Source organism: Papio anubis, chromosome 7 (assembly GCF_008728515.1).
Source record: "Papio anubis isolate 15944 chromosome 7, Panubis1.0, whole genome shotgun sequence".
Classification (NCBI taxonomy): Eukaryota; Metazoa; Chordata; class Mammalia; order Primates; family Cercopithecidae; genus Papio; species Papio anubis.
In genome coordinates this window covers 131,251,023-131,663,147 of record NC_044982.1, presented here as the reverse complement: position 1 = coordinate 131,663,147, position 412,125 = coordinate 131,251,023, and the positions used below count along the sequence as shown (strand labels likewise).

The 412,125-nt window shown below is 38.3% G+C and overlaps 1 protein-coding gene, 1 non-coding gene and 1 pseudogene across 9 annotated transcripts; 2 read left to right on the top strand and 1 right to left on the bottom strand.

Annotated features, from left to right (window-relative positions):
- The first annotated feature begins 10,583 nt into the window (after positions 1–10,583).
- On the top strand, positions 10,584–11,603 carry LOC110743624 (annotated as a pseudogene).
- Positions 11,604–48,711: 37,108 nt separating this feature from the next.
- LOC116268515 (transcription factor 12) lies at positions 48,712–303,001 on the bottom strand. Of its 8 annotated transcripts, none has more exons than XM_031668626.1 (19): positions 302,666–303,001; positions 275,604–275,677; positions 248,058–248,160; positions 173,874–173,938; positions 148,691–148,826; positions 142,917–142,969; positions 108,136–108,241; positions 106,963–107,102; positions 106,539–106,683; positions 105,428–105,492; positions 95,655–95,733; positions 87,157–87,230; positions 86,085–86,156; positions 85,110–85,316; positions 75,682–75,796; positions 74,621–74,783; positions 64,620–64,849; positions 55,314–55,467; positions 48,712–51,067 (listed from the first exon to the last, which is right to left on the bottom strand). In XM_031668626.1, exons 2-18 carry the CDS (start codon positions 275,673–275,675, stop codon positions 55,325–55,327), a joined length of 1,968 nt encoding a protein of 655 aa, XP_031524486.1. In that variant the 5' UTR covers positions 275,676–275,677; positions 302,666–303,001; the 3' UTR covers positions 48,712–51,067; positions 55,314–55,324. The 8 variants fall into 8 exon arrangements, with proteins under 8 accessions (XP_031524486.1, XP_031524485.1, XP_031524487.1 ...); XM_031668625.1 differs by having other exon boundaries at positions 64,620–64,852; positions 302,666–303,000; XM_031668627.1 differs by lacking the exon at positions 302,666–303,001 and adding an exon at positions 266,989–267,050 and having other exon boundaries at positions 64,620–64,852; positions 275,604–275,679.
- LOC116276255 lies at positions 59,264–59,367 on the top strand. Its single transcript, XR_004185679.1, has one exon. It is a non-coding gene; the product is annotated as a small nucleolar RNA U13 (small nucleolar RNA).
- Positions 303,002–412,125: the final 109,124 nt, after the last annotated feature.

The following is a 412,125-nucleotide window of genomic DNA, read 5'->3' as shown; positions in this document are numbered from 1 at the left end:
GCGGCCGGGCGCGGTGGCTCAAGCCTGTAATCCCAGCACTTTGGGAGGCCGAGACGGGCGGATCACGAGGTCAGGAGATCGAGACCATCCTGGCTAACACGGTGAAACCCCGTCTCTATTAAGAAATACAAAAAACTAGCCGGGCGAGGTGGCGGGCGCCTGTACTCCCAGCTACTCGGGAGGCTGAGGCCGGAGAATGGCGTGAACCCGGGAGGCGGAGCTTGCAGTGAGCTGAGATCCGGCCACTGCACTCCAGCCTGGGCAGCAGAGCGAGACTCCGTCTCAAAAAAAAAAAAAAAAAAAAAAAAAAGCATATTTGGAATCAGTCCCCTCCCGCGGGGGCCTCTCTCAGGAGGTCAGCCCACAGCACAGTGGCAGGCACGTGGTAGCCCCTCCATAAACGGCTGCGTGAGTGCAGTTCAAGTAGGAGGCCGGCATTCTTTCAATACACTCTGCCGCATTGGAAGAAGCCTGTGCAGGACTAGACAGTTGTCCTTCTGGGGCAGGCTCTTGCCTCCAGGCCAGTTGCATGAGTGCAGCTGTCTTGAGAGACTGGCAGGCAAGCCACACCCCATGGGATTGTGAGGTGCTCTCACAGTGAAGACCAAGTGCAGGTAGCACTGGCTTTGTGGTTCAGAGAAAAGTAGACACTCATTTCCTTGGGGAAAAAAGTATTTATCAAAGCACGTCTTTCCCTCTTGGCAAAGAACAGAAACATGTCATTTTCTCCAGCAGTCTGAGCTGAGATGTGGGGGCAAATAACCATTAAACAGAGACACCTGAGGGGCACGGATGGTCCGTGTAGCAAAGGTTGGCTGAAGAATTACAGGTAATAGCGAGCCATTGTGGGTTCTTGAGTGGAGGAGGGGCATGACAAAGCGGGGCTGCAGAGCAGAGGGAGGAGGACGGTAGAGCGGAATGTCACAAGGTTCTGGGGCCCTGACTCCCTAAGTGCAGGAAACTGCTGAGTCTTGAGGTCACTTGGGCCTCCTGCCTTTCTGATAGCTCCCACCTGCCACCCCCAGAGGCCACCCAGTCCAAGTGTCTCATCAACTGCTAGCATATGCTGAGCAAAAGAAAGTGTGTGGCTGTCCCATTTTTTATGCACCAAGCCCTGAGGCCAGAGGCACCACCCCTCCACTTGGAAGATTCTGAGGGTGGTGGCAGTTGTCATCCTTCTAGGGAAGGTGTGGCCTTCTAGAGCCTAATAATAGTGACAGCCGTAACTGCCGCTTATGGAGGATACACGTGAGACTCATCTGCCTGGGCCTCACCCTGACACGGAGGCTCCCTGACCTCACCTTTGGCTACTCGCTCCTCCCGTCTGTCCCACTGGTGGACCTGATGCTGTCCTTCGCATGCTCTTACCTCACACCTGCTGTTCCAGCTCCCTGGGATGCTCTTCCTCTTGGTGTGCTCATGGCTCCATCCCTGAATTCATTCAGGTCCCTCCTGAAATGTCACCTTCTCTCTAACACAGCGCCCACCCATCCATCCTCCCTCTTGATTTTTCTTTTCACCGACCACACCTGACACATGTAGTTGTTCCTTTGCCTATTGTCTGTCTCCAGCCACCCCACGCTTGCTATGAGCTGCCCTGGAGCAGGCACTTTGATTGGTCACCACCACCTCTGCAGTGCTGACAGCAGGCTTGGACCATCCCAGGCACTGGATTAATGCACCTGTGGAGTGAGCACCTGTGAGGGCAGGGCCAGAGGACCGTTTGCCAACCCTAGATCAGGACCATGGCAGACACTGACCCTCTGAAACTGAGAGGCTGGATGGAGGTGGTGACCTCCAGAGGGCCCCCGCAGTGCCGGGACCCCTTGCTCAGTCGGGGAAGGAAAAAAGGCACGCGCCTGTACAGCTCCCTGGATCTCCTTCCTTCCTCCAGGACCCAGGTCCCAGCCCCTCGCAGGGTAAGAAATGACTCATCCTGCGCTCACTCCAGGCTCCTCCCTCTCCTGGCTCCTCCTCCACCCCTGAGGCCACCCATCCTGACTGCTGGCATCCACCCACCCTGCACTGCCTCCTCCCTGGCCTGTTCCCCTACTTGCAGGCACCCTTGTTCCGCATGCGTGCGCTAGCTTAAGGTTTGTCTTTCCATCTCCAGCCACACTGTCCCTCAGCAATATCATGTGAGCTCACATGTGAGCCACATATGTGGCTTTACATGTTTTAGTAGCCACGTTTTTAAAATATGCTCCTGCAAGCTCAAACAGGTAAGTAGCCACCACAGTTTTTTTTTTTTTTTTTTTTTTTTTTTTTTTTTTTGAGATGGAGTCTTGCTCTATCTCCCAGGCTGGAATGCAGTGGCACGATCTCTGCTCACTGCAAGCTCCGCCTCCCGGGTTCACGCCATTCTCCTACTTCGGCCTCCCCAGTAGCTGGGACTACAGCGCCCACCACCTCGCCCAGCTAATTTTTTGTATTTTTAGTAGAGACAGGGTGTCACGTGTTAGCCAGGATGGTCTTGGTCTCCTGACCTCGTGATCCGCCCTCCTCAGCCTTCCAAAGTGCTGGGATTACAGGCGTGAGCCATCGTGTCCAGCCGCCACCACATTTTTTTAAAAGAAGCATGGAAAATGATCTTTTATATACTTTTTCTTTAACCCCATATATCCAAAAGATATATAGTTTCAACGTGTGTTGCATATCCCTAATTTAAAAATCTGAGTTTTGGGCCGGGCGTGGTGGCTCAAGCCTGTAATCCCAGCACTTTGGGAGGCCGAGACGGGTGGATCACGAGGTCAGGAGATCAAGACCATCCTGGCTAACACGGTGAAACCCCGTCTCTACTAAAAAAATACAAAAGAACTAGCCAGGAGCGGTGGCGGGCGCCTGTAGTCCCAGCTACTCGGGAGGCTGAGGCAGGTGAATAGCGTGAACCCGGGAGGCGGAGCTTGCAGTGAGCTGAGATCTGGCCACTGCACTCCAGCCTGGGCCACAGAGCAAGACTCCGTCTCAAAAAAAAAGAAAAAAAAAAATCTGAGCTTTGAAATTCTCCCAACTCCAAAAGTGTTTGAGTGCTGACATGACTCCACGAGAGGAGGGTTCCGCCCCGACCTCCTGTGCCGGGTCGCAGTCAACACCCAGCCAAAACTTCTGTTTCATGCACAAAATTATTTAAAATCTTATATGAAGTTAGCTTCAGGCTATGTATATATGGTGTATACAAAACATATATGAATTTCACATTTAGACTTGGGTCCCATCCCCAAGATATCTCACTTATGTATATGCAAAAAGTATTCCAAAAAACAGAAAAAAATGCGAAATCCAAAACACTTCTGGTCTGAAGCATTTCAGATAAGGGGTACTCAACCTGGTTAAAGTATGGAATTTTCTGCATTCTTTTCTTCTTACTAAGTTTTAGAAACTCAGTATGTATTTCACACTCACAGCACATCTCAATGTAGATTTAATCACATTTCACACGCTCAGCAGCCACAGCCAGTGGCTTCCTTACTAGACAGCACATGCCTGAAGGGCAGGGACTCAGTCTCCCCTGTTGCTCTGGGTTCCTGGGCCCAGACAGGAGCATACAGGAGCCAAAGTGGGTGCTCAGAACATGGTTATGATGGAAAAAAGTAGAATGTTGGCCAGGCATGGTGGCTCACGCCTGTAATCCCAACACTTTGGGAGGCCAAGGCAGGCGGATCACCTGAGGTCAGGAGTTTGAGACCAGCCTGACCAACATGAGGAAACCCTATCTCTATTTTTAAAAATACAAAAATTAGCCAGGCAAGGTGGTGCATGCCTGTAATCCCAGCTGCTCAGGAGGCTGAGACAGGAGAATCTTTTGACCCCAGGAGGCAGAGGTTGCAGTGAGCCAAGATCGTGCCACTGCACTCCAGACTGGGTGACAGAGCAAGACTCTTTCTAAAAGAAAAAGGAAAAAGAAAGAAAAGTAGAATGTTAGCGCATGACTCAGTCACTGGGTACCCCTGGAGCAGGGATGCACAGTCCAGGTGTGTGAGGGGGTGAGTATGTGTCCCTGTGCATTTGTGAGCTTGTGAGTGCCGTTGTAGTGTGCATGGATGAGAGAGTTCAGAGCTCTGAAATTAGACAAGCTGTATCAATCCATCTCTGCCCTTTCTTTTGGAACTTGGCTGTTTTTTCTGTGAAAATGGGGATGGGGACACCTTCTAATCACGGAGTGCGGTTGGGAAGATTCAATGAGATGGTACACACAAAAGCAGAGGGTGCCAACTGCATAGACGCTTCCTTTCCTCCCTTCCTCCTGCCTTCCAGCTCATGCACTTGGTCATTGTGCTGTGAGTAGAGTGCCCCATACATACCAGGCCCCATGGGCACTTGCTCACTGCTGTATTTCCAGCTCTTAGCACGGTGCCTGACACATAACAGGCGCTCGGCATAAATATTTAGTGAGGGAATGAATGAATGAAGGAATGAATGAATGAATGGGTATCAAGGAGATTGTAGCTGCTGCAGTCGTCAGTACACCCAGAAACCAGAGGAAGGCTCCCTGCTGCGGGAGAGCCTGGCAGGGTGAGAGGGATGGATGTGGCTGTGCTGTCCTGGGACCCAGGCTGTGAGCTCCATCCACCTGTGTCCCCACATCTGAGCAGGAGCGGTTTGCGTTGGGTACAGCTGTGGGGACTGCTCAGCCTCCCTGCTAGAGGCAGAGGTGGGTTCTTCTGAGAAGATCCTGATTCCTTCCTTATCGTAACGTTTACACCACAGAACAAGGCCTCGGGGTTCAGCATGTTTGGCATTGGAAATGGGAAAAAGGCATCACCCTGATTTATTTCTAAAATGCGCCTGGAAAAAATGTTCAGGGAAGAATTTATTTTTGCAAGTGGGCTTCTGCCAGACACAGATTGTATCTTTTGGGAAAATGTTGTCCAGGCTAATGAGGGAGGAGAGGCACGAAGTAGGATCGTGTGTTTTACTTCGAGGCCATTGCTAAGCAGGAATCTGGGGCTCTGAGGGTACCTGGGGGTCCAGGAGGGACTCAGGACCCAGCCCATGGAGGCTGACTGGGGCTGCAAAGGGCATGACCTGAGTACTTTTCTCCTGTGGAGGAGCCCCCTCTCTTACTTCGAGTAACATCTCTTCTGTAAAGTCAGGTGGAAAGTGGATTACAGGATGTTGAGTCCCATCTCCAATGTGCCAGGAAACCCTCTATTTAGGGAGCGCATGGCTCTCCATCATCTGAGACGGAACCACTTGAGGAGCCTGAATCTGGCTCTAGTGCCTCATCCTTGCCATATGAACAGTGGCCCAGGTTCTGCTAAGCAAGGATGAGCTCCTTGGGCAGAGGTCTCTCCTTCGAGGTGAGGAGCAAGCTGACCGCAGAATCCTCAGGGGCCTTAATCCCCCAAGGGCTCTACTGGCACTGAAGGTGGCCATGGCAACGCATCCACCTCACAGTAGCTCGTGATTGAAAAATGCATCAGAGAGGTCTGGGGAAAGCATCCCAGCGAAGGAGCCCGCCTCACTCCCCTTTGCCCTGTCCTCCCTGGGCCTCTTCTGGGTGCTGGGGGAAGGGTGGGTACAATGCAGCCAGGGTACACAGGGAAGGCGCTGTGTCCAGGTTTTTGCCCACATTAAGGGTACACCATGAATGTGCCTTTGGCTAGTAGCTTCTTGCTTGTTCACCAGGATCTGGACCCCCCAACCCTGGGACCCCCAGTCTTCACAGTGGCTCTAGCCACTTAGTGTCTACTCTCCAGTGTCCTGGTGTAGCCCCAGTCACCGTCCCCATCCCCCATCCCTCCCGCCCTCCTAACAGCTGTGCGTCCTCTGCATTTCCGTCCGTGGTCCTGCTTTCCACCCATCCTGCACTCCATGAAGGCAGCAAGGGGGGTCTGCAAGCTATTTTCGAGATATCAAAAAGCCCAGAGGAAACCATACGTTTACCTCAATGACATTCCCAGACTAAATAAAACATTAAGTTTATTTGCTTTGGGCTGGAGTCATATCAACCCAGTGTGGCAACTGTGGTTATCTTGACTGATCAGAAGCACTAATTGGCAGTTGGATGTCTTTGATAAATAAAACTCAAAGAAATAAATTATTATTCAATAAATGTAGTTTGTTAGGTAGTTAAAAGCCTTTAAAACATGGAATCCCTTGAGGAAAGAACTAAAAAGGGTCTTTTTGTGGTGAGGGGGTGGGAACGTCTGATCTGCACCAATGTGATATTTTTATTAAAAAAAAAAAAAAAAAGCACACACATTTTCCACAGCCCTCTGATGCCAGATTTCTCACTGGTGAGTTTGACTTCATAGCATTCCTACAAATAATACGTTGTTCATGCCTGCTTTTCCCAGAATGTGATTCACCAAATCCTGCTAATAAGTGTTTGTTGGGAATTCATACAAAAGGATCCATGATCAAAAATGTTTGGGCAAAACTATGAAGCAAAAGCAAACCATTTATTATGGGATTCTTCAGGGTTAATCGAGAATCTGAATCATACATCCACAAGAAGGAGATAGAGGATGCGGCATTCCCAGCTGCTAGCCTCAGGATCCATTTTACAAAGCACTGTTTCAAGTAACAAGTGTTCCACCAAGCACACTTTGGAACACACAATGTTCCTGATATGATGACATAGGTGACTCAAGACCCCACTGACAGCCATAGGGACAGACAAAAATAAAGAGGAGGAAGTGGGATGGAGAGGCAGTGGAGGGGCAGAGGCGAAGGCAGGCCCCAGGACAGGGTGGACATTCCTAGCATCCCTGCAACCAGAGCTCCCAGGACTGGACACTTGCTCCCCTGCAGAATGGAGCTGCCAACAGGGGTGAAACGGGTGTGGCTGACAGGCCATGCTATCCCAGAGACCTGTACTCAAAAGAAATAGCTCAAGTGACCCCAGAAGATTTTGCTTCATTTCATCTCCAGTCCTTATCATGTAATTGCTTGGGAAAACCGCAGGAAGTGGGAGTGCACCTTGCAAGCGACCAATTCCTCCCTTCTTCAGGCCCACTGAATGACTCTTTCCTCCGGGGTCACACAGTACCTGCATTGGGCCAGGCTGGCAGAAGAGCAGAGCACACAAAGCCACCTCTTGGCTTGCCCACAGCACACACGACATGATTCTCCATGTACAGTTACGGTTGTGGCTATGTGACACGTCCAGATGTAACATGAAAAATTAAGGGACACCTCCAGATGTTCCCTCCACATACACACAATTCCAAAGAGGCAAGAACCTGAAATGGTGCAGAGAAGGCCAATATGGAAGGGGAGGGTGTCGGTGTGCTCCTCAGGAGGCCTTCTCCGAGCAGATGCACAGACATGGGACCGGGTCTGCTTTCTGGACCTCCTTTGCAGGGAAACAATGCAGCGCCTTCCCAGGAGAAAGGAGACAGTGCCTGGTGGGCAGCTGTACAGGAAAGGAACAAGGGAAAAAGGAAAAGGACAAACATTCAACTTCCGTGACACAACCGGCCCTTTCACCCATACTCTTCTTTGTTTTTTTTTGAGATGGAGTCTTGCTGTGTCAACGAGGCTGAAGTGCAGTGGTGTGATCTCAGCTCACTGCAACCTCCACCTCCTGTATTCAAGTGATTCTTCTGACCCAGCCTCCCGGGTAGCTGGGTTTACAGGCACCCTCTAACACACTTGGCTAATTTTTGTATTTTTAGTAGAGACAGGGTTTCACTACGTTAGCCAGGCTGGTCTCGAACTCCTGACCTCAGGTGATCCATCTGCCTCAGTCTCCCAAAGTGCTGGGATTACAGGCGTGAGCCACTGCACCCGGCCCCCATATTCTTTTATTTCAAACTCATAGATGCCCAGGAAAGTAGCTTCATTACCCACATTTTACAGATGAGAAACCAAGGCTCAGCAAGATCCATGGATAATTAGTAAGGGTCTGTCTGGCTCCAAGCCCCACAGCTGCCCCCTATGCTATTCTGGCTCTAGGAAATCGGGAGACCTGATTTGCTTTAAGGAAGGTAGATTCCTGGCCAAGAATTCTGTGAGAAGACCCAGGAGACACAGCTGAGAAGCTGAGGAGGGCTGTTTCAGGAGGAAGCTGAGAAGTGCCTCTGTGGTCCTGGCTTCCCCGGTGTCTAAGTCAGAGCGAATGAGGCAATGGCAGAACAAACAGGCAGGTGCAGGCTGACGGCCCCCAAGGCTCTGGCTAGAGAAGAGGCAATGCCACTGACTCTTCGGGTTTTGCCATTTGAACTTGCACAGGCTCAGCAATGATGTGTTTTGGAAATAGTTGAAAAGCTTCAGCAGGAAGAATCTAGAAATTATTTCCGCTAGTGTTTCTCTTTCTTTTTTTTTTTTTTAACTTTCTTTTTTTTTTTTTTTTTTTTGAGACGGAGTCTCGCTCTGTCGCCCAGGCTGGAGGCAGTGGCCGATCTCAGCTCACTGCAAGCTCCGCCTCCGGTTCACGCATTCTCCTGCCTCAGCCTCCGAGTAGCTGGGACTACAGGCGCTCGCCACCTCGGGCCTCGGCTAGTTTTTGTATTTTTAGTAGAGATGGGGTTTTACCATGTTAGCTGGTAGGATGTCTCTGATCTCCTGGATCTCCTGATCTGGGCTCCTGCCTCCCAAAGTGCTGGGATTACAGGCTTGAGCCACCACGCCCGGCCATCCGCTAGTGTTTTCTATTTGTGTGGAACTTTTCCCTTTGTAAGGCAAATTCATATCCATACTCTCTTCTTATTCATGTGAACAGCCCTGGAGGTGAGGAGTAGCTAAGTAATTAGTGTTTCCATCTGACAGATAAGCAAACTGTGGTGCAGGAAGCAAGGGAAAGACATCATTTATGCCTGACAACTGGCTGATGGACAGAACTCTTACTTTCCCACCTTTGTAATGCAGGGAAATAAATATCTAGTCTAGAAACAACTCTAAGATGAACCAGTCAGTGACCTGAATAGCTGAGCCCAGTTAACATCTGTGGTGGAACTAGGACTCCAGGATCCCAGCACCAGAGTCTCAGTTTCTTGTCCTCCTGCCATCCCGTTTCTAGACTTAACATAAGAAGTCACCTTCCATAGCTTCCAAAGGCTTTCCACCCCACAGTGGCGTCCTGTCTTTGGAAACGCTTTTTGCCGTACTGAGAGATGATCACCAAGAGTCACACTGACCAGGATTCAGTGACTTCATGCGCAAGCTATCTTCCTCCCAGGCAGTTTCTGGAATTTACCCAGAGGTCTTGTGGAACCACATGCAGATGACTGTTTAGTAAATTGACCCTGGCGTTAACGGTAAATTTAATGCCAGCACTTCTTTCCAGTGACCTTATTTGTTGAGTCAGACTTAATTCGATCACAATCTTTCTGAGATCAAGGATCCAAGTCCCTGGGTGGTGTGTCTCTGAGGCATTCTCAGACTAGGTACTGCAACTCAATCGCCTTAAGTGACGGGAAAAAATTCTGCCAATCATCAGTTTGGCTGCCTTTATTATTATTATTATTTTTACACAGTGAACTCAACCAGGTACTTTGAAAAGCAGACATTAATTTATCATTAGTTTTCTATGAGTATTGTCATCAAACATTGGTAGGATCGAGTAAAACTGAAATTCATCTTAAGGGGAAAACATTCTAAAATCTCTGATAGGGACAAGCAGCCAGTTTAGGGCAGTTGAATTCTGGAGCTCAGTGATTTCCATTTGTTATTGACACAACTTCTATTCTGTGAGAATAGAAAAGGGCTGATTATGAAGTTCCTTATTAGGTCATGTCAGTGACAGAGACAACCAACGTTTTAAGACACTAGAAGAGAGAGTTACAGAGTTATCAAGTCATGAAGATAAGGAAAAAAGAAACAAGATAAGTTAAAATAAATAAGCATGTTGGAGCCCACATCAAGTAAACAACTCTTTTTAATTAAGAAAGAAATTTAAAGCATGAAAGAAAAGGGGCTTAAAGGCAATTTCTGTTAGTATGAGGTATTTTCAGGAAAGAATTAGGGCAACCAAGGATTATTATTTTCTTAAGCTTTTGATTGAAATCTCAGACTTTCATCCCTTCTGCAGTTAGAAAATCAAGAGACCAGGGGCCCAACCTCCGATGAGAGGAAACTAAAAGCTGAAAATAAGCTAAGACTATAGAGATTCCTAGGGGGCGGTCAGTGGGAGGGAGGTGGCTGCTCAACCAATCTTCTGAGTAACTGGGATTTTCCTGCCTGGCTTCCTGTCTTGGCCACACAGAACATCAGATCACGTCTGACTCCACACCTGCCCTTCCAGGCTTCCTGCCAGAGCTGTACCCTCCCAGCGGGCCAGTCTCAAGCCCTCCCTCCTGCAGGCTCCGTGGAGCTCTCCTCCGTGCAGCTGCCAGAGGCTGTTGTCTCATGACCACGTGTGGCTCTGCCTCCTGGTAAGAGCGCAGACTCCTTGGGGCACAGTCCCTTTCTTATTCCTTTTTTTTTGGGGGGGGGGGGGGTAGGGAGTCTTCCTCTGTCGCCAGGCTGGAGTGCAGTGGCTCAATCTTGGCTCACTGTAGCCTCCACCTCCCGGGTTCAAGCGATTCTCCTGCCTCAGCCTCCCAAGTAGCTGGGATTACAGGCACCCACGGATAGTTTTTGTATGTTTAGTAGAGACGGGGTTTCGCCATGTTGGCCAGGCTGGTCTCGAACTCCTGACCTCGTGATTCGCCCACCTCGGCCTCCCAAAGTGCTGGGATTACAGGCGTGAGCCACCGCGCCCGCCCCATTTCTTATTCTTTACAGACATCCCACATACAAGACTGCTGAACTTGGCTTCTGAACAATACAGGTAGTTCAGCTCCTTGCCGTATGAAAAGAATTCACTAAAATCTCAAACATTAAAAAAAAAAAATCTGTTTTCTCATTGGGGGAAAAAAAATCTCTTGGCTGCGTAGGGGTCCTTTATTAAGTTCACACCATGTAATATTACACAACCATTAAAAAGAATGAGTAGGGACCCGGACCGAGGCGGAGGCCAGGGCAGCGCGTCCCGGAGCGGAGTCCGCGCTCACTGCAGCCATGCGGAGACAAGGATGTGGACCCCGCGCCCCCGCGCCACACGCCAGCACTGTCGTCTACCTGACAAAGGCCTTCAACCTCCTCGTGGACCGACCCGTGACCCTCGTGAGAGGTCCCAGAGTGGCAGCACGCAAAGAACAGGTATTACTACTACCACCGGCAGTACCGCCGCGTGCCGGACATCACCGAGCGCAAGGAGGACATCTTGTGCATATATGAAGCCGAATGCAGCGGAGGAGGGACTACAAAGTCGATCAAGAAATCGTCAGTATTATCCAGGAGCGGCTCAAGGCCTGTCAGTAGAGCGAAGGAGAGAACAACAGGCAGAACCGGGCCAAGGAAGTGCAGCAGTTCACCCAGGTGGCCCCGGCCTACCAGCACCGCTAACAGGCCCTGGGGGCCCACTGTTCTACCGGGAAGTGCCAGGCCAAACAGAAGCAGAGGATGCTGGGAGAGAGAGCAGCTGCAAAAGCGGCCGCTGCTGCCGCCTCCTGAGGCAGCTGTAGCTGCCCCTGCTGTGTGGCTCTGCTTGACTGTCGCTGTGTTGCTGAAATAAAACCCTGCAACCTGAAAAACAAAAAAGAAAAAAGAAAGAAAGAAAGAAAAAATTTGTAAGAGGCGGGGCACGGTGGCCCAGGCCTGTAATCCCAGCACTTTCGGAGGCCGAGGCAGGTGGATCTCTTGAGCTTCGGAGTTTAAGACCAGCCTAGGCAACACGTCGAAACCCCATCTCCACAAAAAATACGAAAATTAGCCAGGTTCAGTGGTGCATGCCTGTAGTCCCATCTACTCGAGAGGCTGAGGTGAAAGGATCGATTGAGTCTTGGAGGCCAGGCTGCAGTGAGCTGTGACTGTACCACTGCACTCCAACCTGGGCAAGGGGGTGAGACCCTGTCTCAAAAAAAAAAAAAAAAAAAAAAAAATGAATGAATAAGATTCATATCTACTCATCTGAAGGGATTTTCACAGTGTATTTATTGTTAGATGAGCAAAACAAATAGCAGATAATTGTATATGGTATGATCCAATTTTTGTAAAATAGTGACAAAAAGGAATGACAACCTTTATGTGTGAATATGTTAGAATGAATAAGGAGAAACGTAGTTTTCAACAGCTGGTACCCAGGCTCCAGGCATAGGGAAAGGGACTGAAAGGATGTAAGAAAAAAGCAGTTTTAAAGAAAGCACTTACAAATAAGCACAAAAATGCATGCATTTGTGTAGTTATTGCAGGTTATCATGTAAAAGTAAAATTAAAACATACACAAACCCTTAAAGGTCAACTTCAGAGTTTTAAAGTAATTGTGGTACAAACACACTTTGAAATTTCTCCTGCCCATAAATGAGGACAGAGGGATGTGAGGGGAGGAGGGACCTGAGGAGGGGAAGGACAAGAGCAGGGGAGGGACCTGAAGGGGGAGCGACCTGAGAAGGGGAGGGACACGAGGGCAGGAGGGACCTGAGAGGGGAAGGGACCTGAGGGGGAAGAGACATGAGGGGGCGAGAGACACAGTGGTGGGGGAACACAAGGTGGGGAGGGATAGGAGGTTGGGAGGGACCTGAGGGGGAGGAAGACATGAGGCGGGGAGGGACCTGAGATGCGGAGAGACATGAGGACTGGAGGGACCTGAGAGGGGGAGGGACACAAGGGGGGGAGGGACACAAGGGGGGGGGGATATGAGTGGGGGAGGGACAGGAAGTGGGGAGGGACCTGAGGTGGGTGGTGGGGGGGACCTGAGGGGGGGAGTTCTGACTGAGGAGGAGCACAGAGCCCCCAGGACAGTTAAAGACAGAAAACAGGTTTTCTCCTCTTCCTTCCTCCTCCTCCCTTTTCTCTTCACCTCCTCCTCCCCTCCTTCCTTTCTCCCCCTCTGCACCCTGCCCTCCTCTTCCTGCCTTCTTCCTCTCCCTCCTCCTCCTCCAGGAAACTGCCTGGCTGAGTGGGATTTGTTCTTCGCCCAGGACGTGTCTGTCTCCAGAGAGCTGGTGAGCCTCTAGGGAGAGGGCAGGCCGGGTCTCACTCCTCCTCCTGCCCATCCCAGGATCTGTGAGATAAGTGGCTCCTCCAAGGTCACAAAATTTATTACCCCAAAAAACAGGCCTAAGATCCCACTCCCCCAACCCAAAGGCCCCAAGCCACCGAATCAGGTGGCTGGAAGACATCAACGTGGGCAGATGTTCTGACTGCTCAGAAACCCCTGCGGCAGGAATTGCTCTGCAGGCCTCTCATAAAGGGAAGGCACCTCCAGCCCCGCCTCCCTGGGAGCCCATTGCGAAGTTTTCATTTTCCTGCTGGGAGGGCTCAGGGAGCAGAGTCCTGACACTTTGTGCCTCAGAGACGCTTCCAAACAAGCTGTCTGGTCCTTTGACCACATGGTGGGCTGTCCAAGAACACTGGTTGGCTTCCTCTGCCTCTCTGTACCCTTCCTCTGGACCACAGTGTGTCTCCCCAAGGGCTACTAGGATGGAGGGTGCCTGGTGGCGGGCGGGTACCCTGCCAAGGCCTGCTCCCCCCGCCACCGCAGCCTCTGCCTGTGAGAACTCAAAGGGGTTACAGGAGTCTGCAGGGGTCCCCAGAAGAGTCTCCAACACCCCTTCCCCATGCTTTCAAGCTCAGTGGATGCCCCCTTTCTATTTATTTGCATGAGCTAGAAACTTGGGGCTCAATCCTGACAATTCCTTCTCTTTCATCTCATGGGAATTCATGGCCAAGCCTTGCCCTTTTCATCTCCCAAATGCCCCCGGGCCCAATCCCTCTGCCACCATCCCTGTCCAAGTTGCCCCCATCTCCCGGCTGGACCCCTGCAGGGACCCCAGGTGCACCCCTGATTCTCTTCTGCCTCCCTCCCAGCCAGGTGACTGGGGATGTCTGGAGTCTGGAGGGGAGGCCAGGGGATATGGCTCCTTCCACACAGTTTCTCCCAGGCAGCTGGGGCGGAGACCCAGTGCTCCAGGCCATTCTCCACGAACAGCCAGCATGATTGTTCCGAAATAAAAATTGGATCTGTTACTCCCCTTTTTAAAACCATCAAAGGATTCCCAGATAGCTCCTCTGATCAAGACACACCATCTACCTCTCCCAGCCTCAAGAGACCAACCCAGCCCATTCACCTCTCTTGGCTCCCTTCCATGCCCCCCAGCTCCGTGTTCATCCTTCCAGACCCCAGGCAAGCTCTCAGGAAGCCATTTTCTCTTCCTTCTTTACCCTTCTGTGTTTCTAATCATGCATGGATGAACATGATCATTTGATTCATGTCTTCCTGTATCGGAATTTGTCATCGTCACAGCACATGCTAATAATCATTCCGGAATATTTGTTGAATTGAAGGGCTAGAGACTTGCAATCGCATTCAGGTGAAGGCAGTGACTATGGATACGGGATTGGGAAGATCAGGACCCCCAAACTCAGGATTCCAGGAAGGATTCTTGAAAAGGGGGGCCATCTTCATTGACAGCTGAAAGACTAACAGGACATCTTCAGGCCAGGGCACTGGGGCAGGAGGGGTGTGCTTTGCTGGTAGCAGGTGCGAACAAGGCCATGGAGGCTGGGAGGATAGAACAATAAGTAATCCACAGGAAATGGTGAGTGGGAGATTAAGACAGGACCGATGGGCTGGGATCAGGTTACCCAGAGCCTTCAGCTCAAAGCTGAGAAGGCTGGGCTTGGTGCTGTGGGCCATGCGGGATCCTGGAACACTGATTTTAGCATGGAGACCCGCTTACTAGTATTCCTAGCACAGGTGCAGTACACAAGCATCATTGTGGGAAGGGAACCAAGCTCATTCAAGCCCAGCCCTTTCACCTGGCAGATGAGAACGTTGAGAGGGAGAGTGACTTCCTCAAGGTCACACAGCTGACAGCCAGTGTGGTACTCTTTTCTGAAGAAAAGAAGGATCATCTCAATCAGGGGTCCACCTGATTTGAGCTCCTCATCATTCTTTCTCCTTATCACTCCCAACAGCCAACTTTCTTTTTTCCTGATGTTGGAAAATAAGTTTGTTCATAAAATCATTCCTCCTGGCTCCTGCTCTGTTGGCCCTAGCTGTTTAGAAGGCCTGGCTTCCTAGCCTAGGTAATTGTATGTACTCACATATAAGGGGACTGGTTCAGTCCCTCCCCTTTGTGTACCTTAGTTTCCAGTCTATGCTGCTAACCCCAGGCTTCCAGGAAAATCCGTGTAGGAAAAGCAGTATTTTGTATGTACTCACATGCAGTGGGACCTGGTTCAGTCCCTCCCCTCTGTGTACCTTACTTTCCAGTCTGTGCTGTGAACCCCAGGCTTCCAGGAGAATCAGTGCAGGGAAAGCCCTCTGCCTGGCCAGACATAATGCAGATGACTGTGCAAAAGCCCTGTGGCACCCTTGGGCTAATAACTTCACCCAGCCAGCGAGGCTCAGAGGTGACCATGAAGACCCTTGTGGAAACTGACAGTAACTCTCCCCGTTAGCCTAGCTACGAATTCCTTTTCCTTCCTTCCTTCCTTCCTTCCTTCCTTCCTTCCTTCCTTCCTTCCTTTCTTTTTCCTTCCTTCTTTTCTTTTCATGGTGGCACAACCATGGCTTACTGCAGCCTCCACCGCCTGGGCTCAAGTCATCCTACAGCCTCAACCTCCTGAGTAGCTGGGACTACAGGCATACACCACCACACCTGACTAGTTTTTTTGTTTTAATTATTTGTGGAAACAAGGTCTCATTATGTTACTCAGGCTGGTCTCGAACTCCTGGGTTCAAGTAATTCTCCCACTGCAGCCTCTCAAAGTGAGCCAGTGTGCCGGGTCCTAGTTGGCCATTTCCAAATTATTTTTAACACCTGTCCTCAGATGTCACAAAGAAGCAAATGGTGGTGCCAGAGTACCTGAGCCACTGGTGGGCTTCGTCCACCCATGAGGATCAAAGAGGAAAAGAAGAAAAGCCCGCCAACTGCAGCCCACCACGGTTCCTCTTTTAAACCCTATTAGATCATATCGTCCCCAAGGATTGACTCTGTTCCTCCTTAAAGGACTTGTGAGTCACTATTTTTTTCTGAAAACTTACTCTACAAATGAAGGAATCCCCATAGCAACCATTCTATGTCTTTGAAGCCAAGAGAAGGAAGTACAGTGAGAGGCTCCCTGTCTCCCGAGGAGCCAAGGCCTCCTGTTTACAGACGTCTGAGAGACCACGAAATTGGCCTGATCTTCAGATTTCTGCTGAGGCAGAGGCTAAAAGGAACATTTACATGGAGAGCATAGCCAGGGATGTCCGCACCAGAGCAACGCGTAGGGACTACAGAGGAGGACTGGGCTGCCTTGAGGCCTGCAGGCCTGGGAGACCGCCACCTGGTCTCCTCAGGAAGTGGCTGGGCCTAGGCCAGGCCCCAGACCCCTCCCCAGGCTGCTCTGCGGAGGACTTCCCTCCCTTCGCTTTCTTCCCTTTTCTCCTTCCTTTTTTCCCCTTTGTATCACAAAGCATCTCCTCTGTCCTTGACAGAATGGGAAGAGAATTGGAAAAACCACCACAGGTCACTGTTGGTCTCTGGCGCTCAATTCACAGGGAGGAAATCTGGCTGGGCGCCGTCCTTCCACGCGAGCAGGAACGGAGGGGCTGTGTTGGTCCTGGTAGAGGAGTGGGGTATGTGTGTGTGCATGTGTGTGTGCATGTGTGTGCACATGTGTGTCATGCATTTGTATGTGAGTGTATGTGTGCGTGCATGTGTGTGCACGTGTGCGTGTGTGTGCGTGTGCATGTGTGTGTACATGTGTGTGCACATGTGTGTCATGCATTTGTGTGTGCGTGCATGTGTGTGGATGTGTGTGCGCTGTCACCGCGGTGGTGACGGCCTGGTGCCATCAGCTCTCTAGAGAGCAGTCTCTCTCTTCCCACACCACCTGCCACTGCTCCTCCCGCCTTCCCCTGGAATCAACTTAGAGGAGCACCTGTTTATAGCTTCAGGGATTTATTTCTACAGGGCCCTGGCAGGCAAGTGGCCAAGATGGTCTTCAACTCCTGACACAGGAACTCTCACATCTCCTCCCACCCACCAGCCCACCCTGAACCTCCAAGGCACAGAGAAGCAAGGGGCTGGGAAGTGGAGGGTCTGGGCCCAGCCCAGCTGGAGGCAGAGGGCGATTTCCCACTGTCTGGGGGTGCACCTGTCCCTCTCCGGTTAGGCTAGGTGTCTTCCGCGGCCACCCTCCTCCGTTCCGGGTCCGGGTCCCGTTCCGGCCTGCCCTGCTCACCCTGACTAGCCACACCCACTTTGCTCTGGGGCTTCTCATGAGGAGCCCGGTGGAAGGGAACGACAGGGTCTCAGGCTGGGTGAATCATGGGTCTCCTCAGCACCGCCCACCCGCCGCCTCTTGGCTTCCGTCTCTCACGGCAGGAGCAGGGCCACCGCCTGCCGCCTGAGCTCCTGCCAGCTGTTTCCCTCTCCCCCAGGACAGACCCTCACCTGGGGGTTGGGTTTGTCCACCCCTGGGGACCCCGGGGAGGGAGGGAGGGGAGCAGGAGGAAGGGAAGGCACAGCCACCCAGGGGGAGGGGTAGGAAACCCGGATACTCCCTACCCGTTTCCTCCATGGACACCCAGAGCTCAGGGCAGCAGACTCCAGACTCCAGGCGCTTCCTCTGCGGGGCGGCGGGGCGTCCACACCCAGGTACGCGGGGCCAGGCCACCGTCAGCCGCTTCTCCTGCACTGTCTCCGCGTGTGCTTGGGCTGCGGAGTATGCTCCTCCTGGCGTGCCCTGCTCACTGCTCACCATCCCAGAGAAAAAGAGAAATGAGAGCCCCTTGTTCCCCATCCATATTTTAAGGGAAAATACCATGCAAAGGGCTTCACATGCATCTCCGTTTCCAACCTCCACGATGGCTGCTGTCAGTACCACCTTCTTCTTCAGTGTCTCTTCCTGTTCAGCATCCATTCACCGCACATTTCCTCAGCACCACTCTGTGCCTGGGCCTGTGTTCGTTACTGGGAAAAAGACAAGTTCTTGTGCTCAACTCTGAGCAACTGTTGCTGAGGAAGGAATCATCTATGAGATGTGGGGGTGTGCAGCCACCGCCCTCCTCCCTCCTCCCCTCTTCCCTCCTCCTTCCATCCTCTTCTCTCCTTCACTGGGGCCTGCTTTACTTTTAAGGGCCTAAAATGGCCTTTCTTTTGTTATTATTATTATTTTTATGTTAGAGACAGCGTCTTTCTTTGTTGCCCAGGCTGGAGTGCAGTGGTGCAGTCATAGTTCACTGCAACCTCAAACTCCTAGGCTCAAGCGACCCTCCCAGCCTCCTGAGCGGCTGGGCCTACAGGCATACACCACCACGCCAGGCTAATTTTTTTTTTAAAGATGGAGTTTCACGCTGTTGCCCAGGCTGAAGTGCAGTGGCACGATTTCAGCTCCCAGCAACTTCCACTTTCCAGATTCAAGCAATTCTCCTGTCTCAACCTCCCAAGTAGCTGGGACTACAGATGCACACCACCACACCCAGCTAGTTTTTGTATTTTTAGTGGAGTTGGGTTTTTACCATGCTGGCCAGGCTGGTCTTGAACTCCTGACCTCAAGTGATCCGCCTGCCTCAGCCTCCGAAAATGCTAGGATCACAGGCGTGAGCCACTGTACCCGGCCTAATTTTTGTATTTTTTGTAGAGACAAGGTTTCCCTATGTCGTCCAGGATGGTCTTGAACTCCTGGCCTCAAGCGATCCTCCCACCTCAGCCTCCCAAGTACTGGGATGACAGGCAAGAGCCATCATGCCTAGCCAGCCACTTCTCACCGTAACCTCACATGGCAAAAGAAATGAAGGTTCTCTCTGGGACCTCTTTCATAAGGGCATTAATCCCATTCATGGAGCTTCACTCCTTATGGCCCAACTTTCTCCCCAAAACCCTATCTCCTAATATCATCGACTTGTGGTTAAGATTTCAACATATGAATTTTGGGGACACAGACATTAGACTACAGCAAACAGTAATGCTTTCTTCATCTTACTAATGAATATCCCTGGGCTGGCTTGACCCTGAGTTATGAAATTAGTCGCTAGTTGGCCAGGCCGGGTGTCGCCTGTAATCCCGCACTTTGGGAGGCGTCGACAGGCGATCACGAGGTCAGGAGATCGAGACCATCCTGGTTAAATACAGTGAAACCCCGGCTTCAAAAATACAAAAACTAGCCGGGCTTAGGTATGGCTTCGTGTATCCCAGCTACTCGGGAGGCTGAGGCAGGAGAATGGCATGAACCCGAGGCGGAGCTTGCAGTGAGCTGAGATCCGCCACAGCACTCCAGCCTGGCGACAGAGCCAGACTCCGCCTCAAAGATATTAGTCATGGTTGTTCATATATCACCCACAATGCCACAGAAGGGCTGTTCCCTCAGGCTAAGCGCAGCTCTTCTAGCCTGTTGGTGAACTGCCTTTGGTGATTGGCCTGCCTTCCCCACTAGGCTGAAAGTGACGAAAGCTCTCCTCTCCCAACCTCCAGCCCCACTCATGTACCTTAGAAATCTGGAGTGATTGACCCCTTGCCTGGCACAGAGTAGATTCAAAACAGTATGGAAGTGACCAGATCTTACGACCTTACCTGATGGGCAGAGGGAGCTTAGAGATGGGAATAGAGCTGGTCCTAGGGCACCCAAGGGGCATATCCTGGCCTTGCCACTTCCCACCTGGATAGGCTCTGTCCTGAACATCCTTGACTGTAACACAGGAATAACAATGTCCATGTCATGGGATTGCCAGGAGGATCTAGATTATGTACAGAAAACTGGAGCGACAGGTGGCAGGCACTCTCCCACAGAGGGTTCTCTAAAGCAGCCCTCACATTTGGATTGGAATTTCCAAGGAAGAGGTTCCCAGTCAGCAAGCGTTTTTTGACTGAAGCAAAAACTACTGTGAACCCAACACTGCTCTAAAAAATTTGAGTAAATTTAAAAAGAAAAGGGAGCTTAGGATCAACGTGGAGGTTCCTGATCCTCTGTGCTAAGTGCTGGGGCTCTGAGGCCTGAGAACAAGAGCGCGATGACTGAAAAGCAGTGAAGGAGAGAGCAGAGATGGCCAGGACCAGATGGGGGCAGAGAACCTAGAGAGGCCAGGTGGGGCCTCACAGTGTGGACCGAGTGGGGAGCAGAGGGCCCTGCGGAGATTCACCCACAGACCAAGCAGGAGAACATAGCTTCTGCTGGTGGATCCTACGGCTGCCAGAATGGTGGCTTTGAGTTAAAGCCAAGGAGGGTGGCTTTAAGGCTTGGAAGGAATAGGCTTCCTCTTCAGCGACCCTGGGAGAAGAAAGAGGGAGATAAGCCAAGGGCTGGGGTCCACAAGAAGTACCACACCCAGGCAGGGCCCACGAGAGGGTTCCCTTGAGCAGAGGGAAGTGACAGCAGGGGCACGCCCAGAAATGGCACCAAGTCATTTCTGGGGGTGGCTCCGCTGACTTGGGTCTGAGAAAGGTAAGGCAGGGGTGAGGCCACCCTGGCGTGCATGTGGCGACAGGCAAGTGGAGGGCAAGCATAAAGTGCCACTTCAGGCCCAGGAAGGCCAGCGGGCAGGGGCTTTCGGTCAGTGTGGCCCACGCACACGGTGAGTACGGAAGGCTTTTCCTGCTTCCAAATGAGGTGAGGTTCTGACTTCAATGATCAGGAACTTCCATGCTGATTCATCGTAAATTCCTTTTTTCTGTTTTAATACACTTTAGTTTTTAGAGCAGTTTTAAAATCACAGCAAAATTGAGCAGTAAATATAGAGATTCCCCACATACTCCCTGAGCCCGTGCATGCATCGCCACCCTCATTATCAACACCCCCGCCAGAGTGGTACATTTGTTGCAACTGGTGAACCTACACTGACAAGTTATAACCACTCAGAGTCCACTGTCACTCAGTTTACATTAGGGTTCACTCTTGGTGCTGCATAGTCTATGGGTTTGCACACATCTCTAGTATGTGTCTACCAGTATAGTAATATACGCAGTAGTTCCAAAATATACAGAGAACTCTTACAAGTCAAGAATCTAGCCTGGGCAACAGAAGGAGACCTCATCTCTACAAAAAAATAAAAAATGAGCAAGGCATGATGGTGCATGCCTGGAGCCCCTGTTACTTGAGAGGCTGAGGTGGGAGGATAGCTTGAGCTCAGGAGGTCAAGTCTGCAGTAAGCTGTGATTGTGCCGCTGCACTCCAGCCTGGGTGACAGAGCAAGACCCCATCTCAAAACAAAAACAAAAACTCGACAATGAGAAAACAGACAATCTGGTTTTACATCGGACCAGAGACCTTTATAGACACCTCATCAAAGAAGATATACAGATGCAAACTAAACATGAAAAGATGCTCCATGTCATATGTTATCAGGGAAATGCACATTAAAACAACAATACCACCGCACACCTATGAGAACAGCCAAAATCCAGAACACCAACAACACCCAGTGCTGGCGAGGACGTGAGGCAACAGGAGCTCTCATTCATCGCTGGTGAGAATGCAGCCCCTTTGGAAGACAGTTGGGCAGTATCTCACACAACTAGGCATGCTCCTACCATCACATCCAGCAATCACACTCATTGGTATTTACTCAAAGGGGTTAAAAACTTATATCCATGCAAAAATCCACCCATGAATGTTTAGAGCAACTTTATTCATGATCGCTGAAACTTGGAAGCAACTGAGATATCCTTGTGCAACCAAGATGTAGGTGACTGGATACATAACTGTGGTACATCCACACAATGAAATATTGTTCAGCACTAAAGAGGAGCTACCAAGTGTGACAAGACATGGAGGAAACTTACTGTCAGGTGAAATAAGCCCATCTGAAAACACTACGGACTGTATGATTCCAACTAGATGACATTCTGGAAAAGGCAAAACTATGGAGAAAGTAAAAAGATCAGCGGTCGCCAGGGCTTAGCAGGAGGGAGGGATGAGTAGGTCTGCAACACAGAAGATTTTTAGAATATCGAGTTCCTTTTTTATTTTATTTTATTTATTTTTGAGACAGAGTTTCTCTCTTGTTGCCTAGGCTGGAGCGCAATGACATGATCTTGGCTCATTGCAACCTCTGCCTCCCGGGTTCAAGCAATTCTTCTGCCTCAGCCTCTCGAGTAGCTGGGATTACAGGCGCCTGCCACCACGCCTGGCTAATTTTTCTATTTTTAGTAGAGACAGGGGTTTCGCCATGTGGGCGAGGCTAGTCTCGAGCTCTTGACCTCAGGCGATCTGCCTGCCTCAGCCTCCCAAAGTGCTGGGATTACAGGCGTGAGCCACCGCGCCTGACCATGAGCTCCTTTTTCAAAAGATGAAATGCTACAGCCCAAATGCCCATCAGTGGATTCATGGATAAACCAAAAGGGACATCTCCATACTATTATTCAGTCACAAAAAAGAATGAAGTACTGACATATGCTACAGCACGAATAAGCCTCAAAAACACTGGGCTCAATGAGGACCGCTCCTCAGTCACTGTGCCCTTGTTCTCAGGCCTCAGAGCCCCAGCACTTAGCACAGAGGATCAGGAACTTCCACGTTGATCCTAAGCAACTTTTTCTTTTTAAATTTACTTAAATTTTTTAGAGCAGTGTTGGGTTCACAGTAGTTTTTGCTTCAGTTTTTGCAATCAGCCTGACCGGAAAAGGTCACATATTGTATGATTCCATGTATATGAAATATCCAGAAGAGGCAAATCTATACAAACAAAAAGCAGATTTGTGTTGGCCAGGACCCCAGGGAAGGAGGGGATGGGAAAGTAACTGCTTAATGGGTGCGGCGTTTTCATTTGAGGTGATGAAAATATTTTGAAATGCGATACAAGTGGAATGTCCTACATTCATGATGTTGACATTCAACATCATGAATGTCATTAAATCCCACTGAATTGTACACTTTAAAATGGTTAATTTTGGCCAGGTGCAGTGGCTCACACATCTAATCCTAACACTTTGAGAAGCCGAAGTGGGAGGACTGCTTGAGCCTAGGAGTTCAAAACCAGCCTGGGCAATGTGGGACCCCATCTCTAGAACAACTTAAAAAATTAGCCGGGGGTGGTGGTGCACACCTACAGTCCCAGCTACTCAGGAGGCTGAGGCAGAAGGATCACTTGAACCTGGGAGGGGGAGGCTACGGTGAGCCATGATCATGCCACTGTGCTCCACCCTGGGTGACAGAGTGAGACCCTGTCTCAAATAAAATAAAATGGTTAATGTTAGGCCAAGGAAAGAGGATCAGTTGAGGACAAGAGCTCAAGACAAACCTGGGCAACAAAGCGAGATCACATCTCTATGAAAAGTTTAAAAAATTAGCTGGGCACATCTGTAGTCCTAGCCACTTGTAGTCAAGGGCAGTAGGATCGCTTGAGTCCGGGAGGTTGAGGTTACAGTGAGCTATGATCGCTCCACTGCACTCCAGTCTGGGCAACAGAGAAAGACCTTGTCTTTAAAAAAATAAGAGAAATAGGCTGGGCATGGTGGCTCATCCCTGTAATCCCAGGACTTTGGGAGGCTAAGGTGGGAGGATCACTTGAGGTCAGGAGTTCGAGACCAGCCTGACCAATCTGATGAAACTCTGTCTCTACTAAAAATACAAACATCAGCCAGGTGTGGTGGCAGGCCCCCTAATCCCAGCTACTCGGGAGGCTGAGGCAGGAGAATCACTTGAACCCGAGAGGCGGAGGTTGCAGTGAGCCGAGATCAAGCCACTGCACTCCAGCCTGGGCAACAAGAGTGAAACTCTGTCTCAAATAAATAAATAAATAAATAAATGAAATAAAATAAAAAATGTTAATTGTATGACTTTATATTATGTACATTTCGCCTCAATTTTTTTCAAAGTTTGCACGTTTAAAAACCAAGATGAAATGCTCTGAGGAGTTCTTCAACTATGGTCCAGCTCCTCAGGAAGGCAGGACTTACTCTCCCAGCTGTCCGGACACTGCCCACAGACAGGCCTCAGCTGTCAGCTCCTTCCCTTCCCTCCCTTCCCCTCCCCTCGCCTTCCCTCCTCTTCCCAGTTGTGGACCCCAAGAATTAGCTTTGATCTTCCCAGGTGTGGACCCCAAGAATTCACCCTAAGTCAACCTCTTTCGTGCCAACCTCCCTCTCTGAGATGGCTTCCTGGGGACCCTGGCACTGCTATCCCGTATGTGAAAGCTTTATGTACACATGCAAACCGTGGGATCCTAATCTTACTGCCTGGGGACCGGAGGCCAGAATGTACTCTTTGTCCTCACGTAGGACAGACTGCAAGGGCCCCAGTGCCTCTGGTGTTTCTGTTTTTATCATCTGAGGAGCAGGTTTGCAGAGTGGGCCCTGTTGTAGCATTTTGGTTTCGCAGTTGCTTTGGAATGCTGCCAGGACAGGGCCTCCGACTCGGGGGAGCTCTGCAAAGACATTCACCCAACCACTCTGATCCCCCAGGTTACTCGTTCCAAGACTTTTAAAAATAGAAGCGTGAAAATCATTTAATTGCCAAGACGCTGTAAGGTTCTGGCTTCTATGGCCATGGCCAAGTTGGAAATGCAGCCTTGGAGATGCATGTGGAAAACAAGTGCTTGTTTTTCCTCCTCGCCTCTGACTTGGATGCAGCAGTCACGCTCGGTGAATATTATCTTGTTCCCAGGCCAAGAGTCATGTGCTGAGCAGCGGTCACTGGACCATTGGTGTAGCAAAGAGGTCGGCTGTTGGTACCGTAATTACACCCGGTGGCGCAGGTTTCCGAAGCAGCCTCTCCTTCCACCTTTGAGCCCAATGAACCGGGCTAAAGATGGGAGTGGCAGAGCCCAGGCAAGCCATGCAATCAGGGCCTCAACATTTCTGCCGTCTTATCTTCAAAAAGCAAACATCAGAACCGCCTATTTCCACAGGTCCAAGCAAGTGTTTTGAAAAAGCATTTTAAGAGCCCAGGATAAAGAAGGATAACATATCAAGAACGTTCTTAAATGCAGCAAATTGAAATGTGTGATATTTTGCAGAATCAGGCTTGACGTTTACTTTGGTGGAAATTATGAGAGCAGAGTCGGCTGAGCACGTGATGATGTAAACAAGATGTCGACGTAGAGGAGAAGGAACAGGCTTTTCCAAAGCTACAAAAAGCTTTCATTTCCGTCTAGTAATTGATAAGCTAATGATCAACCATTTTCATGTCTTCATTAAAGATCCCGAAGGAGTTTTCCACCTGAAACTTATCTTGCCTAAATTTCCACATGCGCTGGAAATAAAACAACTGTTTCATTTAAAAGATATAATTCAGATTGCATTTTACTAATTTGGTGAGGCTTCCCCCACATAAGAGAGATTGTAGTTGATGAAACGCCACATCGATTATGTAAAATATTAAGACATGGATGATGTGGAAACAATATAAATGATATTATATTGAAGGAGGGTTGACTCAGTTTTGTTGATGGAGTGCAATGCCAACGCCAGCTGGTGTCAGCTTCTCAACAGGTGCCACAGTGACCGCACTGAACGGCTAGGCCACCAGAGGTGGGGAAGTGTCCCCAGGAAGAACTGCCGGGATAGGAAGCAGATCCTACTAAGCCTAACCTGGATTTTGAGTATAGCTGTGTCTGATAAATTTCTGCGCCATCAGCTTCCAACAAAACATTTGCTGTTTTGTGTGGGAAAGAAAGGAAGCAATAAGAAGTGTGTTTTGGGGCTGGGTGCAGTGGCTCACACCGTAATCCCCCACTTTGGGAGGCCGAGGCAGGTGGATCACTCGAGGTCAGGAGTTCGAGACCAGCCTAGCCAACATGGTGAAACCCTGTCTCTACTAAAAATTAGTCAGGCATGGTGGCAAGCACCTGTAATCCCAGCTACTCAGGAGGGTGAGGCAAGAGAATCACTTGAACCTGGGAGGTGGAGAGTGCAGTGAGCTGAGATCACGCCACTGTGCTCCAGCCTGGGCGACAGAGTGAGACTATCTCAAAAAAATAAAAATAAAAAAGTGTGTTTGGGGTGAAGGTGCCTGGGAGCAGAGGCGAGAGAGGTGAGGAGCAGAAAGAACCCTGTGGAGCCTGTTCCCCAGCCTGGCCCCAGGAGCTAACAGAGGAGCTCTCTGTCCCCAGTAGAGAACAGCCTGGTGGCCATTTTCACAAGGGTCTTGGTGGAGCACACAGCACAAGCCGAGGTTCTAGGCCTCAGTGAGAGGGCGGGACACAGACTGGAGAGTGGCTCTCATAGATGCACGCAGAGCACAGTGTGGCCACAGGAGCACTGAAGCAGTTACAGCACCGTTTAGCTACTTGGGAGGTTTGCTCTGAAGGGACACAGACCTGGACGCAGTGCCTCAAAGATGCCATGGCAGTGAGGGGACAGCACTCGTGTGTGCTTCACCATCAACACACACACGTGCGCGCGCGGACACACACACACATACACACACACACACACACATACACACACACACACGTCACCCTGAGGCTCCAGTGGGAGGCGATGAAAGGACCGGGAGTGGGCCCCGCGAGACTGCATCTGCAAGTTCCCAGAAGGGCCTGGATGAGTTTATGGGGAGCCTCCGTGGTTCTGGGTCATGCGAGTAAAGGGGGTGGATGAGGGAATGAATGCCCACGGAACTCTAGCTATGAACTTGACTAGCACTGTCCTGGCTTTGGTGGGAGAGTGAGACTGGGAAAAACAACGCGATGCGAAGTCCGAAAAGCAGGCTTGAGATTCTCTCACTAAAATCCCCAGAAAGACTTCCTGCTTGTTCCAGGAACTTTCCGGGAAGAGGGCCGGGCAAGAGAAGAGTTTGTGGTTCACATTGCTGGCAAAGGCAAGGCAGCCATGAGCACGTCCCACTCCAAGTTTAAACTCTTCGCTCAGGGTCGTTTTGGGGATATTGTTATTCTGCGCAAGAAACTCTGGACTAAATGGCAATCAGGGTGGGACTTAGTGTTCCTCTAAAGCCTGCGCTGCATCTGGAGGCCTAAGCAGAGAGGTTTGCTTTGAAGGAGATGACACAGCTGCACTGTCTCCCTTGTCTCCCTCGTCTTCTACCCCCAGGAAAAATGTGGGCCAGGACTCGTGGTCTTCGGGTGTTAAGACAGAGCCAAAAGGATCACCGCCAAAATGAATAAGATTAAAAAGTGATCCTCTAGCTCCTTCCTATTTTACTAGCAGGAGAATCGATGGGCTCGGCACAAAGACCTGGCACTGGAGTGAGGGAGGGTGGCACCAGCTTGAATGATGCCAAGCAGCATTTTATTGTAAAAAAAAAAATGTTTTTTTAAATTTGCAGTTGACTTTGAAATACAGGAAGTAATTCTTTTTTGAAAAGATTCATCTTCCCCACTTTGTCCTCTTAGGCTTTTTGAAATGAACCTGACTCCTTTGAGCAGGTACCAGCCAGATGAGCAGGGCAAGAAAGTTGGGGGCAGAGGTAGGGGACGCGGTAGCAGGGCCCGTGGGACGTTAGTCTCTTTCCAAGAACGTTCAACCCAAGGACTGGATAAGCCTAGCAGGGTTTGTACAAGATTTCCCTATTGGACGGCATCCTCCACGAGGTTCCCCATAAACTCTATTTATGAAGCTAGAGCTGTAGCCATTGAGTAATTATTGGAACAAAGATCAGAATTTTTGGTTTAAAAAAGACATGTTAGGGGCAGGTGTGGTGGCTCACGCCTGTAATCCCAGCACTTTGGGAGGCCAAGGCGGGCAGATCACGAGGTCAGGAGATCGAGATCATCCTGGCTAACACGGTGAAACCCCGTCTCTACTAAAAATACAAAAAATTAGCCAGGCGTGGTGGCGGGCGCCTGTAGTCCCAGCTACTCGGGAGGCTGAGGCAGGAGAATGGCGTGAACCTGGGAGGCGGACCTTGCAGTGAGCTGAGATCGCGCCATTGCACTCCAGCCTGGGCGACAGATCGAGTCTCCATCTCAAAAAAATAAATACATAAATAAATTTTAAAAAAAGGTAGGTAAGGTCAGGGTACAGACACAGTGGGTTAGAGAGCCCTCGGGGATGGGGTGCTGCTGGTTTCTAGTGTAAACCTTGAGTTCAAAAAAGTATCCGTGAATGTAGATCAAGGGGCTCTAAGTCCTTCCTGTTGAAAATAACTATTTGCAAGGGCAGACCAAGCCGATCCACTCAGGGGACCCCTCTCCTCCAGCAGCACCTGCACGCTGTGCGGGTCTCAGTGGCGCTTTGTTAGCATCCTGGGCCCCACCGCCCTGGTCTGCAGCCCTCTCAGCTCTGTCTCACCGTTGCTGGTCGGATTGTCACCCCACACAAGCTCACGATCTGTAGTTCTGGCAATTATTTCTGTGCACGGAAGTGGAGGTGGTGGTGGGTGTATGGACTGATTTGAGTCCCCCTCAAATTCACATGTTGAAATCCTAACCGTAGCAATGCACAGTGTGACAGTATTTGGAGAAGGCCGGGAGTAGTAGCTCACACCTGTAATCCCAGCACTTTCGGAGGCCGAGGCGGGTGGATCACTTGAGGTCAAGAGTTCAAGACCAGCCTGGCCAACACGATGAAACCCCATCTCTACTAAAAATACAAAAAAATTAGCCAGGCATGGTGGTGCATGCCTGTAATCCCAGCTACTCAGGAGGCTGAGGCAGGACAATTCCTTGAGCCCCAGAGGCTGAGGCTTGCAGTGAGCCGAGATGGTGCCATTGCACTCCAGCCTGAGCGACAGAGTGAGACTCTGTCTCAAAAAAAAAAAAAGAGTCTTTAAAGAGGTGATCAAGGTAAAACGAGGTCATATGGTGATCCCTAACCCAATATGACTGAGAGGAGATCAGGACACTGACAGGCATAGAGGGAAGACCCTGTGAAGACATAGGGAGAAGAGGCTGTTGACAAACCAAGGAGAGGGGCCTCAGAAGAAATCAGCCCTGTGGACACCTTGATCTCAGACTTCTGGTCTCCAGAATTATGAGAATACAGATTTCTGTGGTTGAAGCCCCCAAGCTGTGGTGCTTTGTTTGGCAGTCCTAGCCGGCTAAAGCAGTGGAGACGGTTGCTAGAACTGCTGAGTAGGCCAGCGCTGAGGAGACATGGGAAGGGGTGGTCTGTAGAAAGACTACGGGGGAAGGCGGGAGTGGGGCGGTGCCAAACAAAGCCCTGGGGGCAGATCTGGGACGAGAAGAAGACCGCCCCAGAAGGTGAAGAAGGGATTGCAGGGAGATAAATCAACCTATCAGGGAGGGCAGGGCAAACAGGGCCATGTCCCCTGCCCCAAACCCCCTGATATATGGCCCCTCCATTCCAGAGGGGTCAAATCTATAACTGCTAAGAACATGAAGGAACAGCCAAAAGTACACAAGACCCATTTCGTAAGACATGAAACACAAGCCACAGTTCTGTTTGTTCTCTGACAAATGTAAACATCATACATTTTTATTAAGAGAGAAAATAAAAAGCAAAGAATCCACATGAAGCTCTCTGGGGAGCATCCCGTCACTGCCATGTGCAAGAAATCTGGCCTTCACCCACATTTTAGCTCTGTTGGCCAGGGGACCATGATGTCCCGTCCAGGGCCACACTGGGATGTTCGTGGGCCCAGGCACTTCTGCCTTCATGAACTCCTTTATCCATCAATAGAATATTTAAAGTTATATTTTATGGCTGTTGGATAAAGATAAATATGTTAATATTGTCTACTAAAACATTTTCTTCAGCCTAAAGGTTAATGTCTTCCTTCTTATTTTAAAGACACAAAACGACTTCCACGGGCGCCCAGGGCACTGTGGGCCTGGCACGGTGCCGACTGGCCAGCCCCATAGGGAACCCGCCCTGGTCACGGTGTGGGGGGCCCTGGAGCCAGCCCAGAAGGCACACAGGTCAGGAGGGAAGGGGTGGCCTGGGCCCCCAGCTAGCTGAGAATGGGTTGCAGCTCTTGGAAGACGGTGAACCAGACTTGGTTCTTAGTAGGTGAGGCAGGGAGCAGGGCACACGGAGACAAGGCCGAGATCCAGGCACCGGTGCTACCTGGTCCCTAGAGAAGGCAAGGACTGGAGGGAGAGCGCGGTGGGGCCTGCAGCCAAAGGACCTCCACACCGCCGCTGCTGACCTTCCCCTTGTGGTCCTTGGCTCTCCCTTGATGAGGGGCACGGCTGTCCCAGAGCCTGGGGCCGGGCGCAAAGATGCGGTCAAGCGGCCGTAGGGGGCGCGGCGCTGGGCGCTCCCAGAAAAAGGCAGGGGCAGGGGCGCGGGGCAGGGCAGTGCCGGCTCTTTTCTGATGGATCATCTGCCCCTCGGTTCGCTGTCCCGGGGCTGAGAACCCAGAGTCCCAGATGGCACCTCTGCCCGGTCACAGCCGCTTCCCACGGCAGGGGGCGCCCCCGCGCTGGAGGTGAGAGGCCAAGGGCCGGGGCGCGGGATCACAAAGGCAGCTAGGCCCAGAAAGAGCCCCGGGAAGAAGTCCAGTTGGAAAAATAAATCAAATGTTAAAGTAATGCATCGTTCCTACGCCGGCACCCCACCTCTAAAAAGCCCTTTCCCGTGCGGGGCTCTCCCTCCTCGGGCTGTGCGCGTCCTCCCACAAGGGCCAAGATACCAGCTCCCCGCACCCCGGCCAGGAACACACACGTGACTGGCAGGAAGCGCTGGGGCGAAAGCCCAAGCTGCCCTGCCCTCTGAAGGCTGGGAGTCCGGAGGGTCTCCCCGGGCCACTTGTCTTGGTCTAAAAATAAACACGGGGAAAGGGAAGCAGAGACACACCCTCCAGAGAGAGCCTGGGGGGCTGCCTCTGAAGACTGCGCGCGGCTGCTCCCGCCCTCACGCCAGGAGCCCACTCGGTGGTCTTATTTGTAATGAAAACAAACGTGGCCCTTTCAGCAGCTGAGGACAAACATGAGAGGAGTATAGTCAGGGACAGATGTTGAGGAGAAACAAAGAGAGGGTGTGTAGGAAGCGCAGGGCAAAGGCAGGCAGAGCGAGTATTGCAGCAGCCTTTGCTGCAGGCTGGGAAGTTTCTAACAATGCCCGGCTCTTGGATGAGCACTGAGATTGCAGCATTTGTTTTGAAAGCGAGGCAAGGAGTCACAAAGCCAGGCAGGGAGGGTCATGGAAAGCGGGGTGACAGAGGGAGAAGTCCGGGACAGTGGCTCTCCTCTAAGGCCTGGACCTAGTCCTCCTCTCTCTCTAACCTCTTTATAATTTTCATCCATGGAACGTGAAGCCCAGAGAAGTTAAGTAACTTGCTTAGGGTCACACAGCAAGTTGACAAAAACAAACATACAGAAAAAAATAAATCACAGCCAGGCACGGTGGCTCACGCCTGTAATCCCTACACTTTGGGAGGCCGAGGCAGGAAGATCACCTGAGGTCAGGAGGTCGAGACCAGGATGGCCAACATGGCGAAACCCCATCTCTACTAAAAATACAAAAATTAGCTGGCGTGGTGGTGCATGTCTGTAATCCCAGCTACTCGGGAGGCTGAGGCAGGAGAATCGCTTGAACCTGGGAAGCGGAGGTTGCAGTGAGCTAAGATCATACCACTGTACTCCAGCCTGGGCGACAGAGTGAGACTGTCTCAAAAAATAAAACACACACATATATATATAATAAAAATAAATCAGGGATGCAAGACCCAAGTAACTGGACTCCCAGTCCAGCGTTCTTGGTCGAGTTGCTCTTTGAGCCATTCAATCAACCAATAATTACGAGAGCCAACTATGTGTTAGGCCTTACTCTGACCCTGATCTTCAAAGTGGTTTCTCAGGTGTTTGGTTCTTACCATCTTCTACCAAAGTCCAATCCATACACCATACCTTGGCTGAGCTCCTTTGGTTCTTCTCCAGACCTGCTCCCTCTCTGAACTGCAAGGCGGTGCCTTTAATGGGCTTTTGGCATTCTGTCTCCAGACCTCCCCTCTCATCTGAAGGGCTCTCAGGAGAACAGAGAGAAAACCAGCCTGTCTCCAGACTGGCCTGTCTCAGGGACCGGGAACTTCACCCCCAGTGAAAGATGCAGACATCACAGCGCTGCAGAACAGTAGAGTTAAGTGGCTCCTGCACATGGCTGGTTGGGTCTCTGGATTGTTCCTGATCATAACATTTCACCTTTGTTAAATGCTTTCCACCTATCACGTAACCTTCTAACTACCCCCTTGGTTGGATACAGGTATTAGCCCTATTTCACAATTAAGAAACTGAGACTTAAAAGGATTAAAGAGTTTTTTAGAGGAGAGAGAGCTCTTCCTTACAGAAGGATCCCAGGTAATAAATGTGAATGCTCCCCCTCCAGGAGGTGGCACTTCATTCCTTTGTCCTGGAGTTTGACCTCGCTTAGTGACTGGCTTCTGATGAATACAATGTGGAAAGGGAAAAGTGGTAACTCCACAGTGGAGAAAGCTGGCAGGCACCACCTGAAAAAAGAGATCAAGGTGAACATCAGCAGTGATAAGTCCCATAGGCACCATGTACCTCTCAAATAATGTGATGAGGAGGACATTTCACCTCTGTGTGGCACTCTTCCCCCAAAAGCATAACCCCAGTCTCATGGCAAAACACCAAACACACCCAAATTGAGGGACATTCTACAAAATCCCCCCCCGCCCCACGTACTCTTCTAAATGTCAGAACTCAGGCTGGGCGAGGTGGCTCGCGCCTGTAATCCCAGCACTTTGGGACGCTGAGGCGGGCGGGTCACCTGAGGTCAGGAGTTCGAGATCAGCCTGGCCAAATGGTGAAATCCTATCTCTACTAAAAATACAACTTAGCCAGGCGTGGTGGTGCGCGCGTAATCCCAGCTACTTGGGAGGCTGAGGCAGGAGAATCCCAGCTACTTGGGAGGCTGAGGCAGAGCAAAGCTCCTGAGGCAGGAGAATTGTTTGAACCCAGGAGGTGGAGGTTGTAGTGAGCCAAGATGAGGCCACTGCACTCCAGCCTAGGCAACAGAGTAAGACTCAGTCTCAAAAAATAAACAAATGTCAGAAGTCATGAGAAAACGAGGAAAGATTGAGAAATGGTCACAGACTGGACACATCCTAACATGCAACCTGGTATTCTGCACTAGATCCTGGAACTGGGAAAGGACAAGATTGGAAAGCATGGTGAAATCTGAAAAAAAGTCTGTAGGTTAGTTAACAGTAGCATACCAAAGTAAATTTCTTAGTTTTAATCGGTGAATCATGCTCACCTTCAGAGGGGAACTTGCCTCCTCTATACCCCAGTGTCGGCAGGAAGGGCACAGAGCTCTCTGCGACAGCGCCCCTTTTTCCAGGGAATCAACCAGCCATGGTTTTTTCTGAGCACCCCTACAGTCTCTCTGGGCAAGGCGTAGTGATACATACTAGGGAGGAGACGGGAAGAGTCTGGAGTTGAAAGATTCTCCCATCTCATCTACAGCCTTTTTAGTCTCTATTGAAAACGATTTTAAACTTCGAAAAATGAATCTAATTTATTTAGTTAGTATAAATAATCTAATGTATTTAGTAGTCCAAATAATGAAATCCTTATTCAATGATTGAAGAATCTTTATGGCCCCAATCCATATCCACCTCTACCAACTAAGAAGTGTGGTTTCTGCTTCTCAATAACAATGAGGTCTAAGCCAGCATTTCATCCGAGCTTAGGTTCCTAACTTGCGTTTGGCGTGGGAAGAATTCAGTGGCAGATGAGAATGCCAGGAGACAGGGGAGCCATAGGCGGGGGTGGAGAGGGGACAGTCAGGATTGGGACAACACAGCAAGCTCCCTGAGAAGGGAATGAGCCTTCCTCCTCATTGCTGCAGAAAGGAACATGGAGGAGCCTGGAAAGGTGGGACTTCTAGCTCCAGGATAACTGGGATCAGATGTTAGACAGTCTTACTCTGATTGGATCATTTGCCCATTCCTAAACCAATCGCTGTAGCCGTAGGGATGAGGCACTGGGTAGGTTAGATGTGTAGCGTGTATTCTGGGGCCAAGGAGCAGGACCAGGACACACAAACCACGAAGACAGAGGTGGGTCCTGGAGGGATTGCTGCCAGTAGTCGGGTGGATACATATGGGGCAGGCACAAAACAAACACAGGAGACAAACCACCGAGATGAACCTTTGTCGTTGGGTCCAAATACCTCCTCTTCCTGAATCCATGCAGCCACCAACAACAAGACAATCAGAGAGACACTTCGCTGTGCAATGTAAAGAGACAAAGTCTTTTCGCATAGTGACACCCAGAGGATGTGTTTACAGGAGGCTGAGCTTGGTTGTGTACAGCGTCTCATTGTCTTTCAGATGCTCCATCTGCAGGATCTGAGGGCCCCTTCCCTCTGCCCATCCAGAATAATTGGCAAATCCCTGGTCTGGCAAGAAAAGGTAGGACTCAGAAGAGGAAAGGAGGTGGAGATAAGAGGGTGCCATGAAGAAAGAGTGGGGGATAAGGCAGCCATCCTTGGAGGCAGCCCTGCAAGCTGTGTGCAAAGGATACCACGCATTGTGAAACAGGGTATAGCGCCGACTCAACACGCACACCCCTGCCCTGCCCCAGGCAACCCGTATGGGCTGAAAGAGATGACTTAAATTAGGAGTAAAGTACCAAATTGTACATTCTTTATATAGCCAGCCCTCTGTATTCATGGATCAAAAATATTCAGATAAAAAAATGAATTATAGCATTTGTACTGAAGTTGTACAGTCTTTTTTTTCTTGTCATTATTCCCTAAGCAATACAGTGTAGCAACTACTTACATAGCATTTACATTGCATTAGGTATTATAAGTAATCTAGTGATGATTTAAAGTATATGGGAGGATGTGTGTAGGTTATGTGCAAATACCATACCATTTTATATCAAGGACTTGAGCATCCATGGGTTTTGGTATTCACAGGGCTGGAGGTGGCAGTGTCTGGGATCAATCTGCCACAGATAGCAAGGGACAACTGTACTCCGTGAGTGCTTGGCTGGCTAACACAGGAATACAATTTAGTAAAGAACTCTCTACCAGGGAAGACTCACACCCATGAAGACTGAAGATTGAAGATTTGAAGATTTTTCTTTTTCTTTTTTTTTTTTTTTGAGACGGAGTCTTGCTCTGCCCAGGCTGGAGTGCAGTGGCCGGATCTGAGCTCACTGCAAGCTCCGCCTCCTGGGTTCAGGCCATTCTCCTGCCTCAGCCTCCCGAGTAGCTGGGACTACAGGCGCCAGCCACCTCGCCCGGCTACTTTTATTTTTTATTTTTTTTAGTAGAGACGGGGTTTCACCGTGTTAGCCAGGATGGTCTTGATCTCCCGACCTCGTGATCCGCCCGTCTCGGCCTCCCAAAGTGCTGGGATTACAGGCTTGAGCCACCGCGCCCGGCCAGATTTTTCTTGTAGTATAGTAACTTTGTGTTAACCTATTTCCCATCTCCCATTACACTGTGATTTCTTCGGGGTAGCCTATTCCTAGCCAATGCCATGTGGGGCACAAGAACTGCCCAGCTGAGCCCTGCCTGAATTCCTGAACCATAAAATCATATTAAAAATGATTTGTAATTGAATAATTGATTGAATGAGGGAATGGACGTGAAACTGAGGACTGCCTGGAAAATCTGATTTATTTCTACCAAGGGGACCCAGGGTCAATGGCTGGAGGAAGCTTTTAACATCCTGCCAATTCAAAGGGACTCCTTTCTTGGTGAGAGCCTCCAAATGGGTTGAGAGAGAATTCAGTGTAACTTAGCAAGTATGAGAATCCACGTGCAGTGGAGGGGTCCCTGCTCTAAAACTCCCACCACATTGGGCCCGCAGTCCCCCAGACCAATGTTTGTGGTTGCAAAACCATTGCTCCTATTAACTGGCTTTGTCACCATGGTCAGGTCCTTCCTGACTTGGGCCCTCTTGAGTTAACTGCTCCCTCCTTAGGTCCCAGAGTCCTGTGTCCTCACCCTGGGGAGCATGTGCTACAATACCTTGTAATTTCTTACCACCTTCTTGGCCTCTCCTGCTGGTCTGAGTGGTGGCCGTCTTCAGATCTCCCTTGGCACCCAGCACCCCACATTTTTAGGGATGAGGGAGAAGAAGCAGCGGGTGCCATAGCTCAGCTTCAGCTCCTCTCAGCAGGGAACTGGAGCTCAAGACTGAAATGTATTTTGTTCCTTTATTTATTTAGAGATGGAGTCTCACTCTGTCACCCAGGCTGGAGTGCAATGGAGCAATCTCGGGTCACTGCAACCTCCGCCTCGGAGGCTCAAGCGATTTTCCTGCCTCAGCCTCCTGAGTAGCTGGGATTACAGGCGCTTGCCACCACGCCTGGCGACAATTTTTTTTTTCTTTGTATTTTCTAGTGGAGATGGGGTTTCACCATGTTGGCTAGGCTGGTCTCAAACTCCTGACCTCAAGTAATCCGCCTGCCTCAGCCACCCAAAGTGCTGGGATTACAGGCATGAGCAACTGATCTTGGCCTATTTTGTTCCTTTAACTTATTATGAAAGTTTCCTAATGCACATGAAAGTAGGTGAGAATCAAAATTAAACTTTCGTGTATCTTCGTCTAGTTTCACTAATTATCAGCATCCTGACATTCTTATTTTGTCTACCATGTACTTTGGGCTAGAATATTTTAAAAATAAATACCAGTATCACATGATTTACCTGTAAACACTTCAAAATATGATGTAGAATCACTGATTTTGGGGTTAAATGAACTTCAGAAGTCCTCCTGTGTTCAAATGGGCCTGGTCTTAGAAGCTCTGCGGTGGGTGCCCGGCTCTGGGAGATGCCAGCTACAGCGGGAGGGGGATGCAACATGGATGCTGGAATCAGCTGTCTGCCTGGGTCCTGGGAAAATGCCTGACCAACATGGTGAAAGCCCGTCCCTACTAAAAATACAAAAAGTAGTTGGGCGTAGTGGCGGGCGCCTGTAATCCCAGCTACTCAGGAGGCTGACGCAGGAGAATTGCTTGAACCCAGGAGGCAGAGATTGCAGTGAACCGAGATCGCGCCACTGCACTCCAGCCTGGGTGACAGAGCGAGACTCTGTCTCAAAAAAAAAAAAAAAAAAAAAAAAAAATTCCTCCACCCCTTATTATTTGCATATTACAAGCAAAGCAGTTTATGCTTGGGGAGGCTAAGCGACTTGCCCAGGGTTACTCAGGTAGTGGATGGAGAAGCAGAATTCCCACCCAGCTCTGCTGAACTCCGATGCCCTAGCTTGCCTGGTGGCACCCACAACCTGCCCTCAGTGTCCACTTCTGAGTTTATCTTGGGCGAGAGAATGGTCCATAAATGACCTCCTGACCAATGGTAAACAGTGGAAGGCAGGCTCCTGTGTTTCTCGTGGTTGGTGGTAAAGGTTGCTTTTGAAAAGTAGCTTTTGGGGAGGTTTAACCTTCGTCTGAGAGAGAGGTTTTAGGAAGTGTGTTAAATGAGTGGGGAAGTGTTACTTGGGGTTTCCCAGCACTCAACATGCACACTGCAGGGGCTGCCCTCCCCCACAGCACACTGCGAGATCCTGTCCTCCAGCGCTGCCCACGCCCGGCCGTGGGCCTCATTCCCCACTGAATCTCCTGTCTTTGATGTCGGGTATACCCAGTTCATCTCTTTCATATCACTACAAAGGAGCCTCCTAATTACTTTGTTTAGACAGCCTCTTCTCCAAATATTAAACATTTGGTCTTCCCAGGCCCCCCAAGCATTTAATATCATCAAGGTTGTTGCAAAATCCACTTTCCCCCAACTGGTTGGCAGATTCCTCTCTCTCTCCATTCCCAGCCTCCCTGGGCAGATCTGGACAAGTCACCCCACATATTCTTTTCCCAAGCAGGCTGCTCTTGGGACACAGCCCTTCTCTTCTGGTGAGAGGGTCGGAGCAGTGGGGTGAACCTTGAGCGTTTTCTTCAACCTCAGCCCTGTTGGGAAGGCCTGGAGAAGGCCTGGGGAGACCCAAGGACTCAGGGGTGACCTGTCATGCCTGACGCAGGCACGTGGGGCATCTCTGCCTCTGGTGGCGGCAGGCCCAGCACCAAGGCCAGAACATCTGCTTGCCTGTGGGGAAACAGACACTTCCTGGTTCCAGATCAGAAACTGCCTAGAGTAGCTGCGTCTCTCCAGACACCAGATGCTCGGTACCTGCGGCTACAGTAGCCTCTCCCCCTTCAAGAAAAAAAAAACACTCTAATCCTGGAACCTGTCCCTCTCCCGAACCTCCACGGCCCTGCCACCACTTCTTTAGGTAGAGAAGTTGGTTCACATTTCTTCCTATTCAACAGCTGCTAGTGTTCGCCCTTCTAATGCCTCCCTCCTGGTCCCGTGGTCCTTTGCCAGCTGATGTCATGGGCACAGCGCTATGTCATGGGTCTGTGCTATGCTCCCTGTGCTGCTCTCTCTCCATGGTGTGGATGGTCCCCAGAAGGACTCTGTGGCTTGGGACTGCTCTCCAGACATCCCTCCTGTCTCCTCATGGGCCTTGTTGCTCTGGCTGAGCAGAAAACAGCCTCCCCGTTCCCCCCGTCCCGTACCAACGCGGGGGTCAAGGAAGGTTTCCAAAGGGACATTTGAGCAGAATCTTTTCCTTCTCTCCTTCCCTTTCTCCTTTCCCTGCCTTCCCATCTCCCTTCCTTCTGTCTGTCTTTCAACTTTTTATTATGAAAAACTTCACTTTCAAAAGTAAAGTGTATAATGAACCCCCACTTCCCTATCTCACCCAGCATCGATGCTGATAGACTGGGCCAATCTTGTTTCCTTGAAACCGCCTAACCCCACTCCCCACCCTCGAACACTGGGTGGCATTGAAGTGGATTCCAGACAGCGATTGTATCATTCTCTCTGTAAATACTTCAGTGTGTATCTCTAACAGACAAGGACTTTTAGAAAAACATAACCACAGTATCACATCTAAATGTATCAACAGTAGTCCGGCCAGTGTTCGAATGTCCCCTATTGTTTCATAATTGCACTTTATTTAAAGTGGCTTGTTTGGATCAGGATGGCGAGCAGACAGACTTCAAGGGATTGAAGGGTGACACATTTTGGTGTGAGTGTGGGGTGGTGGTGGTGATGGGGAAGGATACTCTCATGATTCTTGGACACATGATTGGCCTACTGCAGACAGCAGGGATTCCCAAATTTTTTTTTTTTTTTTTTTTTTTTTAGACAGAGTCTTGCTCTGTTGCCCAGGCTGACCTGCAGTGGCATGATTTTGGTTCACTGCAACCTCCACCTCCTGGGTTCAAGCGATTCTCCTGCCTCAGCCTCCTGAGTAGCTGGGATTACAGGCAGGTGCCACCATGCCTGGCTAATTTTTGTAGTTTTAGTAGGGACGGGGTCTCACCATGTTGGTCAGACTGGTCTCGAACTCCTGACCTCGTGATCCGCCTGCCTCAGCCTCCCAAGGTGCTGGGATTACAGGCATGAGCCACCGTGCCTGGCCAGGACTGCCAATTTTTATTAACCTCTAGTGAACTCATTTTCACCAAATCATTGTTTCCTGGCCAAAAATGTCATTTCAGACTCAGGGGTGTATCACTCCCTCCAGGCAGCCTTCCCTGCATCCTGGTCCCCAGTCAGCCCAGGCAGGTGTTCTTGTTCTATACCTGAGTCCACTGTCTTTCCCAGGTCACATTGTTTGTAGCTCCTTATAATAAGCCTTCCTCAGGGGCAGCATGTGCGGGACACAGTCGGGTCTATTAGACATGTGCTACTGAATAAGGAGGAGGTCAGTCCTTATCCGCTTCTGATTTGCTGCCCTGTGGGTTTGCTTTCTTTAGGTGGGTTAGGAAGTGCCTCCTATGTGCAATGCATCTCTGAATTCCTCAGTTAATTCTCACAACCGTCACGTAAGCTGATGCGATCGTTAATTATCCCCATTTCACAGAAGAGAAATGGAAGCTCAGCATGGGTAAGTTGACTGGCCACACCTCACGGTTGCCACATTGAAGGTCCTTCCTACCTCCTGTTGCCCCACCCACCACCAGGGAAGAGCCATTTGGATCACCGGTCCTGGCTGGAACACTCTAGAAAATGCCCACAACAGAACAAGATGGCTGCTGCCTCTCAGCTGCAGGAAGTGGTTCCTTTCACTATTTCTGTTCAAGTCTCAGGGCCACTACCCCCTCCCCATCCAACCTTTCTTCCCCAGCCCAATGGAGCTGAATTCTCCCCTGCTTGCATCCTCAGCTTCTGGTGGCCAAGCAAGCCTAGAGCAGGTACTTCAAAGCTTCCTGCTTAATTGTGCCTTCCCTGCGCATCATTAGGCAGAGAGTAAAGCAAACAAATAAAATGCACATTTTCTTCTGAGACCTGTGCAGGATGGCACCGGCACCATCCTCGGTGTTGTTTGTGCTCATGGGCTGGCTGCCCAGCTTTGGACTGGGCAAGAAGCACTCTGGTGCTGGGACATGCTTACCTGTTTCTTCCTCCTCCACCCCTGGACAGAAGGTCGGTGGTTCCTGGAGAAGAATAGTTCCTTTGTGTTCTCTTTCCTTTCTTCCCGTGCCTAATTAGGAATTATGCTTGGGAATCAAGCTAATTAATCTCTGCCAGTGCAGGGTGAGATCAAGCTGCTTGCATTATCAGTGTTGATCAATAACTCACTGCTGAAAGAATCTGAAAAACAACCCCGCTCCTTTGAGCACAGGCTTTAATGAGGAAGAGGCGGGACGGCCCCAGGGGGAGGCCTGGACCGAGGAGGCAGAGGATCCTCTGGTGAAGCTACTAGCCATTGCCTCCTGCATGTGAGGGCCCCACCCCCCGCCCCCCGCAGGCAGGGCTTTCTAATGCCCAGGCCCAAGCCAGGGGTGGGAGCTTCATTATTGTGCTGCCTTGTTGTGTAACCCGACTTGTCTTGAACTGCTGAGGGGGGTCACTGGCAATACTCAGAAGATGGCGGAAAACATGGCCAATGGCTGGGTTGTCTTTCAAGACAAGGTGACCCCTCTGGCTTACTGACCAGAGGCCAGCCAGAGGCCTGCTCCCAACCCTGGGCTGCCACCTCAGTCCAGCGAGGACCAAATATCCAGGAGAAAAGATGCAATCTTGCAGGAAATAGAGCTGCAGAAGGCCTGGAGAATGAGAGAAAGCAAAAAATCCCATAGGGCTGTAAGGGACAGGGGAAGGAAGGACCTTACCGTGGGAGTAGGAGAAAGGTGGTCTGGTTAGAGCTTCTAGAAAATTTGTGCTGTGTCTTGGGGTCCTCATGGCCTAGGCAAGTATCTTAGTGTATTTTCTGATGCTATGACAGAATACCTGAGACTGAGTAATTAAAAAAGAACAACAGAAATGTATTTCTTACAATTCTGGAGGCTGGAAGGTGCAAGACGGAGGGGCTGGCATCTGTTGAGGGCCTTTGTGCTGCGTCATCCAAGGTGGAAGGCGGCAGGGCAAAACAGCCCGGGAGGAGAGCCCTAATGACCTCTTATTAGGCACCCCCTCAACACTGTTGCATGGGGGATTACGTTTCCAACATATTCGAACTGTGGCAGAAGGTTAGATCTTCAGAGATACAGAGATGGCCCTTGCCTTTGGAGGGAAAGATGCAGTTGTTTTTCTTCCAAGGAGACTATCAAGAAGCCGGAGAACCAAAAACAGTGATAACTGAGAAAGAACTCTAGGACTGAAGGAACTTAGGACGGTTTTTAAGACTTTTGGAAGTCTCAACTTACAGGCTCACTTTGTTGCCCAGGATGGTTTCAAACTCCTGGGTTCAAGCGATCCTTCTGCTTAGGCCTCCCAAAGTGTTGGGATTACAGGCAGGAGCCACTGTGCCCTGCTATCTTTGATAATAGCCATTTTAAATAGATTTAAAAGTTTTTGTTGTTGTTGGTTGTTTTATTTTTTTTTGAGACCGAGTCTCACCCTGGGGCTAGGCTGGAGTGCAGGCTTGCTCTATGGACCAGGCTCACTGCAACCTCTGCCTCCGGAGTTCAAGTGATTCTCATGTCTCAGCCTCCCAATTAGCTGGGATTACAGGTGCATGATACTATACCCAGCTAATTTTTATATTTTTTATTAGAGACAGGATTTCACCATGTTGGCCATGCTGGTCTTGAACTCCTGACCTCAAGTGATTCTTCTGCCTCAGCCTCCCAAAGTGCTGGGATTACAGGCATGAGCCACCGTGCTAGGCCTAAAAGTTTTTTGACAAAAAATATTGTATGTATTTATTGTGTACAACGTAGTGTTTTGAAATATGTATACATTGTGAATGGCTCAAATGAGCTAATTAACATATGCGTTATCTCACATAATTACTTTTGTGGTGAGAACACACAAAAAATTATATTTTCAAAAATATAATACACTAACTATAGTCCCCATGTTGTACAACAGATCTCTTGAATTTATTTATCCTGTCTCACTGAAATTTTGTGCTCTTTGACCAACATTTCCCCAGCTCCCTCACTGCCCCACCTCTCGCCACCCCCAGCCCCACCATTCTACTCTTTGCGTCTATGCATTCAATTTTTCTTTTTTTCCCCAAGACGGAGTTTCGCTCTGTCTCCCAGACTGTGATCGTGGCTCACTGCAACCTCTACCTCCTGGGTTCAAGCAATTCTCCTGCCTCAGCCTCCTGAGTAGCTGGGATTACAGGTGCGTGCCAGCATGCCCAGATAATTTTTGTATTTTTAGTAGAGATGGGGTTTCACCATGTTGGCCAGGCTGGTCTCGAACTCCTGACCTCGTGATCTGTCTGCCTCGACCTCCTAAAGTGCTGAGATTACAGGCGTGAGCCACCGTGCCCGGCCTCAATTTTTTTTTTTTTTTTTTTTTTTTTTTTTTTTTTACATTCCAGATATAAATGAGATCATGTAGTATTTGATTTGCCTGGACTATTTCACTTAACATAATGTCGTCTGGGCTCATCCATGTTGTCATATATGACAGCATTTCCTTCTGTTTTAAGGCTGAACAGTATTTAATTGTGGAAATATACCATGCTTCCTTTATCCATTCATTCACTGATGGGCACTTAGGTTGATTCTGTATCTTGGCTATCGTGAATAATGCTGTAATGAACAAACATGGGAGTGCAGATATTTCTTTAACATATTTATTTTATTTCCTTTGGATATATACTCAGTAGTGGGGTTGCTGGAGCATATGGTAGTTCTATTTCTATTTTTCTGAGCACCTCCATACTGTTTTCTATAATGGCTGTAGTAATTTACATTCCCACCGACAGTGTACAAGGGTACCCCCTTCTCCACTTCCTTGCCAACACCTTATCTTTTGTGCATTTTTTTTGGAGACACGGTTTCACTCTGTCGCCCAGGCTGGAGTGCAGTGGTGCAATCACAGCTCACTGCAGCCTTGAACTCCTGGGCTCAAGTGATCTTCCCGCCTCAGCCTTCCAAGTTACTGGGTCTACAGGTGCACGCCACCATACCTGGTTAATTTTTATTTTTTGTAGAGACGGGCTCACTTTGTTGCCCATGATGGTTTCAAACTCCTGGGTTCAAGCGATCCTTCTGCTTAGGCCTCCCAAAGTGTTGGGATTACAGGCAGGAGCCACTGTGCCCTGCCATCTTTGATAATAGCCATTCTACTATGTGTGAGGTAATATCTCACTTAGGTTTTAACTTGCCTTTCCCTGATGGTTAATTATGTTGAGCACTTTTTCATATACATGTTGACCATCTGTATGCCTTTTTTTGAGAAAAGTCTATTCAGGTCCTTGGCCAGTTTTTAATTGGTTTCTTGGTTTTCTTGTTATTGACTTGTATATTTTGGATATTAACCCCTTATCCGAATGTGTGGCTTGCAAATATTTTTTTCCAGGTTGTCTCTTCACTGTTGATTATTGTTTCCTTTGCTGTGAAGCTTTCTAGTTTGATATTTGTCTATTTTTGCTTTTGTTGTCTGTGCTTTTGGGGATCATATTAAAAAAACCATTGCCCAGACCAATGTCATGGAGCTTTTGTCTTGTTTTCTTTTTTTTAATCTTTTCTTCTAGCAATTTTATAGTTTCAGGTCTTATGTCTAAGTCTTTAATCCACTGTGAATTTATTTTTGTGTATGGTATGAGATAAAGGTCTAATTTCATTCTTTTGCATGTAGACAGATGATTTTCCCAACACTATTTATTGAAGAGACTGTCCTTTCCTCATGTGTGTTCTTGATATCATTGTCAAAAATCAATTTTCTGTAAATACACAGACTGACTTCTGTGTTTTATTCTGTTCCATTGGTCTATGTGTCTTCTTTGTTGTCAGTACTGTACTGTTTTGATTACTGTAACTTCTTAGTATATTTTGAAGTCAGGTAGTGTGATGCCTCCAGTTTTGTTCTTTTTGCTCAAGGTTGCTTTGGCTATTTGGGGTCTTTTGTGGTTCTATTCAAATTTCAGGCTTTTTCTATTTCTGTGAAAAAAAGTCATTGAAATTTTGATACGGGTTGCATTAAGTTTGTAGATCACGTTGGGTAGTATGGACATTTGAACAACATTAACTCTTCCAATTCATGAACGTGGTGTATCTTTCCATTTATTGGCATCTTCTTCAATTTATGTTTTATAGTTTTTAGTGTATCAGTTTTTCACCTCTTTGGTTTAATTTATTCCTAAGTATTTAATTTTTTTAAGCTTTTCTGAATGGGATTGTTTTCTTGATTTTTTTTTCAGGTAGTTCACTGTTAGTGTATAGAAATGCTACTAATTTTTGTATGTTGATTTTTGTATTCTGCAACTTTACTGAATTCATTTGTTAGTTCTAAGTTTTTTGGTAGAATCATTAAGGTTTTCTGTATTACAAGATTATGTTGTTTGCAAATAGGGACAGTTAAACTTCTTCCAGTTTGGCTGTCTTTTCTTTCTTTTGCATAATTGCTCCAGCTAGGATTACTATGTTGAATAGAAGTGGCTAGAGTGGGCATCCTTGTCTTGTTCCTGATCTTAGAGGAAAAGCTTCTAACTTTTCACCAGTGAGTTAGGATGTTAGCTATGGGTTTATCATAGATGCTTCTTTATTGTGTTAAGGTACATTGCTTCTATACCAAATTTAATAAGATCAAATACATTAAAATGAGCTCAAGTTCCACATTAAATAGCAATTTAGTTTTGCTATAACAGTTTTGTATGACTTTTGTAATTGTTTTTGAAATTAATTTCATTTTGCATTTTTTTTTTTGGCACCGTAATATTTTTTCAGATTGCAAACATTTTCACGAGCTTTGAAAGACTTGGAAATCTTGCACATGGTGCTCACCAAGCCCAAAGACAAAATGGCTCAGAGACCCTGGGGACCCAGCGTAGTGGAACACTGACCCTCAAGAGAGAGAAAGCAGACCCTGGCAGAAGGCAGCAGTGGCACCACATGACAGTTTGGGGAGGGGATTGAAGGTCTATGTCAAGGAGAACAGAAAGCCCCTCCAGACTGTCTTCTGGCAGTAACTAAAGAAAGATAACAAACATAGGAAAGCTATTTCTACTCCCATATACATGCTCCAGCACAGGCACATGTAAGAAAGCCTAGGGCTGAGGGCACTCACAGGGAATTGTGAGCTTCCTAAGCCAGGTGGCCACAAAGACGCGTGGACAATCCACTGACCCAGCAAGCAGGGACTGTCACTTGTCCTGTGAAGAACACCAGAATACAGCTGGCCTTTCTTATCTGCATGCAGGTCCCATATCCAGATTCAAGAAACCATAGATCAAAAATATTGGGGGGGAAAAAACTAATTATAAATTAACAAGGGGCCACGCACAGCCATCTATAATCCCAGCACTTTAGGAGGCCAAGGCGGGAGGATAGGTTGAGTCCATAATTTTAAGCTCAGCCTGGTCAACATGGGGAGATTCCATCTCTACAAAAAATAAAAAAATTATCTAGGCACGGAGGTGCACTTCCACGTCCCAGCTACTCTAGAGGCTGAGGCAGGAGGATTGCTCGAGCCAAGGAGGTTGAGCCATGTGGCGCCACTGTACTCCAGCTTTGGCAATAATGCACGCACTTCGTCTCCAAACACCACCACCACCACCACCACCACCACCACCACCACCACCACCACCACCACCATCATTACAGGCTGGGCATGGTGGCTCACGCCTGTAATCCCAGAACTCTGGGAGGCCACCGCAGGAGGAATCACTCTGAGCCCAGGAGTTTGAGGTTACATTGAGCTAGGGATCATGTACCACTGCACTTCTCAGCCTGGGTGACAGAGCAAGACCCTGTTTTCAGAACAAAACAGTGCAATACTGAAAATAATGCAGACGAAAAACCCATGCAGCATAATAATGATTTACATAGGATTTACATTGCATTAGGTACTATGAGTAATCCAGAGATGATTTAAAGTATGTGGGGGGATGTGTGTAGATTGTATGCAAATATCGTGCCCTTTTATATAAAGGCCATGAGCATCCAGAGATTTTGTTATCCTTAGGGGATTGTGAAACCAGCCCCCAACAGACATGGAGAAATGAAGTTGCTAAACACAGCAACTTTAGGGGCTAGTATCCAGATTACACACCAGAGCCAAAGAAGATGGAGGAGGAATGGGATTCATTCTTCCGGATAATACGTCTAGGTTTACTTGACTGTGAAATGCCAAAGGAGAAGGAACTGCAAGTTTTAGAAGACTCATTGGCCCAATGAGATCAGCTATTGTCTCAGTGACTTCAGAAGACCCTTTGGTTTTATTTTGCTCTTTTGTAGGAAGATGATGAAGTGCTGTGGAAGCCATGAGGTGCACCTGAGGTCTCCTTTCAAAGATAACCTGTCAGGAAAGAGTGGTTAGCTGTCCGCTGCTGGCTGTTCAAACTGAGGCCTCAGTCTCCTCAGGTAAATCCCAGTCAATGACCGACCAAAACAGGGACACTGATACTACTTTGCCATTCCTGCCCAACACAAGCCTCCTTCGTCGGCAATCTTTGTGCCAGAACACCCCCACTGGGCTGCTCAGGCCTTCTTCAGAACTGCAGGCAGCCTGAGGCTCTCCCTGCCTAATCCTCCTTCCTTACACGCCCTTCTTTTAATGTCAAACCTGCAGCATGGTCTGAAGGCCATCCCTGTCTACTTTTGATTCCTCACCCCTTTGTTTTTCACAGGTACATCTCCTAATAAATCCTTTGCCCTTCTAACTTCCTTTTGGCATCTGCTTCTTAAGAACCCAAACTGATACAGCTGTCCACCCACACAGTGTGACTGGGTAAAGCCTACTGGCTTACTCTTTTTTTTTCTGAGACAGAGTTTTGCTCTTGTTCTCCTGGCTGTCGTGCAATGGCGTGACCTCAGCTCACTGAAACCTCCACCTCCTGGGTTCAAGTGATTCTCCTGCCTCAGCCTCCCGAGAAGCTTGCATTACAGGCACCTGCCACCATGGCTGGCTAAGTTTTGTTCTTTTAGTAGAGACAGGGTTTTACCATGTTGGCCAGGCTGGTCATGAACTCCTGACCTCAAGTGATTGGCCTGCCTTGGCCTCCCAAATTGTTAGGATTACAGGCGTGAGCCACCATGCCCGCCAGACTCACTCTTGAAATGTGAAGGTCTAAAAAAAAAAAAAAACCTCTTAAAATGTAGCCACGGGAGGGCACTGAAAAGAAATGCAATTATTGGATGGCTGCAAAAGAATGTAGACTCCTACAAAGATGGGTTGACATCTTCTGGGGGTTTATTTTACCATTTACCTCTGACAGGATGGCTGAAGAGGAATCATCCTGGGAGTTGGTTATAATATTATTTATTTAAAAATATTTATCATTTATTAAGTACTTATGTGACAAGAACCATAAGAGCTTTCCATACATTGTTTCATTCAATCCTTACACAATTCTAATGTTATCTCCATTTTTCAGATAAGAAAATGAAGTTAATCAGATGTTGAGCTTAGATCTGAATCGAGGACTATTTAATGCCAAATTCTTTAAAGTCACACACACACACGCACACACGTTTAAATTTTGAGTTTCCAAGGAGAAAGAAAACATGAACTGTAGGAGAGAAACATGAAATAAAACAAATATGGAAGAAAATGAAGACACTGAGTAGAATTGGCCTAGAAATCTAGAAAGAGAAAGTAAAGGCAGGGAGGTTTTGTAGGGAAAGTTGTAAGTGTCTTGATCTGTTACTAATTATGTGTTCTTAGAGACATACAATCTGAGTCTCAGTTTTCACAGATCTATTAATGAGGTCATTTACTAGATGGTCTCTATATTTCATTTCAGCTCTTAAGATTATACGTTTTCTTCTTAGAGATTTTTATCATTTTGTATAAAATCAACTTAACAACTTTAACAGTTTTCACTAAATCCCACAAGAAACAAAATGTTCTGTTAGGCACCCAATGTGAACAGTGGATTTCATAATTCACCAAGAGAAGCAATCTGCCAGCATACCAAAAGGATGTGACAATCACCATGGGTTTTGCATGCACAGGTCCTACAAAAAGTCATTCACTGTCAAAAAAAGTTTGTCCAGTTTGTTTGAGGTTCTTGCTTGGCATGAAGTCCTCATGGATAATCACTATGCTTTTTTTGTGGTTAAAAACTGGGATAAAAGCAAACTTTTACCTTTTAACTTTTAAACAATAAACAATACCATTACCTAATTATGACACACTTTTTTTGTGAGAAAGGGTATGGGAAATGTGAAAAGTGCTTTGAAGAATAACTTAAAAAGCCTCATTTGAGTCTTTTTCCATCTTCTTCATTTTTCTCTAGATCTACAAATGAGTAGATTTTCTATAACTAGTAATTGCTGTTTGGTCAATCTTGAGGAAAAGGGTAAAAGGCCACTATCAGTAGTGAGGGCAAGAGGAGAAAAGCACAAGCTGGAGAAGCTCTAGACCAGATTGCCAACTTAGCTACACAACCCTGATTCTGTCCTGAAGGGTTTCCCAGATAATGCAGATAATGCAGTTAGGAAAAGCAGTGTGAGTGTTTCTGGGATGAATGAGATGGAGAAAAGAAAACAAAATACATTATTATTTGAGAAAGAGTAATGTAAAAAACTCACTAGTTTACTGTGTTAAAAAAAAGATGGCACATTTATTGCTACATAAATGTTATATACATATTGTGTTTTCTGTTACAGTGACAGAAAAAAATTTGAACTTCTTGCTGCTGGTTGAAAAGGTTTATCAATAATACCTTGAATTTGACACAGGATACAAATCTGCAATAAACCAACAATGGAAACTGGAGAACAAGATGAGAAGCAATTCATCTCCAACAATTAGCTCTTACAATACTCCATAGGTACTACACGGTATGCTAGAATCCTACTATGGTCTTAAAATGCTATTGTAAATTTCTGATATTAATGAACAGGTTATGGTAAATAACCCTACATTTTTACTACCTAATATAATAAAATAAAGTAAGAAACTTTTTACTGAAAACTTTTTGATTTCAAAAATCTAGAAAGAGTAATATTTAGAATTCAAGAAATTTTCTTACAAGATTATTGTATAAAAGACTAGCTACAGTGAAAAATAAGCCAAATGTTTTTTTCTTTCTATTTTATGAAGGAAAGCTTCTGGGCATACTGCAAAGTCTAATATAGCGAAAAAGACAACAAGCTCTGAAGAAAAAAAGGCCAGGCAGTGGCATATGTTCACTCACACATCATAAGCAACAACTTCTGTTTAGCTGATTAACACTGAAATGAAGAACAAGGCCACAGATAGAGTCTGATGTAACTGGAGAATATATGCAAATTAAAGTAACGAAAAAGTCCACTAAGTTCACAAATGACTGACTTGTTAGGAATCATCCTGATTAGAGTACCAGAAGTTCTGTCCTGTTTTTGTTCTTTCAAATTAACAGAAATCTTTAAGCTACATAGTGATTTGGGTCCTTTCCTCTGTGTGCTGATTGCCACTGTTGATGTTGGCTATAAGGAATTATTAAGCCAAGATACCTCGTTTAGCATGTTTTTCTCTCCCAGGGTTGTTGTGGTGGAAGACAGGTTTCATGGAAGTTCAAAGTGATTATGTCTTTGAAAACAACTCCTAAGGATTAGAGACAGAGAGTGCCTTAATGAACAGTATTAAGATGGACTGACAAATACTGGTTTAATGCTAATCTGGCTCATCATTTTGGGACAGGGGCAGATGGTTTGCAGTTGATTAAATCACCCACTGAATTCTTCCCCATTGACCAGCCATCCAAATGACAGAGAAATAAAGGCTAGGATAAGGAAACACGGGTGACCATTGCTCTTGTATTCCATTAGGTAATTAGCCTCAGAGTGGTGTGTTCATTTATCACACTACCTGCCTTGGTGACTACTGGGTTTTGTTATGTTCACCATAATCACAGCCTGAAAAAATCGTCTTTGTATTTTAAATGTATTTTGTGCTTACTTACAGCTAACACTTTACAAGTACTGTATGTAGTACTTACTGCTTGGAAAACAAAGCAATTTCTAAAAAGTAGATTCTTCCCTTGTAATTTACAATTTTGCTGTTACAAGCTTTCCTATGAGATCTAGAAGCTTGAAAAGTCTTGGTTATTATTAGAAATAAAGCAATGTTTATTTGGGGGAAAACCTAGAGAACAAAATTTCCCCTTTTAAAATCCTAGCTAGGCTATGGTCACAGATGGTCTCTGCTTACCACTGTAAGGTAAATGTGCAAAGCACACAGGGCTGCATGGAGGAGGCTGGACTGTGACCATAAACTATTCAGATTTAGAAATCAAATATAACACCCACAAAGAGAAAATAAAAATAAATCAAAAAATGAGAGCAAGAGAAATGCTATTCCAAGTGATATCTTCCTATTTCATGGAAAACACTATTCATATGGCAAAAGGATAGGAGAGGGCAACAAAAGACTTTTCCCTTCCTTTTTAAGACACTAATAGGTATGCCGGGAATGCTAAGGGCCAATGGTTGTCACTGCTTTGTTCTCTGCACGTGAACCGCTTTAATGTATGCTGGCATCAGCTGAGTGTAGATCAGCTTTCCACATTAACTTTTTCCCTTTATATGTAGACCTTACAGTTTCATAACAATAAATAAAATTTGTAGTTACAATGCATTTGTCAATTCAGTTTAGGCACAAGGCAACTTCCACGGTGAGTGGAGAGATCGAGACAGTCTCTGATTGTGCAGAAGCGACACACTGCTTGCAACAAAATGATTTGTTGCAAACATCTCATAGGCTGATGTTCTATCTGATGAGCTTCCTATCTTCACTTCTGATGGAAGTGTTGACCAGTTGCTTTGATCGTAGGATTACATTTGAGTTTCTTGCTTCAAGTGTTTTGTTTTTTCTTCTCCCTCCTGTCAGGTCTGTGTCTTCAGATAATCTGAGTTGTCCAAGTCCTTATGAGGAGAGGTCACCTTCTATCTAGCCTACTGATAACTCTGGAACTGTGGCAGGGACAGCCAAGGGAGAGGACAATACCAGTTAGTACATAATTATTAAAAATAAAACACCTTCCCCCTCCCACCAACAAAACAAGCTGGTATTCCTCATCTATATCCATGTCTGCACTAAATTTGTAGTCTGCTAAGTGACTTAATGAACTTCTTTTTTTTTTTTTTTTTTTTTTTTGAGACGGAGTCTCGCTCTGTCACCCAGGCTGGAGTACAGTGGCCGGATCTCAGCTCACTGCAAGCTCCGCCTCCCGGGTTTACGCCATTCTCCTGCCTCAGCCTCCCGAGTAGCTGGGACTACAGGCGCCCGCCACCACGCCCGGCTAATTTTTTGTATTTTTAGTAGAGACGGGGTTTCACCGTGTTAGCCCGAATGGTCTTGATATCCTGACCTCGTGATCCGCCCGTCTCGGCCTCCCAAAGTGCTGGGATTACAGGCTTGAGCCACCGCGCCCGGCCGAACTTCTTCCTTTTAAGGTATAATGAAATGGTTTTACTTGATGTGTATGGTAAAGTTTTTTGTTTGTTTGTTTTCAGACAGTGTCTTGCTCTATCACCCAGGCTGGAGTACAGTGCCATGATCATGGTTCAATACAGCCTTAAACTCCTGGGCTCAAGTGATCCTCCCACCTCAGTCTCTGAGTAGCTGGGACTACAGGTGTGCACCACCACACCCGGCTATATGGTAAGATTTTTAAAGGAGATCATGTGATTACAGAATCACAAACTATAGGAGTATAAAACAGCTGCAGCAATGATGCAAACTTTCATTTTAACAACACTCAAGTTGGCAATAACTGAGCTCTGAGGTGCTACTCATTCATTCCTCAGTAGTGAGACAACAGTAAAGCCCTCAATTTGCTGCTGCCTCCACTCAACCACACTGTGTTAACACTTTACATTTATTTCATCTGAACTGAGAACACTTGAGGTCAGAGGCCATTTTGCATTCATTTTCATATTGGTCCCAGTTCCTGGCACACAGTAGGTCCTCAATAAATGTTTATACTCAATATTTGTTAACAACATTTTACTCTATTAGTACAAATTCTATACATACTTATGTTCCCAATATAATATATATAGAGGTAACTCTGTAAATATATTATATATAAAAAAATATATATATAATTATACAGATGTATATAATATACATCTGCCCTGTCTCTTGTTGCTTTTAATCTGCTATCCAATTCATGAAACCAGGTAACTATCTTTATGAAATTAGCAACCTTAACTCTTCCTTTCTTTTACCCTAAATGAAATCTTCTGTGTGGTCTGGTTTGACCCTATATATGTAGTGGTGGTAGGAACTAAATCCCTCAGGAAAAGGTGAGTTACTAATATTTGTAGTTTTTCTATCAAATTCCAGACTTTCAGTTCAAAATGAGATAGCCACAAAACTGACCAAATGAAACATATATATGTAAATATATATGTAAATATATAATATATATCTATTTAGTTAAAAATTAACTAAATTAATAAAATAGTTTTAGATATGATAGAATCATAACTTTTACTTCCTTATTAAACAATAACCACAGTATTGTTTAGGTACACAGCGATGCTCTTAGGGATGGAAAACTAAGATATTCAAAGCTACTTGGCCTACATTACATGATAGCTAATTTTTGTATGTTTATAACCAGTCATTCTGTGGTCATATCTTAGCCATTTTGATTCTAGTAGCATTTTTCCTGCTGCCCTGTCTCTTGCTGCTTTTAATCTGCTATCCAATTCATGAAACCAGATAACTATCTTTATGAAATTAGCAACCTTAGCACATATTCTAAGCTGACAAACACTAGCCTATACAACCTATGGAACAAAGTGCATTCACTACATGTCTCATATCTTGATGCCTTTTTAAACTTAAAAGAATTCTTGATCCTTTTTTGATAGGTGGGAATGCCCAAAGTTTAATTTTAACCTAAGTGAGAAAATTTCCGCATTATAAAGAGATAAGGGTAGAGCTATGAAAGCAGTATGAAATACAGAAGTAGTAAAAGCACAGGAAGTAAACAGAAGGAAATGAGACATGAGAATGAGAAGACAAAGTTGAAGGAGTAAGAGAGAGACTGGGAAGAAAACAAGAGGAAATGGGTAGAACTAACTAGAGCGAGACAAGAAAACTAAGACATAGGCTCCAAGAGAAGTGTTAGGGCAGAATGACTAGTGCTCTTTTTCACAGCTTGGTGGTTATCTGGGACCTGGGCTTAAGAAGTTACCTCTCCCATCACTCTTCTTTGAAATAATCTATCAATTTAGAAAGTCTCTTTTGCACTGATAAATAGTGGCATGGTTTTATTTTAAAACTTCAAAGTTAATTTTTTAGCTGGGCTCAGCGGCTCACACCTGTAATCCCAGCACTTTGGGAAGCCGAGGCGGGCAGATTGCTTGAGGTCAGGAGTTTGAGACCAGGCTGGGCAACCTGGTGAAACCCCGTCTCTACTAAAAATACAAAAAAATTAGCTGGGTGTGGTGGTGTACGTCTGTAATCCCAGCTACTCAGGAGGCTGAGGTGGAAGAATTGCTCAAACCCAGGAGGCGAGAGTTGCAGTGAGCCGAGATGATCGCGCCATTGCACTCCAGCTCAGGTGACAGAGTGAAACTCCATCTCAAAACAAACGAACAACAAAACCAACAACAACAAAAAATCTCGAACAAACAAAAAAACTTCAAGGTTTATTTTTGAAACAAAAATACTTATTGTTTCATAGTAGTCTATATTTTCTGTAGAGTATGAAACAATGATTTAGGTTTTAGAGGATCTGTAAACTAGCTCTTGCCTAAAGTCTCTGACATGTACAATCTCTTAGACTGCTGGATACTTTCTGTGGGGGAGGTAGTTTGAGGTTTTCTCCAGTGTGCTAATGTTACAGTTATAATTGACTGATGAAATAACTGCCTTAACTCTTTCTTTCTTTTACCCTAAATGAAATCTTCTGTGTGTTCTGGTTTGACCCTATATGTGGTCTCATTTGACCCTCTATATATAGTGGTTGTAGGAACTAAATCCCTCAGGAAAAGGTGAGTTAGTAATATTTGTAGTTTATCTATCAAATATTCTATCAAATTCCAGACTTTCAGTTCAAAATGAGATAGCCACAAAACTGACCAAATGAAACTGCACTTGGTATTTTTTCTGTTCCACACCCCACACTCATCTGCCTTTACTTACTACTTTTAATCTGTTGATAAAATTGGGAAAAAAACTACATACTGCTGAAGGCAGGTTATAAAAGTGAAGTTACCAGCCGGGTGAGGTGGCTCACGCCTGTAATCCTAGCTCTTTGGGAGGCTGAGACGGGTGGATCACCTGAGGTCAGGAGTTCGAGACCAGCCTGGCCAACATGGTGAAACCTCATCTCTACTAAAAATACAAAAATTAGCCAGGCATGGTGGTGCGCACCTGTAATCCCAGCTAGTCTACTCGGGACGCTGAGGCAGGAGAATCGCTGGAATCTGGGAGGCAGAGGCTGCAGTGAGCCGAGATTGTGCCACTGCACTCCAGCCTGGGCGACTCCGTCTTGAGGAAAAAAAAGCGAGACTCCGTCTTGAGAAAAAAAAAAAAAAAATCACAAGGAACTGAATTGTGTTTAGTCCATGAAGAGACAGATATAAAGAATAGTCCTTGAACAAGTAAAATTCCACCAGAGAGAAGGGCATTCTGGCTCTACCATATATAATAACTTCACATACATTAATAGATTCTAGAAGGTGTTAACTGATGTGCTTGCAAGTGGGGAGGAAGCATCATATCATAAACTTGCATTATTGATCCAAATAGAAGTAATAACTTTTTCACATATAAAGGCTTCATGACAAAGAGCTAGATAATTAGCAGAAAACTGGTTGATGATATAGTCAAGCATTTCTGAATAAAGAAATGAAGAACATGAGTGGTAGCAAGAGCGTTTTCTGATGGTTGAGTCACTTTATTATTTCTTCTTGGATCAGGAAGACACTCATGTAAATGGGTAAACATGACGATTCAGAACAGAAGAACCAAAGTCACAAGGTACTGTCACACTTTGAAGAAAATGGTAATTTTGTATAAAATGACACTGGCTCTCTAAGTCTGATAATGTAACAGAAAGACAAACTGTTGTATTTCAAATTACCTGTGACCTTTACAATGGCCACTGCTCACTAGAGAATTCTGTTCAAAGATTCTAACCCAGTTTAAGATAAGTCTTAAGGTTATTTCCTTGTTTCTTTTCAAACCCGTACTTACCTGGCTGATGTTTACATATGACCCATAGGGTTGGTAGTTTCACTAAGCCCAGGATGGGTTCCTGGCAGTGTGGTTGGCGGCTCTGCCGATACGGCAGAAACTTTTTCTTCTTCCCTTCTCTTAAGGCAGGCTGCTTTGGGGTTAAGGTTCCTCTCTAAAACAGGAGGAAAGAATTTTTATCACTATGGTTTTAAGTTATAAATCAGGTCTCAAGCTGAACAAATTGCGTTATTTTCTTTCTGTGGGGATTACCAATCTCTGTGTAACTTCGTTCCCATACTAAGTACCATCACATAGAAGAAACAATGTACTCACACAAAACCTCAGCATTGAACTGAGCCTCCAGATTTATACTTCTAAGTGACCATTTTGTGTTTTCTTCATTTTTTTTGCTCATGATTTAGTCTTCTAGGGTTTGATTTGATTTAAATCAAAATGCTACTCTTCACTCAAACATTTTGGCAAATGCTCTTGTTATTAGGCTACCAAGTCTCTTCAATGTCCTGCTAAGACACGGTACACTGAATTGACATGAATGCTGACATCTTGTACTTAGAGAGAGACATCTGTGCTTTATCTAAAAGTTACCAGTTCAGAAAAGGATAAAGTAAGAGATATCCTCAGCTATTCCTCTAAAGCAGTGATCCCCAACCTTTCTGGTATCAGGAACTGGTTTCGTGAAAGACAATTTTTTCATGAACTGGGTGCGGGGGGAAGGGAGCAGGATGGTTTCACGATGACTTAAGCACATTACATTTATTGTGCACTGTATTTCTATTATTATTACATTGTAATATAAAATGAAATAATTATACAAGTCACCATAATATAGAGTCAGTGGCAGCCCTGAGCCTGTTTTCCTGAAACGAGATGGCCCCACCTGGGGGTAATGGGACAGAAGGACAGGTCATCAGGCATTAGACTCTCATAAGGAGCAGGCAACCTAGATCCCAGATACCTTGCATATGCGGTTCACAATAGGGTTCACACTATGAGAATCTAATGCTGCTGCTGATCTGACAGGAGGTAGAGATGCAAATGATGGGGAGTGTCTGTAAATACAGATGAAGCTTCGCTGGATTGCTCTCTGCTCACCTCCTGCTGTGCAGCCAGTCCGGTTCCTAACAGGCCACTGGTACTGGTCCAGGGCCCAGGGGTTGGGGACCCCTCTTCTATAGGAAATGCGCCAGTTCAAGGGAGAGGGATAGATAGTTGGTGCACATGTTACTTTTCTACTTTGATATATATGTGAAACGAGATGACTGAGTTGGTCTTTCTATTGCTGGAGGTGTTATTAAAAGGGTGGTAAAAACCTCTGCTGCTTCTTATTTTTATGATAACAAAGAAGACCGCATGGGATCTGTGACATGGGCATTTTCAAAAGAGGTTAAAGAATAAGCTGAGAGGTACAAGGATCACTTGAGCCCAACAGTTGTCAAAGGTGCAGTGATTGCACCACTGCACTCCAGCCTGGATAACAGAGGGAGACACTGTCTCAAAAAAAACAAAAACAAAAACAAACAAAAAAAAGAAATAGGGTGCTATTGTGAGAAATAAAGGGAAAGAAAATCCATCAAATCAAAGACCCACTGGATCAAAATCTACTTACACACTACTATTCCTGTTGGATTTTTAAAAAAATGAGTTTTAAGCCCAAGATATCCATAGCTTCTGATATAGTTTTTTATTTGATTATTTGATTATAACATACAGGTTAAAAGTTGCTCCACATATTTTTATAAATGGATTAAAATGCCCTAATGAATATAATATAAAGGGATCATTTGTAATTAGTATGGAATGAAAATAGTATTTTTTAGAAGTTGTAATATTTTATGTCAGATTTTCTTGAAATAAGGGCATAGCCCATCATGTATCATTATTACAGCTCTCCTTTTTCCATGTCTCCACCCCACCCCCGACCATTTTTTCAGAGATGGGGTCTCACTACGTTGCCCAGGCTTGCCTTCAACTCCTGGGCTGAAAGGATCCTCCCATCTCAGCCTGTCAAAAAGCTGGGACTACCAGCAAGTGCCACTGTGCTGGCTTTCCCTTTAAAGTAAGGTAAAAGTGGATTTGAATGTATATATTTCAATCAACATTTATAGCTTGCATTGAAGTTTTAAAAAAGTAAACAAAACTTCATTACGGTAAACTTAGCTGACTCCTGACTACCAGTGATGCATATTAATAAAATTTCATTTTAGAGTTCTAATTTTCTAAGCCCTTGTATTTACGGAAAGACACAGAGCCTAAACAACTATAAGAAGAATGAATGAATGAAGAAAGAAAGATATACTCTTAGTTAATGTAGCAGGATAACTAGTAGGAGAAAATACCATGTTCATCATTATGTAAAAAATATTAAGAGCTACTTTCTTAATAAGTAGTTGTACACCTCTAACAAATAAGAGTTTGTCCTTCATCAGTTTGTTTTTTATAAAAGACTATGGGCCGGGTGCGGTGGCTCATGCCTGTAATCCCACCACTTTGGGAGGCCAAAACAGGTGGATCACCTGAGGTCAGGAGTTTGAGACCAGCCTGCATGGTCTCTACTAAAAACACAAAAAATTAGCCGGGCATGGTGGCAAGTGCCTATAATCTCAGCTACTCGGAAGGCTGAAGCAGGAGAATCACTTGAACTAGGAAGACGGAGGCTGCAGTGAGCTGAGATCGCGCCATTGCACTCCAGCCTGGGTGACAAGAAGAGCAAAACTCTGTCTCCAAAAAAAAATAAAAGAGAGACTGTGGAGGTTAAGTCTCATATAACGACCCGAGAGACTGAGAAGAGGGCATAAATTAGTATGTAAAACTTAAGAGGAGAATGTGAGATGTGAAAATTTTCCAACTGAAAAAAGGCTCACATTTCTCTTTATAATGGAAAATTGCTCTTAGCTAACAGTGACTCTATCACACCAGGATCTAAGAGACATGATGAGAAATGCTGGGAAGGACCAGCACCAAAAACTCAGTAAATTAGGCAAGATTTTCCAGATTCCTAGAGTCAGACAAAGAACACTTCTGGCAGGAGGAACAATACTATGGCAGACTCTAGGAAATGTGAAGTAAATACACAACTTTGATTCAAAAAAAGCTAAGGCTACTCTTTCATACCTCTTGGTGTGAGACAGAAGACCAGGGCAAACGTGTGTTAAGTAGCCAGAAATGTCTGGTACTTCTCATTACCTGCAGGGCATGAGAAATATGTCTTCCAAAATTTCAATTAGGGGAATTCAATCTATTGACTTCTTATGTAGCTGAGGACTTCACTCTCTTATAACATCAACTTTGCAACATGTTTATAGCAAAACTGTTGGCTAACTCAGTAGTCACTTCTGACATTATTATGACTAGGAAAATATTTATGTTATTACGACTATATGGAGATAGCTGCCGAAGTAAGAATTTTACAGTAGCCTGGGCAAGATAGTGAGACCCTGTCTCTACAAAAATTTAAAAATTAGCCAGGCGTGCTGGTACCCGCCTGTAGTCCCAGCTACTTAGGGGTTTGAGGTAGGAGCATCACTTGAGCCTGGGAGGTTGAGACTGCAGTGAGTCATGATTGTGCCACTGCACTCCCGCCTGGGCAAGAGAGCAAAACCCTGAGGAAGAAAGAAAAGGAAAGGAAAGAAAAGAAAATACAAGACAAGAAAAGAAAAAAAGGAAAGGAAAGGAGAAAGAAAAAACAAAAGGAAGGAAGGAAGACACAAGGAAAGAATGAAAAAGAAAGGCAGAAAGAAAGCATAAGACAAAAAGAAAGGAGAGAAAGAAAAAAAAAAGGAGGAAAGAAAGAAGAAAAAGAAAGAAAAGAAAAGAAAAGAAAGAAAGAAAAAGAGAGAGAGAGAGATGGAGGGAGGGAGGGGGAGGGACAGAAAGAGAGAGGGGGAGGGACAGAGGGAGAGAGAGGGAGGGAGGGAGAGAGAGGGAAGGAGGGAGGGAGGAAAGATTTGATCCTTTTGTAGTTCATGAGCATGATGACTGGGTGTTCACGAGTGTGTGTGAGATGTGCCACCCTCCAAATTTGTTATGACCTCAGCACATTGCCCATCTGACCTTAACTTGGAAAAAAAAAGAGAAAGAAAAACTTTTTTTTCCAGTAATTGCTCCCTTGCTCATATAACTGTTTATTTTTCCTATAGTTAGTTACTTGTTTTTTCATGTTAGTAATGCAAATTCCATCTCCCCAACCCCACCACTGAATGCTCCAAGAGATCTAACAAATGTCTATCAATATATTTTCCTAATCTTGAACACATCGTATTATCAATTAATTCCATTTTCTTTCCTTGGAAACCTTTCTTCTGCTGCTAATAATATTCAATTTTCAATGGATTAGTTGCTCTCTAGGCCCAGTAGCTCTTGTCATGGGATTTCTTTTTGCTGTTTTTCTATGTTAAATCCTTTGTTTCCTGGATTCTATAGCATTTGTCTTTGTTGATTATGCACTTATTTGGCTAAAGCATATGTTCCAGATGCTTTCTGAAAAAATATACATGAGCCAGGTGTGGTGGCTAATGCCTGCAGTTCCAGTTACCTGGAAGGCTGAGGTGGGAGGACCGTTTGTGCCAGGAGTTTGAGACCACCCTGGGCAACACAGTGAGACCCTGTCTCTATTTTTTAAAAGAATGTACAAGGAAGGTAAATTTTTAAAGGATTTGCATATCTGAAATATCTTTTTTTTTTTTTTCTTCCTTGGGATAGGTTCTCACTCTGCTGCCCAGACTGGAGTGTGGTCCTACAATCATAGCTCACTGCAGCCTCAATCTTCTAGGGCTCAAGCGATCCTCCCACCTCAGCCTCCCAAGCAGCTGGTACTACAGATGTGAGCCACCATGCCCAGCTAATTTTTAAAAATTTTTAAGAGATGGGGACTAATTATGTTGCTCAGGCTGGTCTCAAGCCATCTCCTAGGCTCAAGCGATCCTCCTGCCTTGGCCTCCCATGTGCTGGGATTATAGACATAAGCCACTGTGCCTAGCCAACTCAATTTTTTTTTTTTTTGAGACGAAGTCTCACTCTGTCGCCAGGCTGGAGTGCAGTGGTGCAATCTTGGTTCATTGCAACCTCTGCCTCCTGGGTTCAAGCGATTCTCCTGCCTCAGCCTCCCTAGTAGCTGGGACTTCTTGTGTGCACCAGCACACCCAGCTAATTTTTGTATTTTTAGTAGAGACGGGGTTTCACCATGTTGCCAAGGACGGTCTCAAACTCTTGACCTCGTGATCTGCCCGCCTCAGCCTCCCAAAGTGCTGGGATTACAGGTGTGGGCCACTGCGCCCGGCTGCCAACTTAATTTTTATTTAGAGACAGGGTGGACTTGGCACTGTCACCCAGGCTGGAGTGTAGCAGCATGATCATAGGTCGCTTCAGCCTCAAATTCCTGGGCTCAAGTGGTTCTCTTGACTCAACATCCCAAGTAGCTGGGACTACAGGCACACACCCAGCTTATGTGGAATAGTTTCATTCTACTTTCACCTTTGATTGTCTGGCAACGTATAGAATTCTAGGTTGAAACTGGCCAGGTGTGGTGGCTCACGTATGTGATCTCAGCACTTTGAGAGGGTGAGGTAGGTGGATCACCTGAGGTCAGGAGTTTCAGACCAGTCTGGTCAACATGTGAAACCCTGTCTCTACTAAAAATATAAAAATTAACTGGGCATGGTGGTGTGTGCCTGTAATCCCAGCTATGGAGGAGGCTGAGGCAGGAGAATCACTTGAACTCAGAGGGCAGAGGATGCAGTGAGCCAAGGTCACACCACTGCACTCTAGCCTGGGTGACAGGGCGAGACTCTGTCTCAAAAAAAAGAATTCTAGGTTGAAATTATTTTCCTCAGAAATTTGAAGGTACTGCTCCATTATCTCCTGGAATCCAGTACTACTGTCCAGAATGCTGATGATATTTTGATTCTTGTTTCTTTATCTGTAAGCTATTTATATTTTATCTCCAGAAGCTTTAGAATATTGTTTTTACCCTAATGCCCTGAAATTTCATGATTATGTATTTTAACTTCAGAGCATTTAAGAAATCAATGTGTTTAGCATAAGATTAGATCTTACCATTCTTGAGACATGTATTCTTTGGTACTTAGAAACAAATAAGTACCACTATTCCATCGACTTTCTATCCTACATGCAGCTTTTGCTATTTCATCTGCTATGGTCTCCCCTCTCATTTGTCATTGCGGGTTAAAATAAATGCCATTTTTATTTATGTTAGTGGGGATGTAGGAAAGACTGTAGTATCATCACTGCATATGCTAAGTCTACCACATTTAACCATCTCATTGCACCAGAATCCCCTGGGGGCAAGGTTTGGAACTGTTTGAGAAAAGAAAAGCTTAAGGTGCTTCTGGGACCAGCCAGATTTCAAAACCACTGTCCTAGACCATTTATCTTCAAACTCACTTGGAGAACAGGAAACTGAAAATCTAATAGTTCTCTTATCACTAAATTATCAAAAGAACAGTGAGCTGACTGAGCTGACCTGTGAAAGAGCTTGAGAGGAGGAAATGTTTAACCACTGAGTCCTGAGTAATGCCGACAGTACAAACTTGAAGGTCATTTGTTTAATAAAAATGGCAAAGGTACAAATAACGTAGTCAGGAAAATGGAAAAGCTTAAATTGGCAGTGGGGACTTAGGGTTTGACAGGTGGGGCAACAAGGCACAAAAAATGCTCTGGCACAATCTGAGGCTTAGAAGAGAAGCCACTCTTCTCACTCTTCTCTGGGATGAACTGCTAGACCTGGGTCAGCTTGCCTCCTGGTAAAACCACTTATCCAGGGATTGTGACAGGTTGGGTCACAATCAGATACAGTCTTGAAGCATCATCCCAAACCAGAAGGGAAGCCCGAGTGCAGAGGATGCCCAAATAGGTCATGTAAACAAAAGCTGATTTTATAGAAAGTGCTGGATCAGGGACTGCGAAGGAGGGTCCCTGTAGGGATGAAGAGGCTCTCAAAAGTGATCAAGTCACCAAAATAACTCAAAACTATAGGTAAATCAAGGAAAAGACAGTGGCTATACAAAACTCTGAAGGTGTTGCCAAAGACAAGGCACAGGTACTGTGGCCTGTATGAAGGGTTCTAAACCCTATATGACAGCCACCATAGTGTCCTTCAAGGAGCCTGAGCCCAGGCATGGTGGCTCAAGCCTATAGATGCTTAAGGCCAGGATTTCAAGACCAGCCTGGACAACAATGAGACCATCTATACATACATACATACATACCTACCTACATACATACATACATGTCTTACAAAGATCCCTGGGCTTTTATGTAAAGTCCTAAGACAAGGCTTCAAGCCCAGCCTGAAGGCAGGGGAGAAGTAGGCTTTTCTGAATATCAAAGCAATCCCTAACGAAGTTACAGTTCAGTGTATTTGAAATCTGTTCAAACTCTCATCAAAGACTCCTTAGACAGAGCTTTGCAGAACTGTATGAAATAGTCAGTACCCATAACAGACCAGAAAGTCAGTAGTAAGAAAGCCTAGATGATAGATCTTTCCTCAGACTCAGCTTTTCTGTTCTAGGTGCCTGCATGGAACCACCGCAAATTCCAATGTTACAAATGAATAAGGTCCATCTAGGCATGGTAGAATTTATGTTTTATTTATTTATGTTTGTGTTTTTCAAACACAGAAGTATTTCTCGTTTTAATGGCTTAGATCTGAAGTAGGTATCTCTGTGTTTAAAAAAAAAAGTTTTTTAAAACACAAATGACTGCATTCTGATTCTAATGCACTACAGGAGGAAAAGATGCTGTGTATTAGAATAAATTCTGGTACTCCTGTTGACCAGACAGTAAGATTTTCACAGCTGAGATGGAGGCAGTGGCTTTAACAATAAATGGCTGGGTGAGGTCAGGGTAGAAGATATCCTGGGCTGAAGAGGAGGAGGATGAGTGTACTTCAACTACTGAACATAGGTGCCTTGCTGCCTTCAGAGACAAAGAGTGTCAGACACAATTCAAGAAAAAAAAAGAAAAACATTGGTAAAGTGACAGGAGGTATCAGTAGTTCAAGGAACCACTGCTTCTGCCACAGGTGAGTGGGTAACAATCTGCCTCCTTATGGATATCCCAAGGGAGTCTATAACTCTTTGAAGATTAGGTTTCATTAACATTTATACTCCACAGATATTTCAAGGACCTTGGGAGAAGAGGAGCAAGTACCCATTTTTAACGTTAGGTTGATTATACACAAAATGATCTATCCCTCATTCTTATTCATTAAATATATTGGAGGGAAGTGGATGAATTAACTACTACTGTATATATTTCTGCAAGTTTGTTTAAGTTCTCTAACTCTGGTTTTCCTAAGAAAGAGTACCCGTTCTGCAATCTATGCTGAGGCTCCATGGCTGTAGTTTTCAAGCATCTGCCCACCCTATTCTTTTTTGAACCTTCTTCACACAAAATCAAAAGAATTCCTCTCAGAGAGACTAGTGGTCAGATCTGGAACCTAGGGCCACATCTATGAATTCCTTGCAAAAAGGCTTAGGATATTTTAAGACAATATGTAAGTATATGGAGAAACTCAAGCTTGATGGTAAAACCTCTTAAAGACAAGAAGTTTCTATTATTTGATAACCCAGGGTCTAGGACATAGCTGGTTGGAACACAGGAGGTATGCAATAAATACACATTGAACAAATGAAGTTTCAAAGGTTCTTCAAGGCTGCAACAAACTTCCTGAAAAATGAAAGTGAGTCAGCAGTGGGTGAGCTGTTTTGCCCTTAAGGACACACAGGCATGCCAATGTATGTTAGCCCAAAAAGTTTTTGGTGTTCCTGGTCTGGGGTCAACAAAGAAGCCCTGAGACCTTATTTATATGGGTGTAAAGGTATCTGGCAAAGGCAGAAGGGACCATGACAAGGCATCCTATTAACCAGTAGGGCATGGTAGATACTCTACAGTAGACCAGGCAAGAAAATGAATACAGAGAAGTAGGAAACACATAAAGAGCAGGGAGGAGGGCAGGTCCAGGCAGGTAAATTTGATGGTTGAGAGATCAGAAGCAACCAGAGCAAAGGGACACAAAGCACTACTGCTGAGCAGCAGGTAGAGGCTGTTTGTTCTCTGCTTTGTTGCACAGAATTACTCTCTAATGGTCGAGAACACTGAGCCCACAGATACTGGGTAATACAGTGAGACAGAGGTGAGAATACAAGAAAAACGACCCTGATGATACAGCAGCAGAAGTACTGGGAGAAATAACAAACAACTTCCCCAAGCAGAAGAGCAACTATAAACAGAAATGTCTGCCCATCTGAAGCGGAACAGTTATACATCTCGGCTGAACCTACTTACCTCTGACTTGCTGTTCTAGACTAAGGATGACTGCCACAGCTTGATGAAGAATAAGGAGTTTTGTTTGGGGTTTTTCACTCTTCAAGTGAAGCTGACACATTCGGCCAAGCTCTTTGAATGCTTCATTAATATCCCGCACGCGTAAGCGTTCTCTGGCATTGTTAGCCATCCGCCTCTCCTTCTCCCTTTCTATCTTCTGTTCAGGATTCAAATCCTCATCTTCATTAGTACTGCTAGAAAATAAAGTAACGACAAAGTCTATTAGGTTCCCTATAAAGTAAGATATGCTGATGGTGCACAACTATAAAGTGTAAAGATGGATATGAAAACTACCTATAAATTTTGTAAACAGTTGTAATAGGTGCAGTTAACATGACTGTATATTCCTTTCCAATTTTTCTTCAATGCACATATGCAGTCATATAGTTGAAATATAACACATACACACACTCTGAAGTGCATTTTTCATTGCACATTATAGCATAAAGATTTCTCCAGAAACTCTTCATAAATATAAGATCAACAACTACATAATATACCAGCAGCTTGCTACACAAAATGTGATCCACAAATCAGCAGCATCAGTATTACTGGGAGCTTATTAAAAATACTGGAGTAGAATCTCTCAGGTTCTACTCCCATCTTACTGAATTAGAAGCTGCATTTTAACATGTTCCCCAGATGACTGATACACACATTACAGTTTGAAAGCCCTCCTAGTACATGAATGTATAATTTACTTAGCTTATGCTCTTAAATATACTCTGGCGGTTACCTGGTAAGAAGAAAGAAGGAAAGCTTAAGATACAGATTGAGAGAAGTATCTCAGAAAATGGCTATTTTTTTGTTCTAGAGAGAGATTATCATAAGTGGTGATGATTATAAAACACGGGAGAAAAGACACAATTTTTTGAAGGGCAAATTGGCAAAATGAATCCAGAGCCTTAATGTTTATTACCTCTTGATCAGCAATTCCAACTTTGGAAATTCATCCTAAGGATATAATTAGAGATGCACATAGAAATTTATGTAAAAGGAGATGATCACAGAATTATTTACATTAGCAACATACTGGGATCTAATAATAGGAAATAGGTTAAATAAATCATAGTACATTCAGACAATGCACCGTTATGTAGTTTCTAAAATCAAGCTGCAGATTATGCTAAGTAAAAAAAGCCAGTCATGAAAGATCACATACATACTCTACAATTCCATTTACGTAAACTTCTAGAAAAGACAAAACTATGGTAACAGAAAGCAGATCAATGGCTGCCAAGGACCATGGGATTGAGGAAAGGGACTCACTACCAAGGGGAATAAGGACATTTTTTGAGGTGGTGAAAATATTCAACATTATGAATATGGTGGCTGTTATATAACTTTTACACTTGTCAAAATGACAAAATATACACATTTTAACATACATACAGACTATATATTTAAAATTAGTGAATTTTATTATTACATGTGTATTAAGCCTCAATAAAGTTGATCCAAAACAAAAACACAACACTTTAAAAAAATACATTGTTGAGGTGGGTCACTTCCAAGATGGCCGAATAAGAAGAGCTCTGGTCTACAGCTCCCAGCAAGATTGATGCAGAAGATGGGTGATTTCTGCATTTCCAACTGAGGTACCTGGTTCATCTCATTGGGAATGGCTGGACAGTGGGTGCAGCCCATGGAGGGTGAGCTGAAGCAGGGCGGGGCATCACCTCACCCAGGAAGCGCAAGGAGTTGGGGGATTACCCTTTCCTAGCCAAGGGAAGCCATGAGTGACTGTACCTGGAGCAGCAGTACACTTCTGCCCAAACACTGTGCTTTTCCCATGGTCTTTGCAACGAGCAGACCAGGAGATTCCCTCCCGTGCCTGGCACAGTGGGTCCCAGGCCCACGGATCCTTGCTTGTTGCTAGCACAGCAGTCTGAGATTGACCTGGGATGCTTAAGTTTGGCCGGAGAAAGGGCATCTGCCATGCTGAGGCTTGAGTAGGCAGTTCTATGCTCACAGTGTAAACAAAGTGGCAGGGAAGCTCGAACTGGGTGGAGCTCACTGCAGCCCAGCAAGGCCTACTGCCTCTCTAGATTCCACCTGTGGGGCAGGGCGTATCTGAACAAAAAGCAGCAGACAGCTTCTCCAGACTTAAACAGCCCTGCCTGACAGCTCTGAAGAGAACAGTGGTTCTCCCAGCATGGCATTCGAGCTCCGATAATGGACAGATTGCCTCCTCAAGTGAGTCCCTGACCCCCATGTAGCCTGACTGGGAGACACCTCCCAGGAGGGACCGAAAGACACCTCACATAGGCGGGTGCCCCTGTGGGACGAAACTTTCAGAGAAAGGATCAGGCAGTAATATTTGCTGTTCTGCAGCCTCTGCTGGTGATACCCAGGCAAACAAGGTCTGCAGTGGACCTCCAGCAAACTCCCAACAGACCTGCAGCTAAGGGGCTGGTCTGTCAGAAGGAAAACTAACAAACAGAAAGGAATAGCATCAACATCAACGAAAAGGACATCCACACCAAAACCCCATTTGTAGGTCACCAACATCAAAAACCAAAGGCAGATAAAACCTTATCTTTGTGGGGTTTTATCTACCCAGCCAGAGCAGAAAGGTTGAAAATTCCAAAAGCCAGAACGCTATTTCTCCTCCAAAGGGACACAACTCTTCATCAACAAGGGAGCAAAACTGGATGGAGAATGAGTCTGACAAGCTGAAAGAAGCAGGCTTCAGAAGGTCAGTGACAACAAACTTCTCCAGGCTAAAGCAGCATGTTCTAACCCACTGTAAGGAAGCAAAAAACTTCGAAAAAAGGCTAGACGAATGGCTAAACAGAATAACCAGTGTAGAGAGGACCTTAAATGACCTGATGGAGCTGAAAACCACAGTACGAGAACTTCGTGAAGCATACACAAGCTTCAATAGCTGATTCGATCAAGCAGATGAAAGGATATCAGTGATTGAAGATCAAATTAATGAAATAAAGCGAGAAGACAAGATTAGAGAAAAAAGAGTGAAAACAAATGAACAAAGCCTCCAAGAAATATGGGACTACGTTAAAAGACCAAATCTATGTTTGATTGATGTACCTGAAAGTGATGGGGAGAATGGAACCAAGTTAGACAACACTCTTCAGGATATTATCCAGGAGAACTTCCCCAACCTAGCAAGGCAGGCCAACATTCAAATTCAGGAAATACAGAGACCACCACAAAGATACTCCTCAAGAAGAGCAACTCCAAGACACATAATTGTCAGAGTCACCAAGGTTGAAATGAAGGAAAAAATGTTAAGGGCAGCCAGACAGCAAGGTCAGATTACCCACAAAGGGAAGCCCATCAGACTAACAGCGGATCTCTCAGCAGAAACCCTACAGGCCAGAAGAGAGTGGGGACCAATATTCAACATTCTTAAAGAAAAGAATTTTCAACCCAGAATTTCATATCCAGCCAAACTAAGCTTCATAAGTGAAGGAGAAATAAAATCCTTTACAGACAAGCAAATGCTGAGAGATTTTGTCACCACCAGGCCTGCCTTACAAGAGCTCCTGAAGGAAGCACTAAACATGGAAAGAAACGACCGGTACCAGCCACTGCAAAAACGTGCCAAATTGTAAAGACCATTAACGCTATGAAGAAACTGCATCAATTAATGGGCAAAATAACCAGTAGTATCATAATGACAGGATCAAATTAACACATAGCAATATTAACCTTAAATGTAAATGGGCTAAATGCCCCAATTAAAAGACAGAGACTGACAAATTGGACAGAGTCAAGACCCATCAATGTGCTGTACTCAGGAGACCCACGTCACGTGCAAAGACACACACAGGCTCAAAATAAAGGGATGGAGGAAGATCTACCAAGCAAACAGAACGAAAAAAAAAAAAAAAAAGCAAGCAGGGGTTGTAATCCTGGTCTCTGATAAAACAGACTTTCAACCAACAAAGATAAAAAGAGACAAAGAAAGCCATTACATAATGGTAAAGGGATCAATGCAACAAGAAGAGCTAACTATCCTAAATATATACACACCCAATACAGGAGCACCCAGATTCATAAAGTTCTTACAGACCTACAAAGAGACTTACACTCCCACACAATAATAACGTGAGACTTTAACACCCCACTGTCAATATTAGATCAATGACACAGAAAATTAACAAGGATATCCAGGACTTGAACTCAGCTCTGGACCAAGTGGACTTAACAGTCATCTACAGAACTCTCCACCACAAATCAACAGAATATACATTCTTCTCAGCACTACATCGCACTTATTCTAAAATTGACCACATAATTGGAAGTAAAACACTCCTCAGCAAATGTAAAAGAATAGAAATCACAACAAACTGTCTCTCAGACCACAGTGAAATCAAATTAGAACTTATCAGGGGAAAAAAAAAAGTAAACAGTGGTTAATTCTGAATAGTGGGGTTTCTTGTGATTTCTGTGTATACTTTTCTGTATTTTCTAAATTTCTGTAATGAAAATAGACTACATAATCAGAAAAAAATATGAGGGAGATGCTCTGTAACAGCTTATAGAAAGTTCTATTTATGATTCAGATATAAATTACTGACCATGGCTTCTCAGAACCTTGAAATAATGTGCAAAAATATCAGACATTTTTACCTCTTCTTTAATACCCTGAGTATTCTAATAAAAGAATAAGTACACAGGCCAGGCATGGTGGCTCGTGCTTGTAAACTAAGTGGTTTGGGAAGCTGAGGCGGGCATGGGGGAACTGCCTGAGTCCAGCAGTTTGAGGTTATTGTCCACTGCACTCTAGCCTGGGTGACAGACAGAGACCCTGTCTCTAAAAAGTATGTAATATCTTACCTGCTAATCACTAAGAATTATATAAATGCATTCTTTTGACAAAAGAAAATCACTGGTTCTTTGACTTCAAAAGGGCTTTTAAAGATCAATGAGCCCAATGGTGTCCACAGATAGCCACTCACTAGAATCTCCAGGAGCACTTAAAAAACACAGCTTTCCAGATCTCACTACCAGGGATGCTAGACTCACTAATTTAGTGAGTTTGGGTTGGGGCCTAGGCACCTGTATTTCTAAAATGTTCCAGGGTCTGTGCAGCAGGGCTGAGAACCACTTCAAGACCTAGGATCACATAGCTAATTGGTGGCAGTATAATGATGAGATGTCAGGTCAGTGCTCCATGGAAGCAAGCCTACACTATACACTTAAAATTACCACCATAACATTACCACTGTAACAGTAGATATAGTATCGTTATTGAGTGCTTACTGTGTGCTATACAGTGTGCAAAGGGTTTTACATGCATCATTTTCAGGTTATTCCTACAAGAATCCTGTAACAGAAAGTCTGTTTTTAGAGAAGAAGAAACTGAGCTCAAAGACTTGCCCACAGTCACTTGGCAAGTATGCAATGGAACCAGAATTCAAACCCTTATTTTGTCCAAGGGTCATGTTATTAACCTATTCATTATTATGGACTATTACTAACCTATTATGCTGCCTCCTAATTTCTGATGACCTATAATATGGGTCAGCAAACTGATCTATGAGCTGGTCATCCGTATTTGTAAGTAAAATTTTATTGGAACAGCGATACCCATTTGACTTTGGCTACTTTTGTGCTATGATGGCAGAGGTGAGTAGCTGTGACAGAGACTGTATGTCCAATAAAGCCCAAAATAGTCACTATTTGGGCCTTTATAAAGAAAGTTTGCTGATTCCTGATCTATAAGATGATGAATACGGAGGAAAGATGTAAATTGTTTCCCTTAAAATTCTATTTGAATAAAAACTACGTAAGAGTTAAGATGCCTCCATAGAGTGGTCTCTGAATTCCTTGACACAGTTTTTCCTTCCTTATGCCCCTGAGAGTTGAGTACAATGCATATTAAAGTAACAACATTAACATCATAAGATTTCCTTTTTCCCAAGATAAATGTTTAGGTGTTGAAAACAGTGAGAATGTCAAAAGAGCAAAAGGACCCGTTTTAAGTACGTGAATGACAGAAAGGACCATTCTGCTTCTTTTAGTTTTATCTACTATCCTCATTGCACCATAATTCACCACAAAGAACGATGTTTTTAATCTGTATAACATATATACATATCATTGATAAATGAGTATGTATGCCAAGAAATAGGGTGTACCACAAATATACTAAATGATCTAACTTTTAAATTTTCATCAAAAAAAGTATTTTTTTTTAGAGACAGCATTTCTGTGTGAGCCAGGCTAGAGCGCAGTGGCATGATCACGGCTCACTACAGCCTCAAACTTCTGAACTCAAGCAATCTTCCTGCCTTACCCTCCCAAGTAGCTGGGACTACGGGCGTTTGCCACCATGCCCCGCTGGTTTTTATAACTTTTTGTAGAGACAGAATCTAGCTATGTAGCCCAGGCTGGTCTTGAACTTCTGGTCTCAAGTGATCCTCCTGCCTTAGCCACCCAAAGTGCTGGGATTATAGGCATGAGCCACTGTGCCTGGCCTAACTCATCTAATTTTAATGTAGAACTGGAAGAAAAATTTGAAGGAAAAATCTGGAAATCACTTGAAACTAATGTACTATGTGTCTGTATTCACACTTCAAAGCAAGGTCAAGTCCATTTTCTAGAAAACTCCATGACATCATTCTGTCTAGAATACTTCCTTTTTCATACTTTTCTCAAATTACTATTTAAATGTTTGTTAAAAACATTTTTTGAGAAGGACCGATGGTAAATATTCTCAGCTTTGGTGGGCCATATAGTCTCTGTGGCAACTATTCTAGTCTGGCAATGCAGTATGAAAACAGTCACAGACAATGGGTAAATGAATGGGGCATGGTGGTGTTCTAATAAAACTTTATAAAAACAGGCAGCACCCGGGCGCAGTGGCTCACACCTGTAATCCCAGCACTTTGGGAGGACGAGGTGAGCAGATCACTTGAGGCCAGGAGTTTGAAAACAGCCTGGAAAATATGGTGAAACCCTGTCTCTACTAAAAATACAAAAATTAGCCAGGCATGGCGCCTGCCTGTTATCCCAGCCACTTGGGAGGCTGAGGCTGCAGTGAGCCAAGATCACACCATGGCATTCCAGCCTGGGTGACAGCGAGACCCTGTCTTAAAATACACATGCGCGTGCGCGCACACACACACACACACAGACACACACACACACACACAAATAAAATAAAATAATAAAAACAAAAACAAAAATAGGCAGTGAGCTGGGTAGGCCCATGGGCCATAATTTGCAGACCCCTTGTTTAATTAAATCAGTCTTACCATATATTTAGCCCTTATATTAATATACAGTTATGAGCCCATAATAACATTCTGGTCAATGAAGGACTACATATATGACAGTGGTCTTATTATATTGGAGCTAAAAAATGTCTACTATCTAGTAATGTAGCTGTGGTAAGGCTGCAGCACATTAGTCATGTAATACATTGTTTGTATAGGTGCTGATATAAACAAACATACTGTGCTGCCAGTTGTATAAAAGCATGCAATGAAGTACAGTATACACTACAGCAAGTCCTCAATGTCACTGATCAGTTCTTGGAAACTGCAACTTCATGCAAAATGACATACAATAAAACCAGTTTTATCATAGGTTAATTGATATAAATAAGAGGTAAGTTCCTAGAGTACATTTCTGGTGACAAAATACCACCAAACTTCTAAATAAAGACCAAAGTACACTTCTAATATTAAACAATGAAATAAATGTGAACTATTCATACATTTAAGAAAGACTCATAAAAATAAGTAAGATTATTATTTACCCAATTATTCCAGTTCAGGGTCAGTGGGAGGCTGGAGCCTATCCCAGCAGCTCAGGGAGCAAGGCAGAAACTACCCTGGACAGGATGCCATTTCATTGCAGGGCACACTCTCACACACACCCACACTCTCTCATACTGGGACAATTTAGACACATTAATCAACCTAATGCACATTTTCGGGGTGAAGGAAGAAACTGGAGTACTCAGAGAAAACCCACATGAGGAGACGTGGGAAGAATGTGCAAACTCTACAATGAAAGAGGCTCCAGCTAGGAATCAATTTTTTTTCTCATCATTTCACAGAATGATGTTTTTTGAGGACCTGCTGTACTTGATAATAATAACTAGTTATGTTATTGGTTTATGTATTTATACTATACTATACTATACTATACTTTTTATCATTAGGGTATACTTCTAACTTAAAAAAAAAGTTGGCTGGGTGCGGTGGCCCACGTCTGTAATCCCAGCACTTAGGGAGGCCAAGGCAAGCAGATCACTGGAGGTCAGGAGTTCGAGACCAGTCTGGCCAACGTGGCGAAATTCCATCTCTACTAAAAATACAAAAATTCACCGGGCGTGGTGGCAGGCACCTGTAGTCCCAGCTACTCTGGAGGCTGAGGCAAGAGAACTGCTTGAACCCGCGAGGCGGAGGCTGCAGTGAGCTGAGATTGTGCCACTGCACTCCAGCCTGGGTGACAACAGCGAGACTCCATCTCAAAAAAACAACAAAAAAAGAAAAGGTTAACTGTAAGACCTGAAGGCAGGTCCTTTAGGAGGTATTCCAGAAGAGGGCTTTGTTACCATAGGAGATGACAGCTTCCTGCATGTTACTGCCTGTGAAGATGTTCAGTGGGACAAGATGTGGAGGTGGAAGACAGTGATATTAATGATCTTGACCTTGTGGAGGCCTAGGCTAACATGTGTGTTTGTGTCTTACTTTTTAACAAAAAAGTTTGAAAAGTAAAAAAAAAAAATTTAAATAGAAAAAAGCTTACAAAGGCCGGGTACGGTCGCTCATGCCTGTAATCCCAGCATTTTGGGAGGCTGAGGTAGGCAGATCACTTGCGGTCAGGAGTTCCAGACTTGCCTGGCCAACATGGTGAAACCCCGTCTCTACTAAAACTACAAAAATTAGCCTGCAGTGGTGAGGGGTACCTGTAATCCCAGCTACTTGGTAGGCTGAGGCAGGAGAATCATTTGAACCCAGGAGGCGGGGGTTGCAGTGATCTGAGATGATGCCACTGCATTCCAGCCTGGGTGACAGAGCAAGACTCCATCTCAAAACAAAACAAAAAAAACCAAAAAAACAAAAAAAGCTTACAAAAGAACTTAAAGAAAATATTTTTGTATCGCTATATAATGTGTTTGTGTTTTAAGCTATCACTACAAGAGTTAAAAAGTTAAAAATAATGTAAAAGTTTTTAAAGTAAAAGACATACAGTAAGCTAAGGTTAATTTACTATCGAAGAGAAATATGTTTTAATAAATGAAATATAGCCTAAATGTACAGTGTCTGTAAAGTCTACAATAGTGTACAGAAATGTCCTAGGCCTTCACATTCACTCACCACCTGCTCATTGAATCACCCAGAGCAATTTCGAGTCCTGCAAGCTCTATTCAAGATAAGTGCCCTATACAGGTGTACCATTTTTTATCTTTTATTTTTATTGTGCCTTTTAGGTGTTTAGATACATAAATTCTTACCATTGTGTTACAATTGCCTATAGCACTCAGTTCAGTAACATGGTATACAGGTACACAGCCTAGGAACAGGTTAGGTTTGTGAAAGTATACTGTATGTTTGCACAATGATGAAATTGCCTAGCAATGCATTTCTTAGAATATATCCCGTTAAGTGACACCTGACCATATTCAAATACTAATTGATAAAATCTAAATGTCCGTAACACACAATTTAACTTCTTTTAGCTATTTTACCTTCTACTTGTCTAACAGACTAAGCAACTTGAGCGAAGAGATATAATTATATTTTATACATAGTCCCTCAAATGGTGTAGTATGAAGGAAAACATAATTTTGAAATCAAACCTTCATATACTTCTCTTTTATAGGGATGATGTGGTGATTGAGACAAGATACACAAAAATCCTAACACGATATCTAGAACATAGCTGGCAGTTAATAAATGCATGACACCCAACTTCTCAAGTATTTTTACCTATGGAAAATGAGTAAAATTTAAAACCTGGATGCTAACAAATACCTTGTTCTGCCTCTAGATGAAACCTTGATGTCTTTTTGGGAGGATTCATCATCTGACTTCATGTCATCTGATGAAGGAGGTTCATGAAGGTTTTCATCCTTTTCTTTGTTTTCAGTCTTGATTTCTGTTGTAACAACAGTTCCAGACTGACTCTGCAAGCCACCTAACAAAGAGGCAAAGGAAAGATAAAAGACGAGATGCATTTATGAATTAGAGCTAAGACAATAAAAAGCTTTCTAGCTGGTGAATATCCTTAGAAGTTACAGGGTTAGGATGGAGGTTTGAAGATGTAGGAAGTATACTATTTAGAGCTGAAAAGAATATGTCCACATCCTTGTGCTTTTTAACAGCATTTATATTTAAAAGAACAAGTCTGACCCCTATGACCAGTCTAATGCTCACTTTCAGGCACTATTTAACAAAAGAACAAGGATGAGAAACAATGGATTTTAGAAACTAACTTCTAAGATGCTGCAGAGGTAAAGGACATAAGCTTAACATCTTCCTGGATACACAGTAAAATAGGCATCATGGTTAAATGTAACTGGGAGAACTTTATTTTGGTGATCTTATTTGCACTTTTAAGTGCTCTATCTTCACATTTATTTGTAAGCTCTATTGGAGCAGTGATCAAGTTTGTTTTTTATCGAAACTGTATGTCTCTTCAATCAAACGATAATCTCTAAAACAACAGCTTCCATCATTCAGAGCTCTCAGTATAGTCAGAAATATCTGTCACTGCCTCTAGGGACCATGAAGACACATTCATGAGGGAAAATGTCTGAGGAAGAGGGACATGACAGAACAGGAAGAGGTAAAAGATAACTGGTAAATACTGAACAATAGTCTATAGGTGGATCTATTCACCAATAAGTATCTGTAATTGTCAACCTAGGTGGGCCAGTTGGAACCCTAAATGTCTGCTCTCCACAGTACTATCTGGAATTCCCTCACCTAAATGACTTTTGATTCACAGATGTCAATCCAGCTGTGAGAAAGGTGAGAGTGTTTCAAATGATATCTCTGTCTGCATTAAATCTGAAAACCAACAATATAGTTACCTCTATAATTTTCTTGTGTTTTATGGTTCAGGTCTGTGCTTGAAGTAGTGACTGTACTAGACAGGACTGAATGATTGCCATTGAGACTGACAGAGTCTTCCCGATGAGTTCCAACCTAAAGTTAAAGAAAATCCACAAAAACCCAAAAATAAAAAAATGATCAAGATAGTTCAGGGGCAATAACTGTCCAAATTATTCTACTTGGTTTAATAGAGAAAACAGTATCACTCATCTGATTTCAGCAACTTTTTCTGGATGTCATTATTCTGGTTTTTGGGGAGAATTTCAAAATATTAATACTTCACAGTAGTACTGCTTTTAAATCAAAAGAACACATACTGTTTTTTAAAGATGAAACTTCTAATTTGTAAATTTTAAATCCCACAGAGGGTGTTTGTGAGAAACAAATGAGCTGATAAAGCATTCTATAAGTCACAATGCACTACACATCATAGGGTCTATTAATAATCCTATATAATCAGTCGGAAAATCTATTTCATATAATACCTAAATACATTAAAGTATGCATGAACTGGCATTGAACAAAATACTTCTACATTCCAAGCAATAGTAGTATTTATCTAAGTGTGCCCCTCTATCATATATAGTATCTTATTTTTTCTCTGTCTCCCTTCAAAATTTTTGAAAGAGCAACAAAAGCAATACAAAATTAAAAGAATTTAGGCCGGGCGCGGTGGCTCACACCTGTAATCCCAGCACTCTGGGAGGCAGAGGCAGGCGGATCACAAGGTTAGGAAATCAAGACCATCCTAGCTAACATGGTGAAACCTTATCTCTACTAAAAATACAAAAAATTAGCTGCGCATGGTAGCAGGTGCCTGTAGTCCCAGCTACTTGGGAGGCTGAGGCAGGAGGATGGTGTGAACCTGGGAGGCGGAGCTTGCAGTGAGCAAGATTGCGCCACTGAACTCCAGCCTGGGCAACAGAGCAAGACTCTGTCTCAAAAACAAAACAAAACGAACAAACAAAAAAACAAACAACAACAACAAAAGAACTAAACAAAAGTTGTGCATTGCTAGGCACCAAAATTGGCATGTATTTTTATTTTCAGCTTTAATCAAACTTATATGAGTCACAGTTAACCTGAAACAGAAAAGCTAAAGCATGCAAACACCATCAAACAGTCAGCTATTGCAATATTAATATACATAGAAAAACTTGTTACAGATGAAGTTTTTATTAGAATAGTAGCAGACGTGTCAACTAGAAGATTAAGTTTTTAATTAAATAGGTTTATTGCCTGGAGTTATACATGAGAACCACTGTTTTTCAATAAATCCTTCAATCCTAGTAAACTGCCAAGCTTTGAATCCCTCTTGAGTAATTAATATAGCTTTTATCTTCCATGACTTTGTATGATTTTACCCTAAGAGGAACAAATACCCCTATGCGAGTCTATCCTTTGGTTTTTCTGTGAGCTAAACAAAAGGAACCAAAGCAAAATTTTAGGTAATACAGGTCATTTGGTAGTAGATCTAATTAGAATAGATTCGTTCTTCCACCATACTTTCTAAGAAATGTTTGTGTTTTACACTTATTCTCATCTTTATTTTTAAGAAGCCCATTTAGTGGATTTTAAAATTTAATTCAATAGTTACTTTTAAAACGATTTTAGGATTGGTCATTGCTGAGCACTATTTGTGTCACTACTCCCTTAGGTAATAATCATGCATCCACTACACCCTTTTCCTAAACCACACAATTTCACCATGTACTGGAATCACAAAATCTTAAAGCTGGGAAGGGACCACAGAAACTATGGCAGACTTCCATCCCACTTCCCACTTTCAGAAAGTTTCAGTATTTAGTTGTTCCCCTAAAAAACTTGAGAAGAATCTGAAGTACTCAACCTAACAATCAGCAAAGAAATGGACTGTGAAAATTGTATTTAAGAGAGCAAATTATTTTTAAAATGTTTCAAGAAATTCTGTTTCAAGGGTATCATGGTCTTGTTTATTCTTAACGAACGAGGGTGCTTTCTTACTATGAAGTACTCAGTGATCTAAGAGGAAAGGAAGTTCAAAATCCCATTTTATAAAAATAGATATGGGCAAACACAATATATGGCTGCAAATTCTTTGGAACCTTGGAAGATAAGGCCTACTCTAAAGATTAAATACATCTAGGAGAATTTTGATGGGCTGGGGAAATAATTGTAAGTTAAAGTAAAAGCTGAGGTGTATTTGTATTTATAATAATGTGGACTTGAAACTTCGATGATCCCTGGCAATATGTGCTAATTCTGTTTTTACATAACATTTTGAACTATCACATCAAGTAATTTAAAAGGAAATAGCCTTCTAAAATTTAAATTTTAAACATATGTATACTTAGTGTATGTTACACATGTGAGACATTTTATAGCTATGTAAGGCAATACTACTGACAGTAACAAATTGAATTTTCACTTATCTAAGTGATGATGCATCTGCTGAATTCTGATTTCCTTTTACTTCATCAGTATAAATAATTCTTTGATTTTTTAAAAACTCAACTGTTAAAAAAATGTCTGATCATTATCTAAATAATAAATCTTAGAAATTTTACTTTTCCCTTAAGGAAAATCAGAAAGGGTGCTAGATTTGTTTTGCAACAGAAACACCAGCAAATATTTTTACACTATAGAATAATACAAACTAAGTATTTTCTCACATGAACTTAAACATAGTTTACAAAAGAAAAAATTTAATTGGCACACACAGCAAAAATATAAGCCTTTAAAAAAAAGGCCTCAGACTAGAAGAAGGCTTGAAGTCTGGAGTTTTTCATGTTAATGAAGTTAGCAGGAACTTTTTCTTTGTAACTTGATTCCCCTTGCAAATGGCCCTCATATATTTTCTGGAGAATTTGACTTTCACAGTTCTTATAGTTCTCTTTAACCCTTGCTCTCCTGGGCTCCCAAGTCTTCCCTTTAATCTGCAGCTCCACATTCAAATGGCTCTGTCTACACATACAACAGGTGTATAAACAGTTCTTTGTCTGAGCCTAGAGCCTGTGGGGCCAGCCAGATAGGACTCAGTTTAATTGTTCACCTCGTTAGCATACAGCTGACAGGCTGCGGCTGTTGGGGGAGTAGCAGGGCAAGGCAAACCCCAAGGCCTGCTACCCTCTATGTTTCAATGATTATGAAGAGCTCCAGTTCAGAATAAAAGGCCCATGCCATTAAATGACACCATCCTGCATACTCAATCTTCGCAATCTATGTATGGCCTTACTTTTCTGGGAGCACCCAACAATGGACTTGTTTCCATTTAATTTGGCCAATGGCTTTAGCACTCACAATGGAAAAATGTTAAATCTAATTAGTTGATTAATAAGAGGTCTTGTGAATTAAGGGACAAACTGAAAAACAGTATGAATTCCTCTTGATTTTGAATTCTATTCTAATAATTTGTTCAATTTGTACTATTCACTGAATACTAATGATTTAAATTAATCACTATTAATTTACAGATTGGTTAAAGGATCTTTATATACTGCCTACTCCAAGATTTTGATTTATCTGAAGAGAGGTTTTACTAGAAACTTGGTAGTATTACATTTGTTATGGTTCCTTTTAAATATTTCCATAAATGTATCACCTCTACGTTTTTCAAATTTAAAAAAAGTTGCCATTTTGAACAATTGTGAATTTTAAAATGTTACCAAAAGCCTTAAAAAGCACTATAATGTAGTCTTAATAAAAATAAAAATTTTAAAAATTGCCCATTTAGGAAAAATTACTTGGAAAGAGTAAAAGAGTGGTTAAAAGTAAAATCCTTCTACTCAGTTGAAACATAGACACACAACTTCTACTGTATTACAAACCCCTTTACTAAAATTAAATACTGTCCAAATGGAAGATTAAAATGATTTCAAATTTATTTTGATAAATGACAAAAATGCCAAGATAATTTTGAATAAAATATTACCCTATTTGCCTATCAGTCTTTACTTAGTCTTAAGTCTCCTGTAACTAAGAAACATATAGTTTCTCTAACTGCTTTAAAATTCAGAAAACAGATATGATTTATATTTTTAAATGATTGTATATGGCAGACTTACATTTTATAATTTAACATTATTTACTATGCTCTCATACAAGAATATGTCACTTCTTTAACCACCACTTAACAACAAAAAACCCAAGCAATACCAAAAACTAAGAGAAATGCCTGGATTAAATTTTATCAGGACTTGTAACAATGAAATCAAAAGATCTCACAGATAAAATTTTATCCTATGTCATGAATAATAAACTGTTTTAGATCTGCATCAAGTTTCCATTAGTACAAAATGCTTCGAATTTCATTTAGTTTTGGTTTGAAGTTGAAGTTACTGTCTGATTGAGAAATAACAGTACTTTTCATTAAAGAGAAAGGTACTTCGATGGAGTTATCTTGTTGGGCCTAGGTACTTAGGTATTACAGCCATAAATCGATGGGATGTACACAAACTTTATACTGCAGAGAGCTCTTTGAAATGCTCAAATGAAATTCATGATTCTCTCTTTTTTTAAAATTGATACAGAATCTCACTCTGTCACTCAGGATGAAGTGTGGTAGTGTGATCACGGATCACTGCAGCCTTGAACTCCTGGAACAAGTGATCCTCTCACCTCTTCCTCGCAAGTACCTGGGATTATAGGCATGAGCCACCACATATGGCTAAGATGAGGTCTCCCCATGTTGCCCAGGCTGGTCTTGAACTCCTAGGCTGAAGCAATAGTTCCACCTTAGCCTCCCAAAGTGCTGGGATTACAGGTGTAAGCCACCATACATTGCTAAAATTCGTGATTCCTTTTATTTTCAGTTTTCTACTAAAAAATTTTTCTTCTCAGTAGTTTATTCTAAAAGTTTAGCCTTAGCTAAATAAATGGGAACAAAACTAAAGCCAAATGCTGACATTTCAATAGTTTTAAAAACTCTTGATTTCGTGTTTTAAAATTTAAATGACATATCAATATCAAATACTAATGAGGACAAGGAAATGCTTGGCCAAATGGTTACTGTGTCCGAGTAAACTTTACACTGCTAGCAACCTTGATCACTGACTTGTCTGTACTGCAGACTGGGAGCTGACCTGTCTGTACCTCTATCTATCTAATCTATCTATCTATCTATCTATCTATCTATCTATCTATCTATCTATCTATCTATCTATCTATCTAATCTAAATATATATTATACATATAAATAAATTTATATATATATATATATTTTTTAAGAGACAGGGTCTCACTCTGTTGTCCAGGCTCAAGTGCAGTGGTATGATCATAGCTCACTACAGCCTCAAACTTCTGAGCTCAAGCAATCCTCTTGGCTCAGCCTCCTTCTGAGTAGCTGGGACCACTGGTGTATGGCACCATGCTCACTTAATTAAAATTTTTTTTTGTAGACACAGGTTCTCACTTTGTTGTCTAGGTTGGTTTCAAACTCCTGCTTCTAGCAATCCACCCAGCTTGGCCTCCCAAAGTGCTGAGATCACAGGTGTGAACTACATGCCTGGCCTGTACCACTTTTATCCTGCCATCAACTCTTACTCTTCCACTATCAGTGTGTCTTGGCTCGCCTCAAGTATTACAATTACTTCAACAAAACTCTCAAACTACTCATGAACATAAGCCAAATGTTATAGGCTCCAAGAAAAAGAAAAACATGCTAGCCCCATTATATCTGCTGGGGTGCCAATTTATGTTATAAATCAGGAATTCCCAAGGTCTGGCCTGTAGCCAAATCTTGACCTGTGTTTTTGTAAATAAAGGAGCTTGTTTTTGTAAATAAAATTTTATTGGAATACATCCATGCCCATCTGTTTTCATATTGTCTATAGCTGCTTTCATATTATATTGTCAGAGTTAAGTAGTTGTGACAGAGACTATATAGCCTACAAAGCTGAAAATATTTACTCTCTGGCCCTTTATAGAAAAAGCATATTGAACCCTTTTCTAAATACTTGGAGGAAAAGTGATATATTTAAACCCTACAATTAGGATTCTGCCCATTAGGATAAAGTTCCATTATAACAAAAATGTCATCTGAATGTTCTGTGGAGGTCGTGAAAAGACCTACATTTATCAGAATAATTCTATTCTCTGCAATAAACAAATGGAATAATGAAAAGCAAATGTTTTTGAAAGCAGCTGACCTCATGAATTCTACACGGTGGTACAAAATTGCTGATCAACAAGTGTGTCTGTGATCACTTTGTAAGTTTGGCCATGTAGCCTCCATTATCAGGAGCCTAAAACACACTGAACAACAGCTTGGGCTAGTTGCTGTGGCACTAATGTTGCAGCTCAGACTAAGCCAGACTCACCTCATGTCTCAGGAGACCATTTTTTCTAGACTACTTTGAGATTTTTTTCTTTTTAACTTATGCGAATGAAAAAAAAGATAGACAAACTTCTGGAAAGTTGAAAGAGACAAAAAACAAGGCGGGGAGGGAGGGGGGGGAATTGATTCCAGAATGTAAAACCACATTATTTCTTATTCATGATCAGTTAGGAGGATGTATGGTTGTGACCAGGGGAAAATAAAAGCTGGAGATTAACTCTTGGAGACAGCTGGCAAGAGTTACAAAAACGTGCTCCCAAAATCACACACTCTGCAAGAATATGAAGAGTTGATGCCATACAGGTGGGTGCTGAGCATGTAAACAAAGGGATCCCAGTAGTACTAATGGAAGTCCTCAGACATGGAAAAGAACCACCACGATAAGACAGTCTTCCTCAGTAAGATGCCTACGACTCTGAGGGAATAGTCAGTGGCAGACTAATCTTCCTTTCATTCCATCCTTTGGTCTTTTTGCTGAAGCTGAGAACTGAGGACTCAGCAGCTAAAAGGCTTACTTCAGAAGGACAGGAGATGAATACTGACTCACCTAACAGTGTCAGATTTTGTCAGCTAATAACTTTATATTTTGAGGCTAAGCCTGGCAGGTACATCTTATCTCCACTGCTAAAAGTATTACTGATTGTGTCTGGATGAGATGAAAATAGCAGATGATTTCTGGCAGATTTTCCACAGCTCTGTACCCACTGAGGTGGTAAGGACTGAAGAGAAGGCCGTGATAGACACACTGAACAACAGCTTGGGCTAGCTGCTGTGGCACTAATGTTGCAGCTCAGACTAAGCCAGACTCACCTCACGTCTCAGGAGACCATTTTTTCTAGACTACTTTGAGATTTTTTTCTTTTTAAGAATATCTCTGGCTGGGTGCAGTGGCTCACGCCTGTAATCCCAGCACTTTGGGAGGCCAAGCTGGGTGGATCACAAGGTCAGGAGTTCGAGACCAGCCTGGTCAATATGGTGAAACCCCATCTCTACTCAAAATAGAAAAATTAGCTGGATGTGGTGGCGGGTGTCTATAATCCCAGCTATTCAGGAGGCTGAGGCAGGAGAATCACTTGAATCTGGGAGGCAGAGGTTGTAGTGAGCCGAGGTCACGCCATTGCACTCCAGCCTGGGTGACAGAGCGAGACTCCATCTCAAAAAACAAACAAAAAAACTATCCCTGCCAGACCTTCTGTTGTTGTTCTGAAGTGGGCAGTACATTCCTTCAGCATATAGTGGGAGCTACTTTCTTAGTTATAAGTTTTAGGGTGCCATCCAATGAAAGAATTTTTCCCTCTAACAGTCCTACTAAAATGCATTAGGTTTTTAGGTGGCTTTGGAGGACTAGATTTTGATAAGTCTCCCTTCCTATTATGGAATATTTGAAATTGGTAAAAAAACAACTTTCTCAAGACAGAAGTCCCATTTTATGCAAACTCCAACTGGGAGGAGCCAGATACATATTAAATACTGTAGCTGATAAGTTGGAATTGGAGCAGTAAGCTAGTAAAAGTGAATAATTAAAAAATCATTAAGAGGTAAGGAATAAGAACTGCAAATATTGCTGCTGAGACTAACTTAAAATTCAAGCATATTGATTTTGAAGTCATGCTTCTAAATAAGGATAAACAGTATTTCAACAAATTATTAATATTCTGCATTCATATTTGTAACAAATTCCTTTAATTATACCATAAAATCATATTTTTTTTTCTTTCTTTTTTTTTTGGTGAGACAGGGTCTCGCTCTATTGCCAAGGCTGGAGTGCAGTAGCACGAACATGGCTCACTGCAGCCTTGACCTCCTGGGATCCAGAGATTCTCCCACCTAAGCCTTCCATGTAGCTGGGACCACAGGCACACGCCTCTGTGCCAGGCTAACTTTTTTTTATTTTTTGTAGACATGGGGGTCTTACTTTGTTGCCCAGGCTAGTCTTAGAACTCCAAGCAATCCTCCCGCCTTGGCCTCCCAAAGTGCTGGGATTACAGGTGCGAGCCATGTGACATTTCCCCATTCTACTAGTTTAATAACTTACATATGTTTTAACACATATTAGCTTATCAATAGCAATAAAAAGTACTTTAAAAGGAGACTGATTTTCAAGATTTCCTGACATTAAAAAAAACAAAGGAACATAAAACAGGCATCTAATGTTACCCATGCTGCTGAAAATAGGCAGCCTTGTGTGATGTTTAACTTCAGAGGCTCAAAAATGAGTATATATGTATGTGTATGATATGTGAGTGTGAAAATCTGGAACCAATCCTATCTTACAGAATACAAGCCTTCAGCATTTGGGGCGTATAATTATTTTGATGATAGGTAAGTTTTAGCCTTCATCACATGGTTTACACCTAAAAATCTGCTTCGTAGAAGAACATTTCACAGCATGCAATGAACCTTAAAAATCATGCCATAAACATGCAAACACATGGTATAAGTTTAAAATATCAGGTTCAAAAAGAATTTCATTTCTTTAAAAGATAATTTGAATAAAAAATAATGTAAGATGGTAAACACAGAATTTTTGATGTGTATGGCTGTAGAATGAACATCCCCTCTAAAAAATTACCATTTTTTTTTAAAAGATGGACTGAGTTCTTAAAAATTCTCTTTGTGGGTTAATCTAAAATTGTTTCCTTTATTTATTACTGAAATTACAGCCATTCTTAAAACTACCTCCCCACCAAGTTTGGGAATAAAGTTTAAATTTGGACCTGTATAAATTACAGTTTCACATTCTTTCTACCATTGAAGGCTGGTTCTAAATTACAATAAACAACCTTTCTAGACCAGACCTCTTGCTATTCAGATTTCCTATGCACTATTTCAAGGCAAAAACTGTGGTGCCAATTATTACATATCTGGAAAAAAATCCAAGTTTAAGCTAAAAATGATCTTTGTAGAAAGCTTCTGCTTTTTGCACAAGGTCACAAGAAGATTTTATGGACTAATACTTAGACAGCAAAGAAAATTCTGAAAAGTCAGTCTTTACCTTCCTTTCGGAAAGATCCTCTTCCCAAAGATTTCATTAAAGACATTTAGGACAACAATCTTTAGGGTTTACTACAAAAAAGATGAGCACGATTTTACCATTGAAGTTGATCGACTGCTTGCAACAAGGCTTGATCCTCCATAGTTTGAATTGAGGCTTCCAATTGGTGCATTATGGGATGGTCCCAATAAACTGTGTATATCACTGTGACCAGTAGGCAAACTGGTGGAAGGTCCCACAGCATGGTTCCGCAGCACATGGATTGCATCATCCAGTCTGTCTAAACGATCCTCCATTCGAGACTGCTGTATGGATTAAAAAAAACATGGAGGTTATTGCTGGCATCTGTTAGATTAATTAACTGCTATGTTTCCTACTATGTGATATGTGGAAGATAGCAAGTGAAATGCAGTATCAAGTAGCTTCAAAAGCAACCACCTGAACTATAAATCAACAGCAAAAAAAGCCTATCTGTCTGTAGATTATGCTAAATTTTCAAAGCTTCAGAAACAACTCACTGCTTTATAAAATGAATTTACCAAACTACCATGAGGTTATTTCTTTTAGCCTCTACAAAAGATGAAGGATACTATGTCATTTCTCAATAAGAGTTGCTAAAAAAAAAAAAAAAAAAAAAAGTACAACCTATATTTTAATACTGATCTTTGAATGATGGCAATTTGGGGAAGGGACCTCAAATCCAGTAAGTTTAAGTTTTAATTTTGTCTTAAGTATATAAAGCACATGTATCTTATATGGTGAACACATCCAGATATGTTCTTTGACAAAACTAAATAAATGGTATTGTCTGTGTGTGGATACACACATGCCCCATACACAAACATATTAGAATTAAAAAAATCAAAAGCACATGCCAGTAGAGCTGTTTTAAAAAGGATCACTTTCAACAACATAAGAGACAAAAGTATTCCTATATACTATGATAAAAACTGAAATAGTCAATTGTTTGATTTTTAAAGACTGGAGTCTGTACAACTTAAAGATTTTAAATGAATAATGGGAAGTATAATTAATTGAAACACAAAAAAGGCACCATCTAAAAGAAATAGTACCTCACAGACATCCTTTAAGAAGGACATTGCATCTTGCAAATGCTCGTGAAGTTGCTGCTCAACTCGATTTTTCTGGCAAAGTCAAGACAGAACAGGAGGCAAAGCACAGGTTAAGATTAACTCCAAAAGAGATGAGGAAATAGCTGATATGCATGTCAGCATAACATGTTAGTAAAGTTAACGCCAAGACGTGCGAGATCTATTTTATTAAGATATGAAAAGGCTGGGGTTCAACAGGGAAGTTACGAGGTTAGCATCTAAACAGCACACATTGCTTATAATTGCTTGCAAAATACATGAGAAGCAAATGTTCCTTCAATTTAAAATGTTCTGTTAGTCACAGAAAAAGAATGTTTCTCTTTGCAACCTGGAATTACGAATGAGAGCATGACTTAGCATTCCATCAAATCATCCTTATTTTGTTTTTATTATACCGTGTAATTCTGGGTTACAAATACAAGTATACAAAAGCAACAGTAGTCAACATTCTCCCACAAATTCTTCACGCTCAAGTATCTAGAAGGTTCCTTTACTGCCTTGTTAAATAATGTTTTGCTTGTATGATTTGCACAATACACTTTTTTTTTCCCACAAGAAAACATGGCAAATAACACTTTCATGACAAAAAACACTGGTATTCACTTAAAATTTTTAATGGAAATGTAATAAACCACACACAGTATTATGAGAAAGGGTAAAATACAAAAGGGTAAAAATTTTGCATTGCTGGATTAAATTCTCTTGCTTTTACTTGTCTTTTTAAAAAAAGTTTCCCTTTATATGTAGACATAGAAGTATAGAATGATTAAGCCCTAGATTTGTCAAAGAAACAAAAATCCTCCTAACAAAATTTTAACATCAGCTGTCCTGACACCAGAAGCCTGAGGTCCCAAAGAACAGATGGCAAAAGGCATACCCAATGTGTCTTATATTGTTCAACTGAATCAGCCATTTGTTAGCAAAGAATTCGTGTGCAATGCTAGCCTACTGTTTCTTTACTGTTATGCCAGATTTACTAAAAACAAACAAACTCTAAGCTATCAGATAAAATTGGTGTATAAGAGGCTCTTACCAGGGAGTGGAGTGAGTTTTCATAGCTTGGGGATGAAGGTGCTTGCCCTCCAGGTCTGGGCCACTGACTGGTACCTGTTAAAACCCAAAAGTACCCACACACCTGGGTTAACTCAGTGATCTTGATAATGTTGTGAAGGAAAGGGTAAAGATACTGAATAACTAAATAAATTTACATGAATATTTTTGTTCAGCCTTCAGCACAGTATTGGCTACTTATAAGCCCAATACATTTTCAAAAATCTTTCATTATTAATAAAAAAAAATGTAGGGAGCTGAGAAAACAGAATAAAAAAAAAAACCCTGTAATTTAAAATACAGCTACCTTTATGTTTGCACATTCTTTAGACTTATTCCACACGCCTATGTATCTTGAGAAAATGCACTTACAATGTACACACTTTTAAAATTCTGTCCCCCTTCCTCTAGCATTGTACAGAAATTTTGGTAATACTATTAACGACTACATTAATACTCCCCTTATTCTCTACACTTAGTTCTTTTTGTTTGTTTTTGTTTTTTGTTTTTTTGAGATGGAGTCTCACTGTCGCTCAGGCTGGCGTGCAGCGGCACGATCTTGGCTCACTGCAACCTCTACCTCCTGAGTTCAAGTGATTCTCCTGCCTCTGCCTCCTGAGTAGCTGGGATTACAAGCGTGTGCCACCATGCTGGCTAATTTTTTTTTTTTGAGACGGAGTCTCGCTCTGTCGTCCAGGCCAGAGTGCAGTGGGCCAGATCTCGGCTCACTGCAAGCTCCACCTCCCGGGTTTACGCCATTCTCCTCCCTCAGCCTCCCAAGTAGCTGGGACTACAGGCGCCCACCACCTCACCCAGCTAGCTTTTTTTTTGTATTTTTTAGTAGAGATGGGGTTTCACCGTGTTAGCCAGGATGGTCTCGATCTCCTGACCTTGTTATCCGCCCGTCTCGGCCTCCCAAAGTGCTGGGATTATAGGCTTGAGCCACCGCGCCTGGCCTTTTTCTTTTTTTTTTTGAGATGGCATCTCGCTCTGTTGCCTGGGCTGTAGTGCACTAGTGCCATCTTGACTCACTGCAACCTCTACCATCCAGGTTCAAGCGATTCTCCTGCCTCAGCCTCCCAAGTAGCTGGGATTACAGGCACACACCACCACACCAAGTTAATTTTTGTATTTTCAGTAGAGACGAGGTTTCACCATGTTGGCCAGGCTGGTCTCGAACTCCTGACCTTAAGTGATCCGCCAGCCTCAGCCTCACAAAGTGGTGGAATTACTGGCGCGAGCCATTGTGCCTGGCTTCTACACCTAATTTGCTTAGCCACTACTGTTTCACTGCTAGACATTTTGGTTGTTATCACTCGGCTATTATGAACAGTGATATAAGTAAACATTACTCTGAGTTTTTTTCCCCCAGGGGAAAGGATGTTTTGAGGATAGTTATCATTTCTGAATCAAAGGGTATACATAAATTAACATAAGGACAAACTGCCTTACCAAGGGGTAATATTAACTGATTGTGCCTTTAGCAATACACAGATGAATAAATTTCCCATGATTCTAAATGATCTTGGGGTCATCTGTTTAAAAATTTCCCAAAATAGTTTATACCAAATACATTAACTAGGAAAATATTATAAAAACTTCTGTAAGATGTTGTTTATCCTGTGATGTTAGAAAAGTAGAAATCTAATTAAAAAAATAAAGATAGAAAAAGAAAAGATACAAGTTCAGAGTATAAAAAGAAAAGCATAAAAAAAAATTCATCCATGTTAGACAGAAGGCAATGTTTTAATGGTCTTGTGAAAACACCTTTAAAAGCAAAAAGACAAAAACAACTGATCAAAATCTTCATTATTTCATGATTGTGCATCTGAAAATAAGTCATTTACAGAATAAAGACTATTTAATTAAATATATATTTTTGTTCTTAATAAAAGCTTCAGTGACAATTTGAATTATATTAGAAATCAAAGTTGGAAGTTGAAGGTTTAATTTGTCTCACTCTAGAACCTTTTATTGCAGGTCAATTTGCCATATTTAGGAAGTTAATGTGACACTACAATTTATTTGTCTTAGAAAAACTTGAGGTAAATTAGAACTATTATAGTTCATTTTAGCTGAACAAGACTATTTATGAAACAATGTAGTAACTGTATTCATCAATTATATACATTTTGCAAGATGAAAAGTTGGATACAGATTCTTCATAACCTGATTATATTTCACAATTATATGCATACTGTTATGATTACATAAATACACTTTAAATACTAAAATTGTGAGAAAAAATATGCACTTCAGTTAATTTTTTTTTTTACTTACAAGCAAATTATGAACAAATTATTTTGAGGACCATTAAAGGCTTCTTGCTAGACATACAAATGTAATCATAAATCAACTACAAACAAATTATGGACAATCTAAAATTGCTCATTGCTTCAAAAACTTGTGGGCTAATTTTATAATTAAAAGGCTGAACTGATCAACCAGAAAATCTCAGTAACTGACTATATGCAAAATATATAAAAACAACCAGCCAACACCTTACTGCTAATTTCAGTGCATTACTTCTTTCTAAGCACTGATGTAGAATTATGAATTTTAGGTGACCAGTTTAATCATAATCGATTTTGAAAAATACCTTTAATTATTAAAAAAGAATTTATCTTAATGTTGGTAATACTTTACTTTTCAATCATTTTGTTCTACTCCTTCCGTAAGTCCCTTGTAATAGGAGCCTGATCATCAAATTACTTACTTTGTGTGCAACATTAACACAAGTTTTATGTTCAAATGCCTCAGAATTGTCAGCATGCATCTGCTTTTGCAAAACATGCAGTTTTTGTGATTCTTCACTAGCTTAATATTGAGGAATCAGATGTGCACACTAAATTACTCGGGTAATAAATCATCTAGATAATTTTTGGTGCTCTTAAAAAACTGTACAAAGGTCTATCTTCAATGTGTAACTCATTAAACTGGGAAAAAATTTAGATACACTTAAACTTACTTTGTTTTTATTACAGGCTGGCCTGTTCTAGTGTAACGCACTTTGTTAAAGCATGCTGAAGTCAGGTAACTGACTTAACATCAGGCAGTCTGACAGGTAATAAAAATAAGTAGCTCATCAATTAGTAGAATTGATTAGAATTTCTCTTTCTCTCATTTTTATTTTTTTCTGTGAATGCTCTGAAGATTACTATTGAGTACTACAATTATTGAACTTTTATTCACTTATATTCCAGAAGGAGGTAATGAAAGGCAAAGGAAGACTTTGCTCGTTTGCCTTCCAAGCTCCCTTAGTAAACTTATTCTCTTACTGCAAATGCTCATCTTTTCCTAAATAACTGTAGTAAACAAAGCCATTCCTCTCTTCTATCTTGTGGCGAGAGCACTGATTTTGTTCACAAGGGGTGTGGGAGATGGGTCTGTCCTTTCCTAATAGGAACCAGGAGAGAGCAATTCTGTTCTTAGCCCTAGGGATAAATCTGGATGCTAAGATAAACATGGTGGCACCATTTCTGTTGCAAGTACCTGCATTAGGCCCAGTGCTGGCCAATAAGACATAAGGGGAAATCTGTTTAAGAGGCTTCTGGAAAAGGATCCTTAAAATAATTTTTAAAAGACTCTTAAAAGAAATAGATGGGATACTGAACTTGAGTTGGAAGAGGTGAGTCCGGTCATCTGGTCTCAAAATGAAGGTAAAACTGCTGCCTGGTGGCCCCCAGCCCTCCGGCCGTTGCCACCACTGTGGGGGTGGGTGGTGGGGGAAGACGGCCATGATTCAAAGGAACCAGAGCTTTTGAGAAAACTTTTTATGGTGGTCTGAGCTTTGAAACTACAGATGATAGTTTAAGAGACATTTTGAGAAATGGGGCACACTCACAGATTGTGTGGTAATGAGACCCCAAACAAAACGTTCCAGGGGCTTTGGTTTTGTGACTTATTCTTGTGTTAAAGAGGTGGAGGCAGCAAGGTGTGCTAGACCACACAAGGCTGATAGGTGTGTAGTGGAACCAAAGAGAGCTGCTTCTACAGAGGATTCTGTAAAGTCTGGTGCCCATCTAACAGTGAAGAAAACTTTTGTTGGTCGTATTAAAGAAGAAACAGAAGAATATAATTTGAGAGACTACTTTGAGAAGTATGGCAAGATTGAAACCGCAGACGTTAGGGAAGACAGGCAGAGTGGAAAAAAGAGAGGATTTGCTTCATTAACTTTTGATGATCATGATACAGTTGATAAAACTGTTGTTCAGAAATACCACCACACGGGCCGGGCGCGGTGGCTCAAGCCTGTAATCCCAGCACTTTGGGAGGCCCAGGCGGGCGGATCACGAGGTCAGGAGATCGAGACCATCCTGGCTAACATGGTGAAACCCCGTCTCTACTAAAAAATACAAAAAAACTAGCCGGGCGAGGTGGCGGGCACCTGTAGTCCCAGCTACTCGGGAGGCTGAGGCAGGAGAATGGCGTAAACCCAGGAGGCAGAGCTTGCAGTGAGCCGAGATCCGGCCACTGTACTCCAGCCTGGACGACAGAGTGAGACTCCGTCTCAAAAAAAACAAAAAACAAAACAAAAAAAGGAAATACCACCATAGTATTAATGGGCATAACTGTGAAGTAAAAAAGGTCCTTTCTAAACAAGAGATGAAGTCTGCTGGATAACAAAGAGGTCATAGAGGTAGATCTGGCAATTTTATTATGGAGGAAACTTTGGAGGTGGTGGAGGTAATTTTGGCTGTGGTGGAAACTTTGGTGGAAGAGAAGGCTATGGTGGTGAAGGTGGTGGCAGCAGAGGTAGTTATGGAGGAGGTGATGGTGGATATAATGCATTTGGAGGTGATGGTGGCAACTATATTGGTATTCCTGGTTATAGTAGTAGAGGGGGCTATGACGGTGATGGACCAAGGATATGGTGGTGGTGGTGGAGTGATGGAGGAAACTTTGACGGTGGTAACTATGGTGGTGGTGGAAACTATAATGATTTTGGGAATTACAGTGAACAACAGCAATCAAACTATGAACCCATGAAAGGGGGCAGTTTTGGTGGAAGAAGCTCAGGCATTCCCTATGGTGGTCAAAGTGGTGGATATGGTAGCAGAAGGTTCTAAAAACAGCAGAAAAGGGCTACAGTTCTTAGCAGGAGAGAGAACAAGGAGTTGTCAGGAAAGCTGTAGGTTACGTTGAGACAGTTGTCCCAAATGCATTAGAGGAACTGTAAAAATCTGCCACAGAAGGAACAATGATCCATAGTCAGAAAAGTTACTGCAGCTTAAACAGGAAACCCTTCTTGTTCGGGACTGTCATAGCCAGTTTGCAAAAAGTGTAGCTACTGACTAATGCAATGTAGTGACAATAAGATGTATATTCCTGAGGTCTTTTATCTGTTGTAGTTTTGCCTTTTTCTTTTCACTACATCAGTCATATTGCCCTGTAAATTGTGGTAGTGGCACCGGGAATAAAAAATTAGGGAATTTTTAACTGAAAAAAAAAAAAAAAAGAGAGATGGTCCTTTTTTCATCTATTGGAGATTGTTACGTCTGCATGTAGTACCTTGAACCACACTGTCTTTCTACCAGCCTGAGGAAGAACTGCAAAGTAGAGCATGAGCCCTGACATAGGCGGCCAGGACCTCACCACACAAGATTATAAATCCTCTTACTGTTCAGTCCAGCTGAGACAAGAGTTTCTTTTCGTTTTAGCCTAAAGCATCCTAACTGATACAATATCTCAGAACTTTCCTCCTAAGCATTCTCTGTGTAGAAATGTATGCTCTTGACCTGAAAAGTTTCCAAGGAAAACATTGGGGATTTAAAGAATGATAGCCTTAGAAGCTGCTTATGTGGCTCTGCACATGTGTATCTATCTTTAAAAGACTTGTGCTAAGTCTAACTGATGCTCAAAAGCATAAGGAATAGGGCAAGTGTGGAGAATTCCACCCACACAGTGGGCAGAATTTTTTATTCTAGATAACAGGCCATTGCCACACAAGATGCAAAATAATGTCCACATATTTATATAGGAGCTCTGGTTTGCTCTTATTCTTTTCCTTCTCCCTTTGACAGTGAATATTTTATCACACAGTGCTTTCCTTTCTTCTTTCCATCTCATCTCTGCCCTGCTATGGGTGGGCAGGGGTGTATGTGCGTTTAGGTAAGAACCATAGATACAGGAGACAGGAGAGATGGACCTGCTTAAAATCAGTCTTTGATTTGCTGTTTCAACACAAGTATGTGAAAGTACTTTTCTTTGATTATGACTGCTGAATTGAAAAAGAAGCCTTCATTACATAATTCAACAGTCCAGATTTTCATTAACAACCTGAATTAAAGAGAAAAAGAGAGCATCACCCATTAAATATCAAATAAAGATGAAGGAGGAAATGTGAGATTTTACTTGTGACCACTAGGTTTTTGGAAAATGTCTAAATCTTGGATTCTGCACTTGACTGATGACCCTTCATAGATGCTGAGCTCTGCCATGGCCTGCCTTCCTACTCAGTGTTCATTAAAACCAAAGGATACTTTGGCAGCTATCTTACTAGACAGACAAGGAGAGGTAGTGGGAATGCTGATACGGATACCTCAGATGAGAAAGTGAAACAAGCTGTGACAAAAATGACATTGATAATTTTAGTAAAACTGTGCAAAGAGGGTGAGTAGGGTTAGAGTTACATCCTTCGTCCTGTAATTTCAGCTCTGCTAAACAACAACTTTAAGTCAATGGGTCTTTCATAGTCTTGTCTATGTGGGGAACAGCTGTTTAACTTTTACTAGACAGCTGAAGCCCTGGTGTCTGGGAGAGTGGCAGAACCTGCTCATAGCTGAAAGCAGCTGCCAGCAGTTCATCATCCCCAAACCGGAATGCTTCTTAGTAGAGCCACAAGGCTAATACACAAAGCATAGGTGATGGCCCATGCAAAAAGGCTTAACAACAACAACAAAACTGCATGGACTTAACTAATGGCTTGATTAGGAAAACAGAATTGTTCCCTCAACTGTTGTTGGAGGAATACGATAACTTTATCCAGTTGCCTAATGCCTTTTCCTCAAAACAATCTATTTTTTCTTCAGCAAAGCTTTTCTCCAAACACTGCTCAGAAAAATATAGTTCAAGTTTTAAAATCATAGCTTAAAAGATATTAAACATTTTTATATATTTATTCCTAATAAATAAAAAAAAAATCCTGTTTACAATAACATCAATCATGTCTCAACAAATTTATACTATAGGATAGTATTTAGAACTTGTCTAAACTAATGTGAAAAATATTAAGGAAAAAAAAAATGTGGGCCGGGCGCAGTAGGTCACGCCTGTAATCCTAGCACTTTGGGAGAAGGATGAAGCAGGTGGATCACTTGAGGTCAGGAGTTCGAGACATGCCTGGCCAACATGGCCAACTCCATTCACATGGAGTTCATCTCTACAAAAAAATACAAAAATTAGCCGGGTATGGTGGTGGGTGCCTACAATCCCAGCTACTTGGGAAGCTGAGGCAGGAAATCCCGTGACCCCAGGAGGTAGAGGTGGCAGTAAGCCGAGATTACGCCACTGCACTTCAGCCTGGGCAACAGAGTGAGATTCGGTCTCAAACAGAACAAAACAAAATAAAAACAAATGTAAACCACTTATCTTCACTAACAATATTCATCCACCTTCACAGAGAGTTCTTTCCTTAGCAGAAAAACCACATCATTCCCAAGAATTTTTTCAATGTGAAATAACTTAGTTGACCTAAAAATAAAAACAGACTATCTAGCAGAAGTAGTTATTCATCTTTGAATCTTACCTGCTGTACATGGTAAGTGTGGAGAACAAGGAAGAAGTTACATGTATTTTAAAATAAACTAATCTTATTTATTTTACATGCTATCTTATAAAAACAATTTTGGGGAGGGGGTGGGTATGGTGGCTGACACCTGTAATCCCAGCATTTTGGGGGGCCAAGGTGGGAGGATGCTTGAGCTCAGGGGTTCAAGACTAGGCTGGCCAACATAATGAGACCCAGTCTCTACATAAAGTAAAAAGATTAGCTTGGCATGGTGGCATACACCTGTAGTTCCAGTTACTCAGGAGGCTGAGGTGGAAGCATCATTTGAGCCCAGGAGTTGGAGGCTGCATTGGGCCAAGACCATACCACTACACTCCAGCCAGGGCAACAGAGTAAGACCCTGTCTCTAAAAAAATTACTTTAGAAAAATTTTTGATTTCATTCTTTCTCCATATTTTATCTTAATTCCAATTGCCTTGTCTTATTTTTATCCTGTTGTAACTACTGTTCTTAGAAATGATCACAAATTACATTAAGAATCAGGGAAGATATTAATAAATAATTCAAAATTAGCAAATATTTTAATATTCTCCAAAATGAATTCAAGAGGAAGGCTCTCTTTACATGCTTTCTTATAGTCAAATCTAAATGATTTTTCACAAATTTTTATTAAAGTTTGTTGAGAAATAAACTAGAAATATTTCTAAGTAGCCCCACACGTTGTGAAGTTGTTAGATAAAACACAAGCCTACCTGTGAGAGGTGAAGGTGATCCAACTGGTGTTGATGGATTTGATGGAAAACTACTGCTGGTATGGTCAGGAGAATAAATCTAACCAGAAAACAAGAAATATACATGTATCAATAAGTGACAACAGCACATACAGAAATCCATTCACATGGAGTTATTTTTATAATCTAGTTGTCACCCTTAAGACTTCAGAGTGAAAAAATTTCTCATCAAGTTTTAGACTGTTTCATCATACAGAAGCCGCAGTTTAAAAAACAGATTAAAAAGTATATATATTCTAATATGAGAGGAATAAAATAGATCATAAGTATTTATTTTTCTAGGTGAAAATAACGAAGTATTTGTTAGAACAGAAAAATAAGAAGTACCTACAAAGTTAACAAATCTGACAATCTTTCTAGAATGTGGTATCTTTAAAAATAGTCACCTCAGAAAACTATTAATACTATCTTTTAGAATGGTCTTTAAGGACAGTTTAAAAGTTGAACAAAGAAAATAATCTTTTTAATGGTTACCCCTTATCTCTCATTTAAAAAGTTACTCAGTTTGATCAACCACATTTTTGCCAATTTTAGCTCCAAATGATTGAGTGTTGTAAAACATTAAACTTATTCTCAGAAGATACTTTTGTCACCCTTGAAGAAAGTGAAAAAATCTTGATATGCTTCAAAAATTGTTTCCAAGATGATTTGTGGACTTCAAATCCCAATAGGTCAACTTTGAAGAGGATAAATTATCGGGATGCATAAATTTAGGTATTCTAGCTTAAAGTTTTGTTGCAATACTTTATATTTCATATTGTCAAAAATAAATGGTGACAGACATTAATTCAAGTTTATCTAATTCAACAGTGAACACTTTTTTTGAGATGAAGTCTCACTCCGTCACCCAGGCTGGAGTGCAGTGGCGCAATCTCGGCTTAATGCAACCTCCGCCGTACCCCAGGTTTAAGCCATTCTCTTGTCTCAGCTTTCCTAGTAGCTCAGACTACGAGTGCGCAGCACAACGCCTAGCTAACTTTTTTTTAGTAGAGATGGGTTTTTGTCGTGTTGCTCAGGTTGGTCTTCAACTCCTGACCTCAGGTGATCCACCCACTTTGGCCTCCCAAAGTGCTAGGATTATAGGCGTGAGTCATGGCGCCTGGCAACAATAGTAAACACTTTAAAAGTCCCCTTAATCCAGGCACCAAAGGCCCATCCCTAAGATCTCTTCTTGGACAATCCTATTCTTTTAATAGGCATAATGATCATTTTCATTATCTCCGCACTTAGGGCAGAGAAAACAACTTATATGGATAAATTGTGGTTAAATATTTCAAAAAGGAAAACTACTTGCAAGTGCAAAAAGTCATCTGAGTGCAAAAAGTCATCCAGTAGAAATGACCTTGCTTTGAATAAACTTAGACCTCTAATGAATTTAAAGAGACCCAATTTACAGCATACAAGGAATTTCAACATTGTTTTTAAAGAAAGTATAATAATGTTCTTTCAATATTTGATAAAGTCAGATATTGGGACAGGTTCATATACAACAAAACTCTACAAGTCACAATTGACAAATTTCATTTTTTTTTTTTTTTTTCTGAGATGGAGTCTCACTCTGTTACCCAGGTTGGAGTGCAGTGTTGCAACCTCCACCTACCAGGTTCAAGTGATTTTCCTCACTCAGCCTCCCAGTAGCTGGGACTACAGGTGTGTGCCACCACGCCCGACTACATTTTGTATTTTTAGTAGAGATGAGATTTTGCCATGCTGGACAGGCTGGTCTTGAACTCCTGACCTCAGGGGATCCACCCACCTCAGTCTTCCAAAGTGCTGGGATTACAGGTGTGAATCACCACAGCTGGCCAAATTTCATTTTTTAAAAAGGTAACAGGCTTTCAAATTGTAAGCAGCCCAAAGTCTACCTTCCTTTGACTACAAATGAATATATCCACTTCAAATAAAATATGCCAGTTTGTATGATGTTAGTAACTTATAATTGTAAATGCCTTTATACATCAACTATCTCAAATAGTCAGGATCTAGACACTGTAATACTCTCTTTAAAAAGCTATTTTGGAAAAGTAAAGCTATGGAAAAGAGTTCAAAACACTTTGGGAGGATCTAGTAACAGAGAGATAGTATAAGATCAATATTAGGCTGGGCACGGTGGCTCACGCCTATAATCCCAGCACTTTGGGAGGCTGAGGTGGGCGGATCACCTGAGATCAGGAGTTTGAGACCAGCCTGGCCAATATGGTGAAACTCTATCTCTACTAAACATATAAAAATTAGTCGGGGTGTGGTGGGCAACTATAATCCCAGCTACTCGTGGGGTCTGAGGCAGGACAATCGCTTGAATCCGGGAGGCGGAGGTTGCAGTGAGCTGAGATGGAGCCACTGCACTCCAGCTTGGGTGACAGAGTAAGACATCGTATGAAAAAAGAAAAAACAAATCAGTATTATTGGTTTTTAAGTTGTTACCTTTTAAAACATTCATAGGACATGTGGTAAATTAGCTTGGAAAGGTACATTTTTGTTCTTAGTGGCTTTGCACACATACATTGATTTATTTCAACCACATAAGTAAATTAGGGAAGGTCATCAAACTTCAACAAAAACAAAATATGTTTCAACGTACCTTTTCCTTTTCTTTCTTTTTTTTTGAGACAAGGTCTTACTCTGTCACCCAGGTTGGAGTGCAGTGGTGTAATCATGGCTCACTGCAGCCTCAACTTCCTGGGCTCAAGCAATCCTTCCACCTTGACTTCCCAAGGAGCTGGGACTACAAGCCCCCACCACCACACCCAACATTTTTGTATATTTTGTAGAGATGGGGTTCCGCTATGTTGCCCAGGCTGGTCTTAAACTCCTTGAACAAAGAAGCGATCTGCCTGCTTTGGCCTCCCAAAGTGCTAGGATTACAGGTGTGAGCCATCGCACCTGGCCCTCAACATACCTCTTTACCACTGTAAACCACCATTTCTTATGTTCAAAATTCAAATAATTATACCATTTATGAGCAACTGATGCTCATCTTTATGAAATATGTCTTGACTACAATTTTGGCAAGGGAAGGAAAGGTTGATAACACTGATGGTGGATGGATGAGCGAGAAATTTTCAGTTCTATGCAAAACTGTGATTATTACAAAGTAGCCCAACTCATGAAGCAGCATTTTCTGTCACATGCTCCTGCTTACACTGTATTTCTAATCATCTACATTTGTTTGTTACCTGTTTTTTTCCTTTCCCATGGTAAAATATAAGCCCCAGAAGAACAAGGAATTTGTCTTATTAATGTAGCCTCAGATTCCACAAGAGTGCAGATAAATGGTGAGGGTTCAATGTATAGATATACAGCTGTCATTAAGAATGAAAAGCATAATCCTTGCTAGGAATTTCCATTTAAGTGCTTCTTTTCAGTCCTTGTATTTGATAAGGTCCCTAGGGTCCACCTATTTCACTCTTCCATTTCCTTTAATGTATGATTCCCCAGAGTTCTAGTCTCAGTTTTCTTTCATTTTTTTTTTTTTTTTTTTTTTTTTTGAGACGGAGTCTCGCTGTGTCTCCCAGGCTGGAGTGCAGTGGCGTGATCTCGGATCACTGCAAACTCCGCCTCCCGGGTTCACGCCATTCTCCCGCCTCAGCCTCTCAAGTAGCTGGGACTACAGGCGCCCGCCACCACGCCCGGCTAGTTTTTTGTATTTTTAGTAGAGACGGGGTTTCACCATGTTAGCCAGGATAGTCTCGATCTCCTGACCTCGTGATCCACCCGCCTCGGCCTCCCAAAGCGCTGGGATTACAGGCTTGAGCCACCGTGCCCGGCCTTCAGTTTTCTTTCATTTACCTGTGCTTTATCTCTTGGTAATAGTAATCTTTGTCAAATATCAACTAACACATCCAGGTGAATGACTCCTAAATTGATACCTCTCTTGTCACACTGGTTGCTAGACTTTTCTATCTGGACATGCTCTTTTTTCATCTCAAGCTCAGTTATGTCCAAATCTAAATTTTATATTACTACCCTAAGCTTCCCATCCTTCCCATCTCTTTTCTTCTACTTAGGTTAGCAGCACCATGCTTATGGTTACCATAAGTACTCTCTCCTCTTTTCCTCTACTACTCTACTCTTCCCTCTGGAGACACCAATATCCACAATTCTCTAATGTTTCTGGGACAGGCACATGTCATAATCACTGCCATAACACCACTTTAAATTTTTACTCAAATTTGTGGCTGGACTACTTAAGTGTTTATATTTCTAGTTACTTCCCTCTCTTTCCATCCTATACATAATTGCCCTGAACTACTCAAATGTACTCAAAAACTTTTTTTTTTTTTTTTTGTTGAGACAGAGTCTTGCTCTGTTGCCCAGGCTGGAGTGCAGTAGCATGATCTCGGCTCACTGCAACCTCCGTCTCCCAGGTTCAAGTGATTCTACTGCCTCAGTCTTCCAAGTAGCTGGAATTACACAGGCGTGTGCCACCACCCCCGGCTAATTTTTGTGTGTTTTTTTTTTCCTCTTGTTTTGTTTTTTTTTTTTTTTTGAGACAGAGTTTCACTCTTGTTGCCCAGGCTAGAATGCAATGGTGTGATCTCAGCTCACCGCAACCTCTGCCTCCTGGGTTCAAGCTATTCTCCTGCCTCAGCCTCCCGAGTAGCTGGGATTACAGGCATGCACCACCATGCCAGGATAATTTTGTATTTTTAGTAGAGACGGGGTTTCTCCATGTTGGTCAGGCTGGTCTCGAACTCCCAACCTCAGGTGATTCCACTGCCTCAGCCTCCCAGCCCTTATAATCTACTTTTAACCTACATACCCTAATATGCAAACAAAATATTTTTTCATTTGCTAAACACAGCCCGTCATCCTTTCAGAACGCTTGTTTCTTAACCTGTCCCAGATGGAATTCTACTTATCAAAGTTCAGTTCCAATGTCACTTCTCCATTTAAACATTTTCACCTTCCTTATACTCTTAGAAAATAGTATGAACTTCTCTTTGCTCTTTTACTTCACACTGTGTTATACATTATCATTATTTGTGTATCTGTCTTCTCTCCTTGACTACAAGCTCTTTGAAGACAGGAAACTTATACTGGTCAACACTGAATCCATTATTGTATGCCAGTATCTTGTACAAGCAGGTGCCCAATGTATGTATTTTTAACTTGAGCGATTAAACTACAACTGAAATTTCCTATAATACTAACTGATAAAAAGCAGGACTCAATAAATGGTAGTATTTATCTTGGTATTTATACAATGTGGGTCAGCAACAGAAATACTAAGGGCAAAAGAGCTTGTTATAAATATGACTTAATTTCAAATCAGTTTTATGGCATAAGCTTTGAGAATAATCATATGGTGAGGTTTCACTATTTCTGGGAATTAGTGTTGATGTACTAAGCTGTCCATATCACACTGTTAGGTAGGCATGGGCTTTTGAGGGTAGAAATGGACTACCAATCCCGATTTTCCTTGAAAACTCTGTCCTTACACTTAAAACAATCCCTAACCATGTCAACAACTGGTGAAAGCTCCTTTATATCAAGGAAAGAAAGTAATAGTTTAGAGTCATATAAAAGCACTATCTTTAAATGACTTAGTGAAATGCCCCAATGCTGTATGTAAAATTGGTGTAAACTTAAAAAAAAAAAATCACTGTCTAAACAGGAGAAGCAGCACCAAAAACATATCAAGTATAAAAATAAGTCATTTCTGATATTTTTTCCAAAAGCAGCTTCTCTATTTGTACAATAAAAGCCAACTTTTTCACTCATCCATCACAGTCACTGGTTCTACTTTACCAGTTAAAGTGATGACAGACAGAATTGTTATCAATACTTTTCCTAAATTTACAGATAGCCCTGTAAGTTACAGGCCTTTTTAAAAAATCACTTTTACTTTCATAAAAAGAATGTCTATGGTGGGAGAGGAGGAGCAATACATTTGAAAAGTATGATAACACAGCCTATTGGATCACAGGTCATTTCACTAAGCTTTATATCTGAGTGTTTATTTTATTACCAAATCACAAACAAATCATACTTATTCTATAGAAATTGTGCTACTTTAAGTTCTAAACACAGGCTTTATTTGGCAGAGTATTCTAAATCAGGAATACGTTTCTTTTCATACTTCCTGGCCTTAAAAGAAATCCTACACTGATGTTTGAAGGTAAGAATAAAAAGAAGAAAAAAAATCAGTTACTTAAAAAAATAGGGGTAAAGAGTGATTTAGAGTCTAGAGTCTAAACAAAGTAAGCACTCATTCTGCATGCAGTCCATGGTCCTCATACTGTTAAATGACCAATAATGAGTAACTCCCAATACCTTCTGCCAGGCTTAAACGGTAATATGCCTCATTTTACTCCAACAAATGAGACTCCTCCTCCTATCAGTCATGGTCTATTCCAATCAGCAGGGTGCCAATAAGCCAGAGGCTAATGAAAAGGGCTTTAGACAAAAAAGAAACAATGGACTGCTACCAAGCCGAACCCCGGAACTGTGAGCCCAATTTTTTAAACACTACAGTGCACATTTCAGTTAATCTTTATTATGCTAATGTTATTGAGTCTAAGGAACAAAGAAAGTTATTTCATGAATTACTTTTAAACATCAACTTCCCTGAATTTTCTTTTCTTTTGTTAGAGACTACTGACCATTTATCCAGATTAATACACACACACATACACACATACACACACACACTCTCTCTCTCTCTCTCACTTTTTCCCTTGCTCTGAGGTAGAAATCAAAACATAAATTATCACAAAGAAGTCTGATATAATCAACAAAGTTAAACAGTCTTCTTGTTTGATCTCCTCTAAATTAAAGACCAAGTGTTTTGATATGGTATTAGGCACTGAAATAAACCAGATGTTTCTTCCTCTATATAACTCTCCACGGGCACAATCTTAAAGGGTTATTGTCTGGCAAACGTTCAGGGAAACACATTAGAAATGGCACGAATATCCAGATTTTCCTTTCCTTCTATCTACCCTAGTTTTTCTTTCTTTCTTTCTTTTTTTTTTTTTTATCTAAACTAATGCATAATCCACAGGGCTTTGGGAACTTTGTGTAAATACTTTCATGTACAATTCTCTTTCTTGCTATCCTGAGATTAAGACCACAATTATCCAGGCTTAAACCTAAAATAAAGGAACCTTTGCAAATGCATTATCTGGCCTTACATGTTTAATCACACAGTATTCTGTGTGCTCTTTAATACCTAAACTGAAGAACAAAGGTTGTACCCTCTGATGTTTCACAATATGAAAGATCTTTTAAGACATATATCAGACAATTGGGGAAATAGAATTACTTTTTAATGACAATAGCATAGTGTTCTCCATCTAAAACCAGATGCTATATTAAAAGCGTCACATTCTAAAGAACTTAAAATTTCAAAATAGTCAGAGTCACCATTTCAAAAGATCTATAATACCTGACATAAAATTATGATATGCATGTCAGACTCTCAAATGTAATCCTCATTAAGTTCCTTCTCCTCATCTCTTCTAATCCTTCCTATCCCCAGATAATATAATGTTTTTCTTTTTCAGTACATTTTGAGTGCACTAAACATATATTAAAGTGAATGTGCGTCTGTAAGGAAAGTTGGAAAAAGAATGTATTTGGGGAGGTGTCCGGCTAGGAAGTGGGGAAGCAGATGGATTGAAGGAAGGGATTTGAAATGTGCAGACTATGGCATGCAGTGATGGAGCAGATGGAATGCATCACCGTCAGCTATGACAGAAATGATTTATGGAATGACCTGGCTGCTCCTGCCTAGTAACAACACAGGATGACAGAGCTGAGTTTCCATGACAACCAAAGCCCACCCACTAACTAGATTAAACATTTCTTCACTGGATTCCATTCACAGTGAATTTGGGTTTTCTTTTCCAAATGCCATTTTGGTTTGGCTAGTATGCTGTTTATAATACGGGAAGATACTCAAGGATGTGAAGGGTAACAAAATGAACTTGAAGGGCCACTGAGAACATCACAAATTCTTGCCTGCCTATATGCCAAGGTTCCCTGATAGAAGCTTTTCTTTAATAAAATAAACAAACGACCTTTGAGAAAAAAAGCCCCCAAAATCAGCTTATATTTTAAAAAGTTATTTAGCACTGAAAGTTCAAATGTTATTTGTCCTGCTACATGTGAAATATCAGTTACTAGATTCTTCCAGAATCAGAAGGAATATGGCAAGCCAATCAAATACCTGGGAACCTCTCAGATTTAGTATAGAATAAAATTTTCTTCCTAAATAGGTCATTTTCATCAGGTGACAGTAAGTTGAGAAAAGGGTGAGATAATTTTCTTTCATTCTCATCAATATCCTGTAAGAAAATTACCATAGCACTGCACTTTCTGGATGTATGGAGCAGTGGTTAGGAGCAGAGTCTGAAGCAGGTCTGATCAGGGTTCTAATATATATGGGCTTTATCCATGCTAGCTTATGAGTCCCCTAGGGCAAGCTGCTTAATCTTTCTGAGCTCAAGTTACTTAACCTTTTAAACCGTAGTTCCTCATCTGTAACGTGGGGATAACAATGCCAACCTTACAGGGCTTTCTTGAGGATTAAATGAAACAGGGCATGTAAATACTTAGTATAGGGCCTAGCACCTAGTAAGCATTCAAATTATAGCTGATAAATTTTGTGGGTTTTGTTATTATTATTACTATTATTATTATATGATCCAAGACAGAACTCAACAAACATTCACTGAGCTCCATTTTGCGTGTGCTTCATCTCTACTGTGTAGTAGATGAGTCTGACTTGGCTTCATTTTCCAAGAAGCTAGTATTCAGCTGTAGAGAAAAATTTATTTACAGAAACAATATACAAAGAGGTTTATCTCCTTAAATATTCAACAGTTGCTTCCTACTACTCAGGTATTAAAAGTGCTCTGCCTTCTCCATGAATGGCAATGAATGTATCTGCAAGTTAATTGTACTTCATAGAAAATAAAAGACAATTCTGTGGGAATTATAAGAAGCATACTGCTCAGAAAACAAGAAGAAAAAAAATCATCTAAAGTGAAATTTTAGCAAGTGCAAACCACAAGTGCCCCTTTTTAATAATTAGATTTGAATCTGTTGTAGATTTACTGAAAAATGCTCTCCCTTCTAGTTTTGGCATTCTGAAAGAAGAGATTTTAATGTTTTAAGAATCAGATATTAAAATATAATCACTGCTTTGTCATTAATGTTCTGATGTGATGTATGTGAACTAGTTGCTCAAGAAAATACTATCGGAGTCCTTCAAATCAGTTTTACTCATTTTAGCATGATTCTTCAATGAATCTGGCTTTTTTGCAGAGAAGGCTCTCATTTCCTATCCCTTGAGTAAATTAGGTGCAGTTGACCTTTTGAAAAAAAAAAAAAAAAAATACCGTACATAAAATGCTTTTGATCTTGGAAAAGCTCCTTATAAAGGCACTTCATTCTCTGGATCAGAATACTGAGTTATCTTTCGTGGCTCCACTTGACTTATATTAATGGGCCACTTACTAACTATGTATTTAGAAGAAATAGATTTAATGATTATTCTTGGCAGTTTGTGCTTTAGATGACTTCTTTTTCCTTTTCCCAGCATTTGCTGTACCATAGGCATAGCATTTAAGGGCACATATCAATACAAACCGAGAAAAACTCTAAATGTGTAATGAAATTGATTTTGTTACATCTACACTCTTTAGATACTTATCACCTACAAAATCTAATCACTGTATTCAGCAGTGTAAAATTCATTCAGTAGAATGTGTAACATCAATACTTACAGATGCCAAAGCCTTTCCAAGTGCATCACCTGTCTGTGAGCTTCCAGCAGCATTCCCTCTGGTTCCTGGATATTTCATAGAGAAACAAATCAAGAATTTTACCAGCAAATATATTTTAGTACTCTGCCATTATTTCAAGGGTGTTCTCTATTGCCATCTCACATCCATTACAATAAACTAGGAAATACTCTGCATGTGTTGTACTTATTAATAAAGATGAGTTCTTTACCAGTCTCTATATTGATGAAAATAAAAAAGCTTCTTGTCTTCCTGTCTTTCACTTTTAAATTCAACACCAAAAAATATACTGAAAGAGGGGCCAAGGCCAGGTGCGGTGGCTCATGCCTGTAATCCTAGCACTTTGGGAGGCTGAGGCAGGCGAATCTCTTGAGCCCGGGAGTTCAAGGCCAGCCTGAGAAATGTGGAGAAACCCCACCTCTGCTAAAAATGGAAAATTAGCTGGGCGTGGTGGTGTGTGCCTGTAGTCCCAGCTACTTGGGAAGCTGAAGCTGGGGGATCACCTGAGTCTGGGGGCGGAGGTTGTAGTCACAGAGTGAGAGAGCTGAGAGAGTGAGACCCTGTCTCAACAACAACAACAACAACAACAACAACAAGGCCACGTGTGGTGAGTCATGTCTATATAATGCTAGCATTTTGGGAGGCCGAGGCAGAAGGATCACTAGAGGCCAAGAGTCTGAGACCAGCCCTGGCCACATAATGAGACTCTGTCTCAACAAAAAGTACAAAAAAAATTAGCTGAGTATGGTGGTACATGCCTGTAGTCCCAGCTACTGGGGAGGCTGAGGCAGGAGGATCACCTCCTCAACCTTGGAGATTGAGGCTGCAGTGAGTCATGAGTGTGCCAGTGCACTCCAGCCTGGGTGACAAAGAGAGACTCTGTCTCAAACAAACAAACATACATACATATATACACACACACACAAATATATATACACATATATAAATATACACCCATAGATATACAAAATTATATACATATATAAATATATATACACACATATATAAATAAAAAAATATATAAAAAGATATGGGGGTCACTGAAAATCCCCAAACTAGGTTTTAGGAAGTTTTGCCAACTCATAAAGCTCACCTAGAATGCTATCTGATCCATTGATGGGAGGAGTGTGTGAGGCAGCAACATAAGGTGAACTGCTGGTACTGCCGCGATGAAAGCTGGACATTGGTGGAAGACTCGTGTTTATGTCTGTTGGTGAAACTGAATGTGGAGGATAACTCTAGATGGAAAGAGATACGATCTATTAAATATATTTTCTGAATAATCTTTACATTTAATGGACAACTATAACAGGTCAAAAAGAGCATTTATAAGTTAGCAGCTAAAGAGTGCTACTTATAGTCATTTATTTTTTAAAATGGCATGGTAAATGCGGTAAGCCTTGAAGTACTTCAAACCTCAGAAGTTTTGGCAGAATCAGATTTTACACTTCTAATCCAAAATGAAACACAAGTGAGGACAAAGTGTTGCTGTACCCTAGTCATGTGTTATAGCCTACCAAGCGGTCATGTGAATGAAGGTTGCCATAACTACTGGATTGAGACATGTGGGAAGTGGAGGTCCCCAGAATTCCACCAAAACCAGGCTGGCTCATCCCATTTGATGAACTCCAAAGGTCAGAAGAATTGTGGGTCCCATCTAAGACAAAAAGAGAAATACAAAATTTTCCTTAGCTAAAATTTTTCTTGTATTTTGATGTTGCTTATAAAAATTCAAGGGGTACCCTCCAGATATTTTTCCTCCCTTTTCCAACCTAGTCTTCTACCCACTTTTCTTCCCTCTAAACTGTAAAATTACCATTTAAAAAGGAGAAATTAACATTTTAGTTAGGGAAAAAAGTAATCTAATCTGTAATAGGCAGGCCATTATAAAAATCTTCAGAAGATCTAAATTCGTATCAAGGAAGATAATAAAAATTCCAAATTTGGAAATAGGCTAGATTTATTTTTAGTTAAGTGGTATACTCATAAATACACAGAAAGTTATTAATCCATAACATGCAATGTGCATAATATCAAACATTTTGAAACTGTGGAATAAAGAAGTTTCTCTAAGAGTAAAACTAAGTAATTGATAATTACCACATTATAGTTAGCTTTCAAATGAAATGTGTTAGCAATGACTTCACTCAACAATATAAAGTCAAGGAACCATTTATATAGTAATTTATTGCTCCCATATATTTGCTTCCCATAGTACAAAACCACAGGAGACCAAATAAAAATGATTTGCTAGACATGAAGTAAAGGAAATGCAACACTTTTTCTCTCTTAACAGGTCTTACTCTGTTCTATGATATTCACTCTTTCTTTATATTGGTAATGCTAGGCATGATATGAATCCATAAATGAAGCAAGAAACTAGAGTTAACAACTTTCATACACTTAAATTCTAAAATGAGCAAGAACAGCTCTATTTTTTTCAATTTAAGACCTTTATAAATTCAATCAATACTGGAACAGCACGCCAACGGTTTGCTAGATAATTCAATTAAATTGCAGTCAGTAATAAACAGCACTGGAAAATTATAAAGCTAAATTTTAATTTCCTTTAGCCAAAAAAATACCTAGATAAGGCCTGAATATAGGTATTCTCTTTCCTAATACTTTAAAATACTGGCTGATATACAGATGACTGCAGTAGTATTTGGCAGTTGTTTGGTAGTACTTACCTTGCATAAAGAAAGTGCTAGCGAACATACTGGTTGGTGGTTTAGGAGATGGATAACTAGGAGATTCACGGTTGAAATCATCTGAATTTGGGGATGGTGCATATACCTTAAAATTAAATGGTACATTTAATTAAAATGTAAATGACTACCATATTACTTACATAAAATGAGTTCTATATTCTCTAAGGGGCTTAAAAAGGCCTATCTAATTTTTACAAAGGGCTACCACAAACGAAAAGAATATTGCCTTAAATCCACATAAATAATGTCAAACTTAATTACCATCCACATGTTTTTTTTTAAAACTGGTTATTAGAGAAAAATACAACTCTAAATATCTCTGTAATGCATCTTAGTATGACAGTTACACCAAGTGACTGAATAAGCACTGAACTGGCTTACCAAACACAAACCTCACGTAGGCTCATGATTCAAAATCTGATGGAGCAAACAAATGTCCTTTGAATACAGCATAGCATAAAACCTGGGTTCATAAAATTCATTCTTTTCAGTGTTACAAGATTCACCAAATAAAATCAAAATGAGTTTGATTAAACGTTGCTATCTTTGTTATAATTAGAAGGTAACTGTCAAAGGCACAACACTTCTTAACTTGGTAGAGTTAGGAACTTCCTTAACTTGGTAGAGTTAGCAAATAAATTAAAAACACATTGCTAATACACTTTCAAGTCTGGCAAAGCTTTAAGAAAAATCTCATTTAATTTATTAGAGCAGTATTAATTTCCTTTGATAAACCCTTGCTTTTAGATAAGCAAACTGCAAACATTTTGAATTAGCAAATGGCCAACATTTGCATTCCTCTGGAAAACTAAATGGGCAGCCAAATAACCTTAATGATCAAAATGTGATCACACTATTCTCTTAACTACTGAAACACAGGTGGAAAACAAATAATATCTAAAGTGATACACAGTCTACAAAAGTCAACCAGAAGTCAGGAGGAAGAGAAAGCTAAGCTATTGTGAGCAGTGAATGAAATAAACTAATTTTGTTTTAGTTTGAAGTGATACATCCATTAAATTCAACAAAATAAAAATTTTAAATGTTGATTGAAATAGAATAACATTAAAATTATGGAAGCATCTATTATAAAAATCATATATCAATTTGTTTGCATAAGCATAGAAAATTTCTAGAATTACACACAAGAAACCTGACAGTGGTTAGTTACATCGTTAGACTGTGAATTGGGAAGGAGGACTTTTACTTTATGTTCTTCTACATAATTTGATATTTTACCCCAAGTTTAAGGAAGCGCACCAAGATTAAAATGGGATCCCAACTTTTTATTTACATAAACTGTCAATTATATTAATTTATTCTTTCTTGGAGGTATTAACTGTAAAGACCTCTTGCAAATTACCCTAATCTTCCCAAGACTCAATTCCCTCTTTTGTAAAATGGTGTTAACACTGCTTGCATGAGGAGATTGATGGACAGATCAGATGAGATTATATATAAAATGTTTAGCACAGTGCTTTGTACAAAGTATGCAGGCAATAAGTATTAGCTAACAGTATCATCTTTCATTCTAATAGGAGCAGTTATGTTGCTAAATATTACCTGTTCAATATTCAAATGCTGTTCCTTACAGTGTTTGTCTAACGTGAGCCTAGTTATATACACAGTTTATTCTAAATAAAAGGTAATTTTTACTCTGTGTGCTGGTCCTGATAATGCTAGCACAGGTGATTTTTTTTAATGGACTGGCATTCAGGTTTGTTTCCTACCTTTCACATCCCAGAGATAAAAACATGCATCTGTGGTACCTGAGAAGTCTTGGAAAAGATACAGTATATTCCTAAGAATTATCTAGAAGGATCCCCTAGTTTGAGGAATATGGCAGATAAAATGGTTTGTTCATCACACATATTAAACATACTTTTCTGGTTTAAACGTATTTCACAAATGATTGTGTTGAAATAAAATAACTGACTATATACAAATGTGTCTGCAACGTATTGTACAGCCTGATAGGCAGATAAGGTTTTCAGGAAAGGAACTTTGGACTATTTTCTTTTAATCAAGTTTCATCTTTTAAACTTAGCCCTAGCTAGAAATCCTCGTGTCCCCTTTCTATATAGATTTCCTCAAGCCAAGCTAAAACCACGAACAACAACAAAATAGAATAAATCCATAGAACTATCCAGAAAATACAATGAGAATCAAATTTAGAAGACAGCACCCGAACATATGCTTTCTATCACAAATGTGTACTTACTATACACACCATCCTTGATATGTACGGATGAAATATAAAATTCTCTAATTCCATCTAGGTTATAGACTGAAACAGTATGTAAGACTCTCATACTTGATATTTACAAAAACACTCCAGTTTTGATGTGTCATTTTACACAAAAATGGACATAATTTGTCAGTTTAAATTTTTACATAATTTATCAATTTATATTTCTTTATCCTTATTCCCATTCAATTCACTGTATTCCACACATTAATATACTTACATTTTTAAAATTTGAAGATGGTTACAATTACAAAAGGAAGTAAAAGGATAAACTTTACTGATTTACAAATCACTGCTAAATAAAAGAGAATATGCTGATCAGATAATGGTTTATTGACGGTTGTCATGGAAAGCAAGAAAACTAAGAAAAACCACACAAAGCACAGAGACTTGCCTTCCCTTACTCAAAAAGTTTGAAGTTGTATGGAGAAACTGGCACATTTTAGAGGTAAAGTTTCTTTTTAATGCTATATCTTTCAAACAGGTTTTGAAAACAATGGACTTTTCAAGGACAGACCTTATAAATGAAAATGGCAAAAAAAAAAAAAAAAAAAAAAAAAAAAGAAAAACAAACACAAAAACAAAAAACTCCTACTATATCATTTTCGTACTAACACGAGTTCAAAATTTTTATACTAAGAATGTTTTGAAATACATGGCTTTCAAAGAGGTACATTTACCAGCATTTCTAACACAGGCTAAATAAGCTAAATAACTTTACTTTTGGTATCTTAACTATAGCTTGCAAAAACATAGATGCAATGTTATGAAGCAGCAGTCGTGCCAGTCTTGATTTTTCAGATCAAAGACTTCTTGCGGCAAAGCACAACTGATGTGGTCTCAAAGGCTTTATTAACTCCAGATGTAGGGAAATAGTCAGCCAATTCCACAAAAAGAGCAAGTCTCTCTTAGTTACAATCAGTACTGGCCACAAATTAAAACCAGACTGCTTATGTCATCTGATCACCTGAACACAGATGCCAGTTTTTTCCCCCTAGTTAATGATCTAATCATTGGTTGAAATCTGAAGGATGATTTTGTATCATGACAATCAATCTTAAAATTAAGAGAAAGGAATATATATGCTTTAAGATGATTAAAATCTACCAGGAGTCTAGGAGTCAAACTATTTTAAAGAGAATAGAAAAAGGGTAAAATTAAGTAATTTAAGATGTTCTATTAAAATGTGGTAGACATTTTCTTTAGAATTCTATTCTCCTTTTCAGAATGCCAAGCTCACAGTAGCTACCATGGGACCAACTCTTTTCCCAAGCACTTATACTCTCCCCTGTAAGAATGGTGTTAACAGAAATTTTGGATGTGTAGTGAACAGACAGTTCTAACTTGAAAGAAGAAAATAGAAAATCTAATGGATACCTCCCCTTCATTATCAAGTCTGTTGAAAAGAACACATTCACATTAATAATATCTTGCATATCCTCATCAGACTCACCATAAAGCAACTTATAGCATACTTTGGGGATGAATATTTACGGTTACTCTTTACAGTGATAACCCAATTATCCTGGAAATGTTTTAGTTCATACAACAAATTTGAGTAAAACTGGCAAAGACAGATCTCTTTTTTCCTGCTCAGATGATTCAGTTTAGTCATATGGATAACCCCAAATTCAGGGCATATACTCTGTTCAACTCTAGAGGCTGGAGCTGTGTACCGTGCTCCCGATTTCTATACATCTTTCCTATAATTAATACTGGAAACATTCCTGTGAGGCAGGGAGGCATAATGACTTTCTGTTACTGAGAAAAAATGCAAAGACGCAGAGGTTTTGCTAAAGAAGATAGTTCTTTTTATCTAGTCACATTCAGTGATAAGACAGAGTTAAAGCAAGATGTGATTATCCATACTTCAAAAAATAGATCCACAGCCTATGTGGTGGCATTTTCCAAGTGATGAAGAGACAGGAATTTTCTTTAGTATGTGAGAATAGTTATATATCCTAATTGAGATACCCTTCCAGAGAAAATGAGAAGAATGCTTTACATGAGTATTGTCCAACAGATTTCTGTGATGATGGAAATGTTCTGTATCTATGCTGTACAATACAGTAGCTATTAGTCACATGACTATTGAACACTTGAAATGTGGACAGTGCAGTTGAGAAACTTAATTTTAAATTTTATTTTATTTAATTTAAATACCATTTGTGGCTACTGGTTACTATACTGAGCAAGACAGATTTAGATCCTTCTTATCCAGCAGTTTAAGATTGTATAAATTATTTTGAAATATATTCTAGAATTCTTAAAAACTCCAAGGCCTATGAAAACCAAAGTCAGCCTACATTCTGAAACATTTTGAGAACACCTTCACCTAATTTGGAATAAAGAAGTATGGAGAAGGCTATCTACTTTTCTGAACACGGTCTGACACAGAACTAATTACCAAGATTTCATTATGTTTGGGCTTCTATTAGATCTTCTGTCAAGATGGTTTGAATAGCTGTTCTCTTTAAGTTCCAATATGTTCAGTATCATTAAACACTTTAACACATGCTAATGTGGGCCTCAAATATGTGAAAGGTCTGTGCTAATAACAGAAATTATACTCAGCATAATTTACATCAATTTACCAAAATAACAAAACATAACAAAACTATTTGGCTAACTTGCCCTGCCATAATAATTTTAAAATGAAAATATGATATTATATTCAGGATCATCCACTTTATCCGGTATCTTATATAATTACATTTAGTATTAAACAATAAAAACTTTACTAGATCTAGCTAAGTATCTAAAACCTGAAAAAAAAAAAGGTCTAGGTCAATGAAATATTAATAAAAGAATATCCCAACCCAGGCCAAACCCTATATTAAAAAACTGTAATTAAGACTCTAGGCCTATAATTTTAAGAATATGTACATTTAAGAGTCAGCACTAAAAAAACTAGGTAATTTTAAGATTTTTAGTGTTTAAATTATTAATTTAATTTAAATTGATTAATCTACGCAAGTTCCACACGTAGCAATATATACAACCAATTTCTCTTTCTCAATTTTGTGGGATTGAAATTTAGTAAAAAGAGGCTGTTTTAAGAAGAATAAATAAAATTTTGCTTTAATAACTATACCCATTTGTATAAGAGTGCTAGGAAGATATCAGAGAAAATTAAAGACATTTCCTAAAAACCATTTCCTATATATTTTTCTGATCATTTTCAGATCATTCTGATCTGTTATTTTGTATGAATACCAATCTTATATATATTCTCAGATAAAAAGCATATATCCTTGGCTGGGCGTGGTGGCTCACACCTGTAATCCCAGCACTTTGGGAGGCCGAGGAGGGTGGATCATGAGGTCAGGAGATCGAGACCATTCTGGATAACACGGTGAAACCCCATCTCTACTAAAGATAATAATAATAAAAAATTAGCCAGTCGTGGTGGCGGACGCCTGTAGTTCCAGTTACTCGGGAGGCTGAGGCAGGAGAATGGCGTGAACCCGAGAGGCAGAGCTTGCAGTGAGCCGAGATCGCGCCACTGCCACTGCACTCCAGTCTGGGAGACAAAGCGAGACTCCCTCTTATTAAAAAAAAAAAAAGAGAGATAAAAAAAAGAAAAAGAAAAGCATATATCAGTAACCTAAATGGTAACATTTAAAAATTTCTGAAACTTACGCCTTCTCACTTTCCTTGTTCCTTCTGTAATCAAAATTTAAACAATGCAATCCCAAAGAAAATAACCTAAAAATCTAGATAAATATTAAGATGAGTCTAATTTAATAATTCCCTAATATCTAAGAATATTTCAACAAATGACAGATTTGATAAATATCTCAATGCTTTCAGTATTTTCATATTACATAAAATGGCGAATTCTGCCATAAAATCCAATCTGCTACTACAGTTTTTAATGGTAATTTCAAGCCTGAGGGGGAAAATATTTAGATAGTTCCAGTAAAAATACCACAAGAACTGAAACCACAGGTATTATAAAGCAAAACGTCTGAAGTACAAAGACCGACTCAGGCACATACAAGCCATCTCTACAGAAAATTCTTTTTATCTAATTAGCCTGTTAAAAATGCAACTTGAAATTCTGCAAAAGGGAAAAATATGTGTTTATATTTTCAACAGTTTCCTAAGTAAAAGGACCAATATCTCTTTCCAAAAATTTCCAGAGACATGTTTATTTTCCAGGGAAAATAAAATGAAATTTCTTTTCTAACAACAGTAAGAAAAATGAATTCTAGTTTTCAGTACAAAGCATTTTAAAATCAACTGCTGCTCTTACTGTGTAACAAACAGAGTTGAATATTACTGGTTTTCAACTGTGAGAAAAATTCCTTCTAAGCACATTTACATTAATCTTAAATTAATATTACTGGGCATATCACTGGTTTTCTAGGTAAATCAAGCACATTTTAATTAATCTTAAATTAACATTACCAGGCATATTACTGATTTTCTACGATAAGTGCTATCATTTTTCTAATAATCTCAATGTTTTTCTTGAATTATGGTTCTAAGGGACAGGGTTTGAAACTTGTTTGCTAGGATAATATACTGAACAAATCAATGACTGACACACATTACCTACCTACTTAAAAAAATTGAGATTCAACAATATTACACCTGATCCCCTTTGATAGACAAGTAGAAAGAAACATAAATTTCTCTCAAAAACATTCATAAAGTAGACCAGTGACAACATACCCTCTAGTATGTAAAACTGTAGCAGGAGCTAGTTTTAACTCACTAGTATTTGTATTCACTTGAATCAAGAAAAGAAAACTTTCTTGAGCTCACACACTATAGTCTCAGATATTTTTGGTAAAGGGGAAAAATGCGAAGTAGGTTTATGCTGAAGTCCTTGTCATTCAATGTCTTTAGCATTCTATATTAAGAGAGTTAAAAAATGACTTCATGTTTTCCCTATTATAAAAAATGTTAGATTTAACTCTTTTGGGCCCATGGACAGTCTGGAAATTTAAATTAATTTAATTGTATATTCTTCTCTCATGTTAACGAGTAATAAATATCCCAACGGAACACGAATACAGCTGTATACAGTCACATTAGTTTTTGTTCTTTTATTAACTGAAAGTGTTTATTTTAAAAATAAGTCTTATAAGTATTTACAATGTAATCTTACTTACTTGCTACTCTAATTCTTACAAAAAAAAAAAAAAATTAAATTCATTGGTAGGCAGGTGCCAAAACCATGGCTAAACCAATTTTCAGTATGATTAATTCTACTAGAAGAGGAGACTTGCTAAAACATATATGAAAGTTTTAATTTTAAATTCTTAAACAAAAGTTGATAAAAATCTGCTTGACTAACCACATCAATTAGTATTCATGAAATTGTTACTCTGACCACACATGCAAAAGATTTGTAAGAGTGGCTTAGTGTTTTTCCCGGTTACATTTTCTTTGCAATGTAGTATACATATGTATTTTTACATATCCAAATACACATTGGATCCAATGTAGTGTATTTTAATGTAAATGGTAGTTAGGATAAATTCAGTTTGACCCTTTGCTATAGAGAATAATTTACATGTCCTTGGATAAAGGAGAAAATGTGCTTCTGGGGGATTGACCTGGGTTCAAATTCTGACCTTAGTACTTACAAACTAGGTGAGGCTGAACCTCATTTTCCTTATTTATAAAATGAACTAGTTACAGCTAAATGACAGTGGTTGTGAAAATTAAATCAGATAAACAAAGTTCCGAGCACAGTTCCTGGCAGAGAAGAGCCCTTACAATCACGTTAGTTTCTTTCTGTTTTTTCCCAGATTCCATTCAAAGAAGCTTAATATTCAAAATGTGTGTCTAGCATGAATTTTAAAACTTGGATTTCTGTGTTGTTTCTCAGAAGATTAAAATAATTTCCTCATACAATGAAAAGGCCATCATGTCTGTTCGTGTGGCAATTTTTATACCTGGAATACTCTATAGAATCTTTAGTCTAAAACCAAGAAAAATGGAGGCTGGTCAGAAAAATGGAGGAAGGCACTCCAAAATCTTAAAGGTAAAAAAAAAATGAGAGTCCTTTTTTTCCCCCAAAACTTTTCCTTCCTTTGCTCTTAAGACTTTTCTAACTTTCTGTGTAAAGGACAAAATTTATTCAAATCAGCGAGAAAACTGAATTGCAGGCAGAGTTCTTTATAAAGAAGGAATCTCAGAAACCCACTATTCTCTCCTATTTTTTATATTTCAAAACAGTATAAGGTGCAAAATAGTTTTAATTTTCATACTTACTATAAACCCATATTAATACCTTATAACATGATACAGAATATAGCTACACAAAAATTACATATAATACAAAACATTAACCCCTTCTCTTTTTAAGCAGTAGGAAAAATTGCATTAACATTTTTGGCTTTTCTTTTCTACATCTATATACCCAAGTCTGTTACATATCAAACAATACAATACTGGCCATACAATTTTAGGTAGCAAGATATCAAAAAGCTCTTTGGTCTTCAACTCAAAAACAAAAAAAGAAAAAAAACTGGAAAAAAGTGAAAGAAAGCTTTCTGTTTAAGAGCAGGCCACTTAGGGTTTGTCACTCTCTCATAAAACCTGAAATGGGATGTTAAAAATGAAACAATGTGAACTTATTATTAGCATTTCAAAATATTATTTTGTTCTATCATTTAAAAAATCTATAAAATGAGATTAAAGAGTTTAAATTTAACCTGTTCACCACAAGAAGTATATTAAAATTCTATAACTTAAGTGAAGACGTATATTTCACTTAGAGTCTAGAAATGTTAATGAATGTGCTAGTTTTTACTTTAAGGCATTGACAAGTAGGTATTTCCCAATAGACACTAAAATAATACATTTATATAATCTTGAGACAATGTAATTACATACCACGATTTTCTTATTGAAGAAAACTGAAGTCATCACAAAATAATAATGTTGCTAATGATTTCTAATAATTACTAAAGAATAATTTTAAAAACTAGAGGTGAGTAAAAATAAAATACATACAAGTCTAGGGTCTTATGATTTGGAGAACTAAGTCAATATATCATCTCTTTATTTATGTATTTTTCCAGAACATGAAAGTCACCTTTGACCTGTATTAGGCACAGACTATCAATTTTTCCAGGCTACACTTCTCTACCATACCAGCTATGCCACCTACCATAAGCCTGGAAATACCACTATCAAAGCTCTCCCCACCCTACTCCCAATGTAGAACAAAGAGAAATGTAATACCATAACCTATGCTTTCGAAAGAATAAAATCTAAACTCACTTTGAGTTAGTCTTGAAGTTTCAGGGTCCTATATAATTAATTTTGCTGAACTTATACACGTGCATGCGCACATCTCCCCCCACACACATACCCACATACCATCTTCAGACTGTTTTACTTAAAATCAGACACAAAAGAAAATTATTTTCACATTTGAAAGACAGCTGGCAAGAAAATTACATAGAGATTAAATAATTCACTCATCCATCTAAATCTACTTCTTACATTATCCAAAGCTCTGCTTATATGGGCAGCTTGAACATATACTTTTTACTGAGTTTAAAGATGTTTTGACTTGCTTCTCATCTTTTTTGAAAGCTTACCCAAAAGTTCACAACCAAACACTGGCCCAGTCCAGAGAGCCCTTACTAAAGCAGTCAGTAAATGAAAAAGTGCTTTTATTAGTTCTTCGTACCCTAGTTGTAGCCATAGGCTACTTTAAAACATTTCCAAGTGATAAAAAGGGAAGAGACAACCATATCTAATTTTAAGCCTATTTTAGTAAAATGTAATTGAATAATCTCTATAACTTAAAACATCAACATTAAAAATGCTCCCCCCTCCCCTTTCACTAAGCCCATATATGCATTTTTTCATAAGACATCTGAGGGTAAAATTATTTTTGAAAGATTTAGAAGGAAAACACTGAGTTTCTGACATAAACTAACACTGTTATTCATTAGTGTACCTTTTAGTAATATTTATCAAGTATCTTACAAAGATAGCTCCTATTGAAACTTTCAGAGTTTACTCTTTTTTTTAGAATATATAAAATCCTCTGGCTTATAGATTTTTTTGTAGAAACACAGTAAATTATTAACACTAGGTAATTAATTTAAAGAATAGAACTCTTGTTTAGCAAAACAAAAAAGTATTATTTTAAAACACCTAGTCACGTGCTTGCTATAAATCAACCAGAAGTACAGTGCATTCTTTGGAAAATGTATAAATGCATTCTTTTAAAAAATAGTGATTTATTTCATGAATCCACACAAGGTCAAAATTCTAGTTTGATTGGAAACAGATGGTATCCCAGAAAAGTCAGGCTCTGGACTTGAAACTCTAAACAGGAAATATGGCCCTTACTAGCTGACTGCTTCCCTAATCATTACCAGAGCTTCATACTTGTTATTTTTATGAATCTCCTAGATGACTTTCATCTTTTCCTTCCATCTACAAAGCATCAAATAATTCTCAATACATATGTGTGTATATACACATTTTACATAAGGATTTGTTTACAAGATACGAAAACATAAAAACAAATGTACTTTCAAGCTCATTGCTAGTAAAAATATCAGGCTAATAATAACTCAGAAGTTCAAGTTTATTTTCTACACTATCTTAAAAATAAAATGAAAGCCAACAATTATCGGGTAGCTATGTAGCAGACAGGACTTTACTGACACTACTTCTAAAGAAATCTACGATCTAGGCTGGGCGCGGTGGCTCACGCCTGTAATTCCAGCACTTTGGGAGGCCGAGGCGGGTGGATCACCTAAGGTCAGGAGTTCGAGACCAGCCTGGACAACATGGTAAAACCGTGTCTCTACTAAAAATACAAAAATTAGCCAGGCATGGTGGTTGGTGCCTGTAATTCCAGCTACTCGGGAGGCTGAGGCAGGAGAACCGCTTGAACCCGGGAGGGGAAGGTTGCAGTGAGCTGAGATCATGCCAATGCACTCCATCCTGGGTGACAGTGCAAGACTCCATCTCAAAAAAAAAAAAAAAAAAAAAAAAGGAAATATACAATCTAATATATTGCAGAAAAAGATAAAACAAAATCTCACAGATTTTAATAAAAAGCGATTAATATATACTGCTTTCCATTAAACAAGTGAATTAGAAGCTATATGAACAAAGAAAAAGGCTTACCGTTTTCCCATTGTAGTAATACATCAAAGAATTGCTGCCCATTCCAGGGACAGGATAAGCACAATACATGTTGATTTTGAAAACGTTACTATTTGTAGCTAATGCACACAGCTTCTCTCCAAGACATATATCCAAACAGGCAAAGGGAGTAAGTCTTCAGTACTATGCATCCACACATGGATCTACTCAAAAGGAACTTATGCAAAATAGGACTGAACCAACTCACAGAGCACAGAGGGAGGGTTTATGCTGTAAGTAACCTCTTTCAATTTCTATCAAGTCCTTGCATTGGTGGAGGATACCAAGAAGACAAAATTTGAGGTATTAAAAAAATACAAGTCACTTGTAAGTGCTAAATAGACAGATATGTCCTGAATAAAAATAACCCAAGAAATTATTAGATTTGTCTCATATATACATATATACACACACAAAGGCAGGCAAACTGACAGATTTTCTGCTAATCTGTTTTTAGTTTTAATTAAATTAGAGCACTTGTGGCAGAGAAACCTAGCTTGCTACACCTCCAGCCTTACCATCTGGCATGGTCTAAAGTTGCTTCAACTTTGATAAACACATGATCAAGTAATCAGGAATTGGAAACACTGAATCATGTGTAACAAGAAGGATCTAGACAGTTAATCTTGTATAAAATCACTTCCTGGAGAAAGCGGACCATCATGCAAATACCTCTTAACTAGCTATAACAAACCATACTTTAAGTTACAAAAATTATGTTGAAGAAAATTGAAAAGAACACATTTTATTAAAAAGCGTAGTCCAAAAATCAGATAGATTATCTTGAAAATAAATTACCTGTTTCTAAAACCGAAACATTTAATAATACAGATTTTGTTATAAACCTCCTTGAATTCTTCATAAACACCAATTAAAAGTTCATAAGATCTTGCAATAGGATTGCTCTTAAAAAAAATCCACACATCTTTCATATAAAGTATGAAAGAATAAACTGAACAGTTTCCTATAAGTCTTTCCTCTGTTTGTTATTGTTCTTAATACTTTGTATATTCATATTTTTATGTTAATACTCACATTTCTCAGACAGGAAAAATAATAAGTGTGGGAATAAATGTCTTACAGACATTTCTAACTCATACTTCGAAGTCAAAAGGTTTTGAAAGTTGTCTACAAAAACATATGTCTCTCACACAGACACGTCTTGCTATTTAAATGTTTTCCAATCAATCTTTTGCTGTAATTATAACCTGGAAAAACAGAATAGCAACTTTCCCTTTTTGTCTCATTTCCCTTCATCAAAACCTCTTTGTATTATCCTTCTCTCTGTGCCTTGTAGGTTCTAACGGGATTGTATTAATCAGAGGAGAGCTCACAAGCTGCAAAAGGGGCACATCACTTTTTTAAAAGGTACCTTTCATGAAGCAGAAATCCTCTATGAAATATTCTAGGAATATACACTACAAGGGACCCACTATCTCCCCAACCTCATTTTTATTAACACATTGATCAAATTATAGTAACAAAACTAAATCAGACAATAAGGCCAACTAACTTCACAATATTTTAAAAGCTGATAGTATTGGAACAACAATAAAACCTCCCCACACTCTCCAGATATAGAAAAGGCTAAGCAGCAGCTGCAAAAGAACATCGCTGTACAGCAGACTATTAAAATGCCAGTCTACGGAGTGGTTTGTAACTTCCTCCCTCCTGAGAGACCACAAAGACCCATTTCAATCCTTGCAGAACTGTGTAAAAAGCTTTGATTTACAATTAACAATAGCATGCCTTAAAACCATTCAAGTAAATTTTAGTCTTCCATACACAGTCTTTCTATACTGACAGATTGGCTACTCTAAAAACAAAAAACAAAAAATAAAAAACAAACAAAAAAAGGAAAATAAAAATCTAATCAATAAAATTTTCCTTATTAGTTATTAAAAACACTTACTTTTCAATAGAAATTGAGGAGGAACAGGGAGAAGAGAGCCACAAAAAACTGACAATACTTCAACATTTTTATAATCATCGCTTCAATCTGAGAAAACTTTTTTATATTGGTTAAAAAACATCCACTTATTATGACAGTTAAGCCCATTTCTCTGACGCCTGGCAGAAAACAGAGAGGGTACTTACTATGTTGTCTGATAAAACAAACATCATAATGTAAACCCAACTAAGCAACCTTGGTTATTAAAGCACAATGAAAATTTTAATATTTTAACACCAGTTCTTTATTTTAGAGGCAATTATATGATAATCTGAAGAGAATAAACATATATTCAGATAAAAAAGAAATTCATGGTAAAAGCCAAACAGTATAATCAAATTTCTTTAATGAAAAAAAATGCACTTATTTATTAAACACCTAGGTAAGATTTAGTGTTAAACATGAAACCTGAATGTGAAACATAGTTTCTAAAGAGAGTTGAGTAACTAATTAAAAGCTTTTGCTTCTACTTTTCATTATTCCCCTAAAAAACATAAATATAAAACTCGTACATGTGTAGGTAAGACCTCCCCTGCCAATACACACCACAGTCACTTGGTATACGCTACTGCCTAAATTGATGATAGATATAAAAACTAAAAACCAAAACAAAACACTATGCCTGTATCTATAATTATATGATACTAAAAGCTCATTCTTCAAAAACAGTAAATCATCAACAAAACTGGTGGAATCTACATAAAATGCCCCTATATTCTACTTGTATGCTATGGAAAAGTCTTTTAAGTTTGTTGCTCCAAAACAGCATTTTTCTTGAAGCCTGTCTTACCCCCCAAAAAACTAAAACTGTTTGATGTAGATGGTCATTGCTTGATTGCCATTATAAATTATCTTGTACAATAAAATCTTTTTTTCTCTGCTCCCAATTTTTTAAAAAATTAATTTAATCTATGCAACAGCTGTAGCACAATTTCTTGTCCTAAGGAGAATCATATTACAGGAAAAAAAATGCATATAGATGGATCAAGTGCTGTTTTAGTCAATGCAGTTGTTTAATCTTTGCTTTTTTTTTTTTTTAAAGGAACATGTCAAGGGTTAATCCTGTGACTCAGTCTGACAAAACGAGTCAGCTGGAGACAGGGCCAATTTTTAAACCTGATTTCAGACAGGCGTGCAGTCTGCACAGGAGCTCTGAATTGTCATGCACTTTTTATCCAGAATTGTTTCCACCCACAACTCTACATAATCACTTATGTGTTACTCTAAGATTATGTGATCTGACTCAATATTCATGTCACCTAGTTCAAAGATATAAAAAATCAAGTTTTACACAAGATAGGAATCATTGTACACACTAGCAAAATGAATAATAAAAATGCCAGAGGACCCTGAAAAAATACATAACTTGGAACCATACATCTTTTATTAACAAACTGATGATTCCTGGTTTAAAGATTATTGCATTTCACCAATTTTCAAATATGCCTTTTCCTCCCAAATGTTATCAGGATGTTATGTTTGTTGCTATTCCAGCAGTCATTAAGCACAGAACTAAACTAGGCAAGAAAAAGCCATAATGTGCTTTGCCTAAAGAAGTTAATTCTTTACTGATGATTTAGGAAAAGATGTTTTCAAAAAGTCCACCAAGTAAGAGCTCTCTGGAAACTTCAGTTTAAATTCCAGGCTCCCATGCAAAATTTCCCTCTTCCATCTTACATTTCTGTTGATTGGGAAGCAGATCTTCCTTGGAGAACTATATAAAATTTCTTAGAGTTATCCCTGTAGTATTTTTATCTACTTTATTAGCTCATTTTTATCCTTATATTTGGATCACTATAACAGTTATAGCTATTTTTAAATGATCCTTAAGCAAGAATGTTTCCAAAGGTAACATAAAATTCTAAATAGTTTTTGAAAGAAAATTTTTAATGGAAGTGAATTATGTATCTTGAATTAGTTAACATAGGCCAGTTAGTGGTTAATCTTACTGTATATTCTTCTAAAACAAACAGGCAACATTCCACTGTCCCAAAAGCCAGAAGATCTGACTGGAAAAGTAAACCTAAAACCCACTCATAAGATTCCTCATGAAAAGTTTCAACATTATTTCTAAGTGAATCAAATCTTGGAAAATAGACTTTCAGAGTAATAAATGAAGTCAATCTTAAAACCTGACACATGAATAACTCCACGAATGAACTCTATATTTTCCTAAAGGATGAACTCAGCAAATAATAAATTATTGGCTGCAAGGGAGGTAGGGGTGAGGATAGATTTAAGAGGATAGTGAGAGAATCTGTAAGTGAACAAATTCAGAGCAAAAGAACTTTCCACAATGCCTCTTCTTCCTTCTCTATCTTGTAAAGAGATGACATGTGAGTGAATGCTGTCTTTCAACTGTGCAGTGTTTTAGTTAGCCTTGCTAATTAAGTCAGATATCAAAATTCCAGGTTTTATATCTGAACATTATATTGCAGACTTTTCTGGTAGTATATGCTACTTTGTAAATACAGTCATTCCTAAATGTTCAGAAAGTTGTTCTTCTGATTTTCTAATATCCTCACATTTTAGAAAATTTACTTCTGCAAGAAACAAATTAAGAATATAAAACTCCAGTGAAATAATACACCATTTTCAAACCAATTCACTAGAATTCAATGCATATTATTTAAAGTTAATAGTGTTATAGATCTAAAATCAGTAGTGCATCTTCTAATTCAACAATCACTCTCATCTTGCTGATACCCAGTCTATCAGTGAAAAGCCTTCTAATTACTATCTTTCCACTGTATGAAAATCTTAAAAATCGAAGACTTTATTTTGTGATCTTTACTCAACTGACATTCCATGAAAAAAACTGTTCCAATTAAGCCTTAATTGTGATTACCAAAATCTTAACCAAACCAATAACAGGTGGATATTAAAGATTAGTCTGAGTACTGGTAAACGACTTATTTGGATATCAACACATATAAATATACATTTCTCAACACAGTGTAAAGACACATGGTAAAATTCATAAAATAGCATCTGACTCGGATACAGGATATCAGATGACTGTTTCTTTACAAATATCTCAAGTCTAAAATGAGTTTTAGAAATGCTTAATGATTAACAAAATAGAAAACCCCTACCTATAGAGTCAATGGAAACAATCACCTCTGTAAACTGCATTTTTAAGGTAAAAGAACAATTAATTTCCTTTTGACAACCATATGACTGTAATGAGGATATGTAAAAACAGCCATATCTCTTGGAGAAGAAAGCAAATAAATCTCTTTCTGAGGTGAATAAATAGTATCCCTCCGATATCAACATGAATAGAACTGACAGATCATACAAAGCTTCTAGAAGGCAATCATTAGATAACCCTTCAAATGAGACAGAACTATATAATTACCGAGAATATGTAAAATCTGAAGCAAATTGCATGTTTCTTTTGATCACAAACTCAAAATGACAAAGCAGTTTTCTTTGAAAAATTAAAGAGGGGGGGATCCTGCTGCCCCTGCATCTCTTGGCTGTCCTTTTCCCTTTCCTTCCCTTCATGAATTGCAGTTTGTCACTTCTCATTTACCACTTGAAATAACACAGTAAGAGAATCATTAACTATGTTGCAACTTGACAATTTTCCTGCAGATGGCTCTATAATCACAGGACTGCCTAATGGTGTGTGTATGCACACATTAAAAAAAAAACGATCAGGATGAGCCCCAGGTTTTTAAATTCCTCAAGAAACCAGCACTTCTGAAGATGTTTCAAGACTGACATAAGGCTTTGCACTATTGACTCGTTAGGCAAACTAACAACAAAACAAAACTGTAGGCAAACAAAGCTATCGCTTAAAATCATCTGTAAAGCTAAATAATTTTTGTGAACATGATGTCTTGGGTCAAATTAGCTGTCTCTTAAAGAAAGTGTCACCCTTTTTTTTGTTTCTTCTTTTGGCCTGTGTGATTTTCTATTCTTCTGAACTGGAAAACACCAGATTCTTTCAATTTATGAGAAATGGAACAGCACCAAGATATTCTATTCTACTCTATTTAAAATTTATTTTTAAAAAGACTAGAAGTAACATCTGCATCTTAGCCCAGAACCATTTCAAGAATCTGCAATCCAAAGCTGTAAGTAACTTATACATTAAGTTATTTTTGGTCCCCAATCTATATTTTTGTTTCAGTAAAAATTCTTGCTAGTGGTAGTAATTTTTTAATACTTCTTACCTCTAAATAAATACTGAGTCTACCAAAACATCCTGCCTCACATCTGTGATAATAAAGCAAAAAAGCAAAGCTAATTTTTGCTATATTCACTGGAAGATCTTGAACTTATGAAAAGATATATCTTTTAAGAATGGTTTCTTATTACTAAATTCTGGTGACCATTCTCAACAAAAGCCAAAAAATACTTCAGTTTGAACACACATCTAAGAAGAGTGAAATCAACAGGGAAAAAGACGGAAAATGGTGTCAGTCATAACATTTTCAACAAAGAACAATGCAAAACAAGCATTGTCTGACAAGTATTTGCTATGCTTCACCATTCCTAACAATGACAAGTGTCCCTAAACAGACGCTGGGAAACAGATACAAAACTTGGAAGAAATTTGTTAAGCTACTTGCTCTATGTAGCTGTAGCACATGTGTATGCAGTAGGGCAGAAGTATTCTCCCTATCATTCTATGTAATATAAGATGGGCTACTCAGGTCGCAGAACACTGTGGAGTTATATCATGTAATGCGAAAGAGCACTAAACTGGGAGTCAGGAGATAGGGATCAAGGTTTCAGCTCTGCCTCTCAGGAGGCATGAGAGCTTGGAGTAGGTCGTCGACTCTCCCTGAGCCTAATTTTCCATTTCTGTAAAATGCAGGCATTAAACTAGGCCAAAGACTTCCTAGCCATTTCACCACTAATAAAACATTTTATTATGCACTCCACCCCAAAACTCTGAATTCCTATTATGAAAGATTTTTGTCTCTCAGAATTTTTTTTTAAATTCCATTATGATAAACATTTTTCTCTCTTAAAAAGAAAAATCAAGGCGGGGTATGGTGGCTCATGCCTGTAATCCTACCACTTTGGGAGGCCAAAGTGGGAAGATCCCTTGAGCCCAGGAGTTTGAGACTAGCTCGGGCAACATGACAAGAACCTTGTCTCTACAAAAGTCAAAAAATTCGCTGGGTGGTGTGCACCTGTAATCCCAGCTACCTGGGAGACTGAGGTGGGAGGATTGCTTCAGCCCAGGAGTTCATGCCTGCAGTGAGCTATGATTGTGCCACTGTACTCTAGCGAGGGTGACAGAGAGACACCCTGTCTCTAGAAAAACAACAACAACAACAACAAATGAACAAAAACAAAAAAGAAAACGCAAAGCCATGTAACTGCAGTTCAGAACTTCAGATTAAAAGGTAAATGAAGCATTGCCATGCTGAGCTGAAATAATTCCAGTGAAAGAAACCTAATGTTTAGTTACCACTTTATTTCAGTAAACTACAGAATCCACAGAATTCGTTAGGTTTTTCTGATGTGTATTGAATCTTCTTGTATTCAAGATTCAAGCTGTGATCCACTGGCATAGATGATACCAGGTGTCCACACCGATCTTAAATTGTGTGTGTGTGTGTGTGTGTGCGCGTCTGTGTGTGTGTCTCAAAGTCTTGCTTTGTTGCCCAGTCTGGAGTGCACTGGTGCAATCTTGGCTCACTGCAACCTCCACCTCCCGGGCTCCAGCCATTCTCATGCCTAAGCCTCTAGACTAGCTATGATTACAGGTGTGCGCTACCACACCCTGCTAAGTTTTGTATTTTTAACAGAGACAGAGTTTCGCCACGTTGGCCAGGCTGGTCTTGAACTCCTGGCTTCAAGCGATCTGCCAGCCTCACCCTCCCAAAGTGCTGAGATTACAGGCATGGGCCACAATGCCCAGCCTTAAATTGCATTTTTATAATCATATCTGCAAGAGGCGTAATTAAAAGTCTAAAGCCTCACATGAAATGAAAGGATGAACCAAAAAAGGAATCTGAAAACATAATTACAACTTCTCAGTTCTAAGACAAGAGTCCAAAAGCTTTGTATTCTAATAATATTTATGCCAGCAAATGAAGTATCTAAAAGACTAGTTATATATAACTCCATTGCCTAGTAATATGTTCATTTAAAACCATCGTCTTTCTTTTTTATTTTTATTTTTAAAGTATAATTGACACAAGGTCTCACTTTGTTGCCCAGCCTGTTCTTGAACTCTTGGGCTCAAGCAATCCTCCCACCTCAGCCTCCCAAAGTGCTGGCATTAGAAGCGTGAGCCACTGCTCCCTGCCCTATCAACTTTATCTTGAACAAAATAGTAGAACAAAATAAAGAAAAGCAGTGGCATCCTATGGTTGATAACAACTCTTACCTAACCTTGTCATTGTTTAATTTACTCAGTAATTGGCCGGGCGCGGTGGCTCAAGCCTGTAATCCCAGCACTTTGGGAGGCCGAAGCGGGTGGATCACGAGGTCAGGAGATCGAGACCATCCTGGCTAACATGGTGAAACCCCGTCTACTAAAACACAAAAACTAGCCGGGCAAGTGCCTGTAGTCCCAGCTACTTGGAGGCTGGAGGTATGGAGAATGGTAGTGGAACCCGGGAGGTGGAGCTTGCAGAGCCGCAGATCGCCACTGCACTCCAGCCTGGGCAATGAGCCGAGACTCCGTCTCAAAAAAAAAAAAAAAAAAAAAATTTACTCAGTAACTATTTTGATTTCTCAGTAATGTGCAATTTATCTACAAGTCAGATATTTTATGTTTAATATAGCATCACCTGGAGAACAAAACATTTGTGGCTATGCCCTTCAAATAATATATAATCCTCTCCAGAGATGGCCTTGTTATAATTTTAGCAAGCAACACAGAGTTAAGGAGTCAATATGGGAGCTCATCTTAAGTAAGTGGGCTGCAGCTCCTGTACTATTCTATAATAAAGATGCAGTGCCCATCTATGACTTGTTTCTTTGCTCCTTTTGCCTGGAGAATTTAGTAGAGCAGTAAACAGGACTATGACACACAAATATGGCTGTAATGAATATGCAGGATGGAAAGTTTACAGGATAAAGTAAGGGAGCAAAAGGTGAAAAACGGGTGGCAACACTACAGTAACTTTATAGGTGCGCGATCTTGAGGACACTTCCTTGCTGTAACACTGGCGATTTCAGACTGAAATGATTGTTATATAAAAAAGGTTCAAACTGTGTTACTGTTGTTAAAATGGGAATAAAGATTATATGAATATAAGAACACGATCTTCTAATGCTAAGACCTCACATCGGAAAACAAATGCATGACTTCCTAACGCTAATCTAATTCCTAGCTAATAATCTAATTCTTATCTAATAATTCCAATCTAACCAAGGGGCACACTGTCCATGTAAATAGAAATAACTACAGTGTTCTTTGCTGCTGAAAAGACATTTATTTTTCTGATGAAAAACTGGAGCTCTCTCTTTTCCTCCCCGAAAAGTGTTTACAAAGTTTAAGCATGTTATATGTTTTATAATATAGTGAGTTAAAATATACCGTTACGTAGTTATCTTTCTCCTGAAGATAATTCAGATTATCTAGCATGTAGCTTATACCTTCTCTGAGTCAGCTGAGCATGGTCCAGAAAGAAGAGCTATGGCTGTATTGCTAATCACTTGCCTTTGTTCATTTATTCAACAAATAGTTATTAAATATCTGTTATGCACCTCTGTGCTGCAGGTGCAATAAACAACATAGATAAAATAAAATAAAACATTATGTTGGTCCTGGGTAATACAGATAAAGAATAAACAAATTAGGGCAAATCAGATGGCATAAAATACTGTAGAGAAAAATACATCAGGAAAAGAATGAGGAGGTACTAGGGGTATGTTGCGCTTTTATATAGGATGGTCACAAAAGATCTTCATTGACAGAGTGATATGAGATCAAAGAGAAAACTAGTCATTTGGACACTAGGGAAAGTGTGTTCCATGAGAGAGAACTGCAAATGCAAAGGCCCTGAGGTAGGAGTGTGCTTGACATCTTTAAGAAGCAGTAAAAAGGAGAGAATGGCTAGAGTGAAGTGAGGGAAGGGCAGAGTTGTAGAAGACGAAGTCTGAGAGGTGGCAGGTGTCTTGTAAGCCATTTTAAAGATGTTGGTTTTACAATAAGGGAAGCGTCTGGAGGATTTTAAGCAGAGGAGTATATGACCTGACCTAGATTTTAAAAGGATGCTCCTGTGTTAAAAAAATAAAAACAAAAACAAAATAAAACTGGAAGACCAGTTGTAAAGCTGTTGCCATAATTTAAGAAAGAGGTAAAGGTGGTTTAGACAAAGATGATAGCAACATAGGTGACCACAAACGGTTAAATTCTTGAAGAGAATTGTAGTAAGATAAATATTATATAAGACTGTCTCTGTTTTAAATTTATGTCAATGACACCATAACTTACTTCCTTTAGAAAAAGAATTCCTGTATTGTTGTTTTCCATACTTTTCTTTCACGTGAGGACCATGGCCCTATATTTTTAATTAGGTCCTCCTAAAACAATGTAGAATTAATGCTGATGGCTGAATTACCTGTAATTTTCCTGCTTTTTGTTTTGGTTTTGGTAAAATACTCCTATTTTGACAACTAGGAATTAACTGCATAATTGAGGGGAGAAATGGGACAAATAATTCAGTTTCTTTTACAAAGAAAGCCAGTTAACTTATTGAAGGTTTGAACAATCAGAGGAGAAGTTAAAAAGTACAGCTTAGAGCAGGAAGTCATTAACAGGTGATGTTTTCCTATTATAGATACATAAAATAATGGCCTTGTAGTCCTTATTTTTATCCCTTTAATTCAAAAAGTATTTCCTAAATACTACATCATGTGTCTGGAGAACAACAATTATGCAACAAAAAACATTTTGGGCTGGACACAGTGACTCACGCCTGTAATCCCAGCACTTTGGGAGGCCAAGATGGAGGATCACTTGAGGCCAGGAGTTTGAGACCAACCCTGGCAACACAGCAAAACCTCTTCTCTACAAAAAATAGAAAATGTAGCCGGGTGTAGTGGCATGTGCCTGTAGTTTCAGTTACTCAGGAGGCTGAGGTGGGAGGATTGCCTCTCTGCTTGAGCCCAGTAGTTTGAGGCCACAGTGAGCTATGATGGCACCACTGTACTCCAGCCTGGGCCACAGACTGAATCCCTGTTTCAAAACAAAAAAAAAATTTTTTTAAGTTGTTTCTTTCCAGGCTGGGCACAGTGGCTCACACATGTAATCCCAGCACTTTGGGAGGCCAAGGTGAGTGGATCGCTTGAGTCCAGGAGTTTGAGACCTCCCTGGGCAACAAGGTGAAACGCTGTTTCTACAAAAAATACAAAAATTAGTCAGTTGTGGTGGCACTCGCCTGTAGTTCCAGCTACTTGGGAGGCTGAGGTGGGAGGATCACTTGAGCCCAGGAGGTGGAGGTTGCAGTGAGCCAAGATTATGCCATCACACTCCAGCCTGGGTGACAGAGTGAGACTCTGTCTCAAAACAAAACAAAACAAAAAACAAAAAAAAACCAGGATGTTTTTCCAAAGATCAAGGTTATCTTTTGACTATAAGAATTCTGGCCATGTGCGGTGGCTCACGACTGTAATCCTACCGTTTTGGGAGGCTGAGGTGGGTGGATCACGAGGTCAGGAGTTCAAGACCAGCCTGGCCAAGATGGTAAAACCCCGTCTCTACTAAAAATACAAAAAAATTAGCCAGGTGTGGTGGCGGACGCCTGCAATCCCAGCTACTTGGGAGGCTGAGGCAGAGATCTGCTTGAACCTGGGAGGTGGAGGTTGCAGTGAGCCAAGATGGCACCACTGTACTTCAGCCTGGGCAACTGAGCAAGACTCTGTCTTAAAAAAAAAAAAAAAAAAGAATCTTGAAGACAGGGTCCATATTTTATTCATATTTAAATCCCTAAAGTCTAAAGTAGTTCTTCATTCACAATAAAGACTTAGTATATATTTGCTGATTTTGACAGAAGGGATTCATACATATTCTCCTCACTGGGAGTCTACCAGATGGAGCCCATACTAGTAGCAAAGAAGTTTTCTAATTCTCATTTAAGTTACTGATTTCTGAAATTTTAAAATATCTTTTGTGTTACTGGAAAAGATACTGAAAACCATGATTTCAAATAATGATGAGTTTGACAGTTTAAAAAACTAACAAGCTCAAGTCAGAAAACTTGAAGTAGACATTCTTACTTATTATTTTTGTTGTTTTTTGAGACGGAGTTTCACTCTTGTTGCCTAGGCTAGAGTGCAATGGTGTGATCTTTATCTCGGCTCACTGCAACCTCCACCTCCTGGGTTCAAGTGATTCTCCCGCCTCAGCCTCCCAAGTAGCTGGGATTACAGGCATGCCCCACCATGCCCGGCTAATTTTTGTGTTTTTAGTAGAGACAGGGTTTCACCATGTTGGTCAGGCTGGTCTCGAACTCCCGACCTTAAGTGATCCACCTGCCTTGGCCTCCCAAAGTACTGGGATTACTGGCGTGAGCCACTACACCTGGCCTATTTATTGTTTATTATTAGTACTAGCCTCATAAAAGCAAAAACGGGAACTATTTAAGAACCATATAAAATTTACTTAGATTTCATAGGGATTAACATTGAAAAAATGAATTTTCTAGGAATGGAAGATATTCTTAATTTTTCTATTAAGCTTTTATGTTTAGATCAGAAACACGTCGCATGATTCAAAAGAACTGGTTTCACAGTCATACTTGGGTTGGGACCGATTCCCAAGGTGCCAGCAACTATCTTTAACTTTAGGTTCTTCTGATTTTAGTTTTTTGGGTCACCCAGGTTGGAGTGTAGTGGCATGATCACAGCTCACTATAGCCTGAACTGGCTGAAGCCATGCTTCCAACCTTAGCCTCCTGAGTACCTAGTACTATAGGCACACACCACCACGATCAATTTTTTTTTTTCTTTTTTTTCTGTAGAGACAGGGTCTTGCTATGTTGCCTAGGCTGGTCTTGAACTTCTATGCTCATGCACTCCTCCCATCTTGGCCTCTCAAAATGCTGGGCACATGGCCCAGCTTTAGGTTCTATCAGAAAGTTGGAACAGGAAAAAAGATAGAGATTGGCACAAGTATATCTAAGTTTAAGTTAAAAATTTTAGTAGGACTGTTTATATTAGTCAAATTATTTAAATACAAACCATTTGAATTTAAATCTAATTGTTTCAAATAAGCATTTATTAATACTTCTATACATGGGCTGCTTTTGATGTCCTGCATATTATTACCTAACATGACACTTAAATCCGAGAAAAGTTATGACACTGTAGCACCCACTGTATAAATTGAGGCTCTACCATTATTCTACCTAGGAATATTTTAGAGTAAGGCAAATAATAGTGCTGGAAAGTATTTGTCAATACAATAAACTCTGTCCCAGGGTCTTAAGGGACTAAAGAATGCAAGATAATGAGGCTGGTTGTGATGGCTTATGCTTGTAATCCCAATACTTTGGGAGGCCGAGGCAGGCAGATCACTAGGGTCAGGAGTTCGAGACCAGCCTGGCCAACATAGTGAAACCCCTTCTCTACTATAAATACAAAAATTAGCCAGGCATGGTGGTGCACACCTGTAGTCCTGGCTACTTGGGAGGCTGAGGCCGGAAAATTACTTGAACCCAGGAGGTGGAGGATGCAGTGAGCCAAGATCGTGCCACTGCACTCCAGCCTGGGTAACAGAGCGAGACTCTGTCTCAGAAAAAAAGAAAAAAGAAAAAAGAAAAAAGAAAAAAAAGAATATAAGGTAGTGAATCTTAATAAAACCAAGGAACAGGCCTAAGAAGTATTTAATTTTATTTTTAACTTGTTAGGTCTGTTTTTCACTGGAACTACATTTACCTTTTCTTTAAATCTAGTGCAGGTTGGCAAACTTTGGTTTGTGGGCCAAAAGTGGCCACCATCTATTTTCATAAATAAAGTTTTACTGTAATACAGCTACGCCCATGTATTATGTATCATTTGTGGCTGCTCTTGTGCTACAACAGCAAAGCTTAGTAGCACATCAGAGACAACTGGCCCACAAAACCAAATATATCTATAACATACCCCCTTTATAGAAAGTTTGCTGACCCCTGGTCTAGTGCATTGAGGAAAAGTAGAAATTCTGGCTAAGATATAAGTTGGTTCTAACAAATTTGGCATAAAACATAATTCCTAGAACTAATTATTTTTGAAAACTGATAAAATATTGGCACATTACAGATACTGGATTAGGTATTAAAAAATTATAGATAATAAAAAGAGAAAAACCTTTGAATGGTCAGTACTTTAAAATGTCTTTGAAGTCGATTCAATGAATATAAACATAACAATTAGAAACCATCCTGAGACTAGCAATGTTTTAAAAATGCTTAGAAGTTTAACAACAATGTAGCTATACAGCATACATTACAGTCCTTGAAATAAGATATAAGTAAAACAAATAACTTTTCAAAGCAAAATCATTACAAAGGGAGTATTAGTGAAAGTAAATTTCATGTAAGCAAATTACTTAGAATGTAAATGCCTTTCCTAACTTAGAAATCTAGAGCCCCAAGCATCCCTGGTGATAAAAATGTTAATTTCTTAATCTAATCCTTCTTTTAAAAAAAAATTTTTTTTTTGAAAAAAAATCCTTAATCATATTAGGTAAAAATTAAAAAAAAAGTCACGGTTCTACTAATGCTGAACACCCTGTGAGTGGCCTTAAACTCTAAAAGCATTTACATAATTCAACCATATATCCTTTAAAAACCATATGAGTTATACGCACACACACACACACACACACACGCACACACACACACAGGGCTTTATCCTAGATCTGGTTTGTGAACTCTCAAAGATCTTATCAGCAGCCAAAGAGTTCAATAAACCTTAAAAGCTACCTGTAAATGAAATGTAGCCATGTTCTTCTTTTAAAAGGAATAGAGAAGTCAGAAAATAACAAATAACAAGTATCAATGTATACAGCCATATCAGTACAAACAATTGGATCCATAGGACTCACTCACTGGTTACTTTTCCTTCTGCTTTTTGGTTTGAAATTACATCAAAGACATTACTGACTTCTCACAAAAATCAGCATCTGAGAACTACACATTAAAGGCTATTCTGACACTGTTCTAAACAGTGGTTATTGTCAGCATAAACAGTGGCTACTTCTTATTAATGTATGAAAAAAATCACTTATGACTAAACTGAATATAAGTTTGGAATGGATTATTGGATAATCCATTTACATACTTAACATACAAAGGTTTTTCTGCAAGTCTGACCCATAAGATCAGAGAATGAATAAGCCACTTTGGAAATTTTGTATCACAGTAGCCTTCAAATAGAGATACCTTATCTAGCAGTCCGAAATAAGAAACTCTTAAGTACGTACAGTTGTTGTGTGTTCTCTACGCTGTTTGCCCAAAGAACTAAGCAAATATCTATTCTAATTCATGTTCAAGATCTGGAGGGTTTACTCATAAAGTTCAGCAAAAGCTGGTACTTCATGTAAATACTATTTATTCCAGAATCAGTAGATTTCCTCCTAGTCTTAAGGGCCTTAGATCATTGTTTATTTTTATTTTTTTTAAGACAGGGTCTCACTCTGTCAACCAGGCTGGAGTGCAGTAGTGTGATCCCAGCTCACTGCAATCTCAACCTCTAGGGTTCAAGCAATTCTCTCTCAGAGTAGCTGGGACTATAGGCACACACCACTATGCCAGCTAATCTTTGTATTTCTTTATAGAGGTGGGGTTCCATTATGTTGGCTAGGCAGATCTCGAACTCCTGGGCTCAAGTGATCTGCCCGCCTCCGCCTCCTAAAGTTTTGGGATTATAGGTGTGAGCCACTGCACCTGACCGGGCCAGATAATTGCCTATAAACACACTCTGTTATCTTGACTTCCTAGTGACTTCCATAGGACTCTACTCACAGAGTATTTTTCTTGCTGCTCATCTTACTATTTTCATGGATAAATTGGAGCTATCAGTTTCTCTATAGTTCTGACTCTTGACCTTTTTCTTACTGGTTCAGATGGCTAGCAAGCTCTTAAACCACAGTTTTGTAAGTATTCATTTCCACCCATCCGTTCTGTTTGTCATCTCTTTCCAATTAAAAAAAAAATCTTCAATTTAGACACCCTCAGGATTTAGTATTTTTTTTCTTTTGAATATTCTTATTCTACTTAGTATGTACAGGAGCATGCTAGATTATTAGACATGGTCTAGTAGTCTTTATGGTTTGGGAATACCTCAGGATATTTCCAATTGTCTCAAAAGGTATCCCTACATTTTCTTTTTTTTCTTTTTTTTTTTTTTTTTGAGACGGAGTCTCCCGCTGTGTCACCCAGGCTGGAGTGCAGTGGCACGATCTCGGCTCACTGCAAGCTCCGCCTCCCAGGTTCAGGCCATTCTCCTGCCTCAGCCTCCGAGTAGCTGGGACTACAGGCGCCCGCCACCACGCCCGGCTAGTTTTTTGTATTTTTAGTAGAGACGGGGTTTCACCATGTTAGCCAGGATGGTCTCGATCTCCTGACCTCGTGATCCGCCCGCCTCGGCCTCCCAAAGTGCTGGGATTACAGGCTTGAGCCACCGCGCCCGGCCTACATTTTCAAGTTTACTACAACAAATGACTAAAAATTCACATTTTTTTTAAAAGAGCCATTCCCAACAAAATGAAATTCCATAAAAACTTTAGGAGAAAGAAAGGCATCACTTTCTTACTTTTTTTTTTTTTTTGAGACAGAGTCTCCGCTCCGTCACCCAGGCTGGAGTACAGTGGTGAAATCACAGCTCACTGCAGCCTTGAACTCTTTCAGGGTCAAGAGACGCTCCTGCCTTAGCCTCCCAAGTAGCTGAGACTACAGGCACATGCCACCATACCTGGACAATTTTTAAAATATATTTTGTGTGTGTGTGTGTGTGTAGACAAGGTCTCACTATGTGGCCTAGGCTGGTCTCAAACTCCTAGATTCAAGGGATTCTCCCACCTTGGCCTCCCAAAGTGCTGTGATTATGTGAGCCACTATGCCTGGCCCCATCACTTTCTAAATTACAGTCAATGACTAATTCAAGGGCCACTGAGCTTTGTACCTGTCTGCATCAAACCAAGAAAAAGTAGTCTAAGCTGCTTTGATTCATGTCAGAAACGATAAAGTTCCTGATACTGATGGAGAAGAGTTAGCAAATTTTTATTTGCAGGCAGAGCCTTCCTCTGTCACCCAGGCTGGAGTGCAGTGGAGTGAACATGGTGGGCTCAAGTGATCCTCCCACTTTAGCCTCCGAAGTAGATAGAACCACAGGGGGTGCCAATCACATCTGGCTAATTTTTTTGCAGTAACAGGGTCTCACTAGGTTGAACTTTTGGGCTCAAGTGATCCTCCTGTCTTGGGATTACAGCCACTGTGCCCTGACAAAATATTTTTCTTGATGGAGTAAATTACACTTTGAGAGTTTAACCAAGAAATGATGGTAACAGCTTTTGTGGGAATATATACATACACACTTTAAAACAATGTACAAAAGATAGCATGACACTTGATTAAGAAACAAATAATCATTCATCAGGCTATTTATGGGACTGCAAACAAGTTATATTCAAAACTTGTAAGACATGTCGTTTTTATGCAGAGTTAATATTTGATACGAAAAGGGTATTTTCAAATGCTATAGAACAAGAACATAACTTTAGGTATTTGGGTCTAGGAAGGCATTTCAAATCTCTCTAGGTATTTACTTACATTTTGGAAAGACTTGTTCTGATATATCTTGCTTCTTCAGAATTCTATTATCTACTGTAGCATATAAAAAAAAATGAGCTATGTTTGGAAATACTAACACCAACTTAAGAAATAAAGAATAAAGAGCAAAGAAACTTTTCTCCACCTAAGAAATGCTTCAGAGGGCCATAAAGATGTTCAATCAGTGATTTAAAAAAGGGGGAAAAAAAAAAAAGCGCTGACTCCTGAGAGTTCAGAAAACAAAAATAATTAGAATGAATTCTAGGGGCAGCCGGATTTGATTCAACAAGTTTTCCTTCCTTTCGTAGATTGTTTTTCTGCAAGTGAATGCTTTCTAAACAACAATAGGAGCTGCTACAATTTACCATGCGGTCATTAAGTGCCAGGCACATACATTATATACACAGGTGGAGGTAATGTGAAAACTTTTTATTTCACTATAAGACTTATCCTTTTTTATATCTTCAAATTTTTTTGTTTGCTTTTCATCCAAATTTGGTAAAAATGAAATGCTAAACTTCTTTAAATTTCAGGCTGTAGTGGTATGAACTAGCTATAATAATGAAGAAACATGTACCGAATATCTAGGATACACCACACATATAGTAGGTACATAATACTCTCACAATAACATCTACGATAGGAATTATCATCCCCTTTTACAAATAGAAATCGGAGGTTCACAAAAGCAACTTCTCCAAGGTTATAAAATAAAAAGCTAAGGGCAGGCTGCGCGCAGTGGCTCACGCCTGTAATCCCAGCACTTCGGGAGGCTGAGGCGGGTGGATCACGAGGTCAGGAGATGGAGATCATCCTGGCTATCTCACATCTCCACTAAAAATACAAAAAATTAGCCGGGTGTGGTGGCGGGCACCCGTAGTCCCAGCTACTCGGGAGGCTGAGGCAGGAGAATGGCGTGAACCTGGGAGGCGCAGCTTGCAGTGAGCTGAGATCATGCCACTGCACTACAGCCTGGGTGACAGAGCAAGACTCCATCTCAAAAAAAAAAAAAAAAAAAAAAAAAAGCTGAGGGCAGATAAATAAAATCCATTATATGCTTCATTGGGAAGTCTGTGGTTTTCTACTACTGTAGGCCCTTAAACAACAAAGCCAAATGAAAATAAATTTGATCAGTAAAAACATACTTGACAGAATAAATTTGTTTTAATTTAATATACTAAGCAAGATATTTTCTGAATAAACCAAGGTATTAAATAATCAGATTTTAACACTCAAAAATAAAATGGTGTTTGATATTAAGTTAGGTTGTAATCTTGGCCCTATGTGTGATTTTTGGCAAGTTAATTTATGTTTTTGAGTCTTAATTTTCTTACTTGTAAGTAGGGAATATTAGTTATAGTTGTTTGGCAAAAGGTTGAAGATTAGGATATGGGTAATGGTTAACAAAGTTCCTCACACATGAAGTGTTGCACCACTAACACAGTGACACTGAGGCTGTAAAGGATGCTAACAAATACATTACAAATGTTTCCTTTTTTTTTTCCCTCACAAATTACCAGGAAAAAATCCTGCTCCAAATCCCCACCCAGAGATTCAAAATTCCCTTGAACTTTGTATCTTAGTAAAGATCTGATACAGATGAAAAACAGCTGATGTACATGCAAAGAACAAAGACAAGAGTTGGCAGTTAGAGAATGGGAGGGGAGGTTTAAGAACCCTAAAAGGGAAGGAAAACACCCTGCAAAGCCAAAGTACCACCCATGCCTTTGGAAACTCCCAGATAAAACTTTAACAATTATAAATGCCTTCCATTATCTCTTGGCCAGAATAGTTGAGGTGTTTATCCAGGGTAGACTGCTATGACAACTTATCTCTTCTCATATCTGTACTGATTTCATGTGTTCCCCAACTCAGTCTATCTCTGGAGTAGAAGAGTGGGTTTGCTACAGGAAAATTACAAAGGTTGCAACTTGTATAGAATCTAGTAACATTGTACTTTTAGATGTGACCTCAACATGTGTTTATTTTTTCACACCTCTATGCATTTTACCTGTCTGGTTCATTCTCTCCTTCTCTAACAGATGAGCTGCTACGCATCTTTCCAGACACAACTTAAAGGTCAACTCTTCCTGAAGCCACTATAGTAGGGTTAGTTCTACCTACCCCATGTCACCAGAGCACTTGGTACACACCCTTACTTGCTTCACTGCAATATAATTAATTTCCTGAATGCCTGTTTCTCGTATAAGATAGTGAAGTCCCTGAAGACAATTATGGTGTTTGTATATGTTTGAATTCTCAATGTCCAAGCATTATTCTACTGTTGCTGCTACAAAATTCCACTTTTCCCAATCTTTAAATCTGTCTAGAGAAGCAAGTGGAGAATCTCATGTGCTTAAAAAACATCACTTCTTCATCAGGAGGAAGAAAACCATGCTCACTATTTTTTTTTGGTTATTTATTGAGCGTATCAGTTTTAAAACTGTAAGTATGTAGCATTTTAGACCTGAAAGGAACTTCAAATTTCCCACTCCAGACATCCTAAGGGCTGACTAGTCTAAGGCTATACAGCCAATCAGTGACTGAGCTGGGCAGATTTGGGTGAACCATTCACTTAATGTTACTGCCTATACTGCTCTAATGATATTTAATACGCCCTAGTTAGACCTTCATCCACAAGCAAAAGTTACTATTCAGTTGTTCTGGAGAGAGGAAAAGAGAAGCTGAGGTATGTACTTACGATACCTAAATATAAATCAGTTTACAAAAAAAAAAAAAAAAGTCTCTCATCAATGCTCCATGATCAAATTATACAGATTATCAATGCTCTGCATGCTAAGTAACTCTGCCTATTATTTTTTGTATCAGTATCAGCAATACCAACCTAGTCCTTTCACTGTTTTAGAAAAAGTAACACATATTTTACAGATTAAAGATAGAATGAACAAGCAGCAAACTGATGAAATCCTGAATGTTACTGCCAAATTTCCAATATGGTTTGGAAAGTATAATAGTCAAATCATCATAAAATAAAATATACATAGTCAATTTTCATTTTTATACTCAATTTTTCTTACAGTTTACATGTCAAAAGTTTATAGTTTGCGTATTTTTCAATAAATGCTCTGAAACAGGAAATCACAACTTAAAATTCCATTTTAGATCTGGAGAAGGTAAACAGTATAATCTTAAGTGTTCTTAGGACTTATTTTGTCATTATTTATTAAAATACTTTCTTTTAAAATCTTTCACAGTTAATCCTAGAAGTGGGAAAAGTATCTGTCTTTAAGGTTTTGTTGTTTTCTTTTGTAAATACTTGAGATTTATTTCAGCCAGGTGTGGTGGCTCACACCTACAATCCCAGCACTTTAGAGGCTGTGGCAAGACGAGCACAGAGCCCAGGAGTTCGAGACCACCTTGGACTGGAGAGAGAGCTCCTCATCAATACCAAAAAAAAAAAAAAAAAAAAAAAAGCCAGCCATGGTGGCCAGTCCCTGCAGTCCCAGCTACGTGGGAGAATGAGGTGGGAGGGTCGCTTGAGCCACGGAGGTCAAGGCTGCAGTTTGCAGTGATTGTGTCACTGCTCTCCAGCCTGTGTGACAGAGTGAGATCCTGCCTCAAAAAAACAAAATAAAACAAAAAGGCCCTGAGGTTTCAACATAGCATTTTATCTAAAACATATTTTCAATTAATTAAAATGAATTATTTATACGTCCTTAATAACATTTAATGTACACTAATATAGCTAGTAAAATACAATATATAAGTAGGCTTGGCTTGCAAAATTTCCTAATGGTTCTCAAAGAAATCAAGGTTTCATCAGAATTCAGTGACTTGTTACAGATACCTGAGACAATACAGAGAACTATCTACAAAGAATGCATAGTTACAGAGGTAACTATTCACTACCTCCAAGTAATGAATGTTATTATGATTACAAATGTAAGAAATGCTGGTGACCTCCAGTGTCTACTCTCTTTCCAGGCTGTTCTGTCCATTTTGCTTTAAAAATCAAAGGACTATGGAACACTGAAAATACACTGTTTCTTAATGTCAGGTTAAGAAATGAGATGAATTTTTCATTCACTAATCTGTTTTTTTAACCTGTATAGTTCTACTAAATATTAATGTGCAATTTAACTTTTATTACTTTCATCGAATTATAGTAATAAATTACAAGAAAATTGCACTGTTACATGTTTTAGCAGTACTGTCAGTTTTAATATGATTTTCTGTTAATTTAACAGAAATCATCTGTTATACTGTTGAATCACCTACCCCTGCATAGCACACAACTGTTAAAATGTAAATTGCCCAACTATTTTTAGCCGCTGCTGAAAAAAATTCCTGTCTTCGGGAATAATGATTTGAGGCATTGTGTTCATTTTGTTTATCAAGCAGCTATTCAGCCTCTAGTGGGCCCAAGTGCTTATGCAAGCAAAAGCTTTTTAAGAATGCCTGCAGCTGCAAGCCAACCTTCCAGGTAGGCTGCAGGTTCAGAGCACAGCTGCCCTAGGCTGCATAAAACTCAGATCCATCTGGAACTGAGTTACAAAGAGGATTTCAAATTCGACTTTTCATGTATCACACGGTAGAGAAGGCGGGGGAAGAACACAGAAAAGAAGGAAGGCAAACAACCGAAAAGATGGTATCTCTACTTTAGCCTTAATAAAAAATAAAAAGCTCAGACCCATGCTGCTCCTTCTAGATTACTACTTGCCAAGCCGGATATTCCATTCAGTCTATACTTCGATGAGCTGACTCATCCGGCAGCACCTGCGCCCATGTGTTAAGTACTGCCAAATAAAAGCCCAACATCCATTTACACAACAAAAAGATGTACCCTACAAGGCACTGGGGCCTCAATCCAACAGCCTCATGCCCCATTTGTTCTAAGCAAAGGGAGAAGAAAAAAACACTTCCTTTCTTGCACCAGAGATTTAAAAATTGTAGGTAGATTTATGGTGCAGGTTCATTTACAAGTACTTTTACTTCTTTAAAGAATAAAGTATATTTAATAGCACAATTGCCCCTACAGTATTAGATTATCATGGCCATTAATGATTGTTCCACCAAACCTTTCCAACCTTCTTCATCAAAGCCCTTTATTCTCAAAGGATACATTTTTGAGCAAAGAGGGATCAACAAACTAGTTGCTTGAAAGCTTTCTTGATGCTAGGCTGAAGTTAGGAAAGGCTTAATGAAGGCTTTAAAACCCACAAGGGCTTCACAATGAACATCTGACTTTGTGATTTATGCATATTAATAACCTCAGTCCTACCGAGGCAAGCTGAGCCAAACATGTAGTCCGAATCTTAATGTCTTTAGCTCCATTGGGATTATTACAAATGTAAATTTCTAAGATTTTCAGCTATTAATCTCTGTCTGTCCTCCTGTTCAGCAACATAATGACTAATTAAACATCAAAAGACCTGTATAGGAGATCATCTTTGACAGCTACTGGCCTAGTCCTCTTCCCAAGAGGGGAATTCAAATGACAGGGACAAGGAGTAAGAGCATATGAGTAAGCTACAAATCATTCCAGAGAAATCTAAAAACCAAACATTAAATGTGGATTTACCTCAATCAATGATTTTGTTAAGCACTGAACAATTACTATGTAAAGTATGCCCACTGGCATCAACCGAATGTACCCATGTAGCAAGGAAATACTGAACACTTGAAATCAGTTTGTTTACCAACAAGTTAAAAAAAGATAGGTACTTACAGAAGAAGGCAAACCAGGAGGCACCTTTCTGACTTTTTTTGCTTGCAAGGGATCTGCAAATGGAAAACGATACATTTCATCAGCATATTATACTGGAAAGAAATTAAGACTTCAAATGAACAGAATAACTTTTCCCCTAGTGTCTTTCTTGTTTTCCAATATTTGGGAGTAAGCAGCAAAATACAGTAATGAGGGCCTCATTCCTTTTAACTAGTCCCAGCAAAAAATATGTTCTCCTAAAAAAGTGATACATTCTGAAAATACATACCCCATAAATTTGGGAAGATGACAGCAAATGAACTAATACAAGAAAGAAAACAACGAACTAGTACGAGGGAAAGGAATGAAAATTATTTTTTTTTTTTTGAGATGGAGTCTTGCTTAGTCGCCCAGGCTGGAGTGCAGTGGCGCGATCTCAGCTCACTGCAAGTTTCGCCTCCAGGGTTCATGCCATTCTCCTGTCTCAGCCTCCCAAGTAGCTGGGACTACAGGCACCTGCCACCACGCCTGGCTAATTTTTTGCATTTTTAGTAAAGACGGGGTTTCACCATGTTAGCCAGGATGGTCTCGATCTCCTGACCTCGTGATCTGCTCGCCTCGGCCTCCCAAAGTGCTAGGATTACAGGCGTGAGCCACCGCACCAGGCCTAGGAATGAAAATTTCTTAAGAAACTGTTCTGCCGGACGTGGTGGCTCAGGCCTGTAATCCCAGCACTTTGGGAAGCCAAGGTAGGCGGATCACCTGAGGTCAGGAGTTTGAGAGGAGCCTGGCCAACATGGCGAAACCTCTTCTCTACTAAAAATACAAAAAAATTAACTGGGCCTGGTGGCAGGTGCCTGTAATCCCAGCTACTCGGGAGGCTGAGGCAGGAGAATCACTTGAACCCAGGAGATGGAGGTTGCAGTGAGCCAAGATGGCACTATTGCACTCCAGCCTGGGCAACAAGAGAGAAACCCCGTCTCAAAATAAAAAAAAAAAGAAGCTGTTCTGTGCCAGGTACTATACTAGGTACTTCAGAGTTTCATTTGTAGAGGGGCACTTAGTGTAACAGGTCATGTTGATAATATGACTCCTTAGCAGAGTCACATTTAGTGTCTGCATCACATTGAGAATTAGGCTTAAAAGCATATTTTAAAAACTGAGAGCTAATGCCATGCTTGCTATCCTATAGATTTTTAAAATATTAAATATGGGCACTGACAAATGCAATGTCATTCAGTATTAGACACATTTACTTTTAACATGTTGCTATAACCACAACTACAGCATTAATTATTGTAAAATTTGTCCTTGAATGTTTATATTTCCAGGAAATAACCTGACAGAGAAAGTATATTTCTTTCTTAGAATTTATCAATATAAACGAAAACATGAGTATTTCATATGTAACCAGTCTCACTTGATGTGTTAATTTTACTTATATGTAAAATATAAAACTTGTTCATCTTATTTACTGTAAAACAAAGTGATAAACGCAGCATTCCAGGCTTACACAAAAAATGCATCAGATTCAGGATTTTCTGAGGAGCTCATTATTAGGAACACATGAAGAAGCTGATGTATACTTTTGAAAGCTGTAAAAATGGGAATTAAACAATCACAGCACAATCATTCCTCAGTATCAGTGGGATTGGTTCCAGAATCCCTGAGGATACCAAAATCCACAGATGCTCAAGTCCTTTAAATAAAATGGTGTAGTATTTGCATATAACCTACATACATCCTCTTATTTACTTTAAATCATCTCTACATTATTATGCATAATACCTAATACTATGAAAATGCTATGTAAATAGTTATACTGTATTGTTCAGGGAATAATAACAAAAAAAACTTAAGTCTATACATGTTCAGTACAGACTGAATCACCCATTATAAAGTTTTTTTTCTATCTGTGGTTGGCTGAATCCGCAGATGAGAAACCTATGGATGCAGAGGTGGCCTCAAGTGATTCTCTGGCCTTGGCCTCCCAAAGTGCTGGGATTATACTTTCCTGGTCCATAAATGACACCATACAATAAAACATGCAGTTTAACCCATTTGTTTTTCAGAGACAGGGTCTTGCTCTGTTGGCTAGGCTGGAGTACAGTGGTATGAGCACAGCTCACCGCAGCCTTGATTTCCTGGGCTCAAGCAATTCCCCTGCCCTGGTCTCCTGAGTAGCTAGACTACAGGTGTGTGCACTGCACCCAGCTAATTAATTTTTTTTTTTTTTTTTTTTTTTTTTGTAGAGAAGTGTTTCACTATGTTTCCCAGGCTGGTTTTGAACTCCTGGCCTCAAGTGATCCTCGGGCCTTGGCCTCCAAAAATGCTGGGATTATAGGCATGAGCCACCATGCCTGGCCCCAGCTTAACCCATTTAACTTTGGGCTGGGAATTCTCTACAGTGAATATCCCAGGAGGCTGCAAAGCTTTTTAAAAAGGCAACTTTATACATAGCATATGAAGAAAACTGTACACAATAGCGAAGGGGGAAGCATTCATTTCCTACCCCAAGAGGCAAGCCTATATTTCCCTTAAAACAGAAGTGCCAAAGATGAACAACATCTGGCACACTCTATATTTGTAAAACCCCAAATACTCACAACTAATATAGCATTCCCTTGAACAAAAGTCACATTCTTTGTACGAAAACAGTCAACTGAACTGCCCCTACCAGTTTAGAGCCTATCATTCTACTTAGAGGTCACTATTAGCAAAAGATTTGTTTAGGCCAGTTTTTCCGCTGCCATGTGAAAAGAAATTTTTCTTTTGTATTTGGTTACCTACCACTACACAATCAAATACAAAATGTCTGATTTAAAATCATGAGAGCCTGGGATTCACCAATCACTTCTGGGAGGTTGCAAAATATAACAGCTAAGAGATGGCTGGGCGCGGTGGCTCATGCCTGTAATCCTAGCACTTTGGGAGGCCAAAGCAGGCAGATCACTTGAGGTCAGGAGTTTGAGACCAGCCTGGCCAACATGGTGAAACCCCTTCTCTACTAAAAATACAAAAATTAGCCAGGCACTGTGTCGTGTGCCTGTAATCTCAGCTACTCAGGAGGCTGAGGCAGAAGAATCGCTTGAGCCCGGGAGGCAGAGGTTGCAGTGAGCTGAGATCATGTCATTGTACTCCAGCCTGGGGAACAAGAGCGAAACTCTGTCTCAAAAAAGAAAAATACATAAATAGAATAAAATAGAATAAAATAAAATAAAAGAGAGTAAGCTGGCTGGATTCTAATTTCAGCTCCATCATATAGCAACTAGTTACTTAACCGTCTTTGAGCTTCAGTTACCTCCATGTAAAAAGGGGGTAACACATCCTTTTGTGTATTTCATGTATTGTGATAATACATGAAAGACGCTTAGGGGAGTGCCTAACAAGAGCGAGAGACTTAACACATTTTAGCCATTATTATTAGGTTTCCATTAAAATGTGGGGGAAAATGATTATAAATTGGGTAATTAGAAACTGTTGTGCAGCATGTTGATTTCCTAAAGCATCTAAATACTTTGTGAAGATGCTGAGGTTGATGCAGATCATCTCAAGAGTCCTTTTAAACTCTGAGATTTTTATCAATAACTGCAATGCTAAGAAAGAGCGGCTAACACTGAGAAATAGCCATAAAGAATGTAATAAGAACACACTAAATGACATTTACACAGGAAATGGGTGGGCCTCTCTGGGCATCAAGAACTACCATATCCCAACTCAGCCTTGGCCAAGTTATTTAGCTTCTCTGGGTCTTGGTTCCTCATTTGTAACATGAAGTTAACATTACAACCTCATAGAGGTTTTGTAAAAATGTAATGTGTACAGCAACACTCCTGGCATGGAGGAGACAATCAATAGTGTCTATCATCATAATCAAAATTAAAATGAAGAAGATACAAGTTTTAATTTATAGAAAACCTGAATTTTAAGTCTGGATTTTTCTGAAATTTACTCCCCTCTTTCCTAGTTATTTCAATAATTAATTTTCCCCCTGAACTTAATAGTGTGTTAGCTTGTATTAAGTGCTTCTTGTCACAGTATATACTCATACAGCACACTAACAAGTTATTTTTCTAGAGTAACACTGACACATCTAGACTCCAATGAATGTTCCTATTCTGAATAACTCATTAGGTAGGAAACAAGATTGGAGATGGAAAAATGCATTTACAATTTATCCTTTCTTTAATAACAAAAAGCGTACTGGTCTAAATTACCTGGGCTGACTTAATAGTGCACATACTAAATCATCCATAATACTGAGAAGTGGATACATCTAATCAGAGTTCTCTATGCTGAATATGATGATCTATCATAGTGCCAGTTTATACTCACAAGCAGACCCTAGACCCAGAGACCAGGAATATTTCACCAAAACACAGATTAATAGAAAGTAGATACATAAATATGAAGCAGTCAACAAATGCCTGTGCAATAAAAAACTATGACATAATCTTTTGGTGGACTATATATTAGAAGCTGGCCCACTTTTAATTTAAGAATGCTTTGCAGCTTTAATTTTCTTGTTTAAAAGATTTTTGGTAGAAATCACCAAAAATTCTGACATTTAAACACAGTTTGGATAAAGCATCAAGGAACACCTAAGGCTTGCTGTAAGCAGCAACACAAAATAGACTGGCCTGGTTAGGCTACGTATAAGACATAAAAGAAGGAAGCTAATGAAAAAATAATTGGGTTTGAATGCTTCATATACAGTTTCCTTTTGCAATAACGTTTCAGAACTAGATAGGGGGGATAGCAACACAATGTAGTGAATGTAGTATATGCTACCTAACTGTACAATTTAATATGGTAAATTTTACCTCAATTAAAAAGGAAGTGGAGTGTAGAAGCAAGTAATATGCAAAAGACAATGAACCTGGAGTTAGAAAATCTTAAAATTTTATCCTAAGTACTAATTATATGAATGTGCCTGCCCTCCCTTTTGACCCTCAGTTTTTATGTTAAATCTATTTATAGCAACTGACTAGCAGGATTGGTGAATTGATAAGATGAGAATGTACATAAAACCACCTTGGAAATTTCGTTATATGATTTTTGGTAAAGAATAAGTTATTAACATTAGAACATGAATTTCTAATAACAAGGAGGAAAACTAGTTAAGTCTCATTTTTCACTACTTAGTTGCTCATATGAGAACCAAGCAAGAGCATTAAACTGGCCGTTTGAAACTTGTTAAAATTATGGCTTACAAATGAATAGCCATCCAAAATTATTCATGGTCAAACCTTTCATTAAAAACTTATAATGTATTTGTAAAAGTAAGAATTTTGATAATTTCTTTTATTAAATATCTAATGGATGTATTATTTTTGTGCAATTAAGCCCTGACATCAACATGACACCCAAGAATCCAACTCTCTTCTAATTAAAAGCACAGACAGGGCTGGGCATGGTGGTTCACACCTGTAATCCCAGCACTACGGGAGGCTGAGGTGGGCAGATCACTTGAGCTCAGGAGTTCGAGAGCAGCCTGGGCAACATGGCAAAACCCTGTCTCTACAAAAAAGAAAAAACTAGCCAAGCAGAGTGGCACGTGCCTATAGTCTCAGCTACTTGGGAGGCTGAGGCGGGAGGATGGCTTGAGCACAGGTGGTTGAGAATGCAGTAAGCCAAGATTGTGCTGTTGCATTCCTGCATGGGTAACAGAGTGGGATGCTGTCCGAAATAAACAAACAGGAGAAAAAAAAAAAGCACAGCCAGAAGTACACACTATGGGGGGAAAAAACAACAACATTATTTGTGGGATGGGATTTGTTGTGTGATACACTCACCAAGTGCTGCAGAGTCATGGAGTGGTCTCCTCCTGGAACTTGTAGCAGAGAATGAATAGTATGCTGTCCCAGGTTTTCCTGAAGAAGATAGCTGTGCTGGGCTCCCAAGCCCCAGATCTTGTCTCAGGAGACTAGACTATAAAATAAGGCCAAGGAAACAAGTTATTTTCCTGCTGATACCGATCCAAACCTAAAAATTTCATCACTTCTGAATTTAAAGTAACTTCAGCAATGTCTTAACTTAGAACGCACCGAATAAGTACGTTTTGAATTCAATTAGACCACTGCTTTCAGCCCATACCTACTTTCTCTTTTTTTCTCCACCCTCACGTTGTCTGCCTTTTTTCTTTTTTTATCTGAGATGGAGTCTCACTTATTTGCCCAGGCTGGAGTGCAGCGGTGAGATCTCGGCTCACTGCAACCTCTGCCTCGCGCATTCAAGCGATTCTCATGCCTCAGCCTCCTGAGTAGCTGGGATTACAGGCGCGCACCACCACGCCTGACTAATTTTTGTATGTTTAGTAGAGACGGGGTTTCACCATGTGGGCCAGGCTGGTCTCGAACTCCTGACCTCAGGTGATCCACCCGCCTCGACCTCTCAAAGTGCTGGAATTACAGGTGTGAGCCACTGTGCCCAGCCACATTATCTGCTTTTTAATAATTATGTAGATCCATACAATCTAAGAGTTAAAAGACACTTTAGTGGCTGTGTAGTATCACATTTTTAATCATCAATACTTTTGAAAAATGGTCACTAATCTTTAATACTTTCATGAGCACATATGGCAGCAGAAATTCTGTTCTTCTTCCTTTCCTTTTTTCTTTTTAGAGATGGATCATGATCTGTCACCCAGGCTGGAATGCAGTGGCACAATCACAGCTTACTATAGTCTGGAACCTGGGCTCAAGTAATCCTCCTGCCTTAGCCTGCTGAAACACCTAGGACTACAGGCATGTGCCACCACACCCAGCTAATTTTTAAAACTTTTGTAGAGACGGGGTCTCCCTATATTGCTCAGGCTGGTCTTGAACTCCTGGGCTCAGGCGATCTTCCCACCTTGGCCTCACAAAGAGCTGGGATTACTGGTGTTAGCCACTGCAGCTGGCCCATTCCTGCTTTCTTTATTTGTGTCTCATGACATGAGTTTGAGAGTCCTCCTCACCATCTCTTTTTAACACTATATTTAAGCAATCTATGTTAGCTCATATTAAGAGGTTAAGAACGATCACATGCTTATGTGGTTCTTCATTTTGTTGCATCTGCTGCTATTAAGTCATGTCCCTCCAATGTTGTACCTCTTCGGTTTGTGCTTTTTGGTCCCAAATATAAGATTTAACATTTATCTCTGACAAAATTCATCTTGTTATACTTGGTCCATCATCATCATCCATTCCTATCTTTTGCAGATTCTTAGTCTGTCAACCAATGTATTTGCTAGCCTTTTTAATGTCTTAGGCATCGAAAATGTGATTAAGAGAAAACCCATCAGGATGACAAGGGTGAGGAGAGAGCCCTGAGGTATGCTACAGTGACATTATGAGACTTTGTCAAGTGCTTCATTTATAATTCAGAGATTCAGCAGCCCTAACCTACTAACACAGTAACCCTATCACAAAACAAATGAGGTTAGTTTGGCAGAATTTTACTCCAAGATTTCTGGTAGCTGGAATGAAATAGGATCACAAAGATTTGAAAGATAGGAGAGGGAAAGAAGACCTCAAAAGGAAAGGGGGTTGAAATACACTTGAGAAGATACTCTCAAGGGAAAAGAACTGTGATTCTTCTGGTACATTTACGAATCCCCCATCATATATTTAATACCCCTTACTGCCATCACCATACTCTTAAAAATAGTTGTTTCAGCCACCGAGTATCACAAAGGAACTGAGAAATAAACCTCAGTTCTGGTCAAAAAGCGGCAGCAGAACTTTGGAACAGTAGCCCTAATAGCCCAATCTCTGCCTCCAGTCTAACAGTAAAGAAAAACTCTCATTTAAATGACTTTTCTTTGGTGTTTAAGCTTTTTAAAAAGTTGAGGTGGAATTTACATAACATAAAGTTAAACACTGAATGTTTTCAATCAGTGGCATTTAGTACATTCATAATGTTGTTCAATCGTCACCTCTCTATGTTCCAGAACAGTCTCATCACCCCAAAAGGAAACTCCATATCCATTAAGCACTTACTCTCCATTCCAGCCTCCCCCAGCCCATGGCAACCACTAATCTATTTCTGTCTCTATGGATTTGCCTATTCAGGATATTTCACACAATTGGACTCATACAATATGTGGCCTTTTGTGTCTGACTTCTCATATTTAGAATGTTTTTGAAGTTCATCTATATTATAGCATGTATCAAAGTACTTCATTCCTTTTTAGGATACTATTCCATTGAATATGGCTATACCACAAATTGTTTATCCATTCATCCACTGATGGACATTTTAGTTGTTTCCAGCTTTTAACTACTGTGAATAGTACTGCTATGTGTATTCATGTACAAGTATTTGAGTACTTGTTTTCAATTCTTTTGGGTATATAACTAGCAGTGGAATTGCTGGGTCGTATGTGTAATTCTATGTTTAACTTTTTGAGGAACTGCCAAACTGTTTTCCACAGTGGCTGCACTATTTTACATTCCTACTAGCAATGTACAAGGGTTCCAATTTCTCCATATCCTCGCCTAGTTTCTGTTTGCTTTTTAAATTACAGCTATCCTTGAGCGACAAAGTGGTATCTCATTTGTAGTGGTTTTGATTTGCATAACCGTAATGACTAATGATATTGGACATGTCTTCATGGGCTTGAGGTACATCAGAATATCTCCTTTGGAAAAATGTCTAGTCAAGTCCTTTGCCCATTTTCCAACTGGGTTATCTTTTTGTTGTTGAATTGTAAGAGTTCTTTATAAACTCTGGATACTAGGCTTATCAGATATATGAATTGCAAAATTTTCTCTCATTCTGTAGACTGCCTTTTCACTGTCGTGATAATGTCCTTTGATGTACAGAAGTTTCCAATTTTAATGAAGTTTTTTTTTATATTGTTGCTGATTCTTTTGATGTCATATCTAAGAATCTACTGCCAAATTGAAGGTCATGAAGATATACTCCTAGACTTTCTCCTAAGAATTTTACAGTTTTTTGCTCTTATATTCAGGTCCTTGATCCATTTTGAGTTCATTACTGTGGGCTAGGCGTGGTAGCTCATGCCTGTGATTCTACCATTTTGGGAGCCTGGGCCACACAGGGAGGTCCCATCTCTACAAGAAATTAAAAGAATTAGCCAGGTGTGATGGTGTGCACCTGTAGTCCCAGCTACTCAGGAGGCTTGAGGTGGGAAGATCACTGGCGCCTGGCAGGTTAAGGCTGCTTGAGCTATGATAGCGCCACTGCATTCTAGCCTAGGTGACAGAGTGAGACCCTGTCTCAAAATAATGATAATTATTATAATTTCTGTATATGTTGTGATGAAGAAGTACTACTTCATTCTTTTGCATGTGAATATCCAGTTATCCCAGAACCATATATTGAAGATAATACTATTTCCCTATTCAGTAGTTTTGGTATCTTGTTGAAAATCAATTGGCCATAGATGTTTAGGTTTACTTCTGGACTCTCAATTCTATCCCATTGGTCTATGTTTTAATAACTGTAGCTTTGTAGTAAGTTTTGAAATTGGAAAGGGTAAGTACTCCAACACTGTTCTTTTTCAATATTGTCGTGGCTACTTGGGATCTTGAAATTCCATATAAATTTAAGGATCAACTTTTTCATTTCTGCAAAAAAAGGCCATTGGAAGTTTGATGGGAATTGCATTGAATCCACAGATTGCTTTGGGGAATACTGACATCTTAATATTAAGTGTCCCAATGGACTGAATACCAAATGTGTTTACATTTATTTAAGTCTTGTTTAATTTTTTCTGGCAGTGTTTTGTAGTTTCCAGGGTACAAAATTTATATTTCATGTTTAAATTAAATCTTAGTGACTTTCAAGAGAAATGAAAAAAAATTAAAGAAATTAATTCTTATGTATTTGATTCCTTTAAATACTATTGTAAATTGAGTTGTTTAATTTTTCGTTTATTACTAAATAAACTATATATCCTGCAACTTTACTAAATATATTTATTAGCTCTAATAGTTTTACTGTGAATTCCTTAAAATTTTGTATATATAAGATCACATCATCTGCAAATAAGGATAGTTTTACTTCTTTTACAGTTTGGATACCTTTTATTTCTTTTTCTTGGTTAACTAATCTGCTTATTTTTTTGAGATGGAGTCTCATTCTATCGTCCAGGCTCCCAGGCTGGAGTGCAATGGCACGATCTTGGCTCACTGCAACCTCCACCTCGCAGGTTCAAGCGATTCTCCCACCTCAGCCTCCTGAGTACCTAAGATTATAGGTGTGCACCACATCTGGCTAATTTTTGTATTTTTCGTAGAGACCGGGTTTCACCATGTTGACCAAGGTGGTCTTGAACTCCTGACCTCGTGATCTGCCCACCTCAGCCTCCCAAAGTGCTAGGATTACAGGCGTGAGCCACCGTGCCCAGCCTCTAATCTGTTTAGAACAAGCTTGTCCAACCCACAGCCTGTGGGTTACACGGTCCAGGATGGCTTTGAATGTGGCTCAACACAAATTCGCAAACTTTCTTAAAACATTAAGAGATTTTTTTTGCAATTATTATTATTCTTTTTTGCTCATCAGCTATCATAGTGTTAGTGTATTTGATGTGCGGTCCAAGACAATAATTCTTCTAATGTGGCTCAGGGAAGCCAAAAGAATGGATACCCCTGGTTTAGAATTTCCAGTACAGTGATGAATGTAAGCAGTAAAAGCAGAAAATACTGTTTTGTTCCCAATCTTAGGGAGACGGTTTTCACACTGTTACCATCAAGTATATTAGCGCTGGGTTTTTTGTAAATGACCTTTACCAAATGGAGTAAGCTCCCTCCCTCCTATTTCCAGCTTGTTAAATGCTATCATGAAAGAGTGTTGGATTTTGTCAGATTCTTTTTTTTTTTTTGAGACAGAGTCTTACTGTCACTCAGGCTGGAGTGCAGTGGTATGATCTCAGGTCACTGCACCTCCACCTCCAGGTTCAAGCAATTCTTGTGCCTTGGCCTCCTAAGGAGTGGGATTACAGATGTGTACCACCATGCCTGGCTAATTTTTGTATTTTTAGTACAGACAGAGTTTCACCATCTTGGCCATGCTGGTCTTGAATTCCTGGCCTCAAGTGATCTGCCCGCCTTGGTCTCCCAAAGTGTTGGAATTACTGGTGTGAGCCACCATGTCCAGCCGAGATTCCTTTTTGGCATCAATTGAGACAATCACATGGGGTTTTTTCCCTTCTTTCTATTAGTGTGGTGAATTACACAGATTAATTTTCATAGGCTGAACTATCCTTGCATTCCTGGAATAAAACTCCCTTAGTTGTGATGTATAATCTTTTCGATATGTTGCTGGAGTCACTCTGCTAGTAATTTTGTAGAGGATTTTTACATCTATATTCAAAAAGGATATTGAGCTCTAATTTCCTTTGTCTTGTAATATTTCTGTCTTACTTTGATATCAGAATTATGCTGGCTTTACAGAATTAGGCAGTGTTTGAGAAGAACTGGCATTATTTTTTCTTTAAATGACTGGTAGAATTCACTAGTGAAGCCGTTTGGTCCTGGACTTTTCTTTTTTTCTTTGAGATGGTCTCGCTCTGTTGCCCAGGCTGAAGTGCCGTGGCTCAATCATGGCTCACTGTAGCCTTGATCTCCTGGGCTCACGTGATCCTCTCATCTCAGTCTCCTGAGTAGCTAGGACTACAAGTGGATGCCATCACACTCAGTTAAGTTTAAAATGTTTTGTAGAGATCAGATCTCACCATGTTGCCCAGGGTGGTCTTGAACTCCAGGGCTCAAGTGATCCTCTGATCTCAGCCTGCCAAAGTGCTAGGATTACAGGCATGAGCCACTGGGTCCTGCCTTGGACTTTTCTTTAATGGGAGGAGTCTTATTACTAATTCTATCTCTTTACTGGTTTTAGCTCTCTTCAGATTTTCTATTTCTTCTTAAGACAGTTTTGGTAGTGTGTTTGCATCTAGGAATTTGTCTATTTCATCCAGATTATTTAATTTTTTTTAGCACACTATTATTCATAGTAATCTCTTACAATCCTTTTTATTTCTGTAAAGTCAGTAGTAATGTCCTCTATTTCCATTAGTGATTTTAGTAATTTGACACTGCTCTTTTGTTTCTTAGTCAATCTAGCTAAACGTTTGCCAATTTTGTTGGTCTTTTTACTTACTTTTATTTTTGTTTAATTTTTGAGACAGGAGTTTGCTCTGTTGCTCAGGCTGGAGTGCAGTGACACAAACATGGCTCATGGGAGCCTCAACCTTTCAGGCTCAAGTGATCTTCCTACCTCAGTCTCCTGAGTAGCTGGGACTAGATGTGCACCACCACACCTGGCTAATTTTTAAATTGTTTTGTAGACATGGGGTCTCACTGTGTTGCTCTGGTTGGTCTTGAACTGGCCTCAAGCGATCCTCCTGCCTTGGTCTCTCAAAGTGCTGGAATTACAGGTGTGAGTCACAATGTAGATATTTTTAAAGAACCAATTTTGATTTTGTTGATTCTATTGTCTTTCTTGTCTCTATTTTGTTTATTTCTGTTATAATCTTTTGTTATTTCCTTTCTTCTGCTGGTTTTCAATTTAGTTTGTTCTTCTTTTACTTGTTTCTTAAGGTATGAAGTTAGGTTATTGATTTGGGTGTTTGCTTCTTCTTAAATGTAAGTATTTACAATAATAAATTTCCCTCTGACTATGGCTTCTGTTGCATCTCCTAAGTTCTGCTATGGTGTCTTTTCATTTCCATTTAATGCTTCAGTTTCTTTAAAGCTTATTCTACAATGTTGGAGCATGAAGCAAACAATGTACTAAACCAGCCAAAGGTCATTCATCACATCTTTCAGAAATACTCATAATTAAGAATGTAATTTTGCAGACTCCTCAAAATGTACAATTTTCTTTAGATAAAGCTGATACATTCCCGTATTAGAGGAAAGTAGAGAGAAGACAATTTCAATTACCAGGCAATATAATGTGTATATGAAGACTACATAATAATAATTATTTAGCATTAATTGTACAAATTCCAATAGATACAACATTTGATACACTGGGAGAGAAAGATGTGATTATCAGACCTCAAGGAGAAATAGTCTCCATTAAAATAATAACCTCCAGAAGAATTGATCAAAAGAAGAAAATTATCAATATAAATATAAACAATAGGCATATATGTATTCTATTTATATGATGGACCATCAGCTATGAATTTTCTGATGGTGTTATCTGCCTGAGAGTAGTATGACCTAGAAATCATTAAATCTCCCATAGATACTATACTGAAATTTCCATTGTCACGTCTGTTTTGAATTTCTTCCTTTCATTTTGCCCAGGCAGGGCACATTCAACGCTGCTTCAATGGCAAGATCAGAATACGGCTCGTAGTACACTAGGTGGAACATTATTATTACCACATGCTTAAGGGCAAGGTCAAGTACCTTGAAGTTTTCCTTTAAAAATCATTGGTATTTCAACAGGATTTTTCCTGCTCAGTGCCAAACTGACTTCCACTGATATGTTTTGAGGTACCTGCTGCATTTATTACTTTATTTGCATTTTCTCACGTGAAAGACACATATGAAGCTGGTCATAACATACACATAAATATATCGGAAGGAGGGACATGTGTATATCTCTCAACAGTGTCCCCTACACTAACATTCCCTGGCATACAAATTCTTATGGGAATATAAGATAATGATTTATATTAGGGGTAAAAAAAAAAACCAGAGCTTAGAGGAGAAAGTGGGTCTGTTTTTGAAAATACTTTTCTTGAAATATAGTCTCAAATGAAACACAATTCATTTATGTATTGGCTATGGCTGTTTTCATGCAATGGTGTAAGAGTTCAGTGTTGCAACAGAAAAAGTATGGTCTGTTAAAACCTAAAATATTTGTTATCTGGTCCTTTTTGGAACTTTTTTTTTTTGGCTGCTAATCTAATACGTCGGAGGAGGGACAAAGGACTAAGTCTGCAGGGTGGTGAAGATAAGTCTGTTTGCTTAATAAGGTAAAGACAAACTTTCAGATGAGTAAAAGTTAGCCAGTGAGCTATTTCTTCAAAGAAATCAAACAGTAGTCACAATAAGGGCTAAGAGAGGAACAAAATAATCTAAATGATGAAAAGGAAGTGTATTTCCTATATTTCTAAAAGTAGACTGCAAGTCTACACAAATACTGATGTTCTGGAAACAGCACTGGTTTTGGAGTTAGGTATCCTGAGTCCAAATCCTGACTGGTAATCTTGGGCAAATTATCTAACATTAATGAGTCTATTTCCCTCTTCTACAAATAGCTCACGAGGTTGTTGGGGGAAGTAAACAAGGCCTAAAAGTAAAAGTATACAGCACACTTATTGGCCCTGGTTAATACAAAAAACTCAGTTTCATTTTTTTCTTTCCCCATTAACTCACTACATTCTAAATACTACAAAAGAAATAAGATGAATATTTTTATTCTGTTTCCTGGGCATAAACATTTTGTCTTAAGTAAGAGATCTGAGATTTCAGGAGATCTTGTCTGCCCTGAATCCAAGCTGACTGGGTTACAACTCCCAATGGCTATGGTAAGAAAGGATGTTGGAAACAGGCAAGAGAATAGGGGCAGAAATGACAGATCCCTAGAGAGGATTGACAGATGCTAAATCCAAAGAGGATGTGACAGATTCAAGCAATATCAATTAAGATCAAGAATAAATAGGAAAATATCAACTCATTCTCAAATGATTTAGCAGAAGTGTATTTGTGTATATAAAATCACAGCACACAAACATATATTCATACACGCAGAGTGAGTAGAAAGAAAAGGAGTGTGTATACACAAATGTGGTGAAATGTTAACTGATGTCTCTTGATGAAGAGCACATGGATGTTCACTGTATTATTCTTCAACCTTTTCTGTGGGTTGGTAACTTTTCAAAATAAAAAGTTGGACTAAAGAAGAAAGTACACTTTCAAATGTACCATCTCATTTAGGATTTACAGCAATCTTAAGCATTATATAGATTTCATATATCACAGTGATAACAAGTAGTGAAACCCTAATTTGAATCTAGGTCTGCTCAGAAAGTCCTTTCCTCAATATGACAAGACTTCTACAGTAACTCGGGAACATGTATCATTTTTAAGATTGTTAACTTGAAAACAAGTAAGTGATTTATAAATGAACTTGTGGATTAAAATCCTAAGGCTGGGATACCTACAGAACACATATTGGCAGATTTTTTATCTATGCAATAGTAAAGAAAGAAAAAAACGAGAACAAATATTTTTTAAGGAAAAAACAAGCTTACTTGCTACCAGTTCTAGTGTTGATAAACCTTCTTCCTCACTACAGATAAATCTGGATATGTGGTTAGGAAATGCCCTGTCTTCTTGTTCCATAGTGAATACTAATGCCAAAAAAGATGCAAAGGTTACACTTCACTCTGAAAGCTGTCCTAATCAACAGAAATAACCATTTTCTTCTGTTTAATCTGTATCGTGATCCATATGATTAGGCAAAATAAATACAGAAAAAATTGTTTCTTTTTAAGAATACAAAACCATATTTTATCTTGTTAATTAATCGTTCAGTACTCTAAGAAATACAAAAAGTTTAAGAAAAAAATTTCTCCACAAGGACTTGACAATCTACAAAATAATATTTAACAAACCAAGGAAAAAATACAATTAAAAAATCAAGTCCTAAACTATAAAAGCCTAAGATTTTGATATTCTAACACTAAGAAAATAATATATTTTTCTTTATTTGATTCTTCAAACATTTAGGCAACACTGAAATGCGCATAAACTATTTTTTCTTTTCCTAAAATAAAATTAGGTATCAGCTCATATTATTGATTTTTCTGTCTTCCTGAAATAAATGAGAAGCATTATTGATTACTTCTGATCTTGTCCTGGAGGTATCTCTGGCAAAAAGAATACAGAAATATCCCAGAGGATACAGAACTAGGCAAAGCAGTTTTATTGTGCCAAGCTATCTTATTCAAGAGAGAATTAGTATTCTGAAATTGCATAGTACGAATTTCTTAACATATTTTTGGAAAATAATCTTTTTTACAGTCATCTAGACTATCTTTTATAGAAAGATATATATATTCTCTGTGAAAAATATATCAATACTAGAGAATAATTAATAAAAGGTTATCTCCCAAAACACTAACGCAGCCTAGATGACTGGCCTAGATTATGTGATAAAATCTACAATAAGTAAGTTATATTTTGAATTACATATGACACACCTCTAGCCTGTGAACAAAATTTCCAATTTTTAAAACTAAGGAACTGTAACAGCCTATGTGATACATATATTTTAAGTTTTTTCTCCCTCTTCATCTGTAAGAAATAGCCTAATTTCCAGATGTGAACTTGATGAGTATAAGACTTGGTGGTGATAATGAACGAAAAGTAAACAAAAGGAATAAAGTAGTAGGTAGACTTGGCCAACATCCTTTATTAATGAGAACTCTTGTTAATTATATTAGAAGGTACTCTAAATATGATTTTGTAGGAAGATGGAAGAATATCCTGTGTAAAATGGTGCTGTTCAGTAAGCTAGGAGGATTCAGAATTATACTGCAATAATTTGGATAGTCTTTATTCTCAAAAGGGAAAATAAACTAGGCACAGTGGTATGCACCTGTAGTTACAGCTACTTGGGAGGGTGAAGCAGGAGGATTGCTTAAGCCTCAAAGTGTGAGGCCAGTCGGGGCAACACAGTGAGACCAAAAAATAAAAAACAAACAAACAAACAAAAACAGAAAGGGAAAATTAAGTGTTGAAAAACAGGCTTGCTTTCTCAGAACTGAGTTTTGTTAAATGGCTTGGCTTAAACGCCAAGCCACTCATAACTTCACATCAAATAAGGGCCTAATTAACCCTAGGTCAAAAATTATTAGCATCATTTTATGATTAAGATTTAGAAGTACTAACCTATTAATTTATTTAAGAAAATTAGATGGAGAGTACCTAATATGTTATACTCACATACCTCAAAAAATTTAAAATATTGGTATGAATTCATGGAACCTCTGCTGTGTTATAAAAGAATTCTATAGACTTCCTTAATTTCAAGCCTATCTTATACCCCTGAAATTGTATGCAGTTTTAAATATGTAAAGGCAAGCAGCTGTTCAAAAGATTTATCTTTTTGGGGAGGGAGTATGTGGAAATTAAAGGAATAGAAAGGTATAAAGCACAATTATAACAGAATACATAAACTGTTAAGATTTCACAGATTCTTTATGCTACAGTACCATGTGTTTCTTTTGTCACTGAGGGATCAAGAAACAAAATTGTTCTAAGAGCAGAATTATTACAGTATTACCATATTTGCAGTTGTTCTAATTTTGAAAAATCACTGTGTTTTAGCTGTAAATCCATTTGAAGTTTCAGAGATTATGACAGAGTAACCCAAGAATGATAAAGAAGCCTCTTACCCCAAGTCATAATCAGATCAAAATCAAAGGGTGAGGGCAACTCAGGGCAAAATATAAATGTTGGGCTTTAATAATATTTCAGTCTTTGTTAATTTTCTACAAACGATTAAAAAAACTAACACATTTCAAATTTGGAAAATATGGCCATTTGTGAAATAATTGTATTATGATGCAAATTCATTTACATTGAAATTTCAGGGATATGTTTGCAATTATCAGCATGTTGTTAAAGAATTCTATCCTGAGAATCTCATTAGATAGTGATGCAAACTACAGTTATCATTCTGAGAACAAAGGGATCTTGAATGAGTAATCAATAGCAACTGGCAGAAAATGAGACATTAATTATGATCCTCTCTAGTGTTTTGTCTAAGACAAGATTTCATTAAATGCTTTGTGCAACCTGAATAGTTCTAAGTCATTACTAACACTTTGGACAATATATTAATTTGCAGGAGGAAGGAGGGGGGGAAACAGAAAAACAAAAGTGAAAGAAAACCTGAGATGCTTCTAATCCTTTCCTAAGGTCAATAAAAAACCACCAGCCACCACTAGCCAACTGTTACATTGGTTCTTTTACAAATCCCAAGTCTTATAATCTCAACATAGCCTCTTGAAAACTTAATATTGTCTATACTTAAAGTATCATGCAAGTTTGAGAAGATAATGACAGTCATCCATCAAATGTATCCTGCCAACGAAATCAGCCCAATCTTTAAAAAAAATTGTTTCTTTTTTCGAGACAGAGTCTTGCTCTGTTGCCCAGGATGGAGTGCAATGGCACGATCTCGGCTCACTGCAGCCTCTGCCTCCTGGGTTCAAGCAATTCTCCTGCTCACTGCAGCCTCTGCCTCCTGGGTTCAAGCAATTCTCCTGTCTCAGCCTCCTGAGTAGCTGGGACTACAGGTGTGCACCATCACGCTTGGCTAATTTTTTTTTTGTATTTCTAGTAGAGATGGGGTTTCACCATGCTGGCCAGGCTGGTCTTGAACTCCTGACCTAGTGATCTGCCTGTCTCAGCTTCCCAAAGCGCTGGGATTATAGGCATGAGTCCCGTGCCCAGTCAATCAGCCCAATCTTTCTAGCTTAAAAAAAGAAAATAAACTACGCATGTAATATTACAGTGCTAAAACGTGATAATCTAGCAGTTTCAGTTTCCTAATCTTCAATTACGAGTCGCAATAGGAAATTTTACCATCTTAATTTTTCTTTTTCACTAATTTTTTTTTTCTCAACTTCCCTCCCAAATCTTTTATCAGCCAATGAGAAGATATCACAGTAGAGAGATCTGGGATGTAGATCACTAAAGATAGACTTCTTAGAAATAAAAGAAATATGAAGAGAACAAGCTAAATGTCATTTTAATATATCCAATATTCAAATAATTACATATATGCAATAAGAATGACTTTCCTTTAGGAATGTATAGGCTTCCATAAAAAGTTCAACTTCCAAAAATGCTATAGGGGATTTTTTGAAAGCAGTCTTATGAGGTTAGTAGTGAGCATATTCTAAGCATGTCTACTTCAAAGTGAGTTTTTCTGAATGTCTGAATTTATTACTCTCTTATTAAAAAGGCCTAACTGAATGTTTTCCTATGTGTTACCAGTATGCCTTTGCGACTTTTCTTTAATGAATACAAAGAAGCCAGCTGTGTGAGGTACTAACATTAGAAGAACAGGAGATGAAATCTTACTTCTCTTTGGTATTTGTGGAAATGGTGTTATGTAGTCCTACTATTTTCAGAAGAGTTCTAATACTTTGAAGTCACTCTTTTTCTCTTTAATACCAGCTTTAACATGGAACAACTAAGTATCCTCTCTTCTCAATTCCTTGCATTTTCGTAAGTATAATTAAGAGTAAATAAACCCCAATATAGCATTAGGCATATAGTTAGGCATGTAATACTTCAAAAACTGAAAATTACACACTAGACATCTTCAAAACATTAAACTTTTTAGTTTAGAAAATTTCATATACACGGAAGTAGGAAAAAAAAAAGTACAATTAACCTTCATGTTAATTGTATCACCCAGCTTTGACAGCTGTCAACCAGCTTTGACAGCTAGCTGTCAACATTCTGTTGTTCCTGCTTCATTTGTTCTGCCATCTCCTACCCCTTGTTACATGCTCCAAAACTGACAATAATCCCTTATCATGTAATAGCCAGTATGTGGTCACCTCTTTTTTCTGTTTTGAGATGGCATCAAATCTCTACCCATTATTTAATAGGCTTTTTTCTCCTGAAATAAGTTTACAAAAGAATAAATGGACTTTCTGAAACTGCTTCCAAAGAGCACTAAGTATCATCAAAAGTATAACCATCAATTTTCATGGAGAGAACAGAAACAAAGAAACAATGAATGCAGCCTGGGCAACATGGCAAAATCCTGTCTCTACCTAAAAAATATAAAAATTAGCCGATTGTGGTGGCACATGCCTGTAGTCCCAGGAGGCTGAAGTGAATTACCCAAACCTGGCAGGTCAAGGCTGCAGTGAGCTGTGATCACACCACTGCACTCCACCCTGGGTGACAGAGTGAGACCCTGTTTCACAAAATAAATAAATAACTAAATAAAATAAAAATAAAAGAATGAATGAAGCTTTTTCCCTGCCAAGTAAGCCCTGCATAATCCAACACTCTCTCTCTCTCTCGCATTTTAACAAAAATAGGACACTACAAGTGTCTATTGACTGGGCACGGTGGCTCACACCTGTTACCCCAACACTTTGGGAGGCTGAGGCAGGTGGATCACCTGAGGTCAGGAGTTTGAGAGCAGCCTGGCCAACATGGTGAAACCCCGTCTCTACTGAAAACACAAAAAGTTATCCGGGTGTGGTGGGGGGAGCCTGTAATCCCAGCTACTCAGGAGGCTGTGGCAGAAGTGCTTAAACCTGGGAGGCAGAGGTTGCAGGGAGCTGAGATCATGTCATTGCACTTCAGCCTGGCAGACAAGGGCAAGACTCCATCTCAAAACAAAACAAAACAAAAAAAAGTGTCTATTGCCTGATACTCCAAGATTAGACTTTCTTTCCACAAAACAACTATGTTCCAAACAACCCACGAAACGCAGATCACTCTGCAGGCAGCTGATGGCTTGTTAGTCTTACTTATACGCTCTTTTCTAGATTACATGGTTCAGATTCAAACAACATTTTCTCAGTGCCTACTGTGTGCCAACTAGTGTGCATGTATGTCCCTTTCACATGCTACCTTATGAGTCAATCATCTCTGGATAGCTTCCACATCAATCCAAGAGCTAGTCTTATGTTTTCTTAATCTTCGTGACTCCAACAATTTCCTAAATCACCAACCTACTCCCCAAAGGAGGACTAGATTGTTAGCCCTGGAAACCACTTGACTTGTGAAATCTGCAAGTCCAATATTTAACTCTTTGACATAACCTCTTGTTCTTATAGAGCCATTATTCTCTTATTACTTACTGCAAGTGTTCTTTCACTGCATAACAACCAATATCTTGACCTTTTTTTCCAGTCACAAAGTTTAATCATGGCTTCATTTCCTTCCTTTGAAACCTGGTCTATTACTTTAACCATTCTCTTATCACTACATCAATTCTCCTATCCTTCTAATATTGACCAGTTATGAAATCTTGGGAAAATTATATAACTTCTTGAGGCTTCAGGTTCCTCAGCAATCAAATGGGAAGAATAATAGTAACAGATGCAACAGCAGCAACAATACCACCATCTGAGTATGTGGGGACTAAATGAAATTATGCTTATAGGGTCAAGTGACTGATACATGCTAGTTATTATGTAGCATCATCATTGTTAACCTATCTAACTGGCCTGCAAACCTGATCACTATATTGATTCAACCATTTGCTGTCTGTGCTTACACATGTAGTTTGCTGGGTAGTATTAGCATAAAAGTTGAAGCACATACACATCCATATAGGTTAGTATCAACAGTAATTTCTGGTCACCAACCTCAGATGGATCAACACCATTTGGAAAGCCTTTTACTTGTCACTAGAGAGTTCATGGAATTGAGAAACATTTTAAGGTCTTCTACTTCTTTTTCTTTAGAGACAGGATTTCATTCTGTCACCTAGGCTGGAGTGCAATGGTGTCATTATAGCTCTTAAACTCCTGGGCTCAAACAATCCTCCTGCATCCACCTCCAGAGGAGTGGGAATACAGGCATGCAACACCATGCCCCTTTTAAGGTCTTTTATTTCAATCAAACAACAGGTACTGTAATCTCTCTATTATAAAATGCCAGTAAAGTGGATGTGTACCCTCTGCTTGGAAACATCCAGTGAGAGGAAAGTCATTTATCTACCAAGGTTTAATATTCTACCCCATTAACAGCTCAACACATGACAATATTTCTTTTTAAAATTAAGCTGAAATCTGGAATGCTTAATTTCTACCCATTGTCCAACTTTTTAACCTTCAAAGTTACAGAAAAGTTGAATTATGCTTCAAAAACTTAAAAGATGCTCTTCATGTTACTTGAGTAACTAACTTATTAGTTCTCTGAATGAGTTGGTTTACTTATGCCTGTTCTGAAACACGTTTGCTCAGAATAGAATACAGTGCCAACTTTCGTGTTCTAAATATTATGTTTCTAATAATTCTGCCCAAGACTGAGGCTACTATTAGGTTTGTTGTTACATAAAGATCAAAATTGCTGTTTAAAACAACTAGTTTTAATTAATCCTCTTGGGGAAACAGCAGGCCAGTGTAATCATGTTACAAGCAGAAATGATCTTGTTCTTGACATTACCATAGAACAAAGGTCTAGAAGGGACTGGAAACTTGTTAATTCACTGTACCTAAACCTCCTGCCATGAAGAGAAAAACTGTAGAAGCCTTAGGTAACCTTACAGAGTTGTAGAAATTCTTTTTTTTTAAGAGACAAGATCTCGCTCTGCCACCCAGGCTGGAGTGAAGCAGCATGATCATAGCTCACTGTAACCTCAAACTCCTGGGCTCAAGTGATCCCCCTCAATCACTTGAGCGATCAGCTTCCTGAGTAACTAGGACTACAGGTGCACACCACCACCTGCAGTTAATTTTTAATTTTTTTTTTTTGTAGAGATAGGAATCTTGCTAAGTTACCCAGGCAATTTGAACTCCTGGCCTCAAACAATCCTCCTGCCTCAGCCTGGAATGCTTTATATATCCTAGGTATCAGTCCTTTGTTAAACATACGCTTTGCAAATACTGGACTTCTAGACTGTGGCTTGCCGATTTATTTTTTTTTAACCTATGTCTTTTGATAAGCAGAAGTCTTTAGTTTTTGTTTTGTTTTCTTCCCCTAAAGAGACAGGGTCTTGCTATGTTGCCCAGGCTGGCCTTGAAATCTGTAACCCAATTTAGGAAGAACTAACATCTAAGTGACAGTAAGCCTTCCAACAGATGTTTGAGTTTTCACTGTTGACGCTTTGCCATCTTCTGTTACATTTTTCCCTCAGTATTTCATGCTTTTGGATACTACTATAAGCAGTACTATTCTGTTAATTTTATTTTCTAATTTTCACTGCTAGTGTACAGAAATACAATTAACTTTTTAGATTCACTTTGTATCCTATGATACAGCTAAAAGTACTATTTATTTTTAGAAGTTTTCTTGATGATTCCTTAGGATTTCCTATGTACACAAACATGTCATCAGCAATTCAACTTATTCCTTTCCAGTTTCTATGACCTTCTTTCTTGTCTTCATACACTGGCCAAAACATAAAATGGTAAGAACAAAAATTCTTACCTTGATGCTGACATTAGGTGGAAAGCATTTAGTCTTTCATCATTAAGTATGCTGTTAGCCATATATTTTTCCATGTTTGTCTTTTATCAAATTGAGGAAGCTACCTTCTATTAGCTTGCTGAGAGATTTTATCATGAGTATTCAATTTTGTCAAACACCTTTTCTGTATCTATAGAAATGATCATATTGTTTTTCTTCTTGATGCTGTTATAATGTGGTGAACTAAATACATGGATTTTCAAATCTTAATCCAAACTTTCACTTCTGATACAAACTACACGTGTTATTTGAGTATTGCCAGGATATTGCTCACCTGATAAAAAGAGCTGAGAAATGTTCACTCCTCCTGTTTTCTAAACTAACTTGTATAAGATTGGTATTTTTTTTTTCCCTAAGCATTTGAAAGAATTAATCATTTGAAAGAAGCCATATGACCCTTATGCTTTCTTTGTGGGAAGGTTTTTGACATGAATTTACTTTCATTAACAGATATTCAGGCCTGGTGCAGTGGCTCATGCCTGTAATCCCAGAACTTAGGGAGGCCGAGGCGGGGGGATCACAAGATCAGGAGTTTGAGATCCGCCTGGCCAATATGGTGAAAATACAAAAATTAGCTGGGTGTGGTGGCAGGCACCCGTAGTTGCAGCTACTCGGGAGGCTGAGGCAGGAGAATTGCCTGAACCCGGGAGGCAGAGGATGTAGTGAGCCGAGATAGCGCCACTTCACTCCAGCCTGGGCAACAGAACGAGACTCCATCTCAAAAAAAAAAAAAAAAAAAAAAAAAAAAGATAAACATCTATTCAGATTTTGTTTCAATTTGTCTCCTTTTGGTAAGTATTTTTCAAGAAATTCATTTATTTAATCCAAGTTGTCAAATTTACTGAATTAAGTTATAATGTTTATTCTATTCTTAATGTATATATGATTCACAGCAGTAACCTCTCTTTCATTCCTGGTACTGGTAATTTGTGTTCTTGTTCCCTTCTCCTTGTTAACTGATCTAGTTAGGGGTTAACCTTATGATTTATTTTGAATAGCCAAATTTTGATTTTGTTAGTTTTTTCTATTACATTGATTTCTGCTCTTATTTGTAGTATTTCCTTCTTTCTATTTATTTTGGGTTTACTTTGTGCTTCTTTTTCTAGCTAAGTTCTTAGGGTAGAACCTAGGTCATTCACTGTACATCTTTTCTAATATAAGCATTCAAAGGTACATTTTCCTTCCAGGCACTTGTTTAACTGCACCAACACGTTTTGTTATCATATTTTCATTATTATTCAGTTAGAAATACCTTCTGAATTTCCTGTGGTTTCTTTTTAAAATGATGCGTCATTTAAACATGTTGCTTAACTTCTGAACATTTGGTGTTTTTCTAGATATCTTACTGACATTGCTTTTTGAGACAGAGTCTTGCTCTGTTGCCCAGGCTGGAGTGCAGGAGTGCAATAACTGCTCACTGCAGCCTTGAACTCCTGGGCTCAAGCAATCCTCCTGCCTCAGCCTCTTGACACCACACTTGACTAGTTTTCTTTTTTTTTTTTCTTTTTAATTTTAGTAGAGACACAGTCTAACTATGTTGCTCAGTCTGGTCTTGAACTCCTGAGATCAAGTGATCCTCCCGAATCGGCCTTCCAAAGGGCTGGGGTTACAGGCATGAGTCACCACACCCAGTCTTATTGACTTCTAATATAACTTTGCTTTTTATTAAACTTTTATTTTATATTCAGGGGTACATGTTCAGGCTTATTATATAGATAAACTCGTGTTGGGGTGGGGGGGTTGTTGTACAGGTTATTTCATCACCCAAGAAGTAAGCCTAGCACCCAATAGTTATTTTTTCTGATCCTCTCCCTCCTCCTATCCTCCACCTTTAAGGAGGCCCCAGTGTCTATAGTTCCCCTCTTTGTGTCCCTGAGTTCTGATCAGACTTCTTCCTTAAGTCTTTTGTGTCCAAAGAACATACTTTGTATGGTTTCAAACCTTTCCAATTTACTGACACTAGTTTTATGGACCAGCATATGATTCCAGCCTGTTAGTGTAATGTGTGCCCCTGAAAGGAATTTATGTTCTTCAGTTGCTGTATGCAGAGTTCTATACATATCATTTAGGTCAAGGCTGTCGATAACTAGTTTATTTTGTTCTACATCTTATACTAAATTTTTTGTCTAGTTATTCTGCAAACTGCTAAGACAGAAGTATTCAATTTTTCAAGTATGATTGTCAATTTGTTTATCCCTCTCTTTAATTTTATCAATTTTTGTTTTGCTTCATTTGTTCTGAAGCTTTCTTATTAGGCGTATACACATTTATCATTGTTATGTCTTTCTGATGTATCAACTCTTTTATTATTTTACTATTATAAATGTCTGTATATGATACTGGGTATAACAGGAAAAAAGAACAAGGAAAAACCAAATGGTATAAGCTTATTTCCAAACAACTAAGAGTTAAGTAAGGTACAGTTTTTAAAGTTGTCATTTTCTCAAGGGAGTAATATCTGAACTCAGATGAAACTTCACACTTTCTGAAAAAAACCAAGACCCTGCCATCTTCTACATTTAAATACTTAGAGAAAAACTTAAACTACTTGAATAAATATTTGCTTAAGAGGTATAAAGGAAAAATTTGTTATACTGATAAAGGATTTTTCACTTAACTGGTAGTTTTTAAAGTAATATATCTATTGTTAATAAAGATGCTGGCTTCTATGCTCTGTGTTTGATCAATAAAAAAAATTAATTGCAGAATGATCTATCAGTGTTTCCAGTAATACTGTGACATGAGTTTCTTTTCAATGGCTCATCAGTTAATGTGATTGCTGTGAATGTAGTATGAGGACACTCATTTAGCAACATATTATTACATCATCTTAACATGAAGTAAGGCCCATCAGGCATTATTAAATTAGTCTGAATTTTGCAGTATGTCAGCAGCATTTTATGTACATTAATAGCAGAGTTAATGCCCCTTGGGGGATTCTGTTGAACAAAAATGGTTTCAACGTGGTGTTTGGGTATCATTTTAGAGTCACTATTTATATTTCCTTGGATTTGCTTTTGTCGCTTGTGAATAGGTAAGACAAAATGGCAGCGTTAAAGTGTATTTTTTGTCCCTCCTCTGACTCATTATAATAAATACTGTTTGGAATACGTGTTTTTCTTTGAATAGTTTGTCCTTGCTGCAGAATAATCTTTCCACTCTGCTGAATTTTAGGCTTCCTCTCTGGGGCTCACAAATTGCTTCTACGAATTCTTAAAAAAAAAAAGGTATCTTTCTGTCATTTGAGTATCTTTAAATCTTGTATATAGCAATATTGTTATTTTGTATCAAACATTCTAGTAGCCTTGTTCTTCTCTTTTCCATAGGCCTTCCTGATCTCTCCAGAATATTTATAAACTGTTTGTCAAACAGCAATCATATAGTTTCCGCTAAGGATAACTCCTATTGGCTTATACAGAGGAGTTGGCATGTACAGAGGAGTTGGGTTTCTCAAAGCACGAACTCTAGTCCATGTGAATCAAAATCACCTGGACATTCGTTAAAAATTTAAATTCCCTCTGGGAGTGGTGGCTCTTGTCCGTAATCGCAGCTCTTTGTCAGGATGAGGTAGGAAAATTACTTGAGCCTAGGAATTTGACACCAGCGTGGGCAACATAGTGAGACCCCATCTCTAAGAAAGAAAATACAGCAAAATTAGCAGGGCATGGCGGGTGCATGCCTGTAGTCCCAGCTACTCAGGGAGGTATATGAAGACCCAAATTACCTTTTATTATGTGGGCCACATGAATTTAGAAATGTAATATTATGTATTTATTTTTTGAAATGTTTTCACAAGCCCATACACTTTAACTTTCAGAGACCTACTATGTAGGTGGAAGCAGAAACTGCTTATCTTATCTTTCAGATGAAGAAATCAATGCAGAGATGAGACTTGAACCTAGGTCTCTTGACTAAACCTTATATCCCTTGAGCCCAGGAGGTCTTGTGAGCGCCACTGTACTCTAGCCTGGGTGACAGAGTGAAATCCTGTCTCAAAAAAAAAAAAAAAAAAAAAAAAAAAAATTCCCTATCTCCTTCTCAAATTAAAATGAAGGAAGGTAATAAGGGCACAGAGTTGAAATCTGAGGGATTCCTATGCTGAAGTATAGTCATATAGCCAAAACACTCAAGCATGAGTTTAGGTTTCCCACTTGCTAGATATGTAACCTTAAGTATAATACCTTACAAGAACCTCTGTTTACTACTCTGCAAAATGAGTTGTTGTTAAAAGAATTAAATGTGATTATGTTTAGTTCAATGGCTAGTTCAGTTAGTGCTCAGCAAATGGCAGCAAATGTTATTACAGTGCCACACCTTTAGATTTAAAATAAATGTCTTTTGATATAAGAATTAAATCTGGTACAAATGCACATTAATCCTTGGTAAAAACTGTTAAGATTCCCCTTTGCAAAAATGGACAATTACATTAATAGAACTTATTGCTGACTCTAACTAAACAGCAATACCTTTGCCAAGAGGGTATAAAAATGTTAAGTGAAAACATTTGAACATAATAAAAACATTAATATAAGCATGGACTATGATTTTAGATGTAGCTGTGGTCTCAAAAAGCTTACAATAGTGTTTTCTTCCCCCCTCAAGTTTAGCAGTAACATTAACATTAGACCAGTGGCTCTCAAACAGTTAGGTATCTTAAAAATAATATTAAAGATCCAAAATATCTTTTGTTATATGGGTTACATGAATTGAGAACTTTAGAATTATGTGTTTATTTTTTGAAATGTTTTCATAAGCCTATACAGTTTAGCCTTCAGAGATCTACTAAGTAGGTGGAAGCAGAAACAGCTAATCCTATCTTTCAGATAGAAATCAGTGCAGAGATGGGACTTGAACTTAGGTCTCTTGACTCTAAACGTTTTGTCTTACCCCCCTCAACTGACATTTACTGACCTTCTATTGTATGATCAGGAACTGAGAAGAGCACTTTCATATATCTGATAAGTAAACAAATTTGTTATGGTTATAAGGTATTCTTATACTATGATAATACATATAAGATTCAACACTGCCTAACTAAGCTGCTGTCTTATACTTAAGATGAAGATGAAAAGACTTTTAAGGCCCTGAAGCAGGGTGGCAGACAAGTTAACTTAATGATATGTCACAGACGCAGTCTGCAGAGCTTACAAGCTTAAACCTACATGATTCTTTGTAGTTACTTTTATCAATCATTCATTGTCCAAATGATATAACTTAGTTTGGTTATATATTTATTTATTTATTTTTGAGACGGAATCTTCCTCTGTTGCCCAGGCTGGAGTGCAATGGTGCAATCTCAGCTCACTGCAAACTCCACCTCCTGGGTTCCAGCAATTCTCCTGCCTCAGCTTCCCAAGTAGCTGGGATTACAGGAGCCTGCCACCATGTCCCACTAATTTTCGTATGCTTAGTACAGACGGGGTTTCGCCATGCTGGCCAAGCTGGTCTCGAACTCCCAATCTTAGGTGATCCGCCCGCCTTGGCCTCCCAAAGTGCTGGGATTACAGGTGTGAGCCACTGCGCCCGGCCGCAACTTAATTTTTAAAATTTGGTGTACTCTGAAGAGATTCAGAGGAGTGATGGTTAGGTGGCCTACAAAACTCGCACAATGAGTACTATAGCCAAGATCAGAAATTAGATCCACAGCCTCCAGTTTAGGTCATTTATGAACTAAAATTCAGACTATGAAATTCAAACAGTAACTTCTTAAAAAAGAATGAGCTCTGATATCAACTATGAATTGCAGAAATATTACAATCACCAATCCACATCTGATATAGACCAAAAAAGAGGGTATTTTGGTTTTCATCAATGGATATTGCTAAAACTATACAGAATAAATCGTATATCTTGGTTGGCCTTAAAGTACTGTTACCTTTGAAAGAGGTCAGAAAGGTACCTTAATGGAGGCTAGATGTTCAACTGCTGCTTTTCTATTTTTTACTGTGATCTGAATAAGCACTTACATTCTTTGGTTCTCTGCAATTTTTAACTAGGCATGATCGGTATGCTGGTAAATGTTTAACAACTGTTTAAGAAAACGGAAGCCCTGAATTGTAACATTTTTGGATTTCCACAGTGTAAACACTTCCTTGATGGCCATTTTTTTGTTTTTATTTTTATTTTTAGAGATGCAGTCTTGCTACATTGCCCAGGCTGGAACTGTACTACTGGGCTTAAGTGATCCTTCTGCTTTGGCTTTCCAAGTAGCTGGGACTACAGGTATGCACCACAGTGCCCAGCTCATAATAGTCAATTTTAAGATACCAGTGTGATGTCAACCACGCTTGCTAAATTCCTAAAAGTTTAACAGATTTGGCTCTTGTGAGCTAGTAAAAGCTGGTAAAGCAAAACACTGGCTATGACACAATGCTAATCTATATATATTTTAAATGACTAGGATAAAATAAAGCTAACCATAAATGGAAAATAAAGCAATCATTAGTAACACTAAAACTTCAAAAAATCACTTGGATGAAAATAGAATAAGACTGCTTGGTCTGAAGCCAAGAAATCTGAGTGTTGGTCCAGTTACTACCCCCAACTCTACGATACTTAACAAATCACTTACTCAGACCATGCCTATTTGCCATTAAGGACATGGGAATAGATGATCCTTAATTTTTACAATATATTGATTTTCTCTCTCTCTTCCTTCCTTTCCTTCTCCCTTCTTTCTCTTCCTTCCTTCCCTCCCTCCCTCCCTCCCTTTTTCTCTCTCTCTCTCTTTCAGACAGAGTCTCACTGTCACTCTGGATGGAGTACAGTGGCACAATCATGGGTCACTGCAGCCTTCAACTCCTGGGCTCAAGTGATCCTCCTGCCTCAGCTTCCCAAGCAGCTGTGACTACAGGCATGCACCACTACACCTGGCTGATTTTTACATTTTAAGTAGAGACAAGGTCTCACTATGTTGCCCAGGTTGGTCTCCAACTCTTGAGCTCTAGGGATTCTCCCACCCTAGTCTCCCAAAAGTACTGGGATTACAGACGTGAGCCACCGTGGCCAATCTACTACAATACATTATTTTATAATGGGAAGGCATATCACAAAACAGGATGTTATGTAAAACTCTCTTAGAGGCACAATTACGAAATATGTATTAAATGGAGTATTATTAGCACAGCAGTTAAAACAGGCTCACATGCCCATGCCTGAAATTAGGGTAGGCCCTCATGTAAAGCATGCAGATGGCAGAAAACAAATTTAATATGTTCTGCCTTTCCTTTCTATTCTTTTTGGCTTGATTCTGATGGGAATCTGCAGGTGAATTGTGTGTTCAGGATTCTCAGTCAAAGGTATGAGGAAAAAGGCAGAGAAGATGCCCATTACCAGAAGCACAAAATGCTAGAGAAGGTGGACAGTTGAAACAAAAATTCCAAGTCGGGGAGGGTGTGAAGCCTAAAAATTGGTAGATGCAGCATTGAAAACAAAATGCTTCCAATATTAATGATCAGTTTGACATTACAGGATATTCAAGCTATGCAGATCAATCATGTAATTTTTATGTACCAGCAATTATGTTTTCTGTGAGAAAATATGCAAGAAAAATTCTCAGAAATGACAGGCATTTTGGAAAGGGGTAGAAAGATAACTGCTACTTTGTTTCTAGTTAAAATGGAGGAGGGTTATGAAAATCTTTGATGATAAAGACAGCCTGGTAAACTGGGGAACTGAAACAATTTTAAGCAGAGAGAGCAAAAAAACAACATTTAGTTACAAATTAAACAAACAGTAGTGAAATAAATTTGATAATTTCTATCTCATCTATTAATAGAGTCTTTATGTGTTTAAAAACCATCTCATTGCTTTTTTTAATTATTAAACTTACTTGACAGCCTGGTAATCCAGTATCTCTGCTGTACAGGGAAAATGAGCCTCTCTCTGATGTTTTTCCTATAAAACAAAGAAATTAACTTTATATAAAACTCCTCATTTATTGACAATCAAAATTCTAGACTACTCATGGTAATTATATTGCAGTTTAAAAATAGAACAAATTAGAAATAAGAGGATACAATCCAATAATTTGTAAAAACTTGCTATCATTTCAGTCAGTCTGAGTCAAATTCTGGGCAGGATATAGTGACTCACGTCTGTAATCTCAGCACTTTGGGAGGCTGAGGTGGGAGGACTGCTTTAGTCCACTAGCTCAAGACTAGCGTGGGCAATAGTGAAGCCTGTCTCTACAAAAATTAAAAAATTAGCATGGTGATACATGCCTGTATTCCCAGCTACTCAGGAGGATGAGGTGGGAGGATCACTTGAGCTATATAAAGTAACATGTAAATACTTTATTTTCAAGGTATAGTATTTTAAAACACAGTTAAAAGAATGAAAAAGACATTTATACACCCAACAATATGGTCCATGTACCCACTAGTTAGAATGTTTTCCCATGTTTGCGTCAGATTGAACCTTCTTCTCTTCTTTCTCTCTCAAAAATTAATACAGTATTGGGCCGGGCACGGTGGCTCACACCTGTAATCTCAGCAGTTTGGGAGGCGAAGGCGGGCGGATCATGAGGTCAGAAGATAAAACCATCCTGGCTAATACGGTGAAACCCCGTCTCTACTAAAAATACAAAAAATTAGCCAGGCATGGTGGCACGCGCCTGTAGTCCCAGCAACTCAGGAGGCTGAGGCAGAAGAATTGCTTGAACCCAGGAGGCGGAGGTTGCAGTGAGCCGAGATCACACCACTGCACTCTAGCCTGGGCGATAGAACAAGACTTTGCCTCAAAAAAAAAAAAAAAAAAAAAAAAAAATTAATACAGTATAGACATAGCTCAAACCACACCTCTGGATAACCATTATCATAATATTGATGTGCATATTTACCATGTATGTTTTGTACTCTTAAATATATATTCATATTCTCGAACAATATACATTACTGTTTGCATTTAATACATTTAACAGATGGAATTACATGCTATTTATCTTGAAACCTGCATTTCCATATATTATGTTTTGACCTATGTGTTCATAACAGATCCCTAGTTTGAGTATCTTTACTGCTATACAATGTTCCATTATACAAATAAAACCAGTTCATATATTCCCCTACCGAAAGATAGTTTTTATATTTGTTTGTCATGAGCAGTATTGAAACAAATATCCTTGCACGTCTTGTAAACACACACACACACACACACACACACGTCCCTTCAGGATAGACACAAATAAGGGAAACTGGTAGATTAAAGGATGCTAACTTTCAGCTTTACAGGCATTGATTACCTTACTATGCTCAGAAGTCACCATGCCCATTTATATTCTTCCCAGAGACATGTAAGAATTCTTGCTGTGGTGGGGGACAGTGGCTCACGCCTGCAATCCCAGCACTTTGGGAGATAACATGCCAGAGGCGGGCAGATAACCTGAGGTCAGGAGTTCAAGACCAGCCTGGCCAAAATGGTGAAACCCCATCTCTACCAAAACTACAAAAACTAGCCAGGTGTGGTGGCACACACCTGTAATCCCAGCTACTCGAGAGGCTGAGGCAAGAGAATCATTTGAACCCAGGTGATGGAGGTTGTGGGCAGTCAAGATTGTGCCATTGCACTCCAGCCTGGGCGACAAAGTGAGACTTATCTCAAAAAAAAAAAAGAATTCTTATTGTGACTATACCCACTGATAACGGTTTGGCTGTGTCCTCACCCAAATCTCACCTTGAATTGTAGGTCCCATAATCCCAACATGTAGTGGGAGGGACCTGGTGGGAGGTAACTGAATCATGGAGGTGGTTACCCCCATGCTGCTGTTCTTGTGATAGTGAGTTCTCACAAGATCTGATGGTTTTATAAGGGGCCTTTCCCCTTTTACTTGGCACTTCTTGCTGCTGCCATGTGAAGAAGGATGTTTGTGCTTCCCCTTCTGTCATGATTTTAAGTTTCCTGAGGTCTCCTCAGTCATGCTGAACTGTGAGTCAATTAAACCTCTTTCCTTTATAAATTACACAGTCTTGGGTTATATTTTTATTAGCAGCGTGAGAACGAGCTAATATACCCACAGTTCAAAACTTTCATGGCCAAGTATCAGGAATAGAATGGGCCAGTTCTTGAGGGAGAATGGATGTTAAGTCTCACAGCATTAACAGTAGGGTACTCATTCATAGGTATTCAATATACTAAGCGAATTTGCAATGTAGCATTTTTGAGGTTCAGTAACTAATGCCCCCAAACATGGTGCTTTGACATGCTGGATTGAAGCAGCAGCCTCAAGGTCTGTCTAAGTCATGCCCTCTCCACCAGACCCCTCCCCACAATCTTCTGTTTTTTGCAAAGCACAGAATGAAGTTGTTCTCTGAAATTCCCTATCTATTTAGAAAGCGGACCTGCCAAAGAAGAACACAACTGTCTTCCCTGAGTTTCAATAATTCCTTCTATGTCAGTCATTCTGAGTTGGCATTTCCCTTCAGTCTCTGCCATCTTCTTGTTCCAAGAGGATTTCTGATCCATTTTGATTAGATGCAGGGAAGGCTGTGTATGTCAGAATTCCAAGTGTACAATCCTGTAATGGTTTTATTTTGTAATAACTAGTTTTACTTAATTCATTTATTTATTTTGAGACAAGGTCTTGCTCTGTTGCACAGGCTAGAACATAATTACATAATTACAGTTCACTGCAGCCTCCAACTCCTGGGCTCAAGCAATCCTCCCACCTCAGCCTCCCAAATAGCTGGGACTATAGGCGTTTGCCACCACGCCTAATTTTTTAAAATTTCATTTTTAGTAGAGACAGGATCTCACAGTATGGCCTAGGCTGGTCTCAAATTCCTGGGCTCAAAAAATCCTCCTACCTCAGCCTTCCAAAGTGCTGACGTTACAGGTATGTGTTACCACGGAGGCCTGGCATTATTATTACAAGGATTATTTTCCCTATCTAAAGGGTTAATAGATTTCAGATTTAGAATTGTAAAACTTCTACATCAATTAGTCAGCATGACATGTATACTTTAATGAAAATGATACTAGTCCATTTCTGAGGCTTTTAAAAAATAATTACGTATCATATCAATAAACAATTTTCAACATCCTATTCACGTGTAGAGTTTTTTTAATTAGTGAACTACATTTTTTATTGATTGATTTTTTTTGAGATGGAGTCTCACTGTCACCCAGGCTGGAGTGCAGTGGCATGGTCTCGGCTCACTGCATCCTCCGCCTCCTGGGTTCCAGCGATTCTCTTGCCTCGGCCTCCCAAGTAGCTGGGACTACAGGCGTGTGCCACCACACTCGACTAATTTTTGTATTTTTAGTCGAGATGGGGTCTCACTATGTTGGCCATGCTGGTCTCGAACTCCTGACCTTGTGATCTGCCCACCTCAGCCTCCCAAAGTGCTGGGATTTCAGGCATGAGCCACCACACTCAATCATGAGTTAATAATGTATTGTATTTTGACTCAAATGTCCCAGTAAGAACTCTTAAAAAAAAATGTTGAGGTGGAAAAAGGAACAAGGTTAGAGGTGAGTATTAGCTCTGTTTTTAATAATGTACAGCTTTTAAATACAATCTTAATTATCTGTGTGGAGGCTACCCACATAATAGATCAGTTTAAAAAACCTAAAGTTTTAAACTTACTTTCTTGTGCTTATTAACATTCCTAAAATTTCTTATCCTTTCATAAAGGACACTGAATTCAGAGAGAACGAAAACTAATTTAACATAAGCTGAAGATGTTGCAAAGTAAAAGTTTCTTCTGAAATGAAAGTTGATAGCTTGTTTTCAAAATGATACTTAATCTATTCAAATAAGAATTTGAAATGCAAATACATTTTTATTTCACCTTTCATTTATTAGAAACTAGTTATTTTCTTAAGGACTTATACCTTTGAGTATCCTTGAAATATAATAATGCATACTCAGTCTAAGACTTAGGAGGCATTCATTTTTAATTCTTTCAAAATTATTTTTCACAAGAACTATTTTCATGAATTAAAATTAATCATATACATTGTCTTTGTTTTATCTCAGGCATCTGACGTCAAAAATCTTTGGCAATTTTTAAACATAAAAATACATGAATGAAGTATACAGACAATTTTAACTGGTCAACTTCAGCTGAAAACAGTTTAAGAACTACTAGTAATGTAACACATATCTAATTTTCCTTGAAGCACCTGTGAAAAAATTATTACAAAGAACTTTCTGGGATAGTCTAATACAGGGTTTTTACTAGACCCTTGTGGGGATGTGGGTGTGTATAGGTATGGATGTGTGCACATGTGCATGAGCCTCTTGAGCGGACTTCTCAGAATCATGATTATAAATGTACAAAACAAAATATAAGTATTTTAATGTACAATGCCATGTAATTGTCAAAATGTTCTTTTAAAAACCTCGTATTTCCTATAATTTATTAACACATTAATAAGATTTAGCAGCAGGACTAATAATAATTTGAAAGCATAAATAACAGTTTAAGATACCTGCAACAATTATGATATGAAAATATCTATTGTTCTACTGGTGACAAAGACTGTAGGTACTGTCTGGACTATTTTGCTATCCTTATTCAAAATGGAAGGCCATGCAAACTTTCACTTAGAGATTGGTAAAAATAAAGATGGCAATTTTTTCCCATTCAAGTTCATTGATTCTCCTTCTGTCCTGGGATTCTCTGGACCCCAGTTTAAGAAACCCAACTCTAGTAGAATAGCAACATATTACTGGAAAATATACAAGAATAATACATATATATGTATACTAAACCATTAGATACATAACATGTGTGCAAAGGTATTTTAAGTAGCTAAACTTACACGGTTTACATTAACCAGATCCAGCATTTTCTGACCTAAACTAAAAATTGCTCAAGAAATGACAGATAGTTTTGACTAACTTATACAGTATTTAAAACATTTATTCAATTTATACAGTATTTAAAACATTTACTCAAGAAACAGCAAATGACTGAAGTTCATAACATTATTTTCTCCAGACATATAAACTCTTAGAGGCATTACTTACCCTAACAAATATTCTCAGACTTAAAAAAAAAAGTTATCTTGCTCTACTTAGTTGCAACCTTTCAATGTTTACAGAAATACAAACTATTGCTATTCTTTTGACATAAGATACAATGAGCAGTCAAATTGAAGGCGGAAGTGGACAGGCACAGTTCTACATTCCCATTTCTCTCCATCTCAATTACAAATATCCAAGCATTGACTAGACAGAAGAATCTAAGATCCATACATTCCATCAAACATTTATGGGCTAGTCACTGACAGATGAAGAGGTTAGGAGATGAGGAAGACACAAGCTTCTGGCCGGGTGCTGTGGCTCATGCCTGTAATTCCAGCACTTGGGGAGGCTGAGGTGGGAGGACTGCTAGAGCTTAGGAGTTCAAGACCAGCCTAGGCAACACAGTGAGACCTGACCTTTATTAAAAACAAACAAACAAAAAACTTAGCTGGGCATGGTGGTGCATACCTGTAGTCACAGGAGACAGAGGTGGGAGGATTGCTTGAACCTGGGAGTTTGAGGCTGCAGTGAGCTATGATAATGCTACTGCATTCCAGCCTAGGAGACAGAGTGAGACCCTGCCTCAAAAAACAAAAAAAAAAACACAAACAAAACAACCCCTGCAAGCTCTACCCTCAATAGGTGCCAAACAATGAAAAAGCTTACAGCCTACTGGATGACCAAGTTTTAGAAGTACTGCTACATTTGTTAGATATTTAGCTCTTTTTAGTGACAGAAATCTAGTATTTGATAATATATATTTATTAAAAATACCACAAAGGTTTGAAGGTGCCTGATATGGTTTGTGTGCCCACCCAAATCTCATTTAGAATTGTAGTTTCCAAAACCCTCACATGTTGTGGGAGGGACCCGGTGGGAGGTAATCGAACTATGGAGGTGGTTACCTCCATGCTGTCCTTATGATGGTGAGTTCTTATGAGATCTGATGGTTTTATAAGGGACTTTGCCCCACTTTGCTCTGCACTTTTCCATGCTGCCACCATGTGAAGAAGGATGTGTTTGCTTCCCCTTCCACCATGATTGTAAGTTTCCTGAGGCCTCTCCAGCCATGCTGAACTGTGAGTCAATTAAACCTCTTTCCTTTAAAAATTACCCGGTCCCAGGTATGTCTTTATGAGCAACCTGAGAGCAGATAAGCCACAATCCACACTTGGAGAATGGTGTTCAGTTTCACTCTTCCTTCAACATGCAAATTTAGACCAAAGCAATTCTACAATACTCTCATGGTATGTGCTCTGTTCTTATCAACAGAAAATAATGTATTGATGAGGAAACAGCCAGAAATAATGATATTATGGAATATAAAGCCTGCTCAGAATTTCTTTCTGCAGCAGTACAGTAAATACCTAAAAATTTCCAGACAAGTTTATTAATTTCAATGAATAGATACTATTCAAGAAATAACTGTTGCCTTCACAAGTAGCAGTACAAAATAGAATAGCTTCCCTATCTGTATGAAAGCCAATATTATTTCTGCTCATTTTTGTCAGATATTCTGATCTGCATTCATAAATTTGAATTCAGCATATTTTACACAGAAAAACTCCGTGTGTTATAATTTAAGTATTTAGCATGAGACTGATTTTTCTTAAAAGCTAAAAGCTTAACCTAGAAACAATTCCTGGATGTTTCAAAAAAGTTAATGAGATCAACATTACTATGTTCAAAATGAAGTATTTCAATGTGTAACTCATATGAGCTTTTCCATATTTACTTTTCATAGAAACAATGTGAAACCCTTATATAGACAAATCTAAATATTTGTGCACAAATCTAAATTTGAGGACAGTTTTATGAGCAGACTATCCTCCTCCCCCTTGAGTGTCTTTGAAAACTCATTATTTACCTTACCTTTTTGTTCGTGGAGAACCTACTCCTCTTTTGTAGGCAAACTCTATCAAAAATACCATACAATTTGAATCATACTAACCATATGGAGAAACACAAAATGCTAACTTACAAAGTGGGCAAATCTGCAATGCCGTAGAGTATGAGAGCAAAGACCTGGGAATTCTGAGTACTGGATTCATCTCTTGGCTCTTGCTTTGCTCTCATTGAGTGAACTGGGAAAGTTACATGTCACTTAACATCAATGACCCCACTCACTCTTTTAGGAAAATCAACTGAATAACATGTATCTCCCACAGACCCTGCACAGTTTAATTAATACTTATAACGTATTCAGAAATCCTTGTCTAGAAGATACTGTTAGAATTACAGACTTTATTTTGGTAGTAATCTGCTCAAACGTACAGAAAAAGAATCTAAAAAGGATCTTAATTGACCAGATTTTTTGTTTTTAAAGAAAAGAGAAAGGGGATTTTAAAATAAATGCTTGCCTATTTTCTTCACAACAATTTGTTTAAGCATTATTGGCTAACATTTGTGCCAACCACACTGCTGGCTACATTGAAGATACTTAAATATCTAGTGCCAACAAGCACAGCTGCTGGACTTCTATGCCCTCCTCTTGTTCACTCCATGCCAAATTACTCACACAGCTATGAATGATGAGGCAGCAGCATAGGAAAATGCCAAGTGTGAGTGAGATTAGTGATAAACCATAGGATCCCTATAGAGGTCAGTGATTAGCAAGTTCCCAGTTGTAATCACTTTTCTAACCCGGCCTTTATCTCATCACATATGCCATCTTAATTTTGCACCAGCTTCCTGTGATGTGCATCAGAACTGTAAGCAGCTTCGCAATCAATAATTCTGGCAGAATTGCTAAGGTGCCAATGGAGTATCCTATTATCCTGATAAAAGCACACAGTCAGACCTGGGCAATTTGAATAGGCTTTATAAATGACTTCCTAGGCTGAGTGCACTGGCTCATGTCTGTAATCCCAGCAGTTTGAGAGGCCGAGGCTGTGGATCATTTGAGCCCATGAGTTAGAGACAAGCCTGGGCAACATGGCAAAAACCCAACTCTACAAAAAATACAAAAAATCAGCTGGGCATGGTGGTACACACTTGTAGTCCCAGCTACCAGGGGGGCTGAAATGGGAGAATCACCTGAGCCCAGGAAGTCTAGGTTGCAGTGAGTCGTGATTGCACCACTGCACTCCAGCCTAGGCAACAGAATGATATACTGTTAAAAAAAAAAAGAAAAGAAAAGAAAAGAAAAAAAAAAGAAACAACTTTCTGAGACTTTAAAATCTGTGATGAAGTACTCTAGGATGGAAGCATTCACCAACTCAACTATCCTTCCTCATACTCTCCACCTCTCTCCCCTTAACATCAGATTTGCAAATTAAATATAAATAGGTGAGGATGAGAAGGACTACAGAAAACAGTTTACATTTCCATCATTAGAATGGCCAGAAGAGCACAATTCGATTTGAGAGGGTGAGGTGGGTGGGTAGTAAAAAATTCTAAATGAATGAATGGGGCAGAATTACATAAATACATTTTGATTAATTTCAGTCACTGATCAGAACTTTCTGGGCCTGGCATGGTGGCTAACGCCTGTAATTCCAGCCTTTTGGGAGTCTGAGGCGGGCGGATCACCTGAGGTCAGGAATTCAAGACCAGCCTAGCCAACGTGGTGAAACCCTGTCTCTACTAAAAATACAAAAATCAGCTGGGCATGGTGGCACACACCTGTGGTCCCAGCTACTTGGGAGGCTGAGGCAGAATCTCTTGAACCTGGGAGGTGGAGGCTGCAGCAAGCCAAGATCGTGCCATTGTACTCCAGCCTGGGTAACAAAGCAAGACTCCGTTTTAAAAAAAAAAAAAAAAAAAAAAAAAAAAAAGAAGTAGTAAACTATAATTATAGGTAGCTCAAAATCAATTTCCATTTTTGAGTCACTTTTCTTAACAGCTGGATTTTCTAAATTGTCCTTGATAACATAATTTACATCTGTATTGTACCGTTGCTTTGCCTAAAGTTCAGAATTTGAGTATTTTTCTTAATGTCGCCACATTTCCCCAACCACATGTTGTTTAGATTTAGAAATAAAGACATTTTCATTTTTTATAGCAATTCAAAAGATTATAGAACTACGGGGCTGTTTTTCATGAAAAAAAAAAAACACACAAAAAACAAAAACCCATCATGAATGTGTATTCTTTAAAAATAATCAAGTCACCTTGGTGTCTTAATGTTTATCTCATTCTTAAAAAAGGATTTAAAATAATTTAATGGTTTACAGCTTTCTAAGGACTACATAAACTGAGCTAATCATTCAATGCCTTAACCTTATTTACTCCACTTACTTCAAAACATTCTTTTTTTTTTTTTTGAAACGGAGTCTTGCTCTGTGCCCCAGGCTGGAGTGCAGTGGTGCAATCTCGGCTCACTGCAAGCTCCGCCTCCCGGGTTCATGCCATTCTCCTGCCTCAGCCTCCCAAGTAGCTGGGACTACAGGCGCCCACCACCAGGCCCGGCTAGTTTTTTGTATTTTTTTAGTAGAGACGGGGTTTCACGGTGTTAGCCAGGATGGTCTCGATCTCCTGACCTTGTGATCCGCTGCCTCGGCCTCCCAAAGTGCTGGGATTACAGGCTTGAGCCACCGCGCCCGGCCCACTTACTCCAAAACAAAGAAAAAGTCAAGTAACAATCACATCACGAGATAATTTGGGGGAAGACAGAGGGAGCAAATTATCATATACATCTACTTTTGGCATCTCATTTCCTTCCTGACATTAATGTATCTTGGTATTCACACACTTAAATAATTTACTCCTTCTGACACACTGACTCTGTTTCCACCAAATCCTTGTGTCAATGGTCGTCTAAGAAATTTCTTGCATTATACAATGATAAGCAGCACATTAGGATCATTGTTGCTAAATCCCATTATTTTCTCACATCTTTTTTGTATTTTGACTGTTTAATTTAGACCATGACCTTACCAGGCAAGGTCAGGGTCTAACTCTGTTTTTTATGGCACCCAGGGACCAGAAGGCAGATGCCACTTGTTCAGAGAACACTGGTCTGGAATTCTAGCCTTGTTTTGTTTGCGTGCCAGGGACAGATTCTACTCCAAGGCTCCATCTATGGCATAAAGCCATGTGAAGGCAGAGGGACAGCTTAAGAGAACTGTGCTCTAAAATAGTAGATAATAAATGATTGTTAATTAGCCAGTTCCCCTGACAGCAAGAATTGGAAGAGAAGGAAAGAAACTAGTCAATGGAACTGCTACCATTCATCAACTATCTGGTCATAAACAGGCCAACGGAATGAAACAAATATGGAAATAAGAGTCAAGAGGATCTATTTCTGTCTCTGATGTGAACTAGCTATGTGAGATACATAAGTCATTAAACCTCTCTAGACCTGTTTTTTTACCTGAAAAATAGAGTGGGGTGGGGCAAGTGTGGACTAGATGATTTCTTTTAATGCCCCGTGAAATTGATATACTCATCAACTCTTTGCTATTAATAAGACATACCCCTCTGAAGGAATGTCGATTTGGGCACTGCACATAGTAAAAAAGATAAGCCGCTAAAAATGGAGGGATTTTTATAATAATGATGATGTGCAGTTATAAAACCAAAGTGTAAACACTTGTTTAATACATTGTGAGAATTCAGCTGTGAATATATTTGCTGAATATAGCAAACTGAAGTCAGTATATTTAAAATTACCAAGACTTAATTCTATTCAGATTAAGAAAAACAAAATGTCAATAAAATTTTTTACTGAGACTCAACAGCCTCTACCTATGTAATACAGAAACGAAGCACATTTTGTACACTTTGTGTGTAAAGAAAATACATAGATAGCCACCAAATGGTAACTATTTCATTTTGTTGAAACACATGGAGAAAGCCCAGAAGAGAGCCTTAAATCCTGCTTAGGTTCTACTAAGACTGTATGTATGTGTTTTATGTTCTCATTTATTTATGAATGACAGGGTCTTTTTTTTTTTTTTTTGAGACGGAGTCTCGCGCTGTGTCACCCAGGCTGGAGTGCAGTGGCGCGATCTCGGCTCACTGCAAGCTCCGCCTCCCAGGTTCAGGCCATTCTCCTGCCTCAGCCTCCGAGTAGCTGGGACTACAGGCGCCCGCCACCACGCCCGGCTAGTTTTTTGTATTTTTAGTAGAGACGGGGTTTCACCATGTTAGCCAGGATGGTCTCGATCTCCTGACCTCGTGATCCGCCCACCTCCGCCTCCCAAAGTGCTGGGATTACAGGCTTGAGCCACCGCGCCCGGCCGAATGACAGGGTCTTGATCTGTTGTCCAGGCTGGAATGCAGTGGCGCATCACAGCCTTGAACTCGGGTTCAATCCTCCTGCTTCAGCCTTCCAAGTAGCTAGGACTACAGGCACACACACAGTGTGTTGCCCAGGCTGGTCTTGAACTCCTGGCCTCAAGTCAGCCTCCCACCTCAGTCTCTCAAAGTGATGGTATTACAGGGGTGAGGCACCATGCCTGGCCTGCTAAGATTTAAATACAGTTCTTGCTACATGAGGACAGAATATGACACGTTCAATTTTCACTGAGCTGTCTCCAGTACTGCAATTTACTGCCATCCTATGTTTGAGTTTGAAAATAGGTAAAGGCCAGTCTCAATTTCTTGATGGGTCATAATCCAAAGTTCATTTGTGAGTAAGGCATAACTCAAAATAAAAATCTTATACATTAACTCATTATAACTGGATACACAAGTAAATTCAGATCACAGTGTGTCTGAGTAAATATTTGGTGAGTGGAGGAATGAGGAATGAAGAATGGAAGGAAAAAATGAAGGAAGGAAGAAAAGAAAAAAATCCTAACACAGCGTAACAATAAATTAGAGAGGAGGCATGGGGTAATGGTAATGAACGAAGACTCTAGATGTACACTAACCAGGTTTAAATTCCCACTTTGTTGCTTATTATCAGTATTACCTAACAGCTCTATCCCTTAGTTGCCTAATCTGTGAAACAGGGATAAAAATAGTTCTACCTCACTGGGTTTTTGCGAGGATAAAATGCATTAACATCTTAAGTGTGTGGAACAGTGACAAACAACTGGTAATAAAATTGTAGTTATTATTTTTGAACTGAAATGTACTGACTAGAAAATACATTTGACTATATTATACAATACGATATTGTCTATATATATCTTAAATGTTTGTGCTTAAGGAAAAAGTCTTAATTAGAACAGAAAAAAAGTAGATTCTAGGCAAAGAATTTAAAGGAAACTTCTGGATACTTTCAGAGGTTTTAAAATTCTTTATGCCTTTCATTTCATGAAAATTTAACAGTGTCGGTCTTCTTAGCATTAATGAATGGGTATCTGGATCTCTGTATACATAGTCATAATCTGTTCACAACTGAAACATACAAAGATTCACCAAAGAAAGTACGCAAGATCCAGAGAAGGTGGTAGAAACACCTGAGAAGTCAAAACATAAAAGAACAGTCTAAAATGAATTTCAACAGTGTTTTAGATTTTGTAACATAGAGGAAAAAGGGTAGACATATCTGAATATAATCTTTAGCCTGCCTATTCCTTTTTCCCTAAGGTCTGGGCAAAGTGGTTTTAGGGGAGCACCTTCGGTCTGATGGTTCCAAGTTACTAGTTCAAGATAGCTTGGTTGTTGTTTGAAGCTCACGGGGGAAAGAGGGGCAAACCATTTTTATTCGGTAAAAAGGAGGGCCAGTGTTAGCAGTGTGTAAACAGATGTTAAGTAGTTCACTGTTTAAATGTTTTCATCTAGGGAAGGCCCTATTCTTAAAATTATGTGCAAAAACCACTGGAAAACAGAGAATCAAAAAAGCCAAATGCTTATTTGCTCTATCTCTTGGTATCTCTCTGTCTCATTTTGAAAATTTGCATTATATTACTGATATGGCTGAATTTAAGTCTGCCATTTTCTTAGATGTCTACTGTTTATCTCATTTGTTCTTTTATCTTTCTCAAACTTTTTTTTCCTTTTTTTTTTTTTTTTTAAGACACAGGGTCTGGTTCTGTCACCCAGGCTGGAATGCAATGGCGTGATCACAGTTCACTGTAACCTTGAACTCTTAGGCTGAGATCCTCCCACGTTAGCTGCCCAAACAGCTAAGACTACAATTAGCTTTTTTTTGTTTTTTGGTAGAGACAGAGTCTTGCTCTGTTGCCCCAGCTGGTCTGGAACTCCCAGCCTCAAGCAATCCTCCTACCTCCCAGTGTTGGGATTACAGGTGTGAGCCACTATGCCCAGCTCTCAGCCTGCTTTTAGAATGAGCATTCCATTTAATGGCCACTATTGGTAGATGAGTTACATTTCTTTTTAATTTTTTAGCGATTGCCCTCAGTTTACAATATACATCTTTAACAGCGTCTACTTTCCAAAATCCTTCCTCCCATCTTTTAGGTTACTGTTGTTATATATTTTATAAAACCCACAATATAATGTGCTAATTTTGCTTTAGACAGTTATTTTATAGTGTGATTTAAAAGGATGAAACGTATGTCTTTTATATTTACTTTCATTATTACCATTTCTGGAGCTCTCATTTCTTTGTATAGATTATGGGTTGGCACACTATGACTCATGGCCTGCTTCCTGTTTTTGTAAATAAAGTTTTACTGGAAAACAGCCATGCTCACTTGTTTAAGTATTGTTTATAGTTGCTTTTGTGCTACAATGGCAGAGTTGAGTAGCTGTGACAGAAACAGTCTGACCCACAAAGCCTAAAATATGTAATATCTGGCTCTCTACGAAAAAAGTTTGCTGAGTCCTGGTGCAGATCCAAGTTTCTGTCTGGAGTGACATTCCCCCTGCTTGACGAACTTACTCTAACAGTTATTGTGGTCTGCTGGGAATGGATTTTCTCAGCTTTTCATATATCTAAAAGTCTTTATCCTCTTTTTGAGGAAAATATTTTCAACAGATAAGTAATTCTGGGTTGACACAGTTTAAAATTTTTTAATACATTAGAGATGTCACTATCATCTTGCTTGCAAAGTTTCTTAAGAAAAGTCTGCTGCAGTTTATCTTTGTTGCTCTATACATGATGTGGCTTTTTTTCTGCCTCTGGTAGTCTTCAAGATTTTCTCTTTATCTTTGGTTTTCAGCACTTTAAATATGTCTAAGGGAGTGTGTGTGTGTGTGTGTGTGTGTGTGTGTGTGTTGGGGAGTTCTTGTTGTTTCTTAAATCTTGAATCTATGGTTTGATGTCTTTCATTGCTTTTGGGAAATTCTTGGCCATTATTTCTTCAAATATTTCTTCTGCATTATTATCTATCCCTCTCCTTCTGAAACTTTAATCATACACCTATTAGACTGATACTGTCCTGCAGCTCTGATCTTTTTTCACTTTTTTTCTTTCTTTTTTTAGTTTGGATAATTTATACTGGCCTATATTCAAGTTCACTGATTTCTTCAGCAACTGGGTTGTCTATTGATGACCACAAAGGAATTATTTACCTCCGTTTTATTTTATTACTACCATTTCAACTTGACTCATTATTTCCATCTATCAGTTAAATTCCCCATTAATTCATGCATGCTGTCTACTTTTTCCACTAGATCCTTTCATATCTTTGTCTGATAGTTCCAACAACAGGGCCACTTTTGAGTCTTGTTTTGTTAACTCTTTTGCCTCTTGACAATATTTGTTTTGTTTTTCTTTTGCTTAGGTGCGTGACTTTTACTTTTGATGGATGCAGGAGATTGTGGGTAGAACAGCAGTACATTTAGGCCTGGAAATGGGTATGCCTCTTTCCATATAAGGACTTTAGAGTGAGAAATTCAGACAATTACTTAGGAGTTTAGCTTGGTATGACTGTTGTTGTGATGTCTCTGAGTTTACGAGAGGCTTCAATTCCCTCTAGAGATCACCTGTTTTGCCTAGTGTTTAGCATGTGGCTGGGGTGCTGTAAAACTTTTCTGTTAGCCTTTCATCCTCAGCTTTTAACAGATGGTATAAACCTGTGCTTGAGAGTGGGTCTCTCTTCAAGTGTTTGCCCCTGCCCCAGTGGCAGACTGCTATTGCTTAGTACGCCTTAGGCTTGTGATGGAGGTAGTTCTCTGTTGTTTTGGTTCAGCCCCAGTACTTACAGAAACCATGTGCTTGGGCCTCTTTGAAGGGTTCAAAAAAGTTAAAAGTTTGTAGTTTATCAGGCTTTCCTCCCTTACCACTAGAATGAAAGCAGCATTCTTTTTTTTTTTTTTTTTTTGAAACAGAGTCTCACTGTCGCCAGGGTGGAGTGCAGTGGTGCAGTGGTGAGATCTCAGCTCACTGCAACCTCCACCTCCTGGGTTCAAATGATTCTCCTGCCTCAGCCTCCCAAGGAGCTGGGACTACAGGTGTGTGCCACCACACCCAGCTAATTTTTGTATTTTTAGTAGAGATACGGTTTCACATTGTTGGTCAGAATGGTCTCGATCTCTTGACCTCATCTGTCCTCCTTGGCCTCTCAACGTGCTGGGATTACAGGGGTGAGCCACCATGCCTGGCCAAAAGCAGCATTCTTTATAGTTTTCCACATCCTAGATAGAAGTTGGAGGTCCTCTGATCTTCATTTTGAATAGTTTGTTTCTATGCCTACAAATTCACTGATTTTTTTCTTCTGAAGTGAATTAGCTGCAGTTAATATCAACCAGTATATTTTCCATTTCAGATATTGTATTTTTCATCTCTCTAGAAATGACATTTAGGGGGCTGGGTGTGGTGGCTCACACATATAATCTCAGCAACTCAGAAGACGAAGGCAGGAGGATGGTTTGAGACTGGGAGTTTAAGACCAGCCTGGGCAACACAGTAAGACCCTGTCTCTTAAAAAAAAAAAAAAAAAAATTGGCCAGGAATGGTGCATCCTTGTAGTCCTAGCTACTTGGGAGGCTGAAGCAGGAGGATCACTTGATCCAACAGTTCAAGGTTACAGTGAGCTATGATAGCTCCACTGCACCTCAGCCTGTGTAACAGAGAGAGACCTTGCCTCCAAAAAGGAAGAAAAAAGGGGAAAGGGGAAAAGGGAAAGGAAAAGGAAAAGAGGAGGGGAAAGGATGGGAGGGAAGAAGGAAGGAAGGGACGGAGTGGGGAAGGGAGGGGGAGAGGGAAGGTGGGGGGAAGGGAGGGGGAGATGGAGGGAGGGAGGGAAAAGAGGTAAATAAATAAATTCTGTTTTTTTCATAGCATTCATTATCCCTACATCATATTCATTATTTTACTCTACATTCTTGAGCTATCAAGCATATTTATAAAAGCCATTTTAACACCCTTGCTTGGTTACATCATCTCTCTAATTTCCTGGACTCTTGTTTCTACTGATTACTTTTTCTCTGGGTTACAGGGTATATTTTTTTCTTGTTCTTTTCATGTCTAGTAAGCTTTAAGTCAATGCCAGACCTTAAAAGGTTTGTATTTCTGGGTGCTAGATTTTGCTGTATTCCTTCAAAAAATGTCAGACTTTGTTCTGGCAAGCAGTTAAGTGACTTGGAATCAGTTTGCTCCTTTTCCAGGTTTGTCTTTAATATTTCTAACAGTGGGTCAAGAACACCCTTCAGTCCAGGTCTAATTTAGCACCACCAACACAATATCCTTTCGAAGACTACACACACCCTGTTAATTATAAGATCTTTCCACTTTGGTTCGTTGGAGGAAGAATTATTCCCAGCTTTGTGTGAGCTTTCCCTGGTCTCAAGTTGTTTCCTCTCATGCATATACATGCATGTACATATCAGTACTTGGCCAAAGACTTGGAAGCAAACTCTGAAGATCCTGAGCTCCCTTGCTCTCTCTCTGCTGCTTCCTTTTTACCCTATAAATCCCAGTCCCTTGGCTTCTCTGAATTCTGATTTTTGTCTTCTCAACTCACAAAGACTGTCAGGCTGTGTTTGATTACCTTGTTCTCTTTTTGTTGTGGCCCAGAATCTTCCTCCAGGCAGTGAGAGAGTCGGGTAACTGCAGGACTCACCTTGTTTTCCTGCTCTCAGGAGTGCCTATTGTCAAATGTCTGAAAAGTAATGATTTAGGACCACTATGAAACTTCCTAAGATTTTTATACCTCTTAGAAACCATTCCACACACCCCTTTAAAGGAAAAAAACAAAAAAGCTTTTTCCTAGTCTTTCTCTCTCAAACCCATTTTTACAGATCAGAAAAAGCTAGAACATAACAAAACTTGACTTCTGTAAATAATCAGACTTTCAACAAACAAAAACTGCTTAGAGTAGTGCATAAAGTAGAAGATAACCTGAAAAGATGGATCTACATTTGCTACTATCTTTACTTTTTGAAGTAGCCTAAATTAAAAACATCCTATTCAGGGAGACTTTACCGTAACAGATAATGGGTTTGATAAACTCTTGAACAATCTAAAAACTTTGTTAAACTACTTCTGTTTTTATGATATTGTGCTCATTTCCAACATTAGATGTTTTATTTCTAAAATACTTTGAATTCCACTAAGTCTGCTGACATATTTGAATTTAGAACAAACTGCTCTAAGAATATGATCTCCTGCACTAACTACACACATAGCTATTTCTAAAAGGTTGAAAAGCTGGCAATTTTCCAGTTCTTTCTCATCATTTCAGTTATGAAATACAATGTCCAGTTCCTCGTTCTCTTCTATTTTCTTTGGCATGTTGTTGACCAGTTCTCTAAATTCACTATCATGTATTTTGTTGTGTAGGTCTTTAATTCCTGGCCCCAACCCCTGCCCACATGCATATATTCTAAATTTATGCTACAGATAACCACAGGGCATGAAAAATACTGGCGAAAATTGCTATTATTAAATTATACTGCTTCTTAAATTAGAGGTCTGTCTCTCACTATGCAAGTTAAGTCATATTTACATTTATTTTGACACTTTTATATTCAATAATTTAAAAACTCACCGATTTCATTAAAATATTTTCACAAAACTATATGCTAAATAACAGTAAAATTTATACTTAAAAATTTTAAAGCACTCCTGTGCTTTCTTTGAGGGATGTGTATATCCTGGCACTGTAAACATAGATTTAAGACCACACCTAGACCTGTCTCACGTGAGAAAACTGGTCATGTTGTTAGTTATAATGCTTGTAAGTACATTTGAGCTTTTTGTTGTTGTTAAGATGAGGTCTCATTCTGTTAACCAGGCTGCAGTGCAGTGGCACAGTCCTGGCTCACTGCAACCTCCACCTCCGGGCTCAAGCTATCCTCTCACTTCAACCTCCTGAGTAGCTGGGACCACAGGTGCACGCCACCATGCCCAGCTAATTTTTGTATTTTTTTTTTTTTTTGCCACATCACCCAGGCTGGTCTCGAACTCCTAGACTCAAACGATCCACCCACCTCGGCCTCCCAAAGTGCTGGGATTACAGGCATGAGCCACTGTGCCTGGCCATTTGAGCATTTTTTGAAAAAACAATTTTTCTAAACTTGTATTTTATCATTTTCCTGGAACATTCGAACTTTCCAAGTTCTCTCCCACTGAAGGCTGCTGGTTTGGCTTGTTAGCCCCTCTGCGTGAACTGTTCTTTTGTCACAGCATTTAAGTCTGCGAGGGAAACTAGACATTTTTCCTTTTTTTTTTTTTTTAAACAGTCTTGCCCTACTGCCCGCCCAGGCTGGAGTGCAGTGGTGTGATCATAGCTCATTCCAGCCTCCAAACCCTGGGCTCAACAGTCCTCTCACCTCAGTCTTCAAATAGCTGGGACTACAGGTGCATTTGCATTTATTCAAATATTATTTCCTCAGAGAAGGGTTCTCTGACTGTACTATCTAAAATAATCCCACTCTAGCCTTTTTTTATTAAAATGTTAAAAAAAAATTGACCTGGTACAGTGGCTCACACCTGTAATCCCAGCACTTTGGAAGGCCAAGGTGGGAGGACTGTTTGGGCCCAGGAGTTTGAGACCAGCCTGCACAACACAGCGAGATCTTGTCTCTACAGATAATAATAAAAAAAAATTAGCTGGGCATGGTGACGTGCACCTGTAGTCCCAGCTATTTGAAGGCTGAGGTGAGAGGATTGCTGAGCCCAGGATTTGGAGGCTGGAATGAGCTATGATCACACCACTGCAATCCAGCCTGGGCAGCAGAGCAAGACTTTGTTCAAAAAAAAAAAAAAAATTGTCTAGTTTCCCTTGCAGAGATAATGAATCTTGGTCAGTAACCTTTGGTAAAATCATTATAACTCGCAATTTCCCCTTTTCCTATTATAAAGTTTAGGAACTCTGTTTTAATTTGTATTGCCACTTTATCTACATTTTACTACCATTTTCCATATTTGTATTTTGCTATTATCACATGTATGATAACTGAACCCAAAACTCCTTTGCATTTTCTGTTCCCATGACTGTCTCTTTCCATTCACAACTTTATAAAATATGCACAAAGATTTAATTGCATCTTTATAGGTTTTTTATTTTATACTTTCTGTTTTTTGCCCCAGAACATGCAATGATCTCAGTTAGTGCTTTTATGGTTAAAAGTTTATTTTGGGTAAAGCTTTAAAAAAAGTATAAAATGCTTTAAAATATTTCAATGAAAGATTATAGCAGATAAGCAGGATTAATTTAAAAAACAAACTATTTGGGGATCAGAAGTAGTTGTTTAATAGGATATAGATTTAGAGTTCCCAAAAGATATCTTATGATTAAGGAAATAAATATAAAGATAGCTCTAAAGGGTTAGATAACTATTAATACTGAAGTCAAACAAATACCATGCTTACTGGAATTCAACTTTCTAGAAGCAATAAGTTTAATAACTGAATATACAGTTACACTGTTAGTACTGAGAATAAAAGAGGGGATCCAGAAATGATTGCATTTATTTCACTTTCACTTCCTCAACTTTTTGGATTATATTCAGCCAATATCTATTTAAGGAACTGCTTTGGAAGGCCCTTATGTTTTATGCAAGGCACTGCTATTTTCCCAGATGAATAGAATATCCATTCTCCAGCTCCAAGTTTCCATGACAATAAAAACAAAACATTCATCAGCACCAACTTGGTATTTTATGGCAAATGCAGCTGCAGCTTATAACAGTTCAATCTTTATCCCAACTCATTTCTGCCTAACAGAGGCACTATATTTCTCCAAATCAACTGAATTATTTTTACAGTGATTTTCCCCACCGCAGACCTAAACACTAACAGTGTGTTACACCATCTCTAATTATCATCCACTCTTTCCAATTTCATGCCAAATACAATTAAAGGTTCCTGAATGTTGCTAAGAGCACATTTGATTTGTGAAATCTGAAAGCTTAGTTGATTTAAGTATTACAGCTTTAGAGAAAGGTATAATATTTAAGCTTTCATGATTAACTACAGAGAAGACAGAATTTTGGAAACGAAAGACACAGTAAACAAAAAGCTAAATTAAATTCAGTCATATTATGGTAAGACAGTGCCCCCTTGTGTCTTGGTATTTCTGCCTTGACTAAATCCAGTATTCATTTCCTTAGAGTTCTATAATATAAATTTGAATATTTTTTTGTATCACAGAAATAAATAGAACTTGATAACTCTCCTAAGACAAAATCCTAATTTAAAACAATATGAATACACTGGCTATTACATATCAGTGATTTTTACATGGATACTCTGTAACATGGCGAAAATGTAACGAATTTGTATATTTAGTAATTTTATTTTAAATTTCACATTTAATTTACCATTAGTGAGAGATGTTGACAAAGTTTTAAGAATGAAAGAAAAACTTGGTATTGGTTCTCCTGTGTAACCACTTTATGCTAGTATTGGTTACCCTCATTATTACCCTGGGGCAACTAATGAGTTTGAGGCTTTACTTACACAGAGAACAAGACTGTATTAAATAGAAGAAATTAACATGAAATGTTAAAGAGTATATGTAATAACTATATGAGTAATACTGTTACAAATAGCTTCAAAAATAAAAAAGTCACATAAAACCATCATTCATGTTTTAACTCCACTCAAAGTGTAATATTCAGACCAGAGGCAAGGCCATGAAGTTTGTAAAAATTATGAATCTCAGGTACCACACCAGATGATCTGAACTAGAACTTGCATTTTACAGCAAGATCCTTGGATGATTCTTATAAGCATTAAAGCTTCAGAAACGCTGCTCTAAACCCAAATGCCTTCCTACCCTCAACTATCATGCAGTAGGAGCAGAGTAGCATAAGGAGAGGCTGATTGACCATTTGGGCATAGTTAGCTTTTAGAGATTAGGTGGATTCAAAGAAAGAATCAGGAACAGCCCTAGGAAGGCATCCCTGAGTATATAAGCTGAAGCTATGTCAGCCTGCTTACCAAAGTGATTTCTACACCAACTCTTTTTCCCTTTTCCATTCTCTGAAATATATATATTTTTTAATGAACATCTAAGATTCTATCAATCTGTGGTCAATATGAGTGACCAAAAAACTTCAAAATGCAAATAATGTAAGAATTAGAAGTCCATCACTCATTGTCAATGATTCCTAGTATGTATTTTTTTACATATTTCAAACTACATTTACTATGCATTTTCTATCTTATTTCACATTCACCAATCCCTTGATAATCAAGTTTTATTATTCCCATTTTATAAATGAGAAATCATTTATAAATGAGAATCACTGAGGTCAACCTCAGTGACTATACCCAAGCTCATAAATGTAGTGAAGGCTGAGCACATTGCTAAGATTCAGGTTCTGATTCCAAATCCTATGTTCTCTGTACTATAACACATTACCAATACTCATTAATGTAAATAAGCTTAATTAGATTGCCTTTCTCCCAACATTAGCTATGGATAGAGTATCCTGCAGAATAACTTGAGAGCAGAAGACTAAAGCAGCACAGTAGCCCTGGACATACAGAAATGTTCTTATTAAGATGTTTAAATGTTCTTTTTTTTTTTTTTTTTTTTTTTTTTGAGACGGAGTCTCGCTCTGTAGCCCAGGCTGGAGTGCAGTGGCCGGATCTCAGCTCACTGCAAGCTCCGCCTCCCGGGTTCACGCCATTCTCCGGCCTCAGCCTCCCGAGTAGCTGGGACTACAGGCGCCCGCCACCTCGCCCGGCTATTTTTTGTATTTCTTAGTAGAGACGGGGTTTCACCATGTTAGCCAGGATGGTCTCGATCTCCTGACCTCGTGATCCGCCCATCTCGGCCTCCCAAAGTGCTGGGATTACAGGCTTGAGCCACCGCGCCCGGCCTAAATGTTCTTAAATAAAGGATGTTCTTATTTTCTGGCTCATCCATATTTTGATTTTCTACAATAAACATTGTATTTAATATAGAAAAAATATTTTTAAAAGGATGTAGTATATAGTATATTCCTTACAGATAAGCGAAAATCTTTAAAAGAATTCATGCATGTGAAGTATCCCATATAACATGTGCACAAAGAAGTCAGGTCTGCCAGGCATAGTGGCTCATGTTTGTAATCCCACCACTTTGGGAGGTTGAGGCAGGTGGATCTCTAGTGCTCAGGACTTCAAGACCACCCTAGGCAACATGATGTGTGACTGTAGTCCCAGCTACTTGGGAGGCTGAGGTGGGAGGATCGCTTAGGCTCAGGAGGCGGAGGTTGCAGTGAGCTGAGAGTGTGCTACCACACTCCAGCCTGGGCTACAGAGTGAGAACCCGTCTCAAAAAGAGAGGGGAAAAAAAAATGAAGTTAGGTCATTTGATGATTTGACTTATCCAATCATCAGTACAAAACAGTCAGAAGTATAGGAACACAAGTATAAGAAAACAAAGCCTATAAAGTGTAAGAACTCTAAGTAATTTATATAATTAAATGCTACTTATTTACATTAAAAGCATTTACATTAAACAGTAAGATGTCATCAAATTATTTTCAAGTAAGTTCAGGAATATGCCCTTTTCTGGTCCAGAATGTAAACTTATTTGTACTACGCATCATCTATTTCTCTTTCTGTCACTTTCATTTTAAGAGTTAACAAATTCCAAAAGATAATCCTTAGTATGTGCCTCGTATCTATCCCTTTCTTTCTGCCCATAACAATCACAATCTTGGTTTAGATACCTGTGGATGAACACATAAGCATTTGCCTCCCAACTGATACCCCTGCCTCTAGTTTCTCTTTGCTCCCATCTATCCATACCAGAACACCTTCATCATTACATTCCATTGTTCAAAAACTAATAAAAGTTTCCCAGTGCATGTGAAGGTGGATCAGGATATGCTATCCTAAAATATTCCACTTTGGCATAAGAATTATTTTGTGCTGAAGGCATTTCAATTTCTGAAATCCTCATCTGCCTAAAAGCAGAGCCTCCTAAAAGAACTCAATTGTCATAAAAACCCTCCCCAGGAGGAACTCTAATCTCTCTTCCTGAAGACAGAAGTCAGCACCACACCCAGAGAGACACTGACACAAAGTAGCCTATCTTCAATCTATTATCCTGAAGACCCAATTATTTTTATAAAAAGTCATTTGCTTACCATAAGTGCCCTTACTTTCCCCTCTCTTTCCTCCACCAAGTTAGGTATACAAACTCCAAATTTTAAACAGCCTTTTGAGTAACTCATCTCTGGGTACACTCGTGTATATGCAATGCACATACGAATAAATCTCTGCTTGTCTTTCTCTTGTTAACCTATTGCCACACAAATTTTCAGGGCCCCAGTGAGAAAACCTAAAACTCAGCTTAAAACCTAAAATTTTTTTTCCTTCTCTATACATGGAATACAAAATCCATTTTTTAAATATCCTGACACTGAGATTTCCACATTCAGGTACAAAACAACCCTTTTTGTTGCTGTTTTGGTTTAATTTTTAAAATGTCCCAAGCTTACAAAAAAGTTGTTAGTAAATGAAACTTTCTCCCCTTAGTTATTTTTGAGAATAAACAGCAGACATGATGCTCTACCACCCACAAACACTTTGGTGTGTATGTGCTGATGTATATTGTACAAATAAGCATGATAGAACCATCAGAATCATCTAATTAACATTTATACATTACTATTTTCAGACCCTATTTGAATTTTTCCAAATGTCTCAATAATGTCCTTTAACAAAAGGACCAAGTTCAGAATCGTGCATTAGCTTTACTTCTTTTTTTTTGGCGGGGGATGGGGGGTACATAATAGGTGTATATATTTATGAGGTACATAAGATATTTTGGTACAGGTAGACAATGCATAATAATAATGTCGGGGTAAATTGGGTATCCATCACCTCAAGCATTTATACTTTGTGTTACATACTATCAGTCCAAATATACTTTTAGTTATTTTAAAACTTACAATTACTTTATTAAGTGCAGTCACATTGTGTTATCAAATGCTAGTCTTATTCTTTCTCTTTAACTTTCTTGACTTTTGCATCCTTGATACTGTAGCTTAGAATGTCCCTCAATTTATTTTGCATGGTATTTCCTTAAGATTAGATTGGAAAGAGTAACACAGAAATTATGCTGTGTTCTCAATGCACCCTGTTAGGTGGCACATGAATCTGAATTATTCCATTATTGATGTTAAATCGACCACTTCATAAAGGTGGTGTCTGCCAAGGCTCCTCAACTGAAAAGTTACCTTTTCCCACTATAGTTGATAAGCATTTTGTGAGAAGGTATTTTGAGACTAGGTAAAAATTCTATTTCTCATAAAACTTTATTCATTTATCAGCACAGTTTACATAACGGCACAGACTCATAGTTTCCTACTTTATTCAAAGAATTATAAACCTATTACTATCACTATTTATTTTGTTGTTTGAAATGTACAGATTTGGCCAGTGGGAGCCCCTTTAGCCTGGCTTTTGTAACCTTCTAACAATTCATCATCATTCTTTGAGCACATCCTTCCTTTCCAGAATAACAAGATGCTGCTCCAGGCTCATCTTGCACTCTCCCTGCCTCAGCTCTACAATCAGTCATTTCTCCAAGAAGCCCTGGTTCCTTCTGGTGGAGAATGGTATGCTGAAACCAAGATCTGGACACTAGAAGAGGACACTGATATACTGATACTGGGGTTTTGCAACTCTCAGGTTCTTTGAGTGAACACAGCTGAGGAAATCTGTATATACATATCCATATACATACACATACATATATATACACAACATGGTTATATCTGTCTATGTCTATCTATCTATCTATCTATAACAGTATGAGTAAATCCTGATATAATCAATTCACATCCATGCTCTTCTGCACAGAAGCTTTTATCTCACTTCCTCTTGTTTTTGCTGTGATTACTGGCTTCTAAGAGAGTGCTGCACAAAACCAAGGAATGTAGCTATACTCTTTCTCCCTTGAACTATTAAACACCCAAACTATTCCTCCAGTTTGTGTTTCTTCCCTTTGTGTCATTCAAGGTTGAAATACTCTTCAACCAAGACTTCCTAAATTTTTGCCTAACCTTTCCACAATCTATCTAATCTTCCTGTTCCTACCTACCTATAGCAACTGCCCCTCTGTGATCTGTCACTGCAAATTAAGGGAGATGTGCCTAGGCTGACTGATTTCTGATACTTGAATGCAGAATTATAAGGTCCACATAATTTAAAAGGAAAAGATAGTTCTTTTCTGAGTTGCAAATTTTTTAGCTATTTCCAGTGAAATAATTGCTACTTTAATTAAAAACAACAGTGAGTGGGCTGGGCGCAGTGGCTCATGCCTGTAAACCCAGCACTTCGGGAGGACAAGGTGGGCGGATCACCTGAGGTCGGGAGTTTGAGACCAGCCTGACCAACATGGAGAAATCCCATCTCTACTAAAAATTCAAAATTAACCGGGCGTGGTGGCGCATGCCTGTAATCCCAGCTACTTGCGAGGCTGAGGCAGGAGAATTACTTGAACCTGGGAGGCGGAGGTTGCGGTGAATAGAAATCGCGACACTGCACTCCAGTCTGGGCAACAAGAGCGAAACCCCATCTTAATCAATCCATCCATCCATCCATCAAACAGTGAGTGGGGAATGGTTAGTTAATGTCTGCTTTTACCACTTTCACTGAAGAGTGTTTGCTGTCATTTCTCCACATCTGGAGAAAATGCATCACTATCTGGGGCCACAGTAAGAACAATACAAGCAATCTAAAACTTGTTCACGGACAGTGACTAAGAAAACAAATACATTTGAAATCACAGGATTTCATACTAGTGGAGAAGTATTTCTGGAGAAAAAAGGTGATAGCCTGATTTAAATGTCTGAAGGGCTGGTTGTCATTGTTTGGTGTGATCCTCAAAACATAGCTGGGACCAAAGTGGGAAAATTCTAGAGAGACTGATTTTTTAAAAACACATCATAAAGACCTACCAGAGATATCCAAAGATAAGATAAGTACCTTGAGAGAGAGAGAGTATTACATTATTAGAGATGTTCAAAGCACAGATGGGACAATACCTTAACAGAGTTGTAAAGGCATGCAAAAAGGCAAAAAAAGGGAAGTACTGAACTTGAGGTCAGAGGTCATAATATACTGGTTAAAATCAAACTGCAGAGTCAGATAGACCTGGGTTTGCAGCAAATGTAAATTGTTCAATCCTGTGCAAACCAATTACCTCAGCATCAGTTTCCTCAAATATAAAATAGTTTGTATCTCATAGAATTTGAATTTAATGCAAAAATATACACAAAAGCTTAGCCCACTATGTGTCCCAAACAAATACTTAAATAAATGCTATCTGTAATAATTAAATGGCACTTTGTAATCAGCAGGCCCTAAGTGATGGAAGGCTTTACTATTAGGCCTTAGATCTATGAATGCAGGAACCTTATCAAACTTGTTTCCTTTGTTTCCCTAGTCCTTAGTATAATGTCTGGCACTTAGCACATGATCTATAAATATTTGTTGAATAAAAGGAGATTAAAATACTCAAGAGTTGTTGGATGATGAACCTTTTAAGGTTCTTTCTGATCCCGATAACCTGTCTTTATGAATCTGACTACTCTAGGTACTTCACAGAAATGGAATCATAAAGTATTTGTCTTTTTATGACTGATTTATTTCACTTAGCATATTCATTCAATTAGGATATTATCAAGACTCATCCATGTTATGGTATGTGTCAGAATTTCCTTTCTTTTTAAGGCTCAATAATATTCTGTTGTATGCATATACCACATTTTGTTTATCCATTCATCCACCAACAGACATTTGGTTACTTTCATCTTTTGGTTAACTGGGAATAATGCTGATATGAACATAGGTGTACAAATGTCTCTTAAAGATCCGGCTTTCAATTCTTTTGGGTATGTACCTGGAAGTAATATTGCTGGATCATATGGTAATTATGTTTGATTTTTTTGAGGAATAAACTATTGTTAATTAAATGGCAAATTGCCTGTCCGATTCCTGTGGGAAAGAGGGCATCTACTATACTCCAAGTGTTAATACTGATAATAACTGAATCATAGGACTGTGAGTGAATGAAGTTTACTGTCTCCTTTTTTGGCTTACTGTAATTTCCCGATCTTCTATAGGGAGATTATGGAAATTAAAGAATGAAAACATAAAGCTTTTTTGGTACTATTACTTTTTTCTTGAGTGTCATAGCAAATGCTTAAATATTCCTAGCCCCTAAACATTAGTGCAAGCATACTTTTTCTACGAGTGCAGGCCACAGCTATAATGCTCTAAATTTTTTTTCTTGGTTTAAAGTAGTAAACATTAGAGATTTTTTAGTGTTTGCAAATAAAGGTGATGGCTAGGAACCTGGAAGATCTCCCTGGAGGTTTAGTTATGCAGGAGCAAAGCCCTATGTAATGAGTGATACTATTAATTTTTCCAGGGAAAAGGGCTAAGATTCACTAAAGTTTGCATAGTCTAGAGAATCTATCTTGTGCTTCCAATTATCAGAATCACTGCTAACACCCTTAAACTGTTTAGGGATGGATAGCAACAGGCAGCTGAAATCTAGTTATATGTATGACAATTTCTGAAACATCTATACAATAGAACATTAGGTCTTTGCTTTGAAAATTTAGTGTATGTAATTAATAGCCATAAAATGGATTATAAAAGACCATCATTCTTGTGGTACACACGAGTAAGAAATTTTAAAGCAGAGAAAAGTAAGGGGACAGAGCTTACGAGATTACGAGAGCAAGAGGAAAGGATATTGGAAAAGGAAGAGTAACCAGAAAAAGAGAAGTCAAGGAGAGGTGAGAAGGGAGAGAGAAAAACAGACTGAGACTGACTGAGATTAATTTTGTCTAAATTATAGACTAATGTGTTTGGGAGAGTCTAAATATGATCTTATCTAGAGGACCTCTCAAGGTCCTTTCTGGAACTGGAATTATGTACAAAGCTTAATTTTAGCTCAAGGTTCCAACTGAAATAAGTAAATGATCTCAGCTACTGGTTAATATAATCATATATTCACTTACTTAAATTTTTCTGTTTCAGAAATATTAGTTACAATATTCTAAACCTGAAATTTTGATCATTTAGTAACAGCAAAACTCTTCATTTAACTGAAAACATCAATTGGTAGCATGTGCTTAAAAAAGAAATGACTATATAATGGTTTATAATGAAAATACCTGGTCATTTGATTTTTATCCATTAACCCCAATAAACATAGTTAGGCCTCTTCTAGCTCTACCTCTTTCTGCCTGTTGCCTTATTTTAACTGTCCCCAAATGAATTCTTTTGAGAGTAAGTCATTTTGAAAACAAACAGCTACTATCTTCCTACAACTGGCTGCTAGAATGGCTTATAAAGTGGAATATATGAATTACCCATCTAAGCTTTACACTTTTCCTATGGTTAGATAGGAAACAGATCTGATTATCTGTAAAGTACTTGTCTGGAATAGACATAGCAGTTGCCTAAATTTCCACTGGAGGCAGCAGACTGCCCAAGCAAACGCACATCCCATGACTTCTGAAGGTTTTAAGCCAGGAATGGTTAACAGGGTAACAGAAGAAGGCTTTAAGATAAGGCACATTCCAATCTTAGAGAAAGCTTCTTCCAAGATCTGATTTAAACACTGAAACCCAGGCTCAGCTGTAGAGAAGCTGTGTTAACTGAAAAAACATGAAAAACAGAAATATTTAGTTAATGCTGAAGTGTCATTTTAGACATGAGCATCAAAGTTTAATTTCATGAAATATTTAGCCATCAGTGATATTAACAAGTAAAAGTAAAATGGAAAAACTGGAAATTCTTCTCTTTTGCCTGTCTTTGTTCTCTACCAAGGAGAGAACTGGCTTAAGGACGGGCCACTGAAAAGAGAAGAATAAGTAGAACTTGTGGTAATATTCTATTTTTTTTTTCTTTTGAGATGGAGTCTCACTCTCAGCCAGGGTAGAGTGCACAATGGTGCAATCTTGGCTCACTGCAACCTCCACCTCCTAGGTTCAAATGATTCTTCTGCCTCAGCCTCTCGAGTAGCTGGGATTACAGGTAGCTGCTACCACGCCAGCTAATTTTTGTCTTTTTAGTAGAGACAGGGTTTCACCTGGTTGGCCAGGCTGGTCTCGAACTCATGATCTCGTGATCTGCCAGCCTCGGCCTCTCAAAGTGCTGGGATTACAGGCATGAGCCACCATGCCCGACCTAATATTCTTTAAATTAAGTCTTTCTTATAAGCATAGTACCTCAGAATTATAATCTCTGCCAATATAAAAATAAACAAAACATTTGCAAATTATTACACTCCACAAGTGAAACAAATCTAGATAGCAGTTGCAGAGTCACTGTATTATGGAAGCAATGCCATCACAACCAAATACCAATAGTTAAAATGTATTAAACCCTACCACTCTTCCTACATTCTCAGTTAATCCACAGATATTTTTAGAAATAATATTTTAGGCAATTTAGATGAGTAACTTCTAAAATATTTTGTTTGAATATCATAGATATTTTTCAATATAATATAAGCCCTTTATACCTGTGTCAAACTTTTACCAAAGTGGAAAAAAATTTCATTATTCATTAACACATTCTTTGTAAATTACAGTATTTAAAATACATGGGGGAAAATGTGCTTAATTTATAAGCAATGCTGGGTATCACATTAAGAAACACTGCCAGGGCCGGGTGCGGTGGCTCACGCCTGTAATCCCAGCACTTTGGGAGGCCGAGGCGGGTGGATCACGAAGGTAGGAGATCAAGACCGTCCTGGCTAACACGGTGAAATCCCATCTCTACTAAAAAATACAAAAAATTAGCCAGCGTGGGCGCCTGTAGTCCCAGCTACTCGGGAGGCTGAGACAGGAAAATGGCGTGAACCCTGGAGGCAGAGCTTGCAGTAAGCCGAGATCACGCCACTGCACTCCAGCCTGGGAGACAGAGCGAAACTCCGTCTCAAAAAAAAAAAAAAAAAAAAAAAGCACTGCCAGGAGCAGGGGCTATTGTCTATTGTCTGTGATTCCAGCATACTGGGAGGACAACAAAGGCAGATGACTTGAGTCTAGGAGTTCAAGACCAGCCTGGGCAACATGGGAAATTCTATTTCTATAAAAATTAGCTCAGTGTGGTAGTCCCAGCTACTCAGGAGACTCAGGTGCGAGGATCACTTGAGCTTGGGATGTAGAGGCTGCCATGAGGCATGATAGCAACACTGCACTCCAGCCTGGGTGAGAGTGAGACTTTGTCTCAAAAAAAGAAAACATCTATTACAAAATGGAGGAAAAGGGATCTTCAAATCTAAAATACTTATTTTGATGTCTCTGAAAATTTTATTGTTTCTTTGAGGGAAAGTTCACATATTTCCTTTATACGTATTAGTGTGAGATAACACACTAGAAACTGACAGCTATTTTTCATACCTTGGAATGTAGAAATAAGAAATATACGTTGATCTGTTAAAAGCTGTGACTTAAGTCATGGGAATTATTGTTTTTATGTTCAAACATTTAATTCATAGTTATGATAGGCCACTGTGACTTCATAAGAGGAATAAAGAGCAAATGTCTCCCAAGAGCAAAGAAAAAAAAAGAAAGCATGGTGTTCCACATGGCTTCCCAGCCTAGTTTCCTTCCCACTTCCAGTGTTTTTTGACATAGCAAAGATGGTTAAAAAGCTTGGCCTTTGACTTCTGTGTATGTCCCAGGTACTCAAAATAAACTTGCAAAGATGTCAGCAATTTTTAGTGTTTAGAAGCTGCAAGGAATAGCTGTCTTTATCTACTGTGCTCAGAGACAGCACATTACCTAATGTGTCAAGGACACTGTAGATCAATATTATAGATCAATGATTTTATTTAGATACATTATAGATTTCCACATTATTTAACTGATGACATCAGCTCTATATTCCACCTAAATACAGAGTAGAAGATAAATGAAGATCTAAATTATTTAAAAAGAAAGTGAAAATAACCAAGTCAGCTAGTTATTTTTTATTTTTTATTTTTTGGCATTACAAGCTCATTTCATGAAAAAAAATTCCAGATTTTTTTCCCCTCTAACAGAGCTAGAATAGATCTCAGTTCTTAACAACAATGTATTTAAGCATTCTAGGTAACTAGCCTTTCGTTACACTGATCATTTTGCCAAAGTGGCTTTTAGTTTTCTTATTTCCACCAGATAAATTAAGAGTAACTTTCACAGGGATACATATAAAACAAAGAAGCCAACAGTCAGCAACTTTATTACCACTTGGCAAAATAACAAACCTTTTCTTCTATTACATGTGATATACTGCAGTTAAAGAAAAACTGGATGCTTTTTAAAAAAGGTTTTCTATCTCAAATCTTACAAATCAAATTCATCTCAGAGAGGGCTACTATTTAATAAGCATTACTAAAATAATTTCATAATTGACACTGCTTGATCATTTATGTTTACAAACCGGAAACATCTGTAAGGTTGATACAGACAATTTTCTAATCTTGAGAGGAAAATTCATTTTGGATACTACTGTAAAGACAAAAGCAGTATCACCTTATATACACCATGCTTTTAATGTGCTAAATATACAGAAATAGTCTCTTTCGTAGCATTTTACCAAAAAAAGTGCTCAGAATCCATGTTTTCATTTTAACAATTTTCCCTTCGTTTACTTTTTAATATTTTGATTTTTTAAAAACAGTTATTTTACCAATTACAGGAAGGAAATAAAAATAAATGCAACTCTTTTATGTAAAGTAAATCCATCTGGATGTTTGCTGCATCCCATACTATAAACCTGTGATCCCCAACCAGAATGAGTTATAGTAAAGCTGCAGGCAAAATTGTCTCCATATACCACAATCCATTATCCCTGTCAAGTTAATGTTCCATGTGGAGCCATATGGCACGGGTACACATTCAACAAAGGAAATTCCTTAAACTTGTTATAATCAGCACTTGCAGTCATCCAAAAAACTGACATAAACAGCTTTATTGTGTTTAGTGCATTTCAGTTAATATCCATGACAAAAACAGGAAACAGTACAGGAAAAGGAGGAGGAATGTGGCAGTGCACAGCTATTAAAAAAAAACACACAAAAACCCTCAAACTGTACATTTCATAATTAGATTTTTTCCCCTAAGCAAGTGATTTTCAATTACAGTAAGCTCCAACCTCTTGACAGTGATCCACTGGGCCAGATTTAAGACAGAGAGAGAAAAAAATTAATGGCATCAATTTTCCATGGTATGAGCAAATCTAAATCTTGAAGTCTTAATTGTATCTGATTCATATAAGCCATTTCTGGCAAAATAATGAATGATTTGAATTTTCATGTTTGTTTTCTTTCTACAGTTTTCTCATAATTGCTAAAATCTAACGGTGCTTCATTAAAAAATAAGGTAATTTAAATAAAGTATCTTTATATGCATTAAGTGTAGGTCACAGATGAATCAAGGGCTCCCAGAAGCCTTTGGTACCTGGCACAGCCCTGCACATCAAATTCCAGTCAAGGTACAAGTAGAGCAGAACTTCATTTCAGCCCCCGCAGTGACAACAATAAAACGCTGAGAAAACACACTATCAAATACTGAACTCAGCATCAATTTCTGTTAATTACAGCCTTGTCAGCAACGTGATTATTCAAACAACTCATGCAAATGTTAATGAGGCCTTATTTGCATATTTATTTTTTCCTTTGTTGAAATGTCATTGATTATTACATTCTACTATGATGAATGTGGCTGATGATGTGCTCTGATATGTAATTAGTCATTAGGTGGAATGAATAGATCAATTATGAAAAAGGACTAAGATTAAGAAATATCAAACAAGACCGCCCAATATAACTATAGAATCTTTTAAAAAAAGAACCTAATAAATAATTTCTTGACATTTAAACTGCAACATCAGTAGTTTTCAATAAATAAACCACCACTCTTGCGAGGTTAAATGAAAGCTTAAAAATACATCGGTACTCTGATAATCCAATTATAATCACAGAAACTATCTTTTAAAAAATTGCAAATCACTCCAAGTGGCATATCAAAACAGCAAACAGCAAAAAAGAACAGATTTTGCTTTAAACTTGCACAAATTAGAAATACAGAAAGTGTAATCTAGTATGAAGAGGAGGTAAAAATAGGTAAAAAGAGAAAAGCACATAACATCCTAGACAGAAGGAGTAGGAACCTGATGGAGAACGACTACCTAAAGGCAAGGTACGCAAAAACAAACTCCTTCATATCCCAATTTGTTCTTAGAGGAAAAGGATTATTTGGCTTCTGAAACTGTTTGCTGTAACTATTCAGCCAGCACTTGCTATTCACAGATGGAAAAAAAAAAAAAAAAACAAAACAACAACAACAACAACAAAAAAAACACATTACTGCAGACCAGATGGGAACATTCCACATGACCAAACCAATCAATCACCTCGGTGGGGCGCAGGTGCAACACAGCCGTGTAGCAACACACCATTTCACAGTCTATCGGGCACAAACACATGGCCACCAATCAATGGCACCCTGAGGACCTCGGAGGGGGCAGGCTCTCTGGAGTCTTACTGGTCCATGCCTGATGACTTCATAATCACACATCATTTCATTCACTAGAGGATACAAACTAGCATTCTAATAACCTTCCACTGAAAATGGTCATGTTGTGCATATTAATACAGGGTTGTTTGGAGTGAGGCAACTGACTTTACACGGCAGGCGAGGCGAGGCACGCAGTGCTAAAACAACCTGAAGCTAGAAACTTCTTCCTATTTGAAGATGGCTATTCTGTTCAGGCTGAGATCAATGGTAACATGATTCATTCTGCCACATCAAAGTTGGCATGCAAGGCTCGTATCCTACACAAACAACTGTTAAACAATAGTATGCTTGAAAAGATAAAGGACAAAGGAGGATGAAAGTAAAAATGGTAGTTGGTAATCTCGTATGAAGGATAAGAAGGTTTTGCATTCTTCTGAAATAACCTAACTAAAACTGAATTGCAAATAAAAATTAGGTGACCATGAAAAAAATTTAAATGTATAGTCATTGGCTTTTTCCTTACATTCTCCCGGTGTGTGAGGGGTGACTCTGTATAGTGTATAATTACAAGAGAAGATAAATAGAACAATTTTCAGCAAACATTGCTATAATTATACAAAGGCAGAGCTCCGTGATCTGTTAGGTAGCATCCACAGAGCTCCTGTCAGTTCCTTTAACTTAGAGAGCATGTAGGCAGGGATATTTTGGATAACTTAGTATTATGAATAACTGATTCACTATATGCCATGTACAGATGACCCAATTTAAAAAGAAAAACCAGGAAAAATAGGTTTCATCCTTAAAAAAAGCAAACCAGCAAACTCAAATCCTTGACGGGGCAAGAATGGGCATACACGTGTTTAACCAGTAGATTTCTTTGATAATTCAGAGGACAATTTGGCACCTTAAAGGTCCTTAGATTCCATTAGGAACATCAATCATCAGAGCCAGAAATCATGTGGAAACCAGTGTAACACATGTAGCCGAATCTGAATTGACCCTTTGACAACCCTGAAAGTTGACTTGGGTGATTAATTTTTGCTGCCAATATGTCGATTTGATCTCTCTCAAAAACAACATGTAGAAAATCTAATTATTTCACATTTCAGATTTGGATGCTGCATTTTTACTCGTAGATATAAATACTACACTTAGCATAAAAGGCTAATAGTGATTATATATTCTATAGTCTAAAAGAAAAAAATGTACACATTTGATGAAAATATGCCCACTACAACAGAGATTCCCTTTGGGAAAGAAATCTAGGGATTAGTCAAAATAAGATATTATTATTATTATTATTGGTCGTTTTGTTTGTTTTAGTGAGGGGGCTTGCTCTGTCACCCAAACCAGAGTGCAGTGGCACAATTTTAGCTCACTACTACCTGGAATTCCTGGGTTCAGGTGATTATCCCACCTCAGCCTCCCAAGTAGCTGGGACTACAGATACATGCCACCATGCCAGGCTGGATGATGTTATTATTCCACAAAGAGAAAGTTGACAAGATAAACTCACTGGTGGTTTATTATAAACCATTCACTTTAAAATGCATACCTAACTTCTTTTCCAAATCTTAGACTAGAAGAAGATACAAGACTCAAATCAGAAGACTCAGATTCTACTTCAGGTTCTTACTATTTCTTGTTTAGCCTTTATCAGATGAAATTATAACAATGACTTCAATTTATTAATCTGTAGAACGTTTAGAGAGGACCTTGAAGTTTCTCTTCATTTTATAATCCCCCTTTGTGGCCTGACGTAACTTTAAAGGCTCTGTCTAGTCATCTTCAGAGTATCATGTAGGGATGAACAGAGATCAAATGTGCCAGTTCCAAAAGTACAACAGGAAAAGCATTATGAGATATACTTATTGTTATAAGTGGTCATTTAAAATTTATCATGAGTGACTGCTTTTATGAGGATACAAAGATCACCACTCCTTTGGTTTATAGAAGCATTAGTAAGTAAAAACAATAATACTGGACTTAAAGTTTGCTTGCTTTCTAAACAGAATAACAACACCATTTAAAAAATGGTATCATGTTACCCACCCATTCCCCAAACATAATAAAAAGACCATAAAATCTCTCCAAACAATTTTCTGAAGTACCTAACAGATAGGTTGAGCTTTCCATGCAATAACTCGGTTAAATCTCAAAATAATGCAGATTATCCCCATTCACGAGAAATGGAAAAACATAGAGTAGTGACTGGTCTCATCAAAGCAGCAGGAATAATTAAACAGCATTCAAAGCTCTTAACCACCAGGTTTATCTTGTGTGACCACCAAAAGACATTTTCTCTCTTTTTTTGATTCCAAATTCAATCCTAAGTGAAAGCACCTACGTCTGAACCTTCTGCCTCCAAAGACATAGGAAATATCTTATAAAAAATATGTCTGACAATAATGCTCTGAAAAGCAAAACAGAAATGAACCCTCACTTTTTAACTACTATGAATACAGAATTAAATCAAAAATAATATAGAAAGGAGAGGAGGGGAGCTCTGGAGTCATATAAAATTTAGTTTAAATCCCGATTCCATGACTCACTAATTTTGACTTTTGGACCAATTATCTAAATTTTCTAAACTTCAATTTCCTGATATGAAAAATACATAGTAATTCAGGCAATACATACAACTCATAAGTTGTGAAGATTTTATGAGCTAATATATGTAGTACTTAGTAACGTGCATCACACAACAAGCACATTTTTCACTATCATTTAATATTAATAATTAAAAATAGACTAATTTGAAAATATCAAAACCAGAAAAAAAAAAGAATCTCTTTAATGCTCTACTTTCAGTTCAGAAACAGTTCTGATCCCAACTCTGTTGTTTAAAACAATAGTACTTCACAAGAAAATGGATGGCTCTCTTCTGGTAATCAACAATAACTGCAGACACTGGTCAATGTATTCCTCAGCTGGTCCCGATAATACACTCTAGAGAACCTGAGTTTGCAAATCCTGCCAAAAGAGTAGGGGTTTCTCTTTTGTCTAAAAAGACTTCTATTTTTTTCTTTCTCTGGAGTTGTGTGAAGTTAAAAAAACAAAAACAAAAACAAAAGTCAATATGCACATAATTTACAGATGCTGCCTCTCCAGAATCCACAAAAAAATCAAAATGGTCAATAATATATGTCAGTGGTCCTGCTCACTATAAACTACATTTAAAAACAGGTTAGCTTTAAGGTAGTAACATCATCTGGAAACCATAGTTCTTCAACCATTCTAGCTGAAACAGTCTTTGGTGGTCATGCATCAAGACATTCATCCAAAATTGAGCCTTTCATCTGTTACAGGCATTTTATCCTAGAGAGGTCAAAGTGTAAGGAAAACACAGTTCCTTAGGGACATTACATTTCAAACGAATCTAAAGAGAGAGTCTATTAAATTAAATTCCTTGAAAAGTTTTTTTTAATAAATCAGCTAGTTTTGCTTTTACAGCAAAGATATAAAAGTAGCATATACAGCAGCTAAGTTTACCTACTCCAGGGAGCCATTTCACAGTAGAGGAGCATAGGCAAAAAGGAGGGGTTGTTGGGGGAGTACAGTGTTGAATCTAGTAGGAATGTAAAAAATCTGCATTTGAATCTAGCGTTCACAAGCTAACTGTCAGATGAACCCTGGTGAATTACTTATGTGTCTTCTCTCTAAGCCTCAGTTTCTTCATCTGTGAAACTGGAGAAGGAATGGGAAAGAAGAAATTAACGTTTAATAAATGTCTTCTAAGTGTTAGGCTCTGTGCTGGGGGATTAGATATGTCTTTTTATTACATCATTCTCAAAAATAGTGCAAGACCAGAACCACTATCTCCATTTCAGAAATTAAATCACTAAATCTCAGATAGAGTTTCCTCCAAAGAAGACATACGAGTAGTCAATAAACCCATGAAATTATGCTCAATATATATTTGAGACAGGGTTTTACTCTGTTGCCTAGGATTGGAGTGCAGTGGCGTGATCACAGATCATTGCAGCCTTGACCTCCCCAGGCTCAGGTGGTCCTTCCACCTCAGTGTTCCAAGCAGGTGGGACTACAGGTGCGTGCCACTACACCTGGATAATTTTTGTAGAGATGGAGTTTTGCAATGTTGCCCAGGCTGGTCTCGATCTCCTGGGCTGAAGCGATCTGCCTGCCTCCGCCTCCCAAGGTGCTGGGATTACAGGCCTAAGCCAAAGCATCCAGCATATGTTCATTATTAGTCATTGGAGAAATGCAAAACCTCAATGAAGTTTTCATACCATTAGGATGGCTAAAATAAAAGGAACAGACACATGTTGGCAAAGATGTGAAGAAACTGGAACCTTCATAAGTTGCTGATGGGACTATAAAATGGTGCCAAGCCACTTTGGGAAAAAGCCTGGCAGTTCCTCAAATGGTTAAACACCGGAGTTATATTACCTGGTAATTCCACTCTTAGGTATACACTGAGAGAACTGAAAATACGTCCACACAAAAACTTGTACAGCAAATTCACAGCAATATTATTCATAATAGACAAAGAGTAGAAGCACTTCGAATCTCAGTCAACTGATGAACAGAAAAACAAAAAGTGGTATATCCATACAATGGAGTATTATTCAGCTATAAAAAGAAATGAAATATTGATTATGTAACATAACACAGATGAATCCTGAAAATATGCTAAGTAAAAAGAGTCAGTCACAAAAGACCACAAATTATGTGTTTCTATTTATATGCAATATCCAGAATAGGCAAGTCTATACATAGAGAAAGACAAACTGTTGCCAGGAGATGGGTGGAGGGGGAAATAGGAATTGACTTCTAATAGGTATGGGGTTTCCTCAGGGGGTAACAAAAATGTTCGGAAATTAGTGGTGATGGTTGCACAACTCTAAATATACTAAAAACCCTTGAATTGTATACTTTAAAAGGGTAACTTTATAATATGTGATATATTTCAATGAAAGTATTATTAAAAACACTGAAGTAGAGAGCAGAATTGTGGTTACTGAGAAGGAACCCAAAAACCCCACTGAATTTCAAATATTTTAAAAAATGGCAAAACTTCTCACATAGGGTTATGAAGATTAAATGAACAGAGCAAAAGCACTTTGCGTGGTGCCTAGGATAACTGAAGGTTCTTAATGAAATGGGACCTCCTTTTTCCTTTGTCAAATGCAGAAACAATAGAAGTTAAATATGATCTTGATTCTAACTTGATAGCTTAATAAAGCTACCTGTTTGTCATCTGATTAGCAAAAAAGGAGTGCAATTACATGTTTATAGATGTACAGTAGGAAAATCAGTATATACCTATCATTAGTATAAAAGAAAATGGACTTACTAACAGCCCACACTTGAAGCGGACATATGTATAATGAAAATATACTGAAGACAGCCAAATGAGTTATGCACAACTGCACAAAACTCCAAGGGATCCCCTCCAAATGAGTCAGTCATGGATCATCTCAGGAACAATGGAGTTGTATCCATGAACATTATATCCCCCTTTTTAAAAAGGAACATTATTGTTAAATGAATTTGGTAAGCTCATAAAATTGTTCTAATTTCAGACTTAGATATTCTGATGTCCAGGAACAGTATTTAAATGTCAAAACAAACAAGCAAAAAATCTGTGTTTCATCCCATTAGATGGCTCCCCTGAGAATTGTAACAGTGATCAAAACAGGACCCTATATGCCAATTAATTCATCAACCGAGGTAATAGTGAAGAATAAGTAGGGACAGCTCTTCCTATGGGGCACTATAACCTCTAGAAAGAGTTCTCTGTATCTATTCTTACACTTTCACTGTCAGTGACTATTTGAATTATTAGGTAAATAATTTTTACTATTTACTATATACTCACACTCATTCACTCAACATTTCACAAATACTTCTCAAACTCAGAGGACTCACTTTGTTTAAATCGGTGCAGGAAGCACTGGGAAGATACTCAGAATCCTGAAATGTAAGGAGATGAAAAATTTTTCTATATAAACAGTGATGGTATTTATATGATAAACGCTACTCTATTACGTTGTTGCTTTTACTTGTGTGAACTATGAATGACCAAAAACTATTAATGATGAAAATATTAACCATTTTTGCCTCCTCCAAGTTTAGCAGAACTTCTTATATATTGTAGTTGTTTTATAAATATTTACTGGATGTATAAATAAAAAAAGAAGGAAAAGTACAAGTGGGCCAGGCAAGGTGGCTCACGCCTGTAATCCCAGCACTTTGAGAGGCCGAGGCGGGTGGATCACCTGAGGTCAGGAGTTCGAGACCAGCCTGGCCAACATGGTGAAGCCCTGTCTCTACTAAAAATACAAAAATTAGCCGGGTGTGGTGGTGGGTGCTGGTAATCCCAGCTACTCGGGAGGCTAAGAGAGGAGAATCGCTTGAATCCAGGAGGTGGAGGTTGCAGTGAGCAGAGATCGCGCCACTGCACTTCAGCCTCGGCAACAGAGCAAGACTCAAAAACAAAAAAAACAAACAAAAAAAGTGCAAGTGAAGAGTAAGAAAGAATATATATTTATTGTTTTGATTTGTTTCCATGAAGAAAGGACCCTACCTATGTTCCCAAGACACAAAATAGCCACATTGGACAGACAAAATTATGGCCAATTACAAAGAATCTTGATAATCTATCGTTTCCGTGTACTGCCTTGTCACAGAAAATTTCCATTAAACATTAACAAACACGTAGCATAGAGATCCTCACTGTGACCTTTTGGGAATCACTGGGGAGACCAGATATTAAGGGACATCAGATAATAAAGCAAGATTGGTAGATGCAGGCTGGTTTAGGGCACATCAATGATAAAAAGATGGAATCTAACTAAGGAGCCCAAGACTGACATTACCAGAGAAACATATTTAACTTCCAGCAACTGAGGTTTTTCCAACATGTAGATTAAAGGAAGGGTTTTGGTTTTTTGTTGCTTAAAGCAATATGCATGAGAAATGATTCTCCAATACGACTGAGACAGAGCATGTTATACTGGAAAGGATGGAGAGTAGAGATTATGAAATCTGAAATACTCAGTTACCTTTTTGGTTTTATAATATAAGTAGAAGGCTCAACCAAATTTTTGCTAATAACGTTATAAGGATGATTCAACAAGGAAGCACCTTTGAAAAAAAAAAACACCGCACTTATGACAAATTACTATGGATTGTCGAAGTCTCAATTTAAAAAATCAGATGTTTTGTGTTTTTTTGAGATGGGGTCTCACTCTGTCACCCAAGCTGGAACGCAGTGGTGCAATCTTGGCTCAGTGCAACTTTCTCCTCTTGAGCTCAACTGATCCTCTCACCTCAGCCTCCCAAGTAGCTGGGACTACAGGTGCGTGCCACCATGCCCAGCACTTTTTTTTTTTTTTTGTATTTTTCTTAGGGATGGGGTTTCATCATGTTGCCCAGGTGGGCCCATGCAATCTGCCTGTCTCAGCCTCCCAAAGTGCTGGGATTACAGGTGTGAGCCACTGTGCCTAGCCCTAAAATTAGATTCCTTATACACAAAATCTAAGTATGATAAACCTAAAGATTATAAAATACCATATTCACTGGAGTTACTAGTTGATTTAATATCTTTCTACAATTTTAGTTTTCTATATGTGAAGAAAACAAGCTGAGAATTGCTTCTATTTACAAAAATGTATGCCTTTTACTTAAAGGGCTATGAAATAATTTTAAAACTACAATAAGCAGGAAAAAATTTTAAGTACAGCACATTCTGTATTTACCAAAAATACAAGTATTAATGTTAAATTCACCACTGTAAAGAGAAAACTTCTTGCTTTCTAGAAATTAGCTATGTGTCACAAAGTAATAAAGTAAAACTTAACTAGCCCATTACCATGGCTATTCAGAAATTCATTGTTAGGTTGTCTGGTATTTTGAATTTTAAAGGCTAATACGTAATAACTTTCTATTTATTTATTTCACGAGTCTCATCACTCATTCTACTTGTAGGTTTGCCTGATGTAACAGTAAAATAATAATTGCTTCATTTGTTGTTTGCCTTAAGTTAACAAGGTACATCCTATTACCAATTATAGCAGTAGTCATATGATTTTATTCAGGCTTAGCTGGATCCACTACAATAGAACTTATAGAAATATTATAAAGTCTTTAGTCAACATTTTATTTTCAGACCTTACCACTGGATAAAGGAGAACAAGACCAGTTAGTTACATTTCAGGCCTCAAATCACGCTTGGTTTTCTTAGGTTTCCCTGCATATAAAAGTTCCAAGTAATTTTTCATAACGATCTGGTCAGGCTGCTGAACCTCGGCATGAAAGCTTGGTTATCTGTCCCCCTTGGTTATCTGTCCCCAGTGGGATCTGTATCATCACCCCATTCAAATTTCCCATCCAGTTGATATTTTCTTCCTTCTAAGGCAATGCTTAGACATAATGCCAGGGGATGTGGGGGTGGGGGAAGAAATATAATCAGGTTGATGCAACCAATCTAAGAAAAAATAAATATTTCTGAGAGCCAAGACATTGTGTCTGGTGAAAATGTCAGTGCACTGACAGGATATTAGCAGTTGGAAGCCAGCACAAGGGCTCTGGAACATGGCTGTCTGCATTTCTTCATTTTGTAGAAGAATGTAGCTGTTACCTGCAATACCTGGGAAGTCTGGAACACCCATTGTAACCAATTCAGTCGGCTCCATGAAGAAGGCTCCCATCACGCTGGCCAAGGTGAAGTCAACCAGAGTGCCCAGAATTCTACAGGGGATGACGGAGCCAAAGACACCCAAACATGCTGGCTCCCAAATTCCCTAGCCAGTCCCAGCACTGTTTGTCATAGCTGTACTATTTAATATTTTCCTCACATCAATGTTTTGCTGAAATCAAGTAACAGAAAATTAAAATGATAAACCTTTATGCAACAAAGTAGAATCAAAAACATGGAAACCGAAGTATATGAAAAACTCTACAAGAACAGAATGGAAAATCAGCAACATTTGCTATGAACAGAAACTTTCTGCTCTAGATTCTGAGCCAGAGGCCTTTAGAGAGGAGACTCAAGAATTAAACCAGACACAGTGGCTCACATCTATAATCCCAGCACTTTGGAAGGTTGAGGTAGGAGGATCACTTGAGCTCAGGAGTTTGAGACTAGCCTGGGCAAGAAAGTGAGACTGTGTCCCTACGAAAAAAAAAAATTTTTTTTTTTTTTTTTTTTTTGAGACAGTCTCGTTCTGTCGCCCAGGCTGGAGTGCAGTGGTGCATCTGGGCTAACTGCAAGCTCCGCCTCCCGGGTTCATGCCATTCTCCTGCCTCAGCCTCCTGTGTAGCTGGGACTATAGACACATGCCACCACGCCCAGCTAATTTTTTTTGTATTTTTCTAGTAGAGATGGGGTTTCACCGTGTTAGCCAAGATGGTCTTGATCTCCTGACCTCATGATCTGCCCGCCTCAGCCTCCCAAAGTGCTGGGATTACAGGCGTGAGCCACTGTGCCCAGCCTTAAAAAAAATTTTTTTTTTAATTAGCTGAGTGTAGTGGTGCTCGCCTGTAGTCCCATCTACTCAGGAGGGTGATGTTGCAGTGAGCTGAGACTGTGCCTCTACATTGCAGCCTGGACAACAAAGCAAGATCCTATCTTAAAAAAAAAGAAAAAAAAAATAGAGAAGTGGTAGAGTTGCCTTAGCAGCAAATGGAGACTGTCTACCTAATTAGAAGAAAGGAAAGACTTTCAAATAAAAGACTTTCAAAGTACTATGGAATTCAAAGTTATTTAGCTCTGTGTCAGTATCCCAAATAAATCATTTAAAGAAACAAGAAAATTAAAAAATTTTAAACATTGTTAGCAGTGGTTTCAGCTTCAAAATAAAACTCATTACCAAAAATAATGCTAATTATATACTTTCTATTGCAAAAGCCTCAGACTTTCATTCACTTAAGAATTATTTTCTTTCATGCTCATTCACTTCATTTAAATCATCAAAGCCATATAAAAGCAAAAATTTTCTCACATAGCAAAGAGCTAAAGTTTAAATTTAACAAGAAAGAAACACACATAAAGGCAGGAAGTTTACTATTGTATCATTCACTGTTGTGAATGAAATCTGCCTTTTTTGCTTCAACGTTGGTAATTACTTTGCATTTAGTTTAAATGTTTGATTTTCTCATCCACTCAACCTTTTCTCCACAATAATTTGAGATCCTTTCCATTAAATTGTTTTAAAAAGCTGTTTTTTAGTCTGCTCTGCTTATCTATTTTACGTAGAAAGAATAAATCCCTTTCAAATCTCTATTCTTTTTTCTACAACTAATGAACACATCCTAGTTTATGAGACTCACTTTTACAAGGCTTAGTTTATGACCAGTTTGTAAGAGATTTAGTGAATACACATTTTTCTAAATACTGCATTCCAAATTTAATTTTATTTAACAGATACATTCCAAAGGTCCTAACAAAAACAAAACCAAGAAATAAAATGATGAGATGAATTGGCTCTTCTGGTGGTTCTCTTTGAAGCTGAGAAACTATAATAGTAGCACAGCACTGCATTTTAAGAACATGTACTTTGGAGTTAGAGAAATCTGAGTTCGTCCTACTTCCTCAATCACAACTTAATAGCTGCTAAGGCAAGTTTGTTAGTTGATCTCTCAAGTTTTGTTTCTATACTCATAAAATAATGCTGTTAAAATAATTGAATGAAATAATGAATATAAACACTTCTTACAATATCTGGCTCAAAGGTATGTGCTGAACAAACGGTAGTTACTAGTGTATGATCATTATTATGAGAGTTACATTCTCTTTCTGTTGTTTTTTGGCCACAAACATGAAGTGCAGTGATAATGTTTCAGGAGATCTAACATACACCTCTTCTAAGAATGCTGAAGCTCTGATGAAGGGGACTTAAAGCTGTAACACAAGGCAAATTCTGTATTTCCTCAAAGGTGCCACGGCGAAAAAAAATGTGGAAAAAAAAAAATCAAGCAAGACTTTAAAAATGAGGTGATGTTTGAACAGGACTATGAAGCATGGGCAGGTTTGGGGGTGGTTTTTTTTTTTAAATTTTATTTTTGTACAAGGAAACAAGGAGACAAGCTGCAGGAAAAGTGAAAACATTTTAGATAGAATAGCATATAGTAGACAATAAATGTTGGCTAAATATGTAATAGACAAATAAAAATCTCTATTTTATTCTAATCTCACCCATGGGTATACTGTGTTCAACCGCCATCATAAAAATACGGCAAAGACAACCTAATAAGTTATATATACCTCCACAAAACTCCGAAGAATCTTACCCAAGAATTCCAGAAGCAATAGAGCTGTATCCATGAACATTATTCCTTTTTAAAGAACATTGTCAGACCATTTGTGCTGTTGTAACAAAAATTCCATAGAATAGGTAATTTATAAACAATACAAATTTATTTCTCATGGTTCTAGAGACTGGGAAGTCTAAGATTAAGGCGCTAGCAGGACTGGCATCTGATATGGGTTGCTCTCTGCTTCCAAGATGGCACTTTATTGCTGCATCCTCTGGGGGGAGGAATACTATATCTTCACATGGCAGAAGGGCAAGAGATAAATGCTGTGTCCTCACAGGGTGGAAGAGTGCAAGTGCTAGAAGGTGTGTCTTTTGATCTTGAGCCACTTTATAAGGCGCTAATCCCATTTATGATAGTGAAGCTCTCTCGTAATTTAATAACCTCCCACAGGCCAACTACACCTTTTAACACTGTTGCATTGAGGGTTAAGTTTCGACATGAATTTTGGAGCAGACACCATCATTCAAACCATGGCAAACACTATTGTTCAAATACATTCAGTGAACCCATAGAACTGCTCTAATTTCAGAGTGAACCGAATTCATATTTAGCTAATAACCATAAATGTATTATTTTAACAGTGACAAAGTCTGGTTCTATTCATCAGTGAAGTTAAGCTTCATCTTTGTCCTAGACTAGCAAATGAACCTCAGTTTCTATGTCAGTCATGTAGCCTCACAGGTAGATGTCATCATCTACACAGCCTATGGAATGTATATCAGCTCCAGATCATGCCAAAATGTTACTTCAGTTTCAAAAACTGATATCCATAAAACTCTTCTTCCAGATTACCTTTCAGTATCAGCTCATTTGCAGAGGAGAGACAACAGGCATTTTCCTTTCCTTTCTTTTCTTTTTTTGAGACAGAGTCTCACTTTTTCACCCAGGCTGGAGTACAGTGGTGCAATGATGGCTCACCACAGCCTCGATCTCCTGGGTCCAAGAGATCCTTCAACCTCAGCGTCCTGAGTAGATGGCGCCACAGGCTTGCCACAACAGACATTTTCTGAGCCCACTTAACCAAACTCTTCCAGTCTCTCATTAAAGAAATTGTCTGACTTTCCTACACATTGAGATTACTCACTCAGGTGGCTCTCACAGGAGATCAGCATTTACCAAAAACATTTTAGGAGAAGGATCAAAATCTTACAGGTCCCATATGTAAAATTAGATATGGTGGGGCATAGCAAAAAAATATAGAAATCTAATTGTCCATATAATATAAATAAAATATGATAACATTGTATTCTTCAAGAAGCTGGCAACCTAACAGGAAAGACAGATATGCATCCAAATAACTATAATGAAAGCCAAAACATATTCAGAACTGTAAGTCCTGAGATCTCATCAATGGCAGGCATCATATAATCTATATACAGTTTAAAAGCAGTTCAACAAACAATTATTGAGCACTTGATATATATCAGGTATTGGATAGGGCCAAGGGGAGAAATGAATCAAGACATCCTATCTTCAAGAAAACTCCAACCTAAAAGCAAGTGTACACAAACAGCAAATTTCAGCATTACATATACAGGGAACTACAGACAAAAGAGGAAGAGAGCACTGAAACCAAGCTGGGAGGTTAGGCAAGGCTTTCTAGAACAGATAAGCATGAGTTGAAAACTCTAGGACGGCAAAGTCATAAATGCTTCCATTACCTATGTATATCCAAGGAGTTAATACAGTGTGTAGCATATGGCAGAAATGCAGTAAGTATTGATAAATGAACTGACAGATTTAATCACGCAAAAAAAGGTATGAAGGGCATTTCAGTTAGGGGAAATAACATGAAAGAAAAGCATGCAAACATAAAACACTTCAAACTAAATGGGTAATTATAAGCAGGTAAATAGTAGGACCTAAGACTCATGACAAGAAATGACAGGAAATAAGGATGGGATATTTGAATATCTTATATTTAGCTAAGGTTCTGAGACAGAAACAAGGTTGGTGGTCCAAAAAACTTGTAATGTAGTAATGTAAACCACTGACTTTTTTTTAAGAGATATAAAGTACTATGGGAAAGCGTAAGAGAAAGAGATGAATTCCTATTTAGGATTGCCACAGGATCACATGATGAATATTTACCAAGGATCTGCTAAATCAGTGATATTGTGATTCCACTGCCCCTTCCTTTAAGAGTTAAAGTATTCTAAAATCCAAAGTATACAGTATCCATATGGAGTGAGGGCTGTTGGATAAAGCAGGAGGAAGAAAAGAGACTCTATTTCTTAATTTTGTTTCCAAATAACGCAAGGATGAAAAAAGAAACTTCAATTTTACTAGCTGGTTTACAATTATACTTGACTACAGAGTCTCAAAAATAGCATACAGTATCGTATCTAGTATGAAGAAGATACTTAAAAAAAAAAAAAAGTTCTCGGCCAGGTACTGTGGCTCATGCCTACAATCCCAGTGGTTTGGAAGGCTGAGCGGGGAGGATTGCTTCACATCAGGAGTTTGAGACTAGCCTGGGCAACAATGTGACACCCTGTCTCTATAAACACTGCCCACCCACTGACCTGCTGCCAAAAAGCAAACAAACAAACAAACACCACTAGCCAGTCATGGTGGCCCATACTTGTAGCCCCAGCTACTCAGGAGGTTGAGGCAGGAGAAGAATCACTTGAACTGGGGAGGTGGAGATTGCAGTGAGCTGAGATCGCATCACTGCACTCCAGTCTGGTGACAGAGTGAGACTTCGTCTCAAAAAAGAAAAAAAGAAAGAAAACCTGTGAGGGTAGGCATGAGATAAATAGCCCTTCATTAACTGCGAATTCATGACTAATCTATCACAGTACATGATAAAACAAGTGAGTTATTCTGAGAGAGTGGTTGATAGATAATACATTACCTCCTTTGGGGGAAAAAAAGGAAAAAAATGCTAACTTTGAAAATCTGAACACTTTCTTTTTAACTCTATCTTAGGAAAAAATAAAATATCTTCATGCAACTATGTAGATACACAAATATCAAATTCAAGTATGGCTAGTGAAAGAATTACAAATCAGTTTCTGGAATTCTAGCTAACTCTAAAGACACTTAGATTGCCTTTACACTGGTTAAACAAGACAAGAAAAACTGGAAAAGAAAATCACATTAGACATAAAAATCTGAAAATATACTGGCTGCTTGGCTGTCTATCTGGCTGTCGAGGCAGAATGACTAGTGATTTGATCCAGATAGGTAGGTCTGAAGAAGTAACACGTATATGCACAATGCAACCACTAACTGAAAAATCTAAAATTGAAAATGCAACCACTAACTGAAAAATGGTAAAAATTTCTCCACAGGTTAAGTTCAGAAGGTTTCTGATAACTGGGAGGCAAGTTAAGGGTAACAGCACTGTCTGAAGCTTAATCAAACTGGTAAGATGTCAAAGTATAATTCAAAAACAGAAAAAAAAAGATACTTCAAATGAAGAGCACATACTACTGATCCAAAGCACCCATTAAAGGGAAAACAGGACCTTCATCTGTATAGTTTCCAGTTCAACTGCATCCAAAGTCTCAAGAGACAGTCAGTGATTCTTTAAAATGGGTTAACAGAAATAAGAGTTAACTTGCTCAGACAAAATTCTTTCCTAATGAATCACTGCCCTTCAATTTGCTCTTTTATTTAACGTTTACAAAGGTTGTTATTGACGTCTGCTGTATATCACTGCCAGGGGACCAAGCTGTGTCTGTGCTTAGAAAGAATACAATGGTGACAAGGCAGAGTTATAATCAACATAGAGGCTTGCCTTCCTCATACTGCCAAATATATCCTGGCGAAGCAACCTCATCCTAGACACTGCAGAGCCAATTAAATTGATCATTGTACTGAATACAAGATAAGCTTTCTGCAATGCAAGAATTGATAGAACAAAGATAATAGACAAAAATGACTCAATGAAATTATCAACAACAAAACTTTATTTAATATTCCTTCCCCCCCTTATATTTCTATGGACTATTGAAATATAATCTCTTCACAAAATAAAAACAATTTTTATAAAATATCTGCAAGTTTTCCATATTTACAGTCTATAAAACCACTGTGGAAATAATACAAGTATTTTAATAATAGTTTTCATATTAATAATGGCATGATTCTAAATGAAATAAAATGACCTTCATCCTAAGTGGGGGGAAATGTTATTACAAATTTTAATTTACCAATAACAGAAAATGCTTGAGTACTATCAGTGTGCCAGGTACTACTTTCTGCATCAAGTATGTCCTTTAATTCTCAAACCAATATTACATTGTAAGTGTAATTACTACCCACATGTATATATTAAGAAACTGATGCTTACAAACAAGAGCCAGAATTTGAACCCAGATCATACCTGAAGGACAGTAGCGCTAATCCACAATAACAAAGAAGTTTTGCTCATTCATGGCAGAGCTTAACATTATAGCAATATAAGAGGCTATTTTCTTTTTTCTTTAGAGGCTATTTTCTGTCAAAGTTAGTAATATCTAATTATAGACTTAATTTTTACTAGTAAAGAAGATGTTAAGACCCTTTTTTACTACCTCTTTTATTAGGTTTTAAAGATGCTAAGAAGACCAGGTGCAGTGGCTCATGCCCGTAATCAGAGGCACTTTGGGAGGCAGAGGCAGGGGGATTGTTTGAGCTCAACCTGGGCAACCTAGTGAGACTCTGTCTCGACCGAAAAAAAAAAAAGGCCGGGTATAGTGGTGCACACCTGTAGTCACAGCTCCTTGGGAGGCTGAGGTGGGCAGATCACTTGAGCCCAGGAGGTCAAGGCTGCAGTAAGCCATGATTGCACCACTGCACTCCAGCCTGGATGACAGAGCAAAACCCTGTCTCAAAAAAGAAAAAGAAAAAAAAAAAAAGAAGGTGTTCACAGCTGAATTTTAACATAAGGCTTTTTCTTCTACTTTAGCTCTGTTCTTCCCCATAAACAAAACTGTCATTAAAAGAACAAACCTACATGACATGGTTAGCAGTTTGACACTGACGCCAAACGATGATGAAATTTGGAAACTTTTAGTATTCAAATCAACTCACACCCAAAAAAGGGAGTCTTTAAAAGTTGTTAATAAATTACTTCATTATACTGTCCCCAAGCTTCTTCTCAGCTACCCTATTGCAATTAACCAAAATACTTCCTTCTCAGGTATTAAATTACACAGAGAAAAATAAAATAACAGAGCATTAAAAAGGACATGAGAATGGCAATTATTACATAAACTGTAACCTCCCAGATGGTAAGATCTTATAGCTCTCATATATCATTTAAATAATTATTAAAAGAAAATCTGTACTTAGAAATATTACATAATAATATCTACCGCTGGGTTCAGTGGCTCACTCCTGTAATCCCAGCACTTTGGGAGGCCGAGGCGGGTGGATCACTTGAGCCCAGGATTTTGAGAGCATCCTGGGCAACATTGCAAAACCCTGTCTCTACAAAAAATTACAAAAATTAGCCAGGCATGGTGGCATTTGCCTGTAGTCCCAGCTACTCAGGAGACTGAGGTGGAAGGATCTCTTGAGCCTAGGAGGCAGAGGTTGCAGTGAGCTGGGACCATGCCACTGCTTTTCAGCAGAGCCAGAACCTGTCTCAAAAATAAAATAAAATAAAAAATATACCACAGTAAAAAATAACAGATTATTCTTCAACCTCTGAGATCCATAATCTTATCTGAAACTCAGCTACATAAGGAATCTAAAGTTTATTGGTTACCTGTGAAAATGTGTATATGCAGAACCCAGGGTCAGTACACAGGATAGTTAAAATAGGCTTTGGAGTCAAGGATACCAGTACTTCCCTGTCAGTACTGATAGTGTCAAGTAAAAAGATACTTAATCTTGTCATGCTTCAGTTTCCTCATCTGTAAAATCTGAGGATAAAATGAGACAATGTTATGGAAACAATCAGGACAGAATCCAAAAAAGTAAGGAACTATGTAAATGGTAGTCTGGGAACTAGACAGAAGAGAGAGAGAAGGAAAAAGGCATTTTTTTCCTATTTTTCTGAGTTCAGGCCTGGAAGGAATACATCTTTGTCTTCCTCTTCTCTCTCATCTTACAATCTTCTCCTATTGCCTAGCATCTCTCTGCTTACCTGGTGCCCAGGGTGCTAAACTCTTTACCCTAGATCCCATCCCTTCAGTAAATTGTCATCCATAGGACACCACACTCCAAAATGACTGACCTTTCTCACACAAAACTTCTCTGCTAGGAATTAAGCAACCAAACTTGACTAATTTATAATAATATATTAACATTCTGACAGATTATACTTATGAACCCAAATCAATTACTAGTGGAATATAAAGCATTAGTGAAACAAAATTAAAATCTAGGCAAAAATAGACAGTATGGCCTTCCCTAAAAATCTGCCTACAGGCTTGTGCTTTTTCCTACTTACTACAGATTCTTCCAATATAATTCACATCTTCACCAGGTCCTAAGTATTTTCAAAATAGCCTCCATGACAGTATGCAGGTAGTAATAGTTGTTTGTAAGATGCTAATGCCACTAATGTCACTGCTAATTTCACCAAAAATTATTAGAACGTATATTCTGATGTTGAAACTTTAAAAATTACATATATTCTTTACAACCAGAAGCTAACATCAAGACTAAAATACACTTATGTTTCACTTATTAGTTTATGTAGCTCACTTCACAAATAAACGAAATGAAGTACATTAAAGTTATTGCAACAAGAGGAACTAAACTATAATGTTTGAATAGAACCCTGAACCTTTGATCTTTAATTCTTCCAGTTAAAGGGTGGATAACCATTATCTATCCCATGAGGTAAACAGAACCCAAAAGAATATTTATTTTCCAAAACTACAGAAAGAGAACAAATCTAAACATTCAAAGTATTGTCAGTGCAAACCAAAGCTCAATCAGACATTTAACTGTTTGAGAATTAACATTGCAGCCACGCAACATAAACAGAGAGCAAAATAAAGATGCTTCCTGTTTTCTATTTTCCTTCCTTGTTGCATTACAAACCCCGCCCCCCCCCGCCCCCCCAATTTTAGTACTGAGTTTGGTAAGAAATGGCTTTCATTCATTCACTTACTCAATATATATTTCCTAGTGCCTCCTGCAGGCAAGGCATAATGCTAGATGCCAAAGATATAAAACAACCTAAAACTCAACCAACTATATCATGAAACCAAGAATGCTATTTGGAAATACAAACATTGAGATTTTTGTGAAACTAGAAACAACTGAGAGGAATTCATGTATCCTAAGAAATGCTTACAAAGGCTAACCCTTTCCACCCTACCTGTCCCACTACTACCTCCCTTAAAATCGTAACTGTTTATAAAAACATTATATGTGGGGCATGGTGGCTCACACCTGTAATTCTGGCACTTTCAGAGGCCCAAGTGGAAGGAATGCTTAATTCCAGTAGCTCAAGACCAACATGGGCAACAAATTGAGATCCCATCTCCACAAAAAAATAAAAATAAAAAAATTAGCTAGGTGTGGTGGTGTGCACCTGTACTCCCGACTACTCGGGGAGCTGAGGTGGTAGGATCATTTGAGCCCAGGAGGTCAAGGCTGCAGTAAGCCATGATCATGCCACTGCACTCCAGCCTGGACAACAGAACAAGACCCTGTCTCAACAAACAATTACAGTAGGTTAAATGCCAATATTTTCTTCTACTGGCTGTAAGTACCTTGGGATGATTGCCAACTACAACCACTTCCCCAAGTAACAAGCTCCTGATAGAGTAATAAACAGAACATGTAATATGCTCCTATGTCAAAGAGTAATAAATAATCACATATTACTGAGATAAACAAGTTTTCAAAAAGGGATCACAAAAAATTAGTTGTCAGGCTTAAAATACGGTTCTCAAAATGGAAGTCACTCACTAAAGTCCTCCATCCCTATTGAGAAGATCTAAGACTCTAGTACAAGAATGGGGCCAAAGCCAGGTTTCATCTCTAAATTTACTATTCTATTTTCTTCTCTTTCAGATAGGGTCTCACTCTGTCACTCAGGTTGAAGTGCAGAGGCATCATCACGGCTTACTGCAGCCTCAACCTCCTGCGCTCAATCTATCCTCTTGTCTCAGATTCCTAAGTAGCTGGGACTACAGATGCATTCTACCACACCTGGTCCAGCTGATTTTTTTTTTTTTTTTAAAGTAGAGATGAGCTCTTGTTATCTTGTCCAAGCTAGTCTTGAACTCCTGGTCTCAAGCAATACTCCTGCCTTGTCCTCCCAAAGTGCTGGAATTATAGGTATAAGCCACTGACCCCAGCCTAAATTTACTTTTCAACAGGAGTTCTGTATCTTCCAGCAGACAGTGACAGTACTCCTTTCTTGAAAGGTAAGGGGATTGGCCGGGCGCGGTGGCTCAAGCCTGTAATCCCAGCACTTTGGGAGGCCGAGACGGGTGGATCACGAGGTCAGGAGATCGAGACCATCCTGGCTAACACGGTGAAACCCCGTCTCTACTAAAAAATACAAAAAACTAGCCGGGCGAAGTGGCGGGCGCCTGTGGTCCCAGCTACTCGGGAGGCTGAGGCAGGAGAATGGCGTGAACCCGGGAGGCGGAGCTTGCAGTGAGCTGAGATCCGGCCATCGCACTCCAGCCTGGGCGATAGAGCCAGACTCAGTCTCAAAAAAAAAAAAAAAAAAAAAAGAAAGGTAAGGGGGATGTTAGGAAATGAGCATTAAAAGAAAAAGAAAAAGAAAAAAAAGAAGCCAAAGAAAGGTTAGGGATTGCCAGTCAAGAAATGCTAATTTCCTGAATACTGCTGTATTTCAGGCATATTGTAGAAGATATAGTTAGAAATATAAATAATAAAGAGACTTGCCCTCAAGGAATTTATAATTCAGCAGAAAAAGACAGAGGTGTACACATATGTCTATGATAAATGGTACTAAGGTATGCTACTCAGCAAGCTGCACAGATCATTAAGGAAATACAAAAGAAGCAGTGATTGTCTATTTCTGAAGCTACAGATGTCAAGCATAAGCTAATCCTTGATGGACAAGAAGAAATTCAGTGTCATCTAGCAAAGGCAAAAACTTGTGAAAGTGAGTATTAGCTCTAGAAATACAGAGTCACTGGGATATGGCTAGAGTGTGGGATACTTGGTAGAGACGAAGATGAGAAAAAAACAAAGCTTGAGCCAGAAAATGAAGATCTTTAAGTGCCATACTAAGGAGCCTAGAGGCTTTATCCTAGAGGTAGGACACACAGAACAATGATGTGCAGGAGATCCACGAGAACTTCTTGCCATGAAAAAGCAGAATTCTTAATTGAAACTTAAAGTATTCAAACTGAAAATCATGTTTTAGTTAAATGAGTTTGGATTTTATTTTTTTTTCTTACTCAAATAAAATGCTCTATATCACTACAGCTTAATATGGAATGTAATGTCTAGACAGTATTCTATTTTTATACTCATCATAAACTTATTAAGTACCAAGTCAGAGTCTTTAGTAATTCTTTTGAAGGTAATGTCTTTTTCATCTTGATATTTCCCATACTCTTAAGCATAGTGTTTAGCACATAAATGGTACTCAATAAAATATGAGATAGTATAGTAAAACTCTTACAGGAAAAATTATTAGAATTTGTGCTATACCAAATCAATTTCACAAAAATGATTGTCTGTCCACTGGTTTTCCACAAAAAATCCAGGCCACCTACACCTTGCTGGAAGCATGGAACCTCAACTGCTATACTCCTTAGATTGCTATACAGCAATCTAAGTGGCCCTATCACAGTTCCTCTCCTTGAACATTTGTTGAGATCCAGTTGCAGCTGGGCCAGGCACAATCTGTCACAGTTAGACAGCTGAGGGCATTCCAAAGAGTAGTGTTCCTTCCTCCACATTATCTGCCAAAGTAGTCATCTACCTTCAGGCAAAGCTAACCCAAGGCCTGTCCCTGAAAAAACTACCTGAGACTTGGCTTCTTTGCACTATAGTCTTAGATCACTGGAAAGTCAGATCACCTGAAAATTCAAGTGAGATCAGGCCACAGGGCTAGTCCTGCCTGGAGGATATTCCCACCCCCAGGTCTTTCTACCCAAATCTAGAGAGCTATAGCCCTCAGCTGTCAGCAGGCTCATGTTTCTGGACTAAAAAATTTTGAGTACAATTTTCATTCCCACCTTAAGACTGGATGAGGGGCAGAGGATTTCCTTCCCTTCTAAATCACATGGAAAATATAAACTATACTCCAGAAATATTCCTGTGATTACTATGAAGTTAGATTTCTTTGGTAATCTAAAAGAAGTGGAGGAGAGAGGGATTAGCATCTTGTTCATATGGCATTTTTGGGTAACTCTGCACTTTCTCCTCTTCCACTTACAAACTGCTTATAAACAAGCCAGCCAGGTGCGGTGGCTAATGCCTGTAATCCTAGCACTCTGAAAGGCTGAGGCTAATGGATTGCTTTAGCTCGGGAGTTCGAGACCAGCTTGAACAACATGGTAAAACCCCGTCTCCACAAAAAATACAAAAATTATTTGGGCATGGTGGCTTGCGCCTGTAGTCCCAGCTATTTGGTGGGGCGGAGCCCAGAGGATCACTTGAGCCCAGGAGGCAGAGGTTGCAGTGAGCCAAGATTGTGCCACTACACTGTAGCCTGGCAGATGGAGTGAGACCTTATCTTTAAAAAAAAAAGATAAACAAACCAAACCTACCTATTCCTCTGTACCACACAGGCAAACCAAGATAGGAGATGGGAGTTGGGCCTCCTGTGGCTGATGGTTGTCATGGGTGAAGTCCAAATTGGGTTGCAAGGCTTACTGATTAGTTCTATTCCCCTTTGTGTCATCTTCCCTCAACAAGAATATACCAAGGACCTCAGTCTAAATGATCTCTCTTGCTTAGGTCTTAGAGAGAGAAGGAATTGTCCCTACCCACAGTGATCCCTGAATTTGTCTTTTATGAACACAATGAATACCTAGCAAAAGTTGCAGACACTGTTTTCATAGAGTTTGGCTTGAAACTCACTGGGATCTGGACACTCCACGCCTCTGTCCAGGGTGAAATAACACATTCCTTCTACCAAGAAGCCAACCAGAATTCGGCACTAGCTAGTTGTCACAAACTCCATCTTTAAAACAAGAAAAAAGCTACAGTACAGTAGGATCACAGCAGGCCAAAAAAGAGAGGGCATTAAAAAGATGATTCCATTTCAAGTCCAATGTATGGGACTAACATCAGGCACAATGCATCTGAGACAGAATATAAATGTGTTCCTCATTAACTAGAATTCTACATTTCTGTCTGCTGACCCATTTTAGCCCAGGAAACCACACTCTGCCATTTTAATCTCCTATTACCATATCAAACTTTCCCCCCTTTTCACATAATAATTAATGTTGGCAATAATCTGAAGGTAAAAATTCTAGAGTGTTTCAACCTTTTAAATCAGTTGGCATTCTAACCAAACACAGGGGCTTACTTTCAGTTTCCTCATTTATATAGTGAGATGAACCAAGTCCCTTTTTCGTTTTCAACACCCAATGTATCCATTCTATCTAGGGCCAGCCCAAGCAACCTGTAAAGACAGACTGAGCTTCCTAAATTAAAGGGTTTTGTGGAACTAGACAGAAAGCAGCAACCTTCATTACTACTCTTGCATTATTTTCTTCCTGTACCCAAAAAATCTCAGCTTCTCCAATTAAAAGCAAACTTTCAACCAAATTCATATGAGCAAGTCAGAGAAAATAAGTAATGAGCACCATGGAAAGAGGACTCCAGTTTCTCAACTGGCAAAGCATTTGTTTAGATTCTGTATTAAAAATGAAAATGTGATACACATTAGGTCAGAACCTATTAACACAAGCCAAAAAGATTCAGTGTGATAGTTTCACACTATCTGTGTCACTAATCTATTCTGCCAGTGCTTTCAAGGCAAAAGCATGGTTCTTTTCCCCTACCATAGTATATTTAAAAAAGAATTCCTTAAAATTAAAAAATCTTAATACTCAGATAAACAAATATTCATTTTTTAGCCTACCTTGATCACGTTAATTAAATCTTTCTTATTGTGTGCTTTATTGACCCTTAGAACCATTATCTTTCAAGGTAGTCAATTATGACACTAATCAGATATATTATACATTGTTATGCTATCATGAGAATGCATGCTGAGAAAAGTGTATCTTTACAACTTGCTGGGTAATTTAGGAGTCATTTTTACTTTTTCCAAATTTCTACTTTGCTCTCCTACGACATTAAATGATCTACACACTCTCTCATTAGAAATATTAAAACTATTTGTGTCTTCAATTAAAATATTTCATCTATCATATACAGCTCAATAGCAATTCTAACCACTTTAATTTGTTCCCTCACAAATTAACGCTTTCTAGATCCCTTACATGTTCATTTGCATTAAGTAGGAAACCTTTATGGCTGACTTAATACAACTGTGATTTATGGTAATACATAAATGATTTAGATAAGAATATTTAATGACATTTTAAAAATCCCTTAACATTTTAATGAAGATAGAAAGTCAACTTAAGCTACCTTTGACAAGTTCCATGCATTTTAAAATATACAATAGTATCAATCTCAACAAAAACCTAAAATACTATATGCAACAATAGGTTAAGATAAATAATCTCAACTAGTCAGTTAATGGCTAACCTAGGCCATAGGTTCAAGTTAACTAACTATAAGAACAAATTAAAATCTCTGATATTAAGACAAGAAACAGAAATTCGAATACTCATAGAAAAAGGATAAACAAAATACAAGGAATTTCAAAATTCTTTAAATGCCACATAAATTGATATCCTATTTACAATATTAACAATTATCATTATTGTGCAGACTTCTAACTGCCTTATGGGAAATAAGAAATATGTATATTTTTAAAGACTGGATGTCTCATTCCTTTCCTAAAACAGGATCTCAGTACCTTTATAACAGCTGACATCTTAGCCCTTTTAGCTTTCCCCAGCGGACTCCACACACTGAGGCACAGCTACAAATGCCCAGAGAAAGAAGACCTACTGGGGAAAATTGTACTCTGCTTAGCTTTGCATGCATCAGTGGGCTTCACGTGGATAAATATATCCTACAGCCAGATTAACTGACACACTGAAGCAAAAAGGGAAATTTGAGATTTAGCCACTTCATCCTAAACCTCTTTTTAAGCAAGGGGTGGTTTACTTTTACTTCAGATTTCACATATACAAGAAAACAAACAAAAAAACACCTGTCCCAAGGACCCATCCACACAAATACTAATCATTTGAAAAACATTTCTGAAAACTTTAAATTTATAATGTGCCATAGTTTATTATGATTTTAAAAGAGCCACTATTATAGTTTTTGTGTTGTGGACAACAAAATTTTTGACAACACAGAGGAAAGTATATTTTCATCTGTTATTGGCTCTTTGTACACATTTTTTAAAAAATAGAACTTTTAAACAAATTGAGGACAATTTTAACAAATTAAGTAGAATCTTTAAAAACCCAAAGGGAAGTTATGAATTAGCTCACTGACATTTTTCTCAACTCCATTTCCAAGAACCCACTCCTACACCCAACAATGTCCCTCACCCCCACACCAAGAGCCTCCAATCCAAGCCAGATCTCTAAGGAATTGTTTGCCTACAACACCCAACCCTGGGGACCACCAGAACAACCTCACCCACATTCTCAAACTCTCCTTGTAGAGCCAGTTTCTTCTGGCTAGTAGAAAACTGAAATTGTGTAAGAGTTTCCTAAGTAGTATTATCATTTTAGGGGAGAAAAAGGGACTCTTCAGATTTGATTGAGATTAGAAAAGACAGTCAAAACCTAATCCTCAAACCCCACTTCTTACCCAGTAAACTTGAGGACAAACCCAGATATAATTTGTTTCTGTGTCTTTCTGTCTATCTTGCTCTGGGGTTGGGGGTAGCGGAAGAAGAAAGGTGACAGGAATCAGCCCTAGGTAAAATTTTATCACTAAAGAATTAACTCTGAGATGTTCCAATATTTTCCTCCTATACTGCCTTTCCCTTACCCCAGACATCAATATGTCTTCTTACTAAGATGTTTTATATAAGTACTTAATTATGAAATACAGATTATCTTGATTTTTGAATATTCTCAAGTTGTTGATGGTCTTTGATGCTTCCCATTTCCTACTGCCCAAAGGTACAAGAGTACTATGCACTCAAGGGAAAGGACTAAATGTTGACCAAAAAGTTCTTCTCACTTGCTAATATCACTCATTAGAATTGTAGTTTCCTAAAAATAAAAATCCAAAAATATTCTTGACTTAGAAATTCATGGATCTTCAGTATGTATGTATTTTATTTATTTAGAGACAGACTCTGTCACCAGGCAGGAGTGCAATGGCATAATCATGGCTCACTGCAGTCTTTACTTCCTGGGCTTAAGCGATTCTCCAACCTCAGCCACTGGAGTAGCTAGGACAACAGGCATGCGCCACCAACCCAGCTAATTTCTTAAAATTTTATTATTATTATTATTATTACTATTTTGTAGAGACAAGGTCTCCTTAGGTTACCCAGACTGGTCTTGAACTCTGAGCTCAAGTGATCCTCCTGCCTCTGAAAGTGCTGGGATTACAGGTGTGAGCCACCATGCCTGGCCAGTGAACCTATACTGACACATCATTATCACCCAAAGTTTATAGTTTACATTAGGGTTCACTCTTGGTATTGTATATTCTATTGGTTTGAAAAAGCACAGATTTCTTGTATATTCTTTCAGAGATACTCTAGCCAAACATGAAAGTGCCTACTACTTTTTAATTAAATTTTTTATTTTGGAATAATTTTACATTTATAAAAAAGTGTCAGTTAGTACAGAAAATTCCCATATACTTTTCATCCAGTTTCCCCTACATCTTACATAACCATGCTACATTTGTCAAAACTAAGAAATTAACATTAGAGCATTACTATTAACTAAACTCAAGACTTTATTAGAATTTCACTGTTTTTTCCATCTATGTAATTTTTCTGTTCCAAGATCCAATCCAAGATACCACATTGCATTTAGATATGTATCATTTCTAACACAAATCAGAACAAGCTTCTCTGCACTTAGCCTTTTTTACTTAATGTATCTCAGAGATCTTTCTATCAGCACCTAAGGATATCACTCTGATGGCTGTGTAATATGCCATGTATGGATACAGAGTAATTATTTACTTAAACTTTTCTCTAATTTCTGGTTGCTTTGGTCCTAGACAGGAATTGTTGCTGTCTCCCATGTGATTTGCTTTTTATCCCTATGCTGACAGTAATCAACCACTTTTTAAATACCCCTTATAATGAACCTAACAACTCATATTTATGGAACACTTTATAGTTTATGAAGTGGCCACAATGTTCAATCCAACAGTCCTGTAAACTTACACTGATGTCCCCATTTTGCAAGTGAAAAAAATAAGACCAAGTGACTTGTTCAAGAGCATAAATAAAGACCAAACCAGGGTTTCTCATTAAAAACTTTTCGAGATCAGCCTGGCCAACTTGGTGAACCCCTGTTTCTACTAAAAATACAAAAATTAGCTGGGTGTGGGATGCACGCCTATAATCCTAACTATAACGCACGCCTATAATTTGGGAGTCTGAGGCAGGAGAATCGCTTGAACCTGGGAGGTGAGGTTGTAGTGAGCAAAGATCACACACGCCACTGCACTCCAGCCTAGGTGACACAGTGAAACTCTGTGTAAAAAAACACCACCACCACCACGAAAACAACTTTACATAATTATGCAGGTACAATGAGGCACACACAAAGGTTTAAAGACATGTTCCCTCACCAGGGAGCTGCAATTTAACTGGAAAATCAAGTTTATAGGAACATTAAGAGATAGAGATACAAGGCAGTATCTATTAAGGATATTCATACAAAAAGAAGAACTTGTGTTAGAATTTGAAAGCTAAACAACATATATGGGTTAGGAAGATAAAAGACCAGCAAGATTGGTCGGGCACAGTGGCTCCCGCCTGTAATCCCAGCACTTTGGGAGGCCAAGGCAGGTGGATCATTTGAGGTCAGGAGTTCAAAGTTAGCCTGGCCAATATGGTGAAACTCCATCTCTACTAAAAGTACAAAAATTAGCTGGGTATAGTGGTGGGCACCTGTAATCCCAGCTACTCGGGAGGCTGAGGCAGGAGAACTGCTTGAACCTGGGAGGCGGAGGTTGCAGTGAGCAGAAATCATGCCACTGCACTCCAGCCTACATGACAAAGTGAGACTCCATCTCACAGAAACACCAAACCAAACCAAACCAAACACCAAAGACCAGCAAGATAGGTGAGAAAGGAGGAGGGATAGGGAAGAATGCCTAAATCCTGCTCAAAGGAGAACAAGGAGATCACTCAGACCAAGTAAAACCTAAACAAAATAAAGATTTATGGCCGGGCGCAGTGGTTCATGCCTGTAATCCCAGCACTTTGGCAAGCCAAGGCCATCAGATCACCTGAGATCAGGAGTTTGAGACCAGCCTAGCCAACGTGACAAAACCCCATCTCTTCTAAAAGTAGAAAAATTAGCTGGGTGTGGTGGTGTGCACCTGTAGTCCCAGCTACTCGGGAGGCTGAGGCAGCAGAATCACTTGAACCTGGGAGATGGAGGTTGTGGTGAGCCCCCATCATGCCACTGCACTCCAGCCTGGGCAACAGAAAAAGACTCCATCTCAAAAAAAAAAAAAAAAAGATTTGTTCTTGTGGCTCCACACAGGGAATCCTGCTGAAGAACCAATGTGCTTAGTGTATCGTGACAACTGTCTTATTAAGCCTCCCAAGAAAAGTCTGCCAATAATATTTTTGGATTTTGTGGCTAAACATTTTTTCCCTTCCTCTTATCTTCCAATTATGTTACGAGATAGTCTTAAGTATTTTTTTCTGTATAAACATAATACATGCTCACTGTGAAAGTATAGTATATTTTCAGATATACGGTGTATCTCCTGACACTAACTTCCAATCAGACCAATGTTAATTTTTTGATATTATTATTTAGATTTTATTATCTACACATATTGCAGTAATACATTACTCTGCCTTTCCACTATGAAATACTGTATAAAAATCCTATCACAAAATACTATTTTGAAAAGTAAGTGGGGTTTTTTTTTTTTTGGAGACAGAGTCTTGCTCTGTCACCCAGGCTGAAAGGCAGTGGTGCAATTTTGGTTCACTGCAACCTCCGCCTCCCGGGTTCAAGCAATTCTCCCTCCTCAGGCTCCTGAGTAGCTGGGATTACAGGCTCCAACCACCACACCCAGCTAATTTATTTGTATTTTTAATAGAGACCAGGTTTTACCATGTTAGCCAGGCTCGTCTCAAACTCCTGACCTCAAGTTATCCACCTCTCCCAGCCTGAAAGGTAAGTTTTAATGAGTGCAATGTTATTCATATGACCATATTATAACTTAATTAGTCCCATATTGGGTGATGTTAATTTTTCTTTACAAAATACTGTGTGTGGCAAACAGTGTTGCATACGCATCTTTATGTGTATTTTCAATTACTTCCTTGGGTTAAATTTCATTGTGGTAGAGCTAAGACACAATGTCTTCTTTTATTGGGTATAAAAATTCATTTTCATAACTGTGTTTGGGACTGTTTTCTTTATACAATTTGCATTTAACTTTTCCAAATGTACATCTGAAAAGTAGCTGGGACCACAGCAGGTGCCACTGCACCTGGCTAATGTTTCAAAAAATGTTTTGTAGAGACAGGGTCCCAGTTAAACCCTTAAGACAGAAGACAGCCTTAAGTTGAAAGTGGATAGCATATAATAACCAAAAAATTCCTCAAACTCTAACCATTAATCACTGTACATGAAATTTTTAAATTCTGTATTTTATAAACTGCATCAAAATCCATAATTTACATTTATCTTACAAAAATTACTTATACACAGCCTAGAAAATGCTGTATTTTTATTGCACATATACTTTGGGGAGATTCTCATATGTTGGGCAGTACAGTACTGCCCAACAGTACGCTTTTTTCATTACTGTGCTATTCTCACACTATCCTCTCATCATAGATTCCCTCGATAGATTCTTTGCAGCTGTTCTCTGAAGGCTTCTCTCTACATTAGGCTGCTCAAAAGAGATGCAACTGCCCAACTGCCACACCTCTATTAAGCAGCCTAATTTTCACCTTTTCCTCTTCCAATGTAGTAGTACACTAAAGCTACAATCTTATATTGCTATCTTGAGAAGTAGGGTTTTTCTAAAAGATTTCTGATTATAGAAAACTAAGGGAAACAAAGGATTTCAGAGGGAGAAAAATCTGACATTTGCCTAGAAATCTGCCCATATCATATTTGAAAGCAAAACAGAAAAACAACTCACCTAATTGGTAACTTACCATTCTGTATAGAGGCAGTATAGCTCCTCAAACTTTAGTGTAATTCACCACTACAACCACCAACCATCGTGTCTGAATTTGTGTTTTAAATAAAAATTTCACATAGATAACTTTTTTTTTTTTTTTTTTTTTTTTACAAGAGTCTTGCTCTGTTACCCAAGCTGGAGTGCAGTGATGTGATCTTGGCTCACTGCAACCTCCGCCTCCTGGGTTCAAGTGATTCTTCTGTCTCAGCCTCTCTAGTAGCTGGAATTACAGGTGCGCGTCACGACGCCAGCTAATTTTGGTATTGTTAGTAGAGACAGGGCTTTGCCATGTTGACCAAACTGGTCTTGAACTCCTGACCTCAGGTAATCCACTTGCCACAGCCTCCCAAAGTGCTGGGATTACAGGCGTGAGCCACCACGCCCGGCCATATATAACTTATTAACTCTTCAACAAATTGGCAGAGTTACTACTATTTAAATTATTTTTGTTAAATTATCTAGAGCAAGACTGGCAAATGTAGTGTATGGAACAAATCCAGGCCACCAACTGTTATTTTTATAGCCCCAAATCAATGATATCTAAGTACTTATATAGCTATTTAAACATGTAGGTAGTTACATGTTTATGGCTTAGTTCATAAGCCATGAATTATATGTTTATGGCCTAGTTCATTGATTATCATTGATTTTGGTATCCTGGACCACAGACCTTAGACTATTTTCTATCTGGCTCTTTGTGTACAGTTTGCTAATCTCTAATCTCAGGGACAAGCGTGGAAAAGTATGTAAGAGAAATTAATAAAATTTAAAATTAACTATACATTTACTAATTGATTTAATTTGCTGTGAAGTGGCCTAGTAATGTACTCCCATTTAATTGTGACTCCCTAAAAATTTCATGGAACTTAGAAATGTGATAATCCTCCAGAGGTATACTCAAACTAAAAAACAAATATGTAATGCAAGAATGACTGTGGAACCACCAAACCATACCACATATATGGAAATACCCAAACAAACATTTTTCAAGATAAAGAAGTATTTAAAAACTCATCCTCATATATGTATGTGTGTGTGGGTGCATATGCATGTGTGTGTGTATCAGAAAGTCCTGAAATACAGGTAGAATGGCAAGTTCTAGTGTTCACAGAAACCTAAAATCAGGGGCCAGGCATGGTGGCTTATGCTTGTAATCGTAGCTCTGTGAGAGGCCAAGTCTGGAGGATCGCTTGAACCTAAGAGTTCAAGACCAGCCTGAGCAGCGCAGCAAGACCGTGTCTCTACAAAGAATAATTTTTTAAAAATTAGCTGGGTGTGGTGGCACACACCTGTAGTCCCAGTTACTTAGGAGGCTGAGTGGGGGGATCACTTGAACCTGGGAAGTTGGGGCTGCAGTAAGCCATAGATGTGTCACTGCACTCCAGTCTGGGCAACAGAGCAAGATTCTGTCTCAAAAAACAAAAATCAAAAAAACCAAAAACCACCACCACCAGAAAAAGCCCCTCTAAAAATCTAAAATCACAAATAAAAACAACAAATACCAAACTGGAAGTCACAAAAACCATGAATTATGAAAGGCAAAGGCTGAATTTTCCAGGAAAAAAAAGAAGCTGAGATGTGTATATATGGAGGTTACAAAAATGGTGAACTGACACTCAAAATAGGCAATTGTTTTATGGGGCTTCACATAAAACGTGAGGCTTATTCAACTACAGCAATGCAGTAAAAAACCTATACAACTAAAGGATCAGAATGTAATGGAAACCTTCAAACAATAGTAATATTTGTACAATTTAAACCAAAGCAATTCAGTATATGCTTTCAAATTTTTTTAAAAAATTAATTTGATGGCTAATTAAAACTTATATAAATACCATGGCCACTAATCAAGCTACTGTTAATTCTTCACTTTGAAAGAGGCCCTAGAGTTTTCAGGGTACGGGTAGTACCAGTAATACCTTCCCCTACTTCTATTCTTTATGACATATTATTTATCCAGTTCAAACATCTATGAGAATTTTAATATGAAAGCATTTATTTTACATAAAACATTCTGAAAGCCTTTATTAAATGATGAAGGCAGCATCTTTACTATAAGAAGTGAGTCTGGGCCAGGTATAGTGGCTCATGTCTATAATCCCGGCACTTTGGAAGGCCAAGACAGGAGGATCACTTAAACCTAGGAGTTCAAGACTAACCTGGCCAAGACAGCAAGACCTCATCTCTATTTAAAAAAAAAAAAAAAAAAAAGAAGAAGAAGTGAATCTGAAATGTTACCACATAGGAGGCATGATCTGTTAATGTTGCTCTAGGACTTTTCTTAAATCAAAACAGTGTCCCAAATTCTCAACTGCGTGCTATGGTGTGCTTCTGAAATTATATGCATACAGCAGAACTGTCAAGCTACAAAAGCTCCTTAAAAGCAATCTTTCTCTTATTCTCTAGTGACCAAGTAGCCACAGCCCCTGTTATCCACCTCACTACAGGCAAAAAACTCAGAACATCTCTGGTTAAGAGTTCACGTTCACTTGGCTAGAACTAGACACAAACAATGGGATGATTCAAAGAAGAATCATTTATCAGATCTATGCAACTGGCCCACTATAAAACAATAAGGATCCATAAAGATGACTACTGATCATAGACAATGCACACCCAAGTGACCACGAGGAAATGCATTGGATAAACAAATAACAGTAAAGGTGGTCCGCTTCATTTAAGTCTTTGGAGTTTGCAAGGACACACAATTAAGCCAATGTTGTGAGCTCATGAAAAAATCCATTAGAACAGATAACTTAAAAAAAAACGAAAACAAAACTCTGTGAAATATCCTCTACAGATAGTACGGCAGTCTCAAGCCAGAGTCAATCGCTTTGATCAATCTTCTGTTGAATATCTCATAATATATAAACAGAACAAATCCACTGTAAGTTGAATACTATGCAAAAGACTGAAGACTTGGTGAGGTCCATGAAAAAGGTGTTAAGGAGCCATTTAATCAAATATAAAGTCATTAATGGATTAGGATCTGAGTTAGAAACAGTGGGTTAATAACTAAGGAGAAAAAGCAACAAGATTCAAATGTGAAATATAAGACATATATTATTACCATATAAATTTTCTGAGAAAAACATGCCAAAAAAATCAACAACTAATTCTTTGTTTACTCTAAGACCTAGTGAATAATATATAGTTCACTTTTTAATATTATATTAATTTTAATTTTTGAAATAGTTTTTAAAAATTCAAATAAAACATTTTTTTCCCTGTATTTTCTGAAATCCTGGTTACTCTTTCAAGTAATTCATTCTAGGATGAATTACCCATAGATAAGAGGGATCTGAGTCCATACAGGATTACTCTGGAAAGTGTGGAACCTCTTTCAAACTAAGGCGTTGGTATTACTTTGGTCTCTTTCAGACTGGGTAGAAAAGAAGCCTTCAGGTCATCTCTGGCTCACAGAAACAGCTTCAGCTTCAAAGAATGGCTATCAAAATTCATTCTAACCATAGAAACAGAACTGCTTTTTAGGCTGTAGAGGCAGGGCAGGGGCATGGAAAAGGTGATATTGTCAGGAACAGGATGTTATAAATTAAATGCACATTTCCACTGAAAGAAAACATTCCATACCACTAAGGAATAAGGTATCTTACAATATAATATAGCAACCAGGGAGCAATCTGGAAATATTAGAGTGAGGGATCTAGAGAAGGAGAGACCAGAACACTGTATTCTCACCTTTTCCCATTTCTCACATCCCCTATTCTTGGCCCAATTTGCCTCTCCAGTTCTTATTCTTTCAACAAAACATTTGTAAGGTGAAAGAGGGAGGCCTGATGACCTTGTTTAAACCCCTAGGTCCCCCATGCTCCAAATCAATCTACTCCTAGCCTTCTTAGATAAATGGGTTAATAAACACCACTTTTTGTTTCACCCGGTTTAAGTTAGGTTCTGTCACTTATAACAGAAAGAGTGCTGACTGGAATAAATGCGACCCACAATAAAACTTTTCCTTATCACCTCTGGTTGTGCCTGAATGTAATCTCTTCTGAATGTCTGTAAGAATTTATTCGTATCACTGACATTCTGCCATGTATATTAATTATTGAAATTCTTATCCCTCTATCACACTAAAATAATAAAGTCTGAAAAGATAGACTGAATATTATTCACTTTAATATTCTACCATTCTCCCACACAGTACTTTCCTCTGTAAAAGGCAGAAAATGCAGAAAAAGGGCACGGTAAAGGGCAGAAAAAAAAATGGATGAATGAATACATGAAAAAGATGGAGGAAGGTATTCAACAAGTCAGACTGGTTAATGAGAGTTAAGCAGTAGTCAAAGAAAGAAAAAGCAGAGCTATAATGCAAAAAAAGGTAGCAAATGAAACAAATGGTTGAACACGAGAAGTTAAAAAAAGGGAAAAAAAGCAATGTAGAAGAAAGGGACTGTGTACTAACTAGAATCAAGAGGGTCAAGGCCATGTTTCTTTTTCTGTTTTGTTTGTTTGTTTTTTAGAGATGGAGTCTTGCTCTGTCATCCAGGGTGGAGTGCAGTGGCGCGATCTCGGCTCATTGCAACCTCTGTCTCCCACATTCCAGCAATTCTCCTGCCTCAGCCTCACAAACGGCTGGGATTACAAGCATGCGCCACCATGCCTGGCTGGTTGTTGTTGTTTTTTTTTTTTTTGTATTTTTAGTAGAGATGGGGTTTCATCACGTTGGTCAGGCTGGTCTCGAACTCCTGACCTCAGGTGATCCTACAGCGAGCCATTGTGCCTGGTCAGGGCCATGTTTCAAACTAACGAGTCATTTCATTTTTCTTGGCTTTAGTGCCTTCAATTGTATCTAGGCTCCTTTCATTCAAGTTTCTCTTGGTGCCAACATTTTGTGTTTGTCAGTACAGCCAAAGGTCAGAGAATGTAGATCAATGAATATACAATCATATTCTTTCATGGAAACTTAGGGTTAATAAAACCGTAGAAAAAGTAAAAGGCCTCATCCTTATGAAATACTATCAAATCAGATACTATTTCCCTTAAACACTTCATAATCATTTTCAATATCTCATCTAGTGAAGAAATTTCAAGTGCATCAAACTTACACATTTTTTTTTTTTTTTTTTTTTAAAGACAGGGTTGGATCTATTGCCCAGGCTGGAGTACAGTGAAGTGATCTGGCTCACTGTAACCTCCACCTCCTTGGCTCAAGCAACCTTCCCTCCTCAGCCTCCCAGGTAGCTGGGACCAAAGGCATGTGCCACCACGCCTGGCTAATTTTTTGTAGAGACAGGGTTTTACCATATTGCTCAGGGTGGTCTTAAACTCCTGGGCTCAAGCAATACTCCTGGCTTGGCCTCCCAAAGTGCTGGGAATGTGAGTCACCCCGTTCAGCCAAAATCGTTACTTTTGAGGGCAGGGTTGTATTACCCTTTGATAGTCTGAAAATGGTGATTCTACATATTTTGTAACTCTAGGAGATTTCAGAATTTTTCATAGGTTATAGAGCAAGCAGTATCAAGTTTACAAAATAATTTTCTTTGAAATTTGGTTGAGGTACCAGATATATGGAAAAATAGTGTACTTGGGCTTAAATTCCCAGACAAATCCACTGAAACCTATGTAATCTACAATGAAATGGAAATAAAACATAGAAGTTTTACCAGAGGGGCCCTTTAAGTTCTGAGATACAGAAGGTGGAGTTAAGCAAAGACATTCCAGCAGCAATGCGAAGACACTTGGTTTGCTTATAAGTCAAATGCTTATAAGCACAGGTTTGACAATAATATACTTGAGCAATTAGACCCAACCTGTTAAATGAGTTAACATGCCTAAAATAAGTTTCAACAGTATATACAGTCTGCCCTCTATCTGTGGGTTCCACATCTGTGAAATAAATCAACCACAATTTGAAAATATTCAGGGGAAAAACATGGATGGTTGCATCTGTGCTGATGTACACAGACATTTTTTTCCTTGTCATTATGCCCTAAACAATACAACGTAAGAACTATTTACACAGCAATTACATTGTGTTAGGTATTATATGTAAGTTATAGATGATTTAAAGTATATAGGAGGATGTGCGTGGGTTATATGCAAAAACTATACCATTTTATATATACAAGGGAGTTGAGCATCAGGGGACCCAATCCCTCACAGATACTAAGGGATGACTGTATAGCAATTCTATTAACATCATGCTATTTTACTCTTCAGAGATCTTTCATGATCTTTTTTTTTTCCCTTAAAAAACCAGAAACATTTCTCAGTGTCCCATGGAAAACTAGTTTCTCAGAAGCTAATGATGCTTTTTACAGAAAGCCTTCTGTGCCTAATGTGATTTTGGGGTGTAGGAAGCTAAACAAAGTTAAATCAGCTTCTTTTTTCAGAGTCTTTAACATTCCAAAGAACAATCTGAATTTCTAAGAGGGAACAACTGACACAAAATGGTGTCCAAAGTTATTTCACTGTGGAACCGTGACTTTTTTCCACGGTCATCCCTCAAGATCAGTGTCTCCGTAATTATGGTTTAAGAAAATGCTGCGCTAGTAAAAAACCTGAGATATGAAGAAAGAACAGGTATCTTAAACACCTAAACAGTGTGGCCTAATGGAAACAGCATTTAACTAAGAGTCAGGAGATACAAGTTCTACATTTAGTTTTGACATTTACTGGCTTTGTGACCTCAGAAAGAAACACTTAATTGTCCTCTGCCTTAGTTTTAATCATTTGCAAAATAGCAATTATAATTCTAGTTGCAGCCTTTTTCAGGGTTGAATAAAAGTTATTAAATTTATGAGATTATGGAATTGTAAAATTCTAGAGCTGTATAAGACCTCTGAAAATTCTCAGCATTACCTTATCAGAAAGGCAATGATTATTTTCAGAATCTAGATTAAAATCCACACCTCCTAACTCTCAGCCCTGCAATTTCCCCCGTACCACCACATATTACATTCACTCTTGAAAAGAAAAATTGTTAACAAACCATCTCTAGAGGCAAAATAGGGTCTCAGAAAGGAACACAATTAAGGGTCTCAGAAAACAAGCAAAAGCGAAGATAATCTTACACCTTAAGTCTCCCTTTTATCACATATAGACATACATACATCCTAAAATAAGTAAAGCTTATAAACAAGTAGGGATAAAAAGATAATAGTAGTTTATTACACAATCACTTGGGGATGGAAGGCAGGTAATTCTGTGAGAATAATTTGTTTCTAAGTTCAACTAGTAAACTGATTCTGCCATCATCAAAAATATGACTAATTATGAATAGGTAAAGGAAAACAAATATTACTGAAATTAACGAGAGAATCAAGGGTGGAGAAATGGACCAGAGCCGGAAGAAGCTTGAGACAGACAAGGCTACTTGGTGATAGTAGACTTGAACTGACCATGGGATTCACTGCTATGGTCAAACCTTTTCATCTAGTTGTAATATTACAGAGTACAGAATTGCTTGATGCTAATTACCTAGTGATGTGTCAAAAAGATGTACTTATTTCACTTGAAACATAAGAAAAGCCCTCTTTCCCATATTGACATATCCACAGGAGAATTCTGCAATTCATAAAAGAAACATTAACTGATTCAGCATAAAACACTTCAAAATATCTACATGAATATATAAACACACTTTCTGTCGCAAATAGTTCATTACTGAATTGTTATCAACCCTTGTTAGACAAAATTTTACATTTTTGCAATGTACAAAATCATTAAAGTGCCTGGAAGCTCTATCACAGAAGACAGTGGTGCTTTATAATCCACAATTTCTTCAGGCAAATGTGCTTATGGCTGAACATAATACTCAAAATAACAACATTCCCTAGATGTACAATCCCTCCCCTACTTAATGGTGTTTTTATATGTTGACAGCAACATGAAATGTTACTGCTTTCCTATTAGTTTTAACTGTTTCTGAACATTCATCATTCACAGCACCACTCTCAACTGTTACCTGTAGAGATGATTGGGTATCAACAGTTCCAAATGCTTCCAATACTACCATACACATCTCAGCAGAACTTTAACCATTTAGGTTTTTCAGCCAGAAACTCCCTTAAATTATCAAACAGCCAGAAAAGTCAGTCTATACATTGTAATTCTACATATTGCTATAAACCCACATGTTTGGGTGTCAGTTCAGTTACTTCAGCTCATATCGAGTTGGACTGCCTGTTGCTATATGGAACTGCATTGTGATTTAAGAGGCATTCATTTCCAAAAGCAAGCTATTGTTGTGCAGATTATTTACACTGTTGTTAGACTAAGGTATCTCATTTGATCATTTTTACTGAAAATAAAGATAAGTGAAGTATATCAGATATTGCCAATGACCAGTGAATTTCTTTTGAACCTATCTGCTTAATCATTTCAGGGTTCTCTCTCCTTCTTTTATATATAAGTAAGTATTTTTACATTAGGTAGTTAAAACTCACAAATAAAACATATGGTCTGGGCCAGACATGGTGGCTCATGCCTATAATTGCAACATTTTGGGAGGCTGGGGCAGGAGGATCACTTGAGGCCAGGAGTTCAAAACCAGTCTGGTCAACACAGTGAGGCCTCATCTCTACAAAATAAAAAACAAAAAAAGTAGCTGGTGTTGTGCTAAGGAAGGAGGACAGCTTGAGCTCAGGAGTTCAAGGCTGTAGTGAGCCATCATCATGTGACTGCACTCTAGCTTGGGTGACAGAGTGAGACCCTGTCTCGAAAATAACAAAAGAAAATGTATGGTTTGTATATCTGCATCTGATACAAAGTAGTACCTAAACAATGTAGTTCAGATGAATGCAGAATTTTTCATTTGAATTGTTAAGAGATCAATCTACTTACAAATAATTATTTACTTCAAGACTTTTTTTAGATGTTGATTTTATACACAGGGTATGGATGACTATTAAAAGTATTCTAAAAATCATCCGAAAACTAAAGAAACCAACAAGCACATGCTTGTAATTGCTCCAACTGAGAAAATGTTACCTCAAAGTGAATTACAGAAATATTGTTAGTCAACATCTGCTCAGAGCAAGTGACTGACATATATACCTCTTAGTATTCATTTAATTTCCACACTTGTCCTGTACAAAATTTTAATCGTCACCTTGGCACAAAGCTGTGCTAATGATGAAATTCCATTGGGCCTAAAAGTCATCTCTATGAGTGAAGAATAAAGGTAAGAACATAAATACAAAAAGAGCAATTTCTGATTTTTTACAGTTCAGAGTTATATTCTCAATTAAGAAAGCTTAGTTTAATCCAAAATTACAAAAACACTGACCTTTACTTGCCCTACTACACTTAATATAAATTAAATCCTACTTGGGGAAAAGTTATACTCCAAAAGGAAATTATTTGGAGTGTTACATGGATTTTACTTTGATGGCAAGCTGAATTAAAACTTTAAAAAATAAATTAGAAAGTTTTCCCTACCCAAATAAATTTACTATAAACCTAACTCTGATTTTTTATCTGGAATGATAACACATTTAATACCGTGATTTTCAACACAAGTTTCATTGCTGATTAGATTTTTTTCACTCTTCTGTCATACTCTAATGGTTCTTCTGGCTTCAAACTGTCAACCACCTTAGGCAAAATCCACACTAGACGATCAGACTCTGTCTCCTCAACACTACAGAGAATAAAGGAAACAAAGACTGTGCAAAGCAAATCATTTTACAGAAATTGCAGACCACCAGGATTTGGGATTTGGGTAATCTACTTAGATTAGTATGGCTGTGTCTTAAAAGGATGATTCTAAGATCACAATATAGGTCATGTCCTTAAGAAATAAAATAAGTAATGAAATCAATGTCTATTACACAAACTTTCAATATTTATATGATGCCAATAACTGGTAAAACAGTTATAACTGGTAAAACAGATGAAAGTTTTTGTAATATGCTCAGCCCCAGCATACGCAAGAAAAAAATGTCATAAAACATACAGATTATTTTCAATCAGGTTTTGCAAAAAGGTAAAACATTTACACATTTAAAAAACGGTATTAAAACTGAAAGAAAACACGCTTGGGTTTATAATTTTAGACTGAACAACTTTAAACTTTCATTTGAGACAGAGAAGGAGAAAGGAAAGGAGGGGTGTTTTGCAGAGCATGATTAACCACAAAGGTTTTGCCAAAACATAAAAATCAGGTTTAGATGGTAATTCATACCCTTCTTGAAAGTGCAACTTCACTTCTTCAAACCAAAACTTTAAAAAAGTCCTAGTATGAAGCCAAGTGCTTAAAACAATGCTGCAATATCTAAATGTACTATGTTTTAATCAAATTGTGCCAGGAGAAATACTGTCCAATGCAAGTAAAATCTGCCTAAAATCACTGCTATGTTACATTTTTAATTACAACATAATACTACTGTTAAGAGAAATAGTAACATCACAAATGCCCCTAAAACAATACTTCTCTGCCCCAGAACACATGCAATGCTTGAGGTCACAAAGACATTGTCAAAACTGACAATCAAAACACTGCCACTTCCTTTTTTGACACCAAAACAATAATGCTTTAAGAGAAGACTCCAAATTTTCTGGACATTTGATCCTCAAGCTGTGCTGAACAAGAAAAGCCCTAAATGCCGCTAGAAACTCAAGAACTTTCTTCTAGATACTTACCTGTCCCTCCTGGACAAAGGGATAAAAAATGTCTCTGACCAAAGAAGCTTTGAGAAGACTACTTGCAGAGAATTACCAACTTACCCATCAGATTTGAGTTCATGAAAGGTGTTGGGGACAAGCCTTCATGGGCTCCTAATCGACTGTCGTTCAAGTGATCACTGTAATGAGGGCTGTCTGTAAAACCCTAGGGGGAAAAAAGATCAGAGTATTAAAGAGATTATTTGGCAGTCCCGCTAATTGAGCATAATGACACTCACCTAATTAATATACAGACTTACTTACACATGGTCATCTCTAACCAAGTTTCTTGTTCATTATTTGAAAAGCTAACAGCAGAAGTGCTTCTTTTATTCCTTTTAAGATTTTAATGTCAAAAAACATTTTCTCAATGATTGTAAAGCAAAGTGGGTTTCTATAAATAAACACTAACCATGAGCACCAATGTTTTCAAAGTATCAGCTTTTCTGATGGGATGGGGAGCTATAAGAATTCTGTAAATTATTACTAAAATTACCTCTAAGATTACTTTACACCCAAAGGGAAGTACAATGGATAATTTTTTTAAAAAAATGAATTAAGAAAATATATTTCTTAATTGTAATAAATTAGGGAAATGCTTATCTTTATCCTCCTATTCAATCCCTTCCTCCAGACCCTAAAAATAAAGGGTTAGGCAATTACAAGTTTGACTTAAAATACTAAAACTAATCCACAATCAATATGCTAGAAATGAATCCTTTCCCAAATGGCAAATATTCAACAAAAAAGGTCTATTTACACTCATTTTAATACTACTGTAGTATAACAATATATATTCCTACAGAAACCGAGCCATGTAAAAAGGAAAACAATTATTAAAAATAGCTGATTTAAATTATTAAGAAAGAAATTACAAACACTATAAAAACAATAAAGCTAATGTTCCTTTCACAGTAGCTGTTATTACATTTCTCCTTATAGTTGAAAACATACTTTTTTTAAAGCAAAGGGGAAAAAAGGTAAAATTTACAAACAAAAACAAGTGTTACAAAATTACTATGTAATGAAACCTGTACTGGTTCTCAGACTTTTACACACTCTTAAGTACAGCATCACTTCCAAAATCATATTGTTTCTAAAGAAGGCTTTGAACTCTATTAATTAAAACTGCAGGTCATATATATCTCTGCCAATTTAAAACCGACATGGTAAAGACCAAACAAATGTATAAGAAGCCCAAGTAAGAGATAAAACTACGCTGGCTCACAGAAACCAGAAACCATCCAGAATCCCCTGGGACTAAAAAAATCATGAATCACTGAACATTTATCATTACCCAGACTGCAGGCTACCATTTAAGAGGACATTAGTGCGACTGGAACAGGCCTCACTATCTTTGCAGGCATGCTGTCAGTTCAATGAAAGGGCTAGGAATAGAGGGCTAAATAACTGTCAAATCATTACAAAGTTGCTTATAGATGCATGTCACAACTCCTTCTGCTGTTCTGTTTTAAAACTAATCTTCTGGGAGTGCTAACTCCCAAATAAATCTTTGTTTCATTTTTACATACTTTAGAATTACTGATAGCCATGTGATAGACATTCAAGAAGAATCTGGGTGACATTCACAACTTATGACCACAAGTGTTCTCTGGTAACCACAACTGTAAGTCCTGTCTGATACAGCCACATTTAGTAGACCCCATATATGAAATAGGATGGCTCTTAGCTAACATCACCCCATAGAGTTTACCTTTTTTTTTCTTTTTTGGAGACAGGGCCTTGCTCTGTTGCCCAGACTGGAGTGCGGTGGCGTGATCACTGCTGACTAGCCTCAACCTCCCGGGCTTAAGTGATCCTCCCACCTCAGCCTCCCGGGAGTAGCTGGAACTATAGTAGTGCACCACCACACCCAACTAATTTTTAAAAAAAATTTAAGAGATGAGGTCTCACTATGTTGCCCAGGCTGGTCTCAAACTCTTGGGCTCAAGAGATCCTCCAGCCTTGGCCTCCCAAAGCGCTGGAATTACAGGCCTGAGCCACCACGCCTGGCCCATAGAATTTGCTTTTACTACTTAAAATGAATACTAAGTGACAAATCACTATCTCACATACATCTGGATGTTCTCTCTGCCACCCTTCCCACTGTCATTCTTAGGCACACAAAGAAAGGCATCAAAACCTATAAACATACTCACTTAAATATTGTTTGTCATCCTAAAACAATACTACTCTAGAAAAATGCCAATTAAAATGTGCTTGCGGAACGGCTACATTGTTCACACTACATTTGAATGCTAAAGGAGAATGAAAGAGTAATTTTGCATTCTCCCAGTTCTCATCATTCTTGAACAACAAAAAGTAAAAACACTGCAGTTTTTTTAAAAAAAATTATTTCCTAACGCACCACTATACAAATATATCTAAGTTTGAAATATATTTATGGTGTCGCTAAATGACTACACATGATTTATTAACTTTGTAAATTACACGTAGTGTCTTTTACCCTGCTAACCTAACCTTTTTGCTGTTCCCACTGCTAATGACCGGGATTGTCATAGTGCACCAGAAAATAGGAGTCTATAAATTTTTTTCCTCAAATACAAGCAAGAGTTGGACATGAATCCTCAATATGTACTTATTGGGATTATATGCATATACTATTAATCCACATATCAAGTATCAGTAAGGCATAATTTCTCTCATTTAAGGATAAAAATTAGATATTTTCCCCAACACCTTAGAGGTTCAATTTAGCAAAAGCAACTTTGTTTAAAAGTCACTGTCCAAGAGACAAGAAGGGAATAATAGTTCTTCATCTACAGGTGCAAACTGATGCTGGGAGAAGGAACAATAGACTTGCAAAATGTTTGTCACAGTTTTACATTACATACAACTGCACACCAAAACTTCACTTCAAGGACTGGGGGTAGTTTACTGTTTGGGATTATTCCTGTCATTCCTTTCACACAGTAGTAGTAATACCCACCCAGAGTATAACTTTTGGTGAAACAAGGTGAATAGTTATGAAATAATTCACAAATATTTAAATAAGATTATCACAAGTCATATGTTTAAAATGGGTTCTAGAAATGTACAACTATTAGCATGTCAATGTATCATCTAGTTGACTGATACCTACAGCAGTGCTTTGCAGACTTCAATGTTCTTATCAAACAAGTAGAGATCTTGCTAAAATGCAGATTAACATGCATAAGGTCTTGGGGGTGGGACTTGAGATTCTGAATTTCTAACAAATAGGTGATGCTGATGCTGCTGGCCTACAGACTACACTTCTAGTAGCAATAACTTAGACAACTTGGAATAAAGATCTCTTTGATAAACACAGAATAAAAAGGTCTAGAAAGGTGACAGCCAGGCACTCCCCACTGAAACCATATTAAAACACCAGAAGTTTCCAGATAAGTATAAATTAGGCAGAAACCCCACAGTTTAAAGAGAAAAAAAAAAAAAACTACAGCAATTAGAATAGCAAAATGTTTTTTATGTATGTATTCATCCATGTAGTTTTAAAAGTAGAAGGTAGCTTAGCTATCAAATAGAGTCCCAATGAAAGAAATAGGTTAGTTGACTAGGAGTTTAAACTTCTTCTCGAATACCAATAAGCATGGTTGCTCACAGAGCAAAAGGGAAAAATATCATAAACCAGAGCACTCACAGGGCTGACAGAATAGAAGACAACAAAGCAAAATAATGTAGTAACTTCCAACAGGCTGGAGAACACAGGTTGAAGGTAAATGGCCTAAGGGAGTGGTTGCAGTGACAAGAAAAGAACAAAAACCAAGCAAGCAATGGTTAAGTTGGAGCTGGAGTGGATCAACCAATGGGACTGGTAAATGAATGCTATTTCAATTTTAAAACATAAAGGAAGTAAATCAGTGAGATCATTAAATATACAACTATTATGCTGCATATTCTAAATTGATAGAAAGTTACTATGCTAACAAAACGGGTCAAACATGGCTCCCAGGACTCTTAATTAAGATCTTCAATTCTGTTAATAGCCACTAAGGTAAATGAGATTTTTTAAATACATGAGATGATATACATCATGAAGGACAGAGCAATACTATCAGAATTATCTATTACACCAGCCTTTTAGCCACAATATGCTATTGAACACAAAAATATTTCCAAATACAGCCTAAACAATCACTGTTCCCATCTTATAAAAATGGAAAGCACTCGTTATTAATAATTGATAAAATCAGTTGATGCATGGAAAGATTACAAAAACCATTAATTTCTATACTTAAAAATATGTCTAAAATTTAGTTGGTAAATCTTAAATAATTCCATCTATGAATGCATAATACTTCACAAAAGCTTTGATACTACAAAATGTGGTCTATAAAGATTTCATACTTTTCTCTATGTTCATTTCCTGATACAAGAACTTAGAAATGTTAATCTCTGCTACAGTATGACAACAGACCTGAAGTGATCAAAGCAGCTTCCATATTTAAACTAAACAGCACATAATCAAAAAAAAATTTTTTTTTGAGACACGGTCTTGCTGTTGCTTAGGCTGGAACGTAGTGGCATGATCACAGCTCAACGTAGCCTCAATCTCCTGGACTCAAGCAATCCTCCCACTTCAGCCTCCTGAGTAACTGGGACTACAGGCACACACCATTACAGGCACACACCACCATGTCCAGCCAATATTTTTATTTCTTGTCTCCTCTGTCGCCAAGGCTAGTCTTGAATTCCTGGGCTCAACAGAACCTCCCATTTTGGCCTCCCAAAATGTGGGCAATCAAATCTTTCGTTGTATCCAAGGGGGGGGGGGGGAGGGAGGGGGGAGAGAGAGCGAACACATCTAGTATTATTTATATAATAGTACTCTTATCTGGTTTCTCACTTCAAAAATACAAGAATTTTTTTCTTTTGGTTAATTTTTAAAATGGCTCATTTAAATAATTTATCTCATCTAATTTATAGAGTATCATCACCAGAGGATCTTTCCCAGTTCAGAATACACTTACAGTTTTACAAACATACGTTGTTATTTCTTTGTATGAAAATCAGTTTAAAAAAAGAAATCACTGTTTTTAAAATTCTACTAAAAAAAAAAATCTTCAATTCTTTTCAATGGCTTTTTTTATGCAAGGGAGGAAAAGATGCTCTTTGAATAAAGATTACTTTCTCAGGAAAGCTTTCCCTGACCCTAACAAGACCAAATTAGGTGAGCTTATTCTGTGCTCCCACAGCAGTGAGCATTCCATCATTGCATGGCTCCTACTTATTAAAACTATCTATTTAATTATCCATTTAAATTAAATCATAATTATCTGTTATAATTGCACAGCATAGTGTAGTGGATAAATGTGAAATTTTTGGAGCCAGACTGGAAGGTAATTCCATCTTTGGTACATACAAGCTGTGTGGCATGGGGCATATTAAAACTTTCTTAGCTCAGTTTCCTTATCTGTAAAAATGTAGATGATGGTAATAATAATACCTTTGCTTCACAGGTTGTTACAAAAGGACTAAATGAGTTAATATATGTAGCACTTGGAAAAGTTCCTGGCACATAGTAAGCACATAATAAATGCTAGCCATTATTATTATTATTATCATCATCATCATCATCATCATCATCATTATCCGAGTTACAGACTATGTCTTACAAATTCTGAGAGTACAGGGACCCTATGTTTTTTTCTTTTTCCCCCAACAATGACATCCTCAAAATGATGCCTGCCACATACATAGCAGATGCTGAATAAATGACAATGACAAAGGGATAGGAGGAGGTTTTAGCTGCTAAATCTTTAAAATGCTGCTGAGTTTTCGATATTATATATGTCCAATCAGTTTCTCCATAGACCTCATGGTAACTATCAGAAAGAAAGGTGGTAAGAAACTAGCTTATCTAACCGGATTGAACAAGTACCCACAGGTTTCTGGTATTCAAAGAGTTATAAGATTTCCCACGAATTACTGAAATCTTATAGCCTCTAAGTGGACAAAAGCCAGCAGAATCAGCCAAAACCCATAAGCCATCAGAAAGCTCTGGACAAGGCCTGGATATAAATGAGTGTTTATGCTTCGAAGTGAAATACTAATAAAATGGAAAGTTAAAAAAGTAAGAATAAATGCAGTTTCAAAGAGAGAAAAGTGCTCCTACTGTACTTCTGTACTTATCCGATGATGAATTGCCAACATTAATGTCTAGATAAATAATGTCATACTTTGTAAAACAAATCCTTGAATGTGACTGTCTCTCTCAGTTAAACACAACTGTGAAAAACTCAAGTGGGTTGACTTGATCACAACAGTCTGTTACCTGAGACTGGGGATTATGTCTCTAGTTATCACTCGACTCTCACAACGGACAAGCACACTAATGGGCATGCAGTAGGTGACTAATAAAATCTGTTAATGTAATGAATGAATGAAAAATAAACACTACCCCAGTTAATGAATCAGGTCTACATCTGAAAAAGCTACTTAATAGTATTTTAAGATTCTGATATCCTTTAACAGGTCAATACTAATATATAATAAAATTTCTTAACAGGGAGATGGATTCTGTCATCCAGGTCCATAAATTTCTACAGGGCAAGAACTTTTTATTCCTCTTCATAATCCCAAAAGAGACTAGCACAGAATTTTGTGTGTAATGAAGTGCTTAAATTTTTGTTGAGAGGATGAATAATCTCTTCAGGTAACATTTTATGCATGAATGCTAAGTAGTTTTATAGAATTACTCTAATCCAAGGAAGAGCGAGCCTTGAATTGGCCTAGGTAGGAGGAAGAGGAGAATCAAAAACTTTTAGAAATAGAAAGAATATTCAGAAAATATGATGGATACATGAGATGCTGCTTAGCACAAGGGCCAGTATTTTTATAAAATTACCTGTCCTTAAAAACTGTACTATATAGTGTGATATATCTAAACATTTTTTGGAAACAGTTTATTCTAATGTACTGACTCTATACCTGTAAAAGGTTTACTGAAAGATTACATTCACATTAATATACAATTTTATAATATACATTTATAATATACAATATACAATTTTCTCCCTTTGCCTTCTATACATTCTTTATTTCCAAGAAGTATTCTTCTGTGAAATACCAGATAATATTTTTTAAAAGCTAGTCTTCCGCAGATAGTTTGAGAAGCACTAACGTACATCCTCAGTACTAAAAATGTGGTCCTTAAAACTGACTTTTTGGCAAATTCTGGGAGTTTGTTGAAATGCAGAAGCTCTGGCAGAATCCTAGGCCTAGTGAATCCAGAATCTGCATCTTAACAAGATTTACAGGAGATTTATAAACAAAATGAAGTTTGGCAAGAACTGGTTTGTATTATCCTGTAAGCCACAGGGTCTGGTACACTGTAAAACAGTATTAGCCCTATTATTTCTTTTTCTAGTACCACTAGCACTACATCAAATCCTAAAGAGCTCACATTGTAAAACCACAATTCCACTGTCATGTTCATAAATCTGCCTATCACATACTATATACAACTAGTAAAATTAAGAGTTAAAATATTACTGTCCCCCTCCCAAGAAAATCTCACCTTTTACATAATTTAAAGCTTTTATCTTCTACTACTATAAATCAATGGTATTATCACTGAGCATGTAACCGCTCAGTAAATATTTTTATTATTTCCTGATATTTGTAAAATCAGTTAAAATAAATCAAACATAAGGTACAATATAATTTTATTAAAACCCATGCTTAAGAAGTAACAACTAATTGCAAAAAGAGAGAACATCAGCCAATGAGCAAAACCATGTTCTTACATTCAGAGGATAATATATTTTAAAGTAACTTTAAAATACCAATCCCATATGTTGAATGTTTATTTTATAACAACAGGCTGGAAAAATAGGAGCAAAAAAATACATAATAATGCTTAACTTCTATAAAAATTTATAGAGCTGGTGCGGTCGCTCACACCTGTAATCTCAATACTTTGGGAAGCCAAGGTGGGAGGATCACTTCAGCCCAGGTGTTCGAGACCAGCCTGGGCAACACAGCGAGACTCTGGTGCTACAAAATACAAGAAAATTAGCCAGATATGGTAGAATACGCCTATAGTCCCAGCTACTTGGAAGGTTGTGGTAGAAGAATCCCTTGAGCCCAGGAGTTGGGGGCTGCAGTGAGCCAATATCACGTAACTGCATTCCAGCCTGGGCAACAGAGCCAGAGCTCTTCTCAAAAATTTTTTAAAAATTAAAAACAAATAAAGTTTACAGAAAGAAGACTAGAAAATTAATTATAAAAAGTATTAATATTTTTTCATTTAATTTGCCTATATTTTCCAAAAATTCCTAAAACAATCATTTATTTTTCTAAAAGATATATTATTTCTCAGTTTTTCCTTTAACATGATTAAAATAACATATACTCATTGTAGAAAATAGAGAATGTACAGAAATAGCATCAACTAAGCAGGAAAAAAATCTCTCATTCTACCTCCACTGAAATGCAAACGTCAACAAAATATGACATATTTTCTTTCAATTTTTAAATGTTTCTAAACTAGTCCAGACATATTAAAATGTACATAATAAAAAGCCATGTGCCCACGACTCAACAAATAGAACATTACCAGTATAGTTTAAACCCCTATGTAATTATAATTCCCATTAGAAGCAAACACTATCCTAAATTTTTTATCATTTTCACACATTACTTAATACTTTCATTACATATATTATCTAAATGATACATAGCATCATTTTGTATGTTTCTACATAGTATCTTTTTTTCTTTATTCAGTTAACATTCAATATATAAGACTGATGTATGTTGGCAATGTGTAGTACTGGTATATACATGTCACTCCTATATAATATTCTACTTACAAACATACCACAATTTATCCAGTTCCCTATTGACATTCAGCTTGCCTCCAATTTGCCCCTATTACAAATAAGGTTGTTATAAACATTTCAGGAATATGTCTCCTTGAACGAATTTATATGAAAGTTTCTCTTGGGATCAATTATCTAAATGTGAAATTACTGGTTTGCAGGGTATGCTCGTGTTCAAATTTACCAGATACTGCCAAACTGTTCTCTAGAATAGAAATATATTATCGTTTGGGGGAAAGTCTCATATCTCTTGCTGCATCATGAAAGCCCCAAACTTATGAAAGGTGGCTTTCAAAATCCCCTTGTAAGTTTTATGTAATTTGTGACACATTTCCCAAACGATAAAAAGCAAAGCAATCATGATTACATTTCCTTATCAGTTCACTTAACCCTTAGTGTAGCTACATTCTTATCTGAAATAGTTTGGCTTAGGTCCAAAGGCAGTCCTTTTCCATAAAAAATGTTCAAGGCACATTTGTTAAATGAGTTAATCTTTGCTAGCCTCCTCAGTTCATCTTAAGTTTCTATAAATAAAGTTGCATACATTACTCCAGGCACCAATAGATTAAAATCTGCAAGAAATATCATATATTTTTAGTTTGTCACTGGTATCCTATCTTGATAGCCAGTGTTGTGTGGACTGTTAAGAGTCATGGCAACAAGGTTGGCTGCTCCTGATTTTTAGATTCTGACCCATGGCCGTAATAATACATAGTTCATGATTAAAATAGTACTGCATTATCTTGGTAGGAACCATTAAGACAGTACTTTTGAATTCTGTTACTAGTCAGGGAAGTTGACCATGAGCCATTTATTTATACTGCCTCTTCCTACCCCATGACTAAAGCCAATCATCTTTAAGGGTAAGTTCCAATTCAAAGTAAAATAGGGAAACAATGTTTCTTTAAAAACTGGCTCACGTATGTGCTAAATCCCTGGCCTAGATTCATTTCCTTGAAGGTGAAAGTAGATAAGCCACAGCTGATATATCAGTGGTTCCTTCCAGGAATATATTACCAAACCTTCACTCATCCTCCCTAATTTGAGGTTTTGTGTAACAGTATTAACCATAATAGCATGGGCCAGGTGCAGCGGCTTTTGCCTACAATCTCAGCACTTTGGGAGCTGAGGCTGGTGGATCACTTGAGGTCAGGAATTCGAGACTAGCCTGGCCAACATGGTGAAACCTTGTCTCTACTAAAAATACAGAAAACAAACAAAACATTAGCCGGGTGTAGCGGCATGTGTTTATAGTCCTAGGTACTTGGGAGGCTGAGGTAGGAGAATCACTTGAACCCAGGAGGTGGAGACTGCAGTGAGCTGAGATCGCGCCACTGCACTCCAGCGTGGGCGACAGAGTGAGGCTACATCTAAAAAATAATAACTATTATAATAAAAATAATAATAGTATGAGCATACGTTTGGTGATACCATTTGCCAGAACTTAGGTTAAAGGCTTTATTCATTTAATCTTTACAACACTATGAACTAGTCACTATTATTCCCATTCCACCGATGAGGCAAGACGCACAGAAAATTTACACAGCTCACCCAAAGTCTAACAGTAAATAGTAGGATGGGGACTTGAATCCAGGCTGTCTGTCCAGAGCCCACCATGCAATGTTGCCTTTCTAGTAATAACTGCTCCTCCCTACAACTATTGTGAATTGAACGGCTCAATGATAGGCTGAAGCCATACAAAATGAATAAATCTGTTCAAACAGTAATTCATAAGTGGTAAAGGAATGAAAGTAGGAAAATGCAACAACAAAACAAACAAAAACAAAAACAAAAAAATTTTAACTACCCAGTTTGGCAAATGGTGCTCACAATAGTGGAGACAGTCATAAGAGCTTTAGTGAACTGTTTGGACTGGGGGACTCTGATGAAGCCACAAACAAAATGGGAAATGGAAAAACCTCCACTGCTAAGTGGACATCTACTGCAGACATTTTTATCTACCGCAGAACTTTTCTCTTGCCCAAGGTGGGAATAGGTACAGTAGTCTTCTGGGATGCTAAGATAATTACCATGGAAAATGTAAACAGAGGCATCAAAAAACTTAGAGGCAAATTTCTACAGCATCAGAGCCAGTAGTCGAGTACCCTTATGTTAGATAAAGTTTATGATAATGATTTGGCAATTATAGTTAAGAATTAATATTCATTAATAATTAAATAGGAAAGGCTATGTAACTCCGTTCTAATAAAAGGCATCCGAATGGCCTAGCTGTAATGCACTGACAACTGCAGAAAAGGAAATTATTCACATAGATATCAAAATCTTTAGGGTCAGGGCCCTAAATCCAACATCAATTGAATGCTCAACAAGAGAAACAGCATGATAGGGGGCACTAGTCTTCCTTAGGGACTCTGATTTGTTGCAGCACTGAAGCTTCCCAGAAATAGCAACTGAATGCAAAAAGGCTTGTTAAGAGACAGACCTATCATCCCCTTCCCCAATTCCTAGACCTCTGAAATCAACAGTGATTATCTGGCTAAAGGACACAGGTGTCATGTGAATATTCCAACAAAGAACGGGCAATGAAGGAAGTCTTCATGTCTATTTAACACCAAAAGCAGACAGTACCCCTGCTTTCAGATGTACAGTATACAGTTTCTCTTGCAAAGTGTTCAGCAGTTGAAATGCTGGAACTCCCTTTGAAAAACAGAAAGGTTTCACTATCAAGTTATGAGAGGTAGGTGTAACTGTGCGTATATAACATATACAAAACCTAACTTTTAGAGATAATCTTTAAATGATAAATTAGCTTCTTAAAACTAAAATATAATCCTGTCAGTAGAGACTTGTATTTTCAATGAGCAGCTTAGTGAAATAACTCAACAGGTTTTTCTTGGATGTGGAATAATTCCTCATTTTTAACTTTTGTAATTTTTCAATTTGAAAGAGCATCTAAATTATTTTTTAAGAAAGTTACTGTTTTAATTTGAGAAAGCATTTTTAAAACGATATTTAAGTCTCCTTAAATATCCCAAAATCACAGCTTCAGAATCTGTGAGTCTTCCTATTAGTATGTTAATACTTTATAGATTTATTTAAAGAAACTATCTCTTCAGGTTAGCCCTTATAAATACAAAGAATAAAGGAAATAAATTCTAAATACACTGCCCTCCCATTTCCATAGCACTTTTGTAACTAAAGAACATTTTACTTATTTCTGCATGGTTGTCAGTCTCCTTTCACTGAAAAAAATCAGTAAATAAAGGCATTTCCTTCTCTAATGACGTTGGAGAACAAGGCTGAGGAACAACCGCCAGGGGCTACTCATTTCCCAGTTTGAGAAACATCTACTAGAATTGAATAAAATCACACAGCGGAGGGATTTTGTGGTTATTTGTGTGTCCAGATATACTGACTCGTATCTTACCTCAATTGATCTACTCAAACTATGTGAATTTATAAAAAATGAAAGCAGAAAAAGAACTACTGTTCCACTCCATCCCTACTCTACCAAAAAGTATTGATTTGTATCTTGGAGCAAGCATGAGATGTGGAAGTGCTAGCAATTCACATGGATTTTTTAATGCTTCTCAGTGGAAGCATCTCCATCCATGGCCATGATTCTAGTGTGAAAAGTAATATTCTTCATATAACATGGTATGAAAACACAAGTCAGCAACTTCATCTAGTACACAATCGAAGAAATAACTATCTGACCCATTACCAGAGAAAAACTCTATTCTGATGTGTGTATGTAAACTGTGAAGCAAGTTTAAGTGGCATTACTTTATTCGAATAGTTTCAGCTAATACATGTAATTAAAAGTAAAAAGCAGTTATTTCCTAAAAAGTAAAATTACACTTGAATTCAGACATTTAGTCCAAATTGATACTGCTTTACTATATTTGCACCCAATGCAAACTTTTCACATACTTACAAAAATATGAGTTAATTACATTTGCACAAAATATAAAATTTTCAGATACTTACATAGAAGACCAGCATTCCTTTCATAACAGGTCACAGTATTATCTTTCTTTTCTTATACCCTTCCTAGGACTATTAAAGCTAATTGTGACACAAACTGAATTATCTATGTGATCAAATATGAAGGTTTTCATCAGCAGCAATAACTGAAATGAATTTCCTGTCTGCTTTGAGTTCTAATATTTTTAATGCATACTGTCAATCTCTATCCTAAATGCCAGGTGTGTTTTTTGATACTTCATCTTCTCGTCTTACCTTCTCTCGATTTTTAGCCCCCATTTTCTCCTTCACTTCTCATCTTATTTTTTTACCTATCTCTTCATATATGTCAATCTACTTATTAATGAAATTAAAGAAATTAAAATATGTATATGGAAGAGTGACAATGCTTATGTATATATGTGTAGTATTGCCTATATTAGGCATTGTGCCAGATGATAGGATGCAAGAATAACTAAAAGTCTTTGCCTTCAAGGAGCTTACAGTCACAAGAAAAGAGAGACATTATCTGAAAATATTTTAATAAACTGAATAACCTTTTCATGAGGTCTGGGCCTGACATGCATGTACCACATTACAGCTTCCAAGGTTTGATTACTACAATTGGACTCCCTAGTAGTCTAGGGGGCAGGATGATAATAAACAGTAAAAATTTAAATGAAGTATAAACCAGTCTGCCAAATTACAAGTTAAACTTGCTGGGTTTTGTATGAAGAGTTTAGAAGATGCTGATACACCAGCACAGCTTCAAATGGGAGCACCAAAAGCAGAATAAATACTGTTAGGCAGGCAGAAGTCACATTAAGATTTGCTAAAGAATACCCTAAAGCAAAATGAAACATATTGATAACTGGAAAATAAAGTGTCAATCACAACTAAGTTTTATTGAGTAACGTGCCAGCACTGTTAACAATATCCATGCCATTCTGTCAGTTAATTTAACCCATATAACTTATATATTGAATAATACTATATTTCCCCCATCTCACAGATGAGACAATAAATGTGTTATTTAAGTTTGTGGTATCTAGTTAACAACAGGTAACTAACACAAAAATTAAAAAGAAGAAAATATTATTAACAATCTTGTCAATAAATTTGAAGAAGTAATACTTCTCAACTAATTCTTTCAGGCCAGGATTAGCATGATAACAAATTCTTACAAAGTACACACACAAGTTTTTTTTAAAAAGCTACAGATCCGCCAGGCATGGTAGCTCACGTCTGCGATCCCAGCACTTTGGGAAGCCGAGGTGGGCAGATCACTTCAGGTCAGGAGTTGGAGACCAGCCTGGCCAACATGGTGAAACCCTGTCTCTACTAAAAAAATACACAAATTAGGCAGACGTAGTGGCGGGTGCCTGTAATCCCAGCTCCTCGGGAGGCTGAGGCAGGAGAATCACTTGAACCTGGGAGGCGGAGGTTGCAGTGAGCTGAGATCGCGCCCCTGCATTCCAGCCTGGGTGACAGAGCAGGACTCCATCTCAAAAAAAAAAAAAAGAAAAAACAAACAAAACTACAGATCGATATTACCTGAATGTAAAAATTCTTAATATTTTAGCAAATTAAATCAAACAATTTAAAAATGGCAATACATACTAACCCAGTACTAGATAGCCCAGGAATGCAGCGTTGCTTTAATATTTTTAAAATATTAATCAATATAACTTCTATAGTGACACATTAAAAAGGAAAAATCATCTGACCATTTCAACAGATGCAGAAAAAATCCTTTATAAAATTCAACATCAATTTTTCTTAAATACTCTCAACAAATTACATTGACAAAGGAACTTCCTCGATCTAACAAATCACATCAATAAAATCTATAGCAATTATCATGCTTAATGGCGAAACACTGTCTATCCCTAACATTAGGAACAAAGTCCACTCTTAACCACATCTATTCAACATCATACTTGAAGTTATAGCCAATTCCATAAGGAAAAAAAAAATCTGGATTAGAAAGGAAAAAGTTAAATTCTCATAACTGACAGACAACACATTCTTCAAACAAAATCCTCCAGAACGTCCAAAAAAGCTACCATAACTAGTGAGTTTAGCAAGGTTTCAGGACGCATCGTCAATATACAAAAATCATTGTCTTATATATTAGATATGAGCCAAAAAATGCAATTAAAATACTTATAACAGATCAAAAATTATGAAACATTTAGTTAATAGATTAAACAGAAGATGTGCAAGACTTGTTCACTAAAAACTATCTAAAAATACTAACAGAGATCATGTCACCGCACTCCAGCCTGGGCGCCAGAGCAAAGCCTTGCGAAAAAGTTAAAAAAAAAAAAAAAAAAAAATATATATATATATATATATGGAAAGTAAAGATTTAAATATGGAGATACATCATATGCATGAATTGAAAGCCTCCACACTGTTAAGATCCCCTCCAACTGATCTACAGAATCAATGTAATCCTAATCAAAATCCTACACAGCTTAGTAGAAACTGACATACTGGTTTTAAAATCTCCAATGTATACGCAAACAACATAGAATAGTTCAAACAATTTTGAAACAGAATAACAAGGTGGAAGACTTATACTACCTGATACCAAGATTTATTTTAAAGGTATAGAAATCAAGACAGTTACGGTATTGGTGTGAAGATAAATCAGTAAAACAGAATACAGAGCCCAGATATCGATCCTCACATATATGGTCAACAGACTTTTAACAGAGATAACAAGTTAACTCAATGGGAGGGAAGAAAAATCTTTTCAACAAATGGTGGTGGCAAACTGGACAGCCTTACAAAAAAAAAAATTAACGTTGACCCTGACTTGACATCTTATACAGAAACAAACTCACAAAGGATCATAGATCTAAGTTAAGAGCTAAATGTTTACACTGCCTAACTTGCTATTTCTTGAGACTGCTACTAGCAGTCAAACTACATTTCTTAAGTAATATCGAGGGCATTCTATGATGGAAAAAAATGTAGGAAGAAGTTTATTCTTCTCCTTTCGTAAAGATTATCATTTACTACCACCTATTAAAAACGAAGAAACCTAATACCACAAAAAGCCCATTTAACTAATACATAAATGTTTTAGACTACGAAGCTCTGTATTTGTACACTGCTTGTTAATATGCCATTAAGGACAGTTTGAGAAATTATGATCTTATTCAAAATTTTTGTTTTACACATTAGAAATCTGATGCCCATCCGAACACAGTGGCTCATGCCTATAATCTCAGCACTTCAGGAGGCCAAGGCAGGAGGATCACTTGAGCTCAGGAGTTTGATAACAGCATGGGCAACATAAGTGAGACCCTGTCTCTACAAAAAATTAGCCAGACATGGTGGCACAGGCCTGCAGTCCCAGCTACTTGGGAGACTGAGGCAGAGGATCACTTGAGCCCAGGGGGTCAAGGCTGCAACAGGCCATGATCGTGTCACTGTACTCTCTAGCCTGGGCAACAGAGCAAGACCCTGTCTCAAATTTAAAAAAGAAAAAAAGAAAAAAGAAAGAAAGGCAGAAACCTCATGTCATATCCAGAAAAAGTGACCCATTTGACCAAGTTCATTTGTCTAATGAGAGAACTCAGGCTTAAATTCTCTGTTCCTTGTGTTACAAAACAGATTATCATTTTCACTTTGTATACAATATGCCCTGGAGGTTTCATAAGCAAATATTCCTTCTATTTCTGGACTTTTACGCTCCCCTAGGCCATCCTTATCACAGCTTTTATCATTCTACTGTACAATAATCTCTGTTTTTCCCATAAGAATGAGGACTCCCTTTATGAAATATAAACTGATGATTTTTGTTTTGCACAACTAATTTCAGTGACAAGAAAACAGTGAAATCTCAGTAAAAGCTTCATGAATGAAAGGAGTTGGAAAAAAAGGATTTCCATGTTAACAACATAAAGATGTGCGTACAGAATTCCAAGAGACTACAAAACTCGAAGTAGGAAAGAAAGATACTGAGGAAAAATAATATAAGGAAGTAAGGCAAAATTAGTGGAAAATCAAGAGTAATATGCAGACAGCAAAAACTCAGAAAAGTCAACTCAATAAGATGCAACAGTATTACCAACATGGAGAAGATATTTGGTTCAGAACAGCTGGCACTTAATTGCTTAATCACAAAATAATTTCCAGACCTAAACACCAGAATATACTCTGCTCCACGCACAAAGCAACAAACTGATTACGATGTAAAATGACATTTAAGTAATTATTTCATTTTATAAGAAGAAGGTTAAAATATCAGTTCAATATGTTGAAGGGAAACATTTCAAGCTTGTTCTCAGAATAAAAGTGTTTAAGTATATGACAACAAAAATACATGACACAAAAATCTAACAATTATTGATGACACCAATCCTTTGGCCTACATAAGCTAATTTAGGTCTCTTAAATGCCTTAGAGATGCATATCCCTTTAAACAGATTTGAGGAACTGAAACCTCTTCCTTTCCTAGACTGTATTAATCTGCAATCTGTTATAAGAATATAGATTTGCATAAATTTACATTCATAAGAATGTGGGTTGCCCTATTTCTTTTCCCCAATAATCTCCAAATCCCAAGATGTGCAATACAGAACTTTCCAAAAGTTCAAGTGTGGTGCTACACCTCTCTAATCCCAACTATTCAGGAGGCTAAGGTGGGAGAGACACTTGAGCCTGGGAGGTCAAAGCTGCAGTAAGCCATGACTGTGCCACTGCATTTCCAGCCTGGGCGACAGAGCAAGACCCTGTCTCAAACAAACAAACTTCTTGCTGGGTATTTAAAAACTCCAATAGTTCATCATCTTTTCAGGACATACTCCAGTAATTCAAAACAGCTGCCTCTCCAATGACCATCCAAGATTTGAAAAATTCCTAACATCTTTTTTATTTTTTAAATCAAAATGGGCATGAAATTTCTCATGGGAGTGTAAAAAGAAGTACAATGTATAGATTTCCATATGAGCTAAATACTGTATAAAACTTCCTCTATTAATTCTTGCACACTTCCTATGAGAAAAATCTCTTTGGAGATGAGAAATCTGAGGCTCAGAAATTAACTCTCTCGTCCAAGGTAAAATAGAGTGGTAAAAACTAGAAGCAAACATGTCTGATTCATCCTATAGCTCATTTTTTTAAATGTATAAAATGTAAATACTGTTTTTATAAGAAGTAAGACGGCAGTACTGTTATCTTAAAACTTCTAGAGACTCTGTCCTTAAAGTCCTGCACAAGTAGAAATAACCGTTCTGGGGTCTCTTATAATTTGGCAAATGCAACATAGTAAAAAGGGACAGTAATTTAGAGACAGCCTGGATAAAGTCCTAAGTATTTAATATCTGGTAAGTTATCTACCTTTTCTAAGCTTCAATTCTGTCACCTCTAAAATGGAGAGGATTTTAAAAATGGCTTCTTGGTGAGCTGGTGTGAAGATCAAAGCAGGTAACGTGAAAGTGTGTAAGCTAAATTGTGACAAGTGCTGGTTACGATTTCATTGTTATTAATTTAAAAACCCAAGTGGGTTCAAAAAAACACGTTCAGCCAGAATTTATCCTACTTTTTATTCCCACGAATAAGCAATCTCTAAACTTAGGGAAAAAATATTAAACAGGCTGTCAAGAAAGACCTCAACAATTACAAAAAGGGACATAAAGATTCAAAGATTAATATGCTTTGATTTTTACTTATTAACTTTAAAATCTGAACAATTAGTTAGAAGATTAAAAAAGAAAACTACAGAGATTAGATCAGTCCTGATCAAGAGGTTATTTCATGGGCCTACAAAGTTAATTACAGTAAGGTGAGAAATTGACATGAAGGTTATTTCCAAAAAGATCTACAGCAAAGCCCCCCAGTAAGTATTGTCCCCAGGAAGAAAGGCTAGTCTGAAAAAAACATGAAGCTTTAATTGTCTTAAAATGGAAACATGGACAATCTGATCAGTAGGTGCTTTCTTTCACTTTAAATATCTGCTGGCAAGAGATTTAAAGGTGCTTACATCATCACAACCCAATTTTTTCTTATCCAAAAACATTAACGTTATAATTTATAGGCAGGTGCTGTTTCAAACAGAACTAAGAGTAAAAACATTTTACTCTTATGGTTTTATTTAAATCTAACTTTAAAACACACCCATTTTCTTACTCAAAGTTTTCTTCATATTCAGAGCATTCAGAAGGAGCAGTTATATAACAAAACAGAGATTAATGGGAACATAGATGCAATATATAGAAAACACTTACTTTAATTCTCTGACCCTTCTGTCTTGCTTTGCTATTTAACTGCTTCATCTCGTGTATTGTACCTGAGATCAAGAGGCATAAAATACTATTTCAAAATTTGTGTGTCCTTTCTAATTACTGTATTTGATCTCCTAGTAGCTATAAAACGTATACTTTTTTCCCTTCAAAAATAAAAATAGCAAACACACAATTTTGAGAAAATATCTATACTAGAGAAGAAAAAGTAACACTAATCTTTTACCCATCAATGCTGACAAAAGGGACAACTGAGTAAAAGCTATTTTATATTTCTTTATTCATACAACTCGATTTTCCCAGGTATTAATATAAGGAAAACTATTTATCAAAATCAAGCAATCTGGTTTAATACAATCATAGCTAACTTGACAAAGCCTAAATAAAAAACACATCAAGTTTAATTCAGGAGTTATCATTTTGTGGGTGAAGTGAGTCTACATGATTTTATATCTTTCCCAGTCACCTAGTTGTACCAGTTTTGTGTTTTCCCCTTTGTGAAATTTCTTATATAACTTTGCAATCTGGCTCCTATCCTCCGAATCCAAGTCTTATTTCATTATGAGTGGGTCTATGTACCATCTTTTCAGATCATCCTATTTTTTGCCACTCTTTCACCTTGGATCCATTCTTCATACCACAGTAAGTTAATATTTATAAAACATTTTGTGTATAAAATCTATTTTTAATTGGCTCCCAAAGAATAGATAACATTTTTTTTACAGAAATGTTATCCAGCCTCATCTCATACTATTTTCCCACAAAAGCTGATTTATTATCTACCGAATTTTGTAATGAGACCACTGTACTGTCTCCATCATTCCACATTTCCAGACTTTCTTCCAGCCCTATTCAAATGCTATCTATCCTTTAAGAGTCTACTCAAACACTTCCTCCTCTATTAAGTCTTTCTTGACCATCCAAAGTAATCTCTCCCTCCTCTGGAATCTCATAGTAGCCAATAAAATTATTTTGGTAATTAACTATTTGCTGTCTAATTATAGCGTCTCCACTTCTGTCTTAAAAGAGTTAAAAAGTTTTCTGGTTTTTTTTTTTTTTTTTTTTTGAGATCAGGTTTCACTCTGCCACCAGGGCTACAGTGTAGTGGTGCAATCTTGGCTCACTGCAACCTCTGCCTCCCCAGCTCTAGAGATTCTCCTGCCTCAACCTCACGAGTAATTGGGACTACAGCCAACACCACAACTGGCTAAATTTTTTCTTTTTTTTTCTTTTTTTTAAGAGACGGTGTTTCGCCATGTTGCAGAGGCTGGTGTTGAACTCCTGGACTCAAGCGATCCACCTGCCTCAGCTTCCCAAATTGCTGGGATTACAGCTGTGAGCCAGCAACTTTTTTTTTTTCTTCACTACAGCCTCGATCCCTGGGTTCAAGCAATCCTCTCACTTCAGCCTCCTGAGTAGCTGGGACCACAGCTGCACACCACCAGGCCTGGCTATTTTTTTTTTCTCTATTTTTTGTAGAGAGGGTGCTCTCATTTTGTTGTCCAGGCCAGTCTCAAACTCTTGGGCTCAAGCAATCCTCCCATTTTAGCCTCCCAATGTGCTGGGTTTACAGGCGTTGAGCTACCATGCCCAGCCTAAAAAGTAACTCTTTAGGCAAATATGACTTATATGTCTAAGCATATTTCCTGAACTATAAGATACACATTTATTCACCTTTAACATTTAAGAAACTGAATGCATTTACAAATCTCAGCATCTTAAAATTGGGGGATCATGGTTAAGTCCAACCTCCCGAAAAGCAGGCCACCTATACTGTTCTTATGCCACTGGGCTCTGCTGGAGGAAGGAAACTACAAGTTGCCTCTGCCCACAGACACACTCTTAAGGCATCTGCTGTCAAATGTAAATGAACTACCCACCAGTTCCTTCTACACCTCCAGGCAGTATGACCCTGCTGAGGTCAGAATGACTTCTGTTTTTTGTATAGATAGCACATTAGAAAAACCAAGGTTCTATTATCCTATTTCTAACTCACTACCTACAAACTATAGAGAGGTTCTTAGCCAAGCTCGTCCACATTAACGAAAAAATACTGAACTCCTGTTAAGAATGGAGAGAGTACTAAACAAAATTAAAGTTCCCTTTAGCCATATCTGGCAGGAATGGTCCAGGATTTGCAAGAGAAATGACATTAATCTCATCCAGATAATCTTATAGGCTGATTTTAGTTTCCATAAAATCTGAAAGCTTATGTTTACTTTCATTGAGTTTTTATTTAATTTTGTTTCCCTTATCCCAAGTCCCCAATCTATGGCTTTGCCTATGAACTTTAGAAGACTGGAGAAATACTTAAATCCTTGTATCCATGTATTTTCATTTTCAACCTAGTTGGGTCTATGAGGTTGCTGTCTGTTTGTGTTTTTGACATCTGTTAAATGACCACTGCTGATGCTTTTTAAATGAACGGAATCCTCTTATCCCTTCATTGCTATAGGTATCGGAAGTCATAGCATCTATTAAAACAAAAAGCCTCAGAACATACCTACTATTATCTCTTAATAATAAAAAAAAAAATCTCTGATATCATCTTGTGCTGAATCATATACAGCAGCTAAATCAAGTATTTTAAAGCTAAATCATTATCACACACTGGTTTTCCATTTTCTACTAACAGGTATAAGCCCCAAACTTTAGTGAGGTAGTTATTATTAGTACCCATCCCCTTTAAATCAATGAAAAAAGAAAAAAAGATAAAGGTAAAAACAAATAACTTGCCCAGAGTCACAGAGTGAGGAGGTAGAAGTGCCAGAAATAGAACCCAAAACAGCTTGATTTTAATGCTCAAGCTCTTAAATTCTATGCCATTCTACCCCACAATACACTATACTTGCTAGGTAAACTGTTCTATCATATTATGTCCCATGTTCTCTTTTATCAGCTGCAGACCCTCTTCTCTTTTCACCTTTCTCTTCTCTCTTGTCCCATTCCTTCAGGATATGGCAGAAAATGTATAGTTCTTTGAGTTGGGAAGTACTAAAGTAAAGGGGTTAAAAAGCACTAGCATAAGATTCAGAATATCTGAGTTCTGTCATGCCAGAGGCTGTCATTAACTAGTCACACGGCCTAGCCAAATCTCTACATACAGCACAAATCTACACTTGGTCAAATCTCAAACTTGTCGTTTCAGTTTCCTCATGTATGAAATAAAGAGACAGAATATATATAACCAATGCATCTTTCAGTTTTGAAAATTCTATGATACTGTAAAACACAGACGGAAGAAAGAGCAAAAAGATAAATGACTTTCATTCTGCAAGCCATAATACAGATAGAAGAGAAAACCATGGTGGATATTTAGCAATTTATTTTTTTAAAAAGCACCCAAGCTCTACTCAATTTAATGTAGCTTCTTTTTTAAAAAAATAACTACTATAAGATTATATATAGGCTGAAAAATGTTCATGATTAAAATGCCAACTCTTGATCACTGATGATTCCTATAAATCTAATTCCTATCAGCAGTTTCCTATCAATGAAGTCAATTCTACCTTTTAAATTAAGGACTGACCAACTCTATATCTTAGAAAAGAGCATCAATATACTTCTCTCTCTCCCACTCCTACCCCAGGATGCAAAACTCAATGGTACTTTAATACTCCAGAGCTTGGCATAGGTTGGCTAACACAGTTAAAAAGGCAGAGAAACCAAGATGACCTGGCCTCTTGACATTACCACAAACTCAAATAACTAGACATTCTAGAAACAGAATTTGTACATCAAGAAATATAACTATGAAAATGTACTTCAAATTATTATAAATAATAGTAATAGCAGTTTTCACTTATTATATCAATAAATGAAATACTTCACACCTATTATTACATTTCATCTTCACCAAAACCCTACAAAATACGTGTAAAATTATCATAATTTTAGAGACCAGAAAACTAAGACACATAGAAGTAACTTTCCCATGGTCACACAGTACGTTTCCAAATCACTTATTACCATTAATACCACCACCACCTACTTCAAGCTTCATCTTAAATCAACGTTGATTCTTTCCTTCCTCAACCTCCCAGCTTAATTAATCTAGTAAATCTAATGATTGTTGCCCGATTTGATTATATTCAGCAAACATGTATAGAGCACCCATTACGTATAAGGTGTTATACTAGAAAGACTGGTAACTTTTATATCCAAGTTTGGCAGGAAGAGACTGTTGCTTTCCCAAGAAAGAAATGAACAGTTGAAGAAGAAGGGAAATTGATTTTATTTATGTCCTTCATACATTTAAAAGAAATAAAAGTAGTTAAATTAAGCATGACTGAGTTGGCAAATAATTCTCACATATGACACTTAGAATACAGCATATTTGCAAATGTATCCATGTGTTTAAATTCATGTAATTGTTAAATACAGATCTAGTGAATTCTGAGATACATGGGTTTAAGGCTAACACTTATATAGCACTCATCACATATCAGACATTGATCTATGCAATTTCCATATATTGCCTTATTTAATCCTCAACAACCTCATGAAACAGATATCATTATCCCCATTTCACAGATGAATAAACTGAAGTACACTAGATTTAAATAACTTGTCCAGAATCTCACAGGTAGTAAGTGGCAGAGTTATGATTTATACCCAAGCAGTATGATTTCACAGTCTGTGCTCTTAAGCGCAGCCTTCCGAAGACAAAAAAAAAAAAAAAAAAAATCTGAAACTAGAATAAGTCATTAACACTTTAGTGAACAAGAACAACCACAATATTCTCTGGTCTTTATGCCTAGTACACCAACATTTCTATGCAATAAAGAATAAAAAACAAGGGAGAGAGGGAACAAACTCATTAACTAAATCTCTTGCCCATGTCTAAACTACCTGAGATTTTAATCACTCCTTTCAGTCTCAGGTGCTTTACCTTTATCACCACATTCACAAATTTCTAAAACTGGAAGTGCTATTCACAACATGATTCTATCTATATGTTCATGTGTGTGTCTATGCTCTCTGTACAGGTGGGCAGCAGGTGAAGACTGCAGAAACCAGGACTCTAACAAAAGTCGAGAGGTCTGCAGCTTACAAACCACAAATGTTGTGTTCCTTCCCTCTGGGTGTCTCAAACATGCTGAGACATGCTTAGGAAATGTGAAATCCACATTGCCTAAGAATGCTGACCATGCCTACCATTTCTTCTATAACCACTCTTAGGCACAATGTCTATTTTTATGTCAACCTAGTGAAATCTCTTCACTGAATGGACTGCTGTAGGCACTTCTGATAACCAGAAACTTAACCACCTCTACACTGCAAGGCTACTTTTCAGGTGGATTTGGTAAAAGCAGGGGCAGACACAGACTGCAGCTGTGCTAGAGTGACTTTTCCTAATTCTGAAAGAATGAGTATAAGCCTAACACGGAGATGAGAAGTTTGTGACCACTTAACTACGTGACTCAGGTGGAGCTCATTTACGCACCAAGGCTACTATAGTAGCACGATATCTTACAATTAAAGTCAGGACCCTCTAAGGCAACTAGCGTACATAGCAAACATTTCCCTTGAAAAGCTATTAAATAAAGAATAAGTTCAATCAACATGACTTTGTGTAGCTACTCCCATACAGTAACATATAATTATACAATATTAATAGGGTTCATTTGCCAAATACGGTTTCATATTATTGTAAAGAAAGTATTGTTTCTCCCTTATAGTTTAGCATGGGAATGGGAGAGGGATAGAATGGCAGCTCAGACAGTTCAATTCATGTAAGTTTAAAGCATGTATATTGTATCTCCAACAAATTACTAAATTTGCAGTATCTAATACCCTTTTTTTGGCCTACTAAGCATTTTTAAATGTCATAAAAAGTATAATAAAAAATTTCCATTTAGTGATGTTACTGAAAATCAAATTATTTTTAAATAATGCAATTTGCTGACAGAAATGTAATATTTACATAATATGATAAAGTCTAAATAAATTTCATTTACGTGATTTCTACTGAAGTATCTGCAATTTCACTGTTTTAGTTGACAAATTTTTAACAAGTCAAAACTAGTCTTTAGCCAACATTAATATTTATTTTTGAATTTAAGAACCTCAATGTACTTAAATAAGAATTTAAGAAATTCAATATACTAAAATAGGAGAATGAAGTACTTTAGTTGAGATTCTTATTAACACAATTATACCCATTTACGCTTATGATTATGAAAAAAAATGGTCAAGATGGTGAATGGTATTAAAAGATGAAACCCCAAAAGCTGATAATTTCCCTATAAAGTAGTACTGAGGGAGGCTTCAAAGACAACCATAAAGTTCTCCTTGGCAAGAAGAGTTAAAGGGAATAACAGCTGGAAATTGGATCCAGATTTCTGTTTGAAAATGATACCAAAAATCTCTTAACTATCTCACCAAACCTTTTAGATTTAGACGATGACTAGGATAGAAGGAGAAAAATTAGTGAAAGAGTGGATTTCAATGGCAACAAAAATAAAGAAGGGTAGCATTAAATCTTCACTCTATCTGATCTCTCAATAGACAGTCAGAAATACATATGCGGTTCTACGGTTCTATGAAAACTAGCTTACTACATAATCAATTTAACTTTTCACTGTACATAATACATACTAAAAATAAACTAAGTAAAATACAGCATTTCAGTTTAACCTATAAATAGCAAAAAGAAAAGAAAGATTTGCTTTGGATTTCATGTCTGAAGGTAAACTTAATTTGAAGATCATAAATTACATAAGTGTTTGGATACATTAGTATGTTTTTTTCTCCTAAAATCCTATGCAGCACTCAAGGGGGGCAGTGGGGGAGTGGGGAACAGTGAAGAAAGCCTGAAAGAGAGATAAATATAAGGCACCCAGCCACCATTTAATACATTCTAAGAAATAACATGTTATTACAAAGTAACTCAAGCCTCTGAAAAAAAAATCCAATATTAATTAGTAGTATTGTGGGTTTCCCACTAAACTCCTACCTTCAAAATCTAAACTGGATCCTATCTCACATGTTCATAATAATACTCAAAGAATCAGAAACGTTTAAGAGTGGAAGGAAATTTGGACATCAACCAGTTTAAGTAGCCTCAAGACAAAAACAATGCGTCCAAGATTAAATGGCTAAGACAAAAATAATGTGTCCAAGATTAAATGGCTGATTCACAACACAGTTGATAGTAAAATTCAAGTCCTGACATACTCAGCATACGGCTCTTTACACTACAATGTAGCTTTCTCAGCCTCTGATTCCCAAAAGTGAAACACAAAAACCCACCTTTAACAGCCTCTTTATGCATCTTTTTGGATTCCATATGACTATCCCAGTTCTTTCCAAAGGATTTAAGATAAGTTATACATAGGCTACAGCCAAATACAACAGTAAAACCCCGTATTTTAAAAGGTATTTTAACTCAGCATTTTTCAAAGCAAACTTGTGTAATCCATACTGAGACTATGCATTTCAATCACTTACTCAGTTTTCCTCCCATTAACGCAATTTGCTTCTAGGGTTAACTACCCATAAATCTTAAGCTTGTCTCTTTCTTCTCTTGGTTAATTCTGAGAGAAATGAGAAATTCATTCACTTAAAGTATGGCCTTTTGGAAGTCTCTCTCTCTCTTTCTCTTTTCTTTTCTTTTCTTTTTTTTTTTTTGAGATGGAGTCTCACTCTGTGGCCCAGGCTTGAGTCCAGGGGCATGATCTTGGCTCACTGCAACTCTGCCTCCCAGGTTCAGTGATTCTCCTGCCTCAGCCTCCCAAGTAGCTGGGACTACAGGTGCCCACCCCCACGCCTTGGCTAATTTTTGTACTTTTAGCACAGACAGGGTTTCACCATGTTGGCTAGGCTGGTCTCGAACTTCTGACTTCAAGTGATCCACCTGCCTCAACCTCCCAAAGTGCTGGGATTACAGGCATGAACCACTGTGCCCAGCCTGGAAAAGTCTCTCTTAACCCCGTCAGTTTACCAGAGAAAGTCTGGGAGCAGAGTGCTTAATTTTATTCCAATTCTTTGATCTAATTTTCCATTTCCTGGTCTCATTTTATAAAGTTTTGGGGTTTTTTCTTTTTGTTTTTTGTTGGAAAGGGCTCTAACCTTGTGACCTTAGTGTGTAGAAAGATGGCTTTGTCCTATTTCCTCTTAATTGTTAACCAAGAAATGTCATCCGTAATGTCTGTTTTGATATGCTTCCAAAAGGCAGGGCTACTGAGTTCCTGATGCAAAGGGCTGATGACTGTTGAAGCAAGGATGAGGGAGAGAGGCTGGAAGCTGGTACGTTGAAAGCCACTGCCATCTCGCAAAGCAAATAAACCAAACATATAGAAAAATGGCTAAATACATATGGAGAGCACTTAGGCATTCCAAGCTCTTTAGTACAGAGTACTGTAGACAGTTCAGGTGTACAAATAACACCAAGAATATTTAACTGTAGGAAATAAAATAAATCTCCAAAGTTTGACAGCTTATAAAAAGAACTAAATGTACCAAAAAGGTACTGGGTATTCTATATTTCCATGAAAAGAAATTAATTTTCATTTCTCATAAGAAACAGAGAATATATGAAAGAAATTACTTAGTCTGCCAAATTACAGTTTTAATCAAGGGTTGATCAGCAAACTTACTCTAGATGAATCATAGGAAGGACTTGGTTGACCACTTGTTCCCCAAGATGTTGTACCTCCTCTTTCATCCATACCTAAAAAGAGAAGAGAATAAAAGATATATCTGAAAACATACTTTTGTGGATTTTTTTTGGTATGGGACAGCAGAGTACAATTCAGCAAGTGGTATTTGCGTTTTCATGGAACAGCTAAGTACCAATCCTTGCCTCAGAAACCTGTAAAATATAAGTTACTTCAAAGTATCTTCATCATTGTTCCATCAATCCTCAAGCAATACCCTATGTAAATTATAGAAATTCAGAATTAAAATATTTCTTTGCAGACTTTAGGATGGGTCATAGTCTCTCCATCTCGCCCCATGCCCTGCACTGCTACTTCTAGAAGTAGATGAACTCCCAAACTTTGTCTGGTTTAGTATTGCCTACATGAAAACATGAATAATTCATTCCTCATAGTTAAGCCCTAGAAAATGAAGCAAGACAATCATATGATTTAATAAAGTTGGTTTCTTTCTGATCACTGATCAGATATTCTTAACTGATGACATCAAACTGAATCTAACTATATCAACCATATCAAATCAACATTAGTTATATAAAATCAAAATGACACTTTTGTGGTAACAGTTCCATCTCTTCTAAAATAACACACAATTTGATTTCAAATAAACAGTTCCACTCTTATGAAGGTGGCAAAAGAAAATTCACAGTGAGAAATAATGAGTTGCCATAACCAACAAAACAATTCATTGTGCACCCTTAATGCATCTTCGGATACTTGGGTTCCATTATTTTCACCTCCCAATCAGTCCCCAGAAAAAGCTGGAAGACTTGGATATCTCTCAATTCAGTCATTTCTACCTCTTCTGTTTTGAAGACTCCAGTCTTTTTCATCTTTGACTGCTAGCAGAGTACACTTCTCTAACCCCTTCTGAGTTTCATTCTATGATGAAATTCATCAACACAGAAATAGTTGACTTCTTTCTTTCATTCTTTCATGAGAACAGCCTGGATATTACAACGATAACATTCTGCTAAGTTTAGAAATTATCTTTCTTTCAAGATATTCCTGGAAGTCCCTCTGTAATTTCCCTGTAATTTAGGTGAGAATGTGGTATGTAATAAATTAAATGCCACACATTCTCCACTAATTTGCAATGATTACCATGGCTCTTTTATAGTGACAGAATTACCAAATTGAAAGGATGGGTAACAAAAAGCAGGGAAGGGAGATGGGTCAGCTTCCAAAGTAGAATGTACTAATTACTAACTTAGTTATTAGGACCCTATTATTTTTATGAATCTGTACTTCTTGTATCAAATGATTAATGCATATTTTAATAACTTTTTTAAAAGAGTTAATACAAAAGATGAGTATCTAGTATAGACAACATTGCAGGCACAATTTCAAGTGAACCAGAGGCTTTGAAAACACAGAGATTATGTGAACAGTGTTTTGTTCATTCCTGTGGAGCTCGTATTAAAGTTCCAAATTTGAGAGATATTCTACGAGTCTGGGGAATGTGGTGTAAAAAACACTGTTACTGGCTGGGAGCAGTGGCTTCCGCCTGTAATCCCAACACTTTGGGAAGCTGAGGCAGGCGGATCACGAGGTCAGGAGATCGAGACCATCCTGGCTAACACGGTGAAACTTCGTCTCTACTAAAAATACAAAAAATTAGCCAGGCGTGGTGGCGGGCGACTATAGTCCCAGCTACTTGAGAGGCTGAGGCAGGAGAATCACTTGAACCTGGGAGGCGGAGGTTGCAGTGAGCCGAGATCGCACCATTGCACTCCAGCCTGGGCAACAGAGCAAGATTCCATCTCAAAAAACAAAAACAAAAACAAAAACAACAACAACAAAAAACACTGTTACCATCTCTCCAGTATCATTAGATACCACTGAGCAATCTTCCAAGCATTTTCTTTGCAACCAACACTGTAGAATAGCAGCAAGTATTCCTCTAAGAGTCAATCCAAGAAAAAGGCGACCATAAACCTACAAAATCCACTAATAAATGGAACTGCAAAAAATTTTATGAAAAGTTGTATTTTAAAAAATCACTTTTATTGAACATATAATGGAAAGTGATTTTGATGAATGTTGTCCTAATGAAAATAATCAAACCATAACTTAGTCTTTTTATGACTTTATATTTTCTTATATCAAATGATTAATAAATATGAGGCTTATGTGTATTTTAATTTTTATCTCATTTAGAGGCAGGGTTCTTGTTCTGTCATCCAGGCTGCATTGCAGTGGCATGATGATAGCTCACTGCAACCACAAAATCCTGGGCTCAAGTGATCCTCCCGCCTCAGGTTCCCTAGTGCTAGGACTATAGGAACATGCCACAATGCTCAGCTAATTATTATTATTATTTTTTATTTTGTAGAGACAGAGTCTTACACTATGTTGCCTAGGTTGGTCTTGAACTCCTGGCCTCCAGCAATCCTCCTGCCTTGGCCTCCTAAAGTGCTGGGATCACAGGTGTGAACCACCATGCCCAGTTTTGCATGTATTTTAAATACATTTGTAAAAATATAGAGAGGGAGGAAAAATGGGTGCCAGTTACAGAGAACATCTCAAGCAAAATTTAAGACACACACAAAATTATGTGAAACTATATATTCAATTTTCATCAAGTGACTTCTATAAAACAAAGAAAAAGCAAAGATTAATGAAATAAAATGGTAATTAATTAGGTGATGGAATCACCAGCTAAAGAGTAGTATATACCACTGATATTGGACATGACAAGGGGCTCAAAGAATGCTATAGAATAACAAGAATCTGGCTAGGTTTTAAACTCAAGCTCTGTAGTTTTATTGTTAACATATCCAGACTCTTAGTAAAAGGTCGTGGCTGGCACTGACAAAGGCAAGAGTCATCTTTTAGCATCAATGACTCCTTTCTGCTAAAGACAATGGCTGTACAAACACAGAAATATGACAGGAATAATAAACTTTCCAAAGCTTCAGCCATAAGACCAAGGTAAGCAGAAAAAGGAAATTACACACAGAAGATAAACAACACAGATATTATACAAATTGACCAAAATCTGAAAAAAATACTTATTGACAAGAAAATAGTTGCAATACAGTGATGAGGGGTAACATTTTTCCTTTTAAGGTATTTCTGAATTATCATTCCCATATTATTTTCATCATTCCCATTTCTAGTATATGCATGCCAATTCAACAATTTCAGAGAAGTTAGTTCCTTGACTCATATACTAAAATGGTAGATGTAAGAGAAAGTTCAGCAATAATTAATGATAGAAACACTTTTGAGTCTTATTTGACTTTCTAATAAATTTTTTCCATTTCTATTCAACATCATTAAAAGGGGTGATCAATAACAGAAAGACTTCAATTATCCTTTTCCCTGTTAATCTTTTATGTAAATAATCTCTTAGTACCTGCTTTTCTGAATGGAACCAATTAAGCAAAATGCAATATATTCTGATTCTATGTGCTCCATTTTTAAAAGCATGCTGTTTTAACTTGGTATTTTCCAGTAAGGAACATTAAATTCTAGACCTCATATCTAAAAACAATAGTTTGTGAACTTAACAAAAGCAATCTGCCACCTTCTTTTGTGAAAACACTTAACAAGAAAAGTAACTAAGAGCAATCATAAATTACTATATATACAGGCAGTTCCCTAAAAGGCTGAGACCTTAAAGAAGGAATAAAAAGGTGAAATTCAAGTTTTTAAGGTTTCAGAGAATAAGACTCTTAGAGGAACAGGTAAACTTCTTGGCCAAGTCCAACATTTGCCATTACTCCCCTTTCTAGGAAGAACACAGATTTAGACTACCTTCTTATGCTCTACTCCCATCTTAGTATTTGACCAAGAGTATTTTCTTTCTAGTGTCAATAAAAAACTATCCCACAGCTTCTCTCCTATTTCTTCCCTTTCATCAAGCCACCAGAGTCCTACAGGCATCTCTAGGTTTTGATCTACTACCAAAAACTGGAAACTGGATTTTTTTTTTTTTGGTGGGAGGAGATGCTTTTCTATGCCCAAAGCACCTATTGTGTTTCCCTCCATCCTCTCCCCCACCACCCACCACATATAGGCCCTGTGAACAAATTATTATTAACACTGTGGAGTTTTAGTAAGTAAAGCAGCCTGAAAGTAAAAGGGAGGAATCAGGAGCAAAGCTGCTGACATGAACACCAGTTCCTTCTCTTCCCACTTGCCACTACCAGACCTATCACTAAAGACTCCGACACCCTGAACTAAGACTAGGGTAAAGTGAGAAATAAGACAGGAAATGGGAAAATATTTTCAGTTAGTAGTGGTGAGTCTGATGAGCCAAGAAAGAATGAAAGGATGAAACAGGGAGACAGCATACAAGAATGAGAGAAATGGTCAGGATATCCCTGCAGCAAAAGCAGTAAGAAAAGCAATTCAATCTGGCCATACTGGTAGGGTATCATAAATGAGAGCCTTCCCTGTGGGAAAGAGACACACATATAGTTGGGAGCAAGGGCACAGGGAAAATCACATACACATTTCTCTCTTTTTCTCCCCCCATCCTCTGATGCACATGTGCACTGTGCTTTTAGTAGCACTGAAATCAAATTTTTATTCAAGAAAGTAAAATGTACTCTAAAAATATCAAATCTCAGCACTGTCATAAATAAGGGAAACATAATATACTTTGCAGGATTGCCATCTGCTGTAGGGGGATCCAGCAAATGATTTGATGAAAGAATTCTGACTGGAGATAGCTATATCACATAACCAAAGCTATGAATGTGTCTATCTTTAATAGTGTCTCTATTCAATTCTATTTGTAGAGTAAGGATATTCCTTTAGATAAGACTCAAAGGCTGCAATCAATTGTAAATTAATATATACCTAAAAAACCAACACCAAGATTTTTTATTGTATTTTTCACATTTTAGATGCTCATGAAATAAATCTACAAATGCATTTTCCCAGAAATACATTGTGAAATAGGATCAATTAGAATATAATGACAAGTGCTTTGTTATTTTGCTACACATTAATAAAAAAGGAAAAGCTAGGAAAATATTAAAATTGCAAGGGAATTTAATAGAAGTTAAAACATGCTACCTCATCTAAAGTATAAAACATTATAGAGATTTTTTTTACTTGTAAAAAATTTAGGTTCTGTGCAGTGAATTGTCAAATAAAACAGTCTAAAAACCAAAAAACACATATGTAAGAAAGTAAGTCCGGTAGAAAGATTAGAAGGAATCGCCCTTTCTGGTCATCCTTAATAATCCAATCAGAATTTTTGTTTGGCATTGTTGAGACCAAAGATTTACAAGTACAGATGTTCCATTAAAGTCTTTAATGCCACAGTACAGTACAATAAGGTAATGAACACATGGCTAATTTCATTAAAAAAAAAAATGGCTAATTTTGAAAATGACTTTCAAACACAGATTTTGCTATATTATTGTTACTAGCCATATCACCCTGATACAAATGCCCTGTAAAGATACAAAAGGAAAATCCAGTGACCGATTTAATCAAAGAAGTAAGAGTACAGGGCCAAAAGGAAATGCCAAGTCTGTCTCTTTAAGAAAAACAGAGACTGCCTGATGGCCAGGAATTGAAAGTAATACGTTCCCAGGGGTCGACTTGGGAATTGTCTAATGGGAACTATAGAGTGATCTGGTGGTCACTGTATCTTAAAAGATTTGTTCTGTCTGAACAGACATTCCAACCCTGACAAAGCCTCTTGAGCTACCTTTAAAACTCCCCTAAACTAGCTGTCAAGTTTCTAGAAAGAAGGAAGGGTCCTCCCTACATACCAGAGAAGCAAGTATTCTCCCAATCTAAATACCAAAGCCCTGTACCTGAAGACCAATGCCAGTGTTTTCTTCCACAGAAGCACTACCAACAGTTTTAAAAAACGAAAAACAAAAAACAAAACCTTGATGCGATTTTTAACACAATCAAATCATCTCTGACCTGCATTACTATAATAGTTTCCTAAACGTTTTTTCTTCTTCTTGCCTCTCCTACTAAAGCAACCTTTTAAAAACAAACCAAATCATGTTCATCTTGTGCTCAAAACCTACCAATGGCTTCCCAACTCATTCAGAATTATTAATAAACGCAATGGTCTACAATGTTTTACAGGTTCTGCCTCCTGCCTCTCTGAACTCATCTCCTACTATTCTTTCTCTTACAATAGTTACTATAAATCCTAGGGCTGGTGGAAAGAAAATATCTAGCTAGCTTGCTATCAACTACATAAAGGCTCTGGGGAGTGAACAAAAACAGGCTGATTTTGGATGAAAATATAAACTTGGAAGAAGAGACCAGAATGGGTGAGTTTCTCTTTTTATCAGCGTTCAGGGACCAGCACAGGTGAGTTTTCCATTCTGAAACCTTTGTCCTGCAGGCAAGCAGCCATAACCTATAGTAACTAAAATTCCAACAGAAACCCCACTGTCTTTTTGGCCTGAAGGAAAAGAGGACAGAGACAGGACGACCACAGTCACCAGAAAGTGAGGATAGAATCCGAAAAGGGAGAAAGCCAGAAAAGAGAGGTCTCAAATTTTTTATTTATCTCTGCCCAAATATTTGGCTGAGTACTGGAACACCATTCACAGGGCAGGCATAAGGCAGTTTGTAGCTGAGACTAAAAGAACCGAATTGAGATTTGAGCATCTACCAACTTCAGGCAAGAGATAATTTTTGCTATGAGTCTAACCAAAAGCAAATGGCTCACTAAAACAAATACATCAAAACTCTTTGGAAGAACATGAAATAAGCCAATTTTTCCACAAATAACATACATAATATCCAAAATTCTTTGACAGTAATATGTAACCCAATCTCAAGGGAAAAGATAATCAACAGAGGCTAACAGCAAGATGACCCAAAGTAAAATTTTCAGACAAGGACATTAAGGCAGATGCTGTAACTATGCTCAATGAAGTAAAACATACATGCTTTTAATGGAAAAAAAAAAAAAGTGAAAATATCACAAAGAAAAAACATTTAAAAAAACTAAAATTAAGCCAGGTGTGGTGTCTCATTCCTGTAATCCCAGCACTTTGGGAGGCCAAGGCAGGTGGACTGCTTGAGTCCAGAAGTTTGAGACCAGCCTGAGCAACATGGCGAAACTCTCTACAAAAAATTAAAATTAGCCAGGCACGGCAGTGTGCTCCAGTATTCCCAGCTACGCGGGAGGCTGACACTGGAGGATTGATTGGAGCCCGGGAGGCAGTGGGCGCAGTGAACTGAGATTGCATCACTGCACTCCAGCTTTGGTGACAGAACGAGATTCTCTCTCATAAATAAATAAATTAACTAAAAATAACTAAAATTGGCTGGGTGCAGTGCTCAAGCCTGTAATCCCAGCACTATGCGAGGCTGAGGCAGGTGGATCACCCGAGGTCAGGAGTTCGAGACCAGACTGACCAACATGCTGATACCCCATCTCTACTAAAAATACAAAAAAGTAGCTGGGAATGGCGGCGGGCGCCTGTAATCCCAGCTACTCGGGAGGCTGAGGCAGGAAAATCGCTTGAACCTGGGAGGCAGAGGTTACAGTGAGCTGAGATCGCACCACTGCACTCTAGCCTGGGCAACAAGAGAGAAACTCTGTCTCAAAACACACACACACACACACACACACACACACACCCCTAAAATTAAATATCTGAAATTTAGAAAGAAATTTCCTGGATGGTTTTAAGAGTGAACAGAGACAACAGAGTAATAGTAAGTGAACCTGATGACAGATCATCAGAAATTATCCAATTAATAAAAAGAGAAAAAGGATTAAAAGAAAATGAACAGCGCCTCACAGACCTAAGGAAAGATATTTAAAAGACTAACATAAGTATAATGAGAGAATAAAGAAAATATGGTAGAAAAAAGTGATTGAAGAAATAAGGCCAAAAAATTCACAAATGCAGTGAGAGACACAAATTTACTGATTAAAGACTGTATACAGTGAACCCCACAGAGTATAAATAAGAAAACCATACACAGACACAACATAGCCAAGCTGCTGACAACCCAAAAATAAAGAGAAAAGTTTGAAAATGGCCATAAAGTGACATACTAAATTGAAAGTAACAACATTTCAAATAACTAAGAACTTGTCTTCAGAAACTATGAATGCTGGCAGATGTGAAAAAAATATCTTTAAAGTGCTTGGGGCTGTGGGATGTGGGAGAATGATTATTAACCAGAATTCTATACTCAGCAAAAATATCCTTCAAGAATGGAGTTGAAATAAAGACCTGTTCAAATAACAGAAAATTAAGAACTCATTACCAGCATAACTCTGGTATAAGAAATATTAAAAGAAGTTCTTCAGGCTGAAGGATAATTTTTTTTTTTTTTTTTTTTTTTTGAGACAGAGTTTTGCTCGTTGCCCAGGCCAGAGTGCAATGCCGTGATCTAAGCCTACTGCAACCTCCGCCTCCCAGGTTCAAGCGATTCTCCTGCCTCAGTCTCCCAAGTAGCTGGGATTATAGGTGCGCACCACTGCGCCCAGCTCATTTTTGTGTTTTCAGTAAAGATAGGGTTTCACCATGTTCACCAGGCTGGTCTTGAACTCCTGACCTCGGCCTGATTCGCCTGCTTCGACCTCCCAAAGTGCTGGGATTACAGGCGTGATCCACCGCACCTGGCCCAGGTTGAAAGATAACGTTATCAGAGGAAAACCTGCATCCTAGGGAATAGTATCATATATAATAAATAAAAAGACTAATTTTTCCTTTAATGTTTTAGAACACATAGAGCTTAGGAGACAAAAAATTATTTTCTCTCCTAAGAGTTACAATGAATTTAGATGTAATACATATGATAACTATACCACAAAGGAAGGCAGTAAACAGACGTATAAAGTCAAAAGAGTTCTGCCTTTTACGTGAAGTGGCACAATATTAACTCTACATAGCCTTTGAGAAGTTAATGATGTATGTTAACATCCCTAGAGAAGCTACGGTGGGGGGGGGGGGGGGGGGGGGGGGGGGGGGGGGAACAGAGGCATTGCAAAAAAGCCAGCTAATAAAAGGAGTTCTAAGAAAATCCCACCCCAAAAGAATGGAGATACAGTAAAACAAAATACAGTTTGAACACACAGAAAACAAACAAATTAGTAGACCTAAATCCAACCATACAATAAAACGTTCCACTTCTGTCTGGGAAAGAAGACAGGGAAGTGATGAAATAGATACTCCTTTTCTCAGTGGGAACACACCTCATTGCTCTGTGAGCTCATAAGGTTCATGTTGCTGCCCTTCTTGAACAAGACAATTAAAATTGGGTTTGGTGATTAGAAAAGGAAGATGAAAACACTACAAATGCACTTACCCATTAAACAAAAAATATACAACACAAACCAACGTGAAAGTGCAAAGGCTTTTTGTTTTTTGTTTTTATGGTACTCATTAGGATCATAAGTCAGTACCAATAAAGCAGTTTCTGCATAACTATCAAGCACATTTTGGTGGATTTTTGCTGATTACCTAACACAATTTGCTATGTAAAAACAGCTGTGTGAGCAATTACTATTATTAACTTAATTCCACAAACAATTCTATTCATTTGCTGTAATGAGGCCCATGCACTCCCTGGTTCAAGTCTTAGACCATTAATTCCTATAATGACAACACACTCTGCCTCTCTGAGAGGAACTCTAAAAATTTTCCTTTCATATTTTCCCTATATTTAAAAATTTCCCTCATAGTACCAAACTACCACCCAATTCTTTCCATACTCAGAAAGAAAAATTTATATTCATCACCTTCACTCCTTACCATTTACTCACTCATTAATTAATCTCTTGCTATCTATCATCTTCTGGATCATACCAGCAAAACCAAATGCCAGGCACACAGCAGGCTCTCAGCAAACATTTGTTTACAGGATAAAACTGAACTCTTTCAGGTCATCAAAGCCATCCTAGTCATAAAATATAACTCTTACTCTTATTCTTCATTTCTTTGATCTCTATAGCACAGGTCAGCAAACTTTTGCAATAAAGGGCCAGATGATAAATACTTTACGCAACTGGGGGCCGATCCCTTCCATACCAACTACTCAACTCCACAACTCTAGCAAAAAAGCAGCCACAGGCATTCTGCAAACAAATGGGAGTTGCTGTGTTCAAATAAACTTTATTTACAAAAAAAAAAAAAAAGGCGATGGGCTACAGGTTATATTTACCTCTGTTCTGCGGTGCCTGATCCTGTTAACCACCTCACCTTCACCACACTGGTCTTGTGAATGTCTTGGATGTGACAAAATAAAAACAGCCAAAAAAGCAAAAACAGACAAGTGGGACTACATTAAACTAAAAAGCTTCTGCATAACAAAGGAAACAACAGAGTGAAAAGGCAATCTACAGAATGGGAGAGAATATTTGCAAACCATAACTCTGATAAGGGGTTAACGTTCAACATACATAAGAAACCCCTACAATTCAACAGCAGAAAAATCCAAATAAGCCAATTTAAAAATAGACAACACATGTGAATAGACATTTCTCCAAAGAAGGCATACAAATGTATATCAAAAGCTGCTTGGCATCATAAATATCAAGAAAATATAAATCAAAATCACGGTAAGATATAATCTCACACCTGTTAGAATGGCAATTATTAAAAACACACATACACAAGAAAACAAGTGTTGATGAGGATACAGAGAAACTACAGCCCTTGTACGTTGTTGGTGAGAATATAAAATGGTATAGCTGCTATTAAAAAAATGGTATGAGGTTCCTTTAAAAATTAAAAAACAGAACTATCATAATGACCCAGCAATCCCACTACTAGTTATCCAAAACAATTACAATCAGCATCTAAAAGAGATATCTGTATTCCCATGTCAACTGCAGCATTATTCACAATAGCCAAAATGTGGAAACAACCTAAATGTCCATTAATGGATGAAGTTATACTGTTTACATGAGCACTATCTAACATGTCTCAAATTAACAGCAAAGGCCACATTCAGGTCTTACTCTGTATCACCTTCAATGCTGAATACACAGAAAAGCTCACTAAAGAAGTTTTTTATAAACAACATGACACTGCTACTTAATATAAGGACAAGTTTTCTAGTAGCAGCCATAGTTTTTTTGTTTTTTGTTTTTCGTTTTTTTTGAGATGGAGTCTCACTCTGTCACCCAGGCTGGAGTGCAATGGCATGATCTCGGCTCACTGCAACCTCTGCCTCCCAGGTTCAAGTGAATCTCTTGCCTCAGCCTCCCAAGTAGCTGGGATTACAGGCACCCACCACTAGGCCCAGGTAATTTATATATTTTTAGTAGAGAAGGGGTTTCATCATGTTCGCCACGCTGTCTTGAACTCCTGACTTCAGGTGATTCACCTGCCTCAGTCTCCCGAAGTGCTGGGAATGCCACACACCTGGCCTAGCTATAGCTTCTTATCCACTTACGTTCACTCTCCCAGTCTCCCTGGTGAAGGGCATGACATTGCAAGGCAGCCTTCATAAAAGATACAAGTAATGACCAAGGCACAGAACAAAGGTAATCACACCAAGAATGCACTCAGCTGAAAGCCCTGATACAGCACACTGTTCTCATGAAATGGACTAAAAAATTCATACAAATTTGTTATATGTATGAGTGTACATATGTAAGCAAAAATTATTGCCATGTAGATTTCTAAATTCTGAACTCTCATAATGTCTAAACCTTCCTGATTTCAAAATATTATTACAAAGCTCTAGTAATTAAAACAGTATGGTCCAGACATAAAGTCATGTCATTAAAAACAGAATCACAGACCAATGGAACGTAATAGAGAACTCAGAAATCCATGCATGTATGGTCAACTGCACTTTGACAAGGATGCCAGGAATACATAATAGGCAAAGGATAGTCTCTAAAAATGGCAATGGGAAAACTGGACGTCTACATGCAAAAGAATGAAATTGGATGCTGATCTCACATCATATGAAAAATTCAACTGAAAATGGATTACAGACTTGAACATAAGACCTGAAACTATAAAGCAAAGAAAAAAACCAGACTCTCTGGGTAAGATCCAAATCTATATGGTTAAATGAAAGCACTCCCCAGTCAATACGGCATGTGGTGGCTAGACAAGCAGAAAGCCAGTGTCTTCTTTGCTTAAGAAGTCAGAAAACAGGCTGGGCGTGGTGGCTCATGCCTGTAATCCCAACACTTTGGGAAGCAGAGGCAGGAGGATCACTTCAAGTCTAGGAGTTCGAGACCAGCCTGGGCAACATAGAAAGACCTCATCTCTACTTTAAAAAAAAAAAAAAAAAAAAAAAAGCAGAGGAGGAAGAAAAGGCAGAATCCAGAAAACAGATTTTGAGAATGCCAATGTGACTGGAAATTATGGAAGGAAACACAAGGGAGCAGAAAGCCACAGCTGAGAAAGGTCCAAAAATTTACATTTAATTTCCCCTTCAATCTTTATGACCTCTCAACATAAACGTGAGGAAGAATACAAGAATCCCAACTAAAAGCAACAGCTGGAACACTAAAATAACTGATCACAGATTTCAGATGCTGGCTACCACAGCAGAGACTAATTAGAAAGGCTTGGTAAATAATCTGGGCTTTCTACAGACCTGCCTTAACAAAGCAAAACACCATGCCTCAAGATAATTAACCAATAACGTAACTACTTACCAGAGCAAAAACAAAACTGCAAAAATTAACAAAAGCCAAAACTTCTACAATGTATCATTTATATTTTCCAATATGAAATTAAAAATTACTAGATGTGTGGTGAAATAAAAATGTGACCATTAGTCAACATATCCCAAGATGACAAAGATGTTGGAATAATAAAGGGATTTTAAAGCAGTTATTATAAATATTCGAACACGTTAAGAAAAAGATAGTCAAAATGAATGAACAAATGGAGGCTCTTAAGAGAGAAAATCTTTTAAAAAAATAAAATTCTAGCATTGACAAGTATAATATCTGAAATGAAAATTTCATTGGATAAGCTTAACAATGAACTGGAGCAGCAGAAGAAATGGTAAGTAAAACTGAACACACATCAATATAAAATTATTCAATATTAAAGCACAAAAAATACTGAAAAAATTAATAGTTTCAGCTACCTGTCAGATAACATTAAATGGTCTAAATGCATGTAATGAGAGTATCAAAAGTATGTAAGACAAAAAAACTGGCAAAAATTTCCCCAAATCAGTGAAAACAACTTGTAGATCCAAGGAACTCAGCAGTCTCTAAGTCGGAGAGAACTACAAAGCAAACCTCACCAATGCACCAATAGTCAAAATGCTAAAGTGCAACTGCAAAGAAAGAAATCTTCAATTCACCAGAGAAGATAAATTACATAAGGGGAAAATGATACGAAGACTTATCAGAAACAATAAAGGAATGACACCCTTTAAGCATGAAGAGGGAAAAGGAATGTCACCTCAGAAATCACTGACTAGAAACCCAAACTACAAGACATGCTAAGTAGAGTTTTTAGGCTGAAGGAAAATAATACCAGATAAAATTCACAACCACAAGAAAAAAGAAAGCATACAGATGGCAAATATGTGAGTACGATAAAGATGATTTCTCCTCTATTTTCTTTAAAATGCACGTGATTGTTCAAAGCAGAAACTATAAAGTTGTTTTGAAAACCTTGTAACATTTTTATGACAAAGAATAAGAAGAGGTATACAGAATAATACTTTTCAAGATCCTTAATTTTACACTGATATAGTAAACTAAAAGCTCTGAGTAAACTGTGATTATACTGTAATTCCTAGAGGAACCCCTAAAAATAACCGAAGGAGGTCCAGCTAAAAAGCCACATTGAGGAATTAAAACTGAATTTAAAAAATTTGATTAATAAGTCAAAAAGGGCAAAACAAAGACACAAAATAATTAATGGCACAAAAGAAAACAAATAGTAATGTTACAAAACTAAATATATCAATTAGCACAAAGAATTAGAGAGAATGCAGAGCAACTAGAACTGTCATGGTAAAATCAGTCTTTTGAAAACTGGCAATTTTTCAGAGTATTAAAATAATTCTAAACTCTGACCTAGAAATTCCAGTTCATGGTAAATAAAAAAATATATATATCCACAAACAGAATTACACAAAAGTGTTTATAGCAGACTTATTTGTAATAGCCAAAAACTTGAAAGAGCCCTAATGTCTATTATTGATACAATGAAATACTACCATTCAGCAACAGAAAGAACAAACTGCTAACACACACAACAAGGTGGATAAATCTTGTGAGCAAAAGCAGCCAGACACAGAAGAGGACACAGTATCTCATTCCATTAATGTGCAATTCCAGAAGTAACGAAACTAATCTATGGTGACAGAAATCAAAACAATGGTTGTTTGGAGTGGGTAAGGGTTGACTGGAAGGAGACATGAGAGATCTTTCTGGAGTGCTGCTGGGTAGGTTCCTGGGAAGCAGATGGAAGTATCTGCAAAATAGATTCACTGAAAAACGCTCTCATGTTCAACCTATGAGTTGAAGGTAGGGCAAAGGGGTAAAGGGAGAAGCTGAATTGAACTACACAGCAACAAATGCCTCAGCTGATCACATGGGAAATTCTGGAGCTAGGATGACATTTGAGAACTGTCCCAAATTGCTGCAAGTGGGCCAAGACCTTTATACCTCTCCCTCCATCCCACGGCCCCCAGAAAGTGGACACAGGCGGCCTCCAGAAAGTGGATGTGACCATGGTCAAGATGGCTCTCTTTAGCAGAGGGTAACTCTTGAAGAGCAATTGTGGTTGAGTCATTCACCAACACTTCCAGCAGCTGGAGGAGTAAGTAATACTATATTTTTATTGTACCTTTTCTATGTTTAGATACACAAATAATCATCATTGTGTTACAACTGCCCACTGTATTCAGTACAGTCATATGGTACAAGTTTGTAGTCTAAGAACAAAAGGCTATACTATACAACCTAGGCGTGTAGTAAGCTATACCATCTAAGTTTATGTAGGCACTGTACCCTTTATGACGTTAGCAATAGAATGAAATCACCTAACAAGGCATTTCTCAAAACATATCGCTATTAAGTGACACACAACAATGGGGATATGTTTTGAGATATTATATATTTACACTTGATATTCAAGAGGGAAAAAGGTTTTTTCAGTTGAGGCTAATATTTTCTTTATAAAATTTCCAGAAATATTTATTTTCTCTCACAATCCAAATAGAGAAAGGTGAAAAATCAAGAATTCTTTTCTGACATTTTTGTAATATTGTAAGATAGTTACTGTTCAAGGCAGAGATCTCCATAAGTCAACCAATTTTTGCTCATCTAACCCCATTACAATTTCTTATATTAAGAATCCTTATTAAACTACTCAAATTATTATTGTTGAGTAGTTTTAGGTATACAAAATCACTTATCTTGTTCAGTCTTTCTGAAAGTAAGATGGTAATCAAGATAGCAACAGAAGACAGTAACTTAACAGAACTATTTATAGAACACACTTCCCTTTGGTAACCTTAAAATACAAGTGAAGGGCTAAAATCTCACCATTTATTCTATAAACAGCTATGATAAAGTAACTTGTTTGTACTACCAAGCATCATTTTAAATGTTCTAAGTATTATACAGAATACCTATCAAGTATGTAAAACCCTTTAGAAAAAGCAATGTCAATGGCAAAATGCTGGCAAAATACTTATAGGTGACAATATTTCCTTAAGTACAAATTTATTCTAAATTTGCTGTGTCCTTTAGCTGAATTAGACATGATCCCCACTTTAAAATTTTCAAACCAAAGAACTTGTAAAGATGAAAGGCATAGTTTAGTTTCATCTCTGCCTATGAGCAAGAAACCAGACTGAGCTTCTTAATTTCCTCAGTTACAACATTAACAAGATTGGGGAAAAAATGGGTAAAATATGAGAAGTTTATATATTGTTCAGAGCTGCCTCAGGAGGCAAGAAGGGAAATACTGAACCTTGGTGTACCTTTAGTTAAAGGAAGATATTTATCGATAGTGTGAAGGAAACTTGAGAGATTAAGAACATTTAATATATGCATTCCAATAGTTAATTTAAGAATGTCAGCCAGGCATGGTGGCTCACGCCTGTAATCCCAGTACTTGGGGAGGCCAAGGCAGGTGGATCACTTGAGATCAGGAGTTCGAGAACAGCCTGGCCAACATGGTGAAACCCATCTCTGCTAAAAAATAAAAATAAAAATGAAAAAAACATACAAAAATTAACTGGATGTGGTGGTGTCAGCCTGTAGTTCCAGCTACTCGGAAAGTTGAGCCAGGAAAATGGCTTGAACCTGGGAGGCGGAGGTTGCAGTGAGCTGAGATCGTGCCACTGCACTCCAGCCTGGGTGACAGAGCGAGACTCCATCTCAAAAAAAAAAAAAAAAAGGTCAGAAAAAACGAATCTAATTGATGTCCTTCCATAACCAATTTCTCAAACTAGTTTCTGAGTTTCTCTTCAAGTCAGCCAAGAAAGCAGAATATAGTGAACTCTGTAATAACTATGTAAGGTGACAAACTCAAGAAAACATGCTTTAGAATTAGCTAGACCCAGGTATGATGCCAAGTTTTGATATTTGCTAGCTATGTGATGACCCTATCTAAGTCTGCTTCTTCCTCTGTTAAATGTGGGTTGATAACAGTATGTAACTCAGAGTGAGGCTGAGAATTAAATGAGATGACGTTGGTAAGGCATTTAAATACAGTGTCTGTCATACAGTTAAATGCTCAATAAATGTAAACGATCTGAAACTGTAAGGAAAGGCTTTTCACTCCTATTGTTAGAGAACTCATTTGACAATTTTTCAGTGAAGAAAATCATGGAAGGCAGGCATCTGCTGCTTTATGAAGTTGCTGGGTCTGAGTTGGACTTCCCATTTGTGGTACTGCCTCTTCCAGTATCAGTTCCTCTCTGACTGGAGTACTGACAGCCTGCTGGAGCAAACAGCCTCTGTACATAAAACTTCTCCACATGGCTAGGCACAGTGGCTCAGGTCTGTAATCCCAGCACTTTGGGAGGGCAAGGAGGACACATCGCCTGGGTCCAGGAGTTTGAGACCAGACTGGGAAACACAGCGAAACCCTGTCTCTACAAAAAATACAAAAATTATCCAGGCATGATGGCATGTGCCTGTAGTCCTACATGCTTGGGAGGCTGAGGTGGGAGGATCGCTTGAGCCCAGGAGGTAGAAGCTGCAGTGAGCCATGATTATGCCATTGCACTGCAGCCTGGGTTACAGAGGGAGATCCTATCTCAAAACACAAAAACAAAAACACAAATAAAAAAAAAAACCTCAACATGAACGACTTATTATAGCAAGTGATACATAAGATATTACCACAGAGCGTAACACTGACACAATCCTGATCCCACTATTCTTTAAAGGCAATCAGGCTGCAAAGATACTCATTTTTACCACAAATCAACTCTTTTCCTACCTTGATGAGAATAAAAACCTAGAAAATGAAAAAGAAACAGTATTCATCTTATGGGGGAAAAAAGAATTTGAGGTATTAATCTAGACATAGTTCAAGTTGTTTGTCTTGAATGCCACACCCTTTTTTGCCCCAGTTTCCTTTTGTGAAAAGGAGATAACATAGGGTTTGCCTACTTAAGTGGTTCAGCATATAATGTGTCTGGAACACATTTTACACGTGGTCATTTCTAAGTGTCTATAATCACTTACCATCACAAAATGGTCTCCCTGCACTGTTTCACTGAGTTGTTTTAAAAGATTAACACATGACAGAAAATATGTTACTGTTTTCTACAATGATCTAATTATATCTGCTTTCCACTGCTGAACATTTTCTACTCAATAAGCATTCAGTGAAAATCTACTATGATTCTGGATGCTTTCTCATTCACTCCCCCACCAAGTTTATCTTCATTGCTTTTTGTATGGTAGGTTCATCAGTATCACAAATGATCAAGAAAGTTAAACTCAATAAAACAGATGTTTTCTCCCAAAATAGCCCATTCCACTTTAAGTCCACTAACCTCAAAACATGTATTTGTATGGAAAACATAACAAATCCATGAACATTTGAAAATAATGAATTATTACTAAGCAGATGTCATCCTAAACACAGTCTTATTAAAAAAAAAAAAAAACTACCTGAAAAATCACATAACTAAAGTCAGCATGAAAGGCTCTACTTCAAAGAAAAGATCCATAAAATTTTGACCAGAAAAATGGATAAAAGCAAGGCTGAAAAAAAAAAAATTAGAATAGCTAGAAAAGAAAAAAAAAATGGTAAGGCAAATTAGTCACAAATCTGGAACTCTGAGAGTGATGATTCATTCAACGAGTAGAATATATGCCCTGTAAATTTCTCTAATGAACAAAAAGTTCATTTTAAAAACTAGTAATTAAATGATGATATAAGTAACTTCACTTAAAGAATCCACAGGTAAATTTTTTTTTAAGAGATGAGGTTTCATCATGTTGGCTAGTCTCATCTCAAAACTCCTGACCTCAAGTGATCCGCCTGTCTCGGCCTCCCAAAGTGCTGCGATTACAGGTATGAGCTGCCATGCCCGGCTGGTAAATTCTTAAACAGTGAAAAATTTAAAACTCAAGCAGTAGAGCTTATATTATCATATAAATTTACTATGTGTTCTGACTCTGTTCATGTTTCTAAGAGTATATAAATTCAGTAATACAGTATTAGCTCCTATTTATCCTTTTTTTTTTCACTTTCCCATTTAATTCAAAAACTGTTTCTTCTTGTTTCCAATTTGAAAGTGTCCAATCTGAATGTAAAAATTGTACTACTTTTTCTCTTTTATATGTTAAGCTTTTTTAAATAAAAACTTTCTTTCCATCACAGTTTTTGGTAAAAAAGTAAGATATAAGAAAAAAGTTTAACGTGTTAACTTTAAAAAGAATGCATGAGGGGGAAAACTGAACGGAACTAAAAAAATAATTTCACTTGCAAAGTTGAATTTTTTTCTTCCTTTTACTATTTTCCAAAATTTCTGAAATAAGTTTATAAGTTAAAAATGAGTTTTCTTGAAGAAATAACTTAAACCAAAAACAATCAATGGACAAATACAAAACTACTAGCCTAACACTTCACAGAATTCATACACAATCAGAAAGACTTCTAGAAATTCAGTATCTTTTACTTTGCTAACATTCTGTTGATCTAAATATTACTTTAAATCAATTAAGAATACCCAATTTCTCCAAAGAAGACATACAGGTTTCTTCTTTGTATATTCTTATAGGTATATAAAAATGTGCTCAACATATCTAATCATCAGGGAAATGCAAATCAAAACCACAATTAGATATATATCCTCACACCCATTAGAATGACTATTATAAAAACACACACACACACAAAACATAAGAACATAAGTGATAGTGAGGACATGAAGAGACTGAAAGCATTGCTGGGGGGAATATAAAATGATACGGTTGCTATGGAAAAGAGTATGGCAGGTCCTCAAAAAATTAAAAATAGAACTATCATAATGATCCAGCAATTCCACTTCTGGATACTTATCTAAAAGAGTTAACATTAGGATCTCAAAAAGGTATCTGTATTCCGTTTATTACAACATGAATAGCCAAAATGTAGAAATAACCTAAATGTCTATTGATGGATTAGTGAATAAAGAAAATGTAGTTTTAGTGGGTCTTTAGATGAAAAATAAAGAAAATGTGGCACACACATGCAATAAAATATTAATTAGCCTGAAAGAAAAAAATTCTATTACTCGTGATAACACGAATGAACCTGCAGGATGACATGTTAATAAAATAAGCCAGTCACAAAAGGACAAATACTGCATAATTCCACTTATATGAAGTATCTAAAGTAATGAAACTCAGAAGCAGAAGGTATAATGGTCATTACTGTAGAGTGGGGAACTGTTACTCAATGGGGACAGAGTTTCAGTCATGCAAGATGAAAAAGTACTAAAGATCTGCTGTAAAACAATGTGCACACAGTTAACAATACCATACTGCACACTTAAGAATTTATTAAGAAGACAGATCTCATGTTTTTTTAACCACAATAAAAAACAAAAAAGTAGACCTAAGAATTTATAAGAAAAAATATTTATATGTAAGGCTGGGCACAGTGGCTCACATCTGTAATCCCAGCACTTTGGTAGGCAGAGGCGGGAGGGTCACTTGAAGCCAAGACTTCGAAACCAGCTTGGGCAACATAGTGAGATTCCCATCTCCACAAAAAAAATTTGTGGAGAATGAAAAATGCTGCCTTTCACTCTTATTTAAATCAATTTGTTTACTTAATCCCATTACTAATGTACTGTGGTTCTTCATATTTATGAAAGTCATTTTGGATGTCATAAGAAGAAGACATGACCATTATACATCAAAAGTTTACTGAACACATTTTTTCCCTAAGCCTTGGATTGGGACCTGGATTGGGAATCCAGGTATAGTGGTGCATGCCTGTAGTACTGGCTCCTCAGGAGGCAGAGAGAGGATGATCAATTCAGCCTGGGAGTTTGACGTCACAGTAAGCGATGACTACGACACAAACTTCAGCCTGGGCAACAGATTAAGACTTTGTCTGTATACATTACAGCAGGAAAATCACGTTTTTTTTTTTTTTTTTTTTTTTTTTTTGCATATACCAAAAAGTGATGCCCATTTCTTTAGCCATTATCTTTTTATTTCCATAAGAACACTCTGTTTTCAATCCTTTATCTTCAAAGAAACATTACTACTTTTGTTTCCCTTCATCCATGTCCATCTGATGAACCACAAATGAGCCAGACCCAAACTTGCTAAGGATTCACTTTATTCCCTCCCACATAAGACAAGAGGTTGCAGTGAGCTGAAATCATGCCACTGTACTCTAGCCTGGGCAACAGAGCAAGACTCCGTCTCAAAAAAAAATAATAATAATAATTGAAAAATAAAATAAGGTAAAAGATACTTTTGTAATTAAATTGACTAAATGGGCATGCAGGCAACAGCTTGAAAATGGCAATTATATTAATATAAAATATGTTGCCAATATACCAAGAAAGGATTCTAATTACAGGTCCCAATCCAAGGCTTAGAGAAAAAACGTGTTCAGTAAACTTTTGATGTAATGGTCATGCCTTCTTGTTAAGACATCCAAAATGACTTTCATAAAATGAAGAACCACAGTACATTAGTAATGGGATTAAGTAAACAAATCGATTTTAACAAAAGTGAAAGGCAGCGTTCTTCATACAAACTAACTGGCTACTATAAATTTTGAAAGACCATTTTCTCATTAAAAAAAAAACCTCAATTATTTTTGCTTTTGTATAAGTGATGTCTTTTGTATTTTTAACTCCAAGAGTTGCCAAAATAAGCCCATTTACATGTGATGCCTGCAAACTAGCAAATTTACATTTGGATTTTGTTGGCTTTGGACCTGCATTCTGTTCTCTTCTTTGTGCCATTGTTTTTTTAGGTTTGGCAGTGGCTCTAGATCTTTGTTTAACTTAGTTTCTTTGTCTAACTTCTGCAGTATACACACATTATAAAATTAGCATGAAAGAACACTTTAGCTTTCATCACCACAACGAATTCCCACTGTGGCAAAGGCTTTTTTGCAAATTATGCTTATGTGAATACAAAGGGAAAAACATAGACATAACACCTAATTTATCCACCTGAAGACAACATAAAAAGTAAATAAGAGAAAGAACTATTTGGTTCAATAGTATAAAGAAAAGATTCATCGTGAAGATTAACATCCAATTTTAACGTACTCAAAGCTGAGTAATTAGAAAACAGAGACCCCAGCAGTCAGAGCTAAATTTGTTTGACTGCCAAATTGACCATCTTTCTTTTAATCTTTATTGTACTTTTCTATCTTCCAAAGTACTGCATCTGTCTTCCAACGCATTTTTAGTTTTACCAAATGTAGAAGTAGTACCTGATGTCAGGTAGGACGTCCTGCCTCAAATTCTTCATGTGATTATAAACATAATAGTTTAATTTGTTAAAGTTAATACATAAGAGCCTCATCATAGATTCACGTAAGTTAATCAGGCAACAAATATCAGTAATTTAAAAGGGATTTTTTTTCAGTGTGGTTTTCAGAACACTATGAGGAAATGTTAAATTGTACAAAAATAGCCAATATGCACTTAAGCAGAAATTTTGACTGTAATAACATTCACAACACCCAACTACATAATCACAAAGTCAGTTGCCTTCACATCCATATTATACGTTAATTACCCTAAATGTAATTTTTCACCCTAATCAAGGCAGTAGTATAATTAGGAAAATTCAAAAGAACTACTTACATTGGCTCTAAACTGTTTTTTGTGTTTACATCTGATCATGAGATATTCTCAATATCAAGAGAGTTCATGTCTCTTCAAAAATAAAGAAATCATAGGGTAAAGACCTCATTTGAAACGGCTTTTATCTTCTCCTACTGAATACTAGCCTAAAAACAGCTGTCTCTTAGTTTGAAGGTTGAGCTCTTCCTCATATCATTTCTGGAGGAAAGGAAAGGCAGTAAACTTTTCAGAAAGTCAAACTCCTACTATTCAGCCAATTTTTACGGAACTCCTTTCCATCTGTTCCCTGACATTTCAGTCAGGTTATGCACTTGCCAAAGAGCTTTCTTCCAATACTGAATCCACTGGTGAAGACAAATGGAATAAGATCAATTTACTTTTTACCAACTATAATTAAAGGATAAAAAGCCATCGTGATGTCAAGATAGGCTCCACAATCAAATATGCAGCCCATGTTATAAACAAAATCAGGAATCTAGATTGAACGATAAATCAGTGGTTCAGAATTCTTTGCTCTTTTGTTGCATTAAAAATGTACTCTACAATGGGGAGATAAAAAAGGATCCATATAATCATGTTTTCAGAGACAGAAGATACTTTTTCAAAAGAAAGAAATAAAAATCCTGAAGAGGAGTTTGAATATTATTTATAAGTTACTCAAAAAGCCAATAATAGAAGTTCTTATTCAGGAAAGAAAGTGAGATAAAAGAGATACTCATGAACTCTGGTTCAGTATTTACTGGAAAACTTAATCAAGAGAGACCTGAAATAATTTTTGAAGCAGAAGTTAGAATGTTGGATCAAAGAGTAGTACAGTTATATTAATATAAAGAAATTACTAGGTCTGGATGACAGGCAATCATGACTTCTGACAATCTCAAAGAGCTGTGGCACCTAAGTGATAGTTACTGTGTCAGAGGGCAGGAATGTTACTAGTAACTCTTGTCCTTTAGGAGGTCTGGAAGAAACCCATAACTGTATAAGTAAATGGGTCTCATGATTCCTGAAAAGCCATTCTGCAACAAGAAGGTCCACTGACTCAATAAGTAAGCATAACCCACAGACAGACACAAAACAAAGTTTATTACAACGTTTATTTTGGGGGCAGCAGGTAAAAAAGATTCTACCACGTGGACTATTCGAAGCAACAATAAAAATAAAACCTGAAGTTATGATAAAATTAAGGATTTTTTTTGGTCATAGGTAAGGAAAGGTCTGACAGAGAAACAAAACCAATGACCAGAAAACACTTGATGAAGTAGATGGAGAGGTATGAATTGAATTCCACTAATGATCAGAAAATATAAATAGCCTGAATGGGAAATCAAGTTAAATACCTGGGTATACAAATGACAATGAAGTAACTGGCTGACAAAATGCGAAGATTGAGGTTGAAATATTTCACAGAGCCTCAGAAATAGGGTAAACCAGGGGATGAGTTTCAATATGAACAAATATGTAACAAAAAACAACCCAAGCTCTATTTATTAGACATCAGGCATTAATTAATGACCTCTCAATTATAGCATCAATTAAACAGAAAAGTGAACACGGATGTGTTCACTCAACCTTAATACAGTAGAAGACAGCCTTCAATGTACCTTTAAACAAATTAATAAAATCAAAAAGGCAACAAGTGGAAGAATACTTTGTAAGTTTTGTGAATTAATGGTATGGAATGAAGATACACCAAGCAGTCTAGCCTACAGAGTTAAGGTGAAAGTATCATTTGACAATTAAGAGCTAGGCACATATCACAAAAATCATAGCATTTGGAGTACCTTTTCCTTTTTCCTCATTCACACAAGAAAAAAAATCAAAGGCCTAGTCACCTATCCAGTGTCCTCTCAGCTAACTACAGTACCAATAATGTACATATATTTGCATATACCCAAGGAACCACTGCACTTCATTACAATTCTAACGTTTACCCCTATGTCTACAATATACTTGGAACAAGGACTAGCTAAAGAATAATGCAGATCTCCCTAATCTTCCTTTCCCCTGTCCCCAAAGTAGCAGTTTCCTACCAAATATAACAAAAATGCTCACTACAAAAAATTTTTACATAAACTCTATGGCTTCTTTGTCACTTTTCTTTTTCTTCACGTTACAAGTTACATTTTATTATCCTCTCCTAATTAAAGGAAGGACATGCTTTGGCAAGAATGCAAAGGTAAGAACAGCATATTTTCAGGCTGGTTGAATCACCTCTAGAACCCTGAAGTCAAAGACTCAATCTGTGATATCACAAAATAGTACCCAGATATTTTTTCTTTTCTTTCCCTCCCTCTCTCCCTCCCTCCCTCCCTCTCTTCCTTGTCTCCACCACCCCCACCTTCTTTCTTTTTGAGATGGGCTCTCTGTCACCCAGCTGAAGTGCAAGTGGTATGGTCATGGCTCACTGCAACCTCTAACTCCTGGGCTCAAGCAATCCCCGTCTCAGCCCCCTGAGTAGCTTGGACCACAGGCATGCACCCTCATGTCCAGCAATTTTTTTTTTTTTTTTAAATAGAGATGGGGCCTCACTACGTTGCCCAGGTGTGAGCCACCACACCTACCCCATACTTTTCTATTACTGAGAGTTTGCCCTACCCCAGCTTCCTAACCAGATGTTGTGAATAAATAACTATTAATCCCTTTTTAATAGAACAGGAGTTTTTTCACTTAATTTTGTTTTTACTCAAACTCTTATGAATATTAAGAATCTTACAGTGCTGAATATGATAATATCCTATGATTTGGTTCAATATACATACGTGTACTAGCACTGGAAATAAAGTCCTTCCTGAAAAAGGAATACTGGTTTTCTGCCACTTCTAATTAAACCACATGTGTAAGTACATGTGTGTGAGACAGATCAACTACATATTCATAAGTATAAAAAAGGAAACGGAAATCAGTACTAAAATTGATACTACCTTCCAGTTAATTTGTCCATTAAAAAGCAAGGGTACTATTTACAGCATCAGAGAATCAAAGAAATGGAACATATGCTCATAAGAAACCAAACAATTTTCCAAAGCAGTCAAAATTGTTACCAAGACCCAACACAACGTAAGAGGACAATCCAGAATGGCTTCTTTTTTCTCCTTATCCTCTATTCTCACTAGAGCTCTTGATCTTCTACTGTCCACTTACTTCATCCTACAGTTAGGGAACTTACACTACTTTTTTTTTTTTTGGAGACGGAGTTTCACTCGTCACCCAGGTTGGAGTGCAATGGCACGATCTCGGTTCACTGCAACCTCTGCCTCCTGGGTTCAAGCGATTCTCCTGCCTCTGCCTCAGCCTCCCGAGTTGCTGGGATTACAGGCGTGAGGAACCATGCCCAGCTAATTTTTATATTTTTAGTAGAGATGGGGTTTCACCATGTCGGCCAGGCTAGTCTCGAACTCCTGACCTCAGGTGATCTGCCTGCCTTAGCCTCCCAAAATGCTGGGATTACAGGCATGAGCCACTGCATCTGGCCATTTATACTACTTTTTAAATCTGCAGAGGATGTCATTTTTTAAACTACCTTAATTTTCTTACCAGATTTTATCACCTCACAGCAAACAACATAAGAAAATGATTACACTTTAAATCACTTACCTCCCTGTCCAGTTAAAAACAACTGACTTCTTCCCTTAACTGAAACAACCACATCATCTCAACACGCTATTTATGTGTAGCTGTCCTAATCCTTTGACTTACTATAAGGAAATGTTCAAAAACTTCTTCTACACAGAGGAAAATAATATAGGATTTGCTTCTCTCTTTTCTCTGCTCCCCTTAAAAGTCCCTCTGAGAGATGATACCAAAAACGCAAGCAATAATTTTTTTAAAAGGGTAAACAGGACATCATGAAAACGAAAAGAAACCTAAAACAATCTACAGAATCACATAAGGAATTTATATTTAGAATATTTTATAAAGAAATATAACAACTCAGTAATTTTTTTAATTTTCAATTAAAAATGGGCAAATAATCAAAATAGTTCTCCGAAGAAAATAAACAAATAGCCAATAAGCACATAAAATAGATGTTCAACACCATTAGCAGCCACTAAGGAAATGCAAATCAAAACCACAATGAGATACCATTTCACAACTACTAGGCAGTCTACAATTAAAGAGACAAATAAAAACAAATGCTGCCAAGGATTTGGAAAATTAGAACCCTCATATGCTACTGGTGGGAATGTAAAATGGTGCAGCTACTTTGGAAAACAGTCTGGCAGCTTCTTAAAATCTTAAACAGAGTTATTACATGACCTGGCAATTTTACTTCTAGATACCTACCAAAGATAAATGCCAGATTATAAATCCAGTCAACCTCCCCTTTAAAATATCTCTTCTCCAACTTTTATTCCATTCCTATGACTTCTTCAGTGAAACAAACAAACAAACAAAAAAAACACCTTTATCTATATCAAACTTTATCTATATCAAGATACCTTAATTACCATTATCACTGGTGTGCTGTTCAACTAATTCCACACACTTAGGGAAAACCAAAATGCTTTGAATAGCCACTGTTCAAAATCTTTCAAGAACCTCTCAAAGCCCAAAACTATTTAATGTGTCAGTCAAGGCAGCAGTCTCCAACCTTTCCGGCACCAGGGACTGGGGGTAGGGGGTGGGATGGTTTCGGGATGAAACTGTTCCACCTCGGATCATCAGGCATTAGTTAGATTTTCATAAGGAGTGCACAACCCCCCGACACGTACAGTTGACAATAGGGTTTGGTTCCTATAAGAATCTAATGCCACTGCTGATCTAGGAGGTGGAGCTCAGGAGATAACGTCTGCTTGACCATCACTCACCTACTGCTGTGCAACCGGGTTCCCCAGTCTGTGCCCAGGGGGTTGGGGACCTCTGAGTCAAGGCTTCTCACAATGTGATCCTGATCCAGTTTTCTAATTCCATAAGACCTCCATTAAGAGTCTTCTAATCCTGAAAGGCCAGGCTTTTGATGCTTTTTCCCCCAAAATATAAACAAAGAAAAAATTTTAACTTATCTAAACCACCCTTCAAAGTTCATTAAAAGCACCTTGTGACAAGACTACAAACACTTTTCATGCTCTTATTTGAATAAAATTATTGTTTCAGAGACTGGGCACCAGTGGCTCACACCTATAATCCCAATACTTTGGGAGGCCGAGGTGGGAGCATCGCTTGAGGCCTGGAATTGGCAACCAGCCTAGGCAACATAGTGAGATCCCATCTCTACAAAAAAATTTTTAAAAATCAGCCAGGCATGGTGGTGCATTCCTGTAGTTCTAGGTTCTTGAGAGGCTGATGCGAAAGAATCGCTTGAGCCCAGGAGTTCAAGGCTGCAGTGAACTATGATCAAGACACCGCACCCAGAATGGGTGACAGAGCAAGACACTATTTCTGAAATAAAATAAGATAACATTACTCTTTCAGGAAACACTATCATTTAATCACTTTGGAAGTTTAAATCCCCAAGTCATTCACTGTGTGTAACTTTGTACAAATTACTCAGATTCCCAAGACTGTTTCTTCATCTGATAATTAAGGTAACTGTACCTATCTCATTGCAGGGTTGTAAGAATAAAAGAATTCGTGTTAAATACACATAAAAGTACTAAGAAAATGTTAATATTATTAACAGTTTCTAACATATGTGCAGTGATCTGGAAACTTATATGTTGAGGAAAATATTTTATGTTGATATTATTTCTTCTATGGCACCCAGAAAATGGGAAATTATATGTTCCTAAAAAAAAAAAAAAAAATAGGGGAATCACAGCAAACAGAATTTTAAATGACAACATCACCTATTCAAATAGTAAAACTTACAGATTATTTCTCATTGTTTTGTTAAAGGCAGTATTGTGAAATGGAAATAACACTGACCGGGAGACAGTGTACTAGTTCTGGGTTTAAGTCACTATTATACTGCTTATTAACTATATGGTTTTGGGAAGCCATTATAATTAGATACTGGTCCTTCATAAGTAAAATAGAGACAATAGCACTATTAAAAATCACTGTATCACGAGTATGAAATGGAAAGTATACAGATATGAGATTACTTTTAAAACTACATACATATCCTTATAAATCTACATATATGTATCATTTAAAATATTTTCTATTATGTATTATATTCATTGCCATAATTTATGAACCTGTTCACAACAGTAAGACACAAGTCTGAACATATGAAACCATAAATGATCTTAAAATCAAACATTATTAATTTCCTTTGTTTCTCCAACACTGCAATCCCTTTCACAGGTGGCAAATTTTACTGAGTTCAGCTACAAACTCAACTAAATAAAGGGCGAGCTCTTCTTACTCACCCAGAAGTGGTCAAGTGTAATGACAAAACATATGGCAAAAGGAAGAAAAAAAAAAGTCATCAACAAGAAAAGCAAAAACCTAAAGATTCTTCCATTCATAACGTAATAGTTTATTTGAACCAAAAACAACAACAAAAATAATCTCAGTGACTTAAGTAAAATCTGAAAATGTGATCATTCCAATATACATCAATTAGGTGATCCAAGCACCCCTAAGCAAAGAGAAGCCATTAGCTTAATGAAGTGTTAAATTGTATCCAAATCCAAACAGGTACTATCAAAACCAATGTGGTGATCAAAGATTTAAAGTAGCTCACTAATAAAATTAAATTGAACTATATACTACTTATGTCTCAATTTCATCACCAGGATACCATTAAACAAGTCTGCAGGATGAATAGCTCTAGGTAAACATTCTTTTAGAGAGCAAACAGCATTTACATGGACTCTTACATGTCATTTCATCATATCCATTTCTAAACCATTCTTATTTGTGTTCCCTCGTAATAGCTACTCTGGTGTTTACTTTCCTTTTGGACCTGTATAATCCCTACCAAACATCTACGGAGCTGTGAAATTGGAGGATTTTAGTTAATGGTACATCTTTAGAATTAAATAAGCAAGAAAGCTAATAATTTTTACTAATATATCATAAAATTCTATAAGTAGAAAAACAAGTAAGAACCTACTTTCTTTCTCAGGGCTGTTCATGTCCCTGCAGTACCTCACAAGTAGAACATTTCTATAGATTAGAAAATAAAGGCCATAAAAAGCCAAGCTATTGTACATACCAAGAACTGCTCTTAAAAAAAAGTCAGTATCTTGCCACCACTATTCACACCAAGTTTTGATTCAGTTCAGACAATAATGTGGGAAAAACATTTGCCATTACTAACTGTGAAATCAATAATTCCCAAAGTCACAGGAGTCAGGATTTACCTACTATAAAATAAAAATTCCATGTTACTGCCTCAATATAATACCAGTTCCTTTTTAAAATTATTTTTTAAATTCTCATGCAGTAAAATTGACTTTTTTCACTTTAATGTATACTTCTGACTTTTAACACAATCACAGTTTTCAGCAATTATTTCTTCTTCTTCTTCTTTTTTTTTTTTTTTTTTTTTTGCATCACACTACTTTTCTCTCCTTCTGGAAATATAATGATATAAATTTTAGCCCTAATGTTACCAGCCCACAGTTCTCTGAAGCTCTGAAGTTTTTTTCATTTTTCTCTTTATTGTTCAGATTGAAAAATTTCAATTGACCTGTCTTTATTCACTGACTCTTTCCTCTTTCATCTCCATTCTGTTATTGAATCCATCCACAGATTTTTAGGTTATAGTTATTGCTTTTTTAGTTCTAAAATTTTGTTTCCTCTTTACCTTTTACTTCTTCGTTGACACTTTTAGTGTAACATTTGTGGCAGAAATGTTTACAGTTGCTTATTCAAGCATTTTCATAATGGAGGGCTTAATGTCTTTGTCAAATAATTCCAACATTTATATTATCTTGTCACTGGTGTCTGTTATTGCCTTTACCATTATGAATTATTTATGGCCTTTTGTATATCAAGTAACTTTGGATCATATCCTTGACATTCTGAATAATGTGCTATAAAACTAAGGATCAGCCAGAGGCAGTAGCTCATGCCTGTAATCACAGCACTCTTGAAGGCCTAGGTGGGAGGATCACTTGAGCCCAGGAGTTCAAGACCAGCCTGAGCAACACAGCGAGACCTCCTTTCTACAAAAAAATTTAAAATTAGCCAGGCGTGGTGGCATGTGCCTGTAGTCCCAGCTACCCAGGAGGCTGAAGCAGGAGGATCGCTTGGGCATGGGAGGTCCAGGCTGCTGCGAGCCCTGATTGTGCCAGCGCACTCCAGCCTGCATGACAGAGTTAAGACCCTCTCTCAAAAAGCCAAAACAATACAAAAAACTCAGGATATTCTTAAATCCTATAAAGTGTATTTATATTTTTGTTTTAGCAGGCAATCAACCTATTTAAACTCAGGCTGCAAGTTCCAATATGCCCTCTGTAGGTTGTAGTTCCAATGTCAGTTCAGTTTTCAAAGCCTTTGCAGTGTTATTTGGATTATTCCTGTAGGTGTGCCATCCAATGGTAAGTCTACAAACCTGGGTGGAGTTCTATCCCATACCTGTTTTTAAAGTCTTTTTAAAATATGCAAATTAAGATCAGATTCATGAACCCAAGTGTCTGTATATGACTTCACGAGGTCTCTTTCCCAAGCTCTTTCCTCTCTTTTCCAGTTTCCTGAGGGTATCATTTTTCTGTGCTCCTGCCTGAACGAGGTCATTTTTACAACCGCACTGGTTTGGTGAAAAACATTGAGAGGATAGAGTAGAAAAAGCAATGGGCTTTGGCTCTGCCTCTTGAAACTACAGTTCCATCAAACAGAGCTGAAGGTACCCTCCGTCAGGGTTTTGGTTCCTGCACCCAACGGTTGTCAGCTGATGTCATTACCACGTGATTGCCTGGGACTAAGTTGTAAGAAAATAGGGGAAAAGGAAAAGAAAAAATAACAAGGGATGACCTTAACTCCCTCTATGCTTTTCATCCTTTCTCACAGCTCAAGCCAGAGCTAGAGAGCTTCTGGATCTAGCTATGTTTTTCTGCAGTGTTCACTTCTAGGTTTCTGGCTGTACTGAAAGAGATCTCGGAGGTTTGTTGGTATTTTGAAATCTGATGTTCTTTCTCTATCTGCCTGCAGCTGTTGACCACATATTCTGTCCAGATTCTATAATTACATTCATTTCTAAAGAAAGAGTGCTGTCTGTTCACTCCATATTACCCAGAACCGGAGAATATTATCCTCTTTATTTAAAACAAGCTGAATTACTTCATGTCTAAATTCTGAGTTGTAGGGTCTGATTATTAGCTTAATGATACTGTCTAATATCCAACCATGGTGAGAAGCCAGGTCAGAAAGCCTCAGAAGATTGATCTTATCCCCCAAACCTCAAGATAAACAATCCTTTTAGCCAAGCTCCTGGCCGCAAAGATGACAAGGAGATCACTGATAAACACTTCAACCAAATGCAGAGAAGAAAATGTTTATCCGAGTTCTACAAGGCCACATCAAGCCCTTAGCAATCACTTGACAGGAGCCAACATTCTGAAAACAGGAGTAGCCCACAACACTTACAAATAAAGGTAAGAGGTAGAAAAATATAGAGATAGTGGCATCTGATTTCTAAAACTACGTGGAAATATTTGCATTCTATTCCTTTTGAGAATACAAACAACATTATTCTTAATTTAGAAGGCAAGTTACTATAGAAATAATTATTCACACAATAAAAAATGACAAGTATGTAGCTGCCTTTAGGCTTTATTCAGTCTGAATGGCAAGTCAAGTGGTTGGCATCAACTATATAATCCTTGAGATAGGCAATTGGTTGGATTTGATGAATAAATAAAGGTTGGTGAGTCAAAACTATCTCACATGAGCCAGTCACATTGCCTAAAATCCCACTAGAGTAATTCACTTCTACCAATGTGAATTATGGTTATACACATGGCAGATAATGTGTCACATACTAATCAGAAAATTACTAAGAACTGAATCTCATATATATACAATTAAGATAAAGATGGAAATTAAATTATATTTTCAAAATTCCTGCCACTAGGTATAAACAGAAAAAGAAGAGGAAGAGGAAGAAATGGAAACAAACTAAAATTTCTACAATGTCTGAGTTTCAGCAGAAAGACAATGGGCGATAGTTTCCTATTTTTTAATTATGTCCACATATCCTAAATCTTTCTAATGAATGTGATTACTTTCAAAATAAGAAACAAACACTTATTAAAAATAAAAAAGGCAAGACACAGTGGCTCTTTCCTACAATCCCAGCATTTTGAGAGGCTGAGGCAGGAATTTGAGACCAACCTGGGCAACACAGAAAGATCCCATTCTCTACAAAAAAATAAATGAAATTAGCCAGGTTAGCCAGGTGTGTTGGCTTGCACCTGTGGTCCCAGCTACTCAGGAGGCTGGGGTGGGAGAATCAGTTGAGCTCAGGAGCTTGAAGGCTGCAGTGAGCTATGATCATGCCACTGCACTCCTGCCTCAGTGACAGAGCAAGACCATGACTCAATTAATCAATTGGTTAATCAATCAATCAATAAAGCAAACTCCTGCCTCAGTGACAGAGCAAGACCACTACTCAATTAATCAACTGATTAATCAATTAATTAATCAATAAAGCAAACTCTACAAATTATCATATGATCCAGTAATCTTATTCCCAGGTGAGATTTGAAATGAAAACTATAGAAATGAAAACTTATGTTCATACAAAAACTTGCACAAAAATGTTCATAGCCACTCTACTCATATCTCCAAAAACTATAAATAACACAAATATCCTTTAACATGAATAAACAAATTATGGTATATCCATATAATGTAATATCACTCAGCAATAAAAGGGAAGAATCTACTGATACATATAACATAGTTGAATCTCACAGGTAATTATGCTTAGTGAAAGAAGCCAGTGTCAAAACATTACATACTGTATTATATTATTACATTTATATACAGTCTCCAAAAGATAAAACTACAGTAACAGAGATCAATGGCTGCCAGGGATTAAGAGTTGAGAAAAGGGGAAAGTAAAAGCCTGAACATGGTTTATAGGGTAACAGAACTGTACATATCTTGACTGTGGTATGAATTACACAGAGCTACACATGTGTTAAAGTTTATTGAATTATACGCCAAAAAAGTCCATTTTACTCCATGTTAATTTTTTAAAATACAACTTAAAAACAACACAACTGAACAACCCATATAACATATTACAAAGTACACTTTTCTCCAAGTAATAAGGTGGAGAAATAGTAAAAAATAAAAGAAATAATAGATATAATTCCAATCAAAATTCTAGCAAGCCTTTCTAAAATGAAACTGCAAGCTGATTCTAAAGCGCATATGGAAGTACAAAGGCTCAGAACAGGCAACATAATTTTTAAAAAGAAAAACAAAGTCAGGTAGGCATAAATTACAATAGACATAATGATTAAAACAAGAATAGAGAGTACAGAAATATAATCAAATACATGTGGTCAAATGATTTTCAACTAAGGCACCAAAAAAAAAAAAAAATTCAATGAAGACACAATAGTCTCAAACAAGTGATGCTGGAACAACCAACTACGTAGTGGAAGAACCACTCTTTCACACTGTAAACGAAAATTAATTTGAAACGGTTACGATACACGTAAAGCCAGGTGTGGTGGTTCACGCCTGTATTCTAGCACTTTGGGAGGCCAAATTGTTCGAGATCACTTGAGGCCAGGAGTTCAAGACCAGCCTGACCAACATGGTGAAACCCCGTCTCTACTAAAAATACAAAAAATTAGCTGGGCATGGTGGCGCACATCTGTAATTCCAGCTACTCAGGAAGCTGATGCAGGAGAATCACTTGAACCGAGGAGGCAGAAGTTGCAGTGAGCTAAGATCGTACCACTGCATCTCAGCCTGGGCAACACAGTGAGACTGCTTCCAAAAAAAAAAAAAAAAAGAGGACTACATATAAAATCTAAAACCATAAAACTTATGAAGAAAACAAGAAAAATTCTTCACAATTTTGCAGTAAGCAAAAATGCTTTTTAGACAAGACAATGAAAGCTTTGGTAAATGATCCCATCAAAATAAAATTCTAATGCCCCTCAAAAGACTATTCAGACAATGAAAAGGCTGGGAGAAAATATTCATATTACATCCACTGACAAAATATTTTATATCCAAAATTATGAAGAGTCCTTTAAATGTAATAAAAAGCTGACAATTTGATTTAAAAACGGGGAAAAGAAGATACATAAATGAACAACAAGCACATGAAAAAATGTTCAACATCATCAAGCATCAGGGAAATGTAAACTAAAACCATAATAAGATACTACCACATGAATAACAAAACTTAAAATGACTGACGATACCAAGTGTGATAGAGAATGTTGACCAACTGCAACAATAATGTGTTACATGTGTTTATTAGTACATTTTCACACAGCTATGAAGAAATACCCAAGACTGGGTAATTTATAAAGAAAAAGAGGTTTCAGTTGGGCGCGGTGGCTCACGCCTGTAATCTGAGAGGCCGAAGCGGGCAGATCACCTGAGGTCAGGAGTTCAAGACCAGCCTGCCCAATATGGCGAAACCTCGCCTCTACTTATTAAAAATACAAAAATTAGCTGGGTGTGGTGGTGCGCGCCTGTGTTCGCAGCTACTCAGGAGGCTGAGGCAGGAGAATAGCTTGAACCCAGGAGACGGAGGTTGCAGTGAGCAAAGATCGCACCACTACACTCCAGCCTCGGCAACAAAGTGAGACTCCGTCTCAAAAGAAAAGAAAAAAGAAAAAGAGGTTTAATGGACTCACAGTTCCACATGCCTAGGGAGGTGTCACAATCATGGCAGAAGGTGAAGAAGAAACAAAGGCAATGTCTTGCATGGCGGCAGGCAAGAGAGCATGTGCAGGGGAACTGCCCTTTATAAAACCATCAGATCTCATGAGACATTCACTATCATGAGAACAGTAAGGGAAAACTCACCCCCATGATTCACGTGGGGAATCCTATGACACATGGGGATTATGGGAGCTACAGTTCAATATGAGATTTGGGTGGGGACACAGCCAAACCATATCAATATGGGACTGTAAAGTGGTACAACCACTTTAAAAAAGCACTTTTCCACTCTCTCAGAGTATTAACCATACAGTTAACAATGTGACCTGGCAATTCCTCTACTCAGTATGTATCCAACCAAAAAAAATCACCATAAAAAACCTCACATAGAATTTCACAACAGATTTATTCATAATAGCTTAAAAACTCTAAAATGTCCAATTATACATCAACGAATGAATGGCCAAATAAACACTTGCATGTGGCAAACTATTATTCAACTAAGATAACTAATTTCTGATGCATGCAACAACTTGGATAAATCTTGAAAACATTCTGAGTCAAAGAACCCAAATATAAGAGTTTATCCTTACAATTTCATTATTATGTAGTTATTTCTAGAACAGGCCAAAGGTAATTTACATTGACGGAAATCTGATGACCAGTTCCAAGACACACGTGTTAAAGAAAACTAACTGAAAGGGGCTACTTTCTGGAGTGATGGACATGGTCCCTATCTTGATTAGAGTGTATACATCTATCGAAACAGATCTCAAAACTAATTTTATCATACATTAAAATGTGTATGTTTTATTGTATATACAGTCAGTCCTAGGTATCTTCAGTTTCTGTATCTGCAGATTCATTCAACCTCAATCTGAAAACATTTGGGAAAAAAAATACAACAAAATAAAAAAAATACAAATAAAATAAAAAATAATACAAACTAAAAAATGTAGTATAATAACTATTTACATAGCATCTACATGGTATTAGGTATTATATGTAATCTAGAAATGATTTAAATTGTATAGGAGGATAAGCATGGGTTATAAGCAAATACTAAGCCATTTTATATAAGGGCCTTCAGCATCCATAAATTTTGTTACCTGCAGGGGTCCTGGAACCAATGCCCCATGGGATATCAAGAAATGACTGTATTTATGTTATATATACAATATTTACACATAAACAATAAAATACATATTATGTAAAATGCATATATAAATTAAAATATATAAAACGAAACACTACACTGGATAAAATACAATGAAACTATAAAACAAGCAGTCATACAAAGCAAAGCTTAATACACACTTATTTACCGGGTTGAATGTTTTTCCCTTAAACTGTAAATGTTAATGACTAAATCAGAAAATTTTTATCAGAGAAGCACAGAAAATTTGTGGAGAAAAGTTGGCAGAAGTCTTAGGACTCCTCTGGTCCTCTCTTCTAGTTAGTTAAAGAGTCCTACCAACAGCAACGTGGACTGCTGCTTATAATAAATCAGTAACAGGACACTAGGCCTCTCAAGACAGTCTTTTTCACTGCTGAAACCCATATTCTCTCGAAAGTTCTCTTAAACTCTTAAGTTAAACTTTTAAACTGGCATGGAAATGATGCTCTTTCAGAGAAGAGTTTGGCACACTATTGGCTGGTGAAATCTAGCCCACTACCTGTTTTTACAAATAAGGTTTTGTTGGAATACAGCCATTCCCATTTGTTTACCACATATTGACTATGGCTGCTTGCTTTCATGTTACAACTGCAGAGTTAAGTTGTGACACAAAGCCGACAATGTTTACCTGGTCCTCTGCAAAAAAAAAAAAAAAAAAAAAAAAAATTTCCTAACTCTGTTATAGAGGAACACGAGAGAAATCGATATTATCTTCTACATGACAGCATTTATAAATAAAACTCTGGAGAGTATTATTGCTGTACATTCTCAGTCTTCCCATTCCCAGTTTTTTAACTATTCCTACAAGAACATTTTCAGTAGCACAAATCCAAACATGTCTTCCTCTAAGACATTACAGTTGATGAGTGACCCTCTTTAAAGTATGAAAATGAATTCATCATCTCAGCTAAGATTAGAAAGGAACACTACCATCCATGATTCTGACACCATATTTCTATTAACATAGTTTAAGGTTTCATTAACTTCTACGTTGCATCACACTGGTGACTATCATTTTTTACGTAAGAACTTTTTTTTGTAAATTGATGTACAATAATTACTTTTATAAATAAAAACACTGCATGAGGAGCTATCCACCAATTCTTTCAATGTAACTTCTCTGCCTCTGGAGACCAGGAGCATTTCAAGCATTTAAAGCTCTTAGGTGGTGATCTTCTCTTTCTCTTCACTTATTATAGGCTACAATTCCATCCCATTGTGTCATTTAATACATGATTTCCAGATTGAGGATTATTCTAACTGAAACAAAACAGGTTCTGTGGTCAAAGGTGCAAGGGGAAAATTCAGGTACACAGGTAAGAAATGTAAAAAAGCAAGAAGGAGTGTGCCCCCAAAGAAACCTCAATAAATGTGATTTTAGTGAAAAGGGCACAGGCTGGGGGCAGTGGCTCATGCCTGTAATCCCAGCACTTTGTGAGGCCGAGGTAGGCGGATCACTTGAGGTCAGTAGTTCGAGACCACCCTGGCCAACATGGTGAAACCCCGTCTCTACTGAAAATACAAAAATTACCTGCACATGGTGGCAGGCACCTGTAGTCCCAGCTACTAGGGAGGCTGAGGCACGAGAACAGCTTGAACCCATGACGCAGAGGCTGCAATGATCTGAGATCGCGCCACTGCACTCCAGCCTGGGCAACAGAGCAAGCCTCAGTCGGGTGGGGGGGACATAAACGTATAAATCATATAGGACTAGATTTGAATTTAGGTTCTGCTCCATCTTAGCTATGCAACACATTTTCATAATTTCAAAAGTAGATTAAAAATACAATGAATAAGCCAGATACTACCTTAACTATCTTTAAACATAAAACATAACCTAACATTTTAATGTAGGATTTACCTTTTCCTAACCTCAGCCTTCTAGCTTGAAGAATTCCTCCCTCTCCCTTACCTACCTTATCCCAAAGGGAAGTGAGCTTGTTGACTAATGTGCATGGTTCTTTTATATGTGGAGCTAGTGTAATAAAAAGCTGCCAACATTACTGATTGGCACTATTCTTCCTATTATGGAATGGTCTAAGGCAAAAATTCTGGGGTTTTTTTTGTTTTTGTTTTTGTTTTTTGCAGTATCGGCAAGCTCCTTTGGCAGCAGCTCTAAAGCCATGAATTCTGATCATCTTATCATTAATAAAGCTGACATTCTAGTCTTCTTATGTCACTATCTTGTATCTTATTTTTCATTTGGTTCCAGACTCAGGATCAAGAATCTTTTTTGGGTCGGGTGCAGTGGCTCATGCCTGAAATCCCAGCACTTTGGGAGGCTGAGGCAGGCAGATCGCTTGAGGTCTGGAGTTCAAGACCAGCCTAGCCAACATGGTGAAACCACATCTCTACTGAAAATACAGAAAATTAGTTGGGTGTGCTGGTGGGCACCTGTAATCCCAACTACTCAGAAGACAGGAGAATAGCTTGAATCCTAGCAGAGGTTGCAGTGAGCCGAGATCGCACTACTGCACTCTAGCCTAGGAGACAGAGCAAGACTCCGTCTAAAACAAAACAAAACAAAACAAAACAAAACAAAATAAAACAGACCCATTTTTGAGTATGGGTCCTCGGATTACTTTTCTACTTTGCCTTTCTTGCCTGAGCCACACTCCTAACACATTATCCACAGTTATTTGTCTTGTTTCTTTAAAGCAGGGGTCCACAACCCCTCGGCAACAGATTACTACCAGTCTGTGGCCTATTAGGAACCAGGCTACACAGCAGGAGGTAAGCAGTGGGTAGGGAGCATTAAGTCCTGAGCTCTACCTCCTGTCAAATCAGTGGTCACATGAGATTTTCATAGGCACATGAACCCTGTTGTGAACTATGCAAGGGATTTAGGTTGCACGTTCCTTATGAGAATCTAATGCCTGATGATCTGAGGTGGAATAGTTATATCCCAAAACTATCCCCCACAACCCTCACCATCCACAGAGAAGTTTCTTCCACAAAATCAGTCCCTGGTGCCAAAAAGATGGGCACCTTTAAAGTATAACAAAAACTAATGCACTTGCAAAGAAATAAATTCAGAATCATACAGATTTGTTTTTTCTCCAATTTATTGTTTTCTTATTTACACCTAATTCAATAGCAAGTTTTGTACCTCCTTGTGTTTGAGTCTTTCCAAACATTCACCTCAGTTTTCACAAAAAAACTTCTTTATGAATCCAATCTGCTTCATTTTAAATAAATAATTATTAAGAGGTTTGGGAACCAATATAATTGGCTCTTGGTAAGGGTACAACTCATATGATTGGTGCAGAAGTATGAAAGTAAACTAGAATATAACTGACAAGACACAATGATCAATAAGTTGTGATCATCAATTGGTGTATTTTTCAAGCAGAATGGGGAGGGGTGGTTACTCTGTTTGGTAAAGAGAGCTTCAATGTCCTCACCTTTTAAAACTGAAAATACCGGCCGGGCGCGGTGGCTCAAGCCTGTAATCCCAGCACTTTGGGAGGCCGAGACGGGCGGATCACGAGGTCAGGAGATCGAGACCATCCTGGCTAACACAGTGAAACCCCGTCTCTACTAAAAAATACAAAAAAAATAGCCGGGCGAGGTGGCGGGCGCCTGTAGTCCCAGCTATAGGGAGGCTGAGGCAGGAGAATGGCGTAAACCTGGGAGGCGGAGCTTGCAGTGAGCTGAGATCCGGCCACTGCACTCCAGCCTGGGCGACAGTGCGAGACTCCCTCTCAAAAAAAAAAAAAAAAAAAAAAACTGAAAATACCACTACCTTTCTTTTAAAGTTCCCATGAGGATTAAATAAAATAAAAGACATAAAGTACCTAGAAGTATCTGGCACATATCAAGTGCTCAATAAATAAGCAAGCACTGAATAAAACCAAACTCCATACTTAAAAAATAATCTCTATGAAACAAGTCAATGTTGTTCAAATAATCTGCTTGAGGTAAAAATTGGAGGTGTTGTCTAGGATTATTTCTTATAATCCCAGCTAAACTTTTAGTATGTCAACCAAACAAAAATTTTAAATTTAAAAATTTTAAATTTAAAAATTCCTGAACAGCACAATTATGACATTTAATGTCTCTTATACAGCAGAAAGAGGAAGAGCCTCAACGTACTTAAAAGAGAAGGAAAACCACCTGGAGCTGTGCACATTATTCACCTCCCACCTGTGTAAGCTAGAAATAGTAACCTGTTCTCCTTTCAATTCAGAAATCTCATTAAATTAGGGTATTACCATTTCCTTCTACTAGTCACATGGCCCAACAAGAAAAGATCTGTCTGACCACATTAAGAAATGCTCATCGTCACTGGTCATCAGAGAAATGCAAATCAAAACCACAATGAGATACCATCTCATGCTAATGAGAATGGTAATCATTTAAAAAGTCAGGAAACAACTGATGCTAGAGAGGATGTGGAGAAATAGGAACGCTTTTACACTGTTGGTGGGAGTGTAAATTAGTTCAACCATTGTGGAAGACAGTGGTGGCGATGCCACAAGGATCTAGAACTAGAAATACCATTTGACCCAATGATCCCATTACTGGGTATATACCCAAAGGATTATAAGTCATGCTACTATAAAGACACACACACATGTGTGTTTACTGCAGCACTCTTCACAATAGCAAAGACAGAACCAACCCAAATGTCCATCAATGATAGACTGGATCAAGAAAATGTGGCACATATACACCATGGAATACTATGCAGTCACAAAAAAGGAGGTGTTCATGTCCTTTGCAGAGACACAGATAAAGCTGGAAACCATCATTCTCAGCAAACTGTCACAAGGACAGAAAACCAAACGCCGCATGTTCTCACTCACAGGTGGGAAATGAACAATGAGAACACTTGGACACAGGGCGGGGAACATCACACACTGGGGTTTATTGAGAGGTGGGAGGCTGGGGGAGGGACAGCATTAGGAGAAATACCTAATGTAAATGACAAGCTGATGGGTGCAGCAAACCAACACGGCACATGTATACCTATGTATCAAACCTGCACATTATGCACATGCACCCTGGAACTTAAAGTATAATAAATATATACATACATACATATGTACATACATACATAAAAAAAGAAAAGATCTGCTTGACAAATACTGATCACCAGGGTTTACGATTAAAATAAAAAAAAAATGTTAAACTATTTGAAATCGTACTTCCGACCATTATAGGTCAAACCCACAAAATAGAGTATACAGTCGTCCCTCAGTACAAGCAGGGGACTGATTAAAGATCCCTGCACATACCAAAATCAGCACATACTCATGTCCCTGTGGAACCCGCCTATAGGAAAAGTTGGCCCTCCATATATGCAGATTTCACATCCCATTAATACTGTATTTTTTATTCACGTTTGGTTGAAAAAAAAATCTAAGTATAAATGGACCCACACAGTTCAAACCCATGTTGTTCAACAGTCAACTGTATTAAATATAAGAACTCATATCTGTTAGGTTTCAGTCACTGTGGTAAAATCGTAGAAAGACCAAACAAGTCACTTCTGTGTAAAGAACAAGCATTTTATCCTTGGTGCTGTCCTATATAAGCCTGTTTTCCTAAGACAGATTCTGAGGCATGTAGCTCATTCTGAACAGCATTCTCAAACTGTTTCCTTATGATTGGCAAGAATCCTGAACCACACCTGTATGCTAAGCCACTGTTGATGCCAATGTTTCCTGTCCAATCACTAGTTTAACCTGCTAGCTCAAGAGCTTACCCATGCCTTCAGCATGACACAATGGCCTCAGCTTTGCCCTTGAAGCTAGAAATGCTATGAAGGTTCTGCCCCAGTTCTTTGTCCCATGCCCTCTCTTGACCTACACTCTGCCCAATGATTAATAAGAAATGCTCACACCTTCCATATTTGAAAAGTTAAACTTTTTTAACTGAGATTTTTGTAAGCATGTTCATAATTTTGTTCTATATGGGACACCAAAGAAGCAGAAGAGGTAATTCCCACTCTCAAGATGCTCTTAATGTAATTGAAGAGCATATGGGGAAAGAAGTAAACATAAAATTAGTATAACATACATAAAGTCTAAAAAAAATAAGGTGATATGTCTTACCCTCTCCATCTATCTCATATAATAAAAAATTAAACCTTGTTACTCTTGATTTCAAACATGATATAGTTCCCCCTTGGTTTTGAAGCTCTTCACAAAAATAATCCATACCCCCTCAGTTTCTTATGCACACCCTACTCATGCTCTTCCGTGAAGTCTTCCATGACTAACTAAAAGAAAGCTTAGCATTGTTACACCTACACATAGTCCCAAAATGCTTCCACATATGCCACCTGAAATAACATGCTTACCTAAGAAAAATAAACCACTTAAACAATGTTTATTTAGTTGAACACATTCCCCAAGTGACCTTATCCATCTATTTAGTAGATGGTTATATTAGCTTTGAGTAAGACATAATGGTTCTCTATACTGCTTGTCTACCTTAAATGGCTTGAGCATTTGGAAAATTTAATGTTTGAGGCAAAATATAATACATGGAAATTAGGCAACAGGTTAAATAACAAGAGGTGTCCCTCTCACTACTTCCACATTTTTTCCAAATGAAAATAAAGTACCCTTTTAAAATGGTTAACCTACTAACACCTGCAAAACATTGCCATGCAAAATACTGTTTCTCCACTTCTATACTTTAAGAAATACATATTGAAGTCTCTGCAAGAGGACCTCAAGATGAGCTCAGTACATTTGCTTCTGCTCCTATCCCAGTTATCAGCACTTTCACCACTCATCCCCTAACCACGTGTTAAAACTATGCTATGTAAATAAGGCACACGTGTCCTAGACTTTCTGGTGCAATTCCTATCTTACATACTTTTCATGAAGTTGTCAAATGTACAATTAAATATAACTGGGTTTTTCCTCAGAAAAACAAGAAATGGGGAAAGGATTCCCTATTTAATAAATGGTGCTGGGAAAATTGGCTAGCCATGAGTAGAAAGCTGAAACTGGATCCTTTCCTTACTCCTTATACGAAAATTAATTCAAGATGGATTAGAGACTTAAATGTTAGACCTAATACCATAAAAACACTAGAAGAAAACCTAGGTAATACCATTCAGGACATAGGCACGGGCAAGGACTTCATGTCTAAAACACCAAAAGCAACGGCAACAAAAGCCAAAATTGACAAATGGGATCTAATTAAACTAAAGAGCTTCTGCACAGCAAAAGAAACTACCAGGTGAACAGGCAACCTACAGAATGGGAGAAAATGTTTGCAATCTACTCATCTGACAAAGGGCTAATATCCAGAACCTACAAAGAACTCCAACAAATTTACAAGAAAAAAACAAACAACCCCATCAAAAAGTGGGCAAAGGATATGAACAGACACTTCTCAAAAGAAGACATTCATACAGCCAACAGACACATGAAAAAATGCTCATCATCACTGGCCATCAGAGAAATGCAAATCAAAACCACAATGAGATACCATCTCATACCAGTTAGAATGGCAGTCATTAAAAAGTCAGGAAACAACAAGTGCTGGAGAGGATGTGGAGAAATAGGAACACTTTTACACTGTTGGTGGGATTGTAAACTAGTTCAACCATTATGGAAAACAGTATGGCAATTCCTCAAGAATCTAGAACTAGAAGTACCATAAGACCCAGCCATCCCATTACTGGGTATATACCCAAAGGATTATAAATCATGCTGCTATAAAATCACATGCACACGTATGTTTATTGCGGCACTATTCACAATACCAAAGACTTGGAATCAACCCAAATGTCCATCAGTGACAGACTGGATTAAGAAAATGTGGCACATATACACCATGGAATACTATGCAGCCATAAAAAAAGGATGAGTTTGTGTCCTTTGTAGGGACATGGATGCAGCTGGAAACTATCATTCTCAGCAAACTATCACAAGAACAGAAAACCAAACACCGCATGTTCTCACTCATAGGTGGGAACTGAACAATGAGATCTCTTGGACTCGGGAAGGGGAACATCACACACTGGGGCCTATCACGGGGAGGGGGGAGGGGGGAGGGATTGCACTGGGAGTTATACCTGATGTAAATGACGAGTTGATGGGTGCTGACGAGTTGATGGGTGCAGCACGCCAACATGGCACAGGTATACATATGTAACAAACCTGCACGTTATCCACATGTACCCTAGAACTTAAAGTATAATAAAAAAAAAAATAATAAATAAATAAAACTGGGTTTTTATAAATGTGAAATCACCTTTGCAAAGATTATGACAGTGAGAGAAGTCTAGTATGGCTGACCCCACCTTGCTTCTAGCCTCACAGGATGGCTGTCCTAACTCATTCCTAGATACTGGCCAAGTTAACCATGGGAGAAATGTAGTTTATGATTTAACTTGGAAGCAAGGATGATAACAGTCCCTCCCTAAAACTAATTCCCCTCCTTGCTCAGTGAATGAAAATTAATGAAAGGTCACAAGGTTAGAATTACAGGAGGGACATGAATTCTAATAAAATGTAGGCATAGTCTATAATCTTTTGCTTCTAGCGAGTCTTGTGGCCAGAGGTCACAAGACTTGTGACATTCCCAATTGCTCCTATAGAACCTAAGGCTGGTCTTTTGAGATGTTTTTCAGAATTTTTCATTCTGACAACGGACTGACTCGACTGGGACCCGTGACTCATATCTCAGTCGGTCCTGTGGACTCCACCCAGAGGTGGGTGGACTCAGCACATGAGGACCGTTTTTCTGTACCCCTGTAATTTCATCCTCAACCAATCAGCAACAGGATAATTCCCTATCCTCCTGGCCACCACATTACCCATTAAAAACTTTAGTCTCCCTCTGAGTTCTCAGGGAGGCTGATTTGAGTAACAATAAACTCTTGTCCTTCTGTTTGGCCGGCCTTGCATTAAACTCTTTCTTTATTGCAACAACACTGTCTCAGTGAATTGGGTTTATCTATGCAGCGGGTAAGAAGAGCCCATCAGGAGATTACAAGTATATGACACTTTGAAAACAAAAGAAGTTTAATTCCAAAGGAATTAAATAATACTAATCTGTTCAAAACACATGGTCACTACATTTATAGTAAAAGGCAGTGAGTAAAATACTTCTGAAATACCTTCAATATTGTCTGCTAACAAGTTGTACTTTAGCCAGTGCTGGCTACCAAAGTATTAGAACTTTGCCTACTTTCTCATTAGGTTGATTCCTAAAAACTCTTTTCTACCAAGGTATCAATTCCTCTCATTCTTAACAGCTACCAAATTCCAAAAACACTTTGGTCTTGACTTAGGCCCTGTCTCGAAAAAAATAAAAAAAAAAAATAAATAAATAAATAAATAAATAAAGCCCAGAGAGGCTTTAAAATGAGACAGCAATTACACCCTACTTCCTGCCTCTTGAGCTATGTAGTCATATGTTGAAACTGCTTGCTACTGCAACAAGTAGCTATAAATTAACCTAATGCCACACACATAGCTTAACAATGTATAGCCAATCACTAATCAATGTTATTTCTGTAAACAAAAATTCCTAGCAACTTTGTATCAGTCCACCTGTTTTGCCTCTAAAAATTCACCTGTAACTGCTGCTAATCAATGTGTATATTCAGAGCAACTTGAATCTATGCTCCCAGGTTGCAATCCTCAAGCTTGGCCCCACTACGCTCTCTCTTTACATTAATTTTGCCTCAGCTTGTTCCTTTCAGGTCAACACTTTAGTTTCCTAAGTTACTTTTTGACTGGCTTTCCAAGATCCTTCTACTAAAATGTAAAATTCAACAGCAGTACCTCAACCCTCACTGGGTGATTGATTCTTACACTCCCTGGAGTTTGTGATACACATATGTTTACCAAATTAATCTGGTGTCCCTTGCCTTCTTTCCCAGATTGTATTATCTGACAATCCCTTTTCTAAAACTGAGTGAAGAAGAAATATACATGTATATTTAAAAAACAAGTAAGTAAGGCCATATACCAGAGTCACCAGGAATTCAGTGCAAGGTATGACTTTTTAAAATCTAAAGAATGAGGCAATGTTCAGGCAAAAAAAAAAAAAAAAAAAAAATTAGACCTTCTCACATTTCCTGAGGTTGTTTACAGTTTACTTGGTGGGTTTTAAAAACTATTACCAATAATTCTGCACTGAACATCTTTGTATACCTATTTTGATATACCTACTTTGTATACCTACTTTTGCAAATATATTTAAAGTAAACAACATTGGGCTAGCATGCTACAGCAGGGCTCTGCAAACTTTTCTTAAAGGAACAGATAAGAATTATTTTTGGCTTTGCCCATATGGTTCTGTTGCAACTACCCAATTGTGCCTTGTAGTGCAAAAGCAATGATAGGCAATACAAATAAATACTGGTGCGGCTGTGTTACAACAAAACTTCATTTACAAGAAATAAGCAGTGAGCCAGATTTGTCTCAAGGGCGATAACCTGTGACTCTCCTTAAGTCAGCTAGAGGGCATATACATTTAAATGGCATTGCTAGGCTGAAGGGTATATGCCTTTGAAATTTTTATTTACTTCTCAAATGGATCTTTTATTACATGGGGCTACGAGGCCCTCAAATGGACACTCTAGAGAGAGCACCCATAATCTCAGTGTCAACTGTGTCAAGGGCCTGAGATTTTGCCCTACTTGTAAACTAACAAGGTAGCCTGCCACCCTTTCAAGGATGAAGATAGAAGACAGGAGACTCTGATCAGAGACAAATGACTTTATTAGTCACATCCCAGCAAGAAGCATAAATATCAGCATATTTGCATCAGTTCCCTTATCCCCACATGTCATGACAGCAACTGGATGGGCCCAAACGGATGTCTGCATACCCAGTGCATTTACAGGAAGGAAGCCCGAGTTTAGGAAGCCCAGATCTATAATGCACAGTAAGTATGGCTGACTTTTGCTCTGGAGAGAGAAATTATCTCTATTATATACACAGTAAACATACCTGCCCTTTGTTCCAGAGGGAGAAACTATGTCTATTTTCCATGGTTGTTTACTATACAAGCATCCTTGAAAGGATAGTCCAAAACAAAGGCAGTCAGTGTCTCTGCTTGCAAAACATGGAGATGCAAGAGGCCCAAGGAAAATCACCTTCTGACGATACGTACCCCTTGTTTCTATATTGTCTTAGGCTCCCAGTGAATTTTTCTGTAAGTATGCCATTCTATCAACCAAGCTGATTAATGTGATCAACAAAGGGAGGACCAAATGTATTTAATTTGCTGTATGAATTATGTAATTAAAGCTGCTACAAACAGGAACTCCAAGCAGTAAGGTGAGGTCAATCTACAGTACTGACTTCTAGTAGGTCCTCTAGGGTCTTGGACAAAATCAGCTAAACAAATCCCATCAACCATCAAAGTCTACCTCAGAAATTCAAGTGGCTTCCTCCTCATGTTTCTGTGTTGACACTTCCACTTAAACTAAAGCATTAATCCAAGTATAGCAAGATGTACTGGCAATTACACGGAATCTACCTTGTAATCTGTCTGACCCACGAAGAAGTCCAAGGCAATTCTATCATACACAGCAATTCTGGCTAGTGACTTGATGCTGACCTGAATACCTTTTAAGAGATAAAATCGTAACACGAATCATTTCAGCTGAAGTCAGGGACTGATTTCATAATACCTATCCTAACTGGATGACTCCATCCTAGAGATAAACTACCTGCAGGGTACACGTAAATAATGAATGAGTCAGCCCCTCCAGGAAATTCCCCCAAGTAATAATCTAGGTTAGCCTTATTTTGGAGAAATCTCAGCAATCATATGAGAATTATATGATGTTTCCTTAAATACCTAAAGGTCTCTTAAAATCACTCTTACAATACAAGTCATTATGTTTCTGGTATGGGGGCAAATTAATGTCTGGCTTCTATATAAGAACTAAGGGACTAAGAGGTCTTAAGATGGCCCTGGAAAGAAAAGGGTTGTTTACAATTGTTGGAACTCCACAAGCAAGATATAAATCAGTCAGGGCACAAGCCCACAGAACTTCAAACAAGGTCTTCCATCCATCAGTTAGGATTCTTATTTTAGTTCAAATAATTGAGTCTCTAAGTCCTTGGTTTTTTTTTTTTTTTTTGGAGAAACTGTCTAAGAAACATGGCATGGGGCTATGTAGCCCTCAAAGGGACACTCCAGAGAGACCACCCATAATCTCAGTGTTAGCCATAAAGGGTCTGAGATTTTGCCCTACTTCAAAACTCAGCCAAACCTCAGTCAGCCAAACCTCTCCTGTTTGTCCAAACAACAGTCAGCTGGCATTCAGCCACTTTATGGAATAACTGAGCAATGGCTACAAAAATGGGGGTAGGGAAGACATCTGAAGATATTGACAGGTATTTTGCATGGAAGGTTAGAGTGTTGGGGCCATCCTTGCCTATGGGGAATGACAACCAAACCATGGGGTAAGCCATCTGGAAAGGGGTGGTAAACTAAGCACTATGCTAAATTTAAAGCGTTTGAATTTTGGTTTCGGTTTTTCAATTAAGACAAGGTCTGGCTCTGTTGCCTAGGCTGGAGTGCAGTGGCACAATCTTGGCTTACTGCAACCTCTGCTTCCAGGGCTCAGGCGATCCTCCCACCTCAGCCTCCCAAGTAGCCAGGATTACAAGTGTGTACCACCACATCCGGCTAATTTTTTATTTTTTGTAGAGACAGGGTTTCGCCATGTTACCCAGGCTGGTCTTGAACTCCTGAGCCCAAGCAACCTGCCTGCCTCAGCATCCCAAAGAGCTGCGATTACAGGTGTGAGTCACCACACCTGGCCTATTTAAGGCACTTGGAACTGTTGATAATTATCTCCTCCTCAGACTCAAACCCTTCATCTGGAAGAGTCAGTACAAACGAAACAAGAGCATTAAAAATAATAATAATAATAATAATAATAAAGGTCCAGAGAACCATTATACCTCTCCACCCCCATATGTTGACCCACAAGGACCACTGTAGGGAGACTTAGTTATCTGTATATTCACCAAATGGTTATCATACATCTGACGTAGGACTGTCAACCCTGCAAAAGAATCTGAGTTGTTGAGCCAGAAATAATTTTTAAGCCTCTGATACCCTTTTAGGTAGGCTGCCACCTAGAGGGTGTACCTAGCAGGCTGGCCTGTGGCAACCTCTGAGAGAAAGAAAAAGAAAAAGACACATCATGCCCAGGAATTTTCAAAGTAAGATCTATGAATTCCCAACCTCTTTCATCCTGATCATTAACCAGGAAGCAGCCTATCCCTCTCTGGGGATAAGCCACATTCAAGTGACCAAATTGCTTACTAAGGACCAGGAGGAAATGAGAGAAGGTCAGACTTCTTTTTTTTTGAGTCAATTTTGTGACCACTCCAACACTCAAAAATACTAGATTTCCACTGATGGTAGGGAATAAGGAAGGCCCACTGAATATCCTGCCTAAGAACCCACTGCAGAGTGGCTTTTGGGATAGAAGGCATACCATCATGAGGATGTAAATGGCCCCACAGGCTGAGTAACACATAACATAAATTAGTTTCAAAGTTCACAAGTGTGGAGAAGTTGGCTTATCAGACTGGTGCATCAACACTATGATATGAAAAGGTATCAACAGCAGTAAGGTAGTATCAATAGATCTAAGGAGTCAAAGGTCCAATGCAGTCAAGATGTCAGCAGCAGACAGGAACCCATGCAACATGACCTAGATTACTGCAACACAACAATGTCAATTTTGGGGAGGAGCCACAAGTCTGAAATACAGTACTGTCCTCTCCATCAAAAACACAGAGTACTTTATATCACCAACATCTTGCATCTTGCCATTTTTATTTTTCAAAAGAGATGAAGGCAAGTATCCAATTGTTAGGGTATTTAGATTTCATTGGATACATTTAAAAGAGCAATGCAACCGCTTTATTTTTAAATGTCAATACCAAACATCCAAATTATATCTTTCGCAATTATTCAACTTATAATTTAGAAATTTAGGTTTTAACTTAAAAATGCACAAGTAGTTTCTTCAGGTAAAAAAAGTCTGATGAACTTCTCTACACTATAGTATCTCCTCTACACTATGGAAGAAATCCTTTAATTTCACTATCTCAGGATCGGATCTTAATGAGCCACAGGACTTTCGAAATGCTTCAACTGGACCAGATGCAGTGGCTCACACTTAAAATTCCAACACTTTGGCAGGCCGAGGCAGGCAGATCACTTGAGGTCAGGAGTTCAGATCAGCCTGGCCAACATGGTGAAACCCAATCTCTACTGAAAATACAAAAATTAGCTGGGCTAATTTTCGCATGGTGGTGCACACTTGTAATCTCAGCCACTTGGGAGGTTGAGACGGAAGGATTGCTTAAACCTGGGAAGTGGAGGCTGCAGTTAGGGGAGATCATGGCATTGCACTCCAGCCTGGGTGACAAGAGCAAGACTCCATCTAAAAAGAAAAAATGCTTCAACTGTGGCAATACCTGCTTGTCAAGCTCATTTTCTTACTGCAAAATTCTATTTTCCCCAAAGTCTATATAACATTACCTGGAATATAGTAGGCACTCGATAAATATTCACTGGATAAATGAAAGTCTGATGCCAAATATTAATTTTTATTCTCTTTGCCTTCCTAACACACTGCCACGCCATGTGAGGCAGATTATCTCAAGAAACCTAGAGAAGAGACTATGTATATGGAAATACCATACTATCATACAGTTTCACACACACATACAAAAAAATCTATGGTATCTTACATATAATGATCCCAAAACAATTTCTAAAAGTACTAACTCTTAGAGACTTTTAGTAAATCTTTAAAGCAGTTAAATCAAAGCCTCTTACTCTCAATCAGAGAAAAAGAAAGAAAAGTAATATAACTGATCCCTGAGGCATAAGGGAAACTAGAAAGAAAAATAAGCAAAGAAACCAAACCAGATTCAATGGAATATTCCTGTAGAGAGTATTCTGACAAACCACCAAGTTCCCCTTAATGGAGGACTCAGAGTCCCTGAGCAGACTGCCCAAGATTATGCTCCTTTCCCAAGGCAGCCCACAACCAATGCAAAGCTACAAGGGCCTAGAAATCTAAGTTCAGCTCAGGACTTAGTCGAGGATGTCATTGGAACCGAATCACAACTCAACTTTTCCCTCTGTCCAATCCTGCTTCCTTCCCCTCTGTTTCACAGATGTTGATCCAAAGGGTACTCACTGAACATCCTGCACACTAAACTCTATCTCAGGCTTCCCATGGAATCCAACCTGCAATAATTCCTGAGAGCCACACTTGTAGATCAATGCAGCATACAAGAGTTAGAATAATAGTTTCTACTTATGTATCTTAACAGGTGAAGAAACAATACGGAAGAATGAAAAAGCTACCACTACTTCTCAAACAGTTCTAATTGAACGAAAATATTTTCCTTTAAAAAAATCAATACATACCAAGTTACGAACATATTAAATATCTCAGTGTATATATCTATTACCATTATTTTGCAGGCTAGGACAACACTTCTTTCTAAACCCAAATAACAGTAACTGAATATATATATTAATGTAGTATATTAAATGTCAGATTATTCATGGTCTGTTTTATGTGGTTTTTATATTTTAATTTCTAATCAGAACAGAAATTCCCCATGTAAGTATTCCATTTTCTCTAAGCAAATTAAAAACCAGAAATATATTCTATTAAGATCCCTGCTTAAGAAGAAAATGCTGTCCTGAAATGTAACAGCAGAATGCAAACACTTAGAAATGATTTAGAGATCCTATCAGTAAAAGTATCATTTCCTATATATGCCATTACAAGCAGCAAGGTTAGAATATGAATTAATTACATGAAGAAATGTATAAAAACACATCCAAATCCATTTTCATAGCTGTTTCTCAAAATGTAATCACTTCTCTTACAAGCCCTTGAAATCATAAAATAGTTTAAAAATGGATGGAAAGTCTGCCCACAGACTCTCTGTAAATACCTGAACTGAAAATCAGTTTTTGCATACAAGGCACTGGGGGTTTCTTGAGGGTGCAGACGGAAGACTTGGGGGTCCTGTAATTAGTACTTCCAGGATAGTTTTGGTGTCTGTAAATTAGGGGTGACAGTGGGCTGGTTATGGTGAGTTTCTTCTTGAGGGGTAAGAACAAGGGTCTTTGTTAATGAAGGTAGTCTCTGGCTGATTGTGGAGGGTGCAGATGCTTTTGTAAAACACAGTTTTTGTATTAAACCATTCTTACGTTGCTATAAAGAAATAACTGAGGCTGAGGAATTTACAAAGAACAGAGGTTTAATTGGCTCATGGTTCTGCAGGCTGTATGAGCAAAGACCTAGAATGTGCTCCTGATGAGGGCCTCAAGAGGCTTACAATCATGGTAGAAGGAAAAGCAGGGGCAGGTGTCTCACATGGGGAGAGCAGGAAGAAGAGGGGGAGGATCCCTGACTTATAAACAACCAAATCTCACATTAACTAACTGAATGAGACCTTACTTACCACCAAGGGGATGGTTCTAAACCATTCATGAAGGATCTGCCCCCACGATTCAATTACTCCTACCAGGGCTCCACCTCCAACACTGGGAATCACATTTCAAATAGAGGTTTGGAGGGGACAAACACCCAAACCACATTAGTTTCTTTTGTTTCTTTAACATTTATTTTTTTTAAAAAAATGATTGCTACTGTGAACAAAATTCTTATTAACCATTTTATACAGAGTTTAGATTGATGGTGTCAAGTTGAGTCCAGTAGAAAGCCAGCACAAACTCAAAGTCCTGCCTCACCTTAAAAAGGACCTGGGAATTTTCCAACTCATAAAAATTTTTAAAAGTTCAGTTCTACCTGTCCAACTCTGACTCACAGCAATATGACTAAATTAAAATGGGGCCACATGAACTGCCAGAAATTATATTTTAAGTTATATAACACCAAGAACATCTGAGGACTTAACCTACTGAAAGAAGAGTTTTTAATCATCCTCCAAAATCAAGAGTCTCCAAACTTTTTCTAGAAGTAGACTGGCCACATCAGTCATATAAGAAACTATCCATCAACTTCAGTAAACATGTTTCTCACTCACCCTGGAGCTGTTTTTAAATACTCAGCAAATTAGGCAGTAAAGATTTTCCTTATTTTTGCTTTAAGGAGCAGGAAAAAAAGCTTCCCTTCATAAAGAAGTACCTCATACAAAAGAGATCAGCTCTGACCACCTAAGAGTCGAAAAATTCTCTTCCAGTGAAAGAAAGTGAACTGCTTCTAATGTGTCTTTCCTTTTTTCTACTCTTTGTCATATCAGTACTATGGACAGGCTTATTTTAAAATCTTACTTTTATAAATAATTTATTTTATTTTATTTTTTACTTAAAGATAGGCTGCATATCTTGGTTATTTTTGTTTTCTGGGCTTTTTCTGGTAAAGGTGGGGGCTGGTCTTGAACTCCTGGCCTCAAGTGATCCTCTTGCCATGGCCTCCCAAAGTGTTGGAATTACAGGCTGACTTCTGCTTGCCCACTAGCAAATAAAATCAACGTTATCCATGTTCTCCACTTGAGTCCAAATTTCAGACTCTGAACATTCCCCGACTTTCTCTTACAGTTAAGGAGTTTTTTTAAAAAGGGAGGGGACTTTGGGATTGGAGACAATTAAGTAAAACATATTCTGCATGCAAAAGGAAATAAAATCAGTTATATGCAGAGTAAAGAGTCAGAACTTGCTAATAAACCTATGTTAAATATACAAACCCACAATGGATAAAAAAAGCACTAGCTTTCCACATTTACAGAGTCCCTGTGCTTTCCCCAACCGGTTACTTATATTTACCCTCAAATACATAAATCCAAATACCTTATTTCATCCACAAAACAATTAGTTTTACATAGAGTCACACAGAGCTTTATGTTATTTTCAAATTGTATGTGGGAAATTCTATGAAAAATGTTTAACTTCAACTTGGGCTAAGTATACGAGCCATCCAGGGACAAAAAGGACATCACCTGTGGAACCTAGAACTTTATGTAACACAGAATAAATGTGAGTCGAGAAATTAAGAAATGTCCCACGTGAACTTAATCTTTGCTTGTCTATAATCCTGATATTTTTTCAATGTTTCTTCTGTTTTCCCCATCTCCCTTTCTGTAAAAGTAAGAGCATCAATTTAACACACTTATAGGATACGAACAGTAAAGAAAAATATTCAATGAATGTTTTCTAATGGTGACAGCAAAAATAGTACTGTGTATCAGGAAATTTTGCCATTCTCATCTTTGGCTAAATCTACAGAATACTTATTATTCACAGATAACTGGCACTGGATTTTTTAAAAGCCACCTAGTTCATCCACATAAAAACAGGACTATTAGGCCATACACAGTGGTTCATACCGTAATCCCAGCACTTTGGGAGGCTGAGGAGGGCAGACTGCTCGAGCCCAGGAGTCTGAGACCAGCCTGGGCAACATGGTGAAACCCGTCTCCTCTAAAAATATAAAATTAGCCAGGCTTGGTGAAGTGTGCCTGTAGTCCTCCCAGCTACTTGGGAGGCTGAGGTGGGAAGATCGCTTGAGCCCTGGAGGCAGAGGGCACAGTGAGCCAGGATTGTACGCTTGCACTACAGCCTGAGTGACAGAGAAAGACCGTGTCTCAAAATAACAACAACAAAAAAGCAGGATCAAATTGTCGCAGTTAAGTATTGAAAAGAAGGTTTGACTGGGATTTTAATTTCAAAATGAAAATTATTTTTAGAAGAACTTATACCATTTTATTTTACAAATTTAGGTCATTATTAAAACCATGTGCTAATTCTGAGGAGAATCAACACAAATTGACTTTGCTTATCCAAACAAAGGTAATTTTTCCACAAAGGTATTTCTCAATTCTGTCAGCATCTCAGCACTTACTATATTAGTCAAAGTCCCTTCATTATGGACAACATGAAATCACTGGAAAGCTGGAATATCTTCAGATTTGCTTTAGAGATCAATCTATTACTACCTACTGTCATTTTACAGCAAGGAAGAAAGATTGGGACTCAAAAAGGACAAAGCTAGACTCGTCCAAACTGTGGGATGTTTGAATGGCAGGGACTGAGGAGATCTCAATACATAAGTTCTCTCTCTGTAATCTACTATCTGTGAAGAACATAGGATTACCAATACTCGTACAATAACGACTCTCTATAAACTAACTGCCTTTATTTTATCTTTTTTAGTGAATTGTCCTCCTCAAACAGACAGTAATCACGATGGCTTCAAGACAGAACAGCTATCGAGTACCTTTTTCGTTTTTATCTAGCTCAAAGCCTAGGTTGTGCGTAGAAATATCTTCCTACAGGTAATTGTGGAGAAGAAGCACAGAAAATCACATGAGCCCATGCTATGCCTTTCTGAAAACATTTACTCCAACATTTGGTAGATAGAGGAAATAACCTTATTTTCATCTACATAAAAAGATTTACTGTTTACTTGGCAGAATGAGAGTGGATTTAGGATATATATTAGGAATCACTTAATTTTAATTTAAAAAGAAACTGAGGCAGGAAAATGTTTCACATAATTATATGATGTGAATAGCCTATGCTTTGTAGAATCACAATATATAGATCTCTGAAACTTTGAGAAGCTATGTTAAAAGCCATTTCATTATGACCTTAGTAAATGAGCAACAATTACTGATACAGTAATCTCCTCAAAGTATTTACCTAAAAAAAATCTAGCTTAAGCATGGTGCCAAATATGCTTGTAGTCTCAGCTTGTTAATTGCCATACCTCATTATGTTGGCTTGTTGCTCAGTTGTTCATTGTTTGCAGATGAGGTCTCACTCATGTCACCGCACTGCAGTGAGAGTGCAGTGGTACAGATCTCAGCTCAAGTGCAACCATCATGCCTCCTACACTCAAGCAATCCTCCCACCTCAGCTTCCCAAGTAGCTGGGACCACAGGCACATGCCACCACACATGCTAATTTTTTGTATTTTTGGTAGAGATGGGGTTTCGCTGTGTTGGCCAGGCTGGTCTTAAACTCCTGAGCTCAAGCAATCCACCCTCCTCAGCTTCCTAAAGTGCTGGGATTACAGGCATGAGCCACCACACCCAGCCAATCACTTTTAAAAGGAAAGCTATTTTAAATCAAGAGCTATCTCGAACTCCTGACCTCAAGTGATCTACCCACCTCGACCTTCCAAACTGCTGCTGGGATTACAGGCATGAGCCACCATGCCCTGGCCAACATGATGAAACCCGGTCTCTACTAAAAATACAAAAATTAGCTGGATGTGGTGGTGGGCACCAGTAAACCCAGCTACTCGAGAGGCTGAGGCAGGAGAATCAACTGAACCCGGGAGGTGGAGGTTACAGTGAGCCACGATAGCACCACTGGACTCCAGCCTGGGTGACAAGAGTGAAACTCCATCTCAAAAAAAAATTAATAGCCATCTTAAAACAAAGCCAGTCCTGGCAAAGTCATAATTTCTGGCAAAAATAAGTATAGTCTGTGAGAATAAAAACCTTATCTAATCTCATCATGAAATTCCAAATATCTAATACATCACTGGTTCCTTGTACTTTTTGTGGCAATAATATACTGAAATTAAAACCATAAAAGTGTTCAGCTCAATTTATTATTAAGCACATAGTACATGAATGGTGCTATGAGACATTGCAAACCACAGAAAAATTAGACATCCCTTGTCATAAGTGACCTTACAGTCTAGTAAAAGTAATAGCAGTATATCCAATAAAATACAGTAAGTTTGGCAAAAAGGTCTATCAAATAAGAGTATAATAATCCACTGAAGGGCAACAGACTTTTCACCTGGAAAAGAAAAGGCTTAGGGTACTATTTAGCTTCTGTAAAATACTCAGGCTGAGGGTGGTGGCTCACATCTGTAATCTCAGCACTTTGGGAGGCTAAGGTGGGAGAATGGGTTGAGGTCAGGAGTTCGAGACCAGCCTGAGCAGCATAGTGAGACCTTGTCTCTACAAAAAAATATATTAAAATTAGCCAGGCATGGTGGTGTGTACCTGTAATCCTAGCTACTGGGGAGGCTGAAGTAAGAGGACCGCTTGAGCCCAGGAAGCCAAGGCTTAAAGTGAGCCATGATTGCACCACTGCACTCCAGCCTGGGTGACAGACCAAGCCCTGTCTACAAACAAAAACAAAAACGAAAAATTAAAATAAATTTTTTAAAAATAAAATACTCAAAAGGCTGTTATATAGAGGAGGATACAGGTTCATTTTGTTTTGATAAAACAACAGAAATGAGATCTATGGGAGACAGTTGAAGGAAGGCTAAGTCTGCATTTCCTCAAGTTTATTCCATAGATCACTGATCCCTTACGCTACCTCTCTCACAAAAAATGCCACGATCATATAAATCTAGGAAACACGTGCAGTGTTTATATAATACATGCAATACTAGAGTTCTTCTGGGAGATTAAAAAAGGTACATGAGTATTAAAGAGGTATGCTAAGGAAATCAATTTAATTTTGTTTAATCAAGTGTTCTCCAAATATTTCACCATAGTTTTTGTTGCTTTATCTATTTTTATTTAAAGAATACCTAAGAACACCCAGAAATACTAGGAAGTGTCAATTAATAATGCTTTTCTAATAATGACACCCTGATCATAAGTCTTAGAAGGAAGGACTATGCTTAAAAATAGTAGTAGAGAGGTATTTATATCATAGTGTTTGGCTGGTATCTCTCCCTCAGGCACAAAGTTTTGAACATGAAATGATTTCAATGAATGGAAGAAAAAACAGTCCTCTAAAACTGCATATAGTATAGCTAATACTTTAAAGATCAGAATGAATTTCTAAATTTTCCTGAAAACTTAGAGAACTGAATGTAAACTCACAATTTAAGAAATGAACACCGGGCACGGTGGCTCACGCCTATAATCCCAGCACTTTAGGGGGCCGAGGCGGGCAGCTCATTTGAGATCAGGAGTTTGAGACCAGCCTGATCAACATGTTGAAACCCCATCTCTACTAAAAATACAAAAATTAGCTGGGCCTGGGGCCTGGGGCCAGGCGCGGAGGCTCACACCTGTAATCCCAGCACTTTGGGAAGCCAAGGCAGGTGGATCACAAGGTCAGGAGACAGAGACCATCCTGGCTAACGTGCTGAAACCCTGCCTCTACTAAAAATACAAAAAAATTAGCTGGGCATGGTGGCATGCACCTGTTATCCCAGGTACTCAGGAAGCTGAGACAGGAGAATGGCGTGAACCCGGGAGGCGGAGCTTCCAGTGAGCCGAGATCATGCCACTGCACTCCAGCCTGGGCGACAGAGCGACTCCGTCTCAAAAAAATAAAAAAATAAAAAATAAAAAAATTAGCTAGGCGCACGCCTGTATTCCCAGCTACTCGGGAGGCTGAGACAGGAGAATCACTTGAACCCGAGAGGTGGAGGTTGCAGTGAGCCAAGATTGTGCCATGGCACTCCAGCCTGGGCAACAAGAGCAAAACTCCGTCTTGAAAAGAAAAGAAAAGAAAAAAGAGAAAAGAACAAATGTAAAGACCTACATTTAGGTTCTTTAGCTCAATTTTTAATTATCAATATTCTCAGGAGAGAAGAGAATAATTATACAGCTAAAATTAATTATATGAAAAAAGGCAAAAGTTTATCTTAACTTAAAGTGAGAGTCGATCTTTATAGAAATTACATCACTGAGAACAAAACCAATTTTCTTCAGTTAAGGTCAACAGCCCATCTATCCCTCAAAATGAAGGCAGACTGGTGCACTGCCATATAAGAAGCCTGAGCCAACAAACCTTTACAAAATGGAATCTGAAGAAAACATTCTATTTGATTTTAAATTTGCTATGAGACCAACCAAGTACTGAGGAGAAAAGAAGAAGTTGAAAGCACAGGAAACAAATAAGAACACTAGCTTCCCTCTTCAGTCTGCACAGGTACCCAAGGACCATAAGATTAGTTGATCTTCATTATTCATGGATTCAATATATGCAACTTTGCCTATTTAATGAAATTTATTTGTACAGTGGCTGGGCCTTCCAGTCATTTGCAGACACACACAGGATAACAAAAAATCTGAGTCACCAAATATGCACATTCCCAGCAGACATCGAGTAGGCTTTCTTGCTTCAGCTCTTATAATGTAAACAAGAGTCCTTTCTGCAGCCTATTGTGTGCCACGCTTTTTGCATTTTTGTGTTTCTGTTGATTATTTCACTATTTCATGGCCCCCAAGTCATTTTAAGTGCTGCCTAGTGTTCTCAAGCACAAGAAGCCTACAATGTGCATTATGGAGAAAATAGCTGTGTTAGACAAACTTAGTTCAGGAATGAGTTATTGTTTTGTTGATTGTGAGCTCAATGTTAATGAATCAACAATATATGTCTTTAAACAGAAACACACATAAAACATGTTTATGTATTGATCAGTTAACAAAAATGCTGTGACCAGATGCTCACAGGTACCTAACCCTGTATTTCCCCTAGGAACAGTGGTTCAGTATTAACTAATTTGGTGTCCATGACAACTTTGTAGACCATACTACCTTGACTGAGAAGCCACCAAAGTTACCCATTACCCTGTGTTACATTACCTCCAGATTTCCTCAACCCACAGAAAGTGGGCATTTGCAGAAAAAGTTTTCAGAAATGAATAAATGTTGGTTAGATTTCTCATGTAAAAGCCCTTAGGAAATGATCATGTTCCTCTTGTAGAAGAATGAATTTTTCTAAGTTTGCTGTTAACCTAGTAGTGGCATACTATGAAAGATGTACAGTAGTTTTAAACCGTAAACTCTCAGCTTACCAGTAAATTCAATTCACTGATTTTAAAAGTGATCCTCTTTTCTCAGATGCAGAATTCATATCATCTGTTGGTTTTCCAGGTGCAAGTATGTAAAGGATTCATCTGAATCAATCATTGCCTGCAAACTGTTACAGCAGTACAGCATGAGAACAGCCATAGACTGTCTGCTTCATCTGTTTAAACGTGAAGCTTTACAGAGACATACAGAATGAAAACTAAGTCTCCCTTTCGATTGACAGCTCATCAGTCAAAAGGAAAGCTTTTAGAAACTTCTCTCAAGTCACTTAGTTTTCTTTTTGAATTGGGATATATCTATGTGGGAATCTAGAAATGACATGCTTGACTGATAACTGTCTTTTGCTAGCTCAGTACTCTGTATTGTGTCAAAAAATACATGAAGGAGTCAATTAATTACAGTCAGTCAACACGGGTAGAAGTCACTACACAAAAAGAAATCTCAGGTTTATGAATATGAAGATATATGTGTTAGGTGCATTGTATTTGTTTTAATACACTTTATATGGTAAGTAATGTAAACATTGTGACTGAGTATGATTTTAAGGGGACTCGCCTAGGGAGGAAACACAGAAGGTTTTTTTTTTAAAGCATATTTGGTTATTCCTTTGTGTTCTCAATTTTCTGGAGAGTAAAATGTGCAAGAAGTGTTTGTTTTCTCATGGGGCATGTGGAACAGGTGACTATACCAAAAACAACTCCCACTCCATCTCTTCATCTGGCACACACAACACAATCACCATCATGTCTTTGCCTGTTGAGACAACTCCCAGTTTTACTCTTAGAGCAACTAAGCACAGGTCACCACTTGTGCTCCAGTCGCTGACTTCTGAACATGGAAAATGAAAGCTATACTAAAAAAACTAGGGAAAGAGATAAGCTTCTCAACTTCAAAATACCTATCATCTCAAATCCAAATTCAAGGCTTATTGATTTCTCTCTTTCTAGAAAGTTTCATGTTCTCCTTCAATCCAGACAGTTATGTAAGGGTTGTTGTAACACCTTCCATATCTGGACTCTTTCACTCCTATGGCTTTCCAAAGACTGTGGCAATCCTTCTCTGGTGGCTTTCACCTTGAACTCTTACAAAAAAGACAACCTCTAGAATAAACAATGGAAGCAGGTTGAACTAAGAACCAGTAACTCAAAAGTATGTCCTATTGATGTGATTATATATAACAGCAATTAAGAAATTTTATTGACAAAAAAATTAATGTTTCAGGAAAAATTGGAGAGTATGGAACACATGAATGACCCTTCAAGGAAAGTCAGACAAATCCAGAATGTGAGACATCCCTAGACAGGTGCTCTGCTTTCTGAAACATCAGGTATAAGGAAAACTATTTTAAATGAAAAGAAACTAAAATATGCAACAATCAAATCCAATGAATATTTTTAAAATCTATGGAAGACATTTTGGGAACAATCGGGAATGTAAACAGAAATCATGTCAGAGAATTGCCGTTAATTTTCTTTGTTATAATAACGCAGGGTAAGTAGGAGAATGTCCTTTTTGGTGGAAATGCTTACTGAAATATTGCAGGCTGGTATTCAAATCTGTGAAACCTACAAAAAACAATACAATTTGTGGAATTCCGGGACAATGAAATATAAATAGGCACTAGAAATCCCAGCACTGTAGGAGGCCAAGGCAGGCGGATTACTTGAAGTCAGGAATTCGAGACCAGCCTGGCCAACATAGCAAAACCCTGTCTACTGAAAACACAAAAATTAACCAGCCATGGTGGCACATGCCTATAATCCCAGCTACTCAGCAGGTTGAGGAAGGAGAATCGCTTGAACCTGGGAGGTACAGGTTGCAGTGAGCCGAGATCGCACCACTGCACTCCAGCCTGGGTGACAGAGCAAGACTCCGTCTCGAAACAAATAAATAAATAAATAAAAAATAAAAAATAAATTTTAAAAATTAAAAAATAAAAGCACTAGAATAATTATAGAAAAGAAAGGTAAAATTTATTTCTAGAAAAAAAATGGTTGTAGAGTCCTAATAAACAGGATACCTGCAAAATAAAGCACTAAGAAAGAATTTCAGCAGTGAAAAACTAAAATAAAGAAATAGGAGCCAAGCCCTGGTAATGGTAAATTTGACACAGATCATACCTCAGTGGCGAAAATTATCAGGCTTGGTGTGCAGAACTAGAAATCATTAATAAGGAGGCACAAATAATAAAAACAAAGTGAGACTCTGAGAAGTGGCAATGGAAAAAATCATCCTTTACGTTTCTGAAGAACCAGCTTTTGTGTTCACTGATTTCTTATTTTTAATTTCATTGATTTCTGCTTTAATTTTTATCATGTTTTATTTTGCTCATACTGGATTTAATTGTACTTCTTTAGTTTCCTAAGGCAGAAGCTCAGATGGTTAATTTTCAATCTTTCATCTAGTTTCTACATTCAATGCTACAAACTTCCTTCCAAGCACTGCTTTTGTTGCTGTATCACAAACTTTGATAAACTGTTTTTATTTTCATTTTGTTTAAAACACTTTCTCTCGAGGTTTCTTCGTTGATCCCTGTGTTATTTAGAAATGTATTATCATCCCTTATTTTATATGTTTTAAAAAAAAACAGACTTCTGACTTCTGGCCAGGTACAGTGGCTCACGCCTGTAATCCCAACACTTTGGGAAGTCAAGGCGAGAGGATCGCTTCAGCCCAGGAGATGGAGGCTGCAATGAGCTATAATGGTGGCAATGCATTCCATCCCTGGTGACAGAGAGAGATCCTGTCTTTAAAATTTAAACAAAACAGATTTCAAGAAATGAAGTAGATTACAAAAGGTCAAAAAGAAAGTTGGTCACAGATTTTGAGTACAGGAAATATGTTTTGTCTTTCAAATACTAGTGCACAAGTGAATGAATACTCCTAGTTATGAACAAGAGAAAAATGAGAAAGTTTAGCATTTGATTAAGAAATGAAATTTAGGCCAGGCACAGTGGCTCATGCCTGCAATCCCAACACTTTGGGACGCTGAGGTGGGTGGATCACTTGAGCTCAGGAGTTTAATGTTTTTTATTAATTATGAATTTTTCATTAATTATGAATTCAACTTTTTTATTGAGACAGTCTCATTCTGTCACCCAGGCTGAAATGCAGTTGCTCCATCTTGGCTCATTGCAATCTCTGCCTCCCAGACTCAAAGGATTCTCAAGGGAGGCTCAGCCTCCTGAGGAGCTGGGACTACAGGCATGCACTACCATGCCCAGCTAATGTTTGTATTTTTAGTAAAGATGGGGTCTCACCACATTGGCCAGGCTGGTCTGGAACTCCTGACCTCAAGTGATCCTCTCATGTTGCCCTCCCAAAGTGCTGGGATTACAGGCACGAGCCACTGCACCCAGCCAAATTCAACTTAATAGTTAAAAGACTATACAAGATCATCTGCTTCATCCTAGGTGAGTTTGGTAGTTATTGTTCCAAGGAATTAGTCTATTTCACCTAAGTTGTCAAATTTACGTGCATAGAGATTTTTAGTATTCCTTATTACCCTTAGAATTCCTGTGGAGTTTGTAATGATATCACTTGTTTGGTTGCTGATACTGGTTTTTTATGTCTTCCCGTTTTCTGCTGTATTGCTAAAGATGATCAATTTTACTGATCTATAAAAAAGGAAACTCAGCTTTCAATGTCACTGATTTTGGCTAGTTTTACTGCTTTTAATTCACTGACTTCTCCTATCACTGGGGTTTATTTTATTCTTTGACTAGTGTCTTCCCCCCACCACGCTCGCTTTTTTTTTGAGACGGAGTCTCGCTCTGTCACCCAGGCTGGAGGCGCGATCTCGACTCACTCCAAGTTCCGCCTCCCAGGTTCACGCCATTCTCCTGCCACAGCCTCCGGAGTAGCTGGAACTACAGGCTTCCGCCACCTCGCCCTGCTAATTTTTTGTATATGTAGTAGAGACGGGGTTTCACCATGTTAGCCAGGATGGTCTCGATCTCTTGACCTTGTGATCCGCCCGCCTTGGCCTCCCAAAGTGCTGGGATTACAGGCAGGAGCCACTGTGCCCAGCCTCTTTTTCCCCATTTTTTTTCAGAGACAAGTCTCACTCTGTCACCAAGGCTAGAATGTAGTCACGTGATCACGGCTCACTGCAATCTTCACCTCCTGGGCTCAAGAGATCCTCCTACCTAAGACTTCCAAAGAGCTGGGATGACAGGCACACGCCACCCATGCCCAGCTAACTTTTTAAAAAACTTTTTGTAAAGATAGATGGCGATCTTGCTATGTTGCCCAGGATGGTCTTGAACACCCCAGTCTCAAACAATCCTCTCATCTCAAACTCTTAAAGCACTGGGATTACAGGCATGAGCCTGCAGCCTAGATTTTTTGAGCGGGAAACACAGATTATTGATTTGAGGTATTTCATGTTTTCTAACAGCGCTGAATGCACTAACTTTCCTTTTAAATACTGCCTGGCAGCATAAATTTTGATACATTAGTATCTTCATTTACATTTAGTTCAAAATTTTCTTTTATTTCCCATGAGGCTTTCTCTTCTACCTAATGGATTATTTAGAAGTCTGCTGTCTAATTTCTAAGTATTTGGAGATTTCTGTGTTATTTTTCTGTTACTGATTTCTAATATGTTTCCATTATGATTTGAGAACGTATTTTTTATGAGTTCAATTCTTTTCAACTTGTTAAGGTTTGTATTAAGACCAAGATACGGTCTGTCTTAGTGCATGTTCCATGTATACTTGGAAAGAATGTGTATTCTGCTGTTGTTGGGTAAAGTATTCCATAAAGGTCAATTAGATCTAGTGCTGTTCAGACATTCTGTGCCCCCTGGTGATTCTGTCTACTAGTTCTATCTATTCCTAAGAAAAGAATGTTGAAGTCTTCAATTATAAATGCCGAGTTCCTTGTGTACTTGGAAAGAATGCATATTCTGTTATTATTGGGTAAGGCATACTATAAATGTCAATTAGATTTAGCTGACTGATAGTCTCCTTCAAGCATTCTTTTTTTTTTTTTTTTTTTTTTTAGACAGAGTTTCGCCCCTCTCGCCAAGGCTGGAGTGCAGTGGCACAATTTCGGCTCACTGCAGCCTCCACCTCCTGGGTTCAAGCAATTCTCGTGCCTCAGCTTCCCTAGTAGCTGGGACTACAAGCACGTGATACCACAACCAGCTAATTTTTGTATTTTTAGTAGAGAGGGGGTTTCACCATGTTGTCCGGGTTGGTCTCGAACTCCTGACCTCAAGTGATCCACCTGCCTAGGCCTCCCAAAGTGCTGGGATTACAGGCATGAGCCACCACGCCCAGACCACCTTCAAGCATTCTATACCATTAGTAATTTCTCTCTACTAGTTCTATTCGTAAGAGGAGAATGTTGAAATTTTCTATTATAATTATTGAGTTCCCTATTTCTCCTTTAAGTTCTATCAAATTTTGCTTCACGTATTTTTAAATTCTGTTGTTAGCTACTTACACATTTAGGATTGGCAAATCAATTCTTTTATCAATATGTAATGTTCCTCTTTATTCGGGTATTATCTTAGCTCTGAAGTCTGCTTTATTTATTAATATAGCCACTAGGATTTTCTTTCCAATAGTGTTTGCATGCTATATCTTTTTCCATCTTTTCACTTTTAACACACCTACATCGTATTTAAAGTTTCCAACAGACAGCATAAAGTGAGTTTTTTTTAATGTACTCGACAAACTCTTTTAATTGATTTGTTTACAGCATTTAAAAATTCAATGTAATTACTGATGTATAAGAACTTACATCTACCATTTTATTATTTGTTTTCTCATTGATCCCTGTTTCCCCTTTCCTGCCTTCTTTTGCGTTATTTGAATTTTTTTTAACTTTTATTTTAGAATCTGGGGGTATATGTGCAGGTTTGTTACACAGATACACTGGGTGGTGAAGTTTGGAGTACAAATGAATCCCTCCTCCAGGTGGTGAGCATAGTATCCAATAAGTAGTTATTTTTCAACCCTTACTCCTTTCCCTCCCTCCCCGTCTCATATTACCCAGTGTCTAGTGTTCTCATTTTTATGACCATGTGTACCCAATATTTAGCTCTCACTTATAAGTGAGAACAAGTGCTATAGTTTTCTTTTCCTGCATTAGTTCCCACAGATGATTTTCAACTGCAACCATGTTGCTGCAAAGGACATGATTTTGTTCTTTTTATGGCTACATAGTATTCGATGTATATGTGTACCACATTTTCTCTACCCAATCCACCACTGATAGGCATACGTGTTGATTCCATGTCTTTGCTCTTGTGAAGAGTATTGGAATAGACATACGGGTATATGTGTCTTTTTGGCAGAACAATTTATTTTCCTTTGAGTATATACCCAGTAGTGAGGCTGCTGGGTCAAATGGTAGTTCAACTCCCGGGTCTTTGGGAAATCTCCAAACTGCTTCCCACAATGGCTGAAATAATTTACACACTCCCACCAATAGTGTTATGTGTTCCCTTTTTCCATAGCATTGCCAACATCTGTTATTTTGTGCCTTTTTAACAAAGCCATCCTGACTGATATAAAATGGTATCTCATTGTGGTTTTGATAGGAATTACTCTGATGATCAGTGATTATGAGCATTTTTTCATATGTTTGTTGGCTACTTGCATGTCTTCTTTTGAGAAATGTCTGTTCATGTCCTTTGTCCATTTTTAATGGGGTTATTTGCTTGTTGATTTAAGTTCCTTATAGATTTTGGACGTTAGATCTTGTTGAATGCATAGTTTGTGAATATTTTCTTTCATTCTGTAGGTTGTATGTTTACTCCCTTGATAATTTCTCTTGCTGTCCAGAAGTTCTCTAATCAGGTCTCAGTGGTCAATTTTTCTTCTAGTTGCAACCGCTTTTGAGGACTTAGTCATAAATTCCTTGCCAAGGCTGATGTTGAGAAGGGTATTTCCTAGGTTTACGTACAGGATTTGTAAAGTCTGAGGTATTACATTAAAGTCCCTAATCCATCTTCAGTTAATTTTTGTATACACTGATAGGTAGACGTCTAGTTTCATTCTTCTACATATGTATAGCCAGTTATCACAAGCAACATTTATTGAATAGGAAGTCTTTTCCCCATTGCTTAGTTTTACTGACTTTGTCAATGATCAGATGGTTGCAGGTATGTGACTTTACTTTTGGGTTCTCTATTCTGTTCCATTGTCTTTTTTGTGCCAAGACCATGCTGATACCAAAGCTGGCAGACACACAACAAAAACAGAAAACTTCAGGCCAATATCACTGATGAATACAGACACAAAAATCCTCAACAAATACTATCAAACTGAATCAATCCTCAACAAAATACTACCAAACTGAATCCAGCAGCACATCGAATGGTACTTCACCATGATCAAATAGGCTTTATTCCTGAGATGCAAGCCTGGTTCAACATACACAAATCAATAAATGTGATTCACCGCATAAATAGAATTAAAAACAAAAACCAAATGATCATCTCAATAGATGCAGAAAAAGCTTTCAATAAAATCCAACATCTCTTCATGATAAAAACCCTCAACAAACTAAGCCTTGAAGGAACATAACTCAAAAGAGTAAGAGTAATCCATGATAAACCCACAGCTAATATCATACAGGGCAAAAGTTGGAAGCATTCCCCTTGAGAACTGGAACAAGAATGGCTACTCTTACCACTTCTATTCAACATAGTACTGGAAGTCCTAGCCAGGGCAATCAAGCAACAGCAAGAAATAAAAGCCATTCAAATAGGAAAAGATGAGCTCTCTCTCTTCATGGACCATATGATTCTATACCTAAAAAATGCTAAAGACTATACCACAAGGCTCCTAGAGCTGATAGGCAACTACAATAAAGTTTCAAGGTTCAAAACCAATGTACAAAAGTCAGCATTTATATACACCAGTAACATTCAAGCTAAGACCCAAAACAAGAACATACTCCCATTTACAGTAGCCACAAAAATAATAAAATATCTAGGAATACAGTTAACCGAAGATGTAAAAGATCACTACAAAGAGAATTACAAAACACTGCTGAAAGAAAATTAGAGATGACACAAATAAATGGAAAAACATCCCACGCTCATTGACTGGAAGAATCAACATCATTAAAACGACCATACTACCTAAGTACCCAAAGCAAATTACAGATTCAACACTATTCCTATCAAACTACCAATGTCATTTCTCACAGAACTAGAAAAAACTATTCTAAAATTCAAACTGAACCCAAAAAGAGCCGAAATAGCCAAAGCAATCCTAAGCCCCCCACCCCACTCAAAAAAAAAAAAAGCTGCAATCATCACATTACCTGACTTCAAACTACACTACAAGGCTACAGTAATCAAAATAGCATGATACTTGAGTATTTTTTAGTATTCCATTTTAATTTATCCATTGTAATTCTAACCTACCTATTTATTTTGTAAGTAGTGGCTCTAGGGATTATAACATACATATTTAACTTTTCAGAATCTATTTGGAATATTTTACTCTTCAAGTGGAACACAGATGTTATATATGATACCACAGCCACTGAAAATCACATCAGATAATGTTATAACTTTTCCTCTCAATTGTCCAATGCATTTTAAAGAATTCGTGTGGAGAAAAACCATCTACAATATTTACCATTTCTGTTTATCTTCTTTCATTCCTAATGTCAAGTTTTCTTCTGATATAAATTTCCCTTCTGTCTTAAGAACATCTTTTAGCAATTCTTTTAGATCAAGTCTGCTGACAACAAATACTCTTAGTTTTTCCTTTACCTGAAAATGGCCTTATGTCACCTTCATTCCTAAAAAATACTTTCGCTAGTTATAAATACTTATTTTCTTTCAGTACTGAACAAATTATTTTTTCTTCTTTATTCTTACTCCCATGGTTTCTGATGCAAAATCTGAAGTCATTAGAATCACTGCTTCCCCCAAGGAGCAATGTCATTTTCCTCTGGCTGCTTTCAATAGTTTTTTCCTTGTTTTTAGTTTTCAGATTAATTATGACACATCTGGGCATCAATTTCTTTGGATTTATTCCATTTCAGGTTCTCTAAATCTGTATGTTTGTGTCTTTCAATAAATTTGTGACATCTTTAGCCACTTAATTCTTCAAGTATTTTCTCAGAACCACATTCTTTCTATATGTTGATCACCCCTTCCATTGTGAGTTGAAATCTTCCTGGTTCTTCATGCGTTAGATAATTTTGGATTACAACCTGGATGTCTAAAAATATTGTGATGAAATTCTGGTTCTTGTTTAAATGTCTAACACTTTGTTATTTTCCCATAATATCCTGAGACTCTGTTCAATTTTTAAAAATTCTTTCTTCTCTAACATTCAGATATAAAAATTTCTATTTACTTATCTTCAAGTTCACTGATTTTTTTTCCTGTCATTGCATTCTGCTATTGAGCCATCCAGTGGTCTTTTTCCCCCCACTTATTGTATTTTTCAGTTCTAACATTTCCATTTCTTTATATCTTCTATTTCTCTGCTGAGAGTTTTTCATAAATTTCAAGAGTATTCACAATTAGTTTGTTGAAACATTTTTATAATAGCTACTATAAAATCTGTCAGATAATTCCAATGTTATTATCATGACAAGTATATGTTCATTGCCTCTTCTCATGTGAGTTCAAATTTTCCTGGTTCTTCATATGTTAGATAATTTTGGATTATAACCTGGGCATTTTAACATATTGCTATGAAACTCTGGTTCCTGTTTAAATCCTGTGGACACTGGTAATATATTTGTTTTAACAAGTGATTCATTTGGTTAGGCTTAGGCCATGAGCTCCAACATGGCTTCTATAGGCATGGTTCCAGCATCAGTTCAACTTTAAAAGGCTTATGCTGTGCCATCTGAATTTGTCCCACTTTTGTATCATCGAATGGTTAGCTTGGGTGGCAGTCTTTATTTCCAAGTATGCAGAGCTCACGGAACTCCTCTATAAAGAACTTTATGGTACTGCTTTTCCAAGCTTCTCCTTACATGTGGTCTCAGCACTTTCCAATTCCTGAGGCATCCCTTTTTATTTCGTCATCCAGAATGCTGGATCTTTGGTACTCTGCTTGGGTCACACTTCTGATACCGTATCTGACTTGGAAACAAGAAATGGAAGGACAAAGAGATGAAGAAGGAAAAATAAAAAGCAATGGGATTCGTCAACTGGAGAGGAAAGTTCTCATCCCTCAGTTTTGACCATGGGCTCCTGCTGTAACTTCTGCTGCCATTACCACAGGGTTGCTAGGGAATAGGGCATGAGAGATGGAGAAGAGAAAAAAATGACAAAATTTTCATTCTGAACTTAGCAGTTATCTTTCCTTTTCCTTGAACCAGAAGTAGCAGGCGTCTTTTAGAGCTTTCTGTTTCAGATTGCCCCACTATTAGGTTTTAGACTGTGTTAAGTTGTCTGGGGATGCTGGAAGAAAAAAAAAAAGGTAAACTCACAGCCAGTCACATGGTACTCTGAAAGCTAGTCTTCTTTCAAATCCCACCTGGTATTATTTATTCTGCAGAGTCCAGGAGAGTGCCATCCATTTTCCCCAGGTTTTACAGATGCATTCAGTGAGAAAGACAGTGCGTATGTGATTAATCCATCATACTTGCAAAATGGAACTAACCTCTAACTTCTTCTCAGTTGCTCAGTTCTCACTGACACATGAACTCCTCAAACATCCTTATAAAAAGATATCAGTAATTTAAAATAAGACAATAGTCCTAAGCATTCTCCTTCCATTCAGCAAAATTGCCCCAATTCACATGGTAACTAACTCATGAAAAGATAGCACAACACTATTAACAAAATCCGATCATGTTTTGGCTAAACAGCTTTTATGACTACAGACGATCACTGCAAGGTCCTCAAAATTTTATAGTGCATTATCAGAAAAGAAGAACTCCACTTCCTCACTCTTTAGCCTTTATAAAATTCACAATGGCATAATGTACTGCACATCACTGGGTATTTACGTCTGTGATCCATTTACAGGTAATTAGGCACGAATCACCATTTAACAAAATGTTATGTGACTTTCAATAGTAGATCCAAATTAAAATTATTCAGGACATGTTTTATTTCAGAAGAATGGCCCTTAATCTCTTTTAAACTTTGGCTGCTACATGAGAAACAAAAGTTTTAAAATTTAGTTTTAATAACTACAAGTAAAAATCAACTGCAGAAAGAATGTAGCAATAAAACTTAATTAAAGGAGACTGGATTTAGCAGCAAGGCTTAAATTTTTATTTATTTATTTACTTTGAGACAGGGTCTCACTCTGTCACCCAGGCTAGACTACAGTGTAATGATCACAGCCCACTGCAGCCTCAACCTCCTGGGCTCACATCATCCTCCCACCTCAGCCTCCTGAGTAGGTGGGACCAGAAGCATGCATCACTGTGCCCAGCTAGGTTTTTTTTGTTTTGTTTTGTTTTGTTTTTTGGCTTTTTTTTTTTTTAGTAGAGACAAGATCTCACTGCATTGCCGAGATTGATCTGGAACTCCCGGGCTCAAGTGATCCTCCCACCTCAGCCTCCTAAAGTACTAGAGTACAGGCATGAGCTACCATGCCTGGCATAGGAGATCCATTTTTAAGGAAATCTGAAGAATCATACGACAAGAGTGTTTATCTCTATAATAAACTTAAAAGTTGTTTTAACCAACTTACTTTTTCTATACCCTGATTGTTAAAAGACAGTTAACTCTTGTACAATGTATTAATCAATTATGATAATTATTTCCCTAAATAAAAAAGGGTACTATAATTGAGATTTAACTTTGTATTTCTGACAGAAGAGTATTTGAAAGGAATTAAGGTACACAAAAAATGAGTAGCTCATCTTACTTTAGTTTAAAAATGTTAAATGTCTTGCATGAAAAGTTACCCTAAATGTCTTTTAAATCTTTAGACCATCTTCATTCAAGAGGTAGGTATATCTCTACATTCACAGACTAAAAAGAACATTTTCCACAGTGCATATTGATGAGATAACATTTCCTCCAAACTTTATATAAATAGGTCCAAACTTTACTGTCAACCAATTAGATATTTGAATTGAGTAAATTAAAACCTTATATTGTAGCAATTAGAATTATATGGACGATAACTTAAGGTCACAAGTTCAACCCTTTCAATGCAAATTCAATATTCCACTTTTTCCCTATGCCTCTATATCTGATCAACCATTTTATCTTGTCCAACGTGGGACACTAGTCATTAGATGGAAACGGAAGATTGGTGAGGAAAGAGGGGGAAAAGTAAAGGAATCCGGAAAGAATTGGATGCATAAATCAGTGCAAATCCTTCACTATTAGTGAAAATCAACTGCATACGTGAGATGGTGGGTGGGAAACATCATCTTTCATTACATGACGAAGTTACATAAGGGAAGCTTGGGAGATTAAAGCACACCCCTGAGATTTGTTAACAAATCTGAAGACTGGCCAGGCACAGTGGCTCACATCTGTAATGTCAGCACTGTGGGAGGCTGAGGTGGGAGGACTGATTAAGCCCAGGAGTTTGACAGCAGTCTGGGCAACATGGTGAGACCCCATCTCTACAAAAAAATTTAAAGATTAGCCAAGTGCAGTGGTGCATATCTGTGGCCCCAGCTACTGTGGAGGCTGAGGTAGGAGGACTGCTTGAGCCTGGAAGGTAAAGGCTGCAGTGAGCCATGATCATGCCACTTCACTCTCCAGCCTAGGTGGTACAGCAAAACCCTGTCTCAAAAAAAAGAAAAAGAAAAAAAATTCTCAAGAGTTATGAAGAAATTTTAACATAGGTGTTCTGGTCAAACTTGCTAAAGTTTTTAAAGTTCAGCAGTATTTCAGAATCATAACCCAAGAACACTGGGCTATCAAGCTACAAGTTCTGCAGTAAGGATGCTACAGGCCTACAGATATGTAGAGAAGTGTTAATAACAAATCTGCAATAGAATTTACCCCAGAAACCTGTAGATCCAATATGTTTTAAACTGCTGATTAGAAGGGCAAAGAAAAATAGATACACCATGTCCCTCTAAATGTTCCTGTAAAATATAAGCACCATGAAAAAAAACCATCTTATGATGGAGTTTTCTTTGAATAAAGCTTTGGCATATATTTATCCTATAACTACAAGTCTATAAGTTTGTAAATCTGTCCTAGAAAAGGGGCCAAAACACTCTGAATTTTGTATCACTTGTTAGGGATACAGTTTTGAAGTAACAACATTAAATCTTATTTTGCTCTACTGATGTTGCCTAAAACACATTTTCTTTAACACATACACACACACACACACACACACACACACACACACACACACACACACACGATAAAGATAAACTGGAAAAGCTTTGCACATTAAGTTGAAAATGGTATAATATTTACCACATAAAAAAGAGACAAGACTATGCTTAAAAATAAACAGTATCACTGTAACACCAAAACTACTGAAGTTTTTGCCTGCTGAATACATTTTAAGGTATTAATACAATTTTTATCCTAAAACAAGTAAGACATTTCATTTTTAACTACTTTATTGTCCTTTCAATCTTTACTTGTTCATATAGACATATAATCTAATAAACTCTATTGTTTAAGTCCATCTCTGAAGTTAGAAAAACAACCAGGTCAAGGAAAACTAGGTTTGGGAGAACAACCTTGACATTTCAAGGCCAAACACTTTAGGCAGGTCCAACACCTCCTACACAGTATCCTCATCTCCTAGTATCACACCCATATGTAACAGTTTCCTGTTTCCTGAAGAGGGTGCATTAAGTTCACTTCGAAGCTCAGTTAATACTTTTACTAGGGAGACAAAAAGTACTATACTTTACTAAGTCAAGGTCAGCCCACCCTCTAGAAACCAGCAAATTGACTCCTACAGCAGTAAGACTAGAATTACAGTCTGGGTCCTTGGGTTTTAACACATACTGTCTCAGTGCCTTTGAGGCAGTAATGTCAAGAAAAATTTAGACAGACAGTCACACACACTGTAAAATATAAATACAATACAAGCAAACGAACCTCTAAAGCAAAGGTTTGCAAACTACAGCCAGGAATTCCAAATCCACCCAGCTGCCTGGTTTTGTTTTGTTTGTTTTGTTTTAAGTCCTGCAAGCAGAGAATGCTACAGACAGAATTTGTAGGAGAACACAGTTTTTCCTTTAGAGAAGAGTTCAGCAAACTTTTTCTTAAAATGTCAGATATGAAAATATCTCAGGCTTTGCAGGTCAAGAGGAAAAATTAGGATATAATGTAGGGTCTCATAACCATTTAAACTATAACCATTTAAACTGCAAAAATCATTCTCTGCTTGCAGGACTTAAAATATTTTTTCTAATGTTAAAATCTAATACATTACAGAAGCAGTATGATCCCAATTTAAATGTTGGTATAAATATATATAATATGTAATATATGCAGAGAAAAAAGATAGGTAGGAAATCAACATCAAAATGTCAATAAACAGCCATCACTTGGAAAATGTTTATTTTTAAAACCTTTATTTTTTTTATGTACTTTCCAAAGTAAATTATCATTGCTATAACCAGCAAACAGTTTAAACAGATTATAGTATACTTTTACAAGAAAATATAGACCAGAAGTATCAATTACTTAAATTTAGCTATTTAGTTATATGATACAGCTTCAGTAACACTTTGGTATTCACCACTACCTATACCACACACTGTTAAGAATGAAGATGGTATTTTTACATCTTTTACCATTCATAAATAAGAGAAGGCCCTTTGTTTTGAATATGTGCAGTCAGACTTGCTGATCTGGACTTTCAAGGTCACCACTCTGGAATTAATTTCAGACACATAATACACTTTAAAGTTCAATTCAAATACTAATTGTCTACTATATTCACATTAGCTTCAATGTTTCTTTGAAAACACAGTGCAAATACTGTGACCAAAACCCTAAATATGCACACTCTTTGTGGTCTATATAACTATAGCAACTAACATTTAAAGTCATATTGGACAGTACAATTTCTTGTTGACAGTCACTAAACAGTTCAAACAAAAATACAGCCATGCACCACATAGTGACATCTGGGTCAACAACAGACTACATATATGACAGGTCCCATAAGATTATAACAGTATTTTTATTGCACTTTTTCTATGTTTAGATACACATTGTGTTACAAAAGTCTACAGTATTGGGCATACTAACATGAGCAATATGCTGCACAGGTTTGTGGCCTAGGAGCAACAGACTATACCACATAGCCTACTGTATAGTAGGCTATATACCCCCTAGATTTATGTAAGTACAATCTATGAAGTTCATATGACAAAATCACCTAATAACTAATTGCTTACAACTTATCCCTGTCAAGTGACACATGACTATATTTTTACTGACAGAAAATAAAATGTTACTATCTTTTAAAATGGTATTTCTGCTAAAAGATACAATTAAACAATTCTGAATAGTATTTTAATGTTCTTGTTTAATAATCACTGCCTATATGTTTTAGCTGTTATTTTTAAGCACATTAACTTTATAAGCATAAGAAACATACTAATATAAGTGATATATGAAAAACCACATGACCAATTTAATTTTAACTTGGTAAATAGAAGGTTTACACTGAATGATTAGAAAGCATTTTCAAAGTTTCATCTTCACTGTGTTCTGAAGCAAAAACGAGTGTTTGCTACATGGTTTATTTCCTGAGTTTATCTTGAAAATGCACATAACTTTTACTTCTGGATGATGTTAAAATCCAAATTTAATTCTGCCAAACCACGAATTTAAATTAGAATACCACACATCAGTCTACAAATGACAACTTTTCTTTCCAAGTGTCAGTCATATTTCTGTTCCCCTTACAGCACGTTAATTGGTAAACAATTTAATCTCATTAAAATGTAAAAATAACTTTTTAAAGTAAAAATTATTGAACCTGACATGCACCAAAACTGTAAAGCAGTAAAGATTCCAGTTACTTAACAACGACTAGTCTTAAATGCATATAAAATAGCAGCAACAAGAAATTTTCTCCTCTCCCTCTTTTCCTCATGACAGAAGCAGACACTCGAAGCTTAAGCATTTATTCTGAAGACACAAACCACACTCCTCAGATTCTGTTAGTAACATTTAAAAGTAACTAATTAGGCCAGGCACTGGTGGCTCACGCCTGTAATCCCTGTACTTGGGGAGGACAAGGCGGGTGGATCACCTGAGGTCAGGAGTTTGAAACCAGCCTGGTCAACATGATGAAACTCTGTCTTTACTAAAAACACAAAAAATTAGCCAGGTGTGGTGGAGGGCACCTGTAATCCCAGCTACTCAGAAGGGGCTGTGGCAGGAGAATTGCTTGAACCCAGGAGGTGGAGGTTGTAGTGAGCCTAGATCGCGCCACTGAACTCCAGGCCTGGGCAACAAGAGCGAAACTCTTGTCTCAGGGGGAAAAAAAAAAAGCAACTAATTAAGCTCACTTAATATTGCATTACTGCATGTTGCAAGAAGATATCAAAATTCAAGTATTGGTGTTATCCTCAGAAACTTATATTATTCATTAATTAGTAATATTATAGACCAAGATTCTTTTTATTATCAAAAAATAGCCCAAGATCTTCAATAAATCAAAAAATGAGTTCCTTACTTAACAGAAAACACTATTGAATACTTTGAAGTTTTGTTTCATCCCAAAAAAGTATATCCTGCTATGTATTACATGTACACTAATTCTGTCAGAATTATATTTAATTCACATATTTTATAGCTTAACAACACACCTTACAAATCTACTAACGAGAGATAATTTTGTCATTCATTTTGGGCTAGGGTTTTCTTTTTTTAAAAATGCAGACATGTATTTAATAAATTGAGTTTAAAATATACTGTGTATATAAGGATATACATAAGAATATATAAAGTAACTTCTGTTGTGAACAGCCTCTTTTTAAAACTTTAAATAATTTACTCCAAAAGATATGCAAAAATATAATACATTATAAAACTTCTGGTAGATTTCTAATTCTGGTTTCTGCCATAATAAAAAGTAGGGGTTTAAGCTGAGCTGCTTTTTTGACTTAAAAGATTTTTACACAGTCAGCTACTTACAACAGGACATACTGTAATACCAAAATGGAAACTACTTAATCAACATTTCCTCAAGAAAGCACAGATCATACATAAAAGCCTATAAGCGTAGTTTTTATTTCAAAAAGTAGCATTTACATTTTATTTATCAACAGAAGCTCAACTTTTTTCTCTGGTTTTGTCACCACATTCAGTTAATTTTGGTCAACATTGATAATACACACACCAAAAACCAGAAATGTAAGCAGAAATATAAGGTAATTCATTTATAATGTTAAACAAAAGCATACTTTCTGTAACGAACACAGACTGCTGGTTACAGAATAATTATGATCCTGTTCTCATGCTATGTCTTTTTAAAACTGTTTCTGTAAAGGATTTCAGCCATTCAGAAAACCCAACAGTTTGTGAATCACCCAATACACAAAATTTCGTATTTCAAGTTTCAAATTGTAGTCATCTATAGCATCACCAAAGAACTGATAAAAGATCAAAAACTGCTGGGTGATCTCAAAATGTCCCTCTTCCCTTTCTGTCCACTTCTCAAAACATACAGTTTAAGTTGATAAAAATTAAAACCTCATAACTGAAATTCCTTCAGCCTCACAGTTGGTCCTGTTGGTTTTACTACATATAACTTCTATCATCTAAGAAAACTTGCAGGAAATCTTTAGTCACTGAGTTCTTCATTTAAATGGGAAAAACAATTATTCAGAATTAAACACATTATTGTAATAGGCTTCATGGGCTTTGGTGTCCTAAAAGGAATCATTAAAACTAGATTTCATTAGGTAGGTACTATGGGGTAAATAATGATATCCTCTAAGGACCAGCTTTTCTTCACTAAATGCCATCTGTTCTGTAACCTTAATTTACATGGCTCAAATTCATTCATACATTTTTATAAAGACAAGAACTATGGTTATAAGCACACTTACTTCGCTCTTTGGTATGAAAAGGGAGAGTTTGATAATGCCAATTTGGTACCATCTACGTATCTGGACAAATTAACCAGCTACGTCAAAATAAGCCATGGTATACATATGAAGATCGGTAGGCCCGAGGGAAGTAACTATATTAGTTTAGTAGCCAAAATTAGTTTGGCTTCTGACTCACAATTTTAGTAGTCAAAATTAGGTTGGCTTCTGACTCACAATTTAAAATAATCCTTTGCAATATTCTTCATTTAATTGCCTCATTCTTTGTGCTTCCTCTTCACAATGTCTAGGCTCACTTCCTAAGAGTTTTCTTGCAGAAATCAGCATTTATTGACCTCTCAAAGAACACACACTTGCTGTTGTCAGCAAAGAACACAGGATTGGAGAAAAAGCATTGTAGAAGCACTGGAAGGAAATAAAAGTATATCTTCTCATGAAATAATAATTGTACAGATCTGGGACCTTAAAGAAATACTGAACATTTTGATATATAAAAAGAAATTATGTGCATTCCAACCCGAGAGTTCATTTCCTCTGATTCAGGGCCTGACTTTTAGTTGCTATAATTTGAGTAGAAAGATAATTTCTACCACATTTACTGGTACTAAGATGGTTAAGCAATATTAGAGCCTCACTATTTTTCAAGGTGTCTTAGCACAGTCTTACAAAGGTTCTTAACAAAAGTACAAGCCTCTTGAGGTCATCAGAGATCTGAGGGGACTTTTCATAATGGTAGGGTGTTAATCTCTATAGTCTGGCCTTTCTCCAATTTAAACCATTACCTAAACTGCTTACCTAAACTCCTATTACTGATTCAATTGGCTCACGTATTCTTCATTCCCAATCTTGAACCACAGTCCTTGCACACATTATTAAACAGGCAAGGTAAAATGGCTTCTTTGGGTGCCTACCTACTACAGAAAATATTTCTTACTCCGTAAGTATTAGTAAAACAGTAGTTTAAGCTATACTGTGGTATGACTATTTGAATATTTTTACCATTATTTTGTATGGTACGGAATTTCAAGGTTTTATCTCTGACAAGAGAATTTGTTCATGATCAGCTGACGTGCTAAACGCAGCTGTGAAACTGCAATTAAGGTCTTATTTCACACCACGTTAGGTACCAAACCTGAGCTAGCACAAGGATGAAACAATGCTAACAGGCCCGGTTAACCACTCCCCTTGTCCCAACCATCCACCTCTCTCTCCTTCCCCACTCCTCACACATACACTCACACATACCATGCACATGCTTTTCCTAAATTTGTATACAGTTATATGTACACATATGTATAATGTATAAATGTGTTCATGTGTTTATATATTTACATAATTTCAACCAGAAACATATATGGTTCATAAAGGTGAAAAGAGAAGAACAATGTATCTTCCTCTCTTCACAAGAATAGGTTCTACATATCCTAAGAAACACTAAACAAAAAGAAGTCAATAATCCAAAATTCTTTTTTTTTTTTTTTTTGAGATAGGGTCGCACTCTGTTGCCTAGGCTGAAGTGCAGTGGCACAATCATAGTTCACAGCAGCCTTGACCTGGACTCAAGTGATCCTCTCACCTCAGCTTCCCAAGTAACAGTGATGACAGGCATGTGCCACCCTACCCAGCTAATTTCATTTTTATTTTTGTAGAAACGGAGTCTCAGTTTGCTTCCCAGGCTGATCTTGAATCCTGGGCTCAACTGATCCTCCCGCCTTGGCCTCCCAAAGTGCTGGGATTACAGGTTGGAGCCACCATGCCTAGCCCCTTGTCCAAAACTCTAAAATCTACAAAGCTTCAAAGACAAAAGTTTTACATAACTTATTTGATGGTAAAATCTGACCTGAACTGAAATGCATATTAGTATTTTTCAATTCAGAAATGCTGATATATTTGATTATAGGGTTCTGCCATAGATCTCTCTAGGGAACGTTACATAATATATAGTATTTACCACTAATTCAGTTTTTAAAATTCAGAATATTTTGGATTCCAAGGCAAATCCAATTTCATGGTTTGAGGCTAAAGAACTGTGCAGTAATATCTTTGTATTTTAAAACAGGTTTATATAATTATTTTCCCTCTACAGCTTTCTTGCAAAAAGAAATGCAACCTTCTATCAGTTCCATTCACAAAAAGAGAAAGGAAGGAAGGAAAGAAGGAAGGAAGCAAACAAGCCACAATAAGGCTCATGTCTTTAACTTCTCTCTAATAGTTACCAATCCCCCTTTTGCCACGAAAGGCTTACAATGGACTACAGGCAGCAGCAGCAGCCAAAGAATGACTATGGGTGACAAAGTTAACAGGACAGAGCTGAATACATACCAAGGTTCACAGAAAATAGGTATGCCAGCAATCTTGAATCATTAAGAATGTCCATATTCTCACCGCTACTACTATTTCTAATAACTACCTTGTATAAGAATAGTTTGTTTCTCTCAATGTGCTTCCAAATATGTCATTTGACCTTCATACACTGTGTAGTTCCTCAATATGACCATTTCATATAATAATTCATTTGCAGAACTGTTACATATTTTAATCCCAAACACCTACCATATATTTACTACCTACTCCAAAGCTACTTCAAAAGCAATTCAGAATGTATATCTACTACAAGAAAATCAGATAATGTATGCTAAGACAGACTATAAATGACTTCTCAATTAGCAGTTACTTTTTGAATTAGATGAGCAACTGTTTCTCTTGCAGATACAGAATTTGTTTTTAATTAAACCAATTTAAATCACTAGAGAGAAGATTCCATTTAATCTATTTTCTACAGAGAACGCATTCTTCCTCCTTGAAAGATTATAGTATGGTTTACAGAATCAAGGTATAAATTTAAATTTTTTTTAAAAAATGTAATAATATGTTGTTTAAAGCAGCAATGTGTTCAATAGTTACTAAGGTTAATTCTGCAAATTTGTTTGAAAACTGACTTGGGTAATTCATTCACAATGGCAAATGAAGCAGACAGTTATTAGGTCACTGCAAAGTGAGTCAGCACCAATTCAACAAGTTAATTATGGATTTTTCTGGAAATCTGTATCACATGTAATCACTATCAAAATCAAAAGATTTTTGAATTTGCCTGTATTTTTAAAAAGCATAAAAATTCTAAACCTTGTTTGGAGCATTTTAATTACCTTAATTAAACACATAAAATGTGATTGTCTAAAATTAAATTCAGTTATATCAACTAAAGAAACCTTAGAGCTTTGAATTATTCATCATAGTCACTCTTTACCTACTTTATTCTTTTTTAAAACAAGCCCCATGAGCTTACGTGTGCCTTGCTCCCCACTATTATCTCTAAAGCCTACCTGAGTCTCTGGAGCTTCGAAGATAGTCAAAAAATAATTGTTAAGTGAATGAATTGGTAAATTATATCTAAATTTAGAATCAAGAAAAGCTGCAGTTGACCCTTGAACAACACAAGTTTGAACTGCATGGGTCCACTCACATCTGGGCTTTCTCTCCCCAGTAAAAGTTACACCGAGTGTACCTGCCTCTCCTGCCTACCATTCCACCTCCCCACCTCTTCTGCCTCTCCCACCTCTGCAAGACAGCCAGACCAACCTCTCTCCTCTTCCTCAGCATGAAGACAATGATAAAGACCTTTATGATAATCCACTTACACTTAGTAAATACATTTTCTCTTCTTAATTAGGACTTTCTTAATAATGTTTACATTCCTCTAGCTTACTTTCTTGTAAGAATACAGCATATAAAACATATAAAAATATGCATTAATTATGTTATCAGTAAGGCTTCTGGTCAACAACAGGCTAATCGTAGTTAAGTTTTGGAGGAGTCAAAAGTTATATGCAGAGTTTTTGTTGTGTGGGGAGTCAGCGCCTCTAATCCCCATGTTGTTCCAAGACTGATTGTATATAATATAAGTGTTATAGTTTGAGTGTTTTTGGCCTCTCCAGAATTCATGTTGAAACTTAATCCCCAATGCCACGGTGTTGAGAAGTGAGGCCTAACAGGAGATGTTTATGTCATAAGAGTTCCACCCTCATGAATAGATTAATACCACTATAAAAAGGGCTTGCAGAGGTGGTTTTGTTTTGCTTCTGCTATTCCATCATGTAAAGACACAACATTCCTTCTCTCCAGAGGACACAGCAAAGAGGCATCAATGCATGGCTCCATCAAGACATCTCTTAGAACCAGAGATCAAACCTACTGACACCTTGATCTTGGACTTGGCAGCCTCCAGAACTGTGAAATAATACATTTCTGTTCTTTATAAATTACCTAGTCTCAGGTATTCTGTTACAGCAGCACAAAACAAACCAAGATATAAAGTAAACTTACAGTAAAGAATCTCCTGAAGCAAGCTTATTATTTCAGTAACCTCTGATAAATGCAGTATCCCCCACATGACTTCTACAAGTTCATATTGTTAGATAAGTCATCATTAGCCTGGAATTTATTATTGAAAATGCAGAAATATCAGGCTTCTTGCTTAAAACCTAAATAAATCTATGAAAGTGATGACCTAATCTTCCATAAATGTCAAATACCAACCTCTAGTTTTGAGTATTGAGAATTTAGGTGATTCAATAATTTATCCAACAACTATGTACTGTGTGTCCGGCATTATGCTAGGCATCCCAAATAAGCATATAAATAATATCTATCTTCAAGGAAAGCACAAATCTGAGAGAAGAGAGCCACATGAGGAAATAGCCAAACGTGACTAGCAGAATGAACAAAATCTTACAGGAAAAGAGAAGACAACTGAAATTGGAGACTATGTGCACAGATGACATGACAACTGATCTGGCTGTCACAGTAGTGGGAGTAAAACATGGGAGATGAGGAAATGCTAAATCTAAGGTGTCAGATAAAGACTTTATGAACAGCAGGCACAGCATGAGCAAAGTGTCTTAGTCTGTATTGTACTATAACATCAAAATACCAGAGACTGGGTAATTTATAAACAGAAATTTACTAGCTCACAGTTCTGGAGACTGAAAAGTCTAAAGTAAGGGCGCCAGCAGCTTCAATGTATTGTGGCACCATCCTCTTCTGAGACGGCACTCTGTACACTGCCTGGATTCTTATACGGCAGAGGACAGAAAGGCAAGAAGCAAAAGCGGGCCAAACTCACCCTTTTGTAATGCCATTAATCCCACCCATGGCCTAATAACATCTTCAAAGTCCTACCTATTAATACCGTTACAATGGCAATTAAATTTCAACATCCGAGCTAACTGGGAGCCTGAGACAGAGGGGCGTGCCACTACCCCCAGCTAATTAAAAAAAAAAAAAAAATTTTTTTATTTTTATTTTTTTTTTTACATAGAGAAAGAGTCTCTTTTATGTTGACCAGGCTGGTCTCCAACTCTTGACCTCAAGAAATCCTCTCATCTCGGCCTCCCAAAATGTTGGGATTACAGGCATGAGCCACTACACTCAGCCAAAACAAAAATCTTGACTTACAAATGAACAATGGCTGATACATATGTAAACTATCAGTATATAAATCTATAATAGCTTCATCTATTCTACATTTTGGACCTGGCCTTCAAAGTTGGATATACTAAGAAAACACAATACAGACACAAATCTACTGTTACGATTAACAGGAAATTTTCAGTTACATTACACAGAGTATCCAATAAAACTTCTGCAAATGAATACAAATAACAAAGATTTTCAGGGTACAGGTCACAGAAGTTATACATTAAGAATTCACAACATTTAGATAGCAGGAACAGTACTGCTAAGAACTTTGATGCATAATCTTCATGACCATCAAGTGACCAAATAAAGAACATACTAAGTAGAAATCTGTAATTTTTTTCTTCTAAGGAAAGCAATACTAAAAATCTATAAACATTTTTCATTGGCCCCTTCTGATTCACATACTCTCTTACTCTATTCCTTTAGCTATTACATGACCATTCAACATGTTTCTCTCAGACACATTCTGCTTCCTAAAAACACTTTCAAACATGCTACAATAGAATGTTTGCCTTCCATAGTTTATAAGCACATCATAAGTCAGGATCTATTTCCTCTATCATTGCTCATCTCTCAGGAATGCATGGTTCACAACAAGCAAGTAATATTTACTGAATGACTCAAGGTATAGACTAAATTAAGTAAAAATGATTTTGTTTGGGGGCTCAGAAAAGTCAATGGGAGAGATATTTTAAATAAAATCAATGAAAAGATGAAAAGTAATTTAAAAACTGACCAAAAAAACATGATTTTTTGAAAATTTCAAATAACTTTATGGGTACATATTACTGTTGACAATAAACTTTGTCCGGTAGCTTCTTATCCTAAAGACTCAATTTTCAGAATATAAAGTGTAAGAAAGTAAATCAAACTTCCTATTAAACGTAAGAAACAAAAGTAGGAGTCAAAGTAAACAAGAAAACAAAAAGGAGTGACCTAAGCAAAATGTCAGCCATCCAAACACTGCATGTTCTATAAAAGCATTATTAACAGACTAACAACTCAAGTGATAAGCTATGTTCTAAACTGCCCAGAGTTGTGCTGTCCAATGAGGTAGCCACCAGCACATTTTACATAATTAAAACTACATAATTAAAATTAAAAATTCAATTGCTCGGTCACAGACACATTTGACAGGACAAATTAAAAAGAAAACTTTCCATCATTGCAGAAATTCTATCTTTAGAATTTCTTATGAAGAATAAAGCTCCCTTGGGCTCTTTAGTTGGGACTGCTGAATACTTAGGCCAGCAATATCTGGCCTAAAGAGCTAAAGAGAGCTTTCATTCTTCACATTTTTCTATCAAGGAAATAAGAGTATTTTGCTTTAGTATTTAACTATTCTTATTGACTACTAAAAACAAAAGAATTATTTATATCATGTATGTGAGATACAGACAAATAATGGAATAAAAATATTCTCTCCTGGAGAAGTAACCACAATGCTGAATTTAATTTTTATCATTCCTTGCTTTTTAAAACAATTCTGGCAAATATGTTTCCCTAAAAATGTACTATTTTGTCTGGGTAACTATTAGTGGAATCATGATTTTTCTTTATATTAGGTATTCTTTTCACTATTTTCACTAACTTTCAACTTCATTCTCATTCATATACTACTACTACAATTTAAAACAATTCTGTAAAATATGTTTCCCTAAAAATGTATTGTTTTGTCTGGATAACTATTAGTGGAATCACGGTTTTTCTTTATATTATGTATTCTTTTCACTATTTTCACTAACTCTGAACTTCATTCTCATCCATATAAATACTACTACTACTTGATATAATACAAAAAAACCCAGTTTTGTTCAGAAAAAAGTAGAAATCATCATCCGAATATTGAAGCTGTTCAAGTTACAAATACAAGACTTAAGGTTCCAAATGATTCTCTATCACACAAATGCATGCTTTTTAATATACATTTAACTGATTATAAACTAAAATGAGAATAGCTTCATGCATCGAAGACAGATCTTTGTTACCATACATATTTTATCTTTTTTTATTTTTTTAATTATTGAGCAGCAGTTGTCAAAGAGTGATCCTGCAACCAGTAGCATCAGATCAGATGAACCTGTTAAAAATGCAAATTCTAATTGTCTGCCCCATCTCCAAGCCAGTAAGTCGAAAACTCTGGGGATGAAGTCAAGCAGTCTGGTTTTAAAAGTCCTCCAGGTGATTTTGACGTGTGCTACAATTTGAGAAGCTCTACAGAAGCATCCTAACATCAGTATACATAAGATATTAAAAAGTTGAACAAACAAATTTCTAACATTTAGCCAATAACCAATTGCCAAAAACAGATTACTTTTTCCTTTTGTTGAATTTTACAAACTTCAGCTCAAAAATATTGGATTCAAAACAATTTTCAACAGCCAAAACACACAAAGCTACAAACGCTATCTCCGTCTGTCTCTACCTCTCTCTCTGTGTGTGTGTGTCTCTCTCTCTGTGTCTCTCTCTACACACACACACACACACACACACACAGAATATCGAATTTTTAAATTAACTGTTTTCTAATTCTGTTCACCCAGATTGGAGTGCAGTGGTGTGATCTTGGCTCACAGCAACCTCTAGCTCACTGCAACCTCAACCTCTGCCTCAGTCTTACGAGTAGCTGGGATTACAGGCACATGCCACCACTCCTGGCTAATATTTATATTTTTAGTAGAGACAGGATTTTGCCACATTGCCAAGACTGGTCTCAAACTGCTGGACTCAAGCAATCCGCCTGCCTCGGCCTCCCAAAGTGCTAGGATTTACAGGCGTAAGCCACCACACCTAGCCTTAAAAAAAAAAAAAAAAGTTCCCCCATATGCCCTGCCAATACCTTGCAACATCTTAATTTTGAACTTCTGTCCTCCAAAAGTGTCAGGGAACAAATTTGTTATTTTAAGTCACCCACTGTGTAGTAATTTGTTATGGCAGCCCTAAGAAACTAATGGAACTGCTCAATATAACCTTCTGCAAAGACGGAAATGTTCTAAATCAGCACCATCCAATATGGTAGCCACCAGACACATATAGCTATTGGGCGCTTGAAATGTGGCTAGTGCAAATGAGGACCTAAATTTTTATTTTAATTAATTAAAATTTTAAAATATGTCCCCTCACATTTTTTCCTTGAGATTTTGTGGAGGGAGGAAGAAACCAGTTGTTTGTGCTATACAGTGTCCCAGAATCTCAATTTTTCTTGCTGCTAACAGCAAGGTTGTATCTCCTTGCTATTATTTACTATTTTCCTCTTCAGTATTTCCCGTAAGTTAGTAGGTGAATTTAGATGTTTGATGTGATTAAGATTCAACTGTTTGGCTGGGAGAGACCCCTTCACAGGTGGTACTGTCTTACATCAGGAAGGAAATGTGTCTGGTTGTCTTTCTTCTGGGAATATTAGTATTCATGATCCTCAACGCCTAGAATACTTGATTTATTAGGGCTTTAAATACAAAATTGTGACTTTCTAATTTTGTAATTCCTTCCTCATGTAATAGCTGTAATAGTTCTATAAAAAGAAACTTCCTTTTATCTACTATTTAGTTGTCCAATGGTACAGTTCTTATAGAAAAGACAGAATGAAAGCTCAATTCTTTCCATTTTCCACTTTAAAAAAAAAAAAAAAGTTTCCTTAGTATCCTCCACCAGTGTAACCAGTGATCTTTTAAAGAGTCATTATGAACTCATCCATTTAAACATAGACAGTGTGGCTCAATCCATTGCAAATATTATCTTTATTCCTGCTCCAGTTGTCCCATTTTTAGCCAGCTATTAATTTTTCAAATTGGACCCTGGGTCCTTCTGAAAAAGCCCAGTAGTGTTTGAAGCTTCCTATTATCTAGTGCGACAAGATGTTTCATGTTTCTCTTGTACATTTCTTGCCTCAGATATAAAACCAGCCATTTGCCCAAGTATCTGATTATATTTAGTGATAAATACACAGGAAGCTCTCAATTTAGATACAAAGAAAATTTGTCTTTTAAAACCTAAAGTTTTATTAAAATTATTACTTGTAATTGGCTATCTGTTGCCTGTCTGATATAAAACTTAGAAGTGCCTCACATGAAATAGTAGGAAACAAACAAACAAAACAAAACAAAAAACCCTAGTTTTTAGCATATGCCTAGCTACCGGCATATTTTATTTTTTAACATATTCATACAGATAATACATCTAGGCCGGCTTTATTAGGTAAATTCATTTTTTTAGAGTAATGAGATTCTATTAATTTGAAATGGCTAAAAGAAATTTCAGTCATTATGTGGATAGTTACTAACAATCATTAAAAGACCCATCATTCACAGATATTTTCTTTCTCAAAGTACAGTAATGCCATTATATAGAAAGTTTATTATTAACTATTTTAAATGCAAGGTTTAATAGCAAATTCAGTCACTCTAATACAGCTTTAATTCTTGCTTTAGACTGCATTTTGTCAACTACAGATAAAAGCATTTTGATTACTAATATTTTAAAGACCTGTTACCATACCCTTATTAGATGGCCATAAGCCAAATGCCAGTACATAAATTCAAATGTCAAAAAAAATTTAATCTACTAATCACAAAAGATATTATAAACACATTGTTGCCCTTTGTATATAAGGTAAAAATGTTTGCTATATATTGTCCCTTACTAACATTTTATGAATATTGCAAATATTGCAAATGTTTTTATTAAAGAAAATGATGGGAAAACATTTATAAAATTAAACCAAATATATTTTAAGGAGGTCCACTATTCAAAACTAAACAGCCATATGGCTAATGATTTTTTAAAATGTATTAAACAAATACATTCTGTAAATGGCTAAACTACAAAAGCAAAGATAGCTTCTAAATGAATTTTTTGGTAATGCCTTACCACACAAGTTTAACCAATGATAAAACTTTTTCATAAAAATCACTTAGAAAGCAGATCTAAGTAAAAGGTTGGTATAGAAAAAAAAAATACGAAATTAGTTGTTAAACAATTTAGGGCTGGAATCCTAACTCTGCCTCATTATTTTTCCAACTTCAGACCAGTCTTTTAACCCATTTGTTTCTCATTTTCCTCCTATATAAAAACTTACAAACTATTATCTAATCTCTAGGATTGTTGTAAACACAACACAGAAGTACTTTGCATAGTATTCTCTCAAGGAATCTAACAAAGTGGATATTTAATAATTTTGTTATTCTTCCTTCTCTCAAAAACATATGCAGTTTCATTAAACTTTCTGTAAAGTATCTTTTTATTTTTAACATTTTATTTTACATTATTTGCAAAAGAGTACAGAAAAGCCGCAAGACTAGCACAAAGAATCCCAAGTCTTCACCTAAATCCCACATGTGGTAACATTTTGCCACAATTCCTTTATCCTGTTCTTTTTCAAAGAATCACATTTGCTACAACCATTTCTTCCTCTCTGTTTTCCTGTCTACCTGCATATGTTTTCTGAACCATTGGAGAGGAAGTTTCAGACATGATACTTTATTACTCTGAATATTTCAGTGTGTTTCCTAAAAAGAATATTTTCTTAAAATCAAAATACAATTTTCAAAATCAGGAAACTTAAAACACTGAAACAATACCACCATTTAATATATAGGCCTTATTCAGATTTTACCAATTGTTCCAACAATGTCCTTCACAGCAAAAGAAAAGCCACGAACACTGAATGCACTTATTTGTGGCATCTTTAATCTGAGTAATTCCTAAATTTTTGTCTTTTGTGATACTGACATATTTGAAGAGTACTTCTCAGTTGTCTTGTAGAATGACCTTTAATGTGAGTCTGTCTCATTCTCATGATTAGATTCAGGTTTTAGATTTTTGGCAGGAGTAACACAAAAGTGATGGTATCTTCTCAGGGCTCTATATCAGGAGACACTTGTCAACTTGTCCCTTTACTGGTGATAAAACTTTAATCACATGGTTACAATCCTGTCAGCAAAATTTCTCCACTGTAAAGTTACAACTTTCTCTCTGGAAATAGCATCTTGTGAGGCAGTACTCTGAATCTATGTATCTTGTTACTCATCAAACTTTCACTTTGGTAGTTTTTAACATCCATTAATAAATTACTTATCAATGTATGAATCAATTATTACCATAATGGTTGCCAAATGGTGATTTTCTAAATCCATTGTTCCTTTTATATACATTAGTTGTTATTCGACTACAAAAGAGCAACATTGCCCTCTTCATCTATTTACATCTGTATGTACTCATCGATTCTTATTTTATTAATGACTTATAAGCCATCACTATTATTATTTATTTTGATACTGACAGTAGCACAGATAAGGCCAGTGAGAGTCCTACAAATGCCCTGTGTCCTTTTGCTCATCCCTATCATTCTTTGAGCACTCCTGAATTTCTCAGACGTCAGTGCTTTGTATGTACCTCTTACCAGATAAAGTTTGGAAATAAATTAATGTATACACATGCATACATAGTCATACACACACATTCATATATGTACATACCTGTCTCATCTATAACTATTTCGATTGATGATTGACTGATAGATGGGAGGGAGGGAGAAGGGAGGGAAATGAGTTTATATTGATACTTTGAATTCTAGTGGAAGATTACAGTATCTCTTCCTTTGAGTCTTCTCCCTTTCTACTTTTAAAACTCCCTCCTCCAACACTAAAAAACCTGGCTTCTATTACCCATAAAATATTTATCTGTTTGCTTAATCCTGGTATACCATAGAACATAGTTTTGGTTTGCTAGCCTGTAGCTCTGCAGGAAAAAGGAAAGCCTAAAAACTAGAGTTCAATATTTTTTAAAGTTACTTTTGTCTTCCTTCCTGAAGCTATATAGTCCAAACACTGTGTTCAAAAGTTGTTCTGTTACCCTTTCCCCATAATTATGTTACTCATTTGAAATACAGATGAGTTCATTTGTCTCTACTTTAGTCTATTTTGATTTTTCTCTGTGATTTTTTTTTTAAACATGAGAAACATTAACATGGTTCCAAGTTAGAACTATACACTAAAGGTATACTCAGTACTGTCACAACCTCCTCCACTTCCTTTCATCAGATTCCCATCCTTCATTATTTCTACCCTAAACCTACTAACTGTGTCTGTGGTTCCTGGTTTATCTTCTCTATGTCTCATTTGCGACAGATGTATATTATCTTATCTTGGCTTCTTTCCTACCTAAGGAAGTGTGGTATAGATGCTCTTTTACACTTTGTTGTACTTAATCATACAATCCTAAAATCACTATCAATTCATAGAAGTTTCCTTGTTCTTTTTCACATCTGCATTTTGTGGCTATACCATAGTTTATACAATCACTTTCCTATGTAGTGACAACTAGGCTGTCTCCTAGATATAACTGTATTTTGCAATTACAAATAATATGTATTATTTTATTGCTGGAAGCAAATCTTCAGGGTGAATGCCCAGAAGTGGAATTGCTGGATCAAAAGTAAATGCATATGTAGTTCTGTTAGATGCTGCCAAAGTTCCTTCCAAAAGGGCTGTACTAATTAGCATTCTCATTAACAATGTACAGGAATGAATCACAGATATTTTAGTGATGGAGAAAAACCTTCTGAGCCATAAATCACTAAGCATAGGTAACTCACTTCTTTTATAACAGCTTTATTGAGATAAAATTCAGAGACCATATAATTCACCTATTTAAAATATAAAATTCAATGGTTTTTAGTATATTCATAAGAGCTGTGCAACCATCAAATTACCACAAGCAATTTTATAATATTTTCATTACCCCTTCCTCCAAAAACCTCATATCCTTAGTGGTCATACCCCCTTCTTCCATCTACTCCCGCTATCCAACTCTAGGTAACCACTAATCTACTTTGTCTTTATATATTTGCCTATTTTGGACATTTCATTAAAATGTATGGATCTTGGTTGACCAAGGGTAACTGAATCCCCAGAAGGTGAAACCACGGACAAGGGAAGACTTCCCAGAGTCCAGAAATATTAAATGGAAAATTCCAGAAACAATTCATATGTTTTAAATTGTGTGCCATTCTAAGTAGCATCTGAGTAGCATGATGAAATCTTACACTTTCCCACTCCAACAGAATATGAATTATCCCTTCGTCCAGCATAAACCAAAAATAAAAATTCTAAGCCCCGCAACTAACTGCGAGGACCCCACCTCTCAGCCAAGGGCATTCTAAAGTAAACCTGAAACAGTAGTTCAGGCCACATTGGAAACTGTCCATAATTTTGACCTATTTTTCTGTTGGGTGTCTTGCTGTTTTCTTTTTCCACCATTTTTTTTTTCTTTTTTGAGACACAGTCTTGCTGTTGCCCAGGCTATAGTGCAGTGGTGTGATCTCGGCTCACTGCAACCTCTACCATTTAGGTTCAAGCAATTCTCTACCTCAGCCTACCTAGTAGCTGGGATTACAGGCGACCACTACCACGCCAAGCTAATTTTTTAATTTTTAGTGTAGATGGGGTTTCGCGACGTTGGCCAAGCCGGTCTTGAACTCCTGACTTCAAGTGATCTACCCACCTTGGCACCATGGCTCCTAGGCCACCCTCTATTTTTAAAGGTTCTTTATACATGAAGGATAGCCCTTAGTCCGTGGTAAACATTTTTCTTACAATTTTTTTTGTTTGTTTGTGTTCTGAGACAGGGTCTAACTCTGTCGCCCAGACTGGAGTGCAATGGCACAAACACTATAGTCTCAACCTCTCAGGCCCAAGCAATCCTCCCACCTCAGCCTCCTGAGCAGCTGGGACAAAAGGCATGGACCCACGCCCAGCTAATTTTTTTATATTTTTTGTAGAGACAGGGTCTCCCTATGTTGCCTAGGCTGGTCTCAAAATTACTGGGCTCAAGCAATTCTTCTGTGTCAGGTTCCCAAAGCGCTGAGATTACAGGCATGAGCCACCACACCCAGCTGTTTTCTTCCAATTTTGTATCTGTCTTTTGACTTTGCAATTACTGTTTTTTCCCACGCACAAGTCTTCTCTTTAATTTTTACATAGTCAAATTTATCAGTCTTTCCTCTTCTTACATTGGGATTTAAGACATAGAGAAAAACTCTCCCTATACCCAGGTTACGGAAGAATTCATCCATATATTCTTCCTATATTTGTAGTTTCATTCTTTTACTTTGGGATCTCTGTTCCACTGTTCCATTTAATGGGCCAAAGACAGAAATCTTTTTTTTTTTTTGAGACGGAGTCTCACTCTGTTGCCCAGGCTGGAGTGCAGTGGTGTGAACTCGGCTCACTGCAACCTCCGCCTCCCAGGTTCAAGCAATTCTCCTGCCTCAGCCTCCCGAGTAGGTGGGACTATAGCTACGTGCTACCATGCCCAACTAATTGTATTTTTAGCACAGATGGGTTTCACTATATTGGCTAGGCTGGTCTCAAATCCTGAACTCAAGATCCGCCCACCTCAGCCTCCCAAAGCTGGGATTACAGGAGTGAACCACCGCACCCGCCTGTAATCTTTTTTTCAAATGGTTAACCATTTGTTAAAAAGTCCACCTTTACCCCAGTGCTCTGAGATGTCAAGTTTACCATATAATAAGTTTCAATATACTCTTAGATCTATACCTCAGTTCTATTCCACTGGTCTGTCCACATGATATTTTTTTAAAAATCTAATTCACAAAATGAGACAGACTAAATGTAGTTTAGGATTCCTTCCATCTAACTTTTTTTTTTTTGAGATGGAGTCTTGCTCTGTCGCTCAGGCTGGAGTGCTGTGGCGCGATCTGGGCTCACTGCAAACTCCGCCTCCCGGGATCACGCCATTCTCCTGCCTCAGCCTCCCGAGTAGCTGGGACCACAGGCGCCTGCCACCATGCCCGGCTAATTTTTTGTATTTTTTGTATTTTTTTTTGTAGAGACAGGGTTTCACCATGGTCTCGATCTCCTGACTTCGTGATCCACCCACCTCGGCCTCCCAACCATCTAACTCTTAATAGGAAACTTAAACCACACACACAGTCAGCCATTAATTATGTCAACTATATGTCTGGATATGCCTTCTCACGTGTCTTTTGCTGATCACCTCAACTTCTAAATGCTGAACTGCATACACATTCTTCTGATGTCATCTTCATCCTGTGCTTCTAACACTCACTCCAATCCCACAGATTTAAATTGCATATATATTCAGATGACTCCCAAATTGATACCTCCTACTCACATCTCTACCTAGAGATCAAGACTAGACCAATTCTCCACTAATACCTCCAACTGGGCCAGGCGCAGTGGTTCACACCTGAAATCCCAACACTTTTGGAGGCCGAGGTGGGAGGATTGCTTGAAACCAGGAGGTAGAGGCTGCAGTGAGCCAAGATCGCATCACTGCCTTCCAGTCTGGGTAACAGAATGAAATCTTGTCTCAACAACAACAATAAAAAAATTCTCCAACTGAATGTCTAACAGTATAGTGTATCTAAACATGGTTTCCTAATCATATGTCTCAAAAAAGAAACTAAAACCTACTCCTCCAGTTTTCTTCATTCTCAATTAATAATAACTCTATTCTCTTTCTGTAGCACAGGCCCAAGATCCTCAGTTCTACCTTCAATATATATCCAAATTTTAATCACACTTTCTATAGTCTCCTAACTGGTCTCTTCTTTCTACCCTATTCTCTACACAGCAGCCAGAGTGATCCTACTGAAGTTTATGAAAGGAAAACAGATCTCAGGACCCCAAAATCACTAAGCCAAGTGAAGAGTCAGGCTGGGAGCTGTGTCAGGTAAACCTGCCTCCCATTTTATTTCTAAATGAGATAGTTACAAAGATAAAAAGCTACATACCTCCCTCACAATTTGCCCACAAGGAAACTCCTTGTGGACAAAGGACAAACAGAACACAATCACCCCTCTGAGGCTCACCTGAGACAAATGCATATGATTGCTTCCGCTGCCCTACTGTTTACGAAAAAATGCAGATTAACTAAGTCAGACTAAAGTGTCTATTAGTGGAAGACTAATCAAGGACTCAAAAGAATGCAACCTTTCGTCTCTTATCTACTTATGACCTGGAAGCCCACACCTCAAGTTGTCCCGCCTTACTGAACCAAACTGAACCAATGTACATCTTACACATACTGACTGATGTCTCATGTCTCCCTAAAATGTGTAAAAGCAAGCTGTACCCCAGCCACCTTGGGCACATGTCATCAGGATCTCCTGAGGCTGTGTCACTGGCACGTCCTTAACCTTGACAAAATATGCTTTCTAAATTGACTTGAGACCTGTCTCAGATATTTGGGGTTCACAAATCCAAGTCAGATGTCAGTGACTTGTCTCTTAAATGTTAGTCTTGTCATTTCACTCAGAATAAAAGCCAAAGCCATGTTGTACAACCAAATAGCCATGTTTCTCAAATTGACTGAAAAGCAATCTTATTCCTCTTAGGTTAGTGCTATAAAAGTGATATGAGGCCAGGCACAGTGGCATGCACCTGTACAGTTCCAGCTACAGGAGGACTGCTTGAGTTCAGGAGTTCAAGGCTGCAGTAGCTACGACTGTACCTGTGAACAGCGACTACACTCCAGTCTGGGCAACACAGTGAGACCCCCATCTCAAAAAGACAAAAAAGGTAATATGAATGGATGCAAAGGAAAATAACGAGAGCCAGCTTTTTCAACTTTTTCTTATGAAACCCAAGCCACAAAACAAAAATCAAAATTACATTCTTGACTGCACGCGGTGGCTCACGCTTATAATCCCAGCATTTTGGGAGGTCAAGTCAGGTGGATCACCTGAGGTCAGGAGTTCGAGACCAGCCTGGCAAACATGGCAAAATCCCGTCTCTAATAAAAATACAAAAATTAGCCAGGCGTCGTGCCACGCACCTGTAATCCCAGCTACTCGGGAGGCTGAAGCACAAGAATCATTTGAACCTGGGAGGCAGAGGTTGCAGTGAAGCTAAGATTGCACTACTGCACTCCACTCTGAGCCACAGAGCAAGGCTATGCCTCAAAAAAAAAAAAAGAAAGAAAAAAAGAAAAAAACATAATTAGCAACCAATAAGAAGCTAAAATGATATTTTTTATCTAGCTAAAAGACAATTTCCTCTACATAACTAGCTTAATATAAAACAACATTCACACTTTTCTGGCAATTCCACTATGGTTACCATGTTTTAAGTTCTTCCCAGATAAGAAAAGCTCCAATGGCTAGAAAGCATCTGCCTTGACACTTGATCTTCAATTTGTATCCTAGTGCAGCTGAGTTGTACAACCCCAGCCCCTCCATCCTTGGCAACTTGTTAATTTTTCTTGAACCCAGAACAAGTCCCAATGATCTGATCCTCTACTTTCTCTCCTTTGGGTTTATACTAATACCTTACATATAAAAGTGAGCAAAAAACCAAGAGCAAGAAAAGAAGCACATCTGGTCCTTGGCAGACACAGTCCTGCCTGTCCTCCTCACTCAATGAATTAAACAAATATACAAACGGAAGAAAGAGAAGGAGACAGATTTAAAGAAAGGCAAACAAGAGCCAAGAGTTTCAGGAACTACATAGAACCATCAAATCAGTAAGCTAATTGTGTTCCATCCAGTACCAAAAAGTGTCCTTGACAAGTATTTTCAATTGGCAAATCCAATCTCTATTCTCAATCATCAAAATCCCGACTCAAGCGTTTTTTTTTTTCTTTGTAGTTACAGAAAAATTACTTCACACCAGGACAGGCTCACAGGTAGTCAAAACAATGTCCACTAGCAAGGTATATTATAATTTAATCCAGTTCATTTAAATATTTGTAATCACTATCAATAGCTATGAAGTCCTTGATACCTCAATTTATAATCATTGACACTACAGTTCAGGCTGAAACACATTTAATATATATAAGCCATTTACTTTTATATCTTCTCAAATTTTGCTAGGTGAGCAAATAAAAAAAATAAGTGAAATTTTTTTTAGAATCAAAGTCACCTGAAGAAAAAATAACAACAGTCCGGGTATCTGGTTGGTGGACATCAAGTGACTGCAATCAATCAACTATACCCATAGACTAACAGAGAAATAAGATAGAAAAAGAGCTTCAACAAAGCTCATGCATTCTTCTCCACAAGAAAAGCAAAAACCATTCCCAAGGTCTCTTGACTCATATCAACACAATGTATGATTTTAACAAGGCTTACCTACCTTATTAACCTCAGGGGGTCCATTTTTAGTAGGTTAGATTACACAGCACAATGTTAGGCTGGTACAAAAGTAATTATGGTTTTTGCCATTGAAAATAATGGCAAAACCTAGCGGTTTTTTTGCCATTGAAAGTAATAGCAAAACCTAGCTTTTTTGCCATTGAAAGTAATGGCAAAACTTAAGTTTGCACCAACCTAAATAGAAGCCATAAAAAAATAGGGGCAACTAAAAATTCACAAATTAAGAAATAACTATAGATAACAAGGAAACAATTAAAATGCTATATATAAATACACAGTAATATAAAAAATTAGCATATAATCAAACATTCCTTTCTCTTTTTGTTTTTGTTTTTGGTTTTTCAAACGGAGTCTCGCTCTGTCACCCAGGCTGGAGTGCAGTGGCGCCATCTCGGCTCACTGCAAGCTCCGCCTCCCGGGTTCACGCCATTCTCCTGCCTCAGCCTCCCGAGTAGCTAGGACTACAGGCACCCACCACCACGCCTGGCTAATTTTTTGTATTTTTAGTAGAGACGGGGTTTCACCGTGTTAGCCAGGATGGTCTCGGTCTTCTGACCTCGTGATCTGCCCGCCTCGGCCTCCCAAAAGTGCTGGGATTACAGGCGTGAGCCACCGCACCCGGTCCAAACATTCCTTTCAACCTTCATCGTAAGACTATAAATTATCACTATATGGTCCCATGATGCAAAGTACAACAAATATTCATGACTGTATCCCTGATAAAGCTAGATATTTGGTAAGCTTTTAGAAAATAAAATATAATTGTAATACATTTTCTAAAGATTTCAATAAAAAAATCACTAACACAAAATATTACTCCAAGAAAATTCACATAAATGTAACTTATACTATCAGAGCCACTGACTAATTGTACGTGAATTATTAACCATCAAACCATTTCCCATCATGGACAACTGAGTTGTTTTTTACTCGACTTGCACTAAGAGAATAACTATCCCGCAAATGGGGAATATCCCTAAAGTTTTATCAGACCCAAAAGACCCTGGCACTCCTCTAAGTCCTATACATTTCCCTAGATCTGCTCAGCGAACAAATGCAAAGAGCAAATGGTGATTTTTGAACTTAATTCTGTATTTTAACTATTTCTTCAATGAATAATTACTTTTATTACCATTTCCAGATATAATATACATGCAAATAACTAATGATTCTTTCCCAAACAGGATGAAAAAAATTCTAAAAATATTTGATTCAGCAGCTAGTTTCACCTTCCTCTTCATTCAGATTGTAGGAAGAAAATCTCAAAAAGTTTTTGTAGTACTAAAAACTTCCCAGGTTTATAATAAATGGGTCTAAAAAGTGAGAACTGTATTTTACATTTGCATGCAGTAGTGTTGCTTAAAACTGGGTTACTGTTTCAATATTTTCTAATAAATCAAAATAGCAAAACTTCTACCAGGTCCCTAGAATTACTTTCCTTGCCATTTTTAACAATATTTACTTCTTGGAAAAAAAAATAGGAGAGAAAAATATAATTAATATACAGATTCAGTCAAGCCATTCAAATATGAGGAAACTGAATATAAAATAGAAATGATACTATATGTCCCATTCTCAAGAACCGTTTCACATAAGAATTAAGTGCTAGTGCCTTTAGTCATCCACTGTAGGCATCTCCTAAGCATCTACAACACTACTACTTAAGTGTCATCCTTGAGAGAACTGAAAAAACAGTTATCTAAATCATTTTCTGGGTTCTTCAGTTTAAATGAAGAATAGTGGTTGGGAAAAGATCTATACAAATTATCACTGGCTCTGGGACCAAACATTAAAAATAGGAGTATCCCTGATCTAGGACATTATCTATGGTGACTACTTATACAACTTATTAAAAAGCTAAATAAATGATCTATTATTTGAATATGATTTTTGCCACTGACCCATTTAAAATTAAAACTATCAATTAACTAGTTGTTACTAGGTATTAACTATGTGCCTGCTCCTTTATTATAAGGCACAAGAGTGGAGTACAAAAATTCTGACCACAAACTTATTACTAAAGAAATAAGTTCAACACACAACACATAAACAAAAATGTGTAAAATCTTATTAAGCTCCAAATGATTTAAAACATAAATGTTAATCAAGAGTTAGAAAAGGAAGAAATCCCTGTTGGTTACAAAAGTCAGAGGAAACTTAATGACAAAGTTAAAACTTGAGTAGTGTTTAGAGAGGCAGAAAAATGAGAAGACATGCCAGGCAGGAGATACATCTTGAGTAATGGCTGGGAAGCAAGCATGAACAGCCAAAGAACAAAACCATGAGCGAAAGCTGATATTCAGAATGGAAAAGAGAGGGAGAGAAAGTTGGTGAGGTAAGATAAGGATCTTGAAAACAGCAGGCAGATCACAGAGTCTGGGAATTTATTTTTGTCACTAGTTTTTAAGCAATACCAAATTCTAAGCTGAGTGATTTGTAATGATTTTTATCTACTCTTAAAATTAGAAGCAATTCATATCAGAATGTATTACACCACAATGATTTCACCAAAACTTTAGACAATTTTAGGCCGGCTAAAACATTACATGGTACATGCTTAGAAACTTGTTCTTGAAACAGCAGACTTGAGAAGACAAAACCTCATATAAATAAATGTTTTGAAGAAAAATTAGCATTGAGGGGGAAACTCAAAATATATTTGCCATCAAGTTAAAGCTCAAAATATATCTGACCTCAAGTTAAAGCTAATACTAAATGCTTTTATTCCTTGACTACTAGCCTACAGTTGTATGCGTATTCCTTTCCTGTCAACACACAGCAGCATTTCAAAAGACCCAACTACTCTGCCAAGATTTTTGCCTTCAAAGAACCTTTGTTGCCATAGCAATCTCATGTTCTCCCAGGAACCAAGTTATGATACATATATGAACGTTGTCCAATCTCCCCAATTCCTCGAGACACAGGGCACAGCCTAGCACAGCTGTACCAATTTCTACTCGCTATAATACAGGGTATCAAACAGTATTTGACAGTTCATAAAGAACGAAGATTACTTAAAAATAAGTAGGTGCATCCAAAAAGGTGAGAGAAGGTTGTGGGTAGGAACCTCCTTTCATATTACAAAGCAGATGTTCTAAAGTACAAAGGCAATGAAATAAAACACTGACTCCAACTCAAATTTAATCAGAGCTCCCCCTTTTCACATATCTCAAAACACTCTTTCTGGAAAAAAAAAAAGCAAAGATAAAAACCATAGAAGCCTGGCACTTTAGTTAAGAATGTCCCCTATCCTTATATTTTCACTTGACTAAAGATTTAACACCTTAATCGAAACCAACAAAGCTAAATTCTGCCTAGAACTAAAGCTTTCCTCAGGAGAAAAACAGCATATACTGTCAAAATTTCATAAAGAACATATCTGCTAATAAATGGCACATGTGGAAAAACCACAGCCAGAGTTCAAAGGTATGTTTCCAGATGTAAAATATTTCTGACCCAAAGAAATTTTTTCATCTCTTTTCAAGTTATATTGCCCCACATTCCCAAGTTGAAGTTTTCTGTATGCTCAATTAGTCCCCAAGTTAATACAAAATACCATGACAATAAAAAACAAAAACAAGTACTATAATAGAAAAGGCTAGAATAAAGAGTATTTAAATGCTGGATTATCTTTTGTACTTGATTTTTATTACAATTTCAGAAGATGATTGTACAGAGGGTTAAAAAAAAATTTGGCCTTAACACACATTAAATTTGCTTCAAAGAAACACTTCCAGGAAAACTCTAAGATTTTTTAAATATACAAATCATGACCATTTAATTCTTCTGTATAAACTTCATCAAATCAACAGTCTAGACACAGGCTACTGTAAAGTCATTAAATGCACACATAACACAGCTAATTTCCACTTCATTAGGTGTTCTCACTGAACTGAGTTCTTGAAAGTCAAGCTGTTCACATTATCATTCCAAATATTTGGTAGGATTCCACAGCTTAAAGAGACATAAAGATGTCTCAAGAGTTGCAATTTTGTATCAGAAAGTAACCTAAGAGATGACCTAGTAACAACCTCTTCTTTCTTTTCAATAGGAAAACTGAGGCCTAGGTAGGTTACATCACTAATTGGAAGCATTTTCTCTTATTTGAACTGTGGTGGTCCGGTTTGCTTTTTGTTGATTTGTTTTTTACATAATTACATTCTAGTCTTTTTCTTCATGTTTCTGGAATCTTTTCTTTAACATGGATAGTAATGTTGATTGTCCCCACTGCCAATAAAGCTGTTTTCTTTCTTCAAAGGAAGCTGTCCAACATGAATTGAAGATCAGTGACTTCAATCAGTGGTGTTTAAACTGCAACATAGAGCACTTTGCTAAGCAGCACTGACAACAACTAAACCCATCAAACATCAGTTACACAAATTCAACCGTTTTCACACCTTACAAAGTAGTAAAGAGAAATCGCACTTTAAAAGTAGCTAAAATTAACTACTGAAGCTGTGGCTTTCCAAGTTATTTGACCACAATTCACCATTAAATATATTTTATATCACCATCAAGTGTACACAAGCATATACTCATGTAACATACATTTATATACAACATATTTATACAACAAACTAAAATGTCATAAAAAACAATCCTGTAACTACATGTGATACACTCTCATAGCTTCCATTCTATTCTACTTTTTTACCATGCTGTATGAGATCTGAAGTGTTTTCTCAACCCACTAACTGGTAATGACCAGTAGTTTGAAACATGAGGAAAGTTATCTATTGTAAATTACATTACTGATACAAGCCCCCAAAAGAAGTTTTCATAGGCAGTCATTCTGCGAACATTTATAAACATTTACCACATGCACAATACTATGTGTTTGACTATGCTGTGCTAGATACTGGACTATATGGTTTTGCGGTTACTTACACAAATCTAACTATGGAGCCTGTACTCTGGTGGTTTTTATTTTAAAAACATGGTTGGATACATGATACTTAAAAATGGAATGCAGACATGCTAATCCACTTGCTCATTAAGAGTTTTTTTCTAGGTATTTTTTCTAAGATGTTTACAAGAATCCCAAACGGTATATGTTTCTATTGCAATTATTAGTACAGCATACAAGATTTCTCTCATCTATCAGACGTATGGAGCTATAATGACCATATCCAATACACCTTCATTATCCTCAAAGCAATCAGCCCAGTGCCTAGCTAGCATACTGCAGGTACTTATTTAATGAATTGATTCTTTTTTTTTTGAGACGGAGTTTTGCTCTTGTTGCCCAGGTGGGATCTTGGCTCACTGCAACCTCCGCCTCCCAGGTTCAAGCGAGTCTCCTGCCTCAGTCTCCCCAGTAGCAGGGATTACAGGTGTCCGCCACCACGCCCAGCTAATTTTTGTATCTTTAATAGAGACAGGGTTTCACCAGGTTGGCCAGACTGGTCTCGAACTCCTGACCTCAGGTGATCCACCCACCTCAGCCTCCCAGAGTGCTGGTATTACAGGTGTGAGCCACCGTGCCCGGCCTAATAAATTAATTTTTTAAACTAATTCTTCGAGGTTGAGAATCCAAATACTAATTTTTAAAAGAATCATGATTAAAGAGAGGGAAAGGGTTTATATATCAAAGAACTGGGATAAAGTACAATACAGTAGGCTGGGCACAGTGGCTTACACCTGTAATCCCAGTACTTTAGGAAGCCAAGGCAGGCAGATCACCTGAGGTCAGAAATTTGACACCAGCCAGGCCAACATGGTGAAACCCTGTCTTTACTAAAAATACAAAAATTAGCCGTGCATGGTGGCACAAGTGAGACTCCATCTCAAAAAAAAAAAAAAAAAAAAAAAAAAAATACAATACAGTAGCTTTTGGTCAACAAAAGCATTTTGGGATATACCTATCAAAATACCTGAAATATCAAAGCAAATCTCTTTAAGACTAACTTTTGCAGCAAGTATTTCGTGGGACTTTAAAAATTACTTACAAAAATAGAACTTTATTGTAAAGCTGATTCAAACTAAACCAAATCCCATAAGGTATTAATGAAATCACTATTCTAAAAAGGAAATTTATCTCACCATTAGGAAACTGTAATTTAATCATTTCTATACTGAGTAAATATGTCCAATTCAAATTATTTGGGAGCTAAGTCAGAATACAAATAAATTACTTGTTTGACAAATGCATTTTCAAATGTTACAACTCAGAAGACAGTGATTTTATCTGTAAAATATAATATTGGGTTGGTGCAAAAGTAAGTGTGGTTTTTGCCTTTTTAATGGCCTTTTTAAATTGCCTTTTTTAATGGCAAAAACTGCACTTACTTTTGTACCAACCTAAGTTTACAGCAGCTATTTTTTTTTTTTTTTTTTTGAGACAGAGTCTCACTGTCACCCAGGCTGGAGTGCAGTGGTGCGAACTCAGCTCACTGCAAGCTCCACCTCCCAGGTTCATGCCATTCTCCTGCCTCAGTCTCTGGAGTAGCTGGGAACTACAGATGTCCGCTATCAGGCCTGGCTAATTTTTTGTATTTTTAGTAGAGACAGGGTTTCACCATGTTGACCAGGATGGTCTCGATCTCCTGACCTCGTGATTCGCCGCCCTTGACCTCCAAAGTGCTGGGATTACAGGCGTGAGCCCCTCGCCCAGCCTACAGCAGCTATTTCTTTTGATTTTTTTCAAGTTGTCAAAACATTGGAACAATAAGCTTGCTACTTTTTTTGTAACCCAAAGCAATTGACACAGATGCCTGTGAACTTCTAATTCAATATGTAAGAAGTTTTGCTTGCACCATTACCAATACATGACCAATTTCTAAACAATTTTATTATTTTTATTTGTAAATAACAAACACAACCATTTTAACAAAATAAGCATGATATCCGAATGTAAAACTTTTTCTTCTGTAAGTAGATTAAACAGCCAAGTCAAAACAAGAAACTTAAGTATTGATTAAACTGTCCCCAATTTCTCAACTTTTATTGGATTAGACTCCTCGAGAAAAAAAGGTTTAGTATGTAAGGTGTTTCTCCTATAAAAACTGAATTATTGCTTCAGCTTTTCATGAACCTAGGTGGTTAACTAACATTCCTAGCAACTTCAAAAGTTGTCATCAAACAGAAACTTTGTTCTCCCTACATGAAACAGCTGACAGCTACTAGGGAAGGGAGAGCACTATTTTTTTCTCAAGATTTTAAGGTAGCTCAGCTGTGCCATTTCACATCTCAGGTGACAGAGTGACTGAAACTCTAGTTTAAGTTTTTGAGCTGCAGATATATCCTACCATTAGCAAGTTGTAGCCTCTCCATGGAAACAACGGATACTAACAGGCTATTAAATTCATAACAGAAATCAATCTTTCATCCATATATACCAACAAGAATGCCAGCTCATAGTAAATGCTCAAATATTTTTAAATAAACAAATATTAATATTTGAGCACCTACTGTGTGCCAGACATTGTGTTGGACCTAAGAATACTTCAAGAATATAGACAAAGTCTCAGACTTAAAAAGAAACAATATTATCATCCAAATGATACCTGCCACCAGAAATAAACAAAAAAATTCAAAATAAGACATGACCTAATAAGCCAGAGATTTCTCACCTGCTGCAGAAGACAGCATAACATATATATATAAAGGGCACTGAGGTTGAAACTCATTTCCGGTTTCACAATCCACTAGATAAGTAATATAAACCAGGCACCCCAAAAATTAAAAGCTGAATTTATTTTATTTTACTTATTTATTTCTTTGGTAGAGACAGGGTCTCACTATACTACTCAGGCTGGTCTCAAACCCCTGGCCTCAAGTGATCCTCCTGTCTCTGCATCCCAGGCCTCCCAAAGTGCTGGGAGGCATGAGCCAGAATGCCTGTCAGCCTTATTGCACTTCACACATATACACACACACACACACACACACACTCTCTCTCTCTCTCTGTCTGTCTCTCATATATATGCATACTGTATATACTGTCCAACGCTGCACAATCCAACAAAACTTTCTGCAGTGATGGGAAAAGTTCTATATTTGTACTCTCCAGTATGGTAGGCGCTAGATACTTGGGGCTTTTAAGCATTTGGAATGTGGCTATATCAAAAGAGGAATAAATTTTTTTTAACTAATTTAAATGTAAATAGTTAGAACCTCTGACTGCCATAAAGATAAGAGTAACAGAATTAGATTTACACTTCATGTGAAAAAAGGATAAAATGGAGAAAATAAAAGAAATAACTATTTTCCAGACAATGGACAACAGGCAACAAAGGACAGTCATCTCTAAGGGAAAAGAAACAATTAGATGAGTTCCACAAACGCACAAACTTAACGAAGCTAAGAAAGTTTGCAGGCCAGGGTGCAGGAAGAGGAAAGAAGATGGGAGACTGACAGACTCACTGAGATCAGAACATGACTATGGATCTCACATAGTCAGCAGGGCAGAGAACCTGAGAGCAGGTAAAAACTCCTGCAAAAAGTTCAACTTGAGTACTAATTGGCACGTGCATGTGAGGAAACTACCTGAAGACTGAATAAATCTAAAAGATAAAAGGTACCAGTGCCAAGCATTCACACAAGGCCAGTAATAATGCCTGTTCTCAACAGCCAGACTGGAAAATTTCAGGAATCCTGGGACACCGAAAGAGCACATAGAACACATTTCCTCAGTAGTGGAGAATAATCAACCCTAGACTGAGCACTGCTCTAGACTTACCTAACAAATCTTTAAAAGCAAGACCAGAAAAAATCAAGTAGTTTCAAAGTAATTTAGCTAAATTCCAGAACAAACCTCTAAAAGTTCCTAGAAAAACAAAATATACAGCACTCACCAAGATAAAAGCCACAATGTCGGGAATCCAATAAAAAATTACCAGGCAGATAAAGAAGAAAAAAAGTACAAACCATACAGAGGGACAAAATTAATCAATTAAACCTAAGCACAAGTGACAGAGATGTTACAATCAACAGACAAGGATGTTAAATTAATTATCTGCTCTATATGTTCAAAAATGTTAGAGACATAGAAGATATGAAAAGACACAAACCAAACTTGCAGAGGTGAAAACTATAATGTATGAGATGAAAAGTACACTGAACAGGATTAATGGCTAAACATTGCGGAAGAAAAACCAGTAAATTTGAAGTAGTGGAAAAGAAACAATCCAGTAAAAAATACAAAAGACAAAAGAGAATTGTTTTAATGAAGTGAGCTGTGGCACAACTTCAAGTGTTCTTCTATATATATAATTAGAGTTTCTGAAAATGGGGGAGGCCCAGTAAATTATCTGAAAAATAAAAAACTTCCAAAAATTTTCAAAATTTGGTAACTGTAAACTCAATGTTTTAGTCTGTTTTGTGCTGCTATAACAGAATACCAAAGACTGGGTAATTCATAATGAATAGAAATTGGCTCACAGTTCTGGAGGCTTGGACATCCAAGATCAAGGAGCCAGAATCTGGCGAGGGCCTTCTTGTTGCATCATAACATGATGGAAGCATCACAACACAGAAGGGCAAAAAGAGGGCAACAGACAGAGCAAGAGGGGGCAAACCGACTGCCATGATAATGGCATTAGTCCATTTTCGAAGACAGAGCCCTCATGACCTCTTAAACATCACACCTTCCAACATCATCAGAATGGCAATAAAACTGCAACATGAATTTTCAATGGTACAAACATTGAAATCACAGCATTCACAGTTCCAGAAAGTTGAGCAAATACCAAGCAAAAGAAACATGAAAACATCATAACAAGGTACATAATAAAATTGCTCAAAATCTGTAATTAAAAAAAAATCTTAAAAGTATTAAGAAAAAATATATACTTTATATAGAGGAATAAAGATAAGACTATCATCAGATTTCTCACTGGATATTATAAAAACAAGACAAGCAAAATTTAATATACTGAAAGAAAAAACCTGTCCATCTAGAATTCTGTACCCAGGAAAAATATTTTCTTAAAAATTAAGACAAAATAAAGGCATTTTCAGACATGAAAAAGCTGAAAGGAATTCATTATCAGCAGATCAGTACTACAGAAAAGGTTAAAGAAAGTTGTTCAAGCACAAGAAAAACGATTAAAGAGAGAAATATGAATCTACAGAAATATGAAGAGCAATGGGATGGTAACTCCATTAACCATATGGAAATGACATAATATCACTTCAAGTCCACTGATAAAAATTGAAACTGAATACTGTAAATCATAAAACCATTAAAATAATAACGGTTATATCTAATAAGGCAACAAGGTGACAAAACAGAATAAAAAATATTCTATTAATATAAAAGGAGGCAAAAAAGGAGGAAAGGGGAACCAAAGAACACACGAGATAAAAAGAAACAAATGGCAAGATAATGGATTTAAACAGAGCCATATCAATAATTACATTAAATGCTTCAAATTAAAAGCAAAGATTTCAGACTGGATAAAAAACACAGAACCCAATTTTATGCCAGTAACAATAAACAAACTTTAGATAGAACGCAGTTAAACGTAAAAACAAGAAAAAAAAGTGTACAATGCTAACATATCAAAAGAAACCTGAAGTATATATATAAACATCACACAATGTGGATTTCTGAGCAAATATTATCAGAAAAAAGGGGTCATTTTATAATGATAAAACAGTCACCTGATGAAGAGTACATATAATAATAACACTAAGCAGTAATGCACTTAAGGACAGAGCTTCAAAATATGTGAAGACAAACTGATGAAACTGCCAGGATAAATACAAAATTCACAATTCAAGTTACAGATTACAATTTCCCTCTTTTAATAATTGATAGATTTCCAAAACAGAAAACAAGAAAGAATATGAAAGACTTGAACAACACTACAAACTAAAATCACTTGATACTTAGAAAACACTCCACAAAACCTTGCAGAAGACACACGTATTTTCAAGTTTCTACAGAGCATTTGCCAAGGCAAACTATATTTCAAACCATAAAACAAGGCTCAATATATTTAAAACGACTCAATTCACACAAAGCATGTTCTCTAACCACAATCAAATTCTTTTTTTAAAATTTTTATTTAACTATTTTTTAAGTTCTAGGGTCCATGTGCACAACGTGCAGGTTTGATACATAGGTATACATGTGCCATGTTGGTTTGCTGCACCCATCAACTCATCATTTACATTATTTCTCCTAATGCTATCCCTCCCCCAGTCCCCCATCCGTCAACAGGCCCCGGGTGTGATGTTCCCCCCCCTGTGTCCAAGAGTTCTCATTGTTCAGTTCCCACCTATGAATGAGAACCTGTGGTGTTTGGTTTTCTGTTCTTGCGATAGTTTGCTGTGAATGATGGTTTCCAGCTTCATACATGTCCCTACAAAGGACATGAACTCACCCTTTTTTATGGCTGCATAGTATTCCATGGTGTGCATGTGCCACATTTTCTTAATCCAGTCTATCACTGATGGACTCGGTTCCAAGTCTTTGCTATTGCGAATAGTGCCACAATAAACATGTGTGTGTGTCTTTATAGTAGCATGACTTATAATCCTTTGGGTATATACCCAGTAATGGGATTGCTGGGTCATAAGGTATTTTTAGTTCTAGGTCCTTGTGGAATTGCCACCACTGTCTTCCACAATGGTTGAACTAATTTACACTCCCACCGACAGTATAAAAGCATTCCTATTTCTCCACATCCTCTCCAGCACCTGTTGTTTCCTGACTTTTTAATGATTGCCATTCTAACTGGCGTGAGATGGTATCTTGTTGTGGTTTTGATTTGCATTTCTCTGATGACCAATGATGATGAGCATTTTTTTCATGTGTCTGTTGGCTGCACAGATGTCTTCTTTTGAGAAGTGTCTGTGTTCATATCCTTTGCCCACTTTTTGATGGGGTTGTTTTTTTCTTGTAAGTTTGTTTGAGTTCTTTGTAGATTCTGGATATTAGCCCTTTGTCTGATGGATAGATTGCAAACATTTTCTCCCATTCTGTAGGCTGCCTGTTCACTCTGATGGTAGTTTCTTTTGCTGTGCAGAAGCTCTTTATTTAATTAGATCCCATTTTCTATTTAGGCTTTTGTTGCCATTGCTTTTGGTGTTTTAGTCATGAAGTCTTTGCCCATGCCTATGTCCTGAATGGTATTGCCTAGGTTTTCTTCTAGGGTTTTTATGGTTTTAGGTCTAACATTTAAGTCTTTAATCCATCTTGAATTAATTTTTGTACAAGGTGTAAGGAAAGGATCCAGTTTCAGCTTTCTACATATGGCTAGCCAATTTTCCCAGCACCACTTATTAAACAGGGAATCCTTTCCCTGTTTCTTGTTTTTGTCAGGTTTGTCAAAGATCAGATGCTTGTAGATGTGACCCACAATCAAATTAAACTAGAAATCAGTAAGAGAAATATCTCCAGAAGGAATATTCCCCCAAAGTATTTGGAGCATGAATAACACACTTCTAAATAACTGGTAAGTTAAAGAAAAATGAAACGAAAAATATTTTAAGCTAAATGAAAATAACAACCCAATGTATCAAAATTGGTGTAATGCTACTAAAGCTGAACTTAGGAGAAAACTTACAGCACTAAAGGTCTATGTTAGAAAAAAAGAAAGGTCTCAAATTGATGACCTCATAATCCACCTCAAACCAGAAAACAACTAAATTACATCCAAACTAAGCAAGAGAATGCAAATAATGAAATCACAGAATTCAAAGAAATGGGGGAAAAAATAGAGAGAGAAAAAAAAAAGCCAAGCAACTCAAAAGCTGCTTCTTTGAGAACATCAAAAAAAAAAAAAACAAAAACAAAAAAAACCAACTGATAAACATTTAGCCAGAGTGATCCAGAAAAGAAGAAACAATCCATTTCAGGAATAAGAGCAGGAACATCACTATGTATTTTACAGATACTAAAAAGGATAATAAATTAATGTTACAAATAACTAACATATTTGACAACTTAGATGATATAAACCATCTTTGAGAAACACAAATTATCAAAGCTTAATCAAGAAGACATAGATTATCTAAAGAACGTGGCTCTGGAACTATTCCAGAAACTAAATTTGTAGTTAAAAACCTCCAATGAAAATCTCTACAGTTGGTTGGTTTCACTGGTGAATTCTACCAAACAGTTGTAGATTTAAGGGGAAAATAATACCAATTATAATCAAACTCTTCTAGAAAAAAGAAACACACCAACCATAAGAAAACTCTTCTAGAAAATTAAAACTCCTCTAGAAAAATTTTTTAAAGCAAACATTGTAGAAAATAAATATTTCTGCATGTATTTTACATATCTAGCATTACATTGATGTCAAAACCAGACAAAAACACTGTAAGAAAAGTACAAAGCAATATTCTTCATAAACACACATGAAAAATTCTAAATAAAATTTAACAAATCTAATATAACAACACATATAAAGAATAATGGCCCATAACCACACGAGGTTTATCTGAGGAATGCAAACTTAGTTTAACAATAAAAAAATTAATCACTGTAATAAGCCATATTAACAAATAAACAAAGAAAACCTGTGTGACAATCTCAATAGACAGAGAAAAGACATCTGGCAAAATCCAACCTCTATTCTAGGAAAATCTCTTAGAAGCTAGGAATAGAAGGAAACTCCCTCAATTTAATAAAGGGTACTATAAAAAAAAAAAAAAAGGCCACAATTAACATCATATTCATAGGTAAAAGACTAAGGCTTTCTAAGATCTAAAACAAAACAAGGATATCTGTTCTCACCACTATTTAAAATTGTACTAGAGTTTCTGGAAAGTACAATCAGGCAATTTAAAAAAGGCATCCAGATTGGAAAGCAAGAAGTAAAATTATCTTTATTCACAGACTACATGACCGTTTATGAAGATTATCCCATGGAATGGAATCTACAGAAAGTACCAGAATTAGTGAGTTTAGTTTGCGCAGTATACAATGTCACTACATAAAACTGTATTTCTATATTCTAAAAATAATGAGAAATTGAATTTTTACAACAATGCCATATATAACAGTATCAAGTATGAAATAGAGATATATGTGACAATACATGTGAGAGATCTATACAGTGAAAACTACAAAACACTGCTCAGAAAGGCTAAAAACGACCTAAATAAATGGAATGCTACAGCATCTACATGGATCAGAAAACTCTATTAAGATGTCAATTCTCCCCAAATTGATCTATAAATTTAATGGAATTACAATCAAAATTCCAGAGACTTTTGGTAGAAACTGACACAACAGTACTGACACTTACATGGAAATGTGGAGGACCTAGAATAGCCAAAATAACTTTTGGAAAAAAACAAAAGCAAAAAAAAAAAACATGGAAGACTACACAAACTGATTGCCAAGATTACAAAGCTTCAAGAATCAAGAAAGTGTAATATTACATAAAAACAAGAGCTCAATGGACTAAATTACAGAATGCAAAAAAACATACACATGTATTTGTGTGTGTGTATATATATACACAAAAAAAAGTCTTTTTTATAAATGAAAAACTATTTTTGTTCACAAACATGTAAAGGTACTCACTTGAGAAAGTAATTTATGGAATGTGTTCAACAAATGGTGTTGGAACAGTGGCTCATCATATACAGACACAAAAAAACTTCAATCCATACATCACGCCATATTACAAAAACTCAAAATGGATCACAGACCTACATGTAAAACAAAATCTTAAAAGTTCTAAAAGTCAGGCCGTGTGCAGTGGCTGGCACTCTTAACCCCAGCACTTTGGGAGCCCATGGTGGGAGAATCCTCTGAGCCCAAGAGTTCAAGACCAGTCTCGGCAACATGGCAAGACCCCGTCTCTACGATAAATAAGAAAACAAAAATTAGCCAGGCTTATTCCTGTAGTCCCAGCTACTGAGGAAGCTGAGGTGGGAGGATCGCTTGAGCCTGGAAGGTCGAGGCTGCAGTGAGACATGATCATGCCATTGCACTCCAGCCTGAGCAAGAGAGCGAAACCCAATCTCAAAAAAAAGTTCTAAAAGTAGGCATAAGAAAAAACGTTTGTGACCAGTTAAGGAAAGATTTCTTAGATACAACACCAAAAGCACAATCCTTAAAAGAACAACTTGATAAACTGAACTTCACCAAAATTAGAAACTTCTGCTCCTCAAAAGACACCTCTTAGAGAATGAAAAGACAATCCACCTTGAAGAAAATATCTGTAAATCATGTATCTCATAAAGGACTTGTACCCAGAATACACAAAGAAATCTCAAAACTCAGTAACAAAAAACAACCTAATTTTTAAAATGGACAACAGATATGATGATATTTCCGCAAACAAGATAAAAGATGGCAAGTAAGTACATGAAAGATACTCAACATCATTAGTAATTAGAGAAACGCAAATGAAAACCACAGTGAGACAGCACTGCAAACCTATTCTAATGGCTAAAATTAAAAAGAATAACCATACAAACCATTAGAAAGTACAGAGAGGAACTGAAATTCTCATACACTAGAAGTGGGAATGTAAAATGATACAAGCGCTTTGGCAGTTTCTTAGTGAGTTAAAGATATATCTACCATATGAATGTCCACACAAAGACTTGCATAAGAATGGTCATAATGGCCGGGCGCAGTGGCTCATGCCTGTAATCCCAGCACTTTGGGAGGCCAAGGCAGACGGATCACCTGAAGTCGGGAGTTCAAGACCAGCCTGACCAACATGGAGAAACCCCATCTCTACTAAAAACACAAAATTAGCCAGGTGGAGTGGTGCATGCCTGTAATCCCAGCTACTCAGGAGGCTGAGGCAGGAGAATCGTTTGTACCAGGGAGGAGGAGGTTGCGGTAAGCCGAGATCACACCATTGCACTCCAACCTGGGAAACAAGAGCAAAACTCTGCCTCAAAAAAAAAAAAAAGAAAAAGAAAAAAGAAAGAAAAAGAAAAAGAAAAAAAGCATGGTCATAATAGCTTTATTTGTAATATCCCAAAATTGGAGACAACCCAAATGTTCATTAACAGGAGAGGAAATAAACAAATTGTGATATATGAATTACAATTAAGAAAAAGAATAAACTACTGGTACACAAATGAATCTCAAAATAACTATGCCAAGTTAAGCCAGACAAAACACAGCATTCTGTGTGATTTACTTATTATAAAACTACACAAAATACAGCCAGGCACGGTAGCTCACGCCAGTAATCCCAGCACTTTGGGAGGCCGAGGCAGGCAGATCACCTGAGGTCAGGAGTTCAAGACCAGTCAACATGGTGAAACCTCATCTCTACTAAAAACGCAAAAATTAGCTGGGCATTATGGCACGCACCTTTAATCCCAGCTACTCAGAAGGCTAAGGCAGGATAATCGCTTGAACCCGGTAGGCAGAGGTTGCAGTGCACCGATATCATGCCACTGCACTCCAGCCTGGGCGACACAGCGAGACTCCATCTCAAAAAAACAAACAGAAAAACACAGTATAGAAAATGCAAACTAACCTACCATGACGAAAAGATCAGCAGTTATGTGGGAGTAGGGATGGGAGTATGAAGGAGTACAGACAAGGGGAATTAACAAATGCACAGGAGAAGCTCTTGAGAATAATGTATACATTCGATCATCTTGATTGTGGTGATGGCTTCCCATTTAAATTAGCACACTAAATATGTGCTACTTATGCTAAATAGTTGCTAAAAATTTAACCACACATTGCTAATGGCTACTGTACTTACTAGCACAGGCGTGCTATAAAGTAAATCTAGAGCCTTTCCCTTTTCCTGTCTTCCCCACTAAACATGCCTTTGCCTAGCACACTAGCAAAAAATGCACCAATTCTCTAGACACAAGTAGCTGCTTTAACCTCTGTAACCTCATGACACTTTAACCATTTCTGTTAAAGCACTTTCCAGGTTGTATTATTATTTATCTGTTCACATGATGCCTTCCCCAACAAATTAGCTCTTCCAGAAGGGTCATATCCATGTCACCCTTCTATCCCTGAAACCAAGCACAGAGACTGGCACAAATTATGTGTTAAGTATATGTTAAATAAATGTCGGTTAAATAAAGCTTACAGTTCAACTCTTTTTAAAAAAAAGTTTTTCATAAGCCAGTCTTCTTGCATTGTTTTTCTCTTCCAAGAAGCACCGTGACAATTAGCTAGGTGTATATAAGAAAACTACTAAATCATCCTTGCCTAAAGGAAATGCTTTTAATTCATACATAACTGAGTTTCAAGCCTTCTTCCTTTTTGCAGACTGAGTTTTACATCTATAATTGTCATATAATAAAATTACTGAATGTCTGCGTGTAACAATGTTCTATGTACTCAGAATAAATATTAAATAAAACAAAGTTTTTTTTAAAAGGAGTTTACATTCAGTGGACTGTCATGCTTTTGGTAATTTTTTTAAATTACTGAGATAAAACTGCACATTAAGACATATTCCTAATAATACCAGCAAATGCAGAAATACGCAAATTGTGTTTAATTAGGGTACAGAGTAATGCAACAAGCCAATGCAATAAGTAGCTGAGAACACCTAAAAGATAAACATTTAAAATAATTTAATGTAATCAAGACAAAATCCAAAATTTCAATATATTTTTTATGGTTAACAACTATTTTGCCTTTTCAGAGGTCTGTGAAAGTGACCTTTCTTGGAAGTCATGAAATTGGATATTTTATCTCATGCATAGTCACCCAAAAAAATCTGCCTGGAATCAAGAGAAATCAAGCCAAAAAACCAGTTAACTTAAAGGTAATTTGATATTTGGCCTTGTCTATTTCTTCTAGGCTATAATATCTCTGGGGAAAGAGTGTGACTTTTAGTGTCCTTACCTGGGAAACGAGTGAGCATTTTCTTCCTTCTAGTGATACAGCAAGATGAGTGCAAGTGTAAGAGGTAGGAAGGTGAATAGGCAAGTAATGCTTGCAATACATTTTGATGTTTCTACAGAGGTCTAAAAACTGGTGTTACCTCTGTACTTCTGGCTGTAACCTCTAAGCTTATTCCATTATAAACTTCAGGCCCCAGCTTCATTCTGAGGAGATTGCACCATTGAGATCACTGGTTTGTTTTCTTCGACTCACACAAAACTTTACTGGTATTTGTTATTTCACTGGTATTCACTCCAGTTTAAACATACTCTTCTAGAGTCAAGGTATTGTTTTTAAAGGACTGTTTTATACAAAGATTTCCCTGAAGCTAAGTAAGCTTTACATACTAAATTCTTCAAAAAAAGAAAACTTTTCCCTAAATATGAACTCTAATGTTCTGAAGTTACAGTAATTTTAGATCATTTTTTCCAATTATCATGACATCAGGGCAACATTATGCAGGTTTTTCTGTATAAATCCAAAGTATGGACTTTAGCAATAAATAATACTTCACATTGTATACTGCACTGTCATTTAAAAAGCATTTTCAGGTGCCAGCTACTTAGGAGGCTGAGGTGGGAGGATCAATTCAGTCCAGGAGGTCAAGGCTGCAGTGAGCCATAATCAGGCCACTGCATTCCAGCATGGGCAACAGAGTGAGACCCCATCTCAAAAAAAAAAAAAGTATTTTCGTATGCATCATCTCATTTAAACTTCACAAAATTCTTATATATGACATTTATTAACTCTTACAAAAGTGATAAATAAATCACACAAAATCAAAACCCTGACATCATCTCAGATGATATACTCTGCCTTAAAACCCTGACATCATCTCAGATGATATACTCTGCCTTAGAGCCAACTAAATTAAGATGAGTTCCTGTCAATTACATCTGCAGGCTCTCACTTGTATTCTCACCCAGCTCTGCTCCATGCAAGGCCACCATTTAGGCTGTACACCCAATACCCCCAGGGGCATCACTTACATTGCACTGTAGTAACTGACCGGATATATGTGGTTGCCATGACTTCATTAATACTGCCCTCATTGAAGTACCCTGCCTCCACTCTTCCACTACACATTTTCTGTTAACCGTATTTACCTTCCAAAAAGGAAAGAGGATTTCTGATTTGAGCCATGATGCAGTAACTGGGACTAGAGAAATCTTCTACTGCAAACAATTAAAAAATTAGAAAACACCCATCAAAAGACTGCTTTCCAACACTGGAAAACAAGTAAGACTGTGATCCCTGAGAAAAGAGAAACTACTTGAACTCCACCATCATCCTGATTTCCTATCTGGAGACAATTTGTAGATTACTGTGCAGAAGAAAAGGGATTTTTGAACAGAGCAGGCACACTGAATTGAGGGGACAGAAATTAGAGTTCTGGGAGGAAAAGGCAGCCGGAATTTGTAGAGCAGAGGTCTAGAGGAGGAAGCCAGGCAGAGAAAGATTTCCAGAAACCTGCAGGGAGTCTCCTTGGAGTCCCACTATACTACTAATAGCAAATCACACACACACACACAAACACACACACACAAACAAACTCCACAAGTGCAGGCTAAAAACAACCAGAGTTGTAAACTCAACAATTCCCAGAGCTCAAACAGGATTGGGAGATGTTTTCAGTTTGAAGCAGTGTGAATACAGCCTAAACGCCGAATGCCCAAAGCATTCAGTAAAGAACTCAGAATGCTTAGTAACAGAGCCAAACTATTCCTAGCAAAAAAGTTTCTCCAAGGCAGGACACAGTGGTGCATGCCTGTAATCCTAGCAATTTGCGAAGCCAAGGAAGGCAGATCACTTGAGGTCCGGAGTTCAAGACCTGCCTGACCAACACAGTGAAACCCTGTCTCTACTAAAAATACAAAAATTAGCTGGGTGTGGTGGTAATCCCAGCAACTTGGGAGGCTGAAGCAGGAGAATCGCTTGAACCCAGGAGAGAGAGGTTGGAGTGAGCCGAGATCGTGCCACTACACTCCAGCATGGGCGACAGAGCAAGACTCTGTCTCAAAAAAATAAAGTTACTCTAGACTCACTCTCACAAAAGCTTAAAAACAAGTCTTGAAGGGTCTGAGTTGATCTCTAATAACTTAATTTCCTGCCCGAAAAAAAGCCTTACATCTTTAAAAAACAAAAAAAGACAAAATCCAAACACTCAATAATATAATGCTCACTGTGTCTAGAACTGAATCAAAATCTACCAGGCATGTGCGGCAGCAGAAAAATGTGACCCATAACCAGAAGAAAAATCTGCCAATAGAAATAGACCCAGAATAAAAAGGAGATACTAGCAAAAACTTGAAAACAACTCTTATAAATTGCTCAACGACTTAAAGAAAAACAGGAATATCTTGAGGAAAGAAATGCAAGACAATCTAAAAACAAAAGAGTTTCTAGAAATAAAAAAAATACACTTTCTGAAATGAAAAGTTTATTGGATGGAATAAACAGATTAGATACTGCAGAAGAAAAGATCAGTAGTCTGAAGACATAGTAACAGAAACTATTAAAACTGAATTGTAAAGAGAAGGAAAATTTAAAAAAAAATTAGGAGAACCCGTGGAACAGTATCAAGAGTGCTAATATATGTGTAATTGAAGTCCTACAAGGAAAGGTAAGAGAGTGGACCAAAAAATATTTAAAGATATAGTAGCCAAAATGTTCTCAAATTTGATGACCCACTATAAACATACATCTCAAATACCCATACACAGAGAAACCTTGCCTTAGTCTGTTTTATGCTGCTACAACAGAGTATGTGAGACTGAGAAATTTATAAAGAAAAGAAATGTGTTATCACAGTCCCGAAGGGTGGAAGTCCAGTATCAAGGTGCTAGTATCTGGTGAGGGCCTTCATGCTATGGCTGTCTCAGACTATGGCAAAAGGCAGAGGGAAAAGCAACACCATGCAAGAAAGAGACACAGAGGGCCAAACCCACTTTTATAACAACTCATTCTTGAGATAACAAATGCACTCCTGAGATAATGACTTTAATCAATTCATGAGGATGAAGCCCTCACAGCCTAATCACTTCTTAACAATATACCTATTAATACCTATTAACACCATTACAATGGCAATTAAATTTCAATGTGAGCTTTGGAAGGGACATTCAAACCATGGCAAACCTCAATCAAATTAATGAAAACTAGAAAATCTAACAGCAACTATAGGAAAATATTACATAGAAAAAATAAAGATCATTATTGCAGACTTGAAAAATAATGAAAGCCAAAATACAATGGAAAGACACTGTTTCATTGCCAAAAGAAAAAAAAAAGGTCAATCTAGAATTCTACATCTAGCAAAAACATCCTTCAAAAGCAAAGGCAAAATTAAAACTTCTCAGATAAGCAAAAATAAAGAGAATTTATTACCTGTAGTCCTGCACTATAAAAAATGTAAAGAAAATTCTTCGGGCAGAAGGAAAATGAGACAAGATGAATACCTGAATATACATAAAGAAATGAAGACCAATGGAAATTGAAAATACATGGATTAATATAAACTCTCTCTTAAGACGGATTAAGAAAAAAGCAAAAAGACACAATTTCCGGTATCAGGCAGAAAAGAAGAAACATGACTACATACCTTAAACACAATAAAACAATAATGGAATATTGTGAATAATTTCATACCAATAAGTCAATATACAAAAATCAACCACAATTTTTATATATCAGCAACAAACAATTGGAAATGTTTTAATGCCACATGTAATAGAACCAAAGAAAGTAAAAACTCTTAGGGATAAATTTAACAAAATGAGTGCAAGACCTCTAAACTGAAAGTGTAAAATATTACCAAGGAAAATTTACAGAAGATCTAAATAGATAAGAGATATGTTCATGTATTGGAGGACTCAGTACTGTTAAGATATCAATATTCCCCAAATCCCAGCAGGCTTAATAGAAATCGACAAGGTAATTACAATTTATATGAAAAGAGACTCTCTTAATATATCAAATGGAAGAATTAAGCCCTTCCTCCAAACACTTCTATTTACCATTTTTTACACAGTCTGTATCATATTCCTCTATTTCTCATGCTGTTTTGCAGTTGATGTTACTCAGTGTTTGTTTAATGTAGTGTGACTTGCTAACTTCACTGTACCCATGGTAAGAAAGTTCACAGAACAATCAATATTCTAAGAAAATATCTTGCACACTAAAATTTACAATGCCAGGAATACTGCCAGCCTGTCTTTCTACTCTGGCTCCTGGCAAGTAGAACCCCTAAAGAAGGGAAAAGAATTTTTTACTTATTTTATACAGGTTTACCAAAATGCAAAAAAATATATATATATGAAAAATAAAGGCCACTAAGTGATTTATTTTTTAATTCCCTTGTCTTAGCAGCTTGGTAATCTAGGCTCAACGTTTAAAGCAATTACAAGGCAACATATCTAATCCACAATTATTTATTTGGATAAGTATTATCTTGCTCTCGGCTGAAAATAAAACTGACAACCTGTTTCTAAAGCCTTCAGAGTCTCAATCACTTAATTCTGTTCCAATCTATGCATTTTACAAAGTGGTTTTACAAAGTGTTTTCACAGTATTTGCTTCTGCAAGAGACAAGATAAAGGTTTCAGTTTAATTCACCGTCTGTTATAATATGGCCCTATGGAAATAATAAAATCCATTTAACACAATACAATATATAGCTCAACAAATGAAAACTTTTGTTTTGAACACATTAAATGAAATTTCAGGTTTTTCATGTTTGTTTCCACTAAGTAATGGTTCATTATCTTCAGAAAGAAAACAAGTGGAAAACGAAAACCTCATATTCTAAATTTGAAATAAAAGGCACACACTTTAGTGGTTCTAAACTGCAGCCAGACTGGCTGCCTAAAAATTAAGTAGGTAGTTTGTTAAAAATTAAGATTCCTAGGTTCAACACCAGTCTCATGACACTGGAATGCCTGGGGTTGGAGATCCAGGAATAATTTTTTAAAAGCTCCCCAGGTGACACTAACACAATGTTAAGTATGGATTAGGCAAGAGCCAGTTCCCTTTCTAGAACAATCCCACCATCAAATACATTATAACAATGACTTCACCAAATTTTTATATTAAATGAGATATTTGATAACAAGATATTAAACCACTGTCCATGAGACTCACTTTTAAACAATTTGAACTAGCTATTCCTGCATTATTTTATGGATCAGCTTTGAAACCTAATTCTGCTACTTACTAGCTTTGTTACTCAAACTCCTGAAGCCTGTTTCCTTTTCCGCAAAAATGGGAGTAAAACTGAATCAGCTTCAAAGAGTTATTATGCAGAGTATGTTAAATAAATCATATAAAAGTGTGCCTTGCACAAGGGCCTATACATAAGGAACTATTTTATTGAATGATTTTTATTACAGTAGGACTTGTTTGTTTTCTAAACAAGGAGAGTAATTATTTAAGTTGGTAAAACTGAAATCTTATGATTCTCAAGAAATGCTAATGCTCTTTATTTTTTTAGCTTAAGTCATACGTATGTAGAATTACGTATAATCAGGTCAAATCATTACACGTATTTTAGAAAATTATAGATCCTACTAAAATCAGTATGGGCTCAATAATGTCCTTCACATAGTGATCCCCTACTATCCTCTTGTTAAATGAAAAGGTGAAGTTGCAGAACTATTTGTTCCCTATTGTGTAAAAAATAAAAGGCTATGCATCATTTACATATACATGAAAAGCTCTAAGAAGAAACTGAACAGAGGAAGATCTCTGCCAAGGGAGTGGGAATGAGGCATAGGAAGGAACGACTGTGTTTCTCACCAAATAGCCTTCCATACTGTTTAAATTTTTTAGCTTAGGCTTAAGTTCTTGCAATTTTTCAGAAGTAGTTAAAACATTTTCAGTCACATGACACAGGCTTTCAAAATTTTTAAATTTGACACTTTCTTTCTATGTCACCTAGAAGGTTGGCAAAAGCCACTGCAAACAGATATAACACACTTCCTCTGCAAATAATACGTTCATATCTGAACTGACAATTTCATTAAAAAGCCAACAAAGTCTTTAAAAAAAGAAATGGAAAGGAATATAAAATTAAAACCACTTTAATTTTAAAAAACTGAAGACTTACTTTAGATTTTGCCTCAAGGCTTTTATACTATTTATTTACACCTAAACCAGTTGAGCCGTATCAAAACAGTTCTATGTTATCCATATGATACCATAGCAACTTGCTCATCTTACATCAGGCACTAAACAAACGCTTTCCTACAGTTTTCCAAGACTATCTTTACATTGAAATATATTGCTTATAATATCCTCTTATAAACAAAGACAATAGTTGAAAAACTCCAAATTGGCAAAGAAGCATTTGATACCAGAAAATATTTTCCTAACACAACCCAGCCTGAGGATTATTTTTAAAACAAAAAGTTCTAAACATCAGGTACTCTTTAAACATCAATGAGATAGTCAATGAAAACAGTCAGATTATTATGAAATGTTAACAAAAGCTCCTTTTTCTGAACTTTCTTGCTATTCAGTGAGTATCTTCACCAAAAAGTGGCATTTATATTTTTTGAAATGTGTTTACAAACATAGCTTTGTTTCACAAAATTCAAAAATACAAAGCCTCCATTCAAATCATAAAAATACCAATTATCTCATCTTAGAATCACTGAATAAATGCAAACCTGCTCTTTTCACAGAGAGCAAATGGGCACTTTCACAGAACCAAAAATCAACCTTAAGACTTGCAAGGCGGCATATCAGAAATCTGGAGGTTTTACAATCAATGAAAGTTACTATTTGAAAAACAAAACAAAACCAACTCTATCAGGCTACACAAGAAAATATATTCTACATATTTCAGAGGTAAATCATATGAGGATTGAGACACAGAAAAGAGTATTCTAAGAGACAAAATCTCAGATCAAGTAGCCTTAAGTTAATGAGAAGCTTACAAATGAAGAATGTTTTGTTCTAAGGAAGATGACTGAGATGAGAATTATTATGTTTATCAGAGATCATACCTCCAGATTGATATAGCCCTAGAGCTCTCCTCATAAAATGCCTTAACCTTCAAGAGATGCTTTTCTGGCTGGGCACAATGGCTCAAAAAAACAAAGAGAGAGATGTTTTTCCTAAAACAGAATTTTTCCAAATTCCATATACGAGAGTAACAGTGTCTCTCCAAATTACATCAAGGCAGTCAGCTCAATTCCTAGTTTAAAAAACAAAACAAAACAAAACAAAAAAGGCCGGGCGCATGACTCACACCTGTAATCCCAGCACTTAGGGAGGCCGAGGCAAGGCGGATCACCTGAGGTCAGGAGTTCAAGACCAGCCTGGCCAATATAATGAAACCCTGCCTCTACTAAAAAATACAAAAAATTAGCTCGGCGTGGTGGCTTATGCCTGTAATCCCAGCTACTCGGGAAGCTGAGACAGGAGAATTGCTTGAACCTGGAAGGCAGGGATTGCAGTGAGCCAAGATGACACCACTGCACTCCAGCCTGGGCAACAAGAGCGAAACTCCATCTCAAAAAAAAAAAAAAAAAATCTTTTTTGAGAAAGGGTCCCATGCTATCATCCAGGTTGGAGTGCAGTGGCACGATCATGGTTCGCTGCAGCCTCAATTTTCCTGACCTCAGGTGATCCTCCCACCTCAGCCTCCTGAATAGCTGGGATTGCAGGTACATGCCACCACACCTGGCTAATTTTTTTAGTTTTTGTAGAGACAGGTTTCACCATGTTACCCAGGCTGGTCTCAAACTCCTGGGCTCAAGTGATGCACCCGCCTCAGCCTCCCAAAGTGCTGGGATTATAGATGTGAGTGACTGCACTGGGCCTAAAATAATAAAAAATAATTTAAAGGCCTGGCACGGTGGCTCACATCTGTAATCCCAGCATTTTGGGAGGCCGAGGTGAGAAGACTGCTTGACGTCAGGAGTGTGAGACCAGCCTGGTCAACATGGTGAGACACTGTCTCTACCCAAAAAGAAACAAAAAAAAAGAGTAGCTGGGCATGGTCATGCACACGTGTTATCCTCAGGAGGCCAAGGCAGACGGATCCTTGAGTTCAGGAGTTCAAGGATGCAGTAGGCTATGATCACACCACTGCACCCCAGCCTGGGCAACAGAATCAGACCTCGTCTCCAAAAAAAAAAAAAAAAAAAAAAGAAGAAGAAGAAGAAACAATTGCTAAACACATCATGTCTAGATGTGCAGTCTAACTTCAAAATATGAAGACAACATAGTTCCTACAATCAACAAAAGCAGCTTTGGCCCCAAATTCTAAAACTAAAGATGACAGAGTATTAAATAAAAGGTTCACCTCTATCACAAGTTGACCAGGAAAATGAACTCTTAATTCCATTAAATAAGACTATCTTTTTCTGCTTTTATGACAGTTTCTTCACATCTACTATAATACTAGATTATATAACCTCTCCTCCCTGGCCCAACTGGACAAAAAAATCAAGGTTGTTTTAGAAAAACTATTGTTTCTAAAGTGTTGGCCAGCTACTGGCTTCCTAGAGTCCTCATAAAACAGAGCTCCCTACCCAATGAATCCCAGAATCACACAAGCCATTCTCCCCTCAGTCTCACATTACTAAAAACCAAAAGTGCTATATAACCTGTCACAAAAATAAAACAAAACAAAACAAAAAACGCACTATGAAAGTATCACTTCTTTTTGCTTTTCAGAGTTAGAGCTGACTGTGGTTCTACAGAACCAGCTGTTTTCACATACAACCTCCATGGCTTTACTACTTGGCCACCTCTTGCTCATCCCTGAGCAGAGTAAGTAAGAACACAAGTGGAACATTCTCAAAAATGAACACCTCACGTCTCCAGTCAGCTAATCAACATAAGTTTCAGTGCTTCCTTAAAGCCTCACCAAGCAGCTTGTGCTAGGAAAGAAAACGCAATTTGGGGAATTTAATATCTTTCCACCAACCTATCACACATCTCCAACCCTAAATCAAATAGTCAGTTACCAAGTGTTTATTAACCTCAAAACATGGTACTGTGCAGAAACACAAGTGTAAAGCACTATCTTTGCTTCCACAGAGTTTATAATCTAATATACATACAGTAAACAACAAAAAAATCCAAATGACAGTATTCTAAAAAATGTCATGGTAAGTAAAACCTCAGAATCTCCCAACAGAAATACTATGTTCAATATTCATCAAAAGCAGGCATCAGACTTTTTCTAATTATAGGGTTAAAACTCCGGAGGCTGACCAGCTATTATACAATAATTAGTTGCACTCAAAATCTACTGACTATAGCTGCCATACTGACCTTAGCTCTGTCTTCAGTGGTTAAAAAAAGGAATTAGTACTTTCCTCTACCCAAGAGTCCTTAAAATATGTGAATGTTACATTTGTAATGTATACATCTGTATATGGATGTATACAATGTATACATTTTTACAAAATTATGACCTGAAAAGGCCGGGGAAGATTTCATAAATGAAAGAGAATTCAAATGGCACAAGAATGGCAAAGAGTATTCAGGTTGGGAGTAAAGAATAACTGGAGTAAGAAGTCAAGTGAGGAGAGACCAGTGTAACTGAACCACACAATTCAGACTGAAAAGCAGTGAATATAACACTGGCTAAGGTAAGTCTCGATCAGATTATTGAAGAACATAAATGCTAAGGTGATGCTTTTAATTGTTTTTATAGCCAACAGGGAACAAAGTAGATCCTGAGACAAATCACAGGAAGAAGAGGTTTTAAGTGTATGAAATGGACTATGTTATGGACTGAACGCTTGCACTCTCTCAAAATTCGTGTGTGGAAGCTTTAAACCTGAATGTGATGGAGCCCCAATGGAGATAGGGCCTTTGAAAGTTAGTTTAGTCTAGGCGATGTCATGAAGTGGGGCCCTAATGATGGGTTTAGTGCCAGGCAACATCAAAGAAACAAGCAGCAACACTGAAATGGTAATAAAAAAATTACCACCCCCCCCCAAAAAAAAAAAAAAAAGGCTCGGACCAGACAGATGCACAGCAGAATTCTAACACACATTCAAAGAAGAATTTGTACCAATCCTATTCACACTATTCCACAAGACATAAAAACAGGGAATCCTCCCTAAATCATTCTATGACTCCAGTATCACTGTAATACCAAAACCAGGAAAGGACACAACAGAAAAAGCAAACTACAGGCCAGGCACGGTGGCTCCCGCCTGTAATCTCAAAACTTTGGGAGGCCAAGGCGGGTGGATCACAAGGTCAAGAGATCAAGACCATCCTGGCCAACATGGTGAAACCCTGTCTCTATGAAAAATACAAAAATTAGCTGGGCATGGTGACACGTGCCTGTAATCCCAGCTACTTCGGAGGCTGAGACAGGACAATCGCTTGAACCAGGGAATCGGAGGTTGTGGTGAGCCAAGATTGTGCCACTGCACTGCAGCCTGGCAACAGGGTGAGAAAAGAGAAGAAAGAAAGAAAGAAAAGAAAGAAAGAAGGAAGTTAGGAAGGAAGGAAGGGAGGGAAGGGAGGAAGGGAGGAAGGGAGGAAAGGAGTGAGGGAGGGAGGGAAGAAGGAAGGAAGGAAGGAAGGAAGGAAGGAAGGAAGGAAGGAAGGAAGGAAGGAAGGAAGGAAAGAAGAAAAAAGAAAAAAAGAGCAAACTACAGACCAATACCCCGGATGAAGACAGATGCAAAAATCCTTAACAAAATACTAGCTAACCGAATCCAACAGCATATCAAAAAGATGATCCATCATGATCAAGCGAGTTTCATACCAGGGATACAGGAATGGTTTAACAGACACATAAATGTGATATACCACACAAACAGAACTAAAAACAAAAGTTACATGATCATCTTGATAGATGTAGATGTGGGAAAAGCATCTGACAAAATACAGCATCCTTTTATGATTCAAATCCTCAGCAAAATCGGCCTATAAGGGCCATACCTCAATGTAATAAAAGCCATCTATGACAAACCCACAGCCAACATAATACTGAACAGGGAAAAGTTGAAAGCATTCCCTCCAAGAACTGGAACAAGACAAGGATGCCCACTCTCACCACTTCTATTCAACATAGTCCTAGCCAGAAAACCCGACAAGAGAAAGAAAGAAAGGGCACCCAAATTGGTAAAGAAGTCAAACCATTGCTGTTTGCTGATGACATGATCGTACACTTAGAAAACCCTGAAGACTCCTCCAAAAAGCTCCTAGAAGGTTGCAGTGAGCCAGGATCACGCCACTACACTCCAGCCAGGGAGACAGAGCGAGACTCTCTCTCAAAAAAAAGTTCCTAGAACTGATAAATGAATTCAGCAAAATTAACGTATACAAATTTAATGTATACAAAATTAAAGTATACAAATCAGTAGCTCTACTATACGCCAAGAGCAACCAAACTGAGAATCAGATTAAGAACTCAACGCTTTTTAAAATAGCAGCCTAAAAAAATTTAATACTTAGGAATATACCTAACCAAAGAGGTAAAAGACGTCTACAAGGAAAACTACCAAACAGTGCTGAAATAAATCACAGATGACACAAACGGGAGCACATTGCGTGCTCATGGATGGGTAGAATCAACATTGTGAAATTTCACACTGTCATTGTGAAAATGACCATACTGTCAAAAGCAATCTACAAATTCAATGCAATTCCCATCAAAATATCACCATCATTCTTCACAGAACTAGAAAAAAAAAAATCCTAAAATTCATATGGAACTAGAAAAGAGCCAGCACAGCTAAAATAAGACTAAGCAAAAAGATCAAATCTGGCATCACATTACCTGACTTCAAACTAGACTGTAAGGCCATAATCACCAAAACAGCATGGTACTAGTATAAAAATAAGCACACAGACCAATGGAACAGAATAGAGAATAAACCCAAATACTTAAAGCCGATCTTCAACAAAGCAAACAAAAACTAAAGTGGGGAAAGGACACCCTATTCAACAAATGGTGCTGGAATAATTGGCAAACCACACGTAAGAGTACGAAATTGGATCTTCATCTCATATCTTATACAAAAATCAACCAAGATAGATCAAGGACTTAAATCTAAGATCTGAAACTTCAAAAATTCCAGAAGATAACATCAGAAAAACCCTTCTAGACACTGGCTCAGGCAAAGACTTCATGACCAAGAACCCAAAAGCAAATGTGACAAAAACAAAGATAAAGAGTTGGGTCTTAATTAAACTAAAGAGCTTCTGCACAGCAAAAGAACAGTTAGCAGAGTAAACAGACAACACACAGAGTGAAAGAACATCTTCACCATCTATACATCCGACAAAGGACTAATATCCAAAATTTACAAGGAACTCAAACAAATTAGCAAGAAAAAACAATAATCCCATCAAAAAGGGGGCTAAGGACATGAATAGACAATTCTCAAAAGAATATATACAAATGGCCAACAAACATGAAAAAATGCTCAACATCACTAATGATCAGGGAAATGCAAATCCAAACCACAATGCAATACCACCTTACTCTCACAAGAATGGCTATAATAAAAAAATCAAAAAAGAATAGATGTTGGCATGGATGCAGTAAAAAGGGAACACTTCTACATTGCTGGTGGGAATGTAAACTAGTACAGCCACTATGGAAAACAGTGAGGGGATTCCTTAAAGAACTAAAAGTAGGACTACCATTTGATCCAGCAATCCCATTATTGGGTATCTACCCACAGGAAAAGAAGTCATTATATGAAAAAAATACTTGCACACACATGTTTATAGCAAAAAATATGGAACCAGCTCAAATGCTCATCTATCAACTAGTGGGTAAAGAAATTGTGGTATACATATACATGATAAAATACTGTGCAGCCATAAAAAGGAACGAATTAATGGCATTCACAGCAACCTGGATGGAACTGGAGACTATTATCCTAAGAGAATTTAACTCAGGAATGGAAAACCAAACAACGTATGTTCTCACTCATAAGCGGGAGCTAAGCTATGAGATACAAAGGTCTAAGAATGATACCTTGGACTTTGGGGATTCAGGGGAAAGGGTGGGAGGGGGGTGAGGGATAAAAGACTACATATTTGGTTCAGTGTATACCGCTTGGGTGATGGGTGCACCAAAATCTCACAAATCACTACTAAAGAACTTACTCATGTAACCAAATACCACCTGTTCCCCAAAAACCTATGAAAACAAATTTTTTTTTTTAAAAAAAGAGAGAGACACCACACATGAGACCCTCCCACACACACACACACTGAGGGCACAGTGCGAAGGTATCCCTCTGCAAGCCAGAAAGAGAGCCCTCACCAGAAGGCGACCATGCTGGCACCCTTATCTCCCCTTATCTCAGGCTTTTAGCTTCCAAAACTGTGAGAAAATAAATTTCTGTCATTTAAGCCACCAGATCTATGGTATTTTGTTATGGCAGCCCAAGCAGACTAAGACAGACTGGAAAAAGAGAGCAACTGGCAGCAAGAAGACTGCTCTAAAGAGACTACTGCAATGTCCAGTAGCAAAGCAACAGATTACAGAGCAATGAATTAGCTACAGAGAAAAATAAGCTACCTCACTTGGCCCCAGGATTTTTAGAAGTTATATTCAAGAACCCTCACTACCCATTTCCAAGGTCTTTAGTTTTGCTGTTTCACCTACCAGCTATTCTCATCGTTGCAATTTAAGGTAGATCTTCAAGAAAGCATTAGGAATTATTACAAAGGGAGAAGCTGAGACAGAGGCCCCAGAATTTTCTTGAGTCCAGTCAAGCAACTGTCAAATCACCCCATAACCCTTTTCTCCCAAACCCAGTTAATGTCTTATTCTGAAGAACAATCAGCAAATAGCTCCTATGAATGCCACAAGTACACTGGCCTCCATCAAAGCTACCTCAATGGCCCTACTGGCACTGGGTTCCAAAGGAACCCAATAGTCCCCTTACTTTGATTTGTCAATTCCCTTCTTCAAAGTAATGTGAAAACTTCTAAACAATACAATCGCATAAAGAGATACTTAGAAAGTCATGGAAAATCCCAATATTTTCCAATATAAGGTAAGACAGGTGTTTTATATACCCAGACAAACACTCTAAACGGAAAGGGACAATACTGGATGCTGCAGGAACATCCTCATCACAAAGTCCTAATCACAAAGAACCAGGAAACAGTAGCATCATCAGCAGACAGCTCCAAGTCCTGTCATTCAAGGATATGACTAAGTCTCAGACTTTCTTGCTTCAAGCACAAGCATACAGCAGACAAGAGTTCCTCTTGCGTTTTGTAACCTCATCTCTGCATCCTCTCCTCATCACTCAGGAGTATAAAAGTATATCTGAACTTTTAACTCGTTAACTCTTTAGTGTCACTAAAATTTTGTTGAGATTACTGCTTATCAGTACAAAGTAAAAGCAGACTCTTCCTAAGAACTATTCAGCTGTCACACATTCATACTTAAGCCTGGGGTTAACCTTGTCACTACAGCAGATCCTCAACAAGCATTTTAAAAACTGAGCTGAGAATAAAGGACTCAAGGGCACTAATATGGGGGCTCTATGGTTTGGAATATAATTAACAAAATCCTCAAAAAGAATATGCCTGAGGATTTATTTTACTTTACTGCTTCAATTTCCCCCATTTAACCAAAAAGACTCATCCGAACAATTCTGAGATTCTGATGAATTACATACAAATATTATATATATTTCATTCTGATGAAATATATATTTATATATAAAATATGTAAATTACATATTTAAAATGATAAAGAGTTCCATAGGCTAGTGTTCCTCTCAGTCACCTGATTTAATCTTCAATAACTGACCATCAGAAATGTTTAAGTTTTACATGAAGATTCCCTTTCTCCATATGTATATGAAAAGCTTGGAATCCCTTTCAAGACTTTCTACGCCACCTAATAAAATAACTAATATCTGTACAGACCACAAACCTCCACATTTTAGAATTTTCATAAAAATTTTTAATCTGCTCATTATCACAACCCCCTAAGGCAGTATTTTTATTGTTCTCATCTTAGACATAAGATAAACAGACTCAGAGAGGTTAAAATATGCTGCCCTAGGATCACATATCTAGTAAATACTAAAGCCAACACCAAACCAAAACTTTGTATCTCCAAACTGCTCCTCTTTCAAATATACCATCACAATGTATCTCTATTCTCCACTACCTTAAACAAACCATTCTACACAGAATAAAAAACAGTGCATTAGTAGATACTCACTCAAATACCTACAAATGCTCTTTAACAACAGCCCAATCTATTTCTAAATAAACATACAAAATGAACTAATCATAACCCTTTCAATATTAGCATTAATACCTTTCATTTAATGAATTAAAAGTTCTGTTCTGTTAAAATATCTTCTGTATGTTTAACAACATGTTTAAACTACTTTTGGAATAAACATTTTCCATCCACTTTAACTTGTTTTTATAACTAAACACTAAATCTTTGAAAAAAGGGAAATAAAAAAATTAAAATTGTCCATACTATGAAGCAACCGTTCTTTTCTCTGACTTCAACTAAATGATAGCTGTGAATATTCCAGTATCTTCCAACTATCAAATTTCATATTCTTCCCAACGCACAAAGTCTAAAGACAGCTTAGCAATAAGACCACACAAAAAAAGAATTACGCTTTTATAAAGATATCTTAGGTTGTAGCTATTTATATTCAATGTCTTGAAATACTAAAGTCCTTAATTAACCATTTTATGGAGGCTTTTAATTACACTGTTTTCTCCTTAATAAAAATAAATCAGCCAGGCACAGTGGCTCACGCCTATAATTCCAGCACTTTGGGAGGCAAAGGTGGGCAGATCACCTGAGGACAGGAATTAAAGAACAGCCTGGCCAGCACGGTGAAACCCCATCTCTACCAAAAATTACAAAACTAGGTGTGGTGGCAGGTGCCTGTAATCCCAGCTACTCAGAAGGCGGAGGCACAAAAATCGCTTGAACCCGGAAGGCAAAGGTTGCAGTGAAAGCTGAGATCGCACCACTGCACTCCAGCCTGGGCGACACAGCTACATGCTGTCTCCCAAATAATAATAATTAAATAAATAAATCTTGAAGCACTTTTGGAGAATATCAACAGTACCCCATTTAAGACTTCTTTTTTTCTTTTTGTCACCTTGGCTTCAGATAAGATTTCTTATTACAACAAATTTCAAAGATTTCTAGAGATACTAAATTCCTCCTCAAGACAAACCATGCTCTTGTAGATTGGTATCAGTGCAGGTGCAACTACAACTGATTAGAGTTTGCTACTTCTGAGGGGCAATAAGAAACCACAGGCGAATGTATTTCACTGTTGATTTCTCTATTTCCTCTGTAAAATTAACAGTTACCAACTTCCTACAAGAGTTATGAAGCAAATAGCATATGAGTAAATATTTATGAAGTACTGTTATCTTCACTGATTTTGCTTTAAAACAATAAGACTCCTCCCCTTCCCCCAATCATTCAGTGGACAAAGTCCTACTGCTATTATAACGTATTCGGCAAGTCTCCGGAGTCAAACTCAATGTGAATAGAGTCTGCTCACTACAGGCACTGTTCTTAAGCTTGAGAAGAGGGATTATACAAATATGAAGGCAAGAGAGACCCTGGCACTATGGCATGTTTTGTGTTCCTGCAGTACAGCATCTCAAACCCCTACAAACTTTAAATGGATTTAATTACTCAACATTGTATCATGGTTCTTAAGACAATAACACTATCAACAGTACAAGCAACAGGCTTGCAAAGCCACCAGAAAAGTCAATGGCCTACTGGTCTACCTCTCAAAACAGACTACCGCAAACTAGTTTATTATACACTTCATTACTACTTTCATAGTTTATATTAAACAGTAGTGCGTCTGAGCCAATAATAAGCTCCTGAGGAAAATTTCACACTCAACAGAATCATAACTTGTTTTTAATTAAGATGCCTGTAATGAGTGTATTTGAGGAATAAACATCATGCTACTAATCTATGAAAACTTTTCACCAATAAAAAGGAAAGAATAAAGTTTACCAAAGACTGATTTTGTGTGTTCCCTATAGCAAAGTATCTTGGTTCTACTTTTTCTTCTTGAAGATGACTATTAGGATTTTCTTAACTGTTTGCTCTCAGTCAGAATTCAAAAGAGTATGGTCAGAGTTGAGGCTTCCTGGTAGCAGAGCTCATATAATGCTTCTTATGTATACAAAATGGGGACCAAATGAAAAGAACTCTACTCTCCTGATAGTACCCTGAAAATTTCTCCGCATGCTTTAACTGATCAGAGAAGTATCAGCACACTCATTGGCCCAAAAGATGAGAAAGCTTCTCTCTCCTCAAAACAGATCTTGATTCCCTAAATCAATGTATTGGACGGACTACTCAAAGCATAAAACTCAGCCTGAAAAGCTTATATTCCAAGAAGAATTTGCTTTATATAAACAAGTCCACCACAATTTTTCTGTTCTGTATTTAAAATAATGAAGTCTTTAGTTTAGACTTTTGAGAACAAAAAGTTCTTACTGTGAGCTGAAAACAATCCCTGGGGTGGGGGGTGAAGGAAGGAGGGAGAGGAGGAGAGATAGACAGATCTCCATAATACCTTTTCTAAAATCCATGGGGCCAGGTGGGTTTTAGAACTGAGTTTTTCAGACTTTAGAAAGGAAACATAGTATATAGGTACATATGTCATATGCTACAAATCAGCTCCTGGCAACCACACAGGAACTAGGAAAACAGAGAATGTCAACGGCCTCCTTTCAGATAACATCAGATTTTGCCATCAAAATACTTCATGCTGAAATTAATTGTGGTTCAGATCTTTTTGGATTTCAAAACTGCAGATAAGGGGCTGTGGATCTCTAACAGGGAAAAGGGGATCTTGACAAATAATAAAATATGCTATCACCTAGAATAAAAAAAAAATTGCTGATGCTTAGATAAAAGATATTTAGATATATGATATTTAGGACCGTCTTGAAATGGCTCTAATTACCTACCTAATTGGAAAGTTATAATCATTTCAAGTTGTATGTTCCTATCAAGAGATTCAACATGAAACACTTTTCCCTTTAACTTTATTCCCAACTGGGACTAACACTAAAAAACATTTTCTAAAATCTGAGTATGTCAGTACTAAGCAGGTAAGTAAATGGGCCTCTGAACCACATGACAAAGTTGGCTAGATATAGTGGGGTTTCCAAATAGGAAAAACCTAGAAGGATCCTGCAGGAGAACTCAAAGATTCTTACCCTTGGCACAAGGGCCCATATAAGCTCAGATTCTCTAAACTGACCTGTGGCCAAACCACACTTCTGTTCAAAGAAAGCCTAGCATTTTTTTCTTCTCCAAAGGTACAAACACACACCGCTTACTTATCCCCAACTACCTCAGAACAACAACATGCCTCTGGGACCAAGAAGCTGGATAATGGTAATTCCCTCCCAGCAGGGAGACCTGCCATGCCTAACCAACATTCACAACTCTGGCCGACAGCAGCAGCGCATTCGCTCACTGACTGGAGCAGCCATGATTATATTAAGTCCAACCTGTGTTCATGTATCAGCTACCAATGAAGTGATGAAAAAGTAATTATGAGTCTATCTTGCTCATTTTTAAAGCCTGACAATAGCTCACAGGCAAAACTACCAGAAGCAAACAAACTGACAACCTTTGAGGGAGGCTGCCTCCACAAAGACTTCCATTTGGCAACTAGAATGATCTTCCATAGATTACCACAAATGTAGAGAAACCCCCTCAGTTCAAATTCAGGCACCTTCCTAATACCACAGAGCTGACAAAATGACATCTTGGGCCAAATCTTCCCAATTTTAATAACCAAAATATAGTAAGTTATGGTAGTAGTGTTTTTTTAAGAAAAAAAAAGGTAGTATTTTCTGCCCTGTACCTTATCTCTAATTGTTTTATTACATTATGTTGAAGGTTTCATCCCTGAGTCACCACCCAATGCAATAAAAATTAGTAACCAATCTCTAATCCGTTTTCTTTTCTGTGTGATCTTTAAATGTGATCTTTAAGTCCCCAAGCAGCTTACAGTAGCTTAGATGACTCACCATAGTCTTTATGAGAGCACATTTTTAACCTGGAACACATAAGAGCACATTTTAAACATGCAACAAAAAAACCAAAGCTCTCTCTATAAAAATTACATTTTCTTTCCAAGTCAAGGGTATCTTTAAAAACTACAGGATGATCTGGCTGGAAATAGAAAAAAGTTTCAAGTAACAGTCATGTTATTAACAAAACTATCTGTGCTTCAGTTTATGAAAATAACAGTTTTCTTTCTACCAAAACCATGTTTCCCCCTGATGTAATGATCCCTTTTTACAGGCTTCTATAGGAGCAAGAAAAGGTGCATGAAAAAATACAGCTAAAGATATGCTCTAGAGTTGGGCTTCTCATTAAGGATTGGCCAGCATTCCATTCCACCTTGACCCTTACCCTCAAAGATACAAACCAAAACGAGAGGAAGGTAATGCCATAAGCTGAAAATGATGCAACTTTAGAAATTCAGTTTTACTCAGTGATTAATGAAAACATATTTAAATTACTGCAAATAGTTGTGGTAGCAAGTAGAAAATAAAATGTACATGAATTTTTAAGATACAATTTCTTACACTCACTTGCGACATGCTGCTTCAGGCTACCAAGGGAGTTTATGTTCCTTCTTCTCTGCCATTAAGAAAAAAAGTGAAGACGCTCTACCCTAGAGACTCTTAACATTCTCTCTAACCTGTTCCCAGGCGTTCTATCCTTTCAAGTCAGGTAATTTTTATTTTACTTAATTATTTAGACTATGCCTTACTCCAGAAAGAATTTCAAGTACCTGGAGAAATAATATGGACAAAATACTACATTTAAGTGGTGGCGATACCTAAGCATGGAAAAGGAGTTTCAAAAGGTGTACACATTCTGTTCATTATTCTGCACTCTACAAAGTAGAGTCTACAAAATAATAACATTAAGAAGAAATCAACTAAAAAAGAAAAGTTAAGGTTCTTAGGTACTTCATGACTTTTCAAAACTACTTATATGCCTGATAACTTCTCAGACTTCATATACACAATTTTATGGCACTAAAAGCAACTTTGATTTGTTGCTCTTGTAGGGGTATTTCCTCACTTCCAACCCCATAGACAAAACATTTCATTTTATCCAAAGTAAAATGAGATAATGCCCATAAATTGCTTATCACAATGCCTAGCATATAATAGGAATTCAATAAACACTAGCTATAATACTGGCTATATAATGATTTCTAATGGAATCATTAGTATTACCAAGAATACTAATTAGAAGGTACCACAAATAATAGCAGCTACCATTTCTGAAGCAGCTTTGTAGGAGGAAATATATAGATAACCTTATTTAATCTTCACAAGGATTCCGTAGGTGGGCATTATTACCCACTTTTCACAAATGAAAAAAGTATAGCTCTGATTACTTAAATGTCTTGCCTAAGGCCATCCTACTAGTAAGTTGCAAGTCATCGATTCCAATCCAGTTGTCTGGCTCCTGAGCCCAATTCTTTCCACTACACTATACTGCCTCTCTCACAAAAAGTCAGGAATTCAAGGGCTCTCTCACTGACAAGACTCCAATTAGATTCCACTCCACTTCAATAAGCACAGGTCAAAGAATGACAGGAATTCCCTCCAGTCACCACACAACACATTTGTATACAAGCACAAATGTGCTCCAAATGTCATAATGCATTCCATTCACATACTAATAAAATTTTGTATTGTTACATTAAATAATCAACCAAAGTCACTAATTTTATGCATGTAACTCCACCATTAACATCAATCCCTGGTCTGATAAATTATCTCCCTCTGTGTTCATTTCCCTAAGGGAATTCATTAGCTTTAATTATTAACTTGCAGGCACAAAAAACAAAATTTGCATCTCCTAACCAAAAGAAATCAAAATGTGGGCAAAAACATACACACAAAAAGGTGGTCAGTACTACATTATTTATCATATCAAAAAGCAAATTAACAAAAATCCCTAAATGTCAAGTAGTAAGAAAATGGATTTGTTAAGATATTCTATATTCATTCCACTTAAGAGCATGTAACTATTTTAAGCCAAGTTAATAACAGGAGAAAATGTTAATGGTAGAAAATTAAGTGAAACAAAAAATAGGACATAAATGAACTAACATTAAGTTACCAACTTTGTAAACAGAACTATAAGAAAAAAAAGACAAAAAGGAAATAAACTATTTTCTCTGAATAGTGAAATAAAGGTAATTTTTCCCCTTTTGCTTTTTCTGTTCTCCAATTTCCTTTTCAATTATGACTATGTAATAACTTTATATGCAGAAAAAAGATGGTCTTCTTTTTAACCAACATCTTTACTGAGCATACTTCCCTCATAAATCTTCAAATTAGCCAGAAGAGTCCCCGGTCATGTGAAATATAAAATGCAAAAAACAATTCAGCATCTTTATTACCTCCAGCATTGCTATCCTCCAATTATGTCAGAACTGCAATCTTGAGTCATTTCTCTTACCTACAGAAAGCCAATCCTTCAAATTCTATCAATCCTTCAAATTCTATCAATCCTTTACTTCTGATATTTTTCCTTTCTATTCCCTACACTAACACCAAATGCAATCCCTCACCAGCTCATCCTAGATTGGCATAAAGGCCTCCAAAGTAAATAAATGCCTTCCTTATTTTAGTGTCTCACCACTAACAATTTACTCCACCACAGCTAACTACGTGCTAGGCACTATTCTTGGAACTTTACATGTATTAACTCATTGAACACTCCTAACAACCTTATAAGGATAACTACTATTATTAGTCCTGTTTTACAGATTAAGAAACAAAAGCAGAGAAGTAACATACCCAAGATCATCCAGATATTCACTGGTAATTTCTGGATCGGAACACCTGTAGTCCAGCTCCAGATAATATGTAAATATGAGCTCCCCCAGGAATTAAGGAGTGGTGACAAATAAAAACCAGCTTCTCTCTCTCTGAACTGTACAGGCCCTTGGATCAAGCTAAATTCTTATTTCCAGGTCTCTCCTCATGCTACTCCTCAACTGGAAGACCAGTTCTTCTCTTCCCTAATTCATTGTCCATATCTCCATCACAACTTAACTCTAAACTCAATATTTTTCCAGTTCTTCTCTTCCCTAATTCATTGTCCATATCTCCATCACAACTTAACTCTAAACTCAATATTTTTGAGTTTTCCTTAAGCCAGTTCCCTGACTCTTCAGCACAGC

Excerpts from the sequence above, each read along its gene's own strand:
- LOC116268515 (XM_031668625.1), bottom strand. The coding sequence starts at position 275,675 with ATGGATGAAAGAGGAGGTACAACATCTTGGGGAACAAGTGGTCAACCA. Across the intron at positions 142,970-148,690 it reads CCATGACTCTGCAGCACTTG|ATCCCTTGCAAGCAAAAAAA; the intron begins GTGAGTGTATCA and ends TTCCATTTGCAG. Across the intron at positions 75,797-85,109 it reads GCAGTCGATCAACTTCAATG|GTTGGAACTCATCGGGAAGA; the intron begins GTAAAATCGTGC and ends CTTTAACTTTAG.